Raw genomic sequence first — 488,471 nt, forward strand, 5'->3', positions numbered from 1 at the left:
AGTTTACTATCAGTTCCCTATAAGCAGAAATTGAGTAAGAAGGTATGATAGTGTAGACTTATCATTCCTTGTATCGGCATGTAAGTACAGCAACTTATATATTGCATAATCGTATACTACTACACATATAGATACGTATGTATGTGTATATCCCTTATGAGTATTTACTGGTAGAGATTACTGTACGTCTCTATTTCACTTTCAAATTTATAAATACAGATTATATTTACAAATAATATTAGCATAATTTTAATTAGCATAATATTACAAATAATATTAGCAAACATAAATCGCATACCTTCTCAAAATAAGTAAATTGTTTTTTCTCCGGAAATAAAACAGGAAATATTCGCTTTTTTCTTGTAAAACTTTGGGACTCACTCATTTCCCTACGCCCCGCTCAATCGTCAGATTTTTGAAATATATACTGTTTTGCATGTACTTAACTTACCCTATCTTAATTTGACGATTTCGAGTTTTTCTAAGGATAGATTTTTTTTTCGGCTCCCCCTTAACGAACTCCCCTGCATTAAGAGCCAATTTATGGTAGAGGTACATTTTCAGGGCACAAGGTTTCTCCCCATGTAATAATCTGACGCGCTCGAGTAATTGAAAAAATCCCCGCTTGGCTCCCCTACCATTACAAACTTTATTCGTTTACATTTTGATACTGTCTGAATCAAGAGATAGATTTTTGTTAAGCTTTGGATGAGCGTCTATATTCATTGCCGGTATTCATCGTTAACTTAAGAATTTATACTAAAGAGTAAGTAATATTTGAGGCCATTGTTATTTTAAAAAAAAATATAATATTAATTAGATAGGGAACCTACATTGTTAAATGGACTTCATAAGTTTTCCTTTCAATTATTTTTTGTTTCGTTTGACAATTTCAGCTGCTTCAAACTCCAGTCAAGCTATAACCCTCATCGTCGTTCACTCATAAAGCTACAGCTAATAAAATAACGGCGCAATTCACTCAGGGAAAAAACCACTTTTATCCGACAGGCCATCATGTTCGAATGCTTTCGCGGCTTTAGAGGTTGGCTTTCCCCGAGACTCAAGTGTAAACTACTCAATTTGCACATGCAAATTAGAAAGCGTGCCTCTGAAATAGTGGCGAGGTTTATGGCGATGAGCTGTCTCATATGTAATCTGCTCTTTTCCGAGGCCCTGAAAGTAAATTAAAACCTTGCGCGTTAACTTTTATCGGAGCAGTGATGCCATCATTACGACTTACGCGCCAGATTCACCGATAAAAACGTCCAGAAATTGAAGAGCATTATATTAATAAAAATGTAAGAAACTTCTACCAGGAGACGAAAATGAGCAGTGACCAGTCTGCAAGAAAACAGAATTACAACAAGAGTAAAGATTATTAAAATCCATAAGGAAAAATTTCCCGTAACTGGCTGTATACCATTAATTACAAAAATTGAAGAAAGACTTCTGTGTAAAAGGTATATTTATTAAAACCCCAATAAAGGGCTACATTAAAAGACAGAACGTTTTCGCTCTAAAGAGAGCATCATCAGTGTTCTAAGCAAGCTCTACATGCTAAGCCACCAAAAATTCATAGGTTAAAACCCTTAAAACGCCGACCAAAAGTCTTGTAAGAGACTCTTGTCTCTCATTGGTCTTGTAAGACCAATGTAAGACTTTTGGTTGGCGTTTTAAGGGTTTTAACCTATGTATTTTTGGTGGCTTAGCATGTAGAGCTTGCTTAGAACACTGATGATGCTCTCTTTAGAGCGAAAACGTTCTGTCTTTTAATGTAGCCCTTTATTGGGGTTTCAATAAATATACCTTTTACACAGAAGTCTTTCTTCAATTTTTGTAAAGATTATTAAATTACACCCAAATCGGGTGTCGTTGTCAAAATACAAAAAATAATAATGTTTTGTATTTTGACAACCACACCCGATTTGGACGTCGAAACGTTAATAAAATCTTTTTTTAGTAAAATTGTGGCTTATTTCCCATCAAAACTAGTTAATTGCAAAAATGCCACAAGAAAATAGCTTCAGAACAACATTAAGAAACCGGTATGGATGATGTTACTCTGGCCAACAGGGTTAGCTTAGTATAGGTACCGTGACACAGAGGTGTGGAAGGAAATGAACGGGCTGACGCCATGGCAAAACAGGGCTCATCCACTATACCTGTGATTGGGGTGCCCTTCAGTACTCGTAGGAGTAATCTAAGGGAGCTTCTACTGCGGAGGTTCCAGGACACCTGGGCCAGTTGTGGAGGTTTGAGACAGGCTAGGCTCCACATAGTGGGGCCATCTAAATATCTCACAGCCCAACTTCTTCTTCTAAATCGTAGAAGATGCTCCCTGATAAAGAGTATGCTCACCGGCCACTGTAGACTCCGACGGCACCTTCATCTGCTTGGATTAACGGATGGCTACGGTGACGTCCTCTACAAGTGCCCAACATTGGCCTATCACAGGTGGCAGATCCTGGGATCGGCTTCTATGCAGCCCAACGAGGAGAGGGATTTGCTTTGGAAGGGATTTGTGGCTTTATTTGAGGCCATAATGTTGCTGAAAGATTAGAAGTTCGGGGTCGCATGGTCAGGAGAAGCTTAAACTTGCAGCCCCTGCTGATTCGGACAAACATGGGAGCCCGGTGCAGTTTGGTCCCCGGAAAAGCCAAAGACCAGGTTCTTGTGAACCCGGTCCCTAAGATAGGGATATGACGGACCCGCCGTAGGAGGTCTAAGTGTCTGAATGGCTGACAAGTGGGCCCCGCCACGATAAACCATACCATACCATACCAAAGAAGGGCATCTAATAGGAGGTTAACAGGGGGACGCTTTATAGATGGCAGGGGCAATTTTGAGATTTTCATAATGAAGTAACGGATGGATCTGATGAAGAACAAGTGGAAATGGTAGAAGAAGATAACGACCTGGTGAGAACAATGGAGACTCCAACCATGGAAGATATAAGAGAAATCATCCATAGCATGAAAAACAATAAAAGTGCAGGCAGCAATGCTATTACTGCAGAATTAATCAAGGTAAGGTTACCATAATTTATTAAGGCCAATTCCGGACAGGGGTACACCAAGCGGTTGTAGAAAATATAAAATTGACTGTGTTGCTACCTCTACATTGTACATATATGCGAAATGCATATGGCACAATTAAAAGTACAGCTGTTTCGCTACAATATGCAACTAACATCGAAAATATCTGCCAGTTTAAAATATATAAATACGTATAAACCTATGTGACATCACAATTTTTAAAAAAAGTTTTAATACTTGCTGTGGTCGCTGTTTGATTAGCCTTCTTGTGTCTCTCACTTTGCAAGTGATTTTCAATGTCGTATCGTCCTCGATGCTCCACAGAAGACCACATTTTTGGCCATGTCTAAGAAACTTATATTCTTCTTTAAGTTTTTCCATTTTTTTAGTAAAGAAAAAAATCCGGACATTTCTCATATCTGGACGGCAATCCGGACAAGCCTTTCAAATCCGGACTGTCCGGACGAAATCCGGACGTATGGTAACCCTAAGCATGGGGGAGAAGCACTTATAACGCGGATAGGTAGCTTGCTGACGAAAATCTGAGGGCGAGAAGAAATGCCGGAAGTATGGAGAGAGGGAATAGTATGTCTCATTAATAAGAAGGGAGATAGAGCACAGTGCGAAAACTGTAGGGGTATCGCTTTCCTAGATATAACATATAAGGTAGTCGCCAGAGTCATAAGAAGCAGACTGGAAAGGCACTTAAACTTAAACGAGCAGGTTGGTGAATTCCAGGGAGGATTCAAAAAGGTCAGATCTACCATCTATCAACAATTCGTGTTGAAAATGATGCAGAGTAGTAAAATATACAATCAACAGTTAACGTTAAACCTCCTCTTTATAGATTTCAAACAAGCTTACGATTCTGTGATAAGAAGGCGTCTGTACCAAGCTCCAAGAGTAATTGAAATTTCAAAAAACATTATTAGACTAGTAAAAATGACCTTAGTGAAGACCGACAATATAGTAAGAATACAAGGAGGCTTAACAGGAAAATTTGAAATTAAAAGAGGATTAAAGCAGGGAGATCCGCTGTCCACAGTACTCTTCAATTTCTTGTTGGAGGCAATATTGAGAGAGAGTGGAATACTAGCGAAATGTATGATCCATAACAACAGAAGAATTTGATCTGTCCGGTCTTCCAATTTGATCTTTTTAAATATTCGTGATTTTGCTGTTAACATTACCAATTTGTATTAAAACAGTTACTGTCTTCATCTTAAAATGGCAACATTGTTGATTTTTAAAGTTCTATCGCTGCTTTCTTTCAGAAGCTTTTCCCCTAGTCGCCTAGAAATCTAATATTATCGATGTGCTTATTATAAATGATTCTTTGGTATATTAGGGGAGTGCAATTAGAACGAAAACATGCTTTGTTTCGGAATAATTCACACAAGCTTATATTTTTCTAAAACTTTTTTTGTTAGTTTATATACATGTTAAAATAAAAAGTTCTACACGCAAATTTGGCCGCTAATTGTCTATTAATTGTTTAAACAATAGCAACTGTTTTGTATAAATAATTTTAAAAATATCGTTGAATTCATCATTTTACTTTAATCAAATATATTTCTATTTTGTTTTTGGTTATGCTGAATCCGAATTTGGCATTACAATTTAAAAATTCTTATACAGAAGCTCTTATACAGTATGTTTGCGTAGCTAGGAACCACATGAAAAACTTTTTTATTATCAATTTTACGAAAAAAAGTTTTTCTTCATAAAATATTCTGGATAGTCAAAAATCTAAAACCCAACCACGAGATATCAAATTTTATCAATTTTATACGAGTGATGTCAAAAATATGAATTTCTTTAAAGAGTAAAGTACCTATTTATTTCAGAATATCAAAAAATGCTAGTATGAAAAGTTGTTTGAAATTAAAAACTATGTTTTACATTATACAATTACATTATTCTAATAAAAAAAAAATCAATTTTTTCTCAAATTACGGATACCCATCATCATTTTATTACAATTATTGTAACTACTCTGTTATCAATTTTACGAAAAAAAAGTTATTCTTCATAAAATGCTCTACCTGGTCTAAAATCTATGATACAACCATCAGATCTCAAACTTTTTCAGTTTTATAGGAGGTATGTAAAAAATATGAATTTTTCTTAAGAGCAAAGTGCCTTTATTATTCACAATATTTTAATTATAAGGATGTAGTTGAACACTGAAACACATTTTTTTTTAATTGCAAATAACTTTTCTTTATAACAATTTTTGATATTGTGAAATTTTATATTTGATGGTTAAATCTTAGATTATATACGATGCAGAGTATTTTATAAAGAATAACTTTTTTTCGTAAGACGGATAATACAAAAGTTATCAATAGGTTCCAAGTTACGCAGACATACTGTATAAGAGCTAAAAAATTTTTTTTTTTGTTGAACATTTATTATTGTTGAAGCTTATTATTAAATGTATTTTAGATGAGTTTTACAGAAAAAAGTTTTGATCACTTTGTATAAACATTTTTTAGCTGGTAATTTTTGGTTTTATATTACATTTTTGTTATCTTTCTTAATTTTCTCAAAAAGAAATAGTTTATTTCATTTTTAAAGTAAAATAATTTAGTGTATTATAAGACTACATCCTGAGCTTTAAAAAAACGCCTATAAAACTGTCATAGATCTGTTGAAAATTGAGTAATACCGTCTTAAAGTGGTGTTAATTCTGTAATGCTATGAAGTTTTCAAAAATTACATTTTTTGAGACGTGTCGTATCATTTGAATTAAATTTTTGAAATTTTTTTTGAATGAAACATCGTTCAGTAAGATGATTGAAAGGTAAGCTGTGAAAAATTGAGGATTTTATAAGAAACATTGTATTAGTTACACATTTTAAAATTATTTTTAAACAAAATTCATTTAAGTCTCACTTTCAGCCCACACCGTACTTATCCCATACATTTTGTTTATTTTTATTATAACTCTAAGATAGCTTAATTTTTCTTCTTTCATGTTCAATTTGCAAAATTTTATTTGATCGATTATTTAAAGAATTACATTAAAATAACTCAACCGTGCACTTCGCCGTACGCTAGTTTACAGTGCGCCAATGTTAGTGAGAAAGGTGACTTTAGCGTTATAAATAAAAAATTATGGAAGCTACAGATTTAATTTTAGAAAAACCCTTATATAAGGTTTTTTTGTAAAATTTTCTGAATTTTTCAATGGCCAAGTCAGTTTTTTTTCAAAAATTTATATTTTTGGAATTATTTAAAAAACATGTATTTTCGCAGTTCATTTGTTTAATAAAAAATGAAGCACCCTCTTCTCGAGTAGAACTTTTTGATATGTTGTTTATTAAACATTTCTTAATGAAATTGCTAAAAGTTCTATCTTGTTTGATTTTTTCCGAAGTGAAAATCTATATGCACTCCCCTATATCTATTCGTATTCATCCTAAATCGGCAACACGGTCGATTTTTAAAGTTCGTATCAGTGCTTTCTTTCACAAGCTTCTTCTCTCGCCGCTTAGAAATAGAATATTTAAGCTTTGCCGTCTGACCTCGTTTACTTATCGTCGCCTTAATACTATAACTTGATAACTCGAAATTAGTAGTTTTGAGATAAACGAGTTTAAAGATTTTAAAGATATTTGTGCTGCTACCATGATGTTGGTAAATACGGAATTCACTCTGCGGCTCTAAAATACTGTTCCTTAACTTTTTGGCAACTGATCTATTTAGGAATATGGTGTAAATTTCTTTTCCAATATGGAAAAAGACATGAAAAATTAAAGTTATCAACTTTTAGCACTACCATAATGTTAACATTTGGTAATGTCGCATGTTGTGCTAAGTCGCATATAAGTGAACTTTTTAACACTACTTATATTTTAAACATTATTTTGTTGAAAATTAGCCCTCTGCCATGGGGGTTGCCAGATCTGCTAACAATTCTCGAATTCTTGCATTAAAATGAACCGAATAAACAGATAGCAATTATGTGGTAAGTTCAATGGTTTCAGAGAAACACGCGCTAAAACTAGATAAATCGAGTTATCTAGTTATAGCATTCAGTGTATGTCGTATTCACGATTATTTCGATTAAATAATAGCTTGATAACTTATGTTGTCAAGTTTTAGCACTGAATATTAGTGGCATTTGAGTTTTATCAACTTTCGTCAATCATAAATAAATACTTAACACGTTTGAAGTGAGCTATCAAGTTTTTACACAATATGGAGGCAAATGAAATACATCTTGTGAACTAGTTATCTCAAAAACGTCAATTTTGGAGTTATGAAGTTATAGTACTAAGGCGACGTTATAATATATGCGTTTGAGATTATGCTACTAGTTACTTCTGAATTTATTAAAGTTAACGAAAGATAAGAGCTACTTAGATAGTTAACAGAGATAAACTATTACAATCTATTTTTATGTAGAAGAGAGTAATAATTATGAATAGTCAATGGCTTTAAGCTTTATGTATATGTACAGCCGAGGTCAAAAAGACTATTTCTCCATCCATATTACACAGCAAAGGAACATTAGCACAATCAGTTTAATGTATTTTATAAAGTTAGAATTTTTTTAAAGAAAATTTGAAAGCTGAAAATTTATATCGCAGTATGGATAGAACGCCCTCTAACGGGGAATAAACGAAATGAATTTCGAATCAATTCAAGCTTTCTGCTTAACCCAGGTATAACATACCAAAAGGCACCGCCAGGAAAACATTCCACTTTGCGTTCTATCCATACTGCGATATAAATAATTATTTTAATTTATATCGACAATCTACGGTCGGAATGGTAAAAATCTGTCTTCCTTAGAGCCTCCTTGACAACAGGTAGACCTAGAAATAGTGCTATCGGGGGATGGAGGAAGACAGATTTTAATCAAAACGAAACCGTAGATTTTCTTATTTTGTTAATGCCATACTCTACATAGAGTACAAAGACTCGTTTCATATGGGCTCTCTGAACCGCAAAGTGGAATGTTTTCCTGGCAGTGCCTTTTGGTATGTTATACCTGGGTTAAGCAGAAAGCTTGAATTGGGTCGGAATTCATTTCGCTTATTCCCCGTTAGAGGGCGTTCTGTCCATACTGCGATATAAATTATTTTAATTTATATCGACAATCTACGGTCGGAATGGTAAATATCTGTCTTCCTTAGAGCCTCCTTGACAACAGGTAGACCTAGAAATAGTGCTATCGGGGGATGGAGGAAGACAGATTTTAATCAAAACGAAACCGTAGATTTTCTTATTTTTTTAAATATATTTTTGCTGCGGTATGACATACCGCATGTCAGTGGTTAAGGGTTGTTAAAAAAAGGTTTAATTCATTTTGTTACTTTTGTATAGAGTGGATATATGTATATAAAATTGATAACTAATAGGTAATAAACATATCAAAAAAAAAGTTATAATAGCTTTGATCAGTAAAAACTACTTGTAAAGATCATAGTTTTAGATCAGATTTGATAGTTCATAAATAGGCGAGTCAACGAAGCACTAAAAAGCCCAAAACCTAGGAATTTTGTACAGTAAGATGAATCGCCATGAAACTTTTTGCATTCAATTAGAGAGAGTGTCAGGAAATTTTGTGAACTAAACTGATCTCCGGAAGATGAAAATTGCATTTTGTGCATAAGGAAAATTCATTTTCAAAGTAGGGGAGACCGGGGTTTGTTGACTTATTTTTTCTATAACTAATTTTTACTGCTTTATTTTTTGCATATTGTTAATTTGAAGTATGTCAGCGCGTTCAATACTCCTTCAGGTATTCTATACACATTTTCAATCTATTCGAATTTTCCGTAGAAAAAAGTTTTAAGCAAAGTCTGCTTTGTCAAATAAGTCAACTAGCCCCGGGTGCGGGGTAAGTTGACGAACGGCCTGGGGTTAGTTGACTCAATATTTTCTTAGTGATATCATAAGGGTAATAATAGTAACACAATCAAAAAACAAATGCAGATCCATTTTCACGTTTTTTTTTTGAGTATTACACTATTACAGACATTAAGATTAAAACGAAATTCACAAATCGTCATCCGAATCACAATTAATGCAACTGAAAAAGTGATATTTTCGTTCGTGCATTTGATGTGGGCTCATCTGCTGCAGTGGGTGCAGTCATCCCCTCTAGTGCTATTTCGATAGGCTTCTTCACATACTAAGCACTCTGTTTCATCCTCAGATTCCGAAGATGTAAGCTGCAGACGTAGATGGAATCGGGCTTTCTTCCCGGAAAAGAAATTTTCGACCGTCTCTAATTTTCGTGTTCTTGATGTCTTTCTTGATGATCCCATTGTGCGTTTACTATTGTTCCAAGATAGTTATACTGTTTTACTCGGTCCACTGGAGTATTATTGATAAGTAGTTGGGCGTCTCTAATTTTATTTTTGCTGATAATCATAAATTTAGTTTTTGATATATTTACTTGAAGTCCAAATCTTTCACTTACTTTATTTACTTTGTTTATTAGTTGCTGTAAACTATTCAAACTGTCTGTAAAAATAACGGTGTCGTCTACATAGCGGATGTTGTTTAGGCGTTCTCTATTTAGAAGTAGATATTCCATGTTCGCAATTTTCCAAGGCTTCACTAATTATTTCCTCTGAATATAGGTTAAATAATATAGGTGAAAGTATACAACCTTGTCTAACGCCTCGTAGAATCTGAATCGCTTCCGTTGGTTCACCTCCAAGATTCGTTCTTATTGTGGCTGATTGGTTCCAGTATAAATTTTGTATTATACGTCGGTCCTTATCATCCATTTGGGCTTTTGTTAGAACATCCATCATTTTTCGGTGTTGAACTGTATCAAATGCTTTTTGGTAGTCCACAAAGCAGGTGTAAGTATCGGAAGTAATATCTCTGCATCTTTGAAATAAAACCTGTAGACTAAACAGTGCATATCTTGTACCTACGCCTGTCATGAATCCAAACTGTGTGTCTTGTATTCTCTCTTCGCACAGCTTGTATATTCTACGATGTATAATTTTAAGAAAAAGTTTTAATGTATGGCTCATTAGACTTATTAGCCTATATTTTCCGCACTTTTTTGCTCCCTGTTTCTTTGGTAAGGTAATAAATTCTGAAACTAGCCAATATTTTGGGATATTGCCTGTGTCATAGATATTATTGAAGATTTTACATAGTATTCGTAAAGATTCATCATCAAGAAGTTTAAGAAAAGAAATTCAGATTGTACTTCGTCTGGTCCTGGAGCTCTACCTTATTTTAATGATATTATGGCTGCTCTTATTTCTGCCACTAGTATAGGTGGTCCTGTTTCCGTAGGTATTGGGGACTGGTTCTCCCTCTCATCAAAAAATAAATTTCGTATGTAATTTTTCCAGGTATTATTGATACTCTCTTTGTCCACGATTATCTCTCCATTGTCATTAACAAGTTTACTTATTCTTCTGTTTTTACATTTGCCTGTAATTTCTCTTACCTTCTTATGCACGTTGAAGTCGTCGTATTTACTTTGCAGAATTACGATTTCTTGGCATTTTTTCTACAGTTCCTTCTGTTTGGCTTCTCTGATCTTTCTCTGTATCTCTCGCTGTAATGTTTTATACATGGAGTTATCGTTCTTGTTTTTCCTTCTTTCTTCCATTAGTTGCAGAATCTCTCTCGTCATCCATGATGACAGAGAATCTCTCCAGAGCTTTTAGAAGACAAGCGTAGTTGATACATCTCTCCTACAACTCTCCTAAGAACGTAGTTGATATACCGGGTGTCCACTTATATTTTCCCCCATTTTAACTGCCTATAACTTCTAAACGGCTTAAGATAGAAATATGCGGTTTTCGATGAAATGTTTTATTTTAGCAAAAGTTTTGTCTGAATGGACTGAATTTTTTATATCACTTTCAAATACGAAAAGAAAAATGGCGGATTTTTGAAAAAAACGTTGTTAACTTTTTTTAATGGAACACCCAGTATATTTTTTCGTACATTGAAAGCAAGATCATTCACCTATCCAGCGATATAAAGTTTTTTAAAATCGGTTGTCAAATCACTGAGTAATTAATTTTTAAAATGAGCGGTGCAACGTGGATATCACATATAATCCAGAAAGCCACTGCGCATCCGCTAGGAAAAATATTCTAATTCAGATTTTTTGCACAGTCTTACTCAAAAAGGACTCCTTTTAACAAATTTGCATGTTGCCAGAACCAAAAGGTGGTCAAAAATTTTTTACACGTTTTTTTTTGTTCTTTTCCTAAAATTATTTTTTTTGCATGGAAAAAACTTTTTTTAGGTTTTTTGGATCATTTAAAACAGAAAAGGTATTTAGTGACTTTTCTCTAAAAATGATAGTTTTTGACATATAAGCGATTAAAAATTGAAAAATTGCGAAATCGGCCATTTTTAACCCTCAAAAACTATGTGAATAGCTGAAAATTTGAATGTTGCCAAGGTAGGTAGATATTCTTTAAACATCTATTGATGAAATCCCGAAGAGTTTTTTGCAATACAATATTCAAAACTCCTATTTTTTTTTAATTGCTACTCAAGCGTGCTCGACACTTTTCCACCGACAGTATGGTGCAAATGAAAGGAATAAATTCGTTATTTCGTAAACCGGCGACTTTAAGGAAAAATCCCGAAACAGGTCGATTTTTATTTTTAAGTTATGATATTGTGGCATATATGGTATACTAGTGACGTCATCCGTCTGGGCGTGATGACGTAATCGATGATTTTTTTAAATGAGAATAGGGATCGTGTGGTAGCTCATTTGAAAGGTTCTTCAATTCTCTATTCAGTAATGTAAACATTTACATAATTATTTATACAGGGTGTCCTTCTACTTCTTTTTTTGTCAAATAATTTAATTTAATAAAATTTTTTTGGACACCCTGTATAAATAATTATGTAAATGTTTTTATTACTGAATAGAGAATTGAAGAATCTTTCAAATGAGCTAGCACACGACCCCTATTCTCATTTAAAAAAATCATCGATTACGTCATCACGTCCAGATGGATGACGTCACTAGTATATCATATATGCCACAATATCATAACTTAAAAATAAAAATCGACCTGTTTCGGGATTCTTCCTTAAAGTCGCCGGTTTACGAAATAACGAATTTATTCCTTTTATTTGCACCATACTGTCCGTGGAAAATAGTGTCGCGCACGCTTGATTAGCAATTAAAAAACAAAGAAGTTTTGAATATTGTATTGCAAAAAACTCTTTCATCAATCGATGTTTAAAGAATATCTACCTACCTTGGCAACATTCAAATTTTCAGTTTTTCACATAGTTTTTGAGGACTAAAAATGGCCGATTTCGCAATTTTTCAATTTTTATTCGCTTATATGTCAAAAACTATCATTTTTAGAGAAAAGTCACTAAAGACCTTTTCTGTTTGTAATGATCCAAAAAACCCAAAAAAAAAACTTTTTTCCATGCAAAAAAAAATAATTTTAGGAAAAAAACAAAAAAAAAACATTTAAAAAATTTTTGACCACCTTTTGGTCCTGGCAACATGCAAATTTGTTAAAAGGAGTCCTTTTTGAGTAAGATTTTGCAAAAAATACGAATTAGAATATTTTCCCTAGCGGATGCGCAGTGGCTTTCTGGACTAATACCTAAATAACATAACTAAGCAAAATGATATTATGTTATGTGATTTCCACATTGCATCTTTCATTTTAAAAATTATTTGCTCAATCATTTGACAACCGATTTAAAAAAATTTAATATCGCTGGATAGGTAAAGGACCGTTTTTTCAAGCTACAAAAAAATATACTGGGTGTTTCAATAAAAAAAAGTCAACAACGTTTTTGTTTTACAAAAATCCGCCTTTTTTTATTTAAAAGCGACATAAAAAATGATAATTTTCCTAAAAACTTGAAAAAAATGGTCATTTCCCAATCCAACGGTATAAATTTTTTAAAAATCGGTGGTCAAATGACTGAGCAATTAATTTTTAAAATGAGAGATGCAATGTGGAAATCACGTATCTTAATATCAATTTGCTTAGTTATGTTATTTAGGTAATGTGATATCCACGTTGCACCGCTCATTTTAAAAATTAATTACTCAGTGATTTGACAACCGATTTTGAAAAACTTTATATCGCTGGATAGGTGAATGACCTTTCTTTCAATTTACAAAAAAGTATACTGGGTGTTCCATTAAAAAAAAGTCAACAACGTTTTTTTCAAAAATCCGCCATTTTTCTTTTCGTATTTGAAAGCGATATAAAAAATTCAGTCCATTCAGACAAAACTGTTACTAAAATAAAACATTTCAGCGAAAACCGCGTATTTCTATCTTGAGCCGTTTAGAAGTTATAGGCAGTTAAAATGGGGGAAAATATAAGTGGACACCCGGTACCTATTACAGTTCGTAATGAGCACATAGATAAAAATGTGTGAAAGTATTTCTGCTTTCGATTCAAGCGTAGACTAAAAGTGCTAAAAATTGTAAAATTATTGGAATCGATAACCAGTTTTTAGGTGGTTCACGTGAGTTTGTTGTAAGGAAGGTTCTTTGGCTGTTCACTGAATGGAATGTTTGTTCCAAAATCAAATTTACCACAAAACTAAACCGCTCTACTCGTACGAAAGGTGCGTTTAGCAGACACATTTCCCCTTCTAACTATAACTCCTTAGTGAAATCACGACTTATTAATGAAAATATGCTTCTAGTCGATCCGCCGCCACCACGAACCCTTTGTAGTGGAACACAGCCGTAGGGCGCGCCGCCTCAAGTTCCTCAGAGAGATCCTTAGAAGTCTAACCGCATCCTCTCCTACGCCCCATTTGCTACATAATCCATTTGTTAATTACACACAGAAACGGGCCGCTCGTCCCCCGATCCCTCAGACGCCCATCAAGCTCTTTTAGCCCTTTGCTCTTTTTCCCAAAGGAAAGATTGCAACTTGCCGAGATATATCTCCGATATTTCGAGATTATTACGGTACATTGTTAAAAATCAAAGGCGGGTGACAAACTCTTTAATTTATGTCTAAGTTTTTCAACCTAATAAAAATATTTATAAAATATTTTTAAAAGATATTTAATTGAAAAACTTTTTGGACCATTTTCCTGGTGACACCTCCATGGCTTCTAAAAAATTGCAAGCCAGATGGATGCTACATTGAAGGCAAGAGGGAATTCTAAAAAGTTGAAATTCACAACCCTGTCTACAGCTTGGTAAAGTTCCAACGTAAATGGACCTAGTTACCATATAGGAGTAATGCTAATATAAAATAAAAATGTATACCATTTTTACTCAGTTGCAATGCGAAGCCAAAACTGTCTAAAATTAAAATGTTTTTGATTTTTGCGATAGTATATTGAGTTTAAACTGAAAATCAGCAATCAGAGGGTATTCAGTTTTTTTTCATATACATGAAATTGACTTTTATAAACTCTTTTCGCAACTATATACATATCTTTAATAATACCAGACAATTTATGAAGTTTGTTTAAAATTATATGCACACCAGAATTTTATTTTAATAATGGTGAAAATATGCTAAAATAACACATATAATAATAGACTAATGAATCATATTAATTATTGTACTTCATTTAAGTTAGTGTTAAATTATATTACCTCAACACCTGATACATTAATATGGTATTATCATTATATACTAATTTCCTATTTGTAGGTGAGGTATTAGATGGCTGGCTCAATATAAAACGTATCAAATATAAACTCCTAATAGTCCAAGCTGTGGGTGAAAAATAGGTCGATTTCAGGATATAATTTAGGAATTTTTGAAACCTACCAGGTGTTTTAAAGGACGATGGCAGGAATAACTTCTACTAAAATGTAACCAAAAATATTGTGCGGTTTTTTATTTATGACGTTTTTCATTTGTTAAATTTGCAATTTTTAAAGATTTTTAATTTTGCAGCTTAGGATATTAATTTTTGAGAAAAACTTTTAAATAGAAAATTGTAGTAAATTGAAAAACCTACAATTTGAGTTATGGTAAATATAATTTCGTTAATACGTTATTGCAAAACAGCCTGCGAAAGGACCAACATGGCCGTTTTTTGCAATTGCATTATTTATTGTAAACATAACTTTTATGTATTTTTTAAGGGTTTGAAATGAAGATCATTCAATACCAAACATAAAAAAAATTGTAGAGCCCTATTGGTGAACTTTTTGCTTTGATATTGTAACTTGTTTATCCCAAGGGGTCAAATGTCCAAGGCTATAACTTTTTGAAAAAAAAATCATAGAGAGTTAATCCAAGGTCCATTCTCCTTCTAAAGACTTATATTTTCATATTCTGATGTAAATAAATCCGGATAGCATTTTTCAACCTCTTATTTCAGGTTTGAAAATATTTCGTTATAAACATTTAGAACTGAAGCCGCCTCTGTACATCCTATGAGTTTCTAACTTGCAGGTTATTGCTGCTGAATTAAAATAAAGATTAAAAACAAAATAAAAATTTTCTACGACCAACTGAAGCCGAGATAATTGTTTTTGTTTTCTTAAATCATAGTGACTTTATTTATAAAAATAAAGAAATTATTTCACAGTCATTGACTAAAGAAAGACTTTAATTATCTTAAAATAAACTTTTTAAAGTGTTAAAAAAATATGAATATCTATTTTTTAAAAAAGTTTATAGCATCAACAGTAGGCAAGTAATGTTAAAAATAAAGTTGATCTCTTTTTTTTTGTCAAAAAACTCGGGAAAGTCACCCCCTAATTACCATCTTATATCAAATTAATCGTTACCGCTTCACAAGTTACTTTGCTCATATATTATTTATATGATCTGTAAGTATCATCGGTTCAAAGGGCTTATTTAAAAAAATGGTTTTAAAGTAAATCTGTTTTAATTTTTAATTTTGAAAAAAATGTTTCTTTTTTCAAAATTACTTAAAATTTATTAGTGTGACCAAAAATCACAAACAGCAAAAAATGTAGTTTTTGCTTTTCTGAATATTTTGGATTTTTTGCTTTTTTTGGAAGGCAAAAATTGGTTAAGATATGGCTGTTCTAAATTTGCATACACTCGTGATTATTGACTAGTTCAAGTCCTTTTAACTACAGCCCCTTCAAAAATAAGCACTTTGAACCGATGAACCTTGCAGACATAACGACACATACACGAGTAAAACAACATTGAAGTAAAATGGATTAATTTCATTTTTGATGCTAATTAGGGGAGACTTTCCCGAGTTTTTTTACCAAAAAAAGAGACTAACTCTATTTTCAGCGTAACTTGCTTACTTTTGATGCTATAAACTTTTTTTCTACAACCGTGTTAAAAATGCAATTTTTAGCACTCCATAGGAGCGTTAAAAATGCTACTTTAAGGCACTAGTGCTTTAAAATTTTTAAGGCACTGCAGTTAAAAGTGAATTGTCAAATTGTGAAACGTCAACATATTTATATTTCATTTATTAACATTAATATTAATAGTACAACTTGTGCAATTTGAAGAAGGTGGTTTAAAAGTTTTTAAAATTTAATTTAAACTGTATTATTGCATTTTTAACACGATTGTAGAAAGAACTATAAAAATTTGTTAGAATATACAACAATAAAAATAGATGTTATTCTATAGTTGTTATGATTTACGTATTGACAGTATAGGCAGTTTTGATGTAATGTCAAGAAAAATATAAAAATGGAATGTCAGTCAAGTTCAAGTAAAAGTTTTATAGGCATTGTCCTGTAATTGAGAATGAATAAATTATAATTGTTGATATATAAGACGTTTGTAGAAAAAATATTGTATGATATACGTGTTAAAAAGTACATTTTTAAGGCACTCATGTGAATTACAGAATTCGCTTCGCTAATTCTGCAAACTTTCACATGCGTGCCTTAAAATTGTACTTGTAACACTTGTATCATAAATAACTATTAAAAAACAGATTACCTACATATTTTTTAACACTTTAAAAAAGTTGTAATGATTTTTCTCCAAAAAGTGCATGATTATTTGGTTATTTCACGTTGAAATAATTTACTTTGAAATTTGACGGATATGAACCTATTTTTCATTACCTAGAACTTTGTTCCTACTGGGTCTAGAGAGTTCATGAATACATGGTTTTTTTCAATTTTTAATTTGCTATATTTTTGTTAAAAATGTATAAAACTAAAATACTTACTTTTTAAGTTATTTGTCAAAAACGACCTCAAACGTGTTTTTTTGGTTAAAAATTAAGGTATTTACTCGAAAATAATTCGAAAAGTATTAACTTGGTGAAAAAATGCTATATAACAAAAGGTGCTTAGAATTAGACGTTTTATCCATTTCCGAACTTATTTTGAACATATATATTTTTTCACCCCTTATCAGGGGTGAAACGCACCCCCGAGACAAAAGCACACAGAGACCCAATATCATTTTTATTCTGTGACATGTTATCTATGTGTTTGCCAAATTTCATGTCAATCCAAGCGGTGCTTTAAAATTTAAAGCAAAAACCGTGATTTAATGTATTATAAGTTGCTAACCGTTGCTAAGGGCAACCAACACCATAAATCACATTCGTAACGAAAAATAAATCTCCACTACACTTTAAAAATCATTTTTAATAATTAAATATAATTTTCGGTTAAAATAATTTTTATTTTAAGATAATATAAGTCTTTCTTTAGTCAATGACTGTGAAATAATTCCTTAATTGTTATAAATAAAGTCACTACGATTTAAGAAAACAAAAACAATTATCTCGGCTTCAGTTGGTCGTAGAAAATTTTTATTTTGTTTTTAATCTTTATTTTGTCTTCAGCAACAACAATATGCAAGTTAGATATTGATAGGATGTACAGGGGCGGCTTCATTTCTAAATGTTTATAACGAAATTTGCCCCCTTATTTTCAAACTCGACATAAGAGGTTGCAAAATGTTATACGCATTTATTTACATCACATTATGCAGATATAAGTTTTTAGAAGGAGAGTGGATCTTGGATTAACTCTCTACGATTTTTTTTTTAAGTTATAGTCTTCGACATTTGACCCCTTGGGATAAACAAATTATAATATCTAAGCAAGAAGTTCACCAATCGGGCTCTACATTTTTTTTTATGTTTAGTTTTGAAAGATCTTCATTTTAAAGCCTTAAAAAATACATAAAAGTTATTTTCACAATAAATAATGCAATTTCAAAAAACGGCCATTTAGGTCTTTTCGCAGGCTGTCTTGCAATAACGTATTAACGAAATTAAACTTGCCATAGCTCAAATTGTAGGTTTTTTAATTTACTAATTTTTTTTTATTTAGCTAATGCCTCGATAACTAATGGCCATTGGCATGGTAGGTACGGTAATTTTGAACAGTTAGGTACCTAGTGTCATGTGTAGTGTGTGTGTTGAGTAAGTGTCTTGTTACTTTGCAAAGTCGACATCATTGTCTTTGCAAAGAGACGCTAATTGTATCCGAACGTCTGCGGTCCCTCCGGTGAGTACCGATCCCACAAGGACAGAAACTATATTCATTTATTAATTTATAATAAATGAAAAACTTCTGACCCTGTTGAGATTCGAACCCACAACCTTTCGAAATTTTTCGATCCAAAGGCAGGCGCTCTTACCACTGAGCCACGGAGGGGGTACTAAAATTTTCTATTAAAAGTTTTTTTCTAAAATGAATATCCTGAGCTGCAAAATTAAAAATCTTTAAAAATTGCGAATTTAACAAATGAAAAACATCATAAATAAAAAACCCCACACAATTTTTGGTTACATTTTAGTAGATGTTATTCCTGCCATCGTCCTTTATAACACCTGGTAGGTTTCAAAAATTCTTGAATTATGTCACGTTTTTCCACCCACAGCCTGGGGTATAACAGACAAAAGAATTGGGTAAATAATACGTGAATTTACGTATAGGTATGTGTACTTTTTCTATGTTGTCTATGTGTGCCAGGGATGCTAACAACCAAATATGTGTAACATATTAAAAATGCAGTTCGCTAAGGCATGATAGACCTTCTTTCCAAAACACCTATTACATATTTCGAATTAGGAAGCGTATTGATTTACAAGACTCATTGACTATTTTAATGTAATATAATAGTATTGAATTTGATGCTTCTCTAACTGATCACTTGATTGAACTCACAAATACTTGATTTCGCTGCTCCGTACTAAAACAAAATGTAAAACCAGCAAAGGCACCGGATTAAAAGCAAATTCCAGTTGAATTGTTAAAAGCCTGAGATGATTGTAATATTATATTGTATTCATAGAATGCTCAACAAAACATAATATGAAGAAGGCAATATTCTGGAGGAGTGGCTGAAATCAACATTTATATCTGTGCCAAAAAATAACAATCTCAGAACATGTGAGGACTATTAGATCGGGGTTATGTGCCACCCATTTAAAAATCGTTCTAAAAATTGCTCAAAATAGAATATAAGGGGAATGTAAGGAGCAGATAGATGAAACGCAATATGGTTTTAGAGATGGCATGGGTATACACGAGTCATTGTTTACAATTACAGTCCTTTACTAAATAACCATAAATCACCATGAACCAAAATAAGTAACAATGGACCAAAATATTTGTTCTTAAGCAGAACCTCGAAAAAGCAATTGAAAATACATTGACAAACATTATCTCTTCATAGACTTCGAAATAGCAAAATATGACAACATAAACCGAGTGTAATTGATGGATTCGACCGTTACTTGATGGAAGTTCATTTTATCTAACAATAAAACACTGAAAACGTTTGTTTTCTATACTTCCACAAAATTTATTACAACTGACTAGAGCTGTTTCGGCAGAGTTCCTTTCTCAAGTGATTTAGATTCCTATGGGTTTGCCTTTTTAAAGTCTTTAAGTGAATAGGTTGAGGAGTGGGGAGCTGTTTGTTTCGAGTTGGTCATTTAGAATTATATGTGTATTTTTCAATTTATTAATTTCCATAGATTCTAATAAAGATAGCTTAAGGCCATTATTTTGAATATGCAGAATTTGAAACTGTTGATTAAAAAAATGATTATGATCTAGAAGGTAAAGTGCGTATGTAGAAGTGTCTGTTTTTGTATTATTGAAAGCCCTTTTTTGTTCTGCTATCCGTTTGTCAAAACAAATAGCAGTAAACAATGGCTATAACGAACAAACAATTAACAAAATTTTAAACCAAAATTTTTTACCAAAAACTCCATAAGAAAGCCCTGAAATTAGTCTATCCACCACCACAGAAAGAACCCAATACCTTCTGCTCTATCACATATACTGGTAAGATATCAACAAAAATAGCCAGATACATAAAAAAGAAAGGAATAACACCAGCTTTCAGAACTAACAACAACTTAAGCAAATATATTAAGAACAATAAAAGCAGAAAGAGAAAGCAACTACATAGTGGTGTGTACAAACTAACTTGTGGTGACTGTCCGAAAACTTACATCGGTCAAACTGGCAGAACCTTTGACAAACGGATAGCAGAACACAAAAGGGCTTTCAACAATAGAAAAACAGACACTTCTACATACGCAAGTCACCTTCTAGATCATAATTATTATTTTAATGAACAGTTTCAAATTTTGCATATTCAAAATAAAGGCCTTAAGCTATCTTTATTAGAATCTATGGAAATTAATAAATTGGAAAATACAGATATAATTCTGAATGACCAACTCAAGACAAATAGCTCCCCACTCCTCAACCTCTTCAGTTAAAGACTTTTAAATGGCAAACCCATAGTAAACTAAATCACTTGAGAAAGGCACTCTGCCGAAACAGCTGTAGTCACATAGTTATAATAAATTTTGTGGAAGTATAGAAAACAAACGTTTTCAGTGTTTTATTGTTAGATAAACCGAGTATAGTTAATGCAAACAATGATAGAACATAATATACGAACACAAGTGCATAATAGTATAATAGATAAAACAAACTAAAAGTAGAAAATAAAATCCGGATACAAAACAAATTAATGGAAACAAATAATAGTGTACAAATACTATTGTTTTCAGATGACTTTAGCATGATCGCTGGGTCCTCAAGACGAGAAATGATAGAGGTATTCAATAAAATAGAACGAGCTACACAAAATGGTGGTCTTAACATCATGCCAAAACAATATATTTATATGCATTATGCATGCAAGTAAAAACCGCAGAAATAAAGCAGCCACAAAAACTAACAATGGGAAAACACAAATATTGAGAAGATAAAAAACTTTACAAACTTAAGATCCCTAGTTATGTCTGATATCAACGTCGTTTAATACAAAATCGTTTAAAATAAAGTAGATAACAACAAAAACATTTTACTAGCGTTAAATCTCACTCCAAATTGTTGCAGTATAATTTATGTAGTTATGAAAGTGGTGGAAATGATACACAAGAGCTTATTGCGTCGAAAATTCCACATGGAAATACCTACCTTCACATTATATATGTAGCCAAGCCGACTAATATATCAAACGAATTAAAGCTTCGACAACGGTAGAAATACGCACGCCATCCGTTTCAATAATTTACTGCAATTTGGGGCCCGCAAATCGCGGATTATATACAAATTAAGGCCAAACAGAGAGGTTTTTGTGCATAGAAAACCAAATTACTACATACAATATAAATGGCGACCCACTTTCTCCAACTCTTAACTCTGGTCCTCATCAATCACTTCCCGACGCAGACATACGTCATCCCCAAAACAAAGTAGCGTAGATAAATTTTCGACTACAAGAGATAATCGTTAACTATAGAGGTTGTACACGGTTAAAAACATTTTATGAGATAGGTAGAAGTTTATATTCTACTCTTATAAACGCTACATCATCTTAACCAATTTCTTTTTTATTCAACGCTTTTCTTTACTTCAATAGTTTGCATCAAATCTTTAGACGTTAATTTGACTGACTTTTTTTCAATGCAAATGAATGAAAATTTGCAGACATATGCATTCGCGGGAACAATACACGAACAGTGAATAAAAAAAATTTATTTTTATTAATTGTTTAAATAAAAAAAACGATTTTAATGGAAAATGCTTAAATTCTCTTGTTTTTTACAATGTAGAAACTTGAAACTTTTACGGATTGTAGATAATGATATGAACTATACATAATTTCACTTTTTACGGTAATTGTTTACGTTATGATTCATAAATAAAAAATAAAGTTTCAAATTTTGAACGCTCATATATTTGTTTATATAAAAATCACACGCTTATTCGTGTCAAATTTCAATACGATACGAAACAAAACTTCAACCAAAACTCAAATTAAAAAAATTCGTGTTTTTATCGTAGTATTAGAAAAACCACCGGTAGAGACGTTTTGTGCTACAATTAACATTAGAACTCGTTTTGTCGAATTAATTAATTAAACGATTATCTTTAGTTCAATCGTTTGGGTCAAATCTTTGGACGTTAATTTGACTGCCTTTTCTTCAATGCAAATGACTAAAAATTTGCAGACATATGCATTCGCGGGAACAATACACGAATAGCCAAGAAAAAATTTTTGTTTATTAGTTGTTTAAATAAAAAAACGATTTTAAAATGGAAAATGCTTAAATTCTCTTGTTTTTTGCAATGAAGAAACTTGAAAGTTGTAACGTTACAAACGTCACATCTTTGATATTTTATTTTTAAAGAATTATTTTACCATATTTCCTTTAATATTTCATTAATAATTATCTTCTTCTAATTGGTTTACCCATTTTCCCCTTTAAAAATCGGTTGGCGCTCTCTTTTATTACCTTCTTTTATTATCTTCTATTTAATATATCTCTTTCATTTAAATCATCATACTGAACATACCTCGTATATTCATACTCTCCAAATATCTGTATTTTCAATACGGAACATGCCGCTACTTCATAGTACTTGGTTGTCATTTTAAACGTCGTTTTCAATGACAGTGTCACTTCATCGACTTGACCCCCTACTCCCTGACATACACTGGAAGGGAAAAATTATTCCTTAAAAAGGCATGTAATTCGAAAAATAAATCATTTCTATTTCAACAAATCATCTTCCTCTTGGGGTGAGTTACACATAGTTTTTTTTAATAATTTCTTACAGTAATTATATTTCTCCATCTAACAGTTTTTATATTGTTTTTTATCTAACCTAACTTCCAATGTCAGACCATGTGTTCTGATATTTTAGTTTCAAATATAATTATCTTTTAATTTACATGTATGCACGTTTAGTAATCAGAATTTTAACTATTCTCATCTAAATTTCATTTGATTTATTCTTGTCATCTGCTACTCTTTCTGACGATTAGAACGGCAGATGGCACACGTTGGTTTTTCTTCTTGATGATTGATATGTGTCTCTATTTTATAGTTTTTTGGAAAGAGATCAACCTTTCCCTCTTCGGGAACTTAAGCCTCACATCACCGGTGATGCACACTTGAAGGCGAAGACGATGACATCCAGACTGCACAACCACCACCTTTAGCTGCAGGGGCCTTGGGCCGAAGATCCGCTCAGGCCTACGAGAAGTCTACAACAGCAGAACCATACGACATCAGGAAGATACCATCAGCTACCAAAAGCCATAAGTATAATCCAGAATTGTTAGTTTTTGGCAAGAATTTGAATACATTTGTTAATGCAATTTACTAAGTCATTTTATTTATTATATCTTTATGAACAATAAACATGATTAGTTAAAAACTATGTTTTGTTTGCTTCCATTCCAATTTTCATAGTTCATATCTGAGGTTAGGACAAGACGAACACACACCTGAGTGACTGAGCTAAGCTAAGGGTGTAACGATGGCTATCTTGGTTAGTTGAGGTAATATTTTCGAATATTGTTTCAATTAGCTGGGGTAGTCCATCGCTTTTTCGTTACAAAGTTTTACAGATTGTAGCTAATTATATGAACTATACATAATTTCACTTTTTACGTTAATTGTTTACGTTATGCTTAATAAATAAACAATAACGTTTCAAACTTTTTGCCGATTCCGACTACTTTTCATGTTTGTACATCATGTGTTCTATACATAAATATTTCAATAAACATGACGATATATTTTACTGTTTGAAAAGTGTAAGACTAAAAAATATGAAAAACATATTTTTAAGAAACGCTTTTTTTAGTTACGAATGACTAAAATTTAACATATAAAAAATTCAACTAAAAAGCAAAAAAAAAAATTTTTTTAAATCTAACACATTTGTTAAATAAAAGCGTGGTGCGAAAACCGTTTATTCGATGAAGACGCGCCACGCTTTTCTTTGACGAATGTGTTAGATCATTTTAATTTCTGTGTAGTTCATTACCTGATTTTATAATTTGATTTATCCAACTTTTTCTTGGTCTTTCCTCCTTTAGTTTCTTTACCCTTTTCATTGGAGGTGGAGGACATTCGTTCTTACCGCCACTCAGTTTGTTTGAACTTTGTGAAAAGGGGTTTAAAAAACAAAAAATGATCGAAAATCTTCATGACTACATCAAAATTATTAAAAATGTGACTAGTGGACGGACCAGGCGTCGACTTTTTTAATGGAAACAAGAAACAATCGATCATCTTCAGTCTACTTTTCAATGGCAATTTAAAGGTAAGCTCTCAGGTACTATCTCACGTAAAAAGTTTTACTACCATAATTTTGAGACTCTTATGAAAGGTAAAATAGCTAATTGTATAACAAGGGAGGAAAGTGCTACTTTTCCTCCCGAGAATGAAGTTTACTTCCCGACGCGTAGCGGAGGGCAGTAATCATTTAAGGGAGGAAAAGGCACTTTACTCCCATGTTATACATATGATTTTTCCACCTTCCTCAAATTAATAACAAGTCATTTTTCACTTTTAAATAATTTATTTATGTGACTCACTGACAAAATTTATTAGAGTACTAAAACTAACAAGTAGGTACAGTATAACTGTCAACTGTCAAATATAAGTCAAATTATTAATGTAGGTAAACATTGTTAAATCAAAATAACAATTTACTGTCTTTACCATTCTGCAAAATACAAGATGCTCTATAAATAAAAGTTAAAATGTATATATACTTACGTAATAGATAATAGAATATTGTCTACAGCGTCAATATGTTATTTCATCAATGACATACCATGACGTCACTTTTATTTTTCCTCCCTAGGGAGAAAAAGTACAACTTTGCTCCCTACAATCAAAAAAATTTTTCCACCTACCTCTACCGAAAGTATACTTTTCCTGACCTGATTGTAGGGAGCAAAGGCGTACTTTTCATCCCTAGGGAGTAAAAGTACTTTTCCTTCCTAGGGAGGAAAAGTAAAAGTGACGTCATGGAATGTCATTGACGAAATAACTTATTGACGACCTGTACAATATTCTATTATCTATTGCGTAAGTATCTATACACTTAAATGTTTATTTCTAGAACACCTTGTATTTTGCAGAATGGTAAAAAACAGTAAATTGTTATTTTGATTTAACAATGTATACATTAATAATTTGACTTATACTTGACAGTTGACAGTTATAATGTACCTACTTGTTAGTTTTAGTTATCTAATAAATTTTTGTCAGTTAGTTAAATAAATAAAATATTTAAAAATGAAAAAATGACTTGTTATTTGAGGAAGGTGGAAAAATCATATATGTATAACATGGGAGTAAAGTGCCTTTTCCTCCCTTGAATGATTATTGAGGAATTTCAAAATAAAAGAGCTAAAAGGAACTACAAAGTTAATGGGGTTTTATTATCTCATATAGTCAATGAACCTTTAAATATGAAAAATCCGCCGAGTGCTACCATTTAAAAGGGTGCGTTTTTAAGAAAGGGGTGAATTAGTCCCTAGGCACAGGGTGAATTAGGGTGAGTTCTATGTACTTTTGCTACAAACCCGTCTACAGAAAAATTGTTCTAGGTTAAATTTACTATTGAAATATCACCTTTTAAAGTCAAAAATATTTTTTTACAAAAATATATTCGTATCGTACAATATAATATAATATAATATAATATAATATAATATAATATAATATAATATAATATAATATAATATAATATAATATAATATAATATAATATAATATAATATAATATAATATAATATAATATAATATAATATAATATAATATAATATAATATAATATAATATAATATAATATAAAATAATATAATATTGTAGCGGAAGAGAAATCTTGGCCGATCCCCGTATAACAGTAAACACCTCGAGAATGACGTAATCGGATGTGCTAGGCCTCGCCGGAGAATTCTGGAAGGTACGTCACGTAGGCGGAACAAGCCGATAGCTCGAGATGGGAGTCGATTGTTCCAGAATAACAACTGGGTATAAATACGGGCATATTTTGTGAATAAGTTTTAGTGTATAAGATAAATTCGTCTGTAACTTATATAAATAAAGTCGTATATAAATTACGAACCGCTAGTTTTATTGTAATTAGAAGTAATTACACTAATCACGCTACAATATAATATAATTATAAAAAAAATAATCGTAAAAAGTATCAAAAATCGTTAAAAGTATAAAACTTTGAAAAACCGTATATTAAATAGTCATAACATTTTCTACAATAGACAATTTTAAAGGTAATTAACCTCCCTTCCTATTGCGTGTACCATTGCATATACCTAAGGCTGCGTAGAAAAAAGTTACAGAACAATGTTTGCGAAATAACAAGGAAAATGGCTCAATGACTGGCGAAATTTAAAAATCATATTTCGGAAACTATAAATCCTAGAGACTTATACCAAACGTAATTTTAAAGAGGAAGGATGGTAGTTTTTTTTCTGTGAAGCAATGTTTATACCTATATCCCCGTGGAAAAAAGTTATGGGACAAAAAACAGAATTGCTTTTATTCGTGTTTTTTGCTTTTTTTAATATTTTTTTGTAAAAAAAATATTTTTTACTTTAGATGATATTTTGATAGTAAATTTAACCTGGAACAATTTTTCTGTAGACGTGTTTGTAGCAAAAGTGCATAGAACTCACCCTAATTTACCCTGTGCCTAGGGACTAATTCACCCCTTTCTCAAAAACACACCCCTTTAAAATGATAGCACTCCGCGGTTTTTTCATATTTAAAGATCCATTGACCATATGAAACAATAAAACCCCGTTAACGTTGTAGTTCCTTTCTAAAGTACATAATCAATAACCTATTTGGTTCCTAGTAGCAATCAATAGAGCAATAGATCCTAAATTGAAAAACAAGATTTTAACACAGCACTAGAACTGTCTTAAGATGAGTAGTAATTTTCAACATTATAATGATTGTAATGACATTTTAATTTTAGATAAAATAAAAATCAAACTTTACTTTTAAACCACATCGGTTTAGGTTTTTAGTTTGCTTCAAAATTAGAACGAAACAAAAAAAATCCATAAATAATTTGCTAATAATAAAATGATAAAAATCCAACTTTTAAAAGCAAAACACTTACAGTTAAGTGTTGAAGTTAAACAATTAAAGTACAAATAAAGGCCCTCAGTGATTACTTAAAAACTAGAGCTTTTCACATAATAATTTAGTTTACTTTCTAAACATACTTTTAATGAACTAAAAATAAAAATCTTAAACAGAAACAGCACAAGTTTCTTTTGTTTTCTGAAAAGATTCATTTTTGTTTAGTACAAATAGAGATAAAGTAATTTAACATAGGATAACGAAGGATACGAAAAGACACAGAAATTTTTTTAAAGATAAAACGAAGAAATCTTAAGTATTTGGGTCACTTGATGAGACGACATAAATACGCATTATTTTAAAATATAATGCAAGAAAAAATATAAGGAAAACGGAATCCAGGCCGTAGAAGAATGTCACGGTTGCGGAATTTGAGAGAGTGAACAAGATCAGGATAGCCTTGATGATTTCCAATCACCGATAGAAATGGCACAAGAAGAAGAAGAATTTAACAAATTTTGTTTGAAAATCTTAAAGTTTGAAAGCTTTAAAATGAGACTCTGTAGCATAGGATCGAAGAAGCTTCGAAAAATACCTATTTTGCAACTATTTTGCACTATGCAATTTTATCATATCTTGAGTTCTACTTATTGGACCAAAGTTTAGTAAACACCATTTTCTTTGTTTTTTGTTAAGGAGCAAATTTTATTTGAAATTTCTTTATCTCTTTTAGTTTACGATCTAGAGCCTAATAGATAATTAAATTGTTTATAACAATTTTTTTTTTGACCACTCGGATCAAAATCCACTCTCGATATTCGTAATCAGCAACCAAAAATACATAAAAAAACTTGGAGGAACTACAGTATAATGGCAAATATAATAGATTTTGTTCGCATTCTTTTGTTTATCAGCGATCTCAAAATCAAATTTTCCATCATTTGAATAGATACGTTCAACAGAGGTTAGAGCTTGATATAATCATGAGGTGTCCCTATTAAAATAAGCACTAATATTTTATGAAATGAGTGAAAAATAATTTCGACCATGAATCAAGTAATCTGTTGACCGAGGTACACAGTACCAAGCGGCGGGGCCGCTAGGAGAACAATCCAATAATGCCTCGCAGATTACTTATATGAAACGTGGTCATTTTGTACTCTAATACAGAGTATGGTATGACAAGAAAGAAAATAATCGTTTCATTTTGATTCAATTCGAGTCTCTTGCCATCCTCTGACACCTGATGTTTTGGAATATATTCCTTGTCAAAGAGGCTTTGCAAATTAACTGAATTGGACCATAACGAAACGAAGAATATGATGCAAATATTAAAATATTTGCACCGAAGTAAGGTTAGACTGTCCTCTAACGGGGAACGATGAAATGACTGAAAAATAATTTCGACCACGAATCAATTAATCTGTTAACCGAGGTACACAGTACCAAGCGGCGCCGATAGGAGAACACTCCAATATTGCGTGGTCATTTTGCACTCTAATACAGAGTATGGTATGACAAGAAAGAAAATAATGATGGCAGAGGATGGCAAGAGACTCGAATTGAATAAAAACGAAACGATTATTTTCTTTCTTGTCATACCATACTCTGTATTAGAGTACAAAATGACCACGTTTCATATAAGTAATCTGCGACGCATTGAGTGTTCTCCTAGCGGCGCCGCTTGGTACTGTGTACCTCGGTTAACAGATTACTTGATTCGTGGTCGAAATTATTTTTCACTCATTTCATCGTTCGCGTTAGAGGACAGTCTAACCATACTCCGGTGCAAATATTTTAATATTTGCACCATCTTCATTATTTTCTTACTTTTATTTATGTTTGTTAGTATCTTGATTTGTTAGTTTATGGTTGTAACTTGAATTTGTTTTTGACTGATCTTTTTTAAACAGAGTATCGTTTTTGTAAAAAAAACAACCTGGCAATGTAACGTTTTCTAGTCCCTTGAGTAATACAGGTATAACTTTACGACCATACGCACCGGTGCGTTGGATTGCGTTTTTAAAAAAGCTCACAAAGCTTAACATTAACACAATTTGGGAGCTTACGTAGTCATAAAGTTTGTTACGGGCGCTGTCTGGACCCTGACGTAAGCCCGAGCGTCAACTATAAACTTTATATGGAGTATTTAGACTACGGAGGGTTTTATGTCCTGATTTTATTTGCCTGTCCAATAAAGGTAATTTATAATCGGTGTATATGGAAATGAAAAATAGAGATTTGTAGACTGTTTAATTAAAACATTTGTTGGTTATTTTCAGAGACTGAATCGGCCGTGATTCAATAGCTTTATTTAGAGCCCCATTGGACAGAGGGAGATTTGCCAGTGTAGTCGCTAACCTCCACTAAAGGAGACAGTAGCTCAAGAAGGAGAATTATATTATAATCAAATTATGTTATGCCTGGTTGCACCAACAGATCTTAAGTAAAAGATTAGCTAAGCTCTACTTATAAATAGGGCCTCCTTGAGTATTACTTGCGTTTCACCATAATTTTAAATTCTTACCTTATTATCAATTATATCTATTATTATATTATGGTATTCCTATTGTAATATATTATAATTATATTATATTAATTCTTATGATATTCTCGACTTAAGCTTAAGATCTGTTGGTGCAACCGAGCATTATACACCATAGGAGATTATGAGATATTTAGGTTATATTATTGACGTTGTTAAAACGAAGATGTAACATCGCAGCACTATTGCTTTTATAACAAGATAGAGGTTGTGGATGTTGAAGAAAGCCCTTGTAGATATAGCTTTGCCAATGAGCGCTTTTATATCCTGGTTCTTGGTAAATTCTTCATTTAGTATGGCGTCGAAGAAGTTGACCTGCTGTTATCTTTTTGTTGCAGATTATCATGAACGTTGTTTTCTCTACGTTTATATTCAGTCCCTATTTTTGACAATAATACTTGATTTTGTCCTCGGTTGTGCGCAACTCATATCATCTGCTTATCTGATGTTGTTTAACCGGTACCAGTTGAGTAGAATGCCTTTTTAAATTTTAAGGAAATAAAAGACAGATATAGAGTACCTAGTTTATTAAATTTTGCCCAAATATACTTTTTCTCCTACAGAGTCGTCAGGGGAATTTCGTCAAATTTGGAAGGTACATAACATTTGTTTCAATTAAAAATGATGGTGGAAAGTAGCATATAACACACACTGGACAATGGACAACAGATTAAAATTAAAATAAATTCCGGTACTAACTGACGTCTGACGTTCATACCGAAGATGGAGGTACAATGTCCTCCATCCTCCTAATTGTACCTTGCAGAAAACTGAGGAATATAGTGCGTCTTATTAGACATGTCGACCAAGCAGTAGTTTTTGCAAATAGCTTAGATGGTTTGCAAATAATAATTTCCGGCGAATAATCGGGTTTTCGGTTAGATGCAGCATATGTCGTGTTAATAATTACCTATCAGCATACTTTACATTGAGCTGATGTCTTGCAAAGCCTAAAGGCCATAACACACTGGCTATATGAGCACAAGTACCCACATTTCATCACCCATTCAAATAAGGTGTATTGTGCAAAACATTGGATCGAATCTAGTTATGCCATAGCTCTTTGTATTTGATCATTTTTTTTTAATCTTGCATAATAATAAATTTAATCTTCTGCATGATATGCAGAATTTCATGCAGCAAGTGTCAGTGCCGTAGTTCTACATTTGTTTACATTATGATTCAGCGTTTTTTTGAAAATCAAACGTGAGAAGTCTTGTGCGGCTCTAGGAGCACTTGTTAAGGTTGCTCCTCAGTTTTTTGAAGGCGCTTCATTAGCAGTGGCCGATCTAGACATTTTCCTTGGGGGGACTTCCGATAAGACCAACCAAAAGACATAAAAAAGATAAATCCAAACTACATAAACGACAGATAATAACTTATATGCATAAGTTCCCTTAATTTTCTTAACTGTCGAGTATATTGGGTTTAATTTGTCTGTCTATAGTTTAAAGTGTCATGTCAGCTGATATATTTCTTAGGTTTCAACAATTTTTTCTTTAATTCTGGAACGTGTTACGGGGGCAATTCCCCTATTCCCATGTAGGTCCACCATTGTTGCACTTTTCGAAGATTTAATCTATGCACTGAGAACTTCATTGACCGAACTTTCGTTAAATTTGACCAGGGCCGGGGCCACTTTTCCATATAGTCCGTTCTTTAACGGTAAAATATTGCAAAACCTCTAAATTTTAAAGAACCGCTTGGATTGACATGAAATTTGGCATACACATAGCTAACAAGTCAAAGAAAAAAAGTAATATTGTGCCGATATGTGCTTTTGCCCTGGGGGTGGTTTTCACCCCCTCTTGTGGGTAAAAAAATATTCGTCCAAAGAAAGTCAGGAAATGGATAAACTGGCTAATTTTAAGTAACTTTTGTTCTATAGAGTTTTTTCACTAAGTCAATACTTTTCGAGTTATTTGGCAGTGAATATGTTAATTTTTTCAACAAAATAACCACGCTTTTAGACGGTTTTTCGCAAATAACTCAAATAGTAAGTATTTTGTCGAAAAAACATTATCAGCAAAAATATAGCCTGTAAAAAATTTAAAAAAATGGTGTATATATCACGTCTCTATACCTAGTAGAAGCAGAGTTATAGCTAATGAAAAATAGGTTCATATTCGTCAAATTCCAAATGAAATACTTTAACGTGAAATAACCAAAAATGAAGCACATTTCGGGGAAAACTCATTACAACTTATTTAAAATGTTTAAAAAAGCTTCATTTTTGTTTTATAAAAAAAATTTCTAGCATCAAAATTAAACAAGTTACGCTCAAAATAAACTTAGTCCCTTTTGGTTTTGGTAAAAAAATCGAGAAAATCACCCCCTAATTAGTATCTTAAATGAACTTAATCGTTACGACTTCACAAGTTTCTTGATTCATGTGTATATTGTTTATATGATCTGTAAGTTTCATCGGTTTAAAGTCCTTATTATTGAAACGGCTGTAGTTAAAAGGGGTTGAACGAGTCACTGATCACGAATGTATGCAAATTTAGAAACACCAAATCTTAATCAATTTTTGTCTAACAGAAAAACAAAAAAATACATGATATTCAGAAAAACAATTCTGACTTTTTTGTTTTTCGAGATTTTTGGTATCTCTAATAATTTTTAACTTATTTTGAAAAAAAAGCATATTTTTCAAAATTTAAATTTTTAAAAATTTTATTTTGAAATCAAATTTTTTCAAAAATAAGCACTTTGAATCGATGAAACTTACAGATCATATAAACACAACATAAGTTAAATAATTTGTGGAGCGGTAACGATTAATTTAATTTAAGTTATAATTAGGGGGTGGTCTTTCTGATTTTTTTTTACAAAAACAATAGGGACCAATTTTATTTTGAGCGTAACTTGCTTAAATTTAATGCTAGAAACTTTTTGTAAAAACAGAAATGAAGCTTTTTTTAAACACTTTAAAAAAGTTATAATAGATTTTCCCCAAAAAGTGCTTATTTTTTTGGATATTTCACGTCGAAATATTCTAGTTGAAATTTGGTGAATATGAATCCATTTTTCATTGGCTATAACACTGGTTCTACGAGATCCAGAGACCTAACTCGTACACCATTTTTTTTACTTTTTTATAGGCTATATTTTTGATAAGAACGTTTTCTTCGACAAAATATTTACTTTTTGAGTTATTTGCGAAAAACCGTCTAAAAATGTGGTTATTTTGTTGAAAAACAAACATATTCACTTGAAAATAACTCGAAAAGTGTTGACTTGGCGAAAAAGCTCTATAGAACAAAAGTTACTTAAAATTAGTCAGTTTACCTATTTCCGGACTTATTTTGGACATATATTTTTTCACCCCCAAGAGGGGGTGAACGTCACCCCCAGGGCAAAAGCACACATCGGCACAATATCACTTTTTTTCTTTAACATGTAAGCTATACGTATGCCAAATTTCATGTCAATCCAAGCGGTTCTTTAAAATTTAGAGCAAAAACCGTGAAAGAATGGACTAATAAGGAATGTTGCGATATCCTTTACTGTAATTTCCAAAATAATTTTTGGTACTTCACTGATATTTTCCCCATAGTTATCCTAGTGTTCACGCTATTAACTAATTTTTAGAATAATTGTCCCCCACTCTATTTGATTTTGAAATAAATATTGTTTTAACTTTCTCCCAACTCTCCCAGTTGTATTTTAATTGGAAAATTTCATCGTAAAAAATCACCTAGATATATCGTTTGTTTGTTTTTTCTGGCAGCACAAATCGATAAAGTAGGTTAAAGAAAAATGACGGCTATCTCTTTTACTCCTTCGGGAGAGCTGTATCCACTTTAGATTTATGCCCCATTTATTTACTTAGATTTAACTGTCTATCTTTTTAGAGATTAATGTTATATAAAACGTGGATTGAGAAGTCGAGCCGAATTGAGTTTTAGTGGAAACGTGCTGACGTGCTGACGCAACCGTGGAAAATGAGAGCGAGGAAAACTTGATCGAATACCAAACAGAGGAAAAACTCTAGTAAATAATATCTCTGCTTGGTTATGGATTTCTAGAAAAACATTATTTCACAACAGTTTCAATTGACTATTTTCTTAAAAGCAATTATTTTGTTTCTGTTCTTCTTCTTTTAATCCTGCGAGACACTTCCTATTTTTAAGTTAGGAATGGAAATCAACAACAATCTTTGATGTGGAAGAAGACAGTGAATAACAAACTTTAGAGAATTTCATATACATGGTTCTTGTTAATTTCGGGCATGCCTTTGACATCTCATTTCATGGTGCAATATGGAAAATTTTAGAGCTAAACATGCCGCAAAAAATAATTTCCATTATAAGTCACTGTACACTGAGGCGAAATCCAACATGATACACAATGGAATCTCACGAATTTAACATACCTACTGGAGTCAGGCAGGGATGCGTGCTTTCTCCGTTTCTTTTTAACATGTCTATAGATTATGTTCTCTCAAAACTAAGCGATCTAGAATACGCCGATGATATCTGCTTCTTAGGAAAAAAATCTCCAAGATGTGGCTGACCAAATGAAAACACTTTCCACTGAAGCCAATAAAATAGATTTTAATATCAATATTCATAAAACCAAATCCATGAGAATAAATGGAAGAAACAATATACTATGAACATGCAGATTGTAAATGTGGAAAATTTTACGCATCTTGGAAGTCTCACAGCAGAAAACGTAGGTACAGAAAACGATAATCGTATAAATTACGAAAAGCTCAACAATTATTAAGCGTTTTCAACCTTATTTGGAGGTCCGACAAGTATACTGTGCAGTATACTATGCAAAGACAAAGATCCGAATATTCCAGTCAAATGCCATATCTATTCTACTCTACGGATGTGAAACCTGGAAAGTGACAAAAACCGCTACAGATAAACTGCAGATCTTCGTTAACAAATGCATACGAAGAATTGTTCGTATTTTCTGGCCTAAAATCATCAGACACAAAGATCTGCTACACTAGCTTTAGTATCGCAGAGATAGCTTACCCTCGTTCCCCACTCTGGTTTCCGGCTCTGGGTATTTTACTTAGTTATGTCATGGTCTACTTATTCCCAAATTTTGGTGCACTATTTCAAACACGAACGTCGCAAAAAAACCCTTATATTTTTTAAATATTTACCCCTACCCCCACCCTTTTGTCGGCCACGCAGCGTTCCACCTCTGGAGATTTTACTTAGTTACGTCATGACCTACTTATTCTCAAATTTTGGTACACTATCTCGATCATGAGCGTCAAAAAAAAATAATAAAAACCGCGAGTTTGACCCCTTATAAGTACCCTCGTCCCCACTCTGGTTTCCGGCCGTTGGAGAAAGTCATGTACACAACTAATTCAACATATCCCCGTAAAGTTTTTCCATATTACTTATCACGCACAAAATCCGCTCCCAGCTCTTGGACTAATAGTTTTAATTGTCTCTCTTGACAAAAATCAGTAGCCAATATAATTTTGTGCATTATTGAACAAATTGATTTCCTTATTTATTTAAAATAAATAGGGAAAACCAAACAGCGGATGTAAAAAGAAGTGTCAGATTAGCCTGGGCAGGATTTGGAAAATTAAAATGGGTCCTAAAGAATAAAAAAATACAACAATACTTAAAGACAGGAGTGTTTGACCAGTGCATACTCCCAATTCTCACATACGCATGCCAAACATGGACCTTGACCAAGGCAAACATGGCTAAAATAATGAAGACACAAAGAGCCATGGAGAGAGCAATGTTAGGAGTAAAATTAACAGACAAAAGGCACAACATTTGGGTAAGAAATAAAACAAAAGTAAAAGACGCAGGACAACATACAGCCAGGCTAAAATCGCAGGTCATAACGCTAGACAAACGGACAATAAGTGGAATACCACGATACAACAATGGAGACCATGGACAGAAAAGAGAGCAAGAGGATGACCCACACTCGAAAAAATTTAGTTCGTAATATTGATTAACAGTGATTATTGAATAGTATTTCGTTGTCACAACAATTTAATTTGTTGTTTCAACGAACTTTTAGACATTGACGAATGTACTTGGTTATTGTCACAATGATTGAATAATAATTGTGAGAATAACTAGAGTACATTAATCAATAACACTCAATTTATTCAGCCAATAACTTAGTTTCGTATATTTAATAAATACTGTTAATTGTGGCAACAACTCACGTTCTTGATTTCGTAGATGACAAGCAATTACCTTGGTTTATCGTGACAACGTACAGATTTCATTAAGACAATGTACAAATGTTGTTAATATAGAGTAATATATGATTATTGAATAGATGTACACTGATTGTTGTGACAACGAATGCATTAATCAATCTACTACTGCCTTTAATTCCCACAATCAATGCGTTAATTGTGACAATAATCGTGGTTGTTGAGACAATAAATGTTTTGCTTGACCATTTGAAATGTAACGGCTTTTCCTTATCGTGATACCCCTAGCTTCTCTGTGTTACCATTGTTTAAAAAGGAGTTCTTTGTTAAACAATGCTGTTAGCTCTACCGAAGTGCCGAATAATAATTGCATTTTGTTTCCAAGTGTAGTCTGTAGTAGAAGGAAGATTTCGTGTGTCTCTTATCGTGAAATAAGGTAAAAATGTATAATACTCTAATCCTTTTTGAGAGCGTAAGCGTAAAATTTTGGTCGAATTCTTTTTAAATGTATTAATTTTTTTCGAATCCTGAATGAAAAATAATTAGTATTTTTGAAAATTTAAACGCAGAATAAAATATTACAGTATTATCGAGGGTCTGAAGTCCCTGAGAACTTCTATAATGATTATTTTAATAAGTCACAGGGGTGAAAAAGAGAAAAATTAGTATGATTTTTTATTTCAAATATACTATTCAAAAGAAACTTTTTGTTTATTCTAAGGGACTTTCAGCCCTCAGTAATAATGTAGTCTTTTATTCTGCGGTTAAATTTTTCAAAAATACTTATTAGTTTTCTCAGGATTCCAAAAAAATGAATGCGTTTAAAAATAATTCGATCGAAATTTTGCCCCTGCGCTCTCAAAAATGATTAAAGTGTTATACATTTTTGAAATCACTATTTCAAACACTTTTAAATGAGCTATCACATGATGTACTTTCCCATTAAAAAAAATCAAAGTTACGCCTGTCACCTGAAGAGGGATCGTGTAAAGTTCGAAACATTGATGTTATAATATACTTTGATAATTTTAAAAGTCGACCTGTCCGAGCGTTTTGCTTATGTGCTAAAAATAAATAAGTTAATAGGGGGGGGGAGTGTAACACTTATTCCAGTGCACTGTATAAGCGATATAATAATTATGAGAAATCACACAGTGTAAAGTCCTAAAGGTTAAGGACAAAAAAGGGGATTTAAAAAATTATTATTAATCAATTAATATGATACATTGGGCTAATGCATTCAGTAATTATTAATATAAAATACGTTCATAGTAGGATCGAACGAAACTGATTGTAAGAATGAATATAATTGCTTGTAAGAACTACCGTATTTATTGTGCCAATGAACGGAATTAATTGTAACAATAAACGGAAATAATTGTAGAAATAAACGAAATACGTTAGGAGAAATAACACTGTTATTGGCACAACGAATGGTCTTCGTCGGTCAATTAACGACGTTGTTGTTTCAATAAATAGTGTTCGTTGACTCAATGAACAGAGTTCGTAATATCAATAAAGTGAGATTATGGTATACATAATGAATGTTCGTCCATTCAATAAACGTAATACATTGGCTCAACTAACGAAAATAATGAATTGATGAACATCGCTTTGTTGTGCCAATAAAACCAAGAATTGGACAAATTTTAAGAATTGCGTTTGTTGTCTGAATTAACATTTTTATTGATATTACGTACCTTTTTCGTTGAGTGCAAGATGAGATGGGGAGATGACATTAAAAAGATATGAGGAACGCACTGGAAACAGAAAGCACTAAACAGAAGCGAATGAAGGAAACTTTGGGAAGCCTATGTTCAAAATTGGACGAATTAAAAAGCAAAAGAAAAAGAAGAACAAATTGAAGCAGGAACTCTGAAACGGTCCCATATGTAGAAGAAATAGATGTTGTTCCTCCAAGACAATGCACTGGATCACATTGCGTTATGGCAGTGCAAAAATTCATGAGTTGGTCTTCGAATTGCTTTCCCATTTGGCTAATTCTCTGGCTTTTGGCACCTCCTGATTATTATCTATTCCCAAATCTGAAGAGATGGCTCGTAAATAAAAAATTCGGCTCAATTGAAGAGATAATTAATGAGACAAACATCTATTTTGCAGAGCTTCAAGAATCGTATTATTCGGGTAGAATAAAGAAGTTCGAAAATCGCTGAAATCGTTGTATTAAGCCAAAATGAGACTGTCTTTTTCTGCCTACCCCCGGAGTTAATATAGTGGCCATGGAGATATGCAAAGATCTCTTCTTCCGGTCATTTCTTTTAACTCATGCTTAGGTCTTTTGCATATTCCTGTAATTTGGTCAATACATCTTGTTGGGATTTTCCTCGTAATCTTTGGTCTTCTAAAAGGAAGCTAGACTTACCTATCAAATAAAATAAAAGAATTTTCTGGAAAAACGTGTTTTTCATTTCAAAGGAGGATACTGATCACTCAGACACCTATTATGCAGTATTTTTAATAGTCCAAATATTTATTGGTAAAGATAATGGTAGGGGAGCCCTAGCAAGGATTTTTGCAGTTACTCGAGCGCGTCATATGATCACATGGGGAGAAACCTTGTACCCTGTAAAGGTACCTCTACCATATATTGGCTCTTAATATAGGGGAGTTTGTTAAGGGGGGTCCGAAAAAAAATCTACCCTTAGAAAAACTCGAGATCGTCAGATTAAGATAAGGTAAGTTAAGAACATGCAAAACAGTGTATATTTCAAAAATCTAATGATTTGAGCGGGGCGTAAGGAATTGGGTGTCACAAAGTTTCACAAAAAAAGCGAATATTTCGCGAAATGAACGTCAGATCGAAAAACTAGAAAATACATATTCAATATTTTTGAAAAATCTATCGAATGGCACCAAACACGAACCCCCACGGAGGTGGGGTGGAGGGTTGGCGGACTTTAAAATCCTAAATAGGAACCCCATTTTTTATTGCAGATTTTGATTCCTTACGTAAAAATAAGTAACTTTTATTTGAAACATTTTTTCGAATTATGGATAGATGGCGCTATAATCGGAAAAGACGACTGTTGGAAATGGAAAACTAAATTAAAAAATGGAAAGTCCTCCACTTTATAGAAAACTTAACTTAACTTTTTTGGTTTTAGGACCTACTCTTCACAACGCAATAGGTCCCCATAACGCTCGAGTAACTTAGTATGATAGAATTGATCCAAAAGATGGCATAACCCAGACATCCAAAGTGAAGGTTATCCTTCAACACCAAATTGTTCTATATGGTCCACATAAAGTTCAGAAAAAAGTCACACCATTTTTAGCGTCGGGTTTGGTTGGGAGAGGAGAGAGAAATCGGTAAATTCGTAGTTGTATCGTTTTTCGTCAATATTTCTAAAACTGTGCGGTATAGCATGAACAACCTTCTATAAAAAAATGTTCTACATTAAATTAATTAATTAATAAAAAAAGGTCCTGTGCATAATCCTTCTAAAATGAACGGTTTCAAAGTTACGGAGGTAGTATAGTATAATTGGTCCAAAAAAGGCCTAACCCAGACATCCAAAATAAAAGTCTCCTACACCAAATTGTTCTATATGGTCCACATATGGTTCAGTAAAAAGTTACACCATTTTGAGCGTCCGGCTTGAGGGGGGAGATGGGGGAGAAGTCGGTAAATTAGTAGTTTTTTTTTACGTTTTTCGTCAATATTTCTAAAACTATACTTTAGCGTAAACAATGTTCTATAGAAAAACGTTCTACATAAAATTTAAAACAAAAAAGGTCCTATACATAATTGTTATAAAATCAACGGTTCCAGAGTTACGGAGGGTGAAAATGGAGGTTTTCGATACTTTTTATATTTTTTGAGCAATAAATTGATTTTGATTAATGATGATTTTGGGTGGTAAGGTTGACGTTTCTTCAAGGGCTTATCACTAACATACCATCGGCCACTTAAATAGCAAATTTGATTTATAAAATACAATCCTGTTAAAGAAAATCAGTAGAAAATTGCCTAATAAATATAAAAAATGTCGAATACCTCCCCTTTTGACCCTCCGTAACTTTGGAACTGTTGATTTTATAACAATTATGTATAAGGCCTTTTTTGTTTGAAATTTTAGGTAGAACATTTTTGTATAGAACATTGATTACGCTAAAGCATAGTTTTAGAAATATTGAAGAAAAACGTACAAAAACTACTAATTTACCGACTTCTCCCCCCCCCCCCCCATCTCCCCCCCCCCCAAACTGGACGCTCAAAATGGTGTAACTTTTTACTGAACAATATGTGGACCATATAGAACAATTTAGTGTTGGAGGAAAACTTTTACGTTGGATGTTTAGGCTAGGCCTTTTTTGGACCAATTATATTATACTACCTCAGTAACTTTGAAACCGTTCATTTTAGAAGGATTATGCATGGGGCCTTTTTTATTTCAAATTTAATGTAGAACATTTTCGTATAAAAGGTTGTTTATGCTAAATCGTATAGTTTTAGAAATTTACGAAAAACGTAAAAACTGCGATTTTACCGATTTCTCCCCTCTCACCCTCCCAAACCCGACGCTCAAAATGGTGTGACATTTTTCTGAACATTATGTGGACCAAATAGGATAATTTGGTGTTGAAGGATAACTTTCACTTTGGATGTCTGGGTTTGGGTCTAGTTATACCATACTAACTGCAAATTTAGCACACTTTCCTCCGCCACTATAAGTAAATAAACAACTACAAATAAACTTTATCATATTTAAAAAAGTTTTAATAATATAATTATTATTACAACAGACTAAAACAATTTTTCCACAGTTTAGCAAAATCTCTCCAAGAAGCCTTTTCCCATCTCAAAGCCAATACGATTTTCTGTAAACTAATACACGTAACCATCTTCGCACCCTCCAACTCAAACTCATCGGTTATGACTAAAATAAGTTCGTTAGATCTCGTAGATCTTAAACATGGCGAAGGTAAGAAGACTGATAAGGGCCGTGCTAAGTGATTACATTCGACACGTGCACGTTCACCCTCGCCCAACCCAACCCTCTCGCGAACGTAACAACAAGGGTGTTAAGGTAAACAAAACAAAGTGGATACACGGGGTTGACTTGCTAACTGGATGATTACTTACAGATTCTCTGGATTAGTTTTTTTTGTGGGAAAAAGGTAGTTATTGATCCGCACATGTAAGGAAAACCTGACCTAAGATACATAATTTTTTCTAGATAACTGTGCTGTTATACATATAATAAAAGCAAAGAAGCAGTAATAGAAAGCAAAATCATGATATCCATAAGGAAAAATTTTCCTGTAGCTGGCTGTATACCATTAATTACAAAAAATTTAAGAAAAAGATCCTCTGTGTAAAAGGTATATTAGTTGGAAAACCCCAATAAAGGGCTACATTAAAATACAGAACGTTTTCGCTCTAAAGAGAGCATCATCAGTATTCTAAGCAAGCTCTACATGCTAAGCCACCAAAAATACATGGGTTAAAACCCTTAAAATGCCGACCAAAGGTCTTACATTGGCATATTATTTATGAAACCCTGGCGATGGGTGAAATTTAAAGGGTATAGCTCAAGGCACCATATGACTATACCACAAGCATGTGGGTGGTTGAGTTGATTTCTCTGTCTTCACAAAGAGAAAGGTAAAAGCCAACTCAAAGCCTGTCTTTGTGAAGACAGAGAAATCAACTCAACCACCCTCATGCTTGTGGTATAGTCATATGGTGCCTTGAGGTATACCCTTTAAATTTCACCCATCGCCAGGGTTTCATAAATAATATGCCAATGTAAGACCTTTGGTCGGCATTTTAAGGGTTTTAACCCATGTATTTTTGGTGGCTTAGCATGTAGAGCTTGCTTAGAACACTGATGATGCTCTCTTTAGAGCGAAAACGTTCTGTATTTTAATGCAGCCCTTTATTGGGGTTTTCAAACTAATATACTGTTATATTTCTATTTGATATGAAAATTAAAATTTGATAATTATAAACAAAATTCAATTTAATATAAAATATTTTCAATTTTCTCAACCACGGGCATATAAATTTAGAACAACCTGTATACAACAAATTGTTATATTTAATTTTAAGAAGTGATTAGAAAAAGCTTACGGAACACGGGACAATGCGCTTAGAAAAAACAAAGTGAATTGCGCGTACCATTATCGTTGTTCGCGGAAGGTTCGATCATTAGCCTATGCTAAATAAAACTCAAGTGAAATCGATAATAGGTCATTATCGTTGTTCGCGGAAGGTTCGATCATTCTTCTTCTTAAGGTGCCGAGACCGCTTGTCGATCGTTGGCTCTCATGTTGTGCAGCATATTAACAATCATTGTCTTATTTACAGCCGCACGAAATAGTTCAGTGCTAGTTTTCCCAAACCATTGGCGTAGGTTTTTAAGCCAAGAAGTTGTACGGCGGCCCACACTTCTTTTTCCCATTATTTTACCTTGCATGACAAGGTGAAGTATGTCATATTTTTCTGGGTGACGCATTATATGACCAAAGTATTCCAATTTGCGCCTTTTAACCGTGTTCACTACTTCGCAACTTTTATTCAAACGTTGCAAAACCCTTTCGTTTGTGACTCTTTCTACCCAACTGATCTTCAGAATACGGCGGTAGACCCACATTTCAAATGCTTCTAGGTTTTTTAAAAGCGATTCTGTCAGTGTCCATGCTTCAACCCCGTAAAGTAGTACTGGGAATATATAACATCGGACCATTCTTATGCGAAGTTCCAAATTTAGATCATGACTGCACAGGATTTTCTTAAATTTCATAAAACTTGTTCTTGCTTTGGCAATTCTACTTTTTATTTCTGTACTAGGGTTCCAGCTTTCATTAATATGAGTACCCAGATATACAAGATTACTTACTCGTTCAATTGAGTCATTACCGATTGTTACGTTATAGTTATTATTATTTACGGCTGCCTGTTTACTAATAACCATAAACTTTGTTTTTCTTGCGTTGAGTTTGAGTCCATATATCGCGCAGAATGCCACCATTCGATTCAATAACGCTTGAAGATGTTCAATTGATCCAGTCAGCAACAAGGTGTCATCTGCGTATCTGATATTGTTCATAAGCATACCATTAATGAGTATTCCCTCTTTTGCGTTTTCCAAGACTTCATTTAAGATTGTTTCAGCGTAAAGATTAAACAACATTGGTGACAATATACAGCCTTGTCGAACTCCGCGCTTGATTTTTACTTCTTCAGAGCACTGATTCGCAACCCTAATACATGCAGCCTGGCCCCAATACAAATTTGCGATTATTCTAATGTCCCTACCGTCCAGACCGGTAGTTTTGAGAATATGTAGCATTTTTTCATGGCGAACTTTATCAAAGGCCTTTTCAAAATCAATCGCGCACATGAAAACGTCATGATTTACATCTCTGCATCTCTGAATTAAAACTTGGGTTGCGAATAGTGCATCACGCGTTCCAAGGCCACAGCGAAAACCGAATTGAGTACTTGAGATTCTTTCCTCAATTTTTCTATATGTTCTTTGATGAATGATTCTAAGAAACGTTTTCAATACATGACTCATTAGGCTGATGGTGCGATAGTCGCTGCATTTTGTGGCTCTGTGTTTTTTTGGTAGTACAACAAATGAGGATTTAAGCCAATCTTTAGGAATTTTTCCGCTTTCATAGATTAAGTTGAACAATTTCGTAAGTATCTTAATGCCCTCGACACCTAAAAGCTTTAGTGTTTCTACGTAAATCCCACCTGGTCCGATCGCCTTCCCGTTTTTTGCGTTCTTTATAGCGTATTGCACTTCTTCCTTAGATATTGGAGGACCGCTTATGTCATTTAGCGTTTCTAGTTCGCTTCTTTCATCATCGAATAATTCCTTTATATATTCTGTCCATCGTATTAGTTGACCTTCGATATCGATTATAATTTTTCCGTTTTTATCTTCGATTAGTGGAGGATTACATTTTTTATTCAGTCCTGCAACTTCTTTCAGTTTTTTGTGCATATTGAATGCGTCATAGATACGCTCGTAGTTCTCAATTTCTTTACATTGTTGTTTATGCCACTCTGATTTAGCTGATCTTATTTTTCTTCGAATCATACTGTTTAGCTTTTTGTATTCTGTCAGATTAGCATTCTTATATTTTCTTCTTGCATCCATTAAATTCAATATCTCTTCTGTCATCCACTGTTGCTTATTCCTACGCTGATTTTCCATTAGATGGTCTTCTTGGACTTTTTCCAATGTTTCTTTGCATGACTCCCATAATTGTTCTTCTGAATTTGTATTTCCCAATTTCTGAAACTGATCTTCTAATTTATCGGTTACTATTTCTTTCACTTCCGCATTTGAAAGTTTATCTTTGCTGATCCTAGGAGATATTTTGGGTTTTTTAATCTTTATCTTTCGATCATTAGCCGATGCTAAATAAGACTTAGTGGAAATAGAGAATAGGTCATTAAAATTTGTAAATAGTAGAAAGTAATTTTAGAATGGGAATTAACTATTTTCTTTGAAATCCATTAAGCACATTTAGAAAGATTAAAAATTGGTTTTGAGGAAGACTGCGAATGAGAGTTGGTGGTGGAAGGTTGATTTGTGAATCTGGAAGGGATATTTAGAAAGTAGGGGAATGAATGACAAATAGAGATCAGAATGTTTTGAGCTGTCGAGAAGTGAAGTCCAGTGGTAGACGGTAGTGTACGGAGAGTGAGAAAACCGGTGTAGTTCCGTGAGTGTGGAGTATCTATCGTGGAACGAGAGGTAGGCCAGGTTGAGAGTAGAAGAACCTCTTTGAGCCAAGAGTGTCCCGGTAGCTGATTGCAGTTTCGAAAAAGGTAGAATACAGCATCACGACAGAAGCGGGTACGAGAGCTATACGAGCTAGTTTTCAAAGGAGAACATTACTGAAAGCCAGGACGAGGTTTTGATCGCAGCCAAGGATAGCAGGAAACGGGTCTTGTGTGAAGACATTCTCAGTTCACCAGAAAAAGGTCAGTCTCATTTGTTTGGACATGAATGTATGGGTTTTTCGTATTAAATACCACATTATAAATGGAAGAACATAATAAATAATATCAGAAAAGCTTCATCAAACTTAAATAGAATTGTTGCTAATAAATCCTAATAGTTAAATGTTAATAAAAACTTTCAATTGGAAACCAAAAGGAAATAAGATTCCCATTTGTAAATGTTATGTTTAAGAAAAATAAGATCTAGCAAATATTAAGCAGTGATTGCCATTTAAATAAAATAAACAATATTTTGATTATAATTGTAACCCATATATGTGTATTATTTTACTCTTTTCTTCCCTATCCCGATTAGGAACCATTGAGAAATACTTAGAAGCCACGAGAGTAAGTAATTAATTTTATAATTCGCCCTGAGATTGAAAACATATTGATATGTGATCTGGTAAATTAATTAGATTATTATTAATACATTGATTAAATTAAATAACATATAAGAATATTATCTCATATCAATAATCAAGATCACATCAACTGTCGTCCAACGTGGAAAGCATTGTAAAGTATTTCTAGTGGCAAATTTGAAGGATAGAAAGAGTAAAGCCGGTATTTGAAAATTTATATGCCTGTGGTAAAAAGTGAGATACTTACATTTGATAACATAAAATTTTAGATCTCTTTAGGTACAAATTTTACATAACTGATTTAATATTTTATTTTTACGATATTTACATTTGATATATTTATTGACAATTTATAATATTTGGGTGAGAAAAAGTCGTCTTGGTAACATACTAGTAAAATTTCATATTTGGCGGGGACAGTACTTCTTGAAAACAAATGTCTGTGACAAGAAGCCAAGGTAAAGAACAAACAGTGGAAATGAATTTGGCAGCGAAGCAAGGACAAAGAAAAAAAAGGAGAAAAGGTCAGAAAAAGATAAAAGAAAATGAAACCTGTGGCTCCTCAAAAGAAGAGTTGAGCCCAGAAGAAGAAAGTTTGAGAGTATCAGAAACAAAGGAAACCTGGGATTCCTCAAAAGAAGAGACGAGCTCAGGAGAAGAAGAAATAAAGCTAAAAAATGAAAGTGAAAAGAATATGTTTGAAACAGTAGTATTTGAAGAGGAGGTACATGCAAACGAGGATGCAGAATGCACGGTAAACATGTGTGAAGAATCTGAAAAAAAAGACAGAAAATTGATATGTGGAGAAGGGAAAGAAAAAGAATTGCGGTTGATGTTAAGAAACTACGAAAATTTGATCAATGAGGAAAACAGAGTGGCTAAAAAGTACGAACATTCATTTGAGGTGAAAAACTTGGGAAATTTTCGATCAAAGACTTACCCGATTCCATACAAGTATCGACAAGAGGTGAAAGAAGAAATAAATAAAATGTTGGAAGATCAAATCATCGAAAGATGTGATTCACCGTATGTTAACCCGATTGTGATAGTAAAGAAAAGCAATGGAGAATTGAGATTATGTTTAGATGCCAGGAATATCAACCAGCACACTGTATCACAATATGAATCACCTCTAAACATCGAGGCCATTTTTGGAAGAATCACCGGGTCACACATATTTTCAAAAATTGACTTAAAACACAGTTTTTGGTTGATACCGTTAGCTGAAAAGTGTAGAAACTACACCGCTTTTTCTATTGATGGTATTGTCTACCGGTTTAAGGTAGTGCCATTTGGATTGCAGAGTGCTTGTGCTGCACTCGTCCGAGCTCTAACACGGGATGAGGACACCGGAAAAAAGGAAACAATTACTCTACAGGTGGGACTAAATAGATTAATACAAGAAGAAGGGATATATTCGTTAAATGAGATAAGGACAAACCAGGAAGACCTAGAGGAAAGAGAAAAAAGAAGAGCGGAAGTAGAAAATAACATATATTTTAAGAGAATAGACGGAAAGGAACTATATTTAGTGACACAGACATTGGCCGAAAAGATAATAAAGAAATTACATGAGGACAATGGGCATATCGGTAGCAGAAAAGTTTGGCTCGTTTTTAGGGAAAATTACATCAGCCGACAGGATTACCGCATTGCAAAGGAAATTACCCAGAAGTGCGATGTATGTCAAAAATATAAGAGTCGGAATTTCAAAAACGAAAATGTTGCCAAAAATATTGAAGCCCGAAACAAACTAGACATTGTAGCAATAGATATGTTAAGCGATCTAATTATGACCACTAAAAGGAACAAACATATTCTGGTAATGGTGGATGTGTTTTCAAAATACGTAAAATTATATAGTTGCCGCACCACAAAGGGGGAAGAAATATTAAGAAAAATCGACAATTTTATAGCCATAGTAGGAACACAAAAAAAGATTCTACTGGACAATGCAACGTATTTCCGAAATGATCGTTTCAAGGGACAACTTCGAGAACGAGGAATAGAGACAAATTTTGTCAGCATCAGGCATCCACAGAGTAATCCTTCGGAACGATTCATACAGGAAGTGACGAAATTTCTTCGCATTGCAACAGATGGTCAACATCGCCACTGGGACAGGAAAATGGCGGAAATAGAAAGGTATCTAAATACAATTCCGAGCACAGTAACAAAAGAGACCCCAGAATACATCATGAAGGGTGTACTGCCGATAAGGCCATGGGAAGACCAAGATCCAAAAGAATATCAACAGGTGATTGAAACCGTACAGAGAAGATTACGGCGAAGCAACGAAAAATATATCCAAAGACAGGAACAAAATAGAAAAAGAAGACCAGTGACTTTCCAAAAGGGTGAAAAAGTACTCGTGAGGGCATTACGAGTATCAAATCTTCCTGGTGGCATTTGCGCAAAGTTGATGCCTGTTTTCGAAGGCCCGTACATCGTGAATAATGAAAATGGGATAATTAGTTATGAGTTGAGGCACAGGAACTCGGAAAAGATCCGAGGAATTTATAATATTCACGATGTATACAAATATCACGAATAAAAGACAGAATTACATGAAGTCGATAGTAAGTTAGGGTATAAGACGTAGATTAAAGTAAGGAAATATACAGGGAGTTGGTTTTGCCTCGAGAAAATTTATTTAAAAATGCAGATAAATTTTATCGAATACAAGGCGGGGATTTGTTATATTTCTATTTGATATGAAAATTAAAATTTGATAATTATAAACAAAATTCAATTTAATATAAAATATTTTCAATTTTCTCAACCACGGGCATATAAATTTAGAACAACCTGTATACAACAAATTGTTATATTTAATTTTAAGAAGTGATTAGAAAAAGCTTACGGAACACGGGACAATGCGCTTAGAAAAAACAAAGTGAATTGCGCGTACCATTATCGTTGTTCGCGGAAGGTTCGATCATTAGCCTATGCTAAATAAAACTCAAGTGAAATCGATAATAGGTCATTATCGTTGTTCGCGGAAGGTTCGATCATTAGCCGATGCTAAATAAGACTTAGTGGAAATAGAGAATAGGTCATTAAAATTTGTAAATAGTAGAAAGTAATTTTAGAATGGGAATTAACTATTTTCTTTGAAATCCATTAAGCATATTTAGAAAGATTAAAAATTGGTTTTGAGGAAGACTGCGAATGAGAGTTGGTGGTGGAAGGTTGATTTGTGAATCTGGAAGGGATATTTAGAAAGTAGGGGAATGAATGACAAATAGAGATCAGAATGTTTTGAGCTGTCGAGAAGTGAAGTCCAGTGGTAGACGGTAGTGTACGGAGAGTGAGAAAGCCGGTGTAGTTCCGTGAGTGTGGAGTATCTATCGTGGAACGAGAGGTAGGCCAGGTTGAGAGTAGAAGAACCTCTTTGAGCCAAGAGTGTCCCGGTAGCTGATTGCAGTTTCGAAAAAGGTAGAATACAGCATCACGACAGAAGCGGGTACGAGAGCTATACGAGCTAGTTTTCAAAGGAGAACATTACTGAAAGCCAGGACGAGGTTTTGATCGCAGCCAAGGATAGCAGGAAACGGGTCTTGTGTGAAGACATTCTCAGTTCACCAGAAAAAGGTCAGTCTCATTTGTTTGGACATGAATGTATGGGTTTTTCGTATTAAATACCACATTATAAATGGAAGAACATAATAAATAATATCAGAAAAGCTTCATCAAACTTAAATAGAATTGTTGCTAATAAATCCTAATAGTTAAATGTTAATAAAAACTTTCAATTGGAAACCAAAAGGAAATAAGATTCCCATTTGTAAATGTTATGTTTAAGAAAAATAAGATCTAGCAAATATTAAGCAGTGATTGCCATTTAAATAAAATAAACAATATTTTGATTATAATTGTAACCCATATATGTGTATTATTTTACTCTTTTCTTCCCTATCCCGATTAGGAACCATTGAGAAATACTTAGAAGCCACGAGAGTAAGTAATTAATTTTATAATTCGCCCTGAGATTGAAAACATATTGATATGTGATCTGGTAAATTAATTAGATTATTATTAATACATTGATTAAATTAAATGACATATAAGAATATTATCTCATATCAATAATCAAGATCACATCAATACATTTTACACAGAAGATCTTTTTCTTCAATTTTTTCAAAATCATGATTGCAATTCGCGATGTTAAGTCACAACGACGACCTCTCGTGGATTTCCGCTGAACTAGTTTTTAGGGTGCTTTCAATGTCAAACGATGAGCGCACATACATTTGAAACATGTAGGTAATATTCATTATTTATTTTTACATGTTTTTTTTAATAATAAATACAACATATCAGGATAATTTTTTTCTTCAAATATAGCGCAATATATTCTCTCTCTCGTTCCATCCCTCCTTGTGGAGTATTTGGCGCTTATGCGTTTCTTGGCCAAAAGTGTAATATTGTTGTCTGGCCGGGACAGCCCATCTTCTTTTGTTTTTATTCTCTGGATAAATTTTGAACTAATTCCCTCCACTCTCTTCTATCTTTTGCTCTCTTTTTGACTTCCCCCCATCTTAGTCCAATTTTTTCGTGTTCTCTCGTTGTTGTTCTTTTCGAGCTATTGTCTGGTCTGCCTCTCTTTTTTCCCCTCTGGTTGGTATTCAAGTGCTTGTCTTGCCATGTTGCTTTGATCTTTTCTCAAAGTGTCGCCGATTCATTTCCATTTTTTTTCCTGGACTGTAGTAGATATGTTAGTTTGGTTTGTCCTTTCCCATAGTTCTGTATTAGTAATTTTGTTTGGCCAGTATATGTTCAGGATTTTTTTTAGAGATTTGTTTACAAATGTTTGTAGTTTTTTAGTTGTCTTTTCGTCCTGTTTCCACGTTTCTGCTCCATAGAGCAGTATACTTTTAATGCAACTATTAAAGATTTTAATTTTTGTTGTTTCTGATATTTCGTTTGTTTGCCAAATTCTGTTTAAAGCGTTGAATGCGTGTCGAGCCTTTGTTATTATTCTCGTCTGTATATCCTTTTTACACCCCCGCTCCTTTCCATGACAGATCCCAGATATGTGAACTTGTCTACCTCTTCTACTTCTTTACCGTTTATCATTATTTTATTATTTGTATGGTTATTATTTCTTAGAAGTTTAGTTTTCTCTGTGTTTATTCGAAGTCCGATCGGGTCGGAGGACGCAATATATTAACAACTCGCTAATAGATAATACCTTTTATTATTATAATAATTTTCTAAGCTTTGGTTTGGTATTAGCAGACAGTTTTAACTTGTAGTAGTTAAAATCATTCCGTTTTATTACACTACTTTTTTCCAATGCATTGAATCACAGTTTTTTTCTTAATTTACCTGACGAATTAAAAATTTACGAAAATATGATATTATAGAAAAATGTATTTATGTGTAACTAATTTGAAAATACAATTGAACCCTTACGACAATTGCCATGAAATCATTATTAAATTTTGTGAACATTATTTATTAAACGCTTATTATAAGTGATTTAGTTTCGCTCTTTCACCAAGTTATATTTTGCGAACACAAAACTGCATGAACTAGCACCCTCTTGGCTCTTCTTATCCTCCAAATAGGTCAAGGGGGCACTTAGCTAACTTCACTACACGCTTGAAGACACGTGTAGATCAAGAGCGGAACGGTCTTTGAACCCTACAATTGGTATTATTTCAGCCCCGTCACTGCAGTTCCCCTTTCGGAAGCCATCCCGCCATCCCGCGAGAGAATACGTTGATTGATTGAGGGAACAAGAAAAAATGAAGTAGGAATTTTGCAATGCCCGGCGCCATTTATCTTTATTACAAAAACGGAAGCAATTTGTAAGCCGACTTGAGATTGTGTATTGCTTTCAATATCGTTCTTTTACCGGGGGATTTTATATTCACTTTTGTTAACTATTGTTTCTTTTCAAAATTTATAATTCTACTAGTAGTCCAGGGCGCATCTGTCTTGAGATGGATGTTGAGAGGTGACTCATATTTCTTTGCAGAAATTGTTTGGAATTAACTCATATAATAATAATTGAGTTATCCTCCCACTCAAAAAGGTCCGGAACATTGTTTAGATAATCAAAATATCAAAAAATTAAGGAAAAATTCGATTTTTTTCTTCGTTTTTTGATTATAACTTTAAAAGTGTTTACTTCCGAGAAAAGTTGTACTAACATAAAAGTTGTGTAATTTAATTTCCTACAATACAGGACTGCTTAAACATTTTAAAAATTGTTACCTTTGTTGCAAAATAGCAATAATTTCGAAAAAAAAACATAAAAAACAAGTTTTCGTATTTTACGTTTTTCAACCATTTATGCTAAACTTAGGACCGTCATGTTTTACCCAGCAAAACTTAAGGATATAATAAAACAATACTGTAAATTTCATTAAGATCGGTTCAATAGATTTTGCAAAATAAATTTTGCAATTCAGCTTTCGCAAAAAAAATCAATTTTTCAAAATGTTGCAGGACTAAACATAAAGCAGATAGCAAGTTGATTTTTTTTTACATATAAAAGAATACCGTAAGTACCTTTCATTTGCAATTTGCAAACTACTAATGTCCTTGTTTTTTTTATTTTTTTTTTCACTGAAACAACAAAACTGTCGGTGTTAATAAAATGCACGTGTGTAGTGACCACACATATTCTTTCTATTTCTTAAACACCCCCGTAATACCAACGCCATCATCCGGCGACTCCGGATGATGCCGTCCGCATATTTTGACATAAAGCACCGAGAAAGCAAAGATTGTTGGTGGCGATGGGTTTTTAAAATAAAAAGAAATGCAGCGTAATAGAAACGACGGGATGACGAGGGCCTTTGTTGCATTTTAAGGAGTTTTCCATAAAAGAAATTGAAAATTCCTAAAAAATTCATAAAAGATCGTCTCCGTATACAGTCTGTATAAATTAAAAACCCTACGAGATTCTTTGAGCGATTATTTTTCTTAGGATTTGAAAGTTTTATTAAAGAATATTAGTAGAGAATCGATAAAATTGCTGATGAAAAACATTTAACTTTTGATAACTTGTGTTCATCTGAAGATATTAAAAAGTTTTTAAATGGATTAATAGTAGAATTTTCTTTTATTATATCGTTTTTAAATTTTTATTAGTTTCATTGATAGTGTTAACCTAGGGAAAAATAAAAAATATACAACATTTTCACACACCCTATTGATAATAATTGCACAGTGTGTATGTAGCTCATGGATCATGTACCTCAGAAGTCAAGCGGTGTAAGTCACATTCTCCCTAAAAATGACTTACGAGATATAACACTTATCATTATACAGTGCGCTGAAATAAGTGTTACCCCTCCCTATTAACTTATTTATTTTTAGCACATAAGCAAAACGCTCGAACAGGTCGATTTTTAAAATAATCGTAGTAGCGATCCGTCTTCAGGTGACAGGCATAACTTTGATTTTTTTTATGGGAAAGTACATTGTTTTATACCTCATTTAAAAGCTTTTGAAACACTGATTGCAAAAATGTATAACACTTGAGTCCTTTTTGATAGCGCAGGCGCAAAATTTTAATCAAATTATTTTTAAATGCATTCATTTTTTTCGAATCCTGAGAAAACTAATAATTATTGTTAAAAAATTTAAACACAGATTGAAAGATTACATTATAAATCAGGGCTAAAGTCCCCTTAGAGTAAACAAAAATTTTCTTTTGAATGATATATTTCAAATTAAAAATCACACTCAATTTTCTGTTTTTTTCACCTATGTGAAGGGGTGTGAACTAATTTAAATAAACATTATAGAAGTTCTCAGGGACTTTGGACTCTCGGAAATACTGTATTCTTTCATTCTGCCTTTAAATTTTTCAAAAATGCTTATTAGTTTTTTCAGGATTCGAAAAAAATTAATGCATTTAAAAATCATTCGACTGAAATTTTTCGCCTACGCTCTCAAAAAGAATTAAAGCATTATACATTTTTGTAATCAGTATTTCAAAATCTTTTAAATGAGGTGTCACATGATTTAAAAATGTCAAAGTTATGGCTGTCACCTGAAGAGGGTAGAGACATAATATACTACGATTATTTTAAAAATCGACCTGTTCGAGCATTTTGATTATGTGCCAAAAATATATAAATTAATGGGGAGGGGTAACACTTATTCCAGCGTACTGTACATTATAATATTATTATTATTTCCTTGTTTGTATTTATGAATATGTTACCCATATTATGATAAATAAAGACAGTTTATTTGTTTTTAATAACTACTTATATTTCTGCAACTATTGTCAGAAACATCTTAGTACCTATCTCATTTTAAACACTTATTGACTTACACCGATTGGCTTCTGAGGCGCCGTCATATTTATTAGTAGAGTCTGTTAGTCTTTTTGCCATTAAGTAGGTCATTAACAAGCCTGCTAATGTGATCACGTAACCTGAGTTAAGTCCTCAGCTTAATTTCTATTATTATCCTTTTTTTGGTTAAAATATAATTTCTGCCAAGCCAGCTGTTTGTCAAGATCCATTTTTTAAAACGCCGTCTACACTCTCGGCAAAGTCGATCGAAGTTCAACAAGTACGAGAGTGTAGACGGCCACCTTGTGAGACTTTGCTGCGCCTCGGTCTACTTAAATTCGGTGGCGGTCTTTGCGTTCAAGTCAGTGTGTAGTGACGGTATTTCGGACTTCGGTCAACTTTGGCGAAGTAGCGCCGAGAGTGTGGTGCGCGCTTAATAGTCCAGAAAGCCAGTGCGCATCCGCTAGGAAAAATGTTCCGATTCGGATTTCTTACACATTCTTACTCAAAAAGGACCCCTTTTAACAAATTTGCATGTTGCCAGGACCAAAAGTGGGTCAAAAATTTTTTAAACGTTTTTTTTTTTTTGAAAGATGAAAAGATGAAGTTTTCGATCCTAATAGCATTATTAATAATATTTAGAAAATATTAAAATATTACTAAAAGATTTTTAAATCGAAAACTTATTGGTCCATTTCCTTGGTAACACCTAAAAGGCTTCTAAAATTTGCAAGCCAAATGGATGTTGAAGCGAAGAAGACAAGATGGAATTAAAAAAACTTACAATTCACGACACCGTCTGTTCAGCTGGTAAATTCCAACAGAAAATGGACCTAGTTACTCGAAGGAGTAAAGACCAATATGGAGAACAAACCTACGTTCTCTCCGATGAGGCTCCAATAAGAGCCGAAAATCGCGATTCAGAGGACTGGACTTTGCTCCGTATTCTAATTGAAAAGTAGGATTGTTTTGCCTTCGCATTGCAACTGAATTAAAAATAAAATTCTTATTTTATGTTTTTTTTTTTGTTTTTTTTCCTGAAATTATTCTTTTTGCATAGAACACAGCTTTTTTAGGTTTTTGGATTATTTCAAACAGAAAAGGTCTTTAGTGACTTTTCTCTAAAGTTGATAGTTTTTGACATAATATAAGCGATTAAAAATTGAAAAATGCGAAATCGGCCATTTTTCACCTTCAAAAACTATGTGAAAAACTTAAAATTTGAATGTTGCCAAGGTAGGTTGATATTCTTTAAACATCGATTGATGAAATCCCGAAGAGTTTTTTGCAATACAGTATTTAAAACTCCTTTGTTTTTTAATTGCTAATCACGTGTGCGCGACACTATTTTCCACCGTTGCATGTGTATACACTAGTATACAGTATGGTGCAAATGAAAGGAATAATATCGTTATTTCGTAAACCGTCGACTTTAAGGAAAAAACCCGAAACAGGTCGATTTTTATTTTTAAGTTATGATACTGTGGCATATTATATGGTATACTAGTGACGTCATCGATCTGGGCGTGATGACGTAATCGATGATTTTTTTAAATGAGAATAGGGGTCGTGTGGTAGCTCATTTGAAAGGTTCTTCAATTCTCTATTCAGTAATGTAAACATTTACATAATTATTTATACAGGGTGTCCAAAAAATGTTTATTAAATTAAATTATTTGACAAAAAAAGAAGTAGTACACCCTCTATAAATAATTATATAAATGTTTATATTACTGAATAGAGAATTGTAGAACCTTTCAAATAAGCTAGCACACGACCATTATTCTCATTTAAAAAAATCATCGATTACGTCATCGCGCCCATATGGATGACGTCACTAGTACACCATATATGCCAGAATATCATAACTCAAAAATAAAAATCGACCTGTTTCGGGATTTTTCCTTAAAGTCGCCGGTTTACGAAATAACGAATTTATTTCTTTCATTTGCATCATACTGTCGGTGGAAAATAGTGTCGCGCACGCTTGATTAGCAATTAAAAAACAATGGAGTTTTGAATATTGCATGGCAAAAACCAGGGGCGTCATTTGGGCGTCCAGGGGGGGCATTTGCCCCCCCCCCTGGCCCCGAAATACTGACTGAAATTTACAAAAAATACATCAATATTCATCATAACATCATATATAATGTATTGTATATATAGTGCTTGCCCCCCCCCCCAAACAAAATTTCAAATGACGCTCCTGGCAAAAACTCTTCGGGATTTCATCAATCGATGTTTAAAGAATAACTACCTACCTTGGCAACATTCAAATTTTCAGTTTTTCACAGTTTTTGAGGGTTAAAAATGGCCAATTTTGCAATTTTTCAATTTTTAGTCGCTTATATGTCAAAAACTATCAACTTTAGAGAAATGTCACTACAGACTTTTTCGGTTTGGAATGATCCAAAAAACCTAAAAAAAACTTTGCTCCATGAAAAAAAATAATTTTAGGAAAAAAACAAAAACAAAACGTTTAAAAAATTTTTGGCCCACTTTTGGTCCTGGCAACATGCAAATTTGTTTAAAGGGGTCCTTTTTGAGTAAGATTGTGCAAAAAATCCGAATCGGAATATTTTTCCTAGCGGATGCGCAGTGGCTTTCTAGACTATAAGTATTTTATTACATTAGCTCATTCGGCCAATTCATTGGTTGACAATCAGAACACCCAAAATATCAAAATGCAGAGTTATACTCTCTCTCATTTTAGGAGATTCTTCATGTTTGTCTTACTGTGTAGATATTAAATTTAATCTACACCTTGCGTATATAATATGTTATCAATATGACATAACCAACTTCTAAGAGATATATCAATAAATTAATCCTGATAGGTACCTTAAATTTGTAGCTGAACAATGTTAGCCTGTTACTGTTCTACAATGTAGAATCATCTCTATGACCTGTCCTATACATTTGTAAAAATGACTCTAAAGGATTAATAAATATTTCTATTTCCTTCTATTTCTATTATACGACTTAGCTCTACACTCTACCTAACTTATATTTTCCTTCATATTTACTCGACCTTACGAAACTCGGCCACTTTTTTCATTATATCGGTCGAAATTAAGGGATGAATTTTTCTGGAGTGTACCAGCCTTTGTTTGTCGGAGATTTATGTCAGTCGTTAAGTGGCGGTCAGCCCCCGATAGAAGAACGGATTGGCTGTCGGCCGTATAATACTTACGTTAATATTTTGGCCTTTTCTTTATAAAAAATCCGCTTTGTGGACTTTAATTGAATTGATTTAGTACAAAGGGATCAAATAAATGGCCCGAGGCCTCAAAGTAAGTGGCTCTTTTTTGTTCTTGTCAGTTTGATGAAATTTTTGGCGGTGTAATTCTTATTACAAATAATAATTTATACAGAGAGGTGCAAAATTATGGAATAAATTCTTTTTCTCTAAAATGTCGATTTTTATTTTTACATAAAAATTTTTTGGTTTGTATTTCATACTCGTGATTTCAAATGGGAATAGGGGTCGTGTTGTAGCTCATTTTAATGGGTGTTCAATTCTCTATGCAGTAATATAACCATTAACATCATTATTTATACAGGGGAGTCAAAAATATAATTTTTGAATTTAATAAATTATCGCAAAAAGGAAAATGTATATAATTTATTTAACTCAAAATACATTCCCTTGCTCTCAGAAAATAGAAAAAAAAATGTTTATTTGGGAAATAAACATTGCTTTTCGCTTAAATTAAATGTTTAAACTGCCAAGAGACAGGTGGGAGGCTGTTTGAGATTTAATTTAAGCGAAACGATATGTTTATTTACCAAATAATTTTTTTTTATATTTTCTGAGAGCAATATGACATACGTGCTTCTTGTTGCGTCAATTAATTTAATTGAAACATTATTTTTTTGGCCACCCTGTATAAATAATGATATTAATCTTTATATTACTGAATAGAGAATTTAATATTACCAGACGACCCCTATTCCCATTTAAAAAATCATCGATTACGTTGTCACGTCCAGATGGATGACGTCACTAGTAGGAAATATATAGGTACCAAAAAATTGTAATTTAAAAAAAATCGACCTGTTTCGAGATTTTTCTTCAAAATCGTCCATTTTAGAGACAATGAATTTATTCCATAATTTTGCCCCTCTCTGTATATATCTGCTTGTATTTTTGAAGCAAAGCTTTTATAGTGACGTTGTATTAATTTTTCTCTATAGTAAAATGAAAAATCGTCACGACATGTGACATCGATGGAAGTCATCGATGGTTTAGTCAGTTTACTAAACAAGGGGATTCCGGTATTAGACAAGTCGAAAACGGCAGGTTTGTTGGAAAAAATATTCTTATGAGATTTTTTTGCATAATCACATTCGTGAGACACCCCAGAATAAGGTGCAAGAAATCGCCCACGCGAAAAGTGGTCCAATTTTTTTTAACATTTTTTTTTACTCAAATTGCAAAAACCAATATTTTCGACCCGGACAAATTTTTTTTAGATTCTTCGGACAATTCTGAACAAAAAAGGTCTCTCGTAATTTTTCTCTAAAGTTGATGGTGTTCGAGTTATAAGCAATTTAAAATTTGAAAAACGCGAAAATGGCCATTTTTAAGACTTAATAACTCGGTTAAAAATTATTATTATGAAAGTCAGAAAGTGATTAAATCAAATTTAAAGCCTCCCCTACATGATCCTGAAGAAATTTGTATCATTAATTTATTACTAAGCTGTTATTTTTATTTATTAATAATGAGCGGTAAGATCGTATTGACGCGGCTGCAAATGTGAGTGCGAGTGAGATTCGCCATTGGACTGCCTGAATGGCATCTCTTTCCCACTCATCATTTACGGCCGCCTAAAACGTGCATGGCGCTCATTATTATTACTTAAAAATAACAACTTAGTAATCAAATAATGACAAAAAGTTCTTCAGGATCTTGTAGGAGGGGCTTTAAAATTTGATTTAGTCACTTTCTAACTTCCATAGTAATAACTTTTAACCGAGTTATTAAGCCTTGAAAATCGCCATTTTTCGTTTTTTTTTTCAATTTTAAAATGCTTTTACCTCGAAAACGATCAACTTTAGAGAAAAATTATAAGAGACCTTTTTTATCCAGAATGGTCAAAAAAAAACGTAAAAAAATTGTCCAAGCCGAAAATACCGATTTTTGCAATTTGATTAAAAAAAATTGTTAAAAAAAAATTGGAACACTTATCGCGTGGGCGACTTCTTGAATCTTATTCTGGAATATCTTACGAATGTGATTATTCAAAAAAATTTCATGGGAATATTTTCTCCAAAGAACCCGCCGTTCTCGCCTTGTCTATATTTCATTTAATTATTATAAAATAAAATTATATATTTCTACGAACCTTTTATATACCTATCATATTAGCGAGGAATATTTCAAAATTTTTATTGAAATACTGGTTTATAATGAAATAGTGGTTGATATTCACAATAATAATCAATTTTGCTAAATTAATATTTTGCTGTCTTTTTTATGATATTTGCATTTATTTATGACAGCGTCTGTACGGTTACCATTTTTGTCTGAAGATTAAACAGTTTAATTTTTCACATCCTAGAACAAAAATTGAAAATAGTTTAGTTTCTGTTTTGCTTTTAATCTGACAAAATGGTAATGTTTTCTGTTATTAATTACACAAACGAATGGGAATTAATCTAGTATTTGCAACATGTTGGCTTATTGAAGAACAATTTAAATGTAAAATTCGAAATTGTTGACATTTATGTACAGTCAGACAAATTAAATTAAACCATGGTATTTGCCCATATGCATCGGTACATTTTTTGTAGGACTATGAGTACCCGTCAGAACTGTATTTTATATAATGTGATTTTGAGCAGATTAATTGAGCATTTGCCAGTCATAAATAAACATCAAAATTACTTTATTCAGTTTTAATTATACATACTACTATATTTTATCTCACAATAAAACACTGAGAACTTTTGTTTTCTATACTTCCACAAAATTTATTATTTACAACTATCTGACTACAGCTGTTTCGGCAGAGTGCCTTTTTCAAGTGATATAATTTACAATGTGTTTGCCTTTTATAAATGCCAATGTTTGCCAATGTGTAAATTATATCACTTGAAAAAGTCACTCTGCCGAAACAGCTGTAGTCACATAGTTATAATAAATTTTGTGGAAGTATAGAAAACAAAAGTTTTCAGTGTTTTATTGTGAGATAAAATGAACTTCCATCAAGTAACGGTCGAATCCATCAACTACTATATTTTATTTATTTATATTTGCTCAATATTACTTGAATTTTAAAAATACAGAAAACAGAGTACGACGCTGTTTTGCGCCAATATAGGTACAGTACAACCTACATCACCACTTTTACGTTCTTATGGTATAAAGAAGAACTTTACTAAAGAAAACCCCGTATTAACGGCTGATATCCGTAAAAGTTAGGGAAATTTATGGTATTAAAGAAATTCCTGATTTCTGAAATAACAGAATGACGACTAATAAGAAAAGTTTCTTTGTTTATTACTATTTTTGCTGAGGCTTTCAGAAAAATATTGGTAACAATAAAACTAACTTTTTATTGTCATAAACTCATTACATTTCATATTGTAGACAGCAAATAACGAATCACAAAAGACTTCAAACAAAAGATCAATGATCACAAATAAAAATAAACAAAGGGATACAAAAGGCAGTAAGATTGAAGCACGCAACAGAATAACAGGAAAAAAAATGACCATTCATGCGAAATTACTTACGTTAACAACAAATTCTGTATAGGGTACATAAAACGCGAAGTAGACGACACACAAAGATTGTGTGAGAATGGTTTTACTTATAATATTGAAATTTTGAGGGATGAAATAAACGGACTAGTCAACTAAGCTTCTCAACTAGTCATAACAGGTGACGTAATAGTGACAGATGACGTTACAGAGCTACTGTGGCGAAAACTTTTAAATGGGACCTTATGGCAAGTGATCCTTCGTTTTTAAAATATATTGAAAATACCTATTCAATCATAATAATTTTATTTGTTTTAATATTAAATTCTTTTAAAATCCTCAGTCGCAAAAAGTGGTGACTTTCAAAGGATTGGTAAAGGTAGTTTTTGCATGATATTACAAGTTTTAATTGGCAATAGCTAAGTCAATTTTTGCAATAGAAAAAATTTTTGCAAAACAAGTTCTTGGGAATTAATTATGCTACAATTTCATATTGAAACATTTTTTCGTATCTCTGATGGCTAATCTTTATATTCTGAAGAAAAGGGCATTTTTTAGCAAACTCCAAAAATTCGTTATTCGCTTTTAACTCCATTTTTTTTAAACTAATCATTCTAAGCCTGTCAAACTTCTAGAACCTATTAAAAATATGGTCAATGACTAATTTTAATTAGAGGGTTGCTTCCAATCACTTTTTCACTGAAAAATATAGGAACTGACATTTTTTTCATTATAAGTGACTTAATTTTTGAGCTAGAGACTTCTTTTATTTCTGCGGGTAGATATTTTTAAAAGCTTTAAGTTAGATTGAACAAGTTCTCCTCGAAAAATGCTTAGTTTTCCCGTCTTTTGACTTTGAAACTACAATATGTAGCATTTGACGAAAAAGAACTAACATATAACAAAGTATAAATCGATTACTATTGGTCTTAAAGAAAATTAAAGAAAACGGCTTTGTTTATTTTTTTAAAAGGTACATTTTTGTTAAGCAAAGTTTTTTTGATAAAACGAAAACTTTTTGAGTTATTATCAGAAAACTGATTAAAAACATTGATGTTTTCGATATAAAACTAACACTTTTGATAGCGAATAAATCGAAACTATCAATTTTATCAAAAAAATGTATAGGACGTTTTTTGCTTAGAATGAATATTTTTACCAACTTTTGCGGTCAAAATGTGATAAAAAATTTCCACCCCCGAGATAGGGTGGCAACCAGCCCCATGGTAAAAGCGCCTTTCGGCATCATATGAATTTTGATCCAGGGACTATCCACTAATTCTCAAATTTTCAAGCAAATTGATCCATTCCTTAAAAATTGTCCTATTTTAAGCTTCATTACTTGGATTAATTGATTTATTCCTGTAAGTTGTTTGATCATGTTCAAATTTTGGTCGTTTGTTTTGGTTTGATTTTACTACCCTGTACATTTGCACAAAATATTATATAGATTATATTTTCTATTTATCCTTCCTACGCCCACTATCATTCCCTTTTTTATGATACAATCGTTCCAAGATCTATATTCCTTTTTTTATTTTTTAAATGAACAATTTCTTCAAAAATGTAGACGAATTCTCAAAAGACCGACCGAAATTCTTCTTTATGCCTAAAACAGGCAATGTTTTAAATTCCAGGAATCCAGGGCAATTTGAAGGAGCAAAATAAACAAGCTCTTTCGCTACGTTAACCTTAATATCACGGTGACATATTCCGTATATACGAGGACGCCTCATTTGGTGTCTTTTGTTATTGATAAGAAAAGGGTAGAGTAATATATTAAAAAAATGATTGCATATATAATAATAAGAATAATAGATAATCTTGTAACAGGGATGGTGGTAATCTATCAGACTAAAGAGGGGTATCCCTCGTTAACATAGGCAAAATGTCCTCAGGTACAGAATTCATTTTTTTTTAATTCCTGACATTCTATGCAAGTAAAAATTAAGAATAAGCACTATTTTAAACCGCCACCTCCATCCCCCTCCCGTGCCACTAAAAAACAGAATTTTTTCGTTTTTATTTTTTTTAGGTAGGATGCAATGAATTTAAAATTTTCAAAAAATTCCCACGCCTACTTAAGGGCTTTTGTAAAACATGTATATTTTTATAGACCCGTAGTTTGAGTGCACTTAACCTCAAAATGCATTTTTTTTTTATTTAGAATACAGCGTATAATAGCTTTTTATAGATAACTGCAAGTCTACTTTTTTCATTTATATAAATATCGACCGTTAAGTACCAATACCTTCTACCCCTACCTAACATTTTTTTCAAAAATGAGTTTATCGCACCTTCTAACTGCAAAGCTTGTTACGCATCTTCTAACAAAATATCTTAACTAGATCTATTCTCAAAGTATTTAAAATGACATCATGGAAATATTTCCTACCTTAATCAGCGTTTTTTATGCCGGGAATACCTTCTAACTGAATAGCAGAAATATTCTCTATCTACTCATTATTGGTTATTGTTTGTTAGTTGTACCGCCTGTATATCAACAGTTTCCCGCTATTTTTCATTTTTTGTATCGTATTTAGTTCTTCTGCCGTACAATATTGTATTTAAGTGTGTGTCTGGTGTTTCAAAAGGTAAGGAGTGTTTATACAACTAAAATTAACAGCCTAATTAAGACTTTGTACAAAAAATAAATACCTAACCTCAATTTAACTCATGTTTTTGTGAGTTAAAGTTCTTATAGATTAATTTTAAGTTAAGATAATAGTTACATATTCCAGATTATAATACAGTTATAGTTAAAAATGTACACACAACCACCAAAGGGACGTTTAGTAAATTGAAATGTAGATAGCAGATCTTTCCACAAAAATAATTAATATTACTTAGGGTGTTCTTAGTCCATAGGCGGCGCAAAAGACCTCCTATCTTCCATTAAATACATATATTTCAAGTAACAGAGAAAAACAATACATCCTAACTGACAAACTGTCTTTTTCAATTTTTTTTTTCAAAATCAAATATGTGATGTACGATAATCTTATACATAAAAAGTAGAAAGTCCATATATTAAATTATTCTGATTGGCAGAGCAAAATTAAATAAGTTTTTTGCTTCTCCTGTAAAATTTACCTGTCGTTAGATAGAAGGTATTGGTACTTAACGGTCGATATGTACTTTATCACAAACTACATCTAATTTAATTTACAGAAATAAAAGGCAGATATCGAGCACTGAGTTTATTAAATATTGCCCAAGTATACTTTCGCTATCTAGAGCATCTTCAGGGGCATCTGAAATAAGCAAAGAAAACGCCATTGTAAAAGGAAGAAAAAGTTAGAGACTTCGACAAAAAATCGTAGATGATGTGACAAAAGAGTTTAATAACTTTCTTACTTACTTCGTCAATAAAAAGAAGGTATTATCCTCGAATGTCATCTAATAAAATAGTTTGGTGGCAACTTAAATTAACATATAAATACACAATTAACAAAGGATAAAAAAAATAAATTTGAGTGCCTGGTAAGATTCTACATTTTTGCAAGATGGAAGCAGAATGAAGTACTAATGCTTCCATCTGCTTCCATCTTGCAAAAATGTAGAATTTTACCAGGCACTCAAATTTATCTGTTTTGTCCTTTGTTAAGTGTGTATTTATATGTTAATTTAAGTTGCCACCAAACTATTTTATTATATGACATTCGAGGATAATACCTTCTTTTTATTAGCGAAATAAGTAAGAAAAGTTATTGAACTTTTTTGTCACATCATCTTCGATTTTTTGACGAAGTCTCTAACTTTTCTTCCTTTTACAATGGCGTTTTTTTGCTTATTTCAGATTCCCCTGAAGATGCTCTAGATAGCGAAAGTATACTTGGGCAATATTTAATAAACTCAGTGCTCGATATCTGCCTTTTATTTCCGTAAATTTCATATATTCGAGCATTCAACCATTTACTATTTTATATCTAATTTTTTTCAGATTTTTTTTTTGATACATCACCTTCAAAAATCCGAAAAAGTGTTTTTTAGGTGTTTTTCGGAATAATTAATAACTTTCCCGATTTTTTTTTACTTAACCGAATTCTTTAAGATATTCAAGAATTGGAGAAACACGTTCAAACAGTCCAAAACCATACTTCCAAGGTGTTTAAGGGTTTTTGCGGGATTAGTCATATTTTTTGAGATTGATCCAACCTGAACCATTTTTTATTTTTGACGTCTTTTATGTGATTAAAAATAAAACAGCGCAATTTTTAACGTCACCTCGATACCCCTTCCCCAAAAACGTTTATCGTTTTAATTTTTTTTTAATAGAATGCATAAATTTAAAAATTTCAAAAAAAATCATAGGTATAAGAGTTCAAGCTTTTCCAAAACATGCCTATTTTTTCGTTTATTTTTTGGAGATGGCTGCAAATCTATTTCTTTTTATTTTGTGCATTTTATTAAAAACTATATTATCAGTTCTAATTATTTTAAAGTGTGCTAGTTGCAAAAACCCGAAAAAACTTGTTTTTTTAGGATTTTGGGGATGTTTTGTTTTTTAGAGATTCACTTCAAAATAGAGATTCAGTTCAAAATTCACAAATCAAGGTTTTTTATACGTTATATATAAAATTTAAAGTAACTGTCCTTTAGGACATTCAAAAATTGGGCGAAATACGTTTAAACCCCAAAAAAGACCCGCAAAAAAACCCCACGTTCAGAGTTTCGGCATTTTTGTTCGTGATAATGTTGACCATCATGAAATTATTGGAATAATCTTGAAATTCTGTTTTGCTAAGAGACCGTGCTATTATACGGCTGAGAAACTTGGACTTTAACTGACAGGGGCAAAAGTAAGGTAAAAGTAAAATGCGAGTGATTTTGGGAATGTCCAAGGCAATATATTAAGGAACGATTATATGCGGGAACATTGTAATGTTGTATCAGTCTTAGACAAAGTCGAATAAAGATAACTTGCGTGATATGGTCATATAGTCCGTATGAATGAAAATAGAAAAGTGAAGTAAAGCTGCGTTGGCATGGGTCAAGTGACTTATAAACTTTGAATTCAAGTAAATTGAACGCTTTTTGAACGTCTAAACTCCTAATTCATATGACCTGATTCATTTCACTTGAAAGAATCGTTCGTTTAGAGAAGGTTAGACGTTCAAAAAGCGTTAAATTCACTTAAATTCAAGTGAGTTGTTCAAGTCACTTGACCCATGTCAACGCTGCTTAAGTGTGGAAAGCAGTAGTGAAAAGAGAAGGAAGAAAAGGAAGACCAGAATGAACGGGAAAGAGCGAGATTATAAAGACGCTTAAGAGTACAAGGAAACATTTGGACAGAAGCGGATTCGATGGCTAAGAACCGCAGCATTTGGAGAGGGTTCTATTCCAAAACATCGAATGCTTTACACTTGTAAATATAAGCAACGCTTAAGGAGTATGTAAGTAACGGTGGAAATAAATTTATGTTTAAGAGTGTCCTTTAAACCGATAAAAATAGCTTTGTGGCTTTTCTAACCTGTATGTTTCTGTCTTTTACGGCAGCATCGAGTGTTCCATCTTGAGTTATTTTCATGCTGAGATATTTGTATCAGTGTTTAATTTCTACCCCATCGTCTAATGTAATGGACTGCTTTGTCCCTCTAATACACATGACTTCAGTTTTCTTAATGATCACGTCGAGACCCCCTTTCTTATATTCTTCTATTAGCTTCCTCATCATGTAACTCAAGTTGTCATGATCCTGAGCAATCAGAATCATACACTTTATGTTTCGCTGATGACCAAATTCTGATTCAGATATTCCTTCTATAAAGTAAAACTATTTATGAATTTAGTTAAACGGTCCCTGTACATTCATGAATTTACATCGTTCAGAACATTCAGTAGGGTCAAACGTACCAACCGACGTGAAATATGTGTGCGTGTTCTTTATTGTAGTGCTTCCATCTCTAGACGTTAACGTTAACATTAACACCGACGTCCATTACTGAAGCAGTTACGCAAAAGGAAACGACAGAGAATTTAGCTGTAAATCTATTCCGGCGTTTCGGCTGCCGGCGAGTTGCAGCGTCAGGGCAATTCAGCCTCCGAATGGACTGGAGATGACGCTTTCTCGAGTAGAGATAACAGTTTCGTGACAGTGTATAAAATAAACGCTGCCGTCTCTTTTTTAATTAGGTTAAGATGCTTTTTCCACTAAAATTGTACGTAATAAAAGTTGTAAATCTCTTCCTTTCCGAAATATGTCGGTGGGTTAATCCATCAGTGTCTTAGTTAACATATTAACTAGTTTCTTGTTAACGTGCCTAACATTGCACATATTTCGTATATACGCCATAAGAGACGAAAGTTTATTGAAAACGCAAGAAAATAAAGATGGAAAAAATTCATAACAAGTACAGTTTATACAGGAAAAATAAAATACATGATAGTAAAAAAAACTAAAGGAAACTAACTTACTCTTAATAAAATAAGCTAAGGAAGTAGTAATAGACTACAGACAACTCAATAATAAAATTTGGAACGATAGACTTACATTACCATGCAATATGCATACAAAAAAATTTAGGCGCTCTATCAAGAGCATCATATTTTTCACATTTAGATGTATATCAAAATATTACCAAATAGAACTCGACTTTACTCGAAATCAAAACTTTACACGGTATTCGCAACTGACGGAGGCCAATGCAAATGACACGACTACATATGAGACTGAAGAAGAAGACAAGCCCCGGATATTATTGAAAGGCTATGACGATGGCCATGTCAGGTTTCAATTAGGAAACATGTTTATAATATATTATACGTGGACGATTTGATAGTTTGTGGCAAAATCCTGCAACAATATAACCAAAAATTACTATAAAGATATAAAGGCATAAACATTCAGTCATGTACATACGACCCCCTACTATCACTTGGCGATCCTGCCAAACTATATTGCTATTATATGTATAGTGATTCAATATGTATAGACGCTCTATCAAGAGCATCATATTTTTCACATTTAGATTTATACCAATAGTATATATAGTATAGTTGATCCAAAAGATGTCATAACCCAGACATCCAAAGTGAAAGTTATCCTTCAACACCAAATTGTTCTATATGGTCCACACAATGTCCAGAAAAAAGTCACACCATTTTGAGCGTCGGGTTTGGGGGGGAGAGGGGGAAGAAATCGGTAAATACGTAGTTTTTTACGTTTTTCGCCAATATTTCTAAAACTATGCGGTTCAGCATGAACAATCTTTTATACAAAATTGTTCTACATTAAATTTGAAATAAAAAAGGCCCTATGCATAATCTTTCTAAAATGAATGGTTCCAAAGTTATGGAGCTAGTATAGTATAACTGGTCCAAAAAAAGGCATAACCCAAACATCCAAAGTAAAAGTTTTCCTCCAACACCAAAATGTTCTATATGGTCCACATATTGTTCAGTAAAAAGTTCTTTTGAGCGTCCGGTTTGGGAGGGAGATGGGAGAGAAGCCGGTAAATTAGTATTTTTTTTAAGTTTTTCGTCAATATTTCTAAAACTATGCTTTAGCGTAAACAATGTTATATACAAAAATATTCTACATGGAATTTAAAACAAAAAACGTTCTATACATAATTGTTATAAAATCAACGGTTCCAGAGCTACGGAGGGTGAAATGTCGAGGTTTTCGATACTTTTTATATTTTTTGGGCAATATTTATAATATAACTATACCAAAAACCCAGACATCCAAAGTGAAAGTTATCCTCCAACACCAAATTGTTCTATATGGTCCACATAATGTTCAGAAAAAAGTCACACCATTTTGAGCGTCGGGTTTGGGGGGAGCGGGGGAAAAATTGGTAAATATAAAAAGTATCGAAAACCTCCACTTTTCACCCTCCGTAACTCTGGAACCGTTGATTTTATATCAATTATGTATAGAACCTTTTTGGTTTTAAATTTTATGTAGAATATTTTTCTATAAAATATTACTTATGCTGAAGCATAGTTTTAGAAATATTGACGAAAAACTTAAAAAAACTACTAATTTGCCGAACTCTCCCCCATCTCCCCCCCAAACCGGACGCTCAAAATGGTGTAACTTTTTACTGAACAATATGTGGACCATATAGAACAATTTGGTGTTGAAGGAAAACTTTTACTTTGGATGTCTGGGTTAGGCCTTTTTTTGGACCAATTATACTATACTACCTCCGTAACTTTGGAACGGTTCATTTTAGAAGGGTTATGCATAGGGCCTTTTTTATTTTAAATTTAATGTAGAACAATTTTGTGTAGAGGGTTGTTTATGCTAAACCGCTTAGTTTTAGAAATATTGACGAAAAACTTAAAAAACTACGAATTTGCAGATTTCTCCCCTCTCCCCCCCAAACCCGACGCTCAAAATGGTGTGACTTTTTTCTGAACATTATGTGGACCATATAGAACAATTTGATGTTGGAGGATAACTTTCACTTTGGATGTTTGGGTTTGGGTCTAACTATACCATACTACAAGAATATTACCAAATAGAACTCGACTTTAGATCAAAACTTTAGACGGTATTCGTAACTGACGGAGGCCAATACAAATGTCACGGCTACATATGAGACTGAAGAAGAAGACAAGCCCCGGATGTTATTGAAAAGCTATGACGATGGCCATGTCAGGTTTTAATTAGGAAACATGTTTATATATCTGGACGATTTGATAGTTTGTGGCAAAATCCTGCAACAATATAACCAAAAATTACTATAAAGATATAAAGACATAAACATTCAATCATGTATATACGACCCCCTACTATCACATGGCGATCCTGCCAAACTATGTTGCTATTATATGTATAGTGATTCTGCGGGCTTGTTATATATTGATTAATTTTAGTCTTTATCTAAAAATATATAAACTTTTACCTTTACGAATACTGAATACGGTCCCATCAATATTTTTTAATCGGCGCAGTAAAAAGAAGACAGGGGCTTCCGTATTTACCTGAAAAAGAAAAAAGCCTAATGTAGAAATATCTCTGACTTGACGAAAATTCGTACTAACAAACTATAATAAAATATAGAATGGAAGGCACTTATGGAATAAAATTATTTCTCTACTTGTAAAGAATTATAAAAAAGCGATAAGACAGGTCGATTCTTATGTATACAGGGTGTCACGAAAAGATTGGTCATAAATTATACTACAGATTCTGGGGTCAAAAATAGGTTGATTGAACCTCACTTACCTATATACAATAATGCACACAAAAAAGTTACAGCCCTTTGAAGTTACAAAATGAAAATCGATTTTTTTTTTCATATATCGAAAACTCTTAGAGATTTTTGATTGAAAATGGACATGTGGAATTTATATGGCAGCAACATCTTAAATAAAAATTAAAGTAAAATTTGTGTACCCTATAAACATTTTATGAGGGTTTTGTTCCCTTAAACCCGTCAAACATTTGTGTACGTTCCAGTTTAAATTATTATTGTGGCACCATACGTTAAGCACAATGTTTTCAAAACTTTTTTGCCCATTAGTCGTACTTTTTTGACAGGCCAGTGTTTATTGAGATATTTTGAATATTTGTCGAATCCACCACATATTTGTATATGATTAAAAGTATGATGATTATACTTAGATGCCTGTTCATAATCTGAAAATTTATTTATAACTTACATTTTTAGGTATATTTTGAAAAAGAAGCCACATCTCGATAAAAGGTGACTTATCAAAAAAAGAGATAAAAAAGTTTTAAAAACACTGTGTTTAACTAATGGTACCACAATAATAGTTTAATTGGAACGTACACAAACATTTGGGGGGTTTAAAGGAACAAAACCTCCATAAAATTTTTATGTAATTATATTAAAAAAGAAGCCGCATTTCCATAAAAACTGGCTTATCGAAAAAATACTAAGAGGCAAAAAAGTTTTAAAAAGGTTGTGTTTAACTAATGGTACCACAATAATGAATTAATTGGAAGGTACACAAAAGTTTTGGGGGTTTAAGGGAACAAAACCCTCATAAAATTTTATGGGGTGGACAAATTTTACTATAATTTTGTTTTAAGATGTTCCTGCCATAAGAATGATACATGTCCATTTTCAATAAAAAATCTCTAATAGTTTTCGATTTATTGAAAACATTCGATTTTCATTTTGTAACTTTAAAGCGCTGTAACTTTTTTTATGAGCACATTTGTACTAATGTAAGTTCAACCGAACTATTTTTGACCCCAGAATGTGCGGAATAATTTATGACCAATCTTTTCGGGACACCCTGTATAAATGTGCGATTTTTATACATAAATTTAAATGTACAGGGTAATTCACGCAAGTCCAGCATAGTCCATAAGCCTTATTTTTAATGAAACACCCTGTACTTACATTTTTATGTTTTTAAAAGATTTCAACGAACTATATCATGTAGGGTGTATTATGAATAATGCAGGGTAAAATTTTGAAATTACAAAGTATGGAAATCACTTTTGGAATAAAATTGTTTTTAATCCAATGGACGCTTTATAAACATTTGAAATATACAGGGTGATTCACGCAAGTCCAACATAGTCCATGATCTTTAGTTTTAATTAAACATCCTGTATATTTGTCATACAAAGTGTGGTGTCATGCATTTCCAAAAAAGTTTAATAATAAATAAAAGTAAAATAGGGCTAAGAATACAATTTACTAATTTATAAGAACGGTTCAATCGATCCTATGCTAAAAAACATTCCATCCCCATTACCGAAAATCCCTTAAAAGATCCTAATCCCGAATAAGCGCCTGTTGAAACTTTTTCCATAACCAAACAAGAATATCACTAACAAATTCCCTATTTAGGTAATTATCCCCTCGCGCGCCCAATGAATGAATAAACAAACGAATTCATAAGGATTTGCATCCAGTTAATTTTGTTTCGATTCCATGAATAATTCAAAAACTCGCGCCATTTTAGAGAAAAATGATTAAGGCGAATAAGAAGAGAAACAAGCGCGAAGCTGGGTCGGGGGCGGGTGGCAAGAGGGGGAGGCGACGTTTCACCTGGCCTCGATACGAAGGCAATTTTCCGCTCGAGTTCATTGCAATGTCCGGCAAAATATGCTCCCGGTTAACGAGAAAACGGGATCAAAACAATTAGGTTACTCTCCCTCCCTCGCCCCCTCGGGGTGCCCCGCAGGACCGTTTCGAGCTTGACACTGAAATCTAGCGGAGAAGAAAATTGTCGGCAATAGAAACTGCATAATACTGAAATTAGGTCAGATAATAAGATTAAGATCTTCAATATACTTCCATCAGAATAGAACAAAGATGGGTCTTTATTAGAAACGAATGTAATTGCAATGCACATTTTTTATAGTGAACACTTTCACGATTATTTGTTAAAACGCCTAAATTACTGGAAACATTCGTCTGTAATACAAAAGTCATGTAATATTATTAAAGATATTTTAATTGAACAAGTAGAAGAGAAAAAAGTAATTCCAAATAACCGAATTGACGTGAGAATTACACAGTATACGATTGATCAGCTACACAGAATGTAACATAATTGAAAAATCATTAGAAAAAAGAAAATCTGTACCACAATCTTTTTAGGCGTAGCTAAGGCCTTTGTCAATAGTCCGAATAGGAGGTCGAAATGTACCCATCCGCTTACCGGATGAAACATTTTTTTATGAAATTTCATACATAGACAAACACGACCAGCATGGGTTGCCTATCAAAATGGTGGCATATCTATCCTTAAGGAGGTCCGTAGGGGTTGAAATCAACATTTCAAGCACATTTTTGTGAATTTTTTTGAAAATATGAGAGAATCATTTTATTTTTTAATTAAATAAGCTTATTCAGTATCATTTACAGAATACTCAAAAAAAATTCAACGAAAAATATTGAAAAATAAGTCAACGGTGGCAAATTTTTAAAGATACCTCAAAAAAAAATGATTTTGCGCTGGACATCCGAACTTATCATTGGATCATGGTAAACAAAAAATTCAAAAAGATTTTATTAACTTATAAGTTTATCGAGATATCTCTGTCCAGTTTTTTTAGTTAAAACGATTTTTCACTTTTTGGTGTCACTCAGAAATCAAAACAACGAAATTCTTTGCACAAACAATGGCGAAAATCAACATATTTATTATTTTGATTGCGTCTCAAAAGGTGGGTTCATTGCATCGCGATGGTTTGCCTTAAAAGAGGCAGAATGTTTATATTCCCTTCAGAGTTGTGACTACATAAACTTCACTGATGATGCATAAGGATGCTGAAATAGTTGCTATATGGAGATGGTAGTCCAACTCTGAATCGAATATAAACAAAACCTGCCTTGAACCCCTTTTTATATTTATTATTGTTAGATAAAAAATAAGCATAAAACAAAAAATATATCGACAGGGTTACCTCACCAAATGTCTAAGAATATACATGCAAAATTTTAGGCGGATCGGCGTAGTAGTTTTTGAGTTAGCGCCTTTGAAAAAAGCAGTTTTGAGAATAAGTGTTTGAAGTTTTATTAACTTTTCTTTTTAATTTCTTTTTTGTGTATCAAATGGTAAAGAGATGCACACCGGAATATGCTCTTGATTAGTGGACATAGCTAGAATAGTAGACACTGGACAAAGCGTGTCGAACGTAGGGATATTCAACATGCTGTATTTCCGGTACTTTTGCTCCGATTAATTCAGAGAAATCTGAAATTTTCAGAGGGTAACCTTGAAGTTATGTACTTTTATTTAAAATAATAAAAGAAATCCAAAATTTCAAAATTTTAAAACCAAACTCCCAAACTTTTTGATTTGACAGGCACAAAAGAAATTGAAAATAAGAACAAAGAAGTCCCTTGAACAAGGTTTCATGAACGTCAGTATTTATATCTCTTATTTTGCCATATTCCTCATTTTTACCGTGACTATCCACCTATCTAACACGATCTTCTTATCTTAATTCATGCTTGAGGTCAAATTTACGTCATTAAAAGCGCAAGAACCATTTCCAGAATATATTCAACAGTTAAGATAATAATAAGGACTGCAAACAATAAGGGATGCAAGTAATTTTTCCCTTAATTAAAACTCAGAATAGAAACTAAGACTCAGATGTAGAATAATATTTATAAATTTAACAATTTTGGAATAAATAAGAAATAAAAATAAAACAAAATTACTCATAAATATTTTGAATATTTTCATGTTTTATTTGTTGCAAGAGTACTCTCAGAAATTTCAGATTTATCCGAGCAAAATTACCGGATATACAGCATGTTCCCTACCAGAATATCCCTACCTTTGAATCGCTTTCAGCAGGTTCGCGCCAACGCTCTTGAGCGTAGTGAGAAACGCTCAAGAAATGTTCCCATTCTATTTTGTAAATTACTCCGCGATTCAAAAACGTATTTCGGTTTTGCATCACTTTTTGATTTCACAGACACAAAAGAAATTGAAAATAAGAACAAAGAAGTCCCTTGAACAAGGTTTCAACAACGACAGTATTTATACCTCTTATTTTGCCATATTCCTCATTTTTACCGTTACTATCTACCTATCTAACACGATCTTCTTATCTTAATTCATGCTTGAGGTCAAATTTACGTCATTAAAAGCGCAAGAACCATTTCCAGAATATATTCAACAGTTAAGATACATAATAATATAGGAAAAGTCAAACAATAAGGAATGCAAGTAATTTTTCCGTTGTTGCTATATTCTAAATAAAAAAAAATATATAGGAAATAGACAGATTTTGTTGACATGCCATTGCTATTACAGCGAGTATTTCATTGGCTAGAATTAGTGACGAGTTTATATGACGTCATTATTATATTTGGTGAGATTTTAAATGGTAACTGACGTCTGTCACTGTCATACAACTGTTAACAACAGTTTATTTTTTAACCAACTTCACTTTCCCTTCTCTACCCTTGATTGGTCGATTAGGTTTGTAATATTCTTGTTGCATGGTAGGTTTAGTTAGGCGTTAATTTTATGAAATGTAGCTGGCTAAATGGGCACCTCTCCCAAAGAAAATAAAAGAAGAAGAACAAAAATTAACAAACAAAAATCTTCAAACCTTCTATAAGACAATGCCAGTTTGACACTTATAATACAGATAGTTATCTTTGTTTCACACTCTTAAAGGCAAAGAGAAACAGTGTAGTCGATAGCTGCTTTGGTAAATACATATATCATTTTTATTTGACAATAGATCTTTGCTGTTAAATTTGACGGTAGCAAAAAAACTAATATATGAGGAAAAATTTGTTAAATTTGTTTGCCGTCAAGTTTGTACCGGTGGGTATGATGTCATTAGATCTATGACCTGCATTCCTAATTGTTTGTCTTTTAGTTTTACTTCCTCAATTTTGGATTTAAATCAGCCAAAATTTGTTTAACAATTTAGCAATTTAGTAATTTTTGACATGAAGTGGTTATTGCACGAAATTTCTTGAATTTCAATATAATAATATTTTATAAAAAAAATTTGATACGGCAATATTGCACAAGATCGATTATTGTTGAATAAATTGTTGATAAAAGTGACCCACTAAGACAAGCTTTACGATTTTTTCTCGCGCAAGATCCGACTCTGAATCCCAGCATCCCTCACTAACCGTCTTCTCTCGTGTCGGTCTTTTTATGCAGAAGTTGTTGCGAAAGGAGAATTGTTTCAAGAAAGCTGTTTGTTTTTCTTTTTCCTTCGTTGATAGTTTGCTCCCAACAGCCTTTAATTTGTTTTACTAATTTGTTTGTTTACCTATTAGGGTTTGCAAATCATTTCAAGACAGCGTTCATTCCGTTGCCAATTAGCAAAGAGATTGATGTTGCTCAGGATATACACTTGTTGCATTAGTAAAGAAGTCGACCTTGGTGTCAATATACCAATACACCGAAGATTAAATTATATAGAACTCGTTTGTTGTTATTTTTCAGAAAAAAATAAAATTTCTTAAAGTTTACAGATTGTTGCAGGTTTATGATGAATAACAAATCTCACCTTTAATGATAAATCGAAATATAGATGATCCCAAACCCTTTTTTTCAGTGCGTCACAGATTATCGAATTCTCTCTAACGCATTACAGTTGGAAGTGACAGAAAAAATGTACCTCTGTGATTATTATACATTGAACTTATGTATGAAAATTATGTATTCCTTGACGGGTATTTGCATATTAAAATGACATATTTAAATATGTATAATTGGTTTGAGATTACAATCCTCTAAATACGTAACCAATCAATGATGCGAATAAAGATAATTTGACATAAAAGTAATCGATTTTGATCGTATATATGGTAAAATAACAATTGTAATTTCTAGGTTAGTATTTTTCAGCGACGTAAATATAAATATTTTATGTCATTGGTATACCTATTCGGACATTGTATACTGAAATTTGATTTTATATTTATTTATTTTTACATTAAAATATTTTAAATATTAATATTCTGGCAAATATTTGTATAAATATTGATTTTTATATAAAATTAAATATTCTGACAACTGTCAGTGTCAGATTTAACTAAAATGTCATGTAATGATTCGCGGCATTCTTAAAATGCTATATGACGTCAAAATTAATGACGCGCTGACAAAATGGTTTGGGATCATCTATAACAAAAAATCATGATTGTTGCGAAATTGCGATTAATGTTTTGAAGGTCGTGATCCCTGCTACGTTTTTACGAAAATTAAAGAAATTGGGCAGTTTATAAAAATGTCAAGATATTGCTGATAGATTGCTAATTACTAGTAACAATTGGTGCTAGGTGTAATGGAACCTTTTTCGCCATTGTCCTAACTATTCCTATATGGGGCGGAAACTTAAAAAACATATTTTTCATTGATGAAATGAATGCATCGACTTCTAGATATAAAACTCTAACCTGTTCCGCAACACTATGGAGATCCTCAGCTAAAAAAGTAATATTTCTCAATGTAAAGGTTCCGAACTTTACATTTTTACGTAAACGACGCGTTGAACAACGTGTTGAAGCGGCCTACCAATTTAAACGCCCGGCAAAGAGAGATAGAAAATATATAACAGTGCAAAGGAAAGAGAACACGGTTAACATCCCTTGCGACTGTGCAATTAATAAATATTTATTTTTTGATAAAATCGGCCTGACCCAGTGTAAGGACCATACACTACCGGTGTACACTACCGTTGTGGGCGGTAGAATTTTTATTAAGCTGGTTAATTCATAAAATGATAAAAAGCTTAACACAACGTTGTTAGACCACTACATAGTAAAATTAGGCACTGATCATATCAGCTCCCTACCTCACTCGAAAGGGGGACGTTTTAGCACCTGTATTTTAAATATCTTTGAACTGTGTCATTTTACCGACAATTCATCATAAAATGATCCAATCTTTTCTGGACAATCAAAATAGGGTAAAGAGGCAATAAATTAGAGTTTGGTGTTAGCTTAAGGATAATAAATAACAAATTTTGAGAGAAATTTTGCTATTTCACGTTGCGTTGAATTGAAAATGTGGTTACATACAGTGGGAGTTCTTTTTTTTACTTGTTTATTGAGGCTGTATAATGAAAAATAAAGATTGGTCTGTAAAATCGTGTTCTTCAAGGTGTCCACTTTATTTTCAATACAATGATCTACCTAACTGATTTATGTTACTTAGATACATGAGCCTCATGAACTAATGAACAGTAAAACTCACTCAGGCGTCAATATCTCTCCTTTATGCCCAATTTCCTTTGGTATATTACTATGCTTCGTGAATTATAAACAGTTACTCCCATAGACGTACTATATCATTTTTTCTTTACAGAATTCATATTTACACAAAGGAATGATACGATTTATAGTTTATTCTCAAATTGTTTTACTCGTATTTAAAATGGCTTTCCGTGAACGAAACCCGAATTATGTACGCGAAAAAAATAGGTACAGTCCAACAGGGACTGCATGCGAAACAATACAAGGGAGATAAAGAATCGTCTATCTTTTTTTTATATCAACCCGGGAACAGTCGCGCTCTATTCTGTCACGTAATCGGTCGCGTGTTAGATTTTATCTAACGTGTTTTTGTGTTTGTGCTAACACTAAATAATTAACGGCTGTTTAAAATTTTCTAACAAAAACTTATTATTTCTGAGTAGGTACATATATATTTGTACATGAAAAAACTTCTTTCCACATTTTCTGATATAACTGGGGCATTTTTCAAATACCTATACGGTAATATTTGCTTTCAAATTAAATGGTTCCTAAAAATGTCCCACCTAGTTCTTGAACTAAGTACTTCAGAAAGGACCTGGTAACTATTTGCATAACAATTAAAATCAGGAATCTTGAAAATATCAAGATAATAATTATGACCATGAAAGCAGGAAGATCCCCAAATATTTACAGGAGATTCTTGGTTTTTTTCTCTTTATCTAAGAAAAAATACTATGAGCATAAATTAGAAGCACGCAACTAAACGCTATTGTACGAGAAAACACAGCGTTTATTTTCGGCAGTTTCAAATTGCAATTCACAATAATATTACAAGGACAGGTGTTACCGGTATTAATTTTACAACATAATAATTGATTTGTAAAACTGACCATCCCAATAAAAATTTTTACCTAGAGGTATAAACTAGCAGATTTTGTAACCCTTATTCAAGGACAAAATTACAATAAATATCTAGAAATATTGAAACAAAATATATTCGGATTTCCAAGCTCTTCGTTGATTTCATTTCATGAATATAATATCTATACACCTGATGAAATTTCAAGTTATATGCACTTTATGCATACTTTTATAGAAATATGCAATTTGCATATTTGCCTTAGTCTAATGATGATAGACCCGAAGAACTGGAGACTTTAGATGAAGGTGAAGGACCAGAAATACTAAAATCAGAAATACTACATGCTATAAAATTGACAAAAAACAAGAAAGTCGTTGGTCCCGACAACATACCTACAGAAATGTTAAAGCTCATAAATGAGGAAAACATTGGAATACTAGTCAAACTTTTCAATGATGTTTATTCGACTGGTGATATCCCTGAAGATTGGTTAAAGTCCGAATTCATACCCTACCAAAAAAACAACGTCCGAAAAACTGTAGCGATTATAGAATGATAAACCTTATGAGCCACACTTTGAAAATCTTTCTACGTATCATCCACAGTAGAATCAGAGATAAATGTGAAGAAGACCAGGATGAAACACAATTTGGCTTCAGAAATGGACTGGGAACCCGGGACGCACTCTTTGCACTAAATGTGTTATTGCAGAAATGCCGAGATCAAAGGAAAGATGTCTTTGCTGTAATTATTGACTATGAGAAGGCCTTTTAATCGAGTACAACATCACAAATTAATTAAAATATTAAAGGATAAAGGAGTTGATAGTCAAAATGTACGAATCATAGAAAAATTATACTGGCGTCAAACAGCGACAGCTTGCATAAATGGAAAATCAAGAGAAATATGCAAAATACAAAGAGGTGTCAGACAGGGTTGTATACTGTCCCCACTGTTATTCAATTTATATTCAGATAGGATATTTAAGGAAGCACTGCATAATTTGGAATGGGGTGTGAAAGTTAATGGAATTCTGATAAATACAATCGGATATGCAGACGATACAGTTATTTTAAGTGATGATATGAATGGATTACAACACCTTTTAAATGCCATCGACACAGTGGGAAGAGAGTTTGGCCTAAATATAAACTGTTCAAAAACAAAATACATCGTATTTAGCCGTTTGGCCCATCAAGATTCACGGTTTTATGTTGATGGTCCTATAATTCAAAAGAGTACCTACTTTTAAATATCTTGGTTGCCATATTACTGAACAACTAGATACAGATAAAGAGATAAAATGTAGAATCGAGATAGCCCGCACGACATTTTTAAAAATGAGGTCATTCTTCTGTAGTGATAACTTGCAACTTCAACTTCGAAAGCGCATGATTAAATGCTACATTTGGTCACTCCTCTTGTATGGTATCGAAGCATGGACATTAAAAATATCCACCATTGACCGTTTGGAGGCCTTTGAAATATGGCTACACAGACGTATACTGAAAATACCATGGACGGCTATGCTGCCAAATGTGGCAGTCCTTAAGAGAGCAAATGCAACCCGCGAGCTGCTTGATAACATCAAATATAGAAAGATGGCCTATTTTGGACACGTAGTAAGGCGAAACCGGTATAATATTCTTCAACTTATTATGATTCTTAAAATCGAAGGATGCAGTGGAATTGGTAAAAAGCAGGCCTCTTGGTTGAAGAATATCCGGGAGTGGACAGGAATAAAGAAAGCAGAACACATATTTAGAATAGCTCGAGACAGAGACAGTTTCGCCATGTTAATCGCCAACGTCAAGGGAACTTGATAGGGCACGTTAAGACTTTCGACTATCGAGAATAATGTAATATTTTATTCTGCGTTTAAATTTTTCAAAAATATTTATTAGTTTTCTCAGGATTCGAAAAAAATGATTGCATTTAGAAAGAATTCGACCGAAATTTTGCGCCTACGCCCTCAAACAGGATTAAAGTATTATATATTTTTGTAATCAGTATTTCAAAATCTTTTAAATGAGGTATTACATACATGATGTACTTTCCCATTTAAAAAAAAAATCAAAGTTATGCCTGTTACCTGAAGAGGGATCGCGTAAAGTTCGAAACATTGATGCTATAATATACTATGATTATTTTAAAAATCGACCTGTCCGAGCGTTTTGCTTATGTGTTAAAAATAAATAAGTTAATAAGGGGGGGTAACACTTATTCCAGCGCACTGTATGTAATATTAATTCAAGGAAGCTTTATGTTATGAAATAATTAAATGTGGACGTATAAAATTGAGCGTTGAAGAATTACTTAAGGAATGCAATTTTAGCAATGTAGCTGCGGGATATCGCTATACATTGATCAAAATATATAATATTCTCTTTATAATAGGAAATACGCTGTATAACATAAAATTCCGTCGCCCGGGGATCCCATCTTCTCAATCGTATTGTTTTCTTGTTCGCGGGTGCCCTCCTTTTTTTATTAAAAAAACCAACAATTGAATTTTATCTTTATTGCTTATTTCCTCATCTACATAGACGTATTCTCATTCAATAGAGATAATCTGCTGTCGCTAGTGAACTTTTTCGGTTGTATTGGAAGGAATATTGCCGTGGAGAAATTGATTTCTGGTTTTGGAAAAGTAATAAATCGGCTTGGTATAAAGCGGCAACGGGTTCGTTTCCAACACTAAATCACGAATCTCATAATCCATTGTTATTCTGGAGAATGGCATTATCCTACCTACCATACGACATGGCGACAGTTGCAAATGTTGCTGTAATTAATCACCCATTTTGGATAACGAATTGATACGCTCAGACACTAGCGCACGGCGGTGATGGCCTGAAAGGGTTGAACTAAATTCACAAATAGTCCAGAGAAATAAGATTTTTCTCGTGACACATCCCCCTACATGCCGAAACCAAATTTTTTGAGTAGTATGGACACCTATATTAATAACCTATATGTTTCCTGCAGCCGATTTTGATGATATACAGTAGGTAGCTATAAACAAATGAAGATCAAAAAACGGTAAACTTTCGCTTCTTTCGTCTATTACTAAAAAGTGAAGCATTCTAAACAAATTTGAGAGTAATAAACTTATAAATCATATAAAAAGAATGTGTGTGTACTTTGTACGCACGTAAGAAGTTATACTTCTACTACATATTATGTGATTTTTAAGACAATACCAAAAATTTAAAAAAATAAAAGAATAAAACGCACACAAACACATTGAAAAACCCCACAAAGAAAAAATGATTTCTGAACGATAATAATTGTTGGCAAAAATTTTAAATACGCATTTTCTGAAAAAAAAATTATATTACAAATATACTTACAATCATAACATGCATAAAAAAATAAAAAAATAAAACTTGCATCGGGAATTGAACCCGTGAATTTCGTGGCGCTTTGATTCGTAATCGAAGCGTAGACTAACTCGTCCAATCCCACATTATATATCATGTGGAAAAATACGGTAACTGAACGTTTTACTGTTTGACAGTTGTTTTGAAAATTAAATTATGTAGTTAAAATTTTGTGGAAGAAAATATAAAAATATAACAAAACAGTAAGAAAACAATATATTAGATGAAGATTGGTAGAACTTTTGTTGGTAATCAAATTAAGTATGTAAATCAAAGCATTACATACCTACTATGTAGATAAATAAATCTACGCCAAAAAATCATAATTTAAAAATAAAAATCGAACCTAATTTGGGATTTCTCTCTAAAATCCGCATTCTTGAGAAAATAAATGTATGTATTTCAACCTAATCCAAATGTATAATTACAATATGATTATAATAAAAACTACTTACCAAATTAGAATGAGTTTTCCTTGTCCAAAATAGTCCAAAAGTCCAAAAATATAGGTATATGAAAACTATTTAAAAAGGCAGTATACGCTGTGAGCTCGTACGTAGAAGGGGATATTTACAAATTCGCGAGCGCCAGTAGTGACAAGTATGTAAACGTTTACCGGAAATTTGACATAAATGTCAAAGTGATTAATTTAAAATTAAAATTAAAAGCATTAATTATAAAAAATATTAGTTGGTCAAAGCTGTAGTATATATTTTTACCTTAAATATACTAACGTTTTAAATACTGAATTTAAGTTTTTTTAATGTTCCGTAATATGTAATTATAAATGAATCTTAGCGCCATCTACACGATAATTGTGAAAGTATCCGAAGTAAGAAATTCATATTTTATCAATAGAACGTCAAAATGATTAGCAAAATCTTAAAAAAATCGATTACAATTTGATTAATTTTTTGCGTTGTAAATATTAAGCGATAACAATTAAATAATAAATTTAAAAATTACCGGTGAAAGTTGAATTAGTAACCGCCAGGAGCGACACCAGCGAAGCTCAGAGCGTATAACTATTAACTAACTTTTGTTTGTTGTTTCTTTTCACACAAATTTTAAAACGCAATAACCATAAATAATCTAACTACAGCTGTGCCACAGCCGCCATATTGAATAATTTTTGACATGTCATTTGAACATCGAATCAGAACAAAGGTATAATGCGCATGCGCCCGGTCGCTAGGTTTTACCATATAAAAATTCACCCTCTATCGCCGGTAAAGAAGTATAACTTCAAAAAACTTCAATATGGCGTTCGCTGAATATGTCTATCTTTATTTGTTGCTTAGAAAATTGCAAAATAAGTCATAAATATTGAGATTTTATAAATGTTCATAACTTATGTCAAACTTAAGTTAGAACCTTCTTATTACACGGAATGCTGAGACTTCTTGTGAAACTATATTTTTTTTTAAAGCAATTGGTCAAATAGTTTAAAAGTAATTTAATCTGTTTATCCCAAATTCATTTTTTTGCAACACAATAAATCAAAAAATTATGAGGTTACAGTAATACTTCGGACAGTAGTTTCTGAAAGAAGAGCATTCATACTATTAACTTAATTAAAGAAAAATACAAAAAGTAATTTTAAACAGTGTAAAATTACTTTTCAAAAACATGTCGATTTTTTTCTTACTTATAAACAATTAGCATAACTTTTTAACCGTTACCCGTAGAAAAATTATTTTTTCATATTAAGAAAGACTGAATTTTTATACACATTTAGAAAGAAAAACAATTGTCCTGGGACAATTAGGAACGAAGTTAGCCCCCCCTACCCCGTTTTTTTAATTCACATGTTCTTGCAAAATAATTTTGCAATATTTAGAATTATTTTTTGTCATTTTTTTAAATTAAATTAATAGTGTAAATCTTCTTCTTTCATAAACTATCCAAAGTATTAACGTAACTTCATCATTTTCTGACTTACAGTGTTGCAAAAAAATTAATTTGGGATAAACAAATTAAATAACTTTTAAACTATTTGACCAATTGCTTTGAAATTTAGGGTATGATTTAAGCACCAGAAGTCTCAGCAGTCCTTGTAATAAGAAGGTTCTAAGTTAATTTTTACATAAGTTATGAATATTTATAAAAACTCAAAATTTAGGATTTATTTTTCAATTTTCTAAGCAACCAATAAGGATAGACATATTCAGCGAACGCCATATTGAAGTTTTTTATATGATTTATGAGTTTCTTACTCTCAAATTTGTGTAAAATGCTTAACTTTTTGGCAATAGACGAAAAAAAGCGAAAACTTACCGTTTTTTGATCTTCATTTGTTTATAACTATGTATATCATCAAAATCGACTTCAGGAAATATATAGGTTATTATTATAGATATCCATACTACTGAAGAAATTTGGTATCGGCCTGGAGGAGGTTGTGTCACCAACAGGATATTTTTCCTTATTTCTCTGAACTAAAATGAACATTTGTCTACCTACGTATCAAGTCGTCGTATCATTTACAGATATTATTTGTGTTTTTCCTCTAGCGCAAAACTAAGGTAGGTATTGACATTAAAGTAAAAATTTGGAGTTTCTTCTTCTTCTTCTTCCTTTATTCTACCTTTTTCGGAGTCACTTCTCTGTTCCATTAGCGATTTATCTCGAGCCATTCTTACCATTCTTCTTTTTTCCATTCTGCTAATAAGTTCATTCCAATATTTTTTCTTCTTTGTACCCAATCGTTAATATCGTCTACCCCACATTTATTCGTTGTTTTCACTTTTACCTTTATAGAAGAAAAAAGTTGAAGAGAAATATTATGCATAAAAGGTATATTTATTAAAAAAAAAGAATGTGTATGTACTTTGTACGCACGTAGGAAGTTATATTTCTATTATTATGATTTCAACGAAATTAATATACTGTTTATTTATATTTTATTTAAATATTAAACTAATTTTAATACTTACTACTTTTCAAAATTTTTTATTAAAACAATAGAAAAGATTAAAAAAAATAAAAGAATAAAACACACACAAACACATTGAAAAATACCACAAATGATTTCTGAACAATAATTGTTGAAAAAATTTTCACTAAATACGTATTTTCTGAAAATAAATTATATAATAATATACTTACAAACATAAAATGTATAAAAAAATTAAAAAAAAATTAAAGTTTGTATTGGGGTTTGAACCCGCGTACATTTGCGCGGTTAGTTTTGAAATTCAAGCATCTTTAGATCTTGGCTACGGAGACATATGCATGGATCATGTTGGAAGATCAGCCGAACGTTTTAAACTTTTGACAGTTCTTAGTTTAACCAAATTAGTTTGATTTTTGTGGAAATGAAATATTAAAATACAACAAAACATAAGAGAAGACAAAAGAGAAGAACAAAACATAAGGTAAGAAAACAATATTAGATGAATATTGATAGAAATTTTGTTGGTAATCAAATTAAGTAAATCAAAGCATTACACATACTAGGTAGGTTTATTTTACATTTTCCAAATAGGTAGGTACCTATGTAATTTTTTAATTACGCTACTGGAACATTTACAATTAAGTACGTACCTGTTGCTTTTAAAAACTATTTAAAAAGTTACTACAATTATAATCTTGCTCTTTTCTCTGCCCTCACAACAATAAAAACTGATATACACAACATTTGTTTGCCCATAACCGACATATTAAACAATTATTGACAGGTCATTGTAATTACCCAATCAGAGCACGTATAACGTTTCAGCTCCGCTCAGGACCAAGACTTTTGATGAATTCGCGCAGATATAAATTTACTCCCAACGCGCCTAAAGAAGTATAACTTCAAAAACCCTAAAAAAGGGCTACAAATACAACAGAACGTTTTCGCTCTAATGAGAGCTTCATCAGTGTTCTCCCAAGCTTCACATTCTAAGCCACCAAAAATACATCGGTTAAAACCATTTAAATGTCGACTAAATATCTTACATTAGAATATTAAATGTTAATCCAAATGACGGATGAAATCCCTAAGGATCTACCCTATGGCATTATATGACCTTCCACAAAGTGCGTAGGTTGTTGAGTTAAATTCTCTATGTTTACATTGAGAAAGGTAAAAGTCAACTCCCGTGCGATATCAACACCATGTGTAACATTTAAGACATTATAAAATGGTCTAGAGTCAGAAAAAGAGCATGGTGAGACCACGTTGATAGATTGGAAGATTGCAATGGAAAAGAAACCAAACAATAACAGCATATCCGGAAGAACCCACAAACGCTGGTATGAAAGACATGAAAATCCCAACTTATGCTACAGCTTTGAAAAAATAAAACATTGACTTAAAATAAGAAGAAGAAACCAAAAGGACGTGACAGATCGAATTAAGACACGCAAGAGATTTATGGCATATGTCATCGAGACAGGAAAATACCTTTCTACCCTTTCGAAGATGTTCGTTGATTTTGATTTCAAAAGAATTTTAAAGATACTGAATCGAACACCCTAGATACGACGCAATTCCTTTGACTTGAAGTATCGTTGATTGGTGGGGGTTTTCAGGACCTCTATGCAATTTGTAACGTTATAAACTTCACATGTTTGCTACTTTTTGTCAGTAATTATTTTATTATACTTTGTTTTGATTTTATTCATTTGTTAACTTCCTATTGTGTTTTACTATTTTTATTTTGTTAAATAGTTGGCGCTGAACCACTCTATCAACCCAATATTCTGCTCAATATTTATTTTTCAGTCTCAATTTTTATGTATTCTTTACACATCCTCCGTAGTCAAACCTTGTAACTAGCTTAACCACAGACATTTATAAAAGTCTATGAGATTAATTAGCGACAAAGTTTATTTGTCAGTTGGCAACTCTGATTTCCATTCTGTCATGTCAGTTTCATTTATTATAGAAAAGCCATGATTTTAATGTGTGTTTTTCGTCCATTTAAAGTGGTATTTTTGTTTCAAAATTCATTTATACTTATTGTTTAAATATTTTCTTTTGGGGTGAGTATATATTAACATCGTTTCATCTTTGTAGATGATAATTTTTTAAAACTTTCTGTTATTTTCTTTTTATTCATAACCTCGAAGTTTCTTTTTTACCTTATTAATCCTATATGTATGAAGTATATTTTCTTTAATTTTACTAATTGGTTTTAATAATTATATTCATTTAGTACTTGCCATCTGCTCTTTTCTTTTTAAAATCTGGTATTTTTTTATGGCCTTAGCATAGCCAATTAACCAGACTACCCTACTTGTAACTAAGGTGATACAGTAGCGATCATCAGGTAGCAAAAACGCGTTCCAAGATTGCGGCTGTAATTTTGAATATTTTTTCGAGATATATGGCACACGTATTCGTAATATAATAAAGAATGGCGGTACAGAGCCCAATTTGAAAAATATATTAGTATGTGGAAATTACTCTGTAATTAAATACAATATTAAAAAATGAGCCTGTACCGCCATTAAGAAGAACAAAAAAATACACTTTCTCCAAATAAACTTTTTTATCCGATGCCTAGATTTTGTGTCATTTTGGAACTACTAAAATTTTTTATTTCATTAGTAGTTCCAAAATGACACAAAATCTAGGCATCGGATAAAAAAGTTTATTTGAAGAAAGTGTATTTTTTTTGTTCTTCTTAATGGCGGTACAGGCTCGTTTTTTTTAATATTGTATTTAATTACAGAGTAATTTACACATATTAATATATTTTTCGAATTGGGCTCTGTACCGCCATTCTTTATTATATTACGAATACGTGTGCCAAATATCTCGCAAAAATATTCAAAATTACAGCCGAAATCTTGGAACGCGTTTTCGCTACCTGTTGATCGCTACTGTTTCCTCTTAAAAAAACTTCATAGCATAAAATGTATGATGTCGCTAACACAAGGTCTCTTATTTTAGTTTTTTCGTTTAACTGAAATTTTTCTTGTCTCCCTCTTTGGATGAGACTTTCCAAACCACTTAGGCTAAAGCAGTGAAATGGCTGCTTCCATGAAGTCAAAATCTACCTGAAATCTATTTTATGTCGGAGAAACCTCAAGACGACTAACTTTCAAGGTAAACGAGCATGAATCATTATGAAAAAGGAAAACTTTGAGAGATTACAGATTTGCAAACATGCCTGGGACAGAGAGCATAATAATATATAGTGTTGCCCAAATGCAAGACCAAGACGAGACTTGGGCAGTCTTGGTCTTGGTCTTGCACCAGTACACCTGGTCTTGGTCTTGGTCTTGGTATTGCACTCCCAGTCTTGGTCTTGGTTTTGGTCTTGCAGCAAGAGTCTTGCAAGTCTCGCAGTTACCCACTAGCATATTGCTATTTATTAATAAACAACTCACATTAGGTGGGTTTGAACCCACGATCTAAACTATCCCTGCCTATACTCTAACTAACTGGGCTATCTACCATGTCCCACGGGAGTCAGTCTGTTTCTTAATAAACGTTTGCATTTAATAACGTGACATGTGCTAAAACATGGTGAAAACACAAAAAATCAAACAAATGACATAAACTTATCTAGACTGTATTTTAAAGAACATTATCTGTCTAGAAAGGGATTTATGGACTCTCACATTAGGTATATGAAATGAAATGGAATAAAAGAGTTCTACAATTTGCCATTTATTCAAATAAAAAATAAAAAAAAAATACAAATTAAATTACAGCACAGTACGCAATAGCTTTGACACTATTATTAGTTGAAAATTTTTGTTTGCTATTTTGAAAATTTTAAGATTGACTTTTTTTTAACAAGACTTAATACAAACTAATACACGCAGTTTAATTATATAATATTTATACAGAGTGAGTTTTATGTATGGAACGCCTCAAATATCTCGGAAACGACTTGAACCATTTTTATAGAATTTGGTGAGTAAAGGTCTTCTAATGCGGCCGATATTATAGTGGTAATTACAGATTGTTACCAGATCTTGCGTTTTTTTGAAAATATAATGAACTTTAGTATTTCGAATAGAACACCCAGTATATTTTTGCATTTTGAACCATAATAACTACTAATTAATTTTCATGTAATATTTCCTATACCGAAATGCCGTAATTTCTAAGTTATTTCTATATTTATTAAAAAAAAAATTAAAGAAATTATAAAAATCAATTGTTTCAGCCCTGGCAGACTTATTTTAGGTTCTTTGAATCATATGAAACAAAAAAGGTCTTTTGTAGTTTTTGTCTAAAGTTATTCGTTTCCGAGTTATAAACAATTTAAAACTGAAAAAAATCGAAAAATGACGATGTTCAAGGCTCAAAAACACAAGTAATAGCTATTTGTATAACAAGGGAGGAAAGTGCTACTTTTCCTCCCGAGAATGAAGTTTACTGCCCGACGCGTAGCGGAGGGCAGTAATCATCCAAGGGAGGAAAAGGCACTTTACTCCCATGTTATACATATGGTTTTTCCACCTTCCTCAAATAACAAGTCATTTTTTCATTTTTACTTAATTTATTTTATGTAACTAACCAACAAAATTTATTAGAACTAAATCGAACAAGTAGGTACAATATAACTGTCAACTGTCAAATATAAGTCAAATTATTAATGTAAACATTGTTAAATCAAAATAACAATTTACTGTTTTTTACCATTCTGCAAAATACAGAGTGTTTTATAAATAAATGTTAAAATGTATAGATACTTACGTAATAGAAAATAGATATTATACAGGGCGTCAATAAGTTATATTTCATAAATGACACATGACGTTACTTTTACTTTTCTTCCCTAGGGAGGAAAAGTACAACTTTGCTCCCTACAATCAGGTCCGGAAAAGTATACTTTCGGTAGAGGTAGGTGGAAAAAAATATTATTTTCGAAATCTCGAAGTGCCTAAACTGAAGTTTAAACTTTATTTATTAGTTGTCGATAAGTAATTTGTTTATTTCATTTTAAAAAACATTGTTTTTTAGTTTTTAATGCAGTCCGATCACCCATCCTCTCATAAGTTCTTCAATAACAATAAAAAAAAACAATGGCCAAATCACACATCGGCTAATATCCCCTTTGATATAATAATAAATATCTCTTTTTTTGAAATTTGAAGGTTTTTCAACATTTTACCGTGCGCGAATGGGCTATACATGGTAGCCAGGCATTATCTTATCTAGTGCTTTTTCAGCAAAAAATTTTGTTTGGCCGATTGATCTAATATCTAATTGCACACCCTGCAAAAAGTAGGACGTTTAGTCTTTACGATATGGATAAGAAAAAACAATCGACTGGTTGTCCGTAACAGTGAATATGGTATTCGTATTATATTTTTATCACCTTATAGGCGACATGCTTCTTTAAAAGTTTCAATGCGATATTGTTATACACACAACACAAGAAGATTATTTTATGAAAGGTTGCTATTCTCAAAATCTAGACAATTGCTCAATTGTAATTAATTTCGGACCGAAGGCGTCGTCTGATATTAGGAAAGAATGAAATATTGTATTTTTACATTGTATAATAATTTATTATGACCTCTGAGTACGTATCCAATAAATAAGTGTTCATATTTTTAATTCGGTATGTATGTTCATCGTATTGTTTATAATGCGGATAAATCCATTTTTCCAAATTTTTGTTACATATTTTTTTGTATCTCATAGTCTCTAAGCATATACCCGAACTAATATACAGGGTGTAACAAAAATACAGGTCATAAATTAAATTACCTATTCTAGGACCAAAAATAGTTCTAATGAACCTAACTTACCTTAGTACAAATATGCATATAAAAAAGTTACAGCTCTTTGAAGTTACAAAATGAAAATCGATTTTTTCCAATACATCGAAAACTATTAGAGATTTTTATTGAAAATGGATATGTGGCATTTTTATGGCAGGAATATCTTAAAGAAAAATTATAGTGAAATTTGTGCACCCCATAAAAATGTTATGGGGGTTTTATTCCTTTAAACCCACCCAAACTTTTGTGTACGTTCCAATTAAATTATTATTGTGATACTATTAGTTAAATTCAATATTTTTAAAACTTTTTTGGTTCTTAGTATTTTTTCGACAAGGCAGTTTTTATCGAGTTGCGGCTTCTTTTCTAATATGTTTACGTAGAGATTTTATGGGGGTTTTGTTCCTTTAAACCTCCCAAATGGTTGTGTACATTCCAATTAAACTGTTACTGCGATACCATTAGTTAAACACAGTGTTTTTAAAACTTTTTTGCTTCTGTGTATTTTTTCGATAAGGCACATTTTATCGAGATGTGACTTCTTTTTTAATATGGTTTAAAATATACCTAAATATGTAAATATAAATTTTCCTATTATTATCAAGTCTCCATAATCGTACTTAGCCATATCACAGATGAACATAACATATACGTGGCCATATACAAATGTGTGGTGAATTTGACAAATAATATGCAAAATATTTCGACAAATACTGACTTTTCGAAAAAGTACCAAGAGGCAAAGAAGTTTTTAAAGCCTTGTGTTTAACTAATGGTACTACAGTTATAATCAAATTGAAACGTACACAAAAGTTTGGGGGGGTTTAAAGGAACCAAACCCCCATAAAATTTTTATCGGGTGTCTAAATTTCACTATAATTTTTTCTTAAGATACTACTGCCTTAAGAATGCCACATGTTCATTTTCAATAAAAAATCTCCAATAGTTTTCGATATATTGGAAAAAATCGATTTTCATTTTGTAACTTCAAAGGGCTGTAACTTTTTTTATGTGCACATTTGTACTAAGGTAAGTTAGGTTCAATCGAACTATTTTTGATCCCAAAATATGTGATTAAATTTATGACCTGTATTTTTGTTACACCCTGTATTATTCCATAAAACGACACTCAAACTGCAAGACGCAAGAGTCTCGCAGGCTTGGTCTTGTTCTTGCTCAAGTCTTGCACGGTCAGTCTTGGTCTTGGTCTTGCTAAAATAAGGCGGTCTTGGTCTTGGTCTTGGTCTTGCTAAAACGCAAGAACAAGACCAAGACTGCAAGACCAAGACCGATTTTGGGCAACACTAATAATATAATGTTTGATGCATTAATAGTCTTGGAAAAAACAGACAGCAAAAGTAGAAAAATCAATTAAATAGTCCTCATCTTACTTATTGAAGAAAAATGTGTAGCAAGCCATCCATTAACAGAATGTATTACGCTCTGGCTACCAACGCTAAAAGAATAAGTCGCTAACAAAAATATGCCAACAATAGCGGATTAGTAGAAGGTCAAAGATTCATCATCTACAATTATTAGTTAATTATTAACTACATACATAAGCACAGAAAATCAGATTTGATTCCAATCAAACACTATACAAAAAATAGTACACCATCACTTCAGAATATTTTTATTACAATCGCGAGCTCAAGCGAAGGTGCTGCCGCTTATTTGGAACTAGAGGAATTGGGATGAAAATATAAACAAATCATCCGTTAACCTATTAGTCCAGAAATCCACTGCGCATCCGCTAGGAAAAATATTCTAATTCGGATTTTTTGCACAATCTTACTCAAAAAGGACTCCTTTTAACAAATTTGCATGTTGCCAGGACCAAAAGTTGGTCAAAAATTCTTTAAGCGTTTTTTTTTGGTTTTTTTCCTAAAATTATTTTTTTGCATGGAACAATTTCTTTTTAGGTTTTTTGGATCATTCCAAACAGAAAAGGTCTTTAGTGACTTTTCTCTAAAGTTGATAGTTTTTGACATATAAGCGATTAAAAATTGAAAAATTGCGAAATCGGCCATTTTTAACCCTCAAAAACTATGTGAAAAACTAAAAATTTGAATGTTGCCAAGGTAGGTAGATATTCTTTAAACATCGATTGATGAAATTCCGAAGAGTTTTTTGCAATACAGCATCAAAAACCCCTTTTTAATTGCCAATCAAGCGTGCGCGACACTAGTTTCCACCGTTGCATGTGTATACAGTATGGTGCAAATGAAAGGAATAAATTCGTTATTTCGTAAACCGGTGATTTTAAGGAAAAATCCCGAAACAGGTCGGTTTTTATTTTTAAGCTATGATACTGTAGCATATATAGTATACTAGTGACGTCATCCATCTGGGCGTGATGACGTAATCGATGATTTTTTAAAATGAGAATACGGGTCGTATGCTGGCTCATTTGAAAGGTTCTTCAATTCTCTATTCAGTAATATAAACATGTACATAATTATTTATACAGGATGTCCAAAAAATTTTTATTAAATTAAATCATTTGGCAAATTGACAAAAAAATTTAATTATTGGACACCCTGTATAAATAATTATGTAAATGTTTATATTACTGAATAGAGAATTGAAGAACCTTTCAAATGAGCTAGCACACGACCCATATTCTCATTTAAAAAAATCATCGATTACGTCATCACGCCCAGATGGATGACGTCACTAGTATACCATATATGTCACAATATCATAACTTAAAAATAAAAATCGACCTATTTCGGGATTTTTTCTTAAAGTCGCCGGTTTACGAAATAACGAATTTATTCCTTTCATTTGTACCATACTGCATACACATGCAACGGTGGAAAATAGTGTCGCGCACGCTTGATTAGCAATTAAAAAACAAAGGAGTTTTGAATATTATATTGCAAAAAACTCTTCGGGATTTCATCAATCGATGTTTAAAGAATATCTATCTACCTTGGCAACATTTAAATTTTCAGTTTTTCACATAGTTTTTGAGGATTAAAAATGGCCGATTTCGCAATTTTTCAATTTTTAATCGCTTATATGTCAAAAACTATCAACTTTAGAGAAAAGTCACTAACGACCTTTTCTGTTTGGAATGATCCAAAAAACCTAAAAAAAATTTGTTCTATGCAAAAAAAATAATTTTAAGAAAAAAACAAAAAAAAAACGTTTAAAAAATTTTTGACCAACTTTTGGTCCTGGCAACATGCAAATTTGTTAAAAGGAGTCCTTTTTGAGTAAGATTGTGCAAAAAATCCGAATTAGAATATTTTTCCTAGCGGATGCGAAGTGGCTTTCTGGACTATATGTATGAACGTCGTTTGAAAGCTTGTCGGATATTTTCATTTAATTAATAATTGATTTATATTAATTATTTACACCAATAACAATATTAATTATATTAAAATACGTTATCCGAATTACATCGGCCATTTTCATGCAACTGCATTGCCACCTATATTCGATTGAGTTCGCGAATTGAAGAATATTTTTAAGGACTTTTCACTTCGTACGTTTTTAGTTAGATTCTTACTTCTATTTTCTATAACATTTTTGCAATTATACTGCCACATATATTCACTATATGTCCAAATCATCGTAATTTTATCATGATGGTATTTTATTTAAGCTACTTACTGGCTAATGCGAAGTACTATGGGCTAATTAGCAAAATTCATGGAAAAGTTATTTACCAGCAATTTTATTGCTGAAATCGAATTATAAGATCCTATATATTAATAATATAGGTATGCAAAGTACGCAGATAGTGTGCTACTTTTTTTATAAACAAAATGGCGCCGACAAATCGTATTTTTTCAATTATTGCTCTATAACTCCGAAGATTTTAACTTTACAACCAAAACAGCTTAATAAAAATTCACCGCAATTAAATTCTGCATAGACATATGTTTTTCACGATTTGCTCCGACGAAAATTTTCCTCGGAAAATTCGGGTTTTCCTAACAAAAACTCTAATTTTCAAATAAAGTTTTAGGTAAGTAATTATTAATCAATAATTAAATAACTTAGTGACATCAAAGCTTTCTTGGTATAGATTGTAATTCCAGAAGCCGGTGAAAATTAAACGAATATTTTAGCAACAATTCAATTGTTAATTAACAAATTACGATCGCAATAATAAACAAAATAATCATGATACATTGATCAAACTTATAAAGATTATAAAGATGAGATGCTTATTTAATATTTTATCGACAAAATGTAAATTTTTCTTTTTTTTGCGTAATCTTTAAATTTTGAAAAAAAAAAAATAGTTATAATACGCTGGTCTAATTAGTAAAGTACAAAGGAAGGTTATTTACCAGCAATTTTATTGCTGGAATCGAATTATAAGATCCTATATATTATTAATATAGGTATGCAAAGTCCGCATATAGTGTGCTACTTTTTTTATAAACAAAATAGCGCCGACAAATCTTATTTTTTTCAATTATTGCTCTATAACTCCGAAGATTTTAACTTTACACCAAAAAACACTCAAATAAAAATTCACCCCAATTTAATTCTGCATAGAGACATGTTTTTCCCGATTTGCTCCGATGAAAATTTTCCTCGGAAAATGTGGGTTTTCCCAACAAAATCTCGAATTTTCAAATAAATTTTTTGGGCCAGTAATTATTTATCAATAATTATATAGCTTGGTGAAATAAAAGCTTTCTTGTTATAGATTATAAATTCAGAAAATAGTTGAAAGACTGATAAGTTTGTACATACTTGAATGAATAGAGGAAATAAAAAATGTAGTATATCAAAGTGTGTAAATAATTTATTTCTTTAGCTGAGCGCTTTCGACATAAACGTCATCATCGGAGCTAATGGTCAATTGTTAAAAAAGTACCGCTACAAAATTGAGGTGTTAACATTTGCATCTTGTGAAAATAAATTTTGGTTGGATATGCTATGTCCTCCGTACAACCCCAAACAGCAAAAACAGAAAAACGGCCACATTACACGTTACACAAACACAAAAAGAATTTTTTCATGGTATAGGTATCACCCGTCCATTGCTGGCCTAGTAGAAACAGCTGACTGACTGAAAATTTATTTTCACAAGATGCAAATGTTAACACCTCAATTTTGTAGCGGTACTTTTTTAACAATTCACCATTAGCTCCGATGATGACGTTTATGTCGAAAGCGTTCAGCTAAAGAAATAAATTATTTACACACTTTGATATACTACATTTTTTATTTCCTCTATAAATTCAGAAGCCGGTGAAAATGAAACGAATATTTTAGCAACAATTCAATTGTTAATTAACAATTTACAGTCGCAATAACAACCAAAATAATCATGAGACATTGATCAAACTTAGAAAGACTATAAAGGTGTGATGCCTATTTAATATTTTGTCGACAAAATATAAATTTTTCATTTTTTTGCATAATCTTTAAATGTTTAAAAAAATTGTTATAAACAAATTAACATTTCTCAGAAATTGTTCATTATATTCTAATTTAAAAAAATACTTAAAATGCGTATTTCATAGGTCTTGAAAATGAATGCTTTAAAAAAAATTTCCAACCATTTGCAAAAAAGTTATGAAACAGCAAAGTAAATATACGTTTTCTCCGTTGTTTATAATTAGTTTTAATTGTTTCAAAGCTTAAAGGTGAGTCTATGGTACAACCTAATTACTCACAAAGAATGTCAAAAATTACTGCAACGGTTATATTTTAATCAAAGATTAAAAACACTTTTTTTTGTAATTTTTAGCGCAAACGTAGGCCTGATACTGAGTCGGAGCTAAAATGTTCACTCGAAGCGACTGACACGCAGCATGCATTATTTATTAAAAGTGTACATCACGCGGCCGGTCGTCGCTCCGAGTGAAAATGTTAGCTACAGTACTGTGTTACTCTACTTTCGCGCGTGTAAATTACAAAAAAATATATTTATAATCTTTAATTAAAATATAACTATTAAACTGATAATCGATATTTTTTTGTAAATAATTAGCTTGTACTTTAAACTAACTTCTACGCTTTGAAAGAATTAAAAAAAAGTATAAACACAGTAGTAATCGTATGATTACTTTGCTGTTTCATAAATTTTTTACAAATGGTTGCAAAAAAGTTTTAAAGCATTCATTTTAAAGATATTTAAAATGCCGATTTTAGCTATTTTTTAAAATTATAATATAATAAAAACTTTCTGAGAAACGTTAATTTGTTTATAACTATTTTTTAAAACATTTAAAGATTATGCAAAAAAATAAAAAATTCATATTTTGTCGACAAAATATTAAATAGGCATCTCATCTTTATAAGATTTCAAAGCTTGATCAGTGTATCATAATTATTTTGGTTATTATTGCGACCGTAAATTATTAATTTACAATTGAATTGTTGCTAAAATATTCGTTTAATTTTCATCAGCTTCTGGAACTATAATCTAAACCAAAAAGGCTTTTAAGTCACCAAATTATTTAATTATTGGTAGATAATTACTTATCTAAAATTTTATTTGAAAATTAAAGATTTTGTTGGGAAAACCCGCATTTTCCGAGGAAAATTTTCGTCGAAGCAGATCGGAAAAAACCCGTCTCTATGCAGAATTTAATCACTGTGAATTTTTATTTGGGTGTTTTTGTTGTAATGTTAAAATCTTCGGAGTTATAGGGCAATAATTGAAAAACACGATTTTCGTGCGCCATTTTGTTTATAAAAAAAGTAGCACACTATCTGAGGACTTTGCATACCTATATTATTAATATATAGGATCTTATAATTCGATTCCAGCAATATAATTGCTGGTAAATAACTTTTCCCAAAAATGGCCTATTCTCCGATAATCAGCCCAGACTGAAGGTCTAAATACACAGACAGTTCATAAAGCATGATTTTTTCTGTCTTATTAACCATTGCTTGAATTCTTTGCAAACAAAACAGCTGATATTACTTTCTTCAACAAATAATTGTTAAAACTATGGCAATCGCGACAAACCGATACAAAACTTACAGGAGGCACAGTGAAATCTGGCATAATCCGTCTTTTGGGCCGCATATAATATATACTCCGCGAGTAGAGCTAGAACCAGCTGCTTTTCTCCAAAGCGATTTCCTCGGCTTGGTCTGAGCACGTGGTGGAAATTAGTCAAGTTAGGTCGGCATTTGGGAATAATGGCTGCGACGACTGTCATGCAGAATCGCATAAATAAGTAAATAGATGGCGGATGGAGTTGCGAGGAGTCGAAGGAGTTGGTAATGCGCGGTCGTAGAAACTTTCTGTCGACAAATACGCCAAATGACGAATGGCAAAACGCACAGGGACGTAACGGCAGTAATGATGGAAAAATAAAGACTCCAGCCATAAATCAAATAACTTAAAATTCAATATTTTATGAACCAGAAACCGAAGTAGTTGAAATTGTAAGAAACAGAGATACTTAAACTGATGTTTAAAGTTAGTTCAGATCAAAAGAACGTTAAAAACTGATAATAACAATACTCTCCAATAATTTTGCATATACTTAAAACAGTATAAAACCGTAACAGATCAAAAAAACATAGACCATAATTATAGACCATATACAGTATGGTCCAAATGAAAGGAATAAATTCGTTAATTCGTAAGCCGGTGACTTTAAGGATACCTCCTAAAACAGGTAAACATTTTTATTTTTAAATCATAATTTTTTGACACCTATATATCATACCAATGACGTTATCCATCTGGGCGTGTTGACGCAATCGATGATTTTTTTAAATGAGAATAGGGGTCGTGTGATAGCTCATCTGAAAGGTTATTCAATTCTCTATTCCGTAATATTATCAATAATACAATTATTTATAGAGGGTTTCCAAAAAATTGTTTTTTAATTAAATTAATTGACACAAAAAGAAGAATGTATGCAATTTATTTAATTCAAAATTCATTTTACTACTGTCAGGAAACAAAAAAAAAATGGAATAATGATGCGGCTGTATTTTCGTGTTGCAACGAAATTGAAAATGGATATTCATTTTTTATTTACATGTTTACTCCGATTGGAGTACGAAGGGAACCATTTTCGTTGGAACTTTACCGCGCTGAGCAGATGGGACGTGAATTATAAATTGTAAAATTCCCTCATCTTCCTTAGTCTCAGCATCCGTTATGGCTTGCAAATTGTAGAAGCGTCGGAGGTGTTACCAGAGAAGGTTCCCATTGTTTTCAGTCTGGTAGGATGTAGAATAACATTTTTGGATGTTCTTTTATGTGCTATTAGATTGAAAGCTTAGTTTGTTGATAGAAGTTGCCGCTAGGGCATCCCTGCCATTTCGTTCGTTGCAATCCGTGACTGCGCGCCGGGGTTTGTCCTAGTTGGGTCAGAGAGAGCAGCATATGTGCCTCCTGATGAGAGACTAATAAGTTTCGAAACCGGTAGAGGTGCTTGCTGCACTCTCTGATTGAACTGGAATAATGATGCGGCTGTAGTTTCGTGTTGCAACGAAATTGAAAATGGATATTCATTTCTGATTAACAGAAAAAATGTTTCTTTCACAAATGAAAATTGCTTTTCGCTTAAATTCAATGTTCAAGCTGCCATTCACCTGTCCTTGGTAGTTTGAACATTGAAGTTAAGCGAAAAGCAATGTTTATAATTTGTCAATTAAACATTGTTTATTGTTTATGACAGCAGTAAAATCTATTTTGGGTTAAATAAATTACGTATATTTTTCTTCTTATATCAATTAATTTAATTCATCAACCCTTTTTTGGACACCCTGTATAAATAATTATGTTAGTGTTTGTATTGCTTAATAGAGAATTGAATAAACCCCTATTCTCATTAAAAAATCATCGATTACGTCATCGGGCTTAGATGAATGTCGTCACTAGTATGATACTTATACAGGGTGTATCATTAAGAATGGCCAATCTCTGAGTTGTAGATTTTAGACCTCAAAATATTAATATTTAACACAAATCACTTTAATAAAATATGGCTCTTTACTAAGTTACTGGGTGTTTTATTTGAAAATTTTAAAAACTGTTTTTACCCAGTACTTTAAAACTATTTGACGTATCCTTATCATACTTGGCAGAAAATGTGGCTACGATACATCCTGTTAAATTGTGATAAATAAACGTTTCTAGCTACTATCAGAGGCGTACGAAAGGGGATAGTGAATGGTTGACCCTTCCCAAATCTACGCCACTGGGGGAATTACTATTTTAGTGCAATTTTTAGATTCACCAATACTTTCTATGTAAATAGTATTCTCTATATTGATTGGTTACGATAAAGTCGTTAGTTTTCGAGATATTTGAAGTTAAATATAAAACGGCACAGTTATTTTGATTAATGTATTGTGTCGCTTCATTTTAAACTTCAAATATTTCGAAAACTAATGATTTTATCGTCACGAATGAAGAGTATATTATTTACATAAAAAGTATTAGAAAATCTAAAAGTTACACTAAAATAGGTATTCCGTCAGTGGAGTAGAATTTGGAAAGGGTCAACCAGTCGTAGAATTTAGTAGGGTGTACAGTACCTACACTTTCTACCAAGTATGATAAGGATATATGTCAAATAGTTTTAAAGTACTGAGTAGAAACCATTTTTAAATATTATTACTTCAAATATTTCGCAAACTAATAACTTTAACGTTACCAATGAAGGGTATACTATTTACAAAGAAAGTATTGTAGAAACGAAAAATTGCGCTAAAATAGTAATTCCCCTAGTGGCGTAGAATTTGGGAAGGGTTAACCATTCACTATACCCTGTCGTGCGCCTCTGGTAGTAGCTAGAAACGTTTATTTATCACAGTTTAATAGGGTGCATAGTAGCCACAGTTTTTGCTAAGTATGATAAGGATACGTCAAATAGGTTTGAAGTACTGGGTAAAAATAGTTTATAAATTTTTAAATAAAACACCCTGTAACTCAGTAAGGAACCATATTTTATTTAAGTGATTTGGTTTGAATATTGATATTTTGAGGAACTCAGAGATTTTACATTCTTAATGATACACAAATGAAAACTGAAAAAATATATCTCAGTCGTAGATGATCAAGCAGGATTTATTGCCGAAATGTCCTGTATAGACCACATAACGATTAATTGAGAAAAGAATGGCAAAGCATCTATCGATATAGATGGCAATCATCCATTTTTAGAAAAAACCTTGATGCGATTCCCAGAAAATTAGTATAAAAAACTATGAATAAAATTTATAGAAGCCGTGAAAACCCTAAACAGCAACAACAGAGATGAAATTGGCCATAAATATTCCAACAAATTTAAGATCACAAAAGGTTTACTAAAGGAATGCTCTATATACAGGGTAGCGAGAAAGTATGGAAATACGGTAATAATTTCTCAGAAACCGCTTGAACCATTTTTATAAATTTTGGCGGGTAAGGGCATACTAGTGCGGCCGATATTATAGTGGTAATTACATTGTTGTCAAATATTCCATTTTCCTGGAAATCTAATGAATTTTCTTATTTTAAATAAAACACCCTGTATATTTTTTTTCGTTTTGAAGTCCTTAAGACCTACTGATTATTTTTCACGTTATATTCCTTATACCTAAATGCCATAATTTCTGAGTTATTGCTACATTTATTAAAAAAATTTTTTAACAAATTATAAAAATAAATTTTTTCGGCCCGAGTAGACATTATTTTAGGTTCTTTGTATCATTGGGAACAACAAAGATCTTTTGTAATTTTCCTGTAAAGTTATTCATTTCTGAGTTATAAACAATTTAAAACTGAAAAAAATCGAAAAATGACGATTTTCGAGGTTTAAAAACACAAGCAAAAAATTTTTTTATTTTGTTTTAATTGTTAATAAACCTCATATGAGAGGACGGGCGATTGAGCTGCATTAACAACTAAAAAAGAATGTTTTAAGATGAAATAAGACCAAATCACGTATCGGTATTTGATACAATAAGGTTTGAACTTGAATTTAGGTACTTTGTAGTTTCAAAAATGATATAATATACTTGTGTTTTTGAACCTAGAAAATCGTCATTTTTCGATTTTTTTCAGTTTTAAATTGTTTATAACTCGGAAACGATTAACTTTTGTGGAAAATTACAAAAGAACTTTTTTTGTTCCCAATGGTCTAAAGTCTAAACAATCTAAAATACTATTTACCCGGGCCAAAAAATTGATTTTTATAATGTTTGTTAATTTTTTTTCTTTCTTAATAAATGTAGCAATAACTCCGAAATTATGGCATTTAGGTATAAGGAATATAACATGAAAAATAATCAGTATTTTTTAAGGACTTCAAAACGTAAAAAATATACAGGGTGTTCCATTTAAAATAAGAAAATTTATTAGATTTCCAGAAAAACGAAAGACTTAACAACAATGTAATTTCCACTATAAAATCGGCCGCATTAGAACACCCTTACCCTTACCCACCAAAATATAAAAATCGTTCAAGCGGTTTCCGAGAAATTATCGTATTTCCATACTTTCTCGCTACCCTGTATATCTCCTTCGATGTTTAGGATCTTCCTAGAACAAATATTAAAGCCAGGAAAAGGAGATATAAAGTTATGAAATAACCAATCCGAAACGACTTCTTGTATACATTAAGTTTTGCAGATGAGCAAGAGGTAACGGTTCAAGATGAAGAAGACCTCTCCTACATGTTACGAAAACTAGAAAATAAATACACAAAACTGGAAGTAAACCTAAAAAAGACAGAATACCTGACAAAAGAACAAGAACCAGTGAGAAACTTGGAAATGGTGGAAGATAGGGAACTAAACGACACTGAAAAATTTAAATATTTGGTTGAGGTTCATAATCACAAAGAATAGAACCACTGAGCAAGAAAAAAAACAGCAGATTAAGACAGAACACGTCACATCAAAGCCGTAGAAATCCTTGTTTTCTTCCTACAATTAGTGGGTCAGTTAGAGTATTCTACATGGATTTCCCCTCGCTATATGTCCAAGATAAGATATTTTCCGAAACAAATTTATATAATAAAGGGCCTAGCCGGGTAAGATGATGAAAACTCCCCTAAACTCGATTCTAATTCCATATAGGTCACCGTTTAGCATATATAGTGAAAGTCACTTTCTGAAATTTTTAGCCCCCTAGGTGATCATGTGACCCACCTAGAGCCTAATTAGGGTTTTTATGTTTTTATTTTTTTATCTCGCATCGAGAACTAGCGAAAAACTTTAAATAAAAAAGTTGTAAGCTTTAAAAAGTTCTGTCCGAAAAAATTGTTTTTTTAATTTTTGGCGGAAAATTCAAATTTTAGAACGATTTTAAAATTTTGAATTTTTTCAAATTTTTAAAATTGGTTAAACGTACCTTTAAAAATAAAAAACCGCATTTTTTTGGTTTTTTTTTTCGTTTTTTTATACAATTTTATACATATTTTTCAAAAAAGGTAACACCGTCACTAGCATAGGTAAAAAACTAAAGAATAATTGGGGTTTGCTTAATAAAAATTTTTTGTAACGTCATCCATTTTCAAGATACAGGGCGTTGAAGAAAACAAAATTTTACACATTTTTTACGATTTTGCCGAAACTACTGGCAACATTGTAATAAAACTTGGCGGGTTTTAAGAGGTAGTTGACTTGACCACCTATTTTGAAAAACTTTATATCGCTGGATAGGTGAATGATCTTTCTTTCAATTTACAAAAAAATATACTGGGTGTTCCATTTAAAAAAAGTCAACAACGTTCTTTTCAAAAATCCGCCATTTTTGTTTTCGAATTTGAAAGCGATATAAAAAATTCAATCCATTCAGACAAAACTTTTACTAAAATAAAACATTTCAGCTAAAACCGCATATTTCTATCTTGAGCCGTTTAAAAGTTATAGGCAGTTAAAATGAGGGAAAATATAAGTGGACACCCGGTATAATAAAGAATGACGGTATAGAGCCCAATTTGAAAAATATATTAATATGTGGAAATTACTCTCTAATTAAATACAATATTAAAAAAACGAGCCTGTACCGCCATTAAGAAGAACAAAAAAAATACACTTTCTTCAAATAAACTTTTTTATCCGATGCCTACATTTTGTGTCATTTTGGAACTACTAATGTAATGAAATAAAAAATTTTAGTAGTTCCAAAATGACATAAAATCTAGGCATCGGATAAAAAAGTTTATTTGAAGAAAGTGTATTTATTTTGTTCTTCTTAATGGCGGTACAGGCTCGTTTTTTTAATATTGTATTTAATTACAGAGTAATTTCCACATATTAATATATTTTTCAAATTGGGCTCTGTACCGCCATTCTTTATCATATTACGAATACGTGTGCCAAATATCTCGAAAAAATATTAAAAAATTACAGCCGCAATCTTGGAACGCGTTTTCGCTACCTGTTGATCGCTACTGTTTCCTCTTAAGATGTATTATTTTTTGAATAAAAATGGCGCGTCGTATGAAAAAATAGGAAAATAGATTTTTTGTCACAAATTGAACGAGGAATTCAAAAACGATTGTTAATTTGAAATATGTCAGTGGCGTACTATCTTTTCTCTTTAAAAAGTTCAGACCATTACCCCTATGCGAGCCAATGATAAATATAAAATTCTTAATTGTATGTCAAAAAATGCACAACAGCTACCTCTTAAAACTCGTCAAATTTTATTACAATGTTGCCAGTAGTTTCGGCAAAGTCGTAAAAAATGTGTAAAATTCTGCTTCTATCTTGAAAATGGATGGCATTACGAAAATTTTTATTAAGCAAACCCCAATTATTTTTCAGTTTTTTACCTATTCTAGTGACGGTGTTACCTTTTTTGAAAAATATGTATAAAATTGAATAAAAAAAAACGAAAAAAAACCGAAAAAATGCGGTTTTTTATTTTTAAAAGTACGTTTCACCAATTTTAAAAATTTGAAAAAATTCATGGTGAAATATTATGCAAAAATACACGTTACATATTTGTTTCGTGAAAACGAATGTCTGTTATTTTTTTATAGGTACTCATTTAAAATAATTTTAAAATCGTTCTAAAATTAAAATTTTCCGCCAAAAAATTAAAAAAACAATTTTTTCGGACAGAACTTTTTAAAGCTTACAACTTTTTTATTTAAAGTTCTTCGCTAGTTCTCGATGCGGCTGAGATCAAAAATAAAAACATAAAAACCCTAATTAGGCTCTAGGTGGGTCACATGGAATTCGAATCGAGTTGGGGGCAGTTTTCATCATCTTACCCGGCTAAGCCCTTTATACGATTATGCCAAAAAATATTTTCCCATCTCCGAAAAAAAAAAGACATGTTCTGACTGCGGATCTACGTCATCGGATGTAGCCCACACAATTATTAACTGCTTCATTACTCTGATTGTACAAGTCAACCAGCACAATATTACAAAAGACGGTGTTCCTGTTGCAACAAAGCAAAACTGTGCCGAGTCGTAAATGGCCTAGGTAATAAAAATTCTCTCTGAATAATAGTTTGCTCTCTAATTCAGTTTTAGGTGTATTTGATGATTGCGTCCCAAAGTGGATTTTAAATGATCTTTAAAATTCCACATAAATAGATGGGTGGGTTTCATTTTGCTTCAGAGGTTTGCACGCTAGCTCTACTGAGGAAGTCTGTAAGACAGAAACAGTTGTCTAGGGATTGTGAATTGAAATAAATCATAAACGATCTTTTTCTCAAATAGTTGGGAATCGTAATCACAAAAAAGAGAGCCCCTGGATAAGAGCTAACCAGCCGATTAAGACAGACAAGAAAACGTATCAAACAAATGAATGGAGTACCTTCTATGGGATGGATAGATTACTAGCTATACAAAGAAGATAAAATATAACATCTTGGTAGTGTAATGATTTACAGAGCAGAGAATTGAGTATTGAACAAACGAGACAAGTCCAAAATTACAGCAAATGAAATGGAGTTCATAAAAAGCTTTTGTGTAACAAGACGGGATCATATTAGAAATGAGGAGACAAAAAAGGAATGGCAGTAAAACAAGACCTACTAAGCCATATTGAAGAAAAACGTTTAATTTGGTATGGACAAGTAAAAAGAGCAGATCGTACAAGGTAGATATCAAGGCTTTCGTATTGGATCCAAATAGGAAAGAGGGAACGAGATAGAAGAAAGAAGGAAGGACAATGCAGGGAGAGAACAATCCTTGTTCTCTCCCTGCATTTCTACTGCCTTTTATGTTGCCTTTAAGGATCAGTTGTAGATTTCTATATCGATTTCCTTTCCTCATATTATATGTCCCAGATAAGATTTTTTTCGGTTTAAATTTATACAATAAATTTATACGATTACGCCAAAAAATATTTTTCCATTTTCGAAAAAAAAAAGACATGTTCTCACTGCGGATCTGCATCATCGGATGTAGCCCACACAGTTATTAACTGCTTCATTACTCTGATTGTACAACTCAACCAGCACAATTACAGAAGCCGGTGTTCCTGTTCCAACAAAGTAAAACTGTGCCGAGTCGTAAATGGCCGAGGTAATAAAAATTCTCTCTGAATAATAGTTTGCTCTAATTAAGTTTTGGGTGTAAGTTTTCGCCAACGGGGGCGGGGAGGGTGGTTGCAGTGCGGCGGCAGCGTGATTACAACGCCGCTTCTTGCTCTACGTGTGTAAGAATTTCGACAAACTTGAAGCTGGCAATGTAAACAAACTACTGTCGACGGAGTAAACAGAATTGAAACTAATGAGAAGCTGAATAAGTACCATTTATATTTATATCAATTACGAAATTTTTGTAACATGTATCTACTGGTATTACAATACCGGGTGTCCACTTTTTAACTGCCTATGGCCTCTAAACGGCTCAAGATAGAAATATGCGGTTTTCGGTGAAATGATTTATTTTAGTAAAAGTTTTGTTTAAATGGATTGAATTTTTTATATCGTGTTTAAAAAAATGGCGAATTTTTGAAAAAAATCGTTGTTGACTTTTTTTAATGAAGCACCTAGTATATTTTTTTTGTACATTGAAAGAACGGTCGTTCACCTATCCAGAAAGTTTTTTAAAATCGGTTGTCAAATGACTAAGCAATTAATTTTTAAAATGAGAGATGCAATATGGAAATCACATAACAGAATACCAATTTGCTTAGTTATTTTAGTATGTTATTTATAAAGTTTATTAATATCAAGCTGAAAATTTGTTAATAGCTTAACTGTGTCTAGTCGTACAAACTTTGATGTGTGGGAACACTGGAACAGGGAAAACTTGGATTGCGGAACGTGATTTTAATTGTGGAACATTGTCATCCTAACAAGTTTATGATTGTAAATACTAACAGGTTGTTTTTAAGTTTATTCAATAGCAAACTTTATATAATATATGAAAAAATGTTTGTCCGACAAATATGTTGTGCATTTTAATAAGTCAGATACGTAAAACATGTCAAATGACAGGAATTATGTTGGTGATAAATGACAGTCTGATTTTTTCATGAGGGTTTAATGATAGGGTAACAAATCAATTAGAAGTTCTGTCCGACAAAATACACGGGACGTTTTCGTAGTCTGACGTTCGAAACCTGTAACATGTTCCACAATTAAAACTTCCCCTGTTCCAGTGTTCCCGTACATCAAAGTTTGTCATATAAATAAATTTTCAGCTTGCTATTAACAAACTTTTTTTTGGTATGCGGGATCCAGACCTATAAGTTTTTTTAGTGATATTTACCAAGCAAAGATTAGGAACTTTTGTGAACCATTGTGTAATCCAGAGTACGTAAAAAAATTGCAAATTTGTAAAATTATGCAGGGCCCAAATTACTTCAAATAGTCGAATTTTTTAAGAATAAAGAATTCCCAGAAAACCATTTAAATCATGGTTGCGTGAGTAGCGCTCGGCACAACGAGCAAAAATGTTTATTGAAAATTTACAATTTTATAGTTACAGGGAGCCGAGAATATGAAAGTTTTAGATATAAGTTTGAACTTGCCGATTTAATTTTTGTTCGATGCGTAGAGAGGCTAACCGCCCGCCCCCATTATAACTTTAAAAAATTCACTAAGCTCTCCTAGTGTTTGTTGACCATGAACCTAAATAATTTGTTTCATAACATTGTGAGTGTTATGTTTGTATCTAATTGTTAGTTAATTTTGTAGTATATACCTAATGAAGTTAAAAAAAAATAATCAACGAAATATCGAACTCCAGAAATAAATTTAGTTTCAATTTAAGCCGCAAATCGCATTTCCGACATTTCAACACTATTTCGTAGTGCTATGTACCATATATTTGCACAAATTAACGCCCGGAATACTAGAAAATCGAATTTGAAAAACACCGAAAGAAAAGAAAATAACATCTGAGGTAACGGGTAGCAAATCATCTACTATTTCGAAACAGAAACCTGAAAAAAAACTATAACAAATATCAACAAATCTAATCTAGCCGAAAACAAGCAAATTATAGCAATCGTCATCGAAGGAACGAAAAGAAATAAAAAGAGACATACTGTATAACCTGTTTAAATTGACTTAAATGTTATCATTGTTTTCGCCTTTCCGCTAGAGAACCACAGATATGTATAATGTTTGGTGTAAATATAATTTAATGTCCTAAATTAGTAATAAAATTAATTTGCTTAATGTATAAAATAAAAAAAGCCATACCTAGAATATGTCAGCTTGGATATATCTTGTCACGGTATTAACCGACATTAATTCTGTTTGCGATGCGGAGGATTTTTTACTCTATTTTTTAGTGTCAAAATAATCCTGTATATAAAGTCATTGTACCATGGATAATGACAAAAGAATAACATGGACAAACAACATATCAGAACAATGTTTCCTACAAGGTGGTGAATAACAATGTTTAGCTACAAGTTCTTCTTCTACTTTCTGGGGTATATTTTATAACCTTATATTTAGGTAATAATATGTTAAGGACTGCAAGATGATGCTTAGTAAGAGTACAAGTCATTAGCAGATATTGATTCTCTTGTACATTAAAGTAATAAGCGAAACAAAATCAAAATGTAATAGGTTCAGTATTAAATGCTGAATGTTTTATGATAAGAAAGAAGATATATTAAGTCAACAAATAAAAGTAAATGAAGCACAACAATGAAAGTCAGTCCTAATAAAAATTATTAGTAAATAATTCTCTCTATATTGTGGAATTATTTGTTTATAAATCATGAGTTGTCATTTTCTTGTTAAAACCTTTGGTGGAAGAAAGGAAACAACAAAACAACGCAAGCAATCCATCTACACCAAAAAAAGGGACTCAAGGTTGAGAGCAATACCATAAATGTAAAAAGCTTATCAGAAAAGTTAAAAAGGATAGGGAATAAGTACAACACAACAACAACATTTAAAACAACCAACATAGATTTATTCTGTCCAACACCAAACTGAACAACTCACAAGAGAGTTCAAAGAACTGCATCTACCAAAATACACTGTGAATGCAACAATTTCAATGTCGGAAAAACTGCAAGGCCACTAAGAGTCAGGATTAACAAACATGAAACCTACATTAAAAACAGGTATTTCCACAAATCACAGATATGCAAACATGCCTGGGACAATGAATCCTACTAAATAAAGTAAAGTTTGTAGCAAACCCATCAGTAGAATACAGCAGGCTTTAGTGGCCAATACTTAAAGAGGAAGTGAACAACAAGAACTGTAGCAGATGGATTTCTACTACAATGTTTTATAAAAAATATCCATTAATTTTAATCCTATCCCAAGAAAAATATTTATTTTTCTAATATATTTTGTGAGTTAATATATCATTAAAAATTCTAAGCCGTCCCTGCTTATGAGTAATACTGTTTGTTTCGCAACATAGTAAAATCATAGGAAATTTCCTGTTTACTTGTATAAACATTTATTGTTCTGGAAGGATCCGTTGAAAAATCCCAGTATATTTCCCTTAAGTTTTGAGCGCTAAAAACCCTATGATATTATTGGTCAGAATTTTGAAAGATCGTTGAGTTCTCTCCGCCGATTGGTCAAATGTCAAACCGAAAGAATGATCGGCTTGAAGCGTAGGAGAATTTTGGGAAGAGAAGGTACGCGGTACGTACGCCGCTGAAAATAAAGTTTAGTTCTAAAAGTACAGCAGTTCTGAAAGTATGTTTGAGTAGAACATATCTTTTTTATATAGAACTAACAGACTCGCAAAAAGAAACGCACTTTGCCGACTTTAAAATGGTTTTCTTTTTATGGTAAAAGAAGTGAAGGACTGGCAGTTTGTCCAGTAAATGTCAAGGAATATTATTACAATAGTTTCACAACATTTACATGGATATATTCTTGTGAAACACTATTATTGTTATGCAGTTTGATTTGCCGGTAAAAAAGAAGTGCGTGGTTCCTGGTTCCTGTTTTTATGATGTTATGGTAACATTCCTGTATTGAAGTATCCCGATTATATTTGATTTGGTATCAATTTTATCCAGTGTTCTGTGGTTCAAAATTGAATGTCTCCCCTCCCAGCCCCGCTTAGAATGGAAAATTTTGGATAAGTGTTTGAACGTGTGATATGGATTTTTGTTTTAAGGTATGGATAATGTTTATTTTAAATAATTCACAAGTGGATATTAATTTGGTAAAGGTTTTACATATTTAAATAATTTGTTTTCAACATGTATTCTTGGAAAGTTTTATGTGAAGTAAATTTAATGGCAGTGACTTTTGACAGCCATAAGTCAAATTTTTGTTTTGGTACACTGCTAAAAATAAATAAGGTTAAGAATTGTAAAACCATGTATTTGTTTTTATTATTCATTTCTTGTTTGAGAATATGTTTATTCTCATAATAAAAGGTATAAAGGTTTAAATAAACATTATAAAATGTACACATTTTTATTTATGTAACCTCTTTCTTCAAGAAAATTATTAACAGATATCTAATACAAGCGAATTAAGTTTTAGAATAGAAGAATTTATTTATTTAGCGTATGGCTTAAGTATATCACAGAATATATTTAGATTTATGCATTATACAATGCATCACAAACAGATGTCCAATTTTTTTATATATTCGATTGACCCTTCGGTTGCCATTACAAAGTCTATAGGGTCGCCTGTGTATGCTCTGCGTGGGCAGTCCTGAACAATGTGACTGATCGTCTGTCTTGCAGCGCCGCAGTCACAAGAAGGCGAGGGGAGTTTACCCCATCTGTGGAGGGAGTCGGCGCATCTTCCACAGTTTGTTCGAATTCGATTAAGGGCTGCCCAAATCTTACGGGGACGTTCAAATTCGCCAGGTTTCCCTATGATGTCCGGTAGACTATGGTAATGCGGATCTGTCCTACTTTCCCAATCTTCTCTCCATCGGGTATTTAAGTCAAAGTTGGATTTACACTTCCATGTCCATCTTAGTAGAATAGAAGAAAATGTAATGGCATAGAAGCCAATAAAGGTAAATGATAGCCCAGTATAACCCCAACGAGGAATCTACGATGAATGTCCCCCCAGTTGGTTTCCAGTAAGTACTCGATATGAGAATTTGAGGATTTTTTCAAACGGCGTCCCAATTTGTTTAAATAGTAGGAAAGTCCTCAAGTCTGTGTAAGTATCCTTTGCTTATTTGGTTATGTAGTTAGTCTTCTTTAAACCCTCCTACCCCTCCCAACGAATCTACGACCCGCCACCGCACAAAAAATGAGCTGTCGTTCGCATGAAGGTTTGCATGTCTGTTCCTTCTACTAGCCCCATTTCGACCCCCCAGTATCTTAGTAGATAGTCTTTCCTTGTCCCCATATGAGCAGACAGGTAAAATGCTTCAGAACATATCACCAATAGAGGATAGGAAAATGGGAAACACATGTCTCAATCATACACTATACATATGCCACATAATACATAAAATATTTGTTCCAATAGGTAATTGATAACTTATGAACATCCACAAACATAGAATCACATAACATCTCTCTCTTCAATCCTGAACCCCCGGAGGGAGTGTAGTGGTCGACGTGATGTCGTGTATTGTCCATCTCCAAAGATCTCTGTCTCTGGTCATTTCTTTTAACTCATGCATAGATCTTTTGCATATTCCTGTAATTTGATCGATCCATCTTGTTGGGGATCTTCCTCGTGATCTTCGGCCTTCCATCTTTCCTTGTATAATGAGCCTTTCCATGTTTTCTGTGTTTGGTCTCATATATTGTCCAAAGTATTTTAATTGTTGGAGATGGACTTTACTAGAGAGTCGTTGGCTAACTTTTAGCTCTCTTAAAATTGAATTATTTGTTCTACGGTCGGTCCAAGGAATTCGTAGCATTCGTCTCCAACAGAACATTTCAGTGGCGTATATCTTTCTTCTTTACGAATTTCTCAGAGTCCAAGATTCACATCCAATCACATAACATATACAATAATTATTACACAACCGCACAGAATAATTAGCATTTGATGTATCTATCATATGGCATAAAACATCCACCCTTACACCTTTTCAGATAAAGCTGGCTGTTACCTATAACAACATAGATACTCTAACCTCAGTGTGTTGAATTTGATGTGACAAAACCTCAAACAATATCTAGAGGTTGTACGCAACCTTTTTTAACACAGTATTCCATTAATCTTTTGAGAACGAATCTGGAGTGGAAATCAGAACTCTAATAATAGTTTTAGATCAATATGAAATTGTCGTTACAGCCTAACTGTGGCTAATTCCATATTATAAACATATAGTCTGGGCAGATTATCGGAGAATAGGCTATTTTTGGGAATAGTTATTTACCAGCAATTTTATTGCTGGAATCGAATCTTACGATTGTATATATTAATAATATAGATATGCAAAGTCCGCAGATAGTGTGCTACTTTTTTTATAAACAAAATGGTGCCCAAAAATCGGATTTTTTTCAATTTTTGCTCTATAACTCCAAAGATTTTAACTTTACACCAAAAAAACCCAAATAAAAATTCACCGTAATTAAATTCTGCATAGAGACGTGTTTTTCCCGATTTACTTCGACAAAAATTTTCCCCGGAAAATGCGGGTTTTTCCTACAAAATCTTTAATTTTCAACTAATTTAGATAAGTAATTGTTTATCAATAATTAAATAAATTGGTAATATAAAATCTCTTTTCGTACAGATTATAATTCCAGAAGCCAGTGGAAATTGAATGAACAGTTTAGCAACAATTGAGTTGTTAATTAAAAATTTACAGTCGCTATCATAACCACAATAATTATGATACATAAGAATAACTATGATTTTTGTATAAAAAGACACTATACCTATCTAATGCACTTTACAGAATTGAAATTGGCCTATTTAAGCGGTCTCAGGAATATTTTAAAATTATAAACAATTTTTTGACTTTCATGAAAACGGTATTGAAAAAAAGCGGCAGGACGCTTCTTTTAAAAGAAAAAACGTTTAATTGTGATGGGTGGTTCCTAAAGTTTCACACGCACCGAATCGGCATAAAGCGATCGGCTCGGCTAAGAGCAATCGGCAGATTTTGCTATACATGGTAGTGATGTAACGAATGTCATTTTTTGAACATTCGCGAATACGAATGCGAATGCGAATATCTGCTACCGACATTCGCGAATGCGGATGCGAATGCGAATGTCCAGTTTTTTAATAATTTGTTTCTATTTTTGTAATGTTTCCTAAATTTATAATGAAAAGTTAATTGGTATTTAGTGTAAATCAATCTGAATCTTAATCTTTATCACATAATACCAAATAATAAAATAAAGTGAAAGCTGATAATGTGATTATTCGAGGTTAAGTTACCTTTTCTTAATAAAAAAAAGTTGAGAAGTGAATAGATTTTGATTTTATTAACCTAATATTATCTTCAAATGATTTTTTTTCTGATATTCACATTCGCTAAACATTCGCACAAACTTCGCGAATGCGGATGCGAATGCGAATATGCAAAATATGCGAATATTCGCGAATGCGAATGCGAATACGAATATTCGTTACATCACTAATACATGGAAATAAATAAGCCACCGCGCACCGCCTAAGAACGTTCGACAGTCGAACCACGTCGAACGTTCTTAAGGGGTGCGCGGTGGCTCATTGATTTCCATGTATAGCAAAATCTGCCAATTGCTCTTAGCCGAGCCCATCGCTCTATGCCGATTCGGTGCGTGGCCTGCTTTAGATACAACCAGTCAAAGTTGACCAGCATTTACAGCAACAATAGGATCATAATTTTCGAACCATCACCTTTTAATTTTTGGCCTCTTTCTCCATACCAATTTTGATATATTTAAAATACATAACATATATTATTATAATAATAAAAACTATCGATATTACGAGTGAAAATTGCCAAATATGGCAAAATTCCAATCAAAAATTAGGTTGGAGAAAATGTAATCTCAAAGTTCAAAATGGGTATACGTTAAAAAATGCATTTTCTCGGCTTCCCATGGAGCAATTTTCTTCATTCTTTTTTTGTTCCCAAGTAACTCGAGTAGAGCCATCTAACTAACGCATTATTAAATGTCAAGAGTTGCTTTCTTTTGTTATAATAAATTAATTTATGTATTATAACAAATTTTTTAAATTTGTTTAAATAAAGATTGTTTAAATAATTATACAGCTTTCAAATGAGAATATTTGTATTTTTAACGTTAAAAGGTACACTTGTAGTAAGTTTATCTAAAAAAAGTCTATAACTGAAAAAAATATGTAGTTTTCTTTTCTTATAAATAAATTAATTTATTATAACAAAACAAAAGCAAGTTTGACATTTAATAATGCGTTAGTTAGATGACTCTACTTGAGTTACTTGGGAACAAAAAAAGAATGAAGAAAATTGAACTTTGAGATTACGTTTTCTCCAACCTAATTTTTGATTAGAATTTTGCTATTTTTGGCAATTTTCACTTAATATCGATAGTTTCTATTATAGTAATATATCTTATGAGTATTTTAAAGATGTAAAAATTGGTGTGGAGAAAGAGGACAAAAATAAAAAGGTGACGGTTCGAAAATTATGATCCTATTGTTTATATCTTTGCCGTAAATGCCAGTCAACTTTGACCGGTTGTATCTCAGGAACCACTCATCACAATTAAACGTTTTTTTTTTAAATGAAGCAACCTGCCGCTTTTTTCCAATACCTACCATTTTAACGATATAATTTAATTTAATATTTCCTGAGATATTCTATTTGTTTATAAGCCAAAAAATTGTTTATAATTTGAAAATATTCCTGAGGCCGCTTAAATAGTCCAATGTCAATTCTGTAAAGTGCATTAGATAGACACAGTGTCTTTTTATACAAAAATCATAGTTATTCTTATGTATCATAATTATTCTGGTTATTATAGTGACCGTAAATTTTTAATTAACAATTGACTTGTTGCTCAACTGTTCATTCAATTTCCATCGGCTTCTGGAATTATAATCTATACGAAAAGAGATTTTATATTACCAAGCTGTTTAATTATTGATAAACAATTACTTACCTAAAATTTTAGTTGAAAATTAAAGATTTTGTTGAAAAAACCCGCATTTTTCGGGGAAAATTTTCGTCAAAGTAGATCGGTAAAAACACGTCTCTATGCAGAATTTAATTACGGTGAATTTTTATTGGAGTGTTTTTGGTGTAAAGTTAAATTCTTTGGAGTTATAGAGCAAAAATAAAAAAAACACGATTTTCGGGCGCCATTTTGTTTATAAAAAAAGTAGCACACTATCTGCGGACTTTGCATACTTTGCAGAGTAATAACATTTAACTTAAACATGCCACAAATCAACAGTTTTAGAACCCTGTTGATATTAAAGTTGATACAAAAGTTTGCTCCACGACTTAACCGTACTACACCATCCATAATTCTTTTATATCCTCCAGAATTCAGATTTCTGTCGGTAAAAGTAAAAGAAAAACACTTTTATCCTCGGCAAACGATACCACTCAACGATATATAAATGTTGCAGGACCCAAATCGTCAACGGACGACTGTACCTGTATACTTATATTATATCCTTTGTGTCCCATTCCGTGTATCTCCCGCCATAAATCCCGACTCCTTCCCAAATATATTTCGCGTGCTTTTTTGTCACAAGAATGAAGAGGGCAATAAATTTTTGACGTATGGTGCGCGGGGATTATGTTTTATAGTGTATTTTTTAAAAAGTTTGATCCCTTCTGCTCGGACCAGAACGATATGAGAAATGATACGGATAAATGCCCTTTTTTAGATACGAATATATACACGCACCAACGAGAGAAGATAGTACGGTTTTTTATGTGGATGGCGTTTTTTGTTGGATGTAAGGGTTTGTAAACAGGAAGGTTACGACAAGGGTTTAGGTAGGTCGGTTAGATCTGATATAGTTTAGTCAATCGTACAAGAACCATTTTTGTACAATTAGGGTATGTACCCAGTGTCCCAATAAGAATGGTTCTTGGCCATATCTCAGGAACCGTTTATAGTACAGCTTTCAGAAAAAAATATTTATAACAAAAGTTGACTCGGGAAAAGCCTGGAAATTATTTTCATAATTGTCGGTTCACCACTAGAGGGCGTAATTGAATATCAAAAATTAACAAATCAAAATTATACAAAATTTACCTAATGAAAGGGCAGTGGAAATCCAATCATCGTATTCTTCATAAAATTCTGCGCATATTTGATTTTACAAGTTTAAGTCTACCTTTGCAAATAAGAGGTAGGGGTGAGTGTGAACCTTCATATGAAAAAATGGCTCTAAGTCCGGTTGTGCTAAATCGAATTTTGCATACTTGGTCTTGTTGAAAACAGCTCAGCTCTTTTTCGTAAATGTAAGTGTCTTATTTTCGAAATAGCCCACTAAGTAATATGTAAGCTAGGAGGCGTTATTTAATTATTTTCATAAATCTAGTTTTCTTTGGAAAATATTAAATACAATTATTCATTTTTAATCCTGTATTACAAAATTAGACCAAATTACTTTTTTTCTATATAGCAATATCTTAAGAAACGTGTAAATTTTAAACAACTGTTAATGTAACCTGTAAACGAAGTTAAGGAAAAGTAGTGTGCTATGGAAAAACAAAGAAACATTTTCCAGATGTAAACGTATATAATTAATTAAATCAACAATAAGACAAACAACACTATAAAATATAACAAATAAATAAAAGCAACTACTTAGTGACGACCTAACTGTTCAAATTGTTGCCCATCATTTTCGATGCAAGCATTTACACTTTCAAGAGTAGATTGAACAGCAGTCTCAATTTCTGCATTCGCAATGCTTTGAATGACGTTTCGTATTCTCTAGATTCTTGATCATGTTTTCTCGAGTAGTGGGCCTAGCGGCAAAAACAAGGTCTTTAATCCGTCTCCATAAATAAAACTCTAAAACAGTTAAATCTGTTGCTATTCAATCTACTCTTGCATCGAAAAATGATGGGCAACAATTTGAACATTTAGGCAGTCACTAAGACTAAGTTAGTAGTTGCTTTATTTATTTGTAATATTTTATACATAGTGTTGTTTGTCTTATTGTTGTTTTAATTAATTATACAGGGTGTTAGTGAATAAGTATGAAAAATTTTAAGGGCTAATTCTACATGAAAAAATAATGCCGGTTTGCTCTATAAACTTATGTCCGCAAATGTTTCGTTTGCGAGATACGGGGTGTTGAAATTTTTATTTCAAACTGCCAATTTATTTATTGCTCTAAAACCAGTTGAGGTATGAAAATACAATTTGGCGTGTTTTAGGAGGTAGCTGTTGCGCATTTTTTGACATACAATTAGGAATTTTGTATTTATCATTGGCGCGCATACGGGTAATAGTCTGAATTTTTTTAAAGAAAAAAATAGTACGCCCCTGGGATATTTCAAATTAAAAATTATTTTTAAATTCCACGTTTAATTTTTCATAAAAAACTTTTCTTGCCTTTTTTCATATAATGCACCGTTTCTATGCAGAAAAATAAAACATCTTGGCGCATATTTTTCAGTTCTTAATACATCATCAAGAACTATCCAATATAATAATACTAAACTACAACAATAACAGAAAATATTACTAATAAGATTTCAACTAGGTGCAAAGCTGCAAAAAATGTTTAAAATGATCTCCTTTACAAGTAACAGAAGAATTTTATATTCATCATCCTCGCGCGTACGGGTAATGGTCTGAATTTTTTGAAGAAAAAAATAGTACGCCACTGAGATATGTCAAACTAAAAATCATTTTTAAATTCCTCGTTCAATTTACGGCAAAAAATCTTTCTTACCTTTTTTCATACGAGGCGCCGTTTTTATACAAAAAAAAAATAAAACATCTTAACACTTACAAAGTATTTGAGATAGTTTCCATATGCATAGAAACTTAGTTCAAATACTTTGTAAACGTTAAGAAGTTTTTATTTTTTTACATAAAAACGGAGCCGAATATGAAAAAAAGGCAAGAAAGATTTTTTGTCGTAAATTGAACCAGCAATTTAAAAATAATTTTTAATTTGACATATCTCAGTGGCGTACTATTTTTCTCTTAAAAAAATTTAGACCATTACCCGTATGCGCGCCGATGATGAATATAAAATTCTTCTATAACCTCTAAAGGAGGTCTTTTTTAACATTTGTTGTAGCTCTGCACCTAGTTAAAATCTTATTAGTAATATTTTCTGTTATTGTTGCAGTTTAGTAATATTATTGGATATTTCTTGATCATGTATTCAAAAAATGAAAAATACGCGTCAAGATGTTTTATTTTTCTGCACAAAAACGGTGCATCATATGCAAAAAAGGCAAGGAAGGTTTTTAATCATAAATTAGACGTGGAATTTAAAAATAATTTTTAATTCGAAATATCTCAGTGGCGTACTATTTTTTTCTTTAAAAAATTCAGACCATTACCCGTAGGCGCGCCAATGATGAATACAAAATACTTAATTGTATGTCAAAAAATGCGTAATAACTACCTCCTAAAACTCACCAAATTTCATTTTCATAGCTCAACTGGTCTTAGAGCAATAAATAAATTGGCAGTTTGAAATAAAAATTTCAACACCCCGTATCTCGGAAACTAAGCATTTGCGGACATATGTTTATAAAGCAAACCGGCCTTAATTTTGCATGTAGAATTAGCCCTTAAAATTTTTCATAGTTATTTACTAACACCCTGTATACGTTTACATCTGGAAAATGTTTGTTTGTTTTTTCCATAGCACACTACTTTTCCCACACTTCGTTTACCGGTGACAGTAACAGTTATGTTTAAATTTACACAATTCTTAAGATATCTCGAGATATAAAAAAGGTATCGACATGCGGTTTTCGGTATTATGTTGCTAATTTGGTCTAATTTTGTAATACAGGATTAAAATGCATAGTTGTATTTAATATTTTCCAAAGAAAACTAGATTTCTGAAAATAATTAAATAACGCTAATAAAATAAAAAATTCCATATTTATTCAGTTGCAATGCGAAGGCAAAACAATCCTATTTTTCACTTAAAATACGGAGCGCAGTCCAGCCCTCTGAATCGACGATTTTCGATATTAAATAACGCCTCCTAGCTTGCAATATTACTTATTATGCTATTTCGAAAATATGACACTTACATTGACGAAAAAGAGCTGTTTTCAACAAGACTAAGTATGCAAAATTCGATTTAGCAGAACCGGACTTACAGCCATTTTTTCATAAGAAGGTTCCAACTCACCCCCACCTCTTTTTTTGCAAAGGTAGGCTTAAACTTGTGAAACCAAATATGCGCAGAATTTTATGAAGAATACGATAATTGGATTTCCAGTGCCCTTTCATTAGGTAAATTTTGTAAAATTTAGATTTTTTAATTTTTGATATTCAATTACGCCCCCTAGCGGTGAACTTACAATTATTATAAAAATAATTTCCAGGCTTTTCCCGAGGCAACTTTTGTTATAAATATTTTTTCTCAAAGCTGTACTATAAACGGTTCCTGAGATATGGCCGAGGGCCATTCTTATTGGGACACCCGGTACATATGCAAAATTATTATACTAATGACAGAGTTGTGTCGACTGTATTAGAGGTTGCTGATTTGAGGGAAATTAGAGAGGGATTTGGAAGCGAGCGTTTGGAAAGTTAAGATGTATACTAAAAAGCACAAAGATACAACAGTACCTAAAAACCCGTGTATTTGACCAGTGCATCCTTCCTGTTTTGACGTATGGCTCAGAAGCATGGACTTTAACAAAGGCCAACATGCCTGTGGCGGTCGACAATCAAAGAAAGAGACTTTTCTGTTGCAATGTCTGTCTTGGGGTAGGGATGAAACTAGGTAGGGGTAAAGCTAGGCACTAGAAACTGTTATTTAGGGTTGGCTTAAATAATAATTTAAAATTAAGATTGAAAATTGTCAAAATGATACAGTAAAAAATATAAGAATATTTGTGGCATGTGAAAATTGAATACCTACCACTCATTTCAAAAAAAAATATATGTACATGTTTACTAAAACTTGGCTTAATGTCCAAAAGCACACTTTTTTCCTTCAGAGTACATGTAAGGTACTAGGAACATTACACAATTACCAATTTATGTACTATATACATAATTCCCAAACTTTATTGTACAATTTATGTACAGCCTTAAATTAATAAATTAAAAATGCGCATGTTCACATGTTATATCTGTATCTGTAGAGTAGAGACGGCGAGTCTAGTCCCACAACACTTAGGCCACAATTGAATTCAGTGCATCCTCCCAGGGGGTTGTCGTCCTTAGTTCATTATCCATCCTCCCATTTCCATGAAGGCGGACAAATCATTAGGGAACATCTCCCCTATGTCGGCAGGTGTAAGCCAAGGCTTGCCAAACGCTTACTTTAGTATTGACGATAACTCCGGACATTCACATAGGACATGCTCGACAGTTTCGTCATCTCGTTCTCCCTTCCTGCATAGAGGTGTGTCTACTAGTCCCAGTGTGTGGAGGTGTTTTCTTAGTTGACAATAGCCAGTTAAAAAACCAACTGTCAAGCGTAGGTTTTTCCTGGTCATTGTCTAGTACTTTTCTAAAGCTGACTTCCCAAGGTTCCTTAGTGTTACCTTGGCAAGTCTACATCCTTGCCTTTGGAAGTGACATTTAACAATTTCTGCGATGGTTGCAGTTGACCAGCCAAAAAGATAACCAGGTCTTATGGATCTAAGGCTTGCTGCCTTCCAAGCTAGCTGGTCAATAATGCGGTTGCCTTTATTTCCGTTGTGTACTTTAACCCATCTCAGGATGCTGTTGTTACCATCCGAAGCTTGGGCTAGTGACTCATGACACTCCATTACTAACCTTGATATGGCACGTGGTCTGTTCAGGGTTGGTAGCGCTTGTCTGCTGTCTGTGCAGATTATTATTGATTTACCTATACCTTTCCGGGTTATCTCTTTTGCAGCTATGGAGATATGCAGTCTGAACTACGCTGGCATTTTTGCATATACCCCATTTTATACTAAGGTTCAGTGATCTGTAGTATATCCCGCATCCTGAGCCCTGAGCCAATATGTATTTGCCACGTTTGACACATGTTATACAGGGTGTAACAAAAATACAGGTCATAAATTTAATCGCATATTCTGGGACCAAAAATAGTTCGATTGAACCTAACTTAGCTTAGTACAAATATGCACATAAAAAAAGTTACAGCCCTTTGAAGTTACAAAATGAAAATCGATTTTGTGCAATATATCGAAAATTCCTAGAGATTTTTTATTAAAAATAGACATGTGGTATTTTTATGGCAGGAGCATCTTACAAAAAAATTATAGTAAAATTTTGACACCCCATAAATTTTTTATGGGGGTTTTGTTCCTTTAAATCCCCCCAAACTTTTGTGTACGTTCCAATTAAATTATTGTTGGGTACCATTAGTTAAACACAATATTTTTAAAACTTTTTTGCCTCAGTATTTTTTCGAAAAGTCAGTTTTTATTGAGATATTTTGAATATTAGTCAAATCCACCACATATTTGTATATGGTTAAGTACGATTATGGAGACTTGGTGATCGAATGAAAATTTATTTATAATTTACATATTTAGGCATATTTTGAACCATATTAAAAAAGAAGCCACATCTTGATAGAAGGTACCTTATCGAAAAAATACTTAGAGACAAAAAAGTTTTAGAAACATTGTGTTTAACTAATGGTACCACAGTAATAGTTTAATTGGAACGTACACAAACATTTGGGGGGTGTAAAGGAACAAAACCCCCATAAAATTTTTATGTAAACATATTAAAAAAGAAGCCGCAACTCGATAAAAACTGCCTTATCGAAAAAATACTAAAAAGCAAAAAAGTTTTAAAAACAGTGAGTTTAACTAATGGTACCACAGTAATAATTTAATTGGAACGTACACAAAAGTTTGGGGGTTTAAGGGAACAAAAACCCCATAAAATTTTTATGGGATGCACAAATTTCACTATAATTTTTATTTAAGATGTTCCTATGATAAGAATGATACATGCCCATTTTCAATAAAAAATCTCTAACAGTTTTCGATATATTGGAAAAAATCGATATTCATTTTGTAACTTCAAAGGGCTATAATTTTTTTTTATGTGCACATTTGTATTAAGGTAAGTTAGGTCCAATCGATCTATTTTTGGTCCCAAAATATGTGATTTAATTTATGACCTGTATTTTTGTTACGCCCTGGATATTTAGAATCTTGTTTTACGGCATAGAGGCAGCCACGCTGAATAAAACAATGATAAAAAAGTGTTTTTAAAATGTGACTTCACACAACAATACTAAAAACTTCTTACATATGCAGATTTATCAATAAAGACTCTCGAAAGAAACAGAATTGAAATAAATACACAATATATAGGCCATGTTGTGAGAGGGATAAAATACCTATCAGTTTCTGCAAGGTATCATACAAGGAAAGATTATAGGAAATCTTAGCGTTGGAATCAGATGAATATATTGGCTCCTTTCAGAGAATGGTTCAAATAACCTTTTTAGAGCAGCTGTAAAAAGATAACAAATTGTCGTGATAATCAACAAACTTTGAAAAAACGCTATAGCTTGTGTTGAACCATAAATTACCTAACTATATTTAATCAACTTTGGATTTAACCATGTTCCTTTGATGTTAAATTTTTAATAAAGTGAACACAAAATTATAAATAATTGAGAGGTTTAACAGATACTGAGTGTTAAGGGATACTTGTACCAGCACTAAGCACTTTGTGTTATTGTCAGTTTAACATTATACAGCTTCATGTTCAGTCATGTTACGAATACAGAATAAAATACCATGACAGAATATTGGAAAAAGCCAAAAATAAACTCGCAACCATATATAAAGAATGATGCTATATTTTATTTATATAGTGTAATACTACCAGTTTCGGGGTATATCAGTCACTGGGACACCACCCTACAAGTATCGACGTCTTGAATAAAAGAAAAATCCAAGAGATCTGGTGAGAAACAGATGGGAAAATAACATTAATATGTTACAATAGAAACATGCGGAGATACATACTAATGTAAGCCGATGCGACATGCGAAAGAAGAGAAAGAGAAACCGGCGGACATAAAGATAAAGTTTAAGAATTAAAAAAATTGTATCTTCTTCTATCCTCAATTACTAATCAGTGTTCTTTTAAAGCCTCATAAAGTTAAAAAAGTACGAATGAAAAACGTAAAGTGTGTCGTAACCGCTTTACCGCCATCTGCGTCACCAGCTATATTTCTGGTTGGCGGCGATATATAAATAATAGAACGGGTCGCGATCAGATATTCATGTTGTTGTGATACATGTGGGGCGGCTGGGGGCGGCGGCGAGGGCTTCGATGACACTGTTTATGTAAAGTAGATGTATCTCTGCACATAAGAGAGGAAAATACGTAAATTCGATATTGGAAAGTTTGACGGCGTTGATGGATTTTTTATCTCGTCATTTTGTTTTCGAATAAGGTGCGCAATGTTATTTCGGAAATAAAAAGGCGCGAAAGGGATGAAGCTAAATCGAGGATTTAACCATACGAATGATATTTCTTTGCCTATTTAGCAGAAAGCAGAAAATAAAACATTCTGTATTGTGCTGAGTTAAGATTGTTAACGAAAATATTAGATTATACGATACTACAGATACGACACGATACTGCAGAGGGATTTATGGCCAATATGTACACAATCGATGTGATTTTTTGCGAAATATCAACTACTTAGCAATTTAACGATAAGAAAGTGGCTGATAAAATCAGCACAGCGAAGCTTGAGCCTTTTAATGACGTTTGATAATTTAGTTTGGTCGTATCTATATTTCCCAAAAAAAGTATGTTTGAGTGTTAAAGCAGAAGTTTATCCTGAGGAAAGGAAACCTTGTGTGTTATCTTGGAAGACAATTTTTGAATGAGTAACCGCCCCGGCGGCCCCGACGAGCCAGTTTTAAAGTGAACCTCAAAAACGGTTCTTTTCCTCGTCCTAAATTTGCCCATCAGCGCGTATATCCACCAGAAAAAACTACTTTCGATCGTTTTGAAGCAATTTTATCGCTAAAGTCTTCTGGACTCAATTCTAGAAATTTTGGGTAACGTACGATGGTTCACTAAACTTTCAGTATCTCAAACGAAACAGGTATAAGACACTTTTCTGGTAGGATACAGAATGCGATAATGAAACAACTCTCCGATCAGGCAGTAAAAAACCACCATATGAAAATTAATAAGATGAATATAGGCTCAACGATTAACCGTGCAAAAAATCCCACAGATTGTGAAACTTATAAATTCATGAAAGAAGTGAAAGAAGTATATTAAAGTGTGTAAATGTTTTTTAATTTCCTTAGCTAAGCGCTTTCGACATAAAAGTCATCTTCAGAGCTAATGGTCAATATATAAAAAGTACCGGCTACTTAGGAATGTATTTTCTTGCATCTCATTAAGAAATTTGTAATTCAGGTCCACCGTACAACTCCGGCTGATGAAAGCTAGTTTTAATTTTTAGTTTTTCTATGGTAAAACAATGAAAACAACCACTGGGACTTGTTTTACCATAGAAAAACTAAAAATTAAAACTAGCTTTCATCAGCCGGAGTTGTACGGTGGACCTGAATTACAAATGTCTTAATGAGATACAAGAAAATACATTCCTAAGTAGCCGGTACTCTTTATATATTGACCATTAGCTCTGAAGATGACTTTTATGTCGAAAGCGCTTAGCTAAGGAAATTTAAAAAACATTTACACACTTTAATATACTTCTTTCACTTCTTTCATTCATTTCAAGTGTGTACAAAACCTATCAGTCTTTCAACTTTATAAATTCATATCAGCGGCCATTTCGACAACAAACTGAGAAATGAACTCAAATCGTGGGGTGGTCTCTATTCATTATAGATCGCCAGACTAATTAATATTCTAAAAGTACTTACTAAGGAAGTAAAACTTCACTTGTAGGTAGATGGTATATAAATTTATTAAAAATTGTTATCTAAAAAGATCCAAATTGGATTGAAGCGGGTACATCCCTAGTACAAAAAACACAAACGTTTTCGGACCAATCAGTCCATCATCAGGTTGAAACCTAAAATAAGCAAACCACTGTATAAAAAAACCAAGTTGAAATTTTGACTGTTAGAAAGTTGGAAAAATTATAACATGTGGTTACTTACTTCAGATCCAAAGTAGTTGGAACTAGCTACATAGATAGGTCGAGAGACCTTAGTATTACAAGAATTGGGCCATTTCGGCTACAACTGTTGTTATTTCCACTTCAATATACATAAATTCAGTCAACCAGTTATACATCATTATTCTAATTATTTCTTTAATTTTTTAAACTAACCGATATTCCATTTCATTTCATTTCATATCATTATCTTTTTAATTTTTAATTTTTATGGTCACATTAAATATACAAACCATTGAGTACATTAATCTCAGTTAACTTAAACATAGTAATTTACTCTTAATTTTGTATTCTTTTCCCGGTCTAATTTACATGAATTCAGGCAACCAGTTATACTTTTAATTCTACTCAGTGATTTTTATTAACTTCATAACTTTTATTAACTTCATTATAACAGCCAAACTCCATATTTAATCATTAATTCTTTTACCTTATATTTATCATTTAATAAATTTCCTTTTATTTTTCTATAGTTTTTCTTTATTCTTTTCTTCTTTTCGAATAAGTCACGTCATTACGTTGTTGGCAAAATTTTCGCTTTCATTCGTCATAGGATTATCATAAATAATTTTATGTAATTATTAATTTAAATTGTTTTATTCTCACTCATTTACTTAATAGCTATTTAAATTCATTTATTTAAGTAATAAAATATTTTTTGCACTTTTACAATATAAAATAACTGCATACATATAAAATTCCCTACCTAGAAGGTATTGTAAATATTCTTTCACTGTCATATTTCAGTCTGTCAGTTTGAAGCCAAGATGAAGACTCCATTATAGCCTCATTTTTATATTCTTGTAACATCGACTTATTGTCGACATTGTTGTAGCCGAAATGGCCTAATTCTTGTAATACTAAGGTCTTTCGACCTATCTATGTAGCTAGTTCCAACTACTTTGGATCTGAAGTAAGTAACCAAATGTTATAATTTTTCCTAACTTTCTAACAGTCAAAATTTCAACTTGGCCTTTTTATACAGTGGTTTGCTTATTTTAGGTTTCAACCTGATGATGGTCCGAAAACGTTTGTGTTTTTTGTACTAGTGACGTAACCACTTCAATCCAATTTGGATCTTTTTAGATAAAAATTTTTAATAAATTTATATACCATCTACCTACAAGTGAAGTTTTACTTCCTTAGTAAGTTTTTTATTATGGTATACAGCCAATGAGAGGAATATTTTTCTTTATATTCTAAAAGTACTTAATATGAACATTCCAAATGGGGTGCTTACAAAAAGAAGTGCAGCCATTATTGATTTGATGTAATTTTAACATAGTAATTACATCCAAACATGTTTAATTATAGGGGGAGATTTGAAAATATTGTGTAGTCTAGGCCCTAGGCAATAAAACTTTCGATAAACATCCTAGAATAAAAAGTAGCTGAGTACAGGTCTAACCAGAATTTTAAATTAAAAAAAAACCGCTACAATGTATGTATATTGAAGAATACTAAAACAGTAAAATATTTTCCAAGCAACAAAAACATAATTACATTTCAATAAAATTACAGGATTTTGTATAAACACAGCTCGTTTGATTTTCCTATTAACCCGATTCACTCTATTATTAACTTTGCTAGAGCAAACATTCTAATCGGCATTCCATCGGGAAAAGCCATTAAAATTTCCCATCGTTCTCGTTTTAAAAAGTACCGCCCCGGCGGCCCCGACGAGCCAGTCTTAAAGTGAACCTCAAAAACGGTTCTTTTCCTCGTCCTAAATTCGCCCATCAGCGCGTATATCCATCCACAAGAAAAAACTACACCCGAGCGACTACAAAACCCCATTATGCAAATCTTTCGATCGTGATCGGTATACTATTAAAACCATATGCGTAGCGTATGCCATTCTTTTTTAGTTACCTCTCGCAATGGGGTGGGGCACAGTGTAAAATCTGCAAAGCAGAGACGGCTTTACTCTATATCTTAGAAGCAGTCGAATTATCTTTGTATTTATTATTTCTACCTTTATAATACCAGTTTATTATTATTCATTGATATGTCACATATAACTCTTATCCATCATATCCTCCTCTGATATTTATTCCTCTTCCTCGCATACCTCGTGTTACGCGTACGTATTCTAATTTCTGCAAAATTCATTTGTTGATCTTCTCAAAGAGAAGAAAATCACGTATAAACACAGAACGATCGGGTCCCACGTTGGGCGCCATAAAAGTGGACGCTCGATGATGTAGGATCTCAGTTATGTATCAGTGCTGTTAATGAAACTCTCTAAATTAATATTCTACACTCATTCATAAACAATCCTTTTTTCCAATGAAGGGTTCACGGGCAAATGCAAGTCTGCGGCTTTTGTGAGCAGCAGTAATTAATGGCCCAGGTTTTGCAGAACTACAAGTTGTCAAACCCTGTTTTCTTAACCTTGGTCGAACAGTAGAAATGCTCAATGCTGATTCTTGATCTTGCTGAAGATGGTTTTGAAACATTCTAGCAGTTTGCGTCCGGTCTCGTAATGCAGGAATAGTGAAAATGCGATTTTGTCTGACTGCTGCCTTTTTTTGACATCTTATGTCATTATTAGCCGAATGTCTTGAAGATTTACAACAAATGGTTGACAGAGTGGTAGAAGTCAGCCAAGAAAACGGATTGTCCCTAAACACAAAAAAGACACAATTTATGGTAATCACAAAAGCTCAGCAGCGCCAAGAAAGCATAACAATACATGGAGAACAAATTAAAAAGGTTGAAAAATATAAATATTTGGGTACAATAATTAATGAAACTAATGAGTACACAGAAGAGATTAAAGCAAGAATAGGACAGGCAAGAAATGCTTTCAACAAACTGAAAAAGTACTCTGTAGCAGGGACATTACAATTTCTTTAAAGATAAGACTTCTGAGATGCTAGGTGTTCTCCGTATTATTCTATGGGTTGAAGGCTTGGACATTAAAAGAAGGATGTTTCGGACAGATTAGAAGCCTTCGAGTTATGGGCCTACAGAAGAATATTAAGAATAAGTTGGGTGGATAGAGTCACGAACATCGAGGTGTTGAGAAGAATGGGAAAAGATAAAGAGGTTTTAAATACAGTTAAAGTCAGAAAACTACAATATCTGGGACATGTTATGAGGGGCGAGCGTTATAACTTGTTACAATTAATAATGCAAGGAAGAATACAGGGTAGAAGGAGTCGCGGAAGAAGACGCATCTCCTGGTTAAACAATTTGACAGCTTGGTTTAATTGCACTTCTGCTGATCTCTTTAGAGCAGCGGTATCGAAAGTGCGAATTGCCGTGATGGTTGCCAACCTTCTTAGAGGAGATGGTACATGAAGAAGAAGCAGTTTGCGTCCGGTCTCGTAATGCAGCAATAGTGAAAATGCGATTTTGTCTGACTGCTGCCTTTCTTTTGACATCTTTATCAGGACAAACAACAGTGCTCTGCACAGTTGAACGTCTAACATCCAATAGTCGTGCAACATCGTGATTGGATTCATTTTCCAGCACTGTAACAATTTGAACAGACTTTTTTATATCTTTCCATCATTATTAAGCGTCACTTATAAAGTCAGGGTAATGCTAAGATATCTCTAAAACTCTTTAGAATATAACAAAATTCATAGTATACAAGTTCTCAAAACAACCATTTTTTGGAAGCTTCGTTGATTCGTAAAGAATGAGTTATGTGAATTTTATAATAGGCTTAATAGACTTAATCGGATTTGCGAACTTGTTTATTTTCTTTACACACTAGATTTAGCTTCTCAGTACACATGATAATCTACTTAATTTAATTAAAATAAAACAAATTAAAAGAAACTGAAGAAATGAGTAAAAACATATAAAAAAAATTCTCTGACGCGTAATGTTTATGGACAGTAGAGAATTATTAAATTTTAATTAAAAAATTATATTGTTTTGGCTAAGTCTTTACTATTTCAAAAATGAATAACCACTTTCAATTTCATTGCAAAACGAAAATACAGCCGAACCGTATTCTAGTCCAATCAGAGAGTGCAGCAAGCACCTCTACCGGTTTCGAAACTTATTAGTCTCTCATCAGGAGGCACATATGCTGCTCTCTCTGATCCAACCAAAACAAACCCCAGCGTGCAGTCCCGGATTGCAACGAACGAAATTGCCCTAGCGGCAACTGCTAGCAAAAAGACTAAGTTTTCACTCTAATGGCATGTAAAACAACATAATGCTAGTCTACATCCCAACATCCCACCAGAATGAAAACAATGGGAACCTTCTCTGGTTACAGCTCCGAGGTTTCTACAATTTGCAAGCCATACGGATGCTGAGACTAAGGAAGATGAGGGAATTCTACAATTTTACAATTCACGTCCCATATGCTCAGCGCGGTAAAGTTCCAACAAGAGTTCGAGTTCCAACGAGTTCTTTACTATTTGTTTAAATATTTTGTTTTGTTATTTTTACTATTTAACATATGCCCATACTTAAATATTTTATTTTTAATATTCATTTTTAACATAATATCGCACCTTGAAAACAAAAGTGGCACTATACTGAAAACATCAATTTTTAGTTGTAGCGACATCTGCATTACTTTTGACTAAACGTTCCTATTGCAGAGACTCCTGTTCTAATAGCTCGCATAGTTTCTCCTAGAAGTCGCTAGTGTCACTTTTGACTTTTAGGTGTTTTGTCAAAGTGGTAATTTAAAAAGTGGCACTGTATCGGTTTAGTGTCGGTTTCCGGCGGATTGTTGATGGAGAAGCACGTCGTTGTAAGTAAAAAAGTGACATTTTTTCTTTAGTGCCGGTTTTCACGTAAATTTAAAATGTTAAGTTTTATTAAGTATTATTAATAGTTTGTTTACTTTTACCAAATAAACGATTTTTCTTTTTAATATGACACAATTTCGTTTTATTTTTCTCTTTTTTTATCATTAAGGTAAATATTAACTTGACTTTTTATTCTAATAATCAGAACTCTTATGTAAAACAAAAGTGGCACTATAAGGAATTTTTTTTAAATATTTTTTTCTAAATTAGTAGTTACATTATTAACTTGCCTTCTTCGGTAGAAACTAACCGTACTTTAATCAAATTGTTAAATAAAATTAATTATAGTATTTAATTCGGTTATTTTAGTTCAACATCCATTACAGAACTGTTCGAAAACCTTTAAACGGTCATACTGAAATATCTAGATTTTGGGATAATGTCACTTTTGTTTTCAAGGTGCGATATTATCTTGTTTTATTATTTTTAACTATTTAAAAGCTACCTTCATATCTGTAAATTCTCACAAATTGGCACGGTCATAATTATTATTTTTGTTTAAAAAACTCCTTGTCCTTAAAAGCACAAAAGCTTTTTTATTTAAAATATCAAATTTCAAAGAGCACTTTTGTGTAGTAAGTGTGGGAGGATGGTTTAAAGTACCTTAAGTCTTTAGTCATTCTTCGAAATACATGGGTCCAGATTCTTGGACCACTGAAGTGTAAGGGATTTGGTCCCTATGAAAAGTGCACATCTTCGCAATAAGTTGTTACGCGACAGCAAATTTTCCCAATACGTCCTGAGGCGCACATCTTAAGGTAAGCACGGTAGAAGCATGCCTAAGGGCGCGTCCATAGTGCACGCTGGTTTCCGAAGTCAGCGCCGAGTCCGTGTGCAAATAATCTTTCGTATTTAAACGGGCCTGTCCAAAGTGCACCTGCGCGCTGTTATTAGAATTATTTGCACACCGATTCGGCTTTCTGACTCGGAAACCAGCGTGCACTATGGACGCGCCCTTAGCCGTCTTAATGTCAGCCGACGCGCGACACGCCGATTTCTAAAATTTATATATGTCAAAAAAAGTTAAGTGGTGTCTTTATCACAAACCATACATAATTTACACCTTTCACGTAAATGGTCAAGGTCAAGACAGCAAATTAGTTACCATTACAATCCAAAGATGTCGCCTTCAGCCAATTTTCTTGTCACATTTAACAATTGACGGTTGACAATTAAATTAATGGGTTATTGTTGTAATATTACTTTTTACTTTAAAATTTATGGTTTAATTATTATAGTGGTGTTACGTTTTTAATTAGATTTAATCACAATTTTAATCAGTTTTATTAACCTCCTCTCCGTTTTTATGAGTAGGATTTTGAGTTTACACTAAGCGTTGGATCATCCCGCGCTGTGTTTCGCTACATTTAAAAAACAATATAATGGATCCTCAAACAGTTTATTCCAATAGACGAGTGTGTCATCAACATTTAGGGCATATATACTTTTCGGAAGTTTATAAAACATTATAAGGTATTTATCTAAACAATCATTCCTTCAAAGATTTTCATTCAACTAAATATTAAACATGATTGATTACAAAAAGTGCTTTCACATGACACATGTTTAGCATTTGGAACAAATGGAATCCAAACAAATTTGAATATTTTTTAAGTTTTCAGTAAAACTATGATTTTTGTTCATACCGTGTCCACTTAAGGATGGCTAAGCGTGTGTTGGATTCAGAGAGGAAGAGTTTACCCCCATGCATTTCCCCCTAAGAAGGCCTGCCTACGGGCACCCTCTGGCTAACTGCCTACCAACTAAAGTCCACCCCCTTCTCCCCCGGTGCACACGGTACAAATTCCTTGGCGGATGTAACTTCGAGTGCAACGGGGCAGTCTGTCATGCCTAATACGGCTCAGATAACTTTTCCGAAAGGAGAAAAGAAAACAATGTATACAACAGGCAAATAATTATCTATATGATGTCATGCTTAAAATATACACATATTTACACATACACACAGTCAAACATACATAGTACACACAAACACATATACACATATACAGGGTGTAACAAAAATATAGGTCATAAATTTAATCACATATTCTGGAACCAAAAATAGTTCGATTGAACCTAACTTACCTTAGTACAAATGTGCACATAAAAAAAGTTACAGCCCTTTGAAGTTACGAAATGAAAATCGATTTTTTCCAATATATCGAAAACTATTGGAGATTTTTTATTGAAGATGAACATGTGGCATTCTTATGGTAGTAGTATCTTAAAAAAAATATAGTGAACTTTAGACACCCCATAAAAATTTTATGGGGGTTTTGTTCCTTTAAATCCCCCCAAACTTTTGTGTACGTTCCATTTAATTATTATTGTAGTACCATTAGTTAAACACAATGTTTTAAAAAATTTTTTGCCTCTTAGTACTTTTTTGAAAAGTCAGTTTTTATCGAGATATTTTGCATATTTGTCAAATCCACCACATATTTGTATATGGCTAAGTACGATTATGGAGACTTGATAATAATAATAAAATTTATTTATGGTTTACATTTTTAGGTATATTTTGAACCATATTAAAAAAGAAGCCACATCTCGATAAAAGGTGCCTTCTCGAAAAAATACAAAGAACCAAAAAAGTTTTAAAAACACTGTGTTTAACTAATGGTATCGCAGTAATAGTTTAATTGGAACGTAAACAACCATTTAGGGGGTTTAAAGGAACAAAACCCCAATAAAATCTTTATGTAAACATATTAGAAAAAAAGCCGTAACTCGATAAAAACTGCCTTGTCGAAAAAATACTAAGAGCCATAAAAGTTTTAAAAATATTGAATTTAACTAATGGTGTCACAATAATAATTTAATTGGAACGTACACAAAAGTTTGGGGGGGTTTAAGGCAACAAAACCCCCATAAAATTTTTATGGGGTGCACAAATTTCACTGTAATTTTTCTTTAAGATATTCCTGCCAAAAAAATGCCACATGTCTATTTTCAATAAAAAATCTCTAATAGTTTTCGATATATTCGAAAAAATCGATTTTCATTTTGTAACTTCAAAGGGCTGTAACTTTTTTTATGTGCATATTTGTACTAAGGTAAGTTAGGTTCATTCGAACTATTTTTGGTCCCAGAATAGGTGATTTAATTTATGACCTGTATTTTTGTTACACCCTGTATACTTCGTCCATCGTTTAGTCCCATCAATCCAGTACAAGTCTATCCACCTTGATCCTCTCTCGCTCTGTCAAGCGTCTCCTTTTTCTTCATAATTCCGGTTATCAGATCGACCACGAAATTAAAGTTATTTGTGCTTTGCAAAGATTTTTCCATAACGTTATCAATGGAGATTTCTCCTAACCTTGTTTCTAGAATCAGTCTCTCTCTTTCAAAGAGCCTGCAGAAAAACATGCAGTGTTGAGCGTCGTCTCTGACGTTGCATTCTGAACATTGGTCATTTACTGTTTTCTTGATAACATATATAACATACGTATACGATCTAAAGAACCATGGCCGGTGAGGAACTGTGTAAAATAGTAATTTAATCTTATATACTTATATGCAGACCAGGCCACTACAAATAAGTGATTGATGTGATCGTTCATGGGTATTCATTTTTCCGACTGTAAACTATGCCAAATTGTTTCTGTCATTCACTTTTTCATAGTTCATATTTCACAATTCTATATTTTTATTCCACTGTTAAATTTATACTGTATAATTTATTTAAAGTGATATGAATGATACTAATACTTAAAATTTAGCACAATTTCATGCGAATATTAAATATTTTAACCACAAAATCTTCCTGATCCGGACCTGTACTTTAGGACCTTCTACTTTGGCGAAGAAGGCGCCGCGGCGCACCGGCTGTGGCAAATTACAAACCAAAAATCACAATCGTATCGAGATTTTACTATATCGCCTCTTTAAGTAGGTAGAAATAGGGATAACGCCCGTTTATATTCTATATATCCAGGATGGAAATACTTTTTTAGTTGGTCGCATGAATACTGATGAAAGAAACGCAAAGCCCAAATCGGCAAAATATAATCCCTTTATTGCTCGTTATATATTACTCGAATCGTATTTCGTCTTCTGGAGGTTTTTGGAAAGACATAAAATATAGGAAATATAAAAATGTATTAAGCGACGTCATAACTATAGATCGGATCGTATGCAAAACTAATATACTTTGTTATACAGTGATGAGTAGGGAGCGGATTTATATACGAGCAATTTTGATGAAATATGCGCATACATATGCAGTAAAAAATTACGAAATATGCGCAAAGTATGTAAAAAAAATTATAAAAATGCGCATTTTGAGAAACCACTTATTTACCTACAATAAAAATAAATGTAATTTTATTAATGGTATCGTTATAAATTTGAGGTACGTAAACACATCGGGAACATTCCAAAAAACGTTTAAACAGGATTTTCCAGTTTTTTCAAAGGTATGTTTGCATAAATCATCGCCTCGCATAAATCCGAATTGAATTTATATTGTTCATTGAATAAAGTCGTGAACGATTTGCTACTGTCAATGGCTAACTGATCAACTTTCGATTCGCTCATCTTCTTGCATTTTGACTTATGTAGTTCTGTCCCGTCGTATTGTATAACCGACAATTTTCGCTGAGATGCTGTCTACGACAATAACACATACTTTTTCAAACTGTTTAAACTTAAAATATTAAGGAAGCAGCCAAATATTATTTATTAAAGAAAAAATAAGAAGAAAGCAATCTAAAACTCGCCATTTTACTACATGTTTTGCAGAATAATTTTCCATTGGTGTAGGTAAAGAAGCTAGGGATAGGTTCTGACCCGGAAATAAAGCAGGCTTTCGTACTTATTATTAATACCTACTTTTACAGAAAAACTAAACATTCACATTGACTGACTAAAGGTGACTAATTTTACTGATTTACGGGATCTGATTTAAATCTAATTTAAATTTCACTTAGTTGAATATTTCATTTAGAGCTGTAAATATTCTCTTGTCAATAGGGTATTAGGGTATTTAACATCCTACAATAATTTTACAACGGCGTACTATACGCACTTTGTGGGTAAAGAGCGAGTGTTTTCTAACAAAACTCGAAAAGGTAGTGAATGAGCCGACTTCTGGTAGTTCTCAAAAAGATATGACAGCGTGTGTGGGGGAATATTTTGTGTCGAATTTAAATTTTTTTGAAATTTTTTTTGTTTGGACAAAGTCTGGAGTCGCTCTTAAAGTGTGCTCTCGCATTCGAAGTGAAATGTAAAAATCCGCTTGACAGGTTCTAAGTAAGGCCGTAGGAAAAATTATATCTGAAAGGTAAACAAATCACAAAGATCCGCCCCTTCCCGAAATTTTCACTATTTACTTACTTCAGGTGCAATTTCTAAAGAAATTTGTCAATCTATCTACACAATTATACACTCAGACTCGTAGCTCATCACATTTCAATCCAATGTGATCACAATCAAGCATCGACGCACCGGCCAGCTCCGGGTCGGAGGTGACAGCTACCGTCCGCTGCGGTTAAAGTGCCGGCGGAACGTCTCTTCACTACAGAGAGCAGGCGCGGATCTAGAAATTCATAATAAGGGTGGGCAGACTTACCTCAAATACAGTGATGCTATAGCTACCGATTTTTCAGTAGATATAACGAATACCTGTCAAATCTACCGACCTACCTAATTCTCCTTTTTTTCTACCGAAAAATCAAAATTATTAGAAAAATTTTTTTAGCGGATAGATTTGGCAACAGAATTTAGTCTATTTTCAAGAATTCTTGAATTTCTTTTACTAGCTTGTGACACAATGTGCAAACCAGCAGATATGGATTTACCGATATCAATTTTATGACCAGTCCATTTATATTATGATTTTGGCAGTAAATGTATCTACCTGAATCTGAATAGTGAATACTGAAGGATTGTGGCTTATTTTGATATAGAAGATAATTCCAAACTAAAAACAGTATTTATATTAAAATCTTAAAACAGGAGAAATTTATTTTTCACCTTTTTAACTTACAGTATTTCGACATAACTAAAGAACATTAAAAAATTGCCTTGTTCTCAATTGCTTCAATATCCGATATTGTTTTGTTTTTAAACGATTATAAAGTGTAAAAAATTATGTTTTTGCCTATAAAACATTCCTTGTAGATTATAGAGAAAAATGTTTCAAATAAATATTCTAAATCTTAATAGTTTCTAATTTGAAATACATAAACAATTGGAGATAATTGCAAAAAACCCTTATTTTTGCAGTAATTTATAAATGTTAATAACTTGTAACTATTATTTATTATAAAAAAAAATTTAACTTGTTTAAACAATGATACAGCTTTCAAATAAGAATATTTGTATTTTGAACGTTAATAGGTACACGTGTGGTAAGTGTTTTTAAAAAGTCTACAACAGGAAAAAATAAGCAGTTTGATTTTATTATAAATAAATTAATTCCTTATGACAAAACTAAAGCATCCTTGCTAATTTTAGTATTGCGTTAGTTAGACGGCTCTACTTAAGTTACTTTGGATTAAAAAAAATGAAGAAAATTGCTCTATAATACCTAGAAAGCCGAGAAAATACATTTTTTTAACGTATACTGATTTTGAACTGTGAATGATTTTTATGATGAATGGTGATTATTGATCATTATATGATGATGAATGTAGTTTATTTTTGAATACTCGTACCTAAAGTATCATTTTTTTTGCAATGTGATAGCAAAATAAGAAAAAAATGATATCTACCGAAATTTGACGATTTCTACCGAAAAAGGAGCAGTCTCCCGAAATTTTGTCCAAGACCTGTGGCAACACTGCTCAAATATTATATTTTCCAGATTTAGCCATACGACTCACACTTACTCTAAGGATAAAATACACTATATAATCCCAGATACCTACGGTATCAAAAGGATTGATAGACAATTCACGACTAGTAATCTTACTGGTCGTTCTTTACCATAAAGAACCTTTCTACCATCAATGAGTAGGTACCTACGCATGGATTATCTAGTAAAATACAAATTTTTATATCTTTAATGTATCGCAAATTTGAAACGTGACTTTTTATGAGATAAGGTTTATACCCAGTGTAATGTATTTGCATTTTAAAATATCATTTTTGTTATTCTTTGAATTGAGAAAAATATTTCCGTTGTTTATGGTTCCACCGGTACTAAAACAAATGCGCCTGCAGATTATTTTTCAGAGAAGGGTTTTATTAGATTTTATGGCTTCTTTCAATTTTTTGGAAGCGGTTGTCGTGTAATTTAGTGTTGTGTAGCGCCTGACAGAGAGCATCCACCTCGGCAGAGTTCCAATTCACTCCATTGCATGTCTGCCGTTTGAGTTCTTTGCGGTTCAGTACACAGAGAGGAACTGATTTCATGATTCTCATTTCTCTTCTTAAGTACTCTCTCGGTATCCATCACTCCTTGGTTTCGTCGGGTAGGTGGTACGTACGGGGGGGTGAGCCGATATGGAAAAGCGTTCGATTACCTGCTGTTGGTCTGCCGAACGCCGGGTTGCAGGCATCATATCATTACAAGCTTAGAAAAATTTATTTATCTAAAGTTAGAATTAACTTACTCATTTTTCTATCGATAAACAGATTGTAATGTTCCTCCGGCTGGAGCACTAATAGTCTAAGATCCGAATATACGTCGACCTGTACTCATTTTCTTGCCGGATGAAACATTTTTTTATTAAATTTCATACATAGACAAATATTTCTAGCATGGGTTGCCTATCAAAATCGTATCATAACTATCCTTAATAAACACACCTCAAAATATAATGGATGTTGCGGTGGACATCAGAACTCATCATTGGATCATGGTAAACAAAAAATTCAAAAAGATTTTATTAGCTTATGAGTTTCTAACGCTGTTGTGTTTTTTTAGTTTTACCTAATTTTGACTTTTTGATATCACTCAGAAATAAAAAAAAACGAATTTTTTTTTGCAAAAAAGGATGAAAATTAATATATTTATTATTGTTAAACAAAAAATAAGCATACACCAAAAAATATTTCGATAGCATTACCTCAAGGAATGTCTAGAGAAAATATCGCACCTTGAAAACCATATGGCAATATCTGCAATTTTTTCATGAAATGACCTTTGAATGTAGTCTAATAAGAAAAAAAATCTATTTTTTAATGCTATATAGCAGCGTCTGCAAAAAATTTTAAGTTCGGCACCAGAAAGATACATCCCTATGGCTTTTGTCAAAAATCGGTTCTTCTTTTTATACCATCAGGCATTATCTGCAGTAGTTGATGCTCTACGGTTTTAAAATTGGAAAAAAAAATCCAGATCTATATGGCAATATGTGCAAAATGTGACTCACGCTCGTAAAATGAAAGCAAGATCTACTAAGGAAACATCCTTTGAATGCAACAAAACAGAGTGCTGCATAGAGATTTGATTGCAACACTGGAAATAATCGACAAGACTATAACAAATTGATATACAACGTCGTACTGCAGATCCCACAAGAAAAGCGAATTATAACCGACAGACATTATATAAGCGACAGATTACAATATGCAAGACTTTGATTAAGTGTTAACCTAAAAATTTGTAATAAATAAGTACAATCAATAAAAAAACTGTTATTTTATATGAATTTTTACTGTATCATGTGCGAAAATTGATATATTTTTTAATACCATATGGCCGTATGTGCTAAAATACCTATTTCCTGGGGGAAATTTTACGTACTTCTTAATTCATATAAAAATATGTAAAATTAAAGACAATTGTGCCAAATACCAGGTTAGCAGCTTAATTTTTGGAATTACAGTAAATAAAATTAACTTTACAAAAACTTAAAATGCTCATAACTCAATATTATGATTTTTGCAGTTACTGCCCTATGGTTTTCAAGGTGCGATATATACAAAATTCCAGGTAGGTCGGTCAAGTAGTTTTTGAGTTACAATGTCTACAGCCTTTGAAAAAAGCAGTTTTGAGGAAAACGCGTTTAAAGTATTGTCAACTTTTATTTTCAATTTATTTTTTGTCTTTCAAATCGTAAAATGATGCACACCGGATACTACGTTCAAGTGTGCTGGCGGGAACATGCTGCAAATCGAGTGTAGGGCTATTCAACACTATCTCCCTACCTCCCTACCTTCGACCCGCTTTGCAGCAAGTTCGTGCCAGCGCGCTTGAGTGTAGTGAGAAACGGTCAACAGCTGTTCTTATTTTCTTTTGTAAATTACTCCACGATTTAAAAATATATTCCGTTGTGCATCACTTTACCATTTGACAGACAAAAAAGAAATTGAAAATAAAAGTTGACAATACTTTAAACGCGTTTTTCTCAAAACTGCTTTTCTCAGGCTGTAGACATTGTAACTCAAAAACTACTTGATCAACTCACCTGGAATTTTGTATATATTTTCTTTAGACATTTCTTGTTTGGAATATTGATTTCAACCCCTTCGCCCCCCCCCTTAAGGATTTTGATAGGCAACCCATGCTAGAAATATTTGTCTATGTATGAAATTAAATAAAAAAATCCGGCGAGAAGATGGGTCAGGTCGACCTATATTCGGATCCCGTACTATAAAAATAAGGTTAAAAAATTCTCATCATATTTACGAAAAATTTCTATTTCAACCAATCTTTCGAAAATAGTTAAACCTAGACGAATATAAATCCTCCTCCAAGTCTACCATCAGTCAAAGCACTACAGAAATTCCTTGTACGTTCAAGAAATTCTCTTTTGAAAACCGTGAGTCGCTCTTAAAGTATGCTCTCGCATTCGAAGTGAAATGTAAAAATACGCTTGACAGGTTCTAAGTAAGGCCGTAGGAAAAATTATATCTGAAAGGTAAACAAGCGATTCCGCATCACAAAGATCCTGCTCCATCCCGAAATTTTCACTATTTACTCACTTCAAGTGCAATTTCTAAAGAAAATAAACATTTCCACATGGGCGTATCGAAAATAATGATTCAAATAATCACTTGAGACGTACTTCAAAGTTGGTGTTTGTATAAAAATTGTCAACAAAATTATTTATTAAGTTGAACGTATTAAAAATATTACCAAAATTAAATGAATAAATTGAATATAACATTGAATAGAAATAAATAAGTAAAACTGAATACATAGCAAGAATGGATAAAATATCTAAGCTTCTAATTAAAAAAGAATGTGTGTGTGTACTTTGCACGCACGTAAGAAGTTATTCTTCTATTATATAATTTTAACGAAGTATGTAATTGTATTCTATTTAAATATTAAACTAACTTTCTTATCTACCACTTTCAAAAAATTTTTATTAAAACAACCAAAAATAACAAAAAATGAATCGTCCAGGATTGAAACCCGGGACCTTTCGATCTCTGACCGAACGCTCAACAACTAGACCACCGAGTCTCCTGTGATTGAAACGTAAGTTTCGGATATAATTACACAACACGGTGACAAATAGATTGAGTGGTGTCGTGATAAAAATGTTATACCTACATATTTTATTATCTTACTACAGAAGAAGAGAAATTCAAAGACAAAAAAATTATAATAAATAATACATTTACTAAAAACACTAATATATTCTTTTAATGACTTATTTGCGCTGATACAGATACTATCTTGAAAAATTTGAAATGAACTACATACTCTCTGTGTGCGCATGCGCGCAGATTTATGAAAAAGTTTACTCTCAATCGCGCCTAAAGAAGAATAACTTCAAAAATATGAGAAACTACATGGGATAACCCTTTTATGGAAGGAAAAGGATGGGAAAAATGAGAAGTGCCATATAAACAGTATAAATAAAGAACTTTGGACCAATAACTATAAAGTGGCTTGTACGAATGATCAATTGTTGCATTCGAACATTACAAATTCCAAAATCTGGAGGAAAGCTGGAGCGGTGGCCTTACTCAAACCAGGGAAGGATCCGAAGGATACAAAAATATTTAGACCTGTCTCTCTTTTCAATGCACTGTAGAGACTGATATTAAAGCCTGTCACTGAATTTTCGGAGATTCATTCTAAATTTATTCCAGAACAAGCAAGGTTCAGCTTAACATTGCCCAACACATTGACGATGATTTTGAACGAGAAGAAATAACAATGGTAGCATTCATAGACCAAATTGCCGGATATAACACAAATAATCATCAACGGCTGCTAGCAAGCTAAACTCTGTAAAACTACAAAGAATTTCCGATTTACAATGTTAGTAGAATGCCTTATCCAGAAAAGACACTTCCAAGTAACAATCTAGTGCAAGAACAGTCGGTGAAGGAACCAAAAATTAGTCCACAGAGAAGTGTAGTGTTCTCACGCCGACTCTAAACAACATACACACCAACGACCAATCCACAAACCAAAAAACAAGACAAATTATTTACGCCGATGATACAGCGATTGCAGTTCAGGGAATATTCTTCAATGAAGTAGAAGGGAAACAAAAGTACTAGAAGTACTAGATTACGATGAAAATCATTTGAAACTCAATCCACAAAAACACGAGTGCTTTTCACCTCGTCATACGTCTAGAAAGAACTATTTTTTATCGATACCAGTGTCAAGGGCCAAGTTAAGCCAACAAAGTTAAGATTTCTGTGAGTGTAGCCAACCTCCGATAGGAAACGGTACTGCAAGAAGAACAAATATCGAGGGGTCAAGAAAAAGTAAGCGCGAAAAATAACATCATCCGCAAACTAAATAATACACTCTCCACACCTCTGGGCCTCGAGTTTTAACCCTTCGCTTCGTTATCGATCATTCGCTTTCTGTACACTAAACAGATACGAAGCGAATACGTTCGATAACGAAGCGAAGGGTCAAAAATCGAGGTCCTGCCATAGCATTAAGTTTTGCCGCCTCTAAATTTCGAGCACTGGTGTGGACAAACTCGGCTCGCGCTAAAAACGTCGCGTCGACGTCTCTATCTCTCAGAGACAAGTCACGTCAGATGTAGAACGAAAGAAGTAAGAGTCAGTTCGAAGACACCTCTTGTAAGACCACCAAGCCAAGCAGACCAAGGTCTCGCAAAATCTTTCTGAAGAAAAATCAAGATCCGTCCCCGAAGCACCTGTAACGCACCGAAAAAATCTATGGAAAGCATCAGCTACTACAAAAACTTTTTATCTCTTTAGAGGAAGTAGATGCTGTACGTAAATTACGTTACCCGACATTATGAGCGCTAAAAAGGATAAGAACTGGCTTCTCACGTTGTACTAGTAACCTGCGAAGATGGCGATACCAGGAGGCTGATACCTGCAGCAAATCTCACGTGGTTCAGAGTATTCACCATTTTTATCATTCATAGAGATGAGACAGACCTGCACACTTAAGACTTGATTCCAGGAAATGAGAGGGGCCATCCATAAGATCAACCATTGAAAATATGGGATTTTTTAAGTTGTTGGTGTTCCGGACATAGACAATAAGACTAGTGGTAGGGGAGCCCAAGCGGGGATTTTTGCAGTTATTCGAGTGCGTCAGATTATCACATGGGGAAAAACCTTGTACCCTGCAAATGTACCTCTACCATATATTGGCTCTTAATGCAGAGGAGTTCGTTACGGAAGATCCGAAAAAAAAATCCATCCTTAGAAAAACTCGAAATTGTCACATTAAGGCTATGGGTACATAAATCGCAAATATTTTACGTGTATCCCTACTTTTTCTGTCTTTACACGGCAAATTACGTGTAGTAAAATTCACACTGGTATTGATATGTAAACATTACTAGAATGTCACTCTACTTGAAAATGTCATCATTAATTTAAAGAGATGGGTTTTGAATGTTCTTGGATAACTGTTATTTTTATAATTGGAAATTATTAATTCAGTTAATAAATGTGATATTTTTTTCACTAACTATGTATTCAGTGATTGTAATAATTTATTTGTACAACAGAGACTAATACTCAATCGAGAAAAGAAGAAAAGTGTTAAAGTGATTTTTTAATAATATATTGTTATGGAACGCTTACAATTTTGAACATCTTTAACAACAAAATACTTGGATCACAGAATATATTATCCTGATGTATTCTCTGCTGGATCTTCCACAAATAATACACAATAAATAACTTTTTATTAAGTTCACGTCTTAAATCAATTATTTATCAAATACACTATATTTCAATAATATTTAATTAATAACTCAACATATTCCCGATGCAATGTCAAATATTTAAAATTGTCACTGATTGTCAGTGTCTGACTGACAATATATGCTGACAATATTATATTCGGCTGAGTGCGTTGTAAGACAAAGATAGATTTGGAAAATATTACCACGGCATTGTGTTTATTTTTTTCGAATCCTGAAAAAACCAATAAATATTTTTGAAAAATTTAAACGCAGAATGAAAGACTAAATTATTACCGAGGGCCGAAAGTCCCTTAGAATAAATAAAAAGTTTATTTTGAATAATATATTTGAATTTAAAAATCACACTAAATTTTCTCTTAGTTTTTCACCCCTGTAACTTATTAAAATAAACATTATAGAAGTTCTCAGGGACTTTCGGCCCTCGCTAATAACGTGATCTTTCATTCTGCGTTTAAATTTTTCAAAAATACTTATTATTTTTCTCAGGATTCGAAAAAAATGAATCCCCATTTGAATAGCATTGCAGCCGAAAATACGTACCGATCCTCTTAAGATAAGGTAAGTTAAGTACATGCAACAGAGTGTATATTTTAAAAATTTGACGATTTGAGCGGGGCGTAAGGAAATGGGTGAGTTACAAAGTTTCACAAAAAAGCGAATATTTCGCGAAATGAACGTCAGATCGAAAAAGTAAAAAATACGTTTTCAATATTCTTCAAAAATCTATCAAATGATACCAAACACGTCACCCCACGGAGAGGGGTGGGGAATAATTTTAAAATTTGAAATACGAACCCCGCTATATTTCGCGAAATGAGTCAGATCGAAAAACTGCAAAATATAGGTATTCAATGTTTTTGAAAAATCTATCGGATGGCACTAAACACGACCCTCGACTGAAGAGGGGTGGGGAGTGACTTTAAGATCTTAAATAGGAGCCTCCAATTTTTATTGCAGATTTGGGTTTTCTACGTTAAAATAAGCAACTTTTATTCAAGACATTTTTTCGAATTATGGATAGATGGCGCTGTAATCGAAAAAAAAACGATTGTTGGAAATGAAAAATTAAATTAAAAAATGGAATGTCTCCCACTTTATGGGAAACTTAGGGATATTGGTACAAAATTTCGGCTCCGACGCTTTTTAAATAGGATTCATTTTTTTCGAATCCTGAGAAAACTTTATTTCTCAGGATTATAACTCAAGTATTTTTAAAAAATTTAAACACAGAATCAAAGATTACGTTCTAATGAGGGCCGAAAGTTCCCGAAAACTTCTATATTGTTTATTTTAATAAGTTACAGGGGTGAAAAACTAAGAGAAAATGTAGTGTGATTTTTAATATCAAATATCTCATTCAAAAGAAACTTTTTGTTTATTCTACGAGACTTTCGGCCCTCGATAATAATTTAGGCTTTTTCTGCGTTTAAATTTTTTTTAAATATTTATTAGTTTTTTCAGGATTCGAAAAAAATGGACACCATGTCCGTGGTGATATTTTCCAAATCAAACATTCGCTATCTTTGTCATACAACTCACTGAGTCGAATAGAGTATTGTCAGCATATTGTCAGTCAGACAGTGACAATCAGTGACAATTTGAAATATTTGACATGGCATATGGCGTCGGAAATATTTTGAGTTGTTGATTAAATAATATTGATATATAGTTTATTTGATAAATAATTGATTTAAGACGTGAACTTAATAAAAAGTTATTTATTATTATTTCTGGAAGATCCAAGCAGAGAATACATCAGGATATATTCTGTGATCCAAGTATTTTGTTGTTAAAGATGTTCAAAATTGTAAGTGTTCCATAGTAACAGTATATTATTAAAAAATCACTTTATCACTTTTCCGTATTTCTCGAGTGAGTATTAGTTTTTGTTGTACAGTATATAAATTATTACAATCATTATATACATAGTTAGTGAAAAAATTATCATACCTATTAGTTAACTGAATTAATAATTTAGGTAGTTATACAATTACCTATTCAAAAATATTCAAAAGCCATCTCTTCAAAGTTAATGATGACATTGTCAAGTAGTAATGTTTACATATCCATACCAGTGAGAATTTTACTACACATAATTTGCCGTGTAAAGACAGAAAAAGTAGGGATAGCCGTAAAATATTTGCTTCACACCCAATAGGTCCCCATAACGCTCGAGTAACTGCAAATTTAGCATATTTTCCCCCTAATAGTAAATATTCGTTTGATATAGATATTTCCAGTGTCAATGGTTATTATTATTATTAATCAATTGTATCAATTATTTCTGCTGGATTGTATCAAATGCCTTTTTGTAATTCAGAGAACGACTAATAATTATGACTTAATGAAATTATGTAACTTCCAATAACAGCCAATAACAGCAGTAAAGTTACACACAAAACTTATATTCTGAAATATAGATCTTACAGTTCCCAAGATTCTAGTTCGAAGACACATAAATTTCCAGCGCGCCTATGAATCAGAAAGTACATAAAGACTCCGCAGAGAGTGTAAAACCGCAAAAATTCACATATTGCATTTCCATAAGGAAATTTTTCTACTTTTTAGCAAAGAACGTTCAGAACAGTCTGAATCAGACGTGATTCGGGGATTTCCCGAGACGTTAAGCTCCGAAGAAACGTCGCACTCTCTGTGCTGTGCGATGATTTGCAATGAAGACGACTGGCGCCTGAAAAGTAGCGTCGCGGCGCGTCAAAGCGTGCTATACATCAACGCTTCATCTCGAAATTGATGATATTAGGCAATAATACTGTTGGCAAATATCGGGAGGCGGTCTCTTTATTAAACATAATGAAAGCAGCAATGAATAGAGAATCTACTTCTGGCCCGATGTTTATTACCCTATCACTCTTTTTAATGGTGGAAAATGCTAAATTAAAAACGGTTTATAAAAAGCCAGAGATACAGCAGTAATAATTGAAAAATTAGTTTTCTCTATGGATGCTATACAATGTGCACCTTCTCTCATTACTTACATACATTCAAATCGAAATATTTCTCATGCAGTGAGAAAAGTTGGCCATTGCAGTGAGAAATATTTTTTCTCACTGCAATGGCCGGTTTCCCGTACATATGATCGTCGTTTCCATGGTAACATGCACAATACAAACACAATTGAAGACACAAGTGCATGAAGGGTCTATGTGACATTTGCAAGTTATTAAGAAAAATGATGTTAAAATTTTTATACTAGAACTTTTTTACTATAAGACCTAAATAGACTAAATTTATAGGATAGGTAGTCCTAAAACTAATATATTTATTAACACTAGGTATTAAAAAAAAACTTTAAAAAATATTTATTATATATTTTTTATATATAAAAAGTGTACATAGATCCTTTACACTTACACTCTAGTAACTTAGAAAATATTAATTTTAAAACGTGTTTGACTTGTTTGAAAGATTTTTAGGTTCGAACAACTTACTTTTAACATAAACATGTTTTGAACAATTTGTCGCATAGACCCTTCATGCACTTGTGTCTTCAATTATGATTGTCAAACAAAATATTATGTGTTGAAGCAAAACTTACCAGGAATTACCTTTCAAAACTGTTCAAAAATAACTTTTAATTAAAATTTTAAATAAATAACGTATATAAATTCTAAGAATATTAAATACCTACATGTATATGTATTTTATTTCAATTTATGCATATATTATACCTAATAGCACCTAAATTATTTAATTTTGAAGTTTGAACTCATGACAAAACCGCATCCATAGAAAAAGTACAGTGTGCAACACCTGAGAAAATCACATATTTCTAACTCGCTCGTGCCTCGGCTCGTGCAACAAACTTCTGTGCTCGTGAGAAATATGTCTTTTTTTCTCACTGGTTGTACAATAAACTATTGTAGTAGTTTTTGAGGCAAATACTTTTCTATTCTTATCTTTACGTCGATTAAATTAGATGCTATTGGTAGGGGAGCCCTAGCGGGGATTTTTGCAGTTACTCGAGCGCTTCAGATTATTACATGGGAGTTCGTTAAGGAGGGGGCCGAAAAAAAATCTATCCTTATAAAAACTCAAAATCGACAGATTAAGATAAGGTAAGTACATGCAAAAAGTGTATATTTCAAAAATCTGATGATTTGAGCGGGGCGTAAGGAAATGGGTGAGTCCCAAAGTTTCACAAGAAAAAAGCGAATATCTCGCGAAATGAACGTCAGATCGAAAAACTAAAAAATGCGTGTGCAATATTTTTTAAAAATCTATATAAAATACCTATATATAATAGGATAGATACCTATATAAAATAGGTAAACAAAGAGCAGCGAAAGCAGAAAGCCTTGAATCAGTTTAGATGCATCCAAGAGAAAAATAATATTGTCCTTTTCATGAGCATTTTTCAGTGCCTAACAAATGATAGGAAAAAGGGTACGTCCGTGATAATACACATTTATGAAATTTATTCTACCATGACATTTTAGTTAAGTCTGACAGTTGTCACATTTTATTTTCAATTTGGAATAAAAACAAATCAAATGTGTTTCTTGCATTTATAAAATGGTATTTTCTTTGATTTGTATAGTCTTATAAATTATACAGATTATATTTGTAATATTATTATCTAATTAAAAAAAATTATTTTTTTATTATGGCGCCATCTATCGACAACTAGAGTAACTAGAATAAATGTTGTAAATGTCTGTAATCACGGACGTGCCTTTTTTTCTGTCACATATAATTTAATGCGTTAGAAAGAAATCGAAAAACTGTGACGCACTGAAAGATGATCATGAGAAAAAGAATACAATACTAGTGCTCGTAACGGATGTCAAAATGCGGCAAAAAATACAACAGATATGCAGAATTTGACAGAAAACTAGTTAAATTAACGGAGATGTAGCAGCAATGGTCACCAAAATAACAAACGAGAAAGTTAGTCAAGCATTTCAACAAATAAAAAAGGTGAAGAAGGTGCTGTCAGTTACAGATGATATCTCCAAGGAAGTGTGGACACTAGTGGACAGCCTTAAGTGATACAGAAAGAAATTGGCTAACAGATTTATTTAGCAGAATTATGAAAATGGGACAAACGCCAGATAAATGCAGATGCAGTTTATTAGTATAAGGTCTTGGGCCCACGCTTAAAAAAATTATTTTCTCTCTCATGAGACTTTTTTATTCAGTTATTCAGGTCAAGCTGGACAATTTTTCTATTTAGCAAAGTTTTCGGGATTGGGGTGTTTCGTAAATATAGAAGTTTCTAAAATTTTGTGTGTCTGACAACTGGAGTGCTTTTAAAAATTTGTCGGACTCACTGTATATTTAAAAAATCTGACGATTTGAGCAAGGCGTAAGGAAATGGTTGAGTCTCAAAGTTTTACAAGAAAAAAACGAATATTTCGCGAAATGAATGACAAATCAAGAAACTAAAAAAAAAGTGCTCAATATTTTTCAAAAATCTATCGAGTGACACCAAACACGACTTCCCACGGAGAGGGGTGGGGGATAAATTTAAAATTTTAAATAGGAATCCCGCGATATTTCGCGAAATGAACATCAGATCGAAAAACTGAAAAATACACTTTATTTCTCAATATATTTGAAAAATCTATCGAATGGCACCAAACACGACCCCCCACGGAGGTGGGGTGGGGGTTACTTTAAAATCTTAAATGGGAGCTCTCATTTTTTATTGCATACTTGGATTCCTTACATAAAAAATAAGTAACTTTTATTCGAGACATTTTTTCGAAATATGGATAGATGGCACTATAATATAAAAAAACAATTGTTGGAAATGGAAAATTAAATTCAAAAATGGAAAGTCCCCACTTACATGGAAAATTTTACTTAACTTGTTTTGGTTTTAGGACCTACTCTTCACAACCCAATAAGTCCCCATAACGTTCCCTTAACTGCACATTTAGCATACTTTGCTCCCTTACTATTATTTATTTCTTCAGTTTCTTTTAATTTGTTTTATGTTAATTAAATTAAATTGATTATCACGTGGAATGAGTACACGTAAAACTTATGGTAGGGGAGCAAAGTATGCAAAGTGACTGTGCAGAGCGTTATGGGGACCTATTGGGTTGTGAAGACTTTCCATTTTTAATTTAAATTTCCATTTCCAACAATCGTTTTTTTAGATTATAGCGCCATCTATCCATAATTCGAAAAAATGTCTCGAATAAAAGTTACTTATTTTTACGTAAGGTATCCAAATCTGCATTAAAAAAATGGGGACTCCCATTTAAGATTTTAAAGTAACCCCCACCCCACCTCTGTGGGGGGTCGTGTTTGGTGCCATTCGAGAGATTTTTCAAAAATATTGAGTAAGTGTATTTTTCAGTTTTTCGATCTGATGTTTATTTCGCGAAATATCGCGGGATTCGTATTTAAAATTTACCCCCACCCCTCTCCGTGGGAAGTCGAGTTTGGTATCATTCGATAGATTTTTGAAAAATATTGAGCACATATTTTTTAGTTTTTCGATCTGTCATTCATTTCGAGAAATATTTCACTTACCTTACTTAATATGACGATTTCTAGTTTTTCTAAGGATAGATTTTTTTGCGCCCCCCCCCCCCATAACGAACTTCCCTGCATTAACAGCCAATATACGGTAGAGGTACATTTTCAGGGTACAAGGTTTTTCCCCATGTAATAATCTGACGCGCTCGAGTAACTGCAAAAATCCCCTCTTGGGCTCCCCTACCATTATAAAACCTTAAAACTATCAGGGCTCATTATTTACGAATCAAGGCTTTACAGAAATATTCGTTTTGAGAGTTGTAGGAACTTTTGTCGTACCTATTCAAAAGAGCTTTAGAGATATCCTAGTCTTACATTGGTCTCCAACAGTGAAGTGCGTTTCTTAATAACGATGGAAAAATATCTAAACTCTGTTCAGATTGTTACTTTGCTGCAAAACGACGTAAGTCAAGGGGATGTGGCAAAATAATTAAATGTTAGTCATTGAACGGTGCAGAGAACAATCAGATAAGATCGCGTTCTCACTATTGTCGCATTGCGAAATCAGACCTACGACCGGACCCTCCCTAGTTTTCATCCCTACTCAATTCAAATAATTTGCTGACACATTTTGTGAACTAAAAATATTTTTGATCTCTCTTGTACTGCCGGTTCAAGTGCAAAGATCTGTCTGGTATTAGCTTTCGTTGGCAACACATATCTTGAACGTTTCTATGGGCTCAATTATCACTAAACAAAGACTCTCTCTGCAATAATGTGAAACAATAATCCGATATAAATAAACCGTTAATCCGTTAAAAATAATAAAAACTCGAGTACGAAACAGTAAACCACGTGTGAAACCGGCATATGTAGTTGATCGAGACGAAGGTGAACAGTGACCAAACAGGACTTTGTGTAAGATTTTTTACGAACTTATAATAGTCTAAGATTCAAATAGGAGGTCGAAATGTACCCATCTACTTGCCGGATGAAACATTTTTTTTGTTAAGTTTCATACATAGACAAACACGACCAGCATGGGTTGCCTATCAAAATCGTGTCATAGCTATCCTTAAGGGGGGCCATAGGGGTTGAAATCAATATTTCAAGCACATTTTATTTGAAAGTATGGTAGAATTGTTTTATTATTAAATTAAATAGGCATATTCAGTATAATTCATAGATTACTCAAGAAAAAATTCAAAAAAATACTGAAAAATAAGCCCACGGTGGCAAATTTTTAAAAGACACCTCAAAATATAATGAATTTTGCGGTGGACATCAGAACGCATTATTTTATTATGGTAAACAAATAATTCAAAACGATTTTATTAGCGTATGAGTTTCTCGAGGTAATGCTGTCGAGTTTTTTTAATTTTATCTAATTTTGACTTTTTGATGATATCATTTAGAAGTCAAAACAACGAATTTGTTTTCCAAAAAGGGGTGAAAATTAACGTATTTATTATTGTTAAACAAAAAATACGCATACAACAAAAAATATCTCGACAGCGTTACCTCAAGGAATGTCTAAAGAAAATATAAATATACAAAATTCCAGGTGGGTCGGTCAAGTTGTTTTTGATTTACAATGTCTACAGCCTTTTAAAATAGCAGTTTTGAGGAAAACGCGTTTAAAGTATTGTCAAGTTTTATTTTCAAGTTCTTGTTTGTCTTTCAAATCGTAAAATAATGCACACCGGAATATCTTTTTGAATCGCGGAGTAATTTACTAAAGAAAATGAGAACAGCTGTTGACCGTTGTTCACTACGTTCAAGCGTGCTGGCGAGAACCTGCTGCAAATCAAGTCGAAGATAGGGCTTTTCAACACTATCTCCCTACCTCCCTATATTCGACTCGCTTTGCAGCAAGTTCGTGACAGCGCGCTTGAACGTAGTGAACAACGGTCAACAGCTGTTCTCATTTTCTTTAGTAAATTACTCCGCGATTCAAAAAGATATTCCGGTGTGCATCATTTTACGATTTGAAAGACAAAAAAGAAATTGAAAATAAAATTTGACAATACTTTAAACGCGTTTTCCTCAAAACTGCTTTTTCAAATGCTGTAGACAATGTAACTCAAAAACTACTTGACCGACCCACCTGGAATTTTGTACACATTTTCTTTATACATTCCTTGAGGTAATACTGTCGAGATATTTTTTGTTGTATGCTTATTTTTTGTTTAACAATAATAAATATGTTAATTTTCACCCTTTTTGCAAAAAATTCGTTGTTTTGACTTCTGAGTGATATCAAAAAGTCAAAATTAGATAAAATTTAAAAAACTCGACAGCATTACCTCGAGAAGCTCATAAGCTAATAAAATATTTTTGAATTTTTTGTTTACCATGATCTAATGATGCGTTCTGATGTCCACCGCAAAATTCATTATACACTCACCGGCAGAGAAAGCGGGCACCCCAAAAAATGGGTCATTTTTAATGGCTTGTATTTCCTAAACCTGATGTCCGATTTAAGTAATTTTTTTAATATGTTATAGCCTTATTCTTTATCAATATCGCTGTAATAATATTGTTGCTAGACAGGTACATTGTCATTGTATACAGGCTGTACGAATCAAACTGTGTTTTTTTCTCAAACTTTGGAACACCCTGTGGAATGTTCTAGCTTTTATAAAATACTAAAATTAAAACCCAATTATAGCCACAGATTTTCTTAACATTCTATTTTTTTTATTCATTCGCTTATGTTGGATAATAAAAAAAATGTTAGGCACTTTAACAACTACCCCTGTTTTTCGTCAATACAGGGTGTTTTTCAATAAGTACGGCAAGCTTTAAGGGGTAATTGTGCATGATAAAATAATGACAGTTTGCTTTATAAACTTATGCCCGCAAATACTTCGTTTCTGAGATAGGGGGTGTTGAATTTGTTCTTACAAACTGACGATTTATTTATTGCTCTAAAACGGTTTATGATATGCAAATGAAATTTGGTAGATTTTAAGAGCTAGTTATTGAGCATTTTTTTGGCATACAATTGAGAATTTTATATTCACCATGGGCGTGTATACGGGATATATCTAAAATATTGTTATATTTCTATTTGATATAAAAATTAAAATTTGATAATTATAAACAAAATTCACTTTAATATAAAATATTTTTAATTTTCTCAACCTCGGGCATATAAATTTAGAACAACCTGTATACAACAAATTGTTATATTTAATTTTAAGAAGTGATTAGAATAAGCGTACGAAACTCGGAACAATGTGCTTAGATAAACAAAGTGAATGACGCGTACCATTATCGTTCTTCTCGGAAGGTCGATCATTAGCCTATGCTAAATAAAACTCAGAGAAATAGATGATAGTTCATTATCGTTTTTCGCGGAAGGTTTCGATCATTAGCCTATGCTAAATAAGACTCATTTGAAAGAGAGAATAGGTCATTAAAATTTGTAAATAGTTAGAAAGTATTTTAGAATGGGAATTAAATATTTTCTTTTGAAATCCATTAAGCATATTTAGAAAGATTAAAAATTGGTTTTGAGGAATATTACGAATGAGAGTTGGTGGTGGAAGATTGATTTGTGAATCTGGAAGGGATATTTAGAAAGTAGGGGAATGAATGAGAAAGTGAGATCAGAATGTTTTGAGCTGTCGAGAAGTGAAGTCGAGTAGTAGACGGTAGTGTACGGAGAGTGAGAAAGCCGATGTAGTTCCGTGAGTGTGGAGTATCTATCGTGGAACGAGAAGTAGGCCAGGTCGAGAGTAAAAGAACCTCCTTGAGCCAAGAGTGTCCCGGTAGCTGATAGCAGTTTCGAGAAAGGTAGAACACAGCATCACGACAGACGCAGGAACGAGAGCTATACGAGCTAGTTTTTCAAAGGAGAACATTACTGGAAGCCAGGACGAGGTTTGATCGCAGCCAAGGATAGCAGGAAACGGGTCTTGTGTGAGGACATTTTCAGTTCACCAGGAAAAGGTCAGTCTCATTTGTTTGGACATGAATGTATGGGTTTTTCGTATTAAATTCCACATAAAAAAATTGAATAACATAATCAATAATATCAGAAAAGCTTCATCAAACTTAAATAGAGTTGTTCCTAATAACTCCTAATAGTTAAATGTTAATAAAAACTTTCAATTGAAAACCAAAAGGAAATAAGATTCCCATTTGTAAATGTTATGTTTAAGAATAATAAGAAATAGCAAATATTAAGCATTGATTGCCTTTTAAATAAAATAAAAAATATTTTGATTATAATTGTAACCCATATGTGTATTTTTTTTACTCTTTTCTTTTCTATCCCGATTAGGAACCATTAAGAAATATTTAGAAGCCACGAAAGTAAGTAATTAATTTATAATTCGCCCTGAGATTGAAAACATATTGATATGTGATCTGGTTAATTAATTAGATTAGTATTAATACATTGATTAAATTAAGTGACATATAAGAATATTATCTCATATCAATAATCAAGATCACATCAACTGGCGCCCAACGTGGGGCATTGTAAAGTATTTCTAGTGGCAAATTTGAAGGATAGAAAGAGTAAAGCCGGTATTTGAAAATTTATATGCCTGTGGTAAAAAGTGAGATACTTACATTTGATAACATAAAATTTTAGATCTCTTTAGGTACAAATTTTACATAACTGATTTAATATTTTATTTTTACGATATTTACATTTGATATATTTATTGACAATTTATAATATTTGGGTAAAAAAAAAAGTCGTATTGGTAACATACTAGTAAAATTTCATATTTGGCGGGGATAATACTTCTTGAAAACAAATGTCTGTGACAAGAAGCCAAAGCAAGGATAACAAAAAACAAAAAGAACATTCAGACCAAGAAGATATTTTAGACACGACAATCATGGCATCAGAACAGCAAGAATTATCAGGAATAGATAAATTATTACAAATGATGCAACTCCAGTCACAAAGAGTGGAACAGAAAATGGATGAAACACAACAAAAACTGGATGACAATCAAAGAGAAACAAAACAAACAATGGAGAAAAATCAGGAAGAAACATCAAAGAAAATGGATAAAGTAGATAAAAAAATGGAGGAAACACAACGAAAAATGGATGAAACACAACAAAAATTGGATCAAAAAATGGATGAAACAAAAAGAATAATGCAAGAAAATCAGAAGGAAACAAAACAAGCCATAGAAGAGAACAACAAGAAAATGGAGGAACGCATAGAAAAGTATGAAATGAAAATTCAAGATAAAATAAAGGAGTTAACGAATGGCCAGAAAAAGGAACTAGAAAATTTGGAAAATAAGTTGGAAAATGCTATTCAAGTAGACAGAGAAGAAGTGGAAAAAAGAATCACAGAAATAGAAAAACAAGTCACCGAAAACCGGACGCAACAAAATGTCGGAGAAAGAAGAGAAATGGTTATACATAGCACAGATGACGTGAAGATAAGGTTTGGCGGGGATGTAAGAAGATTACACCCAGTGCCGTTCATAAATAGCCTGAAAAAGAAAATACAGCACATCGGAAATTTCGAAACAGCAAAAGAAACTATCAGAAACCATCTCAAAAATGAAGCAAGCCTATGGTTCGATTGCAAAGAAGAAGAATTTGACAGTTGGCAACAATTTGAACAAAAATTTTTGAATTATTTCTGGGGAAAAGTCCAACAATTGGAAATTAACAAGGAATTGCAAAATGGGAAATACAATGATAGGATGGGTATATCAGAAAGGACATATGCATTACAAATTTACTATAACGCAAAACATTTACAATATAATTACTCATCGGAACAATTAGTCGAACTGATTGCAAGACATTTCGAAGAAACGCTGGAAGACCATATCACATTGCAAAACTACAAAGACATAGATAGTTTATGCCAATTCCTACAAATAAGAGAATTACGTGTAAGAGAAACAAAATCAAGAAGGTCGCGAGAAGATTACAGGCCCCGAGAAACACAGGATTACAGAGATAGAAATCAAAATAGGAGGGACTATACAAGACGAGATTTTAATCCCAGAAGGGAAAACGAAAATAGAGACAACGGAAGAGGAAATTATGAACAAAGAAATAGGCAATGGAATGAGGACAGAAATCGAGAATACCAGAATAGAAACACCACACGCTCAAATCAAGAAAACAGAAATAATGGTAGACAAAATGAACAGGGATATCAAGAAAACCGAAACAGATCCGACAGACCAAGAGAAAATAGAAGAGAAGTAAATAATACCCAGACAGATGGATATGACGGAGAGAGACATTATGACGAAAATATAAACAACGATGAGCAACCGGCGTTTTTTCACGACGGCGCTCACTAAAAACCAAGAATCAAACAGGAATCTTTTGTAACCCCAAGGAGTTTATTAAATTGGCAAGAAACAACGAAAAGAAAAATGGAGTTAATTTAAAATTTGTGGATGGATTTATCAACGAGAAACCAATTAAAATTATGATAGACACTGGATCTGAAATAACATTGGTCAACAGAAAACTAATAGAAGAAGTTAACTTAACAAATTTAATTTACAAAATACCTAGGGTAAATTTAGTGGGCGCAAACAAACGGACATTGGCAACTATAAATGAAGGCATACGAGTAATGGTACGACTGGGTAAGAAGATGTATGCACTACAATGTGTAATAATGCCAAACATGTCACATGACATGATAGTAGGAGTTGACGAATTGGCAGAAAAACATGTAGTGATAGATTTTAAAAATAATACGATGAATCTAACAGAAGAAAAAGAAGAAGAACAGGACAAGGAACAGGAGAAACAAAATACGGATGAATCAGGTAAAGAACAAACAGTGGAAATGAATTTGGCAACGAAGCAAGGACAAAGAAGAAAAGGGAGAAAAAGTCAGAAAAAGACAAAAGAAAATGAAACCTGTGGCTCCTCAAAAGAAGAGTTGAGCCCAGAAGAAGAAAATTTGAGAGTATCAGAAACAAAGGAAACCTGGGATTCCTCAAAAGAAGAGACGAGCTCAGGAGAAGAAGAAATAAAGCAAAAAAATGAAAGCGAAAAAGATATGATCGAAACAGTGGCATTTGAAGAGGAGGCATATGAAAACGAGGATGCAGAATACACGATAAAAGTATGTGAAAAATCTGAGGAAAAAGACAGAAGATTAATATGGGAAAAAGGGAAAGACAACATAATAGCCGACACTCTAACACAGGATGAGGACACTGAAAATAAGGAAACAATTACTCTACAGGTGGGACTAATTAGAGTAATACAAGAAGAAGGGGTATAAGACGTAGATTAAAGTAAGGAAATATACAGGGAGTTGGTTTTGCCTCGAGAAAATTTATTTAAAAATGCAGATAAATTTTATCGAATACAAGGCGGGGATTTGTTATATTTCTATTTGATATAAAAATTAAAATTTGATAGTTATAAACAAAATTCACTTTAATATAAAATATTTTTAATTTTCTCAACCTCGGGCATATAAATTTAGAACAACCTGTATACAACAAATTGTTATATTTAATTTTAAGAAGTGATTAGAATAAGCGTACGAAACTCGGAACAATGTGCTTAGATAAACAAAGTGAATGACGCGTACCATTATCGTTCTTCTCGGAAGGTCGATCATTAGCCTATGCTAAATAAAACTCAGTGAAATAGATGATAGTTCATTATCGTTTTTCGCGGAAGGTTTCGATCATTAGCCTATGCTAAATAAGACTCATTTGAAAGAGAGAATAGGTCATTAAAATTTGTAAATAGTTAGAAAGTATTTTAGAATGGGAATTAAATATTTTCTTTTGAAATCCATTAAGCATATTTAGAAAGATTAAAAACTGGTTTTGAGGAATATTACGAATGAGAGTTGGTGGTGGAAGATTGATTTGTGAATCTGGAAGGGATATTTAGAAAGTAGGGGAATGAATGAGAAAGTGAGATCAGAATGTTTTGAGCTGTCGAGAAGTGAAGTCGAGTAGTAGACGGTAGTGTACGGAGAGTGAGAAAGCCGATGTAGTTCCGTGAGTGTGGAGTATCTATCGTGGAACGAGAAGTAGGCCAGGTCGAGAGTAAAAGAACCTCCTTGAGCCAAGAGTGTCCCGGTAGCTGATAGCAGTTTCGAGAAAGGTAGAACACAGCATCACGACAGACGCAGGAACGAGAGCTATACGAGCTAGTTTTTCAAAGGAGAACATTACTGGAAGCCAGGACGAGGTTTGATCGCAGCCAAGGATAGCAGGAAACGGGTCTTGTGTGAGGACATTTTCAGTTCACCAGGAAAAGGTCAGTCTCATTTGTTTGGACATGAATGTATGGGTTTTTCGTATTAAATTCCACATAAAAAAATTGAATAACATAATCAATAATATCAGAAAAGCTTCATCAAACTTAAATAGAGTTGTTCCTAATAACTCCTAATAGTTAAATGTTAATAAAAACTTTCAATTGAAAACCAAAAGGAAATAAGATTCCCATTTGTAAATGTTATGTTTAAGAATAATAAGAAATAGCAAATATTAAGCATTGATTGCCTTTTAAATAAAATAAAAAATATTTTGATTATAATTGTAACCCATATGTGTATTTTTTTTACTCTTTTCTTTTCTATCCCGATTAGGAACCATTAAGAAATATTTAGAAGCCACGAAAGTAAGTAATTAATTTATAATTCGCCCTGAGATTGAAAACATATTGATATGTGATCTGGTTAATTAATTAGATTAGTATTAATACATTGATTAAATTAAGTGACATATAAGAATATTATCTCATATCAATAATCAAGATCACATCAATATTTATACCTGTAAGCACGCCAATGGTGAATATAAAATTCTTAATTGTATGCCAAAAAATGCGCAATAACTACCTCTTAAAATCTACCAAATTTCATTTGCATATCACAAACCGTTTTAGAGAAATAAATAAATCGTCAGTTTGTAAGAAAAATTTCAACACCCCCTATCTCGGAAACGAAGCATTTGCGGGCATACGTTTATAAAGCAAACTGTCATTATTTTATCATGCAGAATTACCCCTTAAAGTTTGCCGTACTTATTTAAAAACACCCTGTATTAACGAAAAACAGGGGTAGTTGTTAAAGTGCTTAACTTTTTTATTATCCAACACAAAAACAGAATGTTAAGAAAACCTGGGGCTATAGTTTGGTTATAATTTCAGTATTTTATAAAAGCTAGAACATTCCACAGGGTGTTCCAAAGTTTGAGAAAAAAACACAGTTTGATTCGTACACCCTGTATACAATGACAATGTACCTGTCTAGCAACAATATTATTACAGCGATATTGATAAAGAATAAGGCTATAACATATTAAAAAAATTACTTAAATCGGACATCAGGTTTAGGAAATACAAGACATTAAAAATGACCCATTTTTTGGGGTGCCCGTTTTCTTTGCCGGTGAGTGTATTTTGAGGTGTCTTTTAAAAATTTGCCACCGTTGGCTTATTTTTCAGTATTTTTCCTTGAATTTTTTCTTGAGTAATCTATGAATTGTACTGAATATGCCTATTTAATTTGAAAATAAAATAATTCTACCATACTTTCAAAAAAAATGTGCTTGAAATGTTGATTTCAACCCCTTCGGCCCCCCCTTAAGGATAGCTATGGCAGGATTTTGATAGGCAACTCATGCTAGAAATGTTTGTCTATGTATGAAATTTAATAAAAAAATGTTTCATCCGGCAAGCAGATGGGTACATTTCGACCTCCTATTCGGATCCCGTACTATAATATTGTCTGTATTATCCTAATCCCTCTCTAAGTTCCACTAAACAGCAATCTAAAAATATTCAGTCCACAAAACTGAAATCATATTAGTCATTTCATATATCGGATGTATAATGCAAAAACTGACCAAGTCAAATTTTGTCAGTTTTGAGTTAACTAAGTCACTAAGAAACGTTGTTAGTTTTACCAGAAAAATTGACCAAGTCGTGTAAACGTAATACAACCGTCAAACAAAACTCGTCTATAATGACTATGTGCATAAGACAATTTTTTGTTACATACAAAACTGACTTAGTCAACTTAGTCACTTTTGGCTGTCAGCAGATTGCACTTGTCCGTTTATTGCGTATCTTTAATTTATGATTCAGAACTGTTTAGACTTTAAAAAGAGTACGATATTTTATACTTTAACAGTAAGATTTATAAAATATATTGCAAATACCACCCTCAGATGTGTCACAACTATATTATTCTTTTAAATTGTGTGATTACAACTTTACAATCTATGAAGCGGCATCTCCAAATAATGCGCAATGTTATACTTGGACAGAGATTAATGATCAACGTGGAAGCTCTGAAATTGGAATAGCATTGATCAAGTGGGTAAAAACTCTGCAATCACATAATCAAAAGGCATCACAGAGATCAGTTTATATTCTGTCTTATCAGAGATTTTTATATTCGTTCATTGCCGCATTAATTTGTATGTTGTAACACACACATTAAGATTTTGCAGCATAATTTTACGGAGAAAGGACATTCGTATCGTACATGGAGGTAAACTCATTGCACAGTGCCATATAGTCTGTTAATAAAAATGTTGCCATTTTTACAATGAACGATCTGTTGAATATTTTCAAGCTAGCCCGTTCTACAAGATGCAACAAAAAGAGCGGTACCTATAGAGTTAAAGAATTACGGTTTTCAGACTTTTTCGATCTTAAACACAGATGTTCTTAAAAAACAGAGACTAAGATTAAAATGGAAACAAATATCGTGATTAAAATTAAAAGTTATTCGTTGCTCTCAGAGTATGTAGCAAGGTCAGACCAGCTGTTATTCCTAAGAACATTCCAATGTTATACAAAAGACGTTTGTCTATACCGGAGCAAAATAAAAACAGCCTCTTTGCGTAGAAACAAAATTATTCTGCAAAATTTCCATGAGCGGTATAAATCGATTCCAGTAGTCAAAAAAAAGTTTTCATACCGTAACCAGCTTCTTTTGAAAGCGACGACACAGAAACTGATTAGATTTTAATTTTTTTATGTACAGACCGCAGCGCAGTTAATAAATATAATTTGCTAATACGGTAACGCTTATACAGGGTGAGTCATGAGGAACTGTACATACTCCTACCTCGTATAGAGGCCCCTATGGGGAATAACAAATGACCATTAAAAAGTGTCTGCTCCCATTGTTTAATAATATACAGGGCGAGTTTCGCATTTTGACTGAAATTTGTATTCGTCATAATTTTTGAACGGTCAGATCGATGTGTCTCTTATTTTGGTCAATCGTTACACCATTGCCACCTAATCGACTGATTTATTCAAACTAGAAAAAAATCAGGTCCGGCTTTAAAAAAATTAGTTCGTTTGGGTCTTAGAAAAAATTTCACCCTGTATAAGCTTTTTGAAAACTGTAATATGAATTTTACAAATTAGACAAATAGGCAATTAAAATAACATATTTTTTTTCGGCACACGATTGCTTAATTTTTTATAAAAAAATTAAATTTGATTATGAATTAAAAGTTTGGTAAACTGAACCATAGATTTAAAAAAATTAACTTTTATTACCAAAATAAATTTTTTTGAACAAATAATTAATTTATGTTACCACCAATCAACTGATTTATTCAAACAAGAAAAAAATCAGGCCCGGATTTAAAAAAATAAGTTCGTTTTGGTCTTAGAAAAAATTTCACCCTGTATGCGCTTTTTGAAAACTCTAATATGATTTTTACAAATTAGACAAATAGGCAATTAAAATGGCATATTTATTTTTTCCCCACATGATTACTTAATTTTTTATAAAAAAAATCAAATTTGACTATGAATAATTACAAGTTTGGTAAAGTGAACCATAGATTTAAAAAAATAACTTTTATTACAAAAATGAATTTTTTTTGAACAAATATTTAATTTATGTTATCACCCAATCAACTGATTTATTCAAACTAGAAAAAAATCAGGCCCGGATTTAAAAAATTAGTTTGTTTGGGTCTTAGAAAAAATTTCACGTTGTATACGTTTTTTGAAAACTCTAATATGAATTTTGCAAATAAGACAAATAGGCAATGAAAATGGCATATTTATTTTTTCCCCACACGATTACTTATTTTTTTATTAAAAAATCAAATTTGACTATGCATAAAAAGTTTGGCAAAGTTTTTGCATAGATTTAAAAAAATTAACTTTTTTTACAAAAATTAATTTACAAAAACAACGTTTTTCTTAAAATTAAAAGTATTACCATTTTTCTTTTTATAACACGTCTAGATCTAAAACTTCCCATAACACTTCTTTTGGACTCTATAGTTTAACATAGACGTGATCAAATTGATAAATTTTAAATTTTTCCACCTAATTTTTGCGATTTACAAGTGTGCAACTTTTACAAGAAGAAGACTGAAAGTCTACAACAATTTTCATAGTCTTCATAATGGTAAGAGGTATGTAAATTGCAGTCATAAATAGGTAATATCCGATTTTATAAACAACTTTCAAGTTAAACTTTAATTTCTCGAAAACAGTAATTTTTGACTTGGTCAGTTTTTGCAGTATGCCGACGATATGTACATGCCGTAATTGTACAAACGTTTTGTTCATACAATAACACTATAAACGACAAACGACCAAAAACAACATCCAATTCCTTATGCACGTTCCATTCACGCATAATTCCACAGCCTCATTGAAAATGCAGGATAAGTAGTAGCATATTTCATCCGGTGGTCTCTTTCCTCTTAGTTTACGTGTATATTAAGCCAGTTAATTACTAGAGTAGGTAACAACGGTGCGGTCCGTTGTGTGTAACTCACGACTAGGAACGACGACATACGTACGAATAGAAATGGCGTTAAATTAAAGTTGGACCCCTAATCCCATTCGATTAAGCAGAAGTAGTAGGCCGAATTAAAAGCGGTGGGATAATGGGGGTGGGGTTTCCTCCAAGAAAACGGTTAAGGCGATAACTTGAGATGCACGAATTAGTTCGTGTGGGAGGTAGAAAGAGATGGGTCAACACAGTGAAAACGTCTAATAAAAGAGCCTATGTATGTATAAATAGTATGCATCTGCCATTTATTTTAAAATGAAAGTCGTTACAAAACAAATATTAGTCAAATCAAAACATACAGTTGAGTCCAGGGTTGTTTACCCGTGCGTCATTAATACCTGGCGCGATAAAACAAATACTTTTATCTAGCATCGTTGTCTTCCACACATGAAACTAAAGACAAATCAGATACCGCCTGTTATTAAGTAAAGACACATGTTATTTTTATGAACGCTCTAGAGTCAGTACATCGAAAAGAGATAGGCACAAAAAGAAGCTTGGTAGGTTTTCAGATTTTAAGTACAATTTGTGACGTTTCTGGTTTGTTTACTTCTCACAGTCAGTTTGTTGGATTTTTCGCTGTTTTTTGTCCTGTTTTTGCATTTAAAAGTTATTTATATTAAACCAACAGTTGTTTTCAGAACTAATTTTATACAGGAGTTTTAAATTTTTTGGTAAGTGCATTTTATTTTACCATTAATTTTCATACAAAGTTAACCTCATTCATAGTTGTTAAGGAATGGTTTTGTTTAAATGTCTGTCAAAGTGAAATAAATAACAAAAGGAAAATATTTTATGTTCAAATATTTACATTATAACAAATATTTAATATCACTAATTGTATTAAAAGAATTTTTTAAGCTCCTTTAAATGTAGCTGTCATTATGCACCAAAATTTTAAATTCTATTTATTTTATAACGTCAAATTTTATAATATAATCTGTGAGCAGACTCTTTGCCTTGCTGACGGAGAAAATTGTGAATAATAGTTCAATGGAGATAGTTGTTTGCATTTAGTTCAGGGGTGAGAGCACGCCAAATAGAATTCTATTTTGCTGACGTCACAAAATCGAATTTCACAATAGGAGAATCGACTTTTGCTAGGTAACGCGACGTCACTAAAATAGAATTCTATTTCGCGTGCTCCCACTACAGTTCAGTTTTTGTTCCAGAGTAGGCTTAAGTGGCTGCTGTGGTCGTAGAGTGTAAATTCTCGACCGTATTTTGTGTTTCTAGTGATGGATTAAACAGATCCATTGGTTTTCTTTTATCGAAAAGTTCTTCGTTTCTTTTAATTAAGTTTAATTATTAACAATAATAATAATACTAGTATCCAAGTGTTGCATACAATAAACGAACAATGGAATTTCATCTCTAATATAATTAATAGCTGTTCTTTATCTGTCAAAATCTGTGAGCGGCCGTGGAGTAACGGCATATTCGCTGGCCTCATACGCCAGTGCACGTGGGTTCGAGGCCTGCCAAAGACAAACCATTTTCATTTCCAATAATGACACGAGCCTCGGAGTGCACGTAAAGCCGTCGGTCCCCCTGGGCTAGGGCACATCGGCACTAGTTACTTGAAACAGGGTTAAAGATGTAAATGGCGGCGGAACTGTCCGAAAGGATCTCCCCGGCAAAAATGCCGTACGATATTATTATTATTATTATCTGTCAAAATGAGTGTCGTTATGTGCCGTAACATGAGGACAATGTGTAACACCTTAACTGCCGCATGGTTGGACTATGGATCACCCACGGATAAAGAACACAACTACATATTATTTTTTTTATTTTTTTGCCTTTGTTATCCATAAGCAAATGGATAACACTACAAATAAATGTCGCCCACCGTGTTTGGGGCATACATAGTGATATATAAATGGCTTCCATTCGTGGGACCGGTATACAAAAATGGCACCCAACGTGTCCAGCTCTTCTTCTTTCTAATCCTTTAATGTGCTACAAATTTAACAAAATTGAAAGTACCTATAAAAAGAAGTTTTTTGAATAAAATGGATTATGGCCTTAATAACGAAAATAGGGAAGTCCGGTTTTAAAATATCATTTTATTTCAAATCTATTTTATATTAAATAATGATAAAAAATGAGAAATAAAAAAAATAAGTAATATTTGGTGGAATCCCCATTATTGTCAATACAACTTTGCAGTCTTCTGTTCATAGATAGCACCAATCCCCTCATGTTATAGTCAACAAGCTCTTTTCATGCCTGCTCAATTGCTTCCCAAAATTGCTCAATTGCTGCACTCCGGGAAGGTCACGGAAAAACATTAACATGAGTTTCTTTCAACCATTCTCGAACAATTCTACTCGTATGCACCGGGCAATTGTCATGTTGAAAGATGAAGTCGTTGTTGAGGAATCTCTGGATCACCGATGGCAACATTGTTTTCTCAAGAATATGTTTGTAATGTAATCCTGTTAATTTTTCTTCTGTATGATAACAAACGCCCGGGCCTTCAGCACTTATCCATCTTCATAGGGTTTATAAATTCATTACAAAATGCAACTGGTCCCCTCTTGTGATCATCAGTCAAAAAAGGTTTCCTTGCAGCTGCACAATTTATCAGTCCACTTGCCTTAATTCTTCTACGTGCAGTGCAAATACTTCCCGGAAACGTTTTCTCTTCGCTAGCTTTATGAGCTGTGGCAAAAGGAGATTCTCTCAAATAATCTACTAACATCACATCCTGTTGATCTGTGGAGTAAAAATTATCCCATCTTTGTTTGATTTTCCATATGCACATATGGCTCACGTTCAAATCTAAAGCAACTTGCCATAGTGATCAACCGTCTTCGAGTTTGGCAATTGCTCTTGATTTTTGCACATCACTCAAATGCATTCTAACCATTTTGGAGGTGTTTGATATGGTTTTATTTTATTTTTCAACACTCGCCAATTTTTTGACAAGCATTGACTTTTTGAAATTTTTTGACTTTGACATTTATCAAATCCGTACGACACTGCAATTTTACAGTATTACAATATAAAATTTAAGGCGTAAACTATTCACTGATCATAACTGTACAAGTTTTCAAGTATCAAAAACATCTTTTGAATGAATTATACCCGGACTTTCTTGGGAATTTGTTAGGAAAAGTTTCTCGGTAGGTTTTACGACAGTAGAAATTATTTGTTACCAGTGGCGTAGCGTTATTAAATGAATAAAGTTTCTTACTTACTGTGTTTCTTTCTTTTAGTAATGTACATAAAAGCATGCCATAATCATGTGCAAAAAAATTTTCTAATTAGTAAAGTAAAGTTCTGTCGTACCCCTTCGGTGTAAACCCCCTTGTAGACATATCCTCGGTTAGTGCGGCAACAGGACGAGAGACCTTATTTCCTTTAGAGAAACTTAAAATCTAGCAGGGTGTGCGTTTACTGTTTGAGAGTTTGTTAGGCGGCCGTTCGAGAAGTTAATTACATATCTAGGTAATTTGGGGATTTATACCCTATAAAGGGATTGATTTGGATTTTACACGGGATACGGATTAAATGCCGTCGTATAAACTTTAATGCCGGGCTCTCGGGAGTGTAAACTGGAGATTCGCGTTAAAATAAAATAAACCGAAACGATTTTTGCCGTTCTCTTAATTTATGGCATTTGTTACGGGAAAAGTTAGTTTTATTTGATCAGGGTATTAATTAATGGGGTCATATTTTCTTTTATGTAATATACGAGGTTTTCCATCACGTATTGGAAATTGGTTAAACTAAATGCATATTTTTAACATAAATTATACTCAAAATTGACTACAGATCACAATATAGCTCGGACAAATAAAACAGTTAAATAATTTCGCTTGACGTGAATACAAAAGTAATGTTTGGAGGTTTACTATCTATCTTTAACACTGGTCTGCGTTGTAAAACTTATTTGTGAGGTCAAGAGTTTTATAAGAGATTTTATATATTTAGTGTATGCTGCGTTCCAAAATGTAACTCATTATGCTCAATTACTGCACGTAAAATGCATCTTGAATACTTTGTGGTTAACCCATTAACGCCGACCGTACTCGTTTGAGGACGCCTTTAAAAATAAACTTTCTGCTGAATTTAAAAATGTTTTGGGCTATTTGTCACATTTTCTCTTATCAACATGAATAGTGTAGTCGTAGTCAGTAACTGGCTTCAGTTCGCTTTAAATACAAGCAGTTATGATTATATAGGGCTTTGTAGAACATGAGTTTCTGAAGAGGTGCGGTTTTGGAGTTTCTGAAGAGGTTCGAGGAAAAGTTTTGATACTGCCAAGTCCATGGACTATTCTAAATGTAAATATTCACCAAAACAAATTTATTTTATTTTGGTAGTATTTAACAGCCACTATATTTTACCGTCCCCGAATGAGGACGTTAGGCACAAATATGTCCAATTTGCGTATTGGCTTGGTTTCAGATCATTATGGATTCTACAATATTTTACGGCTTCAAAATCTTCCAAAAATTGGAACCAGCCTTGGAAGAAGTTAATAATGAGGAATATAAACAACTGAAAAATACTTATTTGTGTGTTCTGCCACCAAATTTTGATGAACTGACAGATACTGAAGAACTTGATGATTTTCTAGAAGATCCAAATTAAATGAAATTCCTGGAACTATAGAAACTACTCTTAAGTCTCATAAAAAACCAGATAATAGGAGAACTTCTGATGAAGTTTTGGGTGGACTATCCAAGTAATATGCTAATTTCTTAAAACCCAAGTGAGTAAAAACCGATTTTTAATCTACTACCACAACAGTAAATATATCATTTGAAGAGGAGAAGAAAAACGTTAACGAAGCTCTGACGAATTTATCACCAAAACAAATTTTTGAAAAATTATTGAAGAAATTATTACATACACTTGTGACCAGGCAATTATTTTATACGCACAGCAAAAAATATGACTCTTTTACAATATCTCCAAACGAAATGCAAACTTTTTTGCAATATTATATTATCTATGTAATTGGATGTATAACCGATTACCACGAGAATGGTTATACTGGTCATTAGATGAGGACCTAGGTGATTCCTGTGTTTATAACGTGATGAGCAGAGGCAGGTACTTAGAATTAAAAAAGTTTGTTCATCTAGCGGATAATGCCAAAATAGGTGATTTTAAAGATCGTATCTGAAACAAAAATATAAAACAAAAGCGAAAGGAACTGTATGAGAAAATCGTGTGCAAAAGTGTCGAGTAATGGAGTCTAAGCTAATGAAGAAAATAGCAAGAGTTATGGCACACATGTTTATAGATTCGACAAAACTAATGAAATTTTGGATGCAAAATGGTATAACAATAGTGTTTGTTCTATGTTATCCAATTATAATATCATTGAACCATTAGATCAAGTAAAACGGTGGTCAAGAGCATCAAAATCAAAAGAAAATGTAGTACAGACAAAATTGTTTGCCTCCTACAATTCTTGAATGGGTGAAGCTTATGAGCACCATCAGTGCATAACATTATATCGAATATGTATAAAAGTTAAAAAGTGGTGGTGGGTTTTATTTACGTACTTTCTTGGCATGATCATGACTAATGCCTTGAAACTTCATCAAATTTTTGCTGAAATTTGATGGATCAGTTAGAATTCCATCATCATATAGTACGTAGTTATTTGAGAGATGGTGTCACTTCAAGAACACAAAGAAAAAGAAAAGAAAGCTTTCATTTCCCGGGAAAACTGGAAAAACAGTTAAAGTATTCTTTCTGTGTGTCATATGAAGGCAAGGTGGACATGCAAAAAGTGTGAAAAAACAATGTGTTTTGAAAAGAAAATATTTTTAAAAATACCACACAAATACCTAACGTCCCCATTTGAGGACGGCATTGTATTTCAAAATTGCTTTGAAAAAATTTTTTTTTGAATATAATGTAATAAGTATAACCCATACATCACAATTTTGTACCGTGTACCATTTTTCCCAGCTAGTTTCTTTTTAGGCGTTAATGGGTTAAGATTTGTGACCAAGATAATAACTTTGCAGCTCCAAAATGTTGAAAAACATGTGTTAAAAGTCTCTGACGCTGGAACAACAGAAACCAAGCATATTTGGATCTCAGTGACAATGATATTGAGTGGTACACCAAGTATCCTTGCTTCCTGGACCTGTGGGCAGTAGAGCAGACGAACAACATTAGGTACGTGATATGCGCCTGGAAAGTAAGACCCAACATCAAGTATGGTCCACACAACGTTCTCAGAAGTTTTGGTGGATTCTCAGAAAATTCTGCTTCCACCCCTCCATATAAAACTCGGCCTCATGAACAATTTTGTCAAAACAATTCACAAAGAAAGTAGAGCTTTTACATTTCTGAGAGAAAAGTTTCCACGTATTAGTGAAGCCAAGCTAAACGCGGACATTTTAGCTAGCCCTCAGATTAGGAAACTCATGCAAGACTCTAAATTCGATGAAAGTATGCAAACAAAAGAAAAATTCTTGGCTTTCATTATTATTAAAACATTTTTGGGCCACAGTAAGGAACCAGCTATAAAATTTTCTTTAAAAATTTGACCAATAAGTAAAGACGGTCTAAAAATAGTCAGTTTATAACATGAATATTATTTTTTAATTACAGCAAAAACGATCGAGAATCCCGCGCTTTTTCTATTAAATTTCGACGTTTTTTGCAAAACAAAAACGAAAACAAACACGAACTGGTCGCATCGTATCGGTCTCTCCACATATATGTTAAATAAACATCGGAAGTTATTTGAAAATTTAAAAGTGGATTTAAAAACAGCAGCAAGCAGTAGGTATAGTAGAAGCCACTGCAAATATCCATTAAATCGGGTGCAGCATTTGTGAGCGGAATAGTTATTAAAGTTTATGTAAACGGTATGGAGCCGTTTGCGAAATAATAAAGTGAAATAATTAAAGCGATCGCTGTGTTGCATCGTTTTAATTGAAAAATTTGATAGCGATTCATTTGGGGCCTTAATTTAATGTTATGGCTAGCGAAAAATGGCGGAAGCGTAACACCAAATGGGCTTATGAGACTACGATAAAATTTCTATTGCTTGTAATAACACTTGAAGCCAACCTAAGGTCAAGATAATCATTCGATAACTACAGGGTGCGTCGAAAAAGGCGAAAAAAAAATTTTTTTGCGATGGAAAAGTAATACCTCACAAAAGTTGCCCAATCAACTGTTAAGCATTTTGGTAAAAATTTTTCGAAATTGGAAAATATCTTGTGCCCCCAAGACAATTAAAAATTTTGAAAAAATGTTAACAAACGTATATGTTTATTTTAACACGAAAATGTAATAGCTCACAAAAGTTGCCTAACACACTATTTAGTATTTTAGTAAAATTGCGTTGAAATAAAAAAATATTTTCTGTCCCCCACGGCAACCAAAAATTAGAAAAAATACATTAATATGCGAATTTCTTTTGTAAGGGAAATGTAACACCTCATAAAAGTTGAATAAATAAATTCGGTTTAATTTGGAAAATATTTTCTGGTTTCACAAGGCAATTAAAAATTTTACTTAAGAAAAATACTCAAACATTCTTTTTATAACACATAAGCCTAACTTATCCGTCTCCCTGAAGTCCCCCAAGTTTTTTGATACTAAAATAAATATAAAGTACAAAATTACTATAATTTTAAAATAGTGCATTAGGTATATCAATATTACAAAAAATATATGATAAAAGCATTCTATTCGAAGATATCTTTCGATTTAGTGTTAAAGGAAGGCATAGTTTTTCTGGAATCAATTCGCGTTTTTATACATCCATCCCTCGAATATGATCCACAAACTGCTAGAGAAGCTTGTGTCACAAGCTTGACACATTGTTCTAAACATTGTTTGTGGCAGTGATATTTCTCAATCTCAATGTTAAAGGGGTCTAATTAAAAAAAAATAATATAGAAAATATTAATAATTTAATATAGAAAAATCTGGAAAATCAATATTTGCAATTTGAATTTTTCATTATATTTATATGTAAAAATAATAAAATTAAAGATAAAACTTACAAATCCGACGCAACATCCGTAGAACAATTAAAAAAGCATTTCCCTCTATAGAATTAAGATTTGCTTTCACGACTTTGGAAAGAATAGGATCTCGTTTCCATGTGAAAGACATGATTCCTAGTGATCTCGCATCTAACATTATATACCAATTCAAATGTAGTAGCTGTGCAGCTACGTACGTCGGAAAGACTCGACGTCACTTTAATGTCAGATGTTGCGAACACTTAGGTGTCACTCCTCACTTAGGAAGACGATCAAGAACAATTCCAAATTCAGCGGTATTCCAACATATGACTGATTCTGACCACCCTATTAGTCGTAAGGACTTCTCAATCATTGGTCATGCAAGTTCTCCAACGGAACTCAGCATCAAGGAGGCATTATCTATATTTCTTTTAAAGCCACCCTTAAACACGCAACAAGACATGGCGTGTTTGAAATTATTGACTTAACCCAATGACTGTCAATGTCATTTTTACGTTTTCATTAATTACTGTTTGTTCCTTTAAAATTATTTTAAAGCATCCGCTCAAGAAACTTATTATTCTGACGATGATTAAAGCAATAATTGAAACGTCACGATGAATTTTAATTTAGTTATGGGTTTTATCTTTAAGTTTATTATTTTTATCAAGTTTAATAGTGTGTCATTATCTACATATATTTATATGTTTTAAAAATTTATTTACTCTGTTTCTTTACAAATTTCCTGGCGATTTCTTCCTAAAACCTATTATATTAGATTTTTAATATTAAAAATTATGTATGTTACATAGGGGGCATAAGAATTTTAGAACGACTAATGTGGGGCATGGCACAAAAAGGTTGGGAAATAATGCTCTAAGCCCAAGAGTTTCAAGTTTCACTAAGCGTTCTGTTATTATCCATTCGTATATGGTAACCTAGCTAGTGAAATCTATGCATTTTTACATAATTTGAACCTTATTCTCCCTGAACTTGGTTGAACCTTATTCTCCACATACCATTGTCGCAGATGGGTTCCAATATTGTTCTCAATATTTGTCTTTTAAAAGTATTAATAAAAATATACTATAAAAAATAATGTTTATTGTTTTTTCTGTCATGATCCATGTTTCTGCGCCATATGTTACTATTGGTCGTATGATGGTTAAATATTGTGAACTTTACTTCCCTATGGATGTCTTTAGATCGAAACACCTGCGACATACAAAAGTATGCTTTATTAGCAAGCATTATTCTTTTTCGTATTTCCTCCTCATCGCTGTCATCCTCAGTTATCTGTAATCCAAGGTATGTGAGCTGTTTTACTTCACTGTAAACCAGTTTAATGTACTTACCGGATATGTTGACTTATAATCAACTATTTTCAATGGGAAATAAATAATATTATAATCAACTATTTTCAATGGGAAATATTATTTATTTCCCATTGAAAATAGTTGATTATAAAAATGCCACAAGGAAATAGCTTCAGAACAATGTTAACTTAAATATAGTCCGTCCGCTATAACTTTTCCCATGCGGTACGATTCATTTTCAATCAAATTAATTTAAAACAGAAAGTGAAACGTACGCCGATGTGTGTAGTATACAGGGTGTCCAGAAACTCTACCGACAAACGAAGACAGAAGATTCTTCAGATAATTTTAAGACAATTTAACCATATTCACTTAGTCCGAAAATGCTTCCTAGGGGAGCTAGAGCTCTTTGAAGATGGCGTCTTGTAATGAGTTTTTCTTAAATACCTCCAGAACGCTTTTATCTAGAAAAACAAAAATTGGTACACTTATTTATCTTCCAGAGATAAATCTATTCCATCCACTACGAATTTTTAGTACCGATCATAGGCGTCCGTTTTGGGAAAGGCAACGGTTATTTTATCGGATAACTTTTTTGTCTTTCATTTTTAAGCATTTTTGACACTGAATTATTAAATTGTGAGGTATTCTAGTTCTAAAAGGTACTCTTGTTTTAAGCCGGTAGGACACACCGTTTTTCAGAAAAATCGATTTGAAAATTTTTAGTTCTTTAAATTTCAAAAAAAAAATTCAAAAAAAACCTATTTAGAAAGATGAAAACTGGTACATTTATTTATATTTCAGAGATAAATCGATTTCATTAATTGCGAATTTCTAGTACCGGTCATAGGCGTCCGTTTTGGGTAGGTCAACAGTTATTTTATAGCGTAACTTTTTTGTCCTTAATTTTTAAGCATTTTTGACACTAGATTATTAAATTATGAGGTACTGAAGTACTAAAAGTTACTCTTGCTTTAAGTTAGTAAAATACATCGTTTTTTTTTTAAATTTTTTCAATTTCTTTCAAATTCCCAAAAGGAAAAATTTTCAAATCGATTTTTCTAGAAAACGGAGTGTCCTACCGACTTAAAGAAAGAGTACCTTTTAGTACTAGAATACCTCACAATTTAATAATCCAGTGTCAAAAATGCTTAAAAGTTAAAGACAAAAAAGTTATGCGATAAAATAACCGTTGCCCTACCCAAAACGGACGCCTATGACCGGTCCTAGAAATTCACAATGGATGGAATCGATTCATTTCTGGAAAGTAAATATGCACACCAATTTTCGTTTTTCTAAATAGAAACGTTCTGGAGTTTTTTAAGAAAAACTAATTACATGACGCCATCTTCAAAGAGCTCTAGCTCCCTTAGGAAGCATTTTCGGACTAGGTGAATTGGGTTAAATTGTCTTAAAATTATCTGAAGAATCTTCTGTCTTCGTTTGTCGGTAGAGTTTCTGGACACCCTGTATAGTATACAGTATACAAAATGTATATACACATCGACGTTCGTTTCAATTTATGTTTTGACTTAATTTGATTGAAAATGAATCGTACCACATGGGAAAAGTTATAGCGGACGGACTATATATGCGTCGTCTATTCTCCAATTTTTCAAGCTTTGTTGTTTCCTTGTTTGTAATAAGGTTTTAGTTTTATCTGTGTTGACGGCTAGCCCTATTTCTTTCGCATTTTTTTCAATCTCCCCATAAAGTTCCTCCCTTATTATATATTTTTGGGTTTACAGACATTTTTCTGATAATAATTTCCATAAATATATTAAACATAGTTGTGGGCCCAGACTCGTCCAGTTAAGCTACTGAAGGCTATGCTGCAAGCTATGAGATTTAAGAGCTCCCGCAGGCTGCAGACTTTTTATCGGCCGATAGTTTGGTCGGCTTCTTAATCAGTACAGAGAGGGTTGCAGATGCGCACATTACACCGATTCAGTCTCGGCCGACAAAAAAGTTCGATGTGCTTCCCGATTGCATTCAAACTAATCTGTTTGCCAACTGTCGGCCGACTGTTTAATCAGTATTGGCTAACTACGATTTGCGCACACATGACGATTGTTTTATCGGCCGATAGTTCAGTTTGGAGAATTCTCAAACAATTTTCGGATTCGAAATGTAAATAACGGTTTGAATTTTTGAATACAGTCATGTTTAAGACAAGGAAGGAAGGTAGCCTCTTGTTATCCTTTCAGAGATATAGAGAACTACAGTAATGTAAACAATTGTAAGTTACGTGTGTTAACAATATAAATGGAAATAACAAAGAGAGTAGCAGGCAATGGATAAGAATAGCCTTTCTTTAGAAAATGTATTGGCGTCTTTTGCTTTGACAATATAATTTGGTATTTCCACGCCAAAATTTATATTAAATTTTCGTAGAGAAAAGAATAGAAAGATGGTTTAGGGCAGTGTTTCCAGGGCTATTAAAATTTCGGCAGGTCTACCGAAGTTGGCTCCTTCTTCTTCTGTAAGTGCCGTCTCCTAATCGGAGGTTGAATAGCACCCAATACTCTCGGAATCTTTTGTTTGGTTTTTCTCCTCCGTTGTATGAGAGCAATAATCACATTTCTGGACAATTTTTTCATTATGCAACCACTAACTTCAACAGTAAAATACAAACTTTAGTAAATCGTTCGAGAATAGTTGGTCGACAGTTGTTGCTAATCTGCGCCCCCCTCCCCACCCCCCACCAACCCGACTGTTTAGTTGGCACGGTATGCGCACTAACAGTCCAACCCGACTAAACTATCGGCCAATAAAAAGTCTGCAGTCTGCGGGGGCTCTAAAAATGATTAAAAATCGGCCGTCAAAAAATTATTTACCTTCTTTAGTTCTACGTTACTGTAGCATCGGTAATATTGATGAAAACTCTGCATATCTGAGATAAAACTAAAATTTTTAGAGTGATCATTGTTTATTCTTTCGCAATTTTATAGAAATATACCGTTTATCCATTTCTGCTCCAGATCAATGAACGTTTCTGAATAAAATATGTCAATACGAGTATATAGTATTGTGTTTTCAATTTATCAATCAAAGGCAAAATGAAAATTAAATTAAATTTTTTTTAAATAACGAGGGCACATAATTTTAATACACCCTGTATATTGATCTGTAAATATTTATTAGAATTTAGTTTGGATGTAAGTAGATTTCTCTTTTAATGAGCTTTCCGATGAACCATTAAATACTTTTGTGAATAATTAAAGTGAAAAGGACGATGTATTTAGATTTAAAATGGAAAAAGATTGTTTATTACGGGAACTATAGAATCTACAGGTAGAGGTAATTATCATTTTCTAGAAAAATGGTTTAAAAGAAAGTTTGGAATTTTAATATCTTTGTTTCAACCCGAGTAAATGTTGTAGGGTTCCCCGAAAGTAATTAGGATGGTCGGAATAATTTTGAAAATGACTGTTTGTTTGTCGAATGAAAAAGAGAAATTCTTCTGACTCTTGGCAATTTGGAAGGGGAAAAGTGGTTTGAATGTTGAATGAATTTGAAAAAGAAGGCATTATGTTTTTGGCATCGCTGAGGAGCAGTCGACGTTTTCGTGGATAAGTAGTTAGCAAGTACCAGTGTTTGGTGATAGTGGAGAATAGTGCTGAAAAGTGGAACGAGAGACAGATCAAATTGAGACGAAATACCTTTTGATTCTGTATTATTGTGAGAAGGAGAGCAGAGAATTTTTGGAGTTTGTGTGAATCGAGTACTGGTCAAAAGAGGCTTTGGCTCGTTGGAGAATTGGTGCTGGTATGCTGATAGTTTTGAAACTGGAGAACGGAGAGGGCTTTGATGAGTAGCCTTTAACATAGTCAACGAGGGAGAGCTGTTTTGGGTCACGAGAAGACATCAGAGTGAGTGAAGAAAAAGGTCAGTCAACTTATGTGAAAGATATTTTTATGTTCGGAAACTAAAATTTTGAGTAAAGAGCATATGAATTAAAATTCCAATATTTCTAAAAGTAAATAGGAAGTATAGCTAATCTTGCGAATACATAAATTTGTTTTGTTTAGTTTTTTTTACCAAAGTCATCGGGAACAAACCGATAAATTGTTTTTTTTTTAACTATAATAAATTTAAGTGGTAAAAATTTCATTCGGACATCTGTGTCCACAGGTATTAGATTTGATAGATTTTTAGAGTATTGATTTTGATAAATAAAAGACAATTCTGTATGTTTATTTTATATTTTTGCTTTATTTCTTTTTCCTATTTTATCCCGATTAGGATCAACTAAGAGATACTGAACCCACGAGAGAAGATAAGTATAACGTAAGATAATTTAGACATTTTTTAATATTACAAAAAGTCACCCTGAGATTTTTTTATTCATTTTTATGTATGATTTGCGACAATTAAATAATTAATCAAATAAATAATAATTAATATAAAATTAATAAGAAGCAGATCATAACAATAGATTATCTCAAAGTATTAGTCCTGTCGCCAGGGGGGGTACAACGGCCTCGTTAATTCAGATGGACTTACCCAAGTTTTTTTTATGTATTTTGACCCGTAGAACACGAATTTTTTGGGTAACAGTTGATCCGGATGTCGATAAGATTGTTATAGACCAAGAACTTGAGGAATCAAATAACAGCGATTTTTGGCAAAACAAAACAATATTTTGTATTTTTTGGGTCATTTTAAGCAAAAAATATTTCTACAAGTTTTTTAGTAGGATGCACAGTTTTCGAGATAAACGCGGTTGAACTTTCAAAAAATCGAAAAACTGCAATTTTTAAACCCGAATAACTTTTGATTAAAAAGTAAAACAGCAATTCTGCTTAGCGCCTTTGAAAGTTCAAGTCAAATTATGTCGGTTTTGATTATTTGCATTGCTAAAAATTTATTGTGTTATTGTTAAACAAAGCTACAAACAACTAGTGCGTGAGTGATGTTTCTATGATTTCTCATTTAAAATCGAACGAGTAGGTAGAATAGGTACTAGTGCAATCAAGACTATTTCTACGTTACATGCGTTAAAACGCATGTAAAAGCACGGGAAACCCTACGTGTTTATAGCTTTGTTAAACAATAAAAAAATAAATTTTTACCAATGCAAATAATCAAAACCGATATAATTTGACTTAAACTTTCAAATGCGGTAAGCAGACTTGCTATTTTATTTTTTAATCAAAAGTTATTCGGGTTCAAAAATTGCAATTTTTCGATTTTTTTAAAGTTCAACCGCGTTTATCTCGAAAACTGTGCATCCTACGAAAAAACTTGTAGAAATATTTTTTACTTAAAATGGCCCAAAAAATACAAAATATTGTTTTGTTTTGCCAAAAATCGCTGTTATTTGATTCCTCAAGTTCTTGGTCTATAACAATCTTATCGACATCCGGATCAACTGTTACCCAAAAAATTCGTGTTCTACGGGTCAAAATACATAAAAAAAACTTGAGTAAGTCCATCTGAATTAACGAGGCCGTTGTACCCCCCCTGGCGACAGGACTATATTTTAAAAACCGTTAATTAGTAATTAATTCAGAACGTTCTTTGCAGTAGCACATTCTGTAAATCTGTAAAATTGTAGAAGTAACCTTTGATCTGCTCTTTTTATTAAGAACATTTTATAATTTAAATTTGAACCTAACTAAAAAAATAATGTTTAATTATCAATTGATGCTGCTTAACTTTACAGATTCAAAGCAGCGATTTGAAACAGCAAACTGAAATTAATATCGGATGAAAGCAACCATTCGCTTCGCCATCCACAACATCCACAAAGAGAAATAGCATTAACTACTCTGAAATAATATCCAGAACTCTAAGTCGCGGCAACAAGACTTCACAGAGTTGATTTAAATTTAACCAATGCAGCGAAACTGCAGGATTATCATTCAGTCTGGATTAGCATTTAGAATAATTATATTTGATATGCTGCCCGAGGATATGCAATATTTGTACTTGAAAAACCACAGGCAATAAAAGATAAGAACATAATATTTTGGTTTTTGTATTTTAATAAAACACTACAAACATCAAGATTAATATAATATTGTAACATTCTTTTAACCTTTTAATTTTTTATTTTTAATTTCGTTCCCTCGTGTTGATTCGTGACTGTGCCCATGCCGTCAAAAATCCTTTTTTTTTGGACTTTTTTACGTTACAGTAATATTGTCAAAAAATAAAGCTATACCATACTAAAACAATCACTCAAATCGGACAACAGGTTTAGGAAATTCGAGATATTATGTAAAATGTCCCATTTTTAAGGTGTTCCGTTAATATTGCCGCTGTGTGTATATAGTCCTGTCGCCAGGGGGGTACAACGGCCTCCTTTAGGCTCGGCGTAAATTGAACTTAAGCGAGACACAACCTGCGCCGGCGGGACGGGTGACCCGTGCAGTTATTTTTCTTATTTATTCAGATGGACTTACCCAAGTTTTTTTTACATATATTTTGACTCGCAAAATAAAACATTTTTTGTATTTTTTGGGTCATTCTAAGCAAAGAATGTTCTTACAAGTTTTTTCGTATGATGCATAGTTTTCGAGATAAACGTCGTTGAACTTTAAAAAAATCGAAAAATTGCAATTTTTGAACCCGAATATCTTTTGATTAAAAAAGAAAATAGCAATTCTGCTTACCGTATTTGAAAGATCAAGTCAAATTATATCGGTTTTGATTATTTGCATTGCTAAAAATTTTTATTTTTTTTATTGTTAAACAAAGCTATAAAGACATAGTGTTTTTCGTGGACAATACATGCGTTTTAACGCATGCTACGTAGAGATTGCCTCACTTGCACTTGTACCTACTCTACCTACTCGTTCGATTTTAAATGAGAGATCATTAAAAACATCATTCAAACACTATGTGTTTATTAGCTTTGTTTAACAATAAAAAATTAATTTTTAGCAATGGAAATAATTAAAACCGATATAATTTGACTTGAACTTTCAAATGCGGCAAGCAGAATTGCTATTTTCTTTTTTAATCATAAGTTATTCGGGTTCAAAAATTGCAATTTTTCGATTTTTTTAAAGTTCAACCGCGTTTATCTCGAAAACTATGCAAAGTACGAAAAAACTTGCCAGAACATTTTTTACTTAGAATGACCCAAAAAATACAAAAAAATGTTTTGTTTTGCGAGAAATCGCTGTTATGTAATTCCTCAAGTTCTTTGTTTATCAAGCAGATGAAATAGAGAATGTGGAAAAATCCCCTTACGAACAATTCACACATCCACTATTTCGGGCTGGGAAATTTTTTTTGAATAAAATCAAAGATCCAAACACCAGCTCTTAGAAATGTGTTTCGCCCTCTTCAACCTCTCTGGGCTCATCAGTAAATATGAGAGGTTGAATATCTTTAGACACATTCCAATCAAAAAACAACATTCGAGACCTAGACATAGCAAGAGCGTAAATTTACGCCAAATCTGACAATGACAGTCTCAAGTTTTAATTCCCTAATTACTTAAAGTAAAGTATATGTTTAAAAACAAAAGATGTAGATCTTTGAAACACACTCAGTGATCAAAAGATCCAAAGTTAATGGTTTAACGACCACTCGTACGAAATCAAACAGATGAAATAGATAATGTGGAAAAATCCCCTCACGAACAATTCACACATCCACTATTTCGGGCTGGGAGAAATTTTTTGAATAGAATTAAAGATCCAAACACCAGTTCTTAGAAATGTGTTTCGCCCTCTTTAATTTTTTGATTGGAATGTGTCTAAAGATATTCAACCTCTCATCTTTACTGATGAGCCCAGAGAGGTTGAAGAGGGTGAAACACACTTCTAAGAACCGGTGTTTGTATCTTTGATTCTATTCAAAAAAATTTTCCCAGCCCGAAATAGTGGATGTGTGAATTGTTCGTAAGGGGATTTTTCCACATTCTCTATTTCATCTGTTTGATTTCGTACGAGTGGTCGTTAAACCATTAACTTTGGATCTTTTGATTACTAAGTGTGTTTCAAAGATCTACATCTTTTCTTTGTTTATAACAATCTTATCGACATCCGGATCAACTGTTACCCAAAAAATTCGTGTTCTACGGGTCAAAATACATAAAAAAACTTGGGTAAGTCCATCTGAATAAAGGAGGCCGTTGTACCCTCCCTGGCGACAGGACTAATATTTTCAACGAACTGTACTCGAGCAGTTTGGCAAACAGTTCGGCTTGCATTATGTGTACCGACCTTAAAATGTAATTCTTATTGAAGTTACATATACTTTTTTAGGCGCGATTAAGAGTGAATTTTTATTATTCTGCGCGCATGAGCACACAGACAGTATGGAGTTCGTTGATAAATCTTTTAAGTTATGTAGCGTAAATAAGTTGTGCGTGAAAAGAATATATTAGTGTTTTTAGTAAATATATTTATTATAATTTTTTTGTCTTTGGATTTGTCTTCCTCGGGAGTAAGATATTAAAAATGTTTATTCACTTGATCTATTTGTCACCGTGATTGTAATTATGTCCGAGAAATGATCGTATGTATACACAACGGTGGTAGCTCATCGGTAGAGCATTCGCCTACAGATCGAGAGGTACCGCGTTCAAACCCGGACAATTCATATTCTTTTTTTTTAATTTTTGGTATTCTTTTAATTCTTTCTAAAATTAGTTTAATATTTAAATACAATACAAAAAACAGTTTAAAGTAAATATATAGATTTCGTTGAAATCATATCATAGAAGTATAACTTATTACGTGCGTACAAAGGTACACACATTCTTTTTTATGAGATAAAGAACATTTTCATTATCTTTTGTATTGCAGAGGTGTGTATCTTGCAATTAGAAAATCGAAATTGATCAGGACAGCAGGAAGTTGTTGGTTGCATCGTTGTTAGTGACACGGTATTAGTGCCTGTCGTCGTCGCAACGAGCAGGAGGCGTATGCGACCCTACGCTCCGATGCCGGGCGGGGAACGATATAATCAAGTTGGCGTATGCATAGCGGTGTCCACGTCGAGCGGCCATCATCTAGTCATACCTCCTGCAATAAACAGTGGAATGTCGAATGAATATCATTTCGAGGAAGGGCTCCTCCGTTTACAAGGTGGGTGAATATGCGGAATGGATGATGGTTTGCGATTATTATAACCAAGCAATCGTGAGAGATTGATGATAGAACTACGCATATTATAGGGAGGAACAGGAAAAAAATCTATCGCTCCCTCAATAATAATAAACGAGGTATAAGGTGTGAAGGATAATATATTATCCCACCGCCTAGCACTATATTGTTGACTATAGAAAAATATAGTTAGGCATTGAGAGCCCTTCAAACAGATACAATCCAACGGTATACAAGGCGTCAGGTTGATAGGATCACCAATCAGAGTAAATGAGAGAGAAGTCGAAACCATATGCAAACATTTGAAGAATGGCAAATCACCTGGCCCAGGAAATATAGCTCCGGAACTCATCAAATATGGACCTAAAGTTCTAATTAAACGGCTAAGACAACTTTTCCGGAAAATGCTTGAATAACCATGAAATACCTGAAGAATGGAAAGATTCACATCTGAGCATCTGAGCACTATCCACAAAAAGGGAGATAAATCAAAACCTGAAAACTATAGAGGAATTGCAGTCACTAGTAGTATCAGCAGAATATCTAGAAAACTTATTGAAAATCGAATAGAAGAAGAATACCAAAATATGTAAGCCGAAGAACAGGCTGCAGGTCGATCTACAATAGATCATGTTTTCTCCATTACTGAGATAATTGAAAAGAAAGTTGCTCGTGGCCAAGAAGCCCATCTGATGTTTGTAGACCTTAGAAAAGCGTATGATAGTGTCTCGCTGGTTAAATTATGGGAGGCACTGGAGAAAACAAATGTAAATATAGAATTGGTTGAAGCCGTAAAAACGTTGTACTACCAACAAACAACAAGAATTAAAACGGGAAATCTCATACCTCGATTGACAGTAACTAAAAGACTAAGGCAAGGATGCTGTATCATACCAACACTATTCAAAATATACCTCGAAGCAGCACTCAACAAATGGAAGAAAAAATGTACGAATATGGGCATACCACTAACGGACTCAACTTTGTACACGCTGTGCTTTGCGGATGACCAGGTGATCATCGCACAGGACTCTGAAGATCTTAGTTACATGATGCGAAAACTATTAGAAGAGTTAACAGAGTGGGGCCTAGAAGTGAATATGGAAAAAACTGAGTTGAGGAAAATCAAAAAATAAGAAGACTACAAATACCTGGGGGTAAAGATCACTAACGACGGAAAATTAGATGCAGCTATTAAGCAACGAAATATACAGGGAAGGAAAGGCATATCCTTACTGAACAGCGTACTGTGGGATAAAAATATTTCTAAGAAAAATAAAAAAAGAATATATAACACTATAATATATAACCCTATTTCTAGAGCAACAGAAATGGACTCCTGGCGCCGTTCGGCGGGAATATCTAGACGCGACAGAATAACAAACTAGAGAGTCCGAGAAATCATGGGGGTTACACATACTATTGTTGACGACATCAGGACGAAACAACTCAGCTGGTACGGACATATAAGGAGAATGCCGGAGAATATAATACCAAGACAAATCCTCGAATGACAATCAAGAGGAAGGCGTAGACCAGGAAGGCCTAGAAGAAGTTAGAGAGAAGGAGTTGATAGAGAAATCAGGGACAGAGAACTCGAGGACGATCTATGGAATGACAGAACGAGATGGAGATTGGAAATCGGAAGACGTCGAAGAACGTTGTAAACCGATATTATATATATTGAAAGAACTTTCCACGCTACCACTCTTCCATATGAAAGATAGAAGATCTTGAATGTATATACATATCTACGCCAATATTTGAGACTTTGAAATAGGTTCTAGCAGCTGCTCTTTTGGATCGAGTTCTTACTTTGGCAGATACTTAAATGTTTTCCCTTTCGGTCTTTGCTGATCTAACCTTCTGCACAACTAAGGCTTCTTTGTTTGTTGGTTGCTGGTTGCCATTCTCGTCTGAAAGGACGGTAAGGAAGGGATGGCTACTCCTAGAAGAATCATGCATGTCGGGAGAAGGCTAATGGTTCCTAGTTGTTGCCTGATATATGCAGGTGAGCATCCTTAGTGTCTAATCTGTCGTAATCACCTTACAGTAGTATTAGTTACTACGAGTGAGGATAAACAGCCTGTCTATCACGATCAAGTTTCATGGTTCTCAGAGGAGATATAATATGTGAACGGTATTTTATGTAAAATACGTACAATAAATGGAGAACGAATGAGAGATGATTACGAAAAATGATAATGATACATTGTTTGTAATAACTCTTAATAGTCCAACCAAGTAATGAAGCTTAATAAAATAGGAAAAAAACTCGTAATTTTTACAGAATGGATTGATCTGCTTGAAAATTTGAGAATAAGTAGTGGATACTCCAAGGATCAACATCTATATCATGCCAAAAGGCTCTTTTACCATGATGTGGTTGCCATCCCATCTTGTGGGTGCAAATTTTTTTTTAATATGCTAATCACAAAAGTTGGGAAACACGTTCATTCTAAGCCAAAACGTTCCATACATTTGTTAAAATTGATAGTTTTCGATTTATTCGCTATCGAAAGTATTAGTTTTATATCGAAAAAATCAATGTTTTTAATAAGTTTTCTGCTAATAACTCCAAAAGTTTTCGTTTTATCAAAACAAGTTTACTTGACAAAAATGTACCTTTAAAAAAAATAAACAAAACCGTTTTTTTAAATTATAAGACCAACAGAAATCGAGCTATACTGTATTATATGTTGGCTCTTCTTCGTCAAATGCTAAATATTGTATTTTCAAAGTCAAAAGACGGGAAAACTATGCATTTTTCGAGGACAACTTGTTCAAACTAATTTAAAGTAAAATACTAAAATAAGAATTCATTTCGCTAATTTAAAGTACTTAAAAATATGTATCTCCAGAAATAAAAAAAGTCTCAACTCAAAAATTAAGTGATTTATAATGAAAAGAATGTCAGTCCCTATTTTTTTTTCAGCGAAAAAGTGATTGCAAGCAACCCCTTAATCACCATCCTAATTAAAATTAGTCATTGACCTTATTTGGTCTTTTTATTTATGTATTATTAATAGGTTCCAGAAGTTTGATCGGCTTCTAAAAAAATTGAGTTAAAATGATTAACGATTTTTTGTAGTTTGGAAAAAATGGCATTTTCTTCAGAATAGCAAGATTAGCATCAGAGATACGAAAAAATGTTTAACTATAAAATTGTAGCCTATTTAATTCTTAAGAACCTGGTTTGCAAAAATTTTTTTATGGCAAAAATTGAGTGAGCTATTGACAATTAAAACTTGTAATAACATGCAAAAACCACCTTTACCAACCCTTTCAAATTCACCTCTTTTTGCGACTGAGGATTTTGAAAAGATTTAATACTAATAAACTTATAAATCTTGTCAAAACCTACAAAATTATTTTTTACCAAACTTTCTAAGATAAAAAATAAAAAAGTTACGAAGAGAAATCCAATTGGAAGCATAATAATGTAAGTTAGCGGTGTTTTTAGTCATTGGCCTTATTCATTCTTATTCATTTATGTATTATTAATAGATTCTGGAAATTTGGCTGGCTTAGAATGATTAGTTTTTAAAAAACTGAAGTTAAAAGCGAATATCGAATTTTTGTAGTTTGGTAAAAATGGCCATTTTCTTCAGAATGGAAAGATTAGCATCAGAGATATGAAAAAATGTTCAAATATAAAATTGTAGATTATTTAATTCCCAAGAACTTGCTTTGAAAAAATTTTTTTCTACGGCAAAATTTGAGTGAATCGTAAATGAGTAAGTACTTACATCGAAAAACATTGATTTTTTCTATACAAAACTAACACTTTCGATAGCGAATAAATCGAAAACTGTTAATTTTATCAAAAAAATGTATAGAACATTTTTGGCTTAGAATGAATGTTTTTGTCAACTTTTGCGGTCAAAATATAATAAAAAATTTCCACCCCCAAGATGGGGTGGCATCCATACCCATGTTAAAAGCGACCATGTTTTCAAGCAAATTGATCCAATCTGTAAAAATTGCGAGGTGAAAAGCTTCGGTTCCTGGCCTATAATAATAAGTAATATTATTAAGAGTACTCTTAAGTAATATTTTACCAATTCGTCCATTTCTATTATTTCTATCTTTGACCTTTCATGGGTATCCTATTTAAACTCCCTTAACTTTTTCCATACTTCACTTGCTTTTGAGCTTCCCATTGAAATATCTACATCCTTACAGTTTTTTTGCCAAATTGGTTTTTCCTGCTCTTTGTTACTTTTTTTTTGTTTGATAAGTACCTATGTCTGTGTATTTTCTTCTATCTTCTTGATCTCCTGTAGTCAGCCACGTCTGGTAACCTTTCTTCTTTTCATTTAGTTGGTTTTCTATGTTTGTTTTCTACCAATACGGTTTTTTTGTTTTAATTATTTATCTGATTAATATCTCTTCCAATTGCTTATAACACTGCTAGGTGTATTTGGGATTTGATGTTTTCATATCGTTCTTCAGTTGTTATTCCTGGACTAATATGTGTATAATTAAGAAAATTAAAGTTTTTTAAACAAACATAAAAATGAACATTCGCAAATTGTATGTTTGAAGATATTTCTCGAATCTATTATATTTATGCATAGCGAGTACACTCTTCAAAATATATCTAAATGAGGCTCTCTCACTGTTGAGAAGAAAATGCTGTAATAAGGGCATCTGAATCGAAGACGATAGACTGTATACACTTCGCTAACGATCAACCCATTTTAGCTGAAGACGAGATTGATATAAATAGGCCTACCATACGTTTCGGTTTGACCGGGATGGTCCCGGTTTGAGATCCCTGCCCCGGTGTCCCGGCGCCCGGCCGGTTTACATTCATGTCCCGGTCAAACTTGAACCACACCAAAACCCCGGCCATTGATCAATGACCATCTAAAGTGCTCGAAACACAAGGCCAGCACAAGTGCCATTGCAAGCTCATCTACCTTAACATCGTTTTTCAAAAGTGTCTAACCCGCAGAAAATTAACTTTCCATTGCTGCTAAAGAAGCTACTTTTTCATTCCATACATCAATGCACGATATAAGTTTTAAAACATCTGACTGCTCCTTAAAATAATTAATATCGAAGCTGTACCAAGTGTGAAGCGATCATCACGGGAATGATCGCACTGATGCGCGATGGCAAGAGATGAACTACACAACGACCTAAAAGAATACAATTTGTTGAACATTTCAACAGATACATCAAAAAGACATGATGTTAAATTGGATAGAGGCTGTCGTTGTAAAAATATACAAATATTTTTGTAAATATACCGTACGCGTTACAAAAAAGAGTTTTGTGAGACAGCAGACATCGAGTACAAAAAAATTAGTGAAACATGGAAATACAAGATTTCTGTCTTTATTACCAACTGTGGAATGGATCCTGCAGCTATACAATGGCGTAAAATCTTATTTTCTTGCTCAAGTAAACTGCCCTCTAGCAAGGCCTTAAATCTTATGTTCTTGTTCAAGTTCTTGTCTGCCCTCTCGCATTGCGACAGTTCTTCACAACAGAAATTGGAGAACTTTAGTTTTGGTTTGTGCTCGGACATTTAAATGTATTCAAGAAAACCATTAGTCTATGGAGAAGACTATTTCAACTGCGATAGATGATTAATAATATAAGCTTAAACTTAAGCTTAATATAAGCTTAAGCTTAATAATAATTTAGCTTAAGTGGCTAAACAACTCTTATTAGAATTGTGGAAAAAGTGCTTCGAGAGAGCCGAAGATTTTAAGTGGATCTGCTTGAAAAATGAGCTTACCTGGAATGAAATCGAAAAAGCAGCACATAATTAAATGCATGTCCTTGTATACCGTAGGCCCTAGATATAGCAGACTACTCCGCTATAATCCCAAAGCCGCGACAGCGGTATAAAACGGGAGACTATTATTTATTATAATTAAGATATAAACTATATTCTTAAGTACACCAAGTGGGGCCTCACAATCAATATATAAAAAACTGAGTATTTAGTTTTAGGAGAAAAACAACAAAGCTTACAAATTGAAATGAGAACTATAAAACCAACAGAAACCTTCAAATACTTGGCAGTCCAAATACATTCAAAAGCAAGGAATAACGAAGGAATACATTCCAGTACTGGTCAAAGCAAGATCAGCCACCACACAGCTAAACAGACAATTGTGGAATAATAAAACAAAAGAAATGAAAATAAAAGAAGAATTTATAAAACAATAAAAGAAAATATTGAATTGTACGGCGCCGAACTCAGAGAAATAAATCAAAGAAATAAATCAAAAATTAAGGCCATGGAAATGAATTATTGGAGATGATGTTGCCGGCTCACTTGTCTTGATAGGGTGAGAAACGAAGATATAGGAGAGAAATGAAAATTGATCTAGACATAATAGACACAAACGAAGCCAAAATACTTAAAACTGGTATGGACGCCTTCAGAGAATGCCTAAATATATGCCAAAAAAATAGAAAAATGGTCTCCGCCCACTAGAAGAAAACGAGGTAGACCACGACGATCCTGGAGAGATGTTGAAAATACAATGAGCGCCAGAGATCTAAAAACTGAGGATTGCTTCGACCGAAAATTCTCTAAATTAGGATGCGAGAAGCGACGCTATTTAGCTGTAGAAGACTCTCTTATTAAACGCTTTTCTTTAGTTCAATAGTTTGCGTCAAATCTTTAGACGTTAATTTCACTGCCTTTTCTCCAATGCAAATGAAAGAAAATTTGCAGACATATGCACTCTCGGGAACAATATACGAATAGGCAATCATTTTTTTTATGTTTATTAATTATTTAAATAAAACAAAAAATTTTAATGGAAAATGCTTAAATTCTCTTGTTTTTTACAATGTAAAAACTTGAAACTTTTACGGATTGTAGCTAATTATATGAACTATACATAATTTCATTTTTTACGTTAATTGTTTACGTTATGCTTCATAAATAAACAATAAAGTTTCAAATTTTTTGCCGATTCCGACTACTTTTCATGTTAGTACATTACATGTTTTATACATTTTTAATAAACATAACATTACATTTTAATGTTTGAAAAGTGTAAGACTAAAAAATAAAAAATAAAAAAAATTTAAAAAAAAAATTAAAAACGCTTTTCTTTAGTTACGAGTGACTAAAATTAAAAATATTATAACAAGATCAACTAAAAAGCAAAAAAATAAAAAAAATGAAAAAATCTAACACATTCGTTAAAGAAAAGCGTGGGGCGAAAACTGTTTATTCGATGAAGACGCGCCACGCTTTTCTTTAACTTTTTTTCAATTTTTTCAATTTTTTTCATTTTTTGCTTTTTAGTTGATTTTTTATATTTCTAATTTTAGTCACCCGTAAATAAAGAAAAGCGTTTCTTAAAAAAAAATTCATATTTTTTTATTATAATATTATTATATTTGTTAGTATGTTTCTCTGTCCATTCCAACATCGTCTGCCATATATTCATGATTAGGTAGGTATGTTAAGTTGATTATAAACATTCTTGGTCGGTTCGCTAAACTCAGACGCAACTGGCTAGATATTTTAGTCGATAATTTTTTTGTTTTTTGCCAATTTTGCAAAAATTGGAAAAATTACTAACTATTTAGTGATTATTAACTATTTAGTAATTATTTTTTGCCAATTTTACTAAAATTGGGAAAATTGCCGACTAAAACATCTAGAAAGTTGCGTCTGAGTTTAGCGAACAGACTATATCACAAAGTTTCATTTGTGCCAACTCGTGTTTATAAACCATTGTTATAATAAGTTAAAAAAAAAGTATTTTGACATGAGCGGGGTCGTGTTTTAGCGAAATTGCTAAAATAAGTACAACAATTATATCGACTCTTAATCCAGTCACTTTTCACTATTAGCAACCATTCGTTTTTACTACCGGACTGCAATTTTTTATTCCATAAAAATTGCATATAACCGTAGTTAACGGCTGAACAATGCGTAAAATACCGCATCAATATAAAACTTAGTGGGCGTTTTTAGCTAAAATTATATATATGTAATCTATATTTATGGAGCGTCATATTATACGAGCGGTCATAAAACTTTTTGTGTCCATTTGTTCATGTATTTATGGGAAATGCATAAATTTTATGCAGATATTTAAAGGGTATTGCGATTTATGAATGCACCCATTTTATATAAATATGTGACATATATCTTTGTTACAAAAATCGATTATAGCGTAAAAAATGTACTAATATTCTTGCTTACCAAAGAATTATTTTTGGTGCTCTTTCGCCAAATATTAAAAATTTAGTGCAGTCACTGAAGATGAGCTATTATCTCCGATTTCGTTGAACCTCCATCGATTTGCCGGAATATTGGTGAGTGGTTAGAGGATATCTCAAGGAACAAAGTGACATAATGCTTTTACCCTTTTACCATTTATTAAAAATAATCCCATAATTCGATAGAGGAACAAATTCTAAGCAAAATTTGTTAATAAAGATATTAACATAAATCAAAACTTTTTGAGTTATTAAATATCAAAGATTTTAATTTTTCGTGAGAAAAATCCATGTTTTTAACCGATTTTTCATAAATAACTCAAAAACTAAAGTTTTTATAAAAAAGTTATTATTACCAAAATTAAAACTAATAAAAAATGAAATAAACCTCTTACTAAGAAAACCTTTTAATGTTAACTGAAAGTGAGTTATAGGTAATTGAATGTATATTTTTTTCGACGAGTACCCAAGTCTAAGTATTCAAGCTTAAATAACGGGAAATGATGCATTTTATAACATAAAATTATTAAACATTTGGCAAAGTACTTAGAAATATCTATCAAATGAGTCCTCGAACAAGTTGATAGCATTAAAATTTATGCTCCAAAAATGATTCAAAATGTATCTTTTAAAATTTTTTCCAAAAAATGTTATTGTTCTTTTTTAAATAACTCCGTTAGTTTTTAGGACATCAGATTCACCTAAAAACTATTTAAAAGTTAATTCCAAGGGGAATTAAACGATGTTGAATTTGATCTTTTGAACCCCTTACTTTTTTAAAAATAAAAGGCTAAATGGCCCCGGCTACATGGTTCTCGCAGCAAAATTTAAGCTGTAAACGTTTCTATGTCGGTTATTTTTTACCCTACAGAAATAAAAAAAAGGGTAAAATATTTGTCACAGAAAAAACTAAAATTTGGTTATACAGGGTGTCTGCGTAACTTGGAACCATATGGGACACTTTTTTAATATCAATTTTACGAAAAAAAAATTCATTCTTTATAAAGTGATCTGCATAGTCTAAAACCTAAGATGCATTCATCAGGTATCAAATTTTGTCAACAGTATACGAGGTATGTCAAAAAATATGAATTTCGCTCAAGAGCAAACTACCTTTATATTTCAAAATATCAAAAATTTTTATTATGAAAAGTTATTTGTAATTAAAAACCATATTCAAATACGCAATAACAGCTTTCTACTTGAAAAACAAAATTCTTAAATTTTCCTAAATTACCGATTCCGAACATCATTTTTATTTATTAGACATGTAGACATAACTCTTTTATTAATAATTTTAGGGAAAAAAGTTATTCTTCATAAAAATCTGTGCATGGTCTAAACCTCAAGATGCAACCATCAGTTATCCAAGTTTGTTAATTTTATACGAGGTGTGTCAAATAATATGAATTTCTAAATTCTTTCTAAATTCATATTATTTGACACACCTCGTATAAAATTAACAAACTTGGATAACTGATGGTTGCATCTTGAGGTTTAGACTATGCACAGATTTTTATGAAGAATAACTTTTTTTCCTAAAATTATTAATAAAAGAGTTATTACATGTCAAATAGATAAAAATGATGCTCGGAATCGGTAATTTAGGAAAATTTCAGAATTTTTTTTTCAAGTAGAAGGCTGTTATTGCCTATTTGAATATGGTTTTTAATTACAAATAACTTTTCATAATAAAATTGTTTGATATTTAGAAATATAAAGGTAGTTTGCTCTTGAGCGAAATTCATATTTTTTGACATACCTCGTATACAGTTGACAAAATTTGATATCTGATGATTGCATCCTAGGTTTTAGACTATGCAGAGCACTTTATAAAGAATGACTTTTTTCGTAAAATTGATATTAAAAAAGTTTCCCATATGGTTCCAAGTTACGCAGACACCCTGTATACCACTTTTTACGTATAATTAGTATTTTTGGAGTTATTATTAAAAGAAAATGAAAATTACGATCATTTTAAAAATTCTTATTTTTTTAATTATACTTTTTTTTCAAAAATTTTCATTCTAAACCGGCAAAATTGTTGAAATCATTACTTATGCTAATATAAAGAAATTATTGTAAGGATTACTATGAATTTTAATTTTTGTGGAAATGGCGTATGTTTTACATTTCACTTTTTCCTAAAAAATTCGAAAGGTTTTGCTTATTTTCATCATAACTTACTTAATTTTAATGCTATTGACTTCTTCTGAAGCTCAATTGATAGGTAATCCGAAGTGCTTTGAAAAGTGCTTAACAGGTATATTTTATAAAATGCATCGTTTTCCCGTTATTTAAGCTTAAATACTTTGATTTGAGTACTCGTCGAAAAAAAATTACATTCAATTACCCATAACTCACTTTGACTTAACATTAGTTTAGTTCTTTAAGTAAGAAGTGTATTCAGTTTTTCATTATCTTCAATTTTGGTAATTATAACTTTTTTGTAAAAGCTTATAGTTTTTGAGTTATACGTGAAAAACAGCTTTAAAGCATGCATTTTTTTACGAAAAAATAAAATCTTTGATCCTCAAAACTCAAAAAGCTTTGATCTATGTTAATAACTTTATACAACAAATTTTGCTTAGAATTTGTCCTTATATCGATTTATGGAATTATTTTTGATAAAATAATTTTCACCCCCGAGAAGGTAAAACCGCAAGTTTGCATCATGTCACCTTTATTGCTTGAGGTATCCTCTAACTACTCACCAATTTTCATGAAAATCGATAAAGGTTCAACGAAATCAGAGGTGAAAACCTTCAATGACTCCACTAATTGTTTATTTTATTTTATTAAGTATAATAATAACCAGGCAAATTAAAACTGAGATTTTGAAAAGCGTAACTCAAGAAAAAATAAAATGCCCTGTCTTTAATGTTGTATAAATAAATTATATTTCATATAAAGTATATTTTATTTGTATTTATACGTTTACCCAATAATATTAATTTCCGTCCGGCTTATACAAGTCAACTTATATTTCCGAAGGGCATTTTTTCGGCAAATTCTAACAAAATTTCTTAACCAACTTTCCGTCACATCCTGCAAAGGAATAGGTATCGCCATCACCATCACCATCAGCATCGGCCTCACCGTCAAATACTCCGTGGAAGTCGTGCCCGGAATATTTGATGAGAAGATGAAATAATTTTCGGAAAACGGCCAATTGATTTTAGGCGGTTCGGAGTTGATTTTCTCATGGGTAATAAAATGTGAAATAGTGTTACGGTTATGGAAGTTTCAAGGAGTTGCGATCAAACGAACTGATTTCTGTAAGCGGTTGCAACCTCCGATGGGTTGTGTTTTTAGAGGAAATTTGGTTATTGATTGATGGTATTGCGAGGAGTGAGACGAAAGCTTATAGAAGTACATACGTATACATAGTTTTCGAATAATAAAGAACATCAGTTTTTCAATAATGATTAAATAAAAAGTTTAAAATTAAAATTCCAATACGTTAATGATACATTGTGTTTTAAAACGTTATAGGTCCGGTTTCACCAACAACGAATAAATCAATGACTAGCTATTCGTCGAATAAAGTTATTAGACGTTTAAGTTTATAATTTGTTTCAATATAATTTTGATAATTTAAAGTTAAACTCGCGAATTTACTTTCTTCTAAATATTTACAGCCAGATTAACTTGCCAATTTACTTGAATTCGCGGTGTGCAAGTACTTGGAAGGGAAACGAGAAAGGACCGTGCGCGAGTCGCGTAGAAATATTGCAACTATCTTAAATAATTCATATTGTCAATTGAAATTGTCAAATTGACGTATATTTCATACCTTCTGTCATTGAAGCAGAAAAATTATATATTGCTCCACAATATTGATATGATATGCAATTATTATATAAAGGTAAATTTAATTAATTGTATTTTGCTTGCAGTACTGCATTTTAATAACTAATTTTATTTACTACATACAATTGTTTACGTTTGCATAACATAACCTGCATCTTATTTTTTCTTCTTATTATTTTTTTGGACTATGGCCTTGACAATTATCCAGCAACCAGGACTAATATAATTGGCCAATATAATTAAAAGTGCGAATAAAAGTACATAGCGTAGAAATAGAGGTCGCTTTGCCGAACTTGCACGGTCCCAATAGTAAGTATTTTTTGACAAATAAATAAAATAAGTCTTATTTGACGTTAGTAAAATGGAGAAATGTCAGTTTAATGGTCGAATAACTTTAATCATAGAATAAACTACTATTTGTCATTGATGAAACCGGCCCATAGTATGGTATAGCTAGACCCAAACCCAGACATCCAAAGTGAAAGTTATCCTCCAACACCAAATTGTTCTATATGGTCCACATAATGTTCAGAAAAAAGTCACACCATTTTGAGCGTCGGGTTTGGGGGGGAGAAATCTGCAAATTCGTAGTTTTTTACGTTTTTCCTCAATATTTCTAAAACTAAGCGGTTTAGCATGAACAACCCTCTACACAAAAATTGTTCTACATTAAATTTGAAATAAAAAAGGTCCTATGCATAACCCTTCTAAAATGAATGGTTCCAAAGTTACGGAGGTAGTATAGTATAATTGGTCCAAAAAAAGGCCTAACCCAGACATCCAAAATAAGAGTTTTCCTTCAACACCAAATTGTTCTATGTGGTCCACATATTGTTCAGTAAAAAATTTACACCATTTTGAGCGCCCGGTTTGGGGGGGGGGATGGGAAGAAGTCGGTAAATTAGTAGTTTTTTTACGTTTTTCGTCAATATTTCTAAAACTATGCTTTAACATAAGGAATGTTCTATAGAGAAATGTTCTACATAAAATGTATAAAATTACCGGTTCCAGAGTTACGGAGGGTGAAAAGTGGAGGTTTTCGATACTTTTTATATTTACCGATTTCTCCCCCCTCTCCCCCCCCCCCCCCCCAAAACCGACGCTCAAAATGGTGTGACTTTTTTCTGAACATTATGTGGACCATATAGAACAATTTGGTGTTGGAGGATGTTTCACTTTGGATGTCTGGGTTTTTGGTATAGTTATATCATAAATATTGCCCAAAAAATATAAAAAGTATCGAAAACCTCGACATTTCACCCTCCGCAACTCTGGAACCGTTGATTTTATAACAATTATGTATACAATATTTTTTGTTTTAAATTTCATGTAGAACATTTTTGTATATAACATTGTTTACGCTAAAGCATAGTTTTAGAAATATTGACGAAAAACTTTAAAAAAACTACTAATTTACCGGCTTCTCTCCCATCTCCCTCCCAAACCGGACGCTCAAAATGGTGTAACTTCTTACTGAACAATATGTGGACCATATAGAACATTTTGGTGTTGGAGAAAAACTTTTACTTTGGATGTTTGGGCTAGGCCTTTTTTTGGACCAGTTATACTATACTAACTCCGTAACTTTGGAACCATTCATTTTAGAAAGATTATGCATCGGGCCTTTTTTATTTCAAATTTAATGTAGAACAATTTTGTATAGAAGGTTGTTCATGCTAAACAGCATAGTTTTAGAAATATTGGCGAAAAACTCAAAAACTACGAATTTACCGATTTCTCCCCCCTCTCCCCCCAAACCCGACGCTCAAAATGGTGTGACTTGTTTCTGGACATTGTGTGGACCATATAGAACAATTTGGTGTTGAAGGATAACTTTCACTTTGGATGTCTGAGGTATGCCATCTTTTGGACCAACTATACTATACTATTATATAAAATAAAGTAAGTACTTCAATAAATACAAAAGTAATTTAAATCGGTATATTCTAGATCGCAGTTCTTAGCACTATTCTCTAATAGCTAACATCAAAATCAAATTTAAAAAAATTTAAAACGCCTAAAATAAATATATCAGAGATTAACAAAAAAAAATAAATAAATACGAAATAAAAATTTAAGAAATGCTTTTCTTTAGTTGCGAGTGACTAACATTAAGAATATAAAAAATCAATTAAAATGCAAAAAATAAAAAAAAATCAATCTCGAAGGATTATTCGAAAAAAACTGTTAGACAGATTAAATATACAAAATCTCACACAGTCGTTAAAAATTGAAAAAACCTAACACATTCGTTAAAGAAAAAAAAGAGTGGGGCGCGAAAAGTAAAAAAATATCTATCTTCAAACTGTTTATGGTACATTCCATGTCAAATCACTCAGGCAAAAAATTTTGGATCTCCGATTGGTCTGAAAATTGGTATATAGCTTCTGCGGGACGTAAAAATAAGATATTTAAGGTCAAAAATCTTCTTCTTCTTTTTTTCTCAAAATGTTATTTTATGCGATTTTACAGTGATTTGGTGTTTTAAACAAATTTGCATTTTCTGTCGTAAAGTATCAATGAAAAACATAATATTTTAAAAGAAAGGACTCAAAAATGTCATTATATGGCATTATAACAAGTTATTTTAAATCAAAACAAGTTTTTGATCAAATTTTATAGTGTAAAAAACGTTAAAATGCCGTTATTACATTTTCCTCCATTCCCAAAATACATCATCATCGATTTGGCTGAAAATTTTCCCACAGATAGCCAAAAGATAGGACTTTAAGTGGTTAGAAGGATTTGAATAATATTACAATACCAAAAAAGTTACATGCAGTAATATCAGACTCAAAAGTATATATTAGTCCAGTCGGGATAGCATTTGACCTTGAATGCCGAGCTGCCCAAAATTTTATTTTTCTGATCTTTAGGAGAGTCAAAAGTAGCCTAAATTAAAAATCACGAATGAATTCCTCCGTTACGTTAACCGCCATCTTGATTTTAAAGGAGAACCTGTTTTGCTCACTATCTCCGCCATTTTTAACTTTTCGGCAAAAATGGTAGGAGCTAAAATTGTACTAAATAAATCGTATTTACAATTATTACAATTTTTTTTTAAGAATTTTTGTCGTGAGGTCGATATTTTCGAGTTAATTGTACTTACAGCAGACGCCTATATTTTTGACTATAATATTACATGTAACTTTTTTGGTATTGTAATATAATTCAAATCCTTCTCACCACTTAAATTCCTATGTTTTTTCTATCTGTGAGCAAATTTTCAGCCAAATCGATTATGATGTATTTTGGAAATGGAGAAAAATGTAAAAAAAACGGTATTTTAACGTTTTCTACACTACAAAATTTGATCAAAAGCTTGTTTTGAATCAAAGTAACTTATTATAGTGCCATATAATGACATTTTCGAGTCCATTCTATTAAAATATTATGTTTCCCATTGATACTTTACGATAAAAAATGCAAATTTGTATAAATAAACACCAAATCACTGTAAAATCGCATAAAATAACATTTTGAGAAAAAAAGAAGAAGAAGATTTTTTGACCTTAAATGTCTTATTTTTTCGTCCCGCAGAAGCTATATACCAATTTTCAGACAAATCGGAAGTCCAAAATTTTTTTTGCTCCAAAATTGAGTGATTTGAAATGGAATGACCCTTATACGATGAAGACGCGCCCACGCTTTTCTTTAACGAATGTGTTAGATTTTTTAAATTTTTTAACGAATGTGTGAGATTTTTGTATAGGTTTTTGTATAGATGTAAGATTTTTGTATAGATATTTAATATGTCGTAACAGTTTTTTCGAATAATCCTTCGAGTTTGAATTTTTTTTTATTTTTGGCTTTTTAGTTGATTTTTTTATAATAATAAATTTTAGTCACTCGTAACTAAAGAAAAGTGTTTCTTAAAATTTTTTTCATATTTTTTTATTTTTAATTTTTAGGCCTACACTGTTAAACATTAAAATATATCGTCATGTTTAAATAACAGGATGTATATAATAGACACATATTTTGCATTTATTTCAACATTTGATACATACATTGTACATTTTCTGTAATTTCTTCGTACATTTCTTAAATCAAAATCATTATTTACACCTTTACAGTTTTCGCAGTCTTCCCATCTCTTCTAATGCTTTACTATTGCACGGTGTAGACCCTGTTAATTTCCACTCCATCCATTATAGGTCTGGATCCCGCGTATGAAAAAAAAGTTGATTAATAGCAAGCTGAAAATTTGTTAATAGCTTAAGGGTGTCTAGTCGGATAAACTTTGATATATGGAAACACTGGAACAGGGGCAGTTTTAATTGTGGAACAGGTTAAAAATTTGGAACGGTCAGACCACGAAAACGGTACATTTATTTTGTCCGACAGAATAGACTTAAACTCTCCGAACACAGATTAAACTCTCATGCAAAAATCAGACTGCTATTTATCACCTGTCACAATTCCTGTCATTTGACATATTCTACATGTTCCACTCATTAAAACGCCCATTTGGTGATAAATAGCAGTCTGATTTTGGCATGAGAGTTTAATCTCTGTTCGGAGAGTTTAAGTCTGTTCTGTCGGACAAAATACATGTGCCGTTTTCGTGGTATGACCGTTCCAAATTTTTAACCTGTTCCACAATTAAAACTTCCCCTGTTCCAGTGTTCCCATATATCAAAGTTTGACCGACTAGACACCCTTAAGCTATTAACGAATTTTCAGCTTGCTATTAATCAACTTTTTTTTCATACGCGGGATCCAGACCTATTAAGGGTTCGTAACAAACTTTGAATGAATACGCCAAAACGAATTCTAATGTTAATTGTAGCACGAAACGTCTCTACGGGTGGTTTTTCTAAGACTACGTTAAAAACACGAATTTTTTGAATTCGAGTTTTGATTGAAGTTTTGTTTCCTATCGTATTGAAATTTGACACGAATAAAAGCGCCGATGTTTATATAAACAAAGATATTAGCGTTCAAAATCGTCGCCGCTTAGGATTTTTATAAACATGATGTACAAATATGAAAAGTAGTCGGAATCGGCAAAAAATTTGAAACTTTATTGTTTATTTATGAAGCATAACCTAAACAATTAACGGTAAAAAATGAAATTATGTATAGTTCATATAATTAGCTACAATCTTTAAAAGTTTCAAGTTTCTACATCGTAAAAAACAAGAGAATTTAAGCATTTTCCATTAAATCGTTTTTTTATTTAAACAATTAATAAATATAAAAAAAAATTATTGACTATTCGTATATTGTTCATTGTTCCTGCGAATGCATATGTCTGCAAATTTTAATCTTTTCCATTGAAAAAATGGCAGTCAAATTAACGTCTAAAGATTTGACCCAAACGATTGAACTAAAGAAAAGCGTTTAATAAATAGCAGAAGCTCTCAATAACCAGTTTAGTAAAATAATACGTAAAAAAATAGTGTATGGAAAATGTTTAAAGATAAATATCTCATAACTATTAGAAAAATAAATTAAAAAACTCAAAGAAAAAAACACCACTGGATAACCAACAAAATTCTTGAATAGACGGAGCAGAGAAGTCAACAGAAATACTACAGGGATAAATATAAGAAAAAACAGAAACTAAGAAAAGAGAATATAACGATCGCAAAAGAAAGGATAAATGGACACATTTATACAGAGAGAGTCTGTAAAGTGGAATAAATTCAATATCTCAAATACTAATTGTTTTTTTGGAAAATGCTCAGACCCGTCGATTAGTATTACAAATTGTCCTTTTTGACATTCAATAATAATTTATACAGGGTGTCCCAATTTAGAGATATGACGTCATCGTCGATTTTCTTAAATGGCAACACTGTCATTTTCATAGCTAATTTGATAGGGTTTGTAAAGTTATACATAACTGCACAATATCAAATTTTTATTCTCTACCATTTACAAGATAATAGAAAATAACAAAGTTATATCTGTAATTTGGAATATATTCAATAATTAAAATACTAACTGTTTTTTTGAAAAATGCTCAGACCCGTCGATTAGTATATCAAATTGTCCTTTTTGACATATAATAATAATGTATACAGGGTGTCCCAATTTAAAGATATGACGTCATCGTTGATTTTCTTAAATGGCAACACTGTCATTTTGATAGCTATTTTGATAGGGTGTGTAAAGTTATACACAACTGCAAAATTTCAAATTTGTATTCTCTACCATTTAGATGATAATAAAAAATAACAAAGTTATGAAAAAGAAGTAATCAACTAATAATTGAATTTAATTATTTCAATAAATTAAGCAAAAACTCATAATGTTGCCCTCAATTATTGTCAAATTGTCAATGGGCAACGTTAAGAGCATTTGCTTAATTAAAATAAATAAATTCAATTATTATTTGATTACTTCTTGTTCTTCATAACTTTGTTATTTTTTATTATCTTGTAAATGGTAGGGAATAAAATTTTGAAATTTTTCAGATGTGTATAACTGTACACACGCTATCAAAATAGCTATCAAAATTATAGTGTTGCCATTTAAGAAAATCAACGATGACGTCATATCTCCAAATTGGGACACCCTGTATACATTATTATTATATGTCAAAAATGACAATTTGATATACTAATCGACGGGTCTGAGCATTTTTCAAAAAAACAGTTAGTATTTTAATTATTGAATATATTCCAAATTACAGATATAACTTTGTTATTTTCTATTATCTTGTAAATGGTAGAGAATAAAAATTTGATATTTTGCAGTTATGTATAACTTTACAAACCCTATCAAATTAGCTATCAAAATGACAGTGTTGCCATTTAAGAAAATCGACGATGACGTCATATCTCTAAATTGGGACAACCTGTATACATTTTTGTTGAATGTCAAAAAGGACAATTTGAAATACTAATCGACGGGTCTGAGCATTTTCCAAAAAAATAATTAGTATTTGAGATATTGAATTTATTCCACTTTAGAGACTCTCTCTGTATGTACTTAAATGAACTATTTAATGATGTCAGATCAGAAGAAGAGACGAAAGACCTGAAATACGGAAGTTAGAATTATTGCAAGCTACAACGTTGATAAAGAACAGGAAAGTTATTGACCCTGTTAACATCACGGCAGGTACGTTAAAACTAATTAACGAAGAAAACAATAAAATATTGATAAGATTTTTTACATATTAGATCCTTGATAATACGTTGGGCGACTTATGTGCGCAAAGAAAATAAGACTTGATTTGTGACATAAAAACTTCATATCTTGACTACCTATTTTTAAGAAGTAATAGAGCAAAGCTCTTAGCTAAGCAAAGAGCTCTAATCGGTGGTAATAAGTGCTTTCATACATACCAAGGCCTAAAGAAGTAAACCGCTAAATCGTAAGCTAAGAATCTACAAAACAGCTTTTAGACCAGTTGTCACATTTAAATGTTAAACATGAAATAGTACTGATGAAAATCAAATGAGGATTATTCTTCTTCAAGCGCCGTCCTAATCGGAGGTTGGATATCATCATCACTATCTTTACTCTATCCACCGCTGATCTAAAGAGTTCTATAGAACTGCATCTAAACCAGTCCCTTAAATTCTTTAACCATGACACTCTCCTTCTTCCTATACTTCTTCCGCCTCTTATCTTTCCCTGTATTATCTGTCTTAGCATTTCATATCGCGGTCCCCTCATTACGTATCCCAGATATTGTAACTTTTTTATTTTTATTGTGTTTATAATTTCGCATTCTTTACCCATTTCTCGCAATACTTCCGTGTTCGTTTTCCTCTGTGCGGATAAATGAGGATATTTAAGCGTAAACATTAAGAGAGATATAAAAGTAATCCAGAAATGGAAGTTCCAAAGAAATAGAACAAGTTAAAGGATGGGTGAATTATATAAAGGAGGACCCTAAAATCATGAACAACAGAACGTGGAGAAAAAAAGTGGTCACCAGACAGAATGGAAGAACATTGTTAGGCAGGCCAAAACTCAAACGGTTTGAGCGCCAGAAGAAAAAGAAAGGAACAAATCGTTTAAATTATTGAAGGAAAAATAGAATTCAAGACGAGATTGGGAAGAAGAAAAGATTCGAGGTTGAAAAAGGGAATCAATTATACTAGTTTTCGTTTGTGTGTTATTTCTAAAGGTCCTACTTTCGAATAAGAAGCATCGAGAATGTCAAATGTAATTTTGACAACAATCTCCCATTTCACGGGAAATAAACAACGACTTGGATTCACAAAAGATTTAGGAACAGGTAGTGCACGATTTATTATACGATATTTCATTCCTTTATTTTCTATATTGTGTTTACTTTTCTGTTTTGTTCTCTTTAGTTCTTCTTCAAGTGCCATCTCCGCGACGGAGGTCGGCAATTATCATAGCTATTAGAACTTTGGAGAGTTGGATCTACATAATATGTAAATAAAACACAATAATATTAACAATTTTCACATTCATTTAGCTACAACTTTCATGTTTTTCAAAGTTAGTAGCATCAAAAATAAGACGTTAAAAATAAATTTAAAACATTACAGACCTTGGATTTTTTGAAAACATTCGCTTAGTATATTTTCTAGATTACGAAATATTTTAAGGAAAAAGCATGGGACATGGAAAATTCTCTCTTATTTAACCGACTGAATTGCTGAAATGAAGAGAATATCAGTTTTCCTTAAAAGTATCATTAGAATCAACTTCTCAGCATCAAATCTGCATAATATAATAAAAGACCACCTTGTTCGACTCTTTAGGGGACCCGGTCCCAAATTAAACTCAAATATATACCATTTTATTAATTCCTCCCTCTTTTTGCCTCTTGGCAAACATTTAATATTTCGCTGGTCCCCTTATTCAATTAACAGTTCCGGTCGTATTCGACTTGCTGAAATGACAATTTTGAATGCCTCGCAAAGTGTCCCAGATCTCGTTCCCCGCTCCCGTGGAAGTGGTTTTCGGCATGAGCCGGGCCCACACACATATATACAGGAAACTTTTGAATTTATTACGAGCGTTTGAGCTATCACTGTCGAGCTAGTCTAAATGAGAGAGTAAACAAATAAGGGAATTCTTGCTAAACCTATAAAAACATTGTAATTGCACTTACAATGTAATGTAATTTATACACTGTCTCTAGAACAGCTTCGGACTCCCAGTATTATTGATGAAACAGTTTGATAAAAAAAAACTAGAAGAAAAAGTAGATCAATAATTTTTAAGCTTTTGTTCATTTTAAAACTGCTTGCTGTATATTATGTACAACAATGTCATAACGTCGCTTAAGATGCAAAAGCTGGCAACTCACAAATGGTTTTTTTGCAAGAGAGAAAAAAAACATTTTCTACATGAAAAAGTCGTTAGACCTAAATGGAGAGTTCTTGATTTAATATCAAGGTATTATCGTCACCTAAATAAAATATCTTTTGGTTTTTGCATGCACGTAGAAAAAAAATTTGTATCCAACTTTCGCAAAAAGTATTTATTGAACTCGACGTGTTGCGGAAATTGGCCTGAAACGCCTGGCTAGTTCAGTGTTATACTAATTACATAAACATCTATTATACATCATGCTGAAGAACGTCTGCAGTATAAACGGTCTTCTTCTTCCTCAGCTTTTATCTTTTTAGACTAAGAGCTAGAGCCGAGAAATCATCGTCATAAGTAATATGGAGTTTTTCCTGTGAAATGCGTCCATTGTATATTGATAATATGATCCCTTGCAGGCTGACATCTCAGTGGATACAAGTAGCAATAAGGGATTAAAGGGGAAAATTAGTGCAGTTATTATAGGTTTTCACCTCCTATTTCGTTGAACCTCCAAAGTGACATGGTGTCAACTTGCCCTTTTACCCTTGGGGTGGATACTACCCCTTCTCGGATGTGAACATTATTTTGTTAAAAATAACTCCTCAAATCGATAGAGGGACAAATTTTAAGCAAAAGTTGTTATATCAAATTATGAAAATAAATCAACACTTTGAGTCTAAAGCGGTTTTTCATAAATAATTCAAAAACTATAAATAAGTTTTACAAAAAAAAATATTATCACCAAAATTAAAGATAATAATAAAATCTAATACATTCCTTACTTGAAAAACATATTAGAATGAATTAAAAGTGAAAATCCACAAGGAAAAATTTTCCTGTAGTTGGCTGTATACCATGTAATACAAAAAATAGTAAATCCTTTATAAAAGCTATATATTTAAAATCCCTAAAAAGGGTTACATCACAATCTCATAACTAGTTTTCGACTGGTTTACCAGTCATCATCAGTGCTTACCTAAAATGAATATAACCTGATAAAATAATGCAAAGATTGAAATTTTGACTAAGGTTAAAAAAGCTGTCGGTTATACTCACGTGAAGTTTACATGCTAACCACCAAGATATAGTTTACAAAAATATGTGGGTCAAAGCCCTGTATAAGTGGTCCGTTAAGGAAACATCAATTAAAAATGCCAATTAGAGCATGGATATTTAAACTATTTTAAAAATAATGCCCCAGGTAACATCTGAGCTGTGGTGTGACTAGATTACATGGTGAAAGTCTGGTAGCAAATGACAATGAAATAGGTGGAGACCTCAGAACGATGACAAGACATACAGAAATGACAGTTCCACAAAAAGTTGAAAAATTAGCCTGTCATATTTAAAGACTATGGTTTACAATTTGTTAAAATTAGAGATGATGTAACAACACACTCCATTCTGAAAATTATCATTTGCAATTCAGTAAGCAAAATGTTGTTAAAAATGTATAAGCGTATACTGTTAGTGGAGATGGTTAGGCAATCCACATTACACAAATGTTAATACATATTCGCTAACTGAAATCAGTAATATAATCTTTTTGTCAAAAACCTAAGATTTAGAAAAGCAATTTTGTGTTAATGTAAAGTTATCGAATTTATTTAACTTATTGACAGTTGTTGGGATTTGTGTAAATTAAAAAGGAATCACAATGGGAGGTGTAAAAATGTCTTAAATAATCTAGGGGGATGTATCATTGGAAAGCACAAGCTCAAACTAAGGCGACTAATTCTTAAGACTTCGCAGGCTGCCCGGATCCCTAAGGGTCCAAAAACCAAAACCGTCGTAAGATGATGAAAATAGGGGCTGGGGATATGAAACGTCTATGAGGAAGGCAATGAGAAAGAACATGAACGGGACCTAGAAAGAAAATTGGGCTATTGCTTTGGTTTTACTACAGATAAGTGTTATATGTTGGTAATGACAGGTTGATTAGCTAGGGTGAGAATAGTAATATTTAGAAATATGATGGTGGGTTGTATATAGATGAAAATTTATATAATGTGTATGTCTGTGGATGATGATGGCAGTAATTTATATGTATGTTATGGATAGATAAAAGTGGTTTGATGGCTGAAGATGAAAAGGGATATAGTGGCTTGTACCAGATGAATTATAAGTGTGAATGTGGACTAAGCAGTAGAAGGAAGGTGGAGTAATATTGTAAATGTGTTAAGAATTTTTTTTAATTAAAAGTGAGTTATAGGTGTTTGAATGTATATTTTTTTCGGCTAGTACTCAAATGTATTTTATAGTATTCAAGCTTAAATAACGGGAAAATGATGATTTTATACAATATTAAAAGTTTATTTATACCAGAAAAATTAAAAATAATTTAGAAGATAATATTGTTTATTTATTAATAATTTATTTATTTTATTAATTATATTCTTGAATATCTACATCAGAAATTTATTTAAAATCTATACTTAAAAGTTAAGTGAATACATTTATTTAACATTTACCATTAATCGGATTTAATATAAAAATGAGATGTCCAGATATTACGTTGAAGCTAACAACTGTCATTATGGATGATAAAACGAATATCTTAATTGCATGTTACTAAAATATTATTTTTATAATTATTTCGAAATTTTATTAAATTTTTTAATGTAAAAATTTTTCTATCAATATAAACGAAATATGTCCAGATACTGGGGGTATCCAATAATGGGTACATTTGACATATTCATATACATTGTTGCTACATTTTACATAAATGTCTTAAAACAATTTAAAAAACTTATATAAATAGAAAACAACCAAGTTATATTTAGATAAATAAGAAATTGAACATATTAAATATGCGCTAGGAACAATTTACTGCCCTCGGTACCAACGTAGCTGTCAGCCCTTTTGAATTTAGACACCCAGGTGTTCAATATTGAGTAGTCAACATGGATGACATATTATCGATGCCGATTTTTCCCAAAATTTCCTCCCTCTTTATCCTTATCCGCCATCCCTTTAGTATCCAATTAGATGTCAGCCCTTTCGGATTTTGTTTATAAAGGCCTTGAATTGGGAAATTTTTTAAGCATATTATCGATGACAATTTTTTCTCCGAAAATTTAGTGCTGTCACTGAAGGTGGGTATGAGCTATTACCTCCGATTTCGTTGAAACTCCATCGATTTTCATGAAAATTGGTGAGTCGCTAGAGGATACCTTAAGCTTAATGAGCAAAAGGAGTACAAACAAAACAAAAAAGGAGCTTTAAACACCTGTTAAAATAGTCAGATGTATATATCAAATGAGCTCCCGAAGAAGTAGCAATAAAATTTATGCTCTAAAAATGTTTCAAAATTTACGCTCCAAATTTTTTTCCAAAAAAAATGTTATGGTTGTTTTTTTGGATATCTCCATTAATTTTTATGATATCAGGTTTAACTAAAAACCTTTTAAAAGGTAATTTCAAGGGCTATAAAATAGTATTGAACTAAATCTCTTATATCACTTATTTTTTTTTAATAAAAGGTTAACTGGTCTCTGTTACACGGTTCTCACAGTAAAATTTATGTTTTGAACGTTTCTATGTCCGTTATTTTTTGTCCTACAAAAATAATAAAAAAAAAGTAACATATTTCTTATAGAAAAAAATTTAATTTAGTTCTGTATCATTTTTTACGTATATCGATTATTTTTGGAGTTATTATCAAAAAAAAATGAAATTTACGAAAAGTTGAAAAAATATTTTTAAAATCATTTTTTTTTTCAAAAATATGCTTTCTATACAGATCAAAATTTTGGAGGTTAGTAATTATGCTAAAATAAAGAAAGTCTTATAGGCCTACTATAAATTTTAATTTTTGTAGAAACAGCGTATGTTTTATTTGTCACATTTTCCTAAAAAATTAGAAAGGGTTCTCTTATTTTTATCATAAATTGCTTAGCTTTGATTCTATCAAGTTTATCTGGAGCTCATTTGCTCAGTGTTTAGTACGTACCTATATTTTATAAAATTTATCATTTTTCCGTTATTTAAGCTTGCATACTCAGATTTGAGTACTAGCCTAAAAAAAATACATTCAATCACCTATAACTCACTTTTATAATTAATTCTAAAAGGTTTTTCAAGTAAGGAATTTATTCCACTGTTTATTATCTTCAATTTTGGTAATCATAACTATATTGTTAAAACTTATAGTTTTTGAATCATTTATGAAAAACTGTTTTACACCATGCATTTTTTTCACGAAAAATTCAAATCTTTGATCTTTAATAACTCAAAAAGTATTGATTTATTTTAATAACTTGATATAACCAATTTTGCTTAAAATTTGTCCCTTTATTAGTATGTGGGGTAATATATTAATAAAATAATTTTTACCCCCGAGAGGGGGTGCCATCTACCCCCAGAGTAAAAACGCAAATTAGCACCATATCACTTTTATTTCTAGAGGTACTGTTCTTACGATGTCAGTTGGACCAGTATAAAAACAAAATTCGACACCGATTGTCGGCACCGTTTGTAAAACATTGGCGGCGCAATAGAAATTAATGAGTAAACTTTTATTTTTAAATTATGGTTCAATATTTGTTAAACAGTAATAATGTTGTTAACTGTTCACATTTCTTTATGAAATTGACACCAAAGATAATTAAAAATACATAATACAAATGAAATTTAACCTGCTTATTAATTTGAGAACTAAAAAAATAAGACTACACTTTGAATATACACATAAAATACATGAAAACGAACAATTCCTCTTCCAGTCGAATTGTCTAATTCATGACTAATGAAGAGATCACTTTTACTACTGTATAGTATTTTTACTACAAAAGCGATATTACGTAGGTCAAAATTTTTGACGTAAGAGAACTGTCAAAACATTAGAATGTGACTCTTCATTATATCCATGTTTATAATAAACATGGCAATAATGAAAATTCATATTCTAATGTTTTGACAGTTCTCTTACGTCAAAAATTTTGACCTACGTAATATCGCTTTTGTAGTAAAAATACTATACATAGGACATATTTTTGACAAGTTGAAATATATCACTATCCGTGTGTTCAGAACTTGATTCGACACTTGTCGTGTTTATAACTACCACACCAATATTGGAAAAGAAGTGAAAGGCGCAATTTACACAACAGTTATCAGACCAATAATGACATAAATACGCGGCAGAAACACGACTTGATACAGAAAGGACAGAAAGAATGCTAGAAACAGCAGAGATGAAAATACTTTGAAAAATCGATGGGATATGGGAAGAGGTAGAAGTGCAGATATACGACAGATATGCAAGGTGGACAACATCAATAACTGGGTAAAAAGCAGAAGAGTATAATGGAACAACTACATGAGCCAAATGACAAAAAACAAAGTAGTAAGGACGGCGAGAGACGGTTCCCCAATAGGAAGACGATCAGTTAGGTCTGTATCGCGCGTATGAAAAAAAAAGTTGATTAATAGTAAGCTGAAAATTTGTTAATAGCTTAAACGGTGTCTAGTCGGATAAACTGTGATATATGAGAACACTGTAACAGGGGCAGTTTTAATTGTGGTTAAAAATTTGGAACGGTCAGACTTAAACTCTCCGAACAGAGATTAAACTCTCATGCAAAAATCAGACTGCTATTTATCAGCTGTCATAATTCCTGTCATTTGACATATTCTACATGTTCCACTCATTAAAACGCCCATTTGGTGATAAATAGTAGGCTGATTTTTGCATGAGAGTTTAATCTCTGTTCGGAGAGTTTAAGTCTGTTCTGTCGGACAAAATGCATGTGCCGTTTTCGTGGTCTGGCCGTTCCAAATTTTTAACCTGTTCCACAATTAAAACTTCCCCTATTCCAGTGTTCCCATATATCAAAGTTTCTCCAACTACACACCCTTAAGCTATTAAAAAATTTTCAGCTTGCTATTAATCAACTTTTTTTTCATACGCGGGATCCAAAACTAAGTGGGAAGACCACGAAAACGATGGAATGAAAACTTACTGGAGCCACATTGAAAAACAGACAGTCATGTCTACACAAGAAGAAGAAGAAGGAAAAGAAGAAGAAGACATTAATATTGGTGACAAAGCAAGATAATATTTTTATTTTACTTGAACTTGAGCTACACAATTTTTCCAAATGTCACTTTTGACTTGTAAGTATATATATTGTATTAAAACAGAAAATAGTGAAGAATTACCAAGAATGATGGAAGCACTAGATAGTGAATCGACAAAGATGGGACTGAACATCGCTTACAGTAAAACAAAAGCCATGACCAATCAACAAGGAGAACCAATAATTACAGTGGCACAAACAAGAATAAAGCAAGTAAAAGAGATATTCTAGGACAAATCACTAAATTAAATAAAAAAAAATCAGACCGAAGAAATAAAAAAAAATAATAAGATTGGCCTGGGCATCACTCGGAAAACTGTCTTTTATTCTAAAGAAAAAAAATACCCCCAATACCTAAAATCAAGAGTCTTCAATCAATGTACACTCCCTCTCCTCATATATGGCTCTTAGACATGGACACATACAAAGGAAAATATGGAAAAAATAAAAATATGAAACATGAAAAATTCCATTAATTACATTATCCAATCAGCGGACTGAGCAAATTGACGTCATTAAATCTCGCATAATATATGGGACATCCTGTATAAACAATACAGTTTCAGTATAATACAATACAATAAAATTTAAAATTGATCATTAAAAGTATATAATACTTACAAATGCAATTTAATGTGCTTATTCATTCTTTAAGTACTAAAGAAATGAGACAAAAAATGTATTATAAAAATAAAATAATTGTAAGTTATGACGACGACACTGTTTATTTAGTGTTTATATTGCTTGCCGCCTTTGAAACATGAGAAGGTATTTTGACCAGATAACGATATGATTTGAGCCTAAGCACTTCCGAACAATTTGACCAATTACTCTTCAGTATTGCCCAATAAGATACGTTAGAAAGTAGTAAGCCACACCCGCGTCCATGTGGACTAATACAAGGAGTGATCAATTTTGAAGCAAGCAAATGTTTATATGGTTTATCTTTATTTCTATGCTCTTCGTAGAATTATTGACCGGACCCCAAAAATGCTTCTGGTCCAACTGACATCGTAAGAACAGTATGTTCTAACTACTGATCAATTTTCATGGAAATCGATGGAGGTTCAACGAAATAGGAGGTGAAAACCTTTAGTGACTGCACTAATTTTCCCCTTTCACCCCTTATTGCTACTTCTTGTATCCACTGAGATGTCAGCCTAAAAAGGGTCATAATTCTCAATATACAATGGACAATTTTCACAGGAAAAACTCCATATTACTTATGACGATGATTTTTCGGCTCTAGCTCTCCGTCCATTTCAGGGGTCGCTGTTCCCACGCCGCTCATTTGTGTCCATCATGTCTTATTAATTTAAACCTTTCTCTCTCAAGTCCTGTGCCACACATTTCCTTCATTTTCTCCTCTGTTTTCCTCTACCTCTCTCCTACTGTATTTCTCATACTCATCTTCCATTAACTTCTAACAGCTCTACTGTATATCTAGATCTATATCTACAGAATAAATGGTAAAAACTTAAAAAGCTTACCTTTTCTCGTAGCATATCTCTCGTCCTGGTCGCCTGCGTTCTGCTCCTGTGGAGCTCCAGCTGCAGTTCCAGACATCTCTCCTGCCAGTTGACACTACCGTTACCACTAGAACTACCGTGGCCACCCGCGTCCACTACATCGAAAGCGGCGAGAGAAGGCGGCAACACCGAATGCGCATCACGATTTCTACGCGGCAAAAGTCTGGGCGACGAGGGGGTTGAATGCGACAACCTGGAAGAAAAAGATAAAAATTTCTTAATAATAATAATATTTCATGGAATCGACCATATAAAATTTTAATAAAATGTTCTATTGACATTCCAATTCATCATTCTCTTTGCCTTATCCCTATGCGGGGTCGGCTTCCCTAATTGCATTTCTCCACACAATTCTGTCTTGGGTCATATCAATGTTAATCCCCTTTACCAACATGTCCTGCCTTATCGCCTCCCCCCAGGTCTTCTTTGGTCTTCCTCTCCTACTCCTTCCAGGAATCTGCACTTCAGCTATTCTTCGTATTGGGTGATTAACGTCTCGACGTTGAACATGACCGAACCATCTTAACCTATGCTCTCTCATTTTGGCATCAATTGGTGCCACACCTAGACTTCCCCTAATATACTCATTTCTAATTTTATCCTTCTTTGTCACTCCACTCATCCATCTAAGCATTCTCATTTCCGCCACATGCATTCGTTGTTCCTCTTTCTTTTTCACTGCCCAACATTCAGTTCCGTACATCATAGCCGGTCTTATGGCTGTTTTATAGAATTTTCCCTTCAGCTTCATTGGAATTTTTCTGTCACACAACACACCACTCGCTTCTTTCCACTTCATCCATCCAGCCCTAATTCTACTGCATGCATCTCCATCTATTTCTCCATTACTCTGTAATACCGATCCTAGGTACTTAAAACTATTGCTTTTCACAATCATTTCACCATCCAAAGATACCATTTTATTTGTAGTAGCTCCATCTTTAAATGAACATTCCAAATACTCTGTTTTTGTCCTACTAAGTTTTAAACCTTTTTCCTCCAGAGCTTGTCTCCACTGTTCCAGTTTTTGTTCTAAGTCTCTTTCACTATTTCCTACTAACACGACATCATCAGCATACATTAAGCACCATGGAATGTTACCCTGTAGTTTCGCTGTTATCTGGTCCAAAACTAATGAGAATAAATACGGACTAAGCACAGAGCCTTGGTGCAATCCTACTTTCACATGAAATTTATCAGTCTCTCCCACACCTGTCCTAACACTAGTCGTTACTCCCTCATACATATCCCTCACAATCTTTACATATTCACCAGGGACTCCTTTCTTATTGAGTGCCCACCACAGAATCTCTCGAGGAACTCTATCATATGCTTTCTCAAGATCAATGAATACCATATGAGCGTTTGTTTCTTTACTCCTGTATTTTTCTATTGACATTCCAATTAATTTACTATATAGGGGATAGGTGTATTAATTAGGCAATAGCATATAGCGTTACGAATTTGTTACACTAATTATTATATCTGTCAGCTTATGGCTTACATTTACATTACAGTCGGGAAAATGAAAGAATACCCATGCATCATTGATGATATGCATACGAATCAAATAAAAAATTTCTAGTCAAAACAAAGTCTAAACTAAGTTAATACTGAAAATAAACGGATGTGACTATTACTCCACCGTATGATTTTTCGCTACGTAAGAATGTGTCAAAAAATTTTTGTGATGTTATTCTTTTTCTGATAATATATATTTATTGGTGATAAATGTTACTATTACTACCGTAATTAATTATTTGATATAGATTAATAATACAAAAATAATGAGCAAGTAAATATAGTACATATTATGAATTTCTCCATGTTAAAGTTGGCAGTGGACGTAAATAGAAACAGGAATTTAAAAAATGTCGTTTATGTCAGCTGCATTAAGTGATTAAAATGAAAGTAAACTTAATGAATTCAGACCATTAGGTATCCAGATCATTTTCTAGACATTATCTGCAAATAAGGAATAATTTAAAGGAATTTCTGATGACACACACTTTTTATTCGGTTGAAGAATTTCTTCAATTTTAAATGTATTTTCATTGTTAGTGTGTGTAGTGAAATTGTTTGTTTGTTTGTTATATTTACTTAACGTATTACTTTTGACTAATTCTATACAGACTCTGTCTAAAAGAAAATAAAGTATTTATTTATTTATTTATTTATAAATGTACATTCGTAAAAATATACTAATCTGTAATTAGTCCATTCGTTCACGGTTTTTGCTCTAAATTTTAAAGAACCGCTTGGATTGACATGAAATTTGGCATGCGTATAGCTTACATGTCAAAGAAAAAAAGTGATATTGTGCCGATGTGTGCTTTTGCCCTGGGGGTGACTTCCACCCCCTCGTGGGGGTGAAAAAATATATGTCCAAAATAAGTCCGGAAATGGGTAAACTGACTAATTTTAAGTAACTTTTATTCTATAGAGCTTTTTCGCCAAGTCAACACTTTTCGAGTTATTTGCTAGTGAATATGTTCATTTTTCAACAAAATAACCACATTTTTAGACGATTTTTCGCAAATAACTCAAAAAGTAAGTATTTTGTCAAAAAAAACTTTCTTAGCAAAAATATAGCTTATAAAAAAGTAAAAAAAAAATAGTGTACGCGTTAGGTCTCTGAATCTCGTAGAACCAGAGTTATAGCCAATGAAAAATAGATTCATATTCACCAAATTTCAAATAGAATATTTCGACGTGAAATATGCAAAAAATTAAGCACTTTTTGGGGAAAACCCATAATAACTTTTTTAAAGTGTTTAAAAAAGCTTTATTTCTGTTTTTACAAAAAGTTTCTAGCATTAAATTTAAGCAAGTTACGCTCAAAATAAAGTTGGTCCCTTTTGTTTTTGCAAAAAAAAATCGGGAAGACCAACCCCTAATTAGCAACTTAAATGAAATTAATCGTTACCGCTCCACAAATTATTTTACTTATGTTGTGTTTATATGATCTGTAAGTTTCATCGATTCAAAGTGCTTATTTTTGAAAAAATTTGGTTTCAAAGTAAAATTTTTAAAAATTAAATTTTGAAAAATATGCTATTTTTCAAAATAACTTAAAAATTGTTAGAGATACCAAAAATCTCGAAAAACAAAAAAAGTCAGATTTGCTTTTCTGAATATCATGTTTTTTTTTTGTTTTTCTGTTAGACAAAAATTGATTAAGATCTGTTGCTTCTAAATTTGCATACATTCGTGATCAGTGACTCGTTCAACCCCTTTTAACTACAGCCCTTTCAATAATAAGGACTTTGAACCGATGAAACTTACAGATCATATAAACAATATATACACGAGTCAAAAAACTTCTGAAGTCGTAACGATTAAGTTCATTTAAGATACTAATTAGGGGGTGATTTTCTCGATTTTTTTACCAAAACCAAAAGGGACTAACTTTATTTTGAGCGTAACTTGTTTAATTTTGATGCTAGAAATTTTTTTTATAAAACAAAAATGAAGCTTTTTTTAAACACTTTAAATAAGTTGTAATGAGTTTTCCCCGAAATGTGCTTCATTTTTGGTTATTTCACGTTAATGTTTTCCATTTGGAATTTAACGAATATGAACCTATTTTCATTAGCTATATCTCTGCTTCTACTAGGTGTAGAGACGTGATGTATACACCATTTTTTTAAATTTTTTACAGGCTATATTTTCGCTAAGAATATTTTTTCGACAAAATACTTACTATTTGAGTTATTTGCGAAAAACCGCCTAAAAGCGTGGTTATTTTGTTGAAAAAATTAACATATTCACTGCCAAATAACTCGAAAAGTATTGACTTAGTGAAAAAACTCTATAGAACAAAAGTTACTTAAAATTAGCCAGTTTATCCATTTCCTGACTTTCTTTGGACGAATATTTTTTTACCCACACGATTGGGTGAAAACCACCCCCAGGGCAAAAGCACATATCGGCACAATATCACTTTTTTTCTTTGACTTGTTAGCTATGTATATTCCAAATTCCATGTCAATCCAAGCAATTCTTTAAAATTTAGAGGTTTTGCAATATTTTACCGTTAAAGAACGGACTAAATTTCATACACTATGATTGAAAAGTCAATATGTACACGTTTGGCGAACTCAGACAGAAGTTAACAATATTAACAGATGATTACTTACAAATTTTATTGACGTATTTTAATTAAATAAATACGTACCAAACCAAAAATACAATATAATATCAAAATAGCTCTTAAAAGAACTGAATTTATTCAAGTAAATACGACTGATTATTAAAATTTGTAAACTCTACCGAACCTAACCCAGTTTCACTGTCAAAGTGACAGAAATCGAATCAGTCAGATTATAGTTGACCAGCACGATTACTCGAATAGTAGTTTATACAATCATTATCTCTACTCACGTTGAATGTTTTTTTAAGAATGACATTAAAAGTACAGAAATAGTCAAGTGTGAGTTTAAATTTTCTACTAAATTAATATAACTACGTTGAACAATTGTATCGCCGTCTCACTGTGTCAATTATAAATATGTAACTGCGTATGTCTTGGATAACGTTTTTGCTTTATAGACAACACTTAATAATATATCTCTCTCGTTTGTTATTTATAGAAAAAGGCAGCAAATCCAAAATATGTGCTCGATATGATCGTTTATGGGTATTCTTTCATTTTTCCGACTGTATATTGATTGTTTCCCACCTTTAGACGTATCAGAGGAGTATGTCAACAAATACTGTCACTGTCAGAGTGGCAGTGGCAAAACTCGTCTGATACGTCTAAAGGTGGGAAATAATAAATTTAATGTAAATTTATAGATTTTATCGCTAAATTTCTCAACTCTACTAGTTTTATTTCTTTTTATCTCACAACTTAATATGTTTTCCATCTTTTGCGATATTTTGCCGGGTATTAGCGTGCTTATCACTGTATAATATTGTTTACTTTTCAGTTTATTCTTATTTTTCGTAATGATTTCATTATTTTCCATAGAATTAGTTTTTACTTTAAGAATTATAACAATTGTAATCTCTTCCTACTAGGCTACTTCTTCAATTTTTGTTTAATATTTTACCCTATAATTATTACATTTTGTTTCGTCAAAACTGGTCCAACTTCTCAAACTTATCTTCCGGAAGACAAACTTGTCCATTTACCTTAATATTTCTCTTGTTTAGGGTATACATTTTCGTTTCAAAATATTTCCGGTCGATTCTTATAGCTTTAACGTCATTGAAGTTCTTCAACTATTTCCGTCATTTCTTTATCCCCCTTTTTTAGCTGGAGACCTGATTAATGCTTAGTGAAGAGATGGAAAACTACTAATTCAATTCAATTTTATTATCTGTTGTCTTTTGCATCTTTTTATTAGTAAAACAAACTGATATTTTTCATCACAATTTGGAAATAAACTTGAATGTTTATGAACTGATGAATTTGGAGAGTATATAATATCAAGAGAAAGTGAGGCTTACGGAATTGTAGGTAAAATACTTGAACTTTACCGTTTATATAATTATTTTCTATTTTAGTCTTACATTTTTGTTTCAATTTATCCGATTTCCATTATTAAGAGTGAAAAGGACGTCATACGTTTCTATATATGGTTACGTTAACCAAAAATTCGTGTCTTCTAAAAGACAATAAAATTTTTATGTCAATCGTTCTTGAGAAAGCCTACCAAAATAGACGCACATATCATCATGCAATGTATGAATTTTACAAAACACCTCCCATACAAAATATCCCGATATTATTTGTTTTATAGACACTTTCCACTTTGGTGACGTGTCAACTGAATACGATAGGTTTTTATAACTTTTCAACCCTTATCGAATAAAATGTTTTATTATTTGGCATTATTACGTCGTCGAGAGACAAAAGTTATAAAATAAATAGAACGATAAAAGTTTAGTGTTGCTTTAAAGAACGGACAATTTATTTCTTTTGGAAAAATGTTTCTAAACGTACCCAGGAACAGAAAGAAAGTTTTCGTACAGATATTAAACAAGTATGCCAGAAGATTTATAAATTGCCATAAATATAAAGAAATTAATCGGGATGTATGTAGTACGTTCCTAGAAAAAAGAAAGAGCTATTGTTTCAATGGAAGTCAATGTAGGAAAATACTACATAAGCAATAGCTTTCAAATGATGTATCGTTTGCTATTAGGACCGTGCAAGTTCGGAAAAGCGACCTCTGGTTTCTACGCTCAGCAACTTTATTCGCACTTTTCATTATATTGGCCAATTATATTAGTCCTGGTTACTGGACAATTGTCAAGGCCATAGCCCAAAAAAATTATAAGAAGAAAAAGTAATATTAAGGTTATGTTATTAAAAGGTAAATAATTGTATGTAGTAAATAAAATTAATTATTAAAATGCACTACTACAAGCAAAATACAATTAATTAAATTTACCTTTATATAATAATTGCATATCATAACAATATTGTGGAGCAACATATAATTTTTCTTCTTCATTGACAGTAGATATGAAATATACGTCAATTTGACAATTTCAATTGACAATGAATTATTTAAGAAAGTTGCAAGATTTATCCGCTATTCGCGCACGATCGTTTCTCGTATCCAATCCAAGTACTTGCACACGGCGAATAAAGAATTTTGTAAGAACCTTCACCATTTTTTTAATATTATGCATGCATTCATAACTTTTTTGAAAAAATAAAGTTTTTGAAGGTATATTTCTTTAGGCGCGATTGGGAATTTTTATTATCCTGGGCGCATGCGCACACAGACACGGCGAATAGTGGATCCCATTTGATCCCATACCCTTTTTTCAGTGCGTCATTAATTTTGACGTCATATAGGATTTTAAGAATGTCGCAAATCATTACATGACATTTTAGTTAAATCTGACAGATGTCAGAATATTTATATTTATATAAACATCAATATTTATACACACATTTGTCAGAATATTAATATTTAAAATATTTTAATGCAAAAATAAATAAATATAAAATCAAATTTCCCTATACAATGTCCGAATATACCAATGAGGTCACTGAAAAATATATTTACGTCACTGAAAAATACTTACCTAGAAATTAAATTTGTCATTTTACCATATATATATATACGGGGTATCATATCGGCTGACGCCGCATCCCCACACCTAACCGCCATCTATTTCTATCCTGGGCGTCTTCCTCTTCCAAATCTCGGTGTTCCATGGCCTTCCTTATCGTGTCATTCCAGGATAGTCTTGGTCTTCCCCTTTTCTTCCTACCTGGGGGTTTCCATTTCAGGAGTTTCTTTGGCCATCGTTGGTCGTCCATTCTAAGTAAGTGACCGAACCATTTTAGGCTTCTCCTCTCGAGCCTGTCTACCGCTGTATCGTGTGTTTTACCATATGATCGATTATTTTTGTGTCAAATTATCTTTACTCGCCTCATTGATTGGTCATTATCTATTTAGAGTATTGTAATCGTCAACCAATTATATACATATAAGTATAAATACGTTTTAATATATGCAAATACCTGTCAAGGAATACATAATTTTCTAAGTTCAATGTATAATAATCACAGAGGTACGTTTTTCTGTCACTTCCAGCTGTAATTCTTTAGTTTGAGGGAATTCGATAATCTGTGACCCACTGAAAAAGGGGGTTTGGGGAGATATGTACATATTTTTTGTACGAAAAATGTCAATAGAATAAAAGAGATGATGGACTACTTAAGTTTTGTCACGAACAGTTACAAAACATGGTTGTTATGAATACATGTTTCAAACTAGCAGCTCGCTTTTGGGCTCATTGAATACTAATATCATGACCTCAATAGGTACTCTCCGAAGCACCTGGTGCCCAGGGTGGATCTCATGTTCTATGCACCGCATACTCGTAACTCGGTAGTTTTTGGTGTTGTTGAAAGCGAATATCATGACGGCGATGGACTTCGAGGCACCAGGTACCCATAACCGGCCTCATCTACTGGTGTTTTGTGTATTTGTGTAAAATCAGTGCGAACTCAATACTAGTCACTGAACACTAATATCATGTTCACAGTTGGTGTCCTAGATGGGCCTCGTCCCTCGTCTCCTGGAGTTTTGGAAATACTCTCCAAGATAATATTCCAAGATAATTAACGAAACAAACGCCTATTTTGCAGAGCTTTCAGAATCCCATTATTCAGACGGCACAAAGAAGTCGTGAAATTGCTGGAATCGTTATATTGAGCTAAAAGGAGAATATATATCGAATAACAGTTTTTTGATTTCAAAGGATCAGACCACCAGATACTTAAACCCTAAAGAAATAAAGCAGATGGAAATAAACAACAAAATTCCAAAACAGGATGTTCACTTTTAACAAAATATACGAAGCAAGCTTTCAATCCTAATAGCAAATAATTAATATTGAAAAATATCAAAAATTACTAAAAGATTTTTAAATTGAAAACTTACTGGTACATCCCCATGTATACACCTCCAAGACTTCTACAATTTGCCAGTCATATGGATGCTGCAGTAAAGACGATAGGGAAGGAATTCTAAACTTTGCAATTCAAATCCCCCGTCTGCAGCCGGTTAGGAACTGAAAGATGCACCATAGTTACTCTACTGAGTAATAAGAAATTTTCTTATTACTCAGTAGAGTAACTATGGTGCATCTTTCAGTTCCTAACCGGCTGCAGACGGGGGATTTGAATTGCAAAGTTTAGAATTCCTTCCCTATCGTCTTTACTGCAGCATCCATATGACTTGCAAATTGTAGAAGTCTTGGAGGTGTATACATGGGGATGTACCAGTAAGTTTTCAATTTAAAAATCTTTTAGTAATTTTTGATATTTTTCAATATTAATTATTTGCTATTAGGATTGAAAGCTTGCTTCGTATTTTTACGGCCAGATGGCGCTAGCCACCCAATACCATCATTTTGGCTGCAATATTTGGAAAAACATTTCGATGCGATTTGATTGGATTAAGGAGAACAGTGCCTACGTTCCTTCTGATGAAGCTCCAATAAGAGCAGAAAATTGCAGTTAAAGGGACTGGCTGCACTCCTTATTCTAATTAAAAAGTAAGATTGTTTTTCCTTCGTATTGCAGCCGAATATATAAAAATGGTACACACATTTTTATTTTAACAAAATAGTTTTTAAAAAACAGTTACAATTTTGATCTTTTTCTTATTCTTCTTCTTCTTCTTTTAAATAGGCAGTACTGCCTGTTTTTCTTCAACGGTGCCTTTCATTCTGCCCCTAAGTTGCCCTAAGGCGTCCTATACTTCTTCTGCCTAACGGTGACTTGTCCCTGGCTATTCTTACTATCCTTGATTCAGACATCCTGCTTATGTGTTCATTCCACTCTTCTTTTCTGTTCTGTACCCAGGTATTTATATTGTCTACCCCACATGCGTCTGATTTCCTCACTTATTACCCTATCTTGTAGTCCTTTTCCAGCAATCCTTCTTGAGATCTTCATTTCGTTGGTTTCCAGATGTCTTCGTGTTTTGCTTGGTCTATCTGGTCTTGTTTCGGCTGTGTAAGTCATAACTGGCCTAATAACTGACTTTTATATTCGGGCCTTTGTTTCCAATATTAGGTGTTTGTTTTTCAAAATTGTGTCGTTTAGGTATCCAGCCATTCTACTGGCTTTAATTATTTGGTCTTTTACCTCTTCTTCAATATTGTTGTCGGCTGATAGGTTAATTCCCAGGTATTTGAAACTCATTACTTGTTGATTATAGAAAAAGTACCCCGCACAAACCTTATGGAAATTAGGTCCCAGTGGATTGAGTTCATACTTTGGGAAGATACTCTTTGAAGCATTATGATGAAAAGTTCTCATGGGCACACCTCGATCGTATGGAGGATTTTCAAGATATAGAGGCACAAACTCGGAAAATTATAAGATTTACCAGGTATTCAAATTCCCTGAGTTACTGGATATCTGGCAACATGCAGAAGTTTGGATTAAATAAAAGTACCAGGAGTCTAGTATTTTTCCTGACTATCCAATGATGACCTTTACTTTGACCTTGACCTTCAACGGACGTCATCTTCTAGAGTTTCGAGGGTTTTCAGCATTAAATTGATATAAACAGATTACTCATGGGTTTTTGGGATGGCTAAACACGAATATGCTATCAGAATTGACCTCCGGAGGACATGTTGGCCAGGGCCACTGCAAGGGACGTCTTCTTCCAGAGTTTCGATGGTTTTCGGCATTTATTTGATGCAAATGAATTACTGGAGGGTTCTTTGAGGTCGCTAAATACGAATATGCCACCAGAACCGACTCCTGGAGCACTTGCTCTCCAAGGTCAATGAAATGGGCTCCTGTAGTTTCGAGGGTCTTCGGTACTACATTGATCCAAACGGATTACTCATTGCTTTTTGGAGTTGCTGAACACGAATACCCCATCAGAACAGACATCGGAATACCTGGTGAACAAGGCACGTCATGCTTTGGAGATTCGAGAGCTTTCGGTACTAAACTAATGTAAACTGATTACTCACAGGTTTTTGGGGTTGCTATGAGTAATCCATTCGTATCAATTTAATGCCGAAAACTCTCGAAACTCGAGAAGATGAATAACCTTAGGCACCAGGTGCTCTGTGGGTCGGATCTAATGGCGTATTAGCGTTCAGCGACCTCAGAAATCCATGAGTAATCCGTTTTTATCAATTTAATGCCGAAAACCCTCGAAACTCTAGAAGATGAGGTGTCGTAGGCACAATGTGATTCATGGGTCAGATCTGATACTGTATGCATGTTGTAAAACCTCAAAAACCTAAGAGTAATCCATTTGATTCCTCCGAAACTCCAGAAGATAACCTGTCTTAGGCACCTGTGCAGCTTAGGCGCTCCTGTGTCTGTGCTGATCACGTATTCGTGTTGAGCAACCCCAAAAACCTATAACTAATCCGTTTGCGTTAATGTAGTACCTCGAAACTCCAGGAGCCCCTTTCATTGACCTTGGAAACCAGGTGCTCCGGGAGTCGGTTCTGGTGGCATATTCGTGTTTATCGACCTCAAAAAACCCTCCAGTAATTCATTTGTATCAATTAAATGCCGAAAACCATCGAAACTCTAGAAGATGACGTCCCTTACAGTGGCCCTGGCCACCAAGAGCTCCGTAGGTCAATTCTGATGGCATATTCGTGTTTAGCGATCCCAAAAACCCATGAGAAATCGGTTTATACTAATTTAACCCTTAAACGCCCAACCTTTTTTTGGTTCCATGTAAGCCCAAGGGTGGGCAAAAAATGTCCACCTAGAAAATAGCTAATATATTTATTGAGGGTGGTTGGAAATGGATTAAACTTAAGAATCATATGCTTAATAAAGACAGTCTTCTAAAATATTAATATAAACAATTTACTAACCTTATAACAAAATTACAATGTACATCAAAATTAACATACTAGTAAAAGCCGGTAATTCAGATTTGTCGATTTTCTCCAAATTCTTCCTTTCAGCCTCCTTATTGCCGGATAATTATGTCGATTATGTAATTATACGTCGATATTTATATTAATTATGTTCCTACCAACGAGAAATTACATAAAAACCATTAGTAACAAGTTTTACTAAGGGTGTACTTTTTGTGCTCACCCATATTTAACTCAAGATATTACTTTTATTTTCAAAAATATCGGTAGAACCAAATTAACATTCAATAAAGGGCTGTCTTTTTAACAATAAATAATTTTTGAAAATTTTTTAAACACGTAATAAATATGTTACAAAGGAATATGCATTTGGTGGACATTTTTTACCCACCCTTGGGCGTTTAAGGGTTAATGCCGAAAGCCCTTGAAACTCTAGAAGATGACGTCCGTTGAAGGGCAAGGTCAAAGTAAAGGTCGCCACTGGATAGCCAGGAAAAAATCCTAGAATCCTGCTAGTACTTTTCTTTGATCCAAACTTCTACATGTTGCCAAATAACCAGTAACTCTACATGTTGCCAAATAATTAGTAACTAATAATTGGAATACCCAGTAAATCTTATAATTTTCCGAGTTTGTGCCTCTATATCTTGAAAATCCTCCATACGATCTAGTTGTACCCATGAGAACTTTTCATCATAATGCTTCAAAGAGTATCTTCACAAAGTATGAACTCAATCCACTGGGACCTAATTTCCATAAGGTTTGTGCGGGGTACTTTGCCAGGGGTACTGTAGATCACATGGAGAAACTGAAGATATCTCCTAATAATGAATCACGGCAACCTTTTCGTTTGTTTTATGTTATCAATAAATAATAAGATTATATTCTAGTAATGAAACTGTAATAATACATCCCGTTTGTTGTTATGCATTTATTTTATCAATATAGTAATCCACTATCAAGCGTATTCTGTTTGATGTTGCCGGAATTGTGAAATTAGAACAATTAATTTTAAGTCATGCTAAATCATCGTCTATTCTACTTGTCGCCTTATGATAATAAACTAAATATATAAACGGTGAAAATAGAAAAAAGAACAGTAAAAGATATTTTTATAAAAGAAGTTGCCGCATATCTTGAACTAATAATGTGTGAAGTAACCCGAGGCCGACAAAAAACCAAGAACTGAATGCCATAAAATGCAGCTGTATGCGTATTTATAGAAATTGTATTATTTTTATATGGTTACTAAGATTGTGTGCGGCCTGAGCGCGTTAAGAAATATTGTACTGAATAAATTAAAATTATAAATACCATATTATAGAATACCATAAATACATAAATAAATTAGCTTAACATTTACTCAAAATATTCAAAGACAATTCCATAATTGGCGAATACTTAATATAAGGTGATGCAATGAAGCAATATCTAACAAATTTTTGCAGTTGGTTGCATTCGATTCGTAAGAGCCTCAAAAAACTTTATGAACTAAAGTGATGATGACGAAATGAAAATTGCGTTACTGAACAAGGAAAATGCATTTCGAATTGATGCAAAATGATACATTTGTAATTAAGAAATAATTGACGGAAATGAATTCAATATTACTACTTTAGTGTTTCTAGTGTTCTCTGAAGAAGGAAAAGGGGCAGACCGAAAACTACCTAGATAAGTGAAATCCAAAAAGCCATGTCTGAGAGAGACCTACTACCTAGTGTTGCCCAAATGCAAGACCAAGACGAGACTTAGACAGTCTTGGTCTTGGTCTTGCGCCAGTACACCTGGTCTTGGTCTTGGTCTTGGTATTGCGCTCCCGGTCTTGGTCTTGGTCTCGGTCTTGCAGCAAGAGTCTTGCAAGTCTCGCAGTTGCCTATTAGCCTATTGCATATATTTGAACAACGTGACAGAGATGTACATTTTAAGCTAGAATATCATAGCCATAGTAAAGATCAGCCAAATTAATAAATATCTAGACCAGCGGTCCTCAATTTGGGGTGCATGTACCACTGGTGGTACATATCATTATTTGTGGTGGTACACAAAACGCAAACACAGCTAAAATCAGCACCACAATTATTATTATACTTAATTAGATTACCTAGCTAGACACCTATTTCAGTTAGTTGGTAACAAGAATAATAAAAAGTATTTTGTGGTTCATGACTCAAAAAGATTGAGAATTACTGATCTAGACAACGGATACCGGGTGGAGTTTGAACCCATAACAGGTTAAAAATTTGGAACGGTCAGATCACGAAAACGTCACATGTATTTTGTCCGACAGAACTTCCAATTGATTTGTTACCCATAAGTCCTGTCATTTGACATGTTCTACGTGTTCCACTCATTTTCATGCCCATTTGGTGATACATAGCAGCCTGATTTTTGCATGAGAGATTAATGAAAGGGTAACAAATCAATTGGAAGTTCTGTCGGACAAAATACATTTCGTGGTCTGACCGTTCCAAATTTTTAAACTGTTCCACAATTAAAACTTCCTCTGTTCCAGTGTTCCCATATATCAAAGTTTGTCTGACTAGACACCCTTAAGCTATTAACAAATTTTCAGCTTGCTATTAATCAACTTTTTTTTCATACGCGGGATCCAGACCATAGAGAAATAAAATTATTTCTCTATGATCCAGACCTATAACCCGGACAACTAATTTCAGAGAAGTCGTCTGATGGGAAGGAAAGTACAAAATATTTTATTTTTTCATTGTAATAATGACCTGAGTACGTGTCAAATGTGTCAAGTGTTCTTTAAATGGATATTTTGACTCGCTATGTATGTTTATGGTATTGTTCGTAGTGAACATAAGTCCAATTTTCAAAACTTTTGTTAAAAATTTTTTTTTGTTTCTCATAAGTATGTAAGAATATAGCCGAACTAATATACATACTCCCTAAAACGACCCTCAGTTCTAACTGCAAGACGCAAGAGTCTCGCAGGCTAAGTCTTGTTCTTGCTCAAGTCTTGCACGGTAAGTCTTGGTCTTGGTCTTGCTAAAATTAGGCGGTCTTGGTCTTGGTCTTGGTCTTGCGAAAACGCAAGAACAAGACCAAGACTGCAAGAACAAGACCGATTTTGGGCAACACTACTACTACCAGTAGATTGGACAGCTTAAAGAGTCGTTTTCACGCTACGTCTTATTGTACGTTTTGTGTGTCATGCAAAACGTACGACAAAACGTACGTTTTGTCAAGTGTATAGATACATATTAACGTTTTTCAAACAATGTGTTCAATCTTCGCAACAAAACAATCGCGCGACTACAAATCGCACGTGAAGTCCGGCGCTTATGCTTTTCCCATCATATCTTCGATCTGACCTTGGATTTCATTTCGATTTATTTCATTTCTTGTTATACACGGACAAAACGTACGTTTTATCGTACGTTTTGCATGACACACAAAACGTACAAGAAAACGTAACGTGAAAACGACGCTTTAAGCTAAGTGGGGAATTGTGCATTGTCAGAACTAGCCGCCATATTCAATTAATTCATCAATCGATAAATCACGTTGTGTAAATTCTCGTGCATTTAATATTAAATCTGGATTTTTTTGTAGACGATTTATAAAAAGATTTTTCCTTGGCCAAAGGTAGCATATACCGTATCACAAACATGTTATCGCATGCAGTTATAAAATGTTTTCTCGCACACATGGAATGTCTTCTTATAAGAATACAATCCTTCTAAAAATTTCTAAAAAATAGTTTTTGCGTAGATTGTGAATGTTGTTCTGAAGCTATTTTCTTGTGGCATTTTTATAATCAACTATTTTCAATTGGAAATAAGCCACAATTTTACCAAAAAATTATTTTATTAATTAACCTTTCGACGCCCAAGTCGGGTGTCGTTGTGAAAATACAAAATAATACTAAATTAAACAAAAATGTTGTAGCTTAGTAAAAAATTCTTCTAATAATTTATTTAATCTGACTCATTTATATCGGCAATTCAGACATGTATTATACATTTTAAAGTAGACGACTTTAAAATGATATTGCCAATATTGATGAGTTGCGTTCCAGGGACGACTTTACTAAAAGATAGCTCATTTGATTACATGAAATCAACCCAACTCAAGATTGTGGCGGATATTCTTGAGTTGGGTTGATTTTATGTAATCAAATTAATTATCTTTTAGTAAAGTCGTTCCAGGAACGCAACTCATCAATATTGGCAATCTCATTTTAATTCGTCTACTTTAAAATGTATTCTACATGTCTGAATTGCCGATATAAATGAGTCAGATTAAATAAATTATTAGAAGAATTTTTTACTAAGCAACAACATTTTTGTTTAATTTAGTATTATTTTGTATTTTGACAACGACACCCGACTTGGGCGTCGAAACGTTAATAAAATCATTTTTTTGGTAAAATTGTGGCTTATTTCCCATTGAAATTAGTTGATTATGATGAATGTTATTCTGTTAAGGTACACGGTGAACTTGAAACACGTTATTATCTAATTTAATATAGCTTCAACTTTTTTTTTGGAATATCTTCTACAACTCAAAAGTAGACAATACAAGACAAAATTTAAATCCGCTAAGCGTCCCTTTTTGAAAAAACGATTTTTTCTAAAAAATATATATATTTCTGAAATGCTTGAAGAATTTCTTGAACCCTCCCGCATATCCTTCACCCGTTGCATTTTTTTTAATTTGCCGAAACAGGTAGATTTTTATTTTTAAATTACAATTTTTTGATACATATTTCATACTAGTGACGTCATCCATCTGGGCGTGATGACGCAATCGATGATTTTTTTAAATAAGAATAGGGGTCGTGTCATAGCTCATTTGAAAGGGTGTTCAATTCTATGCAGTAATATAAACAATAATATCATTATTTATACATGGTGGCCAAAAAAAAATTTTTGAATTAAATTCATTAACGCAGAAAGAAGAATGTATGTAATTTATTTAACTCAAAATACATTTTATTGCTGTTGGAAGATAAAAAAAGATGTTTATTGGGCAAATAAACATTGCTGTTCGCTTAAATTAAATGTTAAAACTGTTAAAAGAGGTAGGTGGAAGGCTGTTTGTGATTTAATTTAAGCGAAAAAAAAATGTTTATTTGTGAAATAAACATTTTTTTTCTATTTTCTGACAGCAGTACAATGTATTTTGAGTTAAATAAATTAAAAGTACATTCTTTTTTTGCGTCAATTAATTAATTCAAACAATATTTTTTGGTCAGCCTGTATAATTAATGATATCAATGTTTATATTACTGAATAGAGAATTGAACACCCTTTCAAATGAGCTGTCACACGACCCCTATTTCCATTTAAAAAAATCATCGATTACGTCATCACGCTCTGGTGGATGACGTCACTAGTATGAAATATATGCGAAAAAATTGCAATATAAAAATAGAAGGCGACCTGTTTCGGCATTTTTTTAAAATCGAATAACTACTGCCAAATATCGGGGTGAACTCTTTTCTTTGGCCCACTCTGTATTTATGTATATATTGCTGTATTCATGTACTCTTAAGGTGAAACAGTAGCGATCAACAGGTAGCGAAAACGCGTTCCAAGATTGCGGCTGTAATTTTGAATATTTTTTCGAGATATTTGGTACACGTATTCGTAATATAATAAAGAATGGCGGTACAGAGCCCAATTTGAATAATATATTAATATGTGGAAATTACTCTGTAATTAAATACAATATTAAAAAAACGAGCATGTACCGCCATTAAAAAGAACAAAAAAATACACTTTCTTCAAATAAACTTTTTTATCCGATGCCTAGATTTTGTGTCATTTTGGAACTACTAATGAAATAAAAAATTTTAGTAGTTCCAAAATGACGCAAAATCTAGGCATCGGATAAAAAAGTTTATTTGAAGAAAGTGTATTTTTTTGTTCTTCTTAATGACGGTACAGGCTCGTTTTTTTAATATTGTATTTAATTACAGAGTAATTTCCACATATTAATATATTTTTCAAATTGGGCTCTGTACCGCCATTCTTTATTATATTACGAATACGTGTGCCAAATATCTCGAAAAAATATTTTGCTACCTGTTGATCGCTACTGTTTCCTCTTAATATAGAAGTTTGAACAAACGTTTCTTTCATTTTTCAAACGATTACGATAGTTATTGCAAAATATTTATGTAAAATGTTACTTTTCAGAAATTTATATTTTTTTAGAAAAAATCGATTTTTTCAAAAAGGGACGCTTCGCGGATTTGAATTATGTCTTGTGTTGTCTATTTTTGAGTTGTAGAAGATATTCCAACAAAAAAAGTTGAAGCTATATTAAATTAGATACTGTGTTTTAATAATTAGATAATGATAAGACGTGTTTTAAGCTCACCGTGGGAAATAAACGAATGTTATCTTGGTACGTTATTTTTATGTTTAAACCTTAATAATATTGTAGTTCTATAGAGAAAAATCACAGTCCACTTTCAGACTTTTAGATCTACTTTTTGCAAAAATGTATTGTTTTTAATTTACCAATCCAAATAAAGATTTAAAAGAATTTTATGATTTTTATAATAAGTTCAGACCCAATAACCGTCAAAAAACTTTTTCCTGCCGATGATACTCCATCTTTTTTTCGTCCCCTTTTTGATAGCCCCGTTACCAATATCAATATATTATGAAGTTCACCGGGGAGTGTATATTCAGTTCTCTTGACTTTTCCTCTCCATTTACAATAAAATACGTCTGTCTAGTCAGCATAATCGAGTTGTAAAGATAAATGAATTTAGTTAGGAACAATCTTTTATCCTTTTTGATTAATGTGTCTGAAAAAAGTAAGTGATTGGGTTTTCGGCGAAACATCTGGTACAGAAGCTTTTTTTGTTGATTTTGGAAAAAACAAAGCATAATGAAGCTTGACTTGCTGTAATAGGCTGTTCAATTAACCGTGATGTAAGAATATTGAATCGCCAAAAAAAAACGAAAATACACAAAAGAGCTAATGAAGTGTTGATACTTAATAGAGTCTAAGTTTTAAGGTAAGATTTGGTTTATACTTTAGGGAAGGGTGGCCAGGTCTGGAAATCTTTTTTAACAACATATATTTTTGAAGTAATTTTAGGTTATGTGAAAAAATGAAAAGCTTGAACGAATAATTCACATTTTAGGTGTATGACGCAGTTGTTCAAAGTCTTCCCAAGTGTGGAAGAAGTTGGACGGATGGAGGAGTGATATTGGACTGATATATGAGGAATTGTAAAGTAGATAGGTGAGTCTAGTATGTTTATTGAACTACCATTGAACTGAATTATAGAAAAATACCAAGATTTTTGTAAAAGGTATATATTAAAATACCCTAAATAAGGGTCACAATCCAAAACGTTTTCGGATTAAGGAATCCATCATCAGTGTTTAAAAGCCAAAAATTGCATGCCTGAGCCACCAAAGTGTATTGGGTAAAAACCCTTTAAATGTAAATGATAAGGATAAGGTTGTTTTACATATTTGTATAAAGATCATCTGATGTTAAAGAACACAGGACTCTTCCCACGTGGTTGGAATTTTTTTTTTTTTGAGAAAACCTCACATATTGGATTTCAATGGCCAACTGACTCAATCCAATTGAAATCCAATATGTGAGGTTTTCTCCAAAAAAATTCCAACCACGTGGGAAGAGTCCTGTGTTACCCTGGGTAACATCCAGGCATATCTTTAACATCAGATGATCTTTATATAAATATGTAAAACAACCATATCATTTACATTTAAAGGGTTTTTACCCAATACATTTTGGTGGCTCAGGCATGCAATTTTTAGCTTTTAAACACTGATGATCGATTCCTTAATCCGAAGACGTTTTGTATTGTGACCCTTATTTAGGGTATTTTAATATACAGGGTGAGGCAGATAACTGGCCTATTAGAAATATCTCGAGAACTAAAGGCAACAGAATCATGAAAATTGGAATACAGGGGTTTTGAAGGATGATCTATTAAATGAAAATATTTTCATCTCTTTGCAACTTCCGGTTATACCGGAAGTTAATTATAACTTCGTTTTTTTTAATGGGACACCCTGTATATTTTTACATTTTTGGATTCTCTTCGATGTCTTCTTTCTTAAAATATGAGGATTTGTAATGTTATACAGGGTATTTTAAAAGATAATTACGTTTTTTTATTAATTTCGTACCAATCTCCACACCCTGTAGAATTTTAGTAGTTTGACAACTAAACCTCTACTTACGTTCAAATGATTTTTAATATAGTCTACTATTGTTAAGAATCATTAGTATGGCTAAATTTTTAATTTTAGTATACAGGGCTGGTCGAAACTCGGAATGAGTATTTTCTGAGTTTTCTTAAATGGAACACCCTGTATTTTAGTATTGTAATGAAATAATATTTTATGGTGCTTTTTTATTTCTTAAGCATTCCCTATACCTAACTGCTTTAATTTGTGCTTAATTGTTAGTCGCACCAACAATCTTATTTACGTATGTATTTTGATAGCTAAACCATTATTGGTAATTTTAAGGATCAGTCTGGATTAATATGTATTTATTTCTGAAAAATTATTTGTAATTGATTATTTTCACGGCCAAAATAATAAAATTTTACGTATTTTTTGTTGCAATTAATGTTTAGCTTTAATCACCAATAACTCACAAATTAAAGCAGTTAGGTATAGGGAATACTTATAAAATAAAAAAGTACTATGAAATACCATTTCATTACAATACTAAAATACAGAGTGTTCTATTTAAGAAAACTCAGAAAATATTCATTCCGAGTTTCGACCAACCCTGTATACTAAAATTTCAAAATAAGCTATACTAGTAATTCTTAACAATAATAGACTATATTAGAAATCACTTGAATGTAAGCAGAGTTTTTAATGTCAAACTATTACAATTCTACAGGGTGTGAATGTTGCTACGAAATTAATAAAAAAAAACGTAAATATCTTTTAAAATACCATGTATAGTATTACAAAATTTCATATTTTAAGAAAGAAGATATTGAGGAGAATCCAAAAATGTAAAAATATACAGGGTGTCCCATTTAAAAAAACCAAGTTATAGGCCACTTCCGGTATAACCGGAAGTTGCAAAAAGATGAAAATATTTTCATTTAATAGATTCAAAACCCCTTTATTCCAATTTTCATGATTCTGTTACCTTTAGTTCTCGAGATATTTCTAATAGGCCAGTTATCTGCCTCACCCTATATACCTTTTACAAAAAAACTTGGTATTTTTGTGATTTATGGTATACAGCCAGCTACAGGAATTATTTTCCTCGTGGATTTTGAATTTAGAACCTTCTCGACAAATTCCAACGTTTCCCCATTTACTTTCTGAAATCAAACTGTGTATTGTTTCTCTGAGTTTTCTGTAAATGGGCATCGATTATTTTCAAAAATATTTTAAAAAAACAGAACTGTCCTGACTCAACCTGTTTTTAATGTACCTCCAGCAAGTTATCAGTACATAGTTTTCTTGGTTTTCCCATTAATCGTCTTCCTATAGGCGAACCGTCTCTAGCCGTCCTTACTACTCTATTTTGTTGCCATTCGGTTTATACGATCGTTCCACTCTACCCTTTCTTTTCTTACAAAGTCCTTGACGTTCCCTAATTGGCATCTCGGTGGTACATCTATAGAGGTAGCTCTATCCCATAGTGTCTTACCATCCATTTTTACGAGTTTTTTCTCTAAGGTTTCTAGTATGATTTTTGTTCTCCTGTGTCGGGTCGTGTTTCTGCAGCGTATGTCATTATTGGTCTCATGACTCTTTGATATATTCTAGCTTTCACTTTTTTTCCGATATTTTTATTTCTCCATATTGTTTCATTCAGGAAACCTCCGTCTCTGTTCGCTCTATTCACTTGATCTTTCAGTTCTGTTTCGAGCTTTTCCTAGCTAGATAGTGTGATGCCTAGATTTTTAAACTCCATCACTTTTTCCACTAATCCTCCAGCTCAACTTTACGTCTTAGTAGTTTGTTACAACCATGATTTTGTCTTTTTAGGGGAAATTTACATATTAAATTTTCTGGCAGTTATTTGTGCAGCATACTTTCCAACGATCGATAACGCTCATGGAACTACAGGAATAACATGTTGTAAATCATCCTTTTTTCGTTCTTACCTCTTTTATTTCAGTCATGATCAGTTTGAACAGTAGACAATGTTATTATCATTTCCAGCTGCAATTGAGTCAGTTAGTTCTTCTTCTAATTTTACTTTGACTATAAATCAAAAATTGCAAGAGGATGTTCACTACAACTTTTACGATTTTGCTTCTTAAGTAGTGTAACAAAGTTAAAAATTGAACAGCGCAACGTTAGGATAATATTAAACAGTATCACTGCACCATTGGCTGATTTTTCTTCTATAAAGTATTTTAGCAGTTTGGTAATGGATTTTCATATAATTTAAGTGCCCGCAGAACACTTTATGTATAACTCTGCTTTGACTTTGTCCTAGAGCAGGTTCCAAGTTTATAGTAGATGACGATTCTAGCGACTTAAGATTCTGAATGTAGGTCTCTTCAAATTACTTCCATCTTTCCCTATCTTATGCTAATATAGTTCACTGTTTCCCTCTTTTTGCTCTTATATCGTCGACCCATCTTTTTTGAGGTCTTTCCATGCTTCTTGTCGTCCCCTTTGGTCCCCATTCTAAGATCTCCGTGTCCACCTGTTTCATCGCTGGCCATGTGACCAACTCAGCGTCATTTCATTTTGTTAATTCTTCCACGACATACCCGACCTTCGTTCTGCCTCTTATATCGATGTTTCTAATCCACAAGGAAAAGAAAGAATTTTTCCGTAGTTGGCCGTATACCAGCAATTACTAAATAAATTTTATGGCAACTAAGTTGCCATCAAATTGTCGTAATGTAAAGACAACAACTCAATTTACATCCTACATGATGGAAAGATTCATACCTTACCTAAGGGCATACTTCTTTATTAATTATATCCATCCTAGAGCATTTTAAAAAAATATATGCATTTGTAATACAACTACATACTTACATACCGTTTAAAGCGTTCTCGCCCTGGTATTTCTTTGGTGGCTTAGCTATTATTTAGCATTGATTTAACCTGTTTATTATAACACTGATAATGATTTTGTAAGAAAATCGAGAACGTTCTGTTGTGATGTAGCCCTTGAAGGAACTTTAATAAAAGTTTTTGTACCTCTTTCAAATGATTTTTTCAATAAAATTTTTGCTTCTAATCGTGTCTCTCAGTGATATTCCAAGCATGTTTCGTTCCATTGCCGTTTGTATTTCCTGGTAAGGGCTACGGTATCCAACAACACGTAGGTATAGTATGCACGTATTCTATAACTTTTTCTTTAAGTTTATAGGAATGAAGTTAATATTTGTCTGGTCCTGGCTCATTATATTTTTTACTGTTTTACTGTTCATTTTTAAGCCTAATGTTCCAGAAACTTCATTTAATTCTTGTAACATTTTATTTAGCTCTTGGATATTATCTGCTATTAACACTACGTCATCTGCAAATCTCAAAAACATTTAAACTCTTGTTGTTGCATTCTAATTTCTTCAAAATGTTGTCTAGAGCAAGGGTGAATAGTTTAGGAGAAATGGTGGCTTTTAGTCCCAATCTTCTCGTTGTAGTTTTATGGGAATCGTTTTTGTCCAGCTATATTTGCGTGGAAGCATTTTCATGGTGTATCCTGAATCAAGACTTGTTGGTGAAGGTAATTGCATATGGTTGCAAGATTTAGAAGAATTATTGTGCTACAAACATTATTATCGTATTTGCTGGCTATTACGATGGCAGTGAGTGACGAAAAAACAACTTGCAAATAATAATTTTACCAATTTTGTTGCGTTTGAAGAAGTTTAAAAATAATATCGTTATTATTGTTAAAAATTATGTAAAAATGTTTATTTAAATAATATTATAATGCCCTTAGCTTGCTAAAGTTAAAAAGAAAACTTACCTCGTTAATTCTCCCAATCTAGACAACGGATCAAAAGTTTGGCTCAACCTCTTCTTATTCTCTTCCCCCATCTTCGCTACCACCGTTTAAGTCACCTCCATACCACAACCTCACTAACAAATCAAAGCTCGACGAGCAAGACAACTACTCACAAAAAACCATAACATATAAACTTTAGATAAATTCCAATGACAAAAAAGAAACAACGATCGAAAACTTTGGATGGAAGTCACAATCACAACCACGTTTCCCGACGAAAACAACCTCACGTGCACGTGCGCAAAACAACCTTACGTCACGATTGTTCTAAGTTGGAACCTCCGAAGCAACTGCGATCACTCTGACGTTTACTAGACTTAGTAGACATCTAGTGGCCAATGACCTGAGGAGAGCGTAAGTAAGGTCGTTCTTTTCTTTTACTCACAAAACAGTTGAGCGCCGTCTGCATTTTCATTCATTTGTTCCTGCCGTCCTGCGAAGACTCGATTGTGTGTTGTATTGTACACAGTGTCAGGCGCGGAGACGCTTATCTCTTCGGTTGTTGGCTCAGCTCGATAATTGTGATTTATCAAGCTTTTTAATAGTTTTTTAATTGCTCTCACTTTGATTCCTCTTAATAATTAATAAATAGATGCTTATGTGGTATTTACTTGGAATAACGAGTGGAACTTCTTATGTTAACAGTTGAATATATAAACGTTTTTTATAGTATATAAATTATGTGGTTACGTTTTTTTAATACTTTAGTGGTGAGCTACGTATATTTCTGGACTTAGAAGACTTGAATGGACGACGGGGAATATCAGGACCTGAAACAAAAAACTTTATTAGACTACTTCACTATTTTCGCTACTTTAGAGCATAAGCAGTTTTTGTTGTATGAAACTAAATTAAAAAAATATGGCAAAAATATACCAAAGTACAAGTACAGTAAAACCTTCCAGTAGCGACCACCCTCGGGGAATCAAAAGCTGGTCGCTAAAGAGGAGTGGTCGTTTAAGGGAGAACATATAAAAATTTACCTTGTTTATTTATACAGGGTGTTTGGTAAAGAATGGGCCTTAGCTTAACCTTAGATTTCTGAGGTTAAAATAGGTCGATTTAGGCTAACTTACCTTAGTACAAAAGTTGATAATAACCGAAATACAGGGTGTCATATTTAAACTTGTATTTTATTTATTCTTGCATATTTCCAAACAGACATGGGGTAATAACACAAAATTTGGTAAGCGGGGGTTTTTGGGACGAGAAATCTAAATTCGCTACCAAAATTGATATACTACCCAGAGGACGCCACATACTCCTTTCAGCGCTCATTTAATAGGGTAAACTTTTTTATTACCCACTACACATACTTTTTGAATCAAAACTTTTATTCTCTTAATATTTTTACTTAAAAAAGATATACTACATTTATCTCGCTAAACTCAACCGTTTTCGAGATAAACGCTTTTTAAATCTGCGAGGCAACATAATTTTTTGCATAATATCATTTAATTGTAGTTACACCCGAAAAATATCATAAAACTATCAAAATTTACAAAAACGTATCGCAAATTTCTTGAAATGGAATTTGCGATGCAATGAGATAATTATGAGAACTGGCACAATTTTTATGGTTTCAAGTTTATTTTTCGGGTCTAACTACAATGATATTATGCAAAAAATTATGTTCTATCGCAGACTTAAAATGCGTTTATCTCGAAAACAGTTGAGATTAGCGAGATAAATGTAGAATGTAGTATACCTTTTTAAGTAAAAATATTAAGAGAATAAAAATTTTGATTCAAAAATTACGTGGAGTGATGGATTAAAAAATTGAACGTATTAAATGAGCTCTGAAAGACGTATGTAGCGCCCTCTGGGTAATACATCATTTTTGGTGGCAAATTTAGATTTCTCATCCAAAAAAAAACCCACTTACCAAATTTCGTGTTGTTACCCATGTCTGTCAGGAAATATTCAAGAATGAATAAAATAAAAGTTTAACTTTGACACCCTGTATTTCGGTTATTATCAACTTTGGTACTAAGGTAAGTTAGCTTAAATCGACCTATTTTAAGCTCAGGAATCTAAGGTTAAGCTATGGCCCATTATTTACCAAACACCCTGTATATTACATATAATTTTAATTAATTGAGTGTTTGTCAATGTCCTCAGAGTTGTTCAGGTAACCCCACTGAAGAAGTCTACAGACAGAAACAGCTGTCTGGGGATGCTAAACCGCCTCTGAATCGAAAGGAAACAAAGTCTTTCACTTCAAAAAAACTATTTTATAAAAATTTAGATTAGCTTATTAAAATCTTATAGTAGGGGAGGAAAGTATGCTAAATTTGCAGTAACTCCAGCGCTATGGGGTTGTGAAGATTGGGTCCTAAAACCAAAAACCTTAAGTAAAGTTTTCCATAAAGTGAGGGACTTTCCATTTTTTAAATTAATTTTCCATTAAGAACAATCGTTTTTTCCGATTATAGCGCCATCTATCCACAATTCGAAAAAATGTCTCGAATAAAAGTTACTTTTACGTAAAGAATCCAAATCTGCAATAAAAATGGTGGCTCCTATTTAAAATTTTAAAGTAGCCCCCCAGCCCCCACCCACCTTCGGGGGGGGGGGTCGTGTTTGGTGCCATTTAATATTTTTTGTATAGTACAGTTTTATAAAGGTTCATGAGTTGCACTAATATAGAAAGATGGCCTATTTTGGACAGGTAGTAAGGGGAGACCGGTATAATATTCTTCAACTTATTATGATGGGTAAAATCGAAGGAAGAGGATTCATCCATGTTTTCCTTTGGGTCCTATTATAAACAGGCAATTCAAAGCTCGTGGTTTTAGATTTGCCCATGACCGTTAAGAGTAATATCAATTTGAGATGGGTGGGAGAGGAAAAGAGGGAGACAGGTGCGACTCAAAATCAACGATAACAAAAGCTTTGAATTATAAGTTAACTTTCGGATAATCCGAACTTTTCGGAACCCGAACAGGTTGTCACCCCAATTAGTTCGGATTTGCGGGGTTCTACTGTAATCTTATTGTAGGTCCCTGTATGTGATCAAAATTAACGTTCTTGAAACGTTATCGACATCGACAATCATTTGCCACCCACCTGAAGCACTTCTACCTTTTTAAAAATCATTTCCAAGAAACAACGCCATTACCTTCTGGCAAATACTCTGTTCGTGTCACTCGTATATAACCATTACCATAATTTCTAGGTAAAATTATTTTTATTCTTGGGCCGCTGGATTTATTATTGCGTAGAATTCACAAATATATGCTTTTGGAATGTGAGCACCTTTTGACGACTTATTAGCAGACAACACGAAACCTACACCACACTGAGCCCATAGGCCTCATGTTTTTGTATAATGTTGTATAACTGACAGGAGATAAAGTATGGTTAAAAATATGACCTAAGAATAAAATATATGGGGTAGATAGCAGGGCACTTTTTTGTCTCAATTAAATGTAATGGATGGAAATGCCCTATTAGGGGCCGTTTTCACGTGAAATAAGTGTTGCGTTCCGAGATTGTTTTGGTGAATGTTTGGTTAGAAAAGAACATATTAAGATTGTTGATTTTTTTTACAATGTGTAACATTTTGTGTACTTAGTGGCATTTGTTGTGTAAATTTCCCTCAGTGGAATGGTTAAATGAAGTTTAAGGTCAAATTGATTATTTGACGTATTATTTCTTTATTTTAAAAAATTCGATACACACCATTTATTACCTATCCAATTAGGCAGAGTTGAAAAAAAACATGTTTTTTTTATTTTATACAAAACAAAAGTTTTTTTGTTTTAAGCGTTTTTTTTTTTTGTTTTAAACATGTTTTTTTTTAATTCGATGTTTGAACAAACAAAACTTCGAAAAAAACATTGTTTAAATAATATTTTCTTAAAATGAGAAGGGTATGTTTGAGGAATTAGGCAGCACAAATATAATAACATATTATTATAGACGGAGAGCTAGAGCCGAAAAATCATCGTCATAAGTAATATGGAGTTTTTCCTGTGAAATGTGTCCATTGTATATTGACAATTATGACCCCTTTCAGGCTGACACCTCAGTGGATACAGGAAGTAGCAATAAGGGATGAAAGGGGAAGGTTAGTGCAGTCATTAAAGGTTTTCACCTCCTATTTTGCTAAACCTCCATCGATTTGCATGAAAATTGGTGACTACTTAGAGCATACCTCAAGAAATAAAACTGATTTGGTGCCAACTTGCACTTTTACCCTGGTGGTGAATACCACCCCTTCCCGCGGGTGAAAACAATTTTATTAAAAATAACCCCACAAATCGACAGAGGGACACATTTTAAGTAAAATTTGTTTTACCATGTTATTAATATAAATCAATACTTTTTGAGTTATTAAAGATCAAAGATTTGCCTATTTAAAAGCATATGCGTGAAGTTACGGATGATAAAAAAACATAATGATTAATTGTACGTTAGTAAAATATTATTTTTTTATTATTTCGATATTTAATTGAATTTTTTCTTTCAATATAAACTGAATATGTCCAGAAACTGGGGTGTCCAATAATGGGTACATTTGACATATTCGAATACACTTTTGCTAAATTTATAATATCGAAATAATATAAAAATAATATTTTACTAACATACAATTAATTAATATGTTCTTTTTATCATCCGTAACTTCACGCATGTGCTCTTAAACAGACAATTATTTGATCTTTAATAACTCAAAAAGTATTGATTTATTTTAATAACATGATATAACAATTTTTATTTATAATTTGTCAGTCTATCGATTTGTGGGGTTATTTTTAATAAAATAGTTTTCACCGCCGGGAAGGGGTGGTATCCACCTCCAGTGTAAAAGTACAAGTTGGCACCAAATCATTTTTATTTCTTGGGGTATGCTCTAACTAGTCACTAATTTTCATGCAAATCGATGGAGGTTTAACAAAATAGGAGGTGAAAACCTTTAAAGACTACACTAACTTTCCCTTTTCATCCCTTATTGCTACTTCCTGTATCCACTGAGGTGTCAGCCTGAAAGGGGTCATAATTATCAATATACAATAGACACATTTCACATGCCAAACTCCATATTACTTATGACGATGCTTTTTCGGTTCTAGCTCTTAGACTATTATGGCTGTACAGCCCTATATTGAATTTACTTGCACATGGTGTAGGAGTGCCAGGAATAAAGAGTAATGTAAAAAAAGTTGCAAATATTTCAGAAATCTACATTTTGCTAGTGCATTCAGAGGCTGGTGATTATGCTCTTGTATTGCATCAGGATGTTCGTTGGAATAATTTATCGGAATGCTTAGGAAGTTACTTAAAAAACTGGCCAATATTATTTCACGTTTGCTCAAACTATAGAATAAGTATTGCTAAAGATGTAATAAAGCTTGTAAATGATACAAATTTAAAGACAAATGCCTAAGACTATTAAATAAATTAAAGTATATTGCAGTTGCTTTGGACAAAGTCCAAACCAATCCTTGCACTATAGGAGAGGCTACAGAGATATGACTTCTGGAAGCATTCGAGACTGAACGTGCAAATGGCAAATTTTTGGTAAGTAATATGAATAAAGTCAAATAGATTATGGAAAGGGCTTTGATCCCAGCTGATTTTTTGGCAAATTTGCTTGATCATCGCTTTAGTGAAAATAAATTTAGTCACGAGCAAATACAAACTGGCATGGAATATGTAGAAACTTATTATCCAGAAGGCATTGTATAAACGTGTATTATTATTAATTACCAGGCAGGGTGTGTACCCCTTAAACCATATTATGTTTTCTAAACATCCATTGGAATGTAAGACAATTGGCATGGTGGCGTTCTATGAAAAATACTACAGCATTGGAACTTGCTCAACAACTTCACACAGCTATTGCATGGTCATCCAACATAAAAAACTCTTCTGATCATAGGGTTTAGTCAATTTTAAACTATATAATCGGCTAGACAATGTCAAAGCTACGAAGTTGGTTTCAATTTTTAAAAAGCTTAATTCTGTCAATGACGATGAGGCTGATCAGATATCAGATGACTTAAAGTACAAGCTGATAACTTAGAGTACAAGATTACTATGAGACTGAAACAGTTTGAGAAGTTTATTAACTCTTGCAAGCAAAATGTTTTGAAGTTTTCCAATTTTTGTTGTGTTCCCATTATTAATAAATAAATAATATATATGCTAAAAAGTTTTATAATAATATCTAGTTGAGATTTTTTTTATGTTTATTTATCATATTCACAATAAAAATGAAAAAAAAAACGCTTGTTTAATTTAAGTGGTTTAAACATGTTTTAAACTGTTTTAAACAAAAACTATTTTAAACCTAAGCAAATGTTTAAAACATGTTTAAAACAGTTGATTAAAACAAAATGTTTAAAACGAAATAACCCTGCAATTAGGATACGAGAATTTTATTTACGTATTATAAAGTCAGGTTTGTCATGTATTGTGTCTTTCCAAGCATGACAAACTTGGTACCATAGTACCATGGTACCAAGCGAAAAACCAAAAGCTGACTGCAGCGAAATAGCATTTATCCATAAATTAATATAAATGCTTAGGTCATAAAATCAAAATTACCAGGGGCAATTAAACTGCCGAAATATAAAAAATCACCTTAGCATGGGCCCCGTAAGGCGCTCTATCAAACATTTGGCAACATGCCATATTATTTAAAAACAAAGACGTTCGACCAATGTGTGCTTCCAGTCATGACTTACTGCACATAAACACTATCGTTAACCCAGGTCACAGCAACCAAACTTAGAGTGGCACAAAAAGAATGAAACGGTCACTACTTGGACTTACTCTTAGAGACAGGGTTTTTTGCTTCTTTTATGGCCTTTGGATGGACAGGGTTATAAACGAAGAAATCAGAAGGACAAGCGTGACAGATGCCAGTGAATAGTGAATAGTCTGGCTAAGTGAAATAGGGCATTCCATATGGCCCGAATGAACAACGGGAGGTGGACCCAAAAAACTACAGTGTGGAGACTACGAACAGACAGAAGAAGTAGAGGTAGCCCAACTACGCGATGGACAGACGAGATCAAAAGGATTGCTGGGAATTGTTTGCAAAAATATTTTTTGTGTTTTGACAACGGCATCCGATTTGGACGTCGAAACGTTAATAAAATCATAGTTTTAGTAAAATTGTGGCTTATTTACCATTAAAAATAATTAATTACAAAAATTCCACACGAAAATAGTTTCTTTTTGTCTTTAAGAGTGTGAAACAAAGATAACTATCTGTACTATCAGTGTCAAACTGACATTGTCCTATAGAAGTTAATGTAAGATTTTTATTTGTTGAAGTTATACTTCTTTAGGCGCGTTGGGAGTAAATTTATATGTGCGCGAATTCATCAAAAGTCTTGGCCCTGAGCGCAGCTCAAACGTTAAACGTGCTCTGATTGGGTAATTGTCAACCGACAATGGACTGTCAATAAAATTGTTCAATATGTCCGTTATGAGTAAACAAATGTTGTGTATATTAGTTTTTATTGCTATGAGGGCAGAGAAAAAAGCAAGATTAAAATTGTAGTGACTTTTTAAATAGTTTTTAACTGGTACATAATTCTAAATGTTTCAGTAACTATCGTAATAAAAAAATTACATAGTTACCTACCTATTTGGAAAATGTAAAATAATCTTATGTAGTTTGTAATGCTTTGATTTACATAATTTGATTACCAACAAAATGTCTACCAATATTCCATCTAATATTGTTTCGTTACTCTATGTTTGTTGTATTTTAATGTTTAAATTCCACAAAAATCAAACTAATTTGGTTAAATTCAGAACTGTCAAAAGATTAAAACGTCTATCTTCCAACATAATGCATATGTCTCCGTAGCCAAAATCTAAAGATGCTTGAATTTCAAAACTAACCGCGCCCATGGTCCGCGGGTTCAATCCCCAATAAAAACTTTTATTTTTTTTATACATTTTATGATTGTAAGTATATTATTATATAATTTTTTTTTCAGAAAATACGTATTTAGTTAAAATTTTTCCAACAAATATTGTTCAGAAATCATTTGTGGCATTTTTCAATGTGTTTATATGTGCTCTATTCTTTTATTTTTTTTATTTTTGGTATTGTTTTAATAAAATGTTTTTAAAAGTAGTAAGTATTAAAATTAGTTTAATATTTAAATAAAATATAAATAAACTATTTAAAGTATATTCATTTCGATGAAATCATAATAATAGACGTATAACTTCTTACGTGCGTACTAAGTACACACATTCTTTTTTTTATTTTTTCTTCTTCTTTTATGGCCTTTGGGAGCTGTGCCCATTTAGCCAGCAACATTTCTTAAAATTAACGCCTAACTAAACCTATCATACAGCAAGACTATCACAAACCTAATCGACCAATCAAGGATATATAGGGAAGGGAAAGTGGAGTGTGTTAAAAAAATAAACTGTCGTTAAAATATAAACTAAATAAATAAAATATAATTTAAAAACAATAATTTGACATTATATTTATCCTCCAATATTATGAAAGACGTCAGTTACCATGTACAATCTCACCAAATATAATAATGACGTCATATAAACTCGTTACTAATTCTAGCCAATAAAATGCTCGCTGTAATAGGAATGACATTTGAAAAATATCTGATTATTCCCACGGTTATTAGACTTTATTACGGTTGTCTTGTCCGACGGTGGTGGGGAGACTTATATTTTTGACTTTACGTCACAAGAGTTTACATTCCCATATTTTTAAATGATTTTCGATCATTGAATGTGTGTTATTGTGTATATATGTGTATTATTTGTGTTATTATGAAATAATTAGACAAATAGTACACATTTTATCTTATACCGGGTGGTGAATCGTAAAAAGGGTCATAGGAAACTCAATGTAAAATTCTGAATTGTTGAATTCCTGCTTCCCTAATTTTACATCAAAAGTCATGAGAGAATACTTGTAGATAATTAAAATCTGTATTAAAATCAAAAGTTAAAATTGTTCTATGATTTAAACGCATTCCAAAATTTTGAAAAATTTGATACATTTGCCACAATAGGTATGCGTGTAAAAGTAAGGCCACACGTTACTATTTAACTGACAGTGCTCACACCATTGACTGAATAAAAAAATCTTTATTATTAATCCTTTCTCCGCAACTGAGGGTATCTTATCAACTGTATTGTTTTTAAACAATAGATTATAAAATAAAAATATTGACAGTTCAATAATGTGAACATTATTGCATTGTGTGTGGCCTAAGTTTGGGCTGAAAACTAAAATGTATTACATTTTTACAAAATTTTGGAATATGTTTAATTACGTAGACCAATTTTAACAGTTATTTCCAATACAGATTTCAATCCTCTTCAAATAGTTTCTAATGTCTTTTGATGTAAAATAATTATTAGGGAAGCTGGAATTCACCAGTTCAGAATTTTACATTGAGAATGCAAAACTTTGACGCATGTCAAAATTCTCAATGTGTTTTAATTGTATTTATTTTTTTCGAATCCTGAGAAAACTAATAAATATTTTTGAAAATTTTAAACTCAGAATGAAAGACTGCATTATTACCGAGGGCTGAAAGTCCCTGAAAACTTCTATAATGTTTATTTTAATAAGTTACAGGGCTGAAAATAAAAGAGAAGTGTGATATTTAATTTCAAATATTTCATTCAATAGAATCTGCTTGTTTATTCTACGGGGCTTTCCGCTCTCGGTAATAATGTAATCTTGCATCCTGCGTTTAAATTTTTCTAAAATACTTGGTTTTCTCAGGATTCGAAAAAAATCATATTACGATTCAAATGACAGTAAACTCTCGTGACGTAATCTCACCCTTAATGTTCATTGGTTAGTCGATTTAGGCAACCGTAGTAATGTCTAAGAACCGTGGATTATTCCCTATTACGCCAGTCAATGGGAGCAAGAATAGGATATTACCTCCGAATTATATCCTACCGCATGGATTTTAATGAAATTTTTGGGCCTAGCCTCTTCTTATCTCCTAATTCAAAGTCTACCCTATGCCGATGTGTGCTTTTATCTTGGGGGTGGTTCCCACCCCCTCTTAGGGTGGAAAATTTTTTGTTTAAAATTACCACGGAATTCGCCAGAGAACCTAATTCTAAGAAAAAATTGCTCTATAATTTTTTTTTGAAAACTCATTTTCATTGAAACATAATACCTTTTCGAACGGTTTTTTGAGAATACCTTAAAAACTATGCATTTAACTAAAAAAACTATATTAAACATTTTTGCAGGTTATAAAAAAACAAAGACACACTTAATAATAATAATGATGTTTATTTAGTAATAACAATAAAGATTTACAAAAAAAATAAAAAGCATAATGAGTACTACTTAAATAAACACTGAAGTTGAGCTACCCTGTATATATATTACTAATATACATACAAAAGTACACCCCTTGTGCGTGAGACTTAAAAATATAATATACTAATTTACAAATATAAACAAACACAAAAAATATTTAACAAATGTATAAATGTATACAGTTTTCGAAAATTTATAAAAATACTAAAAACTCTAACACTAATCAAGAAAAAATAAAAATATAATAATTTTAATATAATTTGTGATATAAATGTGGTCATCAATAATTCAAGAAATGTCGCAGTTGATAATAAAAATCTATTTAGATACAATTTTTATTTTCGATATAATTTTTTATTTCTTATTTAAGTTTATTTATTACAATTATTGTCCATTGATAAGTTCTTCGCAGAATTTTGTTGATTTGTTCCCAATCCATTGTTTAATTTCATATTTATATCTATGTTTTTTATAATTTTTAAATTGTTTTAAATTATCCGGTAGCAAATTGTACAATTTGGGCCCTATGTAACCAACATATCTTTGAAGGATGGATTTATTACATTTTGGTAGAATTGTATTATGTTTTATATATCTAGTTTGGTGGGCATGACTGTTAAAATTTAATATTATCTTTTTTTCATGTATATGTATAAGGGCTTTATAACAGAATAATTTAAGTACATTTAAAAATTTACTTTCGTTATATAACAGCTCACTAGAATATCTTAAATTTTTCCTGTATATAATTCTAATTAGCCATTTCTGAATAATATTTATAGAATGTAAGTAATTATTGCGTATTTCACCCCATCCTAAAAGGCCATATGTGAGTTGGATTGTATAAGTGCATAATAAAGAATTCGCAAATGAGTTATTCCTAAAAATTGTTTTAAAAATTTAAATCTTGATAAGAGTCCTCTTAATTTATTTACCATATACTTGCCTTCATAAATCTTCTAGTTATAATGCAAAAAGAGATATGATCGGTGAAAATAGTTTGTTTTTTGGTAAATTTTCAAATTGGTGTATTCTACTTAAAATAACAGTGAAACGGTCGATTTTAGGTGTATAATGCTATTAATACCTTTTGTAGTGCTTGAAAAGACCTTTAAAATGAGCTACATTAAAGGTCCATTACATTAAAACTAAGTGACATATGCTGCAACCAAAATTGATAACTAATGTATTTTAAGAAAAAATGAGAAGAAATTTTAATCCCCATCCACCAAAATGTAAGTGCATGGTTTTCGTTATTACAATACATTTTATTATAGTGTTATTTCTATGTTCAAAAGTTGGACGGGTTTAAAATGAATGGTTTTTGAAAAAACAAAGATCAAATTATAGAGCGCATTTTTAAATTTTCCTAAAAATCTTCCTTTTTCTTCATGTAACTTGAAAATGATAAGAGATACAGTAATGAAAAATAAAAAGGAAGTTTGTACCTGAAAAAGCCCTACGTTTCTGTATGGTATCTTTTTTTCGTATCTCTTATCTTTTTCGAGTTACATGGAGGAAAAGAAGGTTTTTGAAGAAAATTTAAAAATGCGCTCTATAATTTGATCTTATTTTTTTCAAAAACCATTCATTTTAATCCAGCCCAATTTTTTGAACATAGAAATAACACTCTAATAAAAAGTATTGTAGAAAGAAAACGATGTATTTAAATTCTGATGGATGAGGGGTTAAATATACGTCTCATTTCTTCTTAAAATACATTAGTCATTAATTTTTTGCATAATATCTCGCTTAGTTTGCATGTAATCGACAATTAGTATTGCTCAATTTAAAGGTCTTTTCAAGCACTAAAAAGGTTATTAATATCATTATACACCTAAAATCGACAGTTTCTCTGTTATTTCAAGTTGAATACACCGATTTGAGCATGCAGCAAAAAAACAAACTATTGTTACCTACCATATCCCTCTTTGTATTTTAACTTGAAGATTTATGAAGGAACGAATCTCTTTGTTTTTTTACAACCTACAGAAATATTTTATACAGTTTTTTGTTAGATGCATAGTTTTTAAGGTATTCGCAAAAATTCGTCCGAAAAGGTGTCAATTTTCAATGAAAATGGACAATATTCATTCACGAATAACTTAAAAAGTATGGAGTTTTAAAAAAATAATCATAGATCCGTTTTTGCTTAAAATTAGGTTCTCTAGCCTTTTCCGTGGCTATTTTAACCAATACATTTTTCACCCCCGAGAAGGGGTGGGAATCACCCCCTAAGATAAAAGCGCACATCGGCATAGGGTAGACTTTGTTTCTTGAGATATTCCCTACTTACTGTGAAAATATCAAGTAAATCGATGAAGTAGGATGGAATTCGGAGCCAAATGCCCTCATTGACTGTCCTATATATTTTTTTTTCAAATTTAGAATATGCTAACAAGGGAAAAATTACGTGCATTCCTTATTGTTGGACTTTTCCTATATCATTTTTCAGTTAATTTTAATGTTATTACACTTTTAAAAATTTGTTAGATTTTAATAAACTTTAAATTAAAAACAAAGTCATAGCTAACGTTACGGTTACATCGCTCAAAAATGTGACCCGTTTTTCATCATCATCACCAACCACAGCCTCGAAAAGTGTCGTCTTGTTATGACTAGGACTATCAGTGAAATTTAGACAGTTCAAGGGAGAAAATACGTCAAGGCGTACAAATTACAAGTGATTCCCGCATTCTCCACCATCAAATTTCGTTGATATTCTTCTTCAACGTGTGGGCGAGATAAAATATCGATGAAAACAGACCGACGAAATATGACATAATAGAGGTGGAAAATTCTTGATGTATTTCACAAGATAACTTTTCTCGCCCAATCAAATTTTCCCTGCTACATTCAACCTTATTATCCTAATGGTATGTTAGGTCTTGGGAAAAGGTGCCAGGTCCGGCTGAAAAATGACTAATAATATTGAAAATATGAGTGTTTGAAATGGTTTATTGCTATAAAAAATATTGAGTGAAAACGCTAAAATGCTAATAAAAACAAATGAAAAATAGACAAGTTTTAAGAAAGTGATAATTTGAGAGCGGACAAAAAAATTTAATAAATTGTAAATGTTATTTAAATTTGTAAATATAAATAAATATACAGTTTTCTTTGGTACTGTTAATATAATTAATGACCAATTTGAACTGTCTCTATTTAAGTATTAGACGTAGCAGTTGTACTTTGTTTCATCTTTATAGACTCTTATGTACTCAATTATGTATTATCAATGAGTTTCAGAACTTTGTCATTAACATCAAAATGAACTTTTTACCCTATTAATTTGCAAAGGAACCCGCAGAAACCTTATGGGAAATGGCTCTCTGTCAAATGCTCTGAAACTTTGAGTTCTGGTAGTCCTTGATATGTAGAACAAAAGACTCAATGGGCGCGTAGCTCCAAAAAATCATGGTTTTATGATATAAGCCTCTGAAGTTATGGGTACAGTGAGGACGTTTGAGTTGGAATAAATTCATTTTCTCGAGAATGGGCGACTCTGGACATAAATTACGAATCAGGTCGATTTTTATTTTTAAATTTTAATTTTTTGGCGTATATATCATACTAGTGACCTAATCCATTTGGGCGTGATGACGCAATCGATGATTTTTTAAAATAAGAATAGGGGTCGTGTCATAGCTCAATTGAAAGGTTATTCAATTCTCTATTCATTGATATAAACATTAACATAATTATGTATACAGGGTGCACAAAATTGTAATTAAATTAATTGAGACAAAAAGAAGGAGGTATATAATTTATTTAATTCGAAATACATTTTACTGCTATCAGAAAACAGAAAAAAAATGTGAATTTGCAAAATAAACATTGCTTTTAGCCTGAATTAAATGTTCAAACTAATAAGAGGCAGGTGGGAGGCAGCTTTAATATTGAATTTAAGCGAAAAACAATATTTATTTATCAAATAACCATTTCTTGTTCTCGGACAACAGTAAAATGTATGTCGAATTAAATGAATTATATACATTCTTCTTTTTGTCTTAATTAATTTAATTTAAAAAAAGTGGCACCCTGTATAAATAATTCTGTTAATGTTTATATTATTGAATAGAGAATTGAATAACCATTCAAATGAGCTGTCACACGATTCCTATTCTTATTTAAAAAAAATCATCGATAGCGTCATCACGCCCAGATGTATGACGTAACTAGTATGATATTTATAATATATGCCAAAAAATTATAATTTAAAAATAAAAATCGACCTGATTCGTAATTTATCTCCAGAGTTGCCTATTCTCGAGAAAATGAATTTATTCCAACTCAAACGTCCTCACTGTACCTATAACTTCAGAGGCTTATATGTATCTTAAAACCATGATTTTTTGGAGCTACGCGCCCATTGAGTCTTTTGTTCTACACATCAAGGACTACCAGAACCCAAAGTTTCAGAGCATTTGACAGAGAGCCATTTTCCATAAGGTTCCTGCGGGATCCTTTCATATATTCTTTCTAGCACTTAAACAGTACAACAATATACCAAGTACCTACAGTAAAACCCATTTATCTGCAGCGCGAGGAAAACACACGACAGACGTTCCTTCATGAGGTGCAAGTGACCTTGAGAATTTCAGTTAAATCTGTTCAGTTATACTAGTTACTATTCTACTAGTATAATATAGTTGAAAACCTTTGATTTTCAAAAATCAAGTGGACAAACCTAGTTCCTGCTACAAAAACTAAGAGGCAACCCATCTGAAAGTTCAACAAATTTAGTAATCGTATGTCCCACGTGTTTAGTGAGACATAGGGGAAGTGCAAAGTAGCGCGCTTTCACTTAACCCGGCAGTGGTCGCTATATGAGATTTTCTCTCACGGTTTCAGAAAATTGCGCACAACTTTTTTTCTGGGAAGTTATACGCGCTGTAATTTCTTCTAGTCTATTAACTGTCATCCCTCGACAATCTAATAGACTCAAATAGTGAATCATTTGACTTAGTATCAACAGATTGTTGAGTCAGTGCGCTTCATGCGAGATACTTTCTCATCGCGCGACCACCGGCGCCACCAATTGTGTATAAAAATTAATTTTATTTTTCTACTTAAAACCTGAAATAATATCCTTTTAGGCAAGCCGCACACCAACGAAACATGAAACGAAAAACATGAAACATGAAACGTAAAACATGTTTCATGAAAATAAAACACGGCTAAACAAATCTTGAAGTCCGCCTACCAATGCCTGCCTAAGGCAGGCCTTGGTAATGAAATAACAGCCTCTCAAAGAAACATGAAACGTAATTCACGTTTCATGGAAATAAAACACTGCTAAATAAATAAACGTCCGGCCATTTATGAAACTCTCCGAAAATAAAAATGTTATATGAGCATGAATCACACTCGTTTCATTGGTAGGCGGACTTCAAGATTTGTTTAGCCGTGTTTTATTTTCATGAAACGTGTTTTACGTTTCATGTTTCGTTGGTGTGCTTGTCTTATAATGTAATAAAAGGCACCATGAATGGGATCGATGAAATGAAAACCCTATATTCTATTTCACGGGTTAGTTTTAGATGGCCACTTACCACATATTTTTCAATGTTAATTATTGGCGGCATCAACAGTCACATTGTATATAAAGATAATAATAATAAAAGAGAAGAACGTCTTTTTAAAGGAATTGGCTTTATCGTTGATGAAACCTCATCTTATAAATCGTTCGACAATTCCAAACTTAACTTTAAGCCTTCGGAATTCTATTGCAAGAACTGCCAAAATAACATTACCGAACTCATCACAACCTGAACCATCGGATATTCCGTTTTGTTTATTTTGCCCTCTCTGTAAAAATAGAAAAATAAAAAAATTGTAATTCTTGTCATCAACCAATTTGTCCAGAGCATTAATGTTACACTTGTGTAAAGTGCGGTGCCGTAAATTATGAAGATACGCAGATTGATTAATATTGGTTAAATTCCGATCATTTTTTTTTGTATCTTATCATATTATTATGTATATTATGTTATATTATTGTGTTCTTATTATTAGTTAATAAAAAAAAAGGTTTAAAATCTGTTTTAAAAATTTTATTTTGTAAAGAAAGGCAAAAGTTGGACATGTGAGAGAAAATCTCATGCGCGACCACTCGCGTACAAACCTACCTAGTGACCAATGCCGGGTTAAACAATAAGATGGTCAAATTAAAACTGCTTTGAGGATAGATTTCTTTACCACAACAAACATCTAAAAGAGATAAGTGTCGCACTGGACAGAACGCTAAGCTTCCAATAACACCTTACGAAGACAACTGCAAAACCCAGTAGCCATAATAAAAATATACTCTAAAAGGTGTTATAAACATGGAGTTCCTCAGAGTCAACACTTAGATAGACAGCACTGGGCTTAGTGTACCCTGTGGCGGAATATTACGTAGTGACGTGAATCCATAGTGCGCACATCAATACTACTGGTATCCAAATCAATTAGGTTATGCGTATCAGGTACTATCAAAGCCATCTTCTTCCTACGGTGCCTATCTGTTCCGGATGTTGGCGATCAGCATGTCTATCCTAACTTTGCTTGCTGCTATTCGAAATAGTCCGGTTTTAGATGTATTGCACTACTTTTTCAGGTTTTAAAGCCAAGATGTTCTTCTTTTCGCTGGTCCTCCTCTTCCAAATACCTTGCCCTTAAGAATAAGTGGCAACAAGCCATATTTCTGTACATTCCTTATAACATGGCCAAGATATTCTAACGTGCGTTCTTTGATTAAATTAATAATGTAGCATTCTTTGCCCACTCTACGTAGGATCTCAACATTAGTCACACAATCCACCCATGAAATTCTTAAAATGCGTATGTAACACCACATCTCGTAGGCCTCGAGTTTTCTGAAACAAGGTTCAGAAAGTGTTCAGGCCTCTGCTCCATATAACAACGTAGAAATCAAAGCGACGCTTACTTATTATCTACCTACCAATAATGAATAGAACTGGCGACATAGTTTCGTAAATAAATGACGAGCAGCTCCTAAAACATATCTGTAGTTGTATGGCAAAACTCGATAACTCCGATTTTTGCCAAACCAAAATGAGATCATTTGCTTGATATACTATTTAGTAATATTTCTTCATGTTGGTAGAGTTTGGTATGTCGATGATGAAGGTAAAACTCTTAGAAATGAGAATGATAATATAATCTGATGTGTCCGCTTTGATACTTATTAGGTAAGGCAGAACTTGATATCTAACTTGATTTTTTATGTTGACAGTTATTGATACGATAATTTAATTTCGTTGTTGGGTTGGTAAAACATGATATATGTATCCTGTTTTTGTGTGTTTTCTGAAAAAAATCATTAAAAAAAGTCATTAAACAAACATAAATTCATTAAACAATTATTATCTAACACCAGTTAATAAATTTCGTTAAACCGGTAATGTGGTAAGTTAAAAATCACATTGGCAACTCGTTTTGAGAATTTAGAGTGCCTTTCAAGCTTACAAAATGCTCTACTGAAAAATTAGGTTTAACCTAATTGATCTAATAGATGCACATATGAAGTATTGCCAAAACACTACAGAAGTAATCATAGTCCTTATCAGAGAGAACTTTTTAGTAACCAAAAGTTAGTAAAACACGGGACCAAAAATAAAAGCAATTAATAAAGAAAAAGTGCCAGAACAGCTACTTTTATAACTTACAATAAAAAATATATAAATTTTAAAAGTCAAAAGGCAGATATCGAGCACTGAATTTATTAAATCTTGCCCAAGTATACTTTCGCTATCTAGAGCATCCTCAGGGGCATTTCGTCAATAAAAGAAGGTATCCTCGAATGTCATTTAATTAAAATAAATAATTTGTTGGCAAACTTAAATTAACATCTAACTAAACACTGAACCAGGGACAAAACAGATAAATTAAAGTGCCAGTAGGTACTACATTTTGCAATATGGAGGCAGAATGAAGTATGTATATGAAAAAATGTAGTACCTACTTGCACTTTAATTTATCTGTTTTGTCCCTTGTTCAGTGTTTAGTTAGATGTTAATTTAAGTTTGCCAACAAATTATTTATTTTAATTAAATGACATTCGAGGATACCTTCTTTTATTGACGAAATGCCCCTGAGGATGCTCTAGATAGCGAAAGTATACTTGGGCAAGATTTAATAAATTCAGTGCTCGATATCTGCCTTTTGACTTTTAAAATTCATATATTCGAGCATTCAACCATTTCCTATTTTCCAAAAAATATATAATCAAATATGTCATGTCCAGCTAAATGTCCAGCTACGCTAGGAGCGATCTAAAAAAAATGACACAGAACAATTCTAACCTCGAGACCATACCAACACAAAAGACCCAGAGGCAGACCTCCTATGAGATGGACAGATGATCTGAAACGAACTGCCGGGAAAAATTGGCTACAAGTAGCCTACAACAAGAAACAATGGAAAGGAAGACTTGAAAAGGCTTATGTTCGAATATGGACGTGAATGGCTAGACGAAGAAGAAGAATCAAATATGTCGACAAGTTTTAAAACATGCTTATATCAGTATCACTATAAATATTCTTTGCGCCGAACTAATACGGCCCTGAAAAGGTCTTTTTGCAACGTATCGTCGAGTATAAATGAAAATTTCAAATTTAATGGGTACGGAAAAATGTTCGGTCCGCTGCGCTGAGTGGAAATTTAATAAAGGCCAAATTGTACCCACCTGTATTTTTATATCAGCCTAATTGAATCGACGTGTATATAAAAAGTATGTGTTAACGATAGCAGCGTCATCAGTTGATGGCATGTCGAGTACATTTTTAGAATATCAGATAAAATATTGACTGCGGTAATTTCAGATACAGATGTTGAACAATATAAATGGATTGAAAATTTAGATAAATATTATGAGAAATTAAAAATATGAAGAGGAATATTTGAAAAAAGTTTCCAATGTTTATTTTCCAGGTACACGTCACTTATTGGTGTAATTTATTATGGCATCCTTTCTTTCCAGTTTAGTGAATTCATTAAGTTAGTATTAATTAGAATATATATTTACCAAAACGCCACCGCATTTGGGGATAGACGGGACATTCGGATAATAGCCAATTTGTACTGGAATCAAACAGCTGACATCAGAATTAACAACCAGACATCTGAAGAAATTCCTATTTTGGGAGGAGTTCGACAAGGTTACGCGCTCTCAACGCTTATGTTTAATTTGTATGCAGAAAATATCTTCATAGAAGCAGTAGAAGACAAAACAGAGGGCATAATTTCCAATGGAATAGTCATCAACAATCTGAGATACGCTGATGACACGGTTTTGCTAGCAACAGAGAGGGATGATTTGCAGGCACTCCTACATTCAATAACGGACCATAGCCAACAAATGGGTCTGAAAATAAACGTAAAGAAAACCCAATGGATGGTCATCAGCAAAAACAAAAATATAGCTCATAACTTGGCAGATATTAGAATAAATGGAGACATGGAGCAGAGAGTACAAGCATACGAGTACAAGTATCTAGGCTGAATAGAATAGAATAGAATAGAAATATGCTTTATTGTCATGAAAAATTTAAGAATTTTATAGACAAAGCTTACAAGAATCATAAATAAAAACAATAACAAATACAATTTACTAAAATTATACAAATCGTCAATATAAATAAAACATAATAAAGTCAAATAAAAATCAGTAACAATCTATTGCAAAATTTAAAAAAATTGCAAATTGCGTAATCTACCTTAAGAAATTTAATAAGTAATTTAATAAGTTATGCTGCTGCATATGACACTCAAATATAGATTAAGATTCTACTTATACATAACAATACTGCTGGTGGTTGAATGAAAAATAGGACTTATCACAGGAAATCAAATGCAAAATGGAGCAAACGAGAACATCATTTAGGAAAATGCAAAAGGTACTAACCAACCGAGAGCTAAAATTTACGCTAAGAATACGTTTATTACGCTGCTATGTGTTTAGCATTGTGTTCTATGGAATAGAACCACGGACCCTTACGGAAACAATGTACAACAGGATTAGGCTTTTGCAATGTGGGCTTAGCGCAGAAAATTTAGGATATCATGGATGAACAGAGTAATACATCAAGCGGTAATACAGCGGCTAAACAAAGAAAGAGAAGTACTGAATATCTTAAAATGAAACTTGCCCACGTGATGAGAAATTTGAAATATTAAATGCTGCATGTAATTATCCAAGGAAAGATAGAGGGCACCAGATTATCAAACAATCGATGAATAAAACGTATATCGAGTGTAGGCCAAGACAAGAAACACTACGAAGCAGAGGATCCCCACGAACTAATGATCCCCATCAATAATGTTAAACAAGTTATTATGACGCTTCCTTAGGCAGGCCGCACATCAAAGAAACATGGAACGTAAATTACGTTTCATGGAAATAAAACACTGCTAAATAAATAAACATCCGGCCATTTATGAAACTCTCCGAAAATAAAAATGTGTCATGAGCATGAATCACACTCGTTTCATTGGTAGGCGGACTTTGAGATTTGTTTAGCAGTGTTTTATTTTCATGAAACATGTTTCACGGTTCATGTTTCATGTTTTTCGTTTCATGTTTCTTTGCTGTGCGGCTTGCCTTAGAGGTCGGATTAAAAATTAACATGAACAAAACGCAAATAATGACTAATCTTCTGCTAAATCGTAATATTGTTGTTGATGGAATGGATTGTGAGCAGACTGCATCTTACAAATACTTGGGACATCAAATTCGGTCGGGAAGAGATAACCAGACGTGCGAGCTCCCACGTCGCATAGGATTAGCCTGGGCAGCGCTTGGTAAACTGAACCATGTAATATAAATCGGACTTACCCATATGCCTGAAAAGGAAAACCTTTGACCAGTGTGTGTTGCCTATATTCACTTATGGAGCTGAACACTTGGGTGTCTCCCTAAGGGACCGAATCCCAAACGAAGGAATACGTCGTAGAACAAAAACAACAGACGCTATCGAAAAAATCGCGTCGCTAAAGTGGAATTGGGCAGGACACGTCGTCAGACAACCGATGGACAAAACGTATTGTCGAGTGGAGGCCACGAGAAGAAGCACTACGGAGCAGAGGACGCCCACCGACCAGATAGACCGACGATCTGAAGCGGGTTATCGGTAACTGGATGCAAGCCGCACAAAACAGAGACAGATGGAAGGAGCTGAGGGAGACCTATGTCCAGCAGTGGACGCGCACGGGTTGATGATGATGAATGGGCTGACGGCATGAAATGTGTTAGCAGTAACTGGATGCGGGCCGCACAAGACAGAGACAGATAGAAAGAGGCGGTTCCGTTAATCCTGATTCTACCTTGGACAAAGATGCTTCGGAAGGATGGGTGGATAGAGTAACCGTTGCTGGTAGAAAAATCTCCAATTTAAATTGTATGGTGACACTACACTTATAGCAGCAAATGAACAAGAAATGCTAGACTACTTGCAGGAATGCCAGATAGTAGGAAGGTTGAACTATCTAGGGTCACTAAATCTAATTAGATAAATACACTGGTTAACTAACGACGGCAACTGCTAAGCAGACGTCCTGAGACGTATGGGTATGACAAAAGATGCGATGAGTCGTTTAGTTAAAGTTTGGAAGATCTATCTCACCAAATATCAGGGTGAGATTATTGAATGCCCTTGTATTCTCAACAATTCTATACCTACCGAAGGGATGAAAATCCTTTCGCGTAAAAGAAAGCCAAAAAATTGATGCCTTAATCCACTTGACAAAAAAAGACTATTCCCTGTAGCGAATTATACAGTTCTTCGGTCACGTGGTTCGCAGAGGTGACGATAATTTAGAGAAATTAATGGTTTATGGACAAGTTTTGGGGAAAATACCAAGAGGACTGTCACCAAGCAGATGGTTCGACCAAATTCAGAATTCATTGAGTCACTCACTCTGCGATATCCTCAGAACAGCTGAAGATAGAGACTAATGCAGAAAACGTGTTAGGAGTATTGAAGGAAACATGATCCTCAGTAATGGGGAAACGACGACAGAGAGAGAGAACAATGTCGAGAGTAATGTAATATAAATTCATCCAACCTATAAAAAAATATTTTCTAAATATGTAAGGAGTCTTCATCATCAAATGTAAGCGGTAACTCATTTAAAAAAAAAGATATGACGCATAATCGTTGACAATGATTCCTCACCATGTCTTTTTTTTAATTCATGTTGGGAATACTTTTTTTCTTATCATTCGGGTTTTTATTTGTACTTTTTTCATTTTTCAGCTTTATCATTATTATTTTAATTTCGTCTCATATTTTTTAAACTATTGATAAAAGCTTTCATTGCACTCTATTAATAACCGTCTATAGATAGGTACTTCAGAAAGAAATTAGAAAAATACCATACTTCTTGTACATGGGCATGTGTTGCGCACTGAGAAGTATCAAATAACCAAATAGCTGATTTTGCAAGGGAATATAGAAGGAAAACAACTCAAAAATGACCCAAAGTTATGTGGAGAGGTATTGGATTTTGACAAGAACTATGAGTCATGCCGAGAAATTCTGTGGTGGGCACTCAATAAGAAAGGAGTCCCTGGTGAATATGTAAAGATTGTGAGGGATATGTATGAGGGAGTAACGACTAGTGTTAGGACAGGTGTGGAAGAGACTGATAAATTTCATGTGAAAGTAGGATTGCACCAAGACTCTGTTCTTAGTCCGTATTTATTCTCATTAGTTTTGGACCAGATAACAGCGAAACTACAGGGTAACATTCCATGGTGCCTAATGTATGCTGATGATCTAGTGTTAATAGGAAATAAATAGTGAAAGAGACTTAGAACAAAAACTGGAACAGTGGAGGCAAGCTCTGGAGGAAAAAGGTTTAAAACTTAGTGGACAAAAACAGAGTATTTGGAATGTTCATTTAAAGATGGAGTTACTACAAATAAAATGGTATCTTTGGATGGTGAACTGATTGTAAAAAGCAATCGTTTTAAGTACCTGGGATCGGTATTACAGAGTAATGGAGAAATAGATGGAGATGCATGCAGTAGAATTAGGGGTGGATGGATGAAGTGGAAAGAAGCGAGTGGTGTGTTGTGTGACAGAAAAATTGCAATGAAGCTGAAGGGAAAATTCTATAAAACAGCCATAAGACCGGCTATGATGTACGGAACTGAATGTTGGGCAGTGAAAAAGAAAGAGGAACAACGAATGCATGTGGCAGAAATGAGAATGCTTAGATGGATGAGTGGAGTGACAAAGAAGGATAAAATTAGAAATGAGTATATTAGGGGAAGTCTAGGTGTGGCACCAATTGATGCCAAAATGAGAGAGCATAGGTTAAGATGGTTTGGTCATGTTCAACGTCGAGACGTTAATCACCCAATACGAAGAATAGCTAATGTTCAGATTTCTGGAAGGAGTAGGAGAGGAAGACCAAAGAAGACCTGGGGGGAGACGATAAGGCAGGACATGTTGATAAAGGGGATTGACATTGATATGACCTAAGATAGAATTGTGTGGAGAAATGCAATTAGGGAAGCCGACCCCGCATAGGGATAAGGCAAAGAGAATGATGATATGAGTCATGCCGATTTAGTACACAAGTTTACGTGAAATTTTCAAGGTCATAGCTCTTGTCAAAATTAATTACCTATACCAACGTGCTTGCTAACATTCAAGGCGCATAGATATTAACAGAAGAAGAATACTTCAATTGATATCAATAACTAAATTACGATAAACTACCCTAAATCGTATTGACATATGAACACTAGGAGTACGTGATGTTATGCGGCACCCTACCCCTACCATAAAATTCTACATTGTATATTTGGACGTGTGAAAAAATATACAATTTATTTTAAAAACGTCCATTAAAAGCAAGCTCTGCTGAAAAACAACGCACACGCTCATAACGGCTGTCCTATTACAAGAATAGCAACTGGCAGATCGGGACGAAGAGAAGAGAATATTCCGCAACGGCGAAAAAAGCAGAAAAGTGAAATTGTGGAGGAAAGCTAAGGACGTATTTACCTTTTCGTCCAATTAGTCGACGGAAGTTACTATTTTTACTAAATTTGCCGCAGGGTCGTAGCGGCAAATGAGGAAAAAGGAGGCTGCCATACGAAAAATGGGAGAAATCCTGAGGCTAGGTTTGTGTTTTAAGAAGATAATGTTATTCCACGGTGAAATAATTACACCGTTTTTAAAATGGAGATAAACTAATGCCTCTAAAGATTAAAGACAGTGAGCCATTAAAATTTAAAAACAGTCATAATAAAACTACATCTAAAATATCGGTTAAAGTCGTTCTCATAGGCAACTTTTATGCTATCTCAATTATTAATTAATTCTTATATTCAGGACAATTCTGTATATAAAAGTAAATTAAACTTGCTCTACAAAATACTAAAACTGTTGCCAATTTTGCTAAGGCTAGGAAGACAAGAACAAATCCGTGGTCATTTTTTAGAGCTGACTAATTGGAATTTTTGTCATATTGGCCAAACTTGCCGGTCCTTTAAAGTTCGTTTAGCTTCTCATAAAAGTATCCAGGTTATTTGTGTTTGTTAAATATGGAGTAACGAAAAATATTTTACACACGATAGCATTAAAGTATCGATATTGTTTGTTAGTTTAATTGTCATAATTAATGATATATAGACTTTATATTTTTTATACGTAGACTTTATATCAGTAAGACACCCTTCCGTGCCTCTACTGTCTCTTGGTATTCGTTAACACCACCGTCACATTTAACGAAATGCACACAGTTGCATTAAGCTTAAAGAAAAACGACTGGTGAAAATGAAAAATTAAATAAAAGTATATTCAAAGTACGACCCGGGGCAGTTTCGCTTCGTCTCCGAAAGACTTGATGAAGCAATTTCAACTGCTGCTTTCTGAAAGAGGTGGAACAAAAACGAATAGGACACCTATTTGCATTCCAGAATTAAATAACTGATTCGCTGAGCGAACGACTTACTCAGACTTGTTAAAGCCGAAGTTTTGTCTGTTTAATTATTGAAATGAGCATTATAGGAACTCTCAGCCTGACTACGTTGGATTTAGTCTGGAATTAGGCTATTTCTAGCTCTTCAGACAGAACTACCTTTAAAAGGTACTAGTACACTTTGGAAGACCAAAAATAATCATTTTTTTCTCAGAACCTTTATTAAAAATTAACATAAAACTTTTTACACATTAATATCTAACTCTTAGAGAGTACAAAAAATATATCTTTTTTCATTTATGCACGTACACTAATATTGTAGAGGGCGCAAAAGTCGAGGCCTCGAAAAATGATGGCGGACAGTTAATCTCAGGATTGGGATATCTGAAACAAAAAAATCGTACTGTATTTGAAAAAGGGAGGTTTCTTACGTGACAATTTACCACAATTTGACCAAAAGATAAAAAATAAATATTTTTTAACCATGAAAAACTCAAGAAAAATGGGCGATTTTTTCACAAAATTTTTTAAAATTTCCGTAAAATCTTTTTTTTTGCAGAATTCTTCACTAATGGTGGTAAATTGACACGTAAGAAACCTTCCTTTTTCAAATACCGTACAATTTTTTTGTTTCAGAGATCCCATTCCTGAGATTAACTGTCCGCCATCGGTACTACTTTTTTTCGAGGCCTCGACTTTGGCGCAATGCTTGACTTTGGTCTTCTAAAGTGTACTAGTACCTTAAGGCTATGGGTACATAATTCGCAAATATTTTACGTGTATCCCTACTTTTTCTGTCTTTACACGGCAAATTACGTGTAGTAAAATTCACACTGGTGTGGATATGTAAACATTACTAGAATGTCATTCTACTTGAAAATATCATCATTACTTTAAAGAGATGGGTTTTGAATGTTCTTGGATAACTGTTATTTTTATAATTGCAAATTATTAATTCAGTTAATAAATGTGATAATTTTTTCACTAACTACCTATGTATTCAGTGATTTTGTACATTGTACAGTGATTTATTTGTACAACAAAGACTAATACTCAATCGAGAAAATAAGAAAAGTGTTAAAGTGATTTTTTAATAATATATTGTTATGGAACGCTTACAATTTTGAACATCTTTAACAACAAAATACTTGGATCACAGAATATATTATCCTGATATATTCTCTGCATGGATCTTCCACAAATAATACACAATAAATAACTTTTTATTAAGCTCACGTCTTAAATCAATTATTTATCAAATACACTATATATCAATAATATTTAATCAATAACTCAACATATTCCCGATGCAATGTCAAATATTTAAAATTGTCACTGATTGTCAGTGTCTGACTGACAATATATGCTGACAATATTATATTCGGCTGAGTGCGTTGTAAGACAAAGATAGATTTGGAAAATATTACCATGGCGTTGTGTTCATTTTTTTCGAATCCTGAAAAAACCAATAAATATTTTTGAAAAATTTAAACGCAGAATGAAAGAATAAATTATTACCGAGGGCCGAAAGTCCCTTAGAATAAATAAAAAGTTTATTTTGAATGATACATTTTAAATTAAAAATCACACTAAATTTTCTCTTAGTTTTTCACCCCTGTAACTTATTAAAATAAATATTATAGAAGTTCTCAGGGACTTTCGGCCCTCGCTAATAACGTAGTCTTTCATTCTGCGTTTAAATTTTTCAAAAATACTTATTAGTTTTCTCAGGATTCGAAAAAAATGAATCCCCATTTGAATAGCATTGCAGCCGAAAATACGTACCGATCCTCTTAAAGACCAGGCAAAGAGAATATCCTTTTCGTATATCGGTGGTTAATAAACAACAATGCAGTCATTCACAAACTAGTACAATCTGGATTTTATAGAATCAACCTCCTAGACATTAATCTGTCCTTTTTCTTTAAGGGCACTAGATGGCGCCTAATAGTTATTATAAAATATCTAAGAACGCCAGTCACGTAGAAATAGTTGCGACTTTTTACTTCAAACAAAGTATAAAAATAATGTGAATAATCAAAGGAATACGAATATTTACAGCTTGTCTAACACGCCATTCTGTGACACCTCTTTCGCTATTTTTAGCTCTTTACATAATGGACGGTTAAACAAGGTTTGAATATTCCTTTTCGTATATTATTTTCAAATTACCTTTATACCTTTCGTGTCACAATGATAGTTGCCATACTCCTCCGAAGCGGCTTGGCGCGAATTGAACTCCTTGAAACAGTCAATTATACGTGGCATGCTCTCGAGTGGGCAAACCATTCACGTTATTTGTGTTTTTTAAAGATGGACTAACAAAAAATATCGTACGCACGATAGCATTAAAGTATTGATATTGTTTGTTAGTTTTATTGTCATAATTAATTATATATAGACTTTATATTTTTTATACGTAGACTTTATGTCAGTAAGACACCCTTCCGTGCCTCTACTGTTTCTTGGTATTCGTCAACACCACCGTCACATTTAACGAAATGCACACAGTTGCATTAAGCTTAAAGAAAAACGACTGGTGAAAATGAAAAATTAAATAAAAGTATATTCAAACTACGACCCGGGGCAGTTTTGCTTCGTCTCCGAAAGACTTGATGAAGCAATTTCAACTGCTGCTTTCTGAAAGAGGTGGAACAAAAACGAATAGGACACCTATTTGCATTCCGGAATTAAATAATAACTGCTTCGCTGAGCGAACGACTGACTCAGACTTGTTAAAGCCGAAGTTTTGTCTGTTTAATTGTTGAAAGGAGCGATACAGAAACTGTCAGGCTAATTAGGCTGGAGGGAATTATTAATATAGCTGGAGGTATATTAATTTCAAAGTGCAAGTATGTAAGCGCATGTTATTTTCGGTTAACGAAAATGAACAGTTGAAGCAGATATTTATATAATGAGATGATATATTTGAGTGTTTCTTCGTCTACAATGATTCTTTGAAAATATAATAAAAGGTGTAAATTGCGAAGAATTTAAACCCCTTGAAGACGGTGCGTATTGCGTATTTAACGTATAATTATTATTAGGCGAGCAATATTCCCATAAAAACGCTTAGAAACTGAATATACCGACTTTGTTTGCATTTCTAATTTACCAAACCTTTTTTACTCTCTTCTGTATATTATTTAGGTGGTAGTTTGTTAGTGAGTAAGTAGGTACATTTGTTTAAATTTTCCAAGTGGACCGGAAATTGTGATTAAATAACCTATCAAAAACAATTTCAGATATTGGGTTCGAAATAAAATTTTTATGCGCACCTCATCGAAATAGTCACTTTCACTCTCTTGGTAATTTTTCGAAAAATGCTTCCTTTGCGAGTTTTTGCAATTTTTTGTTGAAAATTACCTTAATTAATAATGACTTAGTTTTTTCTAAGAAACTGCTAAATAAATTGGACTTCTTCTTCTTGTTGTAGTGCCTATTCGTTTCAGATGTTGGCGAGCATCATGGCAATGGTGCCGACGATAAAGCCACATTTCAAAAGCCTCAATTTTCTTGCATTTGGCGTCTGTTAGAGTCCACGAGTCAACTCCGTACAACAGTATAGGAAAGATATAACATTGTAGTAACCTGACTTTTGTGGGTATTGATAAATCATCATATTTGAATAGCCATTTTTTGAAATGCGATCTTGCTTTCTCTGTTGGAATTCTACAAATAGATTTGTAATCTTTAAATCATCAAGTACCTATAAATAAGAATATTTTGACAAGAATAAATGATTTCATCTCGCTGAAAATATGGATTAAAATATTTAAAATTTATTTTTCGAAAGCGGTTTCGGTGATATAGTCAATAATGTAAAACTCGGAATTTATATTTAGCTTTACCATAAATGCATGTGTCGCAATATATTTCTTGGAAAAATTGAACATATCAACCTCTATAGTGTTAAAACCATCCCAAAGCCAATCAATATTATAAAATTCTGAATCTATACTTATAGACGAGCGGCACACCCCCAAAAATGCATATTTCTCGAGAAACTGATCATGGAGAGGTTAATGGCCAATTTTAGTAATACTGTATGTTTTTGATCATGCTGAAAACAAAAATGAGACTTATTTTGAATTTTATGTGGGGGAACATTGTCAAAATCGCAATTTTATCCTAAAAATAAAAAAAATGAAATCACGTTTTTTTGCGTTTACCTTAATACAACTCTGTTCCATTTTAATTTTATTTTCTGAAATTTTTACCCCGAATGCACCCCGAACCCAGTCATTAATATAAAGGTCGGAATCTATAGTTATTTTTACCATAAAAATATGTGTCGTACTATATTTTTTGGAAAAATTTAACAAATCTACCGCTATAGAGTTAAAACCACACCAAAGCCAGACAATCGTAGAAAATTTGGAATCGATATTTAGTTTTACCATGAAAACATGTGTCGCACTATATTTTTTGGAAAAACTTGAACAAATCAACCCCAAAGTGTTGAAACCACCCCGAACCCAGACAATCATATACAATTTCTTTTCTTTTAAAATAGTACATTACAATATACATAATTACATATAATACAAAATATTCGAAAGGCAACTTATCTATAATCGAGAAAGTTGCCGTTGTAGTGGTGTATATGCGAAGTTGTCATCTCATCTGAAATGCGTAAGCATCGTGTTTTCCCCAAAAAAAAAGCAAACCCGATCAAAGCAAAAACCCCGAAACCAGATCTATTTCCGCAATCCTTCGGCAAATTTTTCAGTCTTTATTTTTTAATGAAGATTTCGGTAGATACCTTTAGGTAGCAGATAAGGGTGTCGTAAACAAGCGAGCGAGACTCTGGAAATAAGGGCGGACCCTCTCGAAGATAAGCGATAGTCGTAATCTGCAGCATTATTTACCCCGAGACCGACTTTTTTATCCGATGCGATTCCCCGAGACGAGGGAATTTCGGTATATTAAACATCTTCGAAAGGGTTTAAAGGCATTCGCTTTGCGACAATCTGCCAATGAGTTTTATTGATGAAGGGCTGAATTTATTTGCCGGGTGTTTTCCGGAATTAGGGATGCGTTGAGTCGGGTCGTAAGGAATTGGATTCGGCGGTTTTGCAACTGAAGAGGTATTTCAATATGGGGGTGGAAAGTAAGGACACGTGTATGCTCAAATATTAGGCAATATAAGGCCAATAAAATACAATAATTAGAAAACAAAAAAGAAATAAGAAAAAATATGTCAGCAAATAATATGTGTAAGTTGCCAACTACCGTTCAAAATGTGAGGAACGAATTCAACTCAAGTGACGGTCAAATGGTACCCGAGGCCTAATCATGTGATATTTAATACATCCATGTTTGTTATAATAATTTTAGTTAATGTTTCCATGACTGTTTAATTTTATGCATAGTTTATGTTTTTCCATCTATGCACCATTATTAAATGAAATTATTACGTATTTCTTGTAAAAAAATACAAAAATTAGCACAGCACAAGTCAAAATGATATAGACGGGTGAATCGAACATAACCAACAAAAGGCGTCAATAGACGCGTCAATGTGGATGAATCACCCCAGTTGTACAACAAATTTGAACAATAGTAGAAATTATTTGATTTCAACACATTGCAACGTTCAATTTTGTCAAACACTTTCATTGAATTGCAAAATACACGGTTCATTTTGGTTAAATCATCCACATTGTTAAACCGAATTAAATGCTGTATTTCCCCATCTGATTCATTAGTTCTTGTAATAGTCTAATCGCAACATAGGGGGTCCCGTGGGGACTTTTAGCTCGCTGCGATTTGATGGTGTTATTAGGGGACATCCATAAACTACGTCGTAAAAATTTTGGAGTTTTTAATACCCTCCCCCTTCCGTCGTAAAGCGTCGTTTACAGTTGACCCCCTCCCTCATACCGACGTCGCAATTGCAACTGGTGACCCCCTTTTTAGAGATTATTTTAAAATTCAATGTTATTTCTGGATTTTTTAAAGCTCTCCAAGTTTATTTACGCATGTATCCAAATCAATATTACTAAGTAGCTCATTAATATCCGCGAACTTCTTTCTCTCAATTCACTGTACAACTAATAATTAGCTTTATTGGGACAAAAGACAACACTTTTATTGGAGTTCCTATGCCTTCTTAACTGCATCATATAAATCTTAATATTTATTTTGTTTTGATAGTCCGTTCTTTAACGGTAAAATATTGCAAAATCTCTGAGTTTTAAAAAACCGCTTGGATTGACATGAAATTTGGCATACACATAGCTAACAAGTTAAAGAAAAAAAGTGATATTGTGCCGATATGTGCTTTTGCCCTGGGGGTGGTTTTCACCCCCTCTTTGGGGTGAAAAAAAATTCGTCCAAAGAAAGTCAGGAAATGGATAAGCTGGCTAATTTTAAGTAACTTTTGTTCTATAGAGTTTTTTCACTAAGTCAATACTTTTCGAGTTATTTGGCAGTGAATATGTTAATTTTTTCAACAAAATAACCTCGCTTTTAGACGGTTTTTCGCAAGTAACTCAAATAGTAAGTATTTTGTTGAAAAAACATTCTTAGCAAAAATATAGCCTGAAAAATTTTTAAAAAATGGTGTATATATCACGTCTCTACACCTAGTAGAAGCAGAGTTATAGCTAATGAAAAATAGGTTCATATTCGTCAAATTCCAAATGGAATACTTTAACGTAAAATAACCAAAAATGAAGCACATTTCAGGGAAAACTCATTACAACTTATTTAAAGTGTTTAAAAAAAGCTTCATTTTTGTTTTATAAAAAAAAATTCTAGCATCAAAATTAAACAAGTTGCGATCAAAATAAAGTTAGTCCCTTTTGGTTTTGGTAAAAAAATCAAGAAAATAACCCCCTAATTAGTATCTTAAATGAACTTAATCGTTACGACTTCACAAGTTTCTTGACTCGTGTATATATTGTTTATATGATCTGTAAGTTTCATCGGTTCAAAGTCCTTATTATTGAAAGGGCTGTAGTTAAAAGGGGTCGAACGAGTCACTGATCACGAATGTATGCAAATTTAGAAACACCAAATCTTAATCAATTTTTGTCTAACAGAAAAACAAAAAAATACATGATATTCAGAAAAGCAAATCTGACTTTTTTTTGTTTTTCGAGATTTTTGGCATCTCTAACAATTTTTAAGTTATTTTGAAAAAAAGCATATTTTTCAAAATTTAAGTTTTTAAAAATTTTACTTTGAAACCAAATTTTTTCAAAAATAAGCACTTTGAATCGATGAAACTTAGAGATCATATAAACACAACATAAGTAAAATAATTTGTGGAGCGGTAACGATTAATTTCATTTAAGTTGCTAATTAGGGGGTGGTCTTCCCGATTTTTTTTTGCAAAAACAAAAGAGACCAACTTTATTTTGAGCGTAACTTGCTTAAATTTAATGCTAGAAACTTTTTGTAAAAACAGAAATAAAGCTTATTTTAAACACTTTAAAAAAGTTATAATGGGTTTTCCACAAAAAGTGCTTAATTTTTTTGGATATTTCACGTCGAAATATTCTAATTGAAATTTGGTGAATATGAATATATATTTCATTGGCTATAACTCTGGTTCTACAAGATCCAGAGACCTAACGCGTACACCATTTTTTTACTTTTTTATAAGCTATATTTTTGCTAAGAACGTTTTTTCGACAAAATACTTACTTTTTGAGTTATTTGCGAAAAAGCGTCTAAAAATGTGGTTATTTTGTTGAAAAATGAACATATTCACTCGCAAATAACTCGAAAAGTGTTGACTTGGCGAAAAAGCTCTATAGAACAAAAGTTACTTAAAATTAGTCAGTTTACCCATTTCCGGACTTATTTTGGACATATATTTTTTCACCCCCAAGAGGGGGTGAAAGTCACCCCCAGGGCAAAAGCACACATCGGCACAATATCACTTTTTTTCTTTGACATGTAAGCTATACGTATGCCAAATTTCATGTCAATCCAAGCGGTTCTTTAAAATTTAGAGCAAAAACCGTGAAAGAATGGACTATGATTCCAATGCCATTTCTTTTATTAAGTATAAATAGATACAATGTACTAACTAAATAGAATATAATATTTTATTTCTATTCAATCTTGTAGAATTGTTTCACATAGAGTATTCAGGAAATGAGTGAACAGTTTATTATTTATTGGTTCCAAACGTTGTTCTGAAAAGAAGCGTTTATTTAAAGACATAGAACAATGTTTTATTGTTTGTTAGTCTGTATAAAACTGCTAGCAATATTATTAATGCTGTGAGTGATAAAAACAAAAAGAAAAGAATGCGATAAAAATAATATACTTATTTTTTTTTATTCTAAAATAGGATATATTTTTTATATTCGTGAACTTCAAACGACGTCGGAGGTGCACTCATGGCCCCCTCCCCCCTGACGTATGCCGTCGTAATAAGCAAAGTCCCCACCTCCCCCTTTTCAACGACGTAATTTATGGATGTTCCCTTATAGGTTTTTTGGGTCGCTGAATCCAATGGAAGTGGTCTGGAAGCCCAAATGTGGTGCTTTTAAGTGTTATTAAGAAATTATGGTAAAATAAGGTATTTTTCAGGAATTATTAGAAGCCCTGTAAATAAATTAATGGTGTTAAGGTCTTCTCTGGTGTATTTTTGGTCGCTGAATCGAATGCGACTAGTCGCGATTACCCAAAATATTTTCTTATTTTGTTGATAACAAAATAATTGTTTATTCGCCGAAAAGCTCGAAATGTGCTATCTACAGCAAGTTTATAGTCTTTTTTATAGTATTTTTATATGCTAAATCGATTGCCACTAGTCGTAATAGCTTAAACCACGTTCCAACTTTGTTATTAATAAATCATTGCAAAAATAACTGTTTATAGTACGTTCACTCACGGTTTTCGCTCTAAATTAAAAGAAACCACTTGGATTGACAGGAAATTTGGCATACACGTAGCTAACATGTCAAACAAAACAAGTGATATTGTGCCGATGTCTTCTTTTACCCTGGGGATGAGTTTCACCCCTTTTCGGGGGTGAAAAAAGAAACCTTTAACATAAGTCTGGAAGTAGATAAACTGATTAATTCTAGGCAACTTTTGTTCTATACTGCTTTTTCACTAAGTCAATACTTTTCGAGTTATTTGGTTTTTTTTTGTTGAAAAATGAACATATTCACTTGCAAATAACTCGAAAAGTATTGACTTAGTGAAAAAACTGTATATAACAAAAGTTGCTTAGAATTAATCAGTTTATCCAATTCCGGACTTATTTTAAAGGTTTCTTTTTTCACCCCCGAAACGGGGTGAAACTCGCCCCCAGGGTAAAAGCACGTGCATGCCAAATTTCATGTCATTCCAAGTGGTTTTTTTTTATATAGAGCAAAAACCGTGCGTAAACGTACTATAAACCGTTATTTTTGCAATAGTTTATTAATAACAAAGTCGGAACGTGGTTTAAGCTATGACGACTAGTGACAATCGATTTAGCGTATAAAATACTAGGAAAAAGAGTACAAACTTGCTGTAGGTAACTCTCATTTCAAGCTTTTCGGTGAATAAACAATTATTTTGTTATTAACAAACTAAGAACACATTTTGAGTAATCGCGACTAGTCGCATTATGTTTTTTGGTCGCAGCGACCAAAAATACACCAGAGAAGACCTTAACACTATCAATTTATTTATAGGGCTTCTAATAATTCCTGAAAAATACCTAATTTTACCATGGTTTGTTAATAACAATTAAACGCACCACATTTGGGCTTCCAGACCGCTTCCATTGGATTCAGCGACCCAAAAAACCTATAATATGTACCACCATCAAATCGCGGCGAGCTAAAAGTGCCCACAGGACCCCCTATGTTGGGACTAGTCTATAAAACTTTAGTTGTAATTTTAGTTGTAATAACAAGTTTAAATCTCTGTAGTTTTCTGGCTTTTTTATCTCCCTTTTTTAATAGAATTACTTCGCTAGTTCTCCATTCTTTATATTATTAGGTTTTTTATAATTTTGCTAATTATGGTTGTTAATTGTTCTGTCATTGCTGCTCCACAATATTCCAGTAATTCGTTTGGTATTCCTGCAACTTTTCTGTTCTTCAGCTTTTGAAGTGTTTCTCGATCTCCTTGGTTATCTATAATAACTTCTTCATTTATGATAATTTCTAATATTTCTGGTTCTACATACCTTCATTTGTTTTTACTCAGCATAGAGCTTTTTAAAATATACAATCCATGTATCCTTTTTATGTGTTTTGATTTTATTAGTTCATATACCTCCATTCTTTGATCTCTAAGCCCGGCCGCACATCAAAGAAACATGAAACGTAAATTACGTTTCATGGAAATAAACCACTGCTAAACAAATATATATCCGGCCATTTATGAGACTCTCCGAAAATAAAAATGTGTCATGAGCATGAATCACACTCATTTCAGTAGTAGGCGGACTTTGAGATGTTTTTAGCAGTGTTTTCTTTTCATGAAACATGTTTTTCGTTTCATGTTTCATGTTTTTCGTTTCATGTTTCTTTGGTGTGCGGCTTGGCTTAGCCAAGCCGCACACCAAAGAAACATGAAACGAAAAACATGAAACATGAAACGAAAAACATGTTTCATGAAACTAAAACACTGCTAAAAAAATCTCAAAGTCCGCCTATCAATGAAACGAGTGTGATTCATGCTCATGACACATTTTTATTTTCGGAGAGTCTCATAAATAGCCGGTCGTATATTTGTTTAGTAGTGGTTTATTTCCATGAAACGTAATTTATGTTTCATGTTTCTTTGATGTGCGGTCGGGCTTATAAAGCTACATATTTCCTTTTACAGACCATAAAAATAATGTTTCATTTCTTTCAAAAATATTGCCATTAGGTATTAATACTATGTATTGGATTTGAAATTGTAACCTTCAAAGCCCGTTGAGGTAAATAAATATCTAAACTATAACATGGTTATAACAGTGTATTACATTGCTATTAAACCATCTTATCGTCAGAATCGCATTCCTCGTCTCTCATATTCATCTTAATTGTATATACCTCTGGAAGTAAACATAGACGTTGCTGTTATATGCGGATATCTTGCATTAAAGTGACAACAGTAATAATGCAAATGAGAGTGCATACAGACGTATACTCAAATCACAAAACGTCAAGTAGATACATACTTTGTACATAATAAGAAATAGCACGGTCCCTAAAACGTCGTAAGACACTTTTAGATGCCACTTGTTTATTGATAGAAAATTCTGGCAGAGATTCATATTACTCTAACTCTAACTGAACGCATTGATTAAATAATTTTAATTTTTTTTGAGAATTCACGCTTTCTTGATATGTACGAAATAGTGACTTACGTACACTGCAACTAAAATATGTTGTTACTTAAGTTATCCAAGATTTTTAAAATAGTTGAGTACCACTTTAATAACAAGACTTGTTAGACCATTGGCGAATGCCAAAGGCTCTCTCTCTCTCTCTCGTTCCATCCCTCCTTGTGGAGTATTGGGCGCTTATGCGTTTCTTGGCCAAAAGTGTAAGATTGCTGTCTGGCCGGGACAGCGCATCTTCTTTTGTTTTTATTCTCTGGATAAATTGTGAACTAATTCCCTCCACTCTCTTCTATCTTTTGCTCTCTTTTTGACTTCGCCCCATCTTAGTCCAATTTTTTCGTGTTCTCTCGTTGTTGTTCTTTTCCAATATGTTGTTACTTAAGTTATCCAAGATTTTTTAAATAGTTGAGTACCGCTTTAATAACAAGACTTGTTAGACCATTGGCGAATGTCAATGGCTCTATGGTCAATGAAAATGTCAACTAGTGAAATCACCCAACAACAAGTCTTTGTAGTTCAGGATTTGTAGATCTTTGTAGGACTTTGTAGATCTAGAAACAATGGTAATTGGTCGATTTTGTTTAGATTATCATATCTAAATGCTAATGTATAATATATTAAACAGTCGTTAGATACTAATTTTGAAATAAAGTTGGGGAAATGATACTTCAGCAAAATCCAGCCTGGTTGAATATAAGAATATTTAAGAATATTAACACGTTGACGGACAGTGCGTCAAATGTATAATCAGGTGTTGTGACACTATCTGTATCTTCAAAGTAGAATAGGGAAAATATATTTTTTGTATTTTGACAACAGCATCCGATTTGGACGTCGAAACGTTAATAAAATAATTTTTTTGTGAAATTGTGGCTTATTTCCCATCAAAACTAGTTAATAATAAAAATGCCACAAGAAAATAGCTTCAGAACAACATTAGAATAGGGAAAATGCAATGTCAATGTGTCACATTACATCAATGGAAATTAGACGTTCTGTCCGTCAACGTGTTAAGAATAAAAAAGTGTTGATAGGATGTTCCGGTCGATTTTTTTGTTCTAAATCGCTTTCACTATTTCCTACTAACACTATATCATCAGCATACATTAAGCACCAAGGGATGTTACCCTTTAGTTTTGCTGTTATCTGATCCAAAACTAAAGAGAATGGTGTTGGTGTAATCCTACGTTTACATGAAATTTATCAGTCTCTCCCATATCTGTCTTAACACTAGTTGTTCTCCCTCGCACACACGTCTATCACAATCTTTACGTATTCACCGGTTAATACTTTCTTATTCAGTGCCCACCACAGAATCACTTGAGGAACTTATAATATGCTTAATATGTTTATAATTTACCTCCTTGATGGCCAATGATGAGAAAGAGTTACAGTTCCTAGTAAATAAAGTCAATAACATAAAACCAAATTCATGGTCATCAGCAAACGTGCAATAAATAACGTCAGAGTATGGATATTTAATCTGTACAGGCAAAGAGTAAAAAGATTTAAGTACTTGGAATGCTAGCCAAACGATGAATGAGATTCTAATGATGAATGACCGCCTTTATAATAGAATCGAAATAGCAAGGAGTACGTTCTTCAGAATGAAATCACTACTTTGCAATAGCGCGCTATAGCGGGCTGAGTCTAACTAATCGATTGAATGTGGCAAAGAAGACAAGAACCATGTCATATCCAGATTCTTTTGAGATGTAGTTGTACCGGCGGTTATTGAGAATACCATCGATCGAGAGAGTATCAAATGATTAAGTGTTGGAACGATGCATAAAGATAAGGAACTATTGACATCTGTTAAGCGAAGAAAAGTAGTTAAATATTAAATAAGTAGTAGGTAGTAGTAAGATAAGTATGGTTGTCTACAGTTAATTGTTGAAGGAAAGATCGAAAGAAGATGAGGCATCGGACGAAAGAAGTTCTCTTGACTGCGAAATTTAGGCCAATAGCTCGACATCAGGGAGATCAGTACAATGATACAATTCACACAATATAGAGAAGAATTCCAGTTGATGGTCGCCAATCCCCGACGAGGAGAGGCAACATCAAGATTTTATCCTTCTATGAGACTTTAAAGAATTTGTTTGTAAATTGGCTTTGCCGTCTATGCCTATTATTTTTGACGTTTATCTACTACTATAAAGGAAGACCGAGAAACACTATTATATACTTTTATACCTATTTATTACTTAAATGTTTATGAGATTAGCCACAGTTAGTTTGTAATGACAATTGCATATTTTTCCCTAAAATACTTAACGTTTCGATTTCCACTCCAGAAATCGTTGTCAAGGGCCGGCGTAGCTAAGCGGTAGTGTGCTTGGCCGGTGGTCCGGAGTTCAAATCCTACCGCCGGCAAGAACAACTAGATATTTTTAAAATGTTTATAGGCCCCAGGTCGACTCAGCCTGAATAAAATGGGTGCCTTGGGTAGCCAGGGGTAATAATAGGCGGTTGAAGCGTAGCACTGGCCCTGTTACCTTCCTTGTATACCGTAGGCCCTAGATATAGCAGACTACCCTGCTATACTCCCAAAGCCACGTGAGCGGTATAAAACGTGGGACTACTAAATCGTTGTCAAAAGTTATTAAAATTAAAAACAATTCATTAATAAGGTCTGTGCAACCCCAACCGCCAAATTGTTGTTATTGTGTCACACTCCTGTCAACAAAAGATTGTACTTTGCCTATGATGGTTGTAGGCAACAGCCAACGATGGCTGGAAAGTAAGGGGGTGGATGTTTTTATGCTCTGTACTGTGATATATCAAATTCTGATTATTTTGTGTTTGTGTATTGTATATGTGTAATTTATGATGGTGATATGTGCTTTACGTTTCTCTGTGCTCTATTATTGAAAATTTGTTTTCCTGTGCTTTATTATTATTTATTGCCTGTCACATTTAATCAACCTCTTTGATGTTTATATACTTGCCTAATAATCGCCTCTCGAAAGCTAGAATTACTTACAGGAGTATTCCAGTCAAATGTTTAAGCACTTGGAAGTAATTATGAAATGTTAATTTGTACTCAAAAGTTTTCATATCATCTGGTATGTGTACATTCCGTGCCCGCTAAGTTTGCAGTAGAAATGGCTGTCTCTTTCAAACCCTATTAGTTATCAAAATAATACTTGCGAACAATAATTTCTAATAAATAATTTTCAAAAGGAAACTTATCTATATACCCCATGAAACCAAGTCGAAAATTAGCTTGAAAAATCGAAAAATTACTGGCCGCTATTTTTTTAAGTGGAATATCTAGTGGAAGTCGATAGAAAGTCGATCTCATGGGTATCGAAATTTTTATTTTGCCATGGATTTTTATCAACATACATATAAGCAAAAAAGTGACTTAATTTGTGAATAAACTATGGTTTGTAGATGGAAATGTTCTACAAACGACTTCCTTGAAAATACTGCACTGTAAAATGAGGCTGTAAATGAGGCTTTCTAAATAAGAAAAATGTTTATAAACAAAAACGTTATTGCAAATTAAACCCGAAAGTAATCATTTGTTCAATTTTTTACCATTATTAAAATAAATAATAAAAATATTTAAAGCACATTTCATAATCTGAGTTTTATTGTAGTTACTATCTGTGCAAAAGTCCTTGTTAGAAGTAATATACAACCTGGTCGCCATGTTAATCAAATAACGATTAGAAAAATATATGGAGACGAGTCTGGGATAATATACAAGGAAGGAGTTCATAAGGGAAGATCAACAACCGATCAAATGTTTATGTTGAAACAAATCCTGATCAATTACTATGAATACAATATTCCAGCACAAGTACCTACTGTTTATTGATTACAAGACTTATCACGATACAATAGACAGAAACAAATTAATATAAACGCTAAAAGAGTTCCAAGTACCAACAATATAACAAGATTAGTAGAAATGGCATTAAGAAAAACCATTTCTGGTGTGAAATGCAATGGTACAGTCTCGGAAGAATTCGAAGTGAAAAAAGGGGTTCGTCAAGGAGACCAATTGTCCACTTTGTTATTCAATAAAGCTCTGGAAAAAATTGTGAGGTATAGGGGAATCAATAGGTCCGGAACTCTTTTCTACAAGGAACAGCAATTCTTGGCGTATGCTGATGAAGCGGTTATCATTGCAAGAAGTAACGAGGAACTGGCAAGTACGGGAAAAAATGCTGTTTAGAGTTAGCGCTAAGATTGGACTGAAACTAAATATAAATAAATCCAAGTACATGTAAATTGCGATGAAAAAAGAAAGAAATAGCAGGGAAGACTTGGAATCTAGATCGTGAAAGTATAGAAATGATGAAAAATTGGAAAGCATCTTATCTTGGACATATATTCAGACATGAGAGATATAATTTCTGTCAACTAATAATGGAAGGAAAAATAAAAGAAAAGTTTGGTCTTTGTAGACGACAAATAGCCTGGCTACGTAATATCAAGGATTGTACAGGAATATATCTTCAAATTTTGATAAGAAAAGTACCGGATAGAGATGAATTTTCATCTTATATTATATCATCAAATATACAGGGTGGGCCAATGAAAACAGTCCACCTTGATATTTAGCAGTATTTATTAGATTTTAAGGAAATGACGAAACAGGTCGGTTTTTGATCTAAGGGGGGCACATTTTTAAGGTACATACATCTGTCATTTGTCAACCCCCTTCCTTCCACTTCCCCCTCACCTTATTTTTAAACAGAAAATGGGAGTCGTGCTAGCTCATTTAAAAGGTTATTCAATTCTCTATTCAGTAATATCAATATTAACATAATAATTTATATAGGGTGTCCAAGAAAAAATATTTTAATTAAATTAATTGACACAAAAAGAAGAATGTATGTAATTTATTCAATTCAAAATACATTCTACTGCTGTCACAAAACACAAAAAAATGTTTTTTTTTATAAATAAACATTGCTGTTTGCTCAATTTCAATGTTCAGTTTTTTTTTCATCTTTAAAGAGTGTTTTTGATCTTTAAAATGATCAATGTTCAAGCTGCCACCCATCTACCTCTTGGTAGGTTGAATATTGAATTTAAGCAAGAAACAATGTTTATTTATTAAATAAACATTTTTTTCTGTATTCTGTCAGCAGTAGAATTCATTTTGAGTTAAATAAATTCCATACATTCTTCTTTTAGTATCAATTATTTCAATTCAGAATAATTTTTCTTGGACACCCCGTTAATGTTAATATTACTAAATAGAGAATTGAATAACCTTTCAAATGAGCTAGCACACGACCCCTATTCCCCATTTAAAAATAAGGGGTGGGGGAAGTGGAAGGAGGGGGTTGACAAATGACATGTGTGTAACGTAAAAATGTGTCCCCCTTTAAATCGACCTGTTTCTTCATTTCCTTAAAATCTAATAAATACTGCCAAATATCGAGGTGGACTGTTTTCTTTGGCCCACCTTGTATAAAAATACTAACAAACAAGTTCTAAAAAAGTACATACTTAAACATGGATGAAAATTCTACAGAAAAATATCAAACTATTAAATCACTTGTGAGATATAAAACTATCGGAACATCGTTTTTGCACCTGAAAATCAATTTGCAAGTTATTTACCCAAAGATAAATTCCAAAACGTTTCATAATTGAATGATCGCTCGTTTCGTATCGTCTATCACTTCACATTTTTTCATTAAATCAGCCATTTTTCGTGTGCCGCGTCGCACGGCGTCAGTGATAAAACAGGACATACCGATAAGGCGTCGCATATATATCTGAAAAGCCAAATTTATTACCGGGACTCTAACAAAAGCCCGTTTTACATATTACTCTCTCGATTTACCACCCCACCGATGGGGCTGTTTTCTTCTTGCGCGCTTTTTTATGACGAATAAGGTTTCCACGTTGCCACGAATAACTCGAATAACGTTCAGAAAAATCAGGTTTATATAGAAATAAACTGGTAGTGGAGTAAATTTTGTAGTTTATGAGACGAGTTCCACGTTTTATGCCTAATAAGATAAAAAAAGGTGCACATTCGCATTTTTATAACAAAAAAACTAAGAACGCTGAACAAAAATATAATAAAAAATAAAACGACTAAAATCCTTTATAAAAGGTATATTTTTAAAAATCCCTAAAAAGGGCTACATCACAGAACTAGTTTTCGATTGGATGACCAATCATCATCAGTGCTTACGTGATCTAACATGCTAACCACCAAAATACAATATTATAAAAATATATGGATAAAAACCCTTTAACAGTGATCCGTCATTAAAACATAGATGAAATATGTGAACTTAAACATGGTTGTTCAAAATATTCCATGTAATATGCTCTAGGTACCATCTGAGCTCTAAATCGACTTGTTCACATGTTGACTTGCCACCATACAGTCAACGTGTGAACAAGTCGATTTAGAGCTCAGATGGTACCTAGAATCTTGATGGAATAATTACATGGAATATTTTGAACATCCATGTTTAAGTTCGCATATTTCATCTATGTTTCCATCACGGATCACTTTTAAAGGGTTTTTACCCATATATTTTTATATTGTATTTTGGTGGTTAGCATGTTAGATCACGTAAGAACTGATGATGATTGGTCATCAAATCGAAAACTAGTTCTGTGATGTAGCCCTTTTTGGGGATTTTTAAAAATATACCTTTTATATAGGATTTTAGTCGTTTTTTTGTATTATATGGTATACAGCCAACTACAGGAAAATTTTTCCTTTTGGATTTTTAAAAATGTAATGTTTTTTCGTAAATATTTTTTTTACTGATTTTTGTAGTAGTTTTTACACTGATTCCAAAAATAATAATAATTTATTTCCATGGCGTATGGTTTTCTGGCGACAGTCAAATACAAATAACACATTTTTTTACCTATTTACAGATATACCTACAGATATGGGTTTACTACATTAAAAGGTGGTTGTGAGGGATTTTCTGGTGTATTTTGCTTCTGGCACTGGCCATTTTTCTTAGTATCCTTGTTTCGTACATGAAATATCTTGATGAACACGTTCTCCATGTTTACTCTGGGCTAATTAGCAAAATACAAGGAAAAGTTATTTACCAGCAATTTTATTGCTGGAATCGAATTTTATGATTGTATAATATATTAATAATATAGGTATGCAAAGTCCGCAGGAAGTGTGCTACTTTTTTAAAAAACAAAATGGCGCCCGAAAATCGTGTTTTTTCAATTTTTGCTCTATAACTCCAAAGATTTTATCTCTACACCAAAAACACTTAAATAAAAATTCACCATAATTAAATTCTGCATACAGACGTGTTTTTCCCGATTTACTAGTACGAAATTTTTCCCCGAAAAATGCGGGTTTTCCAACAAAACCTTTAATTTTCAACTAAAATTTTAGATAAGTAATTATTTATCAATAATTAAATAACCTGGTAATATAAAAGTTCTTTTTGTATAGATTATAATTCCAGAAGCCGATCGAAATTGAATGAACAGTTTAGTAACAATTGAATTGTTAATTAAAAATTTGCGGTCGCTATAATAACCACAATAATTATGATACATAATAATAATTATGATTCTTGTATAAAAAGACACTGTACCTATCTACTGTACTTTACAGTATTTAAATTGGACTATTTCAGCGGCGTTAGAATTTTTGGTCGAATTTTTGGTCGTTTTTGTCGAATTTTTTGGCTTAAGAACAAACAGAATATCTCGTGAAATATTAAATTAAATTAAATCATGAATACGGTATTGGAAAAAAAAAGCGGCAGGGTGCTTCTTCTAAAGGACAAGACGTTTAATTCTGATGAGTGGTTCCTGAGATACAACCGGTCAAAGTTGACCGTCATTTACGGCAAAGATATAAACAATAGGATCATAATTTTTAATCCATCACCTTTTTATTTTTGTCCTCTTTCTTCTCACCCATTTTCATGTCTTTAAAATACTCACACATATATTATTATATATATTATTATAATAAAAACTATCAATATTACGAGTGAAAATGTAATCTCAAAGTTCAAAATCGGTATACGTTAAAAAAATGCATTTTACCGGCTTCCCATGGAGCAATTTTCTTCATTCTTTTTTGTTCCTAAGTATCTCGAGTAGAGCCACCTAACTGACGCATTATTAAATGTCAAAGTTGCTTTTGTTTTGTTATAATAGATTAATTTATTTATAACAAAAGAAAACTACATATTTTTTCCAGTTGTAGACTTTTTTTAGATAAACTTACTACAAGTTTACCTTTTGACGTTAAAAACACAAATATTCTCATTTGAAAGCTGTATAATTATTTAAACAATTTTTATTAAAACACATTAAAAAATGTTGTTATAATAAATAAATTAATTTATTATAACAAAACAAAAGCAACTTTGACATTTAATAATGCAAATCCACGAGGAAAAATTTCCTGTAGTTGGCTGTATACCATTACAAAAACATAAAATCCTTTATAAAACATAGCTGGAATTTAGCTATTTTTGGCAATTTTCACTCGTATTATTGATAGTTTTTATTATAATAATATATGTTATGAGTATTTTAAAGATATGAAAATTGGTTTGGAGAAAGAGGGCAAAAATAAAAAGATGATAGTTCGAAAATTATGATCTTATTATTTATATCTTTGAAGTAAATGCCGATCAACTTTGACCGGTTGTATGTCAGGAACCACTCATCACAATTAAACGCTTTTTCTTTTAAAAGAAGCGTCCTGCCGTTTTTTTCCAATACTGGTTTTATGATTTAATGTAGGTAATTTAATATTTCCCGAGGTATTCTGTTTTCTTATAAGCCAAAAAATTGAGTATAATTTTAAAATATTCATGAGGCCGCTTAAATAGTCCAATTTTAATTCTGTAAAGTACATTAGATAGGTACAGTGTCTTTTTATACACAAAACATAGTTATTCTCCTGTATCATAATTATTGTGGTTATTATAGCGACCGTAAATTTTTAATTAAAAATTCAATTGTTGCTAAAGTGTTCATTTAATTTCCATCGGCTTCTTTAATTACAATCTATACGTAAAGGGCTTTTATATTACTAGTCCTGTCGCCAGGGGGGGTACAACGGCCTCCTTAATTCAGATGAACTTACCCAAGTTTTTTTTTATATATTTTGACCAGTAGAATACGAATTTTTTGGGTAACAGTTGATCCGGATGTCGATAAGATTGTTATAGACAAAGAACTTGAGGAATTACATAACAGCGATTTATCGCAAAACAAAACATATTTTTGTATTTTTTGGGTCATTTTAAGCAAAAAATATTCCTACAAGTTTTTTCGTAGAATGCATAGTTTTCGAGATAACCGCGGTTGAACTTTCAAAAAATCGAAAAATTGCAATTTTTGAACCCGAGTAACTTTTGATTAAAAAATAAAGTAGCAATTCTGCTTACCGCATTTGAAAGCTTAAGTCAAATTATATCGGTTTTGATTATTTGCATTGCTAAAAATTAATTTTTTTACTGCTGAACAAAGCTATAAACACATAGTGTTTCCCGTGCCTAATACATGCGATTTAACGCATGCTACGTAGAAATTGCCTCGCTTGCACTTGTAGCTACTCTACCTACTCGTTAGATTTTAAATGAGAAATCATTGAAAACATCACTCACGCACTAGGTGTTTATAGCTTTGTTTACCAATAAAATAATAAATTTTTAGCAATGCAAATAATCAAAACCGATATAATTTGACTTAAACTTTCAAATGCAGCAAGCAGAATTGCTACTTTATTTTTTAATCAAAAGTTATTCGTGTTCAAAAATTGCAATTTTTCGATTTTTTGAAAGTTCAACCGCGGTTATCTCGAAAACTATGCTTCCTACGAAAAAACTTGTCAGAGCATTTTTTGCCTAGAATGACCCAAAAAATACAAAAAGATGTTTTGTTTTGCGAGAAATCACTGTTATGTAATTCCTCAAGTTCTTTGTCTATAACAATCTTATCGACATCCGGATCAATTGTTACCCAAAAAATTCGTATTCTACGGGTCAAAATAAATAAAAAAAAACTTGGGTAAGTCCATCTGAATTAAGGAGGCTGTTGTACCCCCCTGGCGACAGGACTATACCAAGTTATTTAATTATTGATAAACAATTACTTCTCTAAAATTTTAGTTGGAAATTAGAGATTTTGTTGGAAAAACCCGCATTTTCCGGGGAAAATTTTCGTCGAAGTAAATCGAAAAAAACATTTCTATGCAGAATTTAATTACGATGAATTTTTATTTGGGTATTTTTGGTGTAAAGTTAAAATCTTTGGAGTTATAGAGAAAAAATTGAAAAAACATGATTTTCGGGCGCCATATTGTTTATAAAAAAAGTAGCACACTACCTGCGACTTTGCATACTTATATCATTAATATATACAATTATAAAATTCGTTTCCAGCAACAAAATTGCTGGTAAATAACTTTTCCACCTACCTCTACCGAAAGTATACTTTTCCGGACCTGATTGTAGGTAGCAAAGTTGTACTTTTCCTCCCTAGGGAGGAAAAGTAAAAGTGACGTCATGGTATTTCATTCATGAAATATAACTTATTGACGACCTGTACAATATCTATTTTCTATTACGTAAGTATCTATACATTTTAACGTTTATTTATAAAACACCCTGTACTTTGTTGAATGGTAAAAAACAGTAAAGTTGACAGTTATATTGTACCTACTTGTTAGTTTTAATTTTAATAAATTTTGTTGTTACATAAATAAATTAAGTAAAAATGAAAAATTACTTGTTATTACTTTGAGGAAGGTGGAAAAACCATATGTATAACATGGGAGTAAAGTGCCTTTTCCTCAAATTTCATTTTCGGGAGGAAAAGTAGCACTTTCCTCCCTTGTTATACAAATAGCTATTTCCCAAAAATGGCCTATTCTCGGATAATCTGCCCAGACTAGTTCATCATTAACCTCTCCAAACTTTTGTGGAAAAAAGTCCAAGTAGGAATCAAGGAAATGGATTTTAAGAGACAGATTGCAGCCCAAATCATTATAAGCATTTAGAAGATTGTTGACAGTATTGTTGTTGTCTTTATAGTAAGTCCGTAGAAATAATTTTCTCTTTCTCTAGATAAATGTCCCTATCGCGTCCGTCCGCAAATAATATTTTATTATTTTGCTTAGTAGACCGGTCTAGTTAGTTATACTCAAAAATAGGAGTGAGGCTACAATAATTGCCATCAAGCTGAAAATTGGCAGGATTGGTCAGAATACCATCATAAATGAAATCTAAAAAGTCCTCATAAATCCGACCCCTGCTAAAAAATTTACGCGGGGTCAAAGGTCACCAAATCTGGTTTTTAGCGATTTTCAGCGAAACGGTAAGTTTTATCGTAAAATTAGTTCTAACAAAAAATGTAGATTAGATAATTATCTATAAAAAATGTATTAATAGTTTTTTTCCTAAGAGGCACTGTTTTTGAGATACAACGATTCAAAGAGTTGAAAGACTTCTACTCGTCATATGTATTAGTACACCAGGTGTATACATCACTGAAGCTGTAATACAAGTAAACATAATATTCTACGGTCAACTTAACTTATATTACACATAATAATATAAGATTATAAACATGATAATGTTTCTACTATACAGCTTGCTGTCTACCGAGGGATGCAATGTATAAGCTGTATTATATTACAGTGCCAACAAAAAAATCTTTACAAAGTGAATGTAAGACGAAAATAATAAGAATTATTTAAATTTTACGGCTTAATCCCAACAAAAATACACAACAAAATACAACAAATGACAAAGTATTAACTTATAATAATTCTTTTTATTTATGTGCCTTAGTTCAATTTGCAAAGATGGGTTTTGTCGGAATAAACACGTTCGTTAGCTAGTCTAATCACCCTACCTATTCTCTTCTCAGAAGGGTTTGAACATAATAATGAAAGACAACTTTCTAGGCAAAATGTTTATTGCTAAGTACTAATAAATACTGTAGCGTGATTAGTGTAATTACTTCTAATTACAATAAAACCAGCGGTTCGTAATTTATATACGACTTTATTTTTTATTTATACAAGTTTACTTTACAAACTTTAGCTTAAGACTAACTCTATTTACAAATATGTCCTATTTATATATGCGATACAGATATTCCAGAAATATCTATATATCTCCAGCTATGTCCATGTGACTCGACCGCTTGCAGTGTCATCGGCGCTGCATCGGCGTATCTCGAAACATAGATAGTGTTCTGTCTGTGCGGAGACGGGAGCTGGTATACGAGGGTAGGTCAATAATTATTTTGTTACACTGCTCCCCTCTTAAGATCTGAGCGTCCCGATCAGCAACTCTAGATGGCCCAGGATGGCGGAATCTACAGGATTCTCCAGCTCTGCATACACCCCTAGAAAAGAAGTAACAGTCTACTGTCTTTGAAGGGTATGACATCTTTGGGTTCATGCAACACACAGTAATCCGTACGCCAGTTTCTCTGAAGATCACTTCCAGCATGCTTCTCACAATCTTCCAATCCAGATTTTCTACTGCATGGCCAATTTTTGGTAAAGCCAAATCTTTGATGTCATAATTACAGACCATTTTCTTCAAATTAGTTAGAGCACGCCATATGTTCTCGTAGCTTGGCGTGTCCGTATAAGACTTCCTGGTCACTATATACAGCAAAGATCGAGGACCATCTTCCAATCGCAATACTCTTCCAATTTTAGGTTGTTGATTCCTTAACTCGTCCAGGCGGCCGAACTTTCTATTGAATACGGACGAGATTCCTTTAGTCATCTCGAGGTCTTGGGCAACACAGTGGGCTAGAGAGACGTTTTCTGGAACACCAAACAGATCTTGCTGAACTTCTGTGGTCACGCCGAATCTAGCACTCTTTCTTTCTGCGTAATTTGACATAAATTCCTTAAAACTTGGCTGTGGTGCATCTTTCATCTCCTGTTGGAGGACTCGGGCTTCCTCTGTTTCATTTGAGCCAGCATATGGTGCAAGACGATTTATGTGAATAACTTTTGGTTTACCGTTTGGTAACTTCTTAATTCTGTATATTACGTCATTTATTTTCTTCTTAACTTCATACGGACCTTCCCATTGTCTTTGCAGTTTAGGACACAGGCCTCGACGACGTTGTGGATTATAAAGCCAGACAAGATCACCTACTTCGAAGCTTTCATTCTTGCAGCGAGAATCATATTGATCTTTCATTCTGTCACTGGCTATCTGGATGTGTTGTCGGGCAAGTTCATGAATGTTGTTCATTCGTAACTTCAGGCGGTCTACGTATTCTTCGCCTGCAACATATTCCTCGGAAGGTCTGCAGCCAAACTCTAGGTCGCAGGGCAAACGAACTTCACGACCCAACATCAGGCAGGTTGGTGTTTGACCTGTAGTTTCATTCACGGCCGAGCGGTAGGCCATCAGGAATAAATTAATGTGTTGGTCCCAATCTCGCTGATGTTCAGATACAACTTTGGACAAGTGTTTACCCATCGTTCGGTTCATCCTCTCGACCATTCCATCTGATTGAGGATGCAGGGGTGTTGTTCTGGTCTTATTGGCACCAATCAATTTACAAACGTTTTGGAAAAGAGCTGACTCAAAGTTTCGCCCTTGGTCGGAGTGGATCTCCAAGGGAACACCAAATCGGCTGAAGAATTCTTCAACAAGTACCTCTGCAACGGTAGCAGCTTCTTGATTCGGTAATGCATAGGCCTCGGTCCATTTCGTAAAATAGTCCATGGCTACCAGAATGTATTTATTTCCAGCATCGGTTTCTGGAAATGGACCTGCAATGTCGATTGCTACTCTTTCCATAGGACTTCCAACATTATACTGTCTCATGGGTGCTCTCTTTTTACCAAATGGACCATTACCGGATGCACACAGTTCACATTTCCGGCACCATCTTCTTACATCATCTTTACAGTTCACCCAATAGAACCGTTCTCGAACCTTTTGCAGAGTCTTCGTAATACCAAAGTGTCCACCTGATGTACCGTCATGCAACTGACGCAATACTTCTGACACTTTACTTTTAGGTACAATCAACTGAAGCTTAGATTCTGTACCATCATCGTTCTCAAAGGTTCTGTACAGAAGATCATCTTTTAGTATCAGGCAATTCCATTGGCTCCAGTAGGCCTTGACTTCCGGACTACATGCACTAATGTTTTGCCAACTAGGTCTCTCACCTCGACGCATCCAATCCAATACTCTTTTTATACATGGATCGTCTTCTTGGGCTTCTTGTAACTGTTGTGGCTGCCATTGCTCATTAACGACGGTGGTTCGTCTCACGGGGCAAAATCGTTCCTCTAATTTGGCACAGTGATTACAATTTGCACTGCATGGTCGTCTCGAAAGGGCATCAGCATTTGAATGAACTCTTCCGGCCCTGTGTTCTATCTCATAATCATATTCTTGAAGTCGTTCCAACCATCTTGCCATCTGGCCCTCTGGATTACGGAATTGTATGAGCCATTTTAGAGCAGCGTGATCTGTTCGAAGAAGGAACTTTCTGCCGTACAAGTATTTATGGAAATGTTCGCAAGCCTTCACTACACCCAGCAGTTCTCTTCTGGTAACGCAATAGTTTCTTTCTGGTTTCGACAGGACTTTGCTGAAATAAGCGATGACTTTTTCCTGTCCATCCTGGATTTGTGAGAGAACAGCTCCTATGGCACTGTTGCTAGCATCGGTATCCAAAACAAATTTTCCTGCCTGTCCCGGGTAGCTTAATATCGGTGCACTGATCAGAGCCCTTTGTAGTTGTTCGAAAGCTTTTTGACACTCCTCACTCCATGTATATTCTTTGCCCTCCTCCGTCAACTTTGTTAGGGGCTTGGAGATATTGGCAAATCCTTTGACAAATCGTCGGTAATATGTACATAGGCCAAGGAAACTTCTAATTTCATGTTTATCTTTTGGTACTGGCCAATCTTTAATTGCATCAATCTTTTCAGGATCAGCTGTTACACCATTACTCGATACAATATGTCCTAAGTACTTAACTTCTCGTCGAAACATGTGACATTTCTTCGGACTTAACTTCAAGTTCGCTGCCCTCAATCGTTGAAAGACGTCTATTAGATTCTTGGCATGTTCATCAAAGGACCTTCCAACCACAATTACATCATCCAAGTAAACCAGGCATGTTTTCCATGTTAGACCTCTTAAAACTGCCTCCATTAATCTTTCAAATGTGGCAGGGGCATTACATAAACCAAACGGCATAGCCGTAAACTGCCAAAGCCCTGATCCTATCGAAAATGCGGTTTTCTCCCGATCGGCTGGCTCCATGTCTACTTGCCAATATCCACTTTTTAAATCGAGTGTGGAAAACCAACGAGAACCGGAGAGAGTATCCAATGTATCGTCTATTCTGGGCAAAGGATAACTATCTTTTTTTGTTACCGCATTGAGCTGGCGGTAGTCGATACAAAAACGCGTTGAACCATCTTTCTTCTTTACCAGAACTACTGGTGATCTCCATGGACTGTTCGATGGTTCAATTACCCCTTGTTTGTCCATATCCTTGATAATCTCTTCGGCTTCATCTCTTTTCGCAAATGGAAGTCGTCTAGGCCGTTGTCTGATTGGCTGAGCGTCTCCGGTATTTATTTTATGCGTTACTATGCTTGTTTTTCCCTTATCCTTCGTGTCAATAGCAAAAACATCTTGATACTCTATCAGCATAGATGTCACTTTTTCCGTTCGTTCATGATCAAGATCTTGGCATCTTTCAATGATCATCTCAACAAGCTCCTTTGGATACTTCGCCTTCGATGATTTCTCATTGGTATTCACAGAGCAAATTGAAGCCACGGGAACACACTGCCCGATCAAAGCTCCTCTACTTAACTTGATAGCAGTTTCCCTTAAATTCATAACTCTTACAGGGATCACATCTCGAACTTTTACCAAAGTTTTCGCCGTTAGGAACTCGACATTATCCACATCTTCGACCATCCTTAAACTTCCCTCTCGGCAGTGTCCATCAAGCATGGTCATCAGAATTTTCTCACTATTACCGGGTATGGTTACGTCGCATGTAGTAAGTAAGCGGATGACATCTTCTTTGTCGTCGTGAAAGGGCAACTCTTCACCATTGATCTTGAGAACTCCATTTTGAACATCCAATATTGCCCCCACTTTCCTTAGTACGTCCATCCCCAATATGAATTCGTCGGAGATCTCGGCAATTAATACTTGATGTTCAACTGTGGTCTGGCCAATGGATACTGACATATTAGCCTCGCCATATGTATTAATTAGCTCACCAGTCGCTGTTCTAAGCTTTACTGTTGCAGGTGATAATTTATTATGGTCTCGTACTACATCTGGACGTGCGATAGTTCTCGTTGCACCTGTATCCACCAAAAATGATCTACATCTATTACTGATACGACCTTCGATGTATAAGTTGTGGATTCCACCGGAGGACGTAAGGTTGACAGTTACTATGGGGGCTCTAGTTCTCGAGGTCGGCAGTTGCCCCTTGGTGTCGACCCGCTCTAGTTTTCCGACGGCTGTACGATCTTCTTACAATTACGACGAATGTGGCCTACGTCTCCACAATTCCAACATCTAGGCTCGCGTCTCTTTGGCATCTGATTACTTAATACTCTCCGTATCATTTCCTCCAGACGTTCATCGTTGTGTTCATCACTTTCTTCAATGGTTCTTACTCTATGGCCTCGTGAAGTTTGACTAGCCGTTTCGTGTTCCAATGCAATAGCAAGTGCTTCATCTAAAACTTTCGGTCTTGCTAGTCGTAAAGCTTTCTGTAGTTCATTATCTTTCAGCCCATTGACGAAGGTATCTACTGCAATTTCTTCTAAAACGCTGTCTGGCACCTCTGGATAAGCCAACCGCACCACACGAGCCACATCTGCTTCAAATTCTTGCAGATTCTCACTTGCTCGTTGACTTCTACTTCGCAGTTGTGCTTTGTATACTTGTTGTAGATGGGCATCTCCATAGCGTTTTTCTAGACGAGTGAACAAGGTCTGGTAACAATTTTCTTGACCCTTGGGAATTGACCTTAATATATCTGCAGCATCACCTCGTAAAGCAGCAGTCAAGGAAACAGCCTTTTCTTGTTCGGTCCAATGATTGGCGGTCGCAATAGCTTCAAACTGTCTAAGATATATGGACCAAGAGGACTTTCCATCAAATGGTGGTAATTTGAATCTCATATTATGCGACGTTTCGTCTCTCGGTAGTTCATCTTTCACTAAAGGATCTAACGTTGCTGCATTAACTGATGGTTGTACTTTTGTATCGGTTATCCTGCTCTCTAGCTGTTTGATCTTTTCTTCTACGGTCTCTACACTTTTCTGCATCTTATCGAATGTTCTAGAAACTTCTTCAAATTTCTCATTGTTCTGTTTACAAACTTCTTCTAGTTTTTCGTTGTTTTGCCTACAGACCTCTTTAATTATTTGAGAAGTCTCATCGAATCTTTTAGCAACATTTTCGAATTTCTCGTCGCTTTTTCTACTAACTTCTTCAAGTTTCTCGTCGCTTCTTCTACTAACTTCTTCAAGTTTCTCGTCGCTTTTTCTACTAACTTCTTCAAGTTTCTCGTCGCTTCTTCTACTAACTTCTTCAAGTTTCTCGTCGCTTCTTCTAGAAGTTTCATCGATCGTTTCAGAAACAGTTTTTAATTTAGATAAGATTACTTGTTCTGCTGACTGGAAGTGGAACGTCTTTGGGTCTTCTCCGTTCTTCGTGAGGACATCCTCGAGTCGTGCTTGTAGGACTATCTTGAGCCCACTGCTGTCCAGATCCCGTTCCTCGAGCTGTTCACGGAGCTGTTTTACTGTAAGTTCTTGTAGCAACATCTTTGGTCGGCACACACGTACTTTCCAAAATGTCTTTTAACAGTCTTTCCGAATACCGAACAATTAACGCACTCCGGTTATTCCCGACGAATAAAGTTCAAAAGTCTTTTAAAGTCTCTCTGTAATTCACTTATTTATATCGCACTAAGTTAACCGAACACCGACACCAACTGTAGCGTGATTAGTGTAATTACTTCTAATTACAATAAAACCAGCGGTTCGTAATTTATATACGACTTTATTTTTTATTTATACAAGTTTACTTTACAAACTTTAGCTTAAGACTAACTCTATTTACAAATATGTCCTATTTATATATGCGATACAGATATTCCAGAAATATCTATATATCTCCAGCTATGTCCATGTGACTCGACCGCTTGCAGTGTCATCGGCGCTGCATCGGCGTATCTCGAAACATCGATAGTGTTCTGTCTGTGCGGAGACGGGAGCTGGTATACGTGGGTAGGTCAATAATTATTTTGTTACAATACTTATGCAAATTACACCGTAATTTTCCTGGGTGGCGAAATCCTTCAGGTAGATGACACCCTCGAGGTATTAATTAGTCTTGAGTACTACTCCGGAGTGAAAATACGTGTTAAACCTATATGTTTTTTATCGTGTAGTTCGTGTTATTTTCATTGTTATAACAAAAATGTCAGAATATTGTTTTATTTGCTCTAAAATTTTAACTGAAGGTGAAATTGTTACCGCTGAACGTGGTATAAAAACATTAATCAATGCAAGTACTGAAAGAGCTGATGGATTTTTAGAATTTCTTAAACAGCAGAAATCTGTGACCATACATGTGGAGTGTCGTAAAAGTTATACTCGAAAGTGTTCTATTGCTGCAGCTATTAAAAGACAATATGAAAAACAAGAAGCCAGTACATCGACCAAAAGTCCTCCTCTTACTAGAGCACGTGTAAGTGAACCAGCTTTTTGTTTTAAAAAACAATGCTTATTTTGCGGCCAGGAATGTAATGAAGAGCGTGAAAAAACCCAGGATGAACAAGAAGAAGAAGAACAAGAAGAAGAAGGAGAAGAACTAAAGATGAAGAAGAGGAAGAAGAACAATGAGAAGAAGAACAAGGGAAGCAGAAGTATTAGAAAATTATGAACCAGTTTGATCAATTTCCCTTTTTTTTTAATTTATACCGCTTTAATATACCGCTTGCCAATATAAATTATTAAATAGCTTTAAATTAAACAGAATCATAACAGATCCGTGGAATAGGCCTACTGGGGAAACCACGTTAAAAAAACGCGCTAAGTACACTACCTCAAAGGTGGTGTGGAAATGTGTGCGCATATTATGACGATTACCACTTTTTGAATCGTTATATCTCAAAAACGGTGGCTCCCAGGAAAAAAAGTAATAAGACATTTTTTATAGATAATTATCTAGTCTACATTTTTTGTTAGAACTAACTTTACGATAAAACTTACCGTTTCGCTGAAAATCGCTAAAAACCATATTTGGTGACCTTTGACCCCACATAAATTTTTAGCAGGGCTCGGATTTATGAGGACTTCTTAGATTTCATTTATGATGGTATTTTTAACAATCCTGCCAATTTTCAGCTTGATGGTAATTTTTGTAGCCTCGGATGCGTAAGTTGACCGGAGTATAGTGAGACAGCCAGATTTAGTTCGCTTCAGGATACACCACAGGCGGCTCTGAAGACTCTGAAAAGGAGAAACATATATGTCAACCGTTGGTTGTGCCCCCCCCCCCCCCCGAATGGAATTAAATCTAAAGCTTTCTTCCCTTAATTTACTTTAGTAGAAAATAGTAAAAAATTTATATGTAAATAGTTCTAACTTTCTTGGTTGTGACGTTATTTCATATAAAACTGATCGATTTGCCGAACATATTTCTCCCACACTCACACTACCGATCACTGATGCCTTTATAACGAGTCAGAGTGGGATACTGACAATGAAAATCTTTTAGCAAAATCCAAAAGGAGATTCAATGAACTAGATCAAAGGAAACGAGGAGGGTTACTCCGTGAGATTTTCTATTCACACACTTGAAAGAATTAAGTCGACTGTATGCAAACGCAGGCAAATATTCGGAAAATTTAATAAAGATCTCGCTACTAGCTGTCGAAGATGGGAAACTGTCTAGATATCTTTAGATGTTATGATGTATTGTGTAGGATATGCTACTTTTATGGGCATTACAATAACTAAAAAAAAAAAAAAGAAAATCTCTGCGTGTTAGTTACAAAAAAAAAGATTTCAAGTTACCAAAGTTACCAAATTTCAAATGTCTGTTACACTGGAAAACACATGTTTTGTATTTTAATGAGTAGAATTCAAATTTGCGAACAAAAATAGTCTATCACATATCGTTTTCTTTAAAAATTATACTTTATTGTTTATTTTTATATACAGAGTTGGCCAAAGAAAACAGTCCACCTCGATATTTGGCAGTATTTATTAGATTTTAAGAAAATGACGAAACTGGTCGATTTTTGATCTAAGGGGGACACATTTTACGGTACATACATCTGTCATTTGTCAACCCTCTCCCTTCCACTTCCCCCACCCCTAATTTTTAAATAGAAAATATAGGTCGTGTGCTAGCTCATTTGAAAGGGTATTCATTTCTCTATTTAGTAATATTAACAATGACATAATTATTTAAACAGGGTGTCCAAGAAAAATTATTTTGAATTAAATTAATTGACACAAAAATAAGAATGTATGTAATTTATTTAACTCACAATACATTCTGCTGCTGACAGAAACCAGAAAATAATGTTTATTTGATAAATAAACATTGTTTGTTGCTTAAATTCAATATTCAACTTACCAAGAGGCAGATGGGTGGCAGCTTAAACATTGGAATTAAGCAAAAAGCAATGTTTATTCATCAAAAGACATTTTTTTCTGTTTTGTGACAACAGTAGAATGTATTTTGTATTAAATAAATTACATACATTCTTCTTTTTATTTCAATTAATTTAATTAAAATATTTTTTCTTCGACATCCGGAGAGAGAGAGAGAGAGAGAGAGAGAGCCAGAGAGAGATAGAGAGAGAGAGAGAGAGAGAGAGAGAAAGAGAGAGAGAATTTTGTTCTTTACGTCATGAATTAATTAATCCAATGCCAAGTAATTGCACTGGATGTTGTATTCTTCTAGTTTTAAGATAGATAGAGCACTCGGTTCATCATATTTTATTAAACATTTTTTGATATAAAAAGCATATTTATATGATAATATAAGCTTTTATAAGCAGCACAGTAGGTTTTAGTCTGCGTTTTACAGCCTAGCACTTTAACAACGCAAATAATGGCAGCGATGATGGACACAGCGATAAAAGTAGAATGAATTTTGCGACCTCCCGATGCCATATCACGATGGAATTTTTAGTGTGATTTCCAACAGTAGACCGTAAAATGGAATTTATTCGCTATAAAATAGAGCATCCGCCTGGACGGACGAAAACTAACCCTTGCAGTGAGCTATTAAATTTTACGATAAATATAAATAACGGATATTCCATGGCATGACATAATATCACCGATTACATTGGTCAAAACCTACGCGAGATTTGAAAACGCTTCTGCTTCTTAAAACGAGTAATAAAAGAGGTGTGAGATAGTAAATTTTCTTCTCATATCTAACATTAATGTCATAAAAGATATAGTATGTAACGTAACATTTAATTCCTTATCACAGTACAGTGTCGCGTCGAAGATGAGAACTTCCCCACCCAGTTTGTTATGCTTGCAGTACTAGAGAACTTAGAATAATAAAGCATACATTTTCTTGTAAGAGCTGTACCAATTTTTTGTAAATAAAAACACTGATTGCCCAACACTGGATGAGCCCAAGCGGGGATTTTTGCAGTTACTCGAGCGCTTTAGATTATCCATATGGGGATAAACCTGGTACTCTGCAGATGTACCTCTACTAAATATTGGCTCTTAACACAGGGAAGTTCGTTAAGGGAGGCCCGAAAAAAAAATCTATCCTTAAAAATACTCGAAATTGTCAGATTAAGATAAAGTAAGTTAAGTACATGCAAAAGAGTGTGAGTCACACTCTGAAATGGGTGAGTCACAAAGATTTCCAAGAAAAAAGCGAATATTTCGCGAAATGCACGTCAGATCGAAAAACTAAACGATACGTGTACAATATTTTTCAAAAATCTATCGAATGGTACTAAACATGACCCCCCACGGAGAGGGGTGGGGGGTAAATTTAAAATTTTAAATACAAACCCGCGATATTTCGCAAAATGAACATCAGATCGAAAAACTGCAAAATACACTTTCAAAATGTTTTTGAAAAATCTATCGAATGGTGCCAAACACGACCCCCCAACGGATGTGGGGTTACTTTAAAATCTTAAATGGGACCCCCAATTTTGTATTGCTTGTTTGGATTCTCTACGTAAAAATAAGCAACTTTTATTCGAGACATTTTTTCGAATTATGGATAGATGGCGCTATATTCGGAAAAAACGATTGTTGGAAATGGAAAATTAAATTAAAAAATGGAAAGTCGCCACTAAAATGGAAAATTTTACTTAACTTTTTTTGGTTTTAGGACCTAATAATCACAACCTAATTCTTCTTATTCTTCTTCTTCTTCATGTGCCTTGTCCGTTGCGGAAGTTGGCTATCATCATAGCAATTTCAATTTTGTTTGCGGCGTTTCTGAATAACTCGATCGATGTTAGTCCAAACCATTGACGTCAGTTTTGAAGCCATGAGTGTCTTCTTCTTCCGGGTCGGAGTTTTTCTTTCTATTTTACCCTGTATTATCAGTTGGAATATATGATATTTATCATGTTTCATAATATGACCGAGGTATTCAAGTTTCCATTTCTTAATTGTGAAACAGATTTCTTTTTGTTTTCCCATTCGGCGCAGTACCTCTACGTTGCACAGTGGTTCCAAATGCTGAAAACGTGGTCATGAACCTTTAAAAACGTATATTGTTTATACATTTTGGAATTACTTTCGTTCTTAGGGGTTTTTGGCATCGCTGATTAAGAATCTGACATTATTTTTTCTGAAAACAAAATGGCGGATCCAACATGGCGGAAAGAAATTGAAAGTATCAATCAAAACGCAATTTTTTTGTCAAATTTGGTAATTTAACGTCGTTGATTACAAATCTAACATTGCTTTTTATTAAAACAAAATGGTGGATCCAATATAGCCGAAAGAATTTCGAAAATTTTATTTTAAATGCATATGTGTTTAAAAATTTATATTATAAGGGTTTTTTTTTAATTGCTGATTACTAATACATTTTTATTATGAAGTACAATATTTAGAACCTATTGCTTATGCACAACTGCCCATAAATACTCCACAATCGCCAGAATCATGTAATATGCGTCATTTTCCACTTTTGCATTCAAACAACTGCCAGCAATGCATAGGCAGTTATAGGCAGCTAAACCAAAGTGATTTTGAAACTTCCTACAATATATTTTAAGACTAATAAACATTAGTCGCAGAATTATGCCGAATTTTCTACTTTTTTAATGTATCTTTTGTACAAAATTTTGATTATTTCAAGTATATTTTCACTATTTATATAGTAACAAATTTAAGGCATTTATTGTTACTAAAACTTAAGTTAACTTACATCTGACATTACTACATACTTAAAAAAGAAGAATCTGCTTTATAGCGATAAAATTGATAAACCACAAAACATTTTACAGTGGGAGAGATATGTCGGAATGCGTGAATATATTTTTCATGTTGTTAAATGTTGCTCTGGCCTTTTCAATTCTAGATCGTATTTCGCCTGTTTGATCCCATTTCGAGTTGACGACTGTTCCAAGGTATATATACGAGTCAACGTGTTCAGTTAGTTGGTTTTTTATTTTCAACTGTCTGTCAGGTTTTTGAGTTTTGCTGACCAGCAATTTGTTTTATTTATTATTAAGTATTTTCTATGGGAAATAAGCCACAATTTTACTAAAAAAATGAATTTATTAACGTTTCGAAGCCCAAATCGGGTTTCGTTGTCAAAATACAAAATACTACTAAAATAAACAAAAATTTTGTTGCTAAGTAAAAAATTCTTCTAATAATTTATTTAATCTGACTCATTTATATTGGCAATTCAGACGTATATTATACATTTTAAAGTAGAAGACTTTAAAATGATATCGCCAATATTTATGAGTTGCGTTCCAACTCAAGAATATCCGTCACAAAAAAAATCATAGCACGTGATTTGTCTTTAAAAAGACAACAAAATGCAACGATGACAATAAAATTCTCACGTTAGAGATTCCATAGTAAATCACGAGGGAAAACCAGGAAAAAACCTCGTGATACTATCCCGACATCGTAAGTATTTGAGTTGCGTTCCTGGGAAGACTTTACTAAAAGATAGTTCATTCGATTACATGAAATCAATCCAAACTCAAGAATATCCGTCGCAAAAAAATCATAGCATGTGATCTGTCTTTAAAAAGACAACGAAATGCAACGATGACAGTAAAATTCTCGCGTTGGGGATTCCATAGTAAATCACGAGGGAAAACCAGGGAAAAAACCTCGTGATACCATCCCGACATCGTAAGTAGTTGGTCTTACATTTAATTTACCTTCAAAAAACTAATACCAAATTCTGACTTTAATATGTTTAAATTATAAATAATATTAATAATACATAGATATACAATAATTAATACTAAAATATAAAATTTGTACTAACTAGATATGTTATTGACTTACTAATCGTGGTATTTTCTTTCTATTGACTTCCTCTTTCAGTATGGGTAACCACATCCTACTGCATTCTACCGAGGAATTTGCTACACAATTGGTTTCATTTAGCATAATTAGAGCCGCTTCTTTGATTTTCCTCTTTTTACTATCTGATTCTTTCAGGACTATACTTGAATCTCTCCACTGAACTCTATGTTCATTATCCCATGCGTGTTGACATATTTGAGATCTATCAAATTCTCTATTTTTAATATAAGACTGATTTTCACTTATTCTAACGTTTAATGGTCTTGATGTTTCACCTAAATAAAATTGTTCGCATTCACAAGGTATTTTATAAATGCAATTCTTTGTTCTCTCTTGTTCATTGTTAGGTTTAGTTTTAGATAGAATAGATCTCAATGTGTTTGTTGTTTTGAATGTTGTTGAAATGTTGAATTTATTTCCTATTGTTTTAAGTTTCTCGGATAGTCCTTTTATATATGGTATTTTTATTTTCCTCGTATTATTTCTTGTGAATGTTGTAGGATCCCGTTCTAAGTTGTTCTCTTCCATTCGATCCAATCTTGACAATTCCTTATTTATAAACAATATGTTTTATTTATGTTAAGATTAAGTCCTCTTTCTTCACTCGCTCTTTGTACCCTGTCTATAAGATACTAAAGTTCATCGATACTACTGGCAAGTACGACTGTATCGTCCGCATATCGGATGTTATTTGTCAATTCTCCATTGATTTTTATGCCTTCGTTTGGTTCATCCAGTGCTTTATTAAAAATTTGTTCGGAGTATGTAGATAATAAAAAGAAAAGGGGAGAGAACACATCCCTGTCGCACACCTTTTCTGATATCAATGCTCTCTGTGGATGTATTTCCGACTTTTACCCTGGCTGTCTGACCAGTAGAAACTTGTCACAATTCGGATGTCCTTATCATCAGTTCCTATACTTTTTAGAATTTCAATTAGTTGGTCATGTCTCACATTGTCAAAGGCTTTCGAGTAATCTACAAATAACATGTAGACATCCTTGTTCATATCTCTACACCTCTGTACTAATACTTGCAGACAAAACACTGCCTCCCTTGTGCCCAAAGCGTTCCTAAAACCAAATTGTGACTTATTGATTTCCGCTTTACACTTGTAGATTCTGTTATATAAAATTTTTGTGAAGACTTTGGTGATATGATTAATTAGGCTTATCAGTCTATGTTGGTCACACAATTTAGTGTTTGGTTTTTTAGGAATGGCCACGAAGGTTGATTGTAACCAATTTTCCGGAATTCTACTGCTGTCGTATATATTATTAAAAACATTGGTTAGGGTTTCTAGGTCCAATAGGTTCAATAGGTCCCTATAACGCTCGAGTGACTGCAAATGTAGCATGCTTTGCTCTCCTACCATTAATAGTTATTGTTACTTTGCTAAAGAATTTAAAAGATATAAGTGATCGTTTCACAAACATCTTAAGAATTAACTTTAATATTTGATTGAAAACTTGAACGTTTTTTGTACTGCGTATAATATTCGCAATCAAAAGTTTGCGCAAATACCAGACGGAATATAGATTGGCGCACATTTAACATGCTCTCCCGAGGGATAAGTCTGTTGAGTGGGAACCGACCTGATCAATTTCAAACTCAATAAAACTTCCGATATGACTTTTCAGAATTTAAAATGTAAAATAACGGCACTGTGTTCAGACTCCGCACCCAACTTTACCTCCGTATCGTACGGAATATTAGAATATTATATATTGAAAATGCGAATGTCAATATGTCAAGAAAGCGAAACACAACTATGAAGTTTTGGATAAGAAACGAAATATTAAATTATTTGTTGTGTAGGAAGTAAATAAAGGAAGTTGGAAAAGAAACTGCAACATATTTGATCCAAATATTTGAACCATGAAATGTTTTAACATGTATCCAATGTTATATTTTAAAATAAATACATTCAAACTATACGTTTATACAAAATCAATTTATTTGGAAGAGTGAAAAGATACGATGTTGAAATAGAACAAAATATGATATGAGTGCTTTAGAAAGTTGTTAAATGAATATCAGTTTGTCGAGGCTCTGAATAGGATGAAGAATGGAAAGGCAGTAGCTGGTAGAATACCTGTAGAGCTTTGGAACGCTCTAGAAGAGGAAGGGATTGATATGTTATGGCAAATGATAAGGAATAAAGGATTCCCAATACATGGAGGGAGATCGTGATGGTATCACTACAGAAAGATAAAGGGGGCGTCCATGAACTATTGAGGGATAAAAGTGAATGTCGCGCACAATGAAAAGATGGAAGAGAACTGTAGAGCGAACGTCAAGAAGGGAGACATCAATAGGAGAAACGATTTGGGTTTATGTCAAAAAAGATGTCAAGGGAGACCTTGTTTGCGTGTAAATACTTGATAGAGAATTACAACGAGCAGAAAAGAGAGCTACACTTTGTATTTATATATATTGAGAAGTTGGAACTAAGGAGAAGAAGAAAGGATTTTGTGGCAGAGAATAAAGAGGTTGTAAGGAACAGTGAACCTTTAAAAGGAAAAATCTGAAGAAGAAGATTCTTTGGCTTTTAAATTATTACCACTACATATTATGCAATTTTCTTACACAATTGTATTCCTTATGTATTTTCATAATAATCTTCTCAACAAAGGTTAATAGTTGACTGGAATTATACTGCTAGAAATATGCCGAGAATACGATTTAATCGTAGTGAGAAGGTAACGGGTAGGTACCCCTTTATGATCCGATATGGATTAGACCTACTTCAGGGACTTGTATCACTACCTACGCTAGCTCCTGGTTTTACTCCAATCTATACTTCGAGGAAACCAGGCCCAAATCCCAGTATTATTATATCCAAACTTCGAATTCCTTCCATATATCCCCCACCAACACTCGCTAACCCGTTCTGCCAGCGTGACCAGTTATGACCACAAGATTTAATCTCACGCTTCTAAGAAGGTGAGCCCCATGGAATCTAGAGAAGGCAAAAACTAATTAAAGTGCTTAGAGTAACATATTTATATTGTTAATTTCAATGCCAAAACCCTCAAATCACATAAAAGAATAGATGAACTGAAAGGACGTAGTAGGATCAAATTGGATGTACTTGGTCTTATTCCTTGTATTATTTGAAATGGATTTGTCATCCCATGTTGTATCTGTATCTTAGTCACAGTATTCATCATCTTCATTCGGTTGAGCATAACTAGTTTGGACGGTATTTCAAATTCACTGAATATTTTGTATAAATGTGCAATGTTTATTAAACGATCTGCTTGTTTTAAGTCGACGAAAACAGTATAGTCATATACATATGTCATATTCCCAGGCTTTACTTAACACTAACTAAATCTTAAATAGTTGGTCGATGGTTGATCTTCCTTGTCTAAATCCTAAAAACACAGGACGGAAATTCCTCTATAATTTTGACAGAGAAATTTGAGGCCCTTTTTATGGATTGGGCAGATGATCTTTAGTTCCTACAATCGATGTTGCTGCACTTAATGTGGTTCATATGTATTATGTTCCACTGGCCCTCATGTGTTATCTCTGCATTTACTTCATATTTTGTCAGCTTCCGCTTTATTTCTTCTTCAAATTTCTCTTGAAACCTACAATACTCTTATTAGTGTAACTCAAGAATTTAATCACGATTAAAAAGATTACTTTTTCTCAGTGTATTGGTGCAAAATAAATTTACATGATGTTATAGAATGTTTCCGAACCTGAAAGAATAATATTGCTTTTAGACGTATTTATTACGTCTGATATTTTCGCTCTTCGAAGAATTACTTCAATGGCTTCCATTTTTCTCTGTTTCAATTAGGAAAAGCAAAAATTTCATTTCGAACAAAAGAACGCATATTAGGGAGTTTTGTGTGAAAAATAATCAAAATGAGGATGTACGTTTGTATCTATATATATTTTTCATCGCAATATTACACGAATTGAAATGGTTTACTTCGATTTTCCTTAAAAGAACTTGTACAGTAGTGTTTTAACTGTTTATTTGAAAATATACTATAAATTGCGAAATGAATTCTATATTTGCAGCTTCACTTTAAAGATTGGAAGATTTTTTTATGTAATTTCTAAATTAAACAAATATAGTATGGTATAGTTAGAACCAAACCCAGACATCCAAAGTGAAAGTTATCCTCCAACACCAAATTGTTCTATATGGTCCACATAATGTTCAGAAAAAAGTCACACCATTTTGAGCGTCGGGTTTGGGGGGGAGAGGGGAGAGAAATCTGAAAATTCGTAGTTTTTTAGGTTTTTCGTCAATATTTCTAAAACTAAGCGGTTTAGCATAAACAACCTTCTACATAAAATTGTTTTACATTAAATTTTAAATAAAAAAGGCCCTATGCATAACCCTTCTAAAATGAACGGTTCCAAAGTTACGGACGTAGTATAGTATAATTGGTCCAAAAAAAGGCCTAACCCAGACATCCAAAGTAAAAGTTTTCCTTCAACACCAAATTGTTCTATATTGTCCACATATTGTTCAGTAAAAAGTTACACCATTTTGAGCGTCCGGTTTGGGGGGGAGATGGGGGAGAATTCGGTAAATTAGTAGTTTTTTTAAGTTTTTCGTCAATATTTCTAAAACTATGCTTTAGCGTAAGGAATGTTCTATAGAAAAATGTTCTACATAAAATTTAAAACAAAAAAGGTTCGATACATAATTGTCATAAAATCAACGGTTCCAGAGTTACGGAGGGTGTTTTCGATACTTTTTATATTCACCGATTTCTCCCCCCTCTCCCCCCCAAACCCGACGCTCAAAATGGTGTGACTTTTTTCTGAACATTATGTGGACCATATAGAACAATGTTGTGTTGGAGGATAACTTTCACTTTGGATGTCTGGGTTTTTGGTATAGTTATATCATAAATATTGCCCAAAAAATATAAAAAGTATCGAAAACCTCGACTTTTCACCCTCCGTAACTCTGGAACCGTTGATTTTATAACAATTATGTATAGAACATTTTTCATTTTAAATTTCATGTAGAACATTTTTGTATATAACATTGTTTACACTAAAACATAGTTTTAGAAATATTGACGAAAAACTTTAAAAAAACTACTAATTTACCGGCTTCTCTCCCATCCCCTCCCAAACCTAACGCTCAAAATGGTGTAACTTTTTACTGAACAATATGTGGACCATATAGAACATTTTGGTGTTGGAGGAAAACTTATACTTTGGATGTTTGGGTTAGGCCTTTTTTTGGACCAGTTATACTATACTACCTCCGTAACTTTGGAACCATTCATTTTAGAAATATTATGCATAGGACCTTTTTTATTTCAAATTGAATGTAGAACAATTTTGTATAGAAGGTTGTTCGTGCTAAACCGCATAGTTTTAGAAATATTGGCGAAAAACTTAAAAAAACTACGAATTTACCTATTTCTCCCCCCTCTCCCCCCCAAACCCGATGCTCAAAATGGTGTGACTTTTTTCTGGACATTGTGTGGACCATATAGAACAATTTGGTGTTGAAGGATAACTTTCACTTTGGATGTCTGGGTTATGCCATCTTTTGGATCAACTATACTATACTAATATTGATTGGTGATGTTTCTTCGTTAAATGCCATGTTTACTCCTTGGATGATATAGATGATTCAGATATACTGAATTCTTCTCATTAGTGATTTTAGTTTAACCTCCACTAATTGTTGATACAAAGGTTATTTAATTGATTTTACTTTAAGGGTACAATACCAAATATTTAAGGACTATGGTACTGTGAAAGAGTACCATAAAAGAGTGTGAAAGAGAAGATTTTCCTTCGATATTAAGGGCAAAACCAGACAGACCACGCTGCAGCTCTACGTTGTGGATCCACAAAAGTACACTGGGGTGCAAAATTAACACCTTAAAAATGGGTCATTTTTGATGTCTCGAATTTCCTAAACCTGTTGTCCGATTTAAGTTACTTTTTAATATGTTATAACCTTATTCTTTATCAATATCGCTGTAATAATATTGTGGCTAAACAGGTAAATTTTCATTGCATACCGGGTGTACCAATGAAACTGTGTTTTTTTCTTAAACTTCGCATCACCCTGTGGAATATTCTAGCATTTATAAAATACTCAAATTAAAACCCAACTAGAGCCTTATGTTTTCTCAACATTCTGTTTTTCGATTCATTAGATTAAGTATAACCATATAAAAGTTAGGAAATTTAACAACTAGCCATGTTCTTTATCAATACAGGGTGTTTCTAAATAAGTGCGATAAACTTTAAGGGGTAATTCTACATGAAAAAATAATGACAGTTTGCTTTATAAACATATGTCCGCAACTGCTGCATTTCTGAGATAGAGGGTGTTGAAATTTTTCTTACAAACTGACGATTTATTTATTGCTTAAAAACCAGTTGAGATATGCAAATGAAATTTGGTGAGTTTTAAGAAGTAGTTATTGTACATTTTTTGACATACAAGTAAGAATTTAATAATAACATTGGCGCGCATACGGGTAATATAAGCCCTCATATGTATGTGCGCCAATGGTGAATATTAAACTCTTAATTGTATGTCAAAAAATGTGCAATAACTACTTCTTAAAACCCACCAAATTTCATTTGCATACCTCAACCGGTTTTAAAGCAATAAATAAATCGTCAGTTTGCAAGAAAACTTTCAACACCCCCTATCTCGGAAACGAAGCATTTGCAGACATATCGTTGATAAAACAAACTGTCATTATTTTTTCATGCAGAATTACCCCTTAAAGTTTGCCAATTATTATTTAAAAACACGCTATATTGATGAAAAACATGGCTAGTTGTTAAAGCACCTAACTTTTTTATTATCCAACATAATAGTCCTGTCGCCAGGGGGGGTACAACGGCCTCGTTAATTCAGATGGACTTACCCAAGTTTTTTTTATGTATTTTGACCCGTAGAACACGAATTTTTTGGGTAACAGTTGATCCGGATGTCGATAAGATTGTTATAGACCAAGAACTTGAGGAATCAAATAACAGCGATTTTTGGCAAAACAAAACAATATTTTGTATTTTTTGGGTCATTTTAAGCAAAAAATATTTCTACAAGTTTTTTAGTAGGATGCACAGTTTTCGAGATAAACGCGGTTGAACTTTCGAAAAATCGAAAAACTGCAATTTTTAAACCCGAATAACTTTTGATTAAAAAGTAAAACAGCAATTCTGCTTAGCGCCTTTGAAAGTTCAAGTCAAATTATGTCGGTTTTGATTATTTGCATTGCTAAAAATTTATTGTGTTATTGTTAAACAAAGCTACAAACAACTAGTGCGTGAGTGATGTTTCTATGATTTCTCATTTAAAATCGAACGAGTAGGTAGAATAGGTACTAGTGCAATCAAGACTATTTCTACGTTACATGCGTTAAAACGCATGTAAAAGCACGGGAAACCCTACGTGTTTATAGCTTTGTTAAACAATAAAAAAATAAATTTTTACCAATGCAAATAATCAAAACCGATATAATTTGACTTAAACTTTCAAATGCGGTAAGCAGACTTGCTATTTTATTTTTTAATCAAAAGTTATTCGGGTTCAAAAATTGCAATTTTTCGATTTTTTTAAAGTTCAACCGCGTTTATCTCGAAAACTGTGCATCCTACGAAAAAACTTGTAGAAATATTTTTTACTTAAAATGGCCCAAAAAATACAAAATATTGTTTTGTTTTGCCAAAAATCGCTGTTATTTGATTCCTCAAGTTCTTGGTCTATAACAATCTTATCGACATCCGGATCAACTGTTACCCAAAAAATTCGTGTTCTACGGGTCAAAATACATAAAAAAAACTTGAGTAAGTCCATCTGAATTAACGAGGCCGTTGTACCCCCCCTGGCGACAGGACTATAAGCGAATGAATCAAAAAATAAAATGTTGAGAAAACATGAGGCTATAGTTGGATTTTAATTTCAGTATTTTTTGAATCCTAGAATATTATACAGGGTGATGCGAACTTTGAGAAAAAAACACAGTTTGATTGATACACCCGGTATACAATGAAAAACTGTTTACCAACAATACTATTACAGCGATATTGCTAAAGAAAAAGGCTAAAATATATTAAAAAAATCACTTAAATCGGACAACAGGTTTAGGAAATTCGAGACATCAAAAATGACCCATTTTTAAGGTGTCCGGTTAATTTTGCACCCCAGTGTAGTTTCTGACGATTTACAGTGGGTTCTTATGTAGAGTGGACGTTACACCCCCTGTGGCAGGCCATAGTCCCTTACCTTACCAAGTTTAGTTTTTTTCAAATTAATTTTCAAGCCGTAACTGTTACAGTATATGGAGGGACGCCGGTGTTCAACATTCCTCCATGGAGAGTTTGGAGTAGTTCCAATGTCTCTTTCCAGCGTTTTGCACTTGCAGTAAGTTCAATGTGTCGCTAAGCCTTCGATAGCTAAGAGGAGAACTTTTAATGAACCGTAAGATGCTGTAATTCTGGCCTGTTGAATTGTTAATGTAAATAAAACACTCTCTATTTTGTTATGACTGTAATGAAGTTGAAAAGGGCAAGAAATAGAATTTTACATGTGAACAATTGAGTTAACAACTTATCCGTGAAAGACGCCACTACACATATATTTACACTTTGTACCGGCTTTTTGCTAATTGCGGCGTGAAGAATTCTCTTCGAAAAAGCGTAAATGAAAAGAGGTTTTTGCGTACGTTCTTAATGAGTGTTGATAGTTGACTGACTGTTGCACCCCGCTCTTTCATCCCGTTAACAAATATTTCCGTTGGGTGCTTTGGGTAAAAGAGAGGGCGGAGATTAACATTCTTGGAAGTTTTCTTCAGGCACTGCGTAATGAAATTATTTATGGTTGTTACAGAGGCGGCGCGGAAATTTGTTGTTGGTGAAATAGAATTTATTTTGGGTGGAGAATACAGTTCTCCAACAGTATATATTGAGACTTTGAACGAGATGTTGTAGTTCAACTAGCGTTCCAGATAGGAGAACCGTATCGTCAGCATACCTTATATTGTTGATCGTCTCACCATTTATTATCAGACCAACATCTTCTTCCGCGAGTGCTTGGTGACAGATGGTTTCATTCTTGCATGCTTATATTGACTCCATATTGTTGACTGTAATACGTAATTTTCGTAATAAGGACATGTAGATCTTCTAGGTTGCCCGCAAATACTGATGTGATCTGCATATCTGATGTTGTTTTGCCGTTGCTCATTTAATAGAATGTCTTTTATAAGTGTCGTGCATAGCTGGGCTAAATATTCTTTCAGAGTAATGATATCACATTTTCATCGTCTACAAAGAGTATTCATGACTTTTGATTAAAATAATTAGGGAAGCAAAAATTCAATAGTTTAAAATTTTCCACTGAGTTTCCTAGGGCCTGTTTGACGATTCACCACCCGGTATATCATGAAATTACTTATTTTATGTGGTCATTTTGTCCTTTAACCCTTTTCTTGGCAAACCGATATAAAACTGTGAAAACTGTGTTTTCTTTCTATTAATGCCCTTCTAGAATTATTTAAAAATTTATGAAATAAATAGTTCACCTTTAATTTATTCCTAAGTATCAAATTTGGATTTGTTACAAATTTGTTACATTGCCAACAATACTATAGGTACCCCTTATTATCACTGATGATCCATGCATTTTCTAAGGTTTGAACCGATTTCTCGGAACAAAGTTAAAATTTCTTTTATCTGAGTTCATGTGAGTGCTCTCGCGTCACAACACCCCTCTCCCCCAATTAAATTTTAGGAAATAAAAGTTTTTAAAAATAAAAAAATGTTTGTAATTTTAATTTAAATTTTAATGTAATTTAAAATAGAATTATTATATTCTAAATAGAATCCTTTTAATTTAGGTAACTCCTTATTTGTGATGATATGCGTAATAGCTATTTGTATAACAAGGGAGGAAAGTGCTATTTTTCCTCCCGAGAATGAAGTTTACTGCCCGACGCGTAGCGGAGGGCAGTAATCATTCGAGGAAGGAAAAGGCACTTTACTCCCATGTTAAACATATGGTTTTTCCACCTTCCTCAAATAACAAGTAATTTTTTCATTTTTACTTAATTTATTTATGTAACTAACCAACAAAATTTATTAGAACTAAATCTAAAAAGTAGGTACAATATACCTGTCAACTGTCAAATATAAGTCAAATTATTAATGTAAACATTGTTAAATCAAAATAACAATTTACTGTTTTTTACCATTCTGCAAAATACAGGGTGCTTTATAAATAAACGTTAAAATGTATAAATACTTACGTAATAAAAAATAGATATTGCACAGGGCGTCAATAAGTTATATTTCATAAATGAAATACCATGACGTCACTTCTACTTTTCCTCCCTAGGGAGGAAAAATATTTTCCTTCCTAGGGAGGAAAAGTACAACTTTCCTCCCTACAATCAGGTCCGGAAAAGTATACTTTCAGTAGAGGTAGGTGGAAAAAACAGTTTCCTTTGCCATTCAGACAAAGTCGCCTACCCCTTGACATTTTGTGCACTGAAAGGAAGTAGTGCCTGACTTACAAAACATAGAAATAATTTTGTCTACCCTTTTTTTAAACCTGTGTATCTGCAGAACAAATAAAATTGCATAAAAATATTGCAGAGATAAAAAAATCAAAAATCTACATTGAGAAAACAATATAACCGTAACTTGGCAATGTAAAAAATTTGTTACAAATGTTTGACGACGTTTTTTGATAATTCAATAAACAAAAAACAACTAAAACGTACACGCTCTATTTATAGGATAATTGAACAATATAAAACAATCACCAAAATAATAAAAAACACCCTATTTTTTATAAAAAATTAAAAGTTTGTAAAAAGAGTGGAGAACCTTCTCGAAAATGCCACAGATGACAGATGGCATCAATTAGAAGTTGTCAGAAATCGGTAATAATAAAAATATAACTTAACTATTGCCATCTACGGACACTTCTACGTTATTAGTACAAAATGTAAGTAACAAAATGCATCTAAAGTCACCTAGAACTAGAACTCACCTATGACCTAAAAAGAAAATGTTACAAATTTGTTACATTGCCAAGAAGAGGGTTAAAGTAACGCAATAATCCTTTCATTGTTTTATATATTTGAAACGAGTTAATCTTGAAGCTTTTTGTAAGTTTAAACCGTAGTGTTGTAATGATTAAAATAGCTTCGTTGGAGCCGCTTTCCTACGGTGTTTACGACTATCGTGTTTATTTTCCGAGTTCAATTAAACGGACCACCGTGGCCGAATAAGAATCGCATTCAAACCGAAACGGAGCACCTGTCTCTCCGTAACTCACTCGACAACGGCACGGTCCATTGAAAACGTTCGGAAAGCGCACTCTACCCGTACATACATCAGCAACAGTGTATTGTAGCAAAAGGCCGTAATATCCTCATATCTCTTCAAATGGATGTCGAACGACCATTTGCATACACACCTCGTAAAATTTCCAGTCGCAGCCAACACCCCGTGTTAGTATTGCGCTATAACTCTTCAGGGCAGGGTCAAGAGGGAAATGGTATCAGGTGTCAAGTGGACTGTTTGGTGTAGATTAAATGGCGTTTGAACTGAGTGGAATGCAGGAAATGTCTGATTAAAGTGTATACCTTTCAATTACTTTATTTAAATTATTCGTTGGGAAAGAAGTGTTGATAGTTCTCTCCCAATACTGGTGCTGAGCGCTTTATGTAGATATTTGATTTCACTTAAACAGCGATGTGACGAGGTGATGCTAATGAACGAAAGAAGAAAAGCCAAAAATGATCCAAGCAGATATAAAACGATAAATACAGCACTATGAAGGAAAATGAGGGAAGCGAAAAAAAATAAGCAATAAAAATATGCAAAGAAATTGTTACTCTACTTTTAAAGTGCGATAGTCACAATACACCTACGTACGCCGGAAAGTTAAAGCTCTCATAGGTGGACTAAGATGGAGACAGATAGAAAAACTAACTGATTCTGACGGAAACGTAATCTTGAACAAACAGAATGAAGTAAGAACATGGGAAAATACCCAGAGAAACTGTTTTGAAGATAACGACCCTAAGAAAAATATTTGGAAATCCCGGTCTAGAAAGAAGAGTTAAAGAACCTCAAAACCTTGTTCAACACAACATCTGTGCAGCTTTTGCGTGCCGCTACAGACAAGATAAAAATTGAAACGATGATCGCCAACATTCGTTACGGATAGATACATTAAAAAGAAGAATAGCAACCTATTACTGGAAGTTTTCTCGCATCACTAATGTTCAGTTTTTACATGTGACAAATAATCTTATATGTTTCGCTGTATTATTTCGAAAATTTTCACCCTTTATTTTGAATATTTCTTACCCTGAATAAAGGGTAGTTTCTTTGACCTAGTTTTATCTCTATCCTACTCAAAGACAGACATGCTTACAAATTGCAACAGAAGATTCTCTCTCTTGATTGTGGGCCGCCGATGACAACAGATCTCTCTCAGTAATAACCACTAGTTAACACACAAAAAGTATCGCGAATCTCTCTCTTCACTGTTGTCCTGATGAAGCAGAAGGGTAGGTAATTAAACTGCTTCTTTGGTCCTTATTAAATAACTGCATTTCGGTTCAAATAACATTATATTTACAATTCACAATTGGTGACTAAACCATAACAACTTGTTTACAATAATATTTAAGACCCATACCAATAATGTTACGCCATACTCGCGTCTAATAACAAAATACGAATCCCCGTATCTTTGCACCTATTTTGTATTTATACCCATTAAACTATAACAACAACACGTAGATAGATAGATAGATAGATTTATTTAACTACTTTACAAAAAAAAAATTGTTTGTAGCAAGTCAAAATTACAAAGTCAAAATAAGGAATATAAAAATTACAAGGTATATAAAATCACAAGGTATATAAAACAGAAATATAAAACACAACTTATAAATATGTATCACAAACAAGAATATAGATTAACAAAAAATATTTTGTGTCACGGTAAGCATTTCAGTAGATGTTCTGCAATGAGTCATATATTCTTCCGAGCAATAAAAGCAATGTTTCAACAGATACCTTTTTATTACTTTTTTGAAACTGTTACAGCTTAGCTGTTTAATATCTTTTGGTAAAATATTGTAGTAGTTATAATTAAGACAATTTTTATCTGAAAGACGCAATCTAGAGCGATTTGTTCGTAAATAGTGAGAGTATCGCGTATTGTGAACGTGAACATCAGACTGCTTTGTTAAATGGGACCTTTTTCTGTGAATTTCAGTCAGAACTTGATATATCAACAGAGTAGGTAGCGGCATAATTTTTAATTTGATGAAGAGAGGTCGGCAATGTTCCAGATAACTAACCCCTGCTAAAATCCGGATAGCTTTCTTTTGCATCCTGAAAATTTGAAGAGCATTTGTTGAATTGCCCCATAAGATTAATCCATAGCTTAGGTGTGAGTGAAATAAAGAAAAATATGTCACCTTCAATGTCTCAAAGTTGACAACCCTTGCTAGTTGACGAATAAGAAACAATGAACTAGACAGCTTCGCCTTTACTTGTGAAATATGAGCCGACCAGTTCAATCGATTGTCTATGGTTATTCCTAATAGTTTAGCAGTGTCTTTGTCATCTGGATCGCCATGTAAACCACTTGCAGATATAATCAAGTCCTGCGTTTTTTCAGTATTGAGTTTTAGTTTGTTCGCAGCAAACCATGTGCTAGATTTATCAGAGACTTCCTCGTAAGCCATTTTTAAATCCTCATTTTTATTACCTGATATTATGTATGTCGTATCATCCGCAAATTGTACTGATTTGTACGGAGATATGAAATGAGGCAAATCGTTGACATATATAATGAATAAAAGAGGTCCCAAGACCGAACCTTGTGGGACTCCATGTTTTACGGGTCGAAAATCGGAGAGATAACCTTTAGACACTACAGCCTGGTGTCTACCACATAGGTACGAAGAGATAAGCTTAAGAGGGATACCTCTGATTCCATAATAGTTTAATTTGTGGAGCAAAATGTCATGTGAAACGCAGTCAAAAGCCTTCGACAAATCGCAGAGAGAAATTGCTATGCGATTGCCACGTTCAAGCCCCTCAATCAATCATATAGTTCAATCGTATAGTTCAATGTCGTGTTTACTTATTGTCTTGACTTACTGGGTAAGGTTAATAAAGTTAAAACAATAATAAGATTATTCAAAATTAGGCGTAGAACATATTTTATAATAAAATTACAGAGTTTCATAATATCACTACACTGCTGCTTACAGAAGTGCAACACTTCCCGCATAGTAACACGTGCTAATATAGAAGCAAATTTTATTGATTTCGCGCACGTAACTGACATTCAAAATCGCCGATTGCTCCAAGTGTTGTTTCTGAGACAACGGTTCATTCTACAAAAAAAGTGACAGTAAACATTTTTATTCAAAATTATCTCAGCTATATTTTTTGTTTAAAACATTACTTTCTGCGGCGTACATATTCTTGGTAAATCGAGGTTTCCCGTTTTTGTCGCTTCGAGGGAGATTTAGGTGAAACCCGGGGGTATGAGTAGCAAATTGTTTTGCATCTTTTTTAGGGTCTCAGAATTGACATCAGCAAAATACAGCCTGTTCGTATGAATTTTAGAGGTTCAGTAGCATTGACGTTTCTCAAACTATACACAAACCTCGTTTCACAAAGTTCTCCCATGATTTTGCTGACCAGGAAGGTATAAAAAAATGCTTCAAAAAAGCCAATATCTAAACATGTGCGTGAATAGTAAATGTCCCCATGATCAGGTATTGAAATTAGCAGTATGAAAATAAATAATACATGATAAAAAACATATACCACAAATAAAAATCTGTTTACGTCGTCTTTGAAAGAGCTTATACATAAAATGCTGTAAGTAAACTCTGAAGTTTGCTGTGCAAAAAAAACAAATAGTTTTCAATAGTGTGTACTTATCCTAAAACTTTTATATTACTTGTCATATTAGCATAGAAAATAATTCACATCGAACAAGACTAACATCAATATTGATTTATTCAAGTCTGAAATAACAACTTTTGCAGGATATACCATCCCGCACGAAGTATTCTAAAGAACTAACATTATTCTGTAACCATCCGTAATGTAATCAGTAAGAACTTCTTCAGTTCATTTTCTTGGAGACCATCGGATCTCGATGCAAGTTATAGACTAAGGGCCGGTTGTTCGAACGGTAATCAAGAAGTTGATTATAATTAAGTCCCCTTAACAACTATCAAATAATAACACCCCTCATTCGTACGTCAATCAGTTGATTGTAATAAATTATGTTAATTATAATTATGATAATTAACATAATTGATTGATTAATTAATTATTAATTATTAATTAACATAATAATTATTAATATAATTGATTAATAAATCTCATAATTATAATCAATTATGTTTTCAGCAACCCAAACAAAGTTGACATTGACAGTCGGTGACAGTAATTAAATATTTGCTAATGATTAGTCGACTTCATAAGGCTATGGGTACATAATTCGCAAATATTTTACGGCTATCCCTACTTTTTCTGTCTTTACACGACAAATTACGTGTAGTAAAATTCTCACTGGTATGGAAACTGCAGATATAAACATTCGGTTGACAGTGACATTGTCATTAGGAAGGTAGAGATGGCTATTTCGGTTTCGTTCCGTTTTTGAATGTTCTTGGATAACCTTTATTTGTATAAATTATAGGATTATTTTTTCACTAATTATATATTCAGTGGTTACCATTATTTATATACTATACAAATAGTTGAAAAAAAAAGTTGTAAAGTTATATTAATAATGTCCTGTTAAAATGGAAAGCTTAGATAAGGTTTGAACATGTGAAGAACTGCGTTGTATAAATCTAACGTGCTATGTACTAAGAGTATAAGTCATAAAAAAGATTTTTCGGGATGCTTCTATATTTTGAATTATATAATTAATAAGGTATTACCAAAGTAGAAAGTAAAATCGTTAATTACTAATTTATTAATCATATTTCGTCACCATTTTCATATTCAGTTGTAATAGTTATTTCATCAGTGGTAAAAAAGACTTTGAAAAGTCCTAATAAAATATTTTCATTTTTGACTTATACTCTTAATACATAGCACTCTAGAAATGTAGTATTACTCAACTAATTTATAAAGACTTTATTTATTTCTTTATTTTCGCAAATTCAAATATGGGATGTTCTTTCCGGTAATGTGTTACTAAAAAGCGAAGAAATAGACGGTAGCTCAATTGAAGTAAGTACTTTTTTACATAAATCAAATTAATTACTTTTGTATTTTTCAAATTAATTTTAAATTTATAGTGAAAATATGATCTATAAAATGTATCGGTAAACCAATAATTTTCGCATTAAATTTTATTCTCGTTTAAAGGAGTAAACTATATGTTGGATTGTTGGAAATTTTTGCCGATTGTAGATATGTTTGTGGTCTTATCAAATGATCACATCAAATTATTTATTACTATGATCACTACAAAGCGTAGCGCCAGCCGTGTCTGCATTACATCAATCGTGATGGAATTAGTTTTCCATGTGCTTGTGATTTGTGAATTCACATTTTTACGTACCAAATTATTAGAATTGTACATGAGTAAAAATGAGTGACTCAGATCCGAAGCGACAAAAGAGTTACGCGAAGATAAAAATGAACAATTGTTATTTGTTAATCTTCTTCACAATTATTAAATTTTATTTAATAAAAGAATGAGCCCAAAAATTAAGAATCTTCTTCTTAGTTTGTAAATTTTTCTATGACACACATTCATAAATGCTGCCATATTGTAACAAAAAAATAGGTACCTACGCCGAACACGTCCACCCACCAACTTCACTTGAACTGAAGCAAAATACTACTAAACAAGCACATACTTCAAAAGCGTAGTACATTCTTCTATGTAGGCTGTAAATAGTAGCAACTACTATGGAGAAAAGCAACTGCCTTTTAAGTGTAGTAAAATCTTCAAAAATGTAGTACGTACTTGAAGCATTAGCATTTACTACATTTTATGCCACCATGAGCACTTTACTTTATAGCTAAACTCGTACCTATTTACGGTTATCGGAACAAACTCTTATAAAATAATACTTTTATTTGAACTTTAATGACTTGAAATACTTGGATTTTCCATAAATAATATATACCAATAAATAACTTTTTATTAATTGTACACCTTAAATCAATTATTAAAATACACTAAAATACACTATCAATACTATTTAATAAACAACTCTTTGATTGATTTTATTATCATCGTAAAAGCATTAAAAAGCAGTAGCAGAATGAACTGCTATATCAAAATAGCGGGTCGGACACATCTCTACTTGTCACTGTCTTGAGTCTTGTCATAACATTATATTCGAATGAGTGCATTGTATGACAAAGATAGCGAATGTTCATTTCCACGGACATGGTGTCCATTTTTTTCGAATCCTGAAAAAACTAATAAATATTTTTAAAAACTTTAAACACAAAATGAAAGACTAAATTATTATCGAGGGCCGAAAGTCCCTTAGAATATATAAGAAGTTTCTTTGGAATGAGATATTTGAAATTAAAAATCACACTACATTTTCTCTTAGTTTTTCACCCCTGTAACTTATTAAAATAAACATTGTAGAAGTTCTCAGGGACTTTCGGCTAATAACGTAATCTTTCATTCTGCGTTTAAATTTTTCAAAAATACTTATTAGTTTTCCCAGAATTCGAAAAAAATGAATCCCCATTTGAATAGCATTGCAGCCGAAAATACGTACCGATCCTCATAATGATCAAAAATGGAATCAACTGATCATTATCAAATGTTTAATTACTGTCACCAAGTGTCAATATCAACTCTGATTGGGTTGCTGAAAACATAATTGATTACAATTATGAGATTAATTGATTAGTTAATAAATTATGTTAATAATTATTATGTTAATTAATAATCAATTAATCAATTAGTTGTGTTAATTATCATAATGATAATTAACACAATTGATTACAATCAACTGATTGGCGTACGAACAACGGATTTTGTTATTTGATAGTTGTTAAGGGGACTGGATTATAATCACCTTCTTGATTAGCGTTCGAACAACCGGCCCTAAGAGCCGGGATAGGTAAAATTTGCTAATAATTTTAGGTACCGTGAGTCCATAACTTAAATCATCAGCATCAATCAGCCAATCGCGTCCACTGCTGGACATAGACCTTCTTTAGCTCTTTCCAGTGTGTATTTTTATATCGTCGGTTCATCTAGTCGTAGGTCGTCCTCAGCTTCTTTTATAGCTTCTGGGCCTCTTATATGATTCGTCTTGTCCATCATCCATCTTGTGTTCTAGCTAAGTGCCCTGCCCAGTTCCACTTAAGCTTCGTAGCTCTTTCGATGACGCATGACGTCTTGAACTCCTGATCTTTGCCTGATTTGTTGGTTTGTTAGGTCATCTCGAAGGCTCACGTTCAGCATTGCACGTTCCATGGCTCGTTGTGTAACTCGTTAAGTTTATTCGCGGATTTTTAAGATATTCTTTATTCGCGCAAATAAGGTGCAAAACGAATATATTAGTGTTTTTAGTAAATATATTTGTTATAATTTTTGTGTCTTTGGATTTGTCTTCCTCGGGAGTAAGATAATAAGTATTATTAAAACATTTTTATTTTATACTTCACTTGATCTATTTGTCACCGTGCTTGTAATTATGTCCGAGAAGAGATGTACACATAGCCATGGTAGGTCATTGGTAGAGCATTCGACTAGAGATCGAAAGATCCTGCGTTCAAATCCGGACAATTTGTATTCCTTTTTTTTTTTTATTTTTTGGTATTTGATATGGTGTTAATAAAATTTTTTTGAAAGTGGTAAGTATTAAAAATTAGTTTAATATTTAAATAAAATACAGATAAACTGTTTAATGTATATTTATTTCGTTGAAATTATATTATAGAAGTATAACTTCTTTATTTATTTTGCTCAACAGGCCATGTAGGCCCTGGGCGTGAAAAACACAATTACGTTTTTTTTACTATACATATCTACAATATACAATATTAATTTGTCTAGTTAAAAAATACATCATATAAATATATACATATATAGCTCTCATTTTACAATTCATGGCACATTCTTCTGTTACAATTTCTCTTGCGGTCTTCTTACCACTCCTCTCCATTCTTTTCTGTCTAATACCTTGTTTCTCCAGTTATCTATTTTTAATTCTCGTAAATCTGCTTGGACGCTATCAAACCATCTTTTACGGGGTCTTCCTTTCCTTTTTTCCCTACTGGTTTCCTGTTCAATATCATACTGGTCATTCCATGGTTTTCCAATCTTTGCACATGTCCCAGCCAGCTTATTCTATGCGCCTTTATTATTGCGGTGATTGTTGGTTCCGTATACAGCTCTTCCAACTCTTTATTTGTCCTTCTCCATCCCATTTGTGTATTTATGCCGCCGTAAATTGATCGGAGAATTTTCCTCTCCCATCTTTCTAATCTTTCTTCATCTGCCTTTCTTAAAACCCATAATTCAGCTCCATATACAACCGTAGCTCTAATCACTGTCTTGTAAATTCTTTCTTCTGTTTTTCTTGAAACAAACTTCGACTTCATTAAGGATCTCAGCATTCCGTATTTTTGGTTCCCTTTTGTAATTCTGGATTCTATTTATTTATCTTCATGTCCACTTTTCTTTACTTTCACACCAAGGTAAGTAAACTGTTCCACTCTGTCAAAACTATACAGGGTGTTTCATTAATAATTGTCCATATAGTAACTGGAGAAACCTTAGAACAAAATACAAAGATTTAACCTAAAATACTTAAATAAAATGTGGTTCCTTACTGAGTTACAGGGTGTTTTATCTAGAAATTTAAAAACTATTTTTGCTTAGCATTTTAAAACTATTCGACTTATCCTTTTCATACTTGACAGAAAGTGCGACTACTATATACCCTACTAAATTATTATAAACAAACCTTTTTAGATACTACCAGAGGCGCACGACAGGGGATAGTGAATGGTTGATCCTTCTCAAATTCTACGCCACTGGAGGAATTACAATTTTAGTGCCATTTTTATATTCTCCATACTTTCTACGTAAATAATATACTCTTCATTGGTAACGATAAAGTCATTAGTTTTCGAGATATTTGAAGTTAAATATGAAACGGCACAGTTATTTTGATTAATTTACGATATGATTCATTCATGATTAAAATTTAAAAATTATTTGTTCCCAGTACTTTAAAACTATTTGGCGTATCCTGATCATACTTTGCAGAAAGTGTAGGTACTGTACACCTTACTAAATTAAGATAAATATACGTTTCTAGCTACTACCAGAGGCGTACGATAGGGGATAGTGGCTGGTTGACCCTTCCCAAATTCTACGCCACTGACAAAATTGCTATTTTAGTGTAATTTTTTGATTTTCCAATACTTTTTATGTAAATAATATACTCTTCATTCGTAACGATAAAATGATTAGTTTTCGAGATATTTGAAATTAAAAATGAAGCGACACAATACATTAATCAAAATAACCGTATCGTTTCATTTTTAACTTCAAAAATCTCGAAAACTAATGACTTTATCGTTACGAATGAAGAGTATATTATTTTCATAGAAAGTATTGGAGAATCCAAAAATTGAATTAAAATAGCAATTCCGCCAGTGGCGTAGAATTTGGAAAGGGTCAACCATTAACTTTCCCCCGTCGTACGCCTCTGGTAATATCCAGAAACTTTTGTTTAACATAATTTAGTAGTTTGTACAGTACCTATACTTCCTGCTACGTATGAAAAGGATACGTTGAATAGTTTTAAAATGCTGAGCAAAAATAGTTTTTAAATTGTAACATAAAACACCCTGTAACTCAGTAAGGAACAACATTTTATTTAAGTGTTTTAGGTTAAATCTTCGTACTTTGTGCTAAGGTTTCTCCAGTTACTATATGGACAATTATTAATGAAACACCCTGTATATGTAATCTTTCTCCACTTGTATTTTTATAAACTCTTCATTGTCTTGCTGTGTATCACCCATTATCATGTATTTAGTTTTCTTTTCATTTATCTTTAGGCCAAACCTATTTGCCTCTTTTTCTATCTTTTTCACCATTCTTTTCAATTCTTTCTTTAATTTTGCTAATATTGTTAGATCATCCGCAAAAGCAATACATTGATGTTCGTTTTTAAATTTGGTTTCTTCCATTTTTATGCTGCAACTCCTCATTATTACTTCAAGAACAAGATTGAACAACGTGGTTGACATCGGGATACTCTGCCTGAGTTCTTGTTTGATTTCGAAGTCCTCTGAGATTTCTTTCCACACTACTTCGCTTCTCGTTTTTGCCAACGTCATTTCAATCAAGCTAATCAATTTTTTGGGATTTGTAGTTGTTTCATAACTCTTACGTGCGTACAAATTACGCACACACTCTTTTTTTCGTCAGTGTTAAAGTCTCTGCTCTATAAGTTTGTACAGGCCAAACACATTAGTTATAAACCTTTCGTTTGAGACATATGGGAATTGAACTTTTTAGAATATGGCTTAGTTCGCCAAATGCTGCCCATGTCAGGTCTATTCGCCTCTGTACCTCATGTGTTTGAATATCTCTGCTTATTTTGATCTCGTGTCCCGGATATTTGTAAGTGTTTGTTTGTTGTATGGTATTATTGTCAATAGTTAGGTTTCCACTCATTACGAGATTTGTCATAAGTTTAGTTTTCTCAAAGTTTATTTTTAAACCTGCTCTCTCAGACAGAGTTTTAAGCGAAGAGAATGGGTGCGTTCGGACGACCATAGCGGCTGGCTGCCAGCAGAAATCGGCTGAGTGGTTGCATCCAGCCGTGATAGGGAAAGCTTAGTAAATCTCTCAGCGGCTGGCTTCCAGCGGTGACGTCTGACAGCTACTGCTGGCTCAGCTGTCCAGCCGCTGTGGTCGTCCGAACGCACCCAATAACTTAAATAGCAGAATCTAAAAGAAAACGTATGAGCACTATGCTGTCAATTTTCAGTGGCACATGCGTCAACAGTAGAAAATCCCACGGTTATTAGACTTTACTACGGTTTTCTTGTCCAACGGCGGCGCACCGTGGGGCAGGAGAGCTAAAAAGTTGGCATAAAATGAAAATACCAAATGTAGTATTTTCTGTCGCATTCATTTTAATTAAATAGTACACAATCCTGCGTATGATTTGGCATCATTTTTTTCCCATTAAATCCCCCTCCACCAGTTGCGATGCGTCGCAAAGGGCACATGGTCCCGTGTTAACAATGCATAGGCCGCGATAACGTGATTCGACTTACGTTTGATCCACTTATTTCAAGTGAAAAGTTAATTTACTAGTAAAATTGGCTACGGATATTTGATCTTCAGGAAAGTGACAATATTATTACAGATGTGATATAATAATTAAGTAAATATAGTCTTTTATAATATATTGTTTAAAATTACCTGTACAAAATATCAAAATATGCATTTTTCAAAAAGAGCAAGTGATTTGTTAGTGTTCCCAGACTGATCCAACTTTAATTTTGTTTTATTTTGAAAGCTTGAGTATTATTCTTTAGAAAGTCATTTTAACTTTTTGCTTATATTTGCTCTTTTTTTCATAATTTTATTTTTTGTGAGGTTATGTTGACCTAATTAAATTGAATAACACTCTATTCTAATTTTTCGTTATTTGCATAATTCAAGCATAATAATTCAAGAAAGTGTAGTAGATGCAAAATAAATTAAGATGTATTCCACTTTTTGTTGATTAGTAGTGATCCTCTGATCACAAGCAAAAGAAACATAAAAAGAAAGAAATTAGAACACCTGCCAGTGGAAGCACTGCATATTAGTGCATAATATATTATGTTCAAATCTCCGAATGTGCAAGATGTTGACGTCACATCTGATGATTCTGATGATGATCTGTAGTTTAAGTTTTTCAATATTTTACCTACAAAATTTTATGTTATTCTTATAAATATGCGGTAAATGGTTTTAAAGAACAATTTGGTTAAGCAATTTTTCAAAAATAATGTTAACACAATTGTTTTGAGATATAAATAATATTAGATAATAATAAATAAATAAGATATAAAATAAAAATGACTAAACTTCAAATATCATTTAAATCAATATCGGTAGTAACTATGGAATTCAGCTTTGAAAATTTTGCGCAAAACATTTTTTGAACAATCCATCCTTCAAGGGAAAATATTTGTAAAGCGAGGCTCAGGAAGAAGAAGAACATCCTGGTTAAAGAACTTCAGACCTGCTTTAGCACAACATCTGTGCAGCTTTTTCGCGCTGCTGCAGATAAAATAAAGATTGCCATGATGATCGCCAACATTAGTCACGGATAGGCACATTGAGAAGAAGAAGAAAACTTTGAAAAAACATCATTTTTTATGTACACACAACTTATAATATTTGAAAAAAAAAATTGGCCATAAATATATCGACAATGATTTAATGCCAACTTATGTTGTCTCTTGCCCCACTGTGCGGCGGGGAGACTTAAATTTTTGACTTTACGTCACAAAAATACACAATCCCATTTTTTAAATTGATTTTCCATCATTGTTTACTTTATATTTTTCAGTGGCGGCTGGTCAGAGGAGGCAAGGGAGGCTTAGCCTCCCCATAAATTTTTTACACATGCTACACTGTTTTGTTTACTTTGCTATTTTGCTTCACGTTAGAGATATCGGAAAAAGTTATTTGAACAAGTTATTCCAAATAATATTCTAACCCCACATACCAAATTTCATCACAATATTCGCACTTTTAGTTTTTTCATTATTTGTAGTCAGGATCCTAAAATCGTAGAGGAGGCTGCTGGCCGAAAAATCTCACTTGCTAATGCTTCGCGCAGCCCAGCAGCGTTTAACCTTTAACTACACGCGCTGGCGTATTTTGTACGCCAGATATAAGAATTCTACTGCAAATATATTTAAAAATTTAATTTTTGACCTTGTTTATCTCTCTAACCTATCACTGGAATGTGCTTTACAATTTGGTTTTAGTTTCGTTATAATCGGCGTTCTGGGAAGATCGCATTTACATTTTATTATTTGTTGTTTTCGATGGTGGACAATGTACCCCACGATTATATTAATATAAGTCGTAATATAAGTACATATTTTAAATGTTTTTTAGTCATTATGGCACAATAGTTATTTTCCTAACAAGTGCAGAAAGTCATTCTTTTCCGCAAGCGACTGCAGTTTGCCGAACGACGCGAAGCGGGAGTTCGGCAACCAGTCGAGTGCGGAAAAGAGACTTTCTGCAAGAGTTAGGAACAATATTTTTTCTAAGAGTCTTTAAAAAATTACCAAATTTTAATCAATTAAATTAATTAATATGAAAATAATTACACAAATTAATTCTTTGACAAGGTTGTCGAAACCAAACTTTCAATATAATTAGTTAGCATGATGACGATCTTGGTTTCCATGACGATGATTCAAAACGACTATTACTGTCTACCGATTTGACTTTCGAATATTATGTCAAAATAATTTTATTTCATCGAATTGTCGCGTTAATTTCATTAAAACAGGAACACAATAAGATATATTTGAAATAAATTAGTAAATAATATCTAAATATTAGTTTATTGCATGTATTACAATTACTTTAAGGCCATATTAACATATCTAAATTAACACGCGTGCGGAAAAGTAAAAACCGCGTGCGGAAAAGTAACACGCGTGCGGAAAAGTGAAACTTTCTAAATTAAAATGCTTGCGCGAAAGTAGACATTTTTGCACGCTCGTAGAAAATAGTATATTGTGCAACAAGTGCAGAAAGGTACTAATTTCTCACGAGTTTGAAAAGTTGCGGTACGAGCGCAAGCGAGTGCCGCAATTCAAACGAGTGAGAAATTACCTTTCTGCACGTGTTTCACACTATACTTTTTCTACAAGCACAGTTTTTCCTAAAAATAAAAATCACAATTTCCAAACGACGATTAATTATAATAGGTACCTATGTGATAAATTTTAAACTGTATTTAATTAATACCTACTAATCAATTTAAATTCCTTATACCTAAATAAATTGCACAGAAATCAGTTAAAAAATTAATGCACTGCCTTAATTTGTTTAAATTTAAACAATTATTACACATTATTGACATTATATTTATGCAGTCACGGATTTACACAAAACCTACTTCATTCGACGTCTCTTGCACAGGTTGCTAAATCCTTATTGGTTATTTGATAATTATAAAATGTTTAATAAGAATAAAATTGTAAAATAAAACAGTTGTAACATCGATAATTTAGTTTCTATGCTATAGTTAAATATAATAATTGTCTTATAGGTTATATATTTGTCTAAAGTTTAACCACGGATGTAAACAGAATATAACGTTACTCAGAATGCGGTAGTCCACGGATGTAAACAGAATATAACGTTACTCAGAATGAGGTAGTCAACTGTGCAGAAAAGAACTTTTTCTACAACCACTATTCAAAGTGCACTTTTCTGCACGGTTTTATGTTAGCAAACTTGATATTTTCTCACAGTATAAGATATTTGACATTAGTGTGCAGAAAAGTGACGTTTCTGTGCCGCAAAGTGACGTTTCTGTGCCGCAAAGTTCTTTTCGGCACAGTTGACTACCTCATTCTGAGTAACGTTATATTCTGTTTACATCCGTGGACTACCGCATTCTGAGTAACGTTATATTCTGTTTACATCCGTGGTTAAACTTTAGACAAATATATAACCTATAAGACAATTATTATATTTAACTACAGCATAGAAACTAAATTATGGATGTTACAACTGTTTTATTTTACAATTTTATTCTTATTAAACATTTTATAATTATCAAATAACCAATAAGGATTTAGCAACCTGTGCAAGAGACGTCGAATGAAGTAGGTTTTGTGTAAATCCGTGACTGCATAAATAGAATGTCAATAATGTGTAATAATTGTTTAAATTTAAACAAATTAAGGCAGTGCATTAATTTTTTAACTGATTTCTGTGCAATTTATTTAGGTTTAAGGAATTTAAATTGATTAGTAGGTATTAATTAAATACCTACAGTTTAAAATTTATCACATAGGTACCTATTATAATTAATCGTCGTTTGGAAATTGTGATTTTTATTTTTAGGAAAAACTGTGCTTGTAGAAAAAGTATAGTGTGAAACACGTGCAGAAAGGTAATTTCTCACTCGTTTGAATTGCGGCACTCGCTTGCGCTCGTACCGCAACTTTTCAAACTCGTGAGAAATTAGTACCTTTCTGCACTTGTTGCACAATATACTATTGCGGCACAGAAACGTCACTTTTCTGCACACTAATGTCAAATATCTTATACTGTGAGAAAATGTCAAGTTTGCTAACATAAAACCGTGCAGAAAAGTGCACTTTGAATAGTGGTTGTAGAAAAAATATATTTTTCTTTATAAACAATACTTTTTCTCCTGTAAAAAATCACATTAAAAAAAATTATTAGTAATTTTATTTATCATGGAATCCAGTTATTCCATGATTCTAGTTATAAATCCCAATTGGCTTACTGAAAAGGAACTTCAAGTATTCACTGATCGAGTCGAGTAAGGTTTATAACAAACAATTAAGTGTATTTAAAAAAAAATAATAATAAACAAATCCGCTGTTTTTAAGTGTATTTTCTTGTGTACGCCACGCGTGTAGTTATAACTTGATGCGCGGGTAGTTAAAAGTTAAGGATGGTTTGGAGACCCGGTCTCCTTAGAGCTGCATTATCGCTTAACGCACATGCTGCTCGGAGATTGGGCAAGGGCGGCTAATCGGCCTGCAGCTTCCTCTGCGATTTTAGGATCCTGACTACAAATAATGAAAAAACTAAAATTGCGAATTTTGTGATGAAATTTGGTATGTGGGATTAGAATAATATTTGGAACAACTTGTTCAAATAGCTTTTTCCGATATCTGTAATACAAAGCAAAATATCGTTAATTTACCGTGTTCTTGGATTCACAATAGGCCACTTTTAGAATTAAAAAAATTCAGTTGAGTAACTTAAAAAATGTGAACCTTCAACCTATATGGACTGCAAAACTTCAAATCTGTATTTATTTTGATATGCATATCTACTTACAGAGATAGAGTTGTTACCAAATAAACGACACAAACTTTGATAATTCACTTTTACAATTAGACTAACTATTTTTAAAATGATATGATATTATGAAATTGTGAATTATGATGATATTATAAAATGTAAGTAAAAAATGGTCAAAAAAATGGGGCCTTAAATTAGATTTTTTGGCGGATTTTTTTTGCTAGTGCAAATTTGTCTAGATATTTTACAGTTAGGTATAGCCTCTCCTATTGTAAAAAGCTCGAGCCGCCACTGATATTTTTGTATTTGCAATTTTGGTGTTGTTTCCCGTAAAAACTTATTTTGAATTATTCATCAAAGTTGTACATCGTACCTATTAGGTAAAAACGTTAAAATTTCATTATGTATTAACGTAATAATAATTTTGATGACATTTTAGAATGCCAGGTACAGGCTGTAGTGTGGTCAAATGTATTAGGTACCTACCTATTATTTAAATTCTTACAATAAATTATACAAGTAATTCTAATTCACGTAATCCTAGCTGACCTCTAAGGATGGTATGTATTCAATAGAAATTCAGCGACAAATTTTCAGTGTAGAATGGAGATTGAACTCCTAGATTTCCGTAAATATTCCATGGATAAATATCAACAGTTTTCTATAATTAGGTACTATAATCCACTAAACATTTTTATTTCTTAAATATCTTGACTATTTTCCATACATCAAAGACATAAAAATACCGATTAAACTAAGGGGAAGGAGCAAAATGCAAAATTTTGACGACTGTCAAAATTCGTAATGTGTTTTAAATGTATTCATTTTTTTCGAATTCTGAGAAAACTAATAAATATTTTTTGAAAAATTTAAACGCAGAATGAAAGACTACAGACTACATTATTACCGAGGGCCGAAAGTCCCTGAAAATTTCTATAATGTTTATTTTAATAAGTTACAGGTCTGAAAATAAAAGAGAAGTGTGACTTGTAATTGCAAATATTTCATTCAAAAGAAAATTTTTATTTACTCTAAGGGGCTTTCGGCCCTCGGTAATAACGTAATCTTTCAATTTGCGTTTAAATTTTTCAAAAATACTTATTAGTTTTCTCAGGATTCGAAAAAAATCATATTACGATATCGCATACAGTATACTCGTGACGTAATCGCACCCTTAGTGTTCATTGGTTAGTCGATCTGGACAACCGTAGAATATCTAAGAACCGTGGGAAAATCCAACTTTTCACTTATGGCGGAATAAACAAATTAAAAGGTACCCCTGTTAAGATAGGCAAAATGCTGTCACACAGAATTTATTTTTTTTACGTTCTTTGCGATTAAAAAATAAGAATCAACGCCATTTTAACCCACCTCCCACATACTCTTTCACCTTCCCCTCCCATCTCCCCCTCTACCGCCATTAAAAACGTCATTTTATAAAATCTAAAAAAATTCATACGCATAGTTGAGGCTTTTACAAAACATGTCAATTTTTGAAGTGAAAACTTCTTTAGGGACGTTGTGCGATTTTTGGATAGGGGAAAACCTTTGAATTCGCGACCGTCATCGCGACCGTCATCGCGAACGTCATCGCGACCGTCATTGCGACCGTCATCGCTTATGCTATATATTATTTGTATTGTATGTATATATAAATTGTATAGAAGTATTTAAATTTAAAATAAATGTAAAACCTATTTTAGGATGGGGAAAAAGGATTTATTTCGCGACCGTCATCGCGACCGTCATCTCTTCGGCGAAATAAATTTTGTACGTATCTATATTATGTGTATGTATACACATTTAAATTTAAAATAAATGTAAAACTTATTTTTGCATGGAGAAAAAGGATTTATTTCGCGACCGTCATCGCGACCGTCATCTCTTCGACGAAATAAATTTTGTAGGTATATTTATTGAAGTGAAAACTTCTTTAGGGACGTTGTGCACTTTTTGGGTGGAAAACTTTATTAAATTGGCGACCGTCATCGCGACCGTCATCGCTTCGAAAAAATAAATTTTTGAAGTGAAAACTTCTTGAGGGACGTTGTGTACTTTTTGGATGGGGAAAAATATTAAATTAGCGACCGTCATCGCTTCGACGAAATAAATTTTTGAAGTGAATGCACTTTTCAGATGGGAAAAAAGTATCGAATTAGCCACCGTCATCGCTTTGAAGAAATAAATTTTTGAAGTAAAAACTTCTTGAGGGACGTTGCGCACTTTTTGGATGGCGAAAAAGTATTGAATTAGCGACTGTCATCGCGACCGTCATCGCTTCGGCGAAATAAATTTTTGAAGTGAAAATTTTTTTTGGGGACTTTGTGCACTTTTTGGATGGGGAAAAATTATGAAATTAGCGGCCTTCATCACTTCGACGAAATAAATTTTTGAAGTGAAAACTTCTTTAGGGACGTTGTGTACTTTTTGGATGGCACAACGTAATAAATTAGCGACCGTCATCTCTTCAACGAAATAAATATTTAAGTGAATACTACTTTAGGGACGTTGTGCACTTTTTGGATGGGAAAAAGTATTAAATTGGCGACCGTCATCGCAACCGTCATCGCTTCGACGAAATAAATTTTTTAAGTGAAAATATCTTTAGGGACGTTGTGCACTTTTTGGATAAGAAAAAGTATTAAATTGTAGCGTTTGAAAAAACTGCAACATTAATTTAATATCCCAATTCCCAAAAAGAATGTCTATTTTTTTAATTTATTTTGTGAAGTTCAATATCATCAAAAATATCCCAAGCCGTCCCTGTATACAGCCATTAAGTATTGCACAACATTTCAATGTGTTACAATTTATAAGAAGTGTTGATGCGTAGATGAATTTTCTAGAAGAAATGTTGAACCGAAAGTGACGTGAGTTTGTCATGTAAGCATCCCTAAGGATCAAAATTGCTCGGTACTTCGTCGTACTTTTCCCTATCTGTAGCTTCTGAGCGAAGCGCAGATCAGTCCAGCTTTATGTCCCGAGGTGATAGCGTCTTCTCCTCGGCTGGTACTCGCTTGAATTAGGGCGTAGTCCCTTTACTCCCCGCCGGTAAAATGTAGAATGGTCGCTGTGAAGATCTGAATGTGTGGTGAGTGCTCTGAGAGGATTTTTTTCCACATATAGTGATGGATTTAATGGAAAATCGAAGCCTCTTGAGAGTCAAATACCAGTTCTACAAACCGGCATTGTTGTCCATTGTTTCCTGTCTTATGTAGGATGGTCAAGCCCTGATTTCATCGAAGAAATGTCGTTCCTGTTCCGTGATGTTTTGTTTCCAGTTCCCAGAAATGAAGTCTCATCCCCATTGTCCTGAAATTGAGGATTGAAGCCATGTCCTCCCCTGCCCCAGGTCGATGACCCCGTTTTGTTTTTGTTTGTGTACCCCGTGTGACAGTAAATAAAGGTATGATACATTTGCTAATTTTGTTAAATTTCAAGAGGATAATATACTAAAGTTTATTGGTAAAGAGTTTAAAAGTATAATAGTCGCTTTCAAAATGGAAAAGTTTCTTGTAATAACGTTTGTTGTTAGTTTGATATCTAAAGATCCCGTAATATAATATTTAAAAGTCCTGTTTTGCTATGATAGTTGTTTAAAATTGTTTTGTTTGAATATAAATTTGCATATCATGTAATAAAAATAAAATGACAGTGACTTTGACATTTGACAGCTACGTCAAATCTTGTGTTTGTTTTGAAATCGTTGAAATACACTGCTAAACAAAGTTAAATTTTGTTGTATTCAAGAAAAATAATGTAAAATTGAAGATTTTTTGTACGGAATTAATGTAAAAGCTTTGTGGACATTTTGTCCTGTAGTAAAGTCAATAAGTTTGAGGTTTTAAATAAATGTTTGTGAAAGTGTACCTATTTTATTTCTCTTATATAACCCTTTGGAGAAAATTATTAACCAAATGTCTAATGCAACTGTATAAGTTTTAGTACAGAAGAAAAGAATATGGCATAGAAGCCAATATTGAGAAAAGATGTTGCCCAGTATAACCCCAAAGAGGAATCAAAGATGAATGTCCCCCCATGTGGTACCCGTAAGTAAGAAATATGTCCTGTAAGTACCCATATATGAATCAGAGGATTTGTTTCGAACGGCGTCCTGTTTTTTAAATAGTAGAAAGATCCTCTAGTCAGAGTAAGTACCCTGTAGTATTTGGTTATGGTAGTTTAGTCATCTTAACACCCCTCCCCTTCCCTAACGAATCTACGACCTAGCTTCCGCACAACAAATGAGCTGCCGTCCTGCAACGAGGCTTTATGTGTCTGCTTCTTCTTCATTAGCCCCATTCTGACCCCCCAGTATTTCTATAGTTAGTTCTTTCCTTGTCCCCATAATGAGCAGACATGAAAAACGCTTCAAAATTAGCGATCATCATCGCTTCGACGAAATAAATATTTGAAGTGAAAACTTCTTGAGGGACGTTTTGAACTTTCTGGATGGGGAAAAAGTATTAAATTAGCAACCGCCATCGCTTCGACGAAATAAATTTTTGAATTGAAAATTTTTTTAGGGACGTTGTGCACTTCTTGGATGTCATGGGTCATCACTTCGCTGAAATAAATATTGTATGTATATAAATTACGCGTATGGATACATAAATAGCATAGGACATACTCATCGCGTATATGATATAGGTATAGCACTTCTTTTTGGACGCGGAAAAAGCATTGAGCTCGTAATTTATTTACTATAAGAAGTTTTCACTTCTGTCGGGACTCCCACGAGTGCCTTCAATATTTTTATAGACCCGTAGGTTGAGTATACACAACCTCAAAAAATATTTTATTTTTCTTTTGGAAAAAGTGTATAACCTTTTTTCGGAGATGGCTGCAGATCTATTTTTTTTTATTTCGTATACTTTATCAAAAACTATAGTTCTAACTTTTTTCAGAATTTTCGTAACGTTCGCCATCTTCAAAAAACCGAAAAACTGTTTTTTTTTATTGGGTTTTTGGGAGTGTGAACGTGCTTCTCTCATTTTTTGTGTGTTCTAAAATTCTAAAGGACCCAGTTACTTAAATTTATATATATATATATAATCAATAAAAAATCTTGATTTGATCTATTTTGAAGTCTATAAAATAGAGAAAGTCCCCAAAAACCAAATATCTCCCAAAAATCCTAAAAAAAACTGTTTTTGAGATTTATGAAGGTGGCGAAAACATCTGAAAAAAATTGAAAAGATAGTTTTTGATAAAGTACACAAAATAAAAAAAAATTATACCTGCAGCAAAAAAATTATACGCTATTTTCCAAAAAAAAAATAAAGACTTTTTTTGAGGTTATCTCGGTTAATTCAACTTAGACTCTATAAAAAATAGACATGTTTTCTAAAAGCCTTAACCGTGCGTGAAATTTTTTTCAAAATTTTAAAATTGATTCTATCCCATTTAATAGTTATTTATGATGTAAGTGTTGAAAGTACAACTTTAAGGCACGCATGTTGAAGGTTTGCAGAATGAACGAAGCGGATTCTGAAATTCACATGAGTGCCTTAAAATGTACTTTTAACACGTATATCATACAATATGTTTTCCACAAACTTGTTAAAAATGCAATAATACAGTTTAAATTAAATTTTAAGGAACCTTTTAAAAAACCTTTAATACATTGAAAGGAGATAGTTTTAAATTGCATGGTATATTACGGACTTTAGCTTAGCAACCATTGTCGACTTAATTGTTTACGCAAGTTTTGAAGCATCTGTCAGACGTCTGTTAGTTTTTTAAAACGCGGTTGTGGATTTTTCGTTAAAATAATGCAAGAAAATATCGTAGAAAAAGATCAATTTCAAGATACAGAGGTAGTGGCCAGTCGAGCTATCCTGGATTTGTTGCCGAGGAAATCCAGAATGCAATATTGATATCGATTATAATAAGTTTGAGAAATGGTGTGAAGCGAAAGGCGTAAAGCGAAACTTCATAAAAATGGTAAAACTGCAGTGCAATAAATTCTTTTTTCAAATTTCGCAAATTGTGCTATTAATATTAATGTTAATAAATGAAATATAAATATTTTGACGTTTGCTTTCAAAATTTGACATTTCACTTTTAACTGCGCTACCTTAAAAATTTTAAGCACCCAGTGCTTTGAACTGACATTTTTAAAGCTCCTATGGAGTGCTAAAAATTGCATTTTTAACACGTTTTTAGAAAAAAAACCAAAAACGACGTTTTTGATAGTGGGGTGAGGAGGTAGGGTAGTGTGTTAAAATTGCGCGGAGACTTATTTTTTATTCACATAGAATGTAAAAAAATTAAATTCTGGGAGTGAGGGCATTTTACCTGTCTTAACGGGGGGGTCTTAATTTATTTATCCCGTCCATAAATGGAAAGTTTGATTTTCCACTGTCGACGCATGTGCCACTAAAAAGTGACGGCATAGTTTACTTTGTGGAACTACTATTTAAGTTATAGACTCTTACGGTGCCTAACTTTTACCTATCCTGGCTCTTAGTCTATTCTTCTAGTACGATTTCCCTTGTTCCATTTCATTTTGCGGCCGAAAGTTTTCCAGTTCCACGCCTTTTCTAATTCGGCAAAAAGTCTGCGGTCAGTTTGGCCTCCTCTTTTTATGGAGTGAATCGTTTATTATGTTGGTCGACGCGATGTCGGAAAAACGCATACAAAAAAGCTCCGGGCCTGAAAGTAAAAGCTCGAGAAAGTCGCTTATGACAGCAGCGCGCAGAACATATTCGATGACTGAGTTTTTCCAGAGTCGAACTCTGGAAGTATGCAGTGAAATTTAAATAAAAAAAATCTTCTTCTTCTTCTTATATTAGGCCTCTTGGCCTGTTCCTTACCGATTTTGAGCTTGTATTCGTAGGTGTGATGTTGACTGCCAGCTATCTCGCCACCTTTTAAAGAGCCTTCCTAATGGTCTCTTGCCTATCGGCTTCGAATTCCTGGTTATACGGGCTATTCTCTCGCTGTCCATTCTGATTCCACTCTCGTCTTCTCTGTTTTCCCCACCGTACATATTATATATACATATTATAATATCTTGTATGTTAAGAGATCTCTTATTCTGTCGTTCGGTATTCTGTCTCTCAATGTTTTGCCAGTTATTGACCTCAATGTTCTCATTTCTGATGTTCTCAGTATCCTGTTGGTTTCTAATGCAAAAAAAAATCTGTTGCACAAAATTTATTCATCATCCTTTGCTCTACAACCCGCGATTCTCCCTCAGTATCCTCTCTTCTTTGTCATATCTCTTTACCGGTTGTTCACTAGATACTCCTTTACGTCGTGCAGCCATCGTTTCCTTAATTTACCTCTTGTTTCTTGTTCCTTCATTCTTCTGTACAAAATTTATGTCCTGAAGAAGCAGAAGGGTTGGTACTTAAACTGTTTCTTTGGTCCTTATGGAATAAAACTCTATTTCGGTTCAGATAACATTATATCTACAATTCTCAATCGGTGACTAACCGATACAACTAATCATAATAACATCGTGATCTAGCCAATCTATTACGACACGTTAGCATCTAACAACAAAATGCGAATCACCGTGTCTTTGCATTATTCTGTATTTATAGCCGTCAAACTATAACAACAACACGTTTGGCTTAATGTCATGTTTGTTTATAGTTCGTGGTCTTTTAAGGTTATTATTGTATAACATTGATACAGTTATTCAGAGATAATATGTAAAATTATATTAATTGTATTATAACGGATAATTAGACTAGGGCTAAGAATATACTACAACAGGATGAACTAAAAATTTATTTGCAGAAAAGAAATATCCCGGAAAATCAAAATGAAAATTTATAGACATGTTCTGACTTTTGGCAGCGAATCATGGGCAAGATACAGGCTCTAGAGACGCAGTTTTTAAGGAGAGCTTAAGGAGCTTAAAAAAGACAAAATAATAAACACAGATATACCTAAGGAGAGATTAAAAGAAGAATGGGAGTGAACTCAGACATAATAGAAGAGGAAACAGTTAGAGACCGACAAAAAATCGAAGGTGATGTGATAAAAAGTACAAAAACGTCTCTAGACTTACTTCGTCAATAAAAAGAAGGTATCCTCGAATGTCATTTAATTAAAATAAATAATTTGGTGGCAAACTTATATTAACATCTAACTTAAACACTGAACAAGGGACAAAACAGATAAATTAAAGTGCCAGTAGGTTATACATTTTGCAATATGGAGGCATAATGAATTATGAAGTAATGAAGTATTACTTTTTTTGACGGAAATGATCCAGTGATGGCTGACAGATGACAACTTGGTGAGACTGTGACTGTGTAATATGTACAGTCACTACACATTGGGCTGCACATTCAAAAAAACTGTAAACGATCAAAGGCCTCAAGCAAGACAAAACAGTATCAGTAGAGCAAACGGTGAAATGAGAGGTTATTAAAATTTTTTGTTAAATTATTTATTTGTAGTTAAATGTGAAAGCCAGTTACCACATTCAAACTTGTCAGAGGTGAGCTAAGATGTTGGTTGGCGACAATGTTTGTGGACATAGAGATTGGATGTGGTACTGGTTAACATCTGAAGAGTAGTAGGTTGTAGTACTAATTAGGTATCAGCTGTTGAAAAAATTGAAATTGACTTATTGAAATGGACCGAGTAAAATTTGAGATTTAGAAAACTTAATGAAATATGACATATTATACCACTGTTGAGTCAAACTTGAAGTCAATGATCGGAATACAAGATTGAAAAGCATTATCCAAGATCAAATGAAAGTATACTTGGACAAGAGGATGCTCCCTGAGGATGCTCCAGATAGCGAAAGTATACTTGGGCAAGATTTAATAAATTCAGTGCTCGATATCTGCCTTTTGACTTTTAAAATTCATATATTCGAGCATTCAACCATTTAGTATTTTTCAGACATAATAGACTACATCGAACAGAAGAGATTAACCTGGTACGGACATGTCAGAAGAGCAGACCAAAATCGGTGGGTAAACCGAATAACAGAGTGGAGCCCGATAGGAAAAAGGAAGAGAGGCGGTCCCAGAAGATCCTTCAGAGATGACGTAGACGAAGCAATGGAGAGAAGAAATCTAGAGGAAGGGGACTGGCAAGACAGAAAGAGCTGGAGAGAATGGTTGAGTGAAGGAATACAGTGAAAACTGTGGAAATCCTTAGTATATATATACCTAAGGAATCAACTGAGGAAAAGACAATCTACATTGGAGTTTATATAACAGAGACAATTGAGTTTGTGGAGTCATTTACACCGAATAAAAGACACCATACCAGTAAGAAGAGTGTAGTAGGTAGGCAAAAAAGTAGTCGGAAAAGTATTGAAGAGAAGATGAGTAACGTGTACAGGCGCAAGGATGTTGATACGAAACAATAAAGAATGGAAGAAATTTGTGAAGAAGTAAAATATAAAATATATACGAACATATTTCAGTTTTCCAACAAGACAGTCTCTAGTTCGGCCCTGTTCCGTTCTCGACGGGAAACAGGAGAAAAACTGTGATTTATGTACTTGATTGTATGGTTTTTCCTCCTTGTCTGGTGTAGTGTTTGACGTAAGAGAACAGTGACAAGAAAAGATGCGAAGATAATGTCGTAGTTACTTAGTTTTACGTTGTGTCGTCAACTTCGAAAACCAATTCCTGCTAGATGAGAACGACAGGTGATTATCGTTAATATATACTGTTTGAAGAACTTTTTTAACAGATATAATCGAACGTGACACTAATTGCTTCAATTTAAAACTTTAGAAACAATAGTAGATTATTTGGGACACCAATAGTCAGTGTTTTTGAGAATAAATATAATATGAATTAATGAAGTAACAATTTATAATTGTTGATAAAAAGCAGATATATGCACAGTTCTGAAACGTGGAGAACAAAAGAACGTCAAAAGAGGACACTAGAGGCTACGGAGATGGACGCACTAAGACGATCAAACAGAACATCAAAGTTGGAGAGGATCCGAAATGAAATAATAAGACAGAGAATGGGTGTAACAAAAACAATTACTGACTGCATAGAGGAGAAACATATCATAGGGGAAGTCTAGGTGTTGATTGATGCCAAAATAAGAGAGAATAGGTTAAGATGGTTTGGTCATGTTCAACGTCGAGACTTTAATCACCCAATACGAAGAATAGCTGAAGTGCAGATTCCTGGAAGGAGTAGGAGAGGAAGACCAAAGAAGACCTGGGGAGACGATAAGGCAGGACATGTTGATAAATGGGATTAACATTGATATCAACCAAGATGCAAGAAGCATTTGAAATGTGGCTATATAGGTTTATTCTGAAAATTCCTTTTATTGCCAAACTCTTAAACGAAGAAGTGTTAAGACGAATTGGACATGGCAGAAAGCTTAGGAACACAATTAAAATAAGAAAAACATATTATTATTTGGGCCATATATTTTGAAAGGATAGATACTCCCTGCTACACGTCATCATGCAAGGAAGAGTAGTGGGAAGAAAAGGCTTGGGAAGAAAGAAGAAATCTTGTGTGAGGAATATCAAAGATTGGACTAATCTCAGTGTTGAACAGATATTTTACATTCCCAAGGATAGAAATCCGTTTAAAGAAGTGATCGCTAACCTTCGTTAGAAGACGGTACAATAAGATGAAAAAGATCCTTATTATAGAAAAAAAAGATTGAAGGCACTCGTGGAAGTGCCGACAGAAGTGAAAACTTTTATAGTAAATAAATTACTAGCTCAATGCTTTTTCCCCGCCCAAAAAGAAGTGCTATACCTATATCATATACACGATGCGTAGGCCCTATGCTATTTATGTATACATACACATAATTTATATACGTACAAATATGATAGTCGCTAATTTAATACTTTTTCCCATCCAAAAAGTGCATAACGTCCCTAAAGAAATTTTCACTTCAAAAATTTATTTCGCCGAAGTGAGGACGTTCGCTAATTTAATACTTTTTTTCATTCAAAAAGTGCACAACGTCCGTCAAGAAGTTTTCACTTCAATAAATATACGTACAAAATGTATCTCGTCGAAGAGATGCCGGTCGCGAAATAAATCCTTTTTCCCATCCAAAAATAGGTTTTACATTTATTTTAAATGTAAATACTTCTATACAATTTATGTATACAGATACTTAATATACAGTTGAGTCCGCGAGTCTTTACCGGTGCGTCATTAATACCTGGCGAGATAAAACACATACTTTTTATCTAGCATCATTCTCTTCCACGCATGAAACTCATGACAAACCAGCTGCCGTTTGTTATTAAGTAAAAACACATGTTATTTTTATGAACCATCTAGACTCAGTGCATTCAAAAGAGATAGGTACAAAAAAAGACGATTCGGTATGTTTTCATATTTTAAGCACAATTTGTTTGACGTTTCTGCTTTGTTTACTTTTGTGGCTGTCAGTCAGTTGATTTTTTTGAGGTTTTGTCGAATTTTTGCGTTTTGAAGTTTCTTTATATTACACAAACAGTTGTTTTCACAACTAATTTTATATTGGGCTTTGAAATTTTAAGGTAAGTCATTATATTTTGGCAATTAATATTTAAAACATACAAAGCTAACGTCATTCACACAGTAAAGAAATGATTGTGTTTAGGTTTCCGTCAAAGTGAATAAAATAACAAAAATAAAATATGTTATTGATTTTTTTTATAAATTGTTTATTTATTTATTACTCAAAAATAATAAAAAAAATTATTAAGCTACTTCAAATGTAGCTGTAATTCTGCACAAAAATTTTGAAGCAAAACTTTTATTTGACATTCTATACAGAGAGAGTCTGTAAAGTGGAATAAATTCAATATCTCAAATACTAATTGTTTTTTTGGAAAATGCTCAGACCCGTCGATTAGTATTTCAAATTGTCCTTTTTGACATTCAATAAAAATGTATACAGGGTGTCCCAATTTAGAGATATGACGTCATCGTCGATTTTCTTAAATGGCAACACTGTCATTTTGATAGCTAATTTGATAGGGTTTGTAAAGTTATACATAACTGCAAAATATCAAATTTTTATTCTCTACCATTTACAAGATAATAGAAAATAACAAAGTTATATCTGTAATTTGGAATATATTCAATAATTAAAATACTAACTGTTTTTTTGAAAAATGCTCAGACCCGTCGATTAGTATATCAAATTGTCATTTTTGACATATAATAATAATGTATACAGGGTGTCCCAATTTAGAGATATGATGTCATCGTTGATTTTCTTAAATGGCAACACTATCATTTTGATAGCTATTTTGATAGCGTGTGTAAAGTTATACACATCTGAAATATTTCAAAATTTTATTCCCTACCATTTACAAGATAATAAAAAATAACAAAGTTATGAAGAACAAGAAGTAATCAAATAATAATTGAATTTATTTATTTCAATTAAGCAAATGCTCATAACGTTGCCCATTGACAATTTGACAATAATTGAGGGCAACATTATGAGTTTTTGCTTAATTTATTGAAATAATTAAATTCAATTATTAGTTGATTACTTCTTTTTCATAACTTTGTTATTTTTTATTATCATCTAAATGGTAAAGAATACAAATTTGAAATTTTGCAGTTGTGTATAACTTTACACACCCTATCAAAATAGCTATCAAAATGACAGTGTTGCCATTTAAGAAAATCAACGATGACGTCATATCTCTAAATTGGGACACCCTGTATACATTATTATTATATGTCAAAAAGGACAATTTGATATACTAATCGACGGGTCTGAGCATTTTTCAAAAAAACAGTTAGTATTTTAATTATTGAATATATTCCAAATTACAGATATAACTTTGTTATTTTCTATTATCTTGTAAATGGTAGAGAATAAAAATTTGATATTTTGCAGTTATGTATAACTTTACAAACCCTATCAAATTAGCTATCAAAATGACAGTGTTGCCATTTAAGAAAATCGACGATGACGTCATATCTCTAAATTGGGACACCCTGTATACATTATTATTGAATGTCAAAAAGGACAATTTGAAATACTAATCGACGGGTCTGAGCATTTTCCAAAAAAACAATTAGTATTTGAGATATTGAATTTATTCCACTTTACAGACTCTCTCTGTATATTTGATAACGTCAAATTTTATAATAAAACCCGTAATCGGAACAGTAGCAACTTTCTGTCACTTGTTGTTGCGTGAAATAGATTTTCGACTTATTTCGTATGCTTTAAATGATCACGCACGGGTAAAGACTCGCGGAGTCAACTGTAGATACGTACAAAATTTATTTCGCTGAAGAGATGACGGTCGCGATGACGGTCGCGAAATAAATCCTTTTTCCCTATCGTAAAATAGGTTTTACATTTATTTTAAATTTAAATACTTCTATACAATTTATAGATACACACAAATAATATATAGCATAAGCGATGACGGTCGCAATGACGCACGGTCGCGATAATGGTCGCGATGAGGGTCGCGATGACGGTCGTGAATTCAATGCTTTTTCCCTATCCAAAAATCGCACAACGTCCCTAAAGAAGTTTTCACTTCAAAAACATTAGAAATAAATGTTCACGTTGTCAGTACTTTGTAGTATGTACCAACGAAATTTATGAAATAGTCTTACATGCGATAGACATTATTTCGTCGACATATCCAATTTACAAGATAAACAATGTTCTATTCTCATGTTTTTGTCCCGCACGTGCGTAATCTCGAAGGTAAATGGCGCGTTGCCGAGGCTCGTTCGCGGGCGTTTTCAACTTCATTAAAAGATCAAAGAAAATTCGACGCGGGCATTTTTCGAATAGTTCCAGAAACGACAGCACAGTCTCACTCATAATTATCTAAGCAGAACAAGAAAAGTTTTGGGAAGCGGATAAAACGTTGACTAATTATTTCTTACTACGGGAGTAATAAGCGAGCTTTGAGCGACAGTCTTCTAAATTAGTGCTTTACTGTGTTGGTGATAGACAGGAAGTACGCGGAAGAATGTTTAAAGATAATACCTATATTTATGTATTTTGTCAGCTATAAATAATATTTGGACATAAGCAATTATCATTTTCAGAAAATAAAAAACCTTATTTTATGTTCTACTATATTTTGCTTTAATGTTTTACAGTCACATGGTGTTAGTACCTATAAATATGACCTGGAGTTTTTTTCCATCTACGCCAAAACAACAAATTCTGGCTCAATATTATTAACAAAATACCCTTTCGCTCATTTTCAAATATTTTCCGAATTTCCTAATAAAGCAACTAAGAGTATGCTCCTTGTTGTATCAACCTATCAGCTTCCACAGATGACCAGTAACAATGTCAAGATATTTCTTCGTTATTTTTAAAAGATTGAAAAGTTTAGAGCCTTTAATAAAATATTTTCAAGGCATTTTGGGAGCCTAAGTATTGTTCTTGCTATTCTGATTCTAGCACAATGGCACAAATTTGGTTCCATCCGTATATCATACAAGTTAGATACTTTTAATTCTAATTTAGTTTCAGCAGTTGTTTGGTGTTTTCTATAGAAACCTCTAACTGTGTGTGTGTTTATGTTTTATTGGCACTGGTTTAAGCAACCAACTGACCAGTCAATGTGTTTTAAATTCTCTCTTTCACAAAATATACGATTAGTATCTAAATTTAAAATTATTACTAGTACTAAGTTTTTTTACTCTATTTTTTTTTATTTTTTTTTAATATATTTTAGCAATTTTTTTTATATTATTTATTGTATTTTTTATTTTTTTACTTAGTTTTTTTTTTGTTTTTTATGTATTTTTTTTGTATATTTTTTTTACTACGCTAAGACCTAAACCCGATTCAACATCTCGGAGGTTTAGATCTTCTTAGTAACTTTTTATTTTATTTTATTATTATTTTTTTTATAATTTTTTTTATTCTTTTTTTTTCAGAGCTCTAATTTTAAACAATTAACATGGTTGTATAAAATTTTATAAACATCTAGATTGGTTGATTGTAAAAGGTATATAAGATTAAAAGGAAATTTTACATTAACTTGAACTAGATTGGTATAGAAATTTGATATTTCAATAAAATGTAAGGGACATTCGAACAGCATATTTGTAGATCAGCTAGCTCTGTACATAAACATTACCTGGAAATTATTATAATGCCTAATTATCATAATGAGAGAAAATCAAAACCGTTATTTTTCTTATTTTAAAAGTTCAAAGATAGTTCAGATTTGTAAGAAATACTTTTTCAGCATAAATTAATATACTATTATAATATATGTGACATATCACATAATTTGTCCTAATTCAAGAATCTTTCTTATGTCTATATTTTGTATTATTTTGAATAAATATTTTAGATATATAATTTTCTTTTTTATTCGAGCAATTTTCATGTCGAGCAATTGATTTTCGAGCAATTGCATTCCGATGCTGATTTTCCCTGTTAAAATCCGTACGTTTCTATGCGACTAGCAATGCGAGAGTGGGGAAAAAGCGACTAAGAACATTGCGCGGTCGCCATGCGCGACTAAAGATTTTACTTCCAATTTTTCGGAGAGTGGTTCTACTGTGTGCTCTTTAGACTGTGCCTACACCCTCACTTTGGTCGAACTTCGTATAATTTGGTATATTATTTTACTATAAGTGCCAACTAGCCGTTACGTTTTGATTAAATTCACTCTTCTCACAAGTCTCCCTGATGATAGGAAGACCTTAAAACATGTGTAAGAAAATGGTGAGAGATTCGGAACGCAACGAAACGAGATTTTTTAAATAATAAATGTACCACAGATGCCATGTTTTCTGTACTGCATGAGATTTATCAGGCATTAAACAATAATCTGCACACTGCCACTGTTTTTTGTGATTATGCCAAAGCTTTTGATTGTGTAAATCACGACATTTTGATAAAAAAACTAGATTTCTATGGAATTCGAGGTATTTCTTCGAACTGGTTTCAATCTTACTTGGATAATAGGAAACAACTGGTTAGAGCAAATGATACAGACTCTAGTCTCAAAAATGTTGTATGTGGGGTACCACAAGGTTCAGTATTGGGTCCTCTAATTTTCCTTATCTTTATTAATGACATCACTAGCTTGAAAATCGAGGGAAAAGTTTTTCTTTTTGCTGATGATACCAGTATCACTTGGAGCAACTCAAATATCGCAACTCTTCATGCTACTATAACTTCTGATCTACTCTTTTAACGTAGATAAAACAGTAGCATTATCATATAAAGGAGCTCTTCAACCCTTACCTCTTCATAACAGCCAGATCAGTATCGTTGATTCTGTAAAGTTTCTTGGTATTTTTTTAGATAGCAACCTTAAATGCTCCCTTCATATTGATGTGTTAAGCAAGAAGCTATCCTCAGCTTGCTTTGCAATAATATCTGTTTCGAAGGAAATGAATTTAGTCTCTTCCAAAATAACATATTTTTCTTTGTCGAGTCCCATCTTCGATATGGTCTCCCTTTTTTAGGTTCTGGTACTGCTGCCCAATCCGATGTTATTTTTAAATTACAAAAAAGAGCAATAAGATATCTGGTTGGCCTCAGAAGAACAACACATTGCAGAAGCTACTTCAAAGATCACAGGATTCTTTATATACTTTAGAAACTGTTTTCTTAATTCGTAAACATCTACACGTCCTTCAAGCAAGACCTAGACATGACTATTTCACCAGAAATTCTACTTACGTATTTTTTATGGGAAATAAGCCACAATTTTACTAAAAAATGAATTAACGTTTCGAAGCCCAAATCGGGTTTCGTTGTCAAAATACAAAATACTATTAAAATAAAAAAAACATGTTGTTGCTAAGTAAAAAAATTCTTCTAATAATTTATTTAATCTGACTCATTTATATTGGCAATTCAGACGTATATTATAGATTTTAAAGTAGAAGACTTTAAAATGATATCGCCAATATTTATGAGTTGCGTTCCTGGTACGCAACTCATAAATATTGGCGATATCATTTTAAAGTCTTCTACTTTAAAATGTATAATACTTGTCTGAATTGCCAATATAAATGAGTCAGATTAAATAAATTATTAGAAGAATTTTTTTACTTAGCAACAACATGTTTGTTTTATTTTAATAGTATTTTGTATTTTGACAACGAAACCCGATTTGGGCTTCGAAACGTTAATAAATTCATTTTTTAGTAAAATTGTGGCTTATTTCCCATAAAAAATACGTAATTATAAAAATGCCACAAGGAAATAGCTTCAGAACAACATTCAGAAATTCTACCTTTGACATATATTTACCGATCCCGTCCAGTGAGTTAGTAAAGAAATATATATTATATTCTGTAAAAAAACTTTACAACCATCTCCCTCTACAACTTAAATCTGCAACATCTTTCCCCAAGTTCCGTAAAATGACTAAAGCCTATTTAGGCTCCCCCAAACCAACGCGGAAAATTCGCATTACCTGCGGAATTCCGTACCGCATACGATTCGCATTGAATTGTTTCCACTGTGGTAAGTATACAAGTTCAGACAAGTACGATTTTCGTCGTTCGGGCATGCGTTTTGTCTGCGTATTTATTCGTCCGGAATCTTAGTTCGCACTCGACAGCGTTTTTATCAGTTTCGCAGTGGTTTCGCATGTGAAAAAATTGAAAATGGAGAGAATTATTGAGTTGGTTCGAAAGTATCCTATTCTCTATGACCTTTCTCATGAAGATTATAAAAATGTAAGGAAAAAGGACAAGATTTGGACTAGAATAGGAGAAGAAATAGGCGAAAATGGTGAGTAGTTTTACGATTTGTATTGGTTTATTTTTCTACATCTAAGACTAAAGAAAAGCAGAGGCCTAAACAATACTATATTTACTGCAAGAAGAGTCCATTATTTTCATCGTGAACAATTTATTCATAGTCCTGAATTAAAATACGTGGCAAATTTTTCTCGAACAGAAAATGCCAGTCTTGCAGCTCTCCTTGGGTCATTGTCCAAATTTTGAAATGCTCCAAGTTCAGGCTCTGGTGGATCTAAAAGTTCTATGAATCTATCATCACATTTTTTTGTCCTTAGAAAATTATGCAAAATACATGCAGTTTTCACAATGAGAATACTAGTATCAATTTTTGTTTCCATTGGTCTGTAGAATATACGCCATTTTTGTGCCAATATTCCGAAAGCGTTTTCTACTACTCTTCTCGCTTTACAGAGCCTCACATTATAATTTTCCTTGAAAATATCTGTTCTGCTTTGACTGTATGGAAAGGGCCTCAACAAGTATGGTTTTAGTGCAAAGGCTTCGTCTCCAATTAAGACATGGGGGGAAAGTTCATTCTGGTCTGGGAGATTTTTCGGCTCAGGTACACCCATCTGATTTGTTTCAAATCTTCTTCCCATGTTGGAAGCTTCGAATATTCCACCGTCGCTGTTTTTACCAAAACCGCCAATATCAACTGAAATGAATCTATAATCTGGGCCAACAATAGCCATTAATACTGTAGAAAACTTATTCAAATAACACCAATAATTAGATCCTGTTTTGTCTGGACACTTGATAGTAACATGCTTGCCATCGATGCTACCAATACAATTTGGGAATCGCCAGGTATTTCTAAAATCTTCTTCAGATTTTTTCCATATTTCTGTAGTTGGTTCGGGCAAGTAAATATGTTGCAAATTTCTACATAAAGCTTCACAAACTTCTACAACTATGGCACTTACAGTCGAAAACCCGACTCTAAAACTATGGCCTATTGTATAAAATGTATCTCCGGTAGCCAGATACCTAAAAAAGAGTATTTTGTTTCAGGGGATGAGATTAAAAAAAATGGAGGAATCTGCGCGATACGTACGCTAAGTACATAAGAACTAATAAAACTAGAACTGGACAAGCGGCAAGCGATAAAAAAAATGGATATGGGCAGATCATATGGAATCGTTCAAACCGTTCCTAAATTTTGCTAAGACTGCATCCAATGTCACAGATGTTGATACACAAGAATCTGAAGCATTCCCAAATATAGAATCACCCGAAAATATATTAACGGATGAAAATTCCGCAGTACAGAAACCAACGTGTAGTAAAAATCTACTAACAACTCAGACAGATGATTCCCAGAATAAGATTCAACCCTCCTCATCGAAACCTACTCGAAATGAAGCTCCTAGGGTTACTCTTTCAAATGAAACTCCTTCTACAGGCAGAACAAACAGAAAACGCAATTCTGAGCCATCCACATCTGTGAAAGATATGATCAGTTATTTTGAGAGCAAAAAGAGAGTAGTGCATGATGCTACCGATCAACTGTTTTTGGCTCATGCTTCTACGGTAAAATCTTTCTCTCCTAGAAGGCAAATCGAAACAAAAATGAAGATTGCGCAAGTTATCATGGAGCAGGAGTTGCTTCAATTGGAGGAAAGTTCTTTGAATAGCCATCAATCTAGAGCTGAAAGTACAGACACCTATCAAAACCCCTCTTCCGTCGGAAGTATTTCGGTTGTATCCCTACCTTCACCAAATGACACTGCATTACCTAAACAATCGAATACTTCTGGGTTCTATGAAGTGAATTGTGAAAATAATTATATTACACTACACAACTTGGCGCAGAGTTGCAACCGAGCAGCTTCTCATAATCCATCAGTTTCCAACTATGTCAATTCCTTTGACCCTTACAATACATAAAGTATATTTTAGAGTTATTTTGATCCTTATTCTCTTTTACTGTAGTAAATTAATGATATAAATAATGCCTGCAGTTTTTTTTTTCATTTTCTTACCTTAATGTTATGGCCAACCGTTCTTCGGGAGAAATAGCTTCTCGGTAATTCGTGTCTGATTTTCTAATATCATTTTCTACAAGGTGCAACAGTTCATCGAAACAATCTATTGTCATTCTAAAATAAATGTAGCATCTTTTATCGTCTCTTCGTAATTGAGGCATCAGCGTGTGATATTCCCCACATTTCAGTCTTTCTAGATTGATATCATGAACCCATTTTCTTCTTTTCCTAAGATTAAATTCATAATATAGTCCATATTGTTGTTTTAGGATAACTATAGATAATAATTTTACCTTGAATTGTCGTCCTCCATTGCTAACATTACAAGAGCTTCTTCTTCATCTGATGATGTATACATTTTTTTGAAGAATTGAGATCACTGAGTAGTATTCTTTGTTTTTCGTTGTCACCAACTCTTCTCAATACTAGACACATACGAGTATGACGCGAATATATTCGCTTCAATATGAAGTTCTTTACGAATTCCGTCAGGAATTCGACTGCGAACTTTCCGTCACGAATCCGCTGCGAATAATTCGCGTTGGTTTGGGGGAGCCTTTTATCTGAAAGACCATATTATTCAATACCAGAGTTTCTTCACCAATAACTAAGAAAATACAGTATTCTTATTTATAAGTAGATTCTATGTTTGAGTACCATATGCAGCAGCTTAACTTATTAAATTTCTTAAAGTAGATTATGCAATTTGCAATTTTTTTTTAAATTTTGCAATATATTGTTACTGTTTTTTGTTTCACTTCATTATATTTTATTTATATTGACGATTTATATCATTTTAGTAAATTGTATCTGTTATTTGTTATTGTTCTTATTTATGATTCTTGTAAGCTTTGTCTATAATATTGTTAAATTTTTCATGACAATAAAGCATATTTCTATTCTATTCTATTCTAACCGTCTACTTATTTTTTTTTTCTGTTTTTCCATTTACACGTATTTACTTAGTAAACCCGTACAAAAAAAAGTACTTAAAACTTGTAAGTACTTAAAACTTCTCAACTTCAATTTTACATGAAAGTATTTCTAAACTTTTCAACTTCAATTTGAGTCAAACTCTAGTGCAAATTGAACACAAACTAACCGACAGATCATCGTATTAATCAAATTAATACAGCTATCATTGCATTCGTGCCTATTTTCCGGTCAACAGATGTACATTTCCAGTGGAAAAACGCCACGCATTAATATTCATATAAAGTGTACGTATGAAATCCTATGGCGGGCGGCGCGGCAAGACTAATCCAACAATTAATGAAAACAGCACGAACGACAAATCGAACCAGACAGTCCGTCTAATCAAATTGTAAATGAGTCGACACGAAACAAAAATAGTACACGAACGAGTGGTGTATCTGTCAAATTTGTGGTCAAATCCCTCATGATAGAAATCTATTTAGAAGAAGCAGAGACGTTCGTAACGGAACGTATCAGACATCTTTGAAATGTATTTATACACTATACAGTGTCGAAGAATAAAGAATTCACTATATAATATAGTTGGATAATTGGATTTAGTATTGTTACGATAAAATAGAACATTACAGGTCGTGATTCTCTAAACTAGTTGCCGAAAACAGAAAATCTATGTCATTACATCTGTTCCGATGGTAGGTTACGGAATCAATTAAAGATAAGTGTAAACAATGAACAGTAACATATTTATTTATTTTGGGTAAACAAGCGTGCTTCGTTTATTATCTCGTAAGGGTTTTTAGCGAGGGTGTGTCTGAATCGTTCGACCGCTCTGATGATACTGCGAGACCACAACACTCTATTTTGTCATGATGCTTGCGGTGTTACATTATGGCTAGAAAAACAATAAATTACTAACATCTGCGTTTTAAACGTTGAGAACCTTTCTGTATTTTAAGAAGTTGACATAAGGTCTGATAAGGTAATTAATTTATGGGGAAATCAGTTTGTTATACTGAACACACCAAAAACATATTATGGTTTTGTAAAACTTCTTAGCATCTGGTTTGTATATTAAATGTGAATTTATATGACCGTTTTGAGAAAAGTTATTAGAAAATAAAATTAGCAAAAATAGTAAGTAAAGCGTATCGCTATACATCTATATGAAACTGGCATTAAACAAGGAGATTCACTGAGCCCATTAATATTTAATCTGATAAAGGATGAAATTTTAAAGAAAGTTAAAAAAGAAGAGGAAAAAGAAATGGTGAAAAGGAAATAAAGATAATCTGTTACACCGACGATGCCATAATAATAGCCGAAAATGAAGATGACCTACAAAGATTAATTAAAGAATTCGACGACACGGCGCTCATCTACAACATGGTGATCTCAACAGAGAAAACTAAATCGATAGTGATATCAGCGGAACCGAGACGATGCAAACTGGTCGTAAATAACAAAATAATAGAGCAAGTGATGGAAACGGAATACTTGGGAATAAAACTGTCAAGCTACGGAAAAGTGTACAAAAACAAAATCAATGGCAAAATCCCAGTAGCTGGCTTGATACCATAATTAAAAATCATACAGAAGTAAAAACTTCGTTTGTACAATTGTATAAAAAGTTAGTCCAAAAAGGACTAACAGTACAAAAGTTAGACATGAAAAATTAGTCCAAATTCTAAAAACAAGTAACATAGACAAAAGGGACTTACGAATAATAACAAACCTTTACTGGAATCAAAGAGCAAAAATTGTAATAGATAACGAACCCAGTCCAGAAATTGAAATCAGGAGAGGAGTTCCGCAGGGATGTATTATGTCTCCATTACTCTTTAATGCATATAGTGAAGCCATTTTTGAAGAAGCATTGTTATCTCAAAGTGAAGGAATAATAATTAACGGAAGATCTATTAACAACATAAGATATGCAGATGACACCGTGATTATGGCAAGCTCTGCTGAACAACTCCAACTACTACTGAACAAAACAAACAATTTCTGTGAAGAATATGGACTAAAAATGAATATAAAAAAGACCAAATACATGATAATAACTAAGAAAACAAACATACAAACAAGCATACATTTGGGAAATATACCGATAGAAAGGGTTGATAACTACAAATAACTAGGAACCTGGATTTCAGAGAAAAATGTCAAACAACAGAAATGAGGACCAGGATAGAAATAGCAAGAAATGCGTTTGTAAAAATGAAAACAGTTCTCTGCAACAAAGACCTTAGCTTAGAACTGAGAGTAAGAGCTTTGAGATGCTACGTGTTCTCGATACTACAATATGGACTTGAAAGCTGGACATTAAAGCAAGAACACATAAATAAGCTAGTCATTTGAAATGTGGTGTTACAGAAGAATGCTTAGAATAGCATGGACACAGAGGAAAACAAACACGGAAGTACTGCGAGAAATGGGTAAAGAATGCGAAATAATAAACACAATAAAAATAAGAAAGTTACAATATCTGGGACACGTAATGAGGGGACCGCGATATGAAATGCTAAGACTGATAATACAGGGAAAGATAAGAGGCCGAAGGAGTATAGGAAGAAGGAGAGTGTCATAGTTAAAGAATTTAAGGGACTGGTTTAGATGCAGTTCTATAGAACTCTTTAGAGCAGCGGTGGATAGAGTAAAGATAGTGATGATGATATCCAACCTCCGATTAGGAGATGGCACTTGAAGAAGAAGATAAAATGTTTATAGAAAAACTATTAAAAAGTCATCCAAAAGGATTCGCAAAACGTTTTCGATCTAGATCAGATCATCTTCAGTGATAGCAGCCTAAATCCTGATCTAGAAATAAGATCGAGAATAGAACAGGCCAGAAAATCTTTCGAAAAAATCGAAAAACTGCTTTGTGATTCTCGAATAAAACTCGAAATTCGACTACGTTTATTCAAATGCTACGTCTGGTAGACTCTTCACTATGCAGTTGAGACATAGACCCTTAAAACATCAACCGTAAATAAGTTGGAGGCCTTTGAAATGTGGATCTACCGAAGAATCCTCAAAATTCCATGGACATCGCATACCTCAAACGAAGAAGTGCTGCATAGAATAGGCAAGGTAAGAGACCTCTTCAACACAGTGAAAGTTAGAAAAACATCATACCTAGGCCACATACTGAGAAATAATAAGTACCAATATGCTCAACTTATAGTGAAAGGAAAAATCGAAGGAAGGAGAGGACTAGGGAGGAAAAGGCTATCGTGGCTCAGAAACATCCGACAATGGACAGGGCTAAATTTTGAACAGCTAATAAGAACAGCTAAAGACAGAGAAGAGTTTGCAATTATAGTAGCCAACCTCCATTGAGGAGACGGCACTTTAAGAAGAAGAAGTCTATACAGTGGACGTCACTCCGCGAATGTGCTTCGAAAAAGACGAAGACTGTCCTATCGGCTGAAAAGGTGATGGCCACCGTTTTCTGGGATTTACAAATGTGTGACCAATTTCATTTTTGACCTATCAATCCTGGCTGCATTCGACGTCGACTTGCAGAAAAAACAGCCCCAATTGGGAAAGAAAAATGTGCTCTTCCACCAGCTCACAGACAATGCACCGGCTCACACCTCCACATTCGCCATGACCAGACTGGTCGATTTGGAATACGGACTACTGTCTCATCTACCGTATTCTCCAGATTTGGTCCTGTAGACTTCTTTTTGTTTCGAAATTTAAAAAATTCAGTCAAAGTTTTCAACCTAATAGAAATATTAAAAATATTAAAAATATTCCTAAAAGATATTTAATTGAAAACTTGTTGGACTATTTTCCTGGTAACACCTCCATGGCTTCTAAAAATTGCAAGCCAGATGGATTCTGAAGCAAAGAAAACAAGAGGGAATTCAAAAACTTACAATTCACGACCCCGTCTGTTCAGCTGGTAAATTCCAACGGAAAATCGACTTAGTTACTCAAAGGAGTAAAACTAATATAAAATAAAATAAAAATATATACCATTTTTATTCAATTGCAATTCGAAGGCAAAACTGTCTTATTTTTCACTTAGAACAGTGAGCGCAAACCAGCACTCTAAATCGACGATTTTCGACTCTATTTGTAGTCATCATCAGAGAGGCGTAGGTTTGCTGCTCTCTTCCCCAAGTGACGAAACTCCGCGAGCTTATCCCCGAATTGAAACTGCTGGTAATTTTTAGAAGCCATGGAGGTGTTACCAGGAAAATGATCCAATAAATTTTTCAATTAAATATCTTATAAGAATATTTTTAATAATTTTCAATATTTTTAATATTTCTATTAGGTTGAAAACTTTGATTTTCAGGTTGCCAGATGTCGCTAAACACCTACTCCATAAACGTCAGTTGCAATGCGGAGATAAGCTCTCGGAGTTTCGTCACTTGGGGCAGAGAGTAGCCTCTCTGATGATGACTCCAAATAGAGTCGAAAATCGTCGATTTAGAGTGCTGGTTTGCGCTCTCTGTGCTAAGTGAAAAATAAGACAGTTTTGCCTTCGCATTACAACTGAATAAAAATGGTATACATTTTTATTTTATTTAAAAAAGTCACTCGTCGATCAGAAATTTAAGTCAAATGAGGAGGTACTTACCGCCGCGGAAGCTTACTTTGCGAATCTCGAGAAAACGTATTTTTCAGACGGGTTAAAACAGCTGAAGCATTGCTAAGTCAAGTTTATCGAGTTAAAAGGAGGTAATATAGAAAAATATACCGACAATTTTCCAAAATTTCGTTAACTTTTTGGAGGCTAAATATTTATCAAGCCACCCTAGTATCTAAATTATTTGAAGCTAGACCTTTATCTGCTTCCAGAAATAATGGCCAGAAATGACCTGTAATTTTATCGTGAAAGACACGATATCGAACACTGCCTATATGTCACCACTAGAATTATCTAGACTATTATTATTTACACTTCTGTGTGACTCTATGTAGACCAGTTAGAGAAATGAATTACTAGATTCTTCGACTGCTTACCTGAATTCGAACATCGGCTAATACCAAAGACATCAAAAGATCGGTTTCCTTTTCACGTAAGTTAGTCTAGTCTATATTGTTAAACGCACATACCAAAATGAAAGGTTATTGCGAATAAACAGTATAGAACTAAAGTAAAATGAGTATTAGAAAAGCTCGCAAAAGGTATAAAAGAAAGATATGAATGATGGAAGCAACTTGTTGGTCTTCAGCGTGCGGCAAAGTTTGAGTAGGTAAAATTAACTTGAGAAAGTATCACTATTACACGTACAGTACAACTAATTTTTGTATATGTGCTATACTGTAGCACTTGAAAATAATAAAAAGTAGAAATCCCTCAAATCTCTCAGCAATAACCAAAATATCCAAAAGAGAAGCTAGGGCTACATGAAATAAGGAGATCAGCCACAAAAATGTGCGTGGCGTTTTATTTATTTTTTTGTTTTCTTTTTCATTTTTTTTGCGAACTGCTCCAATATTCCTTTTATCGTAGTTTTAGTAGCGTAGGTTGAATTGTGTTTAGAGCACAGTAAATTGTAATTGTGTTCTCGATCATACTTATTTTATAAAAAAACATAAATACAGAAAACGACATACCATACAGCAAACCCAAAAAAGTTATTTGAATCGTATAATCTTGATCAATAGAAGGAACTTTATAGGATAGGGAAATATCTTGCTTTTAAGAATTTACGAGCGATCTTGAGGACTTCTTGAGATTCTATTACGTCGTATGTACCTCGCATAATATAAGTCGCAGGAAATATAATATGCCTTTTAGAAATATAATAGTTGAGAATTTGATCCTTCTTCAACTTTTTAGCGAAGGAAAGAAATTCTAAAGAAGGATGGCTGTTGAGCTCTTCTCACACACAGTGGCGTCGGAGTTTTTTTTATGGAAACAGGCTTCTACAGCATAAATGGAAGGTTCTTTCGGTAAAATATGTTTTTGTGATAGTTTTCCTCGTAGTGGTAAACGATACAACTTGTATACTCATTTGATTCTGATCCATCAGTAAAATACATTCATAATTTGGCCAGTCTTGTTTTTCGTGTCTTTGAACTTTGTTTGATTGATAATCGATACTTCCCCTTGATTTTCAAAATAATAAACACAAATTTTCTGTTAAAGTATATTTTTTGGTTAGAAAACTAGGATCGAAGAATATTAATGGATACGCAGTATTCCTGTTATGCTGGGTATTTCTGTCGAACTTCCTACTATATTAAGGGGAATTTTCTTAGATTGCCAATATCTATGGGTTAAAATCTTTACTGTTAATGTTAATGTATCCTATTACGGTAAGATGCTTTCCTTTCATTAATAATTTTAACATAAATTTTCTACTCAAACGCTGGCTTCTTAGTTAGAGAGAAGGTTGAATTGCTTCGGCTTGTCTGATATTTATGGGTGGTAATGTAACACACTCCAAACATATTCTTAGGCATTTATTTTGTAGTACTTCAATTTGAGTATCTGTTGCAGTTACATAAAACAGTTGACTAATAATTAAAGTCCGGATTATAAGCATTTTGCTTTTTTTGCTTATTATTAGGATTTTTCGTAAAAAATGCTTATTTTAAAGATATGTTGCTTATATTTGTTTATTTTACTTCTTATGATAAACTATAGTTAAATTTCATGTATTGCTTCCTGTCTTAAGCAAAAGTCTATAATTATACAGAGCTAATAAAACTCTAATAATTCAATAAACCATAAGAATTGTAATCCCTTGGGCTTAGGAGATAAACGGGAAAACCCATCGTTATACCTGTCAATGTAATAAACTAATATTTGTCTGCAGAAAGCCCAAATTTATTATATTGTTGTAAAATACTTTTCGGTAGTATCGGTACATTTGTTTAAATTTAAATACGCACCAATCACATCTGCCGATGTTGAAAGAACTTTTTCTACGTATAATAGCTTTTTACAAGAAAATTTTGAAAAACATATTATTGTTAATTGTTTTTATGCTAATGACCATGATAGTCCTGTCGCCAGTGGGGATACAACGGCCTCCTTAATTCAGATGGACTTACCCAAGTTTTTTTATGTATTTTGACCCTTAGAACACGAATTTTTTGGGTAACAGTCGATCCGGATGTCGATTAGATTGTTAAAAACAAAGAACTTGAGGAATCACATAACAGCGATTTTTCGTAAACAAAACATTGTTTTGTATTTTTTGGGTCATTCTAAGCAAAAAATGTTTTAACAAGTTTTTTCGTAGGATGCATAGTTTTCGATATAAACGCGGTTGAACTTTCAAAAAATCGAAAAATTGCAATTTTTGAACCCGAATAACTTTTGATTGAAAAATAAAATAGCAATTCTGCTTACCGCTTTTGAAAGTTCAAGTCAAAGTCTATCGGTTTTGATTACTTTCATTGCTAAAAAGTAATTCTTTTATTGTTAAACAAAGCTATAAACACATAGTGATTGAATGATGTTTTCAATGCATTTCCCATTTGAAATCGAACGAGTAGGCGCGAATACACACAATTTCTACGTAGATTACGTACATTAAAACGCATGCATTGGGCACGGGAAACACTATGTGTTTATGGCTTTGTTTAACAAATAAAAACTTAATTTTTAGCAATGCAAATAATCAAAACCGATAGAATTTGACTTGAACTTTCAAATGCAGTAAGCAGAATTGCTATTTTATTTTTTAATCAAAAGTTATTCGGTTTCAAAAATTGCACTTTTTATATATTTTGAAAGTTCAACCGCGTTTATCTCTAAAACTATGCATCCTACGAAAAAACTTGTAAGACCATTTTTTGCTGAAAATCAACCAAAAAATACAAAAAAATTTTTTGTTTTGCGAAAAATGGCTGTTATGTAATTCCTCAAGTTCTTTGTTTATAACAAACTTATCGACATCTGAATCAACTGTTACCCAAAAAATGCATGTTCTACGGGTCAAAATACATAAAAAAAACTTGGTAAGTCCATCTGAATTAAGGAGGCCGTTGTACCCCCCCTGGCGACAGGACTATGAATAAAAAATATATAAATATGTTAATTATTTTTCGATTTTTTTATTATATATTTATTATAATTTAACACTTTTGTAATCTTTTATTTATTGTTAATAATACGATAATTAAAAATAAATGTAATTTAATGTTAATGACCTTTACTCATATTTATATCATTATATCCATATATACAGGTTTTTTTCTTGAACCTTGCTTATTTCATAAAAACTTTGCTTATTTTTACATTTTTTGCTTATAAAAGTGCTTATTTTGACCTTCCTGTCATACTTATAATCCGGTCTTTATAATAATCTACTATTTTTTGCAAAAGAGTAATATAAAGCAACATTTGGATCTGACCCCCACTTCGTTTTAGAAACAGCTTAGAATATTAATAAAAATACCCATTTGTTTTTTTTTTTGAAAAATTGGTGAATGCAATATTTTCTTAGTAGTTTTATATCTATGTAGCTGAAGGCCAAGGTATTTAACAGAATGACTAATAGATAATTTAATTTTCCTATGGTTATTTGTTTCTGATAGATGTTTCTGGGTTTAGAAAATATGTATATAGATATTGGTATTAGACTCAAATACGGAAAGTCCGGAATCGTTTAACCATTTTTGAGTTCTGGTAAATTCCTTCGTAATATTTTGTATGCCTTTCTCCATATTTTTTCAATGTTGTAATTGATTACATCATCATTGCATAGATTTTTGTGAAAGAATATTGTCTAAATCAATTTTTATAGAAACTGTAAAGGATTCAACTCAAACGATACCTTGTGCTAACTCAGATGTGGAGATTTTTGAAGAAGAAATTTGTTGATTGATTTTTAAAGAAACTGATCGATTTGAGTAATCTGATCTAATGAAGTTAGTGGAAGAAGTTGTTAGCCTAATATTGATGAGCGACACTACAGCCCAAATTAGGCCTTGGCCACCTCTATTTTTTGCCTCCACCCTTGTTTGTCTGTGGCTACTGCTCTTCTCCATACACGGACTCCTAAAAGGGCTTGTGCGTCGGTGTTTACTGTGTCTTCCCAGCGCTTTCTTGGCTTTCCAACCGGTCTCTTTTCCTGCATTATAGCATTCAGTGCTCTTTTTGGTAGCATACCCTCTCTCATTCTTCTTATCACATGTCCGGCCCATTGCAATGCAATGGACCTTATCATATGTTGAAGTTATATCCAAAAATGTGGCTAAGGTATTATGTTTTTAAATAAAGTAGACATCATATCTTGTATTTTAAGAAGTTTTCAGAAAGATTTACTCTGTCTGAAGGCATATTGTGAATCTCGTAGATTGTTTGCCTTTTTCAACCAATATTGAAGCGCTATGGCTCATGAGTTTGTATTTCATAAATCTACTAGAGCTTTTTTATGTGCTAAGGCTTTTTTCTGTACACAAATCTAAGCATCGATCAAAATTTGAAAAAACAATCTAACTTTGTAAGACTGAAATTTATGTTAGTTCAACGGTTGTCCATGAGATATCTGACAATTTTTTTGTACTTTCTTTAATTTCAACGTGTCTAATATAGCTACTTCAACTGCGTCATTCTTCGCCGGATTTTCGGTTACATTTTTTATTTGTTGTGCCAAAGAACTAGTTTCTACAGTTTTTCTCGTTAGTTCGTCGACGTAAGTATCGAACACCTAGCTATCACGATGTAGTTTATTAAATGCATTTTCATCAGCTCTATTATTATTTCGAAGGAAACGAGAAATAATTTCAACTCCGTATTAGTGTGCACTACTTTGATAATAAGCGATAAAGTTGGCAGAAACTAATGAAGCACTGATGCTCTTTTAAGTCGCATTTTTCCCAGTTTTTAAAATTTTTATTGGATTTCACATTTTACTTATTAGGAATTGGTTCTTGAGGACAGGATCATCATCATCATTCTCTTTGCTTTATCCCTATGCGGGGTCGGCTTCCCTAATTGCATTTCTCCACATAATTCTATCTTGGGTCATATCAATGTTAATCCCCTTTCTGACTTATCATCTCCCCCCAGGTCTTCTTTGGTCTTTCTCTCCTACTCCTTCCAGGAATCTTCACTTCAGATATTCTTCGTATTGACGTATTAACGTCTCGTCGTTGAACATGACCAAACCATCTTAACCTATGCTCTCTCATTTTGGCATCAATTGGTGCCACACCTAGACTTCCCCTAATATACTCATTTCTAATTTTATCCTTCTTTGTCACTCCACTCATCCATCTAAGCATTCTCATTTCCGCCACATGCATTCGTTGTTCCTCTTTCTTTTTCAATGCCCAACATTCAGTTCCGTATATCATATCCCGTCTTATGGCAATTTTATAGAATTTTCCCTTCAGCTTCATTGGAATTTTTCTGTCACACAACACACCACTCGCCTCTTTCCACTTCATCCATCCAGCCCTAATTCTACTGCGTGCATCTCCCATCTATTTCTCCATTACTCTGTAATACCGATCCTAGGTACTTAAAACTATTGCTTTTCACAATCATTTCATCATTCATAGATACCATTTTATTTGTAGTAACTCCATCTTTAAATGAACATTCCAAATACTCTGTTTTTGTCCTACTAAGTTTTAAACCTTTTTCCTCCAGAGCCTGTCTCCACTGTTCCAGTTTTTGTTCTAAGTCTCTTTCACTATTTATTTCCTATTAACACTACATCATCAGCATACATTAGGCACCATGGAATGCTACCCTGTAGTTTCGCTGTTATCTGGTCCAAAACTAATGAGAATAAATAAGGACTAAGCACCGAGCCTTGGTGCAATCCTACGTTCACCTGAAATTTATCAGTGTCTCCCACATGTGTCCTAAAACTACTCGTTACTCCCTCATACCTATATCTCATAATCTTTACATATTCGCCAGGGACTCCTTTCTTATTGAGTGCCCACCACAGAATCTCTCGAGGAACTCTATCATATGCTTTCTCAAGATCAATGAATACCATATGAGCGTTGGTCTCTTTATTTCTGTATAGTCTAAGAGCTAGAGTCGAAGAATCATCGTCATAAGTAATATGGAGTTTGGCATGTGAAATGTGTCTATTGTATATTGATAATTATGACCCCTTTCAGGCTGACACCTCAGTGGATACAGGAAGTAGCAATAAGGGATGAAAGAGGAAAGTTAATGTAATCTTTAAAGGTTTTCACCTCCTATTTTGTTAAACCTCCATCGATTTGCATGAAAATTGGTGACTAGTTAGAACGTACCTCAGGAAATAAAAATGATTTGGTGCCAACTTGCACTTTTACCCTGGGGGTGGATACCACCCCTTCTTCGGGGTGAAAACGATTTTATTAAAAATAACCCCACAAATCGATAGAGGAACAAATTATAAGTAAAATTTGTTATATCATGTTATTAAAATAAATCAATACTTTTTGAATTATTAAAGATCAAAGATTTGTCTGTTTAAGAGCACATGCGTGAAGTTACGGATGATAAAAAGAACATGTTAATTAATTGTATGTTACTAAAATATTATTTTTATATTATTTCGATATTATAAATTTAGCAAAAGTGTATTCGAATATGTCAAATGTACCCATTATTGGACACCCCCAGTTTCTGGACATATTCAGTTTATAATGAAAAAAAAAATTCAATTAAATATCGAAATAATATAAAAATAATATTTTTCCACCTACCTCTATCGAAAGTATACTTTTCCGGACCTGATTGTAGGGAGCAAAGTTGTACTTTTCCTCCCTAGGGAGGAAATGTAAAAGTGACGTCATGGTATTTCATTCATTCATTGTACAATATCTATTTTCTATTACGTAAGTATCCATACATTTTAACGTTTATTTAAAAACACTGTATTTTGCAGAATGGTAAAAAACAGTAAATTGTTATTCTGGGGAGGAAAAGTAGCACTTTCCTCCCTTGTTATACAAATAGCTATTTCCACCTACCTCTACCGAAAGTATACTTTTCCGGACCTGATTGTAAGAACTGTAGAAAAATATTTTTCCTCCCTAGGGAGGAAAAGTAATAGTGACGTCATGGTATTTCATTCATGAAATATAATTTATTGACGCCCTGTATAATACCTATTTTCTATTACGTAAGTATCTATACATTTTAACGTTTGTTTAAAAACACTCTGTATTTTGCAGAATGGTAAAAAACAGTAAATTGCTAATCTGATTTAACAATGTTTATATTATTAAATTGACTTATATTTGACAGTTGACAGTTATATTGTACCTACTTGTTAGTTTTAGTTCTAATAAAATTTGTTGGTTAGTTACATAAATAAATTAAGTAAAAATGAAAAAATGACTTGCTATTTGAGGAAGGTGGAAAAACCATCCGCTATGCGTCGGGCAGTAAACTTCATTCTCGGGAGGAAAAGTAGCACTTTCCTCCCTTGTTATACAAATAGCTATTACTAACATACAATTAATTAACATGTTCTTTGTATCATCCGTAACTTCACGCATATGCTCTTAAATAGACAAATCTTTGATCTTTAACAACTCAAAAAGTATTTATTTATTTTAATAACATGATATAACAAATTTTACTTCAAATTTGTCCCTCTATCGATTTGTGGGGTTATTTTTAATAAAATAGTTTTCACCCGCGGGAAGGGGTGGTATTCACCGCCAGGGTAAAAGTGCAAGTGGCACCAAACAGTTTTGTTTCTTGAGGTATGCTCTAACTAGTCACCAATTTTCATGCAAATCGATGGAGGTTTAACAAAATAGGAGGTGAAAACCTTTAATGACTGCACTAACTTTACCCTTTCATCCCTTATTGCTACTTCCTGTATCCACTGAGGTTTCAGCCTGAAAGGGGTCATAATTGGCAAAATACAATGGACACATTTCACAGGAAAAACTCCATATTACTTATGACGATGATTTTTCGGCTCTAGCTCTTCGTCTAGTATTTTTCCATCAGTTGCCTTACAATGAAAATTGCATCTGTTGTTGATCTGCCCTGCATAAAGCCAAATTGATTATCGGATATTTCGGTTTCTTCACGTATCCGTTTATCAATTACTCTCTCCCATATTTTCATGGTGTGGCTAAGTAGTTTTATATCCCTGTAGTTTGTACATTGTTGTATGTTTCCCTTGTTTTTGTAGACGGGTACTAATATACTGCTTCTCCATTCGTCTGGCATTTGTCCAACTTCCATAATTCTATTAAATAGAGCTGCTAGCCAACTTATTCCTGTCTCTCCCAATGCTCTCCATACTTCCCCAGGAATATCATCTGGTCCTACCGCTTTTCCTTTTTTTATTTATTGAAGCGCTTGAGCCACTTCCTCGTTTGTTATTCTGGTAACCATTGCTGTTACTGTCTCCGTTAAGTCCACAGGCTGTCTGTCAAATTTTTCATTTAATAAACTGTCAAAATACTCTCTCCATCTCTTTTTGACATCCTTTTCGTGTATTAGTATTTTATTATTTTCATCTCGGATACATCTAATCTGATTAAAATCTGTTGCTTTCTTTGCTCTCTGTTTGGCTATTTTATATATCTTTGCTTCGCCTTCCCTGGTATCAAGTTGATCGTATAGGTTTGAATACGCTTCTGCTTTAGCTTTTGCTATTGCTACTTTCGCTTCCTTTTTGGCGACCATTATAGTTTTGAAGATCTATGTCCGATCTGGTTTCTTGCCACTTTTTATATGTATAATTGGGCAGGATATTCAAAATAAAAATCGAATTGTAGTTAAAAGGATAAATAACAATCTTTAAAATGATATATAACACAATTGTCCTTTGTGTTATTTTAGGAATGAAAGCCATCCCCGATTTGGAGGTTGAAATTTAAGAATTATTATATTTTCTTGTTTTTTTTTTCATGAATACGAACAAAACCTTTCCAAAAAAAATTCAAAATGTCGGTGGCTTCCCTGTATCTATAAAAAAATGTTATAATATTTAATAGTAAGTACATTTTTGTTGTTGACATAATATTCTTAATAGTTCCACCAGAGATTAACAGGAATTAGTACATATATTTTTTTGATAAAAATTATAATCTCTTTTCTTTTGGCTTCTTATCTATTTAATTATTTTTGGTTGATAAAAAAATTTATATTACAAATATGTAGTTGTAGCATATTTATAAAGAATTTACTTACGTTGAATATCTATTTTTATAGCAATCATGTCCAACCGAAAATTGGAGTGGAAGAAGGGCCGGTTTTCTCTGGAAGAAAGAAAAACAAGGATAAATACATTTGCAATTATTAAAAATATAGATTAACCATGAAAAATAATATTAAAATTTTAGCCATAGTTTTGGGATGTTAGCCTATGCCCAACATTAATTTAAAGATTTCATTTCTGATGTCATCTAAGCCTGCTTCTTTTTGTAGTGCCTATCCGTTTCGGACGTTGGCGACCATGATGGCAAACTATAACTTGCACAGTGCTGCTCTGAAAAGATTTGTAGTGGTTGTGTTGAACCACGTATTTTTCAGCCACGAAATCCTTCGCCTTCCTGGTTCCCGTTTTCCTTCTACTTTTCCTTGCAAGATTAGTTGCTGCAGTCCATATCTTTCGCTATTCCTCATGATGTGTCCGAGGTATTCAATTTTGGCTATTTTTATTGTGGTTAACAGCTCTTTTTCTTTTTGCATTCTCAGCAAAACACCCTGATTAGTAACTTCGTGGCATTATAACCCTTCGTGGTTGTTAGCCGACTCAACAACATGCCTCCACTCTTCTCTGTCTTGAGCAACCTCCATCCAATTATCCACGCCCATAGTGCTTAGGTCTCCTGCTATATTATCTCGCCACCAGAGTCGAGGGCGTCCGCGTGGTCTTCTTCCAGTTGGAACTTCCTCCCATACTAATAGTTGCTGCCATACTAATAGTGAAATAATACGCTGGACTGCTTTTAACTATAGAAACGTAAACAATGACATGCGGTACGTGATACCGCAAGATAACTTTACGTCAACGTAGCTGAAAGACTAAACCATACTAAAACTACAGCAGTTAATAGTAGGTACAATTATTACACACCACTTAAAGGTAAACAGATGGTCTTCTAAAAAACTTTTACAAAACACGTCTTCCGACAAAATATATTTTAGACAAGATATGATATACCGCGTGTCAGAGATTAAGGGATATATTCACTACTTATAGATACTGGGTGAGGTATAAATTACGACAAATAGAAGAATCTATTTGAGTACATGTTGACTAAGCTCCGTGTGCGAGAACTTTACAAGAAGGTAACCAATAAAAGATTGGGGTAGATAGAGTGCCAAAAGGAAACATGGACAATGGAAGAAAGGTGGAAAACTTACAGGGTAGTATTAAAGAAAACAGCAGCTGAAGTATGTGGAATCAAAAAATGTAATAATCAATTGAAAAGGACAAGATGGTGGAATAAAGAAGTGAAAACAGAAATAAAAAAGAAGAAAATGACAGGGAAAAAATTCATCGAAATGGGATTAGAAGAAGATAAAGAACAATATTACAAGCAGAGAGGACTGGTAAAAAAGACAGTCACACAAGCAAAAGCAAAATCATGGAAAGAATTTGGAGAAAAACTACAAGAAGGATATATAACAAATAATAGAAACTTTTGGACGACAATAGGACACATGAAAGGGGGAATAAAGATAGATCAATGCAAATTCAAATAAACCCAGAACAAATAGCTAGGGTATGGATAGAATATTATGAGGAAAAATTTGATACCGAAGTAACACAGGTTGACAATGTAATAAATGAAGGCCAATAAAACACATAGATAGACCAAATAAGTAGAGAAGAAGTAATAGAAGGAATATTAAACATAAAAATAGACAAGGCAGGAGGAGATGATGAAATTGAACCGGAAATGGTAAAATACATGGGAAAAGAGGAAATAAACTGGCTATGGACAATATATAAAGAGGCGTGGGAAAAACAAGCAATACCTAGAGACTGGCAGAATAACATAATTGTACCAATATACAAAAAAGGAGAACATATAAACTGCGAAAACTACAGAGCTATATGTCTGTCATCGGTATGCTTTAAAATGTTTATGAAAATAATAGAGGAAAGACTAAGGCAAGAAGTAGAAATGAAATTGGGAGATGAACAAGCGGCCTTTAGACCAGGAAGACAAACAAATAACAACATATATACCATCAGGAACCTAATCTAAAGATGCTTAGACACGAGGGGAAAACTGGTATTAGCATTCATAGACCTAAGAGCAGCATTTGACACGATAGAAAGACAAATTATAGGGGAATGCTTGAGGAAAATAAATGTACCAAACAGATTGATAAAAATTATAGAAAGTACTTACAAAGAGGTAAAAGGAAGAGTACAAATAGCAGGGGAACTATCAGAAGACAAAGAGATAGTCTCAGCCCTTTGCTATTCATAATCGTAATGAATGAATTAATGAGAAAAACTAGAGCAAGAACCAACCAACTACAGACAATAATAGGATACCATAGATTACAACCGGTAACAATAGAGTCCTTAATGTATGCGGACGACATAGTACTAATAGCAGATTCCGAGAACAAAATGCAGAAACTAATGGATATATGGGTAGATGAAATAGAAGAGCTAAAAATGGAAATAAACAAGGAAAAAAGTAAGATAATGATAATCAACGGCAAAGAAGAAAATGAAATAAAGATAAAATGCAAAAACTGGAATTAGTTACAACTTACGAATACCTGGGAAGTATCATTACTAACGACGGAAAAATAGACTGGGAAATAACAAATAGAGCAAAGAAATCAAACAAGTTATACTATGCCTTAGCCCCAATACTGGGGAAAAGAGAACTTGCAAGAGAGACAAAAATAAACATATATAACACAATATTGATACCGACTGTGCTCTACGCAAATAAAAACTGGACAATTCTGGAAAAACATAGGAGCAGAATAAATGTAATGAAGATGAGACATTTATGAAGGATAGTTGGAAAGACAAAATGGGATAGATTAAGCAACGAGACTATTAGGAGGATGGCCAACCAAGAACCAATAATGAATAAACTAAAAAGAGACAAATGAATTGGTATGGGCATTTGATGAGGATGCAACCCAACAGAATTACGAGAAGAGTCCACGAAGCAAGGAACATTGCAAAAAGAAAAAGAGGCCGGCCAAGAAAAAAATGGATACAGCAAATAGTAGCGGCGGGAAAAGTTAAAGGAAAATCACTCGAGGAATTAAAAATAATGGTAGAAAACAGAAAAGAATGGAAGAGATGGGTGAATGTAAATTAAAATAGCGATCCCAAATCCGACACCCTGATAGGGTACAAGGAAGGGGAGAAAGAAAGAAAGAAAAAAAGTTGAGTAAGCTCTCTTAAGGTAACGGTCTCCTACAAACATGTCAAAATCATGTTTTTAATTATAAAAATCCAACACAAAAATCTTATCAATACAGCTATAGAGAGAAACACAAACGCCGTGTTAAACCATCTCGGATTAAAACTTTCGGGTCTAGAACAAAGATGATCCGAGATGATCCTTCATTAGCAAAAGGAATTCGTGAAATATCGCCTTCTTTTATAATCGCGCCGAATTATTGACGAAAACTGGAGCAAAGAATAACAGGCGTCCAATTTGTAGGGGCGACGGATTATAAATTTTCTTGAGTCTTCTTTACACCCCATTTGGTGATTAAATTTAATTATGACCCGAAGAAATGCCTATACTAAAACATCCCAAATTGGATTTTTTTCCCGCCGGCATCGGCTTATTTTCACTAAATAATCCAATGTCAGTTGTGAATCTCGTAAGTAACTAAAAAGACAGATAACTTAGAAAATGTCTACTCTTTGAATGGGGATATAATCTATGCCAATTTGGCTTCTGTTTATTTATCTATCAGAATTTATTTGACGTTGCCATATATCTTCTATTCTATCTAAAAAAGGTTGCCACTCCTACCCTCGGGCTTATCCTTAAAATCCACACCTCGTACGCCGTAGAAAAAAATGTTTTATACAAGAAATGTTTTATACAAGAAATGTAGCTGAGATGATTATGGAATACATAGTTATTTGTATAACAAGGGAGGAAAGTGCTACTTTTCCTCCCGAGAATGAAGTTTACTGCCCGACGCGTAGCGAAAAGTATACTTTCGCTAGAGGTAGGTGGAAATAGCTATTTGTATAACAAGGGAGGAAAGTGCTACTTTTCCTCCCGAGAATGAAGTTTACTGCCCGACGCGTAGCGGAGGGCAGTAATCATTCAAAAGAAGAAAAGGCACTTTACTCTCATGTTATACATATGGTTTTTCCACCTTCCTCAAATAACAAGTAATTTTTTCATTTTTACTTAATTTATTTATGTAACTAACCAACAAAATTTATTAGAACTAAAACTAACAAATAGGTACAATATGACTGTCAACTGTCAAATATAAGTCAAATTATTAATGTAAACATTGTTAAATCAAAATAACAATTTACTGTTTTTTACCATTCTGCAAATTTTTTATAAATAAACGTTAAAATGTATAGATACTTACGTGATATAAAATAGATATTTTACAGGGCGTCAATAAGTTATATTTCATGAATGAAATACCATGACGTCACTTTTACTTTTCCTCCCTTGGGAGGAAAAGTACAACTTTGCTCCCTACAATCAGGTCCGGAAAAGTATTCGAGGTGTGCAAGTACTTGGAGGGCATACGAGAAACGATCGTGCGCGAATAGCGGAGAAATATTGCAACTTTCTTAAATACAGTGGAACCCCGATAAGTCGGCCCTCGATAACCCGGAAGTCCGGCTAACCCGGACCGATTTTCATCAGATAAACATTTTGATTTTCAATATTTTGTATTTTGACAACGACCCGATTTGGGCATCGCGAAACGTTAATAAAATTATTTTTCTTGTGGCTTATTTCCCATCAAAATAGTTAATTATCAGACAAACCTTTCAACAATAAAAATGTATGTAATATAATATTTGAGAGATAATGTGTATGTGTGTAATTTGAACTATACGACAGTAAAAATGACTCATAGCACACGCCGCAGAAACAACAGGCACCTGTCTGTAGTACCTATTCCTTTTTATTTCAAACTGTCTTAGCATTGTTTAGGAAAGACTATTTAAAAAATTCTTTTATAAACAATGGTCTTTAGTTTTCACTGTTCTTAAATAACATTACATCGTTGTGACTGTATTGTGTGTCTTGTATTGTTCGCTTCCGTTTGCTTACGTTTGTGTTTGGTGTTTTTTTTTTTTAGTAATTTTGATGTGTAGGTACTGTGCATATTTATAAATATATTTCATGTTATTTCAATTCTAACGGAGTTTATCTGTAAGTATACCGTATTTTATTAATTTTTACCATATTCTCCGGCTATCTCGGATTTTCGATAACGCGGATCGGCCGCGGTCCCGATTAATCCGAGTTATCGAGGTTCCACTGTAATTCATATTTTCAATTGAAATTGTCAAATTGACGTATATTTCATACCTACTGTCATTGAAGAAGAAAATTTATATATTACTCCACAATATTGATATGATATGCAATTATTATATAAAGGTAAATTTAATTAATTGTATTTTGCTTGCAGTACTGAGTTTTAATAACTAATTTTATAAACTACATACAATTGTTTACGTTTTAGTAACATAACCTGAATCTGACTTTTTCTTCTTATTATTTTTTTGGACTATGGCCTTGGCAATTATCCAATAACCAGGACTAATATAATTGGCCAATATAAATAATAGTGCGAAAAATGTTGCTGAGCGTAGAAACCAGGTGTCGCTTTGCCGAACTTGCACGGTCCCAATACTTTCGGTAGAGGTAGGTGGAAAAATGTTTATTAGCACTTTTTTTGTAAAATTAACCGTTTTCTCAAAAACAACGCTCGAATGACCGGCTATTTTGAATGTCAGTTACGCGGGGCAAATCAATTTTTTAAATAAGATTTGTATCCACGCGTTGGTTAGAATTCGATATCTTTTGATCATTTTTAAAAGCATTTTCTTCTTCCTCGTTGTAAGCAATTCTGCTTGTTCACTGGCGGATTGATATCTCTATGGAAGGTTGTCACTCCATTTTTTGCGCATTCGGCCGATACTTCTTCTACCAATTGGTGATTTATCTCTTGCTATTTTACCCACACGTGTCGTCCCCATTCTGGATATGTGGTTATTCCATTTTTTTTTTTCTACTTATACGCCTGGATCCCACGTACCAAAAAAAAGTTGATTAATAGCAAGCTAAAATTTGTTAATGGATTAACGGTGTCTATTCGGACAAACTTTGATGTACGGGAACAGTGGAACAAGGGAAGTTTTAACTGTGGAACGTGATTTTAATTGTGGAACGTGATTTTGCCATCTATTAGGTGTAAGAACGTATTATCTTAAACGCAAATCTGAACAAACATAAAATACATTTTAATATCAACACAAAAGAAGCAAATTCTGACTAAAACTGTTCAAAATGTGAAAATAATATGGCAAAATGTATTGTTAGCCTCATGTAGTTGAATGTAGTGATAACTGCATTTGTAGGTGAATGTAGATGAATGTTCGATGTATCCTGACTGGGAAGATATAAGCTGAAACAGGTTCAGGTAGGTGTTGAATTCTCCATAGGAACAACCATCTTACTGCAGCTTATTCTCTTTGTTATGCATAAGGTGGTTCGGGAACTCCCAAGAAAAATTGCAATAAAACGAAAAAACCCAAGATTAGCTTGAATAATATATGTAAATGGGTTTATGAGCTGTGTCTATAGAGTAGATACTGGGTGTGAACATGAGGAATATGCACAGAGAAAATAGGAGTAGAATTGAAATAGATGAAAATTGAGATTGAAGAATAAAGATTTGACAGAATATGTAGTTGATAGAAGAGTTGAGCGCTAACTATATTTAGAAAAAAAATAGTGAAACAAAGCAGAAAGTTAACAAATAAATAAAATCAAAACAAACTAGAATAAAATAATTATGTATAATTACTATTAAATTACTTTTTTCCTCTTAGACAGTGGCTCAATAATAGATTTCCTGGCAGATGGATTGGTCGAAGAGGAGTAGTAGAATGGCCACCACGATCACCAGACCTAGCACCTCTAGATCTCTTCCTATGGAGACATCTAAAGTTAGTTGTCTATAAAACACACCCTCGAGATTTGGAATATTTAAGGGAAAGAATAACAGCTGCGTGTAAGGAACTTTATGCTGCAGTTTTTTTAAATGCTAGAGAAGAGTTTAAGAGCATGCTTTATCACTGTATACAAAATAATTAAACCACCTACTTTTATATGTTCAACAATTAAACAATGACAAAATGCCACATATCAAAATAGGTTTATAAAAACTGTTTTGTTCATTTTGGGAGTTTATAACGCACTCAATATTAAATAAAGTGTAAAAGGGACGTCATTTTCTTTACTCAGTTTACCAGGAAACGTATTTTTTCTATACATGTTGTTAAAATATATACCGGTAGGTTATTGTACTCAAAAATGAATAAACCTAAATTTCCTTTTATTCATAACTTCCAACGAACCTTCCTAAAACTCGAAACTTCCATAAATATTTTTCCTTTTTTTTTCTCTCCCGTTTTTCAATTTGTCTAAATATCCGGACTTACTCTCATACAACAATTCAAATAACTTTAACGGTATGAGAAAAAGGAGAGTCGAGATTTGTTGGAAAGCTTTTGTTGGAGAGCATTTTTCCGATCGAATCGATACGGTGATTTCAATATAAAGGCAATTTCGAAGCGTTAAATATGCTTTTATGTCAAGATCCAAAATTCTTTTCGTAGAAAAATGGTCGCGGAAAGGACGCTTTATACGGTCCTTTGGTTGAAAGACAAACTGTAACCAAAGAAGGCGAAAGGGATTTTTTGTTCCTCGAGTCTTGTAAATAGCAAATAAGACTAGAGAAGAAGCGTGGTTATCAATGAAATATACGTAAACAGAAAGATTACATGTAAAACAGGATTAATTTAATTTACACCAAAAATATTCGAGAGCAAAAGAGGGAGTCGGTTTTATAATCAAGGATGATCTGAGTGAGAGAGTTGTAAAATACCAAGCAATAAACTCTAGAATAATTACTGTAGTATAAAACTAGACGAGATAGTTAGCATAATACAAATATATGCACCAGTCGAGGGCACAGAAGAACAGAAAATTATCAATTCTAAAGCGAACTCCAAACAGCTCTAGACGAAATAAGAGAAGAGAGTGAGAACATAATTATTATGGGGGACTGGAATACAAGAGTTGGAAATGACATCAACAAGGGACTTGGAAGCCTTGGGCGGTATGGAGAAAAAGCTGAGAACAGAAATGGTAAGAAGATGATACAATTTTGTGTAAATAACGACTTAAAAATCGGAAATATATTCTGGTATCAAAATATGGAGGACAGATACACTTTTGAAGCACAGGAGAGAAATGCTAAAAGTCTAATAGATTACATCGTGATTCCTGCAGAAATGGATATTATCAAAAATATAAAAACAGAAAAATTTGCAGAACTGAACACTCAACACAAGCTACTCGTAGCCGAAATGACTACAAAGAAAAATCAATATATAGTCGATAAGTCATACACTAAGATAAATATTAAGAAGCTGAAAAAAGAGAAAGAGAAAAATGACTATAAATAAGAAATATATGAGGAATTGCAAAGAATAGAGCTGGAAAGTGACCAATTGGATATGGAAGAAAGATGGAAAGTACTAAAAGACACACTATATAAAACAGCAGAGAAAATTTGTGGAAAAAAGTCAATAAATAAATAAAGAGAACAGAATGGTGGAGTCAAGAAACAAAGAAAATAATAAAGGAAAAGAAGCAAGCCTGGAAAAAATATCAACAATGTAGAGATGAAAATAACAAAGCAGAATACATAGAGAAACGTAATAGAGCAAAGATAGCAGTAAGGAAAGCGGAGAAGCTGAGCTGGGAAGAATTTGGAAAAGAATTGGAAGCAAATTACAAAACAGATAACAGAAAATTCTGGAATCGCATAAAGGGTTTAAGAGGGAAAAAGGTAGGGAACAGTATGGAATCAAAGATAAAAATAACCAATTGAAAATAGAGACTACAGAAATTTTAGAAATATGGAAACAATACTACGAAGATAAATTCAAACACGAAGAAGTAGAAAGAAATGAAGCAGGAAGAAATAGACCAGAACTGGAAGAGGAAGAGGAACCAGAGAGTATAAGGAAGGAAGAACTGAAAGAAGCTATAAACAATATTAAACTTGGAAAAGCGGCAGGAGAGGACCAAATAGATCCAAAAATGATAAAATGGATGGGTGAAAAGGAGAGGACTGGCTATTACAGATATGCAAGGGAGCATGGAGTACAGAGAAAATCCCAGATGACTTAAAGAAAAACATAGTTCTACCAATATACAAAAAAGGGCAACATAATGAATGCGAGAATTACAGAGCAATATGCTTGTCATCGGTCGCCTTCAAGGTATTCACGAGAAGATTGGATATAAGACACGATTAATTTAATTTCCACCAAAAATAATCGGATATTTTGAGCAAAGAGAGAAGCAATGACATTTTAATTGGTCTTTGTAAGTTATTACAACCTAAAATAGGTTTATCCGGCTCGAAGGACCAAATATGGGAAATCAAAAAAGAGCTGGTTCGATGTTTAGAGCTCTTGTAAATCAAATTCTACGGGTCTTGCAACAATTCAAATAACTTTAACGGTATGAGAAAAAGGAGAGTCGAGATTTGTTGGAAAGCTTTTGTTGGAGAGCATTTTTTCCGATCGAATTGATACGGTGATTTTAATATAAGGGCAATTTCGAAGCGTTAATAATGCTTTTATGTCAAGATCCAAAATTCTTTTCGTGGAAAAATGGTCGCAGAAAGGACGCTTCATACGGTCCTAACGGTTTATAATATAAACAAACAATATTAAATATTTAAACAAACTGAAATAATCAATTATCCTTTCCCGTTTTCTGTTCATTTTTAATAAACACATTAAACAAAATGTTTTATATAATATGTATTGTGATAAAAATAAATAAATTTTAGTTTTGAATATATTATCTGATATTGCTTTTATCTAAGTTATCTGACGTTTTTTAAATTTTCTACGATTCGTCAAGGGAAAAGCAATTGCGGGGAGGCTACAGTTCATAAAAATGACCTATTAACGGTTTTTTTAATTTTTGGTCTTATTTTAAGTTTTAACATTAGTTTATTATTTAATAAAAATCAACTAAACCGTTTAAATAGCTATTTGTATAACAAGAAAGGAAAGTGCTACTTTTCCTCCCGAGAATGAAGTTTACTGAGAATGAGTAATCATTCGAGGGAGGAAAAGGCACTTTACTCCCATGTTATACATATGATTTTTGTTAAACATTGTTAAATCAAAATAACAATTTACTGTTTTTACCATTCTGCAAAATACAGGGTGCTCTATAAATAAACGTTAAAATGTATAGATACTTACGTAATAGATAATAGAATATTGTATATGGCGTCAAGAAGTTATTTCATTAATGACATGCCATGACGTCACTTTTACTTTTCCTCCCTAGGGAGGAAAAGTAATTTCCCTCCCTAGGAAGGAAAAGTACGACTTTGCTCCCTACAATCAGGTCAGGAAAAGTATACTTTCGGTAGAGGAGGAAAATATATTTTTCCACCTACCTCTACCGAAAGTATACTTTTCCGGACCAGATTGTAGAGAGCAAAGTTGTACTTTTCCTCCCTAGGCAGGAAAAGTAAAAGTGACGTCATGGTATTTCATTCATGAAATATAACTTATTGACGGCCTGTACAATATCTATTTTCTATTACGTAAGTATCTATACATTTTAACGTTTATTTATAAAACACTCTGTATTTTGCAGGATGGTAAAAAACAGCAAATTTTTATTTTGATTTAACAATGTTTACATTAATAATTTGACTTATATTTGACAGTTGACAGTTATATTGTACCTACTTGTTAGTTTTAGTTCTAATAAATTTTGTTGGTTAGTTACATAAATAAATTAAGTTAAAATGAAAAAATGACTTGTTATTTGAGGAAGGTGGAAAAACAATATGTATAACATGGGAGTAAAGTGCCTTTTCCTCCCATGTTATACAAATAGCTATATTTCGTTGAAATCATAATAATAGAAGTACAACTTCTTACAAATGGTTACAAAGTTCACACACCCTTTTTTTGTGAATGATCGTAGAAAAAATCATGTATACAACTTGCATTTAATTAGTGTCATTAAGTGTCCAAAATTATTTTCATGTTAACATCCAAAATTGTTTTCGTGGAAAAATGGTCGCGGAAAGGACGCTTTATACGGCCTTTTGGTTGTGAAACAAACTATAGCCAGAGATGGCAAAAGAGATTTTTTATTCCTCGAGTCTTGTAAATAGCAAATAAGACTAGAGAAGAAGCGTGGTTATCAATGAAATATACGTAATCAGAAAGATTACATGTAAAGCACGATTAATTTAATTTACACCAAAAATAATCGGATGTTTTGAGAAAAGAGAGAAACAATGGCATTTTAACTGGTGCTTGTAAGTTATCAACACCTCAGCTAGATTTATCTGGCTCGAAGGACCAAAACAAATGTAGAAGAAAGCAAGAGATAGCTGGTTGCATGTTTAGGGCTCTTGCAAATCAAATTCGACGGATCTTGTAACGATTCAATAACTTAAACCGTATGAGAAAAATGAGTCGAGATTTGTTTGAAAGCTTTTGTTGGAGAGCATTTTTACGATTGAATCGATACCGTGATTCCAATATAAAGACAATTTATAGGACGCTTTATACGGTCCTTTGGTTGTGGGATAAACTATAACCAAGGAGGGCGAACGGTAATTTTTATTCCTTGAATCTTGTAAAATAAGAAATATAAGGACTATAGGAAGAAGGGTGATTATCAACGGAATGTACCTAAATAGACAAATCGGATCCAAAACAGGATTTATTTAATTTATATAAAAATAACAATCGGATGTTTTAAGTAGTAGACAGAAGCAATGATATTTTACCAGATGATGTTTGTAAGTCATTGCCCCCTCAAAAAAACTAACAGAATGGGAAGATAACCTTTCAGTGATGAAGGACATCAAAGCTTTGGCAACAATCACAATAATTGTTTAATTATTCAAGAGCTGAGGTCGAATTCATATTCAAATTAGCCAAAAATTGGAGATTTATTATTAACATAGATAATATTTTGTCTGTATTTTTAAAAATATTAATAGTACTTCAGATATAAAAGAATAAAACGTGGTACTTCTTATTCTTAAGGTGCCTGAAGTGACGTGTATTTCTGCGTATCGCTCCCTGATTGCGGTTGGATGTCCTGAGGCATATAATGCGATAGTTTCCTACTTGCTTTCCACAAGTACAGTACCCTATACCTCTAACTTTTTCAGTCTCTCCTACGGTATTCTAGTAGGAAGTTGGTTTTCAATCACTTCCTTTGCCCCTAAGCTTAGTACTTGCTGCTGTCCATCATCAGGTTGTTTCTATGCCATTTCTAAGAGATTTTTTGAAGATAACATATTCTCCTGGTCTAACTCCCCTTCATTTTTAATTCTGCGTTATTTAAATTCTGAATTAGACTTCAATATACCTAATAATCTCGAAAATTATTGTATAATATGTTTACCCCTTTTCCTAATGCAAACAAACTTAAAGTTAGCAATGTCAAGTTATATACCTATATCACGTAATTCAACGAAACATGATAGTGACTTAGCTACAGTGATTTCTTTTTAATCTGTCATTTATTCCTTTTTCTAATTAAGATTTTTTTCAGACGACTCATTATAACATTTTAACTCATAAAGAGAAAACTCATAAAATATGGATTCATTATAAAACTGTCACCTACTACACCCCCGAACGTCTAAAATAACATCGTATTTCACAATTGCTTCTAGAGTGCACATATAAATACCTCGTTGTTTATTTCAATTCCTTATCCCTAATTAAAATCAACAAGTGTGAGTTTCAGTGAGCATTTTCTAAGCACACCGCGATAATGAAAAATGTACACGTGTAACGGTACTGCGTCGGGACGCCGGTCTTTTTCTATTTGTATGCAGCCGAGTTGAATCAATGGCGTACGTAAAAGGGGAAAAAGTAACATTGAGTAATATAGTGGAGGTATAGTTAGTAGTTTGGCGTTGTGAACTTATACTTATATAAAAATATACGGTTTCGTGTTGATTCAATTCGAGTGTCTTACCATCCTCTGACTATATGCTTCTAGGTTTACCCGTTATCAAAGAAGCTTTGTAAGAAGACTGAACTGAATGTGCCCGAGGCATATGCATACCATCGGGTGATGCTGGGAATCTATTTCACTAAGGCTTCAGCATGTTTTCTATCTAAACCGCTATCATTTTGTACTCTGCACCGAGTATAGCGTGAAACCAAATAAATAGATACTAACTTATGTCTGGGAAATTGATTACAAACGCATGGAACTGCAGGAGGTAATGATAAAAAAAATATAATCTAGCAAAGATCACTATGAAGAAGATGGCCCAACGTCGAAAAACCGCCAAATTTTAAAAACTCTAAAGATGCGATTGGTCAATAATGGAGGCAAGTGTTGTAGAATGATACAATTGGATATGATAGACAAGCTAGATGACACTGAAATATTATCCTGAAAAAGAATTTTGCAGATTCCATGGACCAATTGGTGAAAAAATAAATGTATTTGAAGAGAGAAAGAGATATATCATGAGGTCGTACATAAACAATAAGGAGTAACTCATCATTCGAAACGAAAGGTAGAAGGCCTCAGACGAAGAAGATTTTCAACAAGATTGATTGACCAGGTCACAGGAAACTACAAAAAAAAGTTCATGAATTAATAGAAATGGTCAGAAATTTATGGATATGGACCATACACAACATCACCACGACTACTACCACTCCCTCCGTGGGGTCAAGATTAAAAAGAGGTAGTCCATAATATATTAATAAAAATTTTAGATTTGTATTGAAGATTTTAATTTCGTTATAGTTGGGCAAGTCCTGGATTTCCATATGTTATTAAACAAATTGTAGGTTCGTATTACGAGCCGTATTTGTTCTTCCTGCAGATCACTCTCTGTACCACCGTTACAGGCAATTATACTCCCCAGATATACAAATTCCTCTCTCCCAATTTATTTCCTAGTTGTTGAACACAATAGGCTTTTTGGTGCCAAATCGCATTTTTTTATTTTATTGATGTTTATTTCTACACTAACCTTATTTGAATCTTCTTGTAACCTGTTTATTTTTAATTGCATGTCTTATTTTCTTATTTGGTATGTGCTAAGAGGCATAAATAAAGCTAAGACAAAAATAATGGTGGTCGACAGATTCGACACTATTCAACCGACTATCATGTTACAGGAATACCAGATAGTAAACACCTTTGTCTATCTCGGGTCTAGTATAACTAACGATGGTAACTGTGAAGCAGAAGTTCGGAGACGTATGGGTATGGCAAAAAATGCGATGAGTCGCCTAACTAAAGTTTGGAGAGACAGATCTATCTCTCAAAATATCAAGATGAGACTGGTGAATGCCCTTGTATTCTCAGTATTTCTATACGGAGCACAGACTTGGACTCTTCGTGTATGCGAGCGCCAAAAAATTTATGCCTTTGAGATGTGGTGCTGGAGAAGAATGCTACACATACCTTGGATAGCTCATAGGACAAACGTTTCCATTCTAAACCAACTCAATATTAAAAAAAAGGCTGTCCACAATATGTCTGCAACGAATTCTGCAATTCTTTGGTCACGTGGTTCGAAGAGGTGACGACAGTTTAGAGAGATTAATTGTTTCTGGAAACGTTCCAGGGAGAATAATCGTTCGTCGCTCGTCACAAAGCATGGCCTGTCGGTTTTTGGGACGAACATAGAGGACATGATCGCAGTTCAATTTGGACGTCGTACGCAGTGATGTTGTCTGTACGTGTCGTCACATCGAGATGGTGTGAATAACGTGTTCCTTCCTGACTTGAAAGAGATAAGAAACGTGAAAAATGCAATGTAATCAATACCCAAATTACAAATTAAATGAATCAGTTATATGAAATTCGCACAAGTGTTGGTTCGTCGCTTTTCGTAGATCGTAATTAGTTTGCGATGAGTTTTGAGTTCGCTGTAGATATATTTTCAAAGAACTGTACGCGGACAGATCGCGAATCGCGAACAGTTCGGCTAGCAGATGTGTACCCGGCTTAATATTGGTACATAAATGTCAGATAAATGAAAATATCATGTACCAGGTAACAACGCATAAAAAATTAACAAAAATAGTTGTTATTTATGATATAAGTGTTAAAAGTACACGTTTAAGGCACGCATGTGAAAGTTTAAAAAAAGTGAGTTTGAGTGCCTTAAAAATGTACTTTTTAACACGCATATCAAAAAATATTTTTTCTACAAACGTAATTACAGGACAATATCTACAAAAAATTTTACTTGAACTTGACTGACATTCCATTTTTATATTTTTTTGACATTTCATCAAAATTGCCTATACGGTCAATACGAACTGCAGTACCATAAAAATTTTAAAGCACTAGTGCCTTAAAGTAGCATTTTTAACGCTCGTATGGAGTGTTAAAAATTTCATTTTTAAGTAACACGGTTGTAGAAAAATGTATATACGAGTATGTTTCTATTTGATTCATTCAAAATGTGTTAGTAACTGAAATTTGGTACCTGAAATGTCTATACAAGATGAGATATAAACATTCCTGTTCTCACAGTGTTTGCAGAGATTTCTCTATTGTTTATTTTGGTAGATAGCATCTTATATCGCAATAATCTTTATTTTCGGGAGGGTAGGAAAGCAACCCTTAGTAGGCGACTGTGATTCCGGTGAATAATAAAACATTACTAAATTAACCCAAAGCTTGCTCTCCAGCCTTTCCATAGATTCGAAAGTGTTTGTGCTTCCCTTTTATTTTTGCCAACCCTTTCTGCTTTTAATTTTCCTCGGAAGATTTATTTAACCGACGGATAGGGCGAATATTTATGCGTGTGGTTTATTTGGCTCACTGGAATAACTCAGAGATATATACTTTTTAATGTTTTTACAACTCGCGAATTTTTATCTGTTCTTTACTTTTGTATTCACATTATTTTTCTCTTTCTCGGTTGTACGGAATGTTAACGAGAACTTAAATTCTTTTATTGACTGGAAGTTTGTACATCTCGTTTGAGGGACTTTTTTAAAATAAATTAAGCAATTTATATACCTAATTACTAGAGTACAATTTAGGCATGTAAGTATATATGCCTTATACAGTGAGCACGTAAAGGTTGGAATAAATTCATTATTTCGTAAGCTGGTGACTTTAAGAAAAAATCCCGAAACAGGTCGATTTTTATTTTTAAATTATGATTTTTTGGCATATATATTATACTAGTGACGTCATCCATCTGGGCGTGATGACGTAATCGATGATTTTTTAAATCAGAATAGGGATCGTGTGATAGCTCGTTTGAAAGGTTATTTAATTCTCTATTCAGTAATATAAACATTAATATAATTATTTTTACAAAGTGCTCTAATTTTTTTTAAATTAAATTAACTGAGACAAAAAAAAAGAATGTATGTAATCTATTTCCAGAATCCAGAAAATCCAGAAAACAGAAAAAAAATGTTTATTTTAAAAATAAACATTGCTTTTCGCTTAAATCAAATGTTTAAACTGCCAAGAGGAAGGTTTTAATATTGAATTTAAGCGAAGAAAAATATTTATTTGTGAAACAAACATTTTTTCCGGTTTTTTGACAACAGTAATATGTATTTCGAAATAAATAAATTACATACATTCTTTTTTTGTCTCAGTTAATTTAATTTAAAAAAAATTAGAGCACTTTGTATAAATAATTATGTTAATGTTTATATTACTGAATAGAGAATTAAATAACCTTTCAAATGAGCTATCATATGACCCCTATTCTCATTTAAAAGAATCATCGATTACATCATCACGCCCAAATCGATGACGTCACTAGTATGATATATGTATATGCCTAAAATATATATACATAGTTTAGCTCTCCAGGCCTAGAAGGCCCATTGCTTGGTTTACTATTCCTTTCCAATCTCTCCTATTTGCTGCTTTATTTTCCAATTTATGATTTTCAGTTCTTCTAAGTCTTTTTCAACATCTACCATCCTGTTTTCGGTCTACCTTTCTTCTTCTTTCCTTCTATTTCTCCCGTTAGTATTCTTTTGGGAAGTCTCGTGTTTGGCATCCTTTGGATATGTTCCAACCATCTCAGTCTTTGTGATTTTATGATCCCTACTAAGTTTGGTTCACCATACATCCTCTCCAGTTCTACATTTGGTCTTCTTATCCACATTCCATTCCATATCTTTCCGCCAAATATTTTTCTTAGGACTTTTCTTTCCCACACTTTAAGCATGACTTGCTTGGATTTGTTCATCGTCCATGTTTCACTGGCATACAATACTATAGGTCTTATCACTGTCTTGTATATTCTTATCTTAGCCCCTCTAGATATGTTCTTATTTCTTAATAAGTTGTTTAGAGCAAAGATACAACGATTACCAGCCATAATTCTCGCTTGGATTTCTTCTTTTATATTTGGTCTCCTAGTGAATGTCGCTCCTAGATATTGGAATCTCTCTACTTCTTCGAATGTATATATTTTTGCCTCTGTGTTTATTGTCAGATGTTGTTGTTGTGTGTATTCTCGTTCTGTCCATTCCATATATTTAGTCTTTTCTTCGTTTATGTATATCCTCTCCTTTCTTCCTATCGCCTCTAGTCTTTTTAGTATTTCTTTTAATTCTTGTTTACTTTTGGCTATCAGTACTATGTCATCAGCGAATGCCAAGCATTGGTGTTTTCGTTGGTATACAAGTCCTGTCCTGTTAATTTCGGCTTCTCTGATGACCATTTCAAGAAGGATACTGAACAACAATGATGACAGTGGATCTCCTTGTCGTACTCCTTCACTGACCTTAAACTTATCTATTTCCTTTCCATTTATTTTATCCCTGTTCTCTGTTTCTGTGAGTGTAACTTTTACCGTATATACCAAAAAATCATAATTTAAATAATTAAAATCGACCTGTTTAGGGATTTTTTTTTAAAGACCGATTTACGAAATAATTAATTTATTCCAACTTTTACGTGCTCACTGTATATGCCTCATATATATGAGTTATAAGAGACTGAGTCTGTAGGACCTAGGACTGTATTATATTAGGTAGACTCCCTAGGGAGACCTAATAATATTAATAATATTAGGTCTCCCTAACGTTGGTAATTACATTGGTGAGTTGCTCAAAGGTCTTCAGCTAATCGGAATAGTTATATCGGCAATATTATGGTATCGAATGAAAAAGATGTCATTTGGGGTATTCCCATCTCGGCTCACTATAATCCTTTAGTCCTTTATGATACCCCAGGTACTTTTTAAAAACCCCCCATTTCGGCTCGAAGATTAACAGGTAGGTATTAGTAGCCCATTAGTAGGTATATATAATAATAATTTTATCTTGGAATTATAGATTAGGGAAAATTTTTTATTAACATAGAAAAACATCCTACCCTCAGTACCCCTTCCTTCAATATTGTACAGAAATTTTGGGTTATTTTTTATTTGCGAATTTAAGAAACAGTTTCCCTTGGTTGGAAATGATGGCCTTGGAATCGATTTCGCTACTGATACATAGGATACAGCTTGGTTAGATGTTTGAGACATATTGACTGTTTGGGTATCTGCTACGCCACTGCTCCCCAAATACACCCCATAAATTTATTAATATATATTCAAAAAGCGCCATGATTTTATTAATAATATTATTATAAATGTATTTTTTCCATTTAGATGTAAAACTATTTGATATTAGTTTTTATTTTTATTTGGCTATTTATAATTTTATATATATTTAATAAAGTTATTCTATAAATGTATTTTTTCTTTTGAGATGTAAGATTATTTGATAATAACAATTAATATCCCATGAGCCGAGTAATAATTTAATAGTAAAATCGAAATATCGAAATTAAAAGTGCATTATTTGTAGTATATTTTAAAGTTTTTATAATCTATGTAGTATTTTACTACTGAAGGACAAGCAACAACTGTTTGATGCAGATTCTTATATAACTTGTGCCACTTCTTTATAATTTTAAGAATTGTTAAATGAATATCTAGTATCGTGTGAGAGAGACCATTAGCCGTTATGACTATTGAAACGTGTCGAATATTTTTCTAAAATCGAACAATAGTCCGAACAGTTTCCCAACAAAACCAATTTGGTGGATGGCCTGTATGGCCGACAAACACTTTCATAAATTCAAGTGCTGCAACAATGGCCAAAGTCCATTCACGTTACACAACAATAAAGATGACCGAGTGAGATAGTGGCACACGCAACGCAACTTTTGGCACATCCTGCACTTGATGGATTTCTCCGAAGCACGACGAACGCCCCGACATAGACATTTAGGAAATTAGGATGGTTTTTCTTTCAGTGAAAAGTGGAAGCAAGGTGGCGGACGTCGAAACTTCTTGAGATTAGAATTTAAGATTTCTTTTTTAGTTGAAGTGGACTTTTCAGTTCCGACTAGTCGGAACTGAAACGTAGAAACAGACAAATGTTTACGTATTTACTCATTAATTTATAAAGCTTTGCAGTACACTCTGATTTTAGTTCTGTCGCCAGGGTTGGTACAACGGCCTCATTTATTCAGATGGACTTACTTAAGTTTTTTTTATATATTTTGACCCGTAGAACACGAATTTTTTGGGTAACAGTTTTAGGTAACTGTTGATCCGAATGTCGAGAAGATTGTTATAAACAAAATACTTGAGGAATTACATAACAGCGATTTTTAACATTCTAAGCAAAAAATGTTCCTACAAGTTTTTTCGTAGGATGCATAGTTTTGGAGATAAACGCGATTAAACTTTCAAAAAAGCGAAAAATTGCAATTTTGAAGCCGAATAACTTTTGATTAACCCTCGTAAGGCGGTGCGGAGTGCAGCTGCACCCCAGACCTCGTTTTTCTCACCTATCATTTTTAATGTTTTTTTATTTTTGTCCATTTTTTATTCGCATTAAATTTAATTCTAAACACATTCCACCCATTACAGCATTTAAAACTGACTGTAGGGTGCAAATGATGAAAATTTCATATCCTGAATTGGACGTTTCTGATGTTCCACCTAGAGCTAACAGAGCTACGGGACAAGGTCGACGAGGTCGGTGTTAGGTACTTATGTCAGAGAAAAAAGACCGAAAGTCCCGGCATAACTGCATTGTCGGTGCCGCCCAAAATCCCGACAGCCAAAATCCCGACATGCAACAATCCTCGCATAAGTAAAACTTCCGACCACTACATTTTGAATATTTATTGTTTCCTTTTCAAATGCGATACCAAATCATATTATAGAGTATTGAAATTGAAAAATTATTACTTACTAATAAGTACGGGTACTAATTATTATGTATTTTAAAAGAAAAAATTATTTAAACGCTTCATTTTATAATATAAAACCATACTTACTGAAATGGAAGGTTGTGAGTGACATGATAATATCTATTATATGAAAGTAAACTTGAATTCAGGATTTGATTATACATATATTAATGGACTATATATTGGCAAAAACAATAATTTAATTCATATATATTGTTAGAAATTTTATTTAGAAAATTAGTTCATATTAAATGGTAAATACTTTTGTTTAGTAACAAAAAATAAAAAAACAGATGGCCATAAATGTAATTATATGTTAAAAAGAAACTTGTTTTGATTATTTGCATTGCTAAAAATTAATTTTTTTATTGTTAAACAAAGCTATAAACACATAGTGCTTGAGTGATGTTTTCAACACAATTCTCATTTAAAAGTGAATGAGCAGGCGCGCGTACAAACAGGCCATTTTTACGTAGCATTCATTAAAACACATGCATTGGGCACGGGAAACACTATTTGTTTATAGCTTTGTTTGACAATAAAACAATTAAATTTTAGCAATGCAAATAATCAAAACCGGTATAATTTGACTTTAACTTTCAAATGCGGTAAGCAGAATTGCTATTTTATTTTTTAATCAAAAGTTATTCGTGTTCAAAAATTTCAATTTTTCGATTTTTTTAAAGTTTAACGGCATTTATCTCGAAAAATGTGCATCCTACGAAACACCTTGTAAGAACGTTTTTTGCTTAGAATAACCCAAAAAATTCTAAAAAATGTTTTGTTTCGCGAAAAATCACTGTTATGTAATTCCTCAAGTTCTTTGTTTATAACAATCTTATCGACATCCGGATCAACTGTTACCTAAAAAATTCGTGTTCTACGGGTCAAAATACATTAAAACTTGGGTAAGTCCATCTGAATAAAGAGGCCGTTGTACCCCCCTGGCGACAGGACCATTTATGATAGTAGGTATTACGAGATTAAAAACGAAACAAATAAGCTGAATTCATGAGGTCAGTAAATAATGGGTACAACGAACAAACAATTAACAAAACTTTAAACAAAAACTCCATACGAAAACTCCCAGTATTCCCTCTACCACAGAAAAAAATAGATCGTGACACTTGCGGAGTGCCGACAGAAGTGAATACTTCTTATAAATTCGATTATATACGGTTTGATTTCATTCGATTAAATTTAATTTTATTTAATATAGGTACAATGCGTATCAAAGAAAACGACCACCCCACAAAATGAGCCATTTTTGATATCTCGAATTTTCTAAACCTGTTGTCCTATTTAAGTGATTTTTTTACTATTTTATAGACTTATTTTTTAACAATATTAAAGGAGACAAACTTAAGGGGTACTTCTGCATGAAAAAATAATGACCGTTTGCTTTATAAACATATGTCCGCAAATGCTTTGTTTCCGAGATACGGGATGTTAAATTTTTTCTTACAAACTGACGATGTTATTATTACTCTAAAACTGGTTACTTATTTTTTCTACGAGCGTGCAAAAATGTCTACTTTCGCGCACGCGTTTTAGTTTAGAAATTTTTACTTTTCCGCACGCGTTTTACTTTTCCGCACGCGTTTTACTTTTTCGCAGGCCTTTTACTTTTCCGCACGCCTTTTACTTTTCCGCACGCGTTTAGATATTTAAATATGGCCTTAAAATAATTATAATACATGCAATAAATTAATATTTAGATATTATTTACTATTTTATTTCAAATGTATCTTATTGTGTTCCTGTTTTAATGAAATTAACGCGACAATTCGATGGAATAAAATTATTTTGACATAATATTCGAAAGTCAAATTGGTAGACAATAACAGTCGTTTTCAATCATCGTCATGGAAACCAAGATCGTCGCCATGCTAACTAATTATATTGAAAGTTTGGTTTTGACAACCTTGTCAAAGAATTAATGTGTGTATGTATTTTCACTAGTAATACCACTAGAGGTCAAATTATTTCCGGAAATTTTTTTGAGATCATGAATATTTTGAAAATTTCCCGAGTCGCAGACGAGGGAAATTGTCTAAAAATATTCATGATCAAAAAAAAATTTCCGGATATTAATTTGACTTCGCGTGGTATTCGGTAAGAAAATTCCACACCAAATTTGCATTTGAAAATCCAAAGCTGCATGAACAGATTAATAGCGCGCCATAGCTTTGTCAGCAATTATTTAGGCTTTCAAATTCGTAATTTCTACTCATTGTAGTTGCATGGGAATACCACTTCAAGATAGAAAATAGTATATTCTTCAATTTTACATAAGTTTTGAGTAACTACAAGTGATAGAAAATTATTTTTTGGCGTTTTATTTTAAATTATGTAAACAAATAAAAACCAGTCTGTCAAAAATGTTCTGTTATTGTAAACGTCAAAAAATTTCCACTATATTTCGCTGTTGGGTACCCCACGAGCAAAAAATTTCCGATAAAATACCTCCGTTGCCATGGTGATCTGTCAAAATAACGTATTTTGATTGGTTCAAAATTGCAGGTGTGGAATTTTCATATTAATTAAATTAATTGATTAAGATTTGGTCATTTGTTAAAGACTCGTAGAAAAATTATTGTTCCTAACGCTTGCAGAAAGTCTCTTTTCCTCACTCGACTGCTTGCCGAACTCCCGCTTCGCGTCGTTCGGTAAACTGCAGTCGCGTGCGGAAAAGTATGACTTTCTGCACTTGTTAGGAAAATAACTATTGAAACCATTTTCACTATTTTTACAATATCTCAAATTCTGATTACTGGATTAAAGTTTAGTAAACGCCATTATGTATGTTTTTATTTCAAAGAAGATATTTGAAAAAAAAATTGTATATCTTTATTTAACGAGCTAGAACATTATAAACAATGAAACTGTTTATAACAATTGTTTATAACTACCCTCGAAATGTGTAATCAGCAGCCAAAAATACTTAAAAAAACTTGGGTGTACCCATCAGAATTAAATAGGCCACTGTGACCTAGCCTATGTATAGGCCTCTAAGGGCTGTTGAGATCAATAAATAGATATAAACATTTATCCTTAGCCAAATTGAAAAAAGAACTGGTAAGTAAACAAATTATAAAATTAGGCCTTTTTCAACATATTTTTTGCCATAATCTGTCTTTCAAACAGCCATAAGCTTCGTCTGTTTCGTGTTTTTTTTTCTGTCCTCTCCACACGTGTGTTATTTTTTTAATTTCGAATGATGAATCCGCTTCAGAGCTATCATTATTATCCTTCCACTCGTAGATATTTTTCCGCAGAAAGCCCATTCACTTCATGCCCATTCGACCGACCGACTCTCTCTCCTCTTAGCCCATGTTGTAAGGGCGCTCCCGTATGAAAAACATTCTGATTCGCTGTCTTTGTGGATTCCTGTTCAAAAATATATACCTATACTAAGGATTTCCACAACTATTTTTTCACTCAACAGTTCTCCCCAGTTCTTTACATGTTGCCAGTCCCCTTCCTGCTTTCCATTGGTTCGTCCACTTCATGTCTAAAAGATTTTCGGGGTCTGCCTCTCTTCCTTAGTCCAACGATTTTGGTCTGCTCTTCTGACATATTCGTAACAAGTTTCAAAAATGTCCCCTTTAAACAAATCGAAATTCCGGGCGAAATTTTTGGCCGGAAATTGTTTAAACAATTTTCTTAAGCAAATTCAAAAGATCACCTTTTTGCCCTGCAAAATATGTTTTTAGGGTTTTTCATCATTCAAAACAAAAAAGGTCTCTTCTCATTTTTCGTTAAAGTTGATTGTTTTCGAGTTATTCTTCTTCTTAATATGCCTATGTGTGACGAATCTCCGCAATCATCATGGCAATCTTTATCTTATCTTATAACATGTTGATATATCATATTAGGGGATGTTACACGATGAAGAACATGGCCTCAGTATTTCACTCCACCCATTCTTCCCATGGAAAGTGTCAACTCAGGTGCATTCACAACTCAGGCCTGTTCCCATACAAAAATGCTTAAGTCAGCTCCAACACATCTGGCTCCGCTGAACATTCTCACAGCTCTTATCGTTATAAGATAAACACTTAGAGGCACTTAATACCACATTCCACAGTCCTAACATAAATAAATCTCAGACTTCTGGTCTCGAATCGCTATTAAATACTTTGATAACTAGCCGAAGAATAAACACGTGCCCTACTTATTGAAGAATTATGAGCAAAATTCCTTTATCGGTTGTTAGATAAATTAAAAAATAGAGATACGAACACGCATGAGAATCGAGGAAATAAGAATTTATCGATTCAATACTGTGAGAAACAAACTACGTCATACCTACACACTCCAAAGCGATAGATTTGCAAGATTCAACAATCTCTGAAAACTAATATGAATTCAACGATTATGACATATAGGGTGTAACGAAAGTGTTACAAATGTAAACTGGATCAAAATTTCGAATAACTTTGGTACCGTTACAATCTGCAGCAACGCTGAAATGCTGCACAGATGTTGTGCTGAACCAGCTTCTGAGGTTATTTTAACAGGATGTTTTTCGTCTTCTTGGACCTCGCGTTCCAAATATTTTTCCATGTAGGATGGCTTGTAGGAGGTTATATTAACTGGATTCATTTCCCATAATGTGTCCGAAATAATCTAACTTTCGAGATCTGATAGTGGTCAGTACCTCTCGGTTCCTATTCATTCTCCTTAGGAGCTCCTCATTTTGTGACCCGGTCAGTCTACCGATTTTAAGAATTCTCCGACATAGACCACATCTCAAATGCTTCCAATTTTAAAGAAAAGATAATTTATGGGCAGCTCTGTGGATCGAGATGTAACGCCAATATCGAGGACGTCATTGGTCAATATTCAGTTTGAGTGGTCTAGCCATCTTTCTCTGTCACATGGGCGAGATCGCTTAGTAAAAAGAGATAGATAGGTGTACCACCGACGTACTTCCTGCGCGTTATGCTATTGTGCTCAGTATACCAAGTCTATCATTATTATGTCTATGGTTATAACCGATTTAAAATCTCAAAAATCCAAAAATACCCATTTTTCATTCTTGAAAACTCATATATGTAGATTAATATTTTTTCGGTTGCCAAACCTAACTTGAAGTTTAAACATTCAATTTCAAGCTTCTGGCGAGTAATCGGGGATTTTTTCAATTTAGGACGTTGTTTTTTAATTGTTAAATTATGCGCTTATTTAGGTAGATGTTTAATAATTATGCGCATCCACCCGACTTTTAAGCCGCCTCACCTCGTACTATAGTACTATACGGCAAAAAATTCCCAATAAATACTTATCATCAAATTTTATATTTTATTATTAACATAGTTTTTTTAATAATAATCCATTAGCCTATTCAATTAATTATTTCCAATGTGTTAATTAAATACGTAAAACCATATAGTGAGACAGAGACGCACCATAGGATGCGACGCGAGGCGTACGCGAAAAGTGAATGCGCATAATTAACAATTAAAATGGTTTAATTTGAAAAAAGCCCCAATTACTCCTCAGAAGCTTAAAATTAAATGTAGGCACTTTAGTCCTGTCGCCAGGGGGGTACAACGGCCTCCTTAATTCAGATGGACTTACCCAAGTTTTTTTATATATTTTGACCCGTAGAATACGAATTTTTTGGGTAACAGTTGATCCGTATGTCGATAAGATTGTTATAGACAAAGAACTTGAGGAATTACATAACAGCGATTTCTCGCAAAACAAAACATATTTTTGTATTTTTTGGGTCATTTTAAGCAAAAAATATTCCTACAAGTTTTTTCGTAGAATGCATAGTTTTCGAGATAACCGCGGTTGAACTTTCAAAAAATCGAAAAATTGCAATTTTTGAACCCGAATAACTTTTGATTAAAAAATGAAGTAGCAATTCTGCTTACCGCTTACCGCATTTGAAAGTTTAAGTCAAATTATATCGGTTTTGATTAGTTGAATTGCTAAAAATTAATTTTTTTATTGTTAAAGAAATCTATAAACACATGTGTTTCCCGTACCTAATGCATGCGTTTTAACGCATGCTACTCTAGCTACTCTACCTACTCGTTCGATTTTAAATGAGAAATCATTGAAAACATCACTCACATACTAGGTGTTTATAACTTTGTTTAACAATAAAATAATAAATTTTTAGCAATGCAAATAATCAAAACGATATAATTTGACTTAAACTTTCAAATGCGGTAAGCAGGATTGCTACTTTATTTTTTAATCAAAAGTTATTCGGGTTCAAAAATTACAATTTTTCGATTTTTTGAAAGTTCAACCGCGGTTATCTCGAAAACTATGCATTCTACGAAAAAACTTGTAGGAATATTTTTTGCTTAAAATGACCCAAAAAATACAAAAAGATATTTCGTTTTGCGAGAAATCGCTGTTATGTAATTCCTCAAGTTCTTTGTCTATAACAATCTTATCGACATCCGGATCAACTGTTACCCAAAAAATTCGTATTCTGCGGGTCAAAATATATAAAAAAAAACTTGGGTAAGTCCATCTGAATTAAGGAGGCCGTTGTACCCCCCTGGCGACAGGACTACTTGGTAACCTCAAAAATATTAAAAAAAATTCGAATCTTTATTTCCAAAGAAATAAAAACTTCTACGGGGACCAAATTCTGGTAACTCCTGTATTAGTACTTTGTAATACTTGCAAAGTAGACAAACGATGAATTGAAGAAAACTAGGGGAAATCTAACATTGCATTTCACTACCTGTCTATTCATTCAGGCAAAAATTCCAACGAATCTTGGTTCCCTGAATAGAAAATGAAAATAAGAAACATATTTCAATTCGTTGAGAGAGGATAATCACCTCTTAGGTACGTTTCACGCTCTTTGTGGATCATCTGAGGGGCTCTATGGTCTACTCTGTACGAAAAGAGAAATAAGCTGTCTCCCAATGCCGAATTATTTTCGAAGAAATAAATAAAGCTTTGAACTTTTAAAGTAGATGTCGCTACAGCGTCCGTGTCTATTATTTGTTTTAATTCGACATTGGCAGACTAATTTCTCAGCTTATTTCTCTTTCCGTTCAGAGCAGACCATAGAGCCTCTGCGATGATCCCTAAAGAAGGTGAACCCGTACGTAAGAGGTCGATGGTTCTCTCTGAACGAATTGAAATACAAGATGTCTCCTATTTTAATTTTCAAAAAGCTTTCAAGCCTCAAAAATGCGTATTTTCACATTTTTCATATTTTAAATCGCTTATAATTTGAAAACTATCATCATCATTCTCTTTGCCTTATCCCTATGCGGGGTCGGCTTCCCTAATTGCATTTCTCCATACAGTTGTATCTTGGGTCATATCAATATTAATCCCCTTTACCAACATGTCCTGCCTTATCGTCTCCCCCCAGGTCTTCTTTGGTCTTCCTCTCCTACTCATTCCAGGAATCTGCACTTCAGCTATTCTTCGTATTGGGTGATTTACGTCTCGACGTTGAACATGACCAAACCATCTCAATCTATGCTCTCTCATTTTGACATCAATTGGTGCCACACCTAGACTTCCCCTAATATACTCATTTCTAATTTTATCCTTCTTTGTCCACTCATCCATCTAAGCATTCTCATTTCCGCCACATGCATTTGTTGTTCCTCTTTCTTTTTCACTGCCCAACATTCAGTTCCGTGCATCATAGCCGGTCTTATGGCTGTTTTATAGAATTTTCCCTTCAGCTGCATTGGAATTTTTCTGTCACACAACACACCACTCGCTTCTTTCCACTTCATCCATCCAGCCCTAATTCTACTGCATGCATCTCCATCTATTTCTCCATTACTCTATAATACCGATCCTAGGTACTTAAAACTATTGCTTTTCACAATCATTTCACCATCCAAAGATACCATTTTATTTGTAGTATCCCCATCTTTAAATGAACATTCCAAATACTCCGTTTTTGTCCTACAAAGTTTTAAAACTTTTTCCTTCATAGCTTGTCTCCACTGTTCCAGTTTTTGTTCTAAGTCTCTTTCACTATTTCCTATTAACACTACATCATCAGCATACATTAGGCACCATGGAATACTACCCTGTAGTTTCGCTGTTATCTGGTCCAAAGCTAATGAGAATAAATAAGGACTAAGCACCGAGCCTTGGTGCAATCCTACTTTCACCTGAAATTTATCAGTCTCTCCCACACCTGTTCTAACACTAGTCGTTACTCCCTCATACATATCTCTCACAATCTTTACATATTCGCTAGGGACTCCTTTCTTATTGAGTGCCGACCACAGAATCTCTCGAGGAACTCTATCATATGCTTTCTCAAGATCAATGAATACCATATGAGCGTTGGTCTCTTTATTCCTGTATTTTTCCATCAGTTGACTTACAATGAAAATTGTATCTGTTGTTGATCTGCCCTGCATAAAGCCAAATTAATTATCGGATATTTCGGTTTCTTCACGTATCCGTCTATCAATTACTCTCTCCCATATTTTCATGGTGTGGCTAAGTAGTTTTATAGCCCTGTAGTTTGTGCATTGTTGTATGTCTCACTTGTTTTTGTAGACAGGTAATAATATACTCCTTCTCCATTTGTCTGGCATTTGTCCAACTTCCATAATTCTATTAAATAGACCTGCTAGCCAACTTATTCCTGTCTCTCATAATGCTCTCCATACTTCCCCAGGAGTATCATCTGGTCCGACTGCTTTTCCTTTCTTTAATTTTTGAAGCGCTTGAGCCACTTCCTCGTTTGTTATTCTGGTAACCATTGCTGTTACTGTCTCCGTTAACTCCACAGGCTGTCTGTCTATCACTTTGTCTGTCACTGTCACTTTGACTGTCTGTCAATTTGAAAACTATCAACCTTTTAGAAAAATGGCAAGAGACCGTTTCTGTTTATAGTAACCAAAAAAAATATTTTCCGGGGCAAAAAAGACAAGTTTTGGAATTTGTTTAAAAAAATTGTTTAAAAAATTTCTGCCTAATAATTTCTTCCGGAACCCTTCTGACTGTTTAACGGGTATTCCTGTTTTCAAGAAACCGAATCAGAAATTTTTTCTGATGTGAGAGCGGCCTCACAACATGGACTACGACCCTCTCTCCTTTATTATATTCCCCGGGACTATCCCTCCAATTTTTCCAATTACCAGTTAGGAATTGTGTCATTACTAACACTTGCTGACCGTTTAGGCAAAATTATGATTCTCTGGAATTAATGGATTTCTGAAAATTAGTTTCTTTGTTTGAAACTTTTCAACAGATTTCTACTTATTTAAATTTTAATGGGGAAAAAACGTCGAAGCTCTTTCGAAGGGTTTCTCCAAGGTTCGGATAGTAATGGAAGTTAATTGAACTAAAGTTTTAAATGACGATTTCGAATCTTTGGAATTTAGGAAGTCTTGGGAGAGAGAGGTAGCTTAAAGAACTGTTAAGAATTTGTTAAATGATTTCTTTAGTGAGTCTTAATTTACAAGAAATTAAATTAGTACAGAAATATTTTGTCATTTTGGGGGAATTGTATATTGTGGATGTTAAAAGGCCAAAATTTTGCTAATGGAATCGATTGATTATCAAAAAAAAATTAAATTTTTTATACCGCAACTGCATATTTAAAATCTATAATAGTATATTAGAAATCTAGTATATCTAAAATCTAGTAACTGTGTCTAAAATATAACTGTGTGCATATGACAATAACATTGTTGTTTTTAGTATTTTCTTTACTATTTCATCACATTTCCCCCCCTTTTTAACCTTCCTTGGACTTCTACAAATGTTTTAAAATCGAAATTAGCTAATTCGTTTCAGTCATTCTGGAGCTGTTATAAAAAAGATATAACAAAATAAGATGATGTATTAAACGTCATTCAATATTTACATATCGAAACCGTACCGGACACACAGCGTGACTTGTCGCATTAGGATTTTATAAGATTAGATTTGTTAAAGTAGATAATATGCACTTTCGTCGCAATATTCCTTATTTGAAAATCCAGTCCCTTTCACAAATCCCGACGCACGGTCTAGTAATTCTTGATGATGCAAATCAATCGAAACGTTCTCAGTCTACGAATCCTTTGATACATATATAATAGCCATTGTACGAGAGTGCAATGTATACTCGTCGTGTAATAAAGGCAAATGCTGAGCAAGCTCTGATCACAAAAGCTCAGGGGGCGGTAGGGGGTAGGAGCGGTTCGCCGGAGAACACTGTATCATTGTCAACAATGTAACCGTACACAGTGTTTTAAGCAGAGCATTGTTTGTATGGAATATAGCACTGGTAGCCCAGTAACTGAACGTGAAATACGGCGATGCCGTGTAATTTTCAGTGTCACCACCGAATTGCATGAAAAATATGAAAAGTTACGTTCTACTTGCCCTCCATCTCCACTTCAAAGATGAACTGCTGTTAGTTGCTTTCACGAAGAATGTTTTTCGTATTCCGTATGTTTAAAATAAGGATAAATTGACTAATTCTAAGCAACTTTTTTTCTATTGGGACCATGCAAGTTCGGAAAAGCGACACCTGGTTTCATAGCTCGGCAACTTTTTGAAGTTATACTTCTTTAGGCGCGATTGAGGGTGATTTTTTCTATTCTGCGCGCACGCGCACACCGACAGTATGGTATTAGTGTTGAAATGATCTGTCAATAATAATTGTTCAATATGGAGGTAAACAAATGTTGTATAATATATTAGTTTTATTGTTGTGAGGACAGAAACAAAAAAGTTTATAATTGTAATTGTAGTGACTTTAAATAGTTTTTAAAAGTAACAGGTACGTAATAATAATTGTAAATGTTTCAGTATCGCAATAAAAAATTACATAACCTATTTGGAAAATGTAAAATGAACCTACCTAGTATGTATGTAAAATAAACCTACCTAACCAACAAAATTTCTAAAAATTTTCATCTATTATTGATTTCTTGCTCTGTTTTGTTGTGTTGTAATATTTGAATTCCGTACACATCAAACTAATATGGTTAAATTCGGAACTGTCAAGTTGTTCAGTTGCTCTATCTTCCAGTAAGATGCATATGTCCCGTAGCCGATATCTAAATGTGCTGGAATTTGAACACAATGTACGTGGGTTCAATCCCCAATACGAACTTTTATTTTTTTATTTTTTTTATACATTTTATGATTGTAAGTATATTATTATACAGGGTGTCCCGGAAAATACTGCGTTCTTTAAAGGTATAGGTAGAAGGCACCATGTAGAACAAAAAACTCTTATAACATTTTTTTCTAAATTCAACCGTTTGACCAAAAAACTGTAAAACATTTTGGAACGCAAATTCAAATCTGGCAACTCTGTGAAGTACAAAAATCTAAACGTAAATAGTCCCATGTTTAGTAAACAGATAATTTGGAAGAATCCTGTTTAGTGTCACCGCCGAAAATGTTTTTGAATCGTGTGTTCATGAGTAATATTATGATATTATGTTGTTTATTTATGGCAAATCAATAAATAGAGAGGCATAATACCTACTAAAATTCTTTCAAAATGTTTTGCTGGAATTTCTCGTCTTATGAGTGCATGTTACTCTATGAATTCATGTGTTCGCAAAAGTGGTGGTTCATTTAAAACATGTGTTTTCATCTTAAAATATGTAAGTATAATTCGTTTAAAATTATGCCATATTTCAACTACATTTTAAAAAAATTATAGTAAACAAAAATAGTAAGTATTAGGTTGGATTATTTTAAATACTGTAAGACACAAACGAGTTCTTATTCACCAGTGCGTAACATGTTGCCAGATTATTTAATTTTCTGAAGATTAAAATTCAGGTATATGGAAACCAATGTAATCTTTTTTTTTTGAAACGGTTAACTTTAGAAAAAATGGTATAGGACTTTTTTGTTCTAAATTGTGTATTCTATCCATACCTTAAAGGAACGCACTATTTTCCGGGACACCCTGTATAATTTTTGTTAAGAAAATACGTATTTAATTAAAATTTCTCAAACAATTATTGTTCAGAAATGATTTGTGGCATTTTTCAATGTGTTTTATTCTGTTATAAGTACCTACAACTTCTTACGTGCGTACAAAGTACACACATTCTTTTTTTCGCATTTTTTATTATATTAGCCAATCATATTGGTTCTGGTTGCTGGATAATTGTCAGGGCCGTAGCCCAAAAAAAATTATAAGAAGAAAAAGTAAGATTTAGGTTATGTTATTAAAAGGTAAACAATTGTATGTAATAAATAAAATTAGTTAAAATAAAAATGTATACCATTTTTACCAATAAGTTTTACCAATAAGTGTACCAATAAGTTTTCAATTTAAAAATCTTTTAGTAATATTTTTAATATTTTCAATATTAATAATTTACTATTAGGATTGAAAACTACTTCGTCTCATAAAATTAGTTATTAAAATTCAGTACTGCAAAATACAATTAATTAAATATACTTTTATATAATAATTGCATATCATATCAATATTGTGAGCAACATATAATTTTTCTTCTTCAATGACAGTAGGTATGAAATATACCTCAATTTGACAATTTCAATTGACAATATGAATTATTTAAAAAAGTTGCAAGATTTCTCCGCTTTTCGCGCACGAGCGTTTCTCGTATCCCCTCCAAGTACTTGCACACGAATAGAGTTTTTTAACTAAATCAATACTTTTCGAGTTATTCGCGGGAAAAAGTGTTTATTTTTTAACAAAAAACACGTTTTCAAGTATTTTATCGAAAAAAATATTCTTATACTCGGAGAGATAGAAGCGGATTTTGCTCGTGATAAGTAATATGGACAAACTATACGGGGATATGTTGAATTAGTCGTGTACATCACCTTCCCACACAAGCGGAAACCAGAGCGGGGGACGAGGGTAGTTATAAGGGGTCAAAATCGCGGTTTTTATTATTTTTTTTGTGACGCTCATGATCGAGAGAGTGCACCAAAATTTGGGAATAAGTAGGCCATGTCGTAACTAAGCAAAATCTCTAGGGGCGGAACGCTGCGTGGGGAACAAAGTGGTGGGGGCAGGGTTGAATATAAAAATTATAAGGGTTTTTGTGATGTTCTTGATCGAGATAGTGCACCAAAATTTGGGAATAAGTAGATCATGACGTAACTAAGCAAAATCTCCAGGGGCGGAACGCTGCGTGGGGGACAATAAACGGCCACCACTTTGTCCCCCGCCCACGTTCTGCCCCTGGAGATTTTGCTTAGTTACGTCATTACCAACTTATTCCCAAATTTTGGAGCGTCACAAAAAAATTATAAAAACCGCGACTTTGACCCCTTATAACTACCCTCGTCCCCCGCTCAGGTTTCCGCCCGTGTGGGAAAGTGATGTACACGACTAATTCAATATATCCCCGTATAGTTTGTGCATATTACTTATCACGAGCAAAATCCGCTTCCAGCTCTTAGACTATTGGCAAAAATGTAGTTTATAAAAAACGAAAAAAAACAGATGGTGTATTCATAAAGTCTATAGACTTAGTAAAATCAAAGTTAAAGCTCACGAAAAATTGTTTTTATTCGTCAAATTTCAAATCGAGTATTTCAACGTGAAATAGACAAAAAATTAAGCAATTTTCGGGTAAAACTCATGAAAACTTATGTTTTAAAATGTTTATTTTTCAACAAAAAAAATACGTTTTCAGGCGGTTTTTCACAAATAACTAAAAAAATTAAGTATTTTGTCGAAAAAAATATTCGTAGAAAAAATGTACAATAAAAAAACAAAAAAAACGGTGTATTCGTGAAGTCTATAGAATCACTAAAAGTAAAGTTGTAGCTCACCAAAAATACGTTCCTATTCATCAAATTCCAAACCAAATATTTCAACGTGAAATAATAAAAAAATAAAGCACTTTTCGGAGAAAATTAATCACAAAAGTGTTTAAAAAAGCTCTATTTTTATTTTTATAAAAGTTTCTAGCAACAAAATTAAGCGAGTTACTCTCAAAATAAATTTGGCCTCTTTTTTGATAAAAAAATCGTGAAAATCTCCCCCTATTTAGCGCTCCAAATGAAATTAATCATTACCGCTTTAGAATGTAGTTACATTTCCTATTTTTTATATGATCTGTAAGTTTCATCAGTTCGAAGGGTTTATATTTGAACGGGTTCTAGGTGAAAGGGCTTGAACGAGTCACTAATCACGAGTGTATGCAAACTTTGAACAGCCATAGTTTAACCAATTTTTGTCATATAGAAAAACAATATATGTAAAACCAAAATTTTTATAAAAGCAATACCTACATTTTTTTAATTTTTGAGATTTTTCGTATTACTAATACCTTTTAAGGTTAAGGTATTTTGAAAAAAGGGCATTTTTCCAAAATGAAAAAACAAATTTTTTTAACCATAAAACGAATTTTTTTCGATTTCGAGAAACGATTTCTCACAATTATTTTTAGCATAAAAAACTTTATTATGAAAGTAACTCGCTTCGTTTGGATGCTAGAAACTTTTATAGAAAAAAAAAACAAAAATAAAACATTTAATTTAACCTTTTTTTAAACATTTTTGGGGTGACTTTCAAGTAAAGCAACCAATTGCACAAGTTCAACTTTGAAGTGGAGAGTAAGTAAAACCTAAAACCAAATTTTCAAGTAAATCTGTCGTGACACTGAAAATTACACTCCAAAACGGTCATTTACTGGGCTAGTATTGTTTGTATGGAATATAGCACTGGTTGCACGTCCAACAGACTGAGCGTCTAGCATTCTATCATCATTTATTTACCTTCATCGAAAGGATAATAGCGGATCCTGTTTGTATTTAAACAAAATACTAATTACATTAGTACATGCATTTTCATTCTAAACAATAAAGTGCATCGTATGTTGAAATTTGGTAAATTAAAACTGATCCTGACAAATGAAATAGAACTCATATTGGTTACTATTCAAATCTGTTTGAAAACAAAGTTTGCACTTTTTGTTGCATCCAATACATGTCGTAGAAACAACACAAAAACCTACTTTTTTTGTAATAATGTCCGTTTTACTCTTTTTGGCCTATCTTGATATTGAAAACCGCTCATCAATTAGAGTGTTTTTGTTCAAACTTCTCACGGTTTTTAGTGTCTCTGTATATAGATTTAGGTACTCGTATAAGTTTCTCAGGTATGTTTAAGTTCTTCAGCATTTTTCATACTTTTGATCTAGGTACTTTATCGAATGCTTTTTCCATATCAAGGAAACTGGGGTACGTTTTTTTCTTCCTAGATAATCTTTTATTTATTATATCGTTTAACGTAAAAATGTGATCTTGTGTACATCTACCAGGTCTAAAACCACTTTGCGATTCTTCTAATGTTGGTTCTATTATTTTTCTCAGTCTCCTCTCTACTATTAGCTCATAAACTTTCATCACAGTACTTAACAGAGTTATTCCTCTATAGTTGTTGCAATTCTTGTTGTCGCCATTCTTATGTATAGGTACAATCAGACCAATTTCCCAGTCTGTGGGTATTTGTTCGTCTCTTAAAATCATTTGAAATTCTAATAACTTTTGTAATCCAATATCACCCATGTTTTTTATCATTTCTGCCGTAATTTTATCATGACCTGGTGCCTTTCCATTTTTTATCTTCCTAATCGTCTCAGTTAATTCATCCATTGTAATATTTGGTATAAATTCCACTTCTTGCTCGCCCGTTCTTTCTTCATCTTCTTCCCTTGTGCTGTGTGGTTCGTGTTGTAGTAGTTTCTGGAAATACTCTTTCCATCTTCTCATAATGCTCACTTCAGGTTAATTAAAACTGACCCTTACAAAGTTTGCACTGTTTGTTGCATCCAATACATGTAGTAGAAACAACACAAAAACCTACTTTTTTTGTTATAATGTCCGTTTTACTCTTTTTGGCCTATCTTGATATTGAAAACCGCTCATCAATTAGAGCGTTTTTGTTCAAACTTTCGCAATACGATCTCTAACTAGCTAACTAACTCTTTCTACTTTATTACTTTATAACTAAATTATGATCTGCTTCAAAGTTTCAGCGTAAAGCTACTATATTTAAACCGCCGATTTAATGTCGAATTTAAATACAGTTTAAATGTTAGTAATTTGAACATGAACCAAGGATGTTTTCTTTAGTATTAATAAACTTAAGTAATAATAAGCGTTTGCGAAACGTGTAGCTTTTACATTATAAGCAAATGAGAAATTCACACCGAGAATGCAGTACGGCTAAGATAGGGCAATACATTTCTAATGGGGAATATACGCACAGGGTTGTCGGTCTTCGCCAGTTGTTGATTGCTCTCTCAAGAGGGTCACACAGGGGTAAGACCCCATTTTAGCAGTCCCCGTTTCAGCGGTTCTCGATTCCACCGACCCTTTTCAGCAGTCCCCGGTTCAGCGGTACCCATTTCAGCAGTCCCCGTTTCGGCAGTTCTCGATTCCACCGACCCGTTTCAGCGGCGTTTGGTTCTGCAGCATGCCGTTTGAGAGGCATCGTTCAGGAAAATGAGTAAATATCTGCTAAATATCTCACAGAGTCACTGTAGGGCAAGAACAGTTGTATAAACAATTGCTCTCTGGGATAAACAAATTGAATAACTTATAAACTATTTGGTCGATCTGGTTGAAATTTAGCACACTTAAATAACTCAGTAATTGACATAATTTAAAGTCATTAAATTTTACGTCATTTTGCAAAAAATAAAGTTATTAATATTTATAATTTACTGCAAAAATGAGGGTTTTTTGCAATTATCTCGGTCAATTGTTTATATATTACAATATGCTTACCACCAAATTAAAGAACTTTTTAAGATCTACATTTATTTGAAAATTTTTCTCTAAAGTGTACAAGAAACGTTTTATAGTCAAAAAACTGCTTTTTTCATTCTTTACAATTGTTTAAAAAAACGTGTACGTCTTCACGGAATTATCATCAGTTATCCCTCATCTACCGTTTACAACTTTGAAAACCCTGTAGAACATTTTTACGTGAAATCGATGATTTTTTTCCCTATTAACTGGGGTATATACCAGATACTTAGATATTACCTGTATATTTTCAAACAAGAATAGGTTAAAATAATATCCTACAATAAAACTAATTACGTATCACTGTCATATTATTATTTTCTTATTGAGACCGCTCTATTGGGGACCGCGTTTATGGGGACCGCTGAATCGGGGTACCGCTGAAACGGGGTCCGCTGTATTGAGACCGCTCAATCGGGGATCGCGCTTATGGGGACCGCTGAATAGGGGTGAAACCCACACAGGAACTGTGGCAACACTGAATGCGCATTCCTATCTTAACCGTACTGCAATCCCAGTGTGAATTTCACGTTAGACACACAATAACTATATAACATACGCGAGAGTTGAAAACTCTAAACAATACAATGCGTCGACCCGACTATTCGACTACTAAAATGAAACTTTTTAATACAAATACCCGAAAGTTTTGCAGCCAAAACTCTAAACTAACCAATGCGGCGTCCAGCTATCCTAGTGCAAACTCTATGCTATGCTCAAGTGGAAACTGACTGCCTAAAAAATATAATTGTAATGCCTAGCCAAACCCAAGGGGTTAGCGGGGGACAACTTCGAAATTTCTATAAATACGTAGGTAAAACCAAACACCTTTTGAATGCATTATACCCAGGATTTCTGGGGAATTTGTTCAGGAAAGTTACTCGGTGAAATTTATGAAAATAGAAATTATTTTGCTACCGGATGCGTACTTTCTGTAAGAATTTCTGTAAGAAATGTATCCAATCTTAGTATTGTTTGTATTGTAGTATTGTTTTCCATGTTCTTGAAATTCGACTTTATTCTCAACCAAAAGTTCTTTGAAATACTCTTTCCAGTTTTAGGTTTTATGCTCTGTATCATGTTAATTTATTTTATTTGCTTTTAATTTATTTCCATAGCATTTTTCTTAAACGCTATACGATCTTAAAAAGTATTCCGTTAGTTTTCTGGACCACCGTACATCCCCTATCATAAAACTGACCATTAGGTCGATGACAAAAGAACAAATAATCTTCTTCTGCACCTTTTGTCATGTTCTCTAGACGAAATCGTCATTAGACGCAGACGTTAGCTAGCAGTTAAGTGCACCGGTTCGTATAATATGAATTATATCATTTTATCACTCCGTATAGCGTCCATTAGGTCTGGAAGGGTAATTTAAATTTTGTAAACTGGCCAGTTCATCAGAGACCGGAGATGGCGATAGCGTCCAGAGAGGAAATTGAACCCCGTTGAAAGGGTATTAATTTGCAGCCCTAAGGAAAATTCGATGCGGCCAGGGACGCCCGAGCGACACGGTGGGACGGGGAAATTACCTGTGGGCCGTAGTCGAGGGGACAAGTAATAGTCGGAAAAATTACTAGAGGCGTATTTTAGTTCAAATGTGGGAAAAGTAGATTGTTAAGGTATTAGATTAAGATGATATTATTCTTAAGTTAGTCGTTAGATAACCTAATAAGAAATCTATATAATAAAAACTCAGCTAAAGGTACAATACGCATAATATATTTTTTCTACGACCCTTTAATAATATGCTCATTACTTTAAACACCCATTACTTCACCCGTGAGTCATAGTTCATTACTCACGGGTCATTACGCACGCGTTGAAGTTAGATTCAAGCGGTGCATAGCACTTTTAATATACTTATTATTAGCAAATAAAATTACTTAAACTTGTTTATTTAATAAAATAATTATTGTAAATTATATCAACAATTACCTTCGCAAAAATTTTAACTGTAACAATGGGTTACTATATTTTTTTATGTTTAATTTCAACTTTTAACATTCCAGTGCCAAAAAAACACAAACACACACACACAACATTTGACATTTTAAGATTGACGTTATTAAATGGTAAATATAAACAATTTGTCATTCCAATGAAACGTCAAACATGGCCGGGTGTGGGCAAAATCTAACCTTACATCGACATTAATTTGTAAACAAAATCCTGTTTGTTTGTTTTTTTTATGTTAATTGTGTAGGGAAATCTGCGAAATTCTGATAACAAATTAAATATGAAGTGGTTTACCGCCTACAGAACTAAATTATCCCATATTAGTTACCAGTTTGTGTCAATAACTACTATGGGATAATTCAGTTATGTAGCCGATAAACTAGTTTATATTTATTTGCTATCACAATTTCGGTGCACAATTAACAATAAAAAACAAAACCAAACAGGATATTCTTTACAAAAACTGATGTAAACCCTATATTATTAAATTTTTGTCCACTGCCGGCCATATTATATCACGTGATTTGGAATGGTCAATTGGTACTAAGTCCGTAAAAGGGTTTACGGATATGAAATTTATATCAATGAATTCTGTTTCACTTACTGTTGATTGTACAATAGATTTTTATTGGGAAGCAAATTGTTCTTTTTCATGTAATTGCATTAAAATATGTCTTATTTTTAAAAGCCACCGCCATTATATACCATGACACTAATAACAACTGTTTCATAAGCTCAAGAAGGGTAATTCTAACAGTGTTGCCATAGTTATATAAAATATATGTTTTCTTATGAAACAAAAAATCTTTCGATTTTAAATAATGTTAGTAGTTGATACTTATATTTTTCTACTCATTAAAATAAAAAAAGAATGTGTGTGTACTTTGTACGCACGTAAGAAGTTCTACTTCTATTATCTGATTTCAACGAAATAAATATACTTTAAATAGTTTATTTAAATATTAAACTAATTTTAATACTTACCACTTTCAAAAAATTTTTATTAAAACAATACCAAAAATTAAAAAAAAAGGAATATGAATTGTCCGGATTTGAACGCGGAACCTTTCGATCTCTAGTCGAATGCTCTACAATGACCTACCACGGCTCTGTGTACATCGCCTCTCGGACATAATGACAATCACGGTGACAAATAGACCAAGTGAAGTATAAAACAAAAATGTTTTAATAATACTTATTATCTTACTCCCTAGGAAGACAAATCCAAAGACACAAAAATTATAATAAATATATTTACTAAAAACACTAATATATTCAAGACTAAGTTTTCACTCTAATGGCACATAAAACAACATAATGCTATTCTACACCCCACCAGAATGAAAACAATGGGCACCTTCTCTGGTTACACCACCGAGGCTTCTACAATATGCAAGCCATATGGATGCTGAGACTAAGGAAGATGAGGGAATTCTACAATTTACAATTCACGTCCCATCTGCTCAGCGCGGTAAAGTTCCAACGAGAATGGTTCCCTTCGTACTCTAATCCGAGTAAATGTAAATCAAAAATGAATAACCATTTTCAATTTCGTTGCAAAAACGAAAATACAGCCGAACCATATTCTATTCCAATCAGAGAGTGCAGCAAGCACCTCTACCGGTTTCGAAACTTATTAGTCTCTCATCAGGAGGCACATATGCTGCTCTCCCTGATCCAACCAAAACAAACCCCAGCGTGCAGTCCCGGATTGCAACGAACGAAATGGCATAGATGCCCTAGCGGCAACTGCTACAACAAGCCTAAGTTTTCACTCTAATGGCATATAAAACAACATAATGCTATCATACATCCCACCAGAATGAAACGATGGGAACCATTCTCGTTGGAACTTTACCGCGCTAAGCAGATGGGACGTGAATTGTAAATTGTAGAATTCCCTCATCTTCCTTAGTCTCAGCATCCGTATGGCTTGCATATTGTAGAAGCCTCGTGGGCCAGAGAAGGTTCCCATTGTTTTCATTCTGGTGGGGTGTAGAATAGCATTATGTTGTTTTATATGCCATTAGAGTGAAAACTAAGTCTTTTGCTAGCAGTTGCCGCTAGGGCATCTATGCCATTTCGTTCGTTGCAATCCGTGACTGCATGCCGGGGTTTGTTTTGGTTGGATCAGGGAGAGCAGCATATGTGCCTCCTGATGAGAGACTAATAAGTTTCGAAACCGGTAGAGGTGCTTGCTGCACTCTCTGATTGGACTAGAATATGGTTCGGCTGTATTTTCGTTTTGCAACGAAATTGAAAATGGTTATTCATTTTTTTTTACTAATATATTCGTTTTGCACCTTATTTGCGCTGATACATATCTATATAAATTGAAATATTTAGCAACTAAGTCCATACTGTCTGTGTGCGCATGCGCGCATGCAGTTAAAAAACTGCTATTAATCCATGCCTTCTCATAAATGATTGTGATATAAATGTACGTCCTGATAATTTTTTGTGAATAAAAAAAGGATTTATTGGGACTGTTTACTTCCATTTGATGTGAAAATAACAAAATTTTTTCGAGAGCAAAAGTTTATCTGAATAATACCAATATCGTTACCTTTTGACGAGCAGTTTATTAGGGTATGGAATATATTCCATATTAATATATGTGTACATCATTTATTAGGAATGAAGAAGTAAAGGCTGCAAAGAGACAAGTTGATATTATTTATGTCATTAGTTATAATGATAATAGAATTCAACAAAACTATAATAATGCAAAAAATAAATATGAAAGAATTTTGGCACAAAATAAAGCGAAAAAATTTAAACAAAAAAAAAATAGATCAATCTGATAACAAAACTAAAACCGTATGATCAATAATTATGGTGTAAAGGGTAATTCAACAACACAGAGAAAAAAACACCGTCGGTGAAAGACAAAAACAAAAAACTTATAATTAATAATAAAACAAAATTATAATTTATAATGTAAATGCGCTAATATTTTGCAAAAATTCTACTTTTACGTCTACATTATCTATTTATTCCACGTCTATGGATTCAATAAGATAAAACGACACTTTTATTGCGTAATCAGGATAAACGAATTTTTGAAAATACCCCTCTAAATTTTCACGAAATGGATGGAACAGCAAATCATCACGGAAATTAAAAAAATACATGGACAACTCAACCGTGATTGATAGCACTGATATCTGCAAATTGGACTAGAATCTAATTATTTGAAGAAGTATTAAACCAACTAATTAAGTCACACTCGCACTATCTCTCATTTAACTGGAAAATAGCCAATTTTTAAATATTGCAACTTGGCTTATGTTAGCTGGAAATTGGTATTATTCTGTACAAAAATATGAAGAATCTAATGTGGTTAGAGTCAACGGATTCTAACAGATTTGTTTAGAACTTATTTTTGTTTAAAAAGTTCTTAATTTTTTTGAAAAAAATGTTACACATTTTTATTCATAAACGTATTCTATCACACAATATATTCGTATATGGGAATATTTTGATTACTAGTAACCAGTAACCATCTATACTATAGTATTGAACAAATACAATGTAAAGGACAGAATTCTATAGGTCTCCATCACTAATGTTTAATCAGGACCTATAGTTTAAGTGGGGGTAGGGGCAAAATTTGCTTGCAATGCTTTTTAAATGCATTCATTTTTTTTTCGAATCCTGAGAAAACTAATTAGTATGTTTGATAAATTTAAATGCATAATGAAAGATTACATTATTACCGAGGGCTGAAAGTCCCTGAAATCCTTTATATTTGAATAAGTTACAGGGGTGAAAAAAAGAGAAAATTGAGTGTAATTTTTAATTTCAAATATCTTATTCAAAAGAAACCTTTTGTTTATTCTAAGGGACTTTCGACCCTCGGTAATAATATAAACTTTCAATCTGCGTTTAAATTTTTTTAAAATATTTATTAGTTTTTTCAGAATTTGAAAAAAATGAATGCCTTTATAAATCATTGCAAGCACATTTGACGCCTATGCTCTTAAAACTATTAAAATAAAAATAGTTCAAAATTAGTCTTATAAATATAACTAAGTAGGTAATATTAATTAAGAAAAAGTGAGATTATGTTCTCTGTATATGAACCGGTTTGTGTTTTTTTAGAGACAAGTTTTCGAAAGTGAAGGGAGAACGATAAAGGGGATGATTTTTTAAACAACGAGATAGGTACATACTTCCTTTTTAAATGTTTCTTAAGTGAGAAAACACAACGATAAAGTTTGCAATCGCAATTTTAAAAAGACTTAATACTCTCAGTATGAGTGATATTTGTATGCCGTGTTTAATTATAAGTGTAAAATCAGATGTGTGGAACAATACTGGTTTCACGGATTTAGTTAACTAAACACGTGCTCTTCATAAACATGAACGTTCTATCGAACATATAGGCGAAGCAATAAAACACTAAAATAGGCCTTGCCTTCGAAAAAGAAACGACAAAACGGATCTTAATAATTATTTTTGTATTCGCATCGTGAATGCGCCAAGAAACTTTGTGACCCCTAGCCATGAGATAATATTGAAAAACTGCATACAAAAAATGAATTCTCAAAGTGCATCTCAAACAGACAAACAAGAATGTGTGTGTACTTTGTACGCACGTAAGAAGTTATACTTCTACTACATATTATGTGATTTTTAAGACTATACCAAAAATTTAAAAAATAAAAGAATTAAACGCACACAAACACATTGAAAAATGCCACAAGGAAAAAATGATTTCTGGACGATAATAATTGTTGGCAAAAATTTTAAATACGCATTTGCTGAAAAAAAAATTATATAACAAATATAATCAAGTATATTCAAATGGGAAATAAGCCACAATTTTACCTAAAAATGATTTTATTAACGTTTCGACGCCCAAGTCGGGTGTCGTTGTCAAAATACAAAATAATATATTTATTATTTCCCATTTGAATATACTTGATTATAAAAATGCCACAAGAAAATAGCTTCAGAACAACAATAACAAATATACTTACAATCATAATATGCATAAAAAAATAAAAAAATAAAACTTGCATCGGGAATTGAACCCTTGAATTTCGTGCCGCTTTGACTCGTAATCGAAGCGTAGACTTACTCGTCCAATCGCACATTATTTATCATGTGGAAAAATACGGCAACTGAACGTTTTACTGTTTGACAATTGTTTTGAAAATTATGTAGTTTAAATTTTGTGGAAGAAAATATAAAAATATAACAAAACAGTAAGAAAACAATATATTAGATGAAGATTGGTAGAACTTTTGTTGGTAATCAAATTAAGTATGTAAATCAAAGCATTACATACCTACTAGATAAATAAATCTACGCCAAAAAATCATAATTTAAAAATAAAAATCGAACCTAATTTGCGATTTCTCTCTAAAATCCGCATTCTTGAGAAAATAAATGTATGTATTTCAACCTAATCCAAATGTATAATTACAATATGATTATAATAAAAACTAGGTACTTACCAAATTAAAATGAGTTTTCCTTTTCCAAAATAGTCCAAAAGTCCAAAAATATAGGTATATGAAAACTATTTAAAAAGGCAGTATAAGTACTAACTAACTTTTGTTTGTTGTTTCTTTTCACACAAATTTTAAAACGCAACAACCATAAATAATCTAACTACAGCTGTTCCACAGCCGCCATATTGAATAATTTTTGACATGTCATTTGAACATCCAATCAGAACAAAGTTATAATGCGCATGCGCCCGGTCGCTAGGTTTTCCCATATAAAAATTTACCCTCTATCGCCGGTAAAGAAGTATAACTTCAAAAAAATTCAGAACTCGTCAATTATTGGCGGAAATAAGTTCAATTTTGTTACTCGGGGGGCGTTTGGGGTCGCTGAAAACGAATATGATGTCATAAATAATCTCCGGAGTACCTGGTGCCCAGGATACCTACTGTTTACCTCGTCTTGTGGAGTTTTGGGAAAATTCATCAAAAAATTTGTCAAAATTCATTACGCGGGGGTTTTTGGGGTCGCTAACGACGAATATGACATCGGGAGTGATCTCCGGAGTACCTGGTGCCCAGGGTACCTACTGTATACCTTATCTTGTGGAATTTTCAGCAAAAAAATTATTAAAAAATTAGTCAAAAGTCATTACTTGGGGGGTTATTGGGGTCGCTAATGACGAATGTGACATTGGAAATGATTTCCGGAGTATCTGGTGCCCGGGGTACCTACTGTTTACCACGTCTTCTGGAGTTTTCGGCCAATTCCTTAAAAAATTAGTCAAAATCATTACTCGAGGGTTTTTGGGTCGCTGACGACGAATATGACATTGGAAGTGGTTTACGGGGTACCTGGTACCCTGAGTACCTACTGTTTACCTCGTTTTCTGGAGTTTTTGGCAAATTCATTAAAAAATTAATCAATATTCATTATTCGGGTGTTTTGGAGTCTCTGATGACGAATATGACATCGGAAGTGATCTCTGGAGTACCTGGTGCCCAGGTTGCCTACTCTTTACCTCGTCCCCTGGAGTTTTCGGCAAATTCATTAAAAAATTAGTCAAAAATCATTAGTCACGAGATAAACAGTAGGTACCCTGGGCACTAGGTACTCCGGAGATCACTTCCGATGTCATATTCGTCGTCAGCGACCCCAAAAACCCGTAAGTAATAAATTTTGACTATTTTAATGAATTTGCCGAAAACTCCAGAAGACAAGGTAAACAGTAGGTAACCTGGGCACGACGTGTTTCGGAGATCACTTCCGATGTCACATTCGTCGCTAGCTACCCCAAAAACCCCCCAATAATGATTTTTGACTATTTTTTTAATAAATCTTTTGCCGAAAAGTCCATAAGACGAGGTAAACAGTAGGTACCCTGGGCACCAGGTACTCCAGAGATCACTTTCGGTGTCATATTCGTCGTTAGCGACCCCAAAAACTCCCGAGTAATAAGTTTTGACTAATTTTTTAATGAATTTGCCGAAAACTTCACAAGACGAGGTAAACAGTAGGTACCCAGGTACCCTGGGCCCAGGTACTCCGGAGATCACCTACGACATCGTATTCGTTTTCAGCGACCCCAAAAACCCCCGAGTAACAAAATTGAACTCATTTCCGTCGATAATTGATAAGTTCTGAATTTTTTTTATTGACTGTTTGAGATGCACTTTAAGAATGCATTTTTTGTATGCAGTTTTTCAATATTGTATCATGGCTCGGGGTCACAAAGTTTCCTGGGACATTCACGAATCGAATGCAAAAAGAAGAATATTAAGATCTGTCTGTACTGTAGTTTTTTTTTTAGTTTTCGGAGGTTCAGTGCTTTATTGCTTCGACTAATAGGAATACGCAGTACTTTTGCTTTTAGATTACGGAAAAATTTGACGATTAGTGAAAATGATTTACAAAGAAAAGTCAAAGCTCTATATTGTCCGCTTCAATGAGAGCGAAAAGAATAACAGAAGATTAGATTTTGTCGATCGGATCGACAGAATGTCCCAGAATGGACGGGGTCGAGTTCGCTCCCAATGGTAAGAATTTTACCTGAACTAAAAAAGGTAGAGTCCGAATTGGCTCCCATAGACAAAATTTATTTTACCTAAACATGTCGAAAATATCACCCAGCGTTGTCACTTCTTTCAAATTTTCTCTTTTTGTTAGAAACAGGTACCTTCCTAGAAATATCTATGGGAAAGGAGGAAGACCTAACCCTTCGGTCCTAACTTAACTTTCGGGTATTAGAGTGTAGAGCGCAAACCGGCCGATTTCAGGTAAGAGCGCAAAACGGTCGAGCGCATACCGGCCGACACCGATAATTTGTGTTAAAATTGCCACATATGCCAATGTTGAACTAAAACAAACTCTAAAAGTATTTGTCTAAAAGTATAATTTTCCTATAAAAAGTCTATATCACTATGTAAATTTCCTAAGCAGTATAAATATTACACGATTTGGCAACAATGTCTAATGTTTCCGCGATTATATGAGAGCCTACCCGCATTCATGCGGGAGCCAATTCGTACCCTTCTAAAATATACCTGAACGAAGCGGAGCGAACTCGACTTCACCCGACAGAATGGACCTAGGAAGAATCGAGAGATGAGCCTAAACCCAATTCAAAAAGACGGGTGAAGTCGAGTTCGCTCCGCTTCGTTCAGGTATATTTTAGAAGGGTACGAATTGGCTCCCGCATGAATGCGGGTAGGCTCTCATATAATCGCGGAAACATTAGACATTGTTGCCAAATCGTGTAATATTTATACTGCTTAGGAAATTTACATAGTGATATAGACTTTTTATAGGAAAATTATACTTTTAGACAAATACTTTTAGAGTTTGTTTTAGTTCAACATTGGCATTTGTGGCATTTTTTAACACAAATTATCGGTGTCGGCCGGTATGCGCTCGACCGTTTTGCGCTCTTACCTGAAATCGGCCGGTTTGCGCTCTACACTCTAATACCCGAAAGTTAAGTTAGGACCGAAGGGTTAGGTCTTCCTCCTTTCCCATAGACATTTCTAGGAAGGTACCTGTTTCTAACAAAAAGAGAAAATTTGAAAGAAGTGACAACGCTGGGTGATATTTTCGACATGTTTAGGTAAAATAAATTTTGTCTATGGGAGCCAATTCGGACTCTACCTTTTTTAGTTCAGGTAAAATTCTTACCATTGGGAGCGAACTCGACCCCGTCCAAAAAGACCACTAGGAAGACCCCGAGGATGTTATGTGACATCTGGACATGAACATCACAAGTGATGGGATGGTAGAATGTCCTACTGGTCCTACAAATAGGACCATGTCCTATAAGAAGAAGAAAAAGTAGAAAAAATGGATATTTTTCCGGTATATTTAGGGACACCATAATGTTAACTTCATGGGCTTTTCTATATCCTGTTCGATGGTGGAAAATTATAATTAATTAATAATTCCACAAAAAGTAAACTTTAAAAAGAAGAAGAACAAATATATTCCAAGAAAAGTAATATATTCCAGAAGAAAAAATGCTTTAAAATAATAAGTATTGATCAGGGCTCCCGCTACCATATGTGCAAAGTGTGCAATGCACACGTGCGCCATCCTTTAAGGGCGCCAAAACAGAGAGACAAAAATTGCAAAAATATTTACAAAAAAATCAAAAATTAATTTTAAAACAAAAGTTGAGAAATTAAATAGTTCAGTTTTGCTTTGTTTGGATGGCATATGGCATTATTAGTCTCTCTATAGATATAAAATAAAAAATCCGGCTATAAAAATAACAAACACCCATTCTGTAGATAACAAATATTTACCTAACTACACACACCGGCAAAATTAGCCGAACACCTTAAAAATGGGACATGTTTGATGTCTTGAATTTCCTAAACCACTGGTCCGATTTGAGTGATTCTTTTAGTATGTTATAGCCTTATTATTTAAGAATATCATTGTAATAATATTGTTGCTAGACAGGTAAATATCATTTTATACCGGGTGTACCAATCATACTGTGTTTTTTTCTTAAAGTTTGGAACACCCTGTGGAATATTGTAGCATATGTAAAATATTAAAATTAATACTCTATTGTATACTTGGCCTTCTTAACATTTTGCTTTTTGATTCATTTAATTATGTGAGATAATAAAAAAGTTATGTGCGTTAACAACTTTCCATGTTTTTCATCAATATATCCTCATAGTAGGGGAGGAAAGTATACTAAATTTGCAGTTACTCGAGCGTTATGGGGACCTATTGGATTGTGAATAGTATGTGCTAAAATCAGAAAAAGGTTAAGTTTCCCATAAAGTGGGGGACTTTTCATTTTTTAATTTAGTTTTCCATTTGAAATAATCATTTTTCTCCGATTATAGCGCTATCTATCCATAATTCGAAAAAATGTGTCGAATAAAAGTTGCTTATTTTAACGTACAGAATCCAAATCTGCAATAAAAAATGGGGGCTTCTATTTAAGATTTTAAAGTAACCCCCCACCCCACCTTCTTGGGGGCCACCTCCTTGGGGGGTAGTGTTTGGTACCATTCGATATTTAATTCGATATTTGGTACCATTTAAATTAAATCCCCCAGCCCACCACCGTGGGGGCTCGTGACACCCAACGGAGAGGGGTGGGGGGTAAATTAAAAATTTTAAATACGAACCCTGCGATATTTCGCGAAATGAACATCAGATCGTAAAACTGCAAAATACCCCTATTCAATATTTTTCAAAAATCTACCGAATGGCACCAAACACGACCCCCACGGAGGTGGGGTGGGGAGTTACTTTAAAATCTTAAATAGGAGCCCCCAATTTTTATTGCAGATTTGGATCCTTGACGTAAAAAAAGCAAACTTTTATTCGCAACATTTTTTCCAATTATGGATAGATGGCGCTATAATCAGAAAAAACGATTGGTGGAAATGGAAAATTAAATTAAAAAAATGGAAAGTCCATACCAAAATGGAAAATTTTACTTAACTTTTTTTTTATATAGGACCTAATACATACTCACAACCCAATAGGTCCCCATAAAGCTCGAGTAACTGCAAATTTAGCATACTTTGCTCCCCTACCATTACCTTACACCCACACTTTATGGAAAACTTAACTTAACTTTTTTTGGTTTTAGCACCCAATCTTAACAATCCAATAGGTCCCCATAACGCTCGAGTAACTGCAAATTTAGCATACTTTCCTCCCCTACTATGAGGATTTATTGAAAAAAAGCATGGCTAGTTGTTAAAGCACATAACTTTTTTATTTTCCAACATAAGTAAATGAACCAAAAAAGAAAATGTTAAGAAAGCCTAAGTCTACAGTCGAGTTGTAATTTTAATATTTTATATATGCTAGAATATTCCACAGGGTGTTCCGAACTTTAAGAAAAAAAAACACAGTACGATTTTAACACCCGGTATAAAATGACATTTACCTGTCTAGCAACAATATTATTACACCGATATTCTTAACTAATAAGGCTATAACATACTAAAAGAATCACTCAAATCGGGCAACAGGTTTAGGAAATTCAAGACATCAAACATGTCCCATTTTTAAGGTGTTCGGCTAATTTTGCCGGTGTGTGTTTATAGTGTAGGAAACAGAGGTTGAACCTTGTAAAATGGACACAAGTCCGGTTTTATTTTTTGTTCTGTTATATCAAGGGGTGCTTATTATAACACTAACTTTTTCTGAAAAAATTTCGCCCCGGAACCCCCATTTTCACCCCTTTAAAGGGGGTAATTTGTGGTTTTTGCGGAATGTAGCCATTCCTGTACCTTTTACAAAACATTTTTTTTATAGAAATATGAAGAGGACTTTATTTTCTACGATTTATTTCGCGACCGCATATGTCTATCATCCACCGTTTAGCGGGGGTGGCGCCCCAAAGTTGACAAGTTTTTAAAAAAGATGTTTTTAAAAAATATATATTTTTTCCTAACTGTAACGGAAATTAAGAAGAAATCCTGCGTCTATTATTCACAAGTAAGTGACTGATTTTTTGGTATAGGTTTTATTTAAGGGTAATTGCCCTATTTTTAATTACAGGGTGTTAAATTTTAAAAAACCCCCTTTTTTTTCATCTGAACCGTTTATGCTAGAGTGCTATACTTTCAGCAATTACCGATGTACTGGTGCTATTTACAAATTTGTATATTGCACCTCCATTTTTTCCCCGGAACCACCCAAAAAAAAAGAATTAATAAATAAAGTGATTTTCTTGGAATCCTTCACACACAATGCCCTTTATTAATATGCTTCATATATCATTTTGTGCACGTTATTCTTACCCATGCATAGACACCAAAAGCGATTTCCTAGTCCAACCCCTGTAGCCAAAAAAAAATAAATAAAATGGGGGGAAGAAATTTTTTTTTGTTTTTTGCTTTTTGATCTATATGGGCATATGCTTCATCAATAGTGCTTTTCAAAAATATATATGGTTATTGCAACATCCCTGCGGAAACCACCCCTATCCTTGAAAATATACTGCAGAAACTACCCCTACCCCTTGGCGAGGATGTTTTTACGATTTTCTCATTACCTATGCATTCTTTTTAAACAAAACTTATACAAGGTTAAAGACCACTATTTACTCTAAAAATTAGGTACTATTCATTTTTTTCGTATAAGCAACCGTTACGGCACAGTGGCGCCGTAAACCTCATGTATGCTTAGGCGGGCTCCAGTTTTTGTTTTTTTTTTCGTCATCTGTTCGTTTTATTGATAAAGTACGTATGTAAAATAAAACAACACAGTGTAACCTACAAATTATGACCTATGCACATTTTACAATCTTTGCGCCCCAAAGCCACAGTGGTGGCAAAAAATCAATTTTTGCATATTTTCGCCACCTACACGAATTTTATTGCATTAATGCTACCTTAATAGCACAATATTTACCCTTAAGTGGTCACTAAGCAGTGGCGGATCCAAGGAGGGGTAATGGGGGTGATCACCTCCCCCCTCTCAAACCAAGTGATATTATATTCAAAGATTATAAAAATATTCCTTTATTTTTATAGAAATTTAACCAATTGGCACCCCCTCTTAACGATGCTGGATCCGCCACTGTCGCTAAAGCATCAAAAGTACGCCATTCTTATAAAAATAATAATATAAGTATTTCTATAATAATAAATGAATATTTTTATAATCTTTAAATATATCACTTGGTTTGAGAGGGGGGGTGATCGCCGCCATCACCCCTCCCTGGATCCGCCACTGCTTAGCGATCACTTAAGGGTGAATATTGTGCTATTAAGGTAGCATTAATGCAATAAAATGCGTGTAGGTGGCGAAAATATGCAAAAATTGATTTTGGGCCACCACTGTCTGTGGCTTTGGGGCGCAAAGATTGTAAAATGTGCATAAGTCATAATTTGTAGGTTACACTGTGTTGTTTTATTTTACATAAGCACTTTATTAATAAAACGAACAGATGACGAAAAAAAAAACAAAAACTAGAGCCCGCCAAAGCATATATGAGGTTTACGGCGCCACTGTGCCGTAACGGTTGCTTATACGAAAAAAATGAATAGAACCTAATTTTTAGAGTAAATAGTGGTCTTTAACCTTGTATAAGTTTTGTTTAAAAAGAATGCATAGGTAATGAGAAAATCGCAAAAACATGCTCGCCAAGGGATAGGGGTAGTTTCTGAAGTATATTTTTAAGGCAGGGGGTTTCCGTAGGGATGTTGCAATAACCATATATATTTTTGAAAAGCACTATTGATGAAGCATATGGCCAAATGGATCAAAAAGCAAAAAACAAAAAAAAATTCAATCCCCCATTTTATTTATATTTTTTTGGCTACAGGGGTTGCACTAGGAAATCGCTTTTGGTGTCCATGCATGGGTAATAATAACGTGCACAAAATAATATATGAAGCATATTAATAAAGGGCATTGTGTGTGAAGGATTCCAAGAAAATCACTTTATTTATTAATTCTTCTTTTTTTTGGGGTGGTTCCGGGGGAAAAATGGGGATGCATTATACAAATTTGTAAATAGCACCAGTACATGGGTAACCGCTGAAAGTCTTTTTACTCTAGCATAAACGGTTCAGATGGTATAAAAAGGGGTTTTTTAAAATGTAACACCCTGTAATTAAAAATAGGGCAATTACCCTTAAGTTAAACCTATACCAAAAAATTTGCCACTTATTTGTGCATAATTGCCGCAGGATTTCTTTTTAATTTCCGTTACAGTTAGGGAAAACTATATATTTTTTAAAAACATATTTTTTAAAAACTTGTCAACTTTGGGGCGCCACCCCCGCTAAACGGTGGATGATAGACAGATGCTGTCGAGAAATAAATCGTATAAAATATAGTCCTCTTCATATTTCTATAAAAGAAATTTTTTGTAAAAGGTACAGGAAGGTCTACGTTCCGTAAAAACCACAAATTACCCCCTTTAAATAGGTGAAAAGGGGGGTTCCGGGGCGAAATTTTTTCAGAAAAAGTTAGTCTTATAATAAGCACCCCTTGATATATCAGAAAAAAAATAAAACCGGACTTGTGTCCATTTTGCAAGGTTCAACCTTTGTTTCCTACACTAATACCCTGATTTCGTGGACAAAATCCAGACAGTGCAATAGTGTATGGGCGGTAATTCTATCTCATCGATAAGCGAACGATTATGTGGCGCTCAAATGATAATTAGACAAAATTTAAAAATCGCATACCTATCAAATAACTAATTAGACCGAGCTGTATCGTCGCCCCCGTTAGCGAAATTATTCAGATTCGATTTTTTGCACAAACTTACTCAAAAAGAGGCCCTTATAACAAATCCACAGGGTGACAGGCGTTGCCATGGTTGAAAAATTGTTAAAACGAATTCACAAAAATAATGTTTTCATTTCGAATGTTTTCGTTTTCATTTTTTTAGATCACTTGGGTCATTCTGAGTAAAAAAGATATCTTGTCATTTTTCACTAAAATTGATTGTTGTCGAGTTATACGCGATTTAAAATTTAAAAAATGCGAAAATGGCCATTTTTAAGGCTTAATAACTTGATTAAAATTATAATTATGAAAGTCAAAAAGTGAATTCCCCAAGAAGAACCTAAAGAAATTTTTGTCATTATTTTATTACAAAACTCTCGTTTTTAATTATTAACAATTAGCGCTATAGTCCAGGCTGTATCGTTGCCTACGTTAGCGAAATTATTTCGGTTAGATTTTTTTGCAAAAACTTACACAAAAAGACGTTCTTATAACAAATTCTGAGGGTTCCAGGCGGTACCTTGTATTGGTCGAAAAAGTGTTTAAACAATTTTTTTTAAACAAATTCACAAAAATAATTTTTTCACTTTGAACAATTTTTTTAGATAATTTGGGTCATTCTGAACAAAAAAGGTCTCTTGTGATTTTTCTCTAAAATTGATTGTTGTCGAGTTATGTGGTCATTTTCGCATGTTTCAAATCTTAAATCGCGTGTAACTCGACAACAATCAATTTTAGCGAAAAATGACAAGGGACCTTTTTTACTCAAAATGACCCAATAGACCTGGATCCCGCGTACCAAAAAAAAGTTGATTAAATCTAAAAATTTGTTAATGGTTTAACGGTGTCTAGTAGGATAAACTTTGATGTATGGGAACACTGGAGCAGGGAAAGCTTAAAATGTGGAACAGATTAAAAATTTGCAACGTCAGGCTACGAAAACGTCCCATGTATTTTGTCGGACAGAACTTCCAATTGATTTGTTACCCATTCATTAAATTCTCATGCAAAAATCAGACTGCTATTTATCACCAACTGGGCATTTTAATAAGTCCGACACGTAGAACATGTTAAATGACAGGAATTATGTTGCTGATAAACAGCAGTCTGATTTTTGCATGAGAGTTTAATGAAAGAGCAACAAATCAATTGGAAGTTCTGTCCGACAAAATACATGGGACGTTTTCATAGTCTGACGTTCCAAATTTTTAACCTGTTCCACAATTAAAACATCCCCTGTTACAGTGTTCCCTTACATCAAAGTTTGTCCGACCGTTAAGCTATTAACAAATTTTCAGCTTGGTATTAATCAATTTTCTTTATATGACAGTTCCAGGCCTACAAGTTGTTCGAAATAAAAAAAAATTTAATTTGTTTAAAGAAAATGGTTTAAACAATTTTTCGACCACAGCACCGCCCTTCACCCTGTGGCTTTGTTATAAGGGACTTTGGTTGTTTTTGAGTAAGTTTGTGCAAAAAATCGAATCGGAATAATTTCGCTAAGGGGGGCGACGATACAGTCCCGTCTAAGTGGACAAAATTTGAAAATCGCGGTACTCTGAGTTCGTCATCCACAAAAAGGTGGGATGTTGTGGGTGGGGTGAGAAAAATATTTTTGGGTTAAGTTTAAACCCTCTAAGTGTGACAAGATGGTCCAGCAGAATTTATTCAATAAAGCCCCTTAAACCTTATTCAATTAAGGTTTGCTATGGTGTTATTTGTACTTATTTTGTTTTATTTAAAGCAGCTACCTACCTACCTTCAAAACAATAAATAAATAAACATTATCAAAATACCTTAAGGGGCGCCAAAATCCTTTTTTGCACACAGGGGCCAGTAGTTTTTTTCAAACTAAATTAACAATTTATAATTCGTTAATATTACCTCACTTTTTATATTGTTGTTCATTGATTTATACAGGATGTTCTAATTATGACAGGCTTCAAATTCTCCAAAATAAGGCTATGCGAGTAATATTAAGATGCAATCGATATACTCGAATTCAAGATATGCTGAAAACTTTAAATTGGTTAAAAGTTGAACATTTTATGTATGTCCAATCTATGACATTCTTATTTAAGATGGTAAACCATTTATTGCCTGAGTATTTGAACAGTCAGTTGGTCCCGATAGCAAATGTTCATGAGCATAGCACTAGAGCTGCAAATTCAATAAATTTTTATGTTAGAACAACCAACAAGTCCAGTTCAATGAAAAGCTTGTTTCATAAAGGAATTGTACAGTTCAATAACATACCTTATCACATTAAAAATAGCCATAATGCAACTATCTTTAAGAGATTATTAGTCCATTATATTAAAACTAAGACCTAGAATCCAATTGGCAATGTTTGTTGTACTTCCAGTGTTTTTATTTTTATTTTATTTTTTTCTTTTTTTATTTATATATTGAATGTTTCTGATTAATTTAATTTGACAATGCTTATTTCTTTATTTGTTTAGTCTCATGTTTTTAATTTTTGTAAAAATGTTTGTAATACTTTATAATTATACAGCGCTCCTTGCCTTGACAATTCTTATGTAATTTGTACAGGTGTGGAGTGCAATGTTTCTGTTTTGTGTATTATCTATTATGATAAATAAATAAATATCTAGTTCTTACGGGGGCCCTGGTATTGATTATAGGCTGCGAATACTAGCATTCTTACCAGCATTTTCTCGAAGAAAACATTAATTGTCCGCGCAAAACGTCTTTTAAAAACTGTTAAGTAAGCCGGTAAAAACCGAAATAAACCAGATGCATTAACCAAAAACGAAAACCTAAACGTTCCCCCAAAAACTTCGGTATCTGCAAGACAAACGACTGTCAAGCAGAGAAAGAAAACAAACCCCGCATCTCGACGAAAAAGAAACGATTCGCAGATAAGGAAAGTCGATCCGGAGGAAACAAAAAGATGTGCGGCTTTGAATGAATCGTCTCATTATTTACGGAAATACGAGGATGTGTCTTCTTCAAAATAAGCTTCCTTTATTGTTGCTAATAAATCTTGCGAGCTGAGCGACGTTACGGATCATTGATCTGAGAAATACACAGAGACTTAGATGGATGGGACATCAAGAAAGGAGAAATACAGAAGCAGTTATCAAGAAAATCACCAAATGAAGACCAGTGTCAGCCAAACCACAAGGAAGAGCAAAAACGATATGGGAGGAGGACATAATTGCGGACCTTAAGAAGATGAGAGTTAGATAATGGAAAACCATAAGCAAACGCAGGAAATAATAGAGAAATATTGTAGAATACGCCAAGTCACACAACCAAAGACTGATTCCCAGCGACAAATGGATCCAAAGAGTCCAAAGAGAGCGATAATCACTCCGCTAGAAGTAATTGCCGCTCTTTTTGAATGATACCATGATGATGAAGGACAGTAGAGGAGAGACGGGTATTATGGAATAGTCGGGAAATATGGAATACCGGTTTACAGCTCTGTTAGATATTGCCATCGTGTGAAAATACCATGAATTACCGAATAATATACTCCCATTATGTTATGCAGCCAGAGCTGACCGCTTGTTGTTGCTGTATACAACGCGCTACGGAAAAAAGTTTGTTTTGCGACCTTCAAAAGTTTTTGCAGGTCATTTTTTAAACATTTTAATCTACTACTATACATTTGATTCAAACATTGAGGTTAATCGTAATGTAAAGTAAAAGAAGTGTAGTGTTGTACAGCTTGGTCGTTTGTTAGCTAAAAGTGTTTTGTCCATCAGTTTGTTAGGTTTGAAAGGTTATTTTTCCAAGATGGCGTGTCGGTTATTATGGAACAGTAGGTATTTCTAGAAGAATGGAATTTCTAAAGTACTAGAAAACAAAGACTCTGAATGTATCTTCTATAATGAAAAATTCTTCGAAGATGAACGAGGAGAGATTTGAATTCAATTCTTAAACTGTTTTTTGTGAGCCCACCTTGACTGTACCAGAACAGAGAGAGAAAATATATAGAAAGAAGGACACCATAATATTCTTGGGCTTTTCTATATTCTGTTTGACGATGACCCTGTAAACTTAATAGTTCCAGAAGAGGGTTAATTCTACAAAGGCTAATATATTCCAAAAGAAAAAATTAATTAGAACACTATATAAGTTAAAGGCTGTTAATACAAGCATTTTTTAAAAATGTTCCTCGAAGAAAACATTAATTGTCCGCGCAAAACGTCTTTTAAAAAACGTTAAGTAAGCCGGTAAAAACCGAAATAAACCAGATGCATTAACCAAAAACCAAAAACCTAAACATTCCCCCAAAAACTTCGGTATCTGCAAGAAGACAAACGACTGTCAAGCAGCGAAAGAAAACAAACCGCGCATCTCGTCGAAAAAGAAACGATTCGCAGATAAGAAAAGTCGATCCGAAGGAAACAAAAAAATGTGCGGCTTTGAATGAATCGTCCCATTATTTACGCAAATACGAGGATGTGTTTCTTTCAAAATTATCTTCCTTTATTGTTGCTAATCAATCTTGCGAGCTGAGCGACGTTACGGATCATTGATCTGAGAAATACACAGAGACTCAGCTGGATGGGACATCAAGAAAGGAGAAATCCAGAAGCAGTTATCAATAAAATCATCAAATGGAGACCAGTGTCAGCCGAACCACAAGGAAGAGCAAAAACGAGATGGGAGAACGACATAATTGCGGACCTTAAGAAGATGAGAGTTAGATAATGGAAAATCATAACCAAAAGCAGGAAATAAAAGAGAAATATTGTAGAATAAGTCACAAAACCAAAAACTGATTCCCAGCGAGAAATGGATCCAAAGAGCCCAAAGAGAGCGACAATCACTCCGCTAGAAGTAATTGCCGCTCTCTTTGAATGATACCATGATGATGAAGGACAGTACTAATACGCAGCGGAAACAAGAGCTAAAACGTCGCTTACAAAAGACTAATGAGAACTACAGGAATGAAAGTTTTAAGAACCAGAAGAGAAATTTCCCTCAAAGATAGAATAAAGAATCAGAATACTTTCAGATAAACTGAAGTCCAGGATATGTTGAAATGGACACGATCACGATGCCGCAAATGGAGAGAGCAAGTCTGCAGAATGGATCCAGAAAGAATGCGAAATGGGTAAAACACATAAACCTAATTCAAATAGACCACTAGGAAGGCCTCTGAGGAGATAAAGGGCCTGAAAGGTATGCACTGCAGTAGGCGGGTGCCTATGTTTTGGGAGGTGCCAAAATGAGTTTTCTTTTCTGCTGATGTTATCGAAAATGCTAATTTAAAAAATCTAACGGCGCCTATGCTATTTTTGCAAGCGGGCACCTTATACCCTAGCGCCAGAACTGGCAAGACATTGACAACACAAGAGCTGGGATGATAGAATGTCCTTCAGGTACTACAGATAAGACCATGTCCTACAACAAGAATAAGAAGACATGGTTATTATTTGCAATATATTTGGGGACACCATAATATTAACTTCGGCTTTTCTATATTCTGTTCGACAATGCATAACCTTGTAAACTTAATAGTTCCAGAAGAGGGTTAACTATAAAAAGAAGAAGAACAATATATTCTACGAAGGCTAATATATTCCAGAAGAAAAAATTAATTAGAACACTATGTATAAGTTAAGGGCTGTTAATACAAGCATTTTTACATGTTCCTCGAAGAAAACATTAATTGTCCGTGCAAAACGTCTTTTAAAAAACGTTCAGTAAACCGGCAAAAACCGAAATAAACCAGATGCATTAACCAAAAACAAAAACCTAAACGTTTCCCCAAAAACTTCGGTATCTGCAAGACAAACGACTGTCAAGCAGCGAAAGAAAACAAACCCCGCATCTCGACGAGAAAGAAACGATTCGCAGATAAGAAAAGTCGATCCGGAGGAAACAAAAAGATGTGCGGCTTTGAATGAATCGTCTCATTATTTACGCAAATACGAGGATGTGTCTCCTTCAAAATAATCTTCCTTTAGTGTTGCTAATCAATCTCGCAAGCTGAGCGACGTTACGGATCATTGATCTGAGAAATACGTCTTGCTAGAGACGGACAATCGTTCATCCGACCAGTATTTGTAATTGCAGACTGATATAGGTCAGATTATAACCTAGACAATAAGTTTATTGTTGCTTCTTTTCGTATTCGTACATAAAAATCAGCGACAACCCTGTCGCTAGTGGCTATTCCCCAAAAACCGAGCCATATGACAGCCGATTTTTTTATAAACAATTACTTTATTTAACATTTTCACTTACCATCTCACGGTTTATGGTTGAAATGGGGGTTTGTTCGTGGAATATGCTAGGAGATGAAACGCACTTCAGTCAAGTTGAACACAAACACGTCGAAACCCGAGGGATGGCATAGAAAAATATAGTTTTTGTTATTAAAAATTACCACCCTACACACCGCCTTCCATGCTCATTTTCAAACTGGAACACGCGCATGCGCGGCCGGTCAGCTGCAATGGATTTATGGAAATTGGCGAGCATAATCCCTAACAGGCGAATTCCATACTTCGCCATAAATAAAAAAAATCTGTTAAAAGTAAAAGTTTCTAGATACCAATAATTTTTTACTAGACACTATCTCGTTCTCCACGTTTAAAAAGTAATAATTTTACAACTTCATTGATAAAACGATTGAAAAGTGTTGACAACTACCTTTGCGGTAGGCAACCAGTATTTCTATAGATCGATTATACACTGCTGCATAATAAAAATAATTAGCAAGTAAGGAAGCTTTAAACAGGGGTAGGTGAGAGTGAAACAAAAATTTTCTATGATGAATAATTAGAGATACTGAGTGATATTCCATCAGAGAAAAGTAATAATAGGAGATGATTTTATTGCAGATATAATACACTAAGCATCAAAATTAACGCACCACCTTAAAAATGGGACATTTTTGATGTCTCGTATTTCCTAAACCTGTTGTCCGATTTAAGTGATTTTTTCAATATGTTATAGCTTTATTATTCAAGAATCTCGTTGTAATAATATTGTTACTAAAGAGGTAAGTGTCATTGTATACCAGGTGTAACAATGTTAGTGTGTTTTTTCCTCAAAGTTCGGAACACCCTGTGGAATATTCCAGTATATAAAATATTAAAATTAAAACTTAATTGTAGCCTTAGGCTTTCTTAACATGTTGCTTTTTGATTTATTCGCTTATGTTGGATAATAAAAAAGTTAGGTACTTTAACAGGTAGTAACGTTCTTCATCAATACAGGGTGTTTCTAAATAAGTGCGACAAACTTTAAAAGGTAATTCTGCATGAAAAAATAATGATCGTTTGCTTTATAAACATATGTCCGCAAATAATTCATTTTCTAGATACGGGATGTTGAATTTTTTCTTACAAACTGATTATTTATTTATTGCTCTAAAACCGGTTGAGGTATGCAAATGACATTTAGTTAAGAGGTAGTTAATGTGCATTTTTTGACATACAACTAAGAATATTATACTTACCATTGGCGTGCATACGGATCATATTACCCGGTCATATTACCCGTATGCACGCCAATGGTGAATATAAAATTCTTAGTTGTAAGTCAAAAAATGCGCAATAACTACCTCTTAAAACCTATCAAAATTAATTTGCATATCTCAACCGGTTTTAGAGCAATAAATAAATCGTCAGTTTGTAAGCAAAAGTTCAACATCCCGTATCTCGGAAACGAATCATTTGCGTACATATGTTTATAAAGCAAAAGGTCATTATTTTCCATGCACAATTACCCCTTAAAGTTTGTCGCACTTATTTAGAAACACTCTGTATTGATGAAGAACGTTGCTAGTTGTTAAAGTACCTAACTTTTTTATTATCCAACATAAGCAAATGAATCAAAAAGCAAAATATTAAGGAAGCCTAAGGCTACAATTGAGTTTTAATTTCAATATTTTATATGCGCTGGAATATTCCACGGGGTATTCCGAACTTTGATGAAAAACACTATATCATTGTTACACCCGGTATACAATGACACTTACCTTTTTAGCAACAATATTATTACATCGATATTCTTGAATAATAAAGCTATAACATATTAAAAAAATCACTCAAATCGGACAACAGGTTTAGGAAATACGACACATCAAAAATTAAGTTCACGTCTTAAATCAATTATTTATCAAATACACTATACAGAGTGAGTTTTATGTATGGAAACGCTCAATTTTGAGAAACACTCAAACAGGGTGATTGATTAGTGTGAGGAAGCTCAGTAGATCTGTTATAGTAAAAGTTACAAAAAAAAGTTATTACCAAAAATTGTAGGCAGCTTTAAACTACACATTTTAAAATTAGTTACAATCTTACAGGGTGTTCCATAAGATGGTGGCAGACCAAAATTATGTTTTTTAAATGGAACACCCTGTATTTTATTTTAAATTTGAAATCTGCTTCACTTCCACATCACAAAAATGTAAAATTTGATTATGTTATACTGGGTATTTAAAAAGTTATAACCAATATTACCTGAAAATCGTATCAAGTTTAACTCCCTGTATAATTAAAAAGGAGTATACGAACATTGATCTATTGCAACCATAGTTTTTTAATAATTATTAAAAATTATAATTCATATTCTTTTTCATAATATTGGTTAAATCAAATACAGGGTAAGTCAAAATGCAAGTACATTATTTTCTTGGTAATTTTAAATAGAACACCCTGTATTTTATATCTCTATCGAAAAGTACTACTATCGTACTTAAAATTTTATGAAGTACTCCCTATACCTAAAGTTATTAGTTTTCTAGATATTTTTATTTTTCCATCAAAGTATTAATTTGGTAGCTATTTTAACGTTTACCAATAATTATTGTGAGTTGGCCATGATTGATTTGTCAGAAACTGGCAGTTTGACATTATTGTTTATTAACTCAGTATTGGGGTACACCGTAAATTAGCAACAATTATTATTTAGTAATTCAGTAATTGATTCAATTTAAAGTAGCAATAATGAATTTTACTACTGATGAAATGGTAGATATGATCGGGATTTTGGGGGAATGCAATAAAAATTCATTACTATCAGCTTGAATTGATCAAGAACATAGCAACGAATAGCACAAACGAATAGTACTTTATAAATGGGACTTAGAAAAAATTAATGAACAGAGATTTTTTTGATTATGTCCTATTTGGTGATGAAGCTACATTCCATCGAAACGGTTCTGTTAATAGACATAACTTTCACTAGGAACTATTCAACAAGTAATCCATACCACATAGTAATACATAGTAAAACAAGATGGTCTCTAAATGTGTGGGGAAGTATCGTCGGTAACCATGTAGTGGGACCATATTTTTTTGAAGATAACTTAAATGATTAGATTTACTTAGATGTTATCGTAAATCAGTTACCGATATTACTAGAAGAGGTTCCACAATGAATTAGTACGTGGTGAACTGAATGATCAGTTTGGTGAAAGATGGATCGGAAAGGATGGACCGGTAAGGTGGCCCCAAAGGTCACCAGATTTCAATACAATGGACTCATTTTTTGGGGGTTACGTTAAGAACGAAGTATATAAAATACCTCCAACAACAAGGGATGATATGAAAAATAGAATCCGAATTGCATTTCAAAAAATTTCTTTACAAATGCGTAATAATGTAAGCAACTCTTTCAATGACCGCTTTCAAGTATGCATAGATTTTTTTAGAGGTCATTTTGAACACCTTACTTAAGTAAGATAAGTTTAAATTACTGTTGTTTTTTATTTTTCTATGTGTTATTTTTTTTTAATTTTCCGTCGTTTATTTTTTATAAATTTTATTTGAAATAAATTGTTTTCTTTTCTGTGTCGTTATTTCGTTACTGAATTAATAAACAATAAGGTCAAACTGTCAGTTTCTGACAAATCAATCATGGCCAACTCACAATAATTATTGGTAAACGTTAAAATATCTACCAAATTAATACTTTGATGGAAAAATAAAAATATCTAGAAAACTGATAACTTTAGGTATAGGGAGTACTTCATAAAATTTGAAGTACGATAGTAGTACTTTTCGATAGAGATATAAAATACAGGGTGTTCTATTTAAAATTACCAAGAAAATAATGTCCTTGCATTTTGACATACCCTGTATTTGATTTAACGAATATTATGAAAACGAATATGTTTTATAATTTTTAACAATTATTAAAAAACTATGGTTGCAATAGGTCAATGTTCCTATACTCCTTTTTAATTATACAGGGAGTTAAACTTGATACGATTTTCAGGTAACATTTTTTATAACTTTTTAAATACCCGGTACAACATAATAAAACTTTACATTTTTGTGATGTGGAAGTGAAGCAGATTTCAAATTTAAAATAAAATACAGGATGTTCCATTTAAAAAAAACATAAGTTTGGTCTGCCACCATCTTATGGAACACCCTGTAAGATTTTAACTAATTTTAGAATGTGGATTTTAAAGCTACCTACAATTTTTGTTAATAACTTTTTTTTGTAATTTTTACTATAACAGATCTACTGAGCTTCTTCACACTAATCAATCACCCTGTACAGAGTGAGTTTTATGTATGGAAACGCTCAATTTTCTTGGGAACGGCTTGCACGATTTTTATAAATTTTGGTGGGTAGGGGTTTTCTAATGCGGCCGATATTATAGTGATAATTACATTGTTGTCAGAGCTTTCGTTTTTCTGAAAATCTAATTAACTTTCTTATTTCAAATAGAACACCCTGTATATTTTTTGCGTGTTGAAGTCCTTAAAAAATACTGATTATTTTTCATGTTATATTCCCTAGGCCATAAAGGCCTAAAGGCCATAATTTCGGAGTTATTGCTAGATTTATTTAAAAAAAAAATTAAAACAAATTATAAAAATCAATTTTTTCGGCCCGGGTAGACATTATTCTACGTTCTTAGGACCATTGGGAACAAAACATGTAACGGTCCACCCGTTATATTATCATTTTTAGCGCTGTAATTATTTTTAAAAAAATAATTATTTTCTCTTGACCTCCCATTTAAATTCTTTAATTTATCGTAAAGGACTTCTCATGTGACGTCACACTGTACGGAACATAGTTGTTGAACCGTTCCTTGTCGTTTAATTCGTGTTCCGTGAGAGTTTGACGTTTTCCTCGCTGACTGTGGGAGGAATGAGAGGCACTTGGCCGGTGGCTGCGAGGTTGACAGGTTGGTGTTGGTGGTTAGTACCGTAAATGGCGGTTAATTTCTTCGAAATTAATTTTTATTTCAACTAAGTTTGGAAGTATAGTAAAAAGTTACCACCACTTGTTTCCTGGAGTACGGGTTTCCTGGAGTAAGGATGGGAGTACCATCAGTGGAAGAGGAATAAAAAATTAACCGGTAAATCGTTTTTTCTACTAATGTTTTTTAGTTAACCTTGAATATATGAAATAGTTGGTTCATTGTTAAATGTTCTTAGCCAGTCCCTTAGGTGAAGGATGTAGATTATTTCGATCTTTATATTATCTTTATATCGATCTTTATATTAATGGGGTTTTTGGTTTTACATAACCAAACATTTTTGAAGTCCTCAAATTAATATTGGAAATAATTACCATTTCTCTGTACGTTTTAAACCGATTGAACATCCAATATATCTATAAATTTTCATGTCCAATATATCTATAAATTGTCATGTAACTATCTTTGTCTGGTTCAATACCATTTCATTAAGGTATATAAAATGTATGTAGATGGCTATTACTATCTTAATCTCATGTTATTTCAGATAAGTCATATTTTATATTCCTATTTCAAATGCAATGCCATTATTTGTTCATGTTTTCAAACTCAAAATAGTTCAAGGTTACCTGAGATTAGTTTTTGTTCCATTTTTAATGGTTGTTTTTTTTATGTTATTGCTTCTAAAAAGTTTTCCTCGATTATTTCTTCTTCTCTTTACTTTTGTTTACCGGTTTATATGAGAAATCAAACGAAGTATATGTTTTTAGCCATTTGGAAGAAAACTAACCCTCATGTGATGTCGTACCCACCTTGACTACCTAGGGAAGCCACCTTGACCTTATTGCAGCTACCGCCAAGTCAAACTGGGAGTATGTTTTGGGAACAAGCTTTTTGGGGGACATTCCAGCTCCTTTTCGTCCTGCCACCTGGGCCTACGGAGGGGCATGGAGGTGCATCATAGTGATGCTCATTTTCTAGGATGCAACCGCAACCTCGTTTGGGAACATTTAGTGAGGAGTTTTAGTAACTATTGGTTTTTTTTATATTTCAGACTATCTGTTAAATACACTATGTTTTTTTTTCCAGATTTAGGTTACCTCTGTTTTTTTTTGACATATGTATTTGTATATTAGATTATTTGGTTCCCAAACTTTGTATCTACGGTAACTTCTTGTGCACAGGAATAAGCCTAGAGAAAATTAGGTTTTTAATACTTTTTTATTGCTTTGATATTGGTTTATGTAATTCGGGTAAATTTATTTTGTAACATTACTTGCTTGTTTCCCAAATATTGTATTTATTCGCTTTATTTCGTTTGTTCGGTTACTTCGTCGTTACTTTATTTCATTGCATTTGCTCGGTTAATTTAGGTCATTTTGTCGGTATTTTTCTTAACTTCACTTCTATAACGTTTATTCATTTGTATATTTAATTTTGCTTTATCCAGTATTGTATTTTCTCTTAGTGAGGCTTGGGCCTATTTATTTGTATTATTTTCATCTTCGTCGGTTTCCTTTAGTTGTACGTAGCAGGCGTACTATAACCATTTGGTAGAAGACTTATGTAATTTTGTACCCTATATGTTAGTAAGAGGTACTTATATTTAAGTTTGTAACAGATAACATTATTGTTGTTATCTTTAAAATATATATATCTTCTTGTATAACTTATGTCATTTTAGAGTCACAGCATAATATGAACTTGCTTAATTCAGAGATTGTTAAAAATCTGGTAGTTATTTTTAATAAATATGTTTATTTATTTTGTATATCATTTATTTTTATTATTCCTTTATGTTCATTATTACAGGTTTGATATATTTAATATCTGACAGCAGTATAAGATACCTGGGAGAATGATCGAAGATCATTTTCATGGCGCCCATGATTTGTTAGATTTATTTATCTTGTTCGTCTTTAGAAATTATTCATCTTCATTCCTCTTCAGTACATTATTCTTATTTTATTATTTCATATTTTAGTCATTATTACTAGCTACATAGAGCTACTGTTCTTCGACAGGCATGCAAACGAGCCGTATCCATCCTTGAGTGTCAAGTTGCTCTCTTGCATCTATAGCTAGCCAACTCTATTCAGTTTGCCTCTGTCTCTTCCCACGTCTACTTATTATCCCTTCTAATTCCCCTTTCTTCAGTACTACTGCAAAGTAGTATTTTTTATTTTTCCTACTTCGGCTCAACCGCTGAAGCCCCTTCATTTTTATTTTCATAAGAGGCCCCAACTAGTTACCTTAGTCTTTTCTTTTCTTCTTTTTTTTCCTTACTTCTGTTGGAGTATATCTTTCTTTTTACTTTCACTCCAACAGAAGTTTTCTTATTTTTGTAACACATAAAAAAAATTAACCGCCATTTGGAAGAAAGTGTAACAAAAATAAGAAAACTTCTGTTGGAGTGAAAGTAAAAAGAAAGATATACTCCAACAGAAGTAAGGAAAAAAAAGAAGAAAGTAATAAAAAGAACTGGTATAAAAATGAAGAGAATGTGGGGCTGTGTAAAGAAAAGGATGAAGTGGCTTCTACGTTGAGAAGCCGCAATAGGAAAAAATAAAAAATACTACTTTGCAGTAGTACTGAAGAAAGGGGAATTAGAAGGGATAATAAGTAGACGTGGGAAGAGACAGAGGCAAACTGAATAGAGTTGGCTAGCTATAGATGCAAGAGAGCAACTTGACACTCAAGGATGGATACGGCTCGTTTGCATGCCTGTCGAAGAACAGTAGCTCTATGTAGATAGTAATAATGACTAAAATATGAAATAATAAAATAAGAATAATGTACTGAAGAGGAATGAAGATGAATAATTTCTAAAGACGAACAAGATAAATAAATCTAACAAATCATGGGCGCCATGAAAATGATCTTCGATCATTCTCCCAGGTATCTTATACTGCTGTCAGATATTAAATATATCAAACCTGTAATAATGAACATAAAGGAATAATAAAAATAAATGATATACAAAATAAATAAACATATTTATTAAAAATAACTACCAGATTTTTAACAATCTCTGAATTAAGCAAGTTCATATTATGCTGTGACTCTAAAATGACATAAGTTATACAAGAAGATATATATATTTTAAAGATAACAACAATAATGTTATCTGTTACAAACTTAAATATAAGTACCTCTTACTAACATATAGGGTACAAAATTACATAAGTCTTCTACCAAATGGTTATAGTACGCCTGCTACGTACAACTAAAGGAAACCGACGAAGATGAAAATAATACAAATAAATAGGCCCAAGCCTCACTAAGAGAAAATACAATACTGGATAAAGCAAAATTAAATATACAAATGAATAAACGTTATAGAAGTGAAGTTAAGAAAAATACCGACAAAATGACCTAAATTAACCGAGCAAATGCAATGAAATAAAGTAACGACGAAGTAACCGAACAAACGAAATAAAGCGAATAAATACAATATTTGGGAAACAAGCAAGTAATGTTACAAAATAAATTTACCCGAATTACATAAACCAATATCAAAGCAATAAAAAAGTATTAAAAACCTAATTTTCTCTAGGCTTATTCCTGTGCACAAGAAGTTACCGTAGATACAAAGTTTGGGAACCAAATAATCTAATATACAAATACATATGTCAAAAAAAAACAGAGGTAACCTAAATCTGGAAAAAAAAACATAGTGTATTTAACAGATAGTCTGAAATATAAAAAAAACCAATAGTTACTAAAACTCCTCACTAAATGTTCCCAAACGAGGTTGCGGTTGCATCCTAGAAAATGAGCATCACTATGATGCACCTCCATGCCCCTCCGTAGGCCCAGGTGGCAGGACGAAAAGGAGCTGGAATGTCCCCCAAAAAGCTTGTTCCCAAAACATACTCCCAGTTTGACTTGGCGGTAGCTGCAATAAGGTCAAGGTGGCTTCCCTAGGTAGTCAAGGTGGGTACGACATCACATGAGGGTTAGTTTTCTTCCAAATGGCTAAAAACATATACTTCGTTTGATTTCTCATATAAACCGGTAAACAAAAGTAAAGAGAAGAAGAAATAATCGAGGAAAACTTTTTAGAAGCAATAACATAAAAAAAACAACCATTAAAAATGGAACAAAAACTAATCTCAGGTAACCTTGAACTATTTTGAGTTTGAAAACATGAACAAATAATGGCATTGCATTTGAAATAGGAATATAAAATATGACTTATCTGAAATAACATGAGATTAAGATAGTAATAGCCATCTACATACATTTTATATACCTTAATGAAATGGTATTGAACCAGACAAAGATAGTTACATGACAATTTATAGATATATTGGACATGAAAATTTATAGATATATTGGATGTTCAATCGGTTTAAAACGTACAGAGAAATGGTAATTATTTCCAATATTAATTTGAGGACTTCAAAAATGTTTGGTTATGTAAAACCAAAAACCCCATTAATATAAAGATCGATATAAAGATAATATAAAGATCGAAATAATCTACATCCTTCACCTAAGGGACTGGCTAAGAACATTTAACAATGAACCAACTATTTCATATATTCAAGGTTAACTAAAAAACATTAGTAGAAAAAACGATTTACCGGTTAATTTTTTATTCCTCTTCCACTGATGGTACTCCCATCCTTACTCCAGGAAACCCGTACTCCAGGAAACAAGTGGTGGTAACTTTTTACTATACTTCCAAACTTAGTTGAAATAAAAATTAATTTCGAAGAAATTAACCGCCATTTACGGTACTAACCACCAACACCAACCTGTCAACCTCGCAGCCACCGGCCAAGTGCCTCTCATTCCTCCCACAGTCAGCGAGGAAAACGTCAAACTCTCACGGAACACGAATTAAACGACAAGGAACGGTTCAACAACTATGTTCCGTACAGTGTGACGTCACATGAGAAGTCCTTTACGATAAATTAAAGAATTTAAATGGGAGGTCAAGAGAAAATAATTATTTTTTTAAAAATAATTACAGCGCTAAAAATGATAATATAACGGGTGGACCGTTACAAACAGTTATGTATTTTGTAATTTTTCTCTAAGTTAATCGTTTTCGAGTGATAAACAATTTAAAACTGAAAAATATCGAATAATGACGATTTTCAAGGTTCAAAAACAAAAATAAAAAATATTATTTTTGAAACTACGAAGTACGCGAATTCAAGTTCAAGCCTTATTTTATCAGTCACCAATAAGTAATTTGAGCTTGTTTCATTCTATAATATTGTTTTTTAGTTGTTAATCGCCCGTCCTCTCAATGCGCTTCATTAACAATTATTAAAAAGTAATGTTTTAGAATAAAACGTGCCAAAAATGTTTATAGCAAACCCCTATAAGAAGGGTTTAGATTGAATTTGAGTACTCTGCAGTTTCAAAAATAATATTTTTTATTTGTGTTTTTGAACCTTGAAAATCATCATTGTTCGATTTTTTTCGGTTTAAATTGGTTATAACTCGAAAACAATTAACTTTAGAGAAAAATTACAAAAGACATTTTTTGTTCCCAATGATCCAAATAATGTAAAATAAAATCTACAGGGACCGAAAAAACTGATGTTTATAGTTTGTTTAAATTTTTTTTTAAACAAATGTAGCAATAACTCCGAAACTATGGCATTTAGGTATAGGGAATATAACATGAAAAATTATCAGTTTTTCTTAATGACTTCAAAACGCTAAAAATATACAGGGTGTTCCGTTTGAAATAAGAAAGTTCATTAGATTTCCAGAATAATGGAAGATTTGACAACAATGTAATTATCACTAGAATATCGGCCGCATTATAAAACCCCTATCCACCAAAATGTATAAAAATCGTGCAAGCCGTTTCCGAGATAATTGAGTGTTTCCATACATAAAACTCACTCTGTACTCTGTACTTATCAATATTATTTAATCAACTACTCAAAATATTCCCGATGCCATGTCAAATATTTAAAATTGTCACTGATTGTCACTGTCTGACTGACAATATTCTATTCGACTGTGTGCGTTGTATGACAAAGATAGATTTGGAAATATTACCAAGGACATTATTGTGTTCATTTTTTTGGAATCCTGAAAAAACCAATAAATATTTTTAAAAAATTTAAACGCAGAATGAAAGACCTTATTATTACCGAGGGCCGAAAGTCCCTTAGAATAAATAAAAAGTTTATTTTGAATGAGATATTTTAAACTAAATATCACACTAAATTTTCTCGTAGTTTTTCACCCCTGTAACTTATTAAAATAAACATTATAGAAGTTCTCAGGGACTTTCGGCCCTCGCCAATAACGTAATCTTTCATTCTGCGTTTAAATTTTTCAAAAATACCTATTATAGTTTTCTCAGGATTCGAAAAAAATGAATCCCCATTTGAATAGCATTGCAGCCGAAAATACGTACCCATCCTCTTAAATGTGTTGACAAAAGTATTGGTATACAATATATTGGTTATATTTGTAGCAGTTCCAGAATATAAGGTCACCACACGATTTTTATAATACTATAGGTCAAGGGCGGATCCAGGGAGGGGGCCATGGGGGCCATGGCCCCCTCCGAGAATTTAAAAAAGTATAAATTGAAATATTTGCAGTTCAAATGTTTTTAGTTTCATACACATAATGCAAAACCGGATAAATATGTTTTCTGGACTAGAATTGAACAAAAGCAGTAACGAGAATGACATAGGATGTTTTATACATCAAAATGTTGATAATTTTACAAAGTGCCAATTGTTAGAATAACCTTGGCACTGGCAGCCATCAAGATCGTATCAATTTCCATATTATATACATACAAAGAATAAAAAAGAAATGAAGCGTTACTTGGGTCACCAGCACTTGGGTCACAGAACAAAGGAGTTGGTTGGTATTTCCTCACAGTCAAAAGGGATTGTTATACAGGTATTGCATTTTATTTTTCTAATGAAAAATATGGCCACAATAAAGGGATGACAGCGCAAAGCCTTGTCACGAAACCTTTAACATCTTTCGCCTAACTCATGGGCAAACACGGAACCACACAAACCTATGGAAAAACATTATACCCCAAAAAGTGCGTTCAGGTTGAGCTGGATTTTCTACAAAGTTATCGCAACCCGCAAAAGTCAGTCATTAACCAGATAGACTCTCAAAGGTCTAAACAGAGACAAGAAAATAAAGAGAGACTACGACCAATACTAGAGACTCTAGTGTTCTTAGGTCGGCAAAATATTCCTCCAAGAGGCCATCATGATAATGGCCTTCTGCTTCTGGATGAAGATACTGGACCTAGCAATGAGAAGAATTGTCAAGGTTTAAAATCACATCAGGATAGGAGATAAATAAGACTCTTAAACAACACCTCTCCACAATATCAACCTGAGCAACACACATTAGTAGTACCAGCAAAAATCAATTAATATGTTGTGGTGAATATCAATCACGTGGTGAATCAATATGTTGTGGTGAAGAAATAATTGAACAAATAATGGATCAGGTTCAAAGTGCAAATTATTACTCTGTCATATTTGACGAAACGACCGACGTATCGCACGTGGAACAGCTTTCTCTAAACTTGAGATACATACACAATAAAAAAGTTCGTGAAGACTTTGTCAAGTTCATTGACGTTTATGAGAACATAAAAATAATTAGTGAAAATCAAGAAAGAGGGGAAGAACAAGGCCTGACAGGAGAAGCATTGGGAAAATAATTATTGCTTACTTGTTGAAATCCTTTGATTGAAATTGCACTTGGATCCTAAGAAATGTGTAGGAATCGGTACTGACTTTAATAATACCTACTTTAATAACGATAAGTTTTGAATGTCTTCATGGCACTCAAAAGTGTGTGAAAAGTACCTTAAAACTGACTATTGTAACTTTAATTTTTTAAAATTACCCCCCTGACCCTCCGGTACACCACCCCAAAAAATGTTTATGGCCCCTCCCGAAAATCGGCCCTGGATCCGCCCTTGCTATAGGTACATATTATAATCTAGAATAGAAGCAGGAATGTGCAAAATAATAATCAAAATGAACCATATTCAACCACTATTTTAAAATTTGAAAGGTTTGTTCACCTAACATAATTATTATAATATTAACACTTACCTTATTTCATTTTTCTCGGTGCTCTATGTGATGTTGGATCACCATTGTCTCTTGAAACAGTTGTACCACTATAAAACAATTTATTAAAATAAAATGTACACATGCAATCTATTATTCATCATCGTAAAACACAAAAAACAATTTCTAAAATAAAAACACGAGTTTTTTCAAAGTCTGTTTGAATTTGAAAGCAAGGTATGCGTGACCTTCACTGCCCGACAGCGTCCGAATATAACTACTAAAATGGTGGCGCTGGTAGTAGTTGTCACAGCACACTTTTAAGCAAAAGTTAATTCTTAATTAATTTAAAATAATTTTTGTAAACAATTTTTGATGTAATACATCGTGAGTTTATTAATAGTGCAAATAAATGTATACAATGTACTACTTATTTTACAATGTAAAAAACTCCATAGTAGATTGTAGATTATATACTTTTATTATTTGAGTTTAAAAAGAACAGTCGTGACCGAGCTATACCGAGCTCAATCGAGTATAAGTTCGGACACGTTCGGGATAGTGCCGTAGGCATTCTGTACTTTTCATAGCAGCCTGCATTATATTATTTTTACGAGGGGGAGTTGTAAATTAAGCCTTTTCTTACCATAATAAATATATTAATTTATTGTTAAGGGGATGGGTACGTATTATCGGCTGCAATGCTATTCTAATGGGAATTCATTTTTTTCGAATCCTGAGAAAACTAATAAGTATTTTTGAAAAATTTAAACGCAGAATGAAAGATTACGTTATTAGCGAGGGCCGAAAGTCCCTGAGAACTTCTATAATGTTTATTTTAATAAGTTACAGGAGTGAAAAACTAAGAGAAAATTTAGTGTGATTTTTAATTTCAAATATCTCAATCAAAATACACTTTTATTAATTGAAGTTATACTTCTTTACGACCGAGGGTGAAATTTTATAATTCCCTGGCACATGCCCAGACAGACAGTATGTAGTTCGTTGCTAATCTTTTAAATTATGTATGTATCAGCGCAAATAAGTCATTAAAATAATATATTAGTGTTTTTAGTAAATGTATTATTTATTATAATTTTTGTGTCTTTGGATTTGTCTTCCTCGGGAATAAAATATTTTATAATAGTAAGTATATTTACTTTAAATTTTAAAATATTTTTATATTTCACTTGGTCTATTAAATTTGGCAGTATGTATGAGAAATCTTGTAACCTGTCAAAGCAAAGGGAGTATAGCTCAGTGGTAGAGCGTTCGACCGGAGATCGAGAGGTCCCCGGTCCAAACCGTTAATCTCTTTTTAACCAGTCGCATGAAATTAATTAAGACTTCTTGGGTGTTTGCAAGGAAGGCTGTATCATGGTAAAACTTATAATATTGTTTATTTTTCGACCATTTATTAAGATGCCTTTTCCCATCATTCAAGCTCTACTCAAATGTATGTTCTCCGTAGATATTAAACAGTTGTGGAGATAGTAAACATCCTTCCCTACTTCTTATTTAGGTACCGTCTCCTCTATTAAGGAGGTTGGTAATCATCACAGCTATTTTTACTTTTGAGATTGCAGCTCTAAACAAGTCGACGGAACTGCAATTATACCACTTTCTCAGATTGTTGAGCCAGGAGATGCGTCTTCTTCCAATACTTCGTGACCTTGCCTGACATCTTATTATTCTACTTATTTTGAATATCAAACACTTTTACTGATCTCGTGGTATGTTATACCTATAACTCAGTAGGTATAGGGAATCAGGTGCTTTGTCACGCCTACTTCTTTTTTTAATAAGAGCCATAAATGTTGCCATTTTACTTCTTCGAAGGCTTTGCGATATTCTATGACGCAGATATTAACGACGTATTATATTCTCTTGACTTCTAGATTATTTATCTTAATCAAACTGTTTTCTCGTGTCCCTCTACTTTTGTTAAACCCGGCTTGTTCTTCTGGTATTTCTCTTTGGAAGAAAGTTTTCAGCTTCTCATTGATGATTTGTAGCATTACCTTGCTGGCATGTGAGGTAAAAGAAATTCCTCTATAATTATTGTCGTACTTACGAAAGCTGTTTTGTGCATTACTGTGATTAGAGAGTGTGTTTCATCAGTAAGCCATTGCCTGGAATTCCATATTTAATTCCATCCAGACAAGGTGAAGCAATTTTATTCTGATTTCTTTGAGCATTTCTGCTGTTATCATATCTGTGCCTGGTGCCTTATTTAAGTTTATTGATTGCCAGGCTTACTTTGCTTTCTAGTATATTCGGTTCTTCTTTCATTTCTTCTAAGTTAAGCTGAAATGTTCCAGGTATTGGTCGTATTGATATAGATCCTGGCATTGTGATCTCCACGTCTCCGGGGAGGGTTGTTTTTATCGTTGTTCTTAATTTTCTTGCATATATCGTTGTAATATTGTTATTTGTCGGCCTCGCAACTCGATTTTACTTCTTTGTTGAAGTTTCTCAAAATAGTTTTTTCATTCTCTGCGTGCATACCACCTTTGCAAAGGGGTCTTCTATTCTCAATAATTTGAAATGTACCTACCTACCTTAAACAACCCAGGGCAGACTTTTTTCTATTTCACGGAGGTTTTCATCCTCTCTTGTTATGAATTTCTTTCTCTGTGCTTATTGTGTGGTTTACGTTTAAGCTTTATTTTGGTTGCATGAAGAATATGGTCTGATCCACATATTATCGCCCCATATAGGTTCCGTCGTTTGTACTGAACATTTCCAGCCAGTAACATGTTCTACGTGTCGGACTTATTAAAATGCACAGTTGGTGATAAATACCAGTGTGATTTTGTTCTGAAGCTATTTCCTTGGGCATTTTTATAATTAACTATTTAGATGGGAAATAAGCCATAATTAAATTGAAAATAATTTTATTAACGTTTCGACGCCCAAATCGGGTGTCGTTGTCAAAATAGTAGTAGTATTTTGTATTTTGACAACGCCACTCGATTTGGGCGTCGAAACGTTAATAAAATTATTTTTTCAATTTAATTGTGGATTATTTCCCATCTAAATAGTTAATTACCAGTGTCATTTTTAGATAAGAGTTTAATAAAAGGGTAACAAATCAATTGGAAGTTCTGTCCGACAAAATACATGGGACGTTTTCGTAGTCTGACGTTCCAAATTTAAAACTTCCCTCGTTCCAGTGTTCCCATACATCAAAGTTTGTCCGACGAGACACCGTTAAGCTATTAACAAATTTTCAGCTTGCTATTAATCAATTTTTTTTGGTACGCGGGATCCAGTCCTACTATTTTTTATTATCAAACCTCGAATTCATATCTCTGTTCAGTAGGAATACTGATTAAAATAATACACAATGATGAAGTTTAAAATTTTATTGAAAAATAACGCTTACTTATTAAGATACATCAGCAATCTGTTAAACTACACACTTTAAAAATAAAAGCAATATTTTTTCGATCACATTTTTATGAAAAATACTTATATCGAAAGATGACCGTGAGAAAAATCTCTACCGAATCTTAAATGCTACAAAAGATGATAACTTTTAAAATATATTATGTACAATCATTTAAATTTTTGATATTATTTTGAAGTACGGATAAAAATGTACGTAAAACGTGAAGTTATTCATAGTTAATCACTAAAAATAGTACGTTAAGTGTTCAAATGTTATTGCTGAAAAGGCTGAAACCTCTTATAGAGGTTTTTATGAAATCTCTCATGAAAAACAAATTCTATAAATGTATCGGTGAAACTTAGGCTAGAACTGTAAATAGATCATTTACATTCGATAATATCTTCTCGACAAAGATCTCTCTATCACGTCTGAAATCAGACAAAAAAATAAGCAAAGTATAATGAAATCAGACAAATTCAAGGGTCCAAATGACTGGACAGCCACGCAATGCAGTTACACCGGAAAATGTGAAGAACGTTCAGGAAATGGTTATAACTGATCGTAAAGTGAATGTGCGTGAATAGGGCTTTTCATCGATTGTCATTTGTTTCGAGCTTCTGTCATGTGTCACATAACATTAATATATCTACGTCATACGCCTTTGGTTTGTATCATTGGTATATACAGTTCACCCAACATAGCTGAAAGTGTGAAAAAAAACCACGCCCATGATGCGCATTCATCATACGACGGACCTCGCACTCGCACTGATGGTCCAGATCGTTTGTATGCGCGTTCTCACTTCATTGTTCGCGCAGGTAATAGGAATTTCACACTTTCAGCTATGTTTGGTGAACTGTACCAATAACGTATGACGTAGATATATTATTATGTGACACATGCCAGAAGCTCGATACAAATGACTGTGAATGAAAAACCCTATTGGTATAGGCCACAAGAATTTGCTGAACATTTACCAAAAACATGATCGTGTGACCACGTCTCAGCAGTTTTTGGACCTTCAAGATCAATCCGTCAGACTTTTGTCGTCGATTGGTAACCGTTGATGAAACCTGGATTCACTACTACACACCAGAGTTAAAATAACCAATCTAATTTGACAAACTGAAACAGGAACTCAGTGAGAAACGACCTCATATGCAGAAGAAGAAAGTGTTGTTTCTCCAAGACAATTCACAGGCTCATAGGAGGGTTATGACAATGGCAAAAATTCATTAGTTTAGCTTAGAATTGCTTTCTCGTGCGGCCCATTGATGTGTTCCCAAGACTCAAGGGATGGCTCGTAAATAAAAAATTCAGCTCGAACGAAGAGATAATAATTGACGAAACAAACACCATTTAGCAGAGCTTCCAGAATCGTATTATTCCGACCATCTAGTAGATATTCACAGTACAGACAAAAAAAATAGCTTTCTGGAAGGATATTGTAACGGTTCGATACGTTACAAGAGTATTTTTGAACTCTTTAATTATTGTATAATTTATTTTCTGTTGATTTATTTCAAATTCTCTAATTTTGTCGTAATAAATATTTACGTGACGTCATACTTCTATGTACGGAACATACTCTACGCCACCTAGTGGCGAATATGACCTCGCGTTCTGAGAGTTTGACGTTCTCCTCTTTGAAAGAGAGTGGAATGATCGGCACTTGGCTTGTGGCTGTATGTGAGGTTGGTATGGTACCATAAAATGGCGGATGATTTCCATCCAATTTAGTTTATTCAACATTAATTTTAAAGTGAAAAGTTACGACCAATGGTTGTCTGGAGTAGGGAGACATGTGGGTGACACAACTCCTCTTGGAGCCCAAATAGGAATCATCCGGTAAAAATTCTTTTTATAATACTTATTTTATTATTATAAATTTTATATTTATTTTAATAAAATTATATTGGATGTTCAATCAGTTTAAAACCTACAGAGAAATGATAATTATTTCCAATATTAATTGAGAATTGCATGTTTGGTTATGTCTAACCAAAAATCTATTAATATATAATTTTCCTTGAATGGATATTAAATAAAGATATAAATAATCTACTTAAACTTCACCTAATAGGTTGTCTAAGGAAATTTAACAATGAAACTAATATTTCAAATGTTCCATAACAAAAAACATCCCAAGGCTAACTAAAAAATTATTATAAAAAGAATGTTTACCGGATGATTCCTATTCGGGCTCCAAGAAGAGTTGTGTCACCCACATGTCTCCCTACTCCAGACAACCATTGGTGGTAATTTTCACGTTAAAATTGATGTTGAATAAAATAAGTTGGATGGAAATCATCCGCCATTTTATGGTACCATACCAACCTCACATACAGCCACAAGCCAAGTGCCGATCATTCCTCTCTCGTTCAAAGAGGGGAACGTCAAACTCTCAGAACGCGAGGTCATATTCGACACTAGGTGGCGTAGAGTATGTTCCGTACACCGAAGTATGACGTCACGTAAATATTTATTACAATAAAATTAGAGAATTTGAAAGAAATCAACAGAAAATAAATTATACAATAAATTAAAGAGTTCAAAAATACTCTCGTAACGTATCGAACCGTTACAATATCTGCGTACAAAGGTAGAAGAAGACTTATGTGGGAACAACTTAACCTGATCTAACAAGTTAACCTGATCTAACAGTAATGCTTTGAATAATAGTATAAACTTCCATGAAGCACTCCACTATATCGCCATTAAACAGCAATAATTGTATAAAACACTTATCCATAACATAGTAAGTTTACAATGATTGTACATCTAACAATTTATTAGTTATAATTTTTAGCTGTTTTAAGATAATTTTTAAATACATTTCTCAAAAAATTCGGGAAATATACTACTTCTTTATGCCATCATGATTTGGTTAGTAAAGACAATACACAACTAAAAAATTACTAGTAAATTAATGATATTAACAAGCAAGAACTCAATTGTGTCAAATATGTAATTAACATTTTAAAAATACACAAAAAAAAATATGAAGGAAACTTGACGTATGATTCATAAAAGGTAAAGAAACATTCCCCGATTTTTTTAGTAGTGCATCATACAACAAAGTACGAGTAAAAAAAATAATTTAAGTAGTGAAGTAATATGTTACAGCAGAAATAAAGATGACATGAAGAAATTTCAATGGAATGAATAGGATTATGTTAAGAAAGTTGTGATTGATCGACAACATCGATCAGTCACAGGCAAGTAACATGGCCATATTTCAGCCTTTTTCTTCGGTCACTACTGATTTACAGATTTAAGGCCACAACATACAATAAATGTTCTTACTTGCTCTCAAAAATATTTGCATTCAAATGCATAGCTAAAGTGTATCTGAAGAATACAGGGGGGAAACAAAGAAGGTTACTTTTTCATGAATTTTGATTTTTCTCGCCATGTAGCAAAAACTTAGGACTATCGACTAGCCTATCGATTCAGGACAATAACCAGAAAGGTCAGTCTATATAAATTTTCTCTAAGAATTTGTATCCAGACGAAGAACGAGGATTGTCCACACGCTACCGAACAAAAACAAGGAATGTCAGTAGTTTTTTGGTGCCTTATTAAATTAATAAGTTACTATAGATTAGTATTGTATCAAGATTATAGAATAGTAATTGCTAGAATGTTAAGAATCTCCTAAGTAGTTTTTAGATATCACAAGAATTAAACCTTTATTGGCGTTCATCTCAATATGTATAAAATGTGGCACTCCATATCTTTCCCCTGTATTCTTCATCTACCGGGTGGTGAATTGGAAAACGGGCCATAGGAAACTCAATGTAAAATTCTTAACTGTTGAATTCCTGCTTCCCTAATTATTTTACATCAACAGACATTAGAAACTATTTGTAGAGGATTGAAATCTGTATTGAAAACAACTGTTAAAATTGTTCTACGAATTAAACATATTCCGAAATTTTGTAAAAATGTAATGCATTTTTCAGTTTTTCAGCCCAAAATTAGGCCACACACAGTGCAATAATGTGTCACAATGAAGTTATTATTTTCACATTTTTGAACTGTCAATAATTTTATTTTATCATTTATTGTTTAAAAACAATACAGTTGATAAGATACCCTCAGTTGCGGAGAAAGTATTAATAATAAAGATTTTTTATTCAGTCAATGGTGTGATCACGGTCAGTTAAATAGTAACGTGTGCCCTAACCAGAGGCGTAGCTACCGCCGTATCAGCCGTATCAATTATACGGGGCCCCCGACATTCAAGGGCCCCAGAGCGGCATGTCGAAATAAAATTCCATTTAAAAAAATGAACAAAATATTCTGCAATTACTTTACTATTAAAACGCTTTGAACGGTGTGTATTGTTTGTATATCGACATTTTCGTGTAATTGATTCTTTCTATACAGGGTGTCCAGAAACTTTACCGACAAACGAAGACAGGAGATTTTTTAGATAATTTTAAGAAAATTTAACCCAATTCACCTAGTCCGAAAATGCTTCTTAAAGGAGCTAGAGCTCTTTGAATAAGGCATCTTGTAATTAGTTTTTTTTAAATACCTCCAGAACGCTTCATTTAAAGAAACGAAAACTGCTACGCCGATTTATATTCCAGATATAAATCGTCTCCATAAATTGGAAATTTCTAGTACTGGTCATAGGCGTTCGTTTTGGGTAGGGCAACGGTTCTTTTATCGCATAACTTTGTTGTCTTTAACTTTTAAGTCTTTTTGACACTGGAGTATTAAATTGTGAGGTATTCTAGTAATAAAAGGTTGTCTTGCTTTAAGCCGGTAGGATACACCGTTTTCTAGAAATGTTGATTTGAAAATTTTGTGTTTTTAATTTGAGAATAATTTTCAAAAAAAACTATGAGAACAAAAAAACGAAAACTGGTACATTTATTCTAAAGATGAATCGATTTCATCAATTGCGAATTTCTAGTACAGGTCATATGTGTCCGTTTTGGGTAGGTCAACGCTTATTTTATCGCATTATTTTTTGTGTCTTAATTTTGAAGCATTTTCGACACTAGATTTTAAATTATGAGGTATTCTAGTTCTGAAAGTTACTCTTGCTTTTGATCGGTAAAATACACCGTTTTTTTGAAAATGTTTTCAAATTTTGTTCAAGTTCAAAAAACGAAACATTTTCAAACCGATTTTTCTATAAAACGGTGTATCCTACCGACTTAAAGTAAGAGTAACTTTTATTACATACTAGAATACCTCACGATTTAATAATCCAGTGTCAAAAATGCTTAAAAGTCAAAGACGAAAAAGTTATGCGATAAAATAACCGTTGCTCTACCCAAAGAGGACGCATATGACCGGTATTAGAAATTCGCAATTTATGAAATCAAAAGACACCATCTTCAAAGAACTCCAGCTCCCTTAGGAAGCATTTTCGGAGTAGGTAATTTGGGTTAGCCCTTAATATTTTGGGCCCAGGAATCTACAGTTAAAATATTTCCAATTATTAATGAAGCACCCTGTATTGTTTTGTTTTATTTCATTATCTGTTATTTTGTGATAATATTGACGGTTTATGTAATTTCAGTAAACTGTATTTGTTATTGTTCTTTTCCTAATCTTTGTAAGCTTTGTCCATAAAATTGTAAAACTTTCAGTGCCATTAAAGCATATTTATATTCTATTCTATACAAACGTTTCTGCTTCTTTTGTTGAACATTTTTTTAACACTATGCCATATTAGTGGTTGAAAAGGACCCCGCGACAAACTTTGATATGGGGCCCCTGTGGGGCTAGCTACGCCACTGGCCCTAACTTTTACACATATACCCACTGTGGAAAATGTATTATATTTTTCAAAATTTTGGAATGCGTTTAAATCGTAGAACAATTTTAACTTTTGATTTTAATATATATTTCAATCCTCTACAAATATTCTCTCATGACTTTTGATGTAAAATAATTAGGGAAGCAGGAATTCAACAGTTTGGAATTGTACATTGAATTTCCTATGGCCCGTTTTACAATTCACCACCCGGTATATCTAATAATCAAGAGTATTGTGTCATCTGTGTTATATTAGTAACATTTAGAAAATATTTGAGAAATTTGGCTGAAAACTGATTGAAAGAGTGACTCGCCACGAATCACTGAGAGGATGAAAACAAAAATCGGCACAACCACTCACACTTGTTGGAAAATAACCCGCCACACTTCTTCGTATATAGGCTATTGATTATATTCAAAATAAGATAGCTAAAAGGAACTACAACGTTAACGGGGTTTTATTATTTAATATGGTCAATGGACATCTATATATGAAAAAACCACGGAGTGCTACCATTTAAAGGGGTGCGTTTTAGAGAAATGGGTGAATTAGTCCCTGGGCACAGGTTACGTTAGGGTGAGTTCTATGAACTTTTGGTACAAACACGTCTACATAAAAATTGTTCCTGGTTAAATTTCCTATCTACATATCACTTTTTAAAGTCAATGATACTTTTTTTTACAAAAATATATTCAAAAGAAAAAGCACAAAGAAACCCAAAAGAAAGAAATTTTGTTTTTTTGTCCCATAACTTTTGTCCACGAGGATATAGGTATAGGCATTGCTTTACAGAAAAAAAATTTACATATTTCTTCTTTAAAATTCTGTTTAGTAGAGGTAATTAGGATATTTTTCGAAATATGATTTTTCAAAGTTCGCCACTCACAGCAATTTTGGGCAATTTTCCTTGTTATTTCTCAAATATTGTTCTGTAACTATTTTCTACGTAACTTTAGGTATATGCAATGGTACGCGTAATAGGAATAGAAATCAATTACCTTTAAAATGGTCTAGTGTATATCGTTGTACGACTTTTTTTAAAGAGATATGGTATTTCAAGCTTTTATACTTTTAACCATTTTTTATAATATAATATAAAAATAAAATAATATTATTATATAATATATTATATATTACATAATATTATATTATATATAGTATATATAATATATTAATATATTATATATTATACAATACCTAATACAAAAAAATATTATTTTTACATTTTTTACGATTATTTTTGAAATTTGTCATTATAACTTTTTTTTCTTGTACATGAATATACTATATATTGCTCAATGAAGAGGGCTTACTTTCTGTTCTTTAAAATGGTGTATCATCTATATTTAAATATGTAATGGAAACCGAGTGATTCTTTGATATTTTTTTACCTGTATTATTTAATATTATTTCTTTTACAAAAATTACATAAACATTAGTCTTAGAAAACATCACTTTAGTTAAAATTATTTAAACAAAAAATTTTCAAAATCAAAGTCCATCTCTTCGTTATTATTAGCTTCAATAACTTCCTCTGACACCTCAGTTATCTTAGAGTTCCCACAATTAGTACCCATGCACATGCACCCTTTGCAGAATATTGAACAACTAATTCCTATCTTCCTACAACCGCAGTTTTTTGTACATCCTTTGGTACATTTACATGCTATTTTTTCAAGCAAAGCTTGTGGTGCAGGAGCTTTGACAGTAAATATTGGAATTAATCCATATTTTGAAGTTTGCCCGGCCGAGTCAAGTGGATCCAAAGTATTACCTATAAAAAATAAGCTTCAATCATAACACACAATCACATAAAAAAGTTATAATGGGGAATTTAAAAAATAATCCTAAAATCAAAAATCGTTGCAAGTACTTATTACAATTTGAAAAAGCATATCTTATTCAAAAATAATCCTAGAATTTTTTTAAAATACACCATTTTAAAGTAAACAGAATAAGCTATCTTTTTTATTATATAATATATACCTAAATGTAGAAAAAAAAGTTATAATGGGAAATTTAAAAAATAATCGTAAAAAATATAAAAACTCGTTAAAAGTATAAAGTCTTGAAAAAGATAACCTCTTTAAATGAAGTCGTACAACATTATACAGTAGAATATTTTAAAGGTAATTGATTTCTATTCCTCTTACATGTACCATTGCATATGCCTTAAGTTACGTAGAAAAAAGTTATAGAACAATATTTGCGAAATAACAAGGAAAATTGCCCAAAATTGCTGTGAGTGGCGAACTTTGAAAAATCATATTTCGAAAACTGTAAATCGTAATGACCGCTACCAAACATCATTTTAAAGACAAAATATGTAAGTTTTTTTTCTGTGAAGCAATGTCTAATGTCTATACCTATATCCCCGTGGACAAAAGTTATGGGACAAAAAACAAAATTCCTTTCTTTTGGGTTTCTTTGTGCTTTTTCTTTTGAATATATTTTTGTAAAAAAAAGTATCTTTGACTTTAAACAGTTATATTTAGATAGGAAATTTAACCAGGAACAATTTTTATGTAGAAATGTTTGTAACAAAAGTGCATAGAACTCACCCTAATGTAACGTGTGCCCAGGGACTAATTCACCCATTACTCAAAAACGCACCCCTTTAACCCTTAAACGCCCAAGGGTGGGTAAAAAATGTCCACCTAATGCATATTCCCTTGTAACATATTTTTATTACGTGTTTAAAAATTTTCCAAAAATTATTTATCGTTAGAAAGACAGCCTTTTATCGAATCTTAAATTGGTTCTACCGATATTTTTGAAAATAAAAGTAATATCTTGAGTTAAATATGGGTGGGCATAAAAAGTACACCCTTGGTAAAACTTGTTACTAAAGGTTTCTATATAATTTCTCGTTGATAGGAACACAATCCATATAATTATCGACGTGACCCGTCAAAATAGCCCGGTCAAAATAGCCTCAACACAAAATAGCCTCGACAAAATAGCCCGCACACAAAATAGCCCCGACAAAATAGCCCGCACACAAAATAGCCCCGGTCAAAACAGCCCCGGCTAAAATAGCCCCGGCTAAAACAGCCTCTTATAAACAATTACATAATTATTTATACAAGGTGTCCAAAAACTTTTTTTTAATTTAAATTATTTGACAAAAAGGAAGAATGTATTTAATTTATTTAATTTAATATGCATTTTACTGTTGCCCGAAAACAAAAAAAATGTTTATATCATAAATTAACATTGATTTTTGCTTAACTTTATTGTTCAAACTTCCAAGAGGCAGGAAAGACAGGACTCGAGTTCTCTGAAAAGACAATTTTTATTTAATGTGGTTAAGATAAACATCTGAATAGAGGATAATTACCATTTCCGAAAAAATGTATTTTTAAGGTATTACTTCATGATGAATTCTGAAGGGAGCTTTTTTTTCGGGGCTATTTTGTCGGGGCTATTTTGTCGGGGCTATTTTGTCGGGGCTATTTTGTCGCCGGGCTATTATTCCGCGGCGATTTTGTCTGCAGGCTATTTTGTCGGAGCTATTTTGTGTGCGGGATATTATGTCGGGGCTATTTTGTCGGAGCTTTTTTGACGGGGCTATTTTGACGGGGTACCAATTATCGACGTATAATTACATAATTGATATAATTATCCTCCAATGAGAAGGCTGGAAGAAGAATGTGAACAAAATTGACAAATCTGCATTACTGGCTTTTACTGATATGTTAATTTTGATGTACATTTTAATGTTGTTGTAAGGTTTGTAAATTGTTTATCTTAATATTTTAGAAGATGCTCGGTTTATTAAGCATAAGATTCTTAAGTCTAATCCATTTCCAACAAATCTCAATAAATATATTAGCTATTTTCGAGGTGGACATTTTTTACCCACCTTTGGGCGTACATGGAACCTAAAAAAGGTTGGGCGTTTAAGGCTTAAATGGTAGCACTCCGCGGTTTTTTCATATATAGAGATTCATTGACCATATGAAATAATAAAACCCCGTTAACGTTGTAGTTCCTTTCTATAGTACATAATCAATAGCCTAATACTGAAACGGTTTAGGGATCGTCTATTGAAGGTGAAACATAAAAATTATCAAAAATTGCAAAAAAAAAAGTTTTCAATTGATTTAAAGAAGTCCACTCAAGTTACAAGAAATAATCTTTAAAAAGTCATTTGCATCTTTAGTTTATGATTACTTCACTACTCAAATAAAAATGTAAGTACTAATATCATTATCAAAATTTTACAAAATATATATTTTAGTAAACAAATTAAAATTGAGCTTATAGTTAATAATTAATGAAAAGCTATTCATAAAACAAATTCTTGCAGTAAATAACATTGCTAGAACCAAATACCAAGATACACCACTATTTTAAAAGACTGAAGATTATAAACAAAATTTTAATTTTTTATAGTATGCGAAACGTTTAATTTCTTGGCCGAAAGATGAACAACAAACTAGATAAACGGATTCAAAATTACAATAGGGTTTTTCAACGCTTCTCATTTGTTTCAGGCACTTGCCAAATGTCATCGAAAGACCACAAGGCAAATGACCCGCAGCTATAAAGATAGGAACGTAAAATACTAAGAAGCATTTTGGTATAAAGATAAGAAGAGTGAGGAAAGATGAAAACCAAGAAGTATATTTATGAGCATTACGAAATTTTTTCAGGGTACAAAGAATGAGGTGGATGGGGTAAACACAGGGAATGCCACTGAGAAGAATACCAAAGATGGTCTGACTCAAGAGACTCATAGGAAGTAGAAGGAAAGACCGAGGGCAAGATGGATAAAAAAGCTTAACACTTACTTATAGACGGAGAGGCAGCGCTGAAAAATCTCTTTGAATTTATTAAAGCTAAATTTTTCACAGTTGATTACTGTGATTGTGTAGAAAAACACACTGCGGTCGGTCAAGCGAAACGTAGAACAGGGGTTACTAAGAGGGTATCAAAGTTGCTTTCCTACGAAGGTAATTAAACCCATTTACTAAGGCTGAAAATCAGTACACACATTCTAAATTAAATATAAATAAAAGTTATTATAGTCAGTCAGCTGTATGACGGGACAGAGCCAATCGGTCGGCCCCAATGAATGTACAGGGTATTCACTATATTTTGACCCCCTTGTAAACTGCTTTATTTACAGAATTAGAAAAAAATGTAAAATACAAAAGTTATTCGATTTTTTAATTATGATTTTTTGACATATATATCATCCTAGTGACGTCATCCGTTTGGGCGTGATGACGTAATCGACTATTTTGTTAAATGAGAATAGGGGTCGTGTGCTAGCTCATTTGAAAGGTTATTTAATTCTCTAGACAGTACTATACACATTAAGATCATTATATATACAGGGTGTCCAAAAAAATTGCTGAATTATTAATTAAACAATTAATTTAATTAAAAAATTTTTTAGACACCCTGTATAATTAATCATGTTAATGTTTATATTACTGAATAGGGAATTGAATAACCTTTCAAATGAGCTAGCACTCGACCCCTATTCCCATTTTAAAAAATAGTCGATTACGTCATCACGCCCAAATGGATGACGTCACTAGTACGTTATATATGTCAAAAAATCATAATTTAAAAATCGAATAACATTTGTATTTTACATTTTTTTTTCTAATTCTGTAAATAAAGGAGTTTACAAGTCAAAATATAGCGAATAACCCTGTACATTGATTAGGGCCGACTGACCGGCTCTGTCCCGGCATACAGCTGACCGACTATAATAACTTTTATTTATATTTAATTTAGAATGTGTGTATTGATTTTCAGCCTTGGTAAATGGAATTAATTACCTTCATAGGAAAACAACTTTGATACCCTCTCAGTAACCCCTGTTCTACGTTTCGCTTGATTGACCGCAGTATGTTTCTTTACACAATCACAGTGATCAACTGTGAAAAATCTATCTTTAGTAAATTCAAAGAGATTTTTCAGCGCTGCCTCTTGGACTATTCTAGGAAGTAGGTAATTTGGACCGGAGAAAAGAGGCAGAAGACAAAAGACAGAAGGAGATAGAGAAGTATCGTCAAGAACATTAGTGAAAAATAAGAAAAAGATTTTAGATGTAACTAATAGGCCCTGGGCTTACAAAGCGTGTTTAGCTTATGGTATTTATCTGCAACATCTGAAAAGATGCTCCTGTACAAACTAACTGTGCAGTGCAGAACAATGAGGAAAAATAGTCTTGATATAAAGAAGAGAAGAAAAATAAGATCTTTAAATCTATAATTACAATTATTGCTAAGCATAATTAGTAGAAATAAACCGTATTTATATTAAATAAAAATTAGGCATTGTGTGTGTATTTTTTACTTCAACAAATATGCCGGGATTAAAGTCGAATAAGTCAGGATTAATTTTAACAAATGTTCAACCAATGCAGTAGCTTTACTTCAACCCACACAGTATCGCCAGTAAGTATCATTCCTTGACAATATTATTTACTGCGTAGTTAAAAACACCTAAAAAATATTCAAGATCATCAGTCCTTAGTTTTACTTCTCTTAACACAAGTTAGACGTCTTCAAAAAAACACAAATATATGATTATTCGTCACATTCGTATAGTTTAGTTGCTCCGAAAGATCATATTTATAGATTACAAGCTGCCACTTTAGTTTTCATACAAATATAAATTATAAGACAGATTTAACTGTAATAAAGTACTTATAATAGAGTCTTTAGTGTTCATGATTAGTTTTCAAAAGTTAATGATATCATCTAGAAAATCTCTAAGACTCTCTAATCTCTAATCTCTCATCTTGAAAATGAGTCAAATTTGCCGTCTTAAGTTGTCATAAATAAATTATATGTTAAATCTTTTACAAAACAGATGCAAATCGTATGTTGGTCTTTGAGCACTATAAGAAACAGAATTTTGTCAAACGATCGCATTCAAAACGTCGCTATACATGGAAATCTGTCCAAATAGAGAAAAACTTCGAAACACAAACTAATTGAGGAGCAAACTGTAGAAGAATATTGAGAAAATATAAAGATGAACGTGAAACAAGCAATAAAAAAGCTATCGAGTCGGTACCTATAGTAAACGAGAAGCAAAGAAATTTTTAATGACAGTAAATCCTTGATGAAAGGGAAGAACGATGTATGTATTAGTAAACTGAGCGGTGTAGTATAGCTTAATAAATAGAGGCATACGACAATGTCAAAAGGCAGAGTTATTTGCATAATGACTCGTTTAATTTCCATAAGAAATTAAAGCAGATGATAGATGTTTCAGGAATAAAAACATGACCTTGATGATTAGAGAAAACAACAAAAAACAAGCAATAACGAGATTCGTGTTACCTGGGAAAAATATATTAAAACCATGTATAGAGATGACGGACCAGAAAGGCATCTTTGTATCATTTACAGTTAATCAAAAAGATTTAGCCCCCAAAAGAAAAGTATAGGTAAGTTAACAGCTCTTGATAGCAGAAAATGGCGTCGTCTGGTCCTAGACCGAATGGACAGAAGATGATAGTGCTACAGAGCCCGCAAAAGCTTCGTAATTTCAAGGAAGTAAGATATAAATTACGGTTCCATGACATATCGTAACGCGACAGTTCGTAACCGGACAACTGGTAACGGACAATTCGTAACGGCGACACTTCGTAACGGTAACAGTTCGTAACTATACAAATTCGTAACGGACAATTCGTAACGTCCAAATTGAATTATTCTGTTTATTTCTGTTAACGTGGAAACTAACTGTTATTACTGTTATGAATGAAATTATGTTTATAAATTTAATCAAATATAATAATAATCAATATCAGGATAAACATTTTTACGGCATTTCATATTTCGTGTTTCAGAATATAATAAAAGTAAGATTAAAGTATTAAAAGGCTTATCAACAACTAGTATAACCGTTGATTGAATATCCCAACGCTATAACCAATCACAAGATTTATTAGAATAACAGATAATAATTATAATCTTTCCTTTACAAAATGTTTAGTTAGATAGAAAGTTGCGAATGTCTAAAGACGGTTGTCGGCTTAAAGATTTCACGAATTACTTCATTAATCCTTTTTCTACGCATATGCAAATTTAAGGAACAATAAGAGGAATAAACTTTTAAAAATATTGTTAAAAGTTTGTATGTATTTAAATATTTGTTTGTGTTTAAATACTTATAATATACATATTCTGAAACACAAAATATAAAATGTGTTAAACATGTTTATCTCGGTACTGATTCATTAAATTGATAAACATAATTTCAATTGTAACTCAGTTAATTTCCGCGTTAACAAAAATAAAACAGAATATTTTAATTTTGACGTTACGAATTGTCCGTTACGAATTTGTAGTTATGAACTGTCGCCGTTACGAAGTGTCGCTGTTACGAACTGTCGCCGTTACGAGTTGTCCGTTACCACTTGCCCGGTTACGAATTGTCACGTTACGAGATGTCTGGTCACGATAAATTACGTGTTAAGCTCGAAACAAACTTATTACAGTCAACTGGGAAAATATTTCCAAGGCCAAAAGCAAGTAAAAAGGATATTGAACCCTTCGTTAGCTCGATATGCAAAAATACTTACTTCAACCTTCGCAAACTGATCTTAGAATAATCACTGATTATAATGATGTTCTCATTGGGCACTGCTCACTCATATATCTCTGCAAATTTGCAAAGTGGATAGAAGAACATGAATATTCCGTGAAAATTCCGAGTAAGAAGTATCGTAAAAGTACATTACCTGGAACAGGTCTTTTTAAGACTGTTGTAGTAATAAACGTAGCTTTGAAACAGATAACAGGTTTTCTTTAGCCCGGCCGCACATCAAAGAAACGTGAAACGTAAATTACGTTTCATGGAAATAAACCACTGCTAAACAAATATATATCCGGCCATTTATGAGACTCTCCGAAAATAAAAATGTGTCATGAGCATGAATCGCACTCGTTTCATTAGTAGGCGGACTTTGAGATTTTTTTAGCAGTGTTTTCTTTTCATGAAACATGTTTTTCGTTTCATGTTTCATGTTTTTCGTTTCATGTTTCTTTGGTGTGCGGCTTGGCTAAGAAGTCTAAATCTTTCAGACTAAAAATTTACCCTCGAAATCTACAAACCACGAGAGATTATTTAGAGGTTTATAAGAAATAAAAGATTAGCCGATGAAAAAGATGTAATGTCAGTCTGTCAAAAGGTAGGCAACACACCTGTCAAGAGGGATTGAAAATTTAAATATACAGCCTCTATTATACCTGTCTGTGTAAAACCAAAGTAGAATCAGGCCAAGTAAGAAGCAAATGGATGGTGTAGACGAGGATACGAGGAAGGATGGTGTAGATGAGGATTCAAATAAAATTGGAGCGACAAATTCGACTTGCACGCCAGACTACAGGTCTAGGTTCAACTACTACCATCGTACCATTGATAGTGACGACGATATCATTTGGAATTACAATTTAAAACAGTAGTTCAATGTGTAGTACAGGAGTTTTCCACTACGGCCATCTCAACAGATGACGGTTTTTAGCGTGTAAAGATTCCATAATATCATCCGACACAAGTATAGCAATGTTATTTAAAGATTTGTCATTGTCGCGATAAATAACGTTAGGACAATAAGTGTTAACTCGGTGTAAGAGTTATACTATAAAAATTCCAACGAAAAGTGTCAAATCTCCGCTTTTGTTCAAAAAAGTGCAGCTAATAAATCATAAATACATCTTTTTTAGATAGACAATTTTGTATAAATCTCAAACTTACAAATATTAAGACATATATCTCACTAACATATGGACAATTACAAGTTCTAGATCCTTTTGGATGTCAAATAAAGCAAAGTCTCAATATTTGTACAGAAATAGGAAGGTGATATTTTATCTTACAAAGTTCATTTGAAAAAACATTGAATAAAATATTTCATCAGCACAATCTTATCACTTTAACAGCACCAAATCAAGATCTTATCAGAAGGAATCTGTCAAAATGTGGACATACGATATTTTAGTTTTTTATAAACGATGCCTAGATGGCGCTTTGAAATATCGTCGGCCTCATATGAAAAGTGCTTAAGTCCCAAAATAAGCAAAAATGAGATTTTTATTTTTGCACCATCTGATTAATATTTATGGTACGCATGCATAGCAAGACAAAAAAGTTCAAAAAAGTCAAAAGATGTCGCTAGAACCACAAAAAGAATTCTACCCAACTCCGCAGCGTTGGTGAATCACATGAAACTTGCCAAAGTCCATCATGGTCATTGAGGTTAGATGTACTTTTGCTGCTGCTGTGTTATATTTCCAAGAAAAGTATTATAAGTTAACATATCTTTAAGGAAATAGTATAAACTATTATTGAAGGTAAGTTCAATTTGATCATATTATTATAATTTTTGTATTAATTACATTTACGTAGCATTATTATCCTTAAAACCCACATTCGTTTTTTTCTGTGGGACTTAAGCATTTTTCACAGTTTATTTTTGGAGACATTTTATGGAGTTACGTATATTTCTTCATTATTTTCGTTATGAAATGGAGTAACAAATATAAAAAATTGCCTAACTCTAAAATTGTTTCTTATTTCAAGAATTAAAGTTGCCTAACTCCATTTTTAAAGTAATAATATTTTAAAAATAGATATATCTTTATGAGAAGGCTGACGGACACTATTCTAAGTAACTGTGTCAAATAAGATAAAGTTTTAAGTCAAAATCATTATTTAAATCAGTTGTTTTCGTCTCCTGTAAAATTTGTTAATTTGGACTTAGGCACTTTTCATATGAGGCCGATGATATGTATAATATAATTGGAATTTGATAATCGTTACTATAAAATCAGACTCAGTGTTGGAAACTAATTTGATCACTGTAAGAATATCAAATTTTAATGGATTCTAAAACAACATTTGATACATTTAATAGAGAGAAGCTAGTAAAATAGTTCACGGATTAAACCAACGGATGTTGGAAACAAAACATTAAAGGTTAGGTTAGGTTCGAACCCCTGCAAATGTGGAACGCGTTAGACAAGCCCTCCTCCGCAGCTCACTTTTATCTTATTGGTATGGTTAGCTATGGTCAAGATGTAATCCATCTCCTATATAATAGAGAAGTCCCCCTATATATCATTAAAACTATTGAAAACATCTACCAAAACAACAAAATGGAAGTCAGAATTGATGGACAACATACAGAACCTATAGATATACGCTGTGAGCTCGTACGTAGAGGGGATATTTACAAATTCGCGAGCGCCAGTAGTGGCAAGTCTGTAAACGTTTACCGGAAATTTGACATAAATGTTAAAGTGATTAACTTAAAATTAAAATTAAAAACATTAATTATAAAAAATATTAGTTGGTCAAAGCTGTGGTATATATTTTTACCTTAAATATACTTACGTTTTAAATGCTGAATTTAAGTTTTTTTAATTTTCCGCAATATGTAATTATAAATTAATCTGCGCCATCTACACGATAATTGTGAAAGTATCCGAAGTAAGAAATTCATATTTTATCAATAGAACATCAAAATGATTAGCAAAATCTTAAAAAAATCGATTACAATTTAATTACTTTTTTGCGTTGTAAATATTAAGCGATAACAATCAAATAATAAATTTAAAAATTACCGGTAAAAGTTGAATTAGTAATCCGCCAGGAGCGACACCAACGAAGCTCAGAGCGTATAGGCAACAGAATAAGACAGGGACTGATTGAGTCATATTCTCTTCAATTTAATCATGGATGAAATCATCAAAAACGTCAAGATATAAAATGAGAAACAAAGAAGTAAAAATACTCTGTTACGCAGACGACGCAATATTGATAGCCCAAGATGAAGATAATCTGCAATGATTAGTCCACAGATTTAACATAAGAGCAAAAGAATTCAGTATGACAATGTCATCTCAGAAAACTAAAACAATAGTAATCAGTAAAGAATCAATCAGATGTAAAATAGAAATTGGGAAGTAAAATACCTTGGAATTGCATTGTCGAGCTAAAGAGACCTGGACAAAGAAGTAAGAAATCAAGTACAAAAAGCAAATAGACTGGCAGGATGGCTTAATTACACTATATGGCCAAACCGACATATTAACGCTGAGATGAAGTCAAGAATTTATAAAGCCAGTGTAAGACCAATAATGACATATGCATCAGAAACCAGACCCGATACAGCCACAACACAAAGACTACTGGAAACGGCAGAGATGAGAGTACAGGAAATACGCTGAGAGACCGAAAAGACAATGTAACATACAGTGTATAAACGAATGGACATTAAACAGAAAAAAGAATGGGGGAGACACGGGTGGTCAAAATAGCAAGAGATAAATCACCAAACGGTAGAAGTATTGGCGACCACGCAAAAGATGGAGTGAAAACCTTCCATAGAGGTATCAATCCGCCACTGAACAAGAAGAATTGCTTATAAAGAGCAAGAAGAAGAATAAGAAGAAGGTATGGTTAACCAGCAGAATTACCGTATTGGAGACATGGAAATCCGCATTATGAAAGACCGTTGCACACACCAAAAGTACTTCTTCAAAGAAAGTACATAATCGCAATGCTGTTACCATGAACTCAGAATACTTTTTCGAAATTATCACTAACTTCTTTTCACCTGAATTACAACGACGAATTGTTTCGTTCTCACGTGTGTGGTTCCAACGAGATGGGGCCCACACAACCAGAGCAACGATGAACGTTTTTCGCCCTCCCTTTCGTTTTGTGGTCGCCTTATTTCCAGGTTTGGTCATGTTCATTGGCCTCTGTGGTCTCCAGATTTATCAATATTCGATTGTTTCCTATGGGGATACTTCAAGGCTCGTGTATATTAGAAGCCCCGAAATCTGGACTATTTGAAGTAGGCAATTCACGTGGAACTCGCATAATTCAAGAGAATGATGTTGAAGAGTGTCTACGCGAACTTTCAAGAACGCATCCAGGGCCCTGATTCTAATTCAAATTTCGACTCAAAACAGGTCGCAATCAATATGGTGACGTTGAAATGCCACTATGCGATCCTTGTGGATTTCAGTTGAACTAACTAAAGGACGTCACTAAATTTCGATAGGTCGCAATTAATTTCGACTCCTCAAAAGTGGTTGAAATTATAATTTCGAGTCGAAATTATTGTGACACGGACATGAATGAATATGAATGGCCGAAAGCGAGGTTAGATTTAGTTTAGATGTGTTTTGTTTGTTTCTTGCAAGGAAAACTAAAGCAAAAGGTATTAATATGGCTGGGTTTTATGGAAATTTGCTGGTTTTGGAGGAATTAGATAGAATAGTATTAAATTAGAAATATAATAATTAAGAATGTTCACAACATGAATTATCAACTCAATGAAAGATGTGAGGTAATAATCTGGGAAAATTAGTATAAAACAAGGAAAATTATGTACCAGCTATTTTATTGCTGGACATGCTGGAATCAAATCTTAAGATTTCATATATTAGTAATATAGCTATGCAAAGTCCGCAGAAAGTGTGCTATTTGGTTTTTAAACAAATTAGCGCTCCGAATTCTTTTTTCAATTATTGCTCTGTAACTCAGAAGATTTTAACGTTAAACCAAAAACACTCACATAAAAATTCACTGTAATTTAATTATGCACAGATATTTTTTTCCGATTTCTTTCGGCGGAAAATTCGGGTTTTCCAAACAAAATCTTTAATTTTCAACTAAAATTTTAGGAAAGTAATTATTTATCAATAATTAAATAACTTGGTGACATAAATCTTTTTTGTTATGAGTGTCTTGAAGATATGAAAATTTGTATGTACAAAGAGGACCGGAATAAAAAGATAATGGTTCAAAGATTGAAATTCTGTTGTTTATAACTCTGTCACAAATGCCGGTCAAATTTGACCGGTTATACCTGGAACCACTCTTCGCAATTCAATTTTTTTTTCTTCGAAAAGGGCACAGAAGCCGTGCCCTTTTCAACAGCGTTAACTTAATTTAATTTAATCTAATATTTTCTGAGGGGTTCTATTTGTTTATAAGCCAAAAAATTGTTTCTTTATAACATTCCTGAGACCGCTCAAATAGTCCAATTTCAATTCTGTAAAGTACGTTGAATAGGTATAGTGCTTTTTTATACGAAAATCATAGTTATTCTGGTGTATCATAATCTTTCTGGTTATTATTTCGACCGAAAATTTTTAATTAACGTTTTAATTATTGCTAAACTATTGGTTAAGATTGTCGCAGGCCTCCTGATATATAATATACTATAAAAAATCTTTCATATCACCAATTTATTTAATTATTGATAAATAATTACTTCCCTAAAATTTTAATTGAAAATTGCAGATTTTTTTGGGAAAACTCTGATTTTCCGAGGAAAATTTTTGTTGAAGGAAATCGGAAAAAAAATAACTTTCCGCAGAACTAAATTACGGTGAATTTTTATTTGAGTGTTTTTGGTTTAAAGGAAAAATCTTAGGAGTTACAGAGCACTAATTGAAAAAAAAAAGAAGATTTATGAGTGCTAATTTGTTTATAAATAAAATACCACACTTTCCACGGACTTGTCATACCCCATATTACTAATACATATACATGCAATCTTAAGATTCGATTTTAGCAATAAAATAGCTGGTAAATAACTTTTCCCAAAAATGACATTTTTTCGATAATTTGTCCAGGCTATCAACAAACGTTGCGGTGGTTGCATAGCCAATAAATCTAATAAACAGGAGGACCAACCCAAATTCTGAGCAGTGTTAAAATGATAACGTTAATATCCCCAGTTGGAGCTAATATCGAAATGAATAAGAATCGCTATAAATTGCGACTGTCATGGCGGAGTCGAAATTAAATTGCGACATCGAAATGAATTAGAATCAGGCCCCTGCAATGCGTTGTCAAAAACAATCCCAAAAAAATTGATATGGTTTTCCACACTTAAAAGATAGGTAAAAGAATGTAAAAATCATTACGTAATCCAATCATGATTAAAGAAACATTATGGAAATCTGTGATATCAACCGAATTAACTAACAAAAAATTAAAACAGGACAACCTAGAAAAAAGTATCCTGACATAGCAATAGGGAAGACATAAAAACAAAGTACCGAATTGAAAAAGAGAAAAATCATAAAACAGTTGACTTCAGACAACGATTTTCTTACATTTTCTTATTTCTCTCTTTGTTTTAATTTTTTATAATACCTATTCAAAAACAATTTTTGTAAAAACATTGGCAAACAATATAAAATAGTAAATGATAATAATTATTGTTAATTAATTGTGAAACGATGAATCTTTAATACATTTAAGTTTTTCAAAATATCTACGATAACAAACATATTAAGAAAAATTATTAATTTACAGACATATTTGACTTCTGATAAGACCATTAAATGGTACTAATATATGTTTAATTCAGTCTTTGATGATTCTAAAGCCCCCATCACTTCTAACAAGAATCAAGATCCATATTGTTCATACAAACCTCACTCATTTCGTCTTCTACATCATCGCTTTCCTGGTTTTGGTGGTCAGGTACGGTGTCCCTATTGTTATTTTCGTTTTCGTCTATTTCGTTGTTTCCGGATACGGGAATGAACCTAGTTGGGGGTTTCCACAGCACTAGCGCTGTACAGGGATTCTGCATTTTGGACAATAGTGACTGCGGAAGGATGGGATCGGTTTTTAGCTTGCGCATTTCTTCACACATGTACAAACGCTGCATTCGGCTGGCATCGTTTTCCTTAGGATGGGCCGTTTCTGAACTTATGTGAAGTTTGGACATGTGTTCTGCCATTTTTTCTTCAGTTATGTGCTGTTTGGCATGTTGCAATCTAAAAAATAATATATATTTTAACCACTGTAGCGCATTTTAAGCCTTTTTTGCTTCTGAAATAAACTGCTGGGTCGAAAATTAAACTCAGAAAATCTTAGGGTTAACACTACCCTAGAAAAAAAACTGTTGCAACTGCTGAAAAAAAAAGGAAACAACTGATATTGATAAATAGACGAATATTTTGACTACTTATTAATTAATGTAACAGTGTCAAGAGAAGAGTACTATACCAATCAATGCATGAGTCTGGTATAACAGAAAAACTTATCTGATAACGAGAGAGACAATGTCTAACTTAAAAGCAATAGTGTTAAAATACGGGGAGGTAATTCTAGAACTTTTGAGATAAACGATGAATTTAGACCAGGGGATGCACTGGTTTGCCTCCTATTTAATATTGCGTTGGAAAAGGTAGTCTGAAACACGTGAATTGGAGACGGTGGTACTATTAAAATACATTGATAAATATCTTAGAATATGATGATGACATAGCAAAAACATAGACCGTAACGCAAAAGGATGAAAGAATTTTGGGAATATTCGAGTATAAAATACTCTGCAAATTACAGGGTGCGGCAAAAGTCAGTTCCCCAATTTGCACAATCGAAAAATATCGGAAAATGAAAAACGTTTAATTAAGTCGCAAATTAAACGGAAAAAAAATAATAAAAATATCGGAAAATAAGAATGCAAATGTTTAATTAAGTCGCAAATTTGGGTTACAAAGGTGCATATAAAAATCTAAGCTTTATGTTCGAACTGGTGTCCATCTTCCTCGATACAACGTTTACAACGGCTCGCAACGCTACGGCATGTTCGGTTGAAGTTGAGGATTGCCTTGTTCTGACGGAGGTGTTCCAATTCTTACTCAATAATTGTCTTCAACTGTGGGAGAGTTTGCGGTCGCCTAGCATACACACTATTCTTCAGCAGACCCCATAAAAAGAATCGTGCCGGCCAATCGACTTTCCCGCGTCTGCCAATCGATTTTTCCGCGTCTGCCAACGAAACTCAAGGTTAACCCTACAAACAGTAGGGAACACCTGTTATGCGAGGCCGATTGTTAGCATGTACTTATCGCGCTTATGCACGAAACTACATAGCGGGAACCGAGTTTTGCCGCACCCTGTATTTGGAGCTATACACGACCAACTATTTTTAATGGGAATAAACCACAACGAAACCCGATTTGGGCTTCGAAACGTTAATAAAATCATTTTTTTGGTAAAATTGTGGCTTATTCCCATTAAAAATAGTTGATTATAAAAATGCCACAAGGAAATAGCTTCAGAACAACATTAATACACGACCAAGGACAGTGGAGTAATAGATAAAACTTCCAATTATGTATATGAATTCTTTAATGAACCAATGTCCCAAAATTAGGTGTTTGGAAAGGGTTAAGATTAATTAGGCATATTAAAAATCAGAAGATGGCAACAGGTCGCCAGAAATGGAACAGAATGGCAATGACTATTAGAGGCTAGGATCTACAGAGGATTGTCAAGCCAAAGATGATATTGAAACCATATTCCTGCGTATTCTTATTTTCTTTTTGCTTGATCTTCAATCAATGTTTACATTGGAAATCTACACTCACACAATTCTGGTTAATTCCCAATATACGTTAAGGCTGATATACTACTGTGCTATTTCACAAACACAGCTTATAATACACACAATGAGGTGAAAGCTGTTATGCCAAATTCTTCAAGAGCATTAATTTATGTAATTTATTTCATGGTTATAATGTAATATAATATAGAGTCACACTTAATGTGTCTACATAGTGAGATTAGTTGCACTTCTTCTAGATGTTCAAAATGTTTTTGTAAAAACCAAAGTTATTCAACATCGGGTCACCTAGAAAACCATAGAAATCCCGTTATCATTCTCATGGAAACCTGAAATCCAATATAATCAACCTCTATGGGGAGAAAATTCTACAAAGATCTTAGGGAAATTCTACAAGATCTTAGAATATATGAAAAACTAAGGTCAAACCGGGTAACCAGTTTTTTAGGACACTGTTGCAACAAGTCCATATTAAATCATGAGTTTCCTTTGAATAAGTAGAAAAAGAGGAACTAAACAAACTTGATAATGGCACCTGTGACTTTAACAAAATATTGTCAAAACAATGGTTTTTATAAAAACCAAATTGATTATTTAATATGGGATAGAACCCAGACAACCACAGAAACCACATAACTCCTGTGAAAACCTCAAAAAGAGATATGGTCCATAAATATGTGATTAGATTACAGTGAAAGGAACTAAATAAATAAATTAAATAGTTGCTACGCATTTCAATAATATGTTAATCTTAAATTCAAATATGAACGTTTTTATAAGTATGCCAAGAAACAACGACCCAATCATCTTTTTTTTTATGTTTGATTATTCTGTATTATTTATATGGTTCCCGATTATTGTTTTGATTATTGTTTGACGTAGTTAGTTTAGTATTCATTATATTTATATCTGAACTTAAACTGTAAAAAGCAGTTCTGACGTTAATAAATAACTAAAAATATTTTATAATGTTTTCTTTTTGTTTTATGTTTATACTACAGTGAAACCATATCAAATTAACAATAGACTTCAGTAGTTTGTTCTGGAACTCAACCCATTTCTAGCTTGTTTTGCAAAAAGCAGTTTTTCTATCTGTGACAAATTCTATTACAGAGAACAAACAGCATAAGAAAAATCACTACCAAGAAACACAATTAAGAAGAATAATTTTCTTTTACCTCTTTCTTTTTGCTTTCCCCTTTACTTAACCTGTTAGACTAAATCTAAAACATTAACTCTTTCTATAAATTAAAAAAAACCAATACCAAGACTGATGAAATATTCGTGAGGAATCTATTAAACTGATAAGAAGACAAACCTTTAACTCTTTCGCTGCAGAAACCACAATATCAGATCCTCAGAGTGTTTCATAAAATGAGGATGGCTTGATATAATCGATATCATAATATATATTATTACTGCAGTGAATGGGTTAAAAGGATTTGATACCTAAAAGTGTTCACATTAACCCTAGATTATCAAATTTATTCAGTCAAATGTGATTACTGGACTATCATAAATTTTACCACCTATAAAAAAAGCCTTGTAAGTACAAAATGTATTAACTATTTTCTAAGGAAATAAAATAAATAAATAAATTTCTAAGGAAATAAAAATGCCACAAGGAAATAGCTTCAGAACAACATTACAAAATGTATATTCAAAATCTGAATAGGTGAGTTTTTATTACTACAATAACATCTTTTAAACGAATAAAAAATAGAATTGGTTAATGGTTAGAACAATCAGTGTAAATTTTTCCACAATGCTCACAGCATATTGCATGTTTGCCTTCAACATTCGCTGTTTTTGACTTGGACAGTAAAAGCAAATTATTCGTTTTCTTTCTTGGTATGTGAAAACTTCTTCTGCAACAAATACTTTTATATCGTGATGAATATTTTGATAGAAAGCAGCAGTTGCAAATCGTTTTCTCATTTTTGGCAGTCTTTATCGGTTCAGCAAGAGACTGGCTTAAGTCAACCATATACTGATACCGACAGATGGGATTTTGACCTCGTTTCAATGCAATGTAGGTGCTAAGTTTCAATGCAACAAAAGCCATCTTTGGGTTTTCCTGTTACAGCTCAGGGTGGAGCACATTTGATCAAAATTATCAACACTGACTTTGTGTTATTGTAATTTTGTATAATTACTGGTTTGCCTGTTTCTTCTGACACTTCTGCCTTTTTGTGCATGGTTTTGATGATGATGAACAAAGGAAAAAAATGAACATCTAAGTACTAACAAAACTTCTGTACATACTGGAGCTTAGTAAAATTTACGACAAAGGTGTGAAAACTATATTGTAGAAATGTTAAATGGTATAACTGCACACTTATTTAGTTAACCCTTAACTACAGACATCCCAATATTATCACGTAACTACAGACTCCCGGTATTTTTTACCGGTCATTATAAAATAGAGTCAAAATATAAAGTTAATAATAAAAAACAAAAACGTTTTGCATTATGTGTTTTATGGAGTCTCTAGATATGGGAAAAATTGTAAAATAAGTGATTTTAATAATATAATACAAGATTTTTGAAGAATAATCTATTAAACCAGAATTTTGGTAACATTTTTGGTCTATTGAAACAAACGGCCATAAATGCTATGGACAAAAATTTAAACTTTTTTTTAACAAATAAACGTAACATAGAATCATAAAGGAAATATAAAATAGCATCCACGAAAATTTTTACATCCATGAAAAAAAATCTGCAAGGGGTAAAATTGTAATAAAATTAAATGGCAATTCCATTTTTGCAAAGTGGCCTCAAAATTTTTATCTTCAAATTTAACCTTCATTGAAGGTCCAGGATGTTTTCCACAGTCCATTTCTTTACTTTTTCCCCAAAAACACCAAAAAATAATGTAAACATTTCAGATTTACAAATATAGTACTCATATAAAAATACTCCCTTAACACAGACATCCGGTAATTTTTACCGGTTAAGATTTTTGATGTGTACCAGAAAAGAAAATATTGATAATACACAATACACGCTTTGACTAGCATTGTTATACAAACTGCCCGAGAGGTACAGAGACACATGAACTTGAAAGTTGTGAGGTTACCACGAAATCCACATTTTTGGAATGTCCGCCGGTAAAAAATACCGGATGTCTGTAGTTAAGGGTTAAAAACTAAATTGGAAGTTAGCAAGCACCCCAAGACGGAGCTGTGACCATAAGTAACCTAAAATACTTGAAGAAATATAAAGGTCATAAAATTTATTAATGTCCAGTAATCTAGTGTTAACCATTAGTAGTCAACTAAGCTCTTTGGACCATAGAATGCAAAAATAGGATCTTTATGTTATTGACTTCAGTTGACAGAGATTTAGATTCTAGGTTAGTTATAAATTCATTTATAGTTTCTCCATCTTAGATATGCTAATAGAAACTATTACTTAGGTGAGTTGAAACCTGCACTTACTTTCTGAACATTGATTTAGGTTAGTAAGTTGCAAGAATCAATTATATAGGCTAAAAAATATAATATTTTGAACACCTGAATAATGCAAAGGAATACAATCCATTTTTTGTCCTAAAGATGTTCAATAAACTGTAAAGTAAAAATAGTTTTGGTTACTAACGAACAATTGTTCAAATTACAAAGACCCCTTGAAATGGACCCAAATATGTGGTTTATATTTCATGTTGCAATTATTATGACATACTTAATACTGAAACCAAAGAAAACAGCTCTGCAACTTAGTTTAAACACATCTGTTGAGCTGGTTGTTTCATATTATCTCCTGGTAATTGTATTACTTGAATAATTTAAGACACATGGGACGATTGTGACCATCTGTCCATTTTTTCCACTGAATGTTCACTTATAAATGCAGAAATTTGTTGAACTAAATGCATAAATATGCATATCAAGAATGAAATTTATTAAATTATAAATACATGGTGAAAACGATGAAATATATAGAGATTCTTCAACAATGGCTAAAACTACACATGGGTACAAAAAACTGATCACAAATATAAAAATTCTTATAAATCTGCATTATGACTCAGAAATACTTACGGAGGAGACTCTGTTTTCCTCTTGCATCCTAATTCTCGGTTACCGAACCTACTGTTCTCACCTTGAAAAGGAAACTGAACCAGCTCTTGTGTAGGTCTTGGAGAACCAAATGAAAAACCACTCAGCTGTTGACCAAAAGCATGTGCATACTGAGGATGTACCGGATTTGAAACATGTCCCGGTAAAGGCATACTGCTAAAGGGTATTTGGTTTGGTATCTGATTTGGCAGTGGAGGATTATTTGAAGTTGAAAATGGCATTGCCAAGTCTGGTCTTTGCAGCATTTGATACTGTTGCTGCACTGTGGCATCGGGATGAGCCATGGTATTCGTAAATGGGTTTGCTTGATTCCAATTTACCGCAAACATTGGAGGATAGGAATCAAATCCAAACACTGAAGCTGGAGTTTGTTGGTTAGGTTCACCAGTCATTCTATTGGGGTTCATGCAAATATATCTAAAATTTCACACGATCCTCGAAATATGTACTTGACAATTTTCACTTCTTGACTGTCTTTTTTACAATTTTAAACTTTCATTAATTTGCTAATAGACATAAAAACAGTTCCTTGTTTTGTTTGTTCCTTGAAGTTGACAGACGTAATAAAAATAATATTCAATAGATGGCTTCTCGAAGAATCTAGATATCTTTCTAGTAGGTTCTCGACTTAACTAATGCAATAGTAAGAGAGCTGATAGACATTTTTGGAAAGTATCATGTAGCCATGATGGCAGCCTATTCGACTCGAGTCTAAATCCTGACCCGAAGATTAGCGGTGTGTAATTTGTGTTGCCTATATAAACTTGAATCGCGAAACGGACATGTTTATTATTCAAAAAATATTACAACTGTACAAATCAATGTACTGGAAATCATGACTGGAAAACTCTATTGTATCGTATTGCATAGGAATGCTATGAGAAGTTTCATAATGTTTAATAAAGTCTTTTTTAAAAGTTGCATGATAATTACACAGCGAACATTTATGTTGAAATGTTTTAGTTTCTGCAGAAACTGATACATTTGTGTGCATTTTTTTGACATGAAAGTTTAAACTTGACTTATGTCTAAATTGTTTATCACAATGTGTGCACTTATAGACGTTGCCTTTAAGCACTTTTAAAGGGACAATTGCATCCAATTTGTCAGGATGCGAACTTTTTACATGTCTTTTTAAATCATGTTTACGTTTATACACGTTTCCGCATTCCACGCATTTATTAATTCTTTCCACACCGAACATTTTCGTTGTCAAGAAAATGAAATACCTACTCAAAAGCAAACACAAACACAGAACTGTGAACAGTAGAAATGATTGAATCGGAAAATTGATCTAACAGCTTCACTGTTTAATTGGTAATTATACAAAGAGTCTACATTCTACCACATCCAATACTATCTTAATATTAAATATTATGCAACCGCAGTAAATATCGGTTTTTATTATCACTAAATGGTCTTTCAGCGTTTTAAATAACTCAAACACTAAATGGTCTTTTCAGCGTTTTAAATAACTCAAAAGGCCCATTTCCTTGATTCAAGTTTATATAGGCAACCCAAATTACACGCCGCTAATCCTCGGGTCAAGATTTAGACAGAATAGCCTATTCGCTCCGAGCGTTAACAAAGTGTCAAAGCAAAATCGACCGACCTGCTCATGGTGGCGGCTTTTTGAAATTTTATCAGGACGCTTTGTCTATGTTTAAAAAAGACATTTAAAAAAAAGCCGTGTCACGCTAGTGATATTATGTATTAATATAAACAGAAAATAAAAACGCACTTAATCTGATATCAATTCTTCCTTTTCCAATATTGATTATCAGTTTGTTTTTGTATACATAACCTCACTATCGCAGTTTATGTCAATAAATCTTTATTAACGAAAAAGAAAATATTTTTGTTGTACTATAAATTACAGTATAAATTAATAACTAATGAATTCTAACAATTGTATACGGTTATTATCACTACAAAATAAAATATTCAAGTTTTACAAAATAATCCCATAAGACTCAATGTTAAAACGTCCTATCAAAATCTGACAGCGTGTCACGTGACTGTAAGTAGAGGGGAGACGCACGGAGCCAATCGTCTCAACTGCTCTGGATACTGGTTGGGAATGGCAATGGCGGATTGGCGGATAGGTCATTGTGACATTTGGAGACAGGCTGTCGAGTGTTGTCCTGTGCTTTCGATGGTACAGGACAGCATGATGGCCCCTCAATTTGAGTTCTCATCCTCCTTCTTGGTTAAATTTCCTGACCGGGATGAGTGGGTAGAACGAGAACCCACACTAATCTGCCAAAATGGGCTCATCTGGTTCACAGATGGGTCCAGAATGGACGAGCGGGCAGGTGCTGGAGTGTATGGTGGTGGAGACGGATTTGAGTCTAGTCCGGCTCTCGGCTCTCATGCATCAGTCTTTCAGGTGATCCTGGCATGTGCTCAAAAAATTACAGCCAGGGCCTGCTCAGGCAGAACCATCTCTATAAAGGGCTTTGGAAGCGCCCAATATTAGCTCTAAGCTGGTTCTTGAGTGCAAGGGAGCACTTAATGATGTTACTCTGACCAAGAGGGTTAGGTTGGTATGTGTACCAGGACACACAGGTGTGGAAGGCAACGAACGGGCTGACGTCCCGGTAAGACGGGGCTTATCCACTCTACCAGTAGGGCGCGAACCTGTGATTGGGGTGCCCTTCAGTACTGGTCGGGGTAGCCTCATATGGAGCTCCTTCTGCGGAGGTTCCAGGACTCCTGGGCCAGTTGTGGAGGTTTGAGACAGGCTAGACTCCTCATAGTGGGGCCATCCAAAAGTCTCACAGCCCAACTGCTTTTTCTACATCGTAGAAGATGCTCCCTGATGGTCAGTCTCACCAAGCAGATGAAGGCACCACCTTCAGAGGTGGCAGATCCTGGGATCGGCATCCATGCAGCCGAGTCAGGCATAGTGATAGGGAGGTGCCATGCTATTTTTAAATGGATTCGCTTGATTCCAATTTACTGCAAACAGACCTGTAGCGCTTTCACTCACTCGCACGCATAATTTTTTATCACTGGCAGTACGGCTTTTCAACGATTCTCATTTATGTCGAGCTTCTGTCATATGCCGTATACTCCGTGTATATTAATATTATCCACGGATTATACGAAATCTGACAGAAGCTCGAAACAAATGAGAATCGTTGATCTGTCTTTTGTAGAATAATTTATGTTTATTAATAGCAAACAGTAGCGATCAACAGGTAGCAACAAACGCGTTCCAAGATTGCGGCTCTAATTTTGAATATTTTGTCGAGATATTTGGCACAGGTATTCGTAATATAATAAAGAATGGCGGTAAAGAGCCCAATAACATTTTTTTAAATGTATTTTAATTTAGGGGTAGTTGTATGACCGCTATCTTCCAGCCAGGTTTGATTTTCTGTTTTCTGTATTAGAATATTATGGAAGAGGTACCTGACAAAGGACACATCTTAATGGAAAATATAATGTCACTCAAATGAAATAAAATTTACATGAACAGATGCGTCCTGAAATTTCAATAATTCGATATCATTCTCCATAATTTGGTAATTTCAATAATTTGATACTCCATAAATCTTTCTCGAGGGATTAAGGCAGAGGCTTACTCTTATCTTTTCCTATTATTATTGATAATAACGTAGGTATAAATTCGTTAGTTGTACCGCCTCTAATCGGCTTAAGCTAGTGGTAAATAGACTGATTTCAATAGCCGCTAGACTAATATGATTTATGAATGCCAGTTTTATGGACTTCAAAATGCGATTTTGATAAACTTTAATTACAATTAACGCCCTAATTAAGCAGAATTCGGAGTTGGCGCAATGGTATCAAATTATTGAAATTTCAGGACGCATCTATTCATGTAAATTTTATTTCATTTGTGTGACATTATATTTTCCATAAGATGTGTATGGTGTCATTTTTAGAGTGACTCCCATACCTACACAAAAATGTCTACCATCTCTCGGACTATAATCATATCCTGAAACACATAATTCGAAATTCTGGCATTTTAAACAAATATACATATAATTTAACTGAACATAAAATATGCCCTATTATTTTATTAAAAAATTTTGAATACCGGTTAGCGAAAAAAAATTAAATTAGGATTTTTATTAAGCAACCAATTTTTTTCTTGCTACAACATTGGCTACATTGCTTTTGACACACTCACACTGTCACTGTCACTGTCACTTTCTGTCTATTAAGCTGTCCTTTTCTTTTTCCTCTTTCATTTCGTTAACGTAGACAGCCGCAAAAGTTGTGTCTTGAAAAATAAAAATGACGTAAGTTAAATTTTATTATATCAAACTAATCCCATTTCATTTCCACTTTTATTCTACTGCAATATATTAAATATGTTAAAGACTACAATTTAAAACCAATATTTTTGTATCTGCTTTTTAGGTCTAAAGTATCTCGTGATACTCTATACGAGTGTGTGAATGGAGTCTTGGAAAATGCCAAGGAGAAGAAAAGGAACTTTTTGGAAACCGTGGAACTCCAGATCGGTCTTAAGAACTACGATCCCCAAAAGGATAAGCGTTTCAGCGGAACCGTCAAGTATGTAACCTGATCAGTAATATCTTTAGGTTATGTTGTCCATATTCTCTTTTACAATAACCATTATTTGATGGTATTCATTGATTTGATAAGTGTTTAACCTAAAGATATGCACTGACTCAGGAAGCCCTAAAGGCGGACCTGCACCCAGGGTCTTAAAATAACTGGGTAGATCCTGCTAGGTTTACCTAGCAGCATCGACCATTTCAATCATTTTCGTGCTATAATGTAGGATTAAGGTTCTGGTAAGTTAAAGCATGCATGCAATATGGTAAAGTTAATTTTTGGGGTGTGGGATGCATGTTTGTTAAGATCTTTCCAATATTTCCTATTTCCCCTTTTATACACTGGTTTTTCTTCTTTTTGTGTAGACATGACTGTCTTTTTTTCGGTGTGCCTACAAACTGGTGCAGCATATGTTGTAAATCATCTTCACTTTGTGAGATTAGTGTTGCATTGTTTGCATAGATCATTTCTTGTTTTTCTCCCGTTTGGTATTCTTTTTTATTTATTCGCATCCTATCATGGAGACCATAAGTATCATAAAATCTCATGTAAAACGGTCTACACACTAAAAATTCATTACTGTTAAGTACTGCATAAGTTCTTGCTGCAAGAACTTGTTCAATAAATTTTGAAATTACTTGCATCCTGAAAAGTGTCTATTATACATAATACATTTTATAATTTTCTCAAATTATAATCCTAACATTTTTAATTTATAAAAACAACATAACCTAAAATTTATGGTATGTCAAAGTTTCTGTCCATTTCATGTCAGTTTATGCAATTACTTGCACCCTGTAATCACTTTATTGCAGAAAGCTAGTTGCAGCTTATTGTAGAAGTTCTTGCTGCAAGAACTTGTGCAATAAATTTCGCAATTACTTGCATCGTCTAAAGTGGCATAACAGCTGTGAGTGAAACCATAATAATTAACCTTTTTATATTATTTCATAATAGAAAAGGATATGATAGAAATAATTCAAGCCTTATATAAAAATAATAAAATAAAAATAAGGACTCACAATCAAGAATCTGATGAATTCCAGGCAAAGATAGGACTAAAACAAGGCTGTGTACTAAGTCCATTACTTTTCTCAATGGTACTAGATGACACAATAAAGCAATGCAAGGAGAAATCTAAAGACATGATATTGGGAAAATGGAAAATGAACAATGTACAAATACAAGAATTACTATTTGCAGATGATATGGTATTGTTAGCTGACACGGAAGAGAAACTGCAACAAATAATAAACACTTATATAAAAGAACTAAGAAAAATGAACATGGAAATAAACACAGATAAAAGTAAAACAATGGTTATGGCAACTACAAAAAAAGTGATAAAAATTAAGGTAGAAGGACAAGTTTTGGAACAAGTAAACAGCTACAACTACTTAGGTACAATTATTGAAGAAGATGGTAAAATAGACAAAGAAATAAACAATAAAATAGGAAAATCAGGGACAATTTATAATACATTAAGAAATACGTTCTTTGGAAAGAAAGAGGTACCTAAAGAAGTCAAAACACAAGTGTACCAAAAAGTGGTTCGACCATCAATCGTCTATGGGAGTGAGTCGTGGACGCTAACAAAGAACAACAAAAGAAAAATCAAAGCTACAGAGATGAGATTCTTGAGAAAAATAGAAGGGGTCACACGAAGTGACAAAATAAGAAACGACACAATAACTCAAGCTCTAAAGATAAAACCCATAGAGACAATTATAGGGGAACGACAGTTAGGATGGTTGGGACACATCCACAGACTAAACGACACAAGAATAACGAAAAAAGTATATGAAGTCAGAGTACAAGGGAAAAATAAAGTAGGTCGCCCAAGAATGAGATGGGAAGAAAAGTTAGACAAGAAGCAGAGAAGAGAGGACTGCAATGGAGTATGGTAAAACAATTGGCTCAAAATAGAACAGCATGGAAAAGAAGTATCAAAGAAGCACCACAAGATTAAAACATATGGACAGAAAAATGGGTCAAATAAGTAATTTATATTTATTAAAATTGTATTGTTAAAATAAAAGTTTTGTATAATTATTAAAATGTATTGAAATGTAGATATTGAACTAGTTGTAAACAGCCCAACACCGAAAGGTACGAATGGGCTTAACTGATTAAATAAAATAAAATATTATTTCATCATAAACAATATAGGACTCAGGGAATCCTCCTATCTTATTCCATTGCCAGCTTCATTTGGGTCAGTTAGTTCTTCCTCTACTTTTACTTTTATTGTGTTCAATCTTCTTCCTCTTCAAACCCTGTCAAATGCCTTCTTAAGGTCCGTGAAACAAAGGTTTCTCTGTAGAGGTTAATTTAATTTGGTCTATTACTATGGTATGTTTTGTATAGTATGTGCAATCTTAATTTATTCTCTCTTGTGATATCGTAATAATTTGTTTTATAGACTAAAGCACATTCCTCGTCCAAAGATGCAGGTATGCATCTTGGGAGATCAGCAACATTGTGACGAAGCTAACGCCAACAATGTTCCATTCATGGATGTAGAAGCCTTGAAAAAATTGAACAAAAACAAGAAATTGGTTAAGAAACTAGCCAAGAAATATGATGCTTTCCTTGCTTCTGAAGCCCTCATCAAACAGATCCCCAGGTTGTTGGGTCCAGGTTTGAACAAGGCTGGTAAATTCCCTGGTCTTCTCTCCCACCAGGAATCCATGACACAGAAAATTGATGAAGTAAAAGCAACAATCAAATTCCAAATGAAGAAGGTAAATTTTTGACAACTTGTACTATTCTATTTGTTTCTCGAATTGTTTAATATTCCAAATACTTCTGGAAAGTGTAGTTGTATAATAATGTTATACTATCCGTTGCAAGATAATTCGGATGGAATTCCCCAGATTAAGAGACTGGTCATATTATATCAAGCACAAAATAGTCTGGGGAATTCCATCTGAATTATCTTGCAACGGATTATAACTGCCAATAGTTTCATATGTGGGTTTTCCATGGAAAGACATTCTATATGTGCAAAAGAATGTACTACCGACTGGGGAATACTATGAGACCTTACTTTTCCTATAGTGAATCATATTAATAATAATAATATAATAAAGGTCTTTATTAGAAACAAAAATAATAATATACATACAAAATAATGAGCGAAGTTTAGCCTAGACTACTCTTACACTTAACTCATTAATTTGATGCTGAATTAAATTAAACAAATGTTTCAATTAAATGGCACTAAAATATATAAATATATAGAATAAATTTAAATACATAAAAATATATTTTTATGAAAAAAAGAGATTAGAAAAAACAAGCATAAAGGAGAAATAAAAGAAATTAACACTCATTAATTATTACACTCATACATGAGTCCTTTTTTCAAAATAATCGATTATAACATGTTTTTTTTTTCAATGTTGACAAAATTTGTTTGGGCTTTTACAATGTTGTTCCAGTATAGAGTTCAATTATTCACCTACACATTTCTCTGCTTTAGTAATAGTCCAGAGAAATAAGATTTTTCTCGTGACACATCCCCCTCCAGGCCGAAACCAAATTTTTTGAGTAGTATGGACATCTATATTATTAACCTATATGTTTCCTGCAGCCGATTTTGATGATATACATAGTTATAAACAAATGAAGATCAAAAAACGCTAAATTTTCGCTTTTTTCGTCTATTACCAAAAAGTTAAGCACTTTAAACAAATTTGAGTGTAAGAAACTCATAAATCGTATAAAAAAACTTCAATATGGCATTCGCTGAATATGTCCATCCTTATTGGTTGCTTAGAAAATTGCAAAATAAATCATAAATTTTGAGTTTTTAAAAATATTCATAACTTATGTAAAAATTAACTTAGAACCTTCTTATTACACGGAATGCTGATACTTCTTGTACTTAAATTAAATTTTAAATTTCAAAGCAATTGGTCAAATAGTTAAAAGTTATTTAATTTGTTTATCCCAAATTCATTTTTTTTTGCAACACTACAAGTCAGAAAATTATGAAACTACAATCATACTTCGGACAGTTTATGAAAGAAGAACATTTATACTATTACCATTATTAAAAATAAATGACAAAAAATAATTTTAAACAGTGTAAAATTATTTTGAAAGAACATGTTGATTTTTTGCTTACTTATAAACAATTAGAATAACTTTTTAACCGTTACCTGTAGAAAAATTATTTTTTCATATTTAGAAAGACTGAATTTTTATACACATTTAGAAAGAAAACAACTGTCCTAGGACAATTAGGGACAAAGTTAGCCCCCCCATTTATTTAATTCACATGTTTTTGCAAAATAATTTTGCCATATTTATAATTATTTTTTGTAATTTTTTTTTAATTAAATTAATACTGTAAATTTCCTTCTTCCATAAACTATCCAAAGTATTACTGTAGCTTCATCATTTTCTGACTTACAGTGTTGCAAAAAAATAAATTTGGGATAAACAAATTAAATAACTTTTAAACTATTTGACCAATTTCTTCGAAATTTAGGGTATGAATTAAGCACCAAAAGCCTCGGCATTTCGTGTAATAAGAAGGTTCTAAGTTAATTTTTACATAAGTTATAAATATTTATAGAAACTCAAAATTTATGATTTATTTTGCAATTTTCTAAGCAACCAATAAGGATAGACATATTAAGCAAACGCCATCTTGAAGTTTTTTTATACCGTTTATGAGTTTCTTACTCTCAAATTTGTTTAAAATGCCTATTTTCTTAGTAATAGACGAAAAAAGCGAAAATTTACCGTTTTTTGATCTTCATTTGTTTATAACTATGTATATCATCAAAATCGGCTGCAGGAAATATATTGGGACCGTGCAAGTTCGGCAAAGCGACCTCTATTTCTTCGCTCTGTACTTTTATTCGCACTTTTAATTATATTGGCCAATTATATTAGTCCTGGTTGCTGGATAATTGTCAAGACCATAGTCCAAAAAAATAATAAGAAGAAAAAATAAGATGCAGGTTATGTTTAGCAAACGTAAACAATTGTATGTAGTAAATAAAATCAGTTATTAAAATGCAGTACTGCAAGCAAAATACAATTAATTAAATTTACCTTTATATAATAATTGCATATCATATCAATATTGTGGAGCAATATATAATTTTTCTGCGTCAATGACAGAAGGTAAGAAATATACGTCAATTTGACAATTTCAATTGACAATATGAATTATTTAAGATAGATGCAATATTTCTCCGCGACTCGCGCACGGTCGTTTCTCGTTTCCCTTTCCAAGTACTTGCACACCGCGAATAGGTTATTATTATAGATGTCCATGTTACTCAAAAAATTTGGTTTCGGCCTGGAGGGGGTTGTGTCACCAACAGGCTATTTTTTTTCCTTATTTCTCTGAACTATAACTCAAAAAACATGATCTTAGAACAGCCAAAAACTGTTGTTTTAAATCCAATGATAGAATGCAGTTGGCCATTTTATCTTTGTTTAACCTTCCGATGACCAACCTTTCTTTGTTACAAGGATGGCCAAGGGGGGGGAATGGCCCCAGGTCAAAAATGACAATTAACAAAAAAATGAAGTTTTTTTTGGGCATGGACTTTGTCATTCAGTCAGTCACAACATGAGTATTAGTGTCATGTGTAGTGTGTATGTTGAGTAAGTGTCTTGTTACGTTGCAAAGTCGACATCATTAGCGTAAAACTACTTGGAATTACACATAATAGTCGGTATTTTACTAAACATCAACTTCAGAATATATTTTTTATTCGTAAAATATAGGGAATTTTTTTATTTCAAAATACGAGGATATCTAGAATGATATTAAAGTCAAATAAAAAAATAATGAGTTAAAAATTGTAAATACTTTTGAATTTATTAAAGAAAAACATACGCTGGGGTCACAATTTCCCCCGCTTGGTCATCTGAAGGTTAAAATGAGGGTTCCAGGTTGAATTAGAGTATTATTTTACTGCTCACAGATAGGTGGTGACATAGATAATTAGTTTCATTATTTAAGTGAAAACAGAGAAATTTTGAGTTACACCACTATATTACGAAAGCAGTGATTTGTTCTTTTGATTTGAATGTAGAATAGTAAGGTAATTTTCCCTGATTAGTTTCTTTTGCACCATTAAGCCAACAAAAAAATGTATACCAAATTTTATTGTATGGAAAAATGGTGCTACATCATTGTATAATATAACTACTATTTTTACCACATCTTGGTAACTATAGCTTTAAAATTGTACAACAGTCTATCCTAGACATGATAATAGACTAGGCAAGGTATGGACCTGTGAATAGAGGTGAAATACCAATGTTCACTTCGAAGTGATCTTGTGGGGTGGAGCTATCTTTGTCATGTTCACGTGATTGTGTGGCAAAGAGATAGAGAAACTACCAAATTGAGTCACCCATGTTTCACTATTTTGCTCATGACGCCTTGTCTATTCTTATTCTGTCTATGCCCTATGCAATCTAGACACAGCTTCACAGCAGAACAATACCCTTATTTGTGATTCTCCTCCTTATATACTTACTTTTCTTTCCAGGTACTCTGCCTTTCTGTTGCTGTTGGTCATGTAGGCATGAATCAAGATGAATTGGTTCAAAATGTCCATCTTTCAATCAACTTCTTGGTCTCACTGTTGAAGAAACATTGGCAGAACGTTAGGTCTCTCCACGTCAAATCATCTATGGGACCCCCACAAAGATTGTATTAAGTTATAATTTTTATACTGAGACTTTTATTTACACACTTAAATGTGGGTATCTAAATAAACATCGTTTTTAAGTTCTTTGTTGTTTTTATTTGTAGTATTGATTTATGATTGGATGTACATATTATACTGCCTACTAAGTAAAAACATACATCTACATTTTTTTTGAAAAATGGGACATTAGTGTCATTAAATCGACACCTGATATGAAAAACATTGTATCTCCAGTTACAATGTTTTTCAACTATGGCTTAAAGAGCATCTATAAATGATAACCTTGCATTTGGTCTAAGAACTTTTATCCTATCTTATGTAATTATAAAGTTATTTAACAAAATAACCTCATTGTAAGTGCAAATTTTTGATCACTGGGTGGAAAAAACGTTGTAACCAATGTTACAATATTAAATTTTTTTATTATTGATGAAAATTTTTTACTAAAACATTGTAACATGGGATACAATGTTTTCCTCGAAACATTTATTGAGTAAGTTTTTATAACTGCATTGTAAGTTGTGATACAAGAAAGCAAGGTAGTGAAATATTACGATGAACAACATTGTAAGTCAATGTAGTCAGGAAGTAAATTCTATATTATCAACTGCTGAGCATTTTAAGCATGCCTCAAATCGTAAAAACTCACGTAAAAATACTAGTTGAGAATTTCAAACAAAAATAATAACACCTATATAATTCACTGCTGAACTAACTTCTACTGATGAAACTTAGGATAATCAATGGTCACAGTGGATTGCACGCTCAAGATACATCGACAGTGGAAACTTCTACATGCACCGAAGATACAAGTTCACCATTAGATACGTCTGCTAAGAAAAAACAATACCCCAAGAAGAAAAATCTTAGAATGAAGAGCAAAGGGATCCTAGTTTTGGAAAATGAATGTCTTGAAGAAACTGAGGAACTCTGGCCAAGAATATACTGAAAAAACTGGAAAATTATCGAAAATTAGAGAACTGGGACCTGGATCTAACGATAGATGTATCAGAAAATGTAAATTGAAATTATCTGAAAATGATAGACTCAATTTATTTAATAATTTTTGGGCAATGGCTGATCATGACCAACAAAGCGAGTATTTATGTAGATATGTTCTCAGACAAGAGAGGAAAGTTGCAAAGCTAAAAGAGTCCAGAAGACACTGGACATATGAATATAATTTACAGTTGGCAGAACATCGACTTCAAGTTTGTAAGAAAACATTTTTGGACACTTTTAACATAACAGATATGTGGTTAACTACACTATTCAAAAAAATTAATAGTCATGAAGGCGGAGGGCGTATACCTGGAGATATGCGTGGTCGCCACAAGAACAGGGCAAATGCTGTAGACGAAAGTATTAAAAATTCGATTCGTGCGTATATAAAGTCTGTTCCAGCAAAAGAATCCCATTACGTAAGGCAAAGAACAAGTAAGATGTATTTTGATTAGTCTTGAACTTTTTCCAAATTGTATTCACTATAAATATAATAAATGGATGTTAGAGAATCACCTATGCGATAAACCAGCCACCAAAAGTCAGTACAGAAACATTCAATACTGAGTTTAATATCGGTTTTTTTTTTGCACCGAAAAAAGATGTGTGTGTTACTTGCAATCCACATAACACTAAAGCAGAGAAAGACCAAATAGAAAAAGAATATGCTTTACATATTGCAAATAAATGTGTTGCACGTGAAGCCAAAAATTGCAATAAAGAGGTTTCTAAGAAAACAGAAACGGTTGTAACAGCCTGATTTGATTTGAAAAAAATATTAACTACGCTCCAATCAGAGGTATCATTGTTTTATTATAAAAGGAAGTTGAAAGTGTATAACTTTACTATCTTTGATCTTGGACCTGCGGAAGGTTATTGTTATGCATGGGATGAAACCACAGGTAAAAAGGGGCCCACTGAAATAAGTAGTGCGCTATTTGATTTTATTAAGAGAAAAGTTGCTGGTGGTGCATTAGCATTAGAGTTTAGATTTTATTCTGATTGTTGTGGAGGACAAAATTGAAATCGAATAATATTTTTAATGTATATTTATGCAGCTAAGATCATGAATATTAATATTACACACACGTTTTTTGAGGTGGACCACTCTCAATCTGAGGGTGATTCAATGCACGCCCTTATTGACAAAGTCAAAATGACATCTTGGACTTTAAATCAATGTTAAAGAAAATACCGAATTGGGATTTAGATATAGATAAACACCAAGTTTTCTGGTAGAAAATACAATACGTAAAAATATATAAAGAACAACCACATATTATTAGTTTTCAGTACGATCTTATTTCTGATCAATTATCGTTTATAAACTTAGAATGCAAACCAAAATCGAGCAAAAGGGCTACCAAATCCAGGAATAAAAATATACACGATTTATGGGAAGTACAAATTCCTTTAGCATATAATGGGTTACTTCCCATAACCACTTCAAAATATAAAGATCTTGTTGCTTTGTGCTCTGGTAAAGCTATACAAGAGCAATATTGCAGTTTTTATTTAAATCTTCTCCGCTCTCAACAAACAGAATATTCTGATGATGACTCTGAATAAAAGTTTGCTAGGGGTTAATTTTGTTTATTTTTTAATAGAATATAAACTGTTTTATAATTTGTAAATGTTCATTTTGTAATAAATAAATCTAAAAGATATTATTTTATTTACCTACTTCTTGTTAGTATGTATGACGTAAATTCTTAAATACTACATGTCTGAGCAAAAAAATCACGTTTCACGTAAAACCAATAAAATAAATTAATTATAATCTCTTTATTTGGATATTTACTGATTAGTTACAATTTATATGCACCTAACCAAAGAAACATACTGTGTTGAAATATCATTGTATCAACCACTTACAATGATCTTCATCTAAAGTTCTGAAAAAATTTGCTATTGTAACTCGACCTAAATCAGGACCAGTAATGTTGACAACAATGTGATATGTAAATCTGAAGAGCTGAGAAAAAGTTTTAAAATATGGATTAAGAACATTACAAAAAATATAAAAGCTGACACAGTAAAAAAATAAAATGTTTTGGAAATTTCTTTAAATCGCTCTCCTGTAAACTAAGCAAAAGTGAGTTACAATGTTTTTCATATCAGGTGTCGAAATACATCTTCATAGATGCTATAAAGCCACATAGAAACTGGCTCATACTAAATAGGTATTATAGTAATAGAAAAATATATAGAATCTTTCAACCCATTGTATCTACTTCGTTTTCATTTAGTAAGGCTGTATATACTTTTATACCAAGAATATGCATGGATATTTATGAGAAAATAGACTTTGTGAAACGGAGTTCACTAAAAAAAATGATGAAAAGAAAGTCATAAACAATGACTAGAAAATAGGTCTGCTAAAATATCAGCAAAAGTAGATAAAGCAGAAGCACAGTATAAAGAGGGACCGTAAAACCTCTTCCATGTTGGCACTTTGATCTCAAGAAGTAATACCGGCAGTAGGTAATTGACCAGTTAGGGGAGTGCATATAGATTTTCACTTCGGAAAAAATAAACAAGATAGAACTTTTTGTAATTTCATTAAGAAATGTTTAATAAACAACATATCAAAAAGTTCTACTCGAGAAGTGGGTGCTTCATTTTTTATTAAACAAATGAACTACGAAAAACGCTATAGTCAGCCTTCTCAGAAACATTGGCGCACTGTAAACTAACGTACGGCGAAGTGCACGATTGAGTTATTTTAATGTAATTCTTTAACTAATGGATCAAATGAAATTTTGCAAATTAAACATGAAAGAAGAATAATTAAGCTATCTTAGGGTTATAATAGAAAGAAATAAAATGTATGGGCATAAGTACGGTGTGGGCGGAAAGTGAGCCTTACATGAATTTTGTTTAAAAATGTGTAACTAGTACAATTTTTCTCATAAAACTTTCAATTTTGCACAACTTACCTTTCAAGCATCTTACTAAATGATGTTTCAAAAAATCTCAAAAATTTAATTCAAATGATATGACGTCTCAAAAAATGTAATTTCTGAAATCTTCGTAGTTTTGTAGAATTACCACCAATTTAAAACGGTATATTACAGTTTTATAAGTGCTTTTTTAAAGCGTAGGATGTAATCTTTAAAATGCACTAAATCATTTTACTTTAGAAATGAAATAAACTATTTCTTTTTAAGAAAATTAAGAAAGATAAAAATGTAATACAAAAACCGAAAATTACCAGCTAAAAAAATTTTATACAAAGTGATCAAAACTTTTTTCTGTAAAACTTACCTAAAATACATTTAATAATAAGCTTCAACAATAATAAATATCCAGCAAAAAAAATTTTTTTTAGCTCTTATACAGTATGTCTTTGAAACTTGGAACCTATTGATAACTTTTTTATTATCAGTTTTACGAAAAAAAAGTTATTCTTTATAAAATACTCTGCATCGTATAATTTAATCTAAGATGCAATCATAAAATATCAAATTTAATTAATGTTATACGAGGTATGTCAAAAAATATGAATTTCACTCAAGTGTACAGTACCTTTACATTTCACAATATCGAAAATTGTTATTAAGAAAAGTTGTTTGGAATTAAAAAATTTGTTTTAGTGTTCAATTACATCCTTCTAATTAAAATACTGTGAATAATAAAGGCACTTAACTTAGAAAAAATCATATTTTTTACATACCTCGTATAAAATTAAGTTTGATATCTGATGGTTGTATCTTAGATTTTATACCAGGGAGAGCATTTTATGAAGAATAACTTTTTTTCGTAAAAGTGATAATATAATAATTAAATAGTTATCATAATTGTAATAAAACGATGATGAGTATCCGTAATTTGAGAAAAAAATGAAATATTTTTTTCGATTAGAATGATGTAATTGTATATTTAGACATAGTTTCTAATTTCAAACAACTTTTCTTAATAACAATTTTCGATATTGTGAAATGTAAAGGTACTGTACACTTTAGTGAAATTCATATTTTTTGACATACCTCGTATAACATTAATTAAATTTGATATCTGATGGTTGTATCTTAGATTTTATACCAGGGAGAGCATTTTATGAAGAATAACTTTTTTTCGTAAAAGTGATAATATAATAATTAAATAGTTATCATAATTGTAATAAAACGATGATGAGTATCCGTAATTTGAGAAAAAATTAAAATATTTTTTTTTGATTAGAATGATGTAATTGTATATTTAGACATAGTTTCTAATTTCAAACAACTTTTCATAATAGCATTTTGTGATATTCTGGAATATAAAGGTACTTTACTCTTTAACGAAATTCATATTCTTGACTCGTATGAAACTCGTATGAAATTGATAAAATTTGATATCTGATGGTTGAGTTTTAGATTTTTGACTATCCAGAGCATTTCATTAAGAATAACTTTTTTTTCGTAAAATTGATAATAAAAAAGTTTTCCATGTGGTTCCTAGCTACGCAGACACACTGTATAAGAGCTCCTGTATAAGAATTTTCAAATTGCAATGCCATATTCGGATTCAGCATAATCAAAAACAAAATAGAAACATATTTGATCAAAGTAAAATGATGAATTTAACGATATTTTTAAAATTATTTATACAAAACAATTCTTATTGTTTAAACAATTAATAAACAATTAGCGGCCAAATCTGCGAGTAGAACTTTTACTTTAACATGTATATAAACTAACAAAAAAAGTTTTAGAAAAATATAAGCTTGTTTGAATTTTTCCGAAACAATGCATGTTTTCGTTCTAATTGCACTCCCCTAAGTGGTGGATGCGGGTTTTCCCTGTAAAAACCCGTACGTTTCTATGCGACTAGCAATGCGAGAGTGGGGCAAAAGCGACTGGGAACATATTGCGCGGTCGCCATGCGCGACTAAAGATTTTACTTCCAATTTTTCGGAGAGTGGTTCTACTGTCCCTCTATACTGTGGCAGAAGCTTATGCAAGATATAGTAAATATGTATAATATATACAGTGATGAGCGTGCTAATAACCGGCAAAGATGGAAAACATAATACATTGCGAAACAAAAAGAGATGAAACTAGTGGAGATGGAAATGATCGTTATAAACGTATAAATTAACATTACACTACATAGTTTCCCACCTTCAGATGTATCAGAGGACTATGACAACTGTCACTGTGACAGTAGAATTTTATAAGATACTCCTGTCACAGACGTCTAAAGGTGGGAAACTATGTAATGTAATGTTAATTTATACGAATATAACGATCATTTCCACCTCCACTACTTTCATCTCTTTTTGTTTCGCAATGTATTATGTTTTCCATCTTTTGCGCTATTTTGCCGGTTATTAGCGCGCTCATCACTGTATACAAAAATAAAATACTAATTGATGAAAATTGTGAATTATTTCAAAAAGCGATGAGAGTATTAAATATGTATAGAATTTTACAGAAAACCAGTTGAGCTAGTGGAGACAGTAGCAGTAATGATCACCAAAACATGAGGAAGTTGTTCAAAAACTTCAAAAATACAGGTAAAGCAATGGATCAGATAATATCCCTGTGGAAGTGTGGACAGCTTTAAGCCCTTTCTCCAATGGAAATGCGACAAAGGAAGAAGCAGTATATTAGTACCTGTTTACAAAAACAAGGGTGATATACAATGCATAAACTACAGGGTAATAAAACTGCTTAGTCATATGGGAAAGAGTAATTGGTAGAGGGATACGTGAAGAAACAAAAAGATATCTGGCAATCGATTAGGTCTTATAAAGGCAAAGCTATAAAGAAATTCATGTGCTATTGTAAAGCATCTGATAATTCCACAAAAGATATTTTGGTGGGTGCTCAATAAGAAAGGCGTTCCTGGTGAAGATTGTGAGAGACATCTATGAGGGAGAAACAATGTTGGAGAACCCCCTCTGTGGCCCAGTGGTAAGAGCGCCTACCTTTCGATCGAAAGGTCCGAATGATCGTGAGTTCAAATCTAACCAGGGTCAAAAATTTTACGTTTATTATAAATTAATAAATGAAAATGGGTCGATCGGATAGCTCAGTGCGACTAGTGGCTGACCCGCACTTCACTTCGCTGTGAGGTACGAGAGTTCAAGCCCAAGCCAGGCCATCGGAAAAACAAAAAGGCTAACGCGTCAGTATAAAATTCTAAATATGAATCTGGCGCTTAGACTGGAATATGCGGGCATCTGATCGACCTATGAGGGAGCAGTACGGCAAGGGATAAGGGCTTGCGGCTTGGTGATACTCCCCCATAGATCCCTACCGAAGGGCGTTGACGCCTAAGAACGGTGTATATATATATATATAAATGAAAATGGTTTCTGTCATTGTGGGATCGGTACTCACCGGAGGGACCGCCGACGTTCGGATACAATTAGCGTCTCTTTGCAAAGACAATGACGTCGACTTTGTAAAGCAACAAGACACTTATTCAACACACATGACACTAGGTACCTAACTGCAAAAATTCACCGTACCTACCACGCCAATGGCCATTAGTTGTCGAGGCAGTAGCCAAATAAAAAAAGGTCAGACCGGCAAACAGGTGTATGTTCTCAAATAAAATGAAAGTATGTAAAAAAATTTTAATAATCAGCTAAGTACTTTCAACACATAACGTGCCATCATCAGAGCTTCGTCCTCTTATAAATCCTTCATAGAAGAGCAATTGTTAAAAATCACATGATAAAATCATGGATACTGGGCAAAAGCCACAGATATCGGGTATAAAACCCTTAAAATTAAAAGTTTATCACATCTAAATTCTCTTTTAGTTTTAAAATTACAACATGGCTGCGTCAAACCATTGTGAGTTCACGTGAACAGCTGAGCACTAGCTCAGTGCTCAGGTGTGATGACAAATTTAGATGTGATAAACTTTTAATTGTAAGGGTTTTATACCCGATATCTGTGGCTTTTGCCCAGTATCCATGATTTATCATGTGATTTTTAACAATTGCTCTTCTATGAAGGATTTATAAGAGGACGAAGCTCTGATGATGGCACGTTATGTGTTGAAAGTACTTAGCTGATTATTAAAATTTTTTTACACACTTTCATTTTCTTTGATAACATACACCTGTTTGCCGGTTTGACCTATTTAGAAGTGTGTACAAGTCATACAGTCTGTTTCAAATAAAAAAATAACTAATGTTGGAGATGGAGAAAGTGATAAATTTGATGTGAAAGTAGATTTGCACCAGGACTCGGTGCTTACAAATGGCTTGCAAATTTTAGAAGCCTTGGAGGTGTAACCAAAGAAGGTTCCCATTGTTTTTAGTCTGGTGGGATGTAAAGTAATATTTTTGGTGTTATTTTATATTAGATTGAAAACTTAGTCTTTTGCTAGCAGTTGCTGCTAGGGCATCCCTGCCATTTCGTTCGTTGCAATCCGTGACTGCACGCCGGGGTTTGTCCTGGTTAGGTCAGAGAGCGCAGCATATGTGCCTCCTGATGAGAGACTAATAAGTTTCGAAACCGGTATAGAGGTGCTTGAAAGAAAAATAAAAAAAGAAAGAAAAAAAGAGGTGAAAAAAAGAGAGAATATATGAACAAAGAACTTCAGGAACTGCAAGAACTAAGTAGATCGACAGAGACAAGAAAATTTTATCAGAAACTGAACAAAAGCAGAAAAGACTTCAAACCGAGAACGACGATGTGTAGAGATAAGGAAGGTAATATATTGACAGAACAGCAAGAGATACTAAGAAGATGGACAGAACATTTTACGGAAAAGCTTGAAGGAGATGGGAGTGAGACGAACCCTGATATACCATTAGACCAAGCAGACAACAGAGAAAAGAGTCCACCAACAATAGCCGAGATTAGAACAGCAGTAGACAAATTAAAGAACAATAAATCACCGGGATCGGATCAAGTAGCATCGGAATTACTGAAGGAAGGAGGAGACGCACTACAGAACACAATACATGTATTGATAACAAAGATATGGTCAAATAAACAGCTACCAGCGGAGTGGAATAGCGGTATTATTGTACCATTACATAAAAAAGGGAATCAGTTAGAATGTGGAAACTACCGTGGAATCACGCTGCTGAATGCAGCATACAAAATAATGTCCAACGTCACTTATGAAAGACTTAGACCACACGCTGAAAAAATAGTTGGCAGGTACCAAAGTGGCTTCTGTAGACAGAAGTCAACAATAGACCAGATATTTGTTCTGCGCCAGATCCTTGAAAAAACAAGTGAACATAACATCGACACACATCATCTCTTCATAGACTTCGAAAGCGCATATGACAATATAAACCGAGAATTCTTAATAAAAGCAATGAAAGAATTTAATATACCAACACAACTAATAGAACTGATAAAAGAATCTCTAAAAGTAGAAAGTAAAATCCGGATACAAAACGAACTAACGGAAACAATAGATGTGAAAAAGGGACTACGCCAGGGAGACGCTCTATCATGCATCTTGTTCAACATTGTACTCGAGAAAATAATGAGGGACACAACAGTCAATACTCGAGGAACAATAATTAATAAAAGCGTGCAAATACTAGCATTTGCAGATGATGTTGACATAATCGCAAGATCAAGAAGAGAAATGATAGAGGCATTCAATCAAATAGAACGAGCTGCACAAAATAGTGGCCTGAAAATCAACCAGAACAAAACAAAATATATGCAGGTAAGTAAAAACACAGAAATAAGGCAGCCACAAAATATAACAATAGGAGAATACAACATCCCTAATAACACAAAACATTCCATGAATGTTCCTAGAATGTACTCACAGGACATTCCAAACATTCCTGGAATGTCCCCAAATGCACACGAATGTCCCTGGAATGTGCTGTGTCAGCATTTTAAATATTCTTAGAATGTTCTGTTGGAACATTCCATGAATGTCTACGAATGTTCTTTGGACATTCACAGTATATGTTTTAGACTGAATGTCTTGTTGGAACATTCCATGAATGTTCTTTGGACATTCACAGTATATTTTTTAGACTGAATGTCTTGTTGGGACATTCCATGAATGTTGGAACATTCCATGAATGTTCTTTGGACATTCACAGTATATTTTTTAGACTAAATGTCTTGTTGGAACATTCCATGAATGTCTACGAACGTTCTTTGAACATTCACAGTATATTTTTTAGACATTCTCTGAAATATATCGTCAGTGCTGTGACAATACCTCCTATATCTTTTTTCATGAGGTTTGCAGGAGACGAAAAACATTTTTTAAGGTCACCTCCTGTTTGCATACGTAAGTTCTGGCTTGTTTTGTAGTAAATAGATAGTTAAATTTACTGCAAAACAAGTCAAAAAATATATGAAAACAGGAGGTGGCCCAAACAAGTTTTTAGTCTATCTTACAAATCTCATGAAAAAACAGATAGGAGGTATTGTCACATCACTGACGATATGTGGCCATACCAAATAATGCATCCTTGATAAATATAAACATTTTTATTGCAAAAAATCTTTTCATACATTTTTTTAAGGTAATTTACTGATATTCCTATAAAAAAAATGTGTCACATTTGCTTTGTAAACCTTTCTTTTGCCTTTCATAGCCACATATTCCATTTCCTTCCTGGTTTTTTGTAGACCACTTCTCTCAGCTGATTCTAAAAGAAAATAAAATAAATGGTAATTTTTCTATCCTTTACAATTAACAATCAGAAGAAATATTTACAGGTAATAATATGCATATAATAATAATAATAAAATAAATAATAAATTAAATAATATTTAAATAAATAATAAATAATATTTAATAAAGAAAATAATAAAACATTTTGTATTTTGACAACGACGTCCGATGTGGAAGTAGAAACCATAATAAAGTTATTTTTTCAAGTAAATTCTGGCTTATTTCCCCATTAAAATAGTTATCATAATTACAAAAATGCCACAAAGAAATAGCTTTTTCACAAACTAATAAGTATTTTGTTTTATTATATTTATTGTTTTTATTATTTACTTTAACTTAAGATTATAACTTAATTCTTGTTTTCTATTTCTGATGTTTTTATTTATTTGCATTCAATATTAATCTGTTTTCTTGTATAATCTACTTCGCAATAATTATGTGATATATTGGACTTAAAATGAATTCAAAAATTTTTTGTAATTGGGCAACAATGTCAACTTAGATCTCTGATGTAGATAATGAAGAACAACGGTATCTACAGTTGGAAAAATGAAAGAATAGGGCTTTTCATCAATTGTCATTTGTTTCGAGCTTCTGTCATGTGTCACATAATATTAATATATCTACGTCATATGTCTTTGGTTTGTATCTATTATTGTATATACCAATAACGTATGTCGTAGATATATTAATATTATGTGACACATGACAAAAGCTCGAAACAAATGACTGTGAATGAAAAGCCCTATACCCATGAACGATCACATCAATCACTTATTTTGTATTTGCTATCTTTTTCTATTTTAGAACAAATAGAAAATGATATAAAAACATTAAAAATAAAAAACTGGAGAAAAAAAAGCACGAAACAGATCAGAGTGGAGAAGAATCCTGGAACAGGCCAAGACCCAGAAAGGGCTGTCGAGCCAATGATGATGATGATCTTTTTCTATAGGTAACAAACGTTTGTGATTTATAGAAAAAGACAGCAAATAGGGCTTTTCATCAACTGTCATTTGTTTCGAGCTTCTGTCATGTGTCACATAATATTAATATATCTACGTCATATGTCTTTGGTTTGTATCATTGGTATATGCCAATAACTTATGACGTAGATATAGTAATATTGTGTGACACATGACAGAAGCTCGAAACAAATGACTGTGAATGAAAAGCCCTATACAAAATAAGTGATTGATGTGATCGTTCATGGTTATAGGGTTTTTCATTCAGTCATTTGTTTCGAGCTTCTGTCATGTGTCACATAATATTAATATATCTACGTCATATGTTATTGATATAATCAATGATACAAACCAAAGATGTATGACGTAGATATATTAATATATGTGACACATGACAGAAGCTCGAAACAAATGACAATGAACAAAGCCCTATATTGCTTTTCATCGATTGTCATTTGTTTCGAGCTTCTGTCATATGTTATATAATCTGTGTATAATATTAATATAACACGGATTATACGACATATGACAGTAGCTCGAAACAAATGACTGTAAATGAAAAGCCCTATTCTTTAATTTTTCCAACTGTATATTATTAATTGGGTTAAGCATATTACCTGTGTGATATAAGCTATTGGAACAGCACAGTCTCTCAAACGGTTGAAAGTGAAGTTCTGTCAATATCTTTTTCTAAAAAATGTTTTGAACATACTGCTCTATTAACAAATCTGATCAATACTTCATGCCTTCTTCGCAGGATCTTCTGGAAAGCTAAAAATACAAAATATATGCATTACTGAGCATTATTAACAAATTTTAGTTTTAAATAAAAAATATGATTAATGAACTCACAAAATATTATAAAAAGCAGCTTAGAAATTGTTTATTAGTATAGTCGTTTCCCTAGCCACAACTGGCTAGTGATTTTAGTAGGTAATTTTTTTGTTTTTGGCCATTTTTGCCAAAATTACTAACTATTTAGTTATTTTTTTGCCAATTTTACCAAATTGTCAAAATTATTTACTAAAATCACTAGCCAGTTGTGTCTGAGACTAAGTTTAGCGAACCGACTGTACTATTCATACTGTGTATTCATTAGTTGGTACTATTATAGTGTGTGGTCTACCATCCTGTTTATAAACGCATACATTAGCAAAAACGCAAAAAAAATTTTAATTTTACAAATAATCCGTTTGTTATTATCTCTATTTATTTACTATTTTAGTTAGGAATAAGCAAGTTTGTGGCTTATTCGCAATTATTAAAATAATAAATGGATATTTTCTGAAATAGGGGCATGCCTTTGTTTACATATTTGCATAGGGTAGGTGGGGGTAAAAGTACGCACGGGGCAAAGGTACGCACTTACATTTTTCAATAACTTCTTATATGTTGGGGACAACATCTTGTGGCATATGTTTGTACTACTCAGTAGCATTGGATGAGAAACTTTGGCGCAATCAGGGCGAACACAACAACAAAAATGAGGTAAAAATCATTTTTGTACCTTTTGATCTAATTTTTCTTAAATATTGATTGATTCTAATTCTTAATCTTTCAAACTCAGATTATTATTGGTTAGGCATGTTGAAAGTTGATTGTTAGAAGTCTTCTTCTACATAACAGTTTGAAGTTCATATGTGCATAGTTTCATATTAAGGTTAGATATATTATTGGTTTCCGGATGGGGCAAAAGTACTCACACAAATGGGGTAAAAGTACGCACTGCGAACGTTGAAATGGGGCAAACGTTCGCAGTGCGTACCTTTGCCCCCAGTGAGGTAGACTTGGCAAATGCATGTTTCAAGTCAATCTTCAAAGTCAATATCAAGTTAAGCTTGATATTCCATCAGCTAATTTTGTCTCAATTGCAAAATGTCTCAAATCCGCAAAAGTATGCACGTGCGTACTTTTGCCCCATTGGGTGGGGCAAAGGTACGCATTTACAATTTTTTTTCAAAAAGTTATCAACACTATAAAAATAATATTGAAGAATGTCCATTTGCCTAATATGATTACAAAATGTATCAATTTCACTTTCATCTATACTCTGTGCCAATTCAAGCATTAGGAGATTCACTAGAGATGAAAATTTAGAAAATGCGTACCTTTGCCCCCACCTACCCTATACTAACCTTTGAAACATTATTCCTGCAGATTTTTTATCTACATTGCTTCTGCTACTCCAACTGATTTTATGCACTATATTAATAATACTATTAAAGTTATTATAAAAGTATCCGAATTAAAAAATATTCTTAAAAAGCACAAATAAAAACAAACAACGATCACGCACGGCAAGGTGGCCAAGGCCAAGATGCATGTCAAGATGGCCGAAGCACCGAAGTCTGAAGTGAGGTCATTGGTCGTTTTTAGTCACGTGATGCCCTCTCTAAGCACCATGCACAAATACATGCGCCGTGAATTTGAAAATGAACATATAGGAACATTGGTAGTATGTTCACAGAATGTCTTATGGTAACATTCCACGAATAATTTAATCAGATGTTCACCGAATGTTCCCTAAATGTCCAGGACATTCAAATATTGATAGAACTTTGGTAGTACATTCCTGGAATGTTGTGTGTTGTTAGGGATTGAGGGGGTAAAAAACTTTACATACTTGGGATCCCTAGTCACATCTGATAATAACGTAGCAGAGGAAGTGAATAGGCGAATATTTATTGCCAATAAAAGTTATCATGGCTTAATTCGGCAACTAAGATCAGACAACGTCGCAAGGAAAACAAAATGCCAAATATACAAAACCCTAATAAGACCGGTACTCACACACGGCTCAGAAACCTGGACACTCACTAAAAGAGAGGAAACATTGCTAGCCACCTTTGAAAGAAAAATCTTGCGACACATATATAAGGGCACAAAAGAAAATGGAATTTGGCGAAGAAGGTACAACTTTGAACTATACGAAATATACCAGGATCCAGATATCATAACATTCATTAAAATAGGACGGCTGCGTTGGATGGGACATGTAGAAAGAATGGAAGAAGGCGAAATACCAAACAAAACATTCAAACAGATGCCAGTAGGAAAAAGAACAAGAGGAAGACCGAAGCTGAGATATTTAGAACAAATAGAAAATGATATAAAAACCTTAAAAATGAAAAACTGGAGAAAAAATCACGAAACAGATCAGAGTGGAGAAGAATCCTGGAACAGGCCAAGACCCAGAAAGGGCTGTCGAGCCAATGATGATGATGATGATAGAGGTGCTTGCTGCACTCTCTGATTGAACTCGAATATGATGCGGCTGTAGTTTCGTGTTGCAACGAAATTGAAAATGGTTATTCATTCTTTTTTGATTTCATTTTTTGTTTAAATATAAATATGTAATAATGTGTATAAATCGAGATAAACGGATTACTGTGGATTGTGGATTTAAATAATAAGATAAACGACTCAAGCAAATACGGAAGCGGATTCTTTCTTAGGAATGAGCAATTATTCAAGCGCCACAAACTCTATATTGTCTTCTCTGTTCTATTTTATAGTATTGAATCGTGGACCTTGAACGAAGATATGTGCAGAAGATTGAAAGCATTTGCGATGTGGCTATATCGGAGAATACTTGAAATGACGTGGACTAACCGAGTCACAAATGAGGAGGTCTTCAGAAGAATGAAGAAGAACCGAGAGGTATTTGGCCACCATCAAATATCGAAAGCTACAGTACTTCGGATACATTATGTGAAATGAATCCAGATATGCCCTCCTACAAACCATTCTCCAAGGAAAAATATTTGGAGAGCGAGGTATAGGAAGAAGACACTGGTTAAAGAACCTCAGAAACTGGTTGAACACAACGTCCGTGCAGCTATTCTGCGCTGCTCTAGATAAGATAAAGATTGCCACGATGATCGCCAATATTCGTCACGGATAGGCACCCCAAGAAGGGGAAAAGGTTAGAGTTCTACGAATGAAAAGACTTTGGGGAGGCATATATGATATATCTACCCAGAAATGGAGTATTAAGATTATATCGTCGCCTTAATACTATAACTTGATAACTCGAAATTAGTATTAGTCCATGTGGTGAGACCGCTCCCGTCTGAAAAAATTTCTGATTAGGTTTCTTTGTGGATTCCTATTCAAAAATGTCCCCTTTAAACAAATCTGAAGGGTGCCGGGCGGAATTTTTGGGCAGAAATTGTTTAAACAAATACCTTTTTTTAACCAGAAGAATATTTTTTTAGGTTTTTTGGATCATTCTAAACAATAAAGGTATCCTGTAATTTTTCTCGAAAGTTGATAGTTTTCGAGTTGTAGGCGATTTAAAATCTGAAAAATGCGAAAATACGCATTTTCAAGGCTTAAAAACTCATATTTAAATTTGTATTATTGCCAAGTACTTGAATTGTAGTTTAAACATTCATTTTCAAGATTTTGCAGACTGATCGGATCTAACTTCAATTTACACCGTTGTTATTTAATTGTTAATTATGCGTGTCCATCCGATTTTTTTGACAGGTGCGGCGCGCACTTTTTCCAAAAATCTCCTATTTTCCTCCGATAAATATATTTTTTAGATTTTTCGGGACATTCTAAATAAAATAGGTTTCTTGTCATTTTTCTCAAAAGTTAACAGTTTTAAAGTTATAAGCGATTTAAAATCCGAAAATGCGCTTTAAATCGCTTATAACTTTAAAACTATTAACTTTTGAGAAAAATGACAAGAAACCTATTTTATTTAGAATGTCTCGAAAAATCTAAAAAATATATTTTTCGGAGGAAAATAGGAGATTTTTGGAAATAGTGCGCGTCGCACCGGCAAAAAAATCGGATGGACACGCATAATTAACAATTAAATAACAACGGTGTAAATTGAAGTTAGACCCGATCAGTCTGCAGAATCTTGAAAATGAATGTTTAAACTACAATTCAAGTACCTACTTGCTAAAACTTGACAAGATGAGTTATCAAGTTATTGTTTATATACAATTATAGTATATTGTTTAAATAATAACTTGATAACTCATCTTGTCAAGTTTTAGCACTGAATATTTAGCACTTTCGTCAATCATAAATAAATACTTAACCCGTTTGGAGCGAGTTATCATAAGTTTTTACACAATATGGAGGTAAATAAAATACATCTTGTGAACTAGTTATATCAAGAACGTCAATTTTGGAATTATCAAGTTATAGTACTAGGGCGACGAAATGAAATGATGATAATGATGATGATTTACGTCCAAAAACAAATTCCATGGCGTTCACAAAAGTCGCGCATATTCCATTAATATAATCTTATCATAAAACATCTCCATCCATGATTGTGATCCACTTTCAGTTGTTTATAATTAGCCACACAACCGTATTAAGATTAATATTTTTATCAAACAATATTACCTACGCTTTTGTTATTTGATATTTAGATAATTTTAATCCAATGGTTAAATACAACTTACCTTAATTATATGACACATAAGATAAATATTTAAGTAGTTGCTTTGTAGCGAATTATATTGATTATAAATAAAAACTCATTGTTCGTAAATAATGGGATTTTACTTGTCACTGCTCTGTTTGTAACTGCTCAGAACAACAGTAGAATAGACTACCGCTTTACAAAGTTAGTAGGTACAATTAGTCTAAATAGTAAAATAAAATTACACTAATACCTGTAAATCAAAATGTAAATTCGTACAGGTTGAAACAAATTTTATATCAAAGTTTAGCTGGGTACAAAAGATATTTTCAAAAAAGTATCCAAATCATACAAGGGGATCATTGTTTAAATAATTAAAAAGGGGTTATTTTTGCCAAAAAATTACTTTTTTAACTGCTGAGGTAATTCACTTATTAATGAAGGTCTATGGGATTTTTTTCTGCAAAGTTGAAGGGTAAATCTTTCACATATAAGACTTACTAAATTAAATGTGACCCCCTATTAAATAATTATACATGAAACTTTAAAAACAAATTTGCAAAAAAATATTTTTAGCGTTTTAAATAAGCACTATAAAATATCTTATTTTACAGGAGAAGTTGCGCTATATTATCAGTATTAATAAAAAAAAATTGGTCCAAAAATATTAAATATTTTTTGAGATATTTAATTTGTTTATTAAATGTTACTCTATCTTCAATTGCAAAAGCGCGGTTGTTGCCAAAGAAATATTCACCTGTATTAAATCTTATTATTTTTATTTTTATGTATATTTTCGATAAATGTATTGATAATTTCAAATTTTAATTAAACTTCACCCTAAAATGGCATTTGAAAATAATTCAAATTTGTTTATAATTTGTTTTTTTTTAATAACGTCGCGGGGATTAAATATTTTGAAATGCCGTTTCGATAATTGGATTCCTGGTAATTTTTCACTAATTAACAATTTTTTTTGTCTTTTTTTCCTCTTCTTTTTTTTTGAGTTATATTACTACGGGCCCTTTTAGGGTTAAGTTTCATTAAGAATGTCGAATCTCTAAGTTGTAGATTATAGACCTAAAAATATTAAGATTGGTCTAAAATCACTTAAATAAAATGTGGCTACTTACTGAGTTACAGGGTGTTTTATTTAAAAATTTAAATATTATTTTTACCAAGTACTTTCAAACTATTTGACGTAGGGTAAAGTCGGGTAATGAATGGCAGACACGCGGCTAAATCCGGACACATTATATTTTGGCCAGACAGTCTCTAATAATATTTACTTTGCCGCGCTAAGTGTAGCAATACACAAGGTCAGTCGTCTGACAACTTTTGAATTGAGTAGTGCTACTCTTGTAAATTTCTCAAACGAAAAGTGATTTCTTGTGTTTTTTAAAGGTAGGTAAATATTTTTAAGTATTGCAATATTTGTCTCTTCATTGCAGGTATTTAAATGTAATTCTTTAGTGAGCATTTGAACATAATTATTTTCATTAATTCCTTATGAGATCGCCGTTATAACCTAATATTTTTGAACATGCATTTCGGCTAAGACCGGACACATGATTTTGGTTAATGGCGGACAAGCGGGTAATTGCGGACTGACCCCTTTTCTTACCTGCAGCGACTCTGAATGATAGCAGATCAAGTGAAGAGACCGAAAATAATTTAAATATTACATGTGTTCAAAAAGAGAATGAAACAACTTCTGAAAAATCATCAACTGAAGTCAAACAACTGAGAAATCTCTCATTCCTTCGACTTCAACCAGCAATGAGAAGAAAGCGTCAACTGAAGTAAAATAAGACAGACAACGATGCTGTAGTAACCAGTTTTGCTGAAGTATTAGCATTGCCTTGTACATCGGAAACAAAATAGAAGGCTCGAAACAGCAAAAATCAACACTCTAAAATTTTTACTTCAACACCATTTAAAGCAGAACTAGAAGAAAAATGTCTAAAAAAAGTTGACCCTTCAAAACGAATTACTGCGAAAAGAAGAATTGTGGAAGAAAAGCAGTCCGAGAAGCAAGAAAACTCTAAGAGAAACAAAGGTAAAGTGAACTATGCGGACGAACCTGACCAGGAAAACATTTTTTGGGACAGTGAAGAAGACAAAGATATTTGCTTAGTCTAAGGAGAATTTGGAAAAAACAACGAGATATGGATGAGATGTACATTATGTGCACTTTGGGCTCATAAAGCCTGTACTGATGCACAAAAAAATATTTGTGTGTGACTTTTGCCAATAAAATTGG

General features: G+C 33.0%; 3 protein-coding genes and 1 long non-coding RNA gene across 8 annotated transcripts; 1 reads left to right on the forward strand and 3 right to left on the reverse strand.

Moving 5' to 3' along the window:
• Positions 1 to 3,976: 3,976 nt before the first annotated feature.
• LOC114338253 (60S ribosomal protein L10a) lies at positions 3,977 to 469,317 on the forward strand. Of its 4 annotated transcripts, none has more exons than XM_050652553.1 (4): positions 3,977 to 3,982; positions 462,384 to 462,539; positions 464,968 to 465,289; positions 469,073 to 469,317. In XM_050652553.1, the coding sequence occupies exons 1-4, from the start codon at positions 3,978 to 3,980 to the stop codon at positions 469,241 to 469,243; spliced, it is 654 nt and encodes a 217-aa protein (XP_050508510.1). In that variant the 5' UTR covers position 3,977; the 3' UTR covers positions 469,244 to 469,317. The 4 variants fall into 4 exon arrangements, with proteins under 4 accessions (XP_050508510.1, XP_050508512.1, XP_050508511.1 ...); XM_050652555.1 differs by lacking the exon at positions 3,977 to 3,982 and adding an exon at positions 56,584 to 56,588; XM_050652554.1 differs by lacking the exon at positions 3,977 to 3,982 and adding an exon at positions 359,831 to 359,836.
• On the reverse strand, positions 337,942 to 340,522 carry LOC114338255 (uncharacterized). The gene is made up of 3 exons (XM_028288848.2): positions 340,233 to 340,522; positions 339,937 to 340,167; positions 337,942 to 338,941 (listed from the first exon to the last, which is right to left on the reverse strand). Exons 1-3 carry the CDS (start codon positions 340,295 to 340,297, stop codon positions 338,068 to 338,070), a joined length of 1,170 nt encoding a protein of 389 aa, XP_028144649.2. The 5' UTR covers positions 340,298 to 340,522; the 3' UTR covers positions 337,942 to 338,067.
• LOC114338252 (uncharacterized) lies at positions 442,402 to 458,615 on the reverse strand. 2 transcript variants are annotated; one of them, XM_050652552.1, is made up of 3 exons: positions 457,950 to 458,615; positions 451,978 to 452,326; positions 442,402 to 443,002 (listed from the first exon to the last, which is right to left on the reverse strand). In XM_050652552.1, exons 1-3 carry the CDS (start codon positions 458,393 to 458,395, stop codon positions 442,982 to 442,984), a joined length of 816 nt encoding a protein of 271 aa, XP_050508509.1. In that variant the 5' UTR covers positions 458,396 to 458,615; the 3' UTR covers positions 442,402 to 442,981. The 2 variants fall into 2 exon arrangements, with proteins under 2 accessions (XP_050508509.1, XP_028144646.1); XM_028288845.2 differs by having other exon boundaries at positions 442,402 to 452,326.
• Positions 469,318 to 479,649: 10,332 nt separating the features above from the next.
• On the reverse strand, positions 479,650 to 483,412 carry LOC126885790 (uncharacterized). The gene is made up of 3 exons (XR_007698455.1): positions 482,952 to 483,412; positions 481,434 to 481,587; positions 479,650 to 479,825 (listed from the first exon to the last, which is right to left on the reverse strand). It is a non-coding gene; the product is annotated as an uncharacterized LOC126885790 (long non-coding RNA).
• Positions 483,413 to 488,471: the final 5,059 nt, after the last annotated feature.

The sequence above is a fragment of the Diabrotica virgifera genome, chromosome 1, assembly GCF_917563875.1.
Source record: "Diabrotica virgifera virgifera chromosome 1, PGI_DIABVI_V3a".
NCBI classification, from domain to species: Eukaryota; Metazoa; Arthropoda; class Insecta; order Coleoptera; family Chrysomelidae; genus Diabrotica; species Diabrotica virgifera.

Excerpts from the sequence above, each read along its gene's own strand:
- LOC114338253 (XM_050652553.1), top strand. Across the intron at positions 462,540-464,967 it reads CGTTTCAGCGGAACCGTCAA|ACTAAAGCACATTCCTCGTC; the intron begins GTATGTAACCTG and ends TTTGTTTTATAG. Across the intron at positions 465,290-469,072 it reads TCAAATTCCAAATGAAGAAG|GTACTCTGCCTTTCTGTTGC; the intron begins GTAAATTTTTGA and ends TTTTCTTTCCAG.
- LOC114338255 (XM_028288848.2), bottom strand. The coding sequence starts at position 340,297 with ATGTATACATCATCAGATGAAGAAGAAGCTCTTGTAATGTTAGCAATG. Across the intron at positions 340,168-340,232 it reads ATGGAGGACGACAATTCAAG|GAAAAGAAGAAAATGGGTTC; the intron begins GTAAAATTATTA and ends ATTTAATCTTAG. Across the intron at positions 338,942-339,936 it reads CGGTTGGCCATAACATTAAG|GTATCTGGCTACCGGAGATA; the intron begins GTAAGAAAATGA and ends ACTCTTTTTTAG.
- LOC114338252 (XM_028288845.2), bottom strand. The coding sequence starts at position 458,395 with ATGAACCCCAATAGAATGACTGGTGAACCTAACCAACAAACTCCAGCT. Across the intron at positions 452,327-457,949 it reads AGGAAAACAGAGTCTCCTCC|ATTGCAACATGCCAAACAGC; the intron begins GTAAGTATTTCT and ends ATTATTTTTTAG.